This window comes from Jaculus jaculus, chromosome 13 (assembly GCF_020740685.1).
Source record: "Jaculus jaculus isolate mJacJac1 chromosome 13, mJacJac1.mat.Y.cur, whole genome shotgun sequence".
Lineage (NCBI taxonomy): Eukaryota > Metazoa > Chordata > Mammalia > Rodentia > Dipodidae > Jaculus > Jaculus jaculus.
In genome coordinates, this window is record NC_059114.1 from 17988465 (window position 1) to 18543742 (window position 555278).

The following is a 555278-nucleotide window of genomic DNA, read 5'->3' on the forward strand; positions in this document are numbered from 1 at the left end:
CTGCAAACAAACTCCAGATGCATGGGCCACTTTGTGCATCTAGCTGTATGTGAGCACTGGGGAAGTGAATCCAGGCCAGCAGCATTTGCAAGCAAACATCCTTAACCATTAAGCCATTTCCCCAGCCCAACCTTTGATGTTTTTGAACTTCTACTTATTTTGAGAATGACTAGAAAAGCCTTATCCAAAAAATAGCTCTACTACTACCTGCTAAATTCTTTCACAGAAACCACAAGAATTACCAAGATTAGACAGGCTGTGGTTCTGGAGATAGGGGAATTATGATGAGGTGAGCAAACACTTCCCCTCTGGTGTGTGTGCGGGGGAGATGGTACTTACAGATTTGAGGGGCAGGAAAGATAATGATCACTTCAAGGGGCCAGAGACCTCAGGGAACTTTGTGGGGCTAATCTGAAGAACATACAAAGTTGGCCCTCTTTGAAGATGACAGTTTTCTGCTCAAAATAAGTGGTGAACTTTGGATACACAATACATAGCAAAATGCTAAGAGGCCAAGCACGATGTCCCAGAAAAACAACACAAGGGTTTCCCAGTCTTGTGCATGCCGTAGAGACAAGGGTTGGCGCTCGGCACGAGGGAGAGGGGACTTGGCGAACACGGAAGATTCTCAGTTGGAAAAAGAGTTGGTGTTATTGAAACTGGAACCCATCTTCCTTCTAGCTCAGGTCCTAGCTGGATGGATGTTTATCTCATGGATGAAGGCTGAGCACTCTTCAAAACCACACAGCTTCATTTAGAGACTCTAGTTTATATACACAATGCCCGGCATTCAACAACATTACAAGGCCTACTGAGAGACAGGACCAAATAACAAAACAAAAGAGAAAGCTAGTCAATAGAAAGAAAGTTGCTTAGCAGTTAAGGCGCTTGCTTGCAAAGCCAAAGGACCTAGGTTCATTCCTCCAGGACCCACGCAAAACCAGATGCACAAGGTGGAGCATGCTTCTGGAGTTTGCAGTGGCTAGAGGCCCTGGCGCTCCCATTTTCTCTCATTCTTTCTCCCTCTCTCTCAAATAAATAAAAAAAAAATATTTTAAAAGACAGCTCCAAGGGTGAACAAGGTCTAGGAGTTAGACAAGGTCTTTACATAAAGTAACTAAGGTTGACATGTTCAAGACAAAAATGGAGAACAAATATGAGAGAGAGAATTTTTACCAAGAATTGGACTCCATAAGCTTTATGGTTCAAGAAAGTGGTTTCCTAGAGATTTCACTTGAACTCATCATTTACAGAAGAGACTGTTGTGTTTTTTGTTTATGGGGTACTAGGAATGGAACCCATGGTCTTGTGGGTGCTGGGTTAGTACTCTACCACTGATCTACACACACAGCCCAACAGAATTTAAAAGCACTGACTCAACTCTGTATGAGTTATACAGTCTCATAGCATAATTTCTTAGAAAACTAAATTTGTTAAGCAACTTGGCCATCATTGGCATTTCTTTTGACATGGGTTTCCTTTTTAAGAAAATAATTTTTAAAATGTGTGTGTGTGTGTGTGTGTGTGTGTGTGTGTGTGTGTGTGTCTGCCTGCCTGCCTGCCTGCCTATGGGCACAGCAGGGTCTCTTACTCCTGTAAGCACACTCCAGATGCATGCACTACTGTTCGTATCCAGGCTTAAGTGGGTACTGGGAGGTGGGGAACTGAAGCCAAGCAGACAGACTTTGCAGGCAAGGGCCTTGGATCACCGAGCCGTCCATCTCCCCAGCCCCTGAAGTGTCTTTCTTTGTGGATGACATATTGTAGGAAATGTTCTGAGTCTCGCTCTGGTACATAAGCACAGTCCCTGAGTGCCCTGGAGCTTCTCGTGGGAGGAAAAAGTGCTTTTTCCTAATTGTTCTTTCTTTCCCTCCTTCCCTTCTTCTGTTCTTTCTCTCCCTCCCCTGCCCCCTCACACATGGGAATCTCACAGTTGGCCAGGCTGGCTACAAACTCCTAGGTTCAAGGACAGTCCTGCCTAGGCTTCCCAAGGAGCTGGGACTATGGGTGTGTGCCTCATCAGGCTACTGTAAACACAGCCCCGAGGGGACTCATCGGGTGGCCAGTGAGGGGAGGCTTCCAGGCAATGACACTTGATTTCCCACTGAGTGAGGAGAGCCTTAGGGTGAAGTGTGTTCTAGTCAGAGTGGGCATGGAGAACAAGAAGTCAAATCAGCAGCTGGCAATGTTCTGGAATGAGTCCAATGGCAAACACTTTAGGTGTCTGGAGCCATCCCGTCTCTGTTTGCAATGACTCCACTGTTTTGTAAATGGGCAAAAAGCAACCACAGGGGATGAAGAGATGGCTGAGCAGTTGGGGCACTTGCTTGCAAAGTCTAGCATGCTAGGTTCGATTCCCCAGTACCCACGTAAAGCCAGATGCACCAAGTGGCCCATGTGTCTAGAGTTCCTTTGCAGTGGCAACAGGCCCTGGCACAACCATTCTCTCTCTCTCTCCATCTCTGTCTTCCTCTGCTTGTGAATAAATACACGAAAATATTCTAATAAAAGACACTTGCCTGAAAAGCTTAACAACCCAGGTTCAAATCCTCAGCTCCTACATAAAGCACAAAGTGGTCCATGCATCTGGTGTTCATTTGCAGCTACAGACCTTGGCATGCCCTCCGTCCTTCCCTCACTAACTCACTCACTCTCTCTCTCTGCTTGTAAATAAATACAAAAAAGCAGGGCTGGAGAGATGGCTCAGTGGTCAAGGCGCTTGCCTGCAAAATTTATCAACCTGTGTTTGATTCCCCACCCACCTAAGCCAGATGTACAAAGTGGCACGTTTATCTAGAGTTCATTTGCAGTGCCTGGAGGCCCTGGTGCACCCAAACTCATTTTCTCAAGTTCTCTCTCTCTTCATGTGTCTGTATGTCTCTGCTCGAAAAAAAAAAAAATTAAAAAACAGCCACATACCATAAACAAATAAGAGGCAGTGAATAAAATTTGATTAATCATATATCGACATGTCAAGTCTTTACATTTTGCTCATGTCACCAAATATTCTCCCCACCTTCCAACTATGTAAAAATGTAAAAAGCATTCTTCACTCTGGTACCATGGGTTGCTGACACGGGTCGGTGAGGTGGGCTGGAAACAGACCCTGTAGACACTTGTGGGTCAAAGCAACAGAGAAAGGCAAAGCCCCCCTGCAAATGGACCTCTGCCAGATCAGGCCAAGGTAGCTTCCCACAGCTCAGACAAGGCCACCAGGCTCGTTTCATTTCCCCCCCCCCCCGCCCCAGTAACAAGACAGAAATATAATTAAAAAAATAAAAAATAAAAAAATGAAGAAGACAGACACATCCCTTCCGCAGGACGAGCCCAGGTCCACGCTACGTCTCTCCAGCTCGTACTGGCGCTTTTCAAGTTGGGTGCACACCTGCTCAGGGGCAACCCCCCCCCACCTCAACTCCCCAGCGCACCTGCTGAGCAGTTCTCGTCTCGCGAGATCCGGGCTGCAATGATGTCCCTTCACCCCCCCCCCACTCGGCCACCGATACTCTCTCCCCGCCCCCCGCCCCCCTCACCCAGCCTCCCCGTCACCTCCACCGCCAACCGCCCGGGGGTGGATGGTGGATGGGTTTGGCGGTGGTGGTTGATGGGGGGGGGGGTGAAGGGAGCAGCCCGTGCCTCGGCGCGTGTCCCCACCGCCGCCGGCCCGCACGCACGCACGCATGCACGCACGCCCGGTAGTAATTTCACTTTGCCACGCGAGCTCCGCAGCCCCGAGAGATCCCGCCCTTCCCCCCCCCCCGCCCACCACCACACAACCCACGGCTCCCCCGGGCCCCCCGCTCCCCCGGCGGGCAGGTGCGCGCGCGCCTCCTCCGGCGGGTCCCGGGCGCACGGCGGCGGAGGGACCCGGGCGGGCCGCGCGCTCCGCGGCCCCTGCGCGCGAGCCGGCTCCCCCGCGGCTCCCTCGCCCCGGCGCCCGCCCCCTCCCCCGGCCCTGTGATTGACAGGCAAGATGTCGGTGCGGAGCGAGGCAGGAGCGTCTGCAGCAGCCCTCAGCCCCGGAGCCCCGCGGCCCCAGCAGCAGCCGCAGCCGCAGCAGCAGCAGCAGCAGGAGCAGCAGCAGCCGCCGCAGCATCCTCGCGGGGAGGAGACCGCAGCCAGCCGCAGGAGCCGTGCAGGAAGCATCCCCGGATCACGCTGAAGCGCTCGGACCGGCGGACCATGCCGGCTCCCTGCAACCCGGAGGGGGGCAAACTCGCTTTTTGCTGACACGAAAGCCAACCCCCCCCCCCCCACCAACACACCCAATATAGATACATTTATATGTATAATCTTGTCCTTCACGGAGCCGGTGTGTAAAGAGTGAGAGCTGTTTTCCTTTCTCTCCTCCTCCTCTTCTTCACCCTCCTCCTCCTCCTCCTCCTCCTCTTCTCTCTTAAGTGTACAGACCCGCATCACACCACCTGGTTCGCTACTGAGATACGGCACCGCTCCTTTTTAGGGACCACAGAGACTGAAAAAGAGAGAGAGAGAGAGAGACAGACAGACAGAAAGAGAGAGAGAGGAAGAAGAAAAAGAAAAGAAGAAGACATTCTAATGGAGATTGATACCCCGAAATAAAATAATAAATTTGGACTCTTGTCCCCTCCTCCCATCCCACCCCCTCATCCCTGTGTGAGATGCAGGGCATCTTCACGAGACATTGTCGAGAAGTCGCAGTGGTTGGACAGGCGTAAGGGGGAGGGGGGCAGGCTCTCTCTTACCTCCACTCCCTCCCCCCCCTCTTTTTTCTCTCTGGGAGGAGGAGGAGGTGAAGGGGGGTTGCAGAGCGAGCGATGGATGAGGAAAACATGACGAAAAGCGAGGAACAGCAGCCTCTGAGTTTGCAGAAAGCCTTGCAGCAGTGCGAATTGGTCCAGAACATGATAGAGTTGAGCATCTCCAACCTGGAAGGGCTTAGGACCAAATGTGCTACCTCCAACGACCTCACACAGAAAGAGATCCGGACCCTGGAGGTACGTGCTGCCTATGGTGGGGCGGAGGGGGGGGGGAGCAAGCCGTCCGTCCTTTCCCTTCTCTCCGGTTCTCTTTGCTGGGGGTGCTGGGGAAGGGAATGGGGGAACCAGGTGGACGCGGTTGATGCTCTGTGATTTATCATCTTGCAAAGCCTGCGTTGGCTGCCCCTTTCCAGTGCGGCCGTTGTGTTTTCTCTGGGCTCGGCCGGGAGGTGGTAGTAACAGTTATTCCTTATTTATTATTATGGGGCCGGGGCTGTTGTCATTATTATTCGTTTCCTCTCTGAGGAAGGAGGTTGTTTTTTTTTTTTTTTTAATTTTTCTTCTCTTTTTCTTTCTGAGCTTGTGGATTTGTTTATGTGCCACGGGGGTTGTGTGCTGTAATACGTTAAGGAGCTGCAGGAAAGCCACGTGACCTTGCGCATTCTGCAGGTGGTCAAAAGGTGGTTTGATGGGGCTGCGTGTTTAGAGAGCGACTGTCCTTTTTTTTTTTTTTTCTCTGTGGATTTCTTTTAGCTGGGTGATAGCACCTTAGGAAACAAGATGCGTTAAAAGAAGAACCCTATAGAGATACCCATTTCTAATATAATCTTTTGGACGCAGAGGGCTGTTGCAGGCCTAAAATGTGTAAAACGATTAAAAACAAAACCAACCAATGATGCTGATGTCTCAGGCAGTATGCATAGGTGATTGGGAAGAGCCTCTTGGGTCTGGCAAGGAGTTCAGGGAAAGGGGTCGGGGAAGAGGAGCCCTTATCTTTCACATGTTGGTACCTTCTCTCCAGCGAACTTAAGGGGGAGTTTGGAGCACTTTGTTGATGGAGAGGGGTGTCTGTAGGGGGTGGATACAAAGTTACTCACAAAGAAAATGGCAAGAACAGCTTTCTTCCTCAGGCTGTCTGCTCAGAGGAAGGTTCCAAGATCTTAGAGACTGTCTGGTGTTCCTGAAATCATTGACCGTCCACACTGCTGAAAAGCTGTGAAGGATTCAGACGTCTTCTCCACTTTTTCCTCCTTCACAAGTGGTTCAGTTGTCCACATGGCTTGATCCATTCTGGGTACTCCCAGTCAAATCAGCTGGCATTTGCCAAGGGTGGTGGCAGTGGAACCTGGAGTGGCGTGGGCATGTACCATGATGCTTGGAGGTTCGCCCAGTCTCGGGCTTGGCTTGTGAGTTTCAAGGCCTGAACTCTTTGGTTTTTACTGACCTGGTCACCTGGAGGAATCTTTTTCTCTGATTCACTTTTTAGGTCTTGCATTTTCTTCCATGGTTTTAAAATTTTTTGGTCAGCTGTCAACACGCAGGAGGCCATCCTTTTGCTAAAGAGGAGTTCATGTGTGTATTTTATTAGGATGTTTGCCATGCTCGCTTGAGGTATATGTCTGTGTGCACCTGTCATGTGGTAACATGATCCCTGGAATGAAATGAGATAAATGTCAAGGTGGGGAGTGGGATGTGTGTGTGGGGAGGTACAGGTATTGCCTTTCTCTGAGCTCAAGAGAGAAGGCTTGGCTGATGGGAGGAAAAGTGTGGGATGTGTCGGCCCAGCCTCTGTCTGTGCACCGTGCTGAGAAGAGATTCTGTTCAAAACTGCACCCAGTAAAGCATAAATAAATAATCCTTGAAGGCCACTTGAGGTCTCTTCTGTTCCCTGCAGTCAGGAGCTCCTAGGCTGGTTTGTATACCAGTGTGTAAGTTTCTCCAGAGTGTTCTTCTCTTTCTCCCCCCGCCCTTCAACGTGCTCTATCCTCTGCTAAGTCCCCAGGCAGTGGAAGGTATCACAGTGGATTCTGGGGCTGGGTAATGTAGCTCAGTGGTAGAGGACCTGCCCAGCATGAACAAGGGCCTGGGTTCTATCCCAGCATTGCAAAAAAAAAAAAAACAAAAAACAAAAAACAAAAAACAGCAAACACACACACAGTGAGTATGGAGTTTTGTGGCTTATTTTCTGCATGTGGTTTAAACTAGGGACTGGAGCATTAGTGTGGTGGCGGGGTCAGGGTTAGGATAGAGGGAGCTGGACTTACAGGGAATATATCTGTTTTTAATCTCATGGTCCCGGTGTGACCCAAAACATACCAGGTACTTTATCCATATTGCCCAGAGACAGATGTGGAACAATTATGCCAATTTAGACTTGTCAGATCTCTAGGGCCTGGGAGAGGCCAGCCAGAAGACAGTGGTGACTTGGAGTCAAGTGCTGCTAGACTTCATACTTTGATCCACAGGGGCTTCTACTCCCAACATTTGTCAAATCTGAGATGTCAAAGCCACACAAGTGTATTGACTCTATGCATTGAACTGTGGAGATCCTATTTCAGTTGGAAATTGGAGAGAGGACCCAGGAGTCTGCACTGGATAAGCCGATCTTGTGTTCCTGGTGCAGTTTTTCATATGGACATTTTCAGAACTAGTAATCCAAGCAGGGCATGGTGGCACACACATGTGCTTCTAACACTTGAGATGCAGTGGCAGGAGCATTGAGAGTCTTAAGCCAGGTACATGGGGAGCTCTTGTCTCAAAAATAATGGGGGGCGGGGCCTGGAAAGATGGTTTAGCAGATTAGGTGCTTACTTGCAAAGCCTAATGACCCAAATTCGAGTCTTCACTATCCATGTAAAGCCACCTGCACAGTAGTGCATACATAAGGAGTTCATTTGCAGCGGCTGGAGGCCTTAGCACACCCATTCTCTCTCTTGTCCTCTCTGTCTCTCTTCTCTGTCTCTTTGCTTGCAAATAGATTTTAAAAATTACAAAAGGGCTAGGAGTGTAGGTCAGTGGCTGAGGTTCAGTCCCAGTTCCAAAAACAAAACCAAAAAACCCGATTCATTAGGACATAGATGTTATGTTTCAGCTATTTATGGCAAGAAAGTTCTCTGCTCACAAACACAAACGTTAGTAAGAAATTACATACATTATCTGTGAAAACCTCAATGGTAATGAACATCTAGTGATATGCATATGCTCCCTTAGAAACAAAAATGTAGGGCTGGAGAGATGGCTTAGGGTTAAGGCGTTTGCCTGCAAAGCCAAAGAACACAGGTTCAACTCCCTACGACCCATGTAAGTCAGAAGCACAAGGCAGCACACACATCTGGAGTTTGTTTGCAGTGGCTGGAGGCTCTGGTGCACTCATTCTTCCTCTTGTCTTCCTCTTTTGAAATAAATAAATATTTTAAAAAAGTATGCCATAAACTTGTCTTTCACAAAGCATGCTTCAAGCTCAGAGCAGCAAGGCTATTAACGTCTCTGTGACATAATGATGGAATCACATCTCTCAGTGTTCTGGTAGATGGCATAGGAGTTCACCAGGAACACATTTTGCTGTATGAAATGAAAAAAAAAAAAAAAAAAAAAAAGAACCACCCAGCAACAGTGATGAAGCAAATAATGGTTTCTTTTTCTAATATAACAGAGGTCTAGAGGTCTAGAGCTGCTTGAGTTGGTTTAGTAGGTCAGGAAAAGCGGAGCTGATGCCGTGGGAATTCTCACAGCCCTTTCCTGCTGTTGGCAAGATGGCTGTCACTGCTCCAGCAGGAGAGAGGAGGACTTGGTGTGTGATGAGATACTTTTGGCTTTAGGAAACAAAGACTTCCTAAGGGGCACCTGCTCCCTGCCAAGGATGTTTGGTTCTTGGCCAGAGCATGGCTAGTCTTAGCTGCAAGGGAGGCTGGCAGGAGGAAAGGAAGAAAACCATTATTCTCATCACCTAGTAACCCATGGTTACTCCAGACAAAGTCAAGGTTCTGCTGGCATGAGAGGAGCCACCAACTGGGTACTGGGTGGACCCAGAAACATCAGCCATATTTTATTAGTAGATCTTGTGATGGGAAGGGATGCTCACAAGCTTTGACATAAGACTGATGATGTTTGGCATTTTAGCTTACATATATTTTGATTTTTCAAGATAGGAGCTCCCTCTAATGCAGGCTGATCTGGAATTCACTATGTAGTCTCAGGCTGGCCTCAAACTCGTGGTGATCCTCCTACCTCTGCCTCCCAAGTTGCTGGGATTAAAGTCATATGCCACCATGCCTGGCTTTATTTATTTATTTATTGACATAGGTCTTGCTCTAGCCCAGGCTGACCTGGAATTCACTATGTAGTTTCAGGCTGGCTTTGAATTCACAATGATTCTCCTACCTCTGTCTCTCAAGTTCTGGGACTAAAGGCATACACCACCACACCTGGCTCTATTTTTTTTAAAGCTTCAGTGATGATTTCCAAAATAATAAAATATAAAACAATAAAACATAATAATTTTCTCCCACCACTCTCACTGTCCCAAATCTACCCTCCATTGAATCCCTTCTTTCCATTTAGTGTCTGGCCAGCTGTAAGGCTTGCAGGGTCCACTGTTGGTTACTCCACTGGGGACTTCTGTCTTCCAAAGGCTGCATGCCACATGACACATGGCTCTTTCCAACATTCCGACAGCTAGTCAACAAGGAGGATGCTTCCATTGGTTTTTCTGTTTAATTTTAACTAAAAGTTTAAATTATTTTTTTTTTAAATTTATTTGCAAGCAGAGAGAAATAGAGAGAAGAGAGACAGAGAGAATGGGCATGCCAGGGCCTGTAGCCACTGTACATGAACTCTAGACGCTTGCACCTCTTTGTGCATCTGGCTTTACATGGTTCCTGGCAAATCAAACTCGGGTTGTTAGGCTTTGCAGGCAACTACCCTGAGTCATCTTTTCAGCTCCAAATTTAAGTTTTTTATTTTTTAGACAGTGAGAGTGAGATAGATAGATAGATAGATAGACAGACAGACAGACAGACAGACAGAGATAGAGGAGAGAGAGAGAATGAGAACTGGAGCGCCCAGGGCCTAAGCCACTGCAATCAAACTCCAGATGCTGGTACCACCTAGTGGTCCTGTGTGACTTTGTGCTTGCCTCACCTTTATGCATCTGGCTTATGTGGGACCTGGAGAGAGACTGAACCTGGGTCCTTAAACTTCACAGGCAAGCGCCTTAACCGCTAAACCATCTCTCCAGCCCCAAATTTAAATATTTTGACCCTAGTTTGTTTTGGGGTCAAGCATTATATCATAGGATCTAGGAGGTGATTACAAGTATTATAATGGATGACATTTTTTGGGGGGGAGGGGTTTGAGGTAGAGTCTCACTCTGGTCCAGGCTGACCTGGAATTAACTCTGTAGTCTCAGAGTGGCCTTGAACTCACGGCGATCCTCCTACCTATGCCTCCCGAGTGCTGGGATTAAAGGTGTGTGCCACCATGCCCGGCTGACATTTTTTTTAAGGTGTGTGCATATGCATTTTCATGTGTCTATGCAGGTGTGTGTGCACGTGTGCACATATGTATGGAGGGCAAAGGGCAATCTCGGTGTCATTCTCAGGAACACCATCTGTCTTCCCCGAGATGAAGTCTTGCTGGCCTGGAGCTCCCCAGTTAGGCCAGACCAGCTGGCCAGTGAGCCCCAGGGAGCCTCCCGTGTCCATTTTCCCAGCTTTGGGATTACAGGTATGCACCACCACACTTACCATTTTTATTTTTATTTTTGGTTTTGGTTTTTTTGAGGTAGAGTCTCACTCTAGCTCAGGCTGACCTGGAATTCACTATGGAGTCTCAGGGTGGCCTCGAACTAACGGCAATCCTTCTACCTCTGCCTCCCGAGTGCTGGGATTAAAGTCATGCACCACCACGCCCAGCTTATACTTAGCATTTAAAAAAATTATTTATTTATTAGATACAGAGAGAGAGAGAAAGAAAGAGAGAGAATGGGCGCACCAGGGCCTCTAGCCATTGCAAACAAACTCCAGATGCATGTGCCACAATGCGCATCTGGCTAATGTGGGACCTGGAGAATCGAACCTGGGTCCTTAGGCTTCGCAGGCAAGTGCCTTAACTGCTAAGCCATCTCTCCAGTCCACGCTTAGTATTTCTTTTTAAATGGATACTTGGAATTGAACTCAGGTCCTCATGTTTGTGAGGCAAACACTTTACCCACTGTGCTCCAAGCCCCAATGAGTGACATTTGTAAACACTGAATCCTGACTTGATCATGGGGGAGGTGGTTCTGAGCTAGATTCTAGTGTGGTCAAGTGTGAATGCTAAAGAGACAATGGCTGCGAGCCTGATTCCTTATTATTATTGTCATTATTATTTTTGACTTTTCAAGGTAGTATCTCACTCTGGCCCAGGCTGACCTGTAATTCACTATGTAGTCTCAGGCTGGCCTCGAACTCATGGCGATGCTCCTACCTGTGCCTCCCAAGTGCTGGGATTAAAGACGTGTGCCACCGCGTATGGATTCCTTAGTCTTTTTTTCTTTTATTTTCTCATTGCTGTGACCAAATGCCAAATGAGAAGTAACTTGGGGGTGAGGTGGGAGGGTTTATTTCAGCTCACAGTTTAAGGGATTACAGCTCATCATGGTGGGGAAGACAAGGCAGGAGCCTGAGGCTGCTGGTCACATTGAGTCTACTGCCAGGAAGCAGAGAGTGGACAGAAAGTGTGTGTGTGGGGGGGGGAGGAGGGGCTGGTGCAGATTATCAAACCTTGAGGCCTACCCCAGTCACCCCCTTCCCCCAGCAAGGCTTCACCTCCTAAAAGTCCCACGGCCTTCCACAAACAGTGCCACAAGCTGGGAACGAAGTGTTCATGCACATGAGCCTATGGGGGACATTTTTGCCTGGAAACTCTAGCAGTAGTGGTGGTGAGCATGGTGATGTAGAATAAGGACAGGTGACAGGCAAGTGACCCTGAGCAGAGGGAGAGGAGGGGGAGTTTGCATGGCATCTCCAAAGTTTATTCTGTAGGGCCCAATTCTGTGGGCTGTTAGCATTTAAAAATCTTTTCCTTATTTATGTGAGAGAGAAATAGAGAGAAAGAGGCAGATGGAGAGAGAACAGGCACGCCAGCGCCTCTAGTCACTGTAAATGAACGCCAGACACGTGTGCCACCTTGTGCATCTCGCTCCTGTGGGTATTGAGGAATTGAACTGGGGTCCTTAGGCTGCGCAGACAAATGCCTTAACAGCTGAGCCATCTCTCCAGCCCGCTGTTAACACTTTTTTTTTTGTATGTGTGGTGTGATGTGTGTGTACTATGTAGGCATGTGCATGCAGATGTGCACACCCTGTAAATGTGTGTGTGTGTGTACAAGGGGTGGGGGTGGACAGAGGAGAATTTCAGGTGTCCTCCGTGGCTCATCCTTGTTGTGTCTTTGAGATGAAGTCTCTCACACCCAGATCTTTACATGGAAGCGAGGAATCAAATTCAGGTGTGAATCAATCAGGCCCTCATACTTGTGTGACAAGTGCTCTTACTCGCTGAGCCATCTCCCCAGCCCCAAGTTTTGGTTGTTTTAACACACAGTCGCTTCCAAGCCCTCTCCTGGAAGCTCAACAAGTATTCTGGGGACAGAACACATTCTGTGGTTAATGAGTTGGGGAAATGTTGAATTAGGCAAAAGAGAAATAGACATCTTTCATGCAGGGGTCTTTCATGTGTCCTCTATGTGCATTGTGGCTCCAAGAGAAAGGGCAAAATCCACTATGTTTTTCCTTTCCCAAGGATTTCCCTCAAGGGCTTTTGTTCCATAGAAGTCCCCCTGGGGAAACATCGAGCCAGGTGGTCAGGGAAGCCTGCTTGGCTGGGGGGATGAGGAACTGGAGTGTGGAATGAAGGGTGTTGAGGGTGTAGATTGCAGTACAGGGGGCCAGCTCATGGGACAAGGACAATGTCCTTCAAGTAGGGTCTCACTCTAGCACAGGCTGACCTGGAACTCACTATGAAGTCTCAGGCTAGCCTCAAACTCACAGTGATCCTCCTACCTCTGCCTCCTGAGTGTTGTGATTAAAGGCATGTGCCACCATGCCCAGCTCCATTTTCTCTTTTTAGAAACTTTTTTTTGTAGACCATTTCCATGAATATGGACAATAAACCATGATATTTTTCTCCCACCATTCCCATTGTTCCAAATCTACCCTCCACTGGATCCCTTCTTTCCAACTAGTCTCTCTTCTGTTTTGATGTCATCGTTTCCCCTTCTGTTATGAAGGTCTTGTGGATGTAGTATCAGACTGGCTGACCAGCACGCCCCAGTGATCCCCCTGTCTCTGTCCCACGTAGGCGTGTGGCCACACCAGATGCTTCATGGTTCAGCGTAGAGACCAGTTTTCTTGGAATGGAGGGCCCTTGATCTTGTGACATGAACTGAGGTTACCGACTGCTGGGGTCTTAGGACAGGAGAATCACATCACCCACATTTCATCTCTTTGTGGGAGAAGATAGAAATCCTTCACGATTTTGAAGTGAAAACAAACAAACAACAACAAAAAAGACCACTGAAATCAAGTCTGATGAGGGTCTCTCTCTTTTATTTTTGCAAAGGGCCAAAATAACAAATACTTCAAACTATGTGTGGGTCCTATAGTTTCCATCACAGCCACTCCACTGGGCTGTGGTAGCAGGCAGCCAGTCGTGGATGACATAGGCAGGGTGGGCGTGCTGGCTTGTTTTTGTAATAAACTTCATTTATGGCTCCTGACTTAAAATTTTTTTTTTTGTTTATTTATTTGAGAGATAGGGAGAGAGGGAGATAGAGAGAGTGAGAGGGAGGGAGAGGGAGAGAATGGGTACACCAGGGTCTCTACCCACTGCAAACAAACTCCAGACATATGTGCCACTTTGTACACATTTGGCTTACATAGATCTTGGGGAATTGAACCTTGATCCTTTGGCTTTGCAGGCAAGCGCCCTAACCAATAGGCCATCTCTCCAGCCCCTAACTTTTGAATTTTATGCAATCTTCACATGCCATGTCATGCCATGTTGCTGTTGTTATTATTGTTGTTGTTGGTATTGCTATTTTATTTCATGTGTGGTTTGCGTGTTTGTGTTACACCCTATGAGTTTGTGTACATAGGCCAGAGGAGACTGTCACACATCTTCCTCTGTCACTCGTCCATGGTATTTCCTTGAGATGGAGTGTCTCACTGATCCTGGGTGAGATTTGACCTCTGGGATGTGGCTTGCTGATTCCCAGTCTGTAGAATGACTAGGATGTGGGCGACTCCAGCTGGAAGGCCAAGGAGAGGTAGGTGGTTCTGAGCGAGACCATAGCAGGGTCAAATGCAAAGGGAGAGAAATCATTTTCTCTGTCAGACGGGCTGACCAGCAACCTCTGGTGACTCCTGTCGCTGTCTCCCATAGACCTGTGTGGACACAGCTGGTCTTTTTTGTGGGTGCTGGCACTGGAACTCAGGCTTTCTCAAGTCCTCATGATTGTATGGCGAGCACTCTAACCCACTGAGGCATCGTCTCAGCCCTAGCATATTATTTTTAAAATTTTAACTAATTGACCTTTTTTTTCAAGGCAAGGTCTCACTTTAGCCCAGGCTGATTTAGAACTCCCTCTGTAGCCTTAAGCTGGCATTGAAATCACAGTCATGATCCTCCTATCTCAGCCTCCCAAGTGCCGGAATTAAAGTAATGCACCACCATTCCTAGCACCAAAATATTATTATTATTATTATTTTGGTTTTTTGAAGTGAAAACAAACAAACAAACAACAACAAAAAAGACCATTTTTACTGTAGCTTAGGCTGACCTGGAATTCACTATGGAGTCTCAGGTTGGCCTTGAACTCATGGTGATCATCCTACCTCTGCCTCCCCAGTGCTGGGATTAAAGGCGTGCACCACCATGCTTGGCTATTATTATTATTATTATTTCTTGAGGGAAGGTTTCACTCTAGTCCAGGGTGACCTGGAATTCACTATGGAGTCTCAGGGTGGCCTTGAACTCATGGTGATCCTCCTACCTCTGCCTCCCAAGTGCTGGTATTAGAGGCATGCACCATCCCGCCTGCCTCCCAATACATTATTATTTTTTAATTTTTATTTATTTATTTATTTATTTGACAGAGAAAGAGAGGGAGAGAGAAAGAGAGAGAGAGAGAGAGAGAGAAAGAGAGAGAGAGAGAGGGAGGGAGGGAGGGAGGGAGAGAACGGGTGCACCAGGGCCTCCAGCCTCTGCAAACAAACTCCAAATGCATGCTCCCCCTTGTACAATGGGTCCTGGGAAATCAAACCTGGGTCCTTTGGCTTTGCAGGCAAGCGCCTTAACCACTAAGCCATCTCTCCAGCCCCCAATATATTATTTTTATGCATGTGTATGTGCAAAAGTGAGTGTGTGTGTGTGTGTGTGTGTGTGTGTGTGTGTGTATGTGTGTGTGTGTCATTCCTCACAAATACGGTTTCTCTTTTTCTAAAACAGTGTCTGTCATTGGCCTGGGGCTCACCAGTTAGCCTATACCGACTGGCCAGTAAGCTTCACTGACCTTCCTGTCTGCATACACCTCCTCAATGCCAGAATGACAAACGCATGACACCATGTCTAGCATTTTTACATGGGTTCCTGGAATTGAACTCTGGTCTTCATGCTTGTGAGGCAAACACTTTACCAAGTGAGCCATCGCCCCTGCCCTGTATTGTGGTTACTGTTGAAATATTTAATAATGTAAAAGCTCTTCTTGGTTTCTGGCCTTACAAAAATACATAATGGGCTCATGGGATGTGGCTTGCTGATTCCCAATCCGTAGGATGGTTGGGATGTGAGAGACTCTGGCTGGAAGGCACCAGTCAAGAGGAAAGGGGAAGTGGTCCTGAGCTAGACTCTAGCAGGGTCAAATGCAAAGGGAGGGAAGTCATGGGGACTGGGGCTAGAGGCGTGTGTGTTGGAGTCTCCTTGTGTGACAGGGGCTCTGGAGCCTTCACCTATTCTGGTCTCGTTCTCTGCTGCTGGCTAATGAGCCATCCTTGAACATAGCACTACTTGGAAAACACTGGGCTTAGGTCAATATTTGTCATTTCCTGTGGCTTTGTGGGTTGTGCTCATCTGGATGGTTCTTCTACAAGTCTGGCCTGGGCCCGCTCACCCAGCCATGTTCCGCTGGCAGAAAGGGCCGGGAGGTGGGACAGCTCAGCCTGTTCCTCCCGTGGTCTCCCAGTGCAATAGCTTGGGTTGCTTCCATGGTGTGGTAAGAGAGCAAGAGGTGGCCAGGGGTCTCGAGACTGGGAAGTCAGTCACACATTGTCGCTTCTATTACATGTTGTGAGTTTATGTGAGTCATGTGGTCAGCCTGGCTGTAAAGGAGGGGCAAACAGGTCCCCCTTTTTGGTTGGAGTTGCTTCAAAGTTAATGTGTGAAGTAAGATGGACATTTTGTCTTGTTTATTTTTTTTTCAAGGTAGGGTCTCACTCGAGCTCAGGCTGACCTGGAATTCACTATGTAGTCTCATGGTGGCCTTGAACTCATGATATTCCTCCTACCTCTGCCTCTGCTGGGATTAAAGGCATGTGCCACCACACCTGGCTGTAATATGGACCCAAGAATTAGACCCCTGTTATAGTGAAGCATTTTTCTTTTTTATAATGTATTTTTTTAATTTAATTTTTTTTGCTTATTTTTATTTATTTATTTGAGAGTGACAGAGAGAGAGAGGGAGGGAGGGAGAGGGAGAGAATTGGCGTACCAGGGCCTCCTGCCATTGTAATTGAACTCCAGATGCACGTGCCACCTTGTGCGCATGCGACCTTGCATGCTTGCATCACCTCGTGCAGCTGGCTTATGTGGGATCTGAAGAGTTGAACATGGGTCCTTAGGCTTTGCAGGCAGGCGCCTTAACCACTAAGCCATCTCTCCAGCCCGTGAAGTGTGTTTTTCTTACTCACAAAGCAGTTCAGATGGGCGTGGCTGGTTGACAAGCCAGGCTTTTGGGCATCGGTGTTCAGCAGCGCCCCCACGCGTTGGAAAGGGCAGAGGGAGCAGAGAAGTCAGAGCTGCTTGCGAGCCTCATCTCCGGGCCGGAGAGATGGCTTAGCAGTGAAATGTTTGCAGAGGACCCAAAGGGGCCCCGAGACCATAGAGTTTAAACCTCCAGAACCCATGTGAGTTGGGTGTGGCCATGTCCACCTGAAACCCCAGATGTGGCGGGCCGTGGGGGCGGGGGGACCTCAAAACAGCCAGTTCCAGAATCAGTAAGAGACTTGCTTGCAGGGAAAAGAGGTGGATTATATAGATGAGTGACGGAGGAGGGGACGTCCAGCATTACCCTCTGACTACTCTAGTCACCTACTCACATCTGTAGGTTGCTGTGTCCGCACACACGTGGTACATACCACACCACACCACACCACGCGCACAAAACCTCCTTTCCCAAAGTTGACCTCGTAAGATCAACCAGCTTTGTTGAACTAGAACTTCGCCACAGCCTTGCTGGGCAGAAGGGGAGGATGTTTAGCTGTGGGCTCAGCAGAAAGAACGCACGGTTTGCTCGAGAGCTAGGAGGCTCTGACCCCGCCGGTGATGAGATACATTGTTCCACATGCTACACATGTCACCCCCAAGCTCAGTGGCTTGAAAGAACCTGTAATTCATGCTTCTAAGCCTGAACCGCGGCCCTGTCCTACTGACTTGGCTGCGGAGGTGGGGGGCTGTCATGGGGCTGTGTTCATCTGGTGGCTGGGTCCTGGATCCCAGGTGGCCTCACTCACATGGCTGGCGGCCTGGGTGTCCTCCACGTGGGCTTTACAGCAGGACAGCTCAGCTTTCTGATGGGTCGGTATTGCAAGAGGGCTGTCCTCAGTGTCCAGGCTCCTCTTCAGCTTCTGTGTCTGCAACCTTGGCTGCTGATCTACGGGCCAGAGCATAGTGCGTGAGTCGGTCAACGTGGTCAATGGGGCTGTGGGTCCCAGGAGGTGTGGATTCACTGGGAGCCATTCGAATCTGGCACCCAGCTAGGAAATGAACAAGAATTGCATGAGTCAGAGGGATAAGTGTAAGGTGGCCAACTACGTCTCCCTTGGGGGGGGGGGCGGTGGGTTACTGACCTGAGGAAGGGGAAGAATGTGCCAGACCGAGGGAGTGGCAGGTATAGGCATGTTGCTGGAACAATATTAGTCGACTCAAGTGGAACGGGCGGGGAAGGGCTGAGGGATGAAACGGGGGAAGGACAACACCCTGCCTGCACTCTTAGAGAGTTTTGCTAAGATTGTAGCTCAGATTTTTAAAAATAAATCTATTTATTTATTTGGGAGTGAGCGAGACAGAGAGAAAGCAGCAGACAGAGAGAGTGAGTTTGCATGCCAGGGCGTTACTGCAAACAAACTCCAGATGCATGCACCAAGCACATCTGGCTTTACGTGGGTACTGGGGAATCAGACCTAGGCCATCAGGCTTTGCAAGCAAGTGCCTTTAACTGCGGAGCCATCCCTCCAACCCTCGATTAAGATTTTTTTGTTTAAAAAGAATTCTCTACATGGAGTTGTGTGCATGACCCATATTTATTTCATGATTAACTGATTTTTTGTATATATGTGTACGGTGCGCATTTGTACATGTATGAGTGTTTGTGCGTGGGAGTACGTTTATGCGTATGTGCGTATGTCAGAGGTCAGTGTTGCATATCTTCCTCAATCACTTTCTACCATATATATATATATATATATATATATATATATACATACATATATATATATATAGTGTATGTATGTATGTGTGTATATATATATATATATATATATGTATATAAAATGCATGTATGTATATATGTATATTTTGTTTTGTTTTGTTTTGTTTTCTTCAAGGTAGGGTCTCACTCTAGCTCAGGCAGACCTGGAATTCACTATGTAGTCTCAGGGTGGCCTCAAACTCACGGCGGTCCTTCTACCTCTGCCTCCTCAGTGCTGGGATTAAAGGCGTGCGCCACCATGCCTGGTAATCTACCATGTTTTTCAAGATAGGGTCTCTCAGACTGCAGAGATGCCTTAGAGGTTAAGGTGCTTACCTGCAAAGCTGAAGGACTCCCCAGAACCAGAGCCCTCATAAGCCAGATAAACAATATGGCTGTTGAAGTCAGGTTCACATTGCTGGTAGAAATCACCCAACCAAAACCAGCTTTTTTGGGGAAAAAAGAGGTTTATTTTGGCTTACAGGCTCAAGGGGGAAGCTCCACGATGGCAGGGAAAATGATGGCATGAGCAGAAGGTGGACATCACCCCTGGCCAACATAAGGTAGACAATAGCAACAGGAGGATGTGACAAACACTGACAAGCGGAAACTGGCTGTAACACCCATAAGCCCGCCCCCAGCAATACACTGCCTCCAGGAGGCTTTAATTTCCAATTGCCATCAGCTGGGGAGATTAGCATTCAGAATACCTAAGTTTATGGAGGACACCTGAAGCAAACCACCACATTCCACCCCTGGTCCCCATAAACTGATAGCCATACATGATTTAAAATGCAGTGCATTCATCCAACTTTAAAAAGAGTCCCCATAGTTTTTGTCAATCCTGATGATGTTCAAACATCCCCATAACCCAAGGTCTTTTAACTGAGCCATAATACCAACCCCCTCCAAGAAAACCCATAATGGCACAAAATAAACATTCACACTGCAAAAGATGGCATTGGGCATAGCAAAGAAATATTCAGCCAATACAAGATTTAAGACAACCAGGGAAAACACCAAAGTCTGTAGCTCCAAGTCCAACAACTCTAGTCAGTGACAAATCTCTAAGTCCAATAATTCTAACCAGCAAATCTTTGGAATTTCAATTCTGCCCCTCCAGCTAGGCTACTCACAGTCCTGGAAAACTTCACCTGGGGCCAGCAGTTTTCCTTAGCAGCCATCTCATGGTCCTGGCATCTCCACTGGGTCTCTACTGCAATCCACGGTTCATCCTCATGGCTCTACTGGGTCTCCATATAGGCAACCAGTAAACCTGTTTCACACTGCCCATGGCCGTTTCCAAAACACAAGACCACATTGCAAACTCAGTGACCCTCTCTTTCCTGCATTCTTATACTCCACAATACCAGGTAGGGTGCCAATTTGTTAATCCAGGGGGGAATAAAGCAGACTTTGAAGAACAGGACACTTCTTGAGCACTCAGTCCCCTTCAAAAGAGTCTACATTTTTCCTGTTACTCCAGTGCAGGTTAATTGGCCCAGTCTCAAAGGTTGTAATCTCTCAAACAATTGCAGGTAAATGAGCAGCAGTTTAGGCCCAAATATGTCATTTTTCTGTGCCATATCCTTCTGCTCACACCAGTCCATTTCTTTTTTTTTTTTTTCTTGTCAAGGCATATTTTATTAGCCTGTATTTTAAAATACAAAATTGACTCAGAGTTTTACATTTTCATGGGCCATTTTAAAATAACTGTCTATTGTACTTAGCTTCTCATTGTTGGCACAGAACACCCAACAAAAAGCAGTTTATGGGAGGAAAGGGTTTATTTTGGTTTACAATCTTGAGGGGAAGCTTCATCACAGCAGAAAAAGGATGGTAGAGCAGAGGGTGAACATCACATCTTGCCACAGCAGCTGGCAGGAAGCAGCAAGAGTGAGCTGAGCTCTGACAAGGGGTAGGTGGGCTATAACATCCTTAAGCCCACCCAAACATCACTCCATCAACTCCATCCATCAGGGCTTTGCTTTCTAGACTGTCATTAGTTGGGGACCAAGCATTCAAAACACATGAGGCTACATGGGGACATTTCATTCAAACTACCATATTCTTGGTACCCCACTCCTGGTACCATGGTTCATAATAGTCAGGGTTATCTAGAGAAATAGAATGGATAGAATAAACATATATACTTAATTAAATCAGCTCACAAGAAATCAGGCTGGGCAATCAAACCACAGCTGTCCACAGATTGGAAAGTGGAAGAATCTGGCAGCTGCTTAGTCCACACTGCTGGATGCAGGCTGGAAAGTTTCAGGACCTGGTGGCCACTCATCCCATAAGGATGGATGCAAGCTGGGAAGTCAAAGAGTCAGGCAGCTGCTCAGTCCATGAGGACAAGCAAGCAGTGTGAAGCATGCACCAGTGAGCAGCACTGGTGGCCAGACAGAAGAAGAAAAGCCCTGGTGTTCTCCTGGAGCCTCCTGACGTGAGTCCCCAGCAGAAAGGCCATGCAGTTGGGAGGAAGGAGGTGCCTGCTCCATTAATCTTCTCCAGAAACACCTCACAGATCTGCCCTTTCGGTGCATCTCTTATTCCATTGTTGATCTGGTCAATAAACTTAACCATTACACTGTCTAATTGCTACAGTCTTTTTTTTTTTTTTGTTCATATATATATATTTTTTTTATTTTTTTTAATTTTTATTAACATATTCCATGATTATAAAATATATCCCATGGTAATTCCTTCCCTCCCCACCCCCACACTTTCCCATTTGAAATTCCATTCTTCATCATATTACCTCTCCATTACAATCATTGTAATTACATATATACAATATCAACCTATTAAGTATCTTCTTCCCTTCCTTTCTCTACCCTTTACATCTCCTTTTTACCTTACTGGCCTCTGCTACTAAGTATTTTCCTTCTCACGCAGAAGCCCAATCATCTGTAGCTAGGATCCACATATGAGAGAGAACATGTGGCACTTGGCTTTCTGGGCCTGGGTTACCTCACTTAATATAATACTTTCCAGGTCCATCCATTTTTCTGCAAATTTCATAACTTCATTTTTCTTTACCGCTCCATTGTATAAATGTGCCACATCTTCATTATCCACTCATCTGTTGAGGGACATCTAGGCTGGTTCCATTTCCCAGCTATTATAGATTGAGCATAATTGCTACAGTCTTTATAACTTTTAAAGATGCTATGGAAAGAGCCTCCTGCTTAATGCTTTCCCCCCTTTCACCACCTGTCCTCATACTCTTCTACCTGTGCACCCCAGTCCATTTCTATGCACTGCAACCCTGCACAACTTTTCAGGACATGGCCATAACAGCAAGCTTCTCATACAAACAGCTTCTAGCCCAGTCCAGGCAAAGCTCTTTCTCACCCTCATAAGCCAAACCTCACAGTCCATAGTTCTTACTGCATTCAGGTCTTTCAACTCTGACCAGAATAGTCCATCAAGCTGTACTTACAGCACTGCAAGGCGTCTCTTAGGCCAAGGTTTCAACTCCTTCCACATTCCTCTTGAAAATCAGCTCCAAAAGGTCAAAGCCACGCAGTCAGGTGTCTAGCAACAGCCTCACTCCTGGTACCACTTTACTGTTGCAGTCAGGTTCCCATTGCTGGTAGAAATCACCCAAACACGAGCAGCTTGTGGGAAAAAAGTGGTTTATTTTGGCTTACAGGCTCAAGGGGGAAGATCCACAATGGCAGGGGAAAACTATGGCATCAGCAGAGAGTGGTCATCAGCCCCTGGCCAACATAAACAAGAACAGGAGAGTGTGCTAACATTGGCGGGGGCGGGTGGCCTGGCTATAACACTCATAAGCCCGCCCCCAACAATATACTGCCTCCAGGAGGCTTTAGTTTCCAATTGCCATCAGCTGGGGAGAATAGCATTCAGAATACCTGAGTTTATGGGGGACACCTGAATCAAACCACCACAGTGGCACATGAGTCTAGAGTTCATTTGCAGTGGCTAAAGGCCCTGGCATGCCCTCTCTCTGTCTCTCTGTCTTTCTCCCTCTGTCTCTCTCTTTTTCATAAATAGATAAATAAATAAAATTTTTAAAAGGTAGGGCCTCTCATTGAACCTAAAGCTCACTAATTCTGCTAGACTGGCTAGCCAGTAAGTTCCAGGGAACCTCCTGTGTCCACCTCCCCAGCTCTGGGAGTACAGGCAGGTGCCAGTGTGTCCAGTTTATATGCAGGTGCTGGGGATTTGAACTCAGATCTTCATGCTTATGCAGTAAGCACTTTACCTGTCTCCTGTGGAGCTATCTCCACAGCCCCATCATTTGTTTATCTTTGAGACAACATCTCTCTGTGTAGCTCTAGGTGGCATGGGGCTTGCTATGTACCACAGGCTGGCCTCAAGCCCACAGTAGTCCTCCTGCCTTAGCCTGCTAAGTGCTGAGGCTACAGGTGTTTTTAAATTTTTTTTTGCCATGTATGATGTGTGACTATGTGTGTGTGTAAGCCCCAGTTTGTGCGTGCGGTGGTGCACACGCGGTGGCCCAAGCACAGCCTTGGGCGCCGGGTCTCGCCTCCCTCCTGTTTGAGGCAGGCGCTGCTGTGTTTCCCTGCCTAGCTGACTCGTGGTCTTCTGGGAACTTCTTGTGTCTTTTCCTCCCTTCTCGCTGGAGGTGTGCTGGAATTACAGACGCCCACCACAGTGTCTGGCTTTTACATGGGTTTTGGGGGCCAAGTACTCAAGTACTTATGCTTGCGTGGCAAATGCTTTGTCACTGAGCCAGCACCCTAGCCTCTGGCTTTCTTTTATTTTTCTAATTTTTGTTATTTATTTATTTATGAGGGAGTGGGAGAGAAAGAGAGAGAGACAGAGAGCGGGCGCACCAGGGCCTCCAGCCACTGAAAATGAACAAACTTCAGAAGCATGCACCACCATGTGCATTTGGATTTACATGGATACTGGGGAATCAAACCTGGGTCTTTAGGCTTCTCAGCCAAGAGCCTTAACACTAAGATATCTCTTCAGTCCCTGGTTGTCTATTTTTTTTTTAATATTTATTTATATGAGAGAGAGAAAGAAAGAGGGAGAGAAGGAAGTGGGGGGAGAGAGAGAGAGAGAGTGAGAGGGAGAGACAGGGCGTGCCAGGGCCTTTAGCCACTGCAAGCGAACTCCAGATGCATGTGCCCCTTGTGCATCTGGCTTACGTGAGTCCTAGGGAGTCAAACTGGGATCCTTTGGCTTTGCAGGCAAACACCTTAACCACTAAGCTATCTCTCTAGCACTCCCCTCCTCCTGGTTGTCCATTTTGATTAATGCCAACCTGTGGGGACCTTATCCCTATCTTCTGCCTGCTTCTCATGAAAATTTCTCCTTCTCTCTCTCCCCCATCTCTTTCTCTTGGTCTATCACAATTCTGAGTGACAAGCTTTATTTGTGAGGGGTCTACTCCCCCACTTTGATTTTTGGAATACATTCTACGAGGGATTTTGCTTATCTAGTGAGCAAATCTTTCTCCTCCCAGAGAATTGGCCATTTTTCTAGGCTCCTACCCAGCTTTTGGGACAAGGGGACAGAGTACTCTGCTCTTCTTGTCTTTTGTGGTGGGCTACTGTGGGTCTGAGATCTGAGGGAGGTGTTTAGAGGCAGCCAGAAATGAGGACAAGGAAGCTGAGAGATGGGAAGAGAAAAGGGACAAAATTGGAGAGGGAAGTGGAATGACAGGATGATTTTCTCCGGCAGGTGTTCCTTGAGCCCTGAATGTCCCTCTAATGGATTGTGGCCACCACCTAGGTGGTTCCTGTTTTGCCAGTTAGCTTACTGAGGGTAAAAGTCACAGGGCAAGGTAGCCACAGACAAGGAACGCCCTGCATTCTCCAGCGGTGATAGGCTGGGAGAGAAGAAGAAAGGACTAGAGCAGACACGGGGCAGAGGGGATGTAGTTGACGGGATTTGAGGTCATGGCTAGAGATGAACAGGAGTCATAATGACGGAATGCCACTTTATTGTCATGCTTATTAGGGGAAAGTCATTATACTGCAATATCGGATGGAGCCGGGCACGCCTTTAATCCCAGCACTCAGGAGACAGAGGTAGGGGGATCGCTGGGAGTTCGAGGCCATCGTGAGACTACATAGTGAATTCTAGGACAGTCTGCCCTAGAGTGAGACCTACTTTGAAAAGCCAAAAGAAAAAACAACAAAAAGAATGGATGGAAACATTCTAAAGCATTCATAGAGAGGAAGGAGGGAGGGTGAGACAAAGAGGGGAGACATCTTGGGCCCAAGCTGACTGGCATGCTGGGTATCCACCACATGTGTCTATAGCCAACAGAAATGCCGTGCATGCTAACCAAAAAGGGTCACTAGTGTCAATACACACGCGGCTCCAAACCCTTCGTAAGACAAAAAGAATGGCAAATACCTATTTCATTATTAGTTTTTTTATATTTGGAACATTGAAATGATAGTATTTTAGACATAGTGGTTTAAATATATTAAAGTTAATTTCACATGTATGTTGTTTATTTCTTCCTTGAGACAACTAGACAATTTTGCTTATGTATTTATTTGAGAGGCAGAGAGAGAGAGAGATAGCATGGGTGCACCAGGGCCTCTCTAGTCACTGCAGACAAGCTCCAAATGCATGCCCTGCCTTGTGTTTCTGGCTTTACATGGGTATTGCGGAATTAAATCTGGGTCTGTTGGCTTTGCTGGCAAGTGCCTTAACCTCCAGTCCCTAAAAATTTTAGCTCCCATCAGTGATATACCATACATTTGAATGGGAAAGCACCGAGTCTCTTATCCTTCCTTTCCCCTCCCCTTCCTTTCTCCTCCTTTCCCTTCTTCCCTGCATGTGTGTATGTGTTTGTGTGCATGCATGCGTGCGTGTGCATGTGTATGTGTGCATGTGTGTACGTGTGCATGTGTGAGCGGACATGTGTGTGCATGCATATGTGTGTGTATGTGTGTGCATGTGTGTGTGTGTGGAGGCCAAAGGTTAATGTTGGGTGTTTTCCTCAGTCACTCTTTGCCTTTTTAATTATTATTTAAATTTTTATTTTATTTTATTCATTTGAGAGAGAGAGAAAGAAGTAGATAGAAAGGGGGAGAATGGGCATGTCAGGGCCTTCAGCTGCTGTAAATGAACTCCAGACATGTGCCACCTTGTGCATGTGGCTTACGTGGGCCCTGGGTGCTTGAACCTGGATCCTTTGGCTTTGCATGCAAATGCCTTAGCAACTAGGCCATCTTCTCCAGCCCCACTCTTTTTTTTTTTTTTGAGACATGCGCTCTCACAGAACCTGGACTTCACTGACTCAGCTCGACTAGCTAACCAGCAAGCCCCAGGGATCCTGCTGTCTCTACTTCCTCAACACGGGGATTACAGGTGTGGGCTACTATGCCTGGCTTTTACATGGGTGCTGGGGATTTGAACTCAGCTCCTCATGCTTGTGTGGCAAGTAGCTCATCCACTGGGCCACCTCCCCAGTGCCTGCTATTTTCTTTTTTGCTTTCTTTGAGGTAGGTCTCACTCTAGCTCAGGTTGACCTGGAATTCACAATGTAGTCTCACGGTGGCCTTGAACTCATGGTGGTCCTCCTAACTCTGCCTACTGAGTGCTAGGATTAAAGGCATGCACCACCATGCCCAGCCCTGCTATTTTCTATATTTTTAAAAATGTAGCTATCATAGTGGGTGTAAGGCAGCATCACATTGTGGGGTAGATTCATTTTTGTCTTCTTTAAAAATATTTTATTTTTATTTATTTACTTTTGGTTGGGGGGAGACTGGGCACAACAGTGCCTCTAGCCACTGGAAATGAACTCCCGACACATACACCACCATGTGCATCTGGCTTACGTGGATACTGGGGAATTGAATTGGCGGGCAAATGCCGTAACTACTAAATCATCTCTCCAGCTCAAATTCGTGTTTTTCTAAGGACTAAGGATGATGATGGGAATTTCTTTCATGTCCTCATCAGCCTTTATATGTCTTCTTTCTGGAAATGTCTATGCAAGGCCTTTTATAGAATATCCTTCAACAAATCTTCAAATTTAATTTTTTTCTAGCTTTATTGAGGTATGATGGACAGATGAAATTCTATGCATTGGGCTGGAGGGATGGCTTAGCAGTTAAGGTGTTTGCCTGAAAAGCCTTAAGGACCCATGTTCAACTCTCCAGGTCCCACATAAGCCAGACGCACAAGGTGACACAAGGGCACAAGGTTGTACACGTGCACAAGGGGGCGCACGCATCTGGAGGCTGAGTACAGTGTCTGGAGGCCCTGGTGCACCAATTCTCTCTCTCTCTCTCTCTCTCTCTCTCTCGCATGAAAAAGGCCAGTCTGAAGCCCGGCGCACGCCTTTAATCCCTGCACTTGGGAGGCAGAGGTAGGAGGATCGCCATGAGTTCAAGGCCACTCTGAGACTGCATAGTGAGTTCCAGGTCAGTCTGAGCTAGAGTGAGACCCTACCTTGAAAAACAAAAAACCTAAACCCCAAAAACAACACACGCACACACACACGCTGTCTGTTGGACTTCCCTCAAAAAAAATTTCTATGAATTTAAGGCATATGGTGATTTCATCTTGTGCAACAATCAGTTCACACAGTTGTTAGTTAACTCATTCATTACCTCACACTTACCTGTGTGTGAACACGCGCGCACACACACACACACACACACATAGACATTTAAGATCAACTTTTTAAGCAACTTTAAAAAAATTATTTATGGTATATGTATAGAGAGAATGACATGGCAGGGCCTTTAGTCAGTGCAAATGAAGTCCAGATGCTGTGCGCCACCATGTGTACCTGGTTTACATGGGCACTGGGGACTTGAACCTGGGTCCTTTGGCTTTTTAGGCAAGCACGTTAAACTGCTAAGCCATCTCCAGTCTTTTGTGTATGACTCTTTCATTCAGCCTTATGTCTTCAAAGGCCATCCCTGTTATATCATTTATCAGTACTTTATTTTTCAGCTGGATAATAATCTATGACATGATAGATCCATTTTATTTATCCATTGGTTGACTAATGGACACCTGAATTGTTTTCATCTTATGGCTATGGTATGCTGTGAACATTTGTTCCCCTAGGAGATTGAGGGTACTTTGGAAGAAAAATTTTTTTTTCTCTTTGCTCTCCTATGTCAGGCTGCTGAGCAGTTAGGAAATCTAGAATGAGTCAGAACTTCCTTTTGCGTGGTGCGGCTGTGTATGGAGGTCCTATGTGATTATCCCTGAAGCTCTTGCAGGGGACAGGTTGGCTGTTTGGGTGACAGATGGTTCATACTGGCTGCTGACATGGAGAAAATGGTCACGAGAAGGCACTAAATGTCACGGAGGTAGAACACGCTCCACATGGAAAAAATAAAGTATTTGTTCCATTGAAAAGAAAAATGAAGGCTTGTCTAAGCCCACCCCCTCATATAAACTCTGTAAACATCCTGGTTGTAGAAGCTTATAAGATTTTCCTCGTATAAGAGTTATTTTATGTAACTTTTAGTGACAACTATCTTATCGTGTAGTCGCCTCCCTTTCTCTTAAAAGTTGACTAAAGACATGAATGTCTTTCATCATTTAAACTGTTTCTATAGCATTTTCCTTCCCTCTCTTCTTCCTTCCTTTATTCCCTCTGTTTCTTCCTTCCTTCTTTCCTTCTTCCTCTCTTCCTTTCCTTATTTTTCTCTTCACCCACCTTCCTTGCCTCCCTTCCTCTTTCCATTCTTCTCTTCTTCTGTTCTCCCTATTGCTTTTTTCTTTCTTTCCTTTTTTTCTAGGCTGGTTTTGAACACATGAAGATCCCCTTACCTCAGCCTCCTGAGTGCTGGGACTTAAAGTGTAATTAATGCCCAGCCCATGATCTATTTCTTTTAAAATGTTCTCTATTATATTCTTTGAAAAAAAACTGCTAGGCAAGGTGGATCATGCTGTACTGCCAGTGCTTAGAAGGCACAGGCATGGGGATTACATTGAGATAAAGGTCAGCCTGGGCAGTAAAGTGAGATTCTGACTTCAAACAAACATAGGAAATCTCCTTTGGTTTTGGCCTTGTGTTGTTATGTTCTGGACTGGTCTGGACTGTGGTGAAAGTGCACTTACCCTGGCTGTGAATACCGTGTATGTGGCAGAAGTCAGCCTTTTGGGGGTGGGGTGGGAAGAAGCCTTTTCTCTTGATTTCAATTCCCAGTGAACTGAGATCCATGGCTGCCAAGTACAGAGGATTTGGCAGGTCCAACCTACAGGGAGCATGGGGTTGATACGAATGTTAAGACATGAATGGGCTGACAGAGAACACTTATGTCAGGCACTGTTTATTTATGTGTGTGTGTGTGTGTGTGTGTGTGTGTGTGAGAGAGAGAGAGAGAGAGAGAGAGAGAGAGAGAGAGAGAGGCAGAGAGAAAGAGGCAGAGAGAAAGAGAGAATGAGTGCTCCAGGGTCTCCAGCCACTGCAAATGAACTCCAGATTCATGCACCCCCTTGTGCATCTGGCTTGTGGGTCCTGAGGAATCAAACCTGAATCCTTAGGCTTCAAAGCAAATGCCTTAACTGCTAAAGCCATTTCCCCTGCCCAAGGCACATTTTTTTATTTATATTTACCTATAAATTTTTGGAGAGCTGAGGATTAAACTCAAGGTCTTGTAGAAGTTAGGGAAATACTGTACCACTGCGATACATTCCCAATCCCCAAAGGAGTGGATGCATGTATTAGTTTTTTGCTTATTTCTCAATGGGAATGCTAGGCAGCAAACCCAAGTATGCTAGGTGGGCATTCTGTCACTGAGCTTTATGCCTACCAGAGCTCCCAAGTCATGATGCCTATGATCTATCTCCTAGGTGTGATCTCCTTTACATCAGTGAGTTTACCAAGGTCACTCCGTGTTAATGTTCATGAGATAATATATCTGAGCCTTGGTTTCTGGCATGAAGTGACAGTTATATTCATGGCATTTAAGAAAAAAAAAAACCCTAACATTGCCTGATTATTAGTCAGTGAAGAATTTACATTCCCCTGTTAGTCTGTGTGTGTGTGTGTGTGTGTGTGTGTGTGTGTGTATGTGTATGTGTGTGATGATGAGGAAGAAGAGACTATAATTGACAATAGTGTAATTGGCAAACACCCATAGGTTTGCTGATTTCCTCTTCAATCTAACCCATCTATGGGTTGAAAATGTAATTAAGCTTACATTGTTTAGCCTGGAGAAGATATGGAAACCAGGTGCGGACTGATTTTTACAGGGGTTACCTATTGGATAGCTAATTTCAGTCTCCAAAGAGGGTGTGGAAAGAGGTGTGATTGATTGGGGCCAGAGAACCACATGCATGTGCACATACACATGCACATTTCATACTTGTGTGAAAGCAGAGAGAACTCCAGCATGGGTCTCCTTGTGTATCCATCACACATACTCAACACAAAATCAAATTGTGGCCACTCACCCACCTGCTCTTCTGAGGTTGTTTTATTTTTAACTTTTTATTTGAGAGGGAGAGAAAGAGGGAGAGAATGGGCATGCTAGGGCCTCTAGCCATTGCAAACAAATTCCAGATACATGTGCTACCTTGTGCATCTGCCTTATGTGGGTGCTGGGGAATCGAACCTGGGTCCGTAGGCTTCACAGGCAAGTGCCTTAATCACTAAGTCATCTCTCTATCCCTGAGTTTTTTTTTTCAAGGTAGGGTCTCATTCTAGCCCAGGCTGACCTGGAATTCACTTGGAGTCTCAGGCTGTCCTTGAACTCAAGGCGATCCTCCTTCCTCTGCCTCCCAAGTGCTGGAATTAAAGGCGTGCACCACCATGCCCAAGGTAGGGTGTCACTCTAGTCCAGGCTGACTTGGAATTCGTGCTGTAGTCCCAGGCTGGCCTTGAACTCACAGCAGTCCTCCTATCTCTGCCTCCTGAGTGTTGCGATTAAATGTGTGGGCCACCAAGCCCCGCTCTGAGATATTTTGAAGCAATCTCTGAACCTTTGTAGCATTTCTTCCTCAATATATTTTAGAATGTCCTTTTTGCATATATATATATATATATATATATATATTTATTTATTTATTTATTTGTGTGGGGGGGTGCACATGTGTATGGAGGCCAGAAGACAATCTTCAGTGTTGTTTATCAAGAACATTGTCCACTGTTTTAGAGATAGGATTTCTTGTTGGTTGGTTTGGAGTACACCTATTAGGATAAACTTGCTAACCAGCAAGCCTCAGGAATCAACCTGTCTGTCTCCCCAGCTCTGGGGGGTTAAAGGTGAGCACCATAATGCCCAGCATTTATGTAGGTTCTGGGGGAAGGAACTCATGCTTACAAGGTAAGCATTTTATTGACTGAGCCATCTCTCCAGCTCTCAGTATGCCTGCCTAATAAATGACAAGTGCTCTCTTAAACCCCAATCAGATTATCTTACCAACCATTCTTTAACTGGATAGTTCATTAAATAACAAATCAAAATATTATACACAAAAAACAAGTGTATTTCATGAAGTATCCTCTTAAGTAGATGCTTGACTTGTCTTGGTTGTATAAAATATTGTGGAAAACAGTTTTCAGAGTCACTGTACTTCTCTTCCCTTCCTTCTTTCCCCTCCTTTTCCCTTTCCCCTCTCCCTCTCCCTTCACTCTGCCCCTATTCTTTCTCCTTTTCTTCTTTCCCTATTCTCTTCTTTGCCCTTTCCCTTCCCCATATTTCTTCCCCTTTCTCCCCTCCCTTCCTCTTCCCCTCTATTCCCTTCTCTCTCCTCCTCTCCCCTTTCCCTTCCCCTCCCCTTTCTCTACCTTACCTTACCTTTCCTCTGTTTTCTTTTTGAGACAGGATATCATGTAGCCTAGCCTGGCCTTAAACAATCTACGTAGCCAAGAATAGTCTTCCTGCTTCTGCCTCTCAGGGGCTGGAATCTGGATTTCAGATGTGTTACCACATCTGTTGGACCTCAGAATAGCCTTCAGTGAGGTGGTTTGCCCAATTCCTGATGCCTACTGCGCACTTAAAGCATATAAACAAGTCCATCCCCTTGAAGAACAAGGTTGTGGGAACTGGTGGTGATGGTGCAAACGTCTGGGTTTGAGTCTCAAAGACTCACTGATGAGTCTTAGCTGGGATGTTGAGCTGTCTTCAACCTATTTTGTCGGCCTTGAAAGGGGACTGGGCTGGCTCAGTTCAGCATTCCTTCATTCCTTCCTCCCAGCTGCCGTGCACTTGATGCCTTCCATGCATAAAGGTGACAGAAATGAAGCCTTGCGCACGCAGACCTTACAAGGTACAAGATACTTCATGGTAGGGACTATACTGGCTCTTGTACCCCAGGATGCCTTCTCTGCCCTTGTAGATTCATCATGTGATGTTAAGGCCAAAGCCAGAAGGATGATGTGGGTGGGCCTCGGGTGAGGAATGGATGTCCCAGGCCATGGGAACAGTATGCACAGAAGCCTAGAGGTAGGAAAGGCGCCGGGGAGTCAGGGAGCCAAGCGAAGTCCATCATAGACGGAGAAGCAGGTGTCCCAGGCCCACTGGGGAGCCAAGAGATGGAGTGAAACATTTTGCTTCCTCCACACTGCGTCTCTGGCATCTTCCTCATGCCTCGTCTCCTTTGTATAGGAAAAGTGAGGCCGTCTCATTTGCCAAATTGAATAAGGCTCTCTCTAATCTATGATCTCCACTTCTCAAATACAATTTGAAAGCATAACATGGATTTATTGGTCTCCTGAGGTTGAGGCAGGTTCTTTGAACAGCACAGTATCCTGTGAGAATAGCACAAATGGGCAGGATCTCAGAGAGGCCAGGGTAGAGCTAAGGGAGGGGCAGGGAAGAGGTGGAGGAGTGGGAATGTGTTTTCCATCCTTGCTCTGCAGTTGATTATTTACAGCAGTTGCAGAAAATGTCTCTACAGAGTTACGAAAAATTCATTAGTAGCAGGCTACAGGGCCGAGAGGCTGGCCGTTGTTTGATCAGATTAATGTGAGTGAGTTTGGTCTTAAATGAGCTCAGATTAAGAGGAGGACTCTCTTCCTTTAGTCCTATGGGTGTAATCACATTTCCTTCCATCCATTCCAGTCACCCTTAGTTGTCTTCTGAGCTGGGAGCCAAGGTTCTCACTAAGGTGGGTGGACTTGCCAAGTCCAGATGCCACTGGGCCGCTAGGGTGGGATAGAGGGTGTCACAAGCATTCACCTGGGGTTTGGCTCATGTTGGTCATGTCTCCCTGAAGCCACCTATCTGTTCTGTAGACCTTACTCTTGGGTTTGCTCCATCCCAGCTCATGATTTCCCCAAAGTGAAAACCTCCAATGTGCCATGCAGTGTCCCAGGGCTGGTGATGTGTTTATGAGGAAAATGGGCCAAGACCTCTGTTCTCCTTCCTTTCCTTTCCTTTCCTTTCCTTTCCTTTCCTTTCCTTTCCTTTCCTTTCCTTTCCTTTCCTTTCCTTTCCTTTCCTTTCCTTTCCTTTCCTTTCCTTTCCTTTCCTTTCCTTTCCTTTCCTCCCCCTCCCCCTCCCCCTCCCCCTCCCCTCCCCTCCCCTCCCCTCCCCTCTCCCCCTTCCCTCCCTCCTCCCCCTCCCCCTCCCCCTCCCTTCCCTTCCCTTCCCTTCCCTTTTCCTTCCCTTCCCTTTTCCTTCCTTCCTTCCTTCCTTCCTTCCTTCCTTCCTTCCTTCCTTCCTTCCTCCCTCCCTCCCTCCCTCCCTCCCTCCCTCCCTCCCTCCCTCCCTCCCTCTCTCTCTCTTTTTATCTTTCTTTCTTGCCCAGCCTAACCTGGAATTCATTAAGTAGTTTGGGATGGCCTCAGCCACGGTCCGAATGGACTTAGATACACAGGCCATGACCTTGCCTCACTCTCTGCGCTGCCTCTTTCTGCTTTGTGTTCATAAATCCAGGCTGCCCTTGGGGAGGCAGAATTGCTGCTGGAAGCTCCAGTCTCCACACTTGGACTCCATTACCCTGTGCCATAAGGAATAGCATCATTATTGCCCAGTGGCTTCTCTGAATGTGTGGGTCAGGCATGGTTATTTCTGTGCTTCTGGGGTTAGGAGGACACAGTGTCCTTATTGACCAGTTCAGAGAGTGATATCAGCTCTTCTCAAGCCCTGTGAACAGGCAGGGATGGTCCCCAAAGGAATGCTGGGATGCTGTTGTTAGAAGCAGTATGACGGGCTGGGTGAGGCCATAGATTCCCTTATCCCAACGTAGCTAGAATTCTTACTCCAGAGGGCCAGGACCTCGGACAGCTCTAAGCCCCTCCCTCTACCAGCACTCTACAGCTAAGTGTGGTCATAGGCTGGCCTTGTCTTTCAAAGGGACACTTATCTTTGTGGGGAATAGTGCCTGGATCCTGACTCTGCCACCCTATTGCCACTGTGTAACTTGGGCCATCTGCATATCTCTGGAACCACAGGGGATGCTGGAAGCATTAAAGTAAAGAGGGTTTCAAGTGTGTGTAACCACACAGCACTTTGTGATATGTGCTGGTTACGGGGCTGCCAGATAAGAAGGCAGCTCAACTTGAATTTCAGGTAAAGAACAAATACTTTTTTATTAAATAGTAGGTTTTTTTTTTTTTGAGAAAGAGAGAGAGAGAGAAGCATCTCTCTCTCTCTCTCTCTCTCTCTCTCTCTCTCTCTCTCTCTCACACACACACACACACACACGATGAGAATGGGCACAGCAGGGCCTCCAGCTATTGTAAACAAACTCTGGACACATGTGCCATCTTGTGCATCTGGCTTTGCATGGGTCCTAGGGAATCAAACCTGGGTCCTTAGGCTTTGCAGGCAAGTGCCTTAACCACTGGGAAATATCTCCAGCTCAAGAACAAGTTTTTTTTTTTAATAGATATATGCCTATATGTAATATGTTACATGTATTATATATGTGTGTGTGTATATATATATAGATATATTTCATGGGGTATACTTAATGTTAAAAAAAATTGTTAAGCTGGGTGTGGTGGCACATGCCTTTAATCCTGGCACTAGGGAGGCAGAGATAGGAGGATTGCCGTGAGTTTGAGGCCACCCTGAGACTACCTAGTGAATTCTAGGTCAGCCTGAGCTAAAGTGAAACCCTACCTCAAAAAAAAATTGTTGTTGAGTGAATATGATTGGAATACATTGCATATGTGTGTGAAAATGTCATAGTGTGAGTCATTGCTGTATACAATTAATATATACTAATAAAATTTTATTTAGGGGCTGAAGAGATGATTAACAATTAAGGTGCTTGTCTTCAAAGCTTAAGGACCCAGGTTTGACTTCCCAGATCCCATGTAAGAGAGATGCACATGGTGGCACATGCTTGTGGAGTTCATTTGCAGTGGCTGGAGGCCCTGGTGTGGCCATTCTCTCTCTCTCTGTATCTGTTTCCATCTCTCCAATAAATAAATAAATGTCTTAAAAAGAGAGAGGAAGGGAGGGAGGAGGAGAAGGAGATTTTCAGTTGAATTTGACTTTTGGCTACACAATAAAGTTTTTTTGGGGGGGGCTGGAGAGATGGCTTAGCAGTTAAGTGCTTGCCTGTGAAGCCTAAGGACACCGGTTCGAGGCTCGATTCCCCAGAACCCATGTTAGCCAGATGCACAGAGGGCGCATGTATCTGGAGCTCATTTGCAGTGGCTGGAGGCCCTAGCACATCTATTCTCTCTCTCTCTCTCTGTCTCTCACTCTCAAATAAGTAAATAAAAATAAACAAAAAAAATTTAAAATAAAGGTTTTTTTTTTTTTAATCTTATTTATTTATGAGAAGGGGACTGGGGGAGAATAGATGCACCAGGGCCTCTAGCCACTGCAAACGGACTCCAGATGCCTATGCTAACTTGTGCATTGGCTTTCGTGGGTACTGGGAAACTTTTGAGAATGACTGGATAGCCTCTCCAGGCAGGGACAAAGCCTTTAACACATGTGCCTTTGGGGGAAATATTTAATTCAAATCACAGCCTATAGACATGCCACAGTTTATCACCTTGGCTATTGGACAATTGGGCAGGCTGCCACTTTTTGTTGTTGTTGTTTTGAGGTAGGTAGGGTCTCCTTCTAGCCCAGGCCGACCTGAAATTCACTCTGAAGTCTCAGGCTGGCCTTGAACTCATAGCACTCCTCCTACTTCTGCCTTGTGAGTTGCTGGGATTAAAGATGTGTGCCACCATGCCAGGCTGACTGCCACTTTTGACAGTTGTCACTGATGTTGCAACATGGATGGACCCTGAAGACATTGTGTTAAATGAATAAGAAGGACACAAAAGAACAAACATGGTGTGACTTCATTCACGAGACATCTCTTTAGAGCCTCCAAATTGGTGGAGAGAAAAAGTAGATGGTGGGGGAGGGGCTCACCCTCCTTCTCCTACTCCCTCCCTTCCTGGGTGGTACGGACATCCTGGGGCCAAAGGGTGGTGATGGTTACAGCGGTCTCCTTGAGCCAGTGACATTGAACTGGATGCTTAAAAATGGTGCTTCGTGCCGGAGAAGATGGTTCAGTGGTTAAAGGTTCTTGCTTACAAAGCCTGACAGCCTGGGTTTGATTCCCAAGTACTCACGTAAAGCCAGATGCACAAAGCATCTGGAGGGAGGGAGGGAGGGAGGGAGAGAGAGAATGGGTGCACCAGGGCTTCCAGCCACTGCAAACGAACTCCGGACACATGTACCACCTTGTGCATCTAGCTTATGTGGGTCTTGGGAATTGAACCTAGATCCTTTGGCTTTGCAGGCAAGCGCCTTAACTGCTAAGCCATCCCTCCAGCCCTTCTTGTTGATACTATGACTATGAGTGTTATTGGATGCTGACAATAATTCAGGGAGCATGTATGATGCCATGCAACTACCTTGGGAGGGAGAAGACATTTGATACATGACAAAACACAGGCACAGAGAGATCAAGTAATTGTCCTGACGACACACAGTTAATCATAAATGGAGGCAGGAGTTGAGAACCTTAGCATTTACAGGTGGAGAGAATGTGCTGTTCTGCCTCCCAAAATGCCTGCCAACAGGTACTCTAGTCAGGACAACTGTAGATTTTGCTTTTGTTTTGTTTGAGGTAGGGTCTCACTCTAGCTCAGATTGACCTGAAATTCACTCTGTAGTCTCAGGGTGGCCTCGAACTCATGGTGATCCTTCTACCTCTGCCTCCTGAGTGCTGGGATTAAAGGCGTGCACCACCACACCTGGCAGATATTTTTTTTCTCCCCCCCCCCCTTTTTAGCTTCTCAAGGTAGGGTCTCACTCTTGCCCAGGCTGACCTGGAATTCACTATGGAGTCTCAGGGTGGCCTTGAACTCACAGCAATCCTCCTACCTCTGTCTCCTGAGTGCTGGGATTAAAGGCGTGTGCCACCTTGCCTGGCCCCTATTTTTTTTTACTTTTTTTTAGGTAGGGTTTTGCTGTGTAGTTCAGGCTAGCTTTCAGACTCCAAGCTCACAGTCTTCCTGGTTCTAGGCTTGAGCCACCACACCCAGCTTCACCTTTAGAATTTAACTTGTCCTTCTTTTTTTTTTATTATTTTTAGTTTTATTTACTTATTTGAGAGAGATAGAGGTAGAAAAGAAGGAAGGGAGGAAGGAAGGAAGGAAGAAACAAAGAGAGAGAAAGGCAGGCTGTGCCAGGGCTTTCAGCCCCTGCAAACAAACTCCAGACACATGTACCACCTTGTGCATCTGGCTTACATAGGTCCTGGGGAATCAAACCTGAGTTGTTTGGCTTTTATAGGCAAGTGCCTTAACTGCTAAGCCATCTCTCCAGCCCTGAGTTATACTTTTTACATGGTGTGTGTGTGTGTGTGTGTGTGTGTGTGTATGTGTGTGTGAAGGCCACTGGTCCGTTTCTGGTGAGGAGGAACGCCACCCGTGACTGCTTCTGTTGTGGCTGCTGGGCGACTCTTCTCTGCAGAGACCAGGAGGGTGGCTCTTCAGAGAAATTTCCCCAGGGCACTGGAAAGAACCTCCACAGATGTTAGCCATTGTCTTTGTCCCAGCAGCCCTGATGTGTGGAAATTAACCTCGTGGTCACCGCATCTGAAGGGGACCCATGGCAACAGATGCATGTGCACCCCTCTCTCTTTTTCATGTCTCCCCTCTCTCTTTCTTCTCTGTCTTCCATATTTCCTGCACATTGCCGGACAAGGATTGAGGAACATCTGTTTTTTTCTTTTTGCAGGAAGACCTCACAGGTGATGTGGCATGTGTTGTAATTCTGTCAGGAAGCGCTCAACATCTGGGCGCATTCCTTCGTGCCTGTTCTGTTTGCTTGTTTGTGGGCGCTGGGCTTTTTTTTTTGTTTGTTTGTTTTTTGGTAATGGTAGGCATAATGGAGCGGGGTGTGGAGTTACCACCATGGTCTGTCCATGGTCAGGTGTCCCAACGCTGTCACCCAGTGAGCAGCCCTGCCTTGTGGAGATCTCGACATGAAGTTTGCAGAGACAGTCGGGATACATGCCGGCCACCCCCTTTTACTTACAGGCTTTTCCAGTAACGAGTTGGTGCCCCCACAACCTCTGAAGATGACATGTGAATTACTTTTCTGCCCTTGTGATTAAAAATCCCTGAGTAAGTCAAATTAAAGGAGGAGAGTTTTATTTTGGCCCATGGTTTCAGAGGTTTCTGTCATAGTTACTATTTCTGGACTTGTGCTGAGCCAGGGGCATCATGTTGGGGAGCAATTATTAGAAACCAAGTCCCCTGGCGTCAGGCTCACCTGATTCTACCCCTTTCCATGACAGATGATGTTATTATGTGTCCACAGAAAGATTTGTAACTAATACAGCATTTGAGTCTTTCGGAATAAAAAGAAGTCATCAGCCAGGAGCTGGTACTCTTCCTCTATACACAAAAGCAGATCCCTTCAGGGCTTAGCAAAGGTCTGTCTGGATGTCAGCTATTTGGGGTGGCTGTACAGTTTTATTTCCCTAAAATTTGTTGTACTTAAATGTAAACAAAATGTGATGAAGATGCTAGTTTTAAAAAACATTTTTATATTTAGTTAAGAAAGACAGAGTCAGAGAGAGAAAGAGAGAGAGAGAGAGAGAGAGAGAGAGAGAGAGAGAGAGAGAGAGAGAGACAGAGCGCGCGCAAACAAGTGAGATAGAGAGAATGGATGTGCCAGGGCTTCCAGCCACTGCAAACATACTCCAGATGCATGTGCCACCTTTTGTATCTGGCTTTTGTGGATCCTGGGGGATCAAACCTGGTTCCTTTGGCTTTGCGGGCAAGTGCCTTAACCGCTAAGCCATCCCTCCAGCTCGAACACGCTATTAGACGGAGTCCCCAGACAGAAGCCAGGGTGCCTTCCCAGGCTGGCTCTGTGGCTCTCCACAGGCATATTGATAAGGTATATTTAGGCTGTTAATCATACCCAGAAATGTTCCCACCTATCTGCAGACAGGGCAAATCCAGGGAGGCTCAGATTAGCAACATCCTACAAAATCCCACCAGCCAAATCTGATGCAAATGCTTTTTAACTAGTTCTCTGAGAAGTTCTGGGGAAAACGCTTCCTAGTGAGCTAAAGTTCACGGCTCAAGGTCAGCTATGAGGACAACATAATAGATAGTCAGGTCATGAGTCCATCGGGCTCAAAACATGCATGCCAATCACCTTGGGAAGAAAGGAAAATGCGTTTATTAGTTTCCTAGTTAAAGAGAACTAGAGGGGAGGGAGATACATGCAGTGTGCTGTGATCACAAATCCAGCACTGGGCCAGTTCCATATCCCCTTGACCTTGAGGATCTGGACTTCATGGATTTGTAATATCTCCTATGGTGCCAGCTCCAAGCTCTACCGACAAAGAACCACATGTCAGAAGAATGGAAATACACCTAACTTATGTTAGATGCACATATTTAGAGCTGTAAGATTCAGTAATGAGTGGAGTTTGGCCGGATGGCACCCAGCTGTATTCTCAGCCCTTGGGAAGCTGAGACTGGAGAATGATGATTTTAAGGCCAGTTTGTGCTGCATAGTAAGACTCTCTCTCTCTCAAAAAAAAAAAAAAAAAATTTGACCTGAATGCTGAATGTACTGTTTACACCTGTAATCCCAACAATCAGGAGGTAGTGGCAGGATGGTCATTGTGTGTTTGAGCCCAGTGTGGTCTACAGGTTGAGTTCCAGGTCAGCCAGGGATATATATTGAGACCCTGTCTCAAAGAAGAAAACGTGCACTCTAATTGGAGGATTCAGCCATCTATCATCCTGAAACCTCTCCCATAGCAGCACACATATATGCAGTCTGTCCCCTCATGGAGCAAAGGCCATGGGGATGGGAGAGGGAGGAACAAAAGAGAGGCAAAGAGAATGTGGTTGAACATGCCTTTAATCCCAGTGCTCGGGCGGCAGAGGTAGGAGGTTTGCTGTGAATTTGAGGTCTCCATGAGACCACATAGTGAATTCCATGTTAGCCTGGGCTACAGTGAGACTCTACCTTGAAAAACCAAAATAATGATAAAAAAAAATAACAACAACAACAAAAAAAACAGAAGAAAGAGAGAATATGGTTGAGCCTTATTATTCACAAATCAGCGTGTTTGCGGTCTCATCTGCTCTAATAATTATTTGTAACCTCAAAATCAATATTCATGAGGTTTTGCAGTCACTTGAGGACATACGGACCTGTGATACAAATGTGAGGTATCCAATACACATGTTGCAAGTTGGGGTGGAAAGAGGCAACATCTGGGCTTCTGGTTTTGTTTTTTGCCCTTTACTGCGGCTGTTGCCGGCTTCACTGTTGTAAATGGCCAACAAGCTGAGGCTGAAGTTCTGTCCTGTGTTCCTGAGTGCAAAAACGGGGTCATGGGTCTAACAGAGAAAGCACACGCACTAGGTCTCACCCTCGGCCTCATGCTGCTGTGATGAACCTCTTAACCAGGCACAGTTGATGGGAGGAATGGGGTTTATTTCAGGCTTACAGATCCAGGGGAAGTTCCATAATGGCAATTAAAAAAACAAAAAGCTGACCCTCTTTTACAGATCCACAAACAGAGCAAACCTGCCAATAGCAATACCGAAAGTAAGCACAGGTACACACCTTAGGCTGGAATTCAGACCTGTCTCCAGTAGCACCCTATGGCTGGATCCCCAGGAGTTGTCCACAGTGAATCCAAGTTACAAGCTTTAATAAAACATCTGGGGAAAAAAAGTGGCTGAGAGAGGGCTGGAGAGATGGCATAGCAATTAAGGCGCTTGCCTGTGAAGCCTAAGGACTCAGGTTCAATTCCCCAGAGCCCATGTAAAGCCAAATGCACAAAGTGGCACATACATCTGGAGATAATTTGCAGTAGCTAGAAGCCCTGGCAAGGCCATTATTTTTGTTTTGTTTGTTTTTTTTCTCTCTCTCCCTCTCTTTCTCAAATAAATAAAACCCTTTAAAAAAGGGCTGAAAAAAAAAAAAAAGCCTGGTGTGGTAGCACATGGCTTTAATTGCAGCAATCAGGAGGCAGAGGTAGGAGGATTGCTGTGAGTTCGAGGCCACCCTGAGATGACATAGTGAATTCCAGGTCAGCCTGGACTAGAGCAAGACCCTACCTCACCCCCCCCCCAAAAAAAAAAAATCTGAGTCTGGCTGGGCATGGTGGCGCACGCCTTTAATCCCAGCACTCGGGAGGCAGAGGTAGGAGGATCGTCATAAGTTCGAGGCCACTCTGAGACTCCATAGTGAATTCCAGGTCAGCCTGTGCTAGAGTGAGACCCTACCTCAAAAAAAAAAAAAAATCTGAGTCTGTTGGGGACATTCATTCTAAAGTGTGTTTTGGCAGAAACACATACGAGACAAGGTTAGGTATGGATTGAATGGAGACCTGCAGAAGTCTAACACTGTATCTTCCCCATCGGTCCAGGGTGCCTTAATCCATGGCTTACAGCTCTGCAATACATTATAATGACTGTGACTAGTGAGCGTCAACTACATAAAATCAGTCTTGTGCTGGGTGCGGTGATGCATACTTGTAATCCTAGCATGTCAGAGGCAGAGGCAGGAAGATCACAAGATCAAGGGCTAACGAGTGAGATCCTGTTAAAGAAATGAAGTCTATGGGGCTGGAGAGATAGCTGAGCAGTTTAGATGCTCGTCTGCAAAGGCTAGTGATCAAGGTTTGATTCCCCAGCACCCACATAAATCCAGATGCACAGTGGCACATTCTTCCCCCCCCCCTCACCTCACTCTCTCTCTGCTTGCAAATAAGTAAATAAAAAAATATTTTAAAAGTCTAATGGGGGGGCTGGAGAGATTGTTTAGTGGTTAAGGCGCTTGCCTGTGAAGCCTAAGAACTCATGTTCGAGTCTCTAGGTTCCACGTAGCCAGACACACAGTGACACAAGTGTACAATGTTGCACATGTGCACAAGAGGGTGCACTCATCTGGAGTGTGTTCATAGTGTGAAAGCCCTGGCACACCTATACTCTTTCTCTCTCTCCTTCAAAATTAAAAAAAATATAATATCTATAGGGGACTGGAGCGATGGCTTCATAGACAATAGTGCTTGCTGTGCAAGCAGGAGGAGCTGAGTTTGATCCCCAGCACCCATGTAAGAAAAAAAAATCCAGACGTGGCTATTTATGTCTGTAACTCCCTCACTGAGTGGGAGGCAGAGACAGGAGAATAAGCTAGGACTCCCTGGTCAGCGAGTCTAATAAAAGAAAAAAAAATGGAGGGGGGAGCTTCAGGTTCAGTGAAAAGCAATAGAAGGGCTGGGGAGATGGCTTAGTGGTTAAGGCATTTGCCTGCAAAGCCAAAGGACCTCGGTTTGATTCCCCAGGACCCACGTAAGCCAGATGCACAAGGTGGCACATGTGTCTGGAGTTTGTTTGCAGCGGCTGGAGGCCCTGGTGTGCCCATTCTGCCTCTCTCCCTCTCTCTGCCTCTTCTTAAATAAATAAATAAAAATAAAGTTTTTTTTTTTTTTTTTACAAAAAAGAAAAACAATAGAAGACAACTTCCTCTGGCTTCCACACACGTGTACTGGGTATGCTCATCTGCACACCTACATGCACGTACGCATACCAAAGAAGTCTATAATCTCAGTGAAACAATTAACCAAGGGTTTGGGTGGTTAGGTGTACAATGTATGTACAAGTCTGCCTTTTGTGTATAAAAGGGTGATATTAATGTACTTACTTATATGAATTTTATGTATGTGTTTATATATGTGAACTTCCAATCCTCCAGCCTCCACCTTCTGAGTACTGGGGTTCCAGGCACCTTCCACCACACCCAGGTTTTAAAGGTATTTTATTTATTTGCAAGAAGAGAAAGAGGATAAATGGGAATGGGTACTACAAGGCCTCCAGCCACTGCAAAAGAACTCCAGACACATGCACCACTTTGTGCATCTGGCTTCCGTGGGTCCTGGGGCATCAAAGCCAGGCCAAGCGGCTTTGCACTCAATGCCCTTTAGCCACTGAGTAATCTCTCCAGCCTCCATTATGCCCATTTTATGTGGTGCTGAGACCCAGGGTCCTTAGGCTTCGCAGGCAAGCACTTTAACTGCTAAGCCCATCGCTCCAGCCCTGCTCTTTCTTTTCTGCATACATATGTGCGTGTGCGTGTGTGTGTGGTGTGCATGACATTGGGTATCTTCCTGGATGGCTCCCCTTTTTATTTGCCAAGGCAGGTTTTCTCACTTGAGCCCAGGGTTCACTGACTCAGCTAGTCTAGCTTGCCAGATATCAACAAGTCACCCTTAAAGCATAGGAGCCTCTCATAGCAGGGCCAAATCATGGCTGGCATGAAGGGCCCAGGACAGGTGGATAAAATTCAATTTTGTTGTTCAAGGTAGAGTCTCACTGTAGTCCAGGCTGACCTGGAATTCACTACATAGTCTCAGGCTGGCCTCAAACTCACGGTGATCACCTATCTCTGCCTCCTGAGTGCTGGGATTAAAGTCATGTGCCACCACTCCTGGCAAGACTCAATTTTTATTTCTTTATTTATTTGCAAGGAGAGAGAGAGAGAGAGAGAGAGAGAGGGGGGGGAGAGAGAGAGAGGAGAGAGGGAGAGAGAGGGAGAGAGAGGAGAAGAGACAGGTTTATATAGAGAGGGAAAGAGAGAATGTGCGCACCAGAGCCTCCAGGTACTGCAAACGAGCGCTAAATGCACGCGTCACTCTGCATCTGGCTTTACATGGGCACTTGGGAAATCAAACACGGGTGGTTAGGCTCTGCGAGCAAGCGCCTGATGACAGGGTCAAGGAAGTGCAGGGCTTGGGGCTGGAGTATAAAGAGTTTGACTGTGGAAAATGGAGCTATGTTTTCAAGAGCTTTGAGTACTTTGATGAGCAAGTGGGAGCCAGAGAAAGCGCATGCTCATGGGGAGTGGCGTGATCAGAGCTGGAGCTGAGGATGGTGGACAAGGCACAGGTCGGTTCAGGATTGTAAACCCATATGTGTAAAGGGACCAGGGAAGTCATCCTACCAGATAAGGCAGTGCTCCTTTAAGTAAATATGTACTTAAAAATGAGTAAATAAATGTCTACTGTAAACAACAGCATCTTTCCTGCTGTTCCGATGTGACTATCAGGGTAGCTTCTATCAGTCATGGGTCCCCTCTTTTTTTTTTTTTTTCAAGGTAGGGTCTTCCTCTAGCCCAGGCTGACCTGGAATTCACTATGGAGTTCCAGGGTAGCTTCGAATTCACAGTGATCCTCCTACCTTTGCCTCGAGAGCTGGGATTAAAGACATGAGTCACCATGCCCGGCTGGGCCCCCTCTTTTTTTTATCAGAAAGCTATCCCCAATGGAAGTCTCCCCAGTGGAGTGTGAGGAAGAGGGTCAGAGGACTGGGTGTGAGATCACAGGGTCCAGGGGCCAGGGAGGAAGTGATGGGACTTGAGGACGTGGTGGCCATGCCTTAGTTCTAGCTGAGGTTTCCATGGGGAAATGTGGGCTCAACCTTCCCCAATCTCCTGATCTCATTCAGATTGGATGTGATTCCTCCTAACTTTCAAAGTCAAGCAGATGAAGTAACACGGGAGTGGCTGGGACTGGGCTGCCCGTGTTGGTCCCCTGCTGCTGAGGTGAGAATGGAGTGCAGAGGACCACAGCCAGTGAAGGCTGAGCGCTGGGCTGCGTCGTGGCGTGTCCACCCATAGGCCCGTCTGTACTGGGAGGGGCCTCTTCTCAAACTTCCTTGCTTACTCTACTTATAAAGGAAAAATGCTCTTAGATATGTTCTATGAATGCAATTAGTTTTATTATGACGCTATACTTAAAATAGCTACCAACACAATGCCACTTCTTCACCAGGGACATTTTGCAATGTCCGGAGACATTTCTAGTGGTCATGACTTTGGGGAAAATGGTGTGCTGTCAGATCTGATGGGTAGAGGCAGGAAGACTGATTGATACCCCACATGCACGGAACACACCAGAACAAAGGAGTATCCAGCCTCAATCATCAAGAGTATCCAAGTCAAGGGCTGTAGAGATGGCTTAGCGGTTAAGCGCTTGCCTGTGAAGCCTAAGGACACCGGTTCAAGGCTCGATTCCCCAGGACCCACGTTAGCCAGATGGACAAGCGGGCACACGCATCTGTAGTTCGTCTGCAGTGGCTAGAAGCCCTGGTGCGCCCACTCTCCTCTCTCTGTCTGCCTCTTTCTCTCTCTGCCTGTCACTCTCAAATATATAAATAAAAATAAACAAAAAAAAATTTAAAAAAAAGAGTATCCAAGTCAAAAGACACTTGGCCGGGCGTGGTGACACACAAATTTAATCCCAGCACTCGGGAGGCTGAGGTAGGAGGATCGCTGTGAGTTCGAGGTCAGTCTGAGACTACATAGTGAATTCCAGGTCAGCCTGGGCTATAGTGAGACCCTACCTCAAAACAAAACAAAAAACCAAACCAAAACAAAACAAAACAACACCCACTCACAGCCAGGGTGTTAATACACTCTGATTTGAAAAAATTAAGTACAATAATTTCTTCAAAGCCAGTAACCTCAGTGATGAAAATATTTTGCTGAGAATAAATTTGTTCATTAATATTGAAAGGGTTGACTGAGCTGTGCTTGTTCTTAGGTGGATTTTTGTCCCTGGTGAGTCTTAGGCCTGTGGGTTCAGAGGCTTTGTTTTCCTGTAGTGTGAGGAAGAAGGTCGGAGCAGTGTTGTCAGTGTCTGGTCTTCATTGGGCTGGGGCATGACCTTGTGCATTAAATCTGCCACCATTCGATTCTCATTAGTCTGTGATAATTAAAGCAGTGCGACTAGGCACTGAATGGGTCATTAATTACAGCTACTGGAAGCAACTGGCTGGCTCCTAATGTGGGCGCCCAGGTGACCCAGCAGGAACATAGCCCATATTCCACTCTGAAAACTTAATACATTTGAAATAGAAATTAAAATTTTTATTCAAAAATTGGTTTTGAGACAGGCTTTCATTCCATAACCCAGGCTGGTTTTTTAAAAAATATTTTATTGGGCTGCAGAGATGGCTTAGTGGTTGAGGGGCTTTCTCGAGAAGCCTGAGAACACATATTCGAATCTCCAGGTTCCACGTAGCCAGACACAGTGATGCAAGCGTGCAATGTTGTACATGCCCCACGAGGGGGCGCGTGCATCTGGAGTTGGTTTGCAACAGGCTGAAGGTCCTGGTGCACCCATACTCTCTCTCTCTCTCAAAAATAAAAAAATAAAAATATTTTATTTATTAGAGAGAGAGAGAGAGGCAGATAGATATATAGAGAGAATGGGTGTGATGGGCTTTATTATTTAATTAATTAACTAATTAGGTTTCTGAACAGGATCTTATGCTGTAACCCAGGCTATCTTAAAAATCGCTAAATAGCCTAGACTAACCTGGAACAGCCCTCCAAGTGCTTTAATTACAGGTGTTAGCCATCCTGCTCAGCTTTCAAGTAGCTTTAATTTTTCTTTTTGCCTTTCTGGGGATTGAACCTAGGGTCTCATGTATGCCAGGCAAGTGCTGAACCATATCCCATCGCTGTGTGATTTCATTGTCCAATGCAGTGGATTTCATGGTCATGTCTTTGTTAAAGTATATTATGTACACACTCCTCCCATCCTTCTCTCACTCCTTCCCTTCCTTTTCCCGATAGTCCCCTTCCATGTTTCTGTCATCCACCTATCATCTGCCTGCTGTCCGTCCGTCCGTCCGTCCGTCCGTCCGTCCGTCCGTCCATCCATCCATCCATCCATCCATACATCCATCCATACATCTACTTATCTATCTATCTATCTATATCTATCTATCTATCTATCTATCTATCTATCTATCTATCTATCTGTCATCTACTGTCATCCATCCATCCATCTCTCTTATATCTTTTCTGGGTTCCACACATGAGAGAAAACATGCATATTTGTTTCCTTAGATCTGGTTTCTCTTGCATATTGGATGATCTCCTGTTCCATACATTTTCTTGCAAATGATATAATTTTGTTTTTCTTTGGGAGTGCATAAAGCTCCACTGTGTAAACTGACCCCATTTTCTTTTCTTATTATTTTTAAATAAAAATTTTCTTTATTTATTTGCAAGCAGAAATAGAAGAGAGACAGAGACAAGAGATCGAGGAGAGAGAGAGAGAATGGGTCTACCAGGGCCTCCAACCATTGTAAACGAACTCTAGATGCATGCACCACATTGTGCATCAGTCTGTGTGGATACTGGAGAATCGAACCAAGGTCTTTAGGTTTTGCAGGCAAGTGCCTTAATTGCTGAGCTATCTATCCAATTACCAGACTACATTTTCTCGTCTGTTCATCTGTTGATGTACCCCTAAGCTGATTCCACATATTGTGCATTTTGCCACACATTCCTTCAGGTGTGGTATTGCTGGATCATATGGTAGTTCTACACAAATTGAAAATTCTATTTTTTCAATCTTTTCTGGGGTGTGTGTGATGTGTGTGTGTGTCGTGTGTGCACATGCCAAGGTCCGTGTGTGGAGGTAAAGGGGTAACCTTGGATGCCTGTCCTTGCCTCCCACCTGGTTCCAGGCAGGGCCATTTCATCCTCCAGGCTAGTTGAGCTGGGAGCTTCCGCTTCTCCTGACTTTGCCTCCTGTCTTGTAGACATGCTAGGCATGCTGTGGTCACCGACACCCACTACACATGGCTTCTTACATGATTGCTCAACTCTGGTCCTCACATCTGTGTGGCAACACTTTATCCAACCGAGCCATCTCCCCAGACCCACAAATTGAAATTTTGTGCATGGAATTTATGTAGAAGACCCTAAAGAATCCACTTGAGTAACCTTACAGTTCAATGTATCATAGTTATTTTTTTTTATGACAGGGAGAGAAAAAGAGGGAGAAAATTGGCACCCCAGGGCCTCCAGCCACTGCAGTCCAACTCCAGAGGCATGCGCCACCTCGCGGGCATATGTGACCTTACGTGCTTGCATCAGCTTGTGCAACTAGCTCATGTGGGATCTGGAGAGTCGAATATGGGTCCGTAGGCTTTGCAGGCAAGTGCCTTAACTGCTAAGCCATCTCTCCAGCCCTGTTGTAGTTTTTAAAAATATATTTATTTCATTTTTTATTTATTTTTTAGTGTGAGAGAGAAAGAGACAGATAGAGAGAGGGAGAGGTTGGGCATGCCAGGGCCTCTAGCCACTGCAGACGAAGTCCATACACGTGTACCACCGTGTGTATCTGGCTTACATGGGTACCGAGGAAATGAATCTAAGTCTTTAGGCTTCACAGGCAAGCACCTCAACCACTAAGTCATCTGTCTAGCGCTGTGTCATAGTATTTATTTATTTTGAGGCAAGCCCAACAGACTGCCTTTATTAAATGCAAGAGTGAGAGGGAGAGAGGGAGAGAGAGAGAATCGCCATGCTTGGGCCTCCAGCCACTGCAGTTGAACTCTAGACACACATGCACCCCCTTGTGTGTGTGTGCAATCTTGCATGCTGCCATCACTGTGTCTGGTTACGTGGGACCTGGAGAGTTGAACATGGGTCCTTAGGCTTCACAGGCAAGCACCTTAACCACTAAGCCATCTCTCCAGCCCTGTATCACAGTTCTTAGATGTGGATGGTACTAGGACGCATTCGATGGAGAGCGAGAAGTGGAGCTGGAATGATCGGCTAACCTTTCTGTTGACAGAATGAGAAATTGTCCATTCCTCAGACTGCTGACTGGTAGAGAAAGCTTTGTTATTTTGTGCAGCAGGGTGGAGGGTTGTAAGAAAACATTCTAGGTGCACAACCGAGAGCTCTTGAGTCTTTCTAGAACCTTGAGGAAGGCTTCTGAGGGGAGGTGATCTCTGAAGCAGGTCTTGAAAAAGGTGGCATTTTTAGGGCACCTCTGAAGCCGATGCTTCTAAACTTATCTAGACCCACAATAAAGATAGAAGGTGACAGTTTTCCTGGCATTTCCCAGGACTTTGGTTTGTGATCAGCCTGAACACAATGGGGGTGTTCAGTACTGTCCCCTCATTGCCTGATCCCTACGAGTATTCAGTTAAGTATCATGGGAAAGAGCAAACCCACACTCATCTGTGATGAAAGCTCTCTGTCCCAGTGTCTTTTGTTTTTATTTTTTATTTTTTTTTCCAGGTAGGGTCTTGCTCTAGCCCAGGCTGACCTGGAATTCACTCTGTAGTCTCAGGGTGGCCTTGAACTCAAGGCGTGTGCCATCACACTCAGCCCCAGTGTCTTAATAACCTCAATGCACTGGATGTTTGTGACCCCCTAACTTCTGTGTTGAAATCCTAAACCCCAGAATGATATGAGGATGAGGGGACCTCTGTGGTGATGGAAACATGAGAATGGATCACTCGTGGATGGGTTTGGTACCCTTACAGAAGAGATCCAAAGAGCTCTCATGCCCTCTTTCTCACAGTGGTGTGGGGGACACAGTACAGTCTAGAAAAAAACCCTTACCACACCTAAACACACTGAAACCTTACTCTTGAGCTTCCTGCCTGTAGACCACAAGAAAGCTAATCCTGTCTACAAGCTTCCCAGTCCCTGCTTTATGACTGTTATTTACTCATTTGCAAGCAGAAGAGAGAGACAGAAGAGAAGCAGAGAGAAATGGGCACACTAGGGCCTCTGGCCATTGCAAATGAACTCCAGGTGCTGGCTCCACTTTGTGCATCTGGCTTTACATGGGTACTGGGGAATTGAACCTGGGTCAGGCTTTTCAGGCAAATGCCTTAACTACTGAGCGATCTCTCCAGCCCTTTAGTCTTTTTTAAAAAAAATTTATTTTATTTTTATTTATTTTGTTTGTTTTTCTAGGTAGGGTCTCATTCTGACCTGGAATTCACTCTGTAGTTTCAGGCTGGCCTTGAACTCATAGTGATCCTCCTACTCTGCCTTCCAAGTGCTGGGATTAAAGGCATGCACTACCATGCCTGGCTTAAGTTTATTTTATTTTTGTTTTTTGAGGTAGTATCTCACTCTAATCCAGGCTGACCTGGAATTCACTATGAACTCTCAGGATGGCCTTGAACTGATGGCAATCATCCTACCTCTGCCTCCCGAGTGCTAGGATTAAAGGCATACGCCACCACGCCTGGCTGCTGGCTTAATATTTTATTTTTATTTATTGAGACAGCAAGAGGCAGAGAGAAAAAGCAAGCGAGAGTGAGAATGGGTGAACCAGGGTCTCAAGCCGCTGTAAGCAAATTCCAGACACGTGCCACTTTGTGCATCTGGCTTTACATGGGTACTATGGAATCAAACCTGGGTCCTGAGGCTTCGCAGGCAAGTGCCTTAACTGCTAAGCTACCTCTCTAACCCTTTTGGTCTTTTTTGGTAAAGTCACATGGAGGAAGACTGATACCAGTTCAGAAATAACACCAGCTGCCATTACCCAATGCACACACGCACACACACACACACACTCACCCCCAAGAAAAAAGTACCAGTCAGGCTGGAGAAATGGCTTAGCAGTTAAGGCATTTGCCTGCAAAGCCAAAGGACCTCGTTTCAATTACCCAGGACCCACATAAGACATGCACAATTATGGCGCATACATCTGGAGTTCGTTTGCAGTGGCTGGAGGCCCTGGAGTGTGCTTTCTCTCTCTCTCTCTCTCTCTCTCTCTCTCTCTCTCTCTGCCTGTTCCCCCTTCAAATCAATTAAAAATAAAATATCTTTAAAAATGTGCCAGTCGGGCTGGAGAGATGGCTTAGCGGTTAAGCACTTGCCTGTGAAGCCTAACGACCCTGGTTCGAGGCTCGGTTCCCCAGGTCCCACATTAGCCAGATGCACAAGGGGGCGCACGCATCTGGAGTTCGTTTGCAGAGGCTGGAAGCCCTGGCACGCCCATCCTCTCTCTCACCCTCTATCTGTCTTTCTCCCTGTGTCTGTCACTCTCAAATAAATAAATAAATAAAATGAACAAAAATGTGCCAATCATTTTCCAAACGCTGTCCTGAAGCTTTTTGTGTGGGTGACTTCCTTGGTCCCCCAAACAACAGTATATTACCACAGTATTGTTCTCCTTAGAATTCAGCTGGGTCGCCTGATGCGCATGGGGTTGGTCCAGCTTTACACACCCAGGAAGTTTCAGGACCCTTGAGCCAACTGTCCCTTGAAGAGTGGGGAAGAGAGAGCTGGTGTGGGGTTGCTCCATTCCATGTGGACAGGCGATGCAAGAGTCCACAGCAGGTTGAGAGCAGCCAGCATGGGGAGCTTGGAGAAAGATGCATGTATTAGTTTGTTATGGCTGCTGTGACAAAACGTCCCAGGCTGGGTTGCTGATGTAGCGGAGATGTCGTCTCATGGATGGATCTGGAGGTTTGGAAGGCCCACATCAAAGTGTCATCAGGGCTACACCCCCTCCCAAAAGCTCCAGAGAAACTCCTTCCTCGTCTCCTCCAGCTTCTGGTGGCCCCGACACTTCTTGGCTCAGGGTGGCATCACTGCCTTCCCTGCATGTGTCCTCACATGGCCTTGTCTCCTTTTCTCACCGTGTGTCCTATTTCTGTCTCTCACAAGGATGTCCTCATTGGATTTAGGGGCCAGGGTGATGTAGCATGATCACCTCTCACTTCTTACCTTCATTACGTCTGCAAAGGACGCCGACTTAGGCCGGACAGGTTTAAGAGGGATGGAAGGCTGGTGTGTGGAGAGGGCACACAAGCCTGGGTGTCCTGACCATTGCTTGGCACTTGGCACTTGGCAGGGGACTCTGCTTCCTTGGAGGAAGAACTTCCTAGACTTCTCTGCACTCTGGCATCTGAGACACTTGTCGCCGGAGGAAACCAGGTCCTGGTGTCCTGGTCTAGAAACGCCTTGTTCAGGCACCAGAACATTTCTGCTCTGGGGCCTCCTGGGAATTGCGCACTCTGCTTTTGAAGCAGAACCTCAGGGAGGGGACCTCGATGTCACGGTTACCCTGTCTCCACCTCCCCTACCTCCTGCCCCAGGTGCTTCTCACCTTCAGGCCTGTTGGGGGTTTCCAGCAAAAGGTTAATTCAGAACAAACGGCTTTTAGAACTGTTGGAAATAGTGTCTGTCCCGAGGGACTGGCTGATGGTGACTTCTTTTTTTTTTTCTTTCTTTTTCTTTTTTTTAACTAGGTATGATTCCCTGGTCGGCATTTCCTTGTTTTTACAGGTTTCTGCTCGTGTCTTCCTAAAATACAGCATCCTAGGGTGGCGGCGATCAGAGATCACGCTCACCTCTGAAATGTTAAGATCAAATCGCTCTTCCTTTAAGAGCCGGTGTTCCCTCCGCCGTATATTTTTAAATCTGACTTTCTGTTGAACATCTAGGACACAGTGTAAAAGTGTTAGAAGAAGGTACAGTATCCCAGAATTCCGCCGTCCAAGAGCGTTTATGGAAATATTCTTGGTATTTTATACCTTTTGTTTCCAGTTTAGATCATTGACACAGATTTGGGCAGCTGCTTCTCCTCCTCCTCCCCCTTCTTCTTCTTCTTTTTTTTTTTTTTTTTTTTTTCGAGGTAGAGTCTCACTCTGGCCCACGATGACCTGGAATTCACTATGTAGTCTCAGGGTGGCCTCGAACTCATGGTGATCCTCCTGCCTCTGCCTCCTGAGTGCTGGGATTAAAGGCGTGCACCACCACACCAGGCTTTTTCTTCTTCTTCTTCTTCTTCTTTTTTTTTTTTTTTAGGTGGGGTCTCATTCTAGCCCAGGCTGACCTGGAATGCACTCTGTAGTCTCAGGTTGGCCTCGAACTCATGGTGATCCTCCTGCCTCTGCCTCCCGAGTGTTGGGGTTAAAGGCGTGCGCCACCATGCCCGGCTTTGAGCAGCTTCGTATTTGACCTCAGATTGAATATTTGCAGATGTTACTTCCCTGTCAGTTTCAAAACTCTCAGATGCCTTTAAAATCCGTATGCATGGGGACCAGGGAGATGCTCAGTGGGTAAAGCACTTGCGGCGCAAGGGTGAGGGCCTGAGTTAGATTCCTTGGCACCTACTTAAAAAAACTTTGGGTGTGGGCTGGAGAGATGGCTTAGCGGTTAAGCGCTTGCCTGTGAAGCCTAAGGACCCCGGTTCGAGGCTCGGTTCCCCAGGTCCCACGTTAGCCAGATGCACGCGTCTGGAGTTCGTTTGCAGAGGCTGGAAGCCCTGGCGCGCCCATTCTCTCTCTCTCCCTCTATCTGTCTTTCTCTCTGTGTCTGTAGCTCTCAAATAAATAAATAAAAAATTAAAAAAAAAAAAACTTTGGGTGTGATGGCTTGCCCCTGTAATCCCAACACTGGGGAAGTGGAGGCAGAAATATCTCTGGGGCTTGCTGTCTGGCTAGTCTATGAATTGGTGAGCTCCAGATTCAGTGAGGAAACCCTATCTCAAAAATGAGGTGGAGGGGCTGGAGAGATAGCTCAACAGTTAGGGCGCTTGCCTGCAAAGCCTAAGGACCTGAGTTTGATTCCCCATTACCCACATAAAGCTGGACACACAAGGTGGCGCATGCATCTGGAGTTTGTTTGCAGTGGCTACAGGCCCTGGTGTGCCCAATCTCTCTGTCTGCCCCCCTCTCTCTCTCAAATAAAAAAGGAAAGTATTTAAAAAGAAATAGTTTTTGTGTGTGTGTGTCTGTTGCAGTTGCTGGAGACCCTGGTGCACCCATTCTCTCTCTGCTTGCAAATAAATAAGTAAAATATATTTTTTTAAAAAATGAGGCCGGGCGTGGTGGTGCACGCCTTTAATTCCAGCACTCTGGAGGCAGAGGTAGGAGGATCACCGTGAGTTCAAGGCCACCCTGAGACTACATAGTTAATTCTAGGTCAGCCTGGACCAGAGTGAGGCCCTACCTCGAAAAACCAAAAAAATAAAAAAATAAATAAATAAAATAAAATAAATAAATACAAAATAAATAAAATAAATAAAAATAAATAAATAAACTTTAAAAATGAGGTGGAAAACAATTAAAGCAGATCCCCAATATCAACCTTTGGCCTCCATACCCATGCACACATGTGCACATGCATCCTACACAGATACCAAATATATACACAATTAAAAAAAAATCCATGTGGACAAGTAGAACTCCAGTTTCTCATAAGGACACATGTATCTCTTTTACTCATAAAGTGCTGCTGTAAATTTCTTTTTTTAAAAAAAATCATTTATTTATTTGTAAATGGAGAGAGAGAGACAATATGAGTAGTTGCACCAGGGCCTCTAGTCACTGCAAATGAACTCCAAATGTACGTACCACTTTGTGCATCTGTCTCTACATGGACACTGGGGAATGAACCTGGGTCATTAGGCATTGTAGGAAAGCGCCTTAACTGCTGAGCCATCTCTCTAACCCCTGTAACTTTCTTTAGTTCCAAATGATCTTTAGGACATATTATATATATGTATATACACATATATATATATGTACATACATACAAATATGTTTTGTGCTACCCCATAGGATATAAGATATCACCATCTATCTATCTGTCTGTCTGTCTGTCTGTATATCTATCTATCTATCTATCTATCTATCTATCTATCTATCTATCTATCTATTTTTTTGGTTTTCCAAGATAGGGTCTCATTCTAGCTCAGGCTGACCTGGAATTCACTATGTAGTCTCAGGGTGGCCTCGAACTCATGGTGATCCTCCTACCTCTGCCTCCTGAGTGCTGGGATTAAAGGCGTGCCCCACCACGCCCGGCTGACCATCTATATTATTATTGTTTTGCTAGTGTGGGCAGAGTGATGTGTCTGGTGGTGGTATATGTGGTGTATGCATGGGTGTGTACACTGTGCTAACCCGTGACAGAATACTGTAGTGGCCAGAGCAGAATGCAGGGTGTTCCATTCCTTTATTCTTGCATTCATTATTCTTTGATCTGGGATCTCTTACTGATTCTGGAGCTTGCTGAATTTTTTTTTCTTTTTTGAGGTAGAGTCTTGCCATAGCCAAGGCTAACCTGGAACTCACCCTGTAGTCCCAGGCTGGCCTTGAACTTACAGGGATCCTCCTGCCTCTGCCTCCCGGGTGCTGGGATGAAAGGTGTGCGCCACCACGCCCAGCCTGATTGCTGGATTTCTGAGAGCTCCAGTGATTCTCAGGTCTCTGCTTCCCTACAGACACATGTGGCCATACCAACTGCTCATATGGGTCCTGAGGATGGAACTTAAGCGGTCTCTCAGGCCCTCATGCTTTCCTAGGAGCTTCTCCTAATCATGGAGCCATCTCTCCAGCTACATTGTTACTACATTTTGAGATAGGGTTTCTGCGGCTCAAGCAGGTCTTGAGCTGACCTTGAATTTTCTTTATTCAAATATTTTGTTTATTTGAGAGAGAGACAGAGGAAGAGGCATAGAGAAGAGCGAATGGGCACACCAGGGCCTCCAGCCACTGCAAACAAACTCCAGATGCATGCGCCTCCTTGTGCATCTGGCTTACATGGCTCTGGGGAATTGAACCGGGATCCTTAATGGCTAAGCTATTTCCCCAGCCCCTGACCTTGGATTTTTGATCCTCCTTTCTCTACCTCCCAAGTGCTGAGATTATAGATGTGAGCCACCATGCCCAAATCATTTGAAAAATTTTAATTTGTAACTTTATTTATTTTTACTTATTTATGTTTAATTGACACATGGCATTGCGCAGATTTTTGGGTGCCATGCAACATTTGATAAGTGTGTCACCATGAAGTGCTCAAAACAGAGTGCGCATCAGTCCCCAAGGTGGTTTTCATTTCTTGTGATAAAAGCAATCTAAATCCTTTCTTCTGGCTTTTTTTTTTTTTTTTTTTTTTTTTTTTAAAGATAGGGTTTCCCTCTAGCTCAGGCTGACCTGGAATTCACTATGTAGTCTCAGGGTGGCTTCGAACTCACAGTGATCCTCCTACCTCTGCCTCCCATGTGTTGGCATTAAAGGCATGTGCCACCACGCCCGGCTCCTTCTGGCTGTTTTGGAATGTGCAGCATGCTTGATCTGTAGAGTCACCCTACTATGTGATAGGACAGCAGATCTTACTTCTCTGAGCTAACCTACTTTTGTTTTTGCAGTGGAGGCGCTAACCAGGGTCAGGGATCAAGACAGCCAACCACCGTTCGTGAGGCAGCTTTTCATTCTGACCTTATTTGTGACTGGTGGGGTTAAAGAAGGTTTAACAGGGGCTGGAGAGATAGCCCAGTGATTAAGGCACTTGCCTGCAAAGCCAAAAGACATGGGTTCCATTCCCCAGGCCCCACATAAAGCCAGATGCAGAAGGCGGCACATGCTTCTGGAGTACATTTGCAGAGGCTGAAGGCCCTGGCACACCCATTCTCTTTCCCTGTCTGCCTCTCTCTCTCTCAAGCAAATAAATAAAAATTAAATATTAAAAGCAAGTTTAACAGAGGAGATGGCCTTTGAAATGAATTTTTTTAATTTTTATTAACATGTTCCATGATTATAAAATATATCCCATGGTAATTTCCCCCCTCCCCACCCCTACACTTTCCCATTTGAAATTCCATTCTCCATCTGAAATGAATTTTGAGGGGTGCATAGAAGTTCATGAACTGGAACAGGTGCAAAGTAAGACTCCCCTTAGCCAGGGTTGGTTGTTTATTACCTCTGTCCCTCCCTCTCTCTACATGTGAAAGTGTATGCATGTTCTTGTGTGCATTGGTGCATGTGTGTGCATGTATAAACTACATGTATGATTAGAGGCCAGAAATCAGTGTCAGGTGTTGTGGTAGTTTGAATAAATGGCACTCAATATTCTCATTGACTTACTGGTTTTTTGTTTGGATCTGCAGCCACCTGGCTGGAGGAGGTGTCACTGGGCAGATCTTAGGGTCCAGCCTCAGGTGTGGATGGTGGGTTTGAAATTCCAGTCAAAAAGATATGCAAAGTGCCTGAGTTCTGCCTGGAGTTCCTGAAATGTGCTGTGCGGTATGGCTTTGTGCCTCTCTCTCTCTCTCTCTCTCCCCCTCTGTCTCTGCTTGGACCTGTGAAAGCAGACCAGCTTCTTCTGACGTTATGGAACTTCCCCTGGATCTGTAAGCTTTAAAACTATATATCCTTTCCTCCATAACTGTGCCTGGTCTGGAAGTTCATCTCAGCAAACCTGAAGCTGTCTATTATAGGTGTCTTCCTCAGGCACTCGCCATCTTATTCTTTGAGACAGTTTGTTGTTGTTGTTGTTGTTATTGTTTTTTCGTAGGCTCTCATTGTAGCCCAGGTTGACCTGGAACTCATTCTGCAGTCCCAGGCTGGCCTCAAACTCACAGTGATCCTTGTACTTCATGGCCCAAATGCCTTATTGCCTCAATGACTTTAGAGAGCTTGCTGCAACTTGCCATAGAAGTTCATGTATGATTTATTTGAAATGTGTGCATTTTCTTTACATGTGAGATTTTTCTTGTTTGTTGCCATCTTCCATAGGACTTTCATACATTATACTCCCCCAATTCAGTGATTTATGTTCAAAGCAAGGTCTCACTCTGTAGTTTAGGCTAGCCTCAAACTCATAATTTCCTACCGCAGCCTCCTGAGTCACTGGGATGGCCAGCTATGAGCCACCGAACCTGGCTACCCCATTTTTATAAGAGCCACATCACGTGGGTAGATCTGTGGCTGAGGAATTCTGTGGATCTCCTACCAGGGCAGTATTGTCCCTTTGTCCTGGCATGGTTGTGTCCCGGAGGTAGGTAAAGATTGCAGTGGTGGACATTCTTGAGGTGGTAGACAGGGCAGACTCCATGAAAGGGCAGCCGTCTCTGGAGAGAGGGCTTAGCGGTTAAGGCAGTTGCTGGCAAAGCCAAAGGACCCCCAGGTTTGATCCCCCAGTGTACCCGTACAAAGCCAGATGCACAAGGTGGCATGTGAGTCTGGAGTTTGTTTGCAGTGGCTAGAAGCCCGGGCACACCTATTTTCTCTCTCTCTTTCTTCTCTCAAATAACTAAATAAAATACTTTTTTTAAAAAAAAAGAAAGGAAAAAAGAAAGGGCAGACTCCACGAATCTTGCTGCGGGCTGATGGTTCTGCTCTGGAGGCCGGTTGCCTAGGAATATCTCGTCTTGGTGGAGTTCCTTAGGAGCGATGGTGGGTGTCGGCGTGTCCACATGTGTTCAGATATAAGCTTCTCTGAACCTCTCATAAAGCTGTTCTTCTCCATAAATACTGTGGAGGATTTCTCTAATGTAATCCAGAAGAGAGCCAGACCCAGTAAATAATTAGTCCTAGGGAAAAAAAAAAACAAGGGCATAAACATAGCCAAAGTTAATGACTTTTTAAATTATTTTTTTTTCTCCTGTTGTTTATTTGGAAAGAACTCTAAATGGATGTATGAGAAGGTCATTTCAGTATGTTCTCTGATTTGCTTTTTCATATGTGAATTGTTTTGATTTTGACATGAAATGCATATGGAGATCCAGCTGAAGTGGTTTATTCCTGTAACCCTGGGCCTGAGGCAGGAGGATTGCTGTGAGTTTTAAGCCAGCACATAAAATAGAAAATTTATGGTTTTCCTTCTTGGAAACTAATTATCACTTTAACTGTTACTCAAGCAGAACCTTCCAGTTATTTGTAGGGACTTCTAGCTGGTTCTTTTCCCTCTCAAAGTCACACATGATTATTTGAGCACCATTTCAGTATGTTGGAAATCCCTGGAGTAGGGCGGTGAAATACGATTGCTGTCATGTTGCACAGCATTATGGGGAGGACAAAGGACATTAACAACCTGACACAGCGACATCCCTCCCCCGCCCTGCTCAGACTTTTCTGGTCCCATTTATTTCTCTTCATTTGCATTTCATAACTAAACTGGAAGCTTAGCTTCCCGTTAGCCTTGTGTTCTTACAGGTGGCGGTTTCCAAGCTGAATTTTCCAGTCATGGTTGCTGATATTCTCTGAGCGCTCTGCTCTGTGTTCTTAACCTCCAAACAGGTCAGGGCAGGAGAGCAGTTTCCACTGAGGCTGACGTCAATCCAGCCCTGTAGATTAGTTAGCGCAGGGCGTCGGGAGAGGGGCGCAGCTGTTCCATCCTCACCTGGAGACCAGATCTCACCTGAGATACCTGCCCAGTGTCGTCGGGAGCTCCCAGACCTGCCATTCACAGGCCCGACTCACAGGATGCAGGACTCATTTCTTTGACCTTCCATCGACCCTGCCCCCCACCCCGTTCCCCCCAAAAGAAAGCGTGGTACCCTAGCTGAGAGCATACAGACTTGCTCTCCATTGTGAGTCAGAAGGAATCAGGGAGCAATCTGTGCCAGCCTCAGTGAGTCATGTGACTCCCCTGAGCCTCAGTTTCCCCATCTGTCCAGTTCTTTCTAAGACAATCATTGAAAGCATTGGTTCCCAAGTGGCGCCTCTGGGGCAGTGCCACCATGCGGCCCACTTGTTGGCATTGTAGATGGTGGGGCTGGCGGGATGGCTCAGCGGTTAAGGTGCTTGCCTGCAAAGCCTAAGGACCCGGGTTTGATTTCTCAGTACCCATGTAAAGCCACAAGCGCAAGGTGGTGCACGCTTCTGGAGTTTGCTTGCAATGGCTAAAGGCTCTGGTATGCCCATTCTTTCTCTGTGTCTCTTTCTGCCTTTGCCTCTTTCTCTTTCTCTCAAATAAATAAAGAAAATATTGTAAAAAAAGAAATACAGATTTTTGTGTGTGTGCATATGTGCAGTATGGTGTGTGTGTGTGTGTGTGTGTGTGTGTGGTGTATGCACAAATGCAGCACATTGGCTTGTGTAGAGAGGACAGAGGAGAGTGTGGAGTGTCCTCTCCAGTGTCTCTCCACTTCTTCCTGGAGAAGGAATCTCTGTCACTGATTCGAGAACTTGCCATTTGCCATAACCCCTGCGATTCTCTGGTCTCTGCTCCCTACAAAACTGGGGTGGCAAATGTCTGTGGCCATGCTCAGCTGTTTATGTGGGTGCTGGGGGAATGGACGTTGGGTGGTCTCAGGCCCTCATGTGTGCACGGGAAGCACTCTTACCCGTGGAGCCCTCTTTCCAGCCCTGAAATACCGATGTTTTCATCCCCCCACCCCAGTGTTACTGGGTGAGTAAGACTGAGGGAAGAAACCACGTTGTCACAGACCCCGGGAGGATTCGATGCACTCTGACTCAGATGTGACGGTTGTGAGGAACCCTGAGTACATCCGAAGTGGTCCCTTCCCAGAGGAGAAGCTGTGTGAAGACAAGGCTTATTATTATTGGCGTCATTGTTATTATTCTAAATTTGCACCCTAGCACTTGAAACAATGCCCACTGTTAGGTTCTCAACACGTGTTTGCGAAGTGAGTGAATGAGGGTTCACTGTGTTTTTAAAAATATTTTTATTTTTCTTTACTTATTTGAGAAAAAGAGAGAGATAAATAGGCAGGGAGAAAGAGAGAGATTGAGAATGGGTGCACCAGGGCCTCTAACTGCTGCAAATGAACTTCAGATGTGTGTGCCCCCTTATGCATCTGGCTTACGTGGGTCCTAGGGAACCGAACCTGGGTCCTTTGGCTTTGCAGGCAAGCATCTTAACCACTAAGCCATTTCTCCAGCCCCAGGATCACTGTCATGATTGTAAGTGAGAGTCCATGAGTTGTGGATTCAGAGACAAACTATTTCTTGGGCTTCAAGATTTTATACCACATCAGGTTGGAGAATGGCAGGAGCTGAAGTGAAATGAGAGGCTTTTGAGCCCTTGGTAAGGCGAGAGTGGGAGTTTCAAGGCTTCTCAGAGAGGGAAGTAGGAATCACACACTGTGAGGGGGAAGCTGTGCATGGCTCGGTGATTAAAGGCATTTGCTTACAAAGCCTGGCAGCCCAGGTTCAATTCCCCAGTGCTCACATAAAGCCAGATGCACAAAGTGTTGCATGCATCTGGAGATTGTTTGCATAGGCAAGAGGCTCTGGTGTGCTAGATTCTCTCTCTTTCTCTCTGTCTGGAGTGATGTGGGGTGGGGGTGGGGTTGAGTACCTGTCCCAGGACGGAGTGATCTGCCTGTCTGAAGAAGTGAGTGGAACGTCTCCAGGGCCACTGGCAGTGCCTGAGAGGAGGCATCATTCCCCATCCAGAGCTCTGGGGCAGTGAGGCTCAACAGTAAGGGCTCACAGGGCTGGGCACTTTGGTGGTGCCTGTTCCAGCTGTGGAAAGGTGGAAAGATAGGAGGCTTTCTTAAAATTTAACAGCGGGGGCTGGAGAGGTGGTTCAGTGGTTAAGGTGCTTTCCTGCAAAGCCTGATAACTTGGGTCCACTTCCCCAGTGCCCACATAAAGTCAGATCACAAAGTGGCGCATGTATCTGGAGTCTGTTTGCAGGGGCAGGGGCCCCTGGCACTCCCATTCTCTCTCTACCTCTGCTTGCAAATAAATAAAATTACAAAAATGAACAGAAATAAATCTTGTTGGTTTTATTAGTCATTGTGCCATTCTTTCTATTTTCCTACCTTTTTTTTCCTGGACAGGGTCTCTCACTGTACCCTAAGATGGTCTTAAATTCATGATCCTCCTTCCTCAGCCTCCTGAGTGCTGGCATTGGAGGTATATGCTACCATGGCTAGCTTCTTTTTCTGTTCTTTTTTTGCCTCTGTGCACGTGTTTGTTCCGTGTGCGCGCACGCGTGTGTGTGTGTATGGATGTGGGTGTGCATATGTGTGTTGTGCATACATGTGTGTGTGTATGTGTGTGGGTACATGTGTTTATGTGTGTGTGTTCTGCATGGATGTGGGTGCTTGTGTAAGCATGCGTTATGCGTACATGTGTATGCATGTGGGTGTTTGTATGTGTGTGTGTGTGTGGTCTGCGTGCACGTGTGTATGTGTGTATGTGTGGTCTGTGTGCATGTGTATATTTGGGGGTGCATGTGTGTGGGGTTGGTATCAGGTGTCTTCCCTAATTGCTGTCTACTTTATTGACTGAGGCAGGATTTCTCACTTGAACCCAAAGCTCTCTGAGTCCATTAGTCTAGCCAGCCAGCCTGTCCCAAGCAGTTCCTGTCTCTGCTTTCCAAGCTCAAAGATGCTACACCCACCTGGTGGTTTACGTGAGTGCTGGTCATCCAAACTCCAATCTGTGTGCTTGTGTGGTAAGCACTTTATCCACCGAGCTGTCCCGTCTCCTCAGCCCCCTCTTCCTGTTTTAAAAATTATATATACATGTGATAGAAAGACAGAGAGAGACACAGAGAGAGAATGGGTATGCCAGAGCCTCCAACCACTGCAAACGAATTCCAGATGCATATGCCACCTTGTGCATCTGGCTTTACATGGATACTGGGGAATCAAACTCAGATCCTTAGGCTTGGCAGGCAGATACCTTAACCATTGAGCCATTTCTCCAGCCCCCTACTTTGAAAGTCCTGGAATCATATTAGGAAAGAGAACTTGGTGCCACTTAGTCCGTATCTTCCCAGAAAGACAAGGACATGCCATCTGTAGTTTGCAGTCCTTCCTTCTGTCCTTTCCCTCATATCGTGTCTGATCCAGTGCATGGTCTCCAAGCAGTAGGCAGAGCTGTGATCAGAACCCTTTTCATCTGCCTCTGAGACAACATTTTCTGCTGTGTCATGCTGTCTTGTGAGGAAATGGATGTGACCATAGCACTTCTCAGTGTTGTATAACTTCCGGTTGCTTCTATGTCATACCCGTGACATGTCGCCTCACAGTTCATTGGCCTTTGCTCTCTGTCCTCTGGGCATATACTTTCCTTCATGTTTTTTTTTTCTTGCCAGTTCTGGAGTTCACAGCATCCCAGGGTGTGGTGCATAAGACCCCCAATGGTGCCTAAGGTGATTTGGGCTTGAGATGTGGCATGGAAGCCAAAAGTCTCACATTTCAATGGCCTTCTGTTTAGTTTTTTTAAAAACAGTATTTTAAAAAATATTTATATTTATTTGAGAGAGAGGGAAAGAATGAATAGGGCATTCCAGGGCCTCATGCCTTTGCAAATGAACTCCAGATACATGTGCCACTTTGTGCATCTGGTTTTATGTGGGTACTGGGAAATCAAATTCTGGCTGTCAGGTTTTACAAACCTCCATTAAATGAGAATGACACTGTTTCTTTTTTGGGGGACAGTGGGATGGGAGGAGTGAGGAAGAGAGTACAGAATTCTTAGCAGAGGGCTGGTACCCAGTGGGAGACCAATATAGGGAAGATGTGGATTTGTTTTTTGTTTTTTGAGTTAGGGTCTCACTCTAGTCCAGTCTGACCTAGAATTCACTCTGTAGTCTCAATCTGGTCTCGAATGCACAGTGATCTTCCTACCTCTGCCTCCCAAATTCTGGGATTAAAGGCATGTGCCACCATGCCCAGCATATGTGGATTTTTATTTTTATTTTTTTTATTTTTTATTTTTTGGTTTTTCAAGGTAGGGTCTCTATCCCAGGCTTACCTGGAATTCACTATGGAGTCTCAGAGTGGCCTCAAACTCATGGCAATCCTGCTGGGATTAAAGGCGTGTGCCACCACTCCCGGCTTAAAAAATATTTTTAATATTTACTTGTTTATTAGAGAAAGAGGTAGATAAAATGAGTGAGAATGGGCATGCCAGGGCCTCTAGCCACTGCAAAGGAACTCCAGATGCATGTGTCATCTTGTTCATCTGGCTTATATGGGTACTAGGGAATCAAACCTGGGTCCTTAGGTTTCACAGGTAAGTGCCTTAACCATTAAGCCATCTCTCCAGCCCAAATAGTTTTTTTTTTAATTTAATTTATTTATTTATTTTTTTAAAGAAGGCATTAGTCTTGCTGCCTTGCCAGGATGGCCTTGAACTCAAGCAGTCCTCCTCCCATGCCTTCCAAGTAGCTGGGACTATAGGCAGACCCATGGCATCCAGCTCTACTGAGATTTTTGCTTTATTCCTCGGGGGGGGGGGGTCAGGAATTGTGGTGCCATAGGCAGCTGTTTTAGTTCCCAAAACAGGCTACATTTGAAGTATCATTGTGGGCTTGGAAAGATTGCTTAGCAGTTAAAATGCTTGCCTACGAAGCCAAAGGACCCAGGGTTGATTCTTCAGGACCCATGTAAGCCAGATGCACAACATGGCACATGAGTCTGGCGTTTGTTTGCTGCCCAGGCTAAAGACCCTGGTGTACCCATTCTATCTGTCTCTCACTCTGTCTGTCTCTTTCTCTCTCAAATAAATAAAATTAATAGAATTTTAAAAAAAATGAAGTATCATTTTGGAACTCAGTAAACTGAATGGCATGAGCTGAACTTTTGAATTCTTTTGTGATCTTGGCTCCCATATGATTGTCTGAGAGTGGACGGAGCCATGCACAGTCACTTCTGGGAGAGCACTGTCCGTGGGGTTCCATCCATTCAATCCATGTGCCCCCTGTGAGGCCCCTGTATGCACGAAGGGCCTGAAGATCCCAGCTCTTGGCATGGCTCAGGAACACTCTTGACATGTGGCCTCTAGCAGGGGAACTATTTTGGAACACGCCTTTCCCCACTGAGACAAAATACCTGACGACTACAGTTTAAGGAAGGAAAGGATTGTTTTGGCTCCCATTTCAAGAGGATACAGGATACAGTCTAGCGTGGTGGGGCCGTCACGGTGGCAGGAGCGGGAAGCAGCTAGTCACATTGTGTCTGAAGTCAGGCAGCAGAGTGATGAATGTTGGCGCTTAGCTGGCTGTCTCCTTATTTTCAGCCAGGAACCCCAGCTGGCTATGGCAGGTTCTCCCCCTCATGGACTTGCCTGAGATTTGTTGTATCCATGATTCCAGAGCTTATCAAAGGTCTCCTTTTCTTTTATTTCTCTATTTATTTCCAAGGAGAGAAAGAGAGGGAGAGCATACTAGGGTCCCTGCAAATGAACTCCAGATGCACGCGTCACTTTGTGCATCTGGGTTTATGTGGGTATTGGGGAATTGAACCTGGGTCATTAGGCTTTACAGGCAAGTGCCTTAACTGCCAAGCCCTCTCCAGGCCCTTTTCTTTTCTTTCTTCCCTTTTCTTCCCTCCCTTCCTCTCTCTTTCTATCTTTCTACATTGTATTATTTTTTTGCCATCACATTGGTGAGGTTTTTTTTTTTTTTGGCTTTCCTTACATTTTGTACCCAAGGTGATCACTCAGCTCACCCTGGTCCCTCCACGTTGGTTCACTCCTCAGTGCTTGTCTTGCAGGCAGTCCCCTCAATGAGTTTCTGGAAGGATCCTTGATGCTTGTTGATTGGTGAATGCTGGCCGGCTCTCTGCTGTAAGGAGGAAGCATTCTTTGGCCTCCACGATCTCATGTGTTGCTTTTCTAAATAGTTGTTGCCTTTCTCAGCATCATAGCTTGGTTTGGAGCTGCGTGCACTTACTGTTCCAGATCTAGCATCCGCCCACCTGACGCTCGTCTCCTGGGTGTATCGACCCGTCCCTTCAACTCTCGACAGTTTGTAGTCTGTAGATGCACTTAATTTTGCACTTTGTTATTGGGTACATATTTTTTTTATTTGAGAGAGAGAGAGAGAGAATGGGCACCAGAGCCTTCAGCTGCTGCAAATGAACTCCAGATGCGTGCGCCCCCTTGTGCGCATGTGCGACATTGCACACTTGCGTCACTGTGCGTCTGGCTTACGTGGGACCTGGAGATTTGAACATGAGTTTGTAGGCATCTCAGGCAAGCGCCTTAACCACTAAGGCATCTCGCCAGCCCTGGGGATAGTTTTTTTTGGTTTTAACAGTGTCTCATGTGGGTGAATGTGTGTGCACATGGAGGCCAGGGGTTGGCATCCTGTGTCTTCCTTGATCACTCTCCATTTTATTTGCTGACACGGGGTCCCTCTCCTGAACGCGGTGCTCACTGATTTGGCTGGTGTAGTGAGCCAGCTCAGCCAAGTAATTCTCCTGTCTCTGCCTCCCAAGCTCTGGGAGTATGGCAGGCTGCCACACTCACCTGGCATTTACGTGGGTGCTGGGATCGGAATTCCAGTACTTACCTGGCACTTGCTTTATCCCCGGAGCCATCCTCCTGGCACTGTGCACTTCGGATCCCACAGTTTGCACGGGGCAGGCAGGCACCTCCGGGATGGTCCTGCACCCAGCGCCTCTCCAGCCCTAGCCCCGGGCCCCTTGCTGGGCCACTTGCTCCTCTGGAGGCTTGGCTGAGCAAATGTGCCGCCAAGAGAAGCTCATTGGAGCTGCTGGCGGAATCCGGTTCCCTGAAGCTTTCTGACGGGGTGGAGGAAGACCCCAGTGTCTGCCATCTCTTGACTGGGGATCGGCTTCATGTCCTGGAAGGTGTCACTGGTCCTCTGCTGCTCTGTGGCCCTTTCTGTGTTCACAACATGGTGTTTGCCTCTTCACAGCCAACAGGGAACTCTGTCCAGTCTGCAAGGTGGGACTTTAGATAGTGGTGGGAATGTTGTCATATCCTGTTGGGTGGAACAAGCCGCTCTGGGGTCAGTCAGGAGGACCTGCAAGGACCTAACCTCAGAGGGAGAGGTCCCGGGTCTGTGTATTGCAGCTCCCTTGAAGAAAGCGGCTGGATTTGGGTGGATTTTCTATGTGAGGACTGTCTAACACCTCATGGGACTTTGCAGCTTCTTTCCCGATTGCATTCCAAAGTGGAGGATGGGTAAGACTTGTAGGGATTTTTAAAAAAATATATTTTTTTAAATTTATGAGAGAGAGAAAGAGGGAATAAGAATGGGCCCACCAGAGCCTCTAGCCAGTGCAAACAAACTCCAGATGCATCTGGCTTATGTAGGTTCTGGGGAATCAAACCTGGGTCCTTAGGCTTCACTAAAGGCCATCTCTCAGGCCCTCAGTAGGGATTTTTACGTCTTTATCACGTGCTCAGTGTTCATGATCTTCCACTTATATTTGTAGCTATTGGGGTCATCTGCATAGAGGGTCTGTAAAAGAGAGAGACCCACCAGCAGTTGGAACAGAAGGCTGATATTCTGGAACTTTCTGGCCCTGCTTTCTGCCTCCAGGCAGGAACTCACTCTACCGTGGCCTTCCCCACCCAAACAGAAACAAGCCAGGAGAACAAACGGCTCTGTGAAACCCTTCTTCTATTTTCTTAAAGGAAGTGGAAAAAGAATTACTTCAGTGGCCTCTTCTCAGCCAGAGGCCTTTTGAAGTGTAAGTGTGTCTGGCTCTGCTAAACAGCTGTTCGGAGGGGAGAATTGAACTTGGCTGAGTGTGTGTGCTTGTGACTCTGTCGCTTTTGAAGGCCTTTCTCATCTTTTTCCTTTTTAAAAATATATTTATTTACTGGTCGTGGTGGCACACGCCTTTAATCCCAGCATTTGGGAGGCAGAGGTTGGAGGATTGCCATGAATTGGAGGCCACCCTGAGAACCCAGAGTGAGTTCCAGGTCAGTCTGGGCTAGAGTGAGACTCTACCTTGAAAAACAAAACAAAACAAAACAAAACAAAACAAAACAAAACAAAACAAGCTCTCTCTCTTTCTACACACACACACACACACACACACACACACACACACACACAGAAACACACATTTATATAATTTATTTATTTCTTTATTTGTGAGGGGAGAAAGAAAGAAAGAGAAAAAGTATGGGACTACACAGCCTCTTGTTGCTGCAGACAGACTCCAGATGCATGTGCCACTTTGTGTATCTGGCTTTGCATAGTTACTGGGGAATTGAACTAGGACACACATGTTTTGTAAGTAAGCATTTTAACTTGCTGGGCCATCTCTTCAGCCCTGACCCCAGCCCCAGTCCCTGGCATTTTTTTTTTTTTTTGTTGTTGTTGTTCAGAGAAATTTCACTAGATGAAGAGAAGGAGAGAGTATAAAAATCTCCTTCCAGCAGAGGCAGGAGGATTGCCATGAGTTTGAGGCTACCCTGAGACTACATAGTGAATATAGTGAATTCCAGGTCTCCTTGAACTAAAGTGAGACCCTACCTTGAAAAACCAAAAGAAAGAAACAAACAAACAATAAAAAATCTTCTTCCCGTGATGTGATAGGAGAGGTAAAATCCACTGGAGACCCAAATTGGGGTCATTTATAGGTTGGGTGGGGGCTGTGCTAACCAGCCCTGGCACCAAGTTTAGGACCAAGTTGAGGGGGCTGAGCTTAACCAACCTCAATGCCAGGATCAGGTTTAATCCTGGCATCCAGCTATCTTAATTCTAGGAAAGAGGAATTCTTTTATAGAGAGGGGCTCAGGATGTTTATGGAAAAACAGATCTAGGCAAGGGATAAGGAGAAGCCAGATCCTTCTGTTACCGTTAGCAAAGTGAACATTACCAGGGCAGGCTCAAGGGAATTCCCTGCTTTTAATTTGGGGGTCCAGTCACTCTAGGCCGCCCCAGTACTCTCCCTCTGGAGAAATAATCCTAACTGCTATTGGAGAATTGGGGCGATGACCAATTTGGCTTCCCTGAGCTGAGTGGGGTTGCCGGGGGTGGCAGTTGGGGAACTTCTTCAGTGGGTCCCTCTAAGGGACCCCAAAGGTGTATTGATAGGGTGGATGAAGGCAGTCCTGGAAGAAAATGTTGAGAAGAAAGAATAAAAGCAAGGCATTGGATAGAAGTGGGTATTGAGTAAACTGGGGCGCTTCAGAGTTCCTAGTCTTGTAGACTTTCAGGCCCTGGACCTTTGTTTATTTAAACAGAGTCTCACGTAGCCCGGGTTGGCCCCTAGAATATAGGTGAGGATGACCTTGAACTTCTGATCCTTGTGCCTACCAGGATTACAGGCCTGTACCTCCGCACACTCAGCTTGTCAGGCACCGGGGACTGAACCCAGGGCTTTGTGCATGCTGGGTAATCACTCTACCACCGGAGCCACATCCCCAGTCCTCCTGCAGCCCATTGGAACCTGACAGGGCTCACTTTTAGGAAGCTGTTGGGAGGTGTTCTTAGTGTGCAGGGTGGCCTACCAGTCACCTGGGAGTGGTGAGAGGCTGAGCATGGAGTATGGTCTGTGAGTTGTGGACACACGCACACACACACACACACACACACACACTGGGCTGTAGCACTTTCTTGTGGGAAGTTGTATTCCAAGGCCAGTTCAAACTTCTGCAGGGGTGTTTTTCAAAGGAGACCTCAAAATCAAACAATATCCCCAACAACCTGGGAAACAGAGCTCACTGTGTCATAGGCCGTTGACTTGATGAACTCTGCGGAGCTCCAACCCAGCACCCTCAGGTGTCTGAGCACTCCAGAGAGCCAGCACCCAAGTTATCTCCCTCACGTTGTTAAAGAGGAAAATTACCAGCCTGGTGCCTTTTTTTTTTTTTTTTTTGGTAGCAGAGGGGCTTTCCACAGGGGAGCATTTTCCTCCCTCCTGAAGGCTGTCGTGTGTGTCAAGCCCGCTTAGGAGGACAGTGAAGGCACAAGGCAGCTGGGACATGGGTTGGCCTGGGAAAGACAGGAGACGGCAGCTAAGTGCTGATGGTATTTTTGGATGGTGCAAAGCTGGTGTGGCTTCCCCGGGCCGCTTCTCATGCCTCCCAGTAATAGAGACTGCCCGAGAGGAGTGCTGACTTTTTCCCATCAAAGAAGCGCAGATGCGAGCCTGGCTGGGCTAGGGAAGGCAGCCCTCGCCCCTTGGCACCGTGTAAGGGCAGAACTCTTTTGAGTGTGCAGGTCTTTCTTGGGCTTCTGTGCCTTCATCTGTAGGTTTATTCCCCCCGCTTTCTGCTGTGCCTACTGTAGACTTTAACTGGCACCGGACACAGCCTGGGGCATGGGTGCTCATGTGGCAGCGACTCCTGGTTGTGGAAGCTTAGTCCCTCTCCCAAGCTCAGCATCCTTCCCCTGTTGATTTGGGCAAAGCGTGAAATGAATTCTGACCCATGCCTTTGTACTCGCCTTTCTTCATGGTATTGGTTTTGAAAATATGACAAATGCAGCAGGAAAGAGAAGGGTCACTAAATTTTCAACAGTTTTTTTTTTTTTTTAATTGGATAGTGGGTGATGTGGGGCAGGGTTGAAATTCCTGCATGGAGGCCCTGTGAGGCCATGGTAGGGAGCTGTGAAGATGAACTGTGGGATGCAGTGGAGACCCCAGGATTTAGAAGGTGCCAGGACTATACGAAGGCCACCAAGGGAAGCTCCTCACTCTGGCTTGGGTGGATCAGCATAGAGTAAGAAACACATGCTGGAGGGGTGGAATTTGGAGCCCAGAGATTTCGTTGTGGGTTCTAGATGCCAGGCATGGAGTTCAGGATTTGATGTTTGCTGGTCTTCTATCTTGCCATGGTCCTCAGTCTTTCCTTGCTATCATTTTTTTTCCTCAATGGTAATGTTTATTCTGGGCCACTATGTGTTGGAATTTTTTATAGTTATTTATTTTTGAGAAAAGAGAGAGAGAGAGAGAGAGAGAGCGAGAGCGAGAGCGAGAGAGCATGAATGGGCTCCAGATGCATGTCACACTTTGTGCATCTGGTTTTACATGGGTACACACATGAAAGGAAACACAAAAGAAAAACAAAATGATGACATGAGAAGGCAAATGGATGTAACTGGAGATCATGTTAAAGGAGTCAGACAAATATGAGTATTTCTGTCATGGAAACTCTACATTTGGATTTGGATGTATGTGTGTGTGCAGGTCATGAAAGCAGAGAGACAGTGGGTGGCGAGAGAAGTGGATGAGATCTTAAGGGAGGAGAGCAGAGAGGAAAACATACGACATGAAAGCAGAAACGGGGACTGTTTGGAGGGAGGAAGGCAGACAGCTGGAGGGGAGGCAGGGCTGGGGAGTAAGGACAGAATGTAGCCATGGGTATGTATGAAATGTCAGAACAAAACCCATGAATTTTTACGTGAACAAGGCATAGGATGGAGAGATGGCTTAGCACTCAAGGTGCTTGCCTGCAGAGCCTAAGGACTCTGGTTCAATTCCTCAGTACCCACCTAAGCCAGATGCACAAAATGGCGTATGTGTCTGGAGTTCATTTGCAGTGGCTGGAGGCCCTGGTGCACTCATTCTCTTTCTTTCCCTCTCTCTTTCTCTCAAATAAATAAATGAGTAAAACATTAAAAAATTACCCAAAGTAAGCACCCCTCCTTCTTATCACTCACCCTTCTACTGCCCCCCTTCCTCACTGACCTCCCAGACTATGCAGAGCAAGCACCTACTATGCTCCCAGCAAAGCACCTACTGTGCTCCCAGCACCCAGAATGCTCTGAGTGTTACTTTCTCCCACACTTCATCTCACAGCAATCCATTAAAGTGCGCAGAGGAGGACACTGAGTTCCTAAGGAATGCAGAGCTTTCCTTGGCTGCCAGATTATTATTATTTTATTAATATTAATATTATTATTATGTTTTTTGCCCTGTGTACTGTGCTGCCGGCGGTCTTTCTCTCTGCGTGGATCTGTGAAAGGGTTCCAGCTTCTTTGGCCATTCTGAAACTTCCCCTGGGTCCGTAAGCTTTTTTTTTTTTTATTTATTTGAGAACAACAGAGACAGAGAGAAAGAGGCAGAGAGAGAGAGAGAGAGAGAGAGAATGGGCACACCAGGGCTTCCAGCCACTGCAAACGAACTCCAGACGCGTGCGCCCCCTTGTGCATCTGGCTTACGTGGGACCTGGGGAACCGAGCCTCGAACCGGGGTCCTTAGGTTTCACAGGCAAGCGCTTAACCACTAAGCCATCTCTCCAGCCCGGTCTGTAAGCCTTAAATAAGCCCTTCCTCCTATAAACTGTGTCTGGTCTGGAGGTTCATCCCAGCAGCATGGAGCTGACTCTGACAGTCTCTCTTTGGAAGGGCTTTGGTAGTTTACATAGGATCTCATCCCCTTAAATTTTATTGCAGTACTTAAGCATTGTGCCTTCTCTTTTACTGATTATAGCAGCTACGGGCCGCCAGCTAGAGAAGACATGCAGCAGTGTTTATAAAAGTTCACATTGCAAGCAGATGGACACAAAATTGAGTTTTTAAATTTTTATTCATTTATTTGAGAGCGAAAGAAAAAGAGGCAGGGAGAGAGAGAGAAAAAAAAAATCAGCATGCCAGGGCCTTTAGCCATTGTAAACAAACTCCAGACACATTTGCCACCTTGTGCATCTGGTTTATATGGGTCCTGGGGAATTGAAACAGGGTACTTTGGCTTTTCAGACAAACGCCTTAACTGCTAAGCCTGAAATTAATTTTTTTTAAATCATTGAGCAGAGGTTAGCCAACATTTCTATAAAGAGCTGTATAGTAAATATTTGAAGTTTTCTAGGTCATTGAGTTTTCATGGCAATTACTCTTTACTACAACTGTAGCATAAAACTAGCCACAGAAAAAATGTATGAATATGTTCCAATAAAACTTTATTTGTAAAAGCAAGCTAAGGGCCAGATTTGGCCTTTGGGCAATACGTTTGCTTGCTGACTTGTAGTATAGTTAAACATGTAATTTTCCCCAGAAGCCAATCTGGGGAAAATGTTTGAAAAGTATGAAATTGGTCTGTTGAAGACAGAATTTGAAAGGCTTGAGACAAAAATGACATGAGTTTCAATGGAAGTGGGGGGAAAATAGAGATAGAGATGCTTTTCTCTTTTCCTTCCTTCCTTCCTTCCTTCCTTCCTTCCTTCCTTCCTTCCTTCCTTCCTTCCTTCCTTTCTTTTGTGTGTGAGAGCTGTTCATTTGGGAAATGAGGACATCAGGATTTTCCTGTTGTTTTCCCATCATGTTGGCTACAGTAAGACATTTATAGCAGAGGAATTGTATGTGAGTGGAATGGACGGACCAAGAGTTTAGGAACTTCACTCATATGTTTCTCTGCCCTCTGCCTTGATTCTGCCCTGAGCTTCTTCTACGCCTTGGAACAACTTAATTTTTCTGAAGCAAGAGATGACAGTGCTTAATTACGTTAGCAAGGTGACCCAGAGGTAATTTGCCATCCACAAGGGAGTTCACCAGCCCTTAGAGGTAAAAGCCGAGATGTTGCAATATTCCACTCTGAGAGTTTCTTTTCTCTCTGCTAGAGCTTGGTCTCCTGACTCCCCAGCAAGGTCATTTCCATTACACCCATCAACTATGACGCCAGAGCTGGTAGAAAGATGTCCCAGGGTGGGAAGGAAAAAAAGCTAGAGTTTATGGGTACATAAACAACTTCACATGCTATGGGATGGGTAGTCATAGAGGGCAGGAGGAGGGGTTCCCACGTTAGATTAGTTGGGGGTGGAAACCTGGATAAACTTGTTTCTTCTTCTTTTTAAAATTATTACTATTATTATTATCATTATTATTATCATTATTTTGAGGTCAACCCAGCACAGTGGACTTATTTTATGAGAGAGAGTAAGAGCAAGAGTGAGAGTGAGCGAGAGACAGAGGAAATTGGCAGGCCAGGGCCTGTAGCCACTGTAATTAACTCTAGGTACATGTGCAGCCTTGTGCATGCATTACCTTGTGTGTTTGGCTTATGTGGGATATGGGGAGTTGAACATGCGTCCTCAGGCTTCACAGGCAAGCGCCATAACCACCAAGCCATCTCTCCAGCCCTCTTTTTGTTTTTGTGAGGTAGGGTCTCATTCTAGCTCAGGCTGACCTGGAACTCACTCTGTAGTTCCAGGCTGGCCTCCAACTCATATGATCCTCCCGCCTCTGCCTCTCAAGTACTGGGATTCAAGGCATGTACCACCGTGCTTGGCTACTGTTGCTTCTATGAAAAAAATTCTAGAACCTGCAAAAGGCTTATTATGGGCAGACAGGACCTTTGAATAATTGAGAACCATGAAGTTTAAGGGCTGGGGTCTATCCAGTGGGAGAGTGTTGCCTAACGTGACTGAAGCCCCCCCCCCTTTTGAGATTTGCGTGTGTGCGTATGATATACGTGTGCACATGTATGTGGAGGCCAGAGGGTAACCCTGGATGCTGTTCCTCAGGTACTCCCACCTTATTTGTTTACTTGCAGAAACTCCAGATGCACTGCTTTTGTGAATCAGACCAGGGTTGTTAGGCTTTGCAGGCAAGTGACTTAGCCACTGGGCAATCTCTCATGGCTGTGCGCCATTTTAGAGACAGGGGTTCCTTTTTAAAATTACTTATTTATTTGCAAGGAGAGAGGGAGAGAATGGCATGCTATGGCCTCTAGCTGCTGCAAACAAACTCCAGATGCATGTGCCACTTTGTGCATCTGGCTTTATGTGGGTACTGGGGAATCAAACTCTGGTCACTAAGTTTTGCAGGCAATTAACTGCTAAGCCAAGAGACAGGGTTTCTAATTGGCATGAACTCACCAAGTCCTAGGCCTGTGGGCCCCAGCAGTCCTCCTGTCTCTGCCTCCCTAACACTGGCATCATGAGTGTATGCCACCATGCCAAGCTTTTTTTTTTTTTTTAAATGTGGAATGTGGGGATCGAACTCAGGTCCTCATGCTTGCAAGACAAGCACGTTACTGACTGAGCCATCTCCTCGGCCCAAAATGTAATGAGCTGTAAAAGCAGTGTTTTCAGGAGAACACGGTTGTGGAATTCTGAGCTGGTCTTCGTCAGAGTCACGCGGTGTGGTTGTGTGCTGTGTGAGAGGAACAACGGTTGCCACCATGAGAGACTTCACCTTGGGCCTGGCAACATTCTCCCACAGAAAAGAAGAGCAGAGGGAAAGAGACCTCTCACTGAGGTCTCAGGTGCCTTCCCCACACCCTGTGCCAGCTATAGGCAGGGGTGCACACAGGTCTCATGGTCTCAGGGGAGACAGTGTCTAGAGGGTGAAAGAGCCAGGGACAGTGAGCTGCGTGTGTGTGGTCGTCATCCATGCTGGGATGAGGCCTGTCAATGCTATGTCTACTCTGGGTCTCTGTGCTCCTGTAAATGAGCCCTCTCCTGTGCTTTGTAAGGAAGCCCAGGGCTGGAGAGATGGCTTAGCGGTTAAGGCGCTTGCCTGCAAAGCCTAAGGACCCAGGTTTGATTCTCCGGGATCCGCGTAAGCCAGATGCACGAGGTGATGCATGCGTCTGGAGTTCATTAGCAGTGGCTGGAAGCTTTGGCACATTGGTTCATTCTCTTTCTCTCTCTCATAAATTAATAAGCAAAGAAGCCCTGTAAGCTCATGGGTTTGCCAGGGTGAACTTTGGTGAAACCAGCCTTTAGTCTGTCAGATATGCCCGGCCAGGGAGAGTAAGTGTTCATGGCATCTCCCCAGAAAAGAGTTCTTGCAACACCATTGTTGGAGTCCTCATGAGCCAATCCCTTCTCAAAAGACCTTGCCTCAAACAGAGCCTTGGAGACAGGTTCAGGTTCCTTTTTTTTTTATTATTATTTTTATTTTTTGTTCAATTTTTATTTATTTATTTGAGAGTGACAGACAGAGAGAAAGACAGATAGAGAGAGAGAGAGAGAATGGGCGAGCCAGGGCTTCCAGCCACTGCAAACGAACTCCAGACGCGTGCGCCCCCTTGTGCATCTGGCTAATGTGGGACCTGGGGAACCGAGCCTCGAACCGGGGTCCTTAGGCTTCACAGGCAAGCGCTTAACCGCTAAGCCATCTCTCTAGCCCTCAGGTTCCTTTTTTGTTGCTGTGACCAAAACAAAACAAAACAAAACAACACTACCAAGTAGCCGCAGAAGGAAGGAAGGAAAGCAGGAAGGAAGGGAGGGTTTCTTTGGGCTCACGGTATGAGGGTGCAGTCCATCATGGTGAGGTAGGCTTGGTGGCGGGAGTGTGAGGCACATGGCATCTGCGGTCAGGAAGCAGAGTTGCATGCTGGTACTCAGCTCACTTTCTCCTTTCTTGTCGTCTGCCTAGGGACTTACCCTGTTGGTGGTGCTGCCCACATTCAAGGTGGGTCTTCCTTCTTCAGTCAGACCTTTCTGGAAAGGCCCTCTTAGGCTCACCCAGAGGTGTGTTCCCACTGCAAATCTGTAATCCCATCAAATTGACGATGAAGATGGACAGTCATGGGGGATAAGCCTTTATTAGCACACAAGCCTTTTTTTTTGGGGGGGGGGGAGATGTGATGCCCCTTAGCAAGCCATAACACCTAGGAACTTGGCAGTAGCTCCATGTTGGGGGTCCCTCCGCAGATGTATTTTGTTTTGTCTTGGTTTTTGAAGTAGGGTCTCACGCTAGCCCAAGATAATCTGGAACTGGCCTCCAGCTCACAGCGATCCTTCTACCTCTGCCTCCCGAGTGCTAGGCTTAAAGGCGTGTGCCACCACGCCCGGCTGTCCCCAAATCTGTTGAGTGAGTGACTCAGGTGAGACCTAGGTGTCGTCCTTCCCACGAGTCTGCGGAGGCACCAGGGCTTGCTGCACTTTGAGAACTGGTGGCCTGAGAGAGGCTTCTTGATATCTGGGCTCAGAGGACTGTGTGGGGGTGGGGGAGGTTGTCCTGTTCATTGAAGGGCATTGACCACCCCCCTGGTTTTTACCTGCTGGATGTCAGTAGTTCTCCTTGTCCCCAAGTTGTGGCAAGCCAGCATGTTTCCAGACATTGCCAAGTGTCCCCTGGAGGGACAGAATCGCCCCTAGTTGGGAGCCGCTGGTCTGGGGGCGAAGCAAGTTCTCAGTCATGGTTTATTTTCTTCTGCATTTAAGCCACTGGGATTGAGACAAGGAGGTGCGGAGGGACGAGGGACGGCACGGGCTCCGTGGACTACTTCTGGCGTGCTGATGCCGCGGCCCCAAGCCTCGTTGTTTAAAAATAGTCACACCATTTAAACTTTCTAACAAAACCTCCCTTTGGGTCAAAGCTAACCATGGAAGATCTCAGCCCTGGGGACTCGCGTTAATCTTCCCCTCCAAGCTACGTGGCCACACGTGGGGATTTCGATGGAAAGTTTTAGGCTGCGTCACTGCAGAGCTATATATGCCTGGCTGCTGGGCCGCGAGTGCTTGGTCTTCATCTCGGTTTCCTTTCCTGGGAGAGCCACACAGCAGTGCCCCAGTGCCCGGCTGCCTCCCATCGCTGGTACTAACCACAGCATACACAATTTATTCGCGAGGACAGAGAGTGAGAGAATTGATGCCCTAGGGCCTCTTGCTGCTGCTAGTGAACTCCAGACATATGCACCACTTTGCGCATCTGGCTATACACGGGTACTGGGGAATCAAACCCCAGACATTAGGCTTTGCAAGCACCTGAACTGCTGAGCCATCTCTCCAGCCCCTCTAGAGTCTTTTCAGCCCCTGCCCCCAAACTGAAAACTCTGCACCTACTAAACATCTCCATGACTTGGTCACTGTGGGCTACTGCACACAGTATCATAAACAACAAGCATTTCATTCTTGCAGCTCTGCAGACGGAAGTGTGAGTGAGGCTGACCTGCCGCGTGGCTGGGTTCTGCTGGGCTCTTTTTCCTGGCTTTCTGTGAAGAGTTGCGTACACAAAGGGGGCCTGGGGTGGTGCTGGCTGGCTAGCTATATTGGATCAATGACTTGTGGATGGCTGAATGTACTTATCACTTGATGGACAATGGTCAGATTGGATGTGTGGTTGAGTGGCTGTATGCTTGGTTGGACTGGGTAGATGATTGGGTGGATAGATGGGTGGTGAGATGGATGGATAGGTGAGCGAGTGGCTGGATTGTTGGGTAGACTGACACGTGGATAGGTGTTGGATGGATGGATGGTGTGGGCTGGTGGCCAGATAGGTAGATGGTTACATCCAATAGTTTATGTAGGGCTGATTGTGTATATCATAGGATGGACAGATGGTTGGATGAGTTGGATGGAGGAATTGTAAGGTGTTGGATACTTATAACCATAGGGTTCCAGGTTTGAGAGGACTCTCCAAGTACACGAAGCTCAGTATCTTCACGTGGGTCTGCGTGTCTTGGTGGTAATCGAATGGTGGTTTGAAGGTAGGAAAGCACAAGTGCCTGTCAAGGGCTGTCTTACGTGTCACCTCAGCCTCGGTTTGTCCCTCCCAGAAGTCATCTGTCTGTCCTCTGGGCACTTGACTTGTGTCCTGCTTCTTGGCTGTGTCATCTGCAGTGGGATCTGGGCTTGTCCCTGTCCACCTCAGCCGACTTGGAGTGCCCTGGATGCTCCACTGGAGGCTGGACGGTGCTGTCCGCATGAAGTGGTCTGGACTCTGAGAGTTGCCATAGTTTTAGCCTCTTGAGACCAGTAAGCATGCACAGGACACCCCAACATCTCCCGAGGAGAGCCCCAAGTAGTACTGTGGTGTATGGGGGGAAGTCTCTGAGCCGTTCAGTCTCCTGTTTCCTATCCTCATGCCATTGGCCAGGATGAACTGGGCCATGAAGTTCAGATTCACTAACATGTAACATGTTAACATGTGGAGCATGTTTAATTCATGCTGGATTTGAGTCCACAAACTTATCCCCCGACTGTGGCTCTGACCAACTAACTGTGGCTTGTGAAGAGATACTAGCTTCAAAGCCAGGTCATCCTGGGGTCAACTCCACTGCTGCCCACCTAGGGTTGTGTGTGACAAGTCAACAGACCTCTCATGTTCTCACCTGTCAAATGGGACAGTGAAGCCACCTCTGCGGGTTGCTAATAATCATATGAGACTGTATACAAAGAGCCTGTACGAAAAAATGAAGAGGGCTGGAGAAATGGCTCAGCGGTTAAGGCACTTATCTGTGAAGCCTAAGGGCCCAGGTTCGATTTCCCAGTACTCATGTAGGCTAGATGCGCAGGGTGGTACATGCATCTGGAGTTCATTTGCAGTGCCTGGAGGCCCTAGTACACCAGTTTTTTCTCTCTCTCTCTGCCACTTTCTCTCTGTCATAAGTAAATAGGTTAATAAATAAGTAAAAAAAATATTTTTAAATGAGGATTTTTCTGTTATTTGCTACTAAGAATATTGGGAGAAAGGACACAGCAGTGTGTATAGAGCCGAGGTGGTGGGACCGTGACCGATCCCATGTGGGTGACGTGGTTTCAGCAGTCCCCTCTAGCTGGGGGTGTGGCTCCACAGAAACCAGGAGTAGTGACATATTCTTGTAATCTCACCGCTGGGGAGGTGAAGGCAGAAGTATCAAGAGTTCAAGGTCATCCTTGGCCACATGGGAGTTTGAGGCCAGCTTGGGCTATATATAAATCCCTGTCTCAAACACAAAAGAATCTCCCTGGATCTCTTTGGAAAGATTTTTTTTTTTTTTCCCCAAAAGTTCGCACTTCTCTTGCTGCCAATAATGGCATCTTCAGGTTAGCAGCAGACATCCTAATCTGTTCTGCCTGTCTCCCCAGGCCCCACCCCCACTCTGCATCACAACACACCAAAACAAACAAAACAAGCAGTCATGCAGCGTCCAGGCTAGCCGTCCTTACCCAGGATGAGCGAGGCAGCTCGGAGTTTGCCCTTGGAGATGGCCTTTCATTTGTTAAGAGTGTGTGTGTGTGTGTGTGTGTGTGGCGGTCAGAGGACAAAACACCCAACCAAGGGCTGGAGAGAGGGCTTAGTGGTTAAGGTGCTTGCTTTCAAAGCAAAAGACCCCAGGTTCCATTCCCTGGGACCTACATAAGTCAGATGTACAAGGTGGCGCATGCCTCTGGAGTTCATTTTTTAGTGGCCAAAGGCCCTGGTGCACCCATTCTATCTCTCAAATAAATAATAATAAAATAATAACAATCCAACCCAAGTCAGCCAATGGGAGGAAAGGGTTTATTTTTGCTTCCTGCTGGCAGGAATTAAAAGGAAGGAGGGCAGAGGCTGGACATCCCCTCCCTGCTAGAGCCGCTGGGAGGTGGCCGCCAGGAAGAGTGAGCTGAACTCTGGCATTGCCGCCCCTAAGCCCGTCCCTGGAGACCCGCCTCCTCCAGCAAGGCTCTGCTTCTGAAGTTGCCACCAGCTGGGGCCTAGGCATTCAGAACACATGAGTTTATAGGGGTGTCTGATCCAGACAGCTCCGCCTTCTAGGTCATTTGCATCTCCCTGGTCGATTGGCTTCTGTGAGCAGCAGACTAGCTTCAAGGTTCTCCCGGCTCCGCCCCCCCACGGTTGGAGGAATGTTGGCATCGCAGAGGAGTCACGTCTGGCTTTCCATGGGTTCTGGGGGTCTGAACTCCAGCCGTCAGGCCTGTGCAGCAGACGCTTAGCCACCGAGCCATTTTCCGCAGCCCCATGTTCACTTTTGTGAGAGAAAGACAGAGAGGGGACGGAGAGGGAGAAAATGGGCGTATCGGGGCCTCCAGTTGCTGCAAACGAACTCCAAGTACATGTGTCACTGTACATCTGGCTTTACGTGGTTACTGGAGGACAAACCCAGTCATTAGGCTTTGTAGGCAAACGCCTTAACTGCTGAGCCATGTCTCTAGCCCTTGGTTATGTTTTTTTTTTTTTTTTGGTTTTTCAAGGTAGGGTCTCACGCTGGTCCAGGCTGACCTGGAATTCACTATGTAGTCTCAGGGTGGCCTCGAACTCTCAGTGATCCTCCTACCTCTGCCTCCCGAGTGCTGGGATTAAAGGCGTGCGCCACCACGCCCGGTTAGGTTTTTATTTATTTTATTTTATTGGTTTTTTGAGGTAGGGTCTCACTGTAGCTCAGGCTGACCTGGAATTCACTATGTAGTCTCAGGGTGGCCTCGAACTCATGACAATCCTCCTACCTCTGCCTCCTGAGTGCTGGTATTAAAGGTGTGTGCCACCACACCCAGCTGGGTTAGCTTCCCCAGGTTTTTTTTTTTTTTAAGCGAGACAGACAGAGACAGAGACAAAGAGAGAGAGAATTGGTGCATCAGGGCCTCAGCTGCTGCAGTCTAACCCCAGTCACTTGTGCCACATAGTGGGCATGTGTGACCTTGCGCTTGCTTCATCTTTCTGTCTGGCTTACATGGGATCTGGAGAGAGATGGAACATGGGTCCTTAGGCTTTGCAGGCAAGCACCTCAACCACAAAGCCATCTCTCCAGTCTGCCTCCCCAGCTTTTTGTTTGTTTGGAGGATTACAAAGACAAAAGTTCCTTAACTCAAGATACTTGGTAGAATTCAGATGTGAATAGGAATACTGCCAATGCATGGAATGAATTTCAGCTGTCCGGCATAAATTGTGTGTTTAAGTCTGGTGTGGTTGGCACACACCAGCAATCCCAGCACTCAGAAGGTGGAGACAGGCGGGTTAGGAGTTCAAGGCCAGCCACTGCTACCTAAAGAGTTCTAGCTACTTATGGAAGCAAACAAGTAAAAAAAAACATCTGTTTATGGAGTTGGGAGTGGCGGGTTATACTTCAGGGTGAGGAAGAAAGAAGGCTTCCAGGGATAGCGAGAGCTTGACCTGCACCCCAAGGGAGGCCCTGGATTGGAGAGGCCCTGGAGCAGAACTTTTAGAATCTGCACGTATCTCAGACACTCTTGGTGGAATCAGCTCATGGAGGCTAGATTGCCAGGCCAGACCCTGGGCTTCATTGTGTGTGTGTCTAATAAGTCTTCAACGCGTGGCGGTGCTTCTGGGCTGGAACATCACTTTAAGACCCACCCGTGTGGGAACCACCTGTGTAGGCAAAACAGCAGTGGAGAGAAGTATAAGAGATTCATTCATCTACTCCCTTCCTCCTCCAACATACATATTTAAAAATATATATATTTTATTTATTTATTTACTTGAGAGAGAAAAAGAGAGAGAGAGAGAGAGGGAGGGAGAGAGAGCATGGGCACATCAGGGCATCCAGCCACTGCAAATGAACTACAGATGCATGTGCCACCTTGTGCATCTGGCTTATGTGGGTCCTGGAGAATTGAACTGGGATCCTTTGGCTTTGCAGGCAAAAAGCCATCTCTCCAGCCCTATTTTTAAAATTTTTTTATTTTAGAGAGAGCAAAAGAGAGAGAGAGAACTGGCTCTCCAGGGCCTCAGCCACTGAAATAGAACTCCAGGTGCTTGCGCCACCTAGTGGGCACATGCGACCTTGCGCTTGCCTCACCTTTGTGCGTCTGGCTTACGTGGGATCTGGAGAGTCGAACATGGGTCCTTAGGCATCGCAGGCAAGCGCCTTCACCGCTGAGCCATCTCTCCCTTCCCCAACATACATCTTTTAAGCACCAACTATATGTCAGGCCCTGTGCAAAGGAAAAGAGAGACTGATACCCACACTCATGCTTATGGTCAAGGGGAAAGAAGGATGCAGAGCGAGCAGGCACCCAGGGCACGTGACTGGAAGATGTGATCAGTGGCTGGGAAGTGATGGGGGAGCCTGTCACCTGGGCGAGGGCTCATTTACCTAGTTGAGATAAATACGTGGTGTGCATGAAGCTTACATGCCGGACAAGAAGGACCTGTCCAGACGTGCGAAGAGGGCTCCAAGATGAAGCAGTGGGCATGTGCAGAGGCCCAGTGAGCCTGGCCTGTTTGAGGAGTAGGAGGCCATGGTGATGTGAAATAAAGGGCTGTGAGCTTTGGGATTGAAAGTCAAACTTCCACGTCAGGAGGAAGCTGTGGAGTTATACCAGCATGCGTTCTGTGTATGAACAGTGGAGTGTGGGGAGGCCTGGGGGCCACAGGGAAGGAAGGTCTTGGGTGATGGTCTGAGGAGCCTGGGTCTCCGTCTGAGAGGTCAGAACAAGGCAGGAGTGGGAGATAGTCTTTGGTTCGTTCGTTGGACTTATCACTTCACTTCTCTGAACTCTCCACTTTCCATAAGCTAGCCCCGGTCAGCCTCCACACCTTTCCTGGGAAGCGGGGAGAGGTGGGTACGGTCATGAGGTGATGGGCGAAGGACTGTCATGGAGTAAGGGTGATGTCTGTACTGTCCTGTGTGATAGCCACTGAGTGTGGGTGGTTCTCTCGTTCTCTATTTAGATAGAGCAAGAGTGAGAGAGAATTGACGCATCAGGGCCTCAGCCACTGATATCTAACTCCAAGCACTTGCGCCACCTAGTGGGCATGCGTGGCCTCACATTTGCCTCACCTTTGTGCGTCTGGTTTATGTGGGATCCGGAGAGCCGAACATGGGTCCTTAGGTTTTGCAGGCAAGCGTCTTAACCGCTAAGCCATCTCTCCAGCCTGGGGGTGATTCTTTAAAGCTAAATTAATTCCCAGTAAGTAAAACATATTGGACATTGAACTTGGATGTCCTGAAAAGTTCCATCAGACAGTGCTTCGGTGATTGGCCGAGTCAGTTTCCATCAGCTGATTCCAGAGGGAATGCGGTCTCTGCAGCAGCTCACAGGGGAACTCTTCTTGCCCGTGGCCTCTGTTGACCCGCCTTGTGGGCTACATGGTTTGTGTACTTTAGAGCAGCCAGCATACTTCTGTCTGGTCCATCCGTGCCTGACCAGTCTTCACTTCTAAGTGTGATCTGATGGCACGGAAGACCCCAGGCTGATTTTCCAGCTTGGCAAGCTGAGACCTGCGTGGAACTTCACTGGGGTGCAGTGTTTTCTGCCTCTCCTCCATCAGTATCCCTGGAAGCTTTTAAGTTGAATTCACTCTTGAGTGTATCTAATTTTTAACCTCTCACTTGACAGAAACACAAGTTTACAAGAGGTGACGTGGCCTGTTTGAAGTCTCGTAGCTCCTTCACCCCAGAGTTCAGCACAGCAGGCAGGACTCTTCCTTCCTTCCTTCCTTCCTTCCTTCATTCCTTCCTTCCTTCCTTCCTTCCTTCCTTCCTTCCTTCCTTCCTCCTTCCTTCCTTCCTCCCTCCCTTCCATCCTCCTTCCTCCTCTTCCCTCCCTCCCCCTCCCTCCCTCCCTCCCTTCCATCCTTCCTTCCTTCCTTCTTCCCTCCCTCCCCCCTCCCTCCCTCCCTCCCTCCCTCCCTCCCTCCCTCCCTCCCTTCCTTCCTTCCATCTTCCCTCCCTCCCTTCCTCCCTCCCTCCCTCCCTCCCTCCCTTCCCTCCCTCCCTCCCTCCCTCCTTCCTTCCTTCCTCCCTCCCTCCCTCCCTCCCTCCCTTCCTTTCTTCCTTCCTTCTTCCCTCCCTCCCTCCCCCCTCCCTCCCTTCCTCCCTCCCTCCCTCCCTCCTTCCTTCCTTCCTTCCTCCCTCCCTCCCTCCCTCCCTTCCTTTCTTCCTTCCTTCTTCCCTCCCTCCCTCCCCCCTCCCTCCCTTCCTCCCTCCCTCCCTTCCTTCCTCCCTTCCTTCCTTCCTTCCTTCTTCCCTCCCTCCCCCCTCCCTCCCTCCCTCCCTTCCTTCCTCCCTTCCTTCCTTCCTTCCTTCTTCCCTCCCTCCCCCCTCCCTCCCTCCCTCCCTTCCTTCCTTCCTCCCTTCCTTCCTTCCTTCCTTCTTCCCTCCCCCTCCCTCCCTCCCTCCCTCCCTCCCTCCCTTCTTCCTTCCTTCCTCCCCTCCCCTCCCCTCCCCTCCCCTCCCCTCCCTCCCTCCCTCCCTCCCTCCCTCCCTCCCTCCCTTCCTTCCTTCCTTCCTTCCTTCCTTCCTTCCTTTCTTCTTTCAAATATTTTATTATTTATTTATTTGAGGGAGAACAAGGGGGAGAGAGAGCGACAAAGAGAATAGGTGTATCAGGGTCTCCAGCTGCCGCAAATGAATTCCAGATGCATGTGCCACATTGTGCATCTGGCTTATGTGGGCCTGGGGAATTGAACCTGGTTCCTTTGGCTTTGCAGGCAAGTGTCTTAACTGCTAAGCCATCTCTCTAGCCCTCTTTTGTGTTTGTGTGTGTGTATGCAGATTCATGTGTGTCGGCATGCATGTGTATGCAAGTCTACATGCACATGTGTGTGGCTGAAGGTCCAGAGACAACCTCACGTGTCTCTTCTTGTTCTTTTTAAAATATTTTATTTTTATTTATTTATTTGAGAGAGAGAGTGAAATAGGCAGATGGACAGAGAGAATGAGTGCACCAGGGCTCCAGCCACTGCAAATGAACTCCAGATGCGTATGCCCCCTTGTGCATCTGGCTTTCGTGGGTCCCGGGGAATCAAACCTGGGTCCTTTGGCTTTTACAGGGAAGTGCCTTAACTGCTAAGCTATTCCTCCAGCCCTCAGGTGTCACCTTCAGTGGGTTCAGTGTCTCTGCATTCAAGGGGCATGGGAATGTGCTATGCTTTATCTTGCTGGACCATTTTCTACTTAACACAAACACTTCCAACTGTATTTCTGGGTCAGAAATATTTACCTTGTGTGTGCAATTTACTTAATGGAAAAATGATGATGGAATCACTACCCAATTTACAATGAAAGTTGCTCAGAATTGTATGTGGTTCAGGTGGCATGGTGGCCCATGCCTGTCATCACAGCACTTGGGAGGCGGGAAGAAGATCTTGAGTTTGAGGCCAGCCTGGGCTGTATAAGGAGATCTGTTCTGAAAAAAGTCCAAGGGCTAGGGCTGGAGAGAGGGCTCAGAGGTTAAGGTACTTGCCTGCAAAACCTGACATTCCCTGGCTCAGTTCCCCATACCCATATAAAGCCAGATGTACAAGGTGGCACATGCATCTGGAGTTTGTTTGCAGCGGCTAGAGGCCCTTGTGTGCCCATTCTCTCTCTCTCAAAAAAATAAAATGCTTAAAAAAACAAAAAGCAAAAAGCAAGGGCTGGGCACATGGCCCAGTGGTAGAGAGTTTTTCTAGCAAGTGCAGTGCCCCCTGGGTTTCATCCTCACTACTGAAGAAAAGCAACAACAACAAAAATCTCTCGCGTGGGGCTGGAGAGATGGCTTAGCAATTAAGCGCTTGCCTGTGAAGCCTAAGGACCCCGGTTCGAATCTCCATTCCCCAGGACCCATGTTAGCCAGATGCATAAGGTGGCGCATGCATCTGAAGTTCGTTTGCAGTGGTTGGAGGCCCTGGTGCACCCATTCTCTCTTTCTCTCTTTGCCTCTTCCTCTCTCTGTCTGTCACTCTCAAATAAACAAATAAAAATAAAACAAAAATAAACAAATAAATAAAATCTATCACGAAATAAAACAGATAGAGGGTGGATACAGACCTCTCGCTTCCTTCTGTAAATTCTTGGGGCTCCCATTTTTCTGGAGTGAATCTGTGGTTGGTATTTTTGCTTTTTCTCTCCCCCCGTCAGTCTGCCCCACGTCTGTGCCCCATGTTTTTCCCACTGGCTTTGGGAAAACCCTTAGCACCTTAAAAAGAGGGTTAGAGTGTCCATTTGGGGAAATGTGTTAAGTAAAAGATCTGCTAAAAAAGAAAAATCTGACCCAAGATTTCGAGGAAACCCTCCACACAATGAGGGCCGTGTCCTTTTTCCTCACCTCTGGCTGCATGTCGCTGATGGGCACTGGAAATGGGCTGAGTCGGACCAAGGAGCTGACGTTTGCTTTGACAGCACCGTTTCTTAGCCTTAGCAGTGAATGGCTCTTGAGCTGGGGCGGCAGGACACGCCTTCAATAGCCCCAGCACTCTGGGAGGCTGAAGTAGGGGGATCAGTGCCCATCTGAGGTCAGCCTGGGCTAGAGACAGATGCTTCCTTGAAAAACAAAAAGAAACCAAAACCCCCAGGAAAGTAATGGTTTTACTACAGCAAAGGAATTCATATCTTCACTCTTACTCATAGATTTTTTAAAAAAATTATTTTATTTGAGAAAGATACACATACACACACACACACACACACACACACACACACACACAGAGAGAGAGAGAGAGAGAGAGAGAGAGAGAGAAAGAGACAGAGAGACAGAGAGGGAGAATATGAGTGAGCCAGGGCCTCTACACTACAAACAGACTCTAGGCGCATTCACCACGTGCATCTGACTTACGTGGATCCTAGGGAATGGAACGTGGGTCCTTAGGCTTTGCAGGCAAGTGCCTCAACTGCTAAGCCATCTCTCCAGCAACCGTGGTAGTTTTAAGTTTGGCTTACACACCATGCTATTCACGTGGGTACATCTAGCACATGTAGCAGCCGTGTGTAAAGACAGCCTGCATGATGTTTGCTGCCCCGTACTTAAAACAAAATTTATAAATTTGCACATAAAAGAATTTTTAACTCTATTATTGATAGACATGCCTTCTCAACTTTCTTTTGTTGTTGTTTTGTTTTCATTTTTTTCCAGGTAGGGTCTTGCTCTATCCTGGGCTGACCTGGAATTCACAATGTAGTCTTAATGGTGGCCTCGAACTCATACCTTTGCCTCTCGAGTGCTGGGCTTAAAGGCATGCACCACCATGCCCAGCTCCTTCTCAGCTATTTACATCCTCCATAGAAGCTTTTAAAAATAAGCTTTTCAGGGCTTGGAAGGTGGCTTAGCAGTTAAAGGCACTTTCTTGTTAACCAGCTGGCCTGGGTTTGATTCCCTAGTACCCACATAAAGCCAAATGCATAAAGTGGCCTATGTGCCTGGAGTTCCCTTTTAGCAGCAAGAGGGCCTGGCATGCCCAACTCACTCATTCACTCACTCACTTTCTCTCTCTCTTTGAAAATAAATGAATAAAATTATTTTTAAAAAAATTAAGCCAGGCGTGGTGACGCACGTCTTTAATCCCAGCACCTGGGAGGCAGAGGTAGGAGGATCGCCATGAGTTCAAGGCCACCTTGAGACTACATAGTGAATTCCAGGTCAGCCTGGGCTAGAGCAAAATCCTACCTCAAAAAGTCAAAAAGAAGAAGAAAAAATTTAAAAAGTACTGGAGACATGGCTTAGGGGTTTGGGTGGTTGCCTGCAAAGCCTAACCACCTGGGTTTGATTCCCCAGTACCCATGTAAAGCCAGATGCACACAGTGGTGCATGCACTTCCTTTGCAGGGGCTGAAGGCCCTGGTGTGCCTATTCATTCTCTCTTTCTCTCTCTCTCCTGATGAATAAATAAATAAAGATTTTAAAGAATAAAAGTAAAGTTTGTGGATGGGGATGTGGCTCAGTGGTTGAACTCTCACCTGGCATGCTCAAATCCCCAGGTTCATTCCCCAGACCTGGAAAAACAGAACAACAATAACAACAACAAAATAAAACCCACCTTGGACTAGGGAGAGGGTTCTGTCGGTAAAAGTGCTTGTTCCTCAAACACGAGGACCTGAGTTTGACCCCCAGAACCCACATAAACTGCGGGCGTGGTGTGCGTGCTTATAAGCCCAGCACTGGGGAGAAGGGCACAGATGGATCCCCGGGGTGCACTGGCCAAACTAGCCTCATTGGTGAGCCCATGAAAGACCCGGCCTCCAAAACGGTGGGCAGCATTCCTGAGGATGCCATCCACGGGTGCCCTCTGGCCTGCACACACACGTGTATACATGTGCATGTGTACCCCCCGTCAAGCATGCACACACATTCAAAAATAACTTATGGGACTTGATAGAGATGGCTAAGTGGTTAAAGGTGCTTGCTTACACACACACGCGCACACACACACACACACACACACACACACACACACACAAACTTTCAAAAGTGCAATTCCTTAAAACAATAAAAGCAACTTCTAAACATTCTGAGCTTTCATTTTGTTTGTTTGTTTTTATTTATTTGAGAGCGACAGACAAAGAGGCAGAGAGAGAGAAAGAGAGAGATAGCCACTGCACACGAACTCCAGATGCATGTGCCGTCTTATGTGGGTCCTGGGGAATCAAGCCTCGAGCTGGGGTCCTTAAGCTTCATAGGCAAGCGCTTAACTGCTAAGCCATCTCTCCAGCCCTGAGCGTTCATTTTTAATATTCATTAGGCCAACAGAGAGAATGAGTATAGGTGCACCACGCCTCTCTGCCACTACAAACAAGCTCAGATGCGTGTACCACTTTGTGCATTTGGTTTTCCGTGGTTACTGGAGAATCAAATCCAGGTTGTTAGGCTTTGTAGGCAAGAATCTTAACCTTGGAGCCATCTCTCCAGCCCCTTTTCTGAGCTTTCTAATGAAATTGTACCTAAGTTGAATTCATTTTCATCTTACACCATGTGTCTAAGTCAGCTATTCAATTATATGTTTTAAATTAGAGTTGGAAATATAAAATCTGATCCTTACTACATTCTGTAACATCAAGAGAACATAAAAAGAAACACCTCAAATGTGCACTCAGATGTTAATATTCTGAGTTTTTTTTTAATTTTTTTTGTTTTATTTTTATTTATTTACTTGAGAGTGACAGACAGGGAAAGAGGCAGAAAGTGAGAGAGAATGGGCGCGCCAGGGCTTCTAGCCACTGCAGACGATTTCCAGGTGTGTGCGCCCCCTTGTGCATCTGGCTAACGTGGGTCCTGGGGAATCGAGCCTCGAACCGGGGTCCTTAGGCTTCACAGGCAAGCGCTTAACCGCTAAGCCATCTCTCCAGCCCTATTTTTTTATTTTTTGAGGTAGGGTCTCACTCTAGTCCAGGCTGACCTGGAATTTACTATGTACTCTCAAGCTCACCTTGAACTCACAGCGATCCTCCTACCTTAGTGTTCCAAGTGCTGGGATTAAAGGCATATATCACCATGCATGGCTCTGGTGTTTTTTTGTTTTGTTTTGTTTTTTTTTTTTTTTTTTAGTATTAAGCATTTGTAATTCATCCAGATCTTCTCTGAATTTAAACAAGAAGCTCAATTGAGAACATTAGGTCATCTCACCCAAGCCAAGGATTGGATTGAACTGGAAGTGGTTTGGAAGTTGATGTCTGTGTGCCTGAGGCCGAACGCTGACTAGAACTTACGGGAGAAGGCTGGCTGGATGTTTGTTCAATGGCCCGTAGATGCCTGCCTATGTACTATGATTTTTTTTTGTTTTTTTTTTCTTTTGGTTTTTCAAGGTAGGGTCTCACTCTGGCTCAGGCTGACCTGGAATTCACTATGTAGTCTCAGGGTGGCCTTGAAGTCACGGTGATCCTCCTACCTCTGCTTCCCGAGTGCTGGGATTAAAGGCGTGCGCCACCATGCCCGGCCTTACTGTTTTTTTTTTTTTTTTAAATTTTATTTATTTATTTATTTGAGAGCGACAGACACAGAGAGAAAGACAGATAGAGGGAGAGAGAGAATGGGCGCGCCAGGGCTTCCAGCCTCTGCAAACGAACTCCAGACGCGTGCGCCCCCTTGTGCATCTGGCTAACGTGGGACCTGGGGAACCGAGCCTCGAACCGGGGTCCTTAGGCTTCACAGGCAAGCGCTGAACCGCTAAGCCATCTCTCTAGCCCCTTACTATGTTTTTTAACAAGTATTTTATTTTATTTACTTATTTGATAGAGAGAGAGAAGCAGATAGACAGAGAAAGGGTGCCTCTAGCCTGCAAATGAATTCCAGACGCAGGCGCCCCCTTGTACCTCAGGCTTACGTGGGTCCTGGGGAATTGAACCTGAGTCCTCTGGCTTTGCAAGCAAGCACTTTAACTGCTAAGCCATCTCTCTAGCATACTACGTTGTTTTTGTAAGCATGTGTATGCATGTAAGCATGTGTGTGCATGCGTGCATGCTCACATGTGTTTGTGTACATGCATGCATGTGGAAGTCAGGGGTCGACACCAAGTGTCTTGTGCAATCACTGTCCACCTTCTCCTTCGAGGCAGGGTCTCTTATTGGACCTGGAGCTCCCCAATAGGGAGTCCCTGTCGCTGCTTTCCCCAGTGCTGGGATTAGAGGCACGTCCCACCATGCCTGGCGTTTGACATAGGTACTGGGGGTCCAATCTCAGGTTCTTATGCATACACCACAAGCACTTCACTCCCTGAGCCGTGTGCCCTGTCCCCACTTGTGTGACCTAAGCTTTCTAGATTAACCGCACTGGCCGCATGTACAGGTGAGTGGCACCTGTATTGGGAAGCGAGGCACTAAATGGAACAGGTGTTTCTGTCCAGGCGTGAACTTGCTTAGTCACTGCCCCGTGAGACTGGCGTTCTGTGTTATACGATTTGTTCTAGTCTGTCTTTATCTCAGTGTGTAGTCTAGGCTCTTCCTGCCTCAGCCTCTTGAGGGTTGGGATTACATCTGTGTGTGCCACATCCTGGTGATCGATGGCTATTCCCTGTTCTTCAGGCAATGGGCACCTCAGGGCAAATCTTCCACACATTTTGGCTCTGGTTCCCTGATTTCTGTCTGCCTCGGGACTCCTCCCAACCTCAGTTCTTCAGTAGAGCCCCTGCCCTTTGGCTTCCTCCTCCTGCTTCTACTTATTCATTTATTTGAGGGCATTGGGGAGAGAGGGAGAGAGAGAGATAGAATGGGTGTACCACAGCCTCCAGCCACTGCAAACAAACTCCAGACATGTGCACAACCTGTGCATCTGGCTTCCGTGGGTCCTGAGGAATCGAGCCTGGGTCCTTTGCCTTTGCAGATAAGCGCCTTAACCACTACTCTCGCTTCTTTCTTGACACTCCCGTCCGTCTTTCTCACTTGCTAGGAGGTGCCATGGTTCAAAATACACCCTGGCAGCATGTGCTTCCTTCTGCAGAGTGTCCCTTGGTGACTGAGTACGAGGGCGGCGGGTACAGCATGCACCTCACGGGCACAGCGGGGCCCTGGGAGGTCACCGAGTCTGGCCAAATTGAAGCTACATTCAATTTAGGTAGGATTTCGTATTCAGAAGTTTCATTTATTAGGTAAATTGCTCCCCTGAAGCCAGCGGCACTGTCGCTTTTCACGGAGGCTCCAGTTGCGGAGAGTTGGGAATGGTTACAGATGTGGCACAAATTGAGTTCCCATTGCCTGAAGGGATGCTGCGTTCTCATCCCCTGCCCTGCATCCATGCCTGCCTTTCGGGACGGTGGTCCGCATGCCGGCTCAAGGCCCTCTCTGGAAGTTGAGCCCCTCTGGATGCATTCACGACATCAGGCGGCCTCGTTGCTGTTGTAGGCTTACTGGGTGACACAGACCCAGACTCTCTCTCTGAGGCCAAGACGAATGCAGACGCTTTTAATGTTTTGCCCCTCTAAACTGTCTGGGGACCTTGTTGAGACGCTGCTGTCCCCAGGAGAGCTGGGGGCTTAGGTTGGGACTAGGGACTCGGTATGTGATTTTTTCGTGCGTGCATGCATGAGAGAGAGCGAGAGAGGGAGCATTGGTGTGCCAGGGCCTCCGGCCACTGCAGTCTAACTCCAGATGCGTGTGCCACCTTGTGCGCATGTGTCACCTTTGTGCATCTGGCTTACTTGGGATCTGGAGAGTTGAACATGGGTCTTTAGGTTTCATAGGCAAGCGCCTTAACTGCTAAGCCATCTCTCCAGCCCACAGCATGTGGATATATATTGTTTATTTATTTGAGACCAACAGGCATAGAGAGAAAGAGGCAGATAGAGAGAGGAGAGTGGATGCGACAGGGCCTCCAGCCACTGCAAACGAACTCCAGACGCGTGCGCCCCCTTGTGCATCTGGATAACGTGGGTCTTGGGGAATCGAGCCTCGAACCAAGGTCCTTAGGCTTCACGGGCAAGTGCTCAACCGCCAAGCCATCTCTCCAGCCCACAGCATGTGGATTTTTTTTTTTTTTTTTAACAAACTGCCCAGGTGATTCAGTAGCAAGTTGGATTTGACAACTGTATGGAGGCTTGGGGCAGGCAGCGCTGGCCCTGCTTGTTACTTGTGACCGTGCAGCCTGTGAAGTCTCCCAGCGTCTTTTCTCACCTCTAAGGGTGCTTAGCCCATAAGGCCCATGGGATGATCATCAGATGATATCAGTTTCAGTACTACAAATCCCTAATATATGGCTAAAAATATATATTTGTATAATATTCCAAATTACGTAATTTCGCATGTGTTATTTACTTATGATATCTGTATGGCACCAGTGGTGATGTTGTACAGAATCAATGGAACTATATTGGAACATAGTTGCTAACGTAAATGTTCAGATTATAGTCGTGTTGGGGTCTGGAGATGTAGCTCAGTTAGTAGAGAGCCTAGCATGCCCAAAGCCTCGGGTTCAATCCCCAGGATTGCATAAACCAGGTGTGGTGGCTCACACTGTACTCTCTGCCCTCAAGGGGTAGAGGCAGGAGGATCAGAAGGCTAATCCCTACTACATAGCGAGTCCAAGGCTAGCCTGGGCAACATGGGACCCTGTCTCCAACAAAGGTAATAATGTTTCTGGAACAACGTTACTCCAAGCCTGATGTTGAAGACAGTGCTTGTTCATGGTGATCTTTTTGAAAATATATTTAATTAATTAATTAATTTGAAAGAGAGAGAGAGGGAGAGGCAGATAGGGAGAGACAATAGGCATGCCAGGGCCTCTAGCCACTGCAAACAAACTCCAGATGTATGAGACACCTTGTGCATCTGGCTTATATGGGCATTGGGGAATAGAACCTGGGTCCTTAGGCTTTACAGACAAGCGCCTTAGTGGCTAAGCCATCTCTCCAGTCCCCCATGGTGATCTTTTAAGTGTTGGTTGTAATATTCATTAGCAGTGAGTGTAAATAAAACAAAAGAGCCACTGGTAACCCCCAGCTTAAACCCAAACCAGCAGGCTTTGTTCCAGCATCACTGGGCCACTGTCCAGGGCCAACAGGTCCCTTGTCCTCTCTGCCTTGGCTCGAAGTGACCAGTTCTCACAAGGGTCCAGAGTGGACAGAGAAAGCAGACATCTTTCAAGCCCCCAGCTTTTCCCTGGGCAAGAAGCTTGCTTGTGGATGCAGATAAGCTGGCTACTTGAAACCTTCTCAGTCAAATAATTCTCTCCCCTGTCAGCTGGCCCCACCGTATAGCAGGGATGTTATGACAATGGTCGCCTTGGCAACCACGGGAAGGCGTTGGGCCTCTGGTTATGGCTGTAGCGATTTCATTACCCTCCCAGGGTTTGCTAACCCAAGAGACTAGGCTGCATAGCCAGGGACTGGTTCCTGCCTGAGCTGTGGCAGGTGGAAAACAGGACTTGGAACTTTATTTGCGGATGTTTCATGCCTGCTTCTAGGGATGTTGGCTTATGGGAAGACTAGAAAAAGAAAAAAATAAAATAAAAAGGATGGGTCACTGCTTATATGCTAGGCAGGCTCTGAATGCTGAGGGAGAGACTGGCAGAGCCCCTGCCTAAGAGCTGACAGTCTGATGGGTGTGTGGTAGTTAGTGGTGGTGGGGGATGCGTAACCATGGAAACCAATAAACACAGCCATTTGTGAGATAGCAAAGTGCTCCCAAGGGGAAAAGAGCTGGGTGGCCTAGTCTGGAAGGAGAGGTCTGTGCGGGATGAGAAAGTGACGTCTGTGGTGACAGCTGGAGGGAGACTGCTCTGGGTGGTGGCAGAGACAGGTGCCAGGCCGGATCCCGTGAGTCCAGGACTGCTAAAGAAAAGGCAGCAGAGGGGCTGGAGAGATAGCTCAGAGGTTAAGTTGCTCGCCTGTGAAACCCAAGGGCCCCGGGTTCAATACCCCAGTACCCATGTAAGCCAGATGCACCAGGTGGTGCATGCATCTGGAGTCCATCTGCAGTGGCTGGAGGCCCTGGTGTGCCTATTCTTTCTCTCTGTCAAATAAATAAATAAAAATTTAAAAAGAAGGCTGCAAGGACAAGAGCTGAGGGCAGGCCTGAGGTAGAGAGGCTCTGCACCTCTCTCCCTACCTATGCAGCTAAAAGGCTGGCCATGTCATTACTGAGCCTCAGTTTCCCTGCATGTGTCACAGAGTGCAGGAAGAGCCCTGTGCCCTGTGCCCTGGCGTGGCTGGCTGTGAGGGTCTGAGGTATAGCCATTCTTCAGCAGGTGACACCCTCCCCCCAGCTCTCCCCAGGCTCCGCTCTGCATTTACAAAGAGCACCTCCAGGTGACCTTAGCAAACTAAACCCCGTGCACTTCCCGCAAGGACTCCGGGTTTGTTTGTCTTCCTTTAGATTCTGCCATTCGGGATTTCAGACACGATTATTTTTAGTTCTTTCACATGTGTTGACTTAAAAAATTTTATGTTTATGCTGCTAAATTTATCATCATGCTAATACAGAGTACAGTAATAAGGCACCGGGGATGCTCAGATAGCGCCCGGCCTGTAAAATTTTCCATCTGCCTTGGTAGGTATCAGGATGCCCTCTGGTGTACAGATGGAGAATTGCACCTCAGATTAGCCAACCTGTAGCCCCAGCCTGACTTAAAAAAATTTTTTTTTTTTAATTTATTTGAGAGCGACAGACACAGAGAGAAAGACAGATAGAGGGAGAGAGAGAGAATGGGCGCGCCAGGGCTTCCAGCCTCTGCAAACGAACTCCAGACGTGTGCGCCCCCTTGTGCATCTGGCTAACGTGGGACCTGGGGAACTGAGCCTCGAATCGGGGTCCTTAGGCTTCACAGGCAAGCGTTTAACCGCTAAGCCATCTCTCCAGCCCCCAGCCTGACTTTTGAACCTGGTATTGTATCCTACGGTGCATCTGACCATGGACATAGCTTGTGTGCTCACTTCCAGGAGCAATTGTGGTCATTTGAATACCGGACCTTTGGTATTTTTTCTTGCACTTAAGTTATACATGGACATTAATTGACATGAGCTGGAAACCAGCAAGGCTGCCAGGTAAAGCAAGGCCACCAGAGGTTTCTTTCCTAATATTTTTATTTATTTATTAGAGACAGAGGGAGGGAGGGAGGGAGGGGGAGAGAGAAAGAGAGAAAGAGAGAGAGAGAGAGAGAGAGAGAGAGAGAGAGAATGGGTGCGCCAGGGCCTCTAGCCACTGCAAACGAACTCCATATGCATGCGCCATCTTGTGCATCTGGCTTACATGGGACCTGGAGAATCGAACCTGGGACCTTAGGCTTTGCAGGCAAGTGCCTTAACCGCTAAGCCATCTCTCCAGCCCTTAATACTCTTCTTGATCTTTGGTGGCCTGTTTATGTGGAAAGCTCAGGAGAGGTCTTGGAGTGGGCACTAGAAATCCTGGAGTTTATATCCTGACCCTGGCACTTGTTTGGTTGTGTGATTTTTTGGATAGGATTCCACCACCTCTGAGCATATTTCTTTAGAAGAAAAATTTGTGTGTGTGTGTGTGTGAGAGAGAGAGCAAGCGAGAGAGAGCACTCCAGGGCCTCTAGTGGCTGCAAACAAACTCCAGATGTATGTGCTACCTTGTGCGTCTGGCTTATGTGGGTCCGGGGAATTGAACCTGGGACTTTTGGCTTTGCATGCAAGTGCCTTAACTGCTAAGCCATCTCTCCAGCCCGAGCCTGTTTCTTTATCTGTAGATGTACTCAAACATGCTTCAGTATTACCATTATATGCAAAGGAGTGATATTTGGGACTTTTTTTTAAAACAGAGAGAGAGAGAATTGACACACCAGGGCCTCAGCTGGCGCAATTGAATGCAGATGCTTGTGCCACCAAGTGGGCATGTGTGGTTTGCCTCACCTTTGTACGTCTGGCTAGTGTGGGATCTGGAGAGTCAAACATGGGTCCTTAGGTTTATCAGGAACATGCTTTAACTGTTAAGCTGTCTCTCCATCCCTTTTGGAATAATTTTTAAAACTAGTGATGTTAGGGGATTTTATTATTGTTTTAAATATTTTATTTATTTATTTGAGAGAGAGAGAGAGAAGCAGAAAGAGAGAATGGGCACACAAGGGCTTCCACCCACTGCAAAAGAACTCCAGATGCATATGTCACCTTGTGCTTGTGGCTTTACGTGGGTACTGGGGAATTGATCTTGGGTCCTGCAGCTTTGCCACCAAGTGCCTTAACTGCTAAGCCATCTCTCCAGCCTTATTATTATTATTGTTGTTGTTGTTTTGTTTCTTGAGATAGAGTCCTTCTGTAGCCCATACTGACCTAGAATTCACTATGTAGTCTCAGGCTGGCCTCTAACTCTTACCTATGCCTCCCGAGGGCTGGGGTTAAAGGTTAAAGGTGTGCTGTCATTTTTGATGAGTGCTTGTGGTCAAGTCCATGGCTTCACTCACACTTGGCAGGCGCCCTGTTGTGGAGCTGTACCCTAACATAAAGGGATGTCAAGTCAGTAGCCCACAGGAATGTCACTGCTTTGCACACCTTTTGTCATGAAGGGTCATCTTTTTTCTTTGCAGATATTTTTGTAGCCGATACTTTTGTAAAATACAGTAAAAATGATGTTCTAGAAGAACGAAACTAAAAAATACAAGTCTCTGGGCTGGAGAGATAGCTTAGCAGTTAAAGGCGCTTGCTTGCAAATCCTGCTGATCTAGATTTGATTCCCTCGTACCCATGTAAAGCCAGAGGTACAAACTGCCACATGTGTCTGGAGTTCATTACAGCAGCAAGATGCCCTGGTGTGCCCATTCTCACACGCTCAGTGCTCACAAATAAATACATATATATATTTTTTAAAGTTAAGACTGAAAATAGACTCATGAGACATTACATCAGTCTTATCAAATGCTCATGGAAGTTCTAAATGCTGTTTCTTGATTTCTGTGCCATCTGAATGGTACGGCACCTGTCCCCAGCCCCATCTGGAATGGCGCTGCTCTGTGGGCAGAGGTGTGTAATGCACTTTGCGCCTTCATGTGAAAGCCACAACCCAGAGGCCTGTTTCCCTCAGAGTCAGCTCAGCCTTCTGCCCGGTGCTGGCCTGTGATAACGGAGCATTGCCGCATCTGGGATGCGCACCCTGACCCTCGCTGCTCTGGCTCTGACCACTTCGCCTGGCCTGTGTTTGTGCCACTGTCTTCCCAGCACCCTTCGAGGCCAGAGGGTGCTGGGCCCTCTGGGAGCTACCTTGTCAGTGGCACAGAGGAGCTCAATGAACTAGATGCCACTGCTTGCTAGGGATGCTAGCTTCTGGAAAGGCCCCGGATAATCAACTCTGATTGGCGAGCTTGCTTAGGAAGTGCTTTTAACCACTAGGTCATCTCCCGATCCCTGTCATGCTTGAATGACAAACTGTTTTCACTACAGAATACCTCAGACTCAGGGTCACTACTTCTTAATGTTTGCCTGAGCCTCAGGATCTTTGGGGTGATTGTTGGCTTTGCAGATTTTGGGGGCCTCCCTAGATTCACTGAGTCAGGGGGACTAGCCTGGAAGCTGGAGCGTGTGTGTGTGTGTGTGTGTGGTAGGTGGATGGCAGATGACATTGGATGTCTTCCTCAGTCACTCTTCATCTCATTCTTTAAGGCAAGGTCTCTTATGTATTGAGCCCAGAGCTCCCTGATTTGGCTGGAGTAGCTATCCAGCAAGCCTCAGGGATCCCCCTACCTCCACTCCTTAATGCAGTGATTACAGATGTGTGCCATACGCCCGAGTGGAAGTTTAACTTAAATTGTTTTTATTATTGACAACTTCCATAATTATAGGCAATACATGATAATTCTCTTCCCTCCTCACTTTCCCCTTCACAACTCCATTAAAAAAAAATTGTGCGTGGCCGGGCATGGTGGCGCACGCCTTTAATCCCAGCACCAGGAGGCAGAGGTAGGAGGATCGCCATGAGTTCGAGGCCACCCTGAGACTACATAGTGAATTCCAGGTCAGCCCCGAGCTAGAGTAAGACCCTACCTCAACCCCCCCCCCCCAAAAAGATTGTCTGTATTGGTGTGTCACTGTGTGTATTATATGTGTGTGTGTGTACGTATGTATGGGGGCATGTGTGCCATCACATGCTTGTGGGAATCAGAGAATAACTTTATTATTCTCCTTGTATGTTGTTTTTTAAAATTTTTCTTTATTTGCTTGCAGAAAGACACATACACACGCACATACACACACACATATAGACATACAGAGAATGGGCACACCAGAGTCCCTAACCACTGTAAATGAACTCCAGATGCATGGGCCACTTTGTGCATCTGGCTTTATGTGGGTACTGGGAAATTGAACCTGGGTCGTTAGGCTTTGCAGGCAAGTACCTTAACCGCTGAGCCATCTCTCCAGCCCTTATCTTGTTTGGGACAAGTTGAGGTGAGTGCTATTTGCCCCTGGGAAGGCCCGACTAGCTGGCCAGTGAGCTTCGGGCTTCTTCCACCCCCCTGCCCCATTGCTGTAGGCAGACTGGACTGGCAGGCGGGCCCGGCTCTCTGCATTTGGTGCTGGGAATCAACTCTGGTTGACGAGCTTGCACAGGAAGTGCCTTTAGCCACTAGTCATCTCCCAGCCCTAGAAGTCTGATTTGTAGCAAACATCCCCACATGATTCTTTTTTAAAAAAATATTTTATTTTTATTTATTTATTTGACAGAAAGACAGAGAGAGAGAGAGAGAGAGAGAGAGAGAGAGAGAGAGAGAGAGAGGGAGGGAGGGAGGGAGGGAGGGAGGGAGAGAGCAATGAGAGAACGGGCATGCCAGGGCCTCCAACCACTGCAAACGAATTCCAGATGTATGCACCACCTTGTGCATCTGGCTTACGTGAGTCCTGGGGAATTGAATCTGGGTCCTTTGACTTTGCAGGCAAGTGCCTTAAACACTAAGCTATTTCTCCAGCCCCGATTCTTTTTTGTTTTTAATATTTTACTTATGAGAGAGAGAGAGAGAGATAGAAAGAGGTAGATGAGAGAGAGAGAAGATGGGCACACCAGGGCCTCCAGCCACTGCAAATGAACTCCAGATGAATGTGCCACCTTGTGTATCTGGCTTATGTGGGTCCTGGGGAATCAAACCTGGGTCCTTAGGCTTTGTAAACCAGGGCCTTAATCACCAACCCATCTCTCCAGCAACGCTCCCCTCCCCCCCGCATGATTCTTATAGCCAGGAAAATGAGGAAAGAGAAATAACATGAAATTATGTGGGGATTTCAGTTCCCTCACGTGTAAAAGGGGGCCATTCCCGGGGCCGCTATGAATTGATCCATATTAAGTGCTTGGTAGGATTGGTGGCATATCCTGTGCTTAAAACATGCTTGGTGCTGAGCATGGTGGCACATGCCTTTAATCCCAGCACTCAGGAGGAAGAGGTAGGAGGATTGCCTTGAGTTCGAGGCCACCCTGAGATTACATAGTGAATTCCAGGTTAGCCTGGGCTACAGTGAGACCCTACCTTGTAAAACCAAAAAATAAATAAACAAAATAAAATAAATGAAAAAAGGAAAAGAAAAAGTGCCTGGTGAGCTGGCTGGTATTCATACACACCCAATGCGTGTCCACATCATTTGCAAAAGTCTGCTTTTCAGGACATTTGTAATTATCCTGCAGGAAATCCAAGCGTATGGGGAAACGGTAACATGAAGAGACATAGACAGAAGCAAATAATTCTCATAGTTTTGAAGCAAATTTCATTTCATCTCTTCTGACTCTCTTTTGGAGGCAGAGACCGGGACTGCCGTCTACCTGTTGCTTTCAAGCACACGCTCTCATCTCGTAGTCAGAGAGCGGGCTGTACTGTGCCCGCTGTTTGAGCTGCTGTGTCGTTTTGCTTGGAAATAGATCACAACGTTCTTTTTGTGTCCATAAACAAGACTTTATTAGATTTGGGCCCAAGTCCCAAATCCATTCATTTAGAAGCTTGATGACCTTGGGCCAGTGGCATAAGATTTCTGGGCCTTGATTTTTTTTTTTTCCCCCTTCATAAAACAGAGATAGTCATCAAGTCCATATGGCAGAGTCATGAGGATTCAGTAATTCATAGAAACCGCTTATTGCAGCATTTGGCCCAGAATGACTCCCTGTGAACTGACCAGCCATGGTTTCGCTGGGGCTCCGGGCTTAGGTAGGGAGACCTGCTGCTGAGTGGAGTCCCCATCTGGAAAGTTCTTTGTGACCTGTCCAGTCTAGCTTTACCCTTGCAGGTTGTTTCCTGTTTGTTTGTCCGCATTTATTTTTCTGTTCACATTAGCCAAGCTCTTGTCCCCAAAGGTGAGTCTTTTCGCCACTGGACCCCCTGTCTTCCTCAGGGAGGTGAAGTCCCTTGCTCATCCTCAGGATGAATAGGAATAAGGGGTTGTCTCGCCCCACTCTTGAGGGTCGATGCCCTGCTGCTAGCTTCCTGGGCTGAGGGAAACAGCCTTGGCCAGCTCTTCCTGTAGCCCCGGGGTGAAGGGATGGAACTTGAGGTGCTGGCGCCCTGTGTCCATACTCAGGAGAGGGTGACTGGCCCTGGGCCTATGGTTCTCAAAATGCTGGATGTCAGCGGACAGAGATGCCCCTAGCAACATCCTAGAGCTGCTCACATCAGGAGTGTCTGACCCCAAGTCGAAGGAATCCCACTTGTGGGAAGAAGATTAAAAACATGGAGGCAGGTCTGCATGCTCCACCGTGGAAAGACCCTTGAGGTCCTCTATGAAAACCACACTCGAAGAGACATGTGTGAATGCACGATGCCCTGGGTGGGCAGGTCTCCAGACTCTAAACGTTGTGATTATTTTTAAATACTGCCAGCTAGCGGCTTCTCATGTACCTGGGGGGCCTTGGCAGTGGCCTCTGACCCTCACTGGGCCTTGCTGGCTTGTGTTCATCATTCTCTGTATTATTAGCTGGTCATCAATTTAGGGCTATTCCTGATTCAATATCTGTTTAATTTTTTTTTTTTTTTTTTTAGGTAGGGTCTCATTCTAGCCCAGGCTGACCTGGAATTCACTACGCAGTCTCAGGCTGACCTTGAACTCACAGTTATCCTCTTACCTCTGCCTCCATGGTGCTGGGATTAAAGGCGCGCACCACCATGCCCGGCCTGATTTCATAACTGAATATCCAGACCCTGGCGGGACCTGGGGAGATGGCTGAATTATTGAAGCACTTGCTGTTGAGTTCAGATCTCCACCACGTGCATCAACGCCAAGCGCAGCAGTGCACACCTGTCATCCCAACTCTGGGGGTGGGGTTGGAGACAGGAGGGTCCTTGGGGTTTGCTGGCCATCTCCTCTAGTGGAATCAGGAAACTTCATATTCAACAAGACACCTTGTCTAGCAAAACCAAACCAAAATAAAAATCCTCACTTTAGGTCTAGAGAGATGGCTTAGTGGTTAAGCGCTTGCCTGTGAAGCCTAAGGACCCCAGTTTGAGGCTCGATTCCCCAGGTCCCACATTAGCCAGATGCACAAGGGGGCGCATGCGTCTGGAGTTCGTTTGCAGAGGCTGGAAGCCCTGGCGCGCCCATTCTCTCTCTCTCCCTCTATCTGTCTTTCTCTCTGTGTCTGCTGCTCTCAAATAAATAAATAAATAAATAAAAATTAAAAAAAAAATGTTAAGAGCAGGGAATGTTGTGCAGTAAAACCAATGTGATTCCTAACATACGGTAGTCCTGAACGCGAGCCCAGGTATATCAGACGGTGTGACGTGATGGCACGTACGCAGTGTGAGGTGGGCACGTCGTGTGCTCAGGACCAAGGCTGTAGCGAAGTCACATGATGCAGCATGGCTGGGTGCTGCCAGAAACACCTTGGATTCATGAAGCATCTGATGTTGAATTGGAAGCCGGGCGCGGTGGCGCCCGCCTTTAATCCCAGCACTCAAGAGGCAGAGATAGGAGGATCACCATGAGTTCGAGGCTAGCCTGAGACTGCATAGTGAATTCCAGGTCAGCCTGGGCTAGAGAGAGAGACTGTACCTCAAAAAAAAAAAAAATGAAAGAAAGAAAGAAGAATAAATTAGCAGTTGGTACTTACTCATTCTGAAGCCTTTCACTGTTAGAAGTTTTTGTGACGTGCTTCCCCCATATGTTACATGATCACGTGTATGGGTCCTGAACCACTGTTTACGAAGTTGTGAACTGAGTCCCTTTGTGGGGCTGGAGTGTCATTTATGCAATCACTTTCTGCTCATTGGGCCCTCAGGGTGTTTACAGTCTTTTGCCGGGCACAAAGGAAACCGTAAGAAAAGCCAAACAAGTAAAAATAAAAATGCAGACTCGGCTATGGTTAGCGGGAGGAAGGTCGGGGCTGTCACTCTGTCCCTGTGGTAGTGACCTCTGAGACTTGTCCCCACCCTTCTCTTGGTCTCCACAGAGCAAGCTGGTGAAGTACTTTAGCCGGCAGCTGTCCTGCAAAAAGAAGGTGGCGCTCCAGGAACGAAACGCCCAGCTGAACGGCTTCCCCCAGCTCCGGCACTGGTTCCGGGTCGTGGATGTGCGCAAGGAAGTCCTGGAGGTGACTGGAGGCAGTCCCCCGTCCCCTGTGCCCTTGACCCTCCCCTTATCCCCTGGTCAGCAGCTGTCCTCTTGGCTGATCCCTGGGTGGCAGACCTTGGGCTGTGCCCAGGACAGACCCTGGCACATAGGTACCCGATCCAGGCTGGTAGGATCTCTGTTGTATCTGACCAGGGTCATTAGGGAGCGAATGGATCTACAGCCGGAATTCCTGGCAGCCCTGCCACTTCACAGAGCCACTGGAAGCTGCCTGTTAGACCAGCGCTGTCCAGTGGAGATATATTTTTTAAATATTTTTGTTCATTTTTATTTATTTATTTGAGAGCAACAGACAGAGAGAGAAAGAGGCAGAGAGAGAGAGAGAGAGAGAGAGAATGGGCGCACCAGGGCCTCCAGCCACTGCAAACGAAGTCCAGACGCATGCGCCCCCTTGTGCATCTGGCTAACATGGGTCCTGGGGAATCGAGCCTCAAACCGGGGTCCTTAGGCTTCACAGGCAAACGCTTAACTGCTAAGTCATCTCTCCAGCCCCCAATGGAGATATTTTATATCAGCACTGAGTCAGTCTCCATTGGCCGTGTATGGGGACCAAGCTTACCCAACACTTGTCTTGTGGTGTGTGTGTGTGTGTGTGTGTGTGTGCCTGAAGAGCTGGACTTTCCATTGTCATTAATGTCAATTACTGTGGTGGCGGCCACCATGTTGGATGTAGCAGCTGTAGGCCATTAGTCTTTTATGCATAACATGTGGGTAATGGTTGTCCCCTCTTTTAAAAATATCTAATTTTATTTATTGATTTATTTATGTATGCATTTGAGAGAGAGAGAGAGAGAATGGGCACGCCAGGGTCTCCGACCACTGCAAACGAGCTCCAGACACACGCACCACCTTGTGCATCTGGTGTACGTGGGTACCGGGGAATTGAACCTGGCTCGTTAGGCTTCACAGGCAAATGCCTTAACCCCTAAGCCATCTCTCCAGCCCTGTTCCCTCTTTTTTAAAGGCCCCCAGCAACAGGGAGGTTGCCTTGCCCCGGGGGGGGGGGGGCGGATCCCAGAGCCCGTTGTTTCTAGCGACAGAGCCCGGCCCGGCCTCCTCAGCCTCCACGCACGTCCTGAGTGTTCGCGGCCACGCGCTGGGACTCAGGGCTTTGCACAGAAGATGTCAGGGGTTGAAAGCTCCAAGACTCCTCCCACGACCTTTGAGTACATATGACTATAAACCCCATTGTACACAGAGAGAAACTGAGGCTCAGAGACGAATGACATGTCCAGTCAGCAAGTGGGTGGGGCCCCGTGGGAGAACCCAGCTCAGGTGGCTCCATAGTGCCCAGTGGGCATCACTGTGTTCATGTTCCTGTGGCTGGCAGAAGACAGGTGTCTCCCGCCTGTGGGACCAAGGAAGTCCCTTTTGTCTGCTCTGGAGTGTGTCTTTAAGGCAAGAGTCTCCCCAACCCTGCTGGTTCCAACATCTCGAGTTTTGTACAACAGCCCCCATTTTCCTGTCCTCCAGCACATCCCATCACACACAGCCACAGCAGCAGTGTGGACACGTATTTAGAATGTCCAGAGAGCCAAGGGGGGGGCGGGTAGGATTCTTACCCTATCCTTGGCCTGGAAGGTCCCCTGTTAGTACAATGTTGTACTTACATTGCATGGCCCGGTGTACTTCTCAAGTGGCTGGGCTCATGTCAGTATTTATGTACAAGCTCTACTCATAAGGCGAGGAAGGCAGAATAAGGGCTTCTAGACTGGGGTTCGAAGCGGGTGTCCCTGTGTGGTAGGAAGGCAATTTTGTTTGATATGATGTGAGCATCAAAGATTTATTTATTATTTTTTAAAATACAACTTTTAAAAATTTGATTTATGTATTTGAGAGAGAAAGAGAGGCAGATAGAAAGAACGGGTGTGTCAGGGCCTCCACCCACTGCAAACAAACTCCAGATACATGTGCCACCCTGTGCATCTGGCTTTACCTGGATACCGGGGAATTGAACCTGGGTCCTTTGGCTTTCAGGCAGGCAACCTGGTTAAGTTGATGGAGGCCCTGCCTTGCCCATTCTCTGTCTATCTGTCCCCCTCTCTCAAATAAAGAAATAAATATAAAATATAAAAAACTTAAAACATGCATAAATGAGCAGGATCTTTGTACAATTGTGCATGATCCTCTAAATGTGACTCACCCTACACTCTTGGACTGTGGCTTGTCCAGTCCCAAAGAGCGACTTACATCATGGTGCCCCTACAAACTGAAAGGGCACTGGCCGGGCTTAAGCATTTGCCCTGTAGCTATTTTTTGGGTGGTGTGTGTGTGTGTGTGTGTGTGTGTGTGTGTGTGTGTGTGTAATTCTTGTTCTGGCGCTAGCTTCAATGGAAACCTAGATTTTGTTGTAGCACACAGAGATGGCCACAAGAGGGCAGAAGGAGTCTATACTATTTTCCTAGACTCACCACCCACAGACATCTTAAGAGCCTTATTTAAGTGATCTGTGAGTAAAATTGTTGGCTACTGTAAAATGTTACAAATTAAAGCTCTTATATGCATATAAAGATACACTTTACATCATGCAACCTGAGGACCCTGCCTCTTCTGTCCCCAGCTCAGCTGCTTGGAGAGGTCCTTTCCCCTGCTCTGTTCTGTTCCTAGTACTACTATGTCACGAGGCCCCTTGGTGAGCTATCACCATAGAGCTGCTCCCCGCCCCCCACTACCCCTTCGCATTCCTAAAGGTCAGTACAGACTCTAGACACTGTGTGGGCGCAGCCGAGCGCTGAGAAGCTGAGAGTTGAGGGCCGACAGTAGAGATCTGAGTCCATTCTGGGATTTGGGTCCGGTCTCTGTGTGCCCAGCGCAGTAGGGCCATCTAGAGAAATGAAATGGGGCTTGTCCCCTGGTGAGTTCAGAAGCTTGGCTATATGCAAGGGGGCCTGCCGATGTCCTACGCTCAACACCACCAGTTTATATGTGAGAGAAGTGATACAGAGAGGATGAGCAACTCGTCCAACATTGTCTAGCAAGTGAGAGGCAAAACTGGGACTCGAACCCAGACCCCAGGTTCCCAGCCCTGAACGTGTTAGGAGAAGCATTTGGGCAGCTCCGTGTCCTCGGCTGGGTGCCTCCAGAGGGCAGTGTGGAGGCTCATGTTCCAGGTTCTGCTGACCCCCCCCCCCCCACTTGTCTCCTCCACTAGGAAATCTCCCCTGACCAGCTGAGCCTAGAGGACCTGCTGGAGATGGCCGATGAGCAGGTGTGTGAGACCGTGGAGAAGTATGGAGCCAACCAGGAGGAATGTGCCCGGCTCAACGCCTCCCTTTCCTGCCTAAGGAATGTGCATATGTCAGGTGAGCCAGCCCAGGGGAGTGGACCTGGCCCTAGCTTGTTTGCCACTGCCCCTCAAATTCTCTGTATGAACCACGATGGGGCAGAGTGGACTCTGGATGCTAAAGCCAGCTCACGTGGCCATGGGCTTTAGAGGCAGGAAGCAGTGGGAGGGATTTGAACTCCAACCTGCAGCGCTTGTCTTTCTCTCCATTGGATAATTAGGGTCCAGATAAGGATTATGGGGTGTGTGGGGGAGACCTGTGGCTTTCTACTTTGGCCATTATGAGGTGTCTGTGTTTACTGAGTCAGTGTCTAGCTTCTTAATTCCATCATAAACACTATGCATTCACTAACTGTAAGTCATTATATGACTACCAAAGCCATGGCCCCTAAGGACCTGATGTTGTCATTTTGCTGTAAGGTTTGGCATAGTTCTTCCAGACAGGTGGCGATGTGCATACCTTTTCTTCGACAGAAGAATAAGGAATATTTTAAAAACTATTTTTCGAGATAAATTGTATGACTTGTTTTATTACTTAAGGGTCTAAATATTTTGCCATCCTTCTTGAATCTTTCCAATGGTACATCTGTTATCAGCGCATTAACCGTTATACTCACGCTCCCCTTTCCCTCTGGCCTCACAAGCGAGTTCATAGGGGACTCCTGAAATGGACATTGGTCAGCAGCGCTGTCATCTCAGTTCCTACCACGAGGTGGCGCTGTTGACCGACAGAGTCTGGGGGAGGCGGGTTTCACACACACCATTGCAACCGAGGACTTACAAGCGGGTGTGTGGCAGCCGGGAGGAGGGTCCAGCAGTGAGCCAGCTGCCCCGTGCCACTATGTGCATCTGGCTTCATGTGGGCCCTGGGGAATCGAACCCAGGCCACTAGGCTTTGCAGGCAAGTGCCTTAACCGCCGAGCCATCTCTCCAGCCGTTCCACGCTGTTTTGATCACGTCGAGCTGTCAGAGGTCCAGCTCGCGCTGCATCACGTGCACACCCTCGCGCGCACGCACACGCCCAGGATCACACGCTTGCATGTAACCAAGTTGTGTTTCTTGACTTAGAACGCAGCACGATGGAGGCACATGCTTTCAGTTCTTCCCTTTTTTTTTTAGCATGGCCTTGTAACCAGCCATTGTATTCTACGTCCTCTGCTAAACGCTGGCCATGGCCTGCTATCGTATCACATGTCACTTAGGGGCGATGACTCATGGTTTGAAAATATACCAGTTTCATTGGTTCTCCTGGGCTACTTCTGACATTCCCATGGCAACTTTTTCAGGGGCTGAACGTCCTGCTTCCCCTGACAACCTGGGAGCCAGGACTTACTTGGCTTTTGGAAAGCTGTTTTTTTTTTTCCCCCCACCTAATTCCTATTGCACTTGCTGAGGTCAGACCTCTTGGGGGAAGCATTGTTCACCCAGCTCTGGGCTTCCTTACCATTAACCATTCCCTCCCTCGGTGGCAGCCAGAGGTAGCCGTCACCATGTTTTAATTTTTCTTTAGTGGCTACCTCTCCTCTGGGAGACGGTGGAGATTGCTCCTGCTTCTCCTCGCTGTCTGTGGCCAGGGTGAAGGTCGGCATGTGGCATGTAGTAGTGTTGGAGAAATAAGAAGTTTGTAATAAATCCCTCTTCCCCTCACCTGGGTCATGAAAACCCTCATAACTTCAGGCATATAGTCTCCCCTGAGCACCTTGAAGGTTAACCCTCCCTTGGAACCCCATTGTTACCATTTTCCCTTCAAGCTAATAATAGCATATTTTCTTTCTTTTTTTTTTTTTAAAAAAAAAAACTATTTATTTATTTAGGAGAGAGAGAGAGAGAGAGAGAGAGAGAGAGAGAGGGAGGGAGGGAGGGAGAGAGAATGGGCATGCTAGGGCCTGTAGCCATTGCAAATGAACTCCAGCCGCGTGCACCACTTTGTGCATCATCTGACTTTACATGGGTACTGGGGAATCGAACCCAGGTCCCTTGGCTTGCAGGCAAGCACCTTAACTGCTAAGCCATCTCTCTAGCCCTTATTATTTATTTATTTTTGTTTTTGAATGTATGTTCTTGCACTAGCCCAGACTGACCTGGAATTCACTATGGAGTCTCAGGCTGGCCTTGAACTCATAGTGAGCCTCCTGCCTCAGCTTCCTGAGTGCTGGGATTAAAAGCGTGCGCCACCACGCTTGGCCCCTTGTTATCTTTTTAAGTGTTTAATTTAATTTATTTATGAGAGAGAGAGAGAGAGAGAGAGAGAGAGAGAGAGAGAGAGAGAGAGGCGCAGATGGATAAGATGGGAGAGGATATAAATTACCTTTTCTTAAAGCTACTTAGTCTGTAGCATCCCAGATAAGCATTGGGCATCCTATCTCTGAACTCACCCCTCTGTCCCAGAGTTCCCGCCTTCCTGTCCTTCGGGTCCGTATTGTTCACAAACTCAGGCCCAGAGTCTGGTTCCCCCTGTGCTTCAGTGGCCTCCAAGGGCTTTACCCTGGAGCCCCTTGCCACCCATCCAGTCTCATCTCGGGGTGGTCTCTCCCTGATGCCCTTTATTCCAGCCACACAGGTTCTCCTGCCACCCCGCACTCCCTCCCCCAACGTGCCAGGCTACTTTGGCTTGCTGAATGAGTGAGGACAGATTATGAATTCTGCTGTCACCACATGACCCGGCCTCATGGCGATTTCCTGTTTCCTTGACTCATCTCTCTCAGACATCCCTGTCCCCAGCACCTCTCCCAGGTTGTGGTTGCTTTAAGGCATTTCAGGAAAGCCACATGGTGTGCTTGCCACTGTCCTCCACCAGGGGGAAGCAACGAGCCGCTCTCCTAAGTGCCTTCCTGTTTTAAATTCTTCCTTCAAAAACTGTAATTAGTTCTTGGAAGATTCTAACCATCTTGGGACAGAATGGTCCTATTACTTCCTGCCTTAATTAATAGCATTATCTCAAACCAGGGAATAAGCTCGGGTTTTTCCCCTCACCAGATTTTTCCCTCCCAGTGACCATGGAGCCCCAAAGGTGAGAAATCTTAACTCTGTTCTCACTGGTCCCTGTCTCAGCCTGTGCCTGAAACCCTGAAAGAATAATCATCCATTCATTCATTAAATCGTTCATTCATTCACTCACTCATTCATTCAGCACACTCAAGGGGTCCAGAAGTCCGGGCACCTTAACCTTGCCCAGCAGATCTGCTGCCAAAGTCATCCATGAACTCATTTGACAAGAGGTGCCGGTTCAATGCTGAATCCAATTGCAGGTGCTGGTGTGAGCTCTGGCGATGTGTGCTGAGGTGTGTCCCCATGGGGTTTCTGTTCTGGGTGGAGACAGAGCAGGGCACTTGCTGTGATGGGCGTGGACAGTCCATAGTGTAGGATGAGGGCTGTGGGTGAAAGAGGAGTGAAGCAGGCTGAAGGAGGTGGCAGCAGTGGCTCCATCATCATCTCCACTTCCATCATCACCACCACCACCATCACCACCACTGTCATCATCATCACTACCATTACCACAACTGTCACCATCATCACCATCATCACCACCACCATCACCATCATCATCACCACCACCATCACCACCACTATCATCATCATCACTACTATTACCACAACTGTCACCATCACCACCACCATCACCACCATCACCATCACCACCACTATCATCATCATCACTACCATTACCACAACTGTCACCATCATCACCACCATCACCATCACCATCACCACACCACCACCACACCACCACCACTGTCATCATCATCACTACCATTACCACAACTGTCACCATCACCACCACAATCACCACCACCACTGTCATCATCACTACCATTACCACAACTGTCACCATCATCACTGTCATCACCACCACCACCATCATCACCATAATCACCACCATCACCACTGTCATCACGAAGCTCTCCTCTCCTTTCTCTGCCCAGCTTACTTTCCTTCACTTCTTCCCACCTTCCTTTCATTCTCTTCCCCAGGCGCCCATCTTAGTCTGTCCCTCTTTGCTAGAGCAGAGAAGCTGGCGCCGTAAATGATGTGGTGCGGAAGTGTCGCGTGCACAGTGCAGAAGTGTCGCGTGCACAGTGCGGAAGTGTCGCGTGCACAGTTCTGGAGACCGGAAGTTCAAGATCAGCATGCTGATGTGGACAGGGTCCCACACAGGCCCCTGACAGAAGGGCAGAGCTGCTCTGTCACCTTTTTCACCAGGGAATGAAGAGATTGCTTACTGCCTTGCCCTTCCCTCCTCCCCACAGAGCCCAGCAAACACTGGGCACCATGCTGGGTTCCAGGCTTGAGCCAACACCTAGAGCTGGGGTGGCTTCTGTGCGTGTGCGTGTGAGGGGAACAAGTGGCACTCTTGTGGCAAGAGAGAGGACGGGGCACCCAAAGCACAGTGAAGATTGGGTGGGTGTGCTGAGGGTGAGCCGCGGTGTCCACCAAACAGGCAGGCCACTGTGAGGGGCTTAGCCCAAGGGTTTGCAAGCCATCGGACCCTTTATCAGATTTTCAGGCTGATGGTAAGGTGGATCAGAGCCAGGTGAGATGTCAGCACTCCGTCAGGAGGCCCGGGCGCCCCACAGGAAGAGCGCAGGAGCAGGACGCTGCCTCACCCCCAGCATCCTCCCCTCCCCTCCCCAGAGGCTGGGCATATTCTGCCTCAGCTTCTCCTGAGCACCAGGAGGAGAGCTGGCAGCTGGGGGGTGGGAAACAGGAAGCAAGGAGGCCCCAAAATAGAACAGCCTCGGATGCCCTGGGGCTTCTTCCCAGTTTGGGCTTTCAGTGAAGCCCCCCAGAACCCCGCCTTCAGCACCACTGTTGTCTTCCTGTGACCAGAACAAAGCACAAGAGTGGGTCTTGATTGCTCTATTGTGCAAGTTGCCTGGGGCTTGGAGAAGGCTGGCATGAAGGAGGAGTCCACTCCCCCGCAGCCAGGCCCATGAGGTAGTATGCACTGGCCCTTCCCCTCCTTGCCCTGGCCCCTCCCAGCCCCCTGGTGCTCCGGAGCCCCCCCACACCTCTAGCACACCGCTGGGACACACTGCAGCCACAGAGACGTGCCCCCCACCTGCGGCTCATTCACACACTAACCACCCATGCAGCATTCCTTTTCTGCTTCCGTCACTGTTGGGGATGGTGATGGGGAAGCTCTGCTCCGGGGGCTCGTGTTCCAGAACCATCCAACTATGCTCATGCAACAAATCCAAACCGAAATCCTTTAAAAAGCAAATTCCACGGCAAGCCCCTTTCTTTATGCATCACCGTTGCCACGAAGGGCTCGTGTTTACCCTCTTGGCTCAGCACAGTTCTAGAACATTCCCATCACCCGAGAGAGTTCTACTGGACAGAATATGCTGGAAGAAACCGTAAATAAGACACAGAATGGCGGGCTGAGTGGGTAAAGTACTTGCCCCACATGCCTGAGGACCCGAGTCAGGATCCCCAGCACCCGTGCATGACAGGTGCACTTGTAATTCCAGCGCTGCGTAAGCAGAGACTGGGGGATCCTGGGGCTCGCTGGCTAGCTAGTCTAGCTGAATTGCTGAGCGCTAGGTTCCGTGCGAGCCCCTGTCTCAAGAAATGCCATGGAGAGCTGGGCATGGTGGTGCACACACCTTTAATCCCAGCACTTGGGTGGCAGAGGTAGGAGGATTGTTGTGAGTTTGAGGTCACACTGAGACTCCATCATGAATTCCAGGCCAGCCTGGGCTCGTGTGAGACCCTAACTCGAAAAGGGGGCTGAAAGGTGGCCAGGCTTTGAGGGAATGCCAGTCAGGCTTCAGGCAGCGCAGAATACATACGTCAAGTTTGGTTTTATGAGACAGGTAGCCTAGGTTGCCCTCAAATTCACGATCCTCTTGTCTCAGATTCCCGAGTGTTGGGATCACGGTCGTGCACTGTCAGGCCTGGTTTACAAAGAGATTCATTGGAAGGAATTGTCTCGTCGCCTGGAACTCTTGCGTTGGAGTTGGAGTTGCTGTACGTGGTGGAATTTCTTTCTCTCCAGAGAAGCTCCGTTCTGTTCTTCGGGCATCTTGCTGGGTGGGTTCTACTCGCCAGTTCGTGGGGGGGTACTCACCCTCACGGAAATGAGCTGTTGCAGTTACCGTCTCGTTGCTGAGGCAGAGCACCTGACCAGAGCAGCTTCTGGAAGGAAAGGGTTTGCTTTGGTGTACACTTTGAAGGGAAGTTTCACCATGGCAGGGAAAGAAAGCATGGCAGAGCAGAGGCTGGGTGCCACATCTGGGTACATCTGCTAGGAGTTAGCAGGAACACCCAATGGGCTGGACTAATAAGCCTCAGGTTTTGCCCCTAGTGACACACCTCCTCCAGCAAGGTTTGCTCCTCCCAGAGACTCCACCAGCTGCTGATTAAGTAGGAGGCTTAACCACAAACGCATGGGAATTTGGGGGGACATTTCACATTCAAATCACCACCCAGACTTTATTTAATCTGCAAAATACCTCCACAGAACTGCCTCCCTGGGGGCTGGCGCATGGGCTGGCTTAGCTGAGCCAAATCGGCATGGCCAGCATTGAGCCTTTCCAGGGAGGTGACAGTTAAGCTAAGGCTTGCATGGCAAGAAAGGTACAGGACGGATGACTAGGAGGAAGACTTGTAGAGGGAACAGGCCCTGAATCTCAGATGAACTCTTTAAGAAGTAGAAAAAGGGCTGGAGAGATGGCTTAGTAGTTAAGCCACTTGCCTGAGAAGCCCAAGGACCCAGGTTCGATTCCCCAGGACCCACGTAAGACAGATGCACAAGGTAGCGCATGTGACTGGCGTTTGTTTGCAGTGGCTGGAGGCCCTGGCATGCCTATTCTCTCTATCGGCCTCTCGCTCTCTCAAATAAATAAAATATTTTTTTTTTTTAAAAAAAGGAGAAAGAAAGGCCATGTGACCCTCCCATGGTGAGGGGACCTGTAGCTGGGTAACAAACTACTCCAAAGTTAGTGGCTTAAAACAATGGCTTTGATATATCTCCACTGCCTCTCTGGGTTGGCTGGGCTCTGCTGTGCAGTTCTTCTGGCTCTTGTACTGGTGGTCTTGGCTGTAGGTACCTGGGGCCTGACGGACGGGAAGAGTCAAGATGACCCCTGTGCATAGCTGGCAGTGGGCACTTGTTGTTGGGCAGGAGAGATGCCAGTCCTTTGGTCCATCTCTAGCTCTGTAAAAGTGAATGAATGAATAACTGAATGAATGAAGTGCAGTGAATGTGAGCGGGAGGTGGCAAAGTGTCATTACTTGGTACAAAATTGTTTTTGCCTCCCCTGAATGTGTCCTAGTTGCATAACAGAATCATTGTCACCCGTGGGTCTATGCCTCCAGTTCCTCATAGGCCAGGACCGCCCCCCCTTTTCAGGGGGCTTTGTTTTCCTTTACACAGCACCCAGCTTTTGTTTGAGGAAGGAAGAGACAGAGCCTAATACCATGTGGGCCATCACTTGCATATTCCTTCATATTTTAAAAATGACCCCCAAGAAAACAAACATCTAGGAGGAAACACTTTCTTGTTAGTGCCTGTTCTTGGCTTAGGGGCCAATTATTATTTCTCCTCTTGCTCATTTTCTGTTTTCCTGGCCAACAAACAGGACATCATGGAGCTCGAAGTTTGAGAGAAGGGAACATGGTCTGCACCTCTCGTGACACCTTTTTGGCTACAGATTCAATCCTCTTTCTACCCCTTCCCAGTCTGCATCTTCCCAGCACTTAGATGCCTCCAGATGTGGCAAGTTAAATGCCATCACTGCCAGGCCGCCTTTCTGGATTTCACCCACTCCTGAAATTCACTATGTAGTCTTGTGTGGCCTTGAACTCATGGTGATCTTTCCACCTCTGCCTCCCGAGTGCTGGGATTAAAGGCATGCACCACCACACCTGGCTTGTACTTGTTTTGATATATAAATCTTCCACCTCCAATTGGAAATTCCTGGGTACTCAGAGCTATCTTGTAACAGGAACACAAAGAGTCATAAGACATAGGAAGTGTGCAGTGTTTGGGGTTTATTCCAAGGTGACTTGGAGAGTCATTTCACTGTCTTCAAATGCTCCCATGATTGGAGTCTGTTGTAGTTTCCAAATTTCAGACACTAGTCAGGGAGATGATGAGCAGATAATGGGACATATTCTCTCCACTGGCCTTACACTTTTTTTTTTTTTCCTGAGGTAGGGTCTTGCTCTGGCCTAGGCTGACCTGGAATTCACTATGTAGTCTCAAGGTGGCCTTGAACTCACGGCAATCCTCCTACCTCTGCCTCCCAAGTTCTAGGATTAAAGGCGTGTGCCACCACATCTGGCTACAATTGCTTTTTAAAATAAAGTTTTATTGGAACATGGCCACACCTATTTGTTTACATATACCATGGCTAGTTTTTTTTTTTTTTTTCTTTTGAGCCAGAGTCTCTGTGTAGCCTAGGCTAATCTCTTGCTTCAACCTCCTGAGTGCTGGGATTATAGGTGTGCATTCCTATGTCTGGTTTCTATGGCTGTAGACACTAATACTAGACTCATATGGCTTGACAAAGATTGTATATACCACAAAGCATAAACTATTTCCTGTCTGGCTCTTTAGAGAAAGCATTGGTTAATCCTGTAAACAAACAAACAAAAAGCAAGTAAGAAAGAGTAAGTGTTGAGAGTTGAAACAGTCACACACATACTGTAAGCCTGGATAGATTTCCAGGGGATGTTCATAAGAATTTTCCTGAGGAGGAGGAGAGGTGTGGGCAGCAAAGAACTAAGGCAAGGCGGGTCAGTGTTTGTACAGTGGTTCAGCCTTTGCACGGAGCTATCATTCTGTTAGAACATTTCCTACACTCAGCGCTAAGAGGAAGGCCGAAAGGAAAGGCATGTCCAAAGAGGGTGGGTAACTTTCCCTGGGTCGCCGAGCTTTTGAGGCTAGACCCCATAGAGATGCTTTCACTGAAATTATTTTTCTTTTTTATATTTATTTATTTGAGAAGGCAAAGAGAGAGAGAGAGAGCGAGAGAGAGAGATTGGTGAAGAGGCAGATAGAGAATGGGCACACCAGGGCCTCTAACCATTGTAAACAAACTCCAGAAGCATGTGCTACCTTATGCATTTGGCTTACATGGGTACTGGGGAATTGAACCTGGGTCCTTAGGCTTCGCAGGTGAGCACCTTAACCACTAAGCCACCTCTCTAACCCTGAAATTATTTTTCTTGTCTGTGCCCCACCAGACTGAGTTCTTGGGAGTTTGTTGAGTAAGAGTGCCAGGTTCATGGATGCTCTGTGAATAGAACTCTCTAGATGTTTCTTCTATCTGGTAGTCCCTGTTTTTCCTTGGGCACATGTGTAGGATAACCCAGTAGCATTCTGGGATGGGAGGTTGCTTCCACCCTCAAAGGAATGTAGAAACTGTTCCTCCTCCCAGCCATAGGGAGAGCCTGTCGCACTAAGTTGGGGAGCTGGGGCAGGAGAGGACACAGTCCCTCCCCACCCCGACACCAGCCCTGTCCTTGGGAATGGGGCTCAGATTAGCTTCATCAGCTGATCCCTTCCTCCCTTCCTCCCTTCTTTTTTTTTTTTTGAGGTAGAGTCTTGCTGTAACCCAGGCTGACCTGGAATTCACCATGTAATCTCAGGGTGGCCTTTAACTCTCAAACTCACGGCAGTCCTCCTACCTCTTCCTCCTGAGTGCTGGGATTAAGGGTGCCACCACGCCCAGCCTTGATCACTTGGTTTAGCTCTTTTGTTTCTCCTTGCTCTGTCTGCCACTCTGTGGTGGGGAAAGGAGGCGGCATCTTTGTAACGGGCAGCCAGGCTGCTCTGGTTAGGAACCTGACAGACTGTTCTTCAAGTGGTACTTTCCAAAGACCTTCTGTCTTCACTATCACGGTGTGCTGGAGAACTGAGTGGCAGGGTTGTTATTTTTGCTTCAAACCCTAACAGGATCAAATAGCCAGTTGGCTGTAGACACGGAGATGAAGTTTGGCCCCAGTTATTTATTTCTTTTCTTGGACCACATCACACTAAGGCTCCTTCTTGGTGCAGTTTCATCTTCGGCCACCAGGAGTCGCTGCCTGATAACCTTCCTTTGAAAATGGCCCTGATTCCGACTCCCTTGGAAGACGATCTTGAAATGATGTATGAGTGTCTGAAATCAAGGGAAACTGAGTCCCAGAGAGGACCAGGGTTGGACCCAGATACAGCAGCAGGGAACTAGCGTGGGCTTAGTTCACAGCACCCTGGGCAGGCTGACACCCTGGGGGGCGGGAGTGAAGCTGGGTCACCTCCTGTGGCTGGCCTTGACCCTGTGGCAGGTGTCTGAGCAGGCTCGGGGCTCCTGCCCACGGCCGTCTGCTCAGAGAGGACCTTGCTGCCGCTCACCTTCCTTCCCCCAGCCCGCTGCCTCCCATGCTGTGTGTCGCCCTGCCTGCCGCACTGCGAGGCCAGTGAAGGAGAAGAAAAGGAGCTGTTACAGAAAACGCGTCGTATGCCAGACTCCAGAGGAGAAGGAGACAGCTCCGAGAGGCAGGGGCTATCTGGAGTGACTTTGGCTTCCTTCCCTTGGGAATCTTCTGGAAAGAGTTTAGAGTGGGTTTTGGGGTGTGCTGCAGCTTTGGAGGGGCCCTCCTGGACGGTTTATTGACAGCAGGTCCAGGAAGAAAAGCAAGGCTTGTTTTTAATGCAAGTTCCGCCCAAAATATAGATTAGAACAACAACAACAAAAACAAAAAAAAAAACCCAGAATAAACAAACAAAACAAAAACAAATAAAGAAAAAGCCACGGGCTGCACTTGAGACCTGGCTCCTCCGTCAGCTGCCTCGGGCAGTCTGTGGCTCAATCAGGAGGGGGTGTGAGTCCTGGCTGTGGGGTTCAGGCTTTTTTTCATAGATTTAAAAAAAAATTCATACATATAGGCCCTCTAGCCACTGCAAGCAAACTCCAAGACGCACGTACCATCTTGTGTGTCTGAACTACGTGGGGCTGGGGAATCAAACCTGGGTCCTCTGTCTTTGTAGGCAGCTGCCTTAACCGCTAAGCCATCTCTCCAGCCCAGGGTTCAGTCTTTACCAGGGACAAAAGGAGGGGTAACCTTGTTGAATGCTTGTGTCAGGTGAGGTGATATGTGATATGCCTCTGTCTGGGGCTATCGCCACCTGAGCAAGATTTAGAAAAAAATATTTTTATTTATTTAACAGAGAAAGAGGGAGAGGAGAGGGATAGAATGGGTGCACCAGGGTCTCCAGCCACTGCAAACAAACTCCAGATGTGTACGCCCCCTTGCACATCTGGCTAATGTGGGTCCTGGGGAATCAAACCTGGGTCCTTTGGCTTTGCAGGCAAAGGCCTTAACTGCGAAGCCATCTCTCCAGCCCCTGAGCAAGATTTACTTGGTCCTTTGGGCTGGAGGGACTAGGAAGTCTCACAGAATGGGTGGGTCCAAGTTGCTCTCAGCTCCTCCCAAACTCAGCGCCGGCACTGACTGAGCTGACATTCGGCTTCTGGGAGGCAGATCCCTCGGGTCTGCATGACCCTGTAAACCCAGAGCTGGTAGAGGGCACAGCAGGGCAAGCTGCCAAGGTCATTGGCATTGCAACCACACTGGCCCATGGATGGAGGGGGCAGTGTTTTGATCTCTTAATATTTGGGAAAGGTGGGGAGGGGGCGGCCTGAGTTACTCTCTTCTCATAACACAGGAGAAGTTGGGCAAAGTTTCCTGTGGTCCCTCACAGAGACGTGGTCATTTATTCACCCAGTGCGGACAGCTTTCTAGGGGACTGACCACTCACGGTAGGTCCTTCCTCAGTGCACACTGTCCTTGGGCTGCAGCTGGGGACGTCTTACTCAGGAACAATGGGCATTGTGTGAAGATGCCACCTGAGGTCAGTGTTGTCCGCGTTGCCTGGAGGACCGTCCAAACCAGACGCAGTTTATGGGAAGAAGGGGTTTATTTCAGCTTCCAGACCCAGGGGGAGGTTCCGTCATGGTAAAAGCTGCTTCTCTACATCCAAGCAGAGAGAGTCAGCCAGCAACCCCCACCCCCCCAAAACAGCAGGCACAAGCCTGTAGCAAGCCGGTTCCCCAGCACTCAGATTGCTCTGCATGCCCCTGGGCTGGGGAGTCAGATCTGCACCCCCCCCACACACACACCTTAGAGCTGGACTCCAGGATCGGCCCTCCAGTGACAGACACCTCCTCCTCCCAGGGGACTGGAGGCCCAAGTTACAATAAAGCTCCTGAGTGTATGGGACGGGGGCGGGGGCCATACATTCAAACTGCTACTGTCAGAGCCCACAAGTCTTTGGTCCCAGTGAGAGATACTGGGGTGGTCTCTTATTAAGAAATGGAAATACTGGGCTTGGGGTTCCAGGCTGACTGGGGCCTTGGTAGGGCCGGATAATCAGCGCGCTGGGAGACTGAGCTGCGCACTGTGAGATGTGGAGCAGTGTCTGAAGTGGTCACCCTTCTCCCCTTAGTCCTGATGACCAGAAATGCTGCCCAGGGCTGGGAGTGTATCTCAGCATTATATCATATGCTGAGCCACATTCAAAGACCTGGGTTCCATCCCGGAGCCACAGAATGACTGACTGACGACTGCCTTCTTCCCAGCATCACCCATATGATCTGGGGGAAGATCACCCTGGTTGAGGACCGTGGACCTGACTTCTCTGAAGTGCTTCAGGGAGGAAATCGTCTGATGACGATGACGACGATGATGACGGCCGTGACAGGAAGATGACAACTTAAGTTTTCGGAAGTCAGACGAAAGCCAAGAGATTGTGCAGGGGCGAGATTTCTGCAGGAGGCACAGAAATCTGTAATTGAGTTGGCGCTTGGTTTATGATGTCCAGGGCCTGATTTTCCCAGGGGTCTTTAGTGGAATTAACGGGAAATAGATGAAAGCCTTCACGTACGCCCCCACATGCACACGCGTGCACATGCGCGCACACCCTCTCCCTCTCCCCAGCACTCTTGTTAAAGGTGCCGTCACATTTTCAGGTGAGCAGCTCCTGCTCAGCTTAGGGGGGAGGGTGGGGGTGGGCTCTATTACAACTTCTCCACTTGTCGGGGAGGGGAACCCGGCCCTGCCAGGTGGCCCTGCTGAGCCTGGCATCCTGGTCTGGAAGATGCCCGGGGATAGCGCAGATGCCTTTGAGCCATCCCCGTCACCTCCATGGTCCTGGACGGACTTCCACAGCTGGCCAGTTTGCTGACGGAAGTAGCCTTGTCCCACCCTTGAGCACAGCTCCCCACTTAGCACCTCAGCTTCCAACTGTGGTCATGATGACTGGAGGGGCCGTGCCACTTGGGGACACCTTTTTTGGGGGAGGGGGTTCTTTAATCACCAGAAATTAATCTCCGCCTTAGCACTTGGTTCTTTGGTCCGCAAATCTCTCCAAGTGGCTCCTCCTTCCTTGGGGAATGGCTCAAACGCTAAGGGAAGTGGTCCGTGCCCAGCGTAAGCACAAAGATCATCATCACTCTCCTTAGAGGGGGATATCCTGGGATGGAGAGGTGGCTCAGTGGTTAAGGCGCTTGCCTGTGGAGCCTAAGGGCCTGAGTTTGGTTCCCCAGGGACCCACGGAAGGCCAGATGTACGAGGCTACGCATGCGTCTGGAGTTCGTTTGCAGGAGGCCCTGGCACACCCATTCTCTCTCTCTCCCTCTTTCTCTCTCTCATTTACTCACTCACTCATAAATAAATAAGGGGAGCCCAAATCCCCTCAAGCTCACAGGTGTTCTTGAGGGGGAAAACATTTTACAGGGAGCCCTGAATGTGACACCTTGTTTGGACTTCCCCTCTGCCTTTGGGGTGGGGGGTGTTGGCTATGTTATCTCACTGCCCACCACATGGCAAATCCCACGTCTGTCTGCTTGGCATTCTTTTCCTGCCCAGGCATCACAGCCCTTCTTTTTATTCCCTTCTCCGGTCGTGTCTGGACTGGTATTGCCCCTCACAGATGCCTGCAGACTTTCGGGGCTGAAGCCGCTGAGGCCAGGGGGAAAACGCTGAGGTTCAGGGGAAAGTGGGCTTGAGGATGGGCGGCTGGGTCCTGGCTGGTTTTGATGGGTGGAGCGAGAGTGGCATGGGATGTGGGAAAATGACACCCTTGAGCCTATTTACGTGCGCTGTCCTTTAACCTTTGTGCCGAGGGTCGTGGGTGAAAGAGGAAGTTGAGCGGAATTCATTGCAACCCCGGGGCCTCTGCTTGTGCCACACCTAGGTGGCGCCAGTTCTGAGCCAAGATGCTGGGATTTTTAGCACAGGGATTAACAATTGGGATAGAGGAGTTTGCCTTTCTTCCTGAAGGAAGGCCTGGGATGCCAAGGTCTTTCTCAGTGTTTCTGGAGCCAATGAAAGTGGAAAGAAGGATTTATTTTATTTATTTATGATAGAGAACAAGAGGGAGAAAGAGGGGAGAAAGAGAGAGAGAGAGAGAGTTGGCATGCCAGGGCCTCCGGCCACTGAAAACAAACTCCAGGCACGAGTGCCACCTTGTGCGTATGCGTCATTTTGTGCATCTGGCTTACGTGGGTTCTGGGGAGTTGAACCTGGGTCCTTGGGCTTTGCAGGCAAGTGCCTTAACCCCTAAGCCATCTGTCCAGCCTGAAAGGAGGAGTTCAGGTACACCTCCGTCTGGTCTACCTCTCTTTGCATAGATGCTTCTCCTTCCCTGATAAGGAATGAGACATGGGTTCATATTTACATGAGGTTTAAAACATTGTGGGCAAGGCTTTTCCATGGACGACCTTAGGATACCTCTGTCAGCAGGGCTTGTGCTGTCTTCTGTCATGGGAGAAGAGACAGGTTCAGAGAGGAGGATGGCCTGACTGAAGCTTCACAGCGTAGACCAGTCACAGAGTCAGCATTGAGCCCTGGCACTTAGCATGTGATCATTGTTTTAAATGGATGGACCCAGAGAGATAGATAGATAGATAAAAAGAGAGAGAGACAGACAAAATGATGGACCACTACTGGGAGCTGTACAGAGGTTGCCTAGCCAAGGTTACCCAACTGGAGTTGGTCTGATCTGTCTAAACCCTCAAGGCTTCAAGAGCACAGAGTAGATTTTGAGGTGGACGTGAACCCATTGAGTGGCAAGAAAACATTATGTGAGGGACAGCACGCTGGCCTACGTCCTAGGGTGGGTGGTTGGATGTCCGAGGAGCAGAGTCAGAGAGGGTGAGGAGGAGGAAGTGAGGCGACCCCGGAGACCTGGAGTCTCCAGGGCAGCCCTGCCCTCCAGGGTTTTGCACAGGGTGGAGTGGATCCACTGACAGCCCTGCCTCTGGTTTGCTCTGTGACGCCAGGCAGCTGCGGGCTCGAACCTTGCTAGGGTGCCTGCGTCATGCTGCAGGGGAGAGAGGGGCCACTCAGCGCTGGTGTGGAGTACCTGACCATTGGAACTAACAGCAGGGGTCTTCCTGTTGATGGTAGCTGGCCTTGCTCTGTCTATGACTGTGAGCGCAGAGGTCTCTGTTGAAATGGATCTCGGTGGCTTTGGTTGCCACCTCTAACACACGTGCCTGCAAACGCGATGCGGATCTGGCATGCCGAAGCGCTCAGGTACTGTCAGTGGTGGGTCCTTGAGAGGAGAGGCAGGCCTGCTGGCCATGGAGGTGCTAGGGCTCAGAAGATGACTCCCCAGTTTCGTGCTTAGTTCATCTCTACACCCCTCTTTTAAAAAATTAATTTTTTATTTAAAAAAATTAAAAATGGGGCTGGAGAGATGGCTTAGCGATTAAGTGCTTGCCTGTGAAGCCTAAGGACCCCGGTTCGAGGCTCGGTTCCCCAGGTCCCACGTTAGCCAGATGCACAAGGGGGCGCACGCGTCTGGAGTTCGTTTGCAGAGGCTGGAAGCCCTGGCGCGCCCATTCTCTCTCTCTCCCTCTGTCTGTCTTTCTCTCTATGTCTGTTGCTCTCAAATAAATAAATAAATAATTTTAAAAAATTAAAAATGTTTTAATCTACTTATTTGCAAGTAGATAAATACAGAGAGAGAGAGAGAGAGAGAGAGAGAGAGAGAGAGAGAGAGAGAGAGAAAGAACATGAGCATGCTAGGACCTCCAGCCACTGGAAAGTAATTCCAGATACATGTGCGACTTTGTGCATCTGGTTTATGTGGCTACTGGGGCATTCAACCCAGGTCATTACGTTTTGCAGGCAAACACCTTAACTGCTGAACCATCTTTCCAGCCCCCTATGGCCCTCTTTAACCAGCGCTTGTTAATAACTGTTGTGTTTCTGCAACCGCGTGGGATACTTTTTCTGTGGCCTTTGGCAAATTGTTATCTGAACGGTCATCTCCTGGAACTTCAGAAGATGGCTGTCTCTACCTTTGGGGTTGAGGATGAAATGAGATCAAATATCCAAAGGCAGCCGGGCGTGGTGGCGCACGCCTTGAATCCTCGCACTCGGGAGGCAGAGGTAGGAGGATCACCGTGAGTTTGAGGTCACCCTGGTATTCCAGGTCAGCCTGAGCACGAGAGAGACCCTACCTCAAAAAACAAAAAACCAAAACCAAACCAAACCAAAATAAAATCCAAAGGCATCAAGTGACTGGGGATGGCTGGGGAGATGGCTAAGTGGTTAAGGTGGTTTCTTACAAAGCTTGCTGGCCCAGTCTGCATGGAGCCACATGAACAATGTGGCCCATGTGTCTGGAGTGTCTAGAGTGACTGTGGATACCTGATCACTGATACATTGGTATTGCTAATTTTAGGCAACGTCATTATTGTGAAGCATATGATCTTTGCACGTGTGTGCCCGTAACAAGAGGACAGCCTTGGGTGTTGTTCCTCAGACCCCATCTACCTTTCTCTGAGACAGGGTCTCTCAACAGCCTGGAATTCTCCAGTCAGGTTAGTCTGGCTGGCCAGTAAGCCCCAGGGTTCCTCCTGTTTCTGCCTCTCTAAGCCATGGGGTTACAAGTGCATACCACCACACCAGCTTCCTTTTTTTTAAAAAAAAGTATTCTACTTATTTATTTGCAAGCAGAGAGATAAATAGAGAATGGGCGTGCCAGGGCTTTTAGCCACTGCAAATCAATTCCAGATGCATGTGCCACCTTGTGCATCTGGCTTTACGTGGGTACTGGAGAATCGAACCTGGGTCCTTAGGCTTGGCTGGCAAGCACCTTAACTGCTGAGCCATCTCATCAGCTCCACACATGGTTTTCTATTCAGGGTCCTGGAGATCAAATTCAGGTCCTCACTCTTGCACAGCAACAACTTTAGCTCCTGAGCCACTCCCCGTATAATTTTAAAAAATGTTTTATTTATTTATTTGCAAGCAGAGAGGTACAGATGCACAGAGATAGAGAGCAGAGCAGAGGGAGAGAGAGAGAGTTAGTATGGGCACGTCAGGGCCTCCAGCCACTGCAAACAAACTCCAGATGCATGTGCCACTTTGTGCATCTGGCTTACGTAGCAACTGGAGAATTGAACCAAGGTCGTTAGACTTTTCAGGTAAGCATCTTAACCTGCCAAGCCGTCTTTCCAGCCCCCTACCATATGATTTCTATTCAATCCCTCTTGCAGTCACATGATGATTTTCTTCTACCCCCACTTCATTTTCCCTGACTCTTTCCTTCGAGGATTGAGGGTTTGATGCTCTTACCCCTCAATGTGGCGATGGAAAAGGAAGTTTAAGTACTAGGGCTGGAGAGATGGTTCAGTGGTTAAAGATGCTTGCTTCCAAAGCCTGCTGCCCCAGGTTCAATTCCCTGGCACCCAAGAAAAGCCAGCTGCACAAAGTGGTGCACGAATCAGCACAGGTGAGTTTGTTTGCATCAGCAAGAGGCCCTGGGGTGCCCGTGCAGTGTCTCCTTCTCATCACAAATAAGTAAATAAATATCAAGAAGTTTAAGTGCTGGTGACTTTTGTGGTGGATCTCACGAAGAGGCAGAGAGGAGAGGCCCTGGCTAGGGAAAGATAGGACAAATGGCAGGTTTTGTCAGCACGGAGCCTGTGAGAAACTTCTCGAAGAGAAGCCATTCCTCAAGGCTGTTTGAGAGAGAACCATCAGCTGGGAAGTAAGCTGGGAGAAAGAGAACTCAGAAATAAGCCGACCTTGTTTTCCAGCGCATTTGTCAGCGAGGGGTCCGGACAGAGCGAAACGGGGCCGCGTTCTGCATGAGAGGAGGCAATGCAAAGAGCGTATTGAGGGGTGTCTGGGAGCCGCTGACCCCAGGGAGGCATTCTCACTGCTCTGCTGTGCTGCTGCCCCAGGAGACGGGGCGCTCAGGAAGTTGGATCCGGGGACATGTCACATCTCTTTTCTGTTAGAGTCAAGAAATCTATTTATTTAATTAAATTTCCTTTGACTTTGGCTTTCCCCCCACCCTGCAGCTAATTTTCTCTTCTGTTTTCTTTCTTTCCCAAGACATCCGTTAGGCCACAGTGTGTGGGTAGGAGTGACAGCATTTGTAATAGCAGTGATAGAAGTGATAAGGCCCAAACCGTGCCCTGCCTTCTGGAATCTTGAATTGGTGGCCGAAGTCACCTCTGTCTCTTTAGAGGAATCTGTGGCTCAGAGCCTGTTCTTCCTGTGGCTGCCTTAAGGGCTTGAGGTCTGAGGGAGCTCTGGGGTAATCTTTTTAATCACTTGCAAGCTGTGCAGGCTCACACAGGAAAGGGTACTTTCTCTCCTTTTTTCTCTCTCCATTATTTCTATAGGCAAATAGAGGACACTTTTCTAAGCTGAACACATTTGTTCTACACCACTTCAACATGCATTAAGTAATCTAATTCAGGAGCCAGCAAGCCATGCCAACCTCTGGCCCACTCCTTTTGCTTTTTCACATAACATTTTATTGGGACATAGCCACGCCTACTCATTTACATATTACTTACTGTAGCTTCCTTAGCTGCAGTGGTAAGGCGCAGTAGTTGTAACGGAGACCTGTTGGACTACCCTGTCCTTTAAAAGAAAATGTTTGCCCACCTCTGTTCTCAACCTGGTCTATGGTCCTCTGTGATTTTTCTGTTTGTTCCTGATATGGATGTTTGGGAACAAAAGGGCTCAGTTGAATATGGGTTTCATCCAGTAAGGGTCTTGAGTGACAGTATCTCTTGTCTGTGGAAATGACCATGACTTAAGCAGAGGACCATACTAGCCATAGAGGTGACAAAAGATAGGCAGTATTTTGGGGGCCAAGTGTGGGAGGAAGGAAGGCAAGGCTTAATATAGAGAAGGGCTAGTTGAGATGGGTATAAAAACGGACAGGTACTGAGTGGCCCATCCCCAGGGAAGCATGAGGGGCATGGTTGTAGATAGAGCCTGCCCAGCTCAGGGAGCTGTGAGGCAACACAGAAGAAGGGCTTTTGGAGAGGAGAGGAGGGAACAAGGTAAGCTGGAGAGCTGAGAGGCAGCGGTGGAAACAGCTGAGGAAATACGAGGGTGACTTTTGCGTTTTCATCTTCTATTGTGACTTGCTCCAAGCAGAATTTCAGGGGCTGGTTGGTTTCATCAGAGTGAAGGGGACCCCAACGATGCTTACAGGCAGATTTGGAGCCATCTAGGCTGGACTCCCCAGGTCAACACCACTTTTTATTATTATTTTTTAAGACAAGCCCAACAGACTGGCCTTTTTTTTATGTGTGTGTATGTGTGAGAGAGAGAGAGAGAGAGATGGGGAGAGAATTGGCACACCAGGGCCTCCAGCCACTGTAGTTGAGCCCCAGATGTGTGCACTACCTTGTGCACATGTGTCACTTTGCACGCTTGCATCACCTTATGGGTGTGGCTTATGTGGGCTCTAAAGAGTTGAATGTGGGTCCTTAGACTTCACAGATAAGTGCCTTAACTGCTAAGCAATCTCTCCAGCCCAAATTTTTCCTTTCAATTTTTAAACAATATTTACTTATTTGAAAGGAGAAAGAGAGAGGGGAGGTGGAGAAAGAATAGGGGAGTGGTAGGGCCTCCAGCCATTGCAAATAAACTCCAGATGTGTGTACCGCTTTGTGCATCTGGCCTTACGTAGGTCCTGGGAGATCAACCTGGGTCATTAGGCTTTCCAGGCAAGGATCTTAACCGCTGAGCCATCCCTCCAGCCTCGAATTTTTCCTTTTGGAGTTGATGTCAGTACTAGAACTTTACAGGTCATAATTCTACTTTCACAAAAGGGTGATGAGGGCAATTGGAAGTGGGCCAGGGTAGGAGGAACTTCCATAGAACCCCGAGAGAGTTCTAGATGGGCAGCCGGGGAGTCTGGGTCCTGGATGTCCTTTGGACATGTGAGGCTAGACTTGAGAGGTCCTGAAGTTAGTGAGATTGGGAGCAATTGGTTTGGGACATCAGCCACCCTTGTAACCCAGGACAGCCTGGCCAAAGAGTACATGCACAGTGTACTACTTGACTTTAATGAAAGGGTTCAGAGCTCTGTGCCTTTTCATCCTTGGAGGGGAGACAGTGAGAGCCCTTGCTTCTTAGGAAGTCAGCCAGTTTTAGCATAGGAAGGCAGAGCTGGCTATGCAATAAGTACTCAGTTAAAAGGCTGGATAATTGCACTTTGCTAACCTGGCCCACATTTCCCAAGGGATGTTGAGGGGTTCTGCTTAGAAATCAAGCCAGTTTCTTCCCTGGAAGGCTTCTTGGTGCAGTCAGCAATCTGCCATGCTTTGGGTTTGTATAAGATCAGGCTGGAGTTGAACTTGGCGGTGGTGCTTGTTTTCTGAGCATATATTGGGCTAAACGGTTGGGAAACGGTATCCTATCTGAGGGGAGAGTTCGGGGCGATGTTTACCGGTATTTACTGCTCTGTGTTGGGCACCATGACAGGTCCTGGGGGACAGACACAGTGGTCCACAAGGAAATGGGTTCTGGACTCCTGCCATTAATACAAGAGGTTGTGGGAGTCTGGGGCTCTCGGCTCCTTAGTGTTCGTCTGTAAAATGGGCTAGTGGGAATTCCTGTCACACTTGATCTTAGCAGGATGACAGTGTGAGGAAATGGCTTGAGCAGGGTTGGAGCTAAACCGCCAAAGAAGGCCCTGGAAACGTTGAGGTTTCAGAATGACGTCTGTCACCAGCTGTGCCACCGTGGGCAAGTTACTTCACCTCTGTATGTCAAGCTCCTCGTCTACAAAACAGGGACAGTATACTTCTAATAACTTATAGGAGCTTTGTTTTCTGTTTTTTTTTTTTTTTTAAACAGGGTCTCACTGTATAGCTTGGGTGGCCTTGACCTTCCAGTCCTTTACCCTGGGTGCCGGGATTACAGGTTTGCACCACCGCACCTGGCTTGCTAACGCATTTTTATGATATGGCCCCGAGTCAGAAGGCACTGAAATTTACAGTCTCTTAGAAGTGTTGAAAGAACTACTCAACCACAAAAATGACCGCAGTAGCTTGTGTGGGTCAGCTGTCTGCTCCACTGCCTGGCACTTCGTGGGAATTGTCCAGCGTACCCCTCAGTCACCGTGACTTCAAGTGGCCACTGCTGCTGTCACCCGCAGTGGACGGGAAAGGGAGACTCAGCGCTTAGCCACTGCCGTGGCCATGTGGCTGGTCACTGTCAGAACCTGAAACCTGGAGCCCTGACCTGGCCTGGGGTAAGCAAGGTAACTTTGGAGACATGTCTACCAGGCAGAAGCCTAGCTTCCACATACACATGCAGAGTAGAGTCTCTGCTTCAAAGGGAACTGCCTTCTTGCCTTTCAAAGGGCTAGCTTTGGGGCTGGAGAGATGGCTTAGTGGTTAAGCGCTTGCCTGTGAAGCCTAAGGACCCTGGTTCGAGGCTCAATTCCCCAGGACCCACGTTAGCCAGATGCACAAGGGGTACATGCGTCTGGAGTTCACTTGCAGTGGCTGGAAGCCCTGGCACACCCATTCTCTCTTTCACTCTCTGTCTGTTGCTCTCAAATAAAAATTAAAAAAACATTTTAAAAAGGCTAGCTTTGTTCTCCTCTTCCTCCTTCTCTATCCTTTGTAATGGCCTTTTAAAAATATTTTTATTTATTTATTTGAGAGAGAGAAAGAGAGAGAGAGAATAGGCATGCTTGCCTACAAATGAACTTCAGACACATGCACCACTTCGTGCATCTGGCTTTACATAGGCACTGTAGAATTGAACCCGGGCCACCAGGCTTTGCAAGCACCTTTAACCTCTGAACCATCTCCCCAGCTCTGGCTTTTTTTTAAATAGGAGAATCTAGGGTCCCTAGGAACACATTTATAAAAGAGAGAACAACTCTAAGGGAAGCTGGAGCCCTTGGGTTTTAGTCAGCACTGTGTGTGTGTGTGTGTGTGTGTGTGTGTGTGTGTGTGTGTGTGTTTAAAAGAGCTTGCTAAATGCTGATACCTGCCTCTGTTAATGTCAGTCAGCACTTCCCAGAAGTGACCCTGTAGACTTCATGTGTCATTTGCTTGTCATTTTTCTGAATATTTTTGAGAACAGGGGGCTTGATCCCTTCCTTAAGGAGCAGCATATGTTGAAATTGGGCTTTTGTTTTATGTTTGCCTACTAGAATGTTTCCAGCCACCCCCCCCACCTCCGCCTTTGAAAATCTCTCTTTCCCCTCCTTCCCAGTGCCTGGCAGCCTGGCCTTGCCCTGCTTATCTAAGCCAGTCTCAGAGGAGCGGCTGACATCAGCCTCTAGGGACCTGCTGCTGTGTGGCGCTGGCTGAGCTGCAGGCAGAATGGCGCAGCCTCTGTAGAGAGCTTCAGAGGATGTTTCTGGCCTCTGAGATGGTTTGTGTCTTCCCTGGAGGTGCTATGGGCGGTGGCAGCTGGGGATGAGCAGAGGCGGAACAAGACTGTGCTAAGGAGCACTTGCCCTGAGTGTGGATGAGACGGAGGTGCACTCATTCACTCACTCATTCTTCCTGTGTAGCTCCTAGTGTCTTCACTTTCCATCCTTCCCCTTTCATCTGCCCATCCATCCATCCATCCATCCATCCACCCACCAACCCATCTGCCTGTTCATCTTTCCATCCATCCATCCATCAACCCACCAACCCATCTGTCTGTTCATCTTTCCATCCATCCATCCATCCATCCATCCATCCATCCACCCACCAACCCATCTGCCTGTTCATCTTTCCATCCATCCATCCATCAACCCACCAACCCATCTGTCTGTTCATCTTCCCATCCATCCATCCATCCATCCATCCATCCATCCATCCATCCATCCATCCATCCTTCCAACTTCATCCATCATTCATCTAGCCACTCACCTATCTATCCATTCATTTATCTATCCATTCATTTGTTTACTGTCCATCAACACATCCTTCTGTCTATCCATTTATCCACCTATCCACTTATCTTTCCACCCACCCATATATCCCCATATCCATCCATCTACCTGTCCATCCACCATCTCCCCACCCACTCACCTCTGTCCCATCCATCTAACCTGTAGGCCCGGGGTCCTTCCTATGCACCAAATACTCTGCCAAGTGATGGAGATTTAGACAAATGCATGTAGAGGTCAGGTCTCTTGTCCAAGGTCTGCTGAGGTTTGCACAGGAGGATCTGAACCTAGACTAGCTGGTTCTCATGTTCTTGCCCCTCAGTCTTGACTCTTGTGGCTTCGATACAACAAAACCTCTTCATGAGGTGACTCTTCAGAGATGTGGCCCAAGAACTAGCCAGGTCTCTCTCTTTGAAACAGGAGGTTCTAGACCTGGTATCTTTTGAAAGGACACACTTCCATAGTATGTCTGTTTGCTGCAAAGTTTTGTTGCAGATCTGAGGTTCTGAGCTGGAGAGATAGCTCAGTGTACAAAGTGTTTGCCTTGCAAGCATGAAGACCCAAATTTGATACCCAGAACCTATGTCAAATGTCAAGCATGGGGACACATGCCTGTCATCCCAACAGTGGAGAAGCAGAGGCAAAAATATCTCTGGGGCTCTCTGGCCAGCCAGTCCAGCCTAATTGGTGAGCTCCAGGCCAGTGAGAGAACCTGTCTCAAAGAAATGTAGATGGTGTTCCTGAAGTTCTGTGGCCTACACGAACATGCCAACGCATGCACCCATGCACGCGCATGCACATACACATACGTGCCAAAACCAAATAGTCTAAAGCTGAGCCTCTGGGTGAGGGAGGCAGAACACTTCGTTGCCTTTGGCGGATGGAAATGGGACCTTGACCTTGGCCTCAAGCCATCCTATTTTGTCTTACGCCTCCTTCCCCAGCATCTGTAGCCAGGGCCTGGTTTTCAAATTAGCTTCAAAGATAACGATCTGATTTAGTGATTTATCTGATTAGGCTTAAATGTATTTATTACATGCTTGAACATCTTCCAGTGTGCTTGGATAACAAGCCACAGGACTGTCCTGGGATGAATTTCCGGGACCCACTGGAGCAAGTTCAAGAGAAGCGTAATCTATTTAGAGAAAACCAGAACCAGGGCTAATCCAATCAGTGTGTTGTCGAGGCAGAACACCCCGCCTCCTGCCCGTAACCTTGGTTCCCCCACGCCTCTGCCTGGAGTTTAGAAGGGGTCATGGGCTGGGCTCAGGACAGTCAGGCCATATGAACCTGAATATTGCAGAGGCTCCCTGTCTGCAGAACTGACAAGCACATACTAAGTGCCCTTTATTGTTTTTAAAGTAATAGTTTATTTCTTTTTGGGAAAGTAAAATCACTTTTGTTTATGAGAATTTTGGAAAACAAAATAAAAGTATGAAAAAGAGGACCAAATCATTCATAATCTTCCCTGTGTTCACAACTTAAGGCAAAGCATTTTAATATTTTATTTATTTGTGCTACTTTGTGCATCTGGCTTTACACGGGTACTGAAGAATCGAACCCAGGCACTCAGGCTTTGCAAGTAAATGCCTTTAATGGCTAAGCCATTTCCCCTGCCCACGAAACCTTTCCATATTTACAAATGCTTTCAAAACTATTTCAAGTAGGATATAATTAACTTTTTTTTGTGTGTGGTTTTTCAAGGTAGGGTCTCATTCTAGCCCAGGCTGACCTAGAATTTACTATGTAGTCTCAGGGTGGCCTTGAACTAACAGTGATCCTCCTACCTCTGCCTCCCAAATACTGGAATTAAAGACATGTGCCACCACACCCGGCATATAATTGACTTTTGATTATAATAATTTCTGTACTTTTTTGGTTATTTATTTATTTTTCTTATTTATTTTGAGGCAAGATCTCACTATCCCAGTCTGGCCTTGAACTCATGATGATTCTCCTACCTCAGCTTCCTGGGATGACAGGCGTGTACTACCATGCCTAAGATTCCTGTTATTTTTTTAAAGTTTAAAAAAATATTTATATTTATATTTATTTTATTTATTTGAGAGAGAGAGAGAGAGAGAGAATGGGTTTACCAGGACCTTTACCCACTGCAAATGAACTCTAGAAGCATACACCACCTTGTGCATCTTGGTTACGTGGGTCCTGGGGAGTCAAACCTGGGTCCTTTGGCTTTGCAGGCAAGTGCCTTAACCACTAAGCCATCCCTCCAGCCCAACATCCCTGTTCTTAAAGACATTCACTTCATCCTGCAGCCTGCGGTGGCATCCATTTTTCCTCCTGCAGCTATAGAACACTGCCAGCAGGGTCAGGGGCTGGCATAGAAGCCACCGTCACCCCAGTGAAAGAACCCTGGCCGGAACATTTATCATTCGCCCTATCTCAGGTGGCAGCTCTGGACTCGGTGTTTGCCACGTGCTTGCTGTTTTCATGCTTCCGGTAGCAATGTGAACTTGGAGGTCAGAGGAGAACCTTGGCAAAGGGTGTCATGGGCAGACTGTGCTGTGAGTTTTCTACCTGAAGGTTGGATGGAATAGGAAATCTTCCCAACACCTTATGGTGCACATTGGGTTTTGACTCCATCTGTGTGACTTCAGTTTACCCTGTAATTTCTACTCAGCGGGTCACAGTGAAGAAAACCTTAAGTATGGGGTGAGTTGGGGTACATTCTCCTAGCCCTGGGGTTTAATAGGTAGCCCGTTCTTAATCATGTAGGCATGCACATATAGAGGCATGGCGTGGGGCCCACTAAGGATGGGAGATGCTAATGATGACGCCCATAGATCAGATTTAGAGTAAGAGGTCTCTTTGCTTTATTATTTATTATTTATTTTTGTTTCTTTCTTTAAAAATATTTTATTTATTTGAGAGAGAGTGGGGGGGGGGGGGAGAATGGGCATACCAGGCCCTTCAGGTGCTACAAATGAACTCCAGGTGCATGTGCTACCTTGTGCATCTGGCTTACATGGGTACTGGGGAATCGAACCTGGGTCCATAGGCTTCATGGGCAAGCACCTTAACCACTAAGCAATCTCTCCAGCCCTTCTCCCTTTTATTTCTTAAGTCAGGGTCTTGCTAAGTAGCCCAAGCTGGTTTTGAACTTCTGATCCTCCTGCTTCAACCTTCTAAGGGTTGGGGTTATAGGGGTGAGCCGCTTGCTCAGCTTTGCTCAGCTGAAGGTCTTTTCTTTAGGAACTAACAAGCCTTCCACAGCAGGTAACTCACTGTGTGCCATAATGTGTTGCCAATGGCCCACACTGAGTGTCCTACCCCATTTGCCTCTTCTCTGTTATTTATTGAGTCATTAATTAGAGGCATCTAATTTCCCTTGCCATTTCAATTTGGGAATGTGGGAAGGGTGATTGAGAGAGAGAAAATGAGAGAGAGAAATCAGATCATTATCTCATGTCACACTCAGAGCCTTAATGAAGTTTTGCTAGAATGGTTTCGAAATTCAAATGTGAAGAGACAGAAAGTCTTCAGGGAGGTCTCATCAGCAAACTTCCTTTCCAAGGGGAGGAGAGCTTTTCATAAAAGGGCTATGGAAGTCCTTACATGGCTTGTCAAAACTTTTTTCATCAATGAGAATTGGACTTGGTTCACAGCGACTTTTGGGATTCCTGGCAAACTCGGCAAAAAGGCATTCTCTCCTCTGCCCAGTCCTTGCATCCAACTGGATGCTGAGCTCCCGTCAGCTTCTTTGGGCTGCGTTGCATGTGAGGTTTGTGAGTGTGGGCTACAGAATTCTTCCCAACAGCTCTAGGCTGGCATGTCTGCTCCTTCTGTGTGTTAGGAAGTGATGACATCCTGAGTAGACCCATACCACCTCGTAAGCCTCATTGTCTTACCTGTGACATGAGCATGAAAGTAGTGCTATGTCGTGGGAGGCATGGGAATAACTAACATGACGCCTCTGAGTCCCAACTCAGGGTCTGACCACCAGTTGACCCCCATTGGAGGCAAGCTGCTGGGAACTGAAGATGCACTGTGCCTCCGAGGAAGACACAGTTACTTTAAGAGACACACGTCAGTTAATGTGTAAAGTGAAGAGTGATATGCCATATGATCAAGTGGTTCCACGATGACCAAGAGTGAGTGTTGTTACAGTGTCCTCGGGATGAGTGCTGTTCACACTGAGAGAGTGCTGTTCACACTGAGAGAGTGTTGTTACAGTGTCCTTGGGATGAGTGCTGTTCACACTGAGAGAGTGTACTCGGCATGAGTGATGTTCACACTGAGTGTTAGTTACTATGTCCTCGGCTTCAGTAACGTTCACACTGAGTGAGTGTTGTTACTGTGTCCTCAGCATGAGTGATGTTCACACTGAGTGAGTGTTGTTACAGTGTCCTCAGCAAGAGTGATGTTCACACTGAGTGAGTGTTAGTTACAGTGTCCTCAGCATGAGTGATGTTCACACTGAGTGGGTATTTGTTACAGTGTCCTCGGCATGAGTGATGTCAACAGTGAGTGAATATCATAAATAAACATAAATAGCCTTCCCTCTGCACACATGTGCAAACTTGCTACCTGCCCTCCTCTGCGTTCTTGTTGTTTTCTGAGCCGCAGGTCTTGGTGTGTGCCCCGCAGTCACACCTAATGGCATCTTGATCTCTTTCCTGGCCTCCTAATATTTAACTGCATGACACCCATGTTTTGTTTTATCGCTCTGGTGTTCTTGGATGGGCAGTGAAGGTGATGGCAGTTAGTGCAGCTTCAGTGAGTATATCTGCACACGGCCCTCTTCATGGACTTGTTACTTCTGGCTCAGAGCCCTTGTGCGTTTCACATTTTGATGGTGTCACCAGCCTGACCTGCATGCCTGTGTCTAATAGTGCTCCTCCCACACTGCCAGCAGCCTTTCTCTTATTTTGAGGTTGATTGATAGTGTTTCCATGAAGAGCCACGGGATGGAGAGATGGCTTAGTGGTTAAGGTGCTTGCCTGCACAGCCAAAGGACCCAGGTTCAGTTCCCCAGGACCTACATATGCTAGATGCACAAGATGGTGTGTATGTCAAGTTTGTTTGTAGCAGCCAAAGGCCTTGTCACACCCTTTCTCTTTCTACCTCCCCCCTCCTATCAAATAAATAAATGCAAATTAAAAAGAAGAGCCCTTGTGTTTCTCCTATTAGACACTCTTGTCAAAATACCCTTTCAGCATCTAATGACTTAGTGGTCTTTTAATTGGTTTGTAAGAACTCTTTACTTATTAAGAATTTGGCCTGTGGCTTTGGTATGAGTAAAAAATATTTTTCCGGGCTGGAGAGATGGCTTAGCGGTTAAGCGCTCGCCTATGAAGCCTATGGACCCCGGTTCGAGGCTCGGTTCCCCAGGTCCCACGTTAGCCAGATGCACAAGGGGGCGCACGCACGCATCTGGAGTTCGTTTGCAGTGGCTGGAAGCCCTGGCGCGCCCATTCTCTCTCTCTCCCTCTATCTGTCTTTCTCTCTGTGTCTGTCGCTCTCAAATAAATAAATAAAAAGTGAACAAAAAAAAATTAAAAAAAAAATATTTTTCCTTATAGATTTTTTTGCATCTGTATGTATGTATATATGGTATGCATGTGGGTGTGTCTGTGTTCATGTGTGCACACACATCTGTGTGGGTACACATGCATTTGCACGTACGGGAGTGTGGAGGTCAGAGGTCGGCATTAGGTATCTTCCCCAATCATATTCCACTTTATTTACAGAGGCAGGCTCTCTCACTTGAGCCCAGAACTTGCCAGTTCAGCTAATCTAGTCAGCCAGCTTGCACCAGTGATTCCCAAGCACTCAGATTATAGATGTGTGCCGCCATGCCTGATTTTGATGCCAGCACTTTAAAATTTTTATTTATTTATTTTTTAACGTTTTTATTTTTATTTACTTATTTGAGACAGAGAGAAAGAGAGCGAGAGAGAGGGAGAGAGCAAGAGTGAGAGGGAAAGAGAGAAGGTAAAAGAGATAATGGGTGTGCCGGGGCCTCTAGCCACTGCAAACAAACTCCAGATGCATGCACCACTTTGTGCATCTGGCTTATGTGGGTCCTGAGGAATGGAACTTGGGTCCTTAGGCTTTGCAGGCAAGTGTCTTAATCATTAAGCCATCTCTCCAGCCCTAATTTTAAAAATTTTAAATTTTGTTTGTGTGCATGCATGTGTGCATGTGTGTGTGCATGTGTGTGTGTACATGTATGTCAGGAGGTGGGATAGGCCAGGGTCTCTTGTTGCTACAAACAAATGAATGCCTATCTAGCTTTAGGGTGACTGGAGAATTGAACCCAGGCCAACAGGCTTGCAAACAAATGCCTTTAACTGCCGAGTCATCTCCCTACCCCTGATGTGAGTTCTCTTAATAGTCCTATTTAATAGGGGGGAAACTGAGGCAGAGGCCACATTATCCTCCTTTTTGTTACTCTAATGCTGTAATAAGATACCCGAGGCTGGGTAACTAATGAAGAAAAGAGTTCTATTCAGCTGATAGTTTTGGAGGCTGGAAATCCAAACACAGGACAAAAGTCCTGGCTCCATCTCATCCTGGCATTGTGTGGGAGGAGTCACAGGCAGGGGAGAGATGAGGAGAGGGAGAAGGGAAGAGGGAGGGATAGAGAGGGAGAGGGAGAGGAAGAGAGAGCAAGAGGGCAGGAATGAATGTCAAAAGAAGACAGGGCAAGATCCAGTAGTAATCTTTCTCAGGTTTCTCCTCTTTCAGGTGCCACCACCTCTTTATGTTACCTCAGTAAGGACCAAGCTCCCAACACGTGGATCCTAGGGGGACACACACTGAGTACATCCAAACCATAGCAGAGGTTCAAGCCCCTTGCTACAATCGTGTCACTGGGAAGCTGTGCTTCTCAGAGCCGTCAGCATCGGGACCAGGGCGGACTGCTGAGAACACAGAACGTGTGGCCCCTCTTTCAGAAGGGCTGACTCTGCAAGTTAGGGTTAGGGATTTTTAATTACTTATTTATTTTTATGTATTTATTTGAGAGCAACAGACAGAGAGAGAAAGAGGCAGAGAGAGAGAGAGAGAGGGAGCGCGAGAGAGAAAGAGAGAGAGAAAGAGAGAGAGAGAAAGAGAGAGAGAGCGAAAGAGAGAGAGAGAGAGAGAGAGAGAGAGAGAGAGAGAGAGAATGGGCGCGCCAGGGCTTTCAGCCGCTGCAAACGAACTCCAGATGCGTGTGCCCCCTTGTGCATCTGTCTAACATGGGTCCTGAGGAATCCAGCCTGGAACCGGGGTCCTTAGGCTTCACAGGCAAGCGCTTAACCGCTAAGCCATCTCTCCAGCCTAATTTTTTTATTTTTGTGTTCAGTGAATACAGCCAAGTTGGTACCATTGTTAGTCTCCTCCCTGTCCTCCCCGCTCCACAGGGACCTTCCTTGTTGGGGCATATGGGTCATGCATTGTGGAGTTAACCTTCAGTTTGGGGTAGGAGGAAATGTCTCTGCGTGTCATGACCCAATGTGTGGCTCTGATATTCTTTCCACACCCTCTTCCGCAAAATTTCCCTGAGCCATGTTGGGCTCATTTTAGGTCTGCTTCAGTGTTGAGATCTTGGGAGCCTCTCTGTCTCTGGATATCTGGTTTGGTAGGAGTTGAGTATTCTCTGTGTCTATCTCCTTCACATTGTAATAGTTCCCAGTTCACCAAGAAAACAGCATTCTTGCATGTTTCACCAATTATTGTTAGTTTCATCTGGGGCCCTTTTGAGGTATGATGGGGTGGTTCTCTCCTTAGGATCTGCATCTATCTGAAAAAGAGAAGCAGATTCTCTGATGGAGAGTAAAGTTAACACCAGATAAATGTGATAACCCTTATTTTTTATAGAGAATTTAATAGGTGTAGGCCCACTTGTAGCCCACGATTGGTGTGAGCTTGATAATGGAGAGCAGGCTCATTTTTGGATATGGTTCTGACTTGTTTCCCAGCTCCAGCTATGGGTTCCATTCCACTGAGCGGATCAGTTAGCCAGATCAAGAGCAGTTGGTTTCCCACCGTGGCTGTGTGCCGCTATTGCACTTGTGTGAGCATCACAACAGGTTGTTTGCTGCTAAGTAGAATAGATGATGCGTTGCTTGGACAGATATTGGTCATTTTCCCCCAGTTGCTCATATAGCACCTTCTGGCACTAGACAAGCTAACTGTCTGGGACAGGGTGAGGGAGCCTGCTTTCTGGCCAGTTCCTAAGTGCTGGCCCTTCCAAGGCTGCTGGACTTGGGTCGTGGGGGGGGGGGGCACACTTTGGGAAGTTGTGTGACCAGTTTATTCCTTTTTCCAATTTGCTTCCCCTCCAGGGTTGTTGCCAGAACTGGTGCTACTTATCCTGAAGCAAAAATGGTCAGGGACAGTAATGTACCCTGTTGTCACCTGAGAGGAGGGCTGTCCTGGGGAAGGGCAGGGGCCTAGAGGGCAGGGCAGGGCAGGGCAGGGCAGGGGGGCTGAAGTCACTCTGAAGAACTTTCTATCAGTTGTAATGTGACTGACACCAAGAAGGACTGGATCTGAGGCAGGAGGAACATCCCTTCTTCCTTGAGGCCTTTCGTGAACCCCTCTCCAGCTTTTCAAGTGTGATGCTTTGAGAAACATCCCAGCACGCTCACTTTTGATTTTACTTAATTTTGTTTCTCAACTGTCATTCTCATGCATTCATTTATTTTTAGCTTTGTTTCATAAGCTCATTAACTTTACTAATTTCTCTCATTCTGATTTTTCCTCTTCTCAAAGCAACCAAAAATAATCTCTCCCAAACAAGACACACACACACACACACACACATACACACACACACACAAAGTACCTACTGACAGTCCAAGATATGTAAACAAGGAAGTCATCTCCTCACTGCAGTAGCTATCTCCTTTCTGTGGCTTAGCTGTGGATGGCAGGAAGAGGGACAAGAAGTGACTGGTCCCTGCCAGCCAGCTAGTACCACTTTTAAAATGGAGAATTTAGGCTGGGCATGGTGGCGCAGGCCTTTAATCCTAGCACTTAGGAGGCCGAGGTAGGAGGATTGCCGTGAGTTTAAGGCCACCCTGAGACTACATAGTGAATTCCAGGTCAGCCTGAGCCAGTGTGAGACCCTACCTTGAAAAACCAAGTAATAATAATAATAATAATTCATAAATAAAATTGAGAATTTATTTCCTATTCAGCTGGCCCTTGATGGAGATACTGCAGTGTGAGAATTAGCAGAGGGATAACTGCTAAGTTATGCGGAGTCTGCAGTGAGGCCCAAACAAAACACAAACAAATTAACAAATAAAAAACAAAACCTGGATCAGTTGGTCAGCAGCTTATTAGTGGCCGGTCCTGGGGGCCTGGTGACCTCAGCCTGGACTCCACATACTCCCAGCCGGGGGCTGTTACTGACAGGGTGACCATCAATGAGCCTCACGAACGCCCACAGTCTGCCAAATTGATCCCCTCCCTCCCCAGACACTGACTCACTGCCTTCTCGAATCACTTGGTTAATTGGAGGCGAGTTAAGGAGAGCCTCCCCTGAGTTCTAATCCTCCCCGTCACTGCATTTCCTGTCGCCGGTGTCCAGTTCCCATCTCCTTCATACAGAAAAATATCTGCAGCCCCGACTGGGAGCCCAGCGCTGGCCGTGCGCGGGCAGAAGGTGGGACGAATGAGGACCCGATGGGTGAACTCTCGAGCAGGGTGTGTGTGGGGGGGGGGAGGTGGGGGAAGCCAGCAAGACAACCAGCTCATCAGGCCACTTCAGTGAAGGCTGAGTCCTGTGAACAGTGACAAGGGAACAGAGCATGAGAGGAGAGAGCGACGTGAATGGGGTCAGGGAGGGCATTTCGCCAGGGAGGTCCATCCCATGAAGGTGACATTTGTGCAAATCAGTGAGTGTCAAGTGGGAGTTAGTCTGCCTTCCACCAAAGACATTTGGCATCCGGCGAGGTGGTTTCATGGCTGTCACATAGCCACCGCATGCCGTACGTAGGGGCTGGAGTGCCACCCAGGGTCCTCCTGTCTCTCTACCAACAGTTTATCCAGGCCCGAGCTCAGCTGGTCTGGGCTTGGGGAAACCCTGGGATAGAGTTTTGAACAGTGGGAAGAAGCCAAGATCTTGGGGCAGAAACCTCCAGGGGAGGGAGCAGCGGATACGAACCCCTTCTTGCTGGGATCTTGCTGTTGCTGTAGGTAAACCTCAGGTCTTTCAGGCAGCTTGATGTGGCCAGAAGTTTATTCCTTAGTCACCCAGTGTGGGGGGGTCTTGATGAAGGTGGGCTGAAGACTCCACTCCACAGAATCATTCTGGAAGGCAGGACCCAAGCTCCACCATCTTCACCATGAAGCGACCAGGGTTGTTGCTGTAGATACTGCCAGCCAGAGCGGAGATTCAGCGGGAGAGGAGGGGAAGATGGCTGTGGTAGTTTGAATGTATGCCCTCCTCCCTTTCCAGCCTCAGGCATTTTTTGTTTAATGTTTTATTTATTTGTAAGGATAGAGAGTGAGAGTGAGTATGGGTGCACCAGGGCCTCTATCCACTGTAAACAAACTCGGGATGCATGTACCATCTTTGTGCAGCTGACTCTGTGGGTGCTGGGGAATTGAACCTGGGCCATCAGGCTTTTCAAGCAAGTGTCTTTAAGTGCCAAACCATTTCTCCAGTCCTCAGTTTTTTAAAAATATGTTTTTGTTTGTTTATTTTTATTTATTTATTTGAGAGTGACAGAGAGAGAGAGAGAGAGAGAGAGAGAGAGAGAGAGAGAGAGAGAAAGAAAATGGGCACACTAGGGCTTCCAGCCACTGCAAATGATCTCCAGATGCGTGCACCCCTTGTGCATCTGGCTAACGTGGGTCCTGGGGAATCAAGCCTCAAACTAGGGTCCTTAGGCTTCACAGGCAAGCACTTAACCGCTAAGCCATCTCTCCAGCCCTCAGTTTTTTTGTTTTTTGTTTTTTTTTAAATTAAGGTTAAACTTCCTTGCCTAAGTCTCCAACAGCCTGCTTGGAGAGGTCATGTCTCTGGGAGTGGATCTGTATTCCAGCCCAGATGGATAGAGAGAACATTCTGAGCTCTGAGGTCCTGCTTGCTACCGGTTCCTGCTTGCTACCTTTTGGTGTTTGCTGGCTGCTGGTGGTTTTTCTCTCTGCTTGGATTTGTGAAAGGGAGCCATTTTTTTCCCACTGTTTATGGAACTTTCCCTGAACCTGTAAGCTTGAAATACATCCCTTCCTCCCACGGTCCTTCCTCTCACTTGTCTGGTTGGATGTTCATCCCAGCATGGCGGAGCTGTTTACTATAATGGCCTAGAACAGATTTTTTTTGTTGTTGTTTCTTCAGGTAGGGTTTCACTTTAGTTCAGGCTGACCTGGAATTTACTATGTTCTTTCAGGCTGGGCTTGAACTCACAGATATCCTCCAATTTCTGCCTCCTGAGTGCTGGGATTAAAGGCATGTGCCACTATGCCCAGCATGTTTTAACCAGATTCTAATATTTTATTTATTTATTTACAAGCAGAGAGAGAAACAGAGAAATAGAGAATGGGCATGCCAAGGCCCTTAGCCATTGCAAATGAACTTCAGATATGTGCATCACTTTGTGCATTGATCTTTATGTGGGTACTTGGGATTGAACCCTGATCATAAGGCTTTGCATGCAAATAACTTAACCACTGCATTATCTCTCCAGACCCTTGTTTGCTTTTTGGTTTTTTAGTTTTAACTTTATTTATTTGAGAGACAGAAAACGGGTGAGACAGAGAGAAAGAGAGAGAGAGAAAGAGAGAGAGAGAGAGAGAATGGGATGCCAGGGCCTTTAGCCTGTAAACAGACTTGTAAACAAAGTCCAGATGGATGCACCACCTTGTGCATCTGGCTTACATGGGTCCTGGGGAATTGAACCTGGGTCCTTTGGGTTCTCAGGCAAATGCCTTAACTCCTAATCCACCTCTCCAGCCCTTGTTTGTTTTTTGAAATAGGGTCTCACTGTAGCCCAAGCTAGCCTGGAACTCATTCCATAGCCCAGGCTAGACTTGAACTCATGGTGATCCTCCTAGCTCAGCTTCCCAAGTGCTAGATTACAGGAGTGAGCCACCATACCCTGCTTCAGGAGGTTTTATGGACCAGGCTTAGAAGCGTCAACCTCCTTCCGTCAGTTTTACATTGAGCACAGCTGCACTGCAGAGTAAGGGATAACATCCAGACATGACCCAAGAGGAAGGAGAAATACTTGTGTGTTTGTTAGAAAACAGACCTGCTCACTTTAAGAGGGACCCTGTTAGCACCTTGTCAAACAGGGTTATTTGGTAGAACCAAGTTTGGGGACTGTTCTAAAAGTGGCAATAGGTTTTGTGGGCCTCTTCCCCACTTCTTCTTTTGTGTGTGTGTGTGTGCACGCGCGCGTGCTCACATGCATGAGGAGGCCAGAAGTCGACATCAGGCATCTTCTTCACGCTCCACTTTATTCCTTGTGACAGGGTTGTCTCACTGGGACCTAGAGCTCGTGGAATTGGCTGGTCTGTGTGGGCAGTGAGCCCCAGGGGTACTCCTGTCTCCACTTCCCAGGGCCTGGGTGACAGCCACATCCCACCGTGCCTGACTCTGACTTGGGTTCTGGGGCTCTGAGCTCAGATGCTCATGCTTAGGCAGCAGGAGCCTTACCCATGGAGCCAGCCCCCAACCCGCCTTTGTTTTTTTTTTTTTTTTTTTTGGTTTTTCGAGGTAAGGTCTCACTCTAGCTCACGATGACCCAGAAATCACTCTGTAGTCTCAGGGTGGCCTTGAACTCACGGCAGTCCTACCTCTGCCTGCCGAGTGCTGGGATTAAAGGCGTGCACCACCACGCCTGTCTTCCCCTTTTCTTGTATGCCACAGTCTGGTTCTTGTTCTGTGAGTGTCCGGTGCAGAGGAGACGCCCCGGGGGAGTGGGTAGGTAGAATTTCAGCAGTTTTCTAAATGCCTTGTTTTCCCAAGAAGCCTGAGAACCTCCAGCTCCATTCTTTTTTTTTTTAAAGATATTATTTATGTATTTATTTGACACACACAGAGAGTCATATATTTATGGAGAGAAAGAGAGAGAATGGGCACATCATGGCCTCCAGATACTGCAAATGAACTCCAGACACATGTGCCTCCTTGTGCATCTGGCTTACGTGGGTCCTGGGGAATAGAACCTAGGTCCTTAGGCTTTGCAGGCAAGCGCTTGAACCATTAAGCCATCTCTCTAGCCTTCCAGCTCTATTCTTTGCCTTGCTTTGCTTTGGATTTGTGGGGTGACAGCAACATTGTCTCCCTGGTCAGCTTCCTTCCTGTCAGGTCTCACCAGTGCCCAACAGCTGCCCTGTGGCATAGCAGTTCCACCCATCATGAAAATAAAGTGTCAGTGTGGTTGTGGCGGTGGCTGTGTGGGTCTGAGTGGGACAGCCGCGTGTGACTCCATCCTGATTCTTTCATGATGAATCTTGATAGGGAGCGAGGGGACGAGGGGAGGCTCGTGACAGGTGTCAGGAGAGCTATGCTGTTTCCAAGGTCCAGGGACATCATGAGGGCCCAACAGGGATGCCTGTGAGCTCCCATTCACTAAACGTGAGTATCAGAGTACGACCTGAAAGAGATGAGGTGCTGATGCCTGACAGTATGTTGAGGAACTGCAGAACTTGGCTGAGTGAGCCAACGAAAGTCACAGAGGGCCACATGCCTAAGGGGCCTCTTAAGGGGGCTGGAGAGATGGCTTCGTCGTTAAGATGTTGGCCTGTGAAGCCTAAGGACCCATGTTCAATTCTCCAGTACCCACACAAGCCAGATGCACAAGGTGGCACATGTGCCCTATGAGTCTGGAGCTCATTTGCAGTGGCCTCGAAGCCCTGGCATGCCCATTCTCTCTCTCTCTCTCTCCCTCTTTCTGTCTGTCTGTTTCTTTCTCTCTCAATTAAATAAAGTATTTAAAAAGAATCCAGGGCTGGAGGGATGGCTTAGTGGATAAGGCATTGGCCTGCAAATCCAAAGGACCCAGGTTTGATTCCCCAGGACCCACGTTAGCCAGATGCACAAGGGGCTGCATGCGTCTGGAGTTCGTCTGCAGTGGCTGGATGCCCTGGTGCACCCATTCTCTTTCTCTCTCTTTCTCTGTCAAATGAATGAATGAATGAATGAATGAGAGTCCACTTTAGGGGTATGTCCAGAGTGAGCAAGTTCACAGAGACAGAAAGCAGACGGGTGGTAGCTAGGGCCTTGGGGAGCAGTTGGGGGCAGGAAGATGTCTGCATAACGGTTTGGCATCTCCTTTGGAGGAGATCTAAAAGTTTGGGGCCAGCTGGAGAAGGTGGTGTACCATGACACTGGTGTACTAGCTTAGACATGGGGGAAATCTATGCTGAATGACTTTGTCTAGAAAATGGTCAAAAGTCCTAAGCCTGCCAACTCAGAGAGAGGGAAACTGAACTGTGGAAGGTTCTGGCACCTGGTCTTCACTAGACTGCGGTGGCAGTTGGAATCACGGGGCCGGGATGTTCTGAATTCTGTGAGCCTGGGCCCCTTCCCTGGGGTAGTGTGGGTCTAGCCAGTCTCAGTAGACTTTGGGCCTTGAGAGTTTAAATTGTATTTTATTCTTAAAATGTTGAGCTAGGAAGAATGGCTCAGTGGGTAAAGTGAAGACCTGGGATTTTGAGCCCCAGCACCCATGGAAATGCTGGATGTGGTGGAATGGGCCTGTCATCCCAGTGCTGGGGAGGCTGAGACAGGAGAATCCCTGGGGCTCGCTGGCCAGCAAGTCTGGCCTAGTTAATGAACTCCCTTTGCAGTGAGAGACCCTGTCTCAAAAATAAGGTGGAAAGGCCGGGCATGGTGGTGCACACCTTTAATCTCAGCACTCGGGAGGCAGAGGCAGGAGGGACGCCATGAGTTTGAGGTCACCCTGAGACTACATAGACTACATAGTGAGTTCAAAAGAGCTAATAATAATAATAATAAATAATAATAATAATAATAATAAGGTGGAAAGCTTTGAGGAAGACACCTGATGTTGATCTCTGGCCCCTGCACTTGTCCACACATACATGTATGAACATGCATGCACACACACAAACAGAAGTATTCTCAAAATTCTGTTTAATTTTAAATTTAAAAAAATTTATAATTGTCCCTATGTGTGGGGTGCAGTGTGATGTTTCCACAGTGTGCTCCGTGTGTGATGCCCAGGCCAGGGTGGCCAATAGTCCCGTCTTCTCAGAAGGAAGTGTAGCTTTGTGTTAGGGCCTTTCAAGTTCTCTCAGGAAGCTTTTTTGTTTTATTTTGTTTTTTTTCAGGAAGGGTCTCACTCTAGCCCAGGCTAACCTGGAATTCTCTTTGTAGTTTCAGGGTTGTGGCCTTGAACTCATAGCAATCCTACTTCTGCCTCCTGAGTGCTGGGATCAAAGGTGTGCACCACCATACCTGGTTTCTGGTAGCTTCTGAAATATGCAATTAGCTGTCAACCACAGTTACCCTGCCCTGCAGTAGAACATTCTAGGTTGTTCTTTCTTTCTAGCTGCATCCCTGGACCCCTTGGAAAGCCTCTCTGTCCTCTTTCTGTCCCAGCCTCTTGTAACCATTGTGCTAGCCTCTGTTTCTCTGAGACCAGCTTTTCGTCGGTGTTTGGTTTTCTGTGTGTGCCGGGAGTTCTGGGTAATTCTGCTCTGCATCTCGGGCTGGAAGCAGGGATGGAAGTCACTGCTCAGAAGTATCAAAGCAGGGGTTAGGGAGATGGCTCAGTGGTTAAGGCACTTGTCTACGAAGCCTAATGACCCAGGTTCAATTCCTCAGTACCCACATAAGGCCAGAGGCACAAAGTGGTACATGCATCTGGAGTTGGTTTGCAGTGGCTAGAGGTCCTGGTGTGTCCATTCTGTCTCTGTCCTTGAAAATAAGTGAATTATTTATTGAATAAAATTAATTAATAAACATAAATAATTTATTTAATAAATCAGAGAGCAGTTGTTTTTCCCCATAACAGACATGCCACTGTGGCACCCGTTGGCTCATTTAGCCTGGCTGGCCAAACTTAAGGCTTGCAGTGTCCACTGTAGTTTATCTCCACTGGTGAATTCACTCTCTCCCATGGAGCTGTATGCAGCGTAGTTTTTTGTTTTTTTTTTTCCACAGCTGGTCTTCACAGAGGAGGTTTTCAGCTCAGCTCCAGCAGGATTTCCCAGTGACCTGCAGCCCAGGCATGCGCAATTTTCAGCAGTACCCTCTGCATTTCTAAGCAGATGCACTACTGATGATGCTGGTCCAGGATCTAACATATGTGCAGGCCAGCATGGTTTTAGCCTTGAGACTCCCCAGCGGTTGCTGGGCACTGCCTTCTCTTGTCTTGACTCAGATGAAGCAAGTGATGGGATTGTTTCCATTTACAGATCGAGACACAGAGGCTCAGAAGGCAGGGAGCGGCGTGGGCTGTGCTCACGTGGACTAGGCAGCATGCAGCTCCGAGTTGGTCCTTCTAGAGCACCGCAGAGGTGACCACAGCCCAAGACGGTTCAGAGATGACTGATGTCATACTGAGCGCATATTCTGAACAGTTAAGGTAGCCCACTGAGAGATGTATATAGGTGTGTTTGGATTCAACAGGATGCTTCTTTAAATAAAAACCCCTAGGGTTGACTGCGGCTGGCTCTCCCCTCTGCTGGAGAAGAGGTGGTCCCCTTTGTCCTGGGTGAAGCTGACCCTGCTCATTCTGGTTCCCCACGCCTGCTTTGTGACTCGTGCCTATAACCCCAGCACTAGGAGGCTGAGGTAGGATGATTGTGAGTTCAAGGCCAGCTTAGGCTGCAGAAAGAGACCCTGCCTCAAAAGAAAAAAAGAAAAAAGGAAAGTAAATCTCACATCCCTGGAACTCCCCCTAATTCTGATCTTTGAAAAAATATATTTTTAATATTTATTTATTTGAGAGCAAAAAGGAAGAGAGAGGGGGGGAGAAGAGAAGGCATGCCAGGGCCTTCAGCCACTGTGGATGAACTCCAGATGCATGCATCATCTTGTGCATCTGGCTTACGCGGGTACTGGGGAATCTAACCTGAGTCCTTAAGTTTCGCAGACAAACACCGTAACCGCTAAACCATCTCTCCAGCCCCTGATCTTTGTTTTCAACCCTACTCCTCGAAGTTCTATGCAGCTTTTGGGGCTCTGCTACTGGAAGACTGAGGATACTCCTCACCCCAGATACCTGAAGATTCTCACCCATGGCCTTGCTCAGAAAACAATACTGGCCTGTTGCAGCTGGCTGTTTTTAACATCCCTGGACTTGCTGTGTGATGAGAATGCCGTGCATATTATTAGAAGAGCTTGTTGAAGGATAGGGCTGCAATTTAAACTCTAATTAAGAACTAGAAACACTGAAAGGGTTTCAGTATTATAAAACATGTTTCAGGGTCTTTGCATTTATGGCAAGAAGCACAGGGCTTATTATCTTGAAGGCTGGTTCCTTAGTGGGCTGACAGGAAAGATTTCTTTGTTTTTCTCAGAGGGGTGAAGGCGGTTAAAAATTAGTATCATATGGGCTGGTCAAGGCACTTGCCTACAAAACCTAACAACTAGGATTCAATTCCCCAATATCCGTGTAAAGCCAGACGCAGAAATGGTGCATGCATCTGGAGTTTGTTTATAGCAGCTGGAGGCCCTGGTGTGCCCATTCTCTCTTTCCTCTCTGATTGTAAATAAATAAAATATTTTTTTTATTTTATTTGTTTGACAGAGAAAGAGGGGAGGGGGGGGATGGGCGCACCAGGGCTGTAGCCACTGCAAATGAACTCCAGATGTGTGTGCCCCTTTGTGCATCTGACTAACATGGGTCCTGGGGAATCAAACCTGGGTTCTTTGGCGTTGCAGGCAAATGTCTTAACCACTAAGCCATCCCTCCAGCCCAAATATTTTTTTAACTTACTATAATAGGGGGTGGAGGGATGGCTTAGTGGTTAAGGAGCTTGCCTGCAATGCCAAAGGACTCAGGCTTAATTCCCCAGGATCCGTGTAAGCCGGATGCACAAGGTGGCACATGTATCTGGAGTTTGTTCGCAGTGGCTGAAGGCCCCGGTGCACCCATTTTCTCTCTTTCTGTCTGCCTCTTTCTCTCTGTCAAATAAAAAAATAAATAAATTGGTATAATAGTAGCAGTCATGTCGACACAGCAGTTTTTACTTGGCTCTTCCTAAGCACAGTGGGGTCTTCCACTGGGCTGGGAAATTTGCTGGAAAGTTGTTTATCACTGAGTGTTCAGCAAACTTCTGCTGACAGGCGAGGCAGTAAACAGTTTAGGCTTCGAAAACCATATGGTCTGCCTTGTCATAATGTTCCAAGTCTGCCACGACAGCAAAAAGCTGGCCATAAATAATATGGGATCCAGCCAGCGGGACTGCATTCGATAAACCTCAATTTTCAGAGCCAAGGAGCTCGGCCTCCAATTGCAGTTAGCCGGCCCCTGGCATGGTGGGCAGAGAGCTGTGCTGGGGCATGTTCGATGGGGCTCCAGATGGCGCTCCGCCACTTCCCAGCCACTGTGACCTCGGACCAGTGGGAGCTTCTCTTCCCTGAGCGTGCGCATCGGTGACAGGAGACAGAGACCCGCCCCGCCTCGCAAACCAGTGCTGAGGACTAAATGCCAGCCTAAGGGCTCTGCACTGTAGCTGGCACTCGGTGCCTGTCAGCTCCTTTATTTTTATTTTTAAAGTGCTTTTTATTTCTTTACTAAACTGAGACGTGATCTCAATGTTTTACCCAGGCTGGTCTCAAACTTACGATCCTCCTGCCTCCACTTCTGGAGGGCTGCATAGCAGCTCCCCTCCCCCTCTTATATGTGTACGTGTGCTAGAGTGTGTGGGTGTGTGGGGATGCGCATGCCACCGTGTGGTCATGTGGAGGTCAGCGGGTCACTTTCAGGTGGCGGCCCTCGCCTTCCACCTCACTTGAGATAGGATCTGTCTTTGTTCACCGCTCCGTTTACTTAGGCTGGCTCGTGAACTTCCAGGGGCTTCTCCTGTCTCTGTCTCTGCCTCTCTCCTTGCCCTGGGTGTGCTGGGACATCTGCTACAGGGTCTGCCTTTCTTCTGGTGATCTGAATTCAGCTGATTATCCACTGGGCCATGTCCCCAGACCTACGACACTTTTATTTCATTTAAAAATCTTTTTTTTTTTTAATATTGTATTTATTTGAGAGAGAGGAAGGGGGATGGGGAAGAGGCAGATATTGTAAATGGGCCTCCAGCTGCTGCAAATGAACTCCAGACACATGCGCCACCTTATGCATCTGGCTTACATGGGCCCTGGGGAATCAAACTGAGGTCCTTAGGCTTTGCAGGCAAACGCCTTAACCACTAAGCCGTGTATCTCTCCACCCCCCCCCACCCCAGCTCTTTTTAAATGAACTCAGGGTCAGCATAGGCTGTCTGGTTTCTCTTCGGGCTGGCCTTGAACTCCACTTCTCCTTTGTTAGTTCCCCAGCTCACAAGGGAAGCGGCTTCCTGCCAGGTGCTGTTGCCCAATGAAGGGAAGCAGACAGCCCTCTCCTCCTTGGCTTTCATGTCCAATAAATCACACTGGCAAGGGCTCGTTTGTACTTAGCTCTGCATATTGTTTTGGCAGCCCCCTCAGCAGGAGAGGGCGGGAGAGAGGCATCATTTTCCCTGGAATTACTTCAGGAATGGAAATATTTTTCGTGAATTAATATTCATCACATAGACCAGGTACACATGCAGTAATAACAAGGCCCAGGCAGTTTATCAATGCCTGCATCAGAAGGCCATCATCAGTCAGATGGCACTGAGGACAGTCACGAAGCAGAGGGGTGTGTGTGTGGGGGGCGGGGGTGGAGCGTGCTGGCTTACAAGGCCATTTTCCCCTTTTCTATGAAGTTGGGATCCCCTTGTGAGAGCCAGGCTGGGAGTCAGTCCGGCCCTCCTGAGCACCTCAGACCTGCTCAAGGACTTTGGCCAAGTTCTGATTCTGAGGGTGTCAGGGGACACTTTTCAGCAAAGCCGGGGGTGGGCGGGGGGCACAGACAGTGGGTACCTGTGACCTGCACCCCCGCCCGCCTCGCTGCTGTGTGACTCCAGGGGAAGCCCGCTTTTTGTTCACCCCAAATAAGAGAGGGCAACAAGGGACCAAAGAAAAAACGCTTTGGTGAACTCACGAGTTTACTGGAGTGACTCACAGGAGCACGGCTGAGGTTTACTTACAGGAATAAGGGAGATGCTAGGGCCTCCCAGAGGCCCCTGATGGTCACCCGTGTCTGTGTGTGGGTGATTTTTTTTTCCGACCTGTCTCTGTCACCTCTCTTGCCCACGGTTGGGCCTCCTGGGTTCCCTCCCTCTGCAGTGGTTTGTGGGACTGACCAGCATTGACCCAGGTGAGGGGTGGGAGAGCGCCCTGGCCGGTGAAGCCCAAGCATGGGCTCCTGGTTATCTGGGGTCAGAGCTCTGCTCTGTTCTTCCTGCGCTGTGACCTTAACTCCCCCCCACGCCCCTCTCCCCCCCCCCCCCCCCCCCGTTCTTTACCTCGCTGAGCCTGCATTTTGCCAACAGGAAAAGAGGATCCTGGTCGCCCCCCGGGCAAGGTTGCTGTGTGGGTAAATGGGAATGTGAACATATGTGTGAGTATGTCTGTGTATGTGTGGAGGAGATATCACATCATGGAGCCCCAGGGTACCTGGGGAACAGGACGCTTGTGAGCGTGGACAGGCTGGCCGCAAGCTGCTACCATCACACCACCCCCAGCCTTCTTTGGTCATGGCTCCTGGTAGGGGAGAGCTTTCATTGAGGCTCACACCCCCTTATTTTTTTATTTTTAGATTTAACTTAATTTAATTTATTTATTTGAGAGAGAGAGATGCAGAGACAGAGAGAGGGGTGTGCCCTCCAGCCACTGTAAATGAACTCCGGATGCATGTACCACCTTGTACACTGGCTTACATGGGCCCTGGGGAATCGATCCTGGGTCCTTTGGCTTTGCAGGCAAGCACATTAACCACTGAGCCATCTCTCCAGCCCCCCTTCTTGCCTTCCCTTTCCACCTGCCATTTTGTGGAGCGAGAAGGAAAGATCAGAGTCCTAGGGACTTGACGACCAAATTCCAGGGAGAGGTATGCAGCTTTCCAATGTCAAGTTGGTAAAGACACTAAAAGGTCTTAATCTCAAAGTCTAGTCTCATGACTTCTAGGGTGGATTCCCTGGGACTGAAACAGCAGGTGCAGCTGGGAACTTGGATCCCACCCCAGCTTCCTGGAATCAGAGACTGAGGCGGGGTGGGGGTGGGCAAGATGAATAGATTGTTTTGTTTGTGTGTTTTGAGACAGGGTCTCGCCATATAGCCCAGGCTGGCCTTGAGCTTGTGAGTTTCCTGTCTCTGTCTCCCAAGTGCCAGGATGACTGACTGGTGTGTACCACCATGCCTGACACAGTGGTTATTTTAACAAGCCCCTGAAGTATGTTCTGATTTGAGACACACTGGCTTAGAGTTTTAAACACTATCAATGGTAAGAGAATTTTAGACTGCTCAAATCACAAAGGGTGAGCTGGGCTGGAGAGATGGCTCAGCAGTTAAGGTGCTTGCTTGCAAAGCCTAACCACCTGTAGTTCAATTCCCCAGTACCCAAGTAAAGCCAGATGCACATGGTGGCACATGTACCTGGAGTTTTTTTTCAGTGGTTAGAGACCATGATGTGCCCATACTCACTGTCTGTCTGTCTGTCTATCTATCATCTAATTATTTATCAATCACTAATCCATCTATCAATTTCTATCTTTGTGCTCGCAAATAAAATATTTCAAAATGGAAGCGTGACCTGTTTTCTAGTTGGATTACCTTGAAATGTATATGCCATACCACAAGCATGTCATATATATGTGGCAGGGTTCATGGTTAGCATGAACGTAGGCCCTGGGTTCCAACTTCAGCAAGAACAAAAAACAAAAAGCATTTTGTCATTCAAGCTTAATTTCTGTTTCTTTTTCTTTTTTTGAGGTAGGGTCTCACGCTAGCCCAGGCTGAACTGGAATTCACTATGTAGTCTCAGGGTGGACTCGAACTCATGGCAATCCTCCTACTTCTGCCTCCTGAGTGCTGGGATTAAAGGCGTGTGCCACCAAGCCCGGCTTTTAATTTCTGTTGCTTATTTGCTTCCTGAAGCCCTAATGTCTCATCACTGAATTCACCACTTGTCCCAAGCTACTTATGCCTTTTCATGCTTGCCATTTTTTTTTTAATTTGAGAGTGTGGAAGGAAAAGACAGATATATGTAGAGAAAATGGGCACACCAGGGCCTCCAGACACCACACATGAACTCCAAATGCATGTGCCACCTTGTGCATCTGGCTTTACATGGGTCCTAGGGACTCAAACCTAGGTTGTTAGGCTTTGCAGGCAAGTGCTTTAACTGCTGAGCCATCTCTCCAGCCCCAAGTTTCTTTCTTCTTTCTTTCTGTCTTTAGTTTTTTCATTTTGGTTTTTTTGAGGTAAGGTCTAGCTCTAACCCAGGCTGACCTGGAATTCACTATGTAGTCTCAGGATGGCCTCAAACTCACAGCGATCCTCCTACCTCTGCCTCCCTTGTGCTGGGATTAAAGGCATGCACCACCAAGCCTGGCTACTTTTTTTTTTTTTTTTTTTGAGGTAGGGTATCATTCTAACTAACTCTGACCTGGAATTCTCTATGTAGTCTCAGGATGGCCTCGAATTCACAGCGATCCTGCAATCTCTGCCTCCTGATTGCTGAGTGCTGGGATTAAAGGCGTGTGCCACCACGCCCGGCTTTCTCCACCAATTCTTAACCAACTGTTTAATAATGGATCTCTGGGGAATAGTTAAGGTACCAGCTGTAGTATGCCTCAAAGAATCCACATCTAAAACTGGGATCCTTGTAACTGAACTTGGGAGCACACATTTAGATCGTCAACTGAACAATCTGGGTTTGGTAACTTATCTGCCAGCATTAGACTGCCTTGAGGATTCCTTGCTCAAGACGGAACAATGTCAGCCGTGACATCAGTGTTGCTAATATCTAGACAACCCGTGGTTTCACTTCGGTCCGTGATTTTTATCAGTTAAAAAGGTTTAATTGTTGTTGAGACCTGGAGGGATATTTTTAACGTCGCGTTTCTTCTTTATCTCTGGGCTCAGCGGCATGGTGTTTCGGATCGAGGCACTGTCAATGGGAATCAGGGCCGTCGGGGCAGGTTGGGAGCCAGAAGAGGGTGTCTGCTGGGGGACACGCTTGTATCGGGCTCTTTCATGTCAGGCTAGCGCCAACTTCGTCCCAGGATCTGAGAGGCTCTGAGGAAGTCAGGAAGTAATGGGACGATCTAAATGTGTGCTCTCAAGTTCAGGTACAAGGATCCCAGTTTTAGATGTGGATTCTTTGAGACATACGACAGTTGCTACCTGTGACCTTCGCGATTTCTGTTCTAAATTGCAGACGCGGTAGGTCTCCGGCTCAGACTCTGGCCTCAGGTCGTTGGTACCGTAAGACAGCAGGCGGCGCTGTCCTCGGGATAGAGCCTCACCTTGTCAGGGTGGCCTGCAGGTCTGTGTCGCCTCTGCTGCGCCGTGTTTGCCTTACCCCCACTGTCGGATTTCATACCCAAAGGGGATCCTGGGCTGTCTTCCAGCGAGTCACCTTCACGGACATGTTGGCTCCTGCTGGGATACTGTTCTCTCTTTGCTTAATTATCCAGCACTCATCTTCCGGCTCCTACCTCTGATGATCCTCCCTTCCAGAGGACTCTGGTCTCCACCCCTTGGCTCCGAGGCCTCAGCAACAAGAGTCTGCTACGTTGTAACCAACCAATTAAGGTGTGACCCTTGCTCCCTACCTGTCTCTTCTGGACCTGTGCTGGACATTTTGTATCCAAGGACACTGAATATGTCATATTAAATGTTCTAGCAGTTACACTGAGAAACAAAAAAGAAAACAGCACACCAAAAATTCAACTGCTGTGAATATTCTTTTTTTAAGAGAGATTGGGGGTGGGGGGTGGCGGGGAGAGAGAGAGAGAGAGAGAGAGAGAGAGAGAGAGAGAGAGAGAGGGAGAGAGAGAGGGGGAGGGAATTGGCATGCCAGGGCCTCAGCCAGTGTAGTCGAAGTCCAGACACTTGCACCACCTAGTGGACATGTGTGACCTTGTGCTTGCCTCATCTTTGTGCATCTGGCTTACGTGATATCTGGGGAGAGATCGAACATGGGTCCTTGGGTTTCATAGACAAGTGCCATAACTGCTAAACCCTCTTTTTAAAAAATATTTATTTATTTATTTGAGAGAGGGAGAGATATAGATAGATAGATAGATAGAGAATGGGCATGCCAGGGTTTCCAGCCATTGCAAACAGACTCCAGATGCATGTGCCACCTTGTGTATCTAGCTTACATGGGCACTGGGGAATTGAACACCTGGCTCCTTAGGTTTCACAGGCAAGTGCCTTTATCACTAAACCATCTCTCCAGTCCTATGTTGCGAATATTCTTACATATGAAATATATATAAAAACACATCATTTCACTACTTTAACTTTAAATTTAGTGGTTTAAAGTACAGCTTCGCTTTGTGAAGTGATCACCACCATGCATGTCTAGGAAATTTTCATCAAAGAAAAACTTTTTTTTTTTTTTATTATCTAGCTTTACATTTACTCCTATGTTGTATGGCGGGTAAAATTTAAAAAAATATTGTGAAATTTTGTATATGAACAACTGTAATTTGGTTGTGTTTCCATCACGCTATCCTCCTCAGTCCTCTCTCTCCCACCCCCATGCCACTGAGGTCCCTTCTCTTTCAAGGTTATCTTCCTCTGCTCTGTTGTCTCATTCCCTTTGTCTTCCCCCATCCTCCATGTAAGAACATCGATGGGCTCTGAACAGTGGGGGTCTTGTGGGGGTACCCATTACCACTGTGGGGGTCATGACTGCCCTTGGTTCATGTCTGGAGGATCATGCCTCAGAATACACCTTCCCACCCTGTGGCTCTTATGCATTCTTTCCACTTCCTCTTCCACAGTGTTCTCTGAGCTTTGGAGTTCTCAGCAGCCTCTGATTTTCTGCTGTGATGAGTTATTTTTTTTTTTTTAACTTTAAAAAGGGGATCTATTAAATGAATTTAGAAGATATGGGCTGGGCAGTTCAACAATAGTTGTCTACAACTGGAGAGTCAGAGGACATGGTCGCTGCTCAGCCTTTGAGGCTGAGTGCCCTCAGAGGATGGCAGAAAGGTAGAAATATGCACAAGCAAGTAGCAAGGGGGGCCAGGGAAAAAGTAACATACCGTCAAGTTGCATGGGCAGGCCCACGAAAGAAAAAAAAAGCCTTTGATGAGTTTTGAGTTTCTTCAGTGTCTACCGTTATCTGCCTGGAGAAAGTTCTCAGGACAGCTGTGAGAGCAGCAATCAGATTTAATCTGTCTCTCTCTTTTTTTTTTTTTTTTTTTTGGTTTTTCGACGTAGGGTCTCACTCTAGCTCAGGCTGACATGGAATTCACTATGGAGTCTCAGGGGGCCTCAAACTCACGGCGATCCACCTACCTCTGCCTCCCGAGTGCTGGGACTAAAGGCGTGCGCCACTGTGCCCAGCTTAATCTGTCTCTTCCTCTGATGCTTTTTGGGCCCTAGTGTGGCGGAGGGGACTCATCAAGGCTTTCTCTTCTTGTCGTTTCTGATGAGTCTGGATTCTGTGGTATTCTCTGCCATCTGTAAACATCAGGTTCTGGGGGCTGGGAGGGGCTTGGCTGAGCAGCTTGGTCCTCTGGGCCGGGGCCATGAAACTTTTTTGTTGTTTTTTTGAGAAGGGTCTCATATTACAGGGGCTGGTCTCGTGTTCACTATATAACTGAGGATGGTCTTATACTATTGACCCTTTTGCCCTCTTCCTCCCCAGCGCTGGGATCACAGGCATGTGCCAGCACACCTGGCAGAAACAGAAACTCTTAACCATAAAGCAATTACTAACCTTTCTACAGGTAACTTTGACTCAGCTCCCCTCTTCAGTTAGAAGTTTGCCTCTTCCAGATTCCTTATGCAAGTGGAGCCATGGGGTATCTGTCCTTTTGTGCCTGTGTCTGGCTTTTTTTAAAGAGAGAAAGAGAGAGAGAGAGAGAGACAGACAGACACACACACACACACACACACACACACAGAGAGAGAGAGAGAGAGAGAGAGAGAGTGTTAGAGTTGGAGTTCCAGGGCCTGAGCCACTACAATTGAATTCCAGACACTTGAGCCACCTAGTGGCCATTTGCAACCTTGCACTTGCCTCATCTTTGTGCATCTGGCTTACATGGCATCTGGAGAGAGATAGAACATGGGTCCTTAGGCTTGACAGGCAAGCACCTTAACTGATAAAGCATCTCTGCAGCCCATGTGCCTGGCTTCTTTGGCTTAGCATGCTGGTTTTAGGGAATGTTTTGTGGTGGGTACCGGACCTCCCTTCCTTTCTTAAAATGATCATTTGTATTGGTTACTCACTTTGTGACCAAATACTTGACAAGGGCAACCTAAGTGGTGTGGCAGTTTGATTCAGGTGTCCCCCATAAGCGTAGGTGTTCTGAATGCTAGGTTCCTAGCTGAGGGAGATTTGGGAATTCATGCCTCCTGGAGGCAGTGTATTGTTGGGGGCAGGCGAATAGGTATTATAGCCAGTCTCCCCTTGCCAGTGTTTGGCACACTCTCCTGCTGTTGCTGCCCATCTGATGTTGCTCAGAAGGTGATGTTCACCCTCTGCTCATGCCATCATTTTCCCTTGCCATCATGGAGCTTCCCCTCAAGTCTATAAGCCAAAAGAAACCCATCCCCCCCCCCCCCAACAAGCTGCTCTTGGTTGGGTGATTTCTGCCAGCAATGTGAACCTGACTGTAACAAGGGGGAAAAACATTCATTGTTTTACATTCCTTCATGGCAAAGGAGGCGTGGCAGCAGGAGGCAGCCAGTTACCTTGAATCCATAATCAGAAAGCAGAGAACGATGACTATGCATGCTCAGTTTGCTCTCTCCTTTTTTTTTTCTTTTGGCACTCTCTGCTGTCTTTTTTTTTTTTTTCTTAAGAAAGAGAAAGAGAGAGGAAGAGGCAGAGAGAAAGAAAGAGAGAATGGCCACACCAGGGCTTCTAGCCACTGCAAATGAATTCCAGTTGCATGTGTCCCCTGGTGCATCTGGCTTATGTGGGTCCTGGGGAATTGGACCAGGGTGTTTAGGCTTTGCAGGCAAACGCCTTAGCTGTTAAGCCATTTCCACAGCCCACTGTTGTCATTTTTAATGGCCAGTGCAGTAGAGAACATACACAGGATGACAAAGCGTAGCAGATTAAATATTTTATATATTTATTATATTTGTTTATGTGTGTGAGAGAGAATGAGCACACCAGGGTCTCTAGCCATTACAGACGAACTCCAGATTCATGCACTACTTTGTGCATCTGGCTTTATTTATGTGGGTACTGGGGCATCAAACCCTGATCCTTAGGCTTTGCTTGAGCCATCGCTCCACCCTTTTCTCCTTTTTATCCAGTCCAGGACCCCAGCCCATGAAATGGTTGGTGTCACCCACAGTGGGGGCTGGGCTCCCACCTCAATTAACTTAATCTAGAAATTTCCTCAGAGACATGGCCAGGGGTTTGTCTCTATGGTGATTCTAGGTCCAATTAAGTTGACACACTGAATCAACCATTGCAATCATTGATTGTACAGAAGGGCCGTGCTCAGCTGCTCAGCTGCTGGTGGACTTACGGTGTTTTCTGACAGGGACCATCTGTGTGCAAGTGTCTGGGTGAGCCCTGCGCCCCTTTCTCTGGAGTTTGCTTCTCCGAGTAGAATGGCTAGGTCACATGGAGAGCCTGGGCTTTTTAAAAAATTATTTATTTTATTTTATTTTTTGTTTTTTAAGGTAGGGTTTCACTCTAGCTCAGGCTGACCTGGAATTCACTATGTAGTCTCCGGGTGGCCTCACACTCATGGCAATCCTCCTACCTCTGCCTCCCAAGTGCTGGGATTAAAGGCGTGCGCCACCACACCCAGCCATAGTTTGCTTTTTTATTGTCTAAAAGATTTTTTTTGTAAATGTTTTAAAATATTTTATCTTTATTTATTTGAGAGAGATAAAGAGGCAAAGAGAGAGGGGGGATGGAGGGAGAGAATGGGCGCACCAGAGCCTCCAGCAACTGCAAATGAACTCCAGACATATGCCACCTTGTGCATCTGTTTTACATGGCTCCACGGGAATTGAACCTATGTCTTTTGGCTTCGCAGGCAAGCACCTTAACTGTTAAGCCATCTCTTCAGTGCCAGGGATTGAGTCTAGGACCTTGCACCTGTGAGGCAAGTGCTCTATTGGGTGGTGAACCCAAGCCTTTGTCCTTTTTTTTTTTTTTAAAAAAAAACTATTATTTATTTATCTATTTCAGAGAGTGAGAGTGAGAGAGGGAGAGGGAGAGGCGGGGGGGGGGAGGGAGAAAATGGGTGTTCCAGGGCCTTCAGCCACTACAAACGAACTCTAGACGCATGCTACCCCTTGTGTATCTGGCTTATGTGGGTCCAGGAGAATCAAACCAGGATCCTTTGGCTTTGTAGGCAAATTCCTTAGCTGCTAAGCCATCCCTCCAGCCCTGTCTTTTGTGTTTTTTTTTTTTCCCCATAAATAGCAATGGATGGATGGATGGATGGATAGATAGATAGATATATAGATACAATTCTAGCCCCTATCTAAAAGATTTTTATTGTGGAAAGCCTGGGCTTAACTTATTTTTTTCCAAAATTTTATTCATAGTTTTTTATACATATATAAAGTATTTGATCATAATCTTCTCCTCTACTATCTTCTTTTTTCAAAATAAATTTTTATTATTTATTTGGGAGAGTAAGAGAGAAAAAAAGACACAGAAACTGAGGAGAGTATGGGCCTGCCACGGTCTATTGTCACTGCAAATGAACTCCAGACACATGTTCCACTTTGTGCATGGTCTTATGGGAGTACTGGGGAATTGAATTGCAAGCACCTTTAACCACTGAGACATCTCTCTAGCCCGTTACCTTCTCTTACCTTCTTTCTCCACCCATCTTCCACTGAATCCCTTCTTCCCAACTCATCCTTCTTCTACTTTGATATGTGTGTGTGTGTGTGTATATATATATATATATATATATATATATATATATATATACACAAATACATATATATGTGTGTGTGTGTGTGTGTGTGTGTATGTATGTATGTGTATGTATGTATGTATGTATATATATATATATATATGTTGCTTGTGTGACCACTGGGTTTAATTTGAGTTGCCTGCATGAACACAAGTGGGGAATTTTTTCTTTTTTTATCAGACCTTGTGCAACTTACCAGTGGCTACACCGCTGAAGAAAATGACTTTCACTTTTCTAACTGCCATTGACTGTGCATAACTCTTCAGGGAGGGATGGGGATCCCATGCCCTCCATCATCCACGATGGTATGTTAACGGGCCCAGTAATTGTGTGGCTCTTGTTCAGGTAACAACAGCTGCTGTGAGATCATGGACGCAACATCATGTCCAGAAGACATGATTCCACAGCACTCCTCCCCATCTCTTAAATTCTTCCTGCTCACTTCTTGTGAATTGTCTTCTGAGCTGTTGGGCAGGCGATGGAGATGTCTCCCTTAGGGCCGAGCACTCCGTATGCACGTAGTCTTAGCACTTTCATGAGTTCCGAGTCTGCAGAGAAGCTTCTCTGACCAAAGCTGAGAGCAGCACCGGTCATGGACATATATATTTTAAACATTGATGGAACAGTATCAGTTTGCACATATTGAAGCCAATGTTTTCAACTGTCCTCATCTGATCACAGAGTTCCTATACATGGATGGGCGTCACAACTTCTGTAGTCCTCCATGCCTACTGGATGTGAGCTCTCTCCCCAGAGGAGGCAAAATTAACACATAAACTATCTATCGTCTCCTCTGGTCCCCAGGTCTTCATTCTTAAGTCAAGCCATCCAGGGCAGCCCCTGGCATGAGTAGAAATTTGACCCTGGTGAAGCCTTACCCATCTACTTTCTTCTCAAACTCAAAATGGGTGACACAGTTGTCCCCTTTCATCCACAGTTTTACTTTTTGGGGTTTCAGTGAGCCACAGTTAAAAATATTCATTGCAGGGACTGTAGAGATGGCTTAGTAGTTAAGGTGCTTGCCTGTGAAGCCTAAGGACCTATGTTCAACTCTCCAGATCCCATGTAAGCCAGATGCACAAAGGTGAGTCAAGCACAAGATGACACATGCCCACTAGGTGGCGCAAGCATCTGGAGTTGGATTTCAATGGTTGAGGTCCTGGCGTGACAATTTTTTTTTTCTCTCTCTCTTTTTCAAACACACACACTATCTGTAAAAAAATAAAAAAAATAAATTATTCACTGGAGGGCTGGAGAGATGGCTTAGCAGTTAAGGTTTGTGAAGCCTAAGGACCCATATTTGACTCTCCAGGTCCCATGTAAGCCAGACACACAAGGAGAGGTAAGTACTCAAGGTTGCACATGCTCATAAGGGGGCACACATGTCTCGATTGCAGTGGCTCAAGGCCCTGGTGTGCCAGTTTTCTCTGTCTTGCATAATAAAAAGCCCAGTCTGTTGGTTTTGCCTTAAAAAAATACTATTGGGCTGAAGAAATTGCTTAGTGCTTAAGGCACTTGCCTACAAAGCCTAACGGCCCTAGTTCTATTTCCCAGTACCCATGTAAAGCTCGATGCACAAAATGGCACATGCATCTGGAGTTCCTTTGCCGTGGCTAGAGACCCTGGTGCACCCATATTCTTTCTCTGTGTGTGTGTCTGTAAATAAATAAATAGAAATATTTTTAAAGTATGTACTGGGGGATTGGGGAAATGGCTTGGTGAAAAAAAGTGCTTGCTGATCAAACCTGAGTAGTCTAGTTTGCTTCTTAGACCCCACGTAAAAAGCCACTAGCCTTGGCAGGCATCTGTAACCCCGGTGGAGGCAGGAGAATTTCCCAGAAGTTTGTGGGGAGAGCAGAAAAGAATAACAGCAAAGTGAGATCCAGAGAGAAATGCTGCCTCAGATGAGGTCGAAGGGCAAAAGAGGAAGCTGAGCCGGGTGTGGTGGCTCACGCCTTCAACCCCAGCACTCAGGAGGCAGAGGTAGGAGGATCGCTATGAGTTTGAGGCCACCCTGAGACTCCATAGTGAATTCCAGGTCAGCATGGGCTAGAGTGAGACCCTTGGGGCGGGGGTAGAGGAAGCTGTCCGTTGATCTTCACATGTGTGCTATGGTATGCACACATGCTTAAAAATATATAAAAACAGGCCTGGAGAAATGGCTTAGCAGTTAAGGCACTTGCCTGGGAAACCTAGGGACCCAGGTTCGATTCCCCAGGGCCCACGTAAGCCAGATGCACAAGGTGGCGGATGCATCTGGAGCTCATCTGTAGTGGCTGGAGCCCCTGGTGTGCCCATTCTCTCTCTCTCTCTCTCTCTCTCTCTCTAATAAATAAGTAAAAAAAAATTTGAAATATGTAAAAATAGTTTTCAAATTCAGTGGAAAATTCCAAACTTAACTAGTCATATGTTTTTAAATCATGTACTCTGCCAACTAGCATGGTGAGGCCATGCCCCATTCTGCTCCGGCCTTCCTGCTGTGTGGTGCACTTATGTAGCACTCGCTACGCTCCTGTGGTCATTTAGAAGTCCTCTTGGCTATCCGGTCAGCAGTTGGGAGTCCATGCTGCATACACTACCCTTCCGTTTGTCATTTAGAATTCCTTTTCTGTGATCCCTGGTAGGGTATTATAGTGCTTGTATGCAAATAAGTCTTATTTAACAATCGCCCTATGGCCTGGGAATGGCCATGCTGGCACTGTGGACATGCCAAAGAGGCCATAAAGTCCATCCTACCAGTGAAAATGTGAAGGTCTTTGACAACAAGGAAAAGCTTGCATGCAGAAGTTGTTAGTGTCTGTGCTGAAATGAGTCTTTTCTGTGTGAAATGGAAGGAAAAGGAATTCATGTCTTTTTTTTGTTTTTTTCCGTTGCACTACGACATTGCAAAGTTATAGACAGGCACAGGACACAAATCATCCTTGCTTGTCATGCAGTGTGGACGTGTGAGCGTGTAGGTGTCATTGGGTGCTTTCTGACACCCGTGGGGGGTGTCTTTGACTGCATCTTCATGGGTAAGGCACAGGGGGTGACCATTAATATTACCCATCGTGGGAGCTTTAATTCACAAGTACTCCCAATTGGTCATTTGAATCTTCCCTCAAATATCCACGGATATCCGTTTGCAAGATCTGTATGCATCTGGACAAAATTATAGGGGCAGGGAGATGCTCAATGGGTCAGGTCCTGGCAGTACCAGCACGAAGACCTGTGTGTGGATCCTGTTGTAGTGACCTTCTCAGTGCTGGGGTGACACACTCGCCCAGCAGCAGCCGTCACGGGAAAGGGTTTATTCTGGTTTACAGTCTCGAGGGCAGATTTCATCATGGCGGGAAAAGCATGGCAGAGCAGAGACTGGGCATCACATCTTGTCACATCAGCTTGGAGGAAGCAGCAAGAGGGAGTGAGCTTTGATCACCCAGTGGGCTGGACTTACAAACCCCCAAGGTCCACTCTCAGTCAAGGCTCCACCCCGATCAAGGCTGCACCTCCCAAAGGCTCCTGTTTGATGCCCAAAGCGTTGAACACAGATGTGAAAGTCACCCAGATGTGAAAGTCACCCAGAATACCCAAATACTCATTGTCCATGGGTGGAGAAACAAGGAAGTGCACACATTGGATTTGGTCACAGGAAGTACAGGGTCATGCCACAATGAAGATGACTCACTGAGGACATGACACACACCTCACAAGTGGCCGTGGAGTACATGACTCCACTCAGGCGAGACACCCAGAACAGACAAGTCCCCAGGGGCAGAAAGTGGATGCGTGGGTGGTACGGGTAGAGGAAGAGGGGAAAACAGAAGGAGGGCTGAAGGAGCTGAAGTTTTTCTTCTGGGCTCTGGAAGACATTTGGAGCTTGGTGGAGGAGGTTGCTATGCAACACTGTGGATGCTCCTAAGTGCCACTGAATTCCACACTTTAAGATGGTTCCTGTGAGCTGAACCTCCACAAAGACAAGGTTGGAGAAAGAAATGACCCTTAAGTTAGTGACTGATGGTGAATCCAGCTGCGTCTCCTGGTGGATCACAGAACGGCAGATGTCATGGCAAGCAGGACTTGGGAAGTATCACTAATCACAGGCCCCATCCTCTGTCCTGGCCCAGCCCGTAGCTGACACGTACAGACTGCTGTTTACTTGAGGGTATCCTTGGTGAGACACTGACAAACAGGGTGCAGTCTGACCAGAGGAAGATACTTGGTGCTGTAGAGTTGCTACGGCAACAGTTTGTTGTCGTTCATCACCTGTTCTTATTCAATTCTTTTTGCGCAACTTCAACAATTCAGGGCTGAGGAGATAGCTCAGGGGATAGAGTGCTTCCTTGTAAACATAAAGGCCTAGCTTTGATTCCCAGAACCTGTGTAAGAAATGCCAGGCACGGTGACCCCCATGCTGAGGAGACAGAGTTACGAAGATCGCTGGGGTTCTCTGGTCAGCTAGTGTGGCCTAATGAGGGACGCCTGGCCAGGGAGAGACCTTGTCTTCAAGGAAGTGAACAGCATTCCAGAGGTCAGAAGGTCCCCTGGCCTTGATATGCATGTGCACACATGTGTACCTATACCCATGTGAACATGCATGGAGACATGCACAACACACACACACACTCACACACACACACGTGGCCCGGCATTCATTTAGCTTTCAGTTCAGATTTCACACTGAGAACGTGACTCAGGGAGGGTCAGAAGGAGTTTCCTGAGTTCTGTGGAAAGTGGGTCTTTCTAGAACTTTGTGGTCAGGTTTCTCATTTCCTAAGATGTGTGTGTCTGGGAGTGGGAAGGGGTGGTGGAACCTCAGTGATATAAAAGGTTCAGACTTGGATTATGAACCCCAATCTGCTACTGATGGGACAATGTCCCAGAAGCTCTTGGACCAGTCAGCCTGGCAAACACAGCGGTGGAGACCCTGTCTCAGACTGGGGGCATGGTGAGAAGTGGCACTGGGAATCACTATGGCATGGGCATGCCCCCTTCCACCCCAACACAAACATGCATATACGCACACAAACCAGCAAAGGTCACTTTCTCCAGTATACGTTCAGTACATGCTAAGTGCTGTTATTAACATCAACAGCAAATACTCAACCCAAAGAAAGTTTTCTTTCTTTCTTTCTTTTTTTTTTTTTTTGATTTTTCAAGGAAGGGTCTCACACCAGCCCAGGCCGACCTGAAATTCACGATGTAGGGTTAGGATGGCCTCGAACTCATGGTGATCCTCTTACCTCTCCCTCCCAAGTGCTGGGATTAAAGGTGTGCACCACCACGCCTGGCTTTTCTTTTTTTAAGTATTTTCATTTATTTATTTTCAAGCAGAGAGAAAGAGATACAAGAGAGACAGAGAAGAGATAGGAGACAGATAGACAGACAGATAGAATGGGCACACCATGGCCTCCAGTCGTTAGAAATGAACACCAGATGCATGAGCCACTTTGTGCTTCTGGCTTTTACGCGGGTATTGGGGAATCAAACTTGTCTCATTAGGCTTTGCAGACAAGTGCCTTAATGGCTGAGCCATCTCTCCTGCCCCCAAAGAAATTGTATGTAACCATTTTTCGCGTGCCTGTGTTTGGACTGTGAATGTCACAGGAGGCCAGGTGTGGAATTTTCCCCTGTGGTATCTTGGTGGCAACTGGAAATGCCTCTTGACTTCAGATCACTCCAGATTTTGGGTCTGCAGATGAGGGTGGTTTGACATGTGACAATGATACGCATTGTTTCTATGATCCACCTCACCCATGGCTCCACACAGATATTTTCAAGCGGTATCTAAAGTTTCCTGAACGTTCTGAGGATTCAACTAACGAGTGCTTTGAAATATTCAGGAACACCCCAATCCCTGGTAATCTTGGAATGGGGGGAGGGCTGCCTGTTGCAGCCTCCTCTGAAGGGCCGAGAGGTCTCAGAAACTCAGACAACTTCCAAGCCTCACACTAGCCTGCTTATTCGGTTTTAATGGTGAGGGACAAAGAAGTCAGACACTTGCCTAGACTTTCTGAACTCATTTCCTCTCTTACAAATGGTTTTTTATTTCTCCCAGTCCCTTATCAGAGAATGTCAAAGGCAAAACCCCTGCACCTTGAAACGCCTTTAATCAATCTTCAGACCTTTTATTTCTTAAAATCTATTCCCTTCTCCCCGCCCATCTCAAGACATGAAATAAAATGATTTTCCAGAAATGCATGACAAGGTATCGAGGGTGACGATTAATAACCCCGGAGCCCCTTGCTGCGACACCTTCCCTATTTAAAATGAAAAATCATCTCTTTTTTTTTTCTCCCCCAGACTTTATTAAAAAGAGGATCAAAAGCGGGAGGGGAAGGAGTCGCTGTAACGCAGCCCATCAGCTAGACACTTCTAAAAGCTTTGGCAGTGTGGAGTCCGCTCCCCGTCAAAGTGAGTGGCTGGCAATTTGGATAACGAAATGAGGCTTTTGCTTCTTCTTCCCCAAACTTCTGACTTTAAAATGCAAGATGTGGTTAGGAAAGAAAATTTCATGGGGAAGGGAATTTGCTAGGGATAAGAGGTTTTCTTCCTTCCTTCCTTCTTATCTCTTAAACTTTAAGGAAAAAAACTCCCAATACAGCTGGGAGCCTCCCTGTGTGTCTGTCTGTGGTTGGGGAAACTGTGGGGTCAGAGGTGGCAGTGAGCCCCCTCCTCCGCCAGGCTGCGGCATACAGCGTGATAAAGGGCAGAGTGAGTGGTGTGGGTTCCTATCAGCTGCTGGGGGGGGGGGGCGGCTTTAATCAAGTTCTATCACTTACCTCATACTCACTGATGATAGATCGGTGAGGCAAGAGAGATGTGCTTTCTTTGCAAGAATGTGAACCTGAGTTTAATCTCTAGAACCCATGCCAATGCCAGGCATGGTGGCATGCACTTGTGATCACAGCGCTGGGGAGATGGAGATAGGCAGGTCCCCGAGGCTCACTGGCTAATCTGTCTTGTGTAATTGGTGAGCTGCAGATTAATGGGGGACCCTGTCACAAAGGAGGTGAGTGATATCCTGAGGATGGATGACACCCTGGGTTGTCACTGTGGCCTCCATATAATATGCACACGCATGCGTGCCTACGTGTGTCCTGTCCTGTCGTTGGATTAAGAGGGCTTCCTGATCCACTATGGACTCAGCTTGATTACATCTCAGAGACCCTACTTGCAGATAAGGTGTTGGGGTTAGGATGTCAACATTCTTCTTTTGGTTCTTTTTGTTTGTTTGTTTGTTTTGTTCTGGTTTTGTTTTTGGGGGGTAGTAGGGCCTCGCTCTAGCCCAGGCTGACCTGGAATTCACTATTTAGTCTCAGTATAGCCTCGAACTCATGGCAATCCTCCTACTTTTCCCTCCTGAGTGCTGGGATTAAAGGCGTGTGCCACCACACCTATTTTTACTGGTGTGTGTGTGTGTGTGTGTGTGTGTGTGTGTGTGTGTGTGTGTTTCCAAGGTAAGGTCTCACTCTAGCTCAGGCTGACCTGGAATTCACTATGTAGTCTCAGGCTCACAGCGATCCTCCTACCTCTGCCTCCCAAGTGCTGGGATTAAAGCCACGATGCCCAACTGTACCATCTTCTTGGGGGTTGCAGTTCAACCCCCCAAGTAAGGACCACGTGGCTTTTGATAGCATGGACCCGCTCACGCTGAGGACATCAGGCAGTGGCTGAGGGTGCGGGTCCTCTCTTCCTGACCTGTATGTGATTTAGGGTGTTGGCTGTGTAGGCAGGCTAGGATCAGACAGGGCAGGGGGCGGGGGCGGTAGAAGGGGTCTGGGTAGCACCTAGGAATCCCAGGTACTACAGACTGATTTCCAGGTGTAGTTCTGGCTCAGGCACCAGGAAGGCATTTTATAGGATGGTTTCGTTTAATCCTCAATGACTTTGTCCTGTGAGATTGGTGGTTTGATCTTGCTTGTCTTTCTTGGTTTCTTTCTTTAATATTTATTTATTTACTTGCTGCTGCACATGAACTCCAGGCTCATGGGTCACTTTGCACATCTGGCTTTATGTGGGGACTGAGAAATTGAACTCCAGTCATTAGGCTTTATGGGAAAGTGCCTTAACCATTGGGCTATCTCTCCAGCCTTTACTTTTAGTGTGTGTGTGTGTGCGTGCGTGTGCACGTGGAGTCAGAGGACAACCTTGGGTGTCATTCCTCAGGTACCAGCCGCCTTTGTGGAGGTAGGATCTCTCACTAGCCTGGAACTCATCAGTTAGGATAAACAGTCTATCTAGAAAGCCTCAGAGATCCTCCTGTCTCCACCTGCCCTGTGCTGGGATCCCAAGCGTGTACCACCATACCTGGTTTTTGTTAAAAAAAAAAAAAAAAGGGAGCTGGAGAGATGGCTTAGCAGTTAGGGCTCTTGCCTGCGAAGCCTAAGGACCCAGATTCGATTCCCCAGTACCCACATAAGCCAGATGAACAAGGTGGCATATGTGTCTGGAGTTTGTTTGCAGTGGCTAGAGGCCCCGGCAAGCCAGTCCCCCGCCCCCTCTCTTTGTCAAACAAATAAATAAATAAATAATAACATGGGCCTAGCATGGTGGCACATGCCTTTAATTCTAGCACTCAGGAGGCAGAGGCAGGAGGATCACTGTGAGTTTGAGGCCAGCCTGAGACTACATAGTGAACTCCATGTTCGCCTGGGCTAGAGGGAGACCCTACCTTAAAAAAACAAAAAAGCAGAAACAAAACAAGAAAAGAAAAAAAAAGAAAACATGGGTTCTGGGAATCAAACTCAGATCCTCATGCTTGTCAGGCAAGTACTTAGCTGACGGAGCCATTTCCTTGGGTCCTTATCCACATTTTGGAGAAAGGTCTTGCTAAGAAGCACAGGCTAGCCTCTAGCTCACCATCCTGCCTTGGCCCCTTGAGTGCTGGGATCACAGACATGCCTATTTGGCCTGGTTCCCTGGTCAGTGGCTCTGGGTGACGCTCCTGTTATCCCCACTTTACACAGGTCTTGTACCCATCTTACACATATAGGAACTGAGTCACAAATGGGAAACATCAAGATAAGTTCATCTGTAAGTGTCATGTTGCAAAGGTTCACGTTGTCCAGCACATCTCCTCCTTTACTTGTTCCTGCTTGGGGGGCAGTTAATGCTTGTGTTTTATATTCAGGAAGTGAGTGAGTATTTCACGCCACGGAGGACATCAGGCAGCGGCTGAAGATTCCAGACCTCCCTCCTGATCGGTGTGAGAATCAGGGTGGAGAGGGCTGTCGGCCCTGCAGGCGAGGATCAGACAGGGCTGGAGACAGAGGGCCGACACGATTAGATCATGTGTCTTTGTGAGAAGAAACTCAAGCTGAACCCAGGAGCAGTTACGGATAGACTTGAGAGGTCTTACAAATTCACGATCCCTCCTTCGGGCCAGGAAAATGCTTTTCTCCTGGGGGCACTGCCCTGGCTTCTGGGGAAAAGAGGGAGGTGAGGGTCAGCCACATCCCAGCATCTCCCCCGTGGGTCCCTAAGGAACCGAACCTCACACTTAGCCTTCCAGACTCTGCTGCCTCCTGTGGGCTCACTCAGCATCCACGTTCTCTCCTCTCCTGGCCCTTGATCCTGCCATTTCTGCTGTCTCATCCTCCTTCCGCCGCTCCCTACCTCTGCTCCTTTCCTATGACTGTCCTGTCCATGCTTAGGGTCCGGGCTTAACCACCGCCTCCTGTGCGGTGGCAGTCAGCCAGGAAGGAGCTCAGAGCTGCTCTTTCTTTGACTGGATTCTGTGTTCAGTATTGTGAGAATGTACTGACTAGTGTTATCAAGACAAAATTTTCATGATATCCAACTAAACATTTTATTTTAAATCTTTTAAAAACTTTTCTTGGGCTGGAGAGATAGCTTAGCGGTTAAGCGCTTGCCTGTGAAGCCTAAGGACCCTGGTTCGAGGCTCGGTTCCCCAGGTCCCACGTTAGCCAGATGCACAAGGGGGCGCATGCGTCTGGAGTTCGTTTGCAGTGGCTGGAGGCCCTGGCTCGCCCATTCTCTCTCTCTCTCCCTCTATCTGTCTTTCTCTCTGTCTGTCATTCTCAAATAAATAAATAAATAAATAATGAACAAAAAATATTTATAAAAAAAACTTTTCTTTTTATTTATTTATTTGAGAGAGACAGACAGAGAGAAAGCAGGAAAGAAAGAGAAAATGGGCACACCAGGGCCTCTAGCTATTGCAAACAAACTTCAGATGTATGTGGCCCCTTGTGCATGTGCCTTACATGGGTACTGGGGAATCAAACTCCGGTCTTCAGGCTTGGTGGGCCAATGCCTTTACCACTAAGCCATCTCTGCAGCCCTTATTTTATTATTTTTAAATTTTATTTTATAGGGAGAGAAAGAGGCAGAGAGGGAGAGATTGGACGCACCAGGACCTGTAGACACTGCAAAGGAACTCCAGACACACACACCACTTTGTGCATCTGGCTTACATGGGTACTGGGGAATTGAACCCAGGGTCCTTAGCCTTTGCAGGCAAGCACCTTAACCGCTAAGCCACCTCCCCAGCCCCTATAACTAACCATTTTAAATCATTCTGTGGCATTTAGCATAGTCACTATGTTGGACGGCCACTTTTCTCTGGTTCTGAAACATATCCATCACCTCCAAAGACTCCCAGCATATTGACAGTTCCTCCGCCTGCCCACTGGCTCCAGCTCCTCTGTCTCTTTGGATTTGTGTCCTTTAAAATAGATTTTGTTTATTTATTTGAGAGATAGAAAGAGAGAGAGAGAGAGAGAGAGAGAGAGACAGAGAGAATAGGGGCACCCCACCACCTCCAGCCACTGCAAACGAACTCCAGACACATGCGCCCCCTTGTGCATCTGGCTTAGTGGGTCCTGGAGAGTCGAACTGGGATCCTTTGGCTTTGTAGGCAAATGACTTAACCAACTAAGCCACTCTTTCACATTGCATAGTGTCTGCAGGGTTCATCCACGCTGCAGCACGCGTTGACACTTGGTTCCTTTGCATGTGTGCATCATATCCCGTGTGTGGCCATTGAGTTACTGTTCTTCAGCTGATGGACTCTTGCGGTCTTAGTCAGCATTATATTACTGGGATGAACCTTCCAGTCAGACAGTTTGTGGGAGGAACAGGATTTATTTCAAGCTTACAGATCCAGGGGAATTTCCAAATGGTACATAATGGAGAGGACTGGCCCCCTTTCACAGATCCAGGCGGAGAGAGGAAACCCCCACCAGTGCGCAGACCCTCTGCATACCTTTAGGCTGGACCCCAGGATCTGCCCCCCTAGTGACACACCTCCCTCACAGCAGGAGTCTGCCTGCTGGGGCATAAGCTGCAAAATATATATTTTATTTACTTATTTGAGAGGGGGTGGGGAGATGGACAGGCACAAGGCCTCCAGCCACTGCAAACAAACTCCAGACACATGCGCCACCATGTGCATCTGGCTTTATGTGGGTGTTGGGGAATCGAACCTGGGTCCTTTGGCTTTGCAGACAGCACCTTAAGTGCTAAGCCATCTCTACAGCCTGCAGACTCAATAACGCCTGAGTCTGTCGGGGGCGGGGGGAGGGGCGTACATTTAAAGCACCACACTTGGCTTGTTCCCTCTTTTTGGTTCTTACAAATAGCACATCCGTGGCCATCAACGTACATGTGTTTGAGTTTCTGCTGTCACTTCTCTGGGTTGGACGTAGGGTCACAGTGGGAGGACACTGGACTGTAGCTCTTTTCTGTCAGAAGGAATGCCCGGAGGGCTGGACGAAGATACATACTGAGCTATCAGGTCTCCGGCACAGGGCATGACTGGAGACACATGGGTCATTCAGAACAGATATTTCCATCTGTCCTCAGTCACCTGCCCAGGGTCTGTGTCACCGTTATGTCAGGCCTCTGCTGGTCTGACTCATTTGGTCTCATGACGTCAGGCTCCTCACTTCACTCTGTTGCTTATGCAAATGGCCTCTGCTACCCCCTCATCCTTTCCTGATTCAGGTGGCGTCAAGCACCTTAAAAACTGTCTCCACATTTGTGGTGGCTTGAACTAGGTGCCCTCCTCAAACTGGCGTCGTCTGAATGCTAGGTCCCTAGCTGGAGGCAGTTTGGGAGGTGGAGCCTTGCTGGAGGAGGTGTGCTGCTGGGGGCGGGCTTATGGGCGTTACAGCCGGCTCCTCCTTGCCAGCGCTCTGCCCACTCTCCTGCTGCCCTGTCCTACCTGCTGTGGCACAGATCCAGGCAGAGAGAGGAAACCCCCACCAGTGCGCAGACCCTCTGCATACCTTTAGGATGGACCCCTGTGGCGGAAGTGTCGTCCACTCCCTCCTTGTGCCATGCTTTCTCCTGTCATTATGAAGCTTCCCCTGGCGACCGTAAGCCATAAGAAACGACTTTCCTTCCATTGTGCCAGCCATGAGCAGGTCGTGGCAACAACATTCTGATCCCCCCAACCCCCAATAACACTTAGGATCGCTGACATGCGTACTGTTCGTCAGATTAAACACACCAACTGTTCACCTCTGCTATCTCCACCCTAAGAAATGTGAGCTCTGGGAGAACCAGGATGTCTGCCGGTGGCTTCCTTGCTGTCTCCTTGTGCTCAGGGCACTGACTGCCTTGTGCAAGGAAGGTGTGTAGAGATTTGTGAGGTGTCAATGTGGATTGAGTACATTTGCTCCTTGCTGTAGCCTCCAAGGAAGCCCCCAACTGAGGCTCAGAGAAGTTACGCAGTTTGCCCAGCGTCATAATACTGGTCAGGGGTGGACTCAGCGCTCTAAGGTCGTTCCCACTAACTCCCTCCATTCCCCCCGCCCTCCGTGTTCGTGTTCTTTCTATTTCTGTCAGGGAAGGTAGCAGCAGCTAGCGAGGATACCAGAGTTGTCTCCTATGGCTTTCCAAGACAGATTTTTCTCTCCCGTTTTATGGAGGCTAATTTGACAATCCGTTTGTATTCCCTGAGCAAATAAATATGTCGAAGTGCCGAGTGATGAAGAAAGAGTGAGGCTTGATCAGTGCTCTGCCTCTGCAGAAAATAAATCACCAAGAGTCGCTCGGCTTCTCCGTCATCAGTACCCGTTACCAGTAGAAGACAATGACATTGGACCGCAGCGCTGAGAATTATGATCAGGGTAGCTAATGTCAGAAACTCTGCTATGCATGGCACTATGTGACCATAGCCCCTGAGGTAGCTTCTGCCTTTAGCCCGTTTCACAGGCAGTGAAGCTAAGATTCAGAGAGGTTGGAGGATTACTCAGAGCCACACAGCCACGTCTGGAACCTGTGTCGGGTCCTCTTGCCTCCCTGTGACCATGCTTCTTGAGAGAAGCGACATAGAGAGGACAGGTTTATTTTATTTTATTTTATTTTTTTTTTTGAGATAGGGTCTTACTCTAGCACAAGCTAATCTGGAATTCACTATGGAGTCTCAGGATGGCCTCAAACTCATGGCAATCCTACGTCTGCCTCCCGTGTGCTGGGATTAAAGGCGTGCGCCACCACGCCTGGCTTGTTTGTTAGTTTTTAATTAAAAAAAAATTTTTTTTGAGGCAAGCCCAGCAAACTGGCCTTTTTAAATTTTATTTTTGAAAGAATGGGCACGCCAGGACCTTCAACCTGCTGGGTGTGCCACCTTGTGTGCATATGTGACATTGTGCGTTTGTGTCACTGTGTCTAGCTCTGTGGGGTCTGGAGATCTGAACATGAGTTGTTATGCTTCACAGGCAATGTCTTAACTGCTAAGCCATCTCTCCAGCCCTGGCCTTTTATTTTATTTAACTAATTTGTTTATTTTTGGGTTTTTCAAGGTAGGGTCTTGCTCTGGCCCAGGCCAACCTGGAATTCACTATGTAGTCTCAGGCTTGCCTCAAACTCAAGGCAGTCCTCCTACCTCTGCCTCCTGAGTGCTGGGATCAAAGGTGTGCACCACTATGCCTGGCTTTATTTTACTTATTTATTTATTTATTTTATTATTTTTATCTGAGAGAGTAAGAGTGAGAGCAAGTGGAGAGAATGAGACAGAGAATTGGCAGGCCAGGGCCTCCAGCCACTGTAGTCGAACCCTAGACGTGTGCGTCCCGTTGTGCGCATATGAGACCTTGCATGCTTGCTTCAGTTTGTGTGTCTGGCTTATGTGGGACCTGGAGAGTCGAACATGGGTCCTTAGGCTTCACGGCAAGTGCCTTGACTGCTAAACCATCTCTCCATCCCAGAAAGGTTTGTTTTTGAGAGGGAGTCAGGAAGTCAGGTAGTTTAGGGTGATTGGGCCTTAGATAATAAAAAACAGAAATGTCCTTATGTCTGTCCTTGCAATCTCCACTTCACTAGAGATCAGAGAAGGATCTCTCTCCTTATCTCTTGACTGAAGGAGTTCCCTAGACCTGATTTTTCACAAGCAACCTGAGCCCCTCCTGGGAGGGAGTTCCCTTTTCCCAGAAGTTAAGCCTGATCCTGGCACTGTGGTTGGATAAGCTCAGCCCCCAAACTTGGCTTCATGGCTGGCCTCTTCTTGAGCCAGCCCCTAGCCCGGACCAATCAGCCCTCACTCTGGCTCACCTGAGACCGAAGGTAAGGCCCACCGCAGTGAGGTTATGGGTAGCCGCTTCCCAGGTGGGCAGACCCTTTCCATGCCCGCTGTTCATCTCGCCTGAGCCGGTCCTGGTAAGCCTCCCCTCCCCCACTCCCACGTGGCAAGAGATCTCTGCACGTCCTCCTGTTCCCTCCTCTTAATCTAATGAAGTCTCTCTAACCCTTACCCTCTGGTCTGTGGATTTTAATTCTTTAAATTCATAAGCCAAGAATCTGGGATACCCTAAATTTATTGGTGCATTGGCATATTGGTGTGTTGACAAAGAATTCCCCAAAATTCCTGTTTCATTTTGTCTCGTTTTCACCAGGGATAGTCCATCGTGGTGGAGTTTCATGGCTGTAGGAGCGTGTAGAAGAGGGTCGCCACATCTTGGCAGGCCAGGAAGCCGAGAGCACACAGGGGTCAGGGCCGAGCAGTCACCTTCAAACACCTGCCTCTGCACGCCCACCCCCACCTGGCGACCTGCTTCCTCCAGTGAGGCCCCTCTTCCTACAGGCTCACAGCCGGCTCACACAACACCGCCAGATGAAGCATTCAAAGCGTGAGGCTCTGGGAGGCGGCTCAGGTTCACACCGAAGCCGAGTGTGGCTTGACTCCTGCACCGGCTCTTAGACACTGAGGGTGTGTACATCCCTGAGAGGAGATGTCATGAAGACCGTGGCTATGGTAGAATGCTTTGGCAAGTGTGAGAGCAAGGGAAGAGCGACTGTGTAACAACTTGAGTCTTACCCCAACATCTTTTCCCACTGTGTTGACTCAGGATGGCCCATGGTCTTCGGTAAAGACCGACTCTGGCTCTCTGTCACTGACACTGGTATTATTGAGGTGGTGAGGATTCTGGGTGGCACATGTCTCTTGGCTTTGTTCGCAGTGGCTGGAGGCCCATTCTCTCTCTCTCTTTCAAATAAATAAATAAAATATTTTAAAACATCTCTTTCTGGAGGATCCCATTGCCTGATGGGACACGGAGGACCACAGAGCAAACACTCACGATGCATTTCACAAAGCACAGAGGGGGTGAAGTGGAGGGAGGGAACGGTTTTCCTGCTTCATCCAATAATGTCGCTTACAGGAAATTATAAAGAAGGAGCAGTAATAAAGAGTGTGGGGGGGGATGGGAGCTGGAGAGATGGCTTAGTGGTTAAGGCGCTTGCCTGCAAACCCTAAGGACCAAGGTTCGATTCCCCAGGACTCACATAAGCCAGATGCACATGGTGGCGCATGCATCTGGAGTTCATTTGCAGTGGCTGGAGGCCCTGGTGTGCCCATTCTCTCTCTCTCTTTCTCTCTCTCTCCGCCTCTCTCATTTTGGTTCCTGGTTTCCTAGGGATTTTGGTTTGTCAGGGCCAGGAATGACTTCAAGGTCTCACCCTCGGGCCCTACTTCCTCTAGCCAGGCTGCATCTCCTAAAGGCACCTGAGCTTTCAAAACAGTGTGTTCAGCTGCACTAAAAGAAGTACGCCTTTAATCCCAGCACTCGGGAGGCAGAGGTAGAAGAATTGCTGTGAGTTCAAGGTCACCCTGAGACTGCATAGTGAATTCCAGGTCAGCCTGGGCTAGAGTGAGACCCTACCTCGAAAAACCAAATATATATATTTTACCTCTGGTTGTACTCAAAACAGTCTGTGGGCTGGAGAGACGGCTCAGCAGTTAAAGATGCTTGTTTATAAAGCCAGACAGCCTGGTTTGATTCCCCAGTACCCATGTATAGACAGAGGCACAAAGTGGAACATATATCTGGAGTTAGTTTGCAGTGGCAAGGGGCTCTGGTACACGCATTTTCTCTCTCTCTCTCTCTCTTTCTCTTTGCAAATAAAATAAATATATGTTTTAACTTTTAAATCCATTTTTAATTAATTTATTTGAGAGAGAGAGGACAAGGCAGATAGAGAGAAACAGAATGGTCACGCCAGGGCCTCCAGCCATTGCAAATGAATTCCATATGCATATGCTGCCTTGTGCCCCTGGCTTACGGGGGTCCTGGAGAATCAAACCTGGGTCTTTGGGCTTGCAGGCAAGTGGTGTAACTGGCTAAACCATGTCTCCAGACCTAAACTCAATATTTTAAAATAAAATTATAACAGCCTGTGTGCGGCATTCCAGGTTCAAACCATAGCATCTTGGAGGCACGATTTTACTCCCTTCGTCCATGAGATCCGCATTTTAGTTTCCAGACACGAGTGTGAACGTGTCGTGGTCGTCTTTCACATGTGCTGGCTTTTCTTTATTTTTGCTGTCCCAGTTTCGGAGCCAGAGCTGTCTGCCAGGTCGTCCTTCCATTGAGCCCTCCTTGCCCGGCTTAGAGAATGACACTGGATTTCTCCCCTTTTCAGAACTCTCCGTGACTGCCCTCTGAACTTGGGGTAGAAGACAGACTTCACCTGGGTCTGTCACCAGCAGCCTGCCCCTCCCCGATCTCTTCAGTTGCTTTTCTTATTTCTATGATGAGATAGCAGCCACTCAAGGGAGGGTGGCTTTATATTAGCTCACAGTTCCAGGAGAGCTTTGGTCAGTCGTGGTGGAGGTTCATGGCGGTGGGAGCGTGTATACTGGTTCCTGACATGGCAGCAGAGCCCGGGTCAGGTGTCGCCTTCAGATGTCCGTCCTGCCGGCCCACTTCCTCCAGCCAGGACCCCTCCTAAAGTAAATGCTCCTCAGCCTTCAGAATATCTCCGCCAGCTGGAGTCCAAGAACTCAAAACATGAGCTCTTAGGAAACACATGGGGCCAGTTGTTCCATTGTCAGTGGGTCTCGGGACACCCTCTTCATGAAAACGCCCTAGACAGAGACATAGCAGAGCCACCGTCCACCCTCAAGTGTTTGGAGATTGTGCCTTGGTGTTAGCAGGCTGTCTGCATTTACATCCTCTTGTTTCTTTCTTTCCTTCCTTCCTTCCTTTCTTCCTTCCTTCCTTCCTTCCTTCTTTCTTTTTTTTTTTTAAGGTAGGGTTTCACCCTAACCCAGGCTGACCTGGAATTCACTATGTAGTCTCAGGGTGGCCTTGAACTTACAGCAATCCTCCTACCTCTGCCTCCAGAGTGCTGGGATTAAAGGTGTGTGCCACTATGCCTGGCTTCTTTTCTTTTCTTTCTTTTTGTGTGTGTGTGTGAGAGAGAGAGAGAAACAGAGAGGGAGAGTGGGCACACCAGGGCCTCCAGCCCCTGCAAACGAATTCCAGACGCATGTGGCACTTTGTGCATCTGGCTTACATAGGTCCTAGGGAATCAAACCGAGGTCCTTTGGCTTTGCAGGCAAACGCCTTAACCAGTCTCCATCCCAGCAATCATTTCTAAAATGTCAGTGTGCAACATTTTGAGATTAGCCTTTTTCTCCTGGCTTACCCTCCGGAACCCTCTATCCCGGTTTGTGTGGACTGGCCGGTTCCGCCCTTCACCATCGCTGTGCAGAGAATGAATCTCTGCTTCCCTGCCAGAGCTGTCGTCACTGAAGTGCTCCCTGGGCCCACACCTGCTGCTCAACCGAGCGTCCACTTCTGCAGAATATTAGCCTGGGGTGCGCACTTTGTCTGTGGACTGCTACTCATCCTGGCACAGCGCTTGGCACGTGGCTGGCACCCAGAACCCACCGGGTGACTGCGCAAGTGGGCTCTCAGCAGCACACCCAGTTCCAGGGTTCAGGGGCCGCTACGTGCTCAGGGAAGGACTGAGGGTGAACTTGACCTCTGTAGCCTTTGTGCGTCTCACATAGCTGGGTAGTAGGCATAAAACAGGGAAGCATTACCCTTGAGGGGCCTTTAAACGACCTGGACATGACTGAAAGTCGCACGTCTGGAAGCTTGCTTTAAGAGGCAAGAACTAGCTTCTTTGCTTTGCTGAACATGTGGGTTGTGGGCTTCCCAGCTGTGGAGAAGTGGGAGACAAGGGCTAATGTAGGGGTTTCATTGGCTTTTTGGAGGGGACAAGTGGGTGTGATTGGATTCTGTAAATATGCCTGTGATGAAACGTGCATGTGGTGTGGCATGCATGTGTTATTATGTACGTATAGCATGGCCTGCATATGGTGCACTGTAAAATGCACATGGTGAAATATACTTAGGCCAACTTCATGTGCTTGAATGCACGTATGATGTAGCGTGCACATGATACAGTGTGCATATTTGGTGTGATAGGCATGTGGTGTAACGTGCCTGTGGTTCAATGCATATGTAGCGTAACATGCATATGGTATAGAGAGCATGCACGTGGTGTAACGTGCCTACGATGAGACATGCATATGGTGTAGACTGCACAGGATGCAGTATGCGTGTTGTGCAAGGTGCGTGTGGCATGAAGTGTGTGCAGTGTGCATGTAGCTTGATCTACGTATGCACATGCCATGAAGTGCATTTGATGCAAAGGGCAGATGTGTGATGGAGTGTGCATGTTGTATCAAGTGCCTGCGTAGCCACACGTGGTGGCACACGCTTTGCATCCCAGCCCTTGAGAGGCAGAGGCAGGAGGATCTCTGTGAGTTCAAGGCCAGCCTGAGACAATTCCAGGTCAGCTTGAGCTAGAGCAAGACCCTACCTCAAAAAACCAAAAACAGGGCTAGAGAGATGGCTTAGCGGTTAAGCGCTTGCCTGTGAAGACTAAGGACCTCAGTTCGATTCCCCAGGACCCACGTTAGCCAGATGCAGAAGGGGGCGCACGTGTCTGGAGTTTGTTTGCAGTGGCTGGAAGCCCTGGTGCGCCCATTCTCTCTCTCTCTGCCTCTTTCTCTCTGTCTGTTGCTCTCAAATAAATAAAAATAAATAAAAGAAATTTGAAAAACCAAAAACAACAACAAAATAAAACATAATAAACTGCATATGTCGCAGTGACCTGCATATGGTGTAAGGTGTATACTGAGTAAGTTGTACATGATATGATGGACATGTTATTTACTAAATGTGCATAGAATGCACTGTGTATATGACATAACATGCATGTGGCATAAGGTGCACATGGAGTGACATGTGTATAACATGGCATGCATATGATGCAGCGTGCATATCATATGACATGCATGTGACATAAGATGCAGATGATACAAGGTGCTTATGGTGTGGCATGCATAAGATGTAACCTGCATGACGGAAGGTGAACACATGTGTCATGCGTGTGCTGTCAGGTGCAGATGACATGCTGCTGCTCACAGTAACTCACCTTTCTTCCACCTTCTTCCTGTTTCTCTGTTCCTCTCTTCTGCCTCAGGAGGGAACCTCTCCAAGCAAGACTGGATCATCCAGTGGCCCACCACCGAGACGGGCAAGGAGAACAACCCCGTGTGCACCCAGGAGTCCACGCCATGGCTCCGCACCCACCTCTCCCAGAGCCCCAGGGTGCCGTCTAAGTGTGCCCAGCATTACTGTCACAGCAGCCCCATGCCCGGGGCCCCTGTGTACACCCACGTGGACAGGCTCACTGTGGACGCTTACTCGGGCTTGTGCCCTCCACCGCCCTTGGAGTCGGGCCACCGGTCCCTGCCTCCATCCCCCAGGCAGCGGCATGCGGTCCGCACCCCGCCCCGCACGCCAAATATAGTTACCACCGTGACCCCTCCTGGCACGCCACCCATGAGGAGGAAGAACAAACTGAAGCCCCCGGGGACCCCCCCGCCCTCCTCCCGCAAGCTGATCCACCTGATCCCCGGATTCACAGCACTGCACCGGAGCAAGTCGCACGAGTTCCAGCTTGGGACCCGCGTGGACGAGGCCCACACGCCCAAGTGAGTGTGCAGGGTGGCGGCGTGGGCATGGGTGGCGCCGGGGACAAGAGCCTGTGCTTCTAGCTCTAGCTGGGGGCCAGGTGGCTTTGCATGGAGTGCCGTGAGAAAGTGAACGGACTCTCCCACGATTGGCCGTTTTTGGAACGATGAGTTAATATTCTCAAGAATGGGTTGGGTAACCGAGGCATGGGTCTATATCTGACCCGTGGCCCGTTGTTGTCAGTGAGACACTGGAACACACCCTTGCCCATTCCTTGTGCGGTGTCCATGGCTGCTGGACCAATGGCAGGATACAGTGTGGCCGGTAAAGCCAAAAATACTTCCTGTCTGGCCCTTTGCAGGAAACGTATGCTGACCTTTGCAGAGTTCAACCCAGTGCTGTTCCTAGAAATAGGTGCGAGCTAACTACAGGCCTCGAAGTGTGTGGAAATGGTATTAAAGTGAATTTTACCAAAGAAGTGACATTCATCCTTATGGCATTTAAACTGCTAAGTAAAAGTATCATTTTTTAATATGAAGCCAATGTAAATATTATCATTAAGATGTTCTCCGTTTTCTAGGAGCCATGTGAAACACGGTGTGTATTCCACCCCCAAGGCTCAGGCCAGCCGAGGGTGGAAGGAAGCGCGGTCAGGGAGTTCACAGCAGGCATTGTGCCAGGCGATGGAGATGACACCTGAAGAGATTAGGCAGGCTGCAGTGGTAGTCAAAAACTTTCAAAAGGTAGAGACAACTTGAGTGTCCAAGTGTCTGTCAGCAGGTGACTGAAGGAAACAGGGCATGGTCCAGCCATATGGGACAGGGCCACTCAGCCTTGGAAAGGGACAGGGTTCTGACGCGCACTGCAGCAAAGGCGAACTTGACAACGGGGTGCCGAGGGAAAGAAGCCACACACAGAAACACAGATATTATATGACCCACTGGGAGAAGGACCTGCAGGATCCAGTCTGTAGAGACAGAAAGAAGGGTGCTTTGGGGCCAGGTTAGCGCAAGGAGAAATGGGGAGCTACTATTTAATGGGTATAGAGTTTGAGGCGATGAACAGGCTGTGTGTGGGGGGTGGGTGATGATCATTATACAATTATGCAAATGTACTTAGTGCCCCTGAATTTACACTCAGAAAGGATTAAAACAGTAAACGGCACCATTCTATTTTGCCCCAGTGCAAACAAAACACACAGGATCGTGTAAGCCAGGAGTTGCCACAGTTTTCCTGTAGATGATAAAGCTTTTTGGCTCTGAGGTCCAAAAGCAACCTTAGACAGGTAAACAGTGGGAGTAACTGCATTCCAGTGAGACTTTATTCACAGGAACAGGCGCCGGGCCGGATGGGGCTGTGGTGTGCTGTGAGCCCCAGTGATCCCCCCTTCTGAGGTGCCGTGAAGGTGAAGGTGGGATCTTAAGAAGATTGTTCCCCCACCCGGGGAAGCCAGTAGCTTGGAGACACGGTACTTGTTTGGTCGCTGTGAAGCTGAAGGGGCAAGAAGCTCTTCTGGTTGGAGTTGGGGTTGATGGCCTTGGTTCTGTGACAGCTACAGAGCTTGAGGTGAGCATGTGGGCGAGCCTCAGGAAGATGTGGGCTAAAGAGTGCTAAGATGGGGAAGTGGAGGGCCTGGAGAGATGGCTTAGTGGCTAAGATAGTTGACTGTGAATCCTAAGGACCGAGGTTCAGTTCTCTAGTACTCACGCAGGCCAGAGAGTGAGAGGAGGCTGGGGCTGTTCTATTCCTTCCCTAGTGTACTGTGAAGCGATTTCCCCCATCAGTAGATGGAGTCTCTGGTTGCATCATCTTTGTCTGCATGGTAGAGGTCTAGTGAAAGAAAGAGGCCACCTTTTGGTTTTCCAGTGCTGGCCTGCCCTGGAGACCTGAGAGATTTGCTCTCTCTACACACGTGGAATTGTCTGCTTCCTCGAGGTCTTCCGCTCACTCACCCACCTCACTGGTTTTGGGAATTCCACAGGACTCTGGAGGATTAAGCTGTTGCCCATGGTCAATTCACTGTCCAGATTAGGGAGCTTCCTCAAGGAAGGTGGGTCCATGGTCCACCTCCAGGGATGGTAGGATTCTCTGCCAAGCAGGTGGCAAGGGAGAGCAGCCTTGTGGGTAATTTGGAGACATAGGCAATGCCACGGGACCCACTGGCTGAGGACAGTGCCTCAAGATTCACCAGGATGTCAGGGTATTTAGCCTTTGGATATAAACGAACTGTCCAAGACAAGTTGTAGTTTGATCAGTGGTAAAACACTTGGCTAGCATGCATGAGAGTCTGGCTTCTGTTCCCAGCACAAGAAAACAAAGAAATTCTGAGACAGTGTGAGCAGATATTAGTTGTGAGCAGGGAGCTGCCAGAAGGTTCTAATAGGGGAATCATTCAGGGTTGACTTCTCATTATTGAGCTGGTGACAGCGGGCCCTGTTCCTGCCAGGAAGTGGCCTTGGGGGCCTTGGCTTTGACCTTTTACATCTGTGGACCAAAGGGTTCGGAATGCATTCATGTGTTCAAATGTGAGGTTATGACCCATTAGTGAATGGTGATATCCTTTGAATGGGCTGTGATCAACATTTGAGAGATGGAATAAGGTATATTGAGAGGTATTACATGGTGGATGTACCAGTGTTCCTTTGTGAAGCATTCATATAAACACACATGCATATATACCAGCTATATACTTTTTCTGTTTTTTTTTTTTTTTGTTTTTGTTTTTGTTTTTGAGGTAGGATCTCACTGTAGCCCAGACTGACTTGGAATTCACTCTGTAGCCTCAGGGTGCCTTTGAACTCATGGTGATCGTCTTACCTCTGCCTCCTGAGCGTTGGTACTTGGGGAAAAAAAATCTTGGATTTTTGCAATATTTAGTAGTACCCCATAAAATTTAGAGATATACATAATATAGAATATAATACATAAAATATGACATTAAATTTTTAATGATAATTTGATGCCTGTGCGCAGTATTCAATGGTCGGGTTGGAGTAGTAGACATTTGCAACTTAAACATTTTTTTGGGGGGGGTGAGGTAGGGTTTCACTCTAGTCCAAATTAACCTGGAATTTACTATGAAGTCTCATGGTGGCCTTGAACTCAAGGTGATCCTTCCACCTCTACCTCCAGAGTGCTGGGATTAAAGGCATGCACCAACACTCCTGGCCATATCTTAAATGTTTTTAAACTTTTTTTTGTTTGTTTTTGTTTTTCAAGGTAGGGTCTCACTCTAGCCCAGGCTGACCTGGAATTCACTATATAGTCTCAGGGCAACCTTGAACTCATGGTGATCTTCCTACCTCTACTTCCTGAGTGCTGGGATTAAAGGTGTGTGCCACCACACCCAACTAACATTTTAAAACATTTTATAATGATATATGTTTCAAGTTATGGACTCAACCTAGATGCCATCCATGGATGAAGAAAATGAGGTGTGTAGGTATGTTGTCACTGCATGTTACATATCGATATATGTTGCATGAAATATTATTCTGCCATAAAAGAATTTTTTTAATCTGCAGTAGAATACAGTATTAATATCTCACTGGGGGAGGAGTAAGGATATAGTTCAGTTGGTAGAGTACCTGCCTAGCTTTCAGGAATCCCAAGGTTTGATCCCCCACCCTAGCATAAAACTGGGCCTAATGGTACACACCTATCATCTCAGCACTTGAGTGGTAGATGCAGGATAATCAGAAGTTCAAGGTAATCCTCGGTTATGTAGCCAGTTTGAAGCCATGCTGGCACATGCAAGACCTTCTTTAAAGCAAAAGAAATCACTTAGGGTTGGGGGAAAAAAATTGAGCAAGTGTCCTCATGAAGAAAGAATGAAGACCTTGGCTAGACAGATTATATAATAAATAAGACTTCAGGAGGATTCTTTTTGTCTGTTTTAGAAAACTGATTATGTGCAGGCATTTAAACCAGTGTCACACACCTACAGATCATCGTGTTCATTACAACAAGGGATGGAAGTGTGTTTAAAGACAGGAGATGTGTTGGTGTGTGGACAACAGACTATTCGCTCTGGCAGGAGGAAGGCTCCTCTCTGCCCACCCAACAGACCCTTGCAGGTCCAAGTTCATGCTCATCAGAGTGAACCGAGAGGAGGGGGCTGCTGCCAAGGCCTCTTCCATACTTAGGGGACGGGGACCCTTGGAATGACTCAGGGCTCCCTTAGGGGACATGTCCGATTAGTGTCCCAAAGCTGGCATCCCAGCTCCCAGGCTCCTCCTGAGAACATCCAGTCCACATGCACTCCACCAACCAGAGCCAGTTTCCTTGAGAGCTGGGTGGTCTGATAACCAGGAGCCATGGAGGAAGGCAGCTCAAGGTCAAATTCATCTCCAGGCAGGCAGGTTCACATTGCTGGCAGAATTCACCTGACCAACAGAAGCTTGTGGGGACAACAGGGTTATTTTGGCTGACAGACTCAAGGGGAAGCTCCATGATGGCGGGGGAAAATGACGGCATGAGCAGAGGGGTGGACATCACCTCCTGGCCAACATCAGGTGGACAACAGTGGCAGGAGAGTGTGCCAAACACTGGCAAGGGGACACTGGCTATAACACCCATAAGCCTGCCCCCAACAATACACCGCCTCCAGGAGGCGTTAATTACCAAATCTCTGTCAGCTGGGAACCTAGCATTCAGAACATCGAAGTTTATGGGGGACACCTGAATCACACCCCCACAGTTACCGTCTGCCAACTGCTCTGTACTTGTTGCTACTTCATAATCCTCTTCCTTCCTTCCTTCCTTCTTTCCTTTTCCCTTTCTTCCTTCTTTCTCTCCCTGTCTTCCTCCCCTTCTTTTCTTTCTTCTTTCTCTTTCTTCCCTTCTTCCTCCTCCTCCTCCCTTATCCCCCTCTCCTTCTCTCCATTCTTTTTTCCTTTCTTCTTTCTTCCCCCCTGTGGCATTAAAGAATCAAACCAAAGGCCCAGAACATGCTAAGTAATTACTGTGTCACTGAATTTCTTTACTTTCAATCAGCAATGTCTTTAATTTGGAGAACAATACAATAATAAGTCCATCATATAATTACTTCTCATAAGATGTATGCTTCTGAGACTTTGCGTTAAGTATTGTTATTACTCCACATAAGGAGGTTCCAGGTCCCAGCTTCCTGCTTAACCGCCGATAATAGTCTCATCCTAGGTGCCAGGCCCTGAATTCTTCTTTGAGTAAAACAAGACATATTGTTCAGGCATAAAATTAATACTGTCAGGTGGATCAATGTGAAAATTAGATTTGGAAGTAGAGAAAAGAAACTTACAAGTTTGCCACCGCTACCCCAGGCTCTCTGAGTCCTTGCCGGCAAGGTGACTATGAGGCCAGTGCAACTGCACATTCGTTCTCTGGTGCCGCAACTGGAAACCAGAGTCGCACCCGTGCTGGGCAAACACCATCCTGAAGCGTCACCCTCAGCCCCACCATGCAGCTAGGGATGGTGCCTCTGTCCCCGCTCTTTGGTGAGCAAAGCTCTCTGCCAGGTCCTGGGCCCACTGGAAACAGAGGTCTAGGTGGAAAGCACGGAGCAGCTTGTGTCTGGTTCCCGCGGTGAGCCCCACTTTTCTTCCCCTCCAGGCGTGGGAAACGTGGCGTGGCCGAGAAAGTCTTGTAGGTCTGCCAGCCATGAGCATGGGGCCCAGCTCAGTGCTGATACACGGAACATTTTTCCCTCTGAGTTCAAGGAGGGAGGAACCTCACAGTTGCCAAATGCACACCGTGACCCTGCCACTCCGCATAATGTAAAGGTCATGGATTCTCTACAGCAACCAGGAGAGCTAGAGGTTATTGCATCCAAAATGCTCAGAACCAAGCCGGGCGTGGTGGCGCACGCCTTTAATCCCAGCACTAGGGAGGCAGAGGTAGGAGGATTGCTATGAGTTCAAGGCCACCCTGAGACTACATAGTGAATTCCAGGTCAGCCTGGGTTAGAGTGAGACCCTACCTTGAAAAACCAAAAGACAAAACAAAATGCTCAGGACCAGAAGTGTTTCAGATTTCTAAGTTTTCAAGATTATTTTATATACATGTGCATACATGTGTGTGTATGTGCACGTGTGTGTGGGTGGGGGGGGGTAAATGTGTGTGTGTAGCTCAGAAACAACCCCGTGTTATTCTCCGGAATGCCACCCACATCCTTCTGAGACAGGGTCTCTCGCTGGCCTGGAGCTCACCAATCAGGCTAGATTGGCCGGCCAGCGAGCTCCAGGGATCCTCCTGTCTCTGCCATCCCAGTGCTGGGATGACAATGTGTGTTACCACAACTGGCATCTTTCATAGATACTGGGTATTGAACACAAGTATTTATGCTTGTGAGGCAAGCATGTGACCCGCTGAGCCACATTTCCTCAGACCCATTTACTTTCATGTAAGCAGAGAGATACAGAGAGGATGGGCACACCAGGGCCTCTAGGCACTGCAAACGAACTCCAGATGCCTGTGCCACTTTGTGCATCTGCCTGTACGTGGACACTGGGGAATTGAACCAGGTTTGTTAGAAACCTGTCATCCACATATCCAACCAGCAGTCCCTATGTCCATTAGTCCACCTAGCCACTCATCCATCCATTTATCCATCCGTCCACCCACCATCTTTCCATCTGTATTTCGTCAGAGCCAACACAAGTAAGCTTCCGATGCAGTACCCCTCACATCTTCGGTGTGCACCCCCTGCAGTCAAGAGCATTTCCATCAACGAGGACAGTATAATTTTATTTTTTTTTTGAGGTAGGGTCTCACTCTAGTCTAGGCTGACCTGGTTTTCACTCTGTATTCTCAGGGTGGCCTCAAACTCATGGCGATCCTTCTACCTCTGCCTCCTGAGTGCTGGGATTAAAGGTGTGCTTCACCACACCCAGCTACAGTATAATTCTTGAGGTCAGAAATTCACGTAGGCAGCACACATCATCTGTTCTCCAACCCTATTCAAGTTTCCGTTGTTCCAGTGATGTTCCTCACAGCCAGTGAAAAACCCAGGTCATCCATGCACAGCCCACAGTTACCTCAACCTCTTCTGTCTTACCTGAAACGTCCCATGATTTGTAGACCATTTCTTGACTTTGGTCAGTCCGAGTTTTCCTTATGCCTAGATCCAAGCTGTACAATTTTTAGTAAGGACACAACAGAAATGCTCAAAAGTATTTAGTGAGTTGGAGGCTAGTCTGAGTTATATACTGATATACTCTTTAAAAAAAAAAACCATAAAACAAAGGCTGGAGAGATGGCTTAGCGGTTAAGCACTTCTGTGAAGCCTAAGGACCCCGGTTCGAGGCTCGATTCCCCAGGACCCACGTTAGCCAGATGCACAAGGGGGCACACATGTCTGGAGTTTGTTTGCAATGGCTGGAGGTCCTGGACAACCATTCTCTCTCTCTGCCTTTCTCTCTATCTGTCACTCTCAAATAAATAAATAAAAATAAAAACAAAAAAATTAAAGTAAAATAAGACAAGTGTGCTATAGAGATGGCTAGTGGTTAAGGCACTTGCTTGCAAAGCCTGATGGCCTGGGTTCAGTACCCTGGTACACATATAAAGCCAGATGCCCAAAGTGCCACATGCATCTGGAGTTCATTTGCAGTGGTAGGAGGCCCTGGTGCACCCATTCTCTTGCTCTCTCTCTCTCTGTCTTTCTCTCTGTACTTGCAAATAAATCAAAACTATTTAAAACAAAACAAAAACACTACCCTCTCCGCACTTCTTAGCTGGTGTTATAAACCCTGTGGGTTTATAATGCTGTGATTGTCTTAGGGAAGCAGTTTCCCCAGATCACCCTGTTACTTAAGCAAACCAAGAGTGGGATGAGAGGTTTGATTGGCACCCATATCCGGAATACACAATTATCGTTATTGTTGTGAACATGATCAAAGGCAGAGCCTTGGCCTGAGTCTCGGGATGGAGGCTCTGAGGAATAAGAGTTCCACTGCGTGCAGAGTACCCCAGGGACTGCAATTGTCAGCAGAATTCACGGGTCCTTTTTATCTTTCTCTGTAGTAATCAGGTTGAGGTTTCGCTTGTCCCTCCTTTCTCCCTGCTTTGCCACTGGCAGGCGCCAGCCTTCTGGGAGGGGATTCCACTTGCTTACCAGATTAAAAGCCCCAAATGTGTTCATTCCCAAGTGTAGTCCCATTGCAGAGAGAGAGGGGGGCGAGGGAGAGGAAGAGGGAAAGGGAGAGAGGGAGAGGCTCTGCTCCCTCTCTGTTGGGTATTTGACCTCTTGAGTAGGCTTTGAAATGAAACTTTTACTGTGGTAGATGGGGAGACATCAGAATTCCTTCCAAGGGCAACACCTCTCCCATGTACGTCTCCCAGATGGCGGGTTGAGTTACGGAGGGCAGCTGCTTAGAACTTGGGTTTGAGATCATGGGTGGGGGACACTAGGGTGAAACAGAACAGTCACATTGGGGTAGGTAGGATCAAATCTGGGAACAGCTGAGGTCCCAAAAATGTTCCCCAAGAAACTGGAGGGTGTGATGGTGAAATGATTAAAAAGCCAAGGGTGAAGCCGGGCGTGGTGGCGCACGCCTTTAATCCCAGCACTCGGGAAGCAGAGGTAGGATTGCCGTGAGTTCGAGGCCAGCCTGAGACTACAGAGTTAATTCCAGGTCAGCCTGGGCTAGAGTGAGACCCTACCTAGAAAAACCAAAGAATAGAAATAAAAATAAAGCCAAGGGTGCAGTTTCAGCATGCCAGGTACAATGTAGCCACAAAACAACTCTGAGACCTTCCTTATGGAGGGCACGCTGAGGCAACCTACTGGCCTGGGGGCAATCCTAGGGTGATATCAGGCCTAGAAGACATATATGTATGTGTATGTATCTATCTCTATCTCTCTCTCTCTCTCTCTCTCTCTCTCTCTCTCTCTGTCTCTGTCTCTGTCTCTGTCTCTGTCTCTATCTCTATCTCTATCTCTATCTCTATCTCTATCTCTATCTCTATCTCTATGGTTGTTGTTGCTGCTGTGATATAATTCCCCGTGAAAAACAGCTGAAAGAAGGAAGGGGGTGCTGGTTGATGGTTTGAGGGTACAGTACATCGTGGCGGGGGGGGCGTGGTGATAGGAGCGTGAGGTATCTGGTCACGTTGTATCCACTGTCCGGAAGTAGAAAGAGGTGACGGCTGTGCTCAGATTGCTCTATCCTCTTTGTTCAGTCGGGACCCCCGCCTGTGAGATGAGGGTATTATTCTTATTTGGGGGTAACTGGCTCTAGAAACTTCCTCACAGACCTGCCCAGAGGCTTGTCTCCTAAGTGATTCTAGATATTGTCAAGTTGATGGTGGAAATTAATCATATAGTCTTTGGTGCTTGGGGCTCATTCATAAACAAATGGATATGTCACACTTTTTTTTTTTAAAGCCCCACCTGTCAGTGAAACTTCCCTCTCTGTCCCCTTGGGTTGGGTTTGGGAGCAGCTCTTCAGGAGGTATTTTGGGGCGCCTTTGTTCACTGAACAGACCATGCCTGTTTATTCCAGAGAAATTATGACCCTGTGAAGCCTCCTGACAAAGTAGTTGCCAAGATGCGCTAGTTGAACTCTGTATGGTGGCATTTCTGGGCTCTCAGGCCCTGCATAAAGATACTTACTTACTCAGGGCTGGAGAGATGGGCTGGACGGCCAAGGTGCTTGTCTGCAAAGCCTAATGACCTGGGATTCGCTTCCCCAGGGCCCGTGTATACTCCAAAGTGGGGCACGCATATTGGAGTTCATTTGCAGTGGGCCTGGCATGCCCATTCTCTCTCTCCCTCTCTCTCTTTCTCTCACCCCTTGCAAATAAATAAATAGAATATTTTTAAAAAATCATAAAGAAAAAGCCAGGCATGGTGGCGCACGTCTTTAATCCCAGCACTCGGGAAGCAGAGGTAAGAGGTTCACACAAGTTCGAGGCCACCCTGAGACAACATAGTGAATCGCAGGTCAGCCTGGGATAGAGCAAGACCCTACTTCAAGAAAGAAAAAAACATGGGGTAGAGAGATGGCTTACTGGTTAAGGCACCTGCCTGCCTTAACCTTGCATCAGTTTGATTCCCCAGGACCCATGTAAGCCAGATGCACAAGGTGGTGATTGCACCTGGAGTTTGTTGGCAGTGGCTGGAAGTCCTGGCACACACATTCTCTCTCCTCCCCTCTTTCTCTCTCTCAAATAAATAAAATAAATAAACTTTTTTTTAAAGTTATAAAGATAAGAAATAACAAACTTAAGGAGTTCAGTATCTAGACAGTAGTTATAACTCTCGACAGACTGTAAATAGTAGCTACTACTCAGTAGAGAATGGCTTGGGTGGGGAAGGGGAAAGACTAGGGATGAGCAAACCCATATGAATATCATCTAGGGCATTTTTGGGAGCCTCAACTAGCTTCTCATAGGAATATCATCCAACATGGACGCCAGGGAGCAAATGCGTGAGGCTTTAGGCAGTGCCATGGACTCCGTTGCATTTATTCCACTCTACTATTGAAAGCAAAAGCAGTCAGGGGCGGTAAGCAAATGATGGATGTGGCAGTGTTCCAATAAAGCTTTATTTGTAAACACGAGTGGTGGGCTGGATTTGGTCTTGTGGCTTGAAGATTGCCGGCTCCTGGTCTAAGAGGAGAGTTCATCAGTAAGGAGATGAGAATGTATCCAAGTAGGAGAGTGGCTGAGACAAAAGCCTGGAGCTAAGGCTGGCTTGGGAATTGGCCATAATGTGTGCATGTGCTATGAGGTGACAAGGGAAGATTCAGCAGGAGCTCTGGGACTCTTCCAGATGTATCAGGAGGGAGCCCCGTGTAGGGACTGTAGGTGGTGCGGATGGCGTGACGTGTCATGCGTCCTTTGTTTTGGCCTTTAAGCCTCTGTCCAGCTGCTCTGAATGATTTCCTTCCTCGGTGCTGTTAATTAATTCTTGCAGGTGTGCCCTGAACCTTTCCGGACACTGCTGAGTGTGGCTTTGGTGACACACAGCTGAGCAGAAGTCAGTGGGAGGCACTGCCGTCTGCTTCTGGTGGCCGATGGCAGAGAAGGGAGGCCCAAGACCTTCTCCCAACACCGGTCACCTCCCGCATGCCCTACCTCCCACGGCCAGGCCGCAGCTCCCAGTAGGCCTGGTTAGGTCTCTGCCATTTAAACTGAACATGGCCAGGCTCTGGTTGGTGGTAATGAGCTCTGCACCCTGCTTCTGTTCCCTGCAGGCTGGAAGTTATTTATTAACTGAAATTAATAGAGGAAAAATAAAAAACCTTAACAACCCTCTAGGCCTCCAGCAAGCTGCCCCCTTGCACCATCTCCAGGCTTCCGGAAGCTTGGGAAAAGCAGGTGAAGTTAATTTTCCACAGTGCCCCAAAATGGTTTTCAGGAAGCAGATGTCAAATTGTCCCTTCCAGTCCCCATAGTGTTTGGGGGACCATCTTTATTTTTTATTAAATATTTTAATTTATTTATTTCAGAGAGACAGAGAAAGAGGTGGTTGGGTGGGGGCGGAGAGAGAGAGAATGGGCACACCAGGGCCTCTAGCCACGGCACATAACTTCCATACACATGCCACCTTGTGCATGGCTTACGTGGGTCCTGGGGAATTGAACCTGAGTCCTTGAGCTTGGCAGGCAAGCACCTTAACCATGAAGCCATCTCTCCAGCCAAGGGGCCATATTTTTAACATGAGAAAGGGGGCTTTTCTGTACCCACCCTCTGACTCCCCCAGTCCAAGGTGCAGCTGTTACCTCATGGACCCAGGCTTTAATCCTCTAGCTAGGGGTGGGATGTGATTGGGGTGGAGAAGGAACTGTGGTATCTTGGTGTGGGGGCCGGGATTTCATTTCAACGTGTGGAAGTGATAGAAAGGTTCGTGATGTGTGAGGTGCACGTTCTTATTCTTTCATCCTCTGTCTCACAGGGAGGCTGTGAGGACCCAGAGAGCTCTGTGGACAGTGACTCGTGGGGAAGTCAGGAGGAACATTGTGGTTGTGGTTTCCCTCATGTCAGACTGGGCCCCTCCCCTTTCTACCTGCAAATTCTAATTAGGCAAACTACAGCGCAAATGACAATCACAAAGATGGGCGGCGTTGACCGAGCCCTCCCCACGTGCCGTAGTAACAATCTGCATCGCCCCGAGCACGAGGTGGGCTTATCGCCATCCCTGTTGTTGCAAGGGTTCACGTCTCCTCACACAGAGACGAACCCGAGGGCCAAATTTGGCCCTCCCCTCTGCTCTTTGAAATAAAGTTTTATTGGCACACAGTCCCGCCTGCTCATTTGCATGTCGTGTCTGGCTGTGTTTGTGCTACCATGGCAAAGTGGGGCGCTGCGGGTCTGGGAGCCCGAACTGCTTACCCGTGGGAAGGTGCTTGCAGGGGGACATACTCGCTGACAAGGGGCAAGTGGGCTGCACGCTGGGTTAGGCTATCGCTCCGGTTCTGGTTCTGCCCTTAGGCACTGGTTCTTGCTGGGAGCCGTAGGTTCCTTCTGGCCCCAAGTTCTCTGCGAGCAGGCCTTTGTTTTAGCACCTCTCTCTCTTTGCTTAGCCCCGCGTTAGATACCTAGTTGAAGACTCTCCCGGGAGCTGTGAGTGAGGGAAACGACTCAGTGAGGGATCCTGTTCCCAAATCCCTGTAAGGCACGTACACCTCCATTGATGGCACCTGTCACTTCCTGTCCCATCTTTTTTTTTTTTTTTAAATGGGTGAGAGAGAGGGAAAGAGAGAGAGAGAGTGAGCGAGCATTGGTGTGCCAGGGCCTCTAGTCACTGCAGTCGAATTCCAGACACGTGCGCCCCCTTGTGCTCATATGCGACCTTGCATGCTTGCGTCACTGTGCGTCTAGCTTATGTGCTAGAGACCTGGAGAGTCAAACATGATCTCTTAGGCTTCATAGGCAAACACTTTAGCTGCTAAACCATCTCTCCAGCCTTTCCTTTCCTTTCCCATCTTTAAAATATATATTTATTTTAGAAGGAGAGAGAGAGAGACAGATAGAATGGGCACTCCAGGGTCTCCAGCCACTGCAAACTAACTCCAGATGCATGCGCCCCCTAGTGCATCTGGCTTACATGGGTCCTGGAGAGTCGAACCGGGATCCTTTGGCTTTGCAGGCGAACACCGTAATCGCTAAGCCCTCTCTCCAGCACTCCTTTCCCATCTTGATCCTTCTGGCTGGGGGCCTATGGAAGGGAGCAGCTGGAAGCATTCTTTTTTTGAAGTATTCTAATATTTTATTTATTTATTTGAGAGAGAGAAAGAAGCAGGGAGGGATGGAGAGAACTGGTGCGCCACGGCCTCCAGCCATTGCGTATGAACTCCAGATACATGTGTCACTTTGTGCATCTGGCTAACATGGGTGCTGGGAAGTCAAACCTGGGTCCTTTGTCTTCACCAGCAGGTTCCCTAACCATTGAGATATCTCTTCAGCCCCCTTATCGTTCTTTCAGCAGATCTGGAGTTGTCCTGGCTTGGGCTTGGGAGTCAGATGTTGCTAACACATGGCTGTAGTAGACATCCATTTTATGATGATACTGTTTATAATGATATGTCTTTATAATGATACTGGGATTAGAGTTCCTCTGCCAACACACCAGTGTGATAGGAGAAGTTTGGAACGTCCCTGGATTCTTGTCTTAAGAATTCAAGGAACTGACTCCCACAGACTAGAGGTTCAAGCGTATAGGTTTTATTAGATCATAGCTAGAACTTAAGAGAAGGAAGGAAAAGTTCATACCCACTCTTGGGCATGAGCTGGGTTCCCAGAAATGAGGAAGCCCAGGACGTAAGGAAGAAATGCTGGGCTCTTGCCCAAGGAGGCAGGAGGGTGTTTGAGAAGTCTACCTAGAGAGCAGGAAGGTGAAAGTATAGAGCGTTCCTGCCCACGAGAAGGCGGGAGCTGGGTAAAACCCCTCTAAAGTCCCACGTCTTCTGTAGGCTTTGAATGGCGCCTGGAAAGACCATCCACAACGCCAGGCTCGGCTTTACTCCTTCCAGGAATCTTAATTCTAGGAAAGGAGGACTCTTCCCCAGGGAGGGACTCAGGCTGAGTTCAAGGAAAAGTAAATCTGGGGACAAGATATGAGCAGAAGCCAGATGCTTCTCTGACCTTTAGCAAAGTGGAGACCGCAAGGACAGGCTTCAGGACATTCCTAGCTTTTAGTTAGGGGTGTAGGCTGTCACCCTAAACTGCCTCAGTAAGGCCTGTCACCAACACTTGATGTGAATTCACAAGGCCCTTCCATAAAACCACCAGGATAGTTATATGGACCGGATGAGCTTGCCATAAATCACTGTTGGGTTCTGGGGAAAGGTGCATGTGTCACCCTACAAATAAGGCTGTAGATGCTATACAAAGGCTGGTAAAAACTAACATCCCTGCTTAGCAGCTTCCTTTTCAGTACCTGACCAGACCTTTCCACTCTCATTGTGAATGCTGTCCCCCTAAGCAATGCTTTGAAGTGGGTGGGTGAGGGAGTGGCACATCACAAAAGGAAATTAGCATGTCTCATTCCTAACATGCATGTCCTTTCTCCATTTTCCCATGATCCTGTGCTGTGTCTAGAGCCCAGGTAAGGAGCAACTACCGACTCAGACAGCTCTGCACACTCATAAGCAGTCGCTGGGCATGGCTGGGCCCTGGGTCAGGGCAGCATAGAGACCTAAGTCTGCCACTTTCCTGCCCAGACCGTCTGCGCCTGTGGCTTTGTTAACGGGGTGCCCGGGGGTCCAGGAAAGTCCTTCAACCCCAAACCCTAGGTTCATTTCTAATTTTAATCAAAGAACTGAATTAAAAAAAAAGAAGACTGAGAAGGATAATTATTAAATTATTATATTTACCGAGGGAAGTGCAGTCAAGGAAAGGCCCTCATGTGGTTAGAGATCCCACATGGAGGGCCTGGAAAAAAAAAAAAAAAACCGTAGAAAGAAAAGAGAAAAGAAAGTTTAAGGAGCTCATATGGGGAGCTGAATGGGATGAAAGAGCCCATGTGGAGAGTAAGGGCTAGGGGGAATCTCCCTGCTGGCCCTGGGCCTGGGCCAAGCCAGCCCAGGCCCAGAGAGGCGAAAACTCACCCACAGCTGGAAGTTCCCAGGTGGTCAGAGAGCCTGCCCTTGCAAAGGTATTTATAACCTTATAGTGGAGGGCCGTCTTCCGGCCCAGGTGAACCAGAGGAACAGCTGGTTGGTCAGGGCTAGGGGCAGTCTCAGGAAGAGGCTAGCCCTGACACCAAGTTCCAGGGATAAACTTGACCAACTCCAAATATTTAAATCCTATGAACGACCTCCCACCCAGAAGGGGTCCTGGCTGTTTGTGGAAAAACAGGTCTAGGGAACTAGACAAGAGATAAGAAGTCAGATCATCTTTGATTTCTAGTGAGTGCAGACTTTCTTACAGGGATCCAGTCACCCTAACTGTCACCCCCCCCTCCCCCTCAGCTTGCTGGGCCCCAGGCCTGAGCGTCACAGAAGATGAGAGCTCAGGACAGACGGGGCAGCAAAGCCATTATTATCCATGCTTGGCCGTGCAGGCGGATCTCCCAGGATGCTCAAGCAGCCGCTGTACTGTTCTGAACCGTTCTCAGTTGTCCACTTAAGTTTTCGAGAATCTTCCTGATGCGCGAGGAGGCTGGGGACTCTTGGAGCCGCAGGGGCCTCTCAGAAGTTAATGTTCCGTTCCGGGTCGTGATGGACAGCAGCTGGGATGTCTGCTGGGGCCAATTTGCTGTGAGCCGCCCTGCAAGCTTGGCCTCCGGTGAGGAATTTGGGTTTACTTAGCCATGGCAAGTGCAAGCGAATCAAAATGACGAAACTCCCTGGCGTGTCTATCTCTGGGTCTCCCCCCCCCCACATAACTCTTGTGTTCTTCCTCTTTTCCCTTGGGTGTATGAAATAGGAATCCACCTGCTATTTCTCTTGTTTCGTGGCTTCTTATTTACAGTTTAAGAAAATAAGGCCCTTTCTTGTAATTAAAAAATAAAACCACAGGTTTTAAGTTCAGTGGTGTTTTCTGTTGAGATAGGCTTTCACTCCAGTCCAGGCTGACCTGGAATTCACTATGTAGTCCCCAGGGTGAACTCATAGCGACCCCCTCACCGCTGCCGGGAGTCAAGGCGTGCCCCACCACACACATCCCAATGGGTTTGGATAAGCATGTGGCCACCTGGTATTCACCACTTCCTTCAAGGTCTAGAACTCATCTCATCCGCCCTCAGAAGTTCTTCTGAGGCTGAGGAGAGGGCTCAGTGGATAAGATGTGAGTGTGAGACGTGGATTTTGGATCCTCAGCCCCCACGTGAAGGTCCTCGGGTGGAAGTCTACCTGTCTTCTCAGCCCTTGGGTGGCCGAGGCAGGGGCTTCCTGGAACTTGCTGGCTGGCTAATTTAGGGGAATCGGTGAGCCCTGGGGTCGGTGAGAACCCCTGTTTCAGTCAGTAAGGTGGAGAGTAACTGAAGGAAGATACTGATGTTCTTTGGGCCACGTGCAGCCATGTTCTTCACCCCTGCATAGACATATGCAGAAAGAAGGAAAGGAAGGAAGGAAGGGAGGAAGAAAAGGGCTGGAGGGATGGCTTAGCGGTTAAGGCACTTGCCTGCAAAGCCAAAGGACCCAGGTTTGATTCCCCAGGGCCCATGTCAGCCAGATGCACAAGGTGGCACATACATCTGGAGTTCGTTTGCAGCAGCTGGAAGCCCTGGCACACCCACTCTTCTCTCTGCCTCTTTCTGTCAAATAAATAAAATAAATAAAAATAAAATATCAAAAAAGAAAGAAAGGAAGGAAGGAAAGAAAAGAGAGTTCCGTATTCTTCTCTCCAGTCCTCTCCCCCACCCTGAAGACAATTGGTTTTATTGATGTCGCATGGCTTTGATCTCTTCTTACTTTGTCATAAATGGAGGCATGGAGTCCTTGCCCTTTGATGTCTGACTTCTTTCAGGAAAGCTTTACTCAGCATGTTTTCATTGGGATTCACCCCGGGCTGTACCAGGTTTCCTTGTGTTGCTACCTTGCTGTGTGTAACTTACAGTGAAGTTTTCTCGGGTGGGGCTTACTGCCCTGGCTGTATCCATTCTCATGGGGTTAGTTTCCCAAGACCAGTAAACAAAGTATCACAAACTTCAACAAACACTAAAACTTTCTCCTCTTACAAGCTCTCTAGGCTAAAAGTGTTGGCTGAGCTGTTAGCCCTCTGAAAGGTATAGAAAAAAAATCCTTTCTTATCTCCCTTTAAAAAAAATTTCATTTATTTGCAAGAAGAGAGAGGGAGAGAGAGAGAGAGAGAGAGAGAGAGAGAGAGAGAGAGAGAGAGACGGAGACAGAGAGAGACAGAGACAGAGAGACAGAGAGAGAGAAAGAATGGGTGCCCCTAAGGCCTCTAGCCATTGCAAACAAACTCCAGATGCATGTGCCACTCTGTACATCTGGCTTTACGTGGGCACTGGAGAATCAACCCCAGGTCACTCATTAAGCTTTGCAGGCAAGTGCCTTAACCACTGAACAATCTCTCCAGCCCTCAATGTGACTTTTCCATCCAAGTCTTTTGCGTACATGTGTATTTTTTGCATGTGTATGTGTGGATGCCATGTGTATCAGTTACTAATTGCTCAGACCAAATACCTAGCAGAGAGCTGTTTAAGGCAGGAAAGGGTGTATTCCAGCTTGTAGTTGTGAGTGAAACATCTCCTCACAACGGGGAAGAAATGGGGGCAGAGGTAGGAGGCCAGCTGTTCACAGTGTAGTCAGAGATAGGGAACGGAGAATGAACAGGAAATTGGCTAGCCGATGAAACCTCAAGGCCTTCCCCCTAGTGAGCCATTTCCTCCAGCAAGGCTCTACCTCCTCAGGCAATACAACTTTCCCAGACAGCCCCACTAGCTGGAGACCACGTGTTCAAACACGAGTCTGTTTGATATGTTACATTCAGATCACAAGTGTGCACGTGTCTGGTGTATGTGTGTGGGTGCATATGGGGGTCCATAGGTGTGTGGACACACATGCACATGTGTGTATGTATGTGAATGCATATATGAGTGTGTGTGTATGTGGGGGCCGGAGGTCAACATCAGATGTCTTTCTCATCACATTCTACCTAGGGTCTTTCACTGAACCGAGAACTCACTGAGTTGGCGAGACTCGCTGGACAGTGAGCCCCAGGGTTTCCAAGACTCTGCCTCCCCAGTGCTGGGATTCCGGGGCACACAAGCGTACCTATCCTTTTATGTGGGTGCTGGGGATTGAACTCAGGTCCCAAATGCTTTACTTCTGTGCTATCTCCCTAGCCCTAAGTTGTTTGCTTTTTAATTACGTGCTGTTGGTTCTTTTTTATTTCTTCTTTTTTTTTTTTAGGCAGGGTCTCACTCTAGCCCAAGCTGACCTGGAAATCACTATGGAGTCTCAGCGTGGCCTCGAACTCATGGCGATCCTCCTACCTCTGCCTCCGAGTGCTGGGATTAGAGGGGTGCGCCACCACGCCCGGCTCATGCGTTGGTCTTTGGTCAGCATACATATGTGCTGTCGCTTTTTCCCCCAGTCAGTAGCTTTCCTTCCATGAGCACGTTCCTGTAACGAATTGTCTTTTAAAGAGCTGCGGTCTCCAATCTAGTGGAGTCTATAATTTATGCTTCCTTCTGTCAGACATCATGCCTTTTGTGTCCCAAGAAGTCTCCCAAGCCTGATGTGGTCAAGATATTTTTCTAAAAGCTTAGCTTGTTTTAGTTTCTGTGATGGCTCTGTGCCAAAGCTCACGCCCACATTAGCCAATGATGGAGAGGCAGAGGAGAGGTTCAGCTGAGAGGACCCAGTTGTTCCAGAACTACTTGTTGGAAAGCCCTTACACATCTCACTAAGGTATCTGGTATCTTTGTCAAATAGCGATTGGCCAGACATCTGTGGGTGTCTTTCCAGAGTCTTCTGTCCACGCAGCTATCTGCATACTGACGTGCAAGACTATGCTGTCTTGCTTCCTCATGTCTTTCTGATCCCTAGACTCTTGATCTATCATTTCTCGTTCCTTTTCTCATTCTCTCTTTCTCTGAGCTTGGGGTAAGTGCAGATCCGGCTTCTCCTGATAGCTCTTACATAACCTCAGCACACTGTCTAAGTCAGGACGTCAACACTGGGAAAATACTGTTGGTGCAGATATAGAGCTTACTTGAATTTCACTAGTTTCTATGCATTATTACCTGAGCTTTCAAAAATAAGCACTTTATCATGTAAAAGATAACATGCAGTATGAAAGAAAACTTTTGAGTGGCAAGGGTCTGGGTTTGAAGCCCAGCTTTTCTTTTTATTTGTTTGTTTGTTTATTTGAGAGAGAGAAAGAGGCAGAGAGGGAGAAAGGGGGAGAGAAAGAGAGGGAGAGAATGGGTACACCAGGGCCTCTTAGCCACTGCGAACAAACTCCAGACACATGCGCCACCTTGTACATTTGGCTGATGTGGGTAACTGGGGAATCAAACCTGGGTCCTTAGGCTTTGCAGGCAAGCACCTTAAGTGCTAAGCCATCTCTTTTCACTTATCTGTGAGGCTGAGGACAAACTCACTCACTCAACCTTTCTGAGCTTTAGTTTCTTTCAGTTTCTCTTTCTGTGAAGTAGGCATAATGGCATCTGCCTCATGGGGTTATTTTGCCCTCTCCTTACTTTTGTCATGTGTGTGTGTGAGTGTGTGTGTGTGTGTGTGTGTGTGAGAGAGAGAGAGAGAGAGAGAGAGAAAGAATTGACTTAAACCAGATACAAAGCATCCCTCTATTTTTCCTAACCAGCCTTCACTTAACACCACAGTCAGTAGTCATTTGCCCCAACAAGGTTCTAGCTGAGCAGATTGGTTAAGATTCATTCCCTACACCCCGCCCTTGCCAGGGACTCTAGCGCCCTCTTGTGATGGCTCCCTCTCTCCCACCCCTCACCTTCCCAGAATCCACAGGAAAAGGTCATGCTCCTTCTCTGATGAATGACTCAAAAAGCCAGGGCTGAGCTCGTGCGCTGCCATCCCCACCGGGGATCAAAAAACACCCCTCCTCTCTGTTGATGTCTCCTGGTTATTCCTGGCATGCTTTCACATCAGGGTGGTGATGCGGGCCACGTCCTGGCACCGCAGACAGATCACCTAATCTGCCCGGAATGGGTCACGGAACACCCAGGAGCCTGGATTTGCGTGGGTGGGGTGGGACAGGTGGAGGGTTCCGAGGCTATTTTTTTGCTGACAATCTGGCTATCAGCAACAAAGCACCTCACGGTATCTCAGACCCAACGGGGAGGATGGCACAGCTGTGGCATCACTCTTTAGGGAAAGCCCCATTTTGTGTTTGTGTATGGCATCCCAGAGAGCCTGGTATCAAAGGGCCATTGCTACCTATTTCCAGGTAGAGTGTGAAAGATACACAAGAAATCCTAGCCCCCTTCCCCTCCCCCCGCCAAAGCATGCTATATGTTAAAAAGTGTGTAGAAATAAATGGTATGACCAGGTTTCAAGGCACGACTGTAAAACCTGTACACAACCGAACTTGGGGTTTTCTTGGTATTTCTGCAAGTCCCTCAATGTGAGAAAGATACACTGAACACCATTTCACACAATTTCAAAGAAAAAAAAAAAAACCCAATTAGTTTCCCCTTGAAACAATAATCCTAGCGTTCTGCTACATACCTTCTGTGCTTGTCAGCACATATGGAAGCATTCTATATCCATCTCTCATCCACATTCATAGCTGTTCGTTATATCCTGTTGCCCCAGATCCCTGCTCCAACTAGGGCATTTTCAAATGGGCACCTCGCAGGGAGTGGGCAACCATGGCTCTCCGTTTCACTGTTGGTTGAGACCTTCACGACTGCCGGAGTGTTAATGTCACAGGTGGGCAAGAAGCACCTGGGTTCGTGGAATGGCACACGCTTTCTTTTTTATATATTTTATTTATTTATTTGCAGTGTGTGTGGGGGGGGGGTGTGGTGGAGAGCAAGGGGGCTCCAGGGCCTCCAGCCGCTGCAAATGAACTCCAGACACATGCGCCACTTTGCGCATCTGGCTTTACATGGGTACTGGGGAATCGAACCAGGGTTGTTGGGCTTTGCAGGAAAGTGCCTTCACCACTGAGCCATCTCTCCAGCCCCACATTTTCAATAGTTTCTTTTCTTTGGAGAAGGTTCCTTAGAGCTGGGAAGGGAGCCGGTGAACCTCCTGTGTTTCTAGTCAAGCTTAACTGCCCCTCCCCCGCCAGTCGTGGACACAGTGGCTGAACGGAACCCGAGAGGGTCTCTGGTGGGACACCCTGTCTCTCTCACAAATCTCTTGTTTCCATCTTTGTCTCGTGACACGGTCCTTGTCCGGCTGTCCTGGGGACTTGGCCCTTGGTCTTCCCTCTGCCTGGAAGCCAGTTCTCTGCATTCTTTTCCTCTTGATCAGTAGCTGTTTCCTCCTTCAGTCTCAGGTGTAGACTCAGATGCCACCCCCCTGAGGGACTCTTCCTCACCCCAGCACCTCCAAATACACCATACTCTCCTGGCGTTATGGTTTGAATATGGCGTGTCCCTCACAAGCTCATGTTTAAAAGCCCAGGTCTCTAGAAGGTGGTGGTATTTGCAGAGTTTCTGGAAACTTTGAGGTGGGACTTTCCTGTGAGAGGTAGGTCACTGAGGCAGGAGCTTGGTGAATCTTGTCCCTGCCTTTTCCCTGATGCCTGTCCACCACACACTTGCACCACCATGGCAAATGCCCAAGAGCGCGGGGCCAAGCGACCATGGACGGAGCTCTCTGAAACACCGGACCCAAATAGATCCTTTCTTTCTTAGGTTCTTTCTGTCGGGTATTTGGTCACAGGCACAATAAAGCTAATGCGCTTGGCAAGGTTAGGGCCCTGTTCCTTTCCACCACAGAGCCTATCTGATGTGTGATTGGACGTCTATGTAACAAGGAGACGAACTTTGGAGCCCATGGTTAAATCAAGTGGTGGAGCTCCTTATCGCCTCCCAGTGGTGGGTGCACACACTGCACCTAAAATCTGTGGAAAGAATTCTACATCTGACATCAAATTGACTGGGAGGACAATCAGGATGACGGCCCTTTTGTTAGTCTTGTCTGTCTGCCACATGTCACTGTAAGTAGCTGTTCTTTGTGTTAAAGACCAAATCAGATGCCTGAAAAAAAAAAAACTGAAGTGGGGCTGGAGACATGGCTTAGCAGTTAAAGTGCTTGCCTGTGAACCCTTAGGACCCAGGTTCAGTCTCCCCATACCCACTTAAGCCAGCTGTGCCTGGAGGTCATTTGCAGTGGCTGGAGGTTCTGTTATGCCCATTTTTCTGTCTCCCCCACCCCCGTCTCAAATAAATAAAATGTTTTTAAAATCTGGAGTGCATGAATGGGCTGTGTAAGTCTGTGAATGCCTTGACGTCATGCATAGAAAAGCACTGGGAACAGGTGTGCCTAGGAGGGAAGATGGTAGAGGATCCATAACTCACGCTGCACTTCTATATTATTTAGCAAATATTATTTATTTATTTGTGTGGTGGGAGGGAGGGAAAGAGAGCGAGAGAAAGAGAGAGGGAGGGAGAGAGAGAGAGAGAGAGAAAGACAAAATGAATGAATAAATACGGGTGTGCCAGGGCCTCTTGCACTGCAAATGAACTCCATACTTACGTGCCACCTTGTACGCCTGGCTTTGTATGGGTACTGAAAATTTTAACCTAGGTCATCAAGCTTCAAAAGCAGGAACCTTTAACTGTCGATCCATTTCTCCAGCCCCCGTCTCCTTACATTTTATTTATTTATTTTGGTTTTCCGAGGTAGGGTCTTGCTCTTGCCCAGGCTAACCTGGAATTCACTATTTTGTCTCAGGATGGCCTCCAACAGCAATCTTCCAACCCCTGCATCCCAAGTGCTGGGATTGAAGGCGTGTACCACCACTCCAGGCTCTTCTTACATTTTTTTTTTTTAATTTTATTTATTTATTTATTTGAGAGCGACAGACACAGAGAAAGACAGATAGAGGGAGAGAGAGAGAATGGGCGCGCCAGGGCCTCCAGCCTCTGCAAACGAACTCCAGACGCGTGCGCCCCCTTGTGCATCTGGCTAACGTGGGACCTGGGGAACCGAGCCTCGAACCGGGGTCCTTAGGCTTCACAGGCAAGCACTTAACCACTAAGCCATCTCTCCAGCCCTCTTCTTACATTTTTAAAAAATATATTTTATTTATTTATTTGAGAGAGAAAGGGGGGGAGAGAGAGAGAGAGAGAAGGAATGCACGTGCCAGGGCCTGCAGTCACTGCAAATGAATTCTAGGCACATGCGCCCCCTTGTGCATCTGGCTTACATGAGTCCTGGAAAGTCAAACCAGTATCATTTGGCTTTGCAGGCAAATGCCTTAACTGCTAAGCCATCTCTCCAGCCCCTCTTCTTACATTTTTAAGGAGGCTGCTGAGCCCCCCGAGATGATAACAGCTACTTTCCCGGAGGTCTCTGTGGTCTGGAACACTGAAGGAACAACGCTCTGCCCTTCACAAGTGGCCGAGCTTCCACGCTGTGCCTCACAGGCTCTGCCAAGCAGGCCTTGCTGAGCAGGGCTGGACCATCCGCTGTGCGATTCCGGGTCTACACTTCTGCAGGCAGCTTGCTTGTCAGTGCTCCCCCCCCTCCCAGCGCCCCTAATCTGAAGGAGACATTAGGATGGAGAGGGGTTACGCCTGACCAGTTCTTTCCAAAGGCTCCCAAACTAAGCTGCTGATGTTGATGTCTTTTGAAGGAGAGACTAAGAGGTGGAGAGAGGCCATTGGAGTTCCTTCCACATGTAAAGGGACATTAGGTGTGGGGAAAGACACTAAGTCCCAGTACACTGGCTGCGGGGGGGAGCAGCGGGTGTGGCAGACTTGTACTATGCTCATTAATATCACTGGACAAGGGCAAGCCAAAGGAATCTTTGGAAGATGTTGCTGGACAAACACCTGACCAGAAGCAGCTTATTGGGGTGGAGGGTATAGATTTATTTCAGGGTTACAGAATCCAGGGGAGACACCATTAATGGTGGAAGAGGCTGGCTCGTTTCCATAGATTCCTAGCAGAGAGACACCACCAAACGGCCAGCAAACTTAAATGGCCAGAGCTCAAACGGCTCTGAACATACTTTAGGGCTGGACTAAGATCTGCCCCCCAGTAACACAACCTTCAGCAGGTTGCTGGGGACTTAAGTTGCAAGCTTAAACAAAAATACCTCAGGCAGGCTGGAGAGATGGCTTAGCGGTTAAGCGCTTGCCTGTGAAGCCTAAAGACCATGGTTCCAGGCTCTATTCCCCCAGGACCCACATTAGCCAGACACACAAGGGGCCGCACGCGTCTGGAGTTCATTTGCAGTGGCTGGAGGCCCTGGAGCACCCATTCTCTCTCTCTCTCTCTCTCTCTCTCTCTCTGCCTCTTTCTCTCTCTCTGTTGCTCTCAAATAAATAAAAGTAAAAAATATTTTTAAAAAGTACCTCAGGCTATGGGGGACATACATTCAAACCACCACACAGAAGTACCTTATTCTACCACCTGCTTGGTGGAATTTGGTCCAAATAATAAGCTCATCTGCGTTTGTCAGTCCTTGCAAAGCCCAACACCCCCTGGTGGGAAGTGGGTGAAGTGGAGTGCCTAGGCCCACCACAAGAGGGAGGCACTCCACATCTGTGGCTATCTTGACATGTCAGGGTGGACCTTGAACTTTAGCAAAGGAGGGTACAAGAGTGGCTTTTTTTTCCCATGTAAATTTTTAATTAATTAATTAATTTATTTATTAATTTATTTTTGGTTTTTCAAGGTAGGGTTTCACTCTAGTCCAGACTGACCTGCAATTCACTATGTAGTCTCAGGTTGGCCTTGAGCCCACGGTGATCCTCCTACCTTTGCCTCCTGAGTGCTGGGATTAAAGGCGTGCGCCACCACACCTGGCTTTAATTTTTTAATTATTAAAGGTTGCCTATGCATACATACCGAAACTTTGTATGATCTAGATGTAATTTATCTGTTGTCTGGATGCCTCTGTAAGGTACAACTTTGCATAGTAAAGCAGTTACCTGCGCATTGCTGAGTAACAAATAACATCTGACCAGGAGCAGCTTGTGGGAAGACAACCTTATTTCACTTACAGTTTTTTAAATTATTTATTTATTTTATTATTTATTTATTTGGTATTTTCAAGTAGGGTTTCACTGTAGCTCAGGCTGACCTGGAATTCACTATGCAGTCTCAGGGTGGCCTTGAATTCACAGAGATCCTCCTTCCCCTACTTCCCGAGTGCTGGGATTAAAGGCGTGCGCCACCACAATTGGTTTAAAATTTTTTTATTGAATTATTTGAGAGAGAGAGAAAGAGGGAGAGAGGCAGATAGAGAGAATGGGTGTGCCGGGGCCTCTGGCTGCTGCAAACGAACTCCAGATGCATGCGCCATCTTGTGCATCTAGCTTACATGGGTCCTGGGGAATTGAATCTGGGTCCTTAGGCTTTGCAGGCCAGCGCCTCAACCACTAAGCCATCTCCCCAGCCCTTGTTTGCAGTTTTTTTAATTAATTAATTTGAGAGAGAGAAAGGGGCAGATAGAGAATAGGCACAGCAGGGCCTCTTGCCACTGCAAACAAAGTCCACATGTGTGCGCCACCTTGTGCATCTGGCTTTGTGTGGGTCCTGGGGAATTGAACCTGGGTCCTTAGGCTTTGCAAGTCAGCACCTTAATGGTTAAGACGTCTCTCCAGCTCCCTGGCTTACAGTTTTTTTTTTTTTTTTCCATTTTCAACAATGCTTTTAATTGAGTAAAGACCTTTAAATTCTCACACATACACATTGACACTGTTTGGAAAGGCCTAAAATAAGTCAGCAATAATAGGCAGGGCTGTACAAAGATTTCAAAGCTTCCAAGTTTGGTACTGACCACCTCATTTACTGTGATCCTACTCAAAAGGGGGGAAAAAAGCACAGAATTAGTAACTTTGAACTTTAAGACATTTAAAAGCAAATAAATAAACAACAACAAAACCATTCATTGTACAGTTTATGAATGAAGTAAGCTTTAGTTTGAGTTCGCTTACTACAGTTTTGAGGGAACATTTCATCCTGGCCCGGAAAGTATGGCAGAGCAGGCAGCTGGGATGTCCTGTCTTGTTACCTGGCAGGAAGGAAATAGTGTGAGCGAGCCAGCCCTGGACACAGTCTGGGGCTGGCCTATAAAACCCCAAGGCCTGCCCCCAGTGAGTTTTCTCCTCCAGCAAGGTTCCACTAACTGGGGATTATGAAGGGAGGCTTGGGCTGAAAAAAATAAATAGTCTCACCTCTTTGGGTGACTTCTGTTTCAAGCCACTCCAAGCCCTTGCCTTACCGTCACACTGTTAATCCTCAAGGCAGGGCACACAGAATGGAGGGCATGACCAGGCTTCCAAGGCTGTCAGCTTCCACTCCGGACGGCTACCTTGGTTTCTCCACCCGCCTGTGAGCCATGCTCTCATCAACCTTGCTGACTGGCTGTGGAGCCGTGGATGGCTGGGATGTCAGGGAAGATGTTTCTGGGTGACATTCCACCCGCAGGTTTCTCTCAAGTAATGGAATGAAGCCTGGGTGTTTGGGAACATGATCTGAGCACTCAGGAGGTTGAGGGAGGAGGATTCAAAGCTCAAAACTGGCCTAGGCTATGTAGCAAGATCCCCTCGAAAGAAAGAAAGAAACAAAGAAAGAAAGAAAGAGAGAGAGGGAGGGAGGGAGGGAGGGAGGGAGGGAAGAGGGAGGGAGGGAAAGAAGGAAAGGATAAAACACGGCTGGGTGTGGTGGTGCATGCCTTTAATCCCAGCACTGGGGAGGCAGAGGTAGGAGAATCGCCATGAGCTCAAGGCCACCCTGAGACTCCATAGTGAATTCCAGGACAGCCTGGGCTAGAGTGAGACTCTACCTGGAAAAAACAAAAACCTAAACCAAACCAAAACAAAACAAAACAAAACAAAACAAAAACTCTGTAAAACACTGAAGGCCACATTAATAGAAAAAAAAAAAAACACAACATAATCTGGGCTGGAGAGATTGCTTAGTGGTTAAGGCATTTTGCCTACAAAGCCTAAGGACCCAGGTTCGATTCCCCAGTACCCATGTAAAGCCATATGTACAAGGTGGCATTTGCAGTGGCTAAAGGCCCTGACTCACCCATTCTCTCTCTCTCAAATAAGTAACTTTTTTTTTTTTTGGATAAGAAAAAGCCATAGTCCAATTCTGAATCATTTTAACTGGCAGGCCACCCTTGAATTTGAGTTTTGTTGAGTAATCTTGTTTCCTTTCTCGACAGTGAACAGTAGGGTTTCAGTACAAAGGCTCCAGAGAAAGTATCTTGCTTATGGTCTGGAGCTTTGGAGAAGATGACTTACATTCAGTTCATAACCTAGTTGGCGGGCTCTTGAGCTGTTCTTCTCAGCACTTCTAGGCACTGCCACTAAAAATCAATTTATTTATTTGAGAGAGAAAGAGAGAGAAGGAGAGAGAGAGAGAGAGAGAGAGAGAGAGAGAGAGAGAGGGAGAGAGGGAGAGAATGGGTGCTCCAGGACCTCCAGCCACTGCAAACGAACTCCAGACATGTGTGCCACCTTGTCCATCTGGCTTTACGTGGGTCCTGGGGAGTTGAACCTGGGTACTTTGGCTTTGCCAGCAAGCGCCTTAACTACTAAACTGCCTCTCCAGTCCTGGAGTTATCATCTTAACTAAAAGCCACAAAAAGCAAATTCCTTTAAGAATGTGCTTGTCTTTGACTGTTTCCTCGATTGAGCTGCAGTTTACTATGGCTTCTCCCACAAGATGCATTTGCTGTCTTTTATGATGTCAGGTTCATTGCGATGGTGGATTTCGGTACAGTTGGAGGTAGGGGCTGAAACAAAGTCTAGGGAGCTGTGTCTTGACCTCTCGCTCTATGAGATCTGTGCTTTCTTGTTGTGTCTCTTTTGGCCCCTGCCCTGTTCCTCTAATAGTTTTAGGCTTATCATCTCAGTAGTAGATAAAGAAATGACTTTCTGGAAGGTTCCCAGGCCCTGAGTAAGTCCAGAGCCTGAGTAAGCCACCTTGGGTTATGCACCCAACTTGGAAACCATCACTATGCCCAGGGTTGGAATTAGCTGCTTGGGACAGGTACGGACACCTGCCTGCACCCCACAACACATCGTGCGTGGATAGCAGGCAGGCAGGCAAAACTGGCAGATTGTCACCTACATTACCTCACCTCTTGGTCAGGCTGGGTCTTGTTAGGTTCTCTCAAGGAGCAGGTGTCAGCATGCAGCTTGAATTCACAGGGAGATTGCCAATGACCCGGTCTCTCTTGGTACCGTCCTCGGAATAACTTGAACTCGAAAAGGGATCCTGACGCCGACTGGACCACACCCCAACCCGGTGGCCTTTAGGAGCCTGACAGTGAACTTTTCTTGCCCGGTGGTTCGGTCTCTGAAATTCAGACATTCACTCTGGAGAAAGAAACCAATGGTGACATCACAGTTAGAGTAGGAGGGTCAAAATCGATCATGATGTCAGGAGTCAGTGTGGGAGGAGAAGCTATGTGGGACGGAGATGGAGAAACTGAGTCAGAACCTCTCATGACACAGGAGTACCATGGGCATAGGCTCCCAGACACTGTCATAGCTATTGTTGGTGTCGTCTTTGTCTTCTCCCTCCTTCCCTTCCTCCTCCTCCTCCTCTTCTTCTTCTTCTTCTTTTTTTTTTGCATTACATTCACCACCCTATGTAATTGGCAGGTCAGAAATGCTAAAGTTCACTTACGTAAAGAAACAGGCCACTTCAGTGACCTTGGGATGACTCAGAAGGCACCATGGTGCTGAGGAGAAGTGACAGAGGAGCGCTCAGCACGGAAACATCTCTATCACACCTTCCAAGGCTCAGGGTCCATTGCGGAAGAGGTGGCGGAAAGAGCGTCAGAGTCAAAGATGGATGGATGTGTAGGAGGTGGGTGCGTGGCGGGATGGAGGGATGGAGGGATGGCTAGATGGAGGGATAGATGGGCGATGTTGCAGCCAGCTTCACATCGCTGGCAGCAAACACCAGACCAAGAGCAGCTTGTGGGAGGAAAGTATTTTGGCTTACAGACTCAAGGGGAAGCTCCATGATGGCAGGGAAAATGATGGCATGAGCAGAAGGTGGACATCACCTCTTGGCCAACATCATATGGACAACAGCAGCAGGAGGAGAGTGTGCCAAACACTGGCAAGGGGGAAGTTGGTTATCATACCCATAAGCCCGCCCCACCTCCAGGAGTCTTTAATTCCCAAACTGCCACCAACTGGCGACCTAGCACTCAGAACACAGAAGTTTATGGGGGACGCCTGATTCAAATCACCAGAGATGGGTACGTGGGCGGGTGGCTAGACGGATGGAGGGGTGTATGGTAAGTTGGGGTCGGGAAGGTGAGTGGATGGGCAGGTGGCATTCATGTTCGTTGGGCATTACCTGTGGTTGTTTTGTGCTCCAGCAGCCGGGCTGGGACACTGACTGTGCGGCAGAGATCCTTAGCCTGTGAAGTGGAAGGCGTTCACACTCTGCCCCTTTACGGAACAGTGGACAGTGTAGCGCCTTGTGATCTGTATTGTGGGGACGCCAACAGCTTCCTCGGACAACGGTGGGGATGAAGTGAGAGGCGCCCATCCCATCTGCTCCGTGGCTTCCCGGTGGCGTCATGCGCTGCAGACGGAACTCAGGCCCCGTGTGCGTGGCCCGCATCTTTCCCTGGGCTCTGTACCCTGCACTTGCTCCCGTGGGGGCCTCCCTCGTTCTGGGACAGCTGGAAACGGGGATGGGCGTCTCTTTCCTGGGGGCTGTATCTCATTCTCAGGGGCACCGAGGGGGGGGGCTGCAGGGGAGATGGAGGGAGTGTGGGGCAGTGAGTAACCCCTGGTGCTGGCAAGGGTGCAGCTTAGGGGTTTCATTCCTGTTAATTACAGCTGTGTTTCACTGCGGGGGAGCACGGATGCTTATTGCTGTCAGTGGGGAGGAACTTCCACTGTGCCCTTAATGAGAACGTTGTCTCACTGGCATGAAATTGCGGACATGAGCACGCATTTAGATGAGAATTTGTATGTAGGGGCTACCTAGAGAAACGGATCAGCAGCTACCTGCTCCACTGCCAGGGTGCTATTAGGGCATCTGAGCCATGGGTATAGCTGCCAGATCCGCAGGGCGACAGCAACCGCGGGGTCTTTGCAGGGTGCAGCCTCGCAACCTGCACACTGTGGACATCTGAGGCCGGGTATTACACGGCAGAGCTAGGGGCTGCCCTGTGATTGGGAGGTGTGCACCAGCCCCTCGCCCGCCTCTGCCCACTGTGTGCCAAGGAGGAGACCAGTGCTAGGTTGGGACACCCAACGGCGTCTCGATGCCCAGCCAGTGACACAGTGTATGTGGCGACATCGGTGTCTGTGTGAGTCCCTGAAATTTGCTTCTGTTCTGCTTGCTGTGTGACCTTGGGCAAGTGGTTCAACCGCTCCGTGGAGAATTCCTGTTTCAGTGACTGTGCCCAGGACGTCAGGAAAGAATGAAGCACATTGCGGTCCTTGAAGATCCGTGCTGCATCCCTTCCTCTTCCCCCTCCTCCTCCTCCTCCCTTCTTCTAATATCCCAAGAATCTTTCTTGCTTTGCAGATCCCCTGATCTTCTGAGGTTTCTCTCTCCCACTTCCCTTTCCTTTCTTGGGGGGGAAGGGAAACCAACCCAGGAGGCACATCTGACAGAAGAAAAAGTCGCATTTGGTGACTTTAAGTTCCCTTCAAAGAATAGCACAGGTTTATAATTTTCAGTCTCATGAAAGACTTTCACTTGCGGCTCCAAAAAGAATAATAGATCAGTAAGATTCGAACCTTAAATCCGCTGTCCCCCCCCCATCTCAAAGGGGGGAGGGCATGCATTTGAGTGAATATTTCATGAGCCAGCCTCTGATAGACAGGCAGAGCTGCTGACCCCCACCTTCCCTCGCTTGACCCCCTCCCCCATCTGGAGGGACATTCTCACCTGTGACCCCCTCAGTTGAACAAGGGGAGGGTACATGAAATGAGGGGCGGGCATCGTTGGCCCTCCCACATCCCAGGGGCTGCTGAGCCTGGATCACTTACCTCTGGTTTAGAAGCAGTGCGCAGCGGGGTTCCAGGTTGCTGGCAGGGAGCCTGAGCCCCTGAGGTCTAGCCAGCCCCAGCCCGGGAGTGGTTTGCGTCTTTCTGCGCCAGAGCAGGGGAGCTGCTCACCACCCCAGCAGCCCTGGGGAGCTGCCACCTGTGGGGCAGGCTAGCTGAACTGGGAGGGAGGGGCCCTGAGGGTAGGATTCGGTGGTTCCATCCATTTTTATTCTTCATTTCTTTCCTGTCCTGACCCACCCTCCCTTGCCATGGCTGCTCTTTCCTATGCCCTGTCCCTGTATTCAGTCAGAGAAGTCACCTAAAGCGGCGTGACTGATGCCAGTATATACAACGCATACAGTGGCACAGGGAGAGAGCCCTCTGCCTCTCGTGCCAATTTGGTTCTAAAGTGGTCAGTCTTTGCGATGTATTATTCTCTAGTGAGCCGCAGGGCACAGGATCCTGGGGCTGGGTCCCTCAGAGTGAAGACCAGGGGCCCAGAGGATATTCTTCTTTTCCTCTCTCTTTTCCTCCCTTCCTCCCTCATTTCTCTCTCCCTCCATATCTGCCATCCAACCATCATCTACTGTCTGTCTGTCTATCTATCTATCTATCTATCTATCTATCTATCATTTATCAATCATCCATCTATCATCTCTCTGTCTCTACCTATCCATCTCTCATGACCTCCTCCTCAGCATCCCATGTGACCTGATCCTAACAAACCCATCCTCAGTTGACAACGCCCTGTCACCAGTGCATGGGATACCAGTGACCAACTGCATTCCTTACTCCCCTGTCTACCTCAGGCTTGCTCAGAGCCTGGCGTGGGGTGACATTAACATGTGTGAGTTACTCAGTTCTGCTCAGAAAGTGGAGAAGAAAACGGTTTTCTTCTTTTTTTTTTTTTTTGAGCACCATCTTGCACTGACTGTTGTAAAGTTACCAAATAGCTAGTGAACCCTTGTAAGTTGGGTCCGCCTGTCTGTTGAGACACAGAGGAGGTAAGGACCAGCCGTGTGATGTCTGCATTCTGTGGCCGGTGGGACAGAGTTTGGTAGGTTCTGATGCTGCAGGCTTGAGTCTAAGGTGGCTGGGAACCTGATTTCTTGTCCCAGTTTGTGGCTTTTCTCCACTTGTCCTCTGTCCCTTTCTTTTCTCTCTCTTTTTTTTAAAAATTATGTATTTATTTAAGAGAGAGAGAGATGGCTTAGTGGCTAAGGAGCTTGCCTGCAAAGCCTAAGGACCTATATTTGATCTCTCTTCAGATCCTACGTAAGCCAGCACAAGTGCAAGGTCGCACATGCCCACTAGGAGGTGGTGTGCCCATGCTCTCTCTCTCTCCATCTTTTTTAGAGAGAGAGAGAGAGAGAGCATGGGCACATGACGGCCTCTAGCCACTGCAAACAAACTCTAGACGCATATGCCACCTTGTGCACCTGGCTTACATGGGTACTGAGGAATCAAACCTGGGTCGTTAGGCTTCACACACAAGTGCCTTAACTGCTAAGCCATCTCTCCAGCACTCCTCTGTCTTTTTCCGAGACTCTTTCTTGGGATGGGCCTCTATCGTTGTCTTTCCTCCTCAACCCAAGGCATTAGCCGAGGGAAGAATGGAGTCACAGCCGTTCCACACAGAGATGACTGTCTGTGCAAAGGCTCTGAGGCGTAAAACAGTTTTCAAGTGCTAATGGAAAGATTAGCATGGATGATGCCTTGACGAGAGATGTGACCTGGTTCTGGGTGGGCATGTGGGGGGCAGGGCGTGTAGTTGCTAAAGATGCCCAGCTCCAGGACTGGGGAGATGGCTCCATGGGCAAAATGGTCGCTGCACCAACATGAGGCCTTGAATCTGGATTCCCAGCACCCACATCAAAGCTGAGTGTGGCAGCATGTGTCTGTAATCCCGGCGCTGGGGGCGGGAGAGGCAGGAGAACCCGCGGGGCTTGCTGGCTAGCTAGTGTAGCTTAATCTGAAAGCCCCGAATTCAGTGAGAGACCCCTGCCTCATAAAAATAAGGTGGAGAGTACCTAAGGCAGACACTTGATGTGGGCCTCTGGCCTCCACCCACACGCTTCTCCACACAAGGGCGCGCACGCACACACACGCACACTCAAAACAACAATCCCCTGCAGAGACAATGGCCCTTCCACATGTCCAGCCCTGTACTCCCCGGAGCTCAGGGCATCACCGAGCTTCTCCAGTTCGCACCCTCAGGCCTGTGACCCTCCTCAGAGCCCCGATGAGGACAGCGTTTCTCACAGGTCTGTCACACGACCATAGCCCCTGCCCCTGCGGCCCTCTGAAGTTAGATCCCAACCCAAGTCTCCAGGCTTTCAGCACCAAAGGCCCCTCCCTGTAGTGGACCACAGAGTGGAGTCCTCCGCTCAGCATCCGAGAGCACTTTGGGGCGCAGGGTGGCAAGGGCTCCTGGTTCCCCCAATCACCTCCCCTCCCAGCCTGCCTGCTGCACAAGCCACTTGGATGTTCCGTCCCTTCCAAGCCTGAAGTGCTGAGAAACTCTCCCATTTCCTTGTTAAATAAAAGATGAGAGGCAGATAATGAAATCCAGATGTCCTCGAGGCCTACGATGTCACCTGCCAATTTTCCTGTTGGTCATTTTTTTTCCCCTCTTTTAAACAAAACAGGAGCGGTGATTTGATGGTTCGGAGCATGAGGCCATCATATTCAAATGGCCTCATTACTTGTGGGGACAAGCTATGTTTTATTCACTCATTTTTTTTTCCTCCTTAGACTCAGGTCTCCGATTCAATATACCAACAGGCTTTTCAGATGATTTTTCAAATATCTGCCTATAGCAATGATCCTGGCCCCATCCAGCCCTTTAGGCTATTGGCTACAAGCTCACTCTCTGCTGAGGATGAGGACGGGCTATGTGTAGACACTCTCTGATCAAATGCATTTAACACCCGTGTCTCCCAGAGACCACTAGTCCTGGTGACATTGTATCCTCGGGGTGTGTGTGTTGCGGGGGGGTTGTGTGTGGGGGGAACGATATGCACTTGGCAACATCTGAAGTTGCTTTTTAATTGCCACATTTTGGGGAGTGTTAACTGTCACTGTGTGGGAGGAGACCGGAGTTGCACAGCATGACTCCTCCCAACAAAATATCTCCCAGTGTCCACAGTGAGAAGGAGGGAAAACCCGAAGTCAGCAATGACTTGCCAGAAACCATCAGACCTTGATGTGCAGGTTGGGCAGTGAGTTCCGGTGCTTTATTCTCATGCCTGTTCGCTGTGGTCGGTTCACCGTGTGGGGCCCACTGTTTACTTTCCCTGCTCCTCCTCTGTCTGGTTCTCGCCTTCATCGAGAGAGCTGGCAGCGTATATAACACACATTTGAGATGGAGGAGGGGGCACGGGAGAGGCTGTGGGGGCTCTGGGGGCGACACCTTTGGGAGAAAGTGACGCATGCAAGATAGGACGGGGAGGCAGAGAGCAGCCTGCCCCGAGGATGTCCGAACACCAGTCTTAGGACTATACTAAATCCCACTTGGCAGATGGGATTAATGATCACGTAATGGGCTGGAGAGATGGTTTAGCAGTTAAGGCACTTGCCTGCAAAGCCAAAGGATCCAGGTTCAATTCCCCAGGACCCACGCAAGCCAGATGCTCAAGGTGGCTCATGTACCTGGAGTCCATTTGCAGCGGCTGAAGGCTCTGGTGCACCCATTCCCTGTGTGTGTGTGTGTGTGTGTGTGTGTGTGTGTGTGTGTGCCTCTCTTTCTCAAATAAATAACTAAAAAATAAAATAGAGATCACATAATGACAAAATATAATCGGGGTCTGTCTGGGAGGGAGGCTAGACAATCAGAATAGGGGATAGCAGACGTGGGGTGTTAGGCAAGTGTAGGATGGTACCCATTCACCCGCAGAGGCTTTATGAGGCCCGAGGATGGATCCCCAAGGCCCTGACTCCCAGAAAGAGCACAGCTCTGTGGACACCTTGGTGGGACTCCTTAGGATCTGGTTTAGATATCTGGCTCCACAACGGTCAGGCCTTTAGTTTGTGTCAGGTAAAGCCATCCATGTTTGGAAACTTGCTGTGGCAACAGAAGACCCCAAATACAGTGAAAACGAGGAGAAAAATCATGAGGAGAGAACCTCATCAGAGGGCTAAGTCAGCCCGGCAGGGAGGTGTGATGCTGGAGCAGTCACGATCCCTATTGAAACCATCATGTAGTTATGAAGCGGGGACTCCCTTGTGGTGAAGGTGACAGTTTTCTTCAGGCTGGTAGCAGAGACATGGCCCCTGGCTTCCCTTTCACCTGTGGGGGGGGGGTGTGGGTGGGTGTGACCCTTCAGTCCTTAAAGGGACCTGGCCAGACCCTAGGTAATCACACCACTAGGGTTAGTAAGTGGTGAGGTGCTTGGTAAGAGAACCACCAGCCCCTTGGCCACCCCGGCCTGGGTTTGAGTTCTGACATCACACCTCCATATCAAGGGCAGGTAACTTTGCTGCGGAGAAGCAGGGTGCCTGTTCTGAGCCTGTTGGACATCAAGAGGACAGGGTACAGAGAGTCTGACCCAGAAGTCAGGGAAGTCAAGTTCACTTCTCTGAGTGTCAGTCACGATTGTCCGAGTGCCCCATGGTAGACTCTCGAAGGATTAAGTGAAGCCCTAGATCCCAGGATCCTAAAACGGAAAGGTTGTAGGTACTGTATATGGAAGATGTCCATTTCCCTGTATTTGAACTTGGAAGCATTCCTGCTATCTGCCTGCCAGGTGAGGCTCCTTTCCATACAGCACCCATTTTCACCTCTGGAGAGATCAGTGATGCCAGGGGCTGAGGGAGCAGTATTCTAGTATTGGCAGCCGGCAACCCCTTCTCACGTGGCCCCTCCTAGATGCTGGGTGGAGCGGGACTCGGGAGACTGGGCGAGGAGCTGGAGAGATGGCTCTGTGGGAAACGCACTTGCTGTGCAAATCTGAGAACCTGAGTTCATCTGCTCAGGCAAAGCCAGGTGTGTAGCTATAGTATAGCCATCTATAATCCCAGCACACCTGCAGAGCAGACGTGGAGACAGGCCAGTCGCGTGGAGATTCGTGGGCCAGGTAGCCCAGACATGAACAAACAAGGTGGACAGTGAGGGCATGCCTAAGGCTGTCCTCTGACCTCCGCATCTGCACGGAAGCACATTATAAATGTAGTTGGGGTGGAGGGTGTCTCGGAGGCTGCTCCTGGTGACTGCCCTGGCCATCTCACTTGATGTTCATTCTCAAGAATCTGGTTCCCGGGGCAGGAGTATGCACTCAGCTCCAATGCTTAGTCCCCTTTGGGTGTGATCCCACCACTTCCCCCCACACCCCCGGTATGGCAGGCAGCACTCCGAATGTTCACGCCTTCATTTCTGTATATAGAGAAACCATGGTGCAGAGAGGCCAGGCCTGCAGTCCAGGGCCACACAGCTAGGTGGTGAGGTAGCCCAGCTTTGAACTCTGGTGCCCAAGACTACAAGTCATCCTCCTCACTCACTCTTTCTTTCTTTCTTTCTTTCTTTCTTTCTTTCTTTCTTTCTTTCTTTCTTTCTTCTTTTCTTTTCTTTTCTTTTCTTTTCTTTTCTTTTTCCTTCCTTCCTTCCTTCCTTCCTTCCTTCCTTCCTTCCTTCCTTCCTTCCTTCCTTCCTTCCTTCCTTCCTTCCTTCCTTCTTTCTTTCTTTCTTTCTTTCTTTCTTTCTTTCTTTCTTTCTTTCTTTCTTTCTTTCTTTTTTCTTCAAGATACAGTCTTGCTCTAGCCCAGGCTAACCTGGAATTCACTATGTAGTCTCAGGTTGACCTTGAACTCATGGTGATCCTCCTGCCTCTGCCTCCCGAGTGCTGGGATTAAAGGCATGCACCACCATGCCCGGCTTCAATTTTTTCTTCTTTTTTCTTGAGGTAAGGTCTCACTCTAGCCAAGGCTGATCTGAAATTCACTATGTAGTCTCAGGGTGGCCTTGAACTACAGCGATCCTCCTACCTCTGCCTCCCAAGTGCTGGGATTAAAGGCGTACACAACCATGCCTGGTTTCTTTGTTTTATTTTTAACAGGATTATTGAGATAAATTTGTATGCCAGACAATTCACTCACTTTGTATAGCACAACAGGTTTTCGTGAATCCACAGAGTTGTACAACCACCCCACTATACATTTTTAAATATTTTTATTTATTTATGTGCAAGCAAAGAGAAATAAAGTGAAGAGAGACAGAGTGAGAGAGAATAGGTGCACCAGGGCCTCCAGCTTCTGCAAACGAACTCCAGACATACGCACCATTGTGCATCTGCCTTTATGTGGGTACCGGGGGATTGAACCCAGGCCATCAGGCTTTGATGGCAAGTGCCTTAATTGCTGAGCCATCTCTCCATGCCTCATGGTACATTTTAGAACATTCCATCACCTCTTAAAGGAAGTTAAAAGAGCAGATATGCCCAGTTCTCCCCCAGCCCCATCTCCTGCCACGCCTCAGTCCCTCCGTATGGTTTCCCTGTCCTGGGAATGTCCTGAGAATGGAATTGTGTGGTGTTTGGTGATTGACTCTTTTCACTTGGCGATCATTATTCCCATGTTGCGGTAGGTGCTGGTGCTTCATTACTTTATATGACTGCAAATATTCTTTTACATGTGAGTGCATCACGTTCTGTTGACGTATTACTGAAGGATGGATAAACATTTTGGTTGTCTACTTCTTGGTGATTATTAATAATACTGCTATGAACCTCAGGGGGGCACAATAAGACAGAGGTTCACGAAGGGATGAGGACCTTGTGATGACCGAGGCAGGTCATGACCTAGCTAGGTGATGGAGCCAGCAGCCATAATATACCAGGAGTTGCCATAGAAGTCAGAAGAGGTGTGGATGGCTGCAGGCATGACCCTGCCAGTGTTTCGAGCTTGGACATCCTGCCTCCAGAACCGTGAGCTAAGAGATCCCTGTGGCTTTGGGCTCTCTCCAGTGGTACAATGAGGCAGGGGATCAGACACCAGCTTTGCTCAGGAAGCTGGAGGGCTGACCTTGGTGGTGCCCTTGGAGACCCGGGGTGGACTTTCCACACGACATCTTATGAGTTCTTCACAAAGGCCCTGTGAGTTGGGGGGCCTCTTTGTTCTCATTCAACAGAGGAGCCAGCCAAGGCTTGGGTGGCTGTTTTTTTTGCTCCTTGTTGTGCATGTGTCTTTGTGTGTACACGTGTGTGTGCATGTTCAGGCCACAGGTTGACACAAGGTGTATTTACCAATCATTCTCCACCTTATTCTTTGAGACAGTGTCTCTCATTGAACCTGGAGCTCACGATTTCAGCTACGCTATTTAGTCAGCAAGCCCCAGGAATCCCCCTGTCTCCTCTCTCCAGTGCTAGGATTACAGGTGCATGTTACCATGCCCAGGTTTTGCCTGGGTGCTGGGGATCCACACTCAGGTCCCCATGCTTGTGTGGTAAGAACTTTTACCTACCAAGCTATGCCCCTGGTTCCTTGGGAAGCTGTGTACATGGCTAAAGTTGGTAGAGACCAGACCTGGGTTTTAGACCAAGCAGTTTCCTCCTCAGTACTCTTTGTCACTCGTGGCCTTCCAGAGCCTTCCATGGTCTTCATTCCCCAGTTGGGCTGCAAGCCATAGCTTTGTGGCTTATCATATGTGGAGATTACAGAAGTCAGTTCTGAGATCAGTGCCCTTGGGGTCTCTTGGCCATGCCCCTTCCCCACTGAAAACGTCCCTTTGCCTGTTTGGCCATGGGTGGGGTCTGAAATCCAGTCTGAATGGCAGCAGCCACTGGGAAAACCAAGTTCCCATCCTTGAAGCGAGTTGATGTGGAAGGCCTTTCACAGGCACCTGTGTCCCAGGAGCCATTCACATCACTGCATGAATATGAAAGTCCCCATCCACGGAGATGAATGTCGCCAAATTCCTGAGCTCATAAGATGACAGGCTTCTAGAGGAGGAGGAGCACAGATCCAATGGCCCAGGTGAGGCTCAGTGTTCACACAGAAGCCGTCCCAGTGTCTTCTGCTTCTGTGAGCGCATCCCAGGTGGAGGGATGGGCTCTTTTTACTTGCTTTTGTTGTTGTTGTTATTCCAGTTTCTTTGCAAAGGAAAGAGGCAAGCTGTTTCTATTCCACTGTGTTTACACGTTTACACTAGACCCAGTAGGACCTTGGGTAGCTCTGTATGTACCCGCATGTGATTGAGGTTCTCAGCCTTCAGGTTGGGAGACTTGTCACGTCAGCAGAGCAGGGTTGGAAGAGGCTGGCATTGATGGATCTGTGGACATCCAGATCCTCCTTCCCCTTTTTAAAAAGTATTTCTTTAAAGATTTTTTTTTGTTCATTTTTATTTATTTATTTGAGAGTGACAGAGAAAGACGCAGATAGAGAGAGAGAGAGAGAGAGAGAGAGAGAGAGAGAGAGAGAGAGAATGGGCACGCCAGGACCTCCAGCTACTGCAAACGAACTCCAGATGCATGCGCCCCCTTGTGCATCTGGCTAACGTGGGTCCTGGGGAATTGAGCCTCGAACCGGGGTCCTTAGGCTTCACAGGCAAGTGCTTAACCACTAAGCCATCTCTCCAGCCCAATTAATATTTTATTTATTTGAGAGAGCGTGTGTGTGTGTGTGTGTGTGTCCTGGGGAATCAACTATGGGGTCTTTGGCTTTGCAGATAAGCGTCTTAACCACTAAACCGTCCCTCCAGCCCAAGATCCTCTCTCTTCTGATCCTGCTCTCTGAGAAGATGGCAGGGCAGCTGTGTGGGTGGGAGGCATTTGGCCTCACTTAGGACAGCTGAGTGGTGTGCCAGTGGACGGTGGAATTGGTCTTTTAAGAAAATCAAGGTGATTTTTTTTTTCCTATCATGGCTGGGAAACTGTCAGTCCTTCCCTGCAGCTTCCGGGAGTCATGGCAGCAGAAAGGACCTGGTGCTGTTTCTTGGTGGCCAAGGGCCAGAGGAAGGGAACTGAGGGGTACAGGGCTGGACCCCTTCTCAAGTCCAGAAAGTTCATCAAAGCTGAAGAGTGTTGGTCGCTTCCTGCCTAGCTGGGGGTGCTGTGTTGGGGCAGTGTACAAACTTCAGGAAGTGGGGCTGCTGCGCTGGTGGAAGTAGGTCCTTGGGGGTGGGTCCTCGTGGATTTAATGTCCCCAGCCACGTCCTGCCTTGCTTCCGGCTCCCTGGCTGCCATGATGTGAAGCAAGGTTGCCTGCTCTTTCCTGCCATGATGGACGGAACCCTCTCAGACCGCGAGCCCACATAGGACTCTCCTTGAGTTTTCTGTCAGGCATCCTGTCACAGCCATGGAAGACTGGCTACACAAAGTGCCAGCAAGTGAGCCTTTGGTGTCCTAAACATTGCACCCAAGGTGCCTCTAACTTAGCCCTGGCCCTGTCTAGCACATTGCTGAGTCCCTAAGGGAACTTGTCACTTGGACCAAGGAGCGACGAAGGAAGGTATCTGATGTAGACCTCTTGCTTCCACAGGTTTGCGCGCACACACACACACACACACACACACACACACACACACACACACACAAAGTATTTTTTTTAAAAAGATGGGGACTTTCCTACTAAATAACCTTCCACCCATGATCAAGAAAGGAACCCTCATTTAACTCAATGGGTTAAAAACAAGGACATGAAATTAAGATGGAAATTAATGTGTGTGTCGGGGTGGGGGAGGAAGCAGAGGTATTAAAGGGAGGGGAGAGGTATAAGAGAGGGTGATTGAGGGGAGTGAGATCAGAATGCAGTTTATGCATGGATGAAAATGTCAAAAATGAAAAATATAGTTTATTTTGAAAGATGGGGACATGGACCCTAAGTAGGAACGTTCACTCTGCTGGTACCTCATAGTCTAGAAGTCAAGACGCCCTGACTTGACACAACTCAGCAGCAGTGAAAGCTGTTTCTGGAGTTTCAGCGTGGCTAATGGGACTGGGTGTCCAGCTGCACCACGGCCACCCAGGGGCCCTTGCATGTTTCCTCCTTCCCTCGTTTGGTTGGCTGGGCCTATGGGATGCCTGGCTACAGACCCTATTTCGGGGTTTCACTAAAGGACACTTCCTTTTAGCCCAGTAGTCATGAGAGTATCTGAGTTCTAAGTGCATGGTAGACACCAGTGACTGGTTCTGGGGACAGGAGTGAGTGCGGCAGATGGAGCATTTCTGAAGGGGATTTGGGGGGAGACGGCAGGCTCCCCCCTCCACCAGACCTGCTAAGGCTGCTGGGTGCCTGGAGGGCTGGTGATAAGAAATCACATTTCACCAATAACATCAGTGAAGGAGAAGAGTGGAAGTCTGGAGGTGTAGAAGGAGCCAACTGAGGCTGACGGCTGCAAAGGTTCTGGAGTTGGGGGGGGGGTTCATATGGGTGGCCTCTGAGGGAAGACCACCGACTGTAGGGTGGGATAGGAAGGAGGGAGAACAAGTTCCAACCACTGTGTCTCTTGGAGTATTTGGAGACTATGTTGGCTTGGAAGGGAGATGTCCCCGCAGACGCATGTGCTGGACCATTTGAACCCCAGCTGGTGGTGCTGTTTGGGAAGATTGTGGAAACTTTAGGAGGTGAGCCCTTGCTGGAGGATGTGAATGAGGTGCTAGGGGTTCAGGGAAGTCCTTGAACCCCAAACCCTAGGTTTGTGTCTACTTTTGAGCAAGGAATTGAATAAAATAAGACCGAGAAGGCTAATTATTAAATTATAATATTTATTTAGGGAGGTGCACCCATGTGGCCAGAGATCCCATGTGCAGGGCCAGAAACAAACCATAGAGAGATCAGAAAAGAAAGTAAAAAGAGCTCTTGCTGTGTCAAGGAAGCTGGAAGGGGTTACGGAGCCCACGTGGAAAGTAAGGGCTGGGGGGAAATCACCCCGGCTCAGCCAAGCTGGGTGGAGCTGAGGAGAAACTGCCCCAAAAACTTGAGGTTCAAGAGAAGTTAGGAAGCACAGAGACCTTGTTCTTGCCTCACAAACATATTTATAACCTCATGGTGGTGGGTCCTATCTTCCGGCTCAGATGAACTGATGGGCAGCTGATGGGTTTGGGCTGGGGGCTGTCTCAGGAAGAAGTTAGCCATGATTCACACACATTCTGGGGGCTGAACTTCACCAACCACAATATTAGGGCTAGATTTAAACCATAGGAGAGACCTCCCACCCCAAGAGAGGCCCAGGTTGTTTGTGGAAAAACAGATCTCGGTGAGAGATAAGAAGTCAGATCATGCTTTGATCTCTAGCAAAGTGGAGACTGCTTGGATTGGCCCACAGACCTTCCTGTCCCCTTAACGGCCTCACTTCTTCTCAGAAGTGGTCACTGGAGGCAGGGCTTGAGGTCTTAGAGCCTGGTCCTACGTCCTGCTCATGCCGTGACCCTGGTTCATGCCTGACCTGGCTGCAGTGGGAGCAGCTTGGCCTCCTGCAACTGTCACCACGCCTTGGCTGCCATGAAGGCATATGTCTCCCTGGACCCTGAAACCCAAATAAATCCTTTCCTTCCTGGAGTGGCTTGTGGTCAGGTATTTTGTCACGTCAATAAGAGACTGTATGGGGTTTTTGTGGCTGTTATAATAAATGACCTCACACTTCGTGAGTTACAGCTATAGAATATATACATATATTTTTAATAGAAACAGCGAGTGAGAGAGAGAGAATTGGTCTGCCAGGGCCTCAGCCACTGCAATCAAGCTCCAGACACTTGCGCCACCTAGTGGGCACGTGCAACCTTGTGCTTGCCTCACCTTTGTGTGTCTGGCTTAAGAGGGATCTGGAGAGTCAAACATGGGTCCTTAGGCTTCACAGGCAAGCGCTTTAATGGCTAAGCCATCTCTCCAGCCTGAACTATAGAATCTTGTTTTCTTCATGTTCTGGAGGCTGGAAGTCCATGCAAGCCTGTGATGTCTGTGAAGGCTCTGGGAAGTACTACTGTCCCTTGCCTGGAACAATCCTGGGACAGCCTGTGGTGGTGCTCTCCGTATTCTTTGGCTCCTGGTAGCATCACCTCAATTCAGTCTACCTGCCTTTTTAAAATTTATTTTATTTGTTTGTTTGAGAGAGAGCAGGGAGAGAGCAGAGAGAGAGAGAGAGAAAGAAGCAGACAGAGAGAATGACTGTGGGCAGCCTAGGGCCTCCAGCCACTGCAAATAAACTCCAGACATATGCACCACTTTTTACATCTGGCTTTTTGTGGGTACTTGGGGATTGAACCCTGGTCATGAAGCTTTGCAAGCAAGCACTCTTAACTGCTGAGCAATCGTTCCAGCTCCAGTTACACCTGTCTTTAGCTTCCCATACAGCCTCTCCTCTGCTGTCTGCCTCAACTCAGCTCTTTATGCCTGTGTAGCGGCCATTCGTGTCACTGACTCATCTCCCCAGCTCTAAAAAGATTTCCCTTCCCCCAAATAAAGCAATGCCACTGGTCCAGGTGGCTGTACCTTTGGCAAGAAACGTGACACCATCTGACCCTCCGCTGCGGTAAACGCCTTACTTTATGAGCCTTGGGAAACCACCGATAAGTTATCAGCAAAACTGTGGAGAGAACTCATGAAGGCCTTCACATCTCTTCGCTGGAGCTGGTGGGGAACCAGTGAGCACTTGGGTCAGCTGAGAGGTGAGATGTGCCTGTGTTGGGGCCATGGGAGGACAATGGAATTCAGGACTGTAGAGCCAGTGGAAGTTCCTTTATTGGCTGGAATCATTTATTCAGCGTCTCTTCGTGAGATGGCCCTGACGTTGAAGAGTTGTACCCAAAGCTGTCTGGAGAATGTCTCAGAAGTCGGAACAAGCCGCTCTCCCTCACCGCCGAGACGCTGACATTTGCTTCCCACGGACGCTTCTCTCATTATGTGACTTTCTTGTGGATAAATGTTTTCTTTAGTGCAGTTAATAGCATCCTCGCCTAGTTAAGTGAGCGTGGTGGCAGGCAGGCAATTACAGCCCAGGCCGGCTTTATCTGGCTCCAGCTCATTGGCATGGCATCATTATTTTTTCAGTGACATTATTATTATTTTTTTAATATATATAACCACCAGGCTTGTTCTGAGCAGGAAAAATAAATAAGAAAGGCAATTTGGTACTCGGTGAGGGCTGCATTTCATTTGCATGTCATTAAGGACCTCCTTTGGCCATGATGCTGAGGCTGGATCAGGCTTGGGAAGCTGTGTGCCACTGTCCTGGGGAGTGCTGCCGAGGCAACGCGGAGCCAGAAGTGAGGGGCAGTGGTTAGGTCTGTAGACCTGAGACCTGGTGTCCTGTGATTCTCTGCTGACTCCACTGGCCATGTCCTAAGGCTCCATGGGGGTGGTCCCCAATCATTCCATGCCCCATATGCAGGCTGAAGATAGTAGTATACTTGAGCTGTTGGGAGAGTTAGGTGAGACTCGGCATTGATAGGATGCAGTAGGAAAGTAGCAATCATGGACACTTCCCATACATGCCAGAATGTCGCATGTCCCCCAGGTATCTGTGGGTGTCTCACATGGGTCAGGTTCTGGCGATGCAGAATGGGACACCCACAGGTCCTGTCCTCCTGGGGCTGGGGTAGAGTTTATGGACAGCAGGGCCATGAGACAATGCGCACTTGTCCTTTGGTGGTACCCCGAGGGGTGGTTCCACATCTTCTGGTGAAGTGGAAAGTCCCAAGAAGCTCAAGTCCCTTCCTTATCTAAGATGTTAGCGCTTACACAGGATCTGCACACAGCCATCCGTATCCTTTCACTCATCCCTCAAGGGCATGTAACACCTACTAAAATGTAAATACTGTGCAACTAGCTGTACTATCCTGCTTAGGGAATAATAAGAGAAAGAAATTCTATACTTGTTTGATAGAGATAAAAAATTTTCCCCTTTAAATTGGTTCAACATGTAGATGCAGAACTTGCAGTTGTTCAGGTTATACATGTGCTTGAGGTGGTTCAGGTTGTACATGTGGTTCAGGTTGTTCAGGTGGTTCAGGTTGTACAGGTGGTTCCGGTGGTACAGGTGGCTCAGGTGGTTCAGGTTGTACATGTGGTTCAGGTTGTACATGTGGTTCAGGTGGTTCAGGTTGTTCAGGTGGTTCAGGTTGTACAGGTGGTTCAGGTGGTTCAGGTTGTACATGTGGTTCAGGTGGTTCAGGTTGTACAGGTATTTCAGGTTGTACATGTGGTTCAGGTTGTATAGGTAGTTCCAGTGGTACATGTGGTTCAGGTGGTTCAGGTTGCACAGGTGGCTCAGGTGGTTCAGGTTGCACAGGTGGTTCAGGTTGTACATGTGGTTCAGGTGGTTCAGGTTGTACAGGTGGTTCAGGTTGTACAGGTGGTTCAGGTTGTACATGTGGTTCAGGTTGTTCAGGTGGTTCAGGTTGCACAGGTTGTTCAGGTGGTTCAGGTTGTACAGGTAGTTCCAGTGGTACAGGTGGTTCAGGTGGTTCAGGTTGTACATGTGGTTCAGGTTGTACATGTGGTTCAGGTTGTACAGGTGGTTCAGCTGGTTCAGGTTGCACAGGTGGTTCAGGTGGTTCAGGTTGCACAGGTGGTTCAGGTTCTGCTGTACATGTGATGCCTGGCCATATAGACCTGGTGTCGGATGATGACAACAGCCACAAAGAAACCCAGAGAAAGAGAAGGAGTGGAGAATGTGGATGGGGAGCTGCTGCTTTTGATGGGGTGGTGGTAATGGCTTCTGATGAGAGCTTATCTAAGCTGGGGAAGGAGTAAAACAATGGAACTGGCCACATGGGAAGACCGTTTCAAGCCATAGGAACCTTGTATGCATACAAAGGTCCTGGGCCAGCCCAGGGGACTCATAGCTCCAGTCAAGAACTGAGTAGAAGACAAATCAATCAGTAGTAATAAAATGTCAAGGGGGGAGGGGGACAGGAGAAAGAAATACAATGTGAGGGAGAGTGACAGGAAAGGCTTCTGGAAGTTTCTGAGGAGCATTAGCACAGTAAAATGCCTCTTGGGATCGGGATGATGGAACGGTGTCTGCCCTGGGCATCTATTATTTGGGAGCTGTTCTGTGGCATCCTCCTGTCTCGCATGGGTTGACTGTGACCTCTGTGGCATGGTTGGCTGTCATGGGCCAAAACCCCACAGGCCCACTGAGGTCCTCAGCTTTGAAACCAGGCGTGTGACGCCCTAGCAGAGCTGTGGCTAAAGCTCCAGGAAGTCTGGGAGACATCAAAGCACTAACATGGAGATCTCCTCCAGCCCTCTCCCAGCCCCGTAACCCAGCCAGAATGATGGGGCTGGGACACCTGTGTGCCGGGGCTGCTGGGCAGGGCCACCAACATGGAGGCTGGAGCAGCAAGCGTTTATGGTCTCATGGTTCTGGAGGCTGGGCTGTGGACACGGCTGGCCCTTTGGCAGAGTCTGTGCCTCCTGCCTGGCCTCTGTGTGGTGCTGGAAGTCTTAGGTGAGCTTCTGGTGGGTTGCTCCAGTTTCTGCCTTCATCTTCTCATGGCATTTCTCTGTCTCTCTCTCATCCCTGTGGCTTTGTGCGGGCTTTCTGCTTCCGCGTGGACAACAGGGCAATGGACTAGGGGCCCACCCCTCTGCAGTGTGATCTCATCTGCATTTAACTGATTACCTGTAGACTTAGTCAGCGCCACGCTGCTGGGAGGAACCTCTAAGCCAGACACAGTGTGGAGGGGGAATGGCGTTTATTGGAAACTTACAGATTCAGGGAAAGTTCCGTAATGGTGGACGAAGCTGGGCCCCCTTTCACAGATCCACACAGAGGGGAAATCCACCCCCAGCACCACAAGCAAGCACACCCCAGGAACCCCAGGCAGAGCTCATGCCCTCTGCACACCTGAGGCTAGAATTCAGATCCACCCCCAGTAGCACCTTAGGGCTGCCCACAGTGACACTTCATCCAGCCAGGTGGCTGGAGATTCTTTTGCGGGGACATCCATTCAAACTACGACACCTGTGTAACCACTGTAGCAGTGACCTTCTTGTTCCTGGGGATAAATATCCAATCAGAAGCAGCTTATGGGAAGACAGGGTTTATTTCCGCTCAAGGTGCGAGGGGAGGTTTCATCCCGGTGGTGACAGCTGGCTCACAGTGTCATGTGTCAGCTTGGAGGAAGCGGAGAGGGTGAGCCAGTGAACACCCATTGGGGCTGGAGGGACCCATAAACCTCACCACCAGCGACACTGCACCTCCCAAGGGCTCCACCAGCTGGAGATTAAGTATGAGGCCTAATATCAAACACATGAGGTGGTGGAGGACATTTTTATATTCAAAATAACACAGCTGCCCACACTGTTTCTGAAGCAGGCCGCATTATTTAGTGTTCTTCATATTTTAATGTATTTGGAGAGGGTGCCATTTTAATCCATTCCAAGAGAACTTCCTTGAGAAGCTTTGTGCTGAAGGCTGACCCACACTTGGAGACATGTGTGGCCATGACTGGACCACTTCTTGAGCACATCTGTTGTGACCAGCTCCAAGCTCAAGAGCTGGAGTGGTGACTCCCAGGGTCCATTTTTTTAGGGCTTTCCTTTTTCACATCATCTGGGCCTAGCAAGGAGCCATCATGCTCAGGAGTCATGGGGTAGTTTGACATGGTAGCTACTCATCTGGTGGAGTGGAGCAAAGATGGCTCTTTGGACGACTGGGAGCCCTCTAACCTGATCCAGTCCCTGTGTCTGGGAGCTAAACCACCTCACTGAAATGTCACAAGGAGTCAGCTGTATCCCAAGCACTTTCCCAGCGCCCCAGCCCCTCACCCTGACGCAACATACTACCATAAACAGTAAAGAATTTTTGGGGCCATCTCCCATAGTTCCAGTATTCAGGTCATCTTTGTTTACAGAAGACACATCCAGGGAGTGGAGAGCCGTGCTCAGCTGCTCTTGTCTCCACGTCCATGATTTATTTTCTTTCTTCCTTCCTTCCTTCCTTCCTTCCTTCCTTCCTTCCTTCCTTTCTCTCTCTCTCTCTCTCTCTCTCTCTCTCTTTCTTTTTTGGTTTTTCAAGGGAGGGTCTCACTCTAGCCCAGGCTGATCTGGAATTCACTCTGTATTCTCAGGGTGGCCTTGAACTCACGGCGATCCTCCTACCTCTGCCTCCCAAGTGCTGGGATTAAAGACGTGCGCCACCACGCCCTGCTCTCCATGATTTTCTTGATGTCCACTATTGGCCTCAGATATCAGAGCACCACAGGTCGCCCAAGGTCAATGACTGCCAGGATGGCTTAGGAAAATATGTGCAATGTATGCTTCTGAGCAATGAGCCCTGCTCCCACTGGAGGTTCACCATCCACTGGCTTTCTTATGACCCAAGTCATGCGTTCATCATGGTTGAGGTGGGGCCTACCCGAAAGCCAGCCTGGGACCCAGTAGCCTCCCTGGGGTGGTAGGCAGCAGGTGGCTCTGGGTTTTACTTCAGTGGGCCTGAATTTGATGGCTCCTGTGATGGTGATAAGCTTGGCATTTACTTTTGGTACTTGGGGAACCCAGAATGCCTAATTAAATTGGCTCCAAGCAGGTGGAAAAACGGGCAGCTAGGGAAGACTCAGCTGCCGACAGGGTGGATGGGGGGTGAGCTCCACGGAGCAGCAGATGGACTTCTGCTGTGCCATGGTCAGCAGTGCCAACCTGCACAAGTTTGACTGCCTTGTCCCAACAACAGCACCCCTAAAAGGACCTGCTGAGGGAAGCCTCCCCACCTCCTTGGCCTTCCTGAAGAGAAGCAGTCACTTTCCCGGAATCTCTTTCTCATGGGTCCTCTGCTCTTCCATTTCAGCCCTGCCTCCTGCAAGCTGGCGCCCACTTGCCAACGTGGCGCTCTTTGTAAAAAGTTATGCTCGCAGTCAGGGCGGCATGATGTAGAACTTACCGTACTGACCTTGATCAAGCGCACAGCCCGCTGGCATCAAGTGACACTCCCATTCTTGTGCGGCTGTCACCACCATCCACCTCCAGAATGTTCTCTTTCCAGATGGAAATTGTAACCTTGAATGACAACTCCCCGTCAACCCCCGGCGTCTCCTGTCTCCATGAATCCGACTCCTTGGGGTTCCTCCTGGAAGAATGATCATATTTCCCTCTCCGCCTCTCTCTCTCTGTATGTGTGTGTGTGTGTGCGCACTCACAGGTGTGCCAGGGTTTGTGTGTCGAATTTAGAGGACAAATTTTGGTTGTCCGTCCTTGCCTCCAGTCTCCTTTGATGCAGGGTGTCTCGATTCTCTTGCCTTTACCTCCCTTCTGGCCTTAGGAACACTGGGATTACAGATGCTAGAGCATCTGTATTTATGAGAGTTCTGGGGTTAAGCACTTGAGCTCCCTCTCTAGCCTCCCCCATGTTTGTCTCTTTGGGACCGGTTCCTTTCACCCCACCAGAGGTTCATTCACGGTGTACTGTGTGGTGCAGAGCCCTGTATCGTATTCCAGGGTCTGTGCAGCGCAGGGCTTGCTCACCCGTCCCTGTCTGTGCACACTTGGATAGCTTCTGTCCTTTGGTGGCTGTGAATAATGACGATGTGAACACAAGTGTGAAATTCACACTCAGGTCTCTTGCTGTCAGTTCTTTTGGACCTCTGCCCAGAAGTGGGGCTCCTGGGCCACCTGGGTCCTGTTGTCCAGATTTCGAGGAACTTCTGTGCTGTTTCCATGGTGACATCTTTTTACCCCATCCCCAGCAAATGAACATTTTTGGTTAAACTCCTCATTCTTCCTCTGAGACAAAGTTCCAGGGCCCAGTGATGACCTTTCATCCATAGGGAATCCAAAGATCAAGGGCTGGCGAGATGGTTTAGAGGCTAAGGCATTTGCCTGCGAAGCCTAAGGACCAGGGTTTGATTCCCCAGTACACGTGTAAGCCAGATGCACATGGTGGTATATGCGTCTGGAGTTTGTTTGCAGTGTCCAGAAGCCCTGGCATGCTCATTCTTTCTCTCTATCTGCCTCTTTCTTTCTCTCTGTATCTCTCAAATAAATACGTAAAAATAAAATATTTTAAAAATCGAAATGAGGAGGGAAACACTTTCTTCCAAAGACAGGCGTGGGATGGTTGGGCGCAAGGCTGTCATACACAGAGAGTGTCTTCTAACAGGCGATTTCACTGCCCAGTGGGCACATGACTAGAGCAAATGACTGACCCCACTGAGCCTCAGGTGTCTTCCTTGTCACTGGGGATCACAGGGTTGACAGAACACTGACTGTGTGCACACAGAGCTCTGGCCCAGGGTCTTCTGGGAGCAGAGCACTCAGAGAACCTCAGTGTTGTGGAAGGAGATACTTACCCATGCCAGGGCGTCAAGCACCTCCGTCCTATATACGGATGGCTGTGAGGCATTGAAACCACCACCATGTGCATTATCTGTCACGACTCCTGTGTCTCAGGACCCAGACCTGGGGGTTAGGGGAATACTTGGAAGCAGTCACCTATCTTCAGGGACTGGGACAGTAGGATGGGAGGGAGGGATTCTGGGAAATGAGCTTCTGCTTCTGGGTCAGGAATGTTCTAGGAACTCAGCCTTGGTGCTCTGGGCCTCCGTGGAGAGTGGGTGGGAGTCGCAGGTCACCCATCTGTGCTTCCTTCCAGGGTTTTCTTCCTCCGAAATGCTGCCTCTCTTGTTGCCATGACCAAGTGTCAGACAAACGCAGCCTAAGGAAGAAAGTTCATTTTGGCTCATGGCTCGAGAACCCAGCCCACTAGGGTAGGAAAGGAGGCATGGTGGCAGGAGCTTGGGCAGCTCGTCCCTGTGTCTGCAGTGAGGCAGCAGAGAGTGACAAATGTCAAATGTGTCGTCCTTTATTCAGGGGAAGACTTTAAGGTAAGGTCTCACTCTAGCCCAGGACCCCAGTCCATGGACTGATACTGTCCATATTTAAGGTGGGTCTCCCGTGCTCAGGTAAACCTCTCTGGAACCAGCTTCACATACACGCCCAGATGTGTGTCTCCTACGTGACTCTAAACGCAGTCACGTTGACAGTGGATTTTAACCACTATAATCTCTTCCTTTTTTTATTCTTCAATTAACCAAGACCAACAGGCATGTGGCACTTTTTTTTTTTTCTTTTTTGAGGTAGGGTCTCACTCTAGCCCAGGCTGACCTGGAATTCACTATGGAGTCTCAGGGTGGCTTCAAACTCACGGTGATCCTCCTACCTCTGCCTCCCGAGTGTTGGGATTAAAGGTGTGCGCCACCACACCCGGCATGTGGCATTTTTTTTTAAAAATGCTATGTTGTCTCTTACTATTGTGACTTATTCTGTTTGATTTCTTGTAGGGATCGGTTTTGGCTCCTCAGCTAGCCTGTCAATTGCTGGGGGCACTGAGGGACCCTGGTGGTAATGACCTCCATGTTTCCCGACTTGTACACCTCAGCTTTTTACAGCTCTGCCTTTTGTTTCTTTAGATTCCTTTTGTTGTTGTTGTTGTTTGTTTGTTTTAAGGTAGGGTCTTGCTCTGGTCTAGGCTTGATGTGGAATTTACTATGTAGTCCCACACTGGCCTTGAACTCACAGAAATCCTCCTACCTCTGCCTCCCCAGTGCTGGGATTAAAAGCATGCACCACCACCATGCTTGGCCAGATTCCACTTTTTTTGTGTGTGTGCATGTGTATGTATGTGTGGTCTGTGTACATGGGTGTGTGTTTGTATATGTATGGTGCACGTGTGTGTACACATGCAAGTGCGTGGGGAACAGAAGTTGATGTCAGGGTTTTTATAATTGCTCTCCATCTTCTTCTTTGAGACAGGCTTTCACACGGTGCCTAGAGTTCATCAATTCAGCTACACTAGCTAGCCATTCTCTCATCTGTGCCCCTTCAGCACTGGGTTTACAGCACCATACCTAGTTCTTACATAGGTGCTGGGGATTTGAACTTGGGTTCTCATGCTTGTGCAACAAGCACTTTACTCAGGGAACCATCTCATAGAATAAGAGAGAGAGAGAGACAGAGACAGAGAGATACAAAGACAGAGAAAATGGGTGCACCAGAACCTCTTGCCACTGCAAATGAACTCCAGGCACATGTACCACTTTGTGTATCTGGCTTTACGTGGGTACTGGGGAATTGAACCCAGGCAGGTGGACGTTGCAAGCAAATGCCTGTAACCACTGGACCATATCTCCAGCCTCCATTTTTTAAGTTATTAAGAAGAATTTCACCATGGGGAAGTGAAGAGTTCAGTGGGGTTTGGTACATTCATGGTGCTGTGCAAACACCAGCTCTGACTCTAAATAGTTCAGAATATTTTCATCACCTCAAATGGAAACCGTGAACTCATTAAACAGTTACTCCCCGCTCCTGCCCCTTCTTTCTCAGCTCCTGGAAACCATCTGTCTATATTCTCTCTCTGTGGACTGGCCTGTTCATTATATTTCATATAAATGTAATCCTATAATAAGCCTTTTCCACTTCCATACTGCAAAACTCTATTTCTTTTCAGAGATGGCTAATATTCCTTTATATCTGTCCAGCCACTGGTGAATATTTGTATTGTCTCCTCCTTTTAGCTATTGTAAATAATCCTGCCGTGAATACCTGTGTACACTGAAGTTTCTATTTTCAGCCCTTTCAGGTATCTTCCAGGTATGTATCTAGGAATGGCGTTACTAGGTCGTATGGTAATTCTATAGTTACTTGAGATGCCACCAAACTTTTTTTTTTTTGCTGTGGCTGAACCATTTTATTCATTGCTTTCTCTCTCTCCATATCCTTCCCCTCCTCCCCTCTCTCCCCTTCCTTTCTCCCTTTCTTCTTTCTTCCCTCCCTCCCTCCTTTTCTTCCTTCACTTTTCCTTTCTCCTTTTACCTTCTTTTTCATTTCCCCTTCTCCTTCTCTTCTCCTCTTTCCTTCCACTCCTTTCCCTTCCCAGGTGCTGTACCACTGACCTCCACTCCAGTCTTCCTGCTCCTCTCTCGACCCACAGTTGCAATCTCTCCTTTCCTTGAGCCCTCCAGAAACCTGCTACTAGCAGATGACTCAGAGCCAAAGAACCTCACATCCCCTGGGCTTCGGTGTTCTTGTAAAATGGGGTGTGATCCTCAAACTTCCTACCTGGGCTCAAAGCTTGGAGCTGCTACAGCGGGTGTGTTTATCCAGTAGCCAGCACAGGGCGGCTCTCGGGAGACTTACAGGCTTTTTTTTTTTTTTCCTGCTCCCAGACTTCATCTGCGGGCTACAGCATGACCACGCATTCCCTTGCTGGATGCTTTAGTGTCCCCAAGAGATCTGAGGCAGATTCTGTTGACAGTGATGATGACAGCCACATGATATGGGGGGACGTGGCATCAGAACATCGTGATGTGATGGCTGAGGGCTCTCTGGCTTGCACCTCACATGCCCTTTGGTGGGCAGCCGTCCGTCTCTGTCAGCCTGCCGAACCTCTCTGATACATAATTCATAGTGGTGTGGAATGAACATGGCTTGGAAGTGACCCTGAAGGCCACAGAACCCGAGGCCAAGGGGGTTTGCACATAGCTGAGGGATGGGGAGACTTCTGCAGTCTCTAGGCAGCCTGGGGTCAGCGTCCTCAACATCCGTCTCTCCTTGCAGCAGTAAGACTTCGGTTTGTGCTATCTGCAAGGACTCAATTGTTGTATTTGACGCTGCCCTCCCCCGGCCCCTGCATCCCCCGGTGCGCCGTAAGTTCCAAGATATCATGGAATAAAGGATCCTGAAATACAGTGTTTTCTTTTTCTTTTAAATTTAATTTATTTGTTTGGGAGAGAGAGGGGCAGATAGAGAATAGGCACACCAGGGCCTCCAGCCCCTGCAAACGAACTCCAGATGCATGCGCCATCTTGTGCATCTGGCTTACGTGGGTTCTGGGGAATCAAACCTGGGTGCTTAGGCTTCACAGGCAAGTACCGTAACTGCTAAGCCATCTCTTCAGCCCCAGCATTTTCTTTAAAATTTAAACTCCGTCTGTGTACCCTGCTTTCCATTTCTTCCTGTGCCCCCAAACACCTGATGCTTCCTCTGAAGGCCACGTGGCCAGCACTGCCAGTGGACAAGGGCCACCAGGAACCCTGTGCCTCAAGTAGCAGACGCTTCTCTTACCACTCTGAGCCTGTTGGCTGTGGTGGCAAGCGTTCCAAGGCATGGCCTTGAGAGATGTGGCTTTTTTTGGTGCTGCAGGGTCTGCCCACAGGACCTGCCTTCCTGAGGACCACATGGTGACCCTGGTAAGAACTGGGTGACAGGTCTGCAGACAGAACGGAAGCAGACAGCCGGGGTTCAGTTCCCTTTTGAAGTCGGGTGCCACAGAGCAAGACCCCTCTGATGTGATAATGTGAAAACGAGAGTGGAATAGATTCTTTTTAAAGACTGCTGCCTTTTAATTAACCTGTGTACTGGCAGCAATCAGTTCAAGACATTTAAATGAGTAACACACAGCCGGAGCTCTTCACCCTGCTTGTGTCAAGTGCTGAAGATAATAGTTGAGTTGTTAGCGCTCCACTTAATGGGAAAGCTTTGGTTTTATTCGTGATTTCAATAGCAATTTCTTGAGCCCCTTCTGTGCACTGGGGTCCTCTCTCTGGATATAATGGAGAATAAGATCTTCACCATAATCCTGTCATCATGGTGTTCACATTCTCCAGCAGGAGTCAAAACATCACAAGCCTAGGTGCAAAATCTGGCCCACTGTTTGCTTTTATAAATAAAGTTTTATTGAAACATCACCTTGTATCTTCTTTCTCTTTCTCTCTCTCGCTCTCTTTTTTCTTTCTTCTTTTTTTTTTTTCCCTTTTGGTTTTTCAAAGCAGGGTCTCACTTTAGCCCAGGCTGACCTGTAATTCACTATGTAGTCTCAGGCTGGCCTTACAGGGATCCTCCTACCTTGGCCTCCTGAGTATTGGGATTAAAGGCATGCCTCACCAGGCCCAGCTACCATCTTCTCTTCCTATCCCCTCCCCTCCTTGCTCTCTTCCTTTCCTTTCCTTCTCCTTTCATCTTCTTTTCTATTTATCATTCCCTCTTTTCCTGCATTCTCATATTCTTCCTTCTTATTTCTTTCTTCTCTCTCATCTTCATTTGCAAATTACACGCGGATCACACACAGCAGGCATTTTCATTGCAAAAGATGCACACCCATAGTCAAGTTTGGAAGTTCCTCCCAACCTGCTTACCATGCACCCATCTCCCACCCTTTGAGTTCTTCCTTTGTGATCTCAAGAACATTATATGCTTGTGCAGTGGGTGCTAATGTGAAAACGAGAGTCTTGGGGTTTTAAACAATAGGCTGACGATTAAACCTTAGCCTCTGGACTAATTCTGACCCCCTGCCTATTTTGTTAATAAAATTTTATTGGGACAGAGCCATACCCATTTGTTTATCTATTCCCTGTGACTGCTTCTGAGGCAAAGCTGAGTACGTGCCAGGGGGGGCCACATGGCTCAGGAAGGCTGTGGGATTTGCTGTCTGCTGTCTTTACAGAAAAAGTTTGTTAATCTAAGCTATCGGACCACTTCTGCCTTTTTACTGACTGCACACTATTCTGTAACATGCAGACATCTTATCTTATTAAGACACCTCCTGCTTTGCTCTCTCTGCATCCTCAAATGGGAACCAAATAAATAGGGTTGTCCCTGGAGGCACCTTATCTGTCCTCATAAACACTGTGGACATTGTTGTCAGGGTGGGGACTGAGGCCTGGGCTCTTATCACTGTTTATGGTGGGGATGGTGTCACAGCTGTTACTGTACCCCTGTCCCTGGGAGGGTGAGCATTGGCGGTCCCTTTCTTCTTTGCTCCTGGAACGTTCCAGTGTATGCCCAGCCCTGATGGCTAAAGTGTCAGGCTCTGAAGTCTGCTTCCAGATGCTTCCCGGGGTATGGCACTTTGTTCGAGGCCATCAGCCTGTGGGTAATGACACAGTGAGTGTTGGCCATGCAGAATGGTCTAGAAGGAGTCACTAGAGAACTTGGCCTGCTGACTTCTGGGTCTCACTCTAGAGGATCTGAGAAGCTGGGGCTCCTCTAAGTCTGACTCAGTGAAGAACTGGGCTCCAGGGGAAGGGGCGTGGCTTAGTGGTGCAGGGCTTGCCTAGCGTGTGCGAGGCCCTGGGCTCCATCCTTAACACTGGAAGAAAAAAAAAAAGTGGGACGTGGGGAGATAGCTACATACTGAGCTGGCCCCTTGCCAACGCGAGGATCTGAGTTCATCCCCAGAACTCATGCAAGAAAACGTCCACGGGCAATAGTGTGTGCTTGCCACCCCGGCACTGGAGAGGCGGAGACAGGAGGATCCCTGGGCTTCACTGTCCAGCTAGTCTAGCCTAACTGGTGAGTTCCAGGCCAATGAAAGATACTGTCTCAAAAAGAGATGGACAGGTTTGCCGGGTGCAGTGGCAAACCCACATCGCCATGAGTTCGAGGCCAGCCTGAGACTGCGTAGTGAATTCCAGGTCATCCTGGGCTAGAGTGAGACCCTGTCTCAAAAAAGAAAAGGTTAAAATATTTTAAAAATAGAAGTGAACAGCATTCCAGAGATTGTCTTCTAACCTTCCCATGAACCACACACACATATGGTCTCCACATGAACATGCACCCATATGCATCTGCACTTGAACATGTATACTCACACATATGTGAATGCACACATATACCCACATATACCCATGCATGCACCACACACATACACACACACACACACACACACACACAAAAGAAAGGAAATTAATGGTTAGAGGGCTGAGAGGGGAACTAGAGAGAGAGGACTCTGGCTGTAGACAGTGGGAGCCAACTCCAGCTAGTGTAAGCAGCAAGTGAACCTGTTTGGAAGATGGTGGGCAAGACCTCATGTGGGGACCCTGGCTCACAGAGGGGGATGAACCCACTCTCTTGGGGGGGGGGTTGTAAGTAGCAAGAACAACCCAGCAGTCTTTGTGCGTGAACTTGACTTCAAAACATGTTTTTCTTGTCATTGAGTCTCCCTGGTCAGGATTCTTATTCCCCTAGGGAGCTTCAGCTGGGTCTGACTGGCACTTGGTGGCTTGGGGAGATGTAGTCAGTCCCCTGGTTGGCAGTTCCAACAGGATTGTGCACAGCGTAGGAGAGAAAAATTCCCCAGGGAAGGGGGAGGTGAATTCCAGATACTTCTAAGGCTAGTGTCCTCTGCAAGGCACCGGTGCAGGCTATTAGCTGGTGTGTGGAAAGGACGTAGGTCCAGCCTGGCACGAAAAATTCTGCAGCTGAGGAAGTTTGGCTGCCCTTGGCCGTGGGTGTGACCTCTTCCCTCTTTCATCCCAAAGGAGCAAATTTTCTGGCATGGCAGGTTTGCTAACGCACATGTTGAAAGCATACTAGAGGCTTGGCTATGGGGCAGGGAGGAGACCCACTGTTAAAAAAAAAAACAAAAACCCAAAAAACAGTTCTTTGGATTCTTTTTTTAATATAAAAATTTAAAAATACTTATTCATTTTATTTGCAAGGAGAGAGAAAGAATGGGCTCATCAGGGCCTCCGGCCACTGCAAACGAACTCCAGATGCACGTGCCACTTTGTGCATCTGGCTTTGTGTGGGTCCTGGGTAATCGACCCTGGGTTGTTAGGCTCTGCAGGCAAGCACCTTAAGATCTAACCCATTTCATGGCCAGGTGTGGTGGCACACGACTTTAATCCCAGCACTTGGGAGGCAGAGGTAGGAGGATCGCCGTGGGTACGAGGCCAGCCTGAGACTCCATAGTGAATTCCAGGTCAGCCTGGGCTAGAGTGAGACCCTACCTCGAAAAACCAATAAAGGAAAAAAAAGATCTAACCCATTTCTCCAGACAAATGCCAGTGATTTTCTCTTCTCTCTTTTTGAGATAGGGTTTCACTGTAATCCAGGCTGACTTGGCCTCAAACTCACAGCAATCCTCCTACCTCAGCCTCCCGAGTGCTGGGATTAAAGGCGTGCGCCACCACGCCTGGCCCCGACGTGGGGGCAGTTCTCAGCCATCTCCCTGTTGTCTCTGGCACTGATTGACTTCCCCCACAGAAGCAAGGGGCAGCTCAGCCCACCTCATAAACAAGAAGCCTTGAGGCTGTGAGGAGGCTGAGCTGCCCCAGCTAGTGGCACAACCCAGGCAGAACCCCTGCAATTTACTCGTGGGAGAAGTTGGGCCTCACTGAAGTTAAGCGCTGACCCCAGGGGTGTCCAGCCTCATTGGTTCCCCATCCCTCAGTAGCTGTCTGCCTGTCAGGCCCTGGTGGACAGATTTCAAAGTGGAGTCCTCAGAGCCACCGCGTTTAAACACACAGTCATGTCTGGAAGCATCTGCTCTTAGCTTGTTTTGTTTTGTTTTGTATTTTCTCTGACAGCAAAGAATGGGCCCAAGAAATAGTGCACAGGCTGTAAAAATACTCATTTAGGGGGCTGGAGAGATGGCTTAGTGGCTAATACGCTTGCCTGCAAAGCCTAAGGACCCCTTTGGTTCCCCAAGACCCACTTAAGCCGGATATACAAGGGAGCGCATGCGTCTGGAGTTTGTCTGCAGCGGCCGAAGGCCCTGACATCCCCGGGAGGGGGGTCTTTGCTGGCTCACACCTGAGCAAGTCGCTTGCCAATGCTGCATGTGCTGCAGAGGCTGACCCTGGCTGTGGTTACAGGAAGATGTCCCACGACTGAGAGCTTTTCCTTGCCAGAGGCTTCAAGCAAATCCCAATCTTAACAAGGCCATGATGTATTTTAGGATGTCAAACAGAACCTGGTTTAAATCCTGACCCCACCTCTTCTGTGTTGTGTGACTTTGGACACATTGTCTAGTCTGTCTGACTCCCCTGGTATTCATCTAGATGATGAATCACATCTTTGTTTAAAAAAATATTTTATTTATCTGAGAGACAGAAAGAAGGGGGGGGGGGAATGGGCATGCCAGGATCTTCAGCTGCTGCATGTACCACATTTTCAACTGTCTTATGTGGGTCCTGGTGAATCAAACCTGGGTCCTTTGGCTTTGCAGGTAAATGTCTTAACCACTAAGCCATCTCTCCAGCCTCATTTATAAACTATTTTACTTATTTATTTGAGAGAGAGAGGGAGAGAGGCAGATAGAAAGAGAGTCATCTTAAAAAAGTTATTTTTATTTGAGAGAGAAAGAAAGATTGGGAGAGGGAGAGAGAGAGTGGACATATCAGGGCCTCCAGCCACTGTGAACGAATTCCAGACATATGTGCCACCTTGTGCATCTGGCTTATGTGGGTCCTGGGGAATTGAACATGGGTCCTCAGGCTTCGTAGGCAAACGCCTTAACCATGAAGCAGTTTCTCTAGCCTAGTGAATCCCATGTTGAAGATTAAAATGAGTGAAGATCTAGGAAATCCTTAGCACAAAGTTGGGAGGCCAGTAGAAATATTGGTTTTCCTTCTCTGTCCTTCCCCTCTCCTGTCTTCTTTTTTCTTTAATATATTTTATTTATTTATTTATTTGAAAGTGAGAAAGAGAGAGAGGGAATGGGCATGCCAGAGCATCCAGCCACTGCAAATGAACTCCAGATGCATGTGCCCCCTTGTGCATCGGGCTTACGTGGGTCCTGGAGAATTGAACCAGAATCCTTTGACTTTGCAGGCAAATGCCTTAACTGATAAGCCATCTCTCCAGCCCATCTTCTGTCTTCTTTATGAGTCAAGTGACTCCCTGCTCCACTCCTTGACCCCAAGGCAAAGCCAGGAGGAGCGGGAAGAAGCCAGCATGGCCATTTCTCTAGGGGGACCATCATTTATTGGGCTGATGGAAGCTGCCCACATCCCATGCCGCCCCCCCGGCCCCCCCAAAGCCCTGGGGAGACAGGGCGAGCAGAGCTCTGCACCAATTTATCTTGGCAATTGTCTTTTCTTCAGGCGAAGGGAGGAGGAAGGAGACTTAAAAGAAAACATCCAGCCACATGCCCATGAAATCTGCCCAAAATCACTCATGCTTTTTAATAATGAAGTCTGTCACAAGCCCTGGTTCAATCGGAAATGATCGCTGGGTAAATATTTGGTCTGTAACCGATTTATGAGCTGGGGACCAAAAAAAAAAAAAAAAAAAACCCAAAAACAAGATTAGCCACTAATCACAGGTCTGCAGGAGGATCAGCTGCTTGGAAGGCTGAGGCCCTGTGTTTGCATGAGCTCAGAACAAGAAAGATGGATGGGCTCTGTTAGGGTCTTCACCGGGGGGTGGCATGGACTTCTGGATTATTCCATGGGGCAGAGGCAGCATTATCTGTGTCTAAGACTAGCCTCTAGAAAGATGCCCCGATGCAAGCCCAAGATGGGCTTTCCCCTTACAGTTGACTGATAACTCAGTGGACTTCCTGCCAGGGCAAAAAGAGACTGTATGCTGTCAGCTAAAAAGGTGGAATTTAAGTAGAGTGAGATAGACCAGTGTGTGGCCAACATACCTGGCTTTGGTTAGGTCGTGTTCTGAGTATATTAACTGCTAAGAGCTCTGACAATGGGTGTCATAACCATTACTGCCAATGCAATCTCTAGCTCAGTGCCCGGGCCTGGCACCTCAGGCTGGCAGATCTCAGAGCTACTGCAGGCAGTCTTGGGAGAGAGTTAATTCTCTCCCCTCGGTAACCTCATTTCAGCACATGCATTTTTCTGCAGGTTAAACTCCACCGAACCATCCTTGATGGCAAAAGCCTCCTGGGGTGCCAGTTCTGCTTCTCTGTAAGATCAAATCAAGGTGGAGCCCTTGGGGTGCTGAGCCCCCCCTGGGTGGCCCATGAACGTTTAACGGGCCACTGTGTGGTGAGAACAGCTGAACCATTATGTATTTATGGACGAAAGGGTCCTAACTGCTCTTAGCCTATCCCGGCATTGTGCTGGCTCTGAGAATCCAGAAAGAACTGGTCAGACATGACCCCTACCCTCCCTGAGCTTCCAGACGGGTATGAGAGACCGTGCTCATCAGAGAGTTCCTGTGTGTGTGTGTACATGCACGTGCAGATGCATGTGTGTACTTTGCAGAGGCCAGAGGGGAATAGAACCTTCAGGGGTCTGGTCTGCCTTCACCTCCACCTCCATGCCTCACCTCCTGCCTTTCTCCTCCAGGGTCACTCTCTCTGAGTTCCCCTTCCTGGTCTTGCCTCAGATTTCCAGCATGACTCCTATCCCCAGAGTTTTACACGCCTGTCTCCTCCAGTGTGGAAATGCCAAGTCTGTTTACTACTCAGTGACCACACACTAAATTTTAACACTCCTTATAGCTTTGGCTAGTACCCACTGTTTCCTTATTATTACCTACTTACGCCCCATCAGGACCCGCATCCAAGGAGGGTGGCTGGCTTCTGCCTCCTCCTTAGTCTGGTTACCTTATCGTGCTAGTAATGTTTACTGAATTGCTTTGGAATGACAGGATATCTTTTAAAGACACGATGACGCCGCCCCACACATGTTGTGCTTGCTTCTTCCTACTTCTGGGCGTGACAATACATGTTGGCAGCCCCTCTGTCCGTCCTGATTTCGTTTTAACACCTGCCGGGTTTCCCTTTAAAGGAATTGCTCTAATTCAATTGGCCCATCCACTGTGATGCATGGCGTGGAGGCTTCCAGACTTCAGGTAAGCGAAGCTCATTTTATTGCTGCAGGAAGATGAAGATCAGCTCTGGATAGGAGACAGAAAGGGCGGATGACTTAGAGCCAACCGTCCTTGTCACACTTCCCTCCTTGGTGACAGGGTCGGTGGGAGCAGAGATGACTCAGGAGATTTTGGCCACTGTGGGAATGTTTTGTTCCGTACTCTGCCCGTGGCAGTAGCCACTCGCCACTAACCACGTGTGACCGCTGCCTGCGTGTACTCATGTCACGTGCCCCGTGCCCTCGCCGGCAATGGCTGGGACAGAAGGTTGGGAGTCCCACTCCCTTGCTCTTCCGCCTCTCCTTATCTGAGCCAGGGTCTCTTCGTGTAAAGGCACACAGCAATGAGGCTGCTCCCACTGTTTCCTCCCATTCTGGAGCCCGGAAGTTCAAGATCAAGCTGTCAGCAGGATTCTTTTTTTTTCTTTTTTTCTTGAGGTATCTCTTCTTGATTTGCAGATGGTCACCTGTTTGCAGTACCCTCATATGACCTTTTGTCTGTGTGTGTGTGTCGGGTGTCCCTATTCTTTAATATTTTTTTTGTTCATTTATTTATTTATTTATTTGAGAGCGACAGACACAGAGAGAAAGACAGATAGAGGGAGAGAGAGAGAATGGGCGCACCAGAGCTTCCAGCCTCTGCAAACGAACTCCAGACGCGTGCGCCCCCTTGTGCATCTGGCTAACGTGGGACCTGGGGAACTGAGCCTTGAACCGGGGTCCTTAGGCTTCACAGGCAAGCGCTTAACCGCTAAGCCATCTCTCCAGCCCTGGTGTCCCTATTCTTAAAAGGACCCTAGTCTTATTGAATTAAGGCCCAGTCCTTACGAACTTGTTGAACTTTATTGACTTGTTTTCTTTTTTCTTCCCTTCCTTTCCTGCTCTTTCTATTCACTTTTAGACACGTTCTCACATAGCCCCAGCTGCCTTAAACTCACTCTGTAGCTGAGCTGAGCGTGGCCTCGAACTTCTGATCCTCCTGCCTGCACCTCCAGAATGCTGGGGTCACCGGTGTGCACCACCGCTCCAGGTTCATGTAGTGCCTGGGGTCGAACCCAGGACCCAGAGCATGCTAAGCTCGCCCAGAACAGTCTTCCCCCCACCCTGCCACCGTGGCTTTTCAGACCTCCGTGTGTACCGTGAGTCAAGCAGTCGAGGGCAAAGAGGAATCGTTGGTCTTTGCTTAGCTTTAAGCGCTGCCCTCCTTATTGGAAAGGGGTTTTCCCGGCACGAGCATCAGAATGTATCTTGAGGCAAAAGCATTTCTTGGGGCTGGAGAGATGACTCAGCGGTTCAGGAGCTTACCTACAAAGCCTACAGACTCGGGTTCGATTCCCCAGGACTCACGTAAAAGCCGGGTGCGCAAAGTGACGCATGCCTCTGGAGTTAGTTTGCAGTGGCTGGAGGCCCTGGTGGACCTATTCTCTCTGTCTGTCTATCTTCTATCTCTCTCTGTTTACAAATAAATAAGTAAATAAACTATATTTTTTTTAAAAAAAACCTTTTTGACAAAGGATAAACGTCAGAAGAGCATTTACTAGCCAAGAGTTATCAACGGAAGTACAGCACTTTCATTGGCTACTTAGGGTCACCTGGTACCATAGAGGCATTGTTATTAATTTTTATGGGTGAGAATTCTGGGACCCAGAGAAATTAGACTGCTTAGTAGAAGTCACACTAGGCTGGAGAGATGGGTTGTCAGTTAAGGCACTTGCCTGTGAAACCAAAGGACAGAGGTTCGATTCCCCAGAACCCATGTGAGCCAGATGCACAAGGTGGCACATGCCCCTGGAGTTCATTTGCAGCGGCTGGTTTAAAAGGCCCTGGTGCACCCATTCTCTCTCTATCTGCCTCTCTCTCTCTCTCTCTAAAATAAAATAAATCAATGTTTTTTTTTTTTTTAGTCACGCTGCTAGTTAGGAGGCATCACACTGCTGTCACATTAAAATATTTTTTCTAATTATGCTAAAATGCATATAACATTACACGGGCCATTTTAACATTTCAAAGGCTACATTTCAGGTTCATTACATGCATGATGTTGATGTACTATTCATTACCTCCCTGCAATCCATAACTTTGTCACCCCCCCTCCCCAAAGCAAACAGTGGATTTATTATTAGGCGCTTACCCCCCACCCCCGCTACGCCACCCCCCACCCCCACCCCACCCCCAGTCGTGGCGGCCTCTGCTCTGCTCCATTCCTGTCCGTGTGGATGAGTCCTCGGGATGCAGTCATGGGCTGTGAGGCCTCTGGCGTGTAACCGTCTTCACGAAGCAGCGTGTCTTGGGGGTTCATTTTGTTCACTATGTGTCAGGAACGTCTGACACTGAGGAGAGCACTATTGTGCAGACAGATCGCGTCTTGTGCGGACACATCGCAGTTGGCGTTTTGGTCACCGCTGCTGCACTCTTGGCTGGGGTCTCCCCTTCCGCCTCTGCCAACACGCAGGGACAGTTTCTGTCCGAAGCTGTGTTCCCACTTCTTGGGTGCTTGTCTCGGTGGGATCGTATAATATTCTGGTTTCACACTGTTGAAGGACTGCCAGAAATATTTCCATGATGGCTGTGGCGTTTTGCATCCCCACTCCTGATGCCTGGGGACTCTGTTCCTCCACATCCTCGCCTAGCACCTGTTATTTTCCATAGTTGGGGAGGTGTGGCGTTTCCGAGGCGACTGAGGTTGTATCTTGTGGTCTTAATTTGTATTTGTCCAAAGTCTAATGCCCCCGCCAACACACACCTGTACATGTGTGCTTGTTAGCTATCCTTATATCTTCTTGGGGAGATGTCTTTAAAGTCCTGTGGACACTGGTTTTCACGAGTCTTTTTTTTTTAATTACGGTTTCATGATCACAGAGATCATGACATACATGCTGGGTGTGGTTGGCGCACGCCTTTAATCCCAGAACTCGGGAGGCAGAGGTCGGAGGATTGCCATGAGTTCGATGCCAGCCTGAGACTACATAGTGGATTCCAGGTCAGCCTGAGCTAGGTGAGACTCTACCTTGAAAGAGAGAGAGAGAGAGAGAGAGAGAGGGAGGGAGAGGTCATGACATTTGTGCAGAATGAAAGAGCTCCATTTGATGTGGATCTTGATAGATGTGCATGTGTTAGTCCAGTTAAGCCCCAGCCAGTCCCCCAGGAGGCTTCTTGTGTCTCCATATAGCTAGTACCTTCCCCAAAGAAAGATCCCTGTTGGGGCCCTTCTCACTGCCAATTCTTCTTAAATTTTTTTGTTCAAGGTAGGTTCTCACTGTAGTCCAGACCGAACTGAATTCACTATGTAGTCTCAGGCTGGCATTAAACTCAGCGATCCTCCTACCTCTGCCCACTGAGTGCCAGGATTAAAGATGCATGCCACCGTGCCTGGCATTTGCCCATTCTTAATGAAGGGCTTGTGTTGGTTCTGGTTTCCAGCTCCCAAGCACCTGGGCATGAGGGCCGGGCAGCTTGGGAATAACTGGCATATCCTTCTCATGGCTCTGGCAGCTGGTTCAGGATCCAGTGCTGTCAGGTCTCCCGGGTTGCGAACTGCCCTCTCCCATAGTGTCCTCAAATGGAACAAAGACAGGAAGATGACTCTCTGCTGTCCCTTTACTTAGGGAACCAATCCTACTCATGAGAGCTCCACCCTTGCAGCTAAGTCACTGCTGTGGTTCCCATATCCTAATGCCTTTCCCTTTAGAGCACTTGCCTAGTATAGCAGCATGGCCGGCCCTGGGTTTGACTCTCAGCATCAAACAAGAAACAAACAAGAGGATCAACCCACGTGCCACAGTCTCAGCACACTGTGACTTGTCCACTCGTTCTCCCATTGATGGAGGTGGGGTGCTCCTGTGTTTGGCTCAGGATTTATTTAACCTCGCCAGGAACATTGCCATGTAAGGTCTCTGCCTATGTGGGCACTCGTTTTGGTTGTGCCCATGCCTGAAGGTGGGCATGTTGTGAACATTGACACGGGAGATGAGGGGGAGGGGCTACGGAAATTTTGTAGACCAATGGGAAACCCCTAGAGGGGTTTAAATAAGGAAGTGACAGAATACAGTGCGTGTGTCTGTGTGTGGGTTGCGTGTGTGTATAATGGGGCACGTACGCGTGTTGTGTGCATGTGTCCACGCAGAGCCCGAGCGCTCACCTGCAGCGGGGCACGCTCACCTGCAGAGGTCAGAGGGGAATGCACGTGTCTCACTTCATCAGCCTTCTGCCCATTCTTTCTTGAGCTGGAGTTTCTTGCTGATCCCGAAGCTTGCTGCAATTCCCCCCCACATCCCCGCCAGCCCTGGAGATAACTCAGATCTCTGCTCCCCACAGGACTGGGGTTATAGACGGGCACGGCCACGCCCAGCTGTTTATGTGGGTCCTGGGCACCAAACTCAAGCAGTCTCCCGTCAGATCCTTATGCTTGCACAGGCAGTACTCTTAACTGCTGAGCTATCTCTCCAGCCCACCGCGTTTGATTTTTACCCTCCCTCTGACAGTCATGCACCCACCACCCACCCTCTATCCATTCTTCTCTCCCTTCTTCCCTCCCTCCCTTCCTTACTCCTTTGCTCTCTGCCTGGCTGAGGTTTATCTGCGCACGCTCTTCTTCGCTCCACCGGTGGCCATGGGCTTCCCCTCTGCTGTCTCTGAGCTGCTAGCCTTGAGCAGGCTGTGCTTGGTTCTTGCCACCGTCTATGGCATCTCTGTGTGGGCCTCTGTGCCTCGGGCTCCCCCCTCAGGGTCTTGGGAGATAAAAGCTTTACGTCTAGAGGATCTAGCCTTGTTCTCTTCCCTTGCCAAGGCTGCTGGTTGGTTGAGGGATTTCTGGATGCTTCAGGTGAAATCCAGCCTGGCTTTGATGTTGAGTCTCTTCAAGGCCGTCTGCATGGTTGTATGGGCATGTGATTTAACCACACTCAGCCATGGCTCCAGGACTGGCAATTTGCAAGCAGGCTCTGGAGTGGCCAGCAGAGGGCGTTCGGTTTCAGGCTGGACTGAAGGAGTTTGGGGAGGAGGGACAGCTATGGTACCACTTTTGTTGTTGTTGTTTATTTTTATTTATTTGAGAGCGACAGATAGAGGGAGAAAGAGGCAGGTAGAGAGAGAGAGAGAATGGGCACGCCAGGGCCTCCAGCCACTGCAGACAAACTCCAGATGCATGTGCCACCTTGTACATCTGGCTGACGAGGGGCCTGGGGAATCAAGCCTCGAACCAGGGTCCTTAGGCTTCACAGGCAAGCGCTTAACCACTAAGCCATCTCTCCAGCCCCTCTGGGACCACTTTTAAGCCAGCTCCTTGGAAAAGGGACACATGCTTCTAACCCCACTCACAAGGTACATTTTGCTCTAGCGGTACCTAGTCACCCTCCTTGTGCCTGTCCTCAGGGAGTTTGCTGTCAGGTTGTATGGAAGGCAGAGAACTAGAATGTACTGTGACACGTGTGTCAGAGCCTGTAACTGCACTGGTCACCTTAACAAGCACCTACTGTGTGCCAGGCACTGTGCAGGTTGCTAAGAGCAGTGGACAGCACAGAGTATTCACCCTCAATGATCTATAGCCAACTTGAGAGATGGCAGATTTGAGGGGAAAAAACTGGAAAATGGGGAGGTATGACCATGTAGACATGAAATGGCCAGGAGGGGAGAAGGGGCATCAGAGAGTGTTTCCTGAAGGAAGAACACTCCATCCTTACTGGCAGGAACTGAGGTATCCAGGAAGGTTCCTACAGGAGAGCCACCAGACCTGGATAGGGATCCACAAGGCCGTGCAGGGGAGGGGACAGGACCAGGCAGAGGTGACAGGGCCACAGGCCCGGCCAGGGACTGTGGGTGCCATGGTCAGGTCAGGAGCTTGGGTCTTACTCTGCACATGATGGAGGTGAGGGACCAAGACGGTGAGCTGAGGGAAGGGGTATGTTGCCTCGGAGAGACAGACGACACCACAGATCTGAACAGGACCATGGTGTGTATGTCGGAGTTTGTCAGGCAGGGAAGAAAGACAGGTGAGACCACGGAGGGACTGCCACGATGAGCAAGAATGCCGCTCCCGTGGCGAGCCTGACACCCCGCACCAGGGTGATGTCGGGGACAACACTGAGGACACTCAAAATGCACCAAGCAGAAATGCAGGAGCTGCTGAGAGCTCAACACCAAAGCAAACTTAAAACACACCCTCCACGGCTCAGGGAATTTTGCGGAAGAGGGGCCAGAGAGAATATGAGGGCCACAGGGTAAGAGGGAATGTCCAGAGGCACTGCCCGCCTCCCACCAGCACCAGAACGACTGCCCGCTGCCCTCACAGCTCATAACCCACAACTCCACGGTGAACACCGGCAATCCCACGGAGGAGGGCCCTCAGTGGAGTGGGGGCGGGGAGGAGGGAAATGATGGTGCCACACGTGATGTGTCAATACCAAGTTTCTACTTAATAGTAATAATAATAAAAGAAACATGGGCTGGAGAGATGGCCTAGCGGTTAAACACTTGCCCGTGAAGCCTAAGGACCCCATTTTGCAGCTCGATTCCCCAGGACCCACGTTAGCCAGATGCACAAGGTGATGCACGTGTCTGGAGTTCGTTTGCAGTGGCTGGAGGCCCTGGCATGTCCATTCTCTCTCTCTCAAATAAATAAATAAATAAATAAATAAATAAATAAAATAATAATAATAAAAGAAACAAAGATAGTCCAAAGTCAAGCTCCTTATGATGACTGGTATTGGGGTGTCGGCATTGTGAGTTTGGGAGTGACCACAGGAGACTGAGGTGTGAGACGTGGACTCTGGAGCCACCTTTGCTACGTGACTTCTTGTCTCCTGGCTTCAGCAAGTATAAGAGTGCCTCCCTCCTTAAGGCCACAGCGATGCCACTTAAATGAATAATACCTACAAAGTTCTTGATTTCATCCCTGGGACAGGATCTGGGCTCAGATCAAAGGAGTCGTAATAGCAGCCAGTGTCAGCGTTGCGGTTAATGTACTGCCAAAGCCTCCTGTTTGGTACAGAGGAAAGTTTGTCAATGCCTGTGTCTCATCCTCACGACTTGAGAGATGCCCTCCTTCGCCTTACATCAAAGCTTCATCAGCACTCGGCTGGAGCCTTCATTTTTAGCACGTCTCCTCATCTCCGTCTCAGTGTGAGGAATCCTACTGGAAACTGAACAACTTCTCCTAGTGATGTGTTTGCAAGGAAGATGGCCAGCAAGAAGCAAATGAATCAAAATGAAGCTTGAAGACTGCTTTTTAGTTTAGTGGGGTTTCTTTCTTTCTTTCTTTTTTTCTTTTTTTTTTTTTTTTGAGATAGAGCGATGCTTTGTACTTTGCCTGTAACTTACACTATGTAGCCTCAGCTGGTTTTAAAGTCAAGATTCTCCTGTCTCGGCTTCCCAAGGGCTGAGATTACAGCATGCACTGCCTGCTGGACAAACACATGCAATTTTTTTTTGTTTGTTTGTTTTTCAAGGTAGGGTCTCGCTCTAGCCCAGCATGACGTGGAATTCACTATGTAGTCCCAGGCTGGCCTCAAACTCACCGTGATCCTCCTACCTCTGCCTCTCGAGTGCTGGGGTTGAAAGTGTGTGCCACCACGCCCGGCTATTCTTGCATTAAAAAAAAATATTTTATTTTTATTTATTTATTTGACAGAGAGAAAGATGGAGAGAGAGAGAGGGGGGGGGGGAGGGAATGCTCCAGTGCCTCTGGCCACTGCAAATGAACTCCAGACGCATGCGCCACCTTGTGCAGCTGGCTAATGTGGGTCCTGGGGAATTGAACCTGGGTCCTTTGGCTTTGCAGGCAAGCACCTTAGCTGCTAAGTCATCCCTTCAGCCCAACTCTTGCATTTTTATATCAGCTTTAGACTGCAGATGGTTGCAGAGCTACTTGTCGTTTTTATGTTAGAGAAAGACACAGAGAGAGAGACAGAGGAAGGGAGAATTGGCAAACCAGGGCCTCAGCCACTGAAATAGAACTCCAGACACTTGCGCCACCTAGTGGGCATGTGGGACCTTGCTTCACCTTTGTGCGTCTGGCTAATGTGAGATCAGGAGAGTAAAACATGGGCCCTTAGGCTTTACAGGCAAGTGCATTAACCACTAAGCCATCTCTCCAGCCCTGCCTGGTCTCTTTTTTTGCAATTAAAAAAAGTTGGGCTAGGGAGATTGTACAGTGGTTGCTTGGAATTAAAAAAAATTAATACTATATGTTATAATGCATATAAGTATTATTGGTAAGGCATTTGATGCTGTTCTTTTTCCTGCCTAAGTCCACTTTTCAGTGCTCCCATGGTGAATGTCTCCCTTGTTAGATAGCATCGTTGAAGATTAAGACACGGCAGGGGGCTGGGGAGATGGCTTCATGGTTGAGGATTCTTGCTAGCAGAGCCTAATAGCCTGGGTTCAAGTCCCCAATATCCACATAAAGCCAGATGCACAAAGTGGAGCATGCATCTGGAGCTTGTTTGCAAAGGCAGGAGGCCTGGGAGCGCCCATACTTTCTCTTTCTCTCTCTCCCTCTCTCTCTCTCTCTCTCTCTCTCTCTCTCTCTCACACACACACACACACACACTCTGTCTCTCCCTCTCTCAAATAAATAAAAACACATTTAGAGATTAAGACATGTCACCGCTGTGACTGTTAGCATTCCTGCATGCAGGATTCTTCTCGGCCTGCAATACACACTGTCCATCCTTCTTTCTGATGATAAGTGCCCCCCCACCACCACCCACGCTGGAGACCATTTGTATTAACCCTTTAAATGCCACAGCCAGTTACCTGTCAGTTTCCATACGTCGGCTGTTCTGGCCTTCCCGGTCAGTTTTTGCTCTGAGCACCCTATGTGTAAACCGAAGGTAAGCCAACAGCTTGTTGGTGGAAGGTCAGTGTCTGGTCCCCAGTTAAAATGCCATCTTTCCTCAAAAGGAGCCAGAGCCAGCCATGCATCAGTGGCTGTGAGCTTTGAGAACCCAGGACAGACTTTCTTTCTCCACCCCCTCTGGCATTTAGAAGTCATTCAAAAGATGCTTAAGTTATTGGCACGGGCTCTCTGGAGCCTCGCCAGGAAACCGGCAGAAAATAGAGTCACTGGCTAGGTGCCAGTTGTGCCAAGGATTCCACCTCATCTCACAGGTTGTAGTCTATAGGGATGGAACCAAACTTTCTAGAAGCTTCCGCTATGCTTTAGTCGCAGGTTCTTTTCTCCAAAGGAAATAAGAACCATATCCCATTATAGCAGTAACGATGAATGACAATACTTTGTATAATTATTACATTTTATTTATTTATTTGTGGAGGGGGCACATTTGCCATAGCATGTGGGTGGAGGTCAGAGGACAACTTCAACTTTTCTGTGTTCCATCTTCTTTTGAGACAGGGTCTCTATTTTTAGTTTATTTGAGAGAAAGTGAAAGAGGGAGGGAGGGAGGGAGGGAGAGAGGGGGAGAGAGAGAGAGAGAGAGAGAGAGAGAATGAGAATGAATCAACATGCCAGGGCTTCCGGGTACTGCAAATGAATTCCAGGTGCATGTGTCACCTTGTGCATCTGGTTTACATGGGTCCTGGGGAATCGAACCTAGGTCCTTTGACTTTGAAGGCAAGCTCCTTGACCTCTAAGCCATATCTCCAGCCCTCTTTTTTTATTTTAAATATTTTATCCATTTGAGAGAAAGAGAAAGAGGGGGAGAGAGAGAGAGAGAGAGAGAGAGAGAGAGACAGATAGAGAGAGGGAGAGAGAATGGGCACACCAGAGCCTCTAGCACTGCAAATGGACTCCAAACACATGTACCACCTTGGGCGTCTGGCTTACATGGGTACTAGGGAATTGAACCTGGGTTGTTAGGCTTTACAGGCAAGTCCCTTAACCGCTAAGCCATCTCTCCATCCCAAAGACAGGGTCTCTTGATGAGCATCAGATTAGCTGGCCCACAAGCTTCAGATTCTTCTGGCTTCACTTCCCACTGTATGCACTCTGGGATCACAGATGCACGTACTCCTTTGCATATGGCTTGATGAGGATGCTGGGGAATTGAACCCAGGCTGACAGACTTTGCAAGCAAGCACCTTTACCAACTGAGCCATCTCGCAAGCCTCCTATACTTTACATCATTTTATTGTATAAGTTTTTGGCATGTGTGGTAGGTGCAAGTTTGTATGTTTTGAGGTTGGCATGTGAAGGACAGAGGTCATATTGGGTGTCTTCCTCGGTTGCTTTCCATCTTATTTCATGAGGCAGGGTCTTTGGTTGAATCTGATGTTCACCAGTTGGTCTAGACTAGCTAACTAGCAAGTCCCAGGATCTTCCTGTCTCTACCTCTCCAGGGCTGGGATTGCAGATGCACACCATCACTCCTGGCTTTTACATAGCTTCTAGGGATCCAAACTCACTTCTTTATTCTCATGTAGCAAGCACCTTACCCACAGAGCCATCTTTCTGTCTTTAATACTTCATGGCATTTACAAGGGTTATGTTATATCACTCTGCTCACATCCCCACAAGGAGACTCTGATGAAGGAGAGATCTGGGTCAGTACAAGTGTACGTGGTTAAAACAGTATTGGGGAATCTCAGATTTGTAACGTTACCAACCCATAACCCCGACCCCCGACAGGTCCATACCAGTGGGTGGGAGCAAGGAGCAAGAGTGGGGACATCCAGGCCCCATCTTGATGCAGGTTCCCCTATCTAGAGCAGCTGCCTTTACAGGACCGAGTAGATCCAGGCTCTGGAGTCAGGCGCAGCCTCCCTTCTGTGCCCCTAAAGTGGGTACTACGTAGGGCTCTTGGTAGAGACTCAAATGAGAGACAGACCCACAAGCAGGCTCTGAAACAGGGGTTCAGGACCAGAAGACCTGGCAATGAAGAGATATTTCCAGAAAGGGTGCTGAGATCCTGCTAAAGGCTTAGTCTCCTGGGAGCCTCTTGTGGGTGATCAGGTGTAACCTGGACAAAAATTAGCTGTTGGGATGTGGGGCCTGAAGCCTCACAGTGGGTGTGTGTCCCCCTGACCCGGATCCCTGGAGCTCAGCTTAGAACTTGCCACGAGAGGACAGTTTGGCTGTAGGTTGGGGGCTTGTGGCCTTGGGAACTCAGGCTATAGAGGTAGAAGCCGGCCTCCAGTGGTGGTGGATTTGGGAGCTGAACCTGACGTTGGCTTTCGGGAACTTTTCCAGGGAGCTCAGAGTTAAAGAAATGGCAAAGCTCTGGTGACCCTGGCAGAAAGAGGTTTATGGAAGGAGGAAGAGGGAGGAGGGTGAAACCTTCCAGCTGAGTGTCTCTCCTTTTAGTAACCTCGTGTTTCTTGTCTAATCTTCCCCCCCCCCACACCCCATGGGTTTTGGACCCCTCCGTGGGAGACCCACCCTGTGCTGGGTTTAACTCTATACTGCTATGAATACGTCTCATTTTTCCCGTTTTCCCTTCCAGAGCCAAGAAGAAGAGCAAGCCCCTGAACCTGAAGATCCACAGTGCAGTGGGCAGCTGCGAGAACATTCCTTCCCAGCAGCGCTCCCCTCTCCTGTCCGAGCGCTCGCTGCGCTCCTTCTTCGTGGGGCATGCGCCCTTCCTGCCCTCCACCCCGCCGGTGCACACCGAGGCCAATTTCTCTGCAAGTAAGTCACTGCTAGCCCCACTAGGGCTGGGGATCCCCACACCTCTGGGTGCCACCTCCCTCACATCCTTGCGGCCTTCCATGCCAGCTGCGTATGGTTTCAGGGTCCCCCGAGTCCCCCCTCCCTTTGAACTGCTCATGGATCAAGGCCCATCCATCGCCTTTTCTGTAACCTTCACCTGTGCCACACGCTGGGTTCTTTTGGATGGTTTGGAATGGGGGCGTAATTGGCACTTGGAGGTGACTGGCTGCTGTCACGGGGTCCCCCCAGCCCCTGCTTTTTGACTCGCAGGTGTGGAGGAATGACAGCGGTAAGTAAGACACAGGGCCTTAAAGGGAACACCCACCTTTTCCCTCTCTTCTCCCCCGCCCCTCCACCCCCCACTGCTTCTGACTTTTTTAGCTGCTCAGTCTTGGTTGGTTGGTTGGTTTTGTATTTTTCCCCCTCCCTGGGCCACTGCGCGTGAAGGGTCCGTGATCAAATGGTGTACCTCTTCCGCTCCGGGTCAACTCTCCCAAGCTTTGCATCTCAAAGATGTATTGGGGTTCCAAATGCGCTGAGGGTGGCCCTGGGGTTGGCACTCTTTTCCTGACCGCGGTGGCAGGCAGTGTGGTCATGACTCGGAGCTGAAGTTTCTGGTGATGAAGGATTGAGGCTTAGGGGCTTTTAACCTTCTCTACCCAGAGGCCCTTTTGCTAAACCAGTGCAGATGGGGTCAGAGGGGCGCTTGAGGATGTCAACCCATCCTCTGGCGAGAGAGCAGCTTTGACTGACGGGGTGTTTAGGGGAAGGGGGCCGCTGGGCTGTGGAAGCGGTGACTCCTGCCCCCGGGGTGGCCACAGGCTGCTTGTGTGTGTGTGTGGGGGGGGGGCAGGTGCCGAGGCTCGGTAAGGAGCGGACGTGCCCACCACCGCCTTCGAGACCTCATTTAATTCCTGCAACTCTGCCTTGCAGAGAGAGCTTCCTTTGTACAGATGGGGATGCTGAAACTCAGACATCAAGGAACTTGTCCAAAGCCATATAGCTATCGAGACTCTTTCCTTCCTTCCTTCCTCCCTTCTCCCATCCCTCCTTCCCCTTCTCTTCCCTCTGTTTCTGTCTTTCTCAACTTCTTTCCTTCCTTATTCCCTCCCTCCCTTATCCCTCCCTTCCTTCCTTCTGTTTCTCTGTCTTTCTCCTTCCTTCCTGTCTCTTCTTTCCTCCTTCTCTCCCTTCTTTTCTTCTTTCCCAGTACTGGATGAAACCCAGGACCTTACACACAGTAGGCAAGCAGTCCACCATGAAGCTATGTCTACATCCTTTGTGGTTTCTATTTTTTCAGTCTTTTATTTTGATACAGACTCTTGCTACATTGCCTACGCTGTCCTTGAACTCACTCCGCAACCCTGGCTAGCCTTGCACTTAACCATCCTCCTGTGTCAGCCTCCAAGTAGCTGACATTACAGGCTTGTGTCTCCAGTCCTGACTTGAATCTGGTTCTTTCTCACAAAGTGTAGATAACACTTGCCCAGCAGGCATGATCTGCTAGCCAGAATCCCTGCAATCTTTAGCAACAGTAAGGTTGCCTTTCTTTAAATGCAGGATTGTAAGGATTCTCTTTTTTTCTTTTCAATGCAGGAACTCGCAGAAACAACTCGCTTTATTACTCTGAGCAGTTGTCTATCTCATGTTGGGGACAAAGGCAGGGATTTTAGGATGGGGGAAGTGGTAAGGGCCAATAGTAAACTGTAACTATTGAAATGGTAATTACAATTGCCACTTGACGTGATGGTAGCAGGCCAGAAGCCATTAGGCATCTTGCTGAGTCCTAGCTGGCCAGAGACAGGTTGCCAAACTTTAGCTAGGCTCAGGAAGTTCTACTAGGCCTCACGCCTGGGCCTTTCAGGGCCCAACATCTCCCCCTTTTGTTTTTGTAAGAGCATTAGTCACCGTGGCCCCTGTCTTAGGTTGTCCCCCTCTGGGGATCTTACCCGTCATTGAGTACCAGGTGTTTAGCTCGCTGAGAACCCACTCCAAGGCCTGTCTTAGGTTGTCCCCTCTGGGGATCTTACCCTTACCCGTCATTGGTCACATGGAGGGCAGAGGAGGTGACAGTGGGTCATCTGAGGAACTTAATTCCTGAGTGGCCAGCCTGTGATATCTCGGCCTGATGAAGTATGTAAGGATTCTTAAACTGTCTTCTGGGGACGCCTTGACCCTTTAAGGTGAATCCCATTAGTTCTCTCCCTGGGAAAGGTATATGCAGCATCTGCATAGAAAGGTCAGGGATGGGGCTGGTGATGAACTGGTCATAAACGGGCACGAGAAATGTGTCATTACCAGAAAGACCCTTGCACATGAGCGGTCACTTAGAACATTTTGGCTTGTCTCAGGACCCTGGGCTGTTCAGACCTTGCCCCAAGCAAACTAAAATCGCACCCAAGATAACTGAGTGGGCTACAGAAGGCTAGTTTATTAATTTGTCAAGAGAAATCACTGTCAAGAGAATTCAGGGGTGCTCCAAGCCCAGGCCTGTATGGCAGTTGGAGAGTGGCTTGTTAAGTGGGGACAGTGGCAGATGAAATATGGGATGGGGGCGCAGGATGAAGTCAGCGTCACGTCTGGGAGCATGAGCCCAAGAGGGAGCCAGCTGGGCTTGAATCCTAGCTTGTCACCTTTGAGCCATGGGTTGAGTGCCTTACTCCTAGCCTCGCTTTCCTCCTCTGTAAAATGGGTTCATTTTAGAGTCACCGCACACATGGTCATGAGGATCAGCTCAGCTCATGCCCTCTGCGTGGTGTCTGCATACAGTCAGCGCATAATAAACAGTAGCTCCATTATTTAGTGCCATTTCTCTAGTGATGTCCACAAGTGTCTGGGCCCATGATTCATCCTGGCTGTTGTTTTGCCACCTTCCATTCACCCCCCCCCCCCCAATCCCCTGTCTCCTGCCACTGACCTGTGGCTCTCAGAGGGCATGGAATTTACCTTGACATTAAGCTGGTGGCCTTCTTTTGTCATCACTATCCTGAGAGAGAATGTCAGCATGGCCCCCTTCGGGTGGTTAATCGCTGCTTTGTACTATAGATAGCATTGGCCTTGGTGAAGGCTGCTTAAAAGAGAGCCACAGCTGGCAAGTTTGGGCCCCCGTTTTTTTACCTCACCAGGACTCCCCCTTTCTCCTCTTCTTTCGTCTTCACTTGGGAGCAAAGACCCATGTGCTTGTCTATAGGAGCCAGCAAAGACCTTCATCAACAGGCAACTCCCAGGGCCTGTAAATCCTAGTGACTCGGGCTCGATTCTCAACTACCCACCTATGCATGAAGTGGTACATGCGTCTGGAGTTCGTTTGCAGTGGTCAGAGGCCCTGGCGCGCCCTTATTCTCTCCCTCTCTCTCTCCTTGCAAAAAAAGAGTGGAGTTTCAAAGTGGAAAGTGGGGGGAGAGAAGGACTTACCATGGGAGGTTGTTTACAATTCTGTAAGTTGTCAATAAAGAACAAAACAAGCAACGAGACAGCGAGAGCAAGTGCTCATGCCTGTGTGCACAAGAGAGAATCGGCACACCAGGGCCTCAACCACTGCAATCGAACTCCAGAAGCTTGGGCAGTAGAGGAGGCTGAACCTACATTCCTCAGGAAAAAGAAAAAAGTTCCCTCAGTACGCAAAGGAAGGAAGGACCTTTCACCGCCACTCCCCGCCAGCTGCGATTTGAACGATTTGGGGGGTATAGGGCAGAATAAACCACATCACCTCCTGGGTCTATCTGCCACCCTGCCAGGATGCCATGGGGGTAGAACGAGGAGTCTCCCAGAGTGGGGGGCTGGTGCCTATGGCCCTGAACCTCGGGAAAGGGGAGTTTGGGGCGCTGCTGGTGTGTGCTGTGTGGCACAGTAGGGTCTGTGCTGAGGGCCATGGGAAAAATAGCCACTGGCTGTGTGTTGACGGTGTTTCGTGTCTTGTACATACGGAGCAGTTTTCCCTCTGTGATTTCGCAACCCTCTACACCATTGGTACCGTGATCAGCCCCCATTTTACAGGTGAAGTAATGGCCCAAGGTCAGGAGGTGAAGAAAGGAAGGAGAGGTGCCACATAGGGAGATGGCAGCGCCACCCCACCCCCCTTTTTGCATGTGTATGTGTGTCTGTGGTATGTATGCCTGGTCGTATGTGTGGGTGCACATGTGTGTGTGCGGGGGCAGATGTGGATGCCTTCCTCAGTTGCTCTCCACTTTACTATTTTTTCTGGTTTATTTTTTATTTGTTTGAGAGAGAGAGGGAGAGAGAGAGAGAGATTGGGCACACCAGGGTCTGTAGCCACTGCAAACAAACTCCAGGTGCATGCGCCACCGTGTGCATCTGGCCTATGTGGGACCTGGAGAATCGAACCTGATCCTTAGGTTTCACAGGCAAGTGCCTTAACCACTAAGCTATCTCTTTAGCTCTCCACCTTACTGTTGTTATTATTATTAATTTTCGTTTTTTGAGGTAGGGTCTCGCTTTAACCCAGGCTGACCTGGAATTCACTATGTAGTCTCAGGCTGGCCTCGAACTCACAGAACTCACAACGATCCTCCTACCTCTGCCTCCCGAGTGCTAGGATGCAAGGCAGGAGCCTCCACCTTATTTTCTGAAACAGGCTCGCTCACCGAATCCAGAACTGACTGATTTGGCTAGACAAGGTAACCAGCAAGTCCCAGGGATCCTCCTGTCTCCGCCTCCCCAGCACTGGACCGAAGGGTACATGCCACCATACGCAGGATTTTACGTGGATGCGAGGTTTCCCACCTCAGGTCCTAGCAGGGAGCCAGGGTCACAGCTGACCATAGAAGATCCCAAACCCAGGTCCTCCTGCTTGCACAGCAGGCATTTTACCCCCTGAGCCGTCTCCTTGCAGCCCCGTGCAATGCTGTCTTCAGTGAACTTACGCACACTGTCTTGACTGACTTGCTCATCAAGTTGGGAATTTGACTTCAGCCTCTTTCCTTGCTTGGTGGATGCGTTGGGATAAGGCAGGGGATGCCTCTTTCTTAGCCTGCCACTCTGGCTTGGAGAGCTTTCTCCACGCTGCCCGGCATGTGTTGCCCTGCCCAGGCCTGTTGTTAACATTCAAGGCATTGATGGTCCCGTTGGCAGCCGTTGCTGTTAGGATCAGGCAGCTGCACAGAAGTGGCTGCAAAGCAAGCTGCCGGCAGCTTCAGTAACTCATTCATCCTGAATGCCTCTGGCTGAAGGTGAGCAATGACCTAGTACTGCTACTGCCTGCCTGCAGAGTTCTGGAAGTTTCCTGAACCCTCGGGATAGCAGGTACTATGTAAACATGTGAGTGATGATGGCTCTTTAACTGCCCTGCTGTGGTCTTCAGTGGCTGCAGTGGAGGCTGCGTCCCCGGCTGGCCTCGGAGAAACTTGTCTTTCACCAGGCATCTATACCCTCCCTTTGGGTGTAGACATCAAGACCCTTTCTTCATCGCTTCTCAAAGTAACTCCAACTCTTTGTCTTGGGGATAAGATGAGGGAGAGGGTGGCCTTCTGCTGAGAACCTGACCTAGAGGCTGAGTCAGATCCCAAGAGGTTGGGGAGACAGTAGGGGGGGGCAGTTACGGGTGCTGATGCTAAACAGCGTGCTCCCAAGAAGGCAGACGCTGGGGGGGGGGGTGAGGAGGGAGGATGAGGTGGGGGATACTGGTTATGAAGTCGCTCGGGATGGGGCTGATTATATAACGGGGCGTAATGAGGCTTGAGACCAAGGTTCATTACCTCCAAACGGGGTGGAGAAGCACGCATCTGCAGAGCTGGGCAGCCTGAACCGCCACACTTGCATCCTCGCCATGAGCAGCTTGGCTTGGTCCTGGATCAGCAGTGGCAGCTCCAGTGGGAAGCATGTGTCCCTGTAGGGGTGACCCAAAGGACTTTGCTCCTCAAGAATGAGTAAGTGGAACTGCCAGCACCGGCTTGGGTGCTGAGGTCCCATCCCTGCCCAGACCCATCTGATCTAGGGGGCTCCCATCGTGCCCGGCGCCCTTAATTGTTCTAGAAACTGAGGCAGGAAGGGCTGTAACATACTTCCTGCTGTGTCCCAGGAGGTCCTGCAGTGCTGGCTTTGTGGACATGAAAACAAGAGATGGCTCAGCAGTTAAAGGCGCTTACTTGTAAGCTTGCTAACTCAAGTTCAGTCCTCCCCAGTACCCACATAAAGCCGGATAAAAACTTGAGCCCAAGTCTGGAATCCCAACATGCCTATGGCAACGGGAGGCAGAGCCAGGAGAATCCTGAAGTATACAGGCCAGTTAATCTGGCACAACACAGTACAAACCCTGTCTCCAAGAAGATAGGAGAGGACAGACACGTTGCGGTTGTCCTCTGACCTGTACACATGCATGGTGGCATGCACACGGCCGTACACACACACACACACACACACACACACACGTGCGCGCACATTTAAAAAGTAAATGAAATTCTGGGTTGGAGAGATGGTTTAGTGGTTAAGCACTTGCCTTTGAAGCCTAAGGACCCTGGTTCAAGGCTCGATTCCCCAGGACCCACGTAAGCCAGATGCCCATGCATCTGAAGTTTGTTTGCAGTGACTGGAGGCCCTGGCATGCCCATTCTCTCTCTCTCTGCCTCTTTCTCTCTCCGTCTGTCTGTCTGTTGCTCTCAAATAAATAAAACTAAACAAGAAAAAAATAAATGAAATACTAATTTTAAAAACTACACATATACCTGGAAACAAAATGCTAGAGAGAGAGCCTCATGAAAAGCCTTGGGTCCTGACACCACCTGTCACTCAATCCTGTCACTTTTAACACTCTGTCTTTCTGTCTCATTCTTTTGTGGTTATTGCCACAATTTAAAATAGGTGATACCAGGGGTTCTCAAAGTATACTTCAGGCCACCAGCAACTGACCTGAAAGCTTGCTAGAAATGCACCTCACAGCTAGGTGGGGCGGCACACACCTGTAATCTCGGCATTCAGAAGCTGAGGCAGGAGGAGGGTCCAGAATTTGAGGCCAGCCTGGGCCACATAGTGTCTCCAAAACAAACCAGGAGCAAACAACACATGACATGCGCAGTCCCACATCAACGCCCACTGAGTCCGAAGGCCAGGAGGGAATCCAGCAATCCAAGTTCCCACAAGCCCGCCCCTCAGCCGCACCTCCAGCAGGTTCTACAGATCAGCATTTTAGAATCACTGGTCTATGTGAAGAGGCTTGTTTTAAATTTTATTTACTTGAGGGAGAGGAAGTGAGAGAATGGGCATGCAAGGGCCTCCAGCCACTGAAGACAAATTCCAGACACATGTGCCACCTTGTGCATCTGGCCTCTGTAGGTCCTGGGGAATTGAACCTGGGTCCTTTGGCTTTGCAGGCAAGTGCCTTAACCACTAAGCCGTCTCTCCAGGACTGAGAAAACTTTTTAAGCTTTTCATCTTGAAACATAGTTAGCCTTATGTATCTGTGAGCTCTACATGTGCAGATTCAACTGAGGATACAAAAGTATGAAAAAGAATAATTTGGGGTGGAGAGATGGCTTAGCGGTTAAGACACTTGCCTGCGAAGCCTAAGGATTCATGTTTGACTCTCTAGGTCCCATGTAAGCCAGATGCACAAGGTGATACAAGCGCACGAGGTGGCACACATGTCTGGAGTTTGACTGCAGTGGCTGGAGGCCATGATGCTCCAATTCTCTCCCTCCCTCCCACCCCCGCCCCCCGCATAAAATAAAGGCCAGTCTATTGGGCTTGCCTCAAAAAAAGGATTAATAATAAAAAAGAATAATTCTGGGCCAGGTGTGGTGGCACATGCCCTTCATCCCAGCACTTGGGAGGCAGAGGTAGGAGGATCGCTTTGAGTTGGGTTGGAGGCTAGCCTGAGACTACATAGTGAACTCCAGGTCAGTCTGAGCCAGAATAAGACCCCACCTGAAAAAAAAGTCACCTGCACAGAACATGGACAGTTTTCTTTGTTGCTACTTCCTAAGCTATGATACAAGTGCTCTTTACATAGCTTGTATGGTGGGTTAGAAATTATAAGTGACCAGGGCTGGAGCGACAGCTCAGTGGTTAAGGCTCTTACCTACAAAGCCTACTCACCTGGGTTTTATTCCCCAGTACCCATGTAAAGCCAGAGGCACAAGATGGTACATGCATCTGGGGTTTGTTTGCAATGGCAATTCTCTGTCTTCCTCTTTCTCCATGCTTGCAAATAAAATAAAATCTTGGCCAGGCATGGTGGTGCACACCTTTAATCCCAGCACTCGGGAGGCAGAGGTGGGAGGATTGCCTTGAGTTCTAGGCCACCCTGAGAATACAGAGTGGATTCCAGTTGAGCTTGGGCTAGAGTGAGACCCTATCTAATAAATAAATAAATAAATAAATAAATAAATAAATAAATAAATACAATCTTTTAAAGAAGAAATTGTAAGTGACCAGAGATGATTTGAAGTAGAGAGGAAATTATGCATAGGTTATATTCAAGTATTCTGCCAGGTCATGTAAGCAATCTCTCTCTCTTCCTGTTTTCTCGTTTTGGTAAAACATTAGAGTCTAGGCTGCATATTCTCTTTCCTACTTGCCATTCCACATACAATTGCTGGATTCCATAAACTTGACATTGGATTTGTGTTTTCACCTAGACAGACTCCCTGCTTTGACAACCATCCCAACCGTATTCTTCGGTGCAGTTTTTTCTTCTCGTATGGATCTGATCCAGGAACACATACAGCCTTTAGCTGTTGAGTTAAGCGGGGAGTTTCATGGCCTTCTTTGTTTTATTTTTTTTTATGAGGTAAGGTCCTGCTCTTGTCTAGACTGACTTGGAATTCCATTTGTAGTCTCAGGCTGGCCTTGAACTCACTGCATCCTCCTACCTCTGCTTCCCAAGTGCTGGGATGAAAGGTGTGCGCCAACACAGCCAGGCAGCCAGGCCATCTTGGCTTTCTTTGTTATGTGTGTGACTTTGTTATAACTCAAGGGGGACAGCTGCTCTACAATGTCTCTCAGTGGGGTGTGTGATGGTCCCTCGCTCCTGGCCTCAGCCTTCAGCGGATATGACTCTGTACAAACCTCTATTATGCAAGGTGGTTATGCCAAGTTTGAAAGAGTTAGCCTGTCAGAAATTCAACATGCTGTTGGCAAATGCCAAGAAGTCTTCCAGGATCCGGCCCCTGCAACCTTGAAAACCCCAGGGGAGTCAGAGACCTGGCTGGCAGTCTTGGGAGAAAGGAGTTCAAAGAAGTTCTGCCCTCACACTGGCTAATCCTTCTTCCATCCCCTCTCCTTCGACATAAAAACAAAAAAATTGTGGCTGTATGCTGGGCAGACACCTTACATTTCCAGAATCTCCACTGCTGAGATGAGAAGTGTCCTCTATGACTAGACTCTCTTCCAATAAAATGTAATTCCTCTGTTGTAGATATTCCCACCTGTCTCTTTTCTTTGTCTTTTTTAATTTTCTTTTTGAGAGAGAGAGAAAGAATGGGCGTGCTAGGGCCTTTCAGTCAGAATGACTTCCAGATGCGTGCGCCCCCTTGTGCACATGTGTGACATTGCATGCTTGCGTCATTTTGCATCTGGCTATGCAGAACCTGGAGATTTAAAATGCGTTCTTAGGCTTCGCAGGCAAGCGCCTTGACCACTAAGCCATCTCTCTATCCCCTCTTTTCTTTCTCTAGCAAGGTTTGACCTTTGCCCACAACGCTAGGGGCTAATCTTGACAGAAAATTCTTTGGCTTTACCACACACACATTCCACTAGCCAATTGGTTTGGAGGCTGTGTCTATCTTTATGTTTCATTACAAGATTTTAGTCTTTGTGCTACAAACAAACCTGTTTGTTTCCCATATGTGCATGAGTGTGTGTGTGTGTGTGTATGTGTGTGTGCGTGTTCATATGTGTGGGTACACTGGTGTGCATATGTGTGTGGAGGCCAGAGAACAACTGTGGGTGTCATTCCTCAGGAATACTAGCCATCTTATTGTGACAGTATCTCTGATTTACCTGGAACTCACCTAATAAGCCACATTGGCCGGCCCGTCAGCTCAAGGGATCCTCTGTCTTCATCGCTCCAGAGCCGGGCTTACAAGCATGCGCTGCTGTTGCCGTTCCCTTGTTGCACCCCGCCCAAAGCAGCTGATGGGAGGAAAGTTATTTTCCTGTGGCTTACAGTCTCAAGGGGGAACCTCATGATGGCAGAAGACAGCATAGCATGAGCAGAGGCTGGACGTCACTTCTCCCACAACAGGTGGACACCAGAAGCAGGAGAGAGAGAGCTAGGCTCTGGAGAGGTGGGACTGGCTCTAACACCTCTAAGCTTGCCTTCAACAAGCGTCTCAGCCCGCAAACCTGCCTCTGAAACTAAAGACCAGAACAGAATGGATACAAGCGTCTTGTTCTAAGCATCCAGTTTGTGGTGAATTGTTCCTGCAGCCTTTGGAAACCTGGGCAGGAATCGGTTCATGTTCCAAGTGAGAATGAAGACAGGGGTACTGGAGCCCACCAGCACGATCACGGCAACTCAGGACAGATGCAGAGTCCCAGGGCCACCATAAATACAGGAACACGGTTCACTCTCCCCGACAGTCCCTGGTATTAGAAACCAAGGATGGGTGCTGCTAGTTGGAAGTAGAGATGAGCAGAAGCAGCAGCCTCCGAGGTGGGCCCCAGGGAGCAGTGGGCTCAGGTCTGTCAGGGGCTCTGGCTTCTCAGGAGTTGGTGACCCTGACTTTCGACAGCTCTCCCAAATCCCAGGCCCATGTCATTAGCACCTCAACAACACGTGAGCGGACGCTGCATAATTCTGTGGGTTGGTAGGAGGCCGTGGGTCTTGGGCTCTCAATTTTCACATCCGTTCAAGCGTCGTAGAGGTTAGAAGTCCAGAAATGACCAAGTTCAGGGCTGGGGAGACCATCAGTGGCTAAAATTACCTGCTGCACAAGGCTGACGGCCAGAGTGCAGATCACCGGACCCACGTGAAGACAGAGGCAAGTCACACGTGGATTGGTAGTCCCAGTGCACATGTGGCAGTGGGAGACAGGGTCGGGGGACTCTCGAAGCAGGAAGGCCACTAGCCTGGTGCTCACAGCAGAGAGGATCAACACCCAAGGGTGTCCTCTGACCTCCACAAGAATGGTGTGGCATGCACACACACACACACACACATGCACACATCACACAGAAACCTATACACATACACAGAAAAGAAATCTGCAAGTCCAGTTCCTCATTTTACAGGCATAGAAACTGAGGCCAGAGAGTAGAAGGAACCTTCCTGGTGTAATAGGGTTGAGGCTTGATCATGGATCACCTGATGGTCCTACATGGGCTCCCTATTTCTCTAAGGAAATTGCCCAAAAGTAGCTTCCGTTAACACTCAAAATGTTTATCAGCAAGACAGTGGAACTTAGAAGAGGGAAACAGTACCTCTTTTTAGCAGGTGACACTTCTTTTTTTTTTTTTTTTAACTGGAGGTAAGGTCTCATTCTAGCCCAGGCTGACCTGGAATTCACTATGTAGCCTCAGGTTGGCCTCGAACTCCCAGTGATCCTCCTACCTCTGCCTCCCGAGTACTGAGATTAAAAGTGTGCCCCACCACACCTGGCCATAGGTAACACATTTAAAAAATATTTGTATTTATATTTATTTGTTAGAGAAAGAGAGAGAGAGAATGGGCGCACCAGAGCCTCTAGCCACTGCAAATGAACTCCAGATGCATGCCCCAGCTTGTGCATCTGACTTACATGGGTTCTGGGGCATTGAACCTGGGTCCTTAGGCTTCGAAGGCCAAAAGCCTTAAATGCTAAGCCATCTCTCCTGCCCCGGTGACACATTTTGATGGGCACGGGACTGATGAATATGATGATGATGATGATGATGATGATGATGATGACGATGTGTGTGTGTGCTCCCTTTGAGATCACTTCCTGTTTCCTATCAACTCTTCCTCTTTGCTTGTCAGCCTGCACAGTGTGCAGTTCTTGCCTTGGCACCAACAGTCTGGGGCTCAGCATGCCGCCACCGACCTCAGACCTTTAGTTATGATTGCTCCTGCCAGGAGCTATGGCAACCCAAATTGGTTGGTAAGTGGTTTGCACTGGGAGCCAAGGGGGTCATTTGCGTCTGTGTCAGTTCTGATTCTGAATTGGGACATGCTGTCAGTGTGTGGGCAGTGCCCCGCTCCCCACCACCTCCCTCATCAGGATCTGTGCCTGACTGGGACCGCCTTGAGCCCAGTGACTCCCCAGATGAGGAGTTCTCAGCCACCAGCTGAAGTTCAGAACAAGAAGTTGTGTGGCTGTAGGACTCTGAGGTGGACACCAGCCGCCCGCTGCCCTTGCGCCTGCGCCCCCATTCTGTGGATGAGGAAACTGATACCCCATGAGAGGAGTTGTGTGGCATATCCGAATCATGGCCGGAACCCTTGCAGCCTTCAGGCTCTGAGTGGCACAGGCTTTCTGCATATTACCTGACCCCTTTTTCATGAGGTAGTCAGTTGGGGTGTGGGGTGCATTGTTTTAATAAAAATCACTCCCCTTCCCTAACAAACCTGCTCCTCCCTCCTCTCCCATTTTGCCCCTTTACCAAGTTGAACCATCCAGGTGTAACTTTTGACCCTTCTTCCCATGTCTTAGTCTTGTTAAGTTCAGACATTGGCAGCATTTTCCTGTGAAAGCCCTGAGAGCGAGCATTTTCAGTTTTTTTCAGGCTGCGCAAGTCGGACCTCCACTACTGTGACAAAATACCTGAGATACTTGGCATAGATGGAGGAGAAGGTTTGGCTCCCAGTTTTAGAGGCCTCCGTCCGGGTCAGCTGGCCTGTGGCTTCTGTTCATTAGGATGAGATAGGTGACTCTGAGCCCCATGCCTGCTGCAAAGTGCTGTCCACATGGTTGGGTCCTCTTTAGGTTCAGGTCAGGTATGGTCCTCATTAAGTTTTAATTTTGAGGACATCACTCTGTCCTCTGACATCTGAATACACCAATCAAGACTGATTTCGTGGTTTTTTTTTTTTTAATATTTATTTACTTTTATTTGAGGGAGAGAATTGGTGCACCAGGGCCTCAGCCATTGCAGTTGAACTCCAGACTCTTGCGCCACCTAGTGGGCCTGTGTGGCCTTGCGCTTGCTTCACCTTTGTGCATCTGGCTGACGTGGGATCTGGAGAGCAGAACATGGGTCCTTAGGCTTCACAGGCAAGCGCCTTAACCGCGAAGCCATCTGTCCAGCCCTGGGATACCTTTTGAAACACATCATGACACTGTTTGTGTGGGAGCCCAGGTTTGTGGCTGTGAGACCCGCCATCCCTGGCTGGCACTTTAAACAAGAATGTTCCAGAGATGGGGTGAGCCTTTCCTGCCATCCGTAGGAGTATCCTTGTTGCCCCTCTCTGACGTCTGCTGTTGCTCACTGGCCTCGGCGGCCCTTTAGCTGTGTGGATGCTCCAGGGGTGCAGCTTTGAGAATACCTGTTTCAACTGGAGGTGTTTTACTCTGTGACTCATTTGGCATGGGAAGAGCCTTCCTTTCTCTATCGTGGCTCCCAGGCTTCAGGTGAACTTCCCCAGTCTGTCAACCATGGTGCTGGGCATTGGCACCTCTCTGCACTCTAAGGTGTGCCCTTAGCTACTGGAAGACATCTAGGAACCCTATTTCTATCTTAGGTCCACGAGCTGTTTGAATGTGCCCACATGGCTCTACTCATGGTGTTAAAGCGATTTTCTGTGCCCAGTCAGGGCCTGCCAGGGCAGGCTTGGGGGAATGGGGTCCCAGCTCCTGTGTACGTGTCCCTCCTTCATTGACTCTCTCTGCCCTTTCTGTGCCTGGATCGCCATGTCCCTTTTCTGTAGGACTCCCCCTCTCACCCTGCCTCCCTCCTCTTTTCCCTCTGCGTCGCCCTCTCGGTGTCTCTTCATTGGTTCCCAGCATCTCTCATGCCCTCTCTCTCCTCCCTTCCTGTCTCCAGTTCCCCAACCCTTCTTCTTGGCTTCAGGAGCCCCGACATCCCTGACGGGCACCGCTTCTCATCAGCCTTCACCACAGATGGATGATCTGGGGGGGAACTCCCGGGGACTGCAGGGAGAGAAAGAGGTTGAGCGCCCCTCAGAAGCAAGGGCATATGAGTTTTCAGGGGGAAGGTTGAGGATTTGGGGTCAAGTGCTGAAGAGCTGGTAACGGATGATAGTTGAAGAGGGGCTGCCTGTGCGTGAGCTCGTGTGCGCCTCTGTCTGTCCGTAAGTCTCTGAAATCCCTGGGAGCTCCCGAATGGCTTTCAAACTCATATCAGAGCTACTGCCTTTAAAAAAAAAATACAAGCTATCTACTTACTTGAGAGAAAGAGAGAGAGAGAGAGGTGTAGATAGGGAGAATGGGCACACCAGGGCACTGCAAAAGAATTGCAGACGCATGCGCCATCTTGTGCATCTGGCTTACGTGGGTCCTGGGGAATTGAACCTGGGTCCTTAGGTTTTTCAGGCAAGTGCCTTAACTGCTAAGCCATCCCTCCAGCCCCTGCTACTTTTTTTTTTAAAAAAGTTTTTGAATTTTTAAGTATTTCCTTATCTCTAAAATGAAGCCCGATGTGACGCAATGAGCTTTTCTCTCCCGGCAGAGCTGGGATGCAGAGCAGAGAGCTGTGGGGACATGCTACAAGTGGTAAAATGTGACATGCGACCAGCTACTGCTTCTGTAAAGAGCCTGAAAGTGAGTATTTTCAGCTTTGCAGGTCAGCAGCTCTGCCATAGCTCCTCAGGAGCTGTGTAGAAACTTTCCCACATGGGACTCGGTGGGCAGGGCCATGCGCCAATAAAGTTTTATTCATAAAACAGCTGGATGCAGCTCAGACTTCAGAGCAGGACAAGACCCAGACTCAGGTCCGTCTTCGAAGGCGCTGTGAGACGATGTCTCCGTGTCTCAGTGGGAGTGTCCTCTGTGGAAGGAGAGCTGGGGTGGCTTCCAGGATGAGATGAGGGGCTTTGTGTAAGCTGTTGGTCCAGAGCCAAGTACAAGGCCCACACATAATAACTGCCAGCAGTGACCACCCACATAATGCCCCTTGGTAATTCCACTATGCGTACAGTAAGCATATGTTTTAAATTTTTAATTTAATATTTAAATGTATAAATTATGAATAGGCATTATATAATTAAGGTGCATAATTTATTAAAATATGCATAATTTATGATATGTGTATGTCTGTCTTATGCATACGTAATTTATAAATATGCATAATTTACATGGAAACTGTAAATGATATATGTAAAATTACATATAGTACATACAAGATAGCCTCAGGGATAATATACCCACATAATATATTCATATAATAATTATATGGTATGTATTATATATTTACATATTATGATAATGGATACAAAATTCTCTCTATATATATACATATAGATAGATTACACACATGTGTATGTGTGTGTGTGTTGTACACACACTTCTGCTCCAGGAGACAGGAGGATTTCTAGTGCGGGTTCTGAGATTAGAGGAAGCAGCTGCGTGGTCTTTAGTGGGGTTTCATCTCCCAGCTTATGGGTGGAGCCATGTCGGGCTGGTCACCACGACTGACCCAAGGCCCTGCTTCCTCTGTCAGGGCTGCCATGCCTGTCACTCCACTCAGCCGCAGCCAGGTGACTGTCCCATCCCCGCCCCTTCCCCGCACTCGGAGATCCTGCCTCCAGGAACGCGGGGTGGGAGGCACATTGCGAGACAGAGGCCCGTCGGAGGGCTGTGGGGGGCTCACACTTGCGTGTGTAGTTATCTGGGAGCAGGTGGGTGGGGGGAGACTTGTGAAATGATGCAAAGGAGACGTTGCTTATTTAGCCAGCTTCTCGCCCATGTAGAAATCCCACAGGGATGTGAAGGGGTATCTGGAGAGATGGCTCAGTGGTTTAAGCACTTGCTGGCAAACCCCAAAGAAGCCAGGTTCGACTCCCCAGAATTCATATAAGCTAGTTGCACAAGGTGGCACATGTGTCTGGAATTCGTTTGCAGGGGCTGGGTGCCCTGGCACATCCATTCTCTCCCTTTCTCTCTCTCTCTCTCTGCCTATTTTTTTTCCCTCTCTCTCTCCAATAAATAATAATGAAAAAAAGAAATCCCACAGGCCTTAGACAGGGAGTGTGGGGTTGTTGTCAACGGAGAGGAACCTGGCTTAGAGGACTTCCAAATTGCATTTGTATAACTTTTCCTGAAGGTAGACTCTACCTACCATATGGTAGCTTCAGAATCTACAAGAAAATATGCTGGTTTGTGTATGGGGAGAAAAAAAAAAAAAAGTCCGGAACTAGAACAAAAGCTTTGGGCATGGCTGGATCCAGGAACGTTACCAGGACGTGTTCTTTCTCTTCACCTCAAATCCCTGTTTTCTCCCTGGGGGATTTTTATTCCCATAGAGCCCCCCTCTTCTTTGTGGTTGGGAAGCCCAGCTTCCAGCTTCACACTCTTTTTTTAAAAAATTATATTTTATTTATTTATTTATTTTATTTGAGAGCGAGATAGAGGCAAACAGAGAGAGGATGAGCACAGCAAGGCCTCTAGCCACTGCCGAAAAATCTCTAGACACATGCACCACCTTGTGCATCTGACTTGTTTGCATTCTGGCGAATCAAACCTGGGTCCTTTGGCTTTGCAGGCAAGTACCTTAACTGCTAAACCATCTCTCCAGCCCCCCATCTTCATACTCCTTAGTACATGTCAATCCTGAACCCATCTACTGGCCGGTGAGATGAATGAACTGAGTTGTCTTCATCATGAACTTCTGAAGTTACGAGGCAAATCAACCTCACCAGGCCCCTGAGTCAACATTGAGAGGGGTGGGAATAGCCAGCGCTCTCCATGGTGATTTGATATTACCTTCCAGCTTTGGAGTACAGAGCATGCAAGAGTTCTGGAAGTCCTCTGGCCTGTAGGTTGGGCCTTTCCTTAGCTTCTGTCCCCATCGCATAGCCGTGGGGAGGGCGAGTGGTTATTCAGTCACAGGAAGATCCTGAGTCATTCTGGCCAGCTTCCCTTTTGTCTCCAGTTGAGAGTTGACTTTCAGCGGGTGCCCCTCTTTCACTAGGGACTTTCCAATGACCAAGAAGCTGCTTTGAGCTTGGTGGGCTCCAACCCTGGCTGAGTATTCACATTGCCTGGGCAACTTTGACATCTCTGATAGCTCAGTGGTAGAACCCTTGCTTAGCATGGGCAAACCCTGGAGTTACCTTGTCAGTGAAGCAAAAGACACAAGGAAATGAAATATACTAGCTGGGTATCATGACACAGACCTATAATCTCAGCACTTAGGAAGTTGAGGCAAGAAGATTGCTAGTTAGAGGCCAGCCTGGGCTACATAGCAAGGTCTCATCCCCAAAGTGTCTGCACACCTCAGTGCTGACATCAGAGTCTCTGGGGGGCAAAGCTTAGGTGTCAATACTTTCTGAAGCTCCCTGGGTGATGACTGTGGGTAACTGAGGTCAAGAGCCCAACAGGGCTGTCTGTCATGTTTTGAAACTGTCCTGGGCAAGAAAGGCAAGCTCTGGCAGGATTTTCTGAACACCTCTAACTTCCGTGTTGGAACTGAGAACTTTCCCTTCCATTTATTTATGTCTTTGCAAGTATAGAGACAGAAAGAGAATGGTTGCATCAGGGCACCTAGCCACTGCATATGAACTCCATTTGCATGCCCCCTTTTGTGCATCTGGTTTTACATGGGTAGTGGGGAATCGAACCTTGGTTGTTTGGCTTTGCGGGCAAGTGCCTTAACTGCTGAGCCATCTCTCTACCCCAACTTTCCCTTCTTATCTCAAACTATATCCAAGCTGTAGAAACTAAACTGGAAGGCGGGTTCTGGACCGCAACGTGATCCCATGGTGTTTCACAAGATCAGAGGCTCTTCTGGCTCCCAGGATCGCTGGGTGATGTTGCTTGAAGCACACTGACAGGTGTCAGGGTACCACGTTCCTCCAGCTGCATCTTCACCAAGCTGGTACCCAGGCACCTGCTCAGCCCCGTGGAAGCACACGTGTAGGTATGGAGGCAGTGGGCAGCAGGCAGAAGTCAAGGACAGACACAGGTGTGTTTCCCAAAGCTACTAGGGGACAGACGGGTCAGGCTTTGGGGACAGGGTTAAAGAGGAGACTTGGGGCTGAAGAGATGACTTAGCAGTTAAGGCACTTATGGGCAAAGCAAAGGACCCAGGTTTGATTCCCCAGTGCCCACAAAGGACCAGATGCACAGGGTGGCAGATGCATCTGAGTTTGTTTGCAGTGGCTGGAGGCCCTGGTGCGCCCGTTCCCCCTCCCCCCCCCACTGCCTCTTCCTGCCTCTTTCTCTCATAAATAAATTTTTTTTTTTTTTAAAAAAGAGGGTGACTTTGACACATGCTGAGAGGGCTCCAAACACCTGCCACCCTCTCCAACATCCTTTCCTTCCTTCACCCATCCATTCTCCATGTGTGATGTGCATGCATACACGAATGCATGTTTAGAAGCCCGTGGACATGTATGTGCACACATGCATGTGGAGGACAGGGTCTGATAATGGATGACTTCCTCAGTTGTTCTCCACCTAATTCTTTATTCTGAGAGACAGGGTCTCCTTGAACCCGGAGCTCACTGATTTGGCTAGACTAGTCTCCAGCCACTGCAGAACTCTAGACGCAAGTGCCACCTTTTGCATCTGGCTTTACAAGGGTTCTGGGGAATTGAACCTGGGTTATTAAGGTTTGCAGGCAAGCACCTTAACTGCTGGGCCATCTCTCCAGCCCAGGAGCCACTTTTCTACATGGGAGTTTTGAAATTTTCCTACCTTATTTAGAAAAAGAAAACACTTCTCTTCCAAAAGAATCTTATTAAAAACCTGAAGATCTGAATAAAAACAGAGCAATTCTGTGCTCCATGCAGAGAGCTTGACGTCCCACCCTCTGGGCATCCCCTCCCTTCTGTCCCGTGACGGTGACTGTAAGACATTTACTTGAATCTCAGTTTGGAAGTTAGTGTTTTAGGGCTGGAGAGATGGCTTAGCGGTTAAGGCATTTGCTTGCAAAGCCTAAGAACCCACATTCTATGCCTCTCCAGATCCCACATAAACCAGATGCACAAACGTGAGGCAAGCACAAGGCCCCACATGTCCGCTGGGTGGCGCAAGCATCTGGAGTTCTAGTGCAGTGGCCGACACCCTGGCCATTCTGTCATTCTCTCTCTCTTTCTCTCTCTGTTTCTCTTTAAAATAAAGAAAAGAAATTAGTATTTTATTTAGTGTCCTTATTAGACATTTCTTTGAATGCTATGATTGGGAAGTCCCAGGCTGTAGGAGGAAAAGTACTTTTCCCAAACTGCAGACTCCTATTTGGGTCCCGTGCGCACCAGGCCAATATGCCATTAGAAAGATCCACCCAAGGGCTTGTAGATGGCTCAGTCAGTAATGTGCCTACCTCACAAGCATGAGAACCTGAGTTCAATCCCCAGAACCCATGTTAAAAAAGAAAATAGCAGGCTGGAGTGATAGCTCAGTGGTTAAGGCACTTGCCTATGAAACCTAAGGACCCAGGTTCAACTTCCCAGAACCCATGTAAGCCAGATGCACACATGCATCTGGAGTTCATTTGCAGTGGCTAAGGCCCTGGTGCACAATTCAGACTTTCTCTCTCACACACAAAAAGCTAGATATACTTGTAATTCCAGCCCTAGGGGGGCGGAGACAGGAGGATCCCTGGAGCTCACTGGCCAGCTCATCTAGTCTAATTGGTGAGCTCCAGGCCAGTAAGAGACTCGGTCTTAGAGCATTAGTGAGTGGTGCTCCTAAGAATTCCACTGGAAGTTTTCCTCTGGTCTCTTAACTGTCCACACACACGTGTGTGTGCACACCTGTACAGCCTTACACATACAAGTACACATGTACACTATCCACACAAAAGATTCTCCCAAGCCCCAGTGAGACTTAGAACCTGGTGATGTGAGACAGAGGGGTGGTCACCTTTGTCAACACCAGAGGAGGCAGAGTCTGAGGTTCTCGTTTTGTAAATGAGAGCAACATGGTCCAGAGAAGTTGGGTGGCTTTCTCTGGGCCACCAAGAGGAAAGAAAGGTTTAAGGTCAAATAGGTTTGCCTCGCAGTCCAAGCTCTCCTCCACATTCTCCTGTGTGGTCATTATCTGGAAACGTGGAATTGGGGCTTTTCCTCCAGGATAAGTTCCAAGTTCAAGAGTCATTCCTCCATCTGTTCATCCCAACAAAACTATTTTTTTTTGTTTTTTGAGTGCCTGGTTCCTGGCATGGGTACCAGGGATACCGAGTGAGCAGACATTCAGTATCTCCATTCATCACCATTCGCCATCCAGGTGGCTAGGACAGCAGACATCAAAGAGTTAGTGATGGCAGGGGCCAGAGCTGGACCCCCAGGATGCGAGAGAAATAAAAAAGCAGAGAGGTAATAATGGCGGTGGGTGAAGGGCAGACAGCTGGTGTGGGACTTTGAATCGACGGCCCCCAATATGTTCAGTGTTTTATTAGTTTGTAGTTTGGATCTGCAGCCACCTGGCTGGAGGAGGCGGTGTCACTGGGTGGAACTTAGGGTCCGGCCCTAAGGTGTGTGTGGGGGGGTGGGTTTGAAATTCCAGTCTAGAGATATGCAAAGGGCTTAGTTCCACTTGGAGTTCCTGAAGTGTGCTGTGTGGTGTGGCTTTGGGCTTGTGGCACTCTCTCTCTCGCTCCCTCTCGCGCTCTCTCTCTCTCTCTCTCTCTCTCTCTCTCTCTCTCTCTCTGTGTGTGTGTGTGTGTGGTCCTGTGAAATGCCAGCCTCTTCTGCCACTATGGAACTTTCTCTGGATCTGTAAGCATGAATAAATCCCTTCCTCCATAACTGTCCCTGGTCTGGAAGTTCACCTCCGTGAACCCGAAGCTGTCTGCAACAGCTAGCCAGAGGACAGGGGCGACTTCTGTGAACCAGTGTCTTTCACACAGAGCCCTAAGGGCCGGGCAGAACTACCTAGGGGATGAGCTGTGTTGCTGGAGCTGCATCAGAGGCAGAAGGAACAGCCCTGTTGGAAAAGCTTGCTAAGTTTTAGGAACAAAAGGTGACTGTGGACAGAGCAGGAAGAAAGAGAGAGAGAAGGAGAGAGAACGAACACATGCTGGGAGGTGAAAATGAAGCCTAACCGCGAGCCAAGTCCTCGTTTTCAAGTATCTGGGCACTCACTCAGGTCTGGGGGAGGCTTTGAGTCCTAGGCTCTGGTGTTGCTTACCGGTGCTATGTCTGTTCTTCTCATCCTTGGAGGGTGAGTGTAGAGCAAGGATTTGAAGTCCAGCTGGCAGGTGAGGGCTAGCTCGGCCGTCTGCTCACCCCAGTATTCCTGGTACCCACCACAGGGAGCAGAACCGAGGCAACTTCTGTATGTGACAGGGCATACGTTATGCCTCGTGTCTTCTCCCAAAGGCACATAGGAGTCCGAAATGACCCCGAGCACCTCAGGGTGGGGACCTCATTTGGAAATGAGACCATCACAGCAGATATCATTTGCAGAGTAAAATGAGGTCATTCTGCAAGTGGGTAGTTAATCCAACGAGAAGAGGGAATTTGGGCACAGGGAAACCCAGGGAGGGGGCCAAGTGACAAGGGAGGCAGAGATTAGAGTGAGGCACTGTCACCGGCGTCCTCCGAGGTTTGACGACCACTGTCAGAAGCCCGTGCCACTGTTCCCACGGTCTTACGTGAACATGCCTAGAACAGAAGGTCTGGCCTCCAAGCCCACCAGACAGTGTGTCGCCATGGCTTTAAGCCACCCAGTTGGTGGCACTGAGCTCCCACGGGCCCGGAAGGCCAGCATGGTGTCTGTGAAGGTGGCATCTCCAGCCTGAGTGACGCTAATGAGCCACCCTCCCGGTGGTGGCTGTAGTCAGCCGGGGAGAAAACTGGGCTCCGGGGGGGGGGGGCAGGGAGGAGGAGTGACAGAGTTCTCCTCAGCTGTGAAATTGCTCATCAGTCACCAGTTCCAGTGATCGCCTCACAGATGGCCATCTAGTGACCAGAAGGAGTTAAACGCTGCTTCGCAGAATGCCACCTGGCTCCCCCGGTGACTAGAGTCTTCACTCACCGTCGTGGGGGCCCTGGGCCAGAGCCTGTCGTTTACAGGGGCTGCTGCCCAGTCTTGGGTGCACCAGCGTACACCGGCTGCTGTGCCAAGGGAACGGGCTCTTTGCACTAAGCCATGTTTGGTTCACAAAAAAATAAAATAAAACTTTGCTTTGCTTTGCCACCCTACTTTCTGATTTAGTTATGAGCTCACTAAGCGACCTCTTGAATCAAAAAGGCCATTCGTCAGTTGGCCCAAGATGGAGTGGGTGCTGAATGTCTTCTATCTCACCCTACTATGCTCCAGGTTCCACCATCACTCATTTGGGTGACATCAGGAGGGTTAGTCAACCTCCATGAGACTCGGTTTACCCCATTTGGAAGTGATACCCCATTTGGAAGTGATGATTCTTCTACTCCCGTCCCCCAGAATGACAAGGACTGAACTCCAGAATGAGTGATGAGCTGGGTGTGGTGGCGCACGCCTTCAATCCCAGTACCCAGGAGGCAGAGGTAGGAGGATCGCCGTGAGTTCCAGGCCACCCTGAGACTCCATAGTGAATTCCAGGTCAGCCTGAGCTAGAGCGATACTCTACCTTGGAAAAACCAAAAAAGAAAAAAAAAAAAAAAAAAAAAAAAAGAATGAGTGACAAAGAAAGTGGCCACGGGGAAGTTGCTGGAGAAAGGCTCCCAATCCTGATGGCGGCTCCGGGAGTCTTTCACGCACCGACTGCTTCTGGTCTGCAGTGGGCAACATCTTTGACCGTCCTGGTATTGAGCAGTGGGTCTCACTGGATTTGGTTGTCCCCTTAATTTTTATGCCTGAAGTTCCTGCTTCACTCCAGTCCTATCCCTGATAAAAACAAACACCTGTTTAATCAGCATACACTTGAACTTGAGAAGTTTAAGAGGTTCATCACAGACTCCTGGGAAGTGCTTTGTGTTTTCCAATCACTTTTCCCTGCTTTCCCTTTCCCACACGACCGTACCCCTAACTACAACAGCCCCGGGGGCGCCTGTTTCTGATCTTCACAAAGACAGCTTCAGATATTTCACTTAGCGTGCAGTTGTTTTTGAGATTCCTTCAAATACATGAATAGCTGTAGCGCCTTTATTTTTATGTCAAAATACACTGTGTTTCACCAACTCTTGTCTTTTAAGTTTTTATTTATTTATTTGACAGAGAGAAAGGCGGGGGTAGAGAGAGAAAGAGGGAGAGGGAGAATGGGCGTGCCAGGGCCTCCAGCCACAGCAGACGAACTCCAGACGTGTGCACCCCGTTGTGTATCTGGCTAATGTGGGTACTGGGGAATCGAACCTGGGTCCTTCGGCTTTGCAGGCAAATGCCTTAAACTGTTAAGCCATCCCTCCAGTCTATCACCGCCTCTTAACATGCCCATTTATCTCCGCAGCATAGCGTCTCTGAAATCAGGCTGTGAGTCACAGCGAGCAGCACCTCCCTGTCACCGTGTGCCTGGCAGGGTCCAGCAGTAGCTGTCACCGCCTGCCCAAGCAGGGCACATGGACAGGGCTAGTCATCATGTCCATAAGGTCACTGAGGTGGTGACGCGCACTGTTGATCTCACATAAGTCAAGTTTAATTGAAGTCGAGGGTTTCAAAATGACAACACAGTAGTTACTTGGCATTAGGAGAAAAGAAGCCTTACACATGCTCTTTGCAGAAAGGCTGGGAGCAGAACACCATAAAAATGTGTCTAAATCAACCCAAAAGAGGCTTTTAAACAACACTAAAAGGGGGGGGGGGAATTTAAGTCTGAGTGCTCACTGTGCCTAGGAGAATTGGCTCTCATTCTAGGTGCATAGATTAACGATGTGCCTTTGTTGATGGCGTCTAAAAGTCAGTGATAGATGGTCACAGTCCAGTGTGTGATAAGGAAGACGTGTTTATAACTTACTCATACAGGGGATTAAATACTCATGCGGTGGTCCCTTGAGGCCTCCCTCCCTCTCTCTCCCTCCCCCTTCCTTTCTTCTTTTAATTAAAAAAATTTTTTAATTATTTATTTGCAAGAAGTGAAACAGAAAGAGAGAGTGAGAGAGAGAGAGAGAGAAATGGCACACCAGATCCTCTAGCCTCTTCAAATGAACTCCAGATACATGCACCACTTTGTACATCTGGCTTTATGTGGGTACTGGGGAATTGAACCCCAGGTTAGGCTTTGCAGGCAAGCACCTTAACCACTGAGCCATCTCTCCAACCCTTCTTTTTAAATTTTTAGACAGGACTGGGGAGACAACACAGCTGGTCAAGTACTCGGCAGACAAGCGTGAGGACCCGAGTTTGGATCTGCAGTATCCACATCACAAAAGGGGGGAGGGCTGGAGAGATGGCTTAGCAGCTAAATGCTTGCCTGCGAAGCCTAAGGACCCCGGTTCAAGGCTCAGTTCCCCAGGACCCACGTTAGCCAGATGCACAAGGGGGCGCACGTGTCTGGAGTTCATTTGCAGTGGCTGGAGGCCCTGGCGCGCCCATTCTCTCTCTCTATCTGCCTCTTTCTCTCTCTGTCTGTTGCTCTCAAATAAATAAATAAATAAATATAACAAAAAAAAATAAAAAAAAAAGGTCGGATGCCATCCCAGTGCTGGGGAGGCAGAGGAGGATCCCTTGCTGGCTAGCTTGTCTAGCTGGGTGAGTGAGCTCCAGGTTTAGTGAAAGACCCCGTGTCTCAAAAAGCAAGGTAGGGGCTGGAGAGATGGCTCAGTGGTTAAAGGCACTTGCTGGCAAAGCTTCATAGTATGGGTTAGGTTCCCCAGTACTCATGTAAATCCATGCACAAATTGCTGCTGGAGGTGATCTGCGGTGGCCTTGGTGTACCCATTCTCTCTCTCTCTTTGCTCGAAAATAAACAAATGCAATTTTTTTTTTCAATATAAGGTAAAAGCCGGGCATGGTAGCGCACACCTTTAATCCCAGCACTCAGGAGGCAGAGATAGGAGGATCACTGTGAGTTCAAGGCCACGCTAAGACTACATAGTGAATTCCAGGTCAGCCTGAGCTAGAGTGAGACTCTACCTTGAAAAGCCAAAAAGAAAGGGGAAAAAATGTAAGGTAGAAAGCAACTTGAGGAAGGGATCTGACATCAACCTCTGACCTCTGTATGCACATCCACACATAAAATTAATAAACAACATTTTTAGATATTTCTCCAGACATACTTGAACCTTTTGGATAGTTTTCCGGAAATTTTTCTGTTGACATTAGTCACCAAGAATTTGAAAATACTGATGCTGGGTACCACCTAAGCTCCCAAATCAGATTTCTAGGGAGAGGCAGGAGACTTAGCACTTGATACAAGTGCCCTCCTGATTTTTAAAAAATATTTTATATTTTATTTATTGGACAGAGAAGGAAGGAGAGAGAGAAAGAGAGAGAGAGAGAGAATAGGCGTGCCAGGGCCTGTAGCCACAGCAGACGAACTCCAGACGCATGCACCCCCTTGTGCATCTGGCTAAGGTGGGTCCTAGGGAATCAAACCTGGGTCCTTTGGCTTTGCAGGCAACTGCCTTAACTGCTGAGCCATCTCTCCAGCCCGTTTTATATTTTCTTAACCCACGTCTTAATCCATAAGCCCATGACTTCTACAGTTTTGATTTACCATCCCTTGTGTTTAAAACATTCATTTTAACCTTTTGTGTTTTCTGCCCCTAGGCCTTGAAATGTTGGCTTCACTGACTGGCAATCTTTTCTATTTTAAAATCTGTTCTTTTTGAAAAGACACGGAGTTCATGTGTTCTATTTACCGGAATTCTAACTCATTTTTTAAGTTGCTTGCCTTTGAGTTTCCTTTTAGTTTTAATTGCTCTGTAATCCATCGCCCTTCCTTATTAAAAATACATTGTGTTGGCCAGGTGTGGTGGTGCACATCTTTAATCCCAGCACTCTGGAGGCAGAGGAGGTAGGAGGATTGCTGTGAGTTCAAGGCCAGCTTGAGACTATAGAGTGAATTTCAGGTCAGCCTGGGCTAAAGTGAGACCCTACCTCAAAAGCAAAATGAAATAACACAAAATACATTGTGTTCTCATCTCGTCATGCTTTGCATAAATGTCCCCAAAAGACTCATGCCTTAAGTGTTTGGTCCCCAGAGTGGTGGCATTGGAACCCATGGGAGTCGGAACCTCGTGGGCGGTCTCAGGGCCCTTGGAGGGCTATGATGGAAGAACCCCAGCCTCCACTTTTTAAGGAGATGAGCAGCTTGGTCCTCCAGGCGCCCCATCCACGACTCACCACCCTCACCAGAGCCCTTCATTGTTACCACTCGACCTTGAACTTGAACCTCCAAACCCGTGCTCCAAAATCAATCTTTTCTCTCTCCAAACTAGTTACCTCTGGTATTTCATTGTAGTCCTGGGAAGCTGGCTACCACTCACTCTGCCTCCTTTTGAATGCATCCCTTATTTTTGGTCACATTTCCTTTTTCTTTTTACTTATTTATTGAAAGAGAGAGAGAATGGGCGTGTCAGGGCCTCTAGCCACTGCAAATGCCGCCTTGTACATCTGGCTTACGTGGGTCCTGGGGGAATCGAACCTGGGTCCTTAGGCTTCGCAGGAAAGTGCCTTAACCAATAAGCCATCTCTCCATCCCTTTGGTCACATTTCTAACAGACAACTATGGCCTAGGGGGAGGCAGTAAGAAGCCTCATCACAAGCAGGAGAGGTCGAGGCTTGCTTCTCCAAGGGTCCGAGCTTTAGAAGGCAGCTCTGTAGGAGCACAGCCTGGAGGCTGACTGCGTGTTGTCCCTCTGCAGGCTGTCACCAGGCTGTCACTCTGTGTGGGAGTGACATGAGTGACTTGTCAGAGAGCACCCACGACCCCTGTGAGAGTGCGTCCTGGGGACGCCTGACTCCAGCCTCATTCTTCTTGGAGTGAATTTTTCTCTTTATTTTATTCTGGATCCTGTTGCTGTCTTCATTCATGAGTGCCTAAGAAATTTTGGTGGCTAGAGAGTTCCTGGGGGCTTTCAGAGACTGCAGAGAGCCAAAGGCGTGTGAGGGCTTAAAGTCCCATCTTGTGCGTTTTGATGGCTGATACCTCCAAGCCAGTTCAGTGCTGTTGGGAAGGTTGGGCTCTCTGGGACTCCAGCTTAGCTGGCAGAAATAGACCAATGGGAGTGGGTTTTAAAACTGACAGTGGTCCCTGTTGCTGACCCGAGCTCTTTGTTTTCTGGTCCTCTACGATGTGAGCAGCCCCAGCCACAGGCTGCTGCTGCCGTGAACTCTGTCATATCTGCCCAGTCATGGTGGACTGAAGCTCAAGCCATGAGCCCAAAGAAACTCTCTTTCCTTTACATTGCTTTTGCAGTGAACACACAGGCGCCCACACACATATGGACATGCATACACATATGCATGTACACCATCCCCCACCCCCACATACATGCATGTTAAAATAAAGAGACGAAACAGGTTATGTCTTTGGGTGAACATAATTCATGTACCACAATGCAAGCTAGAGTTGATGGAAATGGTGTTTAGGTCATTCCAGTCATTTTCCAGTCCCCATGAAACAAGGGCATAGTTTGATGATTGAACTGTTCTATGTGGATAATTTTATGCTCTTGGACCATCAATAAGAGGTGTCCTACAGTCAGACTAGAGGGAGAGCTGGAGACATGGCTTAGTAGTTAAGGCACTTGCCTGCAGAGCCAAAGGTACCAGGTTTGATTCCTCAGGACCCACATAAGCCAGATGCACAAGGTGGCACATGAGTCTGGAGTCTGTTTGCAGTGGTTAGAGGCCCTGGTGCACCTATTCTCTCTCTCTCCCCCTCTCCCCCCTCCTCTCTCTCAGTGCCTCTTTCTCTCAATAAAATAAATAAACAAAATATTAAAAAAAAAGAATAGAGGGGAAAATATCCAACAGATTTCCACCCTAGCAGGTTACCTGTGGTTAAAAGCTACTGGAGAAGAGCATTGTTCCATGAATTGTCAGAATCGACAACTGGACTCTTTCACATGCACCAAAGTCATGGTTACTGAGCAGCTAAAACCAAGATTAATCATAATTTTGGCAGATGGCTCCTTGTGTACCTACTAGTTCATTCATCATCTTCCAGACGCTGTGTGCTTGTGAACCTTGCCGTCACCGTGACAAGATAAAACACATACGGGAGGAAAGAATAATTTTGGCTCCTGGTTTCGGAGGTTTGAGGCCCTGCTCAGCTGCCTCTGTTGTTTCTGAGTTTTGGAGAAGCAGAGCCTCATGGGAGGTGGGAGTGGCAGAGCTGACCTGCTCGCCTCATGTGAATTTGTTGCTTTTCTCATTGCTGTGACAAAATACCTGATAGGAGGCACTGAAAGAAAGAAGGGGGACTGGAGAGATGGCTCAGTAGTTAAGACACTTGCCTTCAAAGCCTAACGACTCAGGTTCGACTCCCCAGTGCCCATGTAAATCCAGATGCACAAAGTGGCGCATGCAGCTGGAGTTCACATGGGCTGGAGGCCCTGGCATGCCCAATTCTTTCTGTCTCCTTTCTATCTCTCTGCTTGCAAATAAAGAAAGAATATTTTTTTTTTATAAAAAAGAAAGGGGGGAGCTAGAAAGATGGCTCAGAGTCCAGATGCATGTGCCACCTTGTATATCTGGCTTACGTGGGTCCTGGGGAATTGAACCTGGGTCCTTCAGCTTTGCAGGCAAGCACCTTAACCACTGAGCCATCTCTCTAGCCCCCACTAGTTTGTTTTTGTAGGCAGACCACGAAGTCATTTCTGCCCCCAAATCAATATTTTTTTTTTTGAAATTTTATTCAATGACGGTTAATTGTAACTGCTCAGATAATAAGAGATAATAACAGTTCTGACTTTGAACATTACCTCGGATGACCCTTTTGCATATTATCTAATTTGAAAAATGACTGTTATCTATCTCCTCCATCCTTCCCGAGAGCAACTCCATCCTCGTAGCTGAGTGTGCAGCAAGTGCCGAAGCCTGTCAGGCTCTGTTTATTAATGGACACTGTGTGTGCTAGAAAAGATGCCAGCTTAGAGATCATCTCCATACATTATGGTCGTGTTTAGCATTCTGGACTATAGAGGGAGAAAAGTTAATTAGGCATGGCAAATGTAGATGAAAGTCAAGATTTTTGCTTTTCCTGATGGAGAATAAAAGACCTACGTTAATGATCATCAGAAAAAGGAGTCACGAAGTTGATTTCTGACCATAATGTAAGAGTCTTCAGTGTTTTTCCAATACAGAGGCCTAGGAGGTCAGGCCGTCAGTTGAGGCTGTGACTACACAGAATCGCGCGCTCATCTGTTCATTCCCCAACCTTCTCCAGTCGGTCTCCCATCACCCTGGGAGCACCTTTCCTTCTCAGGGAGCCCAGTGGCCTAGATTGCAAGTCTTTGGACAATCAGCAGCCAATGGAATCTGCACCTTTCTCATCATGGCTCCTATGTTTTGAACACTAGCCCCATACTTCTCTCTCTCTCTCTCTCTCTCTCTCTCTCTCTCTCTCTCTCTCTGGCCGTGACTAGCCCCCACTGGAGCCACTCCCTCTCATCCTTCCTGTGACCACAGCTCCCCGAGAGCCTGAGGTCCGCTCTTCCTGGTTAGCTCTTGGGTCGCTCCTCTCGGGTTCTTTTCCGTTGCTGAGTAGAAGCCATGGCCACAGCGCCAAGCCCTGCAAACTCCTCCTACCCCAGCTCACCTTCTTCCCGTGCAGCCCCACTCTGCAGCCACCCAAATCTTTGCAAAGGGCAAGTCTGGTCATTCAGTGCCTACGCAGAACCCTTCCACGGCCCTTCGGTCCCTTTAGCCCAAAGACTCAGCAGTATGGCCCTCTAGGCACTGGGAAACCCTGACCTGTGCCATTTCAGCTTAATTTCAAGCCATATCTCCCCCCATCAACTACACACACACACACACACACACACACACACACACACTCTCACTACTGCAAACGAACTCCAAACACATGCGCCACCATGTGCACCTGGCTTACGTGGGACCTGGAGAATGGAACCAGGGTCCTTAGGCTTCGCAGACAGGTGCCTTCACCACTAAGCCATCTCTCCAGCCCTGTTTTTTGGTTTTTTTTTTAAATTTATTTATTTAATTTTATTAACATTTTCCATGGTTATAAAAAAAATATCCCATGGAAATTCCCTGCCTCCCCCCAACGCTTTCCCCTTTGAAATTCCATTCTCCATCATATTACCTCCCCATCTCAATCATTGTACTTACATATATACAATACCAACCTATTAGGTACCCTCCTCCCTTCCTTTTTCTTACCTTTATATCTCCTTTTTAACTTACTGGCCTCTGCTACTAAGTATTTTCCTTCTCACGCAGAAGCCCAATCATCCGTAGCTAGGATCCACATATGAGGGAGAACATGTGGCGCTTGGCTTTCTGGCCTGGGTTACCTCACTTAGTCTAATCCTTTCCAGATCCATCCATTTTTCTGCAACTTTCATAACTTCATTTTTCTTTACCACTGAGTAGAACAAATGCAGGTTGTTTGACAATCATTACAGTTTCAGAATCATGAGAAACAATTGGACAGACTACAATTTTTTTTTTTTTTTGAGGTAGGGTCTTGTTCTAGCCCATACTGGTCTGGAATTCACTATATAGTTTCAGGCTGTCTTCAAACTCATGGCAATCCTCCTACCTCTGCCTTCCAATGCCAGGATTAAAGGTGTGCGCCACCACGCCCCCCCACCCCCCGTACATGTCATTTTTGAAATCTAGAACAGACAATGATTACCTGCAATGTGTCCATCGGCCTAGAGTCTGGGAGGTGAGGGCTTCCTAAGGGAGAGTGTCTGGGAACTGGAAAGCTGTAGCTAATGGACAGCATCAGGCCTGGCTCGCACGTCTTCTCCAGAGCGTGGGGATTCCTGGCTCCTTCCTGTAGGCGCTGGAAGAAGTCGAGACCTGCTCAGGAAGGACTCTCTTGCCTGCCCCCACTTCTGTGCAAGCCCGCTGTGCTGGACAGAGGCCAGTGCTGTGACACCCCATGAAGCTGCGGGCGGTGATCCCGCGAGGGCTTGCTGGGGATCCGGGTTTCGTAAGAGACTGACAGAATGGGGTCCTGGGCAGCCTCTGTTGTGCCAAAATGTGTCTCTGGGCTTTTACGTTTATTTGGGGGTGGAGAGTGTGCCTGCGGGAGCACGTCTGTCACGGTGTGAGTGACTGTGAGCGTAGGTCAGGGGGTACCGTGCAGGGGGCAGCGTTGGCTTTTCACCTCACCTGAGGCAGGATCTCCTGTTGTTCACCACGGCTTTCCCCAGGCTAGCTGAACCCCAAGATTCTAGCCAGCTGTGTCTCTGCTTCCCTTCTCACCCATGAGCATGGGTGGGGATTACAAATGCATGCCACAGTGTACCACTTTTATGTAGTGTGGGAGTTGGGAACCCAGGTACTCATGTAGCAAGTGCTTAACCACTGAGCAGTCCTCCCAAACCCTTATTTTATTTTATTTTTTTGGTTTTTCGAGGTAGGGTTTCACTCTAGCTCAGGCTGACCTGGAATTCACTATGTTATCTCAGGCTGGCCTCATACTCATGGAGATCCTCCAACCTCTGTCTCCTGAGTGCTGGGATTAAAGATGTGTGCCACCATGCCCGGCTTTCATTTTATTTTTAAAAATAATTTAGGTTTTTTTTAAATTTATTCGAGAGAGATAGAAAGAGGGAGAGAGAGAGAGAGAGAGACAGAGACAGAGACAGAGACAATGGACATGACATGCAGGTCTTCTACTCACTACAAACAAACTCCAGGTGCATGTATCACCTTGTGCATCTGGTTATGTGGGTCCTGGGGAATCGAACCTGGGTCCTTTGGCTTCGCAGGCAAGTACCTTAGCTGCTAAGCTATCTCTCCAACCCTTTTTTTGTTGTTGAACCCACAGTGTAGTTGAGGATGATCTTGAACTCCTGCCTCCATCTCCTGAGAGCTGGAATTACAGGCATGAGCTACTCGCCTGCTTACTACACTCAGTAATCCTGGGTGGTCTTCCATCTGCATACTAACCAGGCTCAACCCTGCTTAGCTTCTGAGATCAGACAAGATCAGGCATGTTCAAGTTGGGACCGGCCTTCGACCGAAATGTGTCCTTCAAGAACAAAAGTATAAGACTGTTGAACTAATTCTATAGGGATTCAAGATGATGTAGGAAGCTGGGTGTGTTAGTGGCTCACGTCAATAATCCCACCACTTGGGAGGCTGAGGTAGGAGGATCTCTATGAATTTGAAGCCGGCCTGGGCTACAGAGTGAGTTCCAGGTCAGCCAGAGCTGGAGAGAGATGCTGCATCAGAAGGAAAGAGAGAGAGAGAGAGAGAAGGAGGGAGGGAAGGAAGGAGAGAGGGAAGAAGGAAAGAAGGAAGGAAGGAAGGCTGGGAGATGGCTCAGCAGTTAAGGCCCTTGCCTGCAAAGCTAAAGGACCCAGGTTCCATGCCCCAGTACCCACATAAATCCAGATACACAAGGTGGTGCACACATTTGGAGTTCATTTGCACTGGCTGGAGGCCCTGGTATGCCCATTCTCTCTCTTTCTCTCTCATAAATAAATAAAGCATAAAATATTTTTAAAAATAAAAGAAAGAAGAAAATAAAAGAAGATGCAGGTGAAAGGGTCTGAGCTATCATTACTGACATTTGTTTCTGAAGGCTTTTATTCTTTTTAACTCATTTTATTTTTCAATTTTATTTATTTTATATTAATTTTTGAACTTTGATGGACAACCTCCATAAATATACACAATATGCTGTGACCATAACCCTTCCCACCACACTCCTTTGACCCTCTCCCCCCTTACCTATTGCCCCTTCACTGAATCCTTTCCTCGCTGGGGCTTATGACTACCTCAGCCATAGGTTTTTGATTAGGATTTTCAGTACCAGGTATGAATTCTCTCCTATAGAATGAGCCTCAAATCCAATCAATGAGCAGTTTTGAAATCACATGAAGTTATTAAAAAAAATAGCACAGCTTTTGATGTACCCTGATCCAGGCTCTCTCAATGATATCTTTTTAAAAAATATATTATTTATTTATTTATTTAAGAGACAGAAGATAGAGACAGATAGAGAGAGAATGAGCTTGCCAACCTCTAGCCACTGCAAACAAACTCCAGATTCATGTGCCACCTTGTGCATCTGGCTTACATGGGTCCTGGGCAATCAATCAGACCTGGGCCCTTAGGCTTTGCAGGCAAGTACCTTAACTGCTAAGCCATCTGTCTAGCCCTTGAACTCTCTCTTAAGTCCACATCATAAGAAATGAGCTCAGCCTTCTGGCCTTTGCTACTGATGGCAGAGCCGGGGGCAAACTCCTTTCTGCTGTGCGCAAACATTTGCTTCCTGTGATCTCAAGCGTGCACAAGCTGGGTATAGTTCTGTACTTTCTTCACTTCCCCCTCCTTTTCTTTTCTTTTTTTTTAATTATTTTTAAACAATTTTTTGTTCATTTTTATTTATTTGAGAGTGACAGAGAGAGAGAGAAAGAGGCAGAGAGAGAGAGAGAATGGACGCACCAGGGCCTCCAGTCACTGCAAATGAACTCCAGATGCATGCGCCCCCTTGTGCATCTGGCTAATGTGGGTCCTGGGGAATTGAGCCTTGAACCAGGGTCCTTAGGCTTCACAGGCAAGCGCCTAACCACTAAACCATCTCTCCAGCCCTTCCTTTGCTTTTGCTTGGGTTACTGATAACCCAGAGGTACAGTCCCCGAGCACATATCAGTTGCTGTCAGGCGGTAGAAGGGAGGCTGTTCAAAGTGGTCCTTGTGGTCCGGGAACAATCAGACAGGAAGGACAAGCTTACCTGAGATCAGTAGACAATTTCTGTGCATCCACAATGAACCAGATCCTGTGTTTGCCTCCCAGAGCGCAAGGGTCTCTCAGGAGGCTCATGTAGGATGGAGATGGGGGCTGGTTAAGGAAAGCTTTCTGCATGGTCTCAAGTCTCGGTAGTTTTTTCACTGGCTACCTGATTTGTATGAGAGGAGTCGGTTGACCTCTCTAATCCTCAATATTCTCATGTGTGAAGTGAGAGGAATCAGCCCCACGTTAAAGATCAGCTGTCATAAATGAAAGACGACAGACATAAAAAAGACCACAGACTGGAAGATTCCATTCGTATGAGATGCCTAGCACAGACCAATAGAGAGAGACAGAGTGGGTGAGCGGCCGCTTACGGCTGAGAGCAGTCAGTGACTTGCATGAGATATCTCTTTGAGTTGATGGAAGTGTTCTAGAATTGCATTGGAATGAGGATCTCAATTCTGTCTGTATGCTAAAAGTCAAAGAACTGGACTCTTCACGTAAGTGGATTTCACGACACGTAAATTTTTCCTCCATAAGGCATTTCTAAAATTGAGTGATCAGGAGTTGGCTGAGGAGTTGGGGAGTTGGCTTAGCATTTGAGGCACTTGCCTGCAAAGCCAAAGGACCTCGGTTCGATTCCCCGGGACCCATGTAAGCCAGATGCACAAGGGGACTCATGCATCTGGAGTTCGTTTGCAGTGGCTGGAGGCACTGGCACCCCATTCTATCTCTGTCTCTCTTTCTCTATCCCTCTGTCTCACAAATAAATAAATAAAAATAAAACTATTAAAAAAAATTAAGTGATCAACTCTGAGGCTCAAGCAAGATGGTGAATTGGCGTTGCTTGAGGCAGTCCTGCCTGCCGGACACATGTATGTTATGATTACCATTTCAGACCTAGAATTTGGCTGCTCCTGGAGGAAGACCACATAGAGGAAGTGTTGATGGGGAGGGTGTCACCCACAACAACAGTCCAGCAGCTCAACAAACAGTGTTACAGTCATTCGCAAAAACTCCTCACTCTTTTTTTTTTTTTTTAATTTTTTAATTTATTTGTTTGAGAGCGACAGACACAGAGAGAAAGACAGATAGAGGGAGAGAGAGAGAATGGGCGCGCCAGGGCTTCCAGCCTCTGCAAACGAACTCCAGACGCGTGCGCCCCCTTGTGCATCTGGCTAACGTGGGACCTGGGGAACCGAGCCTCGAACCGGGGTCCTTAGGCTTCACAGGCAAGCGCTTAACTGCTAAGCCATCTCTCCAGCCCAAAACTCCTCACTCTTAAAGATAGGGCTTGGTCTTGGATCTGGGCATCCCTAGGGTCTTGAAGACATTCCTGTCTGTAGAGGCTGGGAATACAGCTGAGTCAGTAGAAGTGTTTGCCTTATAAGCATTGGGACCTAAGTTTGAGCCCCAGAACCCTCCTAAGACGCTGGATGTGGCAGTGTGCACCTGCAACCCCAGCACTGGGGAGGCAAGGACAGGAGGCCCCCTGGAATTTGCTGACTAGCTGGTTTAGCTTAATAGGTGTGGTGTTTTGAATGAGCCATCCCACATCAGCCCATGTGCTCTTAGTGCTTGCCCCTTGCCCCTGATGGCGGTTTGGGAGGCGGAGCCTTGCTGGAAGAGGCGCGTTGTTGTGGGGTGTGGCCTTAGGAGCAGCCGTATAGCCAATGCCGTCTTGTTCACTCTCCTGCTGCTGTTGTCCACCTATCAGGGCAGAGGTGATGTCCAACCTCGTCCCAATGCACGCTTTCCTCTGCTGTCATGGAGCTTCCCCTCAGGAGCGTAAGCCAAAAGAAATCCTTTCCTCCTGTCAGCTGCTTTGGGTCGGCTGCTTTATCCCAGCAACGAGAAGGGAACTGCAGCAATTGGTGGACTCCAGGCCAATGTGAGGCCCTGTCTTAAAAAACTAAATAAAAGAGGTGGGCAGTGTTCCTGAAGACAGTGTTTGAGGCTGTCTTCTGTCTTCCACACACATGAGCGTATAATGTGTCCACACATGCACATACATATGCACACACAGCAATACACATATACACAAAGAAATTTCTGCTTCCATCAATGGTATTTTGCCAAGAAGAAGTAGAAAATCATAATGAAAGTGTGTATTTTATTTTTAAAATATTTTACTTACTTATTTATTAGAGAGAGAATGGATGTGCCAGGGCCTCTGGCTACTGGAAATGGACTCCAGATGTTTGCACCACCTTGTGCATCTGGCTTTACATGAGTACTGGGGAATCGAACCTGGGTCCTATGGCTTTGCAGGCAAGTGCCTTAACTGCTAAGCCATCTCTCTGGCTCTTATTTTTTTAAATACCTTCATTTATTTCATTTGCAAGCAGAGCAAGATAGAAAAGAGACAGGCAGATAGAATGGGCCTTCAACCGCTGCAAACCAACTCCAGGTGCATGCGCCACTTGGTACATCTGGCTTTTATGTGGGCGCTGGGGAATTGAACATAGGTCATTAGGCTTTGCAGGCAAGTGCCTTTACTGCTAAGCCATCTCTCCAGCCCAAACGTATGTGTTTTAAAAGCCAAGTTTTTAATTATCATGTGTATATGTATCTATGTGTATGAATGAGTGTGTGAGTGTGTGTTGTGTGTGTCTGAGTGTGCGGTGTGTGTGTGTGTGTGTGTGTGTGTGTGTGTGTGTATGGCTATGCACATGCCATGACATTTGTGGGGAAGTCTGAGGACAACCTCGGGGTATTTGTCTTTTCTTCCCACTCTACGAGAGACAGAGTCTTCCTTGTTGTTATTGTCACTATTATTTTGGCTTCTTGGCTTCCCGTGTGCCAGTCCAGCAGGCCCGTGAGCATCTGTATTCTCCTGACTCGACTTCCCATTGCCACAGCGGTGTCAGGGTTACAGATGTGTTACTTGGCGTTAGCTTAACATGGGTACTGGGGAGTTGAGCTCAGAATGGCAGACATACACACAAGCACCTAAAACCACGCAGCCATTTCCCGAGTCCCTTAAGGCAGTTTAAATGCATCATTAAGCGACCAAGATGGGACTTGAGAAGCCGTGGCCCTGCAAGGAAAGGAGACATGGAGAGAGATGAACCCAACGTTCCAGTTTGCTTTCCCCTCATCCCCCCCCCCCCGAGATATTTACTAATTCTGAAGGGGAAGCTGAGGGATTAAGAAGCTGAACAAGGCTGGAGAAATGGCTTAGCGGTTAAGGCATTTGCCTGTGAAGCCAAATGACCCAGGTTCGACTCTGCAGGACCCACATAAGCCAGATGCACAAGGGACACATGCAGCTGAAGTTCATTTGCAGTGGCTGGGGGCCCATTCTTTCTGTCTCTGTCTCTCTTCTCTCTCTTATTGCAAAAAGAAAAAAAGCTGAGCAGAACTCCCTGACTCTCGTTGCCTAAGGGGGAAAAGTGGACCTCAGGGTGATTGCACACGTATACCAGCGTGTGCGGTGGGGATGACATGGGAACGCTCTGAAAGTCAGGGTGAGCTACAAATAGACCAGTGCTTGTGCAAATAAAGCTCACTATCAAATCTGCTTAACACTTGATTGGATGAATGCAATTTGCCTCTCCCTTCTGCCTGCAAAACTTAAACCGTCTTTGAGAAAAAAAAAAAAAAATGACATCATCCAGAAGTTCAAATCATTCCCTCCAATTTTGCACAATTTTAGAAATTCAATAAAAATTTACCAGACATATTAGGAGGCAAAACCACATGACTGGGTGGGGGGAGGGTCAAAAAACAGACTCTGAGGAGAACCAGATATCTGATTTATACAACATAGATTTTATTCTCTTTTATTTCTCCGTGATTTAATTTCAATTCATCTTTAATGCTTATGTTCTGGAACTTGCCAGAATTAGAAGCTGTCTCCCCAAATGGGTTAACATTAGGTTTTAAAATAAACAAACAGATGTTTTAAGGTAAAAGAGGTTGTACCTGCTCCAAGTATACTACTGGGCAGGACTTGACAAGTGTAACCACACAGATGTTACAGCAACGAGTGTACAGAGCTGATTTATCACCCAGAAAGTTCTCGTGTCTGTCACTAGCTCCACTCTCTGCGCCCATGAGCCACCCATCTTCCTTCTGTCACAACAGATTCTATGCTGGAGAATTCCACGTAAGTTGCTTCATGTAGTCATAGCTGGCTTTGCATCTGGCTCCATTCACTCAACAGAATGGGGAAATGTGTCTGTGTTACCACATTTTCCAGTGGGTTCTCATTGTAACTGCTTGCGTTTCGTTGTGAGAAAGGGGCTTTAAATAACTCTGCATAGAGTAGCTATGGAATCTGATGAAAAGATGGAAACTTTCAGCCAAGTTCTGGAAATTGTGAAAAAAAAAAATAAAAGAAGAATGAAATGGATTTTCTAGGACTGAAAATTCCAATAAATGAAATTAGTAATTTAATGGGCTTAATTACAGATTTTATACTGATTAGACAAATTGCGAACCACAGGATAAATATATCCAGATAGAAACAAAGTGCAAAAAGAGATTTTTAAAAAATACTGGAAGAGAATATGGGTGAGACATATGGGACCAGTTGAAAAAGTCTAATATGGTTGTATTTGAGAATCCAGAGAAAGGGAAGAGAGAGGAGGAAGGGAAACAAAATTTGAAGAGATGATAGCAGACACATTCCAAGAAAGGGCATCAAGCTCCAGCTTCAAGAGTGCTTTGAGCCTTGCACCAGGTGAATACAAAGAAAACCGCGTAGAGGCAGGCCATTCCTCATAACACAAGAGCATCACTTCTTCAGTCATGGAGGCCCAGCCATGGTTTATCACATGCAGTCACATGTGCGTGTACAGGAAAGAACGAATGAACAGAAGACAAGAACAATTGAACAAAAGGTGACTCATAGTGGGCTGGGGAGATGGCTCAGTGGTTAAAGTGCTTGCCTGCAAAGCCTGAAGACCTGGGTTCAATTCCCCAGCACCCAGGTAAAGTCAGATGCAAAAGGTGGTGCATGCATCTGGAGTTCATTTGTAGTGAGTGGCTGGATGCCCCTGGTATGCCCATTATCTGTCTCTCTTCTCTCTGTCTCTGCTTGCAAATAAATAAATGAAAACATTTTAAATATATTTTTTTAGTTTTTTAAAGTTTTATTTACTTACTTATGAAAGAGAGAGAATATGGGCATGCCGGGTCCTGTAGCTACTGCAAACGGAACTCCAAATGCATGTGCCACCATGTGCTTATATGGCTTGCAAAGGTTTTGGAGAATTGAACCCTGGCCCTTAGGCTTTGCAGGCAAATGCCTTAACTGCTAAGCCATCTCTTCAGCTCCAAAATAGTTTCTTAAAAGATATCTCACAGCTCCTGGATTTATTTCCTAGACTTGAACAATGTAACCGATTGTTTCCTTGAAGCCAACATGGAGAAGATCAGCCCAGTGGATTGGCGTCAAGGCGCACTTGTTAGGATCACCAGCAGGGGCTGAGGATGGAGTTATTCTGAGATGGGACAAGGGACTTGGCGCTTTATAGTACCTCCCTGGCCAGGCTTCAGGAGTGGGCTGCTGGTGGCTGTAAATTATAGGAAAATTGCCTTCTTTAGTAAGGGGCTACAGCCAAGAGGGGACATTCAGGTGGCACTTTGTACTCCCTTCTAGTCCCCACAGAAAAGAATAGGCTTGGGAACCCAGTGGCCCAAGCTTAAAGCCTTTTGAAGTTAAGTTCTCACTAACTACCTATGATAACTTAAGCCCTCTTACCATGTGAATGAGGAGGCTGTGATTTCTTTATGGGACATGGGAGCTTGAGAGCCCAACATTTAGTCTCATTTTTTTTTTTTTAATTACTTATTTGAGAGAGACAGAGAGAAAGGCAGAGGGAGAGACAGAGAGACAGAGAAAATGGGCGTGCCAGGGCCTCTGGCCACTGCAAACAAACTCCAGATGCATGTTTCACCTTGTGCATCTGGCTTTATGTGCATACTGGGGAGCTGAATCTGGGTCCTTTGTCTTTGCAGGCAAGTACCTTTAATCACTAAACCATCTCTTCAGCCCCACTAATACCTTTCTTATCTTTTGTTTCCAAATATGAGCATATTTAAAAGCATATTTTATGACAAACTGTGCTACCTGCATCTAAAAATGTTAAAATATACACATCATCTGCTGCGCAACAAATGACGACGTGACAGGGACGCGTCCTGAGAAGTGTGTCACCAGACAGTTTTGTCACTGTGCCTGGGACAGGTAGTTGATTTTATGAGACCTCTGTTGTATATTTATTGTTGACTGAAATGTCATTAAATGACATGTGACTGTACGTCAAAATCTAGTGGTTTAAAGTAGTGGTAAATATTTCCCTTAAAAATATTTTTAAAATATTTTATTTATCTATTAGCAAGCACACGCAGAAACAGACAGAGAATGAGTGTGCCAGGGCTTCCAGCCAGTGCATACAACCTCCAAACTCACGTGCCACCTTCTGCATCTGGCTTTACATGGGCACTGGGGAATCGAACCTTGGATTGTTAGGCTCTGCAGGCAAGCACTTTAACTGCTGAGCCATCTCCCCAGCCCTGTGATAAAAATTTCTTATTCCACAGGGTCTCGGGGTAGGAACTTTGGAGCAGGTTACCTGGGCAGTCCTGGACAAGGTTCTCTCATGGAGGTGCAATCCAGTTGTTGGTTGGGGCTGTGCTGTCATTTGAAGGTTTAGCAGAAGCTGGCACATCCGCTTCTAGGGCAGTGCCCTCATTTGGCTGGCAAGTTGGTACTGACTTTTGGCCTTAGTTCCTCTCCATGTGAGTGTTTCTGGGGGGTCACTCTGTGACGTCGGGGACATGACAGTTCTATTTTCATAGGGGATCCTCATCACCTCTCTGTCAGCAAGGTTCTCTCCTTTGTTCCAAGGTGAATATAGTAAACGAGCCTAATTAGCTCCCTGGAGACAATGGGTTGGGGAAGGATAGGTCATGAGGGCAGGTAGTGAAGCCCAAGAAGCCATTTCACACTGGCTAGCAGATGTCATTCTTCCTCAGGCCCTTGGGTCACTGGGTGGGACAGAACCCCTGATGCTGACAGACCTCATTTTGAAGGGTTCTAAAGGATGGGAAGATGAATCTTTGCCTGTGACTGAACCAACAGCATACACTGTCTCAGTACCCTGGTGCATCTCACCAGAAGTGATTGCAGTTGTGGTCCTTTTATTTCCAAAAGATTCTTTAATTATTTATTTATTCATTTATTTGTGTGTGTGTGTATGTGTGTGTGTGAGGGGGGGCGGGAGGGAGGAGAATGGGCATGCCAGAGCCTCCAGCCACTGCAAACAAACTCCATATGCATGTGCAACCTTGGGCATCTGGCTTTATATGGATCCTGGGGAATCAAACCTGGGTCCTTTGGCTTTGCAGGCAAGTGCCTTAATTGCTGTCTCTCCAGCCCCATTCCCAGAAGAGTCTTGTTCATATAGGTATAGCAGGTGAACAGAGTGAAGGACCCCATCCAGGCTGGGGAGACCTGAGTATCCCCATCATATTTACTAGAATGGGACAAGAAAGGATAGAATACTAGATGCCCATAAAATAGAGAACAGGATAGATTTTTCTTATTTTATTTTATTTATTTGAGAGAGGGAAAGAATGTGTGCACCAAGGCCTCCAGCCACTGCAAACAAACTCCAGACACATGTGCCACCTTGGACATCTGGCTTACATGGGGACTGGGGAATCAAGCCTGGGTCCTTAGGCTTCATGGGCAAGTGCCTTAACTGCTGAACCATCTCTCCAGCCTCCAGACTGGATTGTTTTCTTTAAGTGAAAATTCTCCGTGACTGTGCTCATGGGCCTCAAAGTCAAACCAAGTCTCAGCACATCAAAAACAATGTCAACGGGAAACAGAGCAACTCCTTCCACACTCACATATTAATGGAGAGATCCACGCTCCAAGACTATCAAAGTAAATTTCAGAGGCGCTGCTGACATTTCCAGAATACACATTAGTTAAACACTTCGGAATGACCGTCAAAATTATTTCACGGGTGCAAATTAAAAGGCAGCCCCTGTAATGTTGATTCATCTTGTTCTCCCCACACTTGCCACAGTTGAGCACGCAAAAGGATGACAGATAGATATTAAGAGGCCTTTCTCCACATGGTGATGTCAATAGCCTTCCCTTCTTCTTCTGTTAGGATTGTTTTTTTTCAACCAGATCGATCATTTACTCCTAATAGCAATATTAAATTCACATTTCATAGGGTAATGAACTAGAATTCTGTGCAGCCCACCCAGAGAGATGGGATCAGGAAAAATCAGAGCATTTCCATCAGCCTGGTCCAGACAGCTCTTAATTATCCACTGATAGGCTTCTGTGTCTAGTCTTTACCCCAAGTTCACTCTAGATTTAAAAATATATTTTTAAATTTTTATTTATTTATGTATTTGAGAGAGAGAAAGAGAGAGAGAACGAATATGGGTACACCAGGGCCTCTATCCACTACAGACAAATTCCAGACACAATGTGCCACCTTGTGGAATCTGGCTTACATGGGTACTTGGGAATTGAACCTGGGTCTTTAGGCTTCGCAAACAAGAGCCGTAACCACTAAGCCTCTCTCCAGCCCTAACATTTTTTTTTTAAATTATAAAATGTAATATATGGCTTTGCCTGATGACCCCAGCCTATCATCCCAGCTACTCTAGAGACGGAGGCACAACAAGTTCAAGGCCTGCCTAGACTATAGAGTGAGTTCAAGGTCAGCCTAGGCAACTTAATGAGAACCTTCTCAAGATGAAAAGAAAAAAGAAAGTGCTGTAATACAAGGAGTTCGGTGGTAAAACACTTGCCTGGCATATGTGAAGTCCTAGATTTTATCCCTAGCATTGAATTAAAAAAAATAGAAAATACTTAGTGTAGTGAATCAAAACGGCACACAAGTTTATGACCTAGATGATGCCATCTAATCTTGTTGTATCCCTTCTGAGTTCTGCTGTACATTCTAGCCTTCGGCGATAGTTTATGCTGTCAATGTGACAGGAACTTGATTTACCTCGGAAAGAGGACTCCAGGCACGTCTGTGAAAGATTTTATCTTGATTATGTTAACTGAAGTGTGACCACCCACTTTAACTGGGGAAGGCGTCATTCCATGGGTCAGGGTCCTGGACAGACTAAGAAGGATAGAACTGGGCTGAACATGGTGGCATATGCCTTTAATCCCAGCACTCGGGAGGCAGAGGCAGGAGGATCGCCGTGAGTTCCAAGCCAGCCTGAGACTACATAGTGAATGAATTCCAGGTCAGCCTGGGCTACAGCAAGGCTCTATCTTGAGAAAACTAAAACAAACAACCCCCCCCCCAAAAAAAAAAAATGGAGGGGCTGGAGAGATGGCTTAGATGTTAAGGCACTTGCCTGTGAAGCCTAAGGACCCAGGTTCGATTCCCCAGACCCATGTAAGCCAGATGCACAGAGTGGTGCGTGCGTCTGGAGTTCGTTTGCAGTGGCTGAAGGCCCTGGTATGCCCATTCTCTCTATATCTGCCTCTCTTCCTCTCTCTGTCTCAAAATAAATAAAAAAAAAAACACATTTTTTTTTTTTTAAAAGATGAGAGTTGGTGGAGTAGCAGCAACCATGACCTCTCCTTCCTGACTGGGTGCAGTGTGACCAGCCTCCTCATGCTGCTGCTGTGCTTTTCCTGCCACCAGGGACTGTGACCTTGAACTATGAGCCTGAAAAAAATCCTACCTTCCTTAACTTGATTTTTCCAGGTTATTTTGTCACAGCAATGAGAAAGGTAACTAATGCATGATGTATTGCTTTCATTTTACTTAAGAATGGATTTCTCCGTTCCTTGCTTACTTTCACTTAATGTTAGATTGAAGACTTGCTTTACATATCCGTAGATTTTCACGAGCTGTGTAGCATCATTTCAGCCAAGGATGGACCCTGGAAATGACAGTGGTCCCCTGAGAATATGTCACCCAGGGATGTGGTAGCCAGGTAAGATGACGTGTGTCACTCTGGTGGAATCAGCAAGCGATGCAGTTCTCAGAATATGTGCCCCTTGTTGAGTGACCCGTGCGTACATGTATGCTGATGACATTAGTGACAAGTGTCACAGAGTGGGTGTGCTATCATTTTATTCATTCACTGTCCCATTTTATTAACAGTTTTGCAGTGTCCTGCATATGTAGACTACTGCTTACTTAGAATGGCTTAGCTTGTCTTTTTGCTCTAAGAGTGATACAAATTCACCAGACACCGTATTTTGGATTTGGAATCCTGCTGTGTTCAGGACCCAGCCGCTGCGCATGCGTATACAGAACGTTGATATTTCATTTCCCTGGGGCAGTGATTTGCCTCGTGGTATCTCACAGGATGCGGGTGTCTGCAGCGGGCTGAAGATTCCAGCCTACCACACACCACACCGACCAACACCATCATTCTGTAGTGGCTAAGCTGTGATGCCCAGGAGGTTAAGTATATTAAATGCATTTTGGACTTAGCAGTATTTTCAACTTACGATAAGTTTAGGGCTGGAGAGATGGCTCAGTTGTTAAAGGTGCTTGCTTACAAAGCCTGATGGCCCAGGTTCAATTCCCCAGCACCCATGTAAAGCCAGACACAGAAAATGGTGCATGTGTCTGGAGTTCATTTGCAGCAGCAGGAGACCCTGGTGCACCCACACTCCCCCCCCCGCCGTCAAATAAATAATAATTTTTAAAACAATTTTATTGGGCTAGAACCCCCACGTGATGTCAGTCAGGGGCATGCAGCTTGGTGAGCATGATTCTAGTTGGTGGAGGTTAGAACATAGCCCGAGGCAAGATTTAAGTGCTAGCGCATTATTTGGGAGAGCAATCCAGAGATGGCTTAGCAATTTAGGTGCTTGCCTGCAAACCCCAAGGACCCAGGTTGCGTTCCCCAGGACAGAACCAGCATAAAGCCAGATGTACGAGATGGCACATGCACCTGGGGTTTGTTTGCAATGGCATGCCCATTCTCTTGTTTCTCTCAAATAAAAAATAAATAAAATACTTTAAGAAAAAGAGCGAAAGGTAAAGAAGGGAGAGCGGTCTAAGGCAGGGGCTCACCACTCTGCCCATTGCATCATTGAGAGACACACAGACAGACCCAGCAGGTCCATTTTGCTTGATCACATGGAGCATGTTAGGACAGGCCGTGCAGGAAAGCAAGCCGCAAGGCCAGTGCCATGGAGAGGGTGTGGGAGAAGGAAGATCCCACCTCCTGCCTCTGGTGGTCAAGTTCACCCAAGCACCACCTCACTGTCAGGTTGGGTCGTCTAGCCCATGGCACAGCTGCTCACAAATGCCACAGCCCACGGCTTAGGTTTTCATGTAGTCCCATGTGGAAGGCCACCAGACGTGGGAGGTATCACTGATCGACCCCTTCCGAGGGCCACCAGTACAGCCGAGCAGGCAGCAGAGGGTCCAGTGGTGGTCAGTCTGGGTGACCAGTGATGGACGTGTGCTAGCTGGTGCTTCTCCACAGCGCATTACCAGGCAGGAACCGTTCAGTGTGAGAGCGCCTGCGTATAGAATTTTGACAGATTTCAGCAAACCACGTTCCATTTCCAATAAGGTGTGTCTGAGCCTCAGCCCCATGCTCAGAGCCCCACAAGCGTTTCCTGCACCGTGATGGAGATTTTCAGTTCAACGGGTAAAAAAAGGATTTTTTGTTGTTGTTCTAACCTGCCATAATTTAAGTATGAGTGAGGTGGTGCCCTAGGTGTTTTTGCTATTGGATTTTCTACTGGGACCTGTCCATTCATGTATCTGAGAACCAGTTACATTTTTTTTTTTTTTTTTACTGTGTAGTGAGCTTTTAGGCTGGCTAGAGGACATACAGAGTGCTTAAGCATGGGCCTGAGTAACCCCAGAAAAAGACAGCATTTGCCAGAAAGAATTGCATCATTCCATCTAAATGCAGCATGATATTTCATTGTGACTCGATAAACACAGCATACGCTATATCCTTGTAGCCTTCCTCCCCTTATTTTGCAGCGGTGGAAATTGAACCCAGGGCTTCATGCTTGTGAGGGATGCTCTCTACCACTAGGCTATATCCCAGACCCTGTTTCTATCTACCATTGCTAAGCAGACAGCTCAGTGGCATTAAGTCTGTTGTCATTGTTGTAACCTGTCATTGCCATCCCTCTGCAAAACTGTTTTCATCTTTCTGAATTGAAACTGTTCCCATTAAGTATGGACTCCCTGTTGTTTCCTCACCGCTGCCCCCAGATGACCTCTATTCCGTTGTCTGTCTCTATGAATCTGATAGCATTCAGGAACCTTGTACCCGCACCGTCACAAGGCGTCTGTTCTTTCTGTCCTTTCGTGACTGGCTCCTCCTCACTTGGTATAATGTCCTCGAAGCTCATCTGTGTTGCAGCAGAGACAAATCTCCTTCCTTTGAAAGGACTGAGTACAAATGTGTCTTGGAGTTGTCACTGGTGAAAGCCATCCATGTCCTGTCTCCTGCAGTCCATGGGCTCTAGGAGCGATTGTAGATGAGACTCTGGGTCACCTTGACAACTGGACCTGTCCGTTGTTTCTGCTTAAGATTAGGGGCTGTAGAGAGCTTGGGAGACACACAGACAGACCCAGCAGGTCTATTTGGTTTGATCACATGGCGCATGTGAGGACAGGCCGTGCAGGAAGCCAGTGGTTGAAGGCGCTTGCTTGCTTGCAAAACCTGACAACCTGGGTTCGACTCCCCAGTGCCCACATGGAGCCAGATGCACAACGTGCCACGAATGTCTAGAGTATTTGTTTGCAGTGGCAGGAGGCTCTGGGGTGCCCATTCTTTCTCTGTCTTCTGTGTCTGCCTCTTTTTCTCTGCCTTTCTCTCTCTCTCTACCAAATAATAAATAAAATATTTTAAAAATAGATTACACCTTACAAAATCATGAAGCTTGGCTCTTAGGTACCCCAAGCCCATCACCTTCTCCACCACTGTGGTGGTTTGAGTGTAAAGTATCCCCCATAGACTCAGGTACTTGAATACTCAGTTGGTGGCACTGTTTTGGAAGGCTGTGGAACCTTCAGGAGGTGGAGCTTTGTGGGAAGAAGTGTGTCATTGGGGTGAGCCACTTACAGCCGTCCTTCTCTCTAGATGTGACCATGTGAGCCAGCTGTCTGCTCCTGCCATGGTTTCCTTACCAGGGTGAATGTCCCCTAGAAACCATAAGCCTGATAAACCCTTTCCTCCCTTAAGCTGCTTCTGGCCGGGATACCCTGCCCCAGCAATGAACAAGTAACAGATACAACCATGGTCCCCACAAACAGCTTTCTTGGTGTCTGACTATGCCTCACATTGTCTACTTAATGGCAGGTCACCTGCAGTGAATACACGTATGCATGTGCGCACATGAATGCTGGGGAAGGGGGTCTTTTCAGGTACTGATGAGTTTCTTGGACTCCAGCAGACCCTGTATGCCAACCCTGGTGACTGCCAAAGCCTTCATGGGTGTGTCAGAGGCAGCCCAGATTTTACCAGGATTCATGGCACTCCCCAAGACCTTTGGCTTTTCTGACTTAGTCTCCCAGCTCCTAAGACTATGAAAAAATTAGGGGATGGGAAGAGAGATCATTACCAGGTGTTGCAGTCCGGTTCGCATTGCTGGTAGAAATCACCCAACCAAGAGCAGCTTCTGGGAAAAAAGAGATTTATTTTGGCTTACAGGCTCGAGGGGAAGCTCCACGATGGCAGGGAAAAACGATGGCATGAGCAGAGGGTGGACATCACCCCCTGGCCAACATAAGGTGGGACACAGCAACAGGAGGGTGTGCCAAACACTGGCATGGGGAACCTGGCTATAAAGCCCTTAAGCCCGCCCCAACAATACATTCCCTCCAGGAGGCATTAATTCCCAAATATCCATCAGCTAGGAACCTAGCATTCAGAACACCTAAGTTTATGGGGGACACCTAAATCAAACCACCACACCAGGTTTTCTTAAAAATTGAAACTGAGGCTGGAGAGATGGCTCAATGGTTAAATGTGCTCCCTGCATAAGCATGGTGACCTGACAGGGTTTGAGGTTGTCCGTGTTCAAATACCCAGATCCCACATAAGACACATGGGTGTGGGCATTTGCCTATAACCCTGCCCTTTGAGGAGGCAGAAAATACTCACAGCCTCAAAGCTCTGGGATAAGTATAAAGGAGACACTGGCTTAAAAACAAGAGGCATGCTCAGCACTGAAACATCTCTGTCACACCCTTCAAGGCTCAGGGACCATTGCGGAAGAGGTGACAGAAAGAATGTAAGAGCCAAAGGAAGGGGAGGAGTGCTTACAATGCGCTCTTCCAGACACACAGTGGCCTTGATATTCAGGACCTCACAGTGGCTGACACTACCTACACAAGACCTGTGTAATAATAAAGACATCAACATAGAAAAGAGACTAGTTGGAAATAAGAGGTTCAGGGGAGAGGGGTTTGGGAGGGGATAACTACCAAAGCATATTGTCTATACTTATAGAAGTTTTCACTAAAAGTTTTTTTTTTTTTTTTAAGTAAGCATAAAAAATTTAAAAAGATCAGGTAGAGGAGCGGCGGAGCAGACACCTGATGGTCCACTCTGGTCTCTGTAGGCAAGCGGCCCACACCACAGGGCAGCACATGGGGCACTCCAAACACACACACACACACACACACACACACACACACACACACACACACACACGAAACACACTCACTTGTTTTCTACACAATACCAATAATGGTTAACTACAAAAGTCACTGAACTGATTGGAGTTCTTTTTAGTATTTGGAAATGTGTATGCCTTCAATTCCCCCTTCTCTCTTTCCTCTCTTCCTGTTATCTCTCTCTTTACATTGTCCTTTTTCTTCTCCCCCTGCCTCTGTGTATGTATGTGAATATGTATGCATATATACACATACATATACATATATATGCATATATATTCCAGTTATCTTTTTTATGTGATAGTGGGGGGGGGGTTGGAACACCAGGGCCTTCCGTTAGTGCAGTCGAACTCCAGACGTGTGTGTGTGCACCTTTGTATGCATGTGCAACCTTGCACGCGTACGTCACTGTGCGTCTGGCTTACATGAGACCGGGAGAGTCAAACCTGGGTCCTTAGGCTTCGCAGGCAAGAGCCTTAACCACTAAGCCATCTCTCCAGCCCTCCCATTATCTTTCTTATACATATGTGTGCATGGAGAGGAAAATGCATCTGAGCATCCGTGTGTGTGTGTGTCCTCTCAGAGGAATCATTTTTAATGGCTGCATAGTGCCTCATCATAATCCATCCGACGTGTTATTTACTCATCCCCTCATTGTCTGCCACCCTGGGCTGTTTTCCATCTGGGGGACATTCTAGACAGTCCTGCGATTATGGAAGCCATCTGCACAGCCCCACAGCTTCGGGAGCATCTGGGGCTATTCCCTTTAGGTGGCATTTTTAGAAGAATAATTTTTGTGTCACGGAATGCACATCCACTTATAAAGCGATTGAATTATATTGCCAAATATCGTGTGAAAATTGCCCTGATTTATACTCCCTAAAAGCTAAAAATCTTCTTACCCAGGAGTCTGAATAATATAGTAGGAAGAATGCTCAGGGAAAAAAAAATGCATAAGAATAAGAAAATCATTGAAGTAGCAGCTCTCTTGCTGCCACGGCCCAGTTGGGGGGATCTGGGCGAGTCACAGCTCCAGTGCCCCAGGGTCTCATCTGGGCAAAATGGAAGGCGCATTAGCTGCAAATTTGGCAAGTGTTCTCCATAATGGGCCGTACAGTGAATCTTTTAGGGTTGTGGGCCATGCGGCAGTAGTGTGCAACTGGGAGCAATTTTCTACTCTTAGTACGTAGGAATATATATATATATTTTTTTTGGTTGTCACCATTAGGTGACATTAGGTGCTATGGCAAGAGACAGGGCTCGTGTTCAACACTCGCCGGTGCAGGGCCCGGCTCTTGCGGTGAAGAGCGCTGTGTGGGCAGGGACATGGCTCAGTGGGTAGCGCACTCTCTGTGCTGCAAGTGTGGGGACAGGGGTTCGGATCCCCAGCACCCACGGAAAAAGCCCGGCTCCGTGACAAGTGTCCATAATCCCCGCGCGCCTGTGGCAGGATGGGGGTCAGAGACAGGAGGATGCTGGAGCTCTCGGGCCAGTCAGTCTAAAGTACGCAGAGGTGACTGGTAGGAGACCCTTCCTCAGCCAAGGTGGCAAGAGAGGTTGCGGCTGGCCTCAGTCCTGCACGCACGTGCTGTGGCATGTGTGCACCCACACTCACACACACTCACAACACACTCACACACTTACACACTCACAATACATACAACACACACACTCACAACGCACATTCACACACTTATACACTCACAACACACTCACCATACACACTCACAACACACAACACACACACACAACACACACTCACAATGCACACAATATACAACACACACACACTCACAACACACACACACTTATACACTCACCATACACACAACACACACACTTGTACACTCACCACACACACCATACATACAACACACACTCACTCACTTATACACTCACAACACACAAAACACACACACACTCACAGCACACACACACTTATACACTCACACACATTCACCATACACACTCACAACACACACTTGTACACTCAAAACACACACTCACCATACACACTCACAACTCACACTCACACACTTATACACTCACAACAAACATACACACACTCATAATACACACAACACATACACACTCACAACGCACACACACACACACTCATAACACACAGTCACACACACACACACTAAAAAGAATGCTTGGGCTGGAGAGATGGCTTAGCGGTTAAGCGCTTGCCTGTGAAGCCCAAGGACTCTGGTTCGAGGCTCGATTCCCCAGGACCCATGTAAGCCAGATGCACAAGGGGGTGCATGCGTCTGGACTTTGTTTGCAGTGGTTGGAGGCCCTGGTGTGCCCTTTGTTGCTCTCTCTCTCTCTCTCTCTCTCTCTCAGTCTGCCTCTTTGTCTGTCACTCTCAAGTAAATAAATAAAAGTAACAACAACAGCAAAAACTATAGTCAGCCGTGGCTCCATTTATGAGTCTGCTCCTTCCTTCATTCAGTTTTCTTTTTGCACACACATGTGTGTCTCTGTATATGGACGTGTGTGCACACATGTGTGGGTGTGTTATGGATGTGTATGCACACACAGAGAAGTGTGTGTTTGTCTGTGTGTGAACATGTATTTGTGTGCATGCACACGCATGTTTGTATGCATGTGTATGCACAAGTGTATGCTTCTGTGTGTGTGTGTGTGTGCACATGTGTGTGGGTATACAGATGGAGGTCAAGAGGTCAACCTCAGGTGTCATTTGTCTTGGGTGCTGACCACTCATTTCTTGATGTCTTTTTGTTTTGTTTCGGTTTGAGACGGTCTCTCACTGGCTTGAAGTTCACCAATCAGGCTAGACTAGCTGTCCATCGAACCCAAGGGATCCTTCCATCTCCGCCTCCCCACTGCTGGGATTACAAACATGCACCACCATTCCCAGCATTCATGAGCTGCTACAATACACCCAACACTTCTCTAGGTCTGCAAAAGACAGTCGCATCTCCCAGAGGCTTGCATTCAAGGCAAGTCTGTAGTAAGATGCTAGAAAGGGTTAATACCTTCAAACTCATGCCATGACGTTCTCATTCTATAGTCCCAGAAAGCAGATTTTGGTTTCAGCTCCAATTTAAACCGAGGCTCCAGGTGGCAAATTACCAGCTCCTGATTATAAGCAGGAGAGCAGGGTTCCAAAGCTGAATGGTTCACTCGGACATCCTATCACCCAGCAGGTTGGTAGCCACAGTCTCCTAGGCTGAGGTATGGTCCCAGCCCAAGGCTGAGCTGACCCCCATGGGGGGAGGGAGTCTGTTCCCATGGGCTAGGCTGTAGGGCTGCAGACTAGCAGGTGACTGATTACCAAGGGCAGTCACTCTCCCAAGTGTCAGTGACCCCAGGGACACCTTTCCATGGCTGTATGCACCAGCTCTGAACTGCTGTCTCAGAAAGGCAAAAGTGACTTCAGAACCCCGGTAGCCTCTTGTCCCACCTGCCTGTCAGCCCGGGATCCACAGAGTCCTGGGTTAATCTCTTGCCACCTACTGCCAGTCGATCAAGCCACGGCTGCTCCCTGGGCCATCCCCTTCCTGCGGAGGCTATGGCAAGGTGTGACTGGGCTCCTGGAAGACCGCTCACAGCCTGGCCTGACTCCCTTTTTGGAGGCTTTGCCACTGAGGAGGAAGCTGAGGCTTCCAGAGGCAAACCTGAGCCTGGGGTTCCAGCCCGGGGCCACACGGGTGTGCTGGGCCTGCAGAAGGAGGGTGGCCGGACTTGGCCTTTGGGAGGCTGCTCAGCCTGGGTCGCCCCCTGCCGGTGGTGCACCCCTCTGGACTCAGGCACCCTGATCTTCAAAAGAGGGTATGCCTGTCTCTCCCAGAGCCATTGGGAAGGCGAGATGATACTACGTGCGAAGAGTGAAAATGTCGAGCTTTTCTGCTCGTGAGCATGGTGGAGGCTGGCTGTGTGCCTTACTCTCTTGGTGTGACCAAATCTTCCTCAATGGTGGTTCCCAGCCACACTGAGCAGGGAAGGACGGGATGACATGGACACACCCCTTGCCCTTCAGGGTGTCTTTATCATATCGCTCCTGGCTCAGTGCCGTGGGCCTGCCTGCCTGCCACACAGCGGGCATGGGGCGGAGTCCTCCTGGCTACCTGGAGCCTGTCCCCTCTAGAGCTGTCTGTGGGCTGCAGAGTGGGCAGATGCCGGGGATTCTGAGTGGGCATATGGAAACCTTTGGTATCACCGCTCTCCCCTGCGCAAGGATTTTCTCCCCACCTCGCCCATTCCTGTATTTATTTGTCTTCTTATGCCTCTCTCATTTTCTTTCTTTCTTTTTATTTTTTTTCGACGTAGGGTCTCACTCTGGCCTAAGCTGACGTGGAATTCACTATGTCGTCTTAGGGTGGCCTAGAACTCACGGCCATCCTCCTACCTCTGCCTCCCGAGTGCTGGGGTTAAAGGCGTGCGCCACCACGCCCGGCTTTCACTTTCTTCTCTTTGTTCCTGCTATGTAGAAACACTGCCCCTCCCCAAAGGCACTTTATTCTTTAAGAAATTGACCTTGAGGGCTGGAGAGATGGCTTAGCGGTTAAGCGCTTGCCTGTGAAGCCTAAGGACCCCGATTCGAGGCTCGGTTCCCCAGGTCCCACGTTAGCCAGATGCACAAAGAGGGCGCACGCATCTGGAGTTCATTTGCAGTGGCTGGAAGCCCTGGCTCGCCCATTCTCTCTCTCTCTCTCTATCTGTCTTTCTCTCTGTCTGTCGCTCTCAAATAAATAAATAAATAATGAACAAAAAATATTTAAAAAAAAGAAATTGACCTTGAACTAGCATCTCAGAACTCACTAATTGAGGTAGGAGGATTGCTGTGAGTTCAAGGCCAGCCTGGACTACAGAGAGTTCCTGCCCAAGACCGTGTCTCAAAAGAGAGAGGGGCCTTGTCATTCATTGAACTGTGGTGGTATTGAGATTTGAACTCAGGGCTTTGCATGTGCTAAGCAAGTGCGGTACCGACGAGCTATACCTCCAGTTCTGTTTGAATTTTTTTATTTTGACAGAGGGTCTCATTTGCCATGACTGGTATTGAACTCACTGTCTAGCCCAGGCTGGATTTGAACTTATGATCCTACTACCTCAGCCTCAGCTGGGGATTACAAGCTTGTACCACCAGGTCCAGTAAAAGAGAGCTTGTCTTAGTCCTTACATTTAAAGTGCTAAAGCCAAACAGTATGTGAGTCCCAAGAGGAGGGAGGAAGGGAAGGAAGGAAAGATGGGAGGAAGGACATGAAGGAGAAAAGGAGAGGGAGGGCTAAGGAAAGATACGGAGAAAGAAAGGAAGGAGGGAAGAGGAAGAGAGGGAGATGGAAGAAGGAGAAAAGAAAGGTGGAGGGAATAAGAGAGAGAGAGAGAAGAGTGAAGAAGGGAGAGAAAGAAGGAACGAGAAAGGGAGGGAGGGAGAGAAGCAAAATAATGTGTAAGCCCCTGGGGGTCAGTCACTGAAGCACAGTCTCCATCACTAATTGAGGCTTCATTTAAACTTCCTGTCACCCGTCGCCTGTGCACAGGCTCCGCCTCCATGTTTTGAAGGCATCAGGACCAAAAGCTGGTGGAGCAGAGAGAGAGAGAGGCTATAAGCTCAGGACCCTGGCTAGGAACTGTCTGAGCTTAGAGCTCATGATGTCGCCCTGTGACTACATGGGGCCCAGGGGAAGAAGCTACTGCTGGAGAAGGGAGCCAGTGGCTGGCATGCATGCTGGGCTTTCGGCCCCACGTTCCCTCATCCAGAGAGCAGAAGGATGACCCAGAGTCTGTGTAGTTAGCCGTGGGATGCTAACAGGTGCTATGCTGTGTAGGAAAAAGGGTTCCCCCGTCAAATGTAGACAATCTGGGCCGTGCCGAGGTAAACGAGGCTACTCTTACCACAGGACTTTTCATTGCCTTCAATATCCTTCATTATCCTAGAGTCTCCCAGGCACCACAATTCCTGGGTCCTCGGTTTTATTCATGGGTGAATGTGGCGTGTGATGGATAGAGGCGGTGCTCACCTAACAAAAACCGTGAGTGTTCCAGAACCCTCTGAAGCCTTTTCTTTAATTTCATGTTGTGTGAATCTCACCTCCATTAATAAAAGGAGACTCAGCCCGCTGCCTGTTTTTTCCATGGCCCACAAGCTAAGAGCGTGCTTCCACATTTTCAAATAAGAGAGACAAACAGAGGAAGAAAAATGCTCGCTAATGCCGGAACATTATAGGAAATTAAATCTCAGTGTCTGTCAACACGGTTTTATTGGAGCACAGCCCGGTCTGTTCATCTGCCTCTTGCCAGAGGTGTAGCCTTCCTGTTGCAGGTGAGCAGTGGGATCGGAGACCACTTGGAGACTCCCAAAGTCTAAAGTTTATACTGTCCGTCATCTGTCTGGAAAAGTTGGCTGAGCCCTGCTCTCCATCTTCCGCATGATGGAAGGCAGGTGGGGAATTCCCTGAGCACCAGCCGGCTCCTGTGTGGAGCAGAGGGAAGGACAGGTTAGCTACGTTTGGTCGCATGGGTGTTTGTCCCCAAGGCCTGCAGGGATGGAGTCCGACAGGTGGGTGGATCAGAACCACAGACATTTGTTCCTTTGTCACTTTGCAGGCTATACGTCCAAAGTCAAGGTGTAAGTAAGGCCTTTTTGTTTCTGGAGACTCTGGGGCAGAAGACTTCCTCCCCTCTCTCAGCCTCTGGGGAATAGCAGCCACCCTGGACATACCTCTGCTTTGTTCCCCACTCTGCATCCTCCTCCTGTGTGTGCCTTCGTAACCCACTTCCCTCCCTGTGTCTCTCGCTCCTTTTCCTGTCCTTTGAAGCCCCTGGTTTAAGGCCCGTCACGTCTTGATGCATGATTATTCCAAAATATACTCATATCCAGGGGTTCTGGATACGAGTGGACTTTAAGGGAACACTCTTTAGCTCATTGCATTAGACCCCCACATGCACTTGGATTCTAAAGACCAGGCAAGGAAGGGCATAGTGAGTGGTACATGCCTGCAATCCCAGTTACTCAGTATGTTGGGGTTCAAGGACAGCCTGGACAACTTAGTAAGCATGAGGACAAAGATTTGGGCTATATTATAGATTTGAGGCCAGCCTGGGCTAGATATTGTGAGCTTCAGGGCTAGCCTGGGTAAATTAAAAAAGATCTGGTCTGGGAATGTAGCTCCCTGGTAAAGTGCTTGCCTAGCCCATTCCCATTAATGAAAATATACAAATTAATTAATGATGGATTAATTAAAAGGCCATACACAGACTACTCTCGCCTTACCCACTTAGCTCTCAGTTTGATAGCAGCATGTAGCAGCTAAAGCAACTACAAGTGTCAAGCTGTGTTTGAAGCATTCAGTTGCTCCCATGAGGAACCAGGGAGGAAGATGAGGCACAGAGTATGTGAACCAAGGACTTGCCCATCATTTTTATAGCTGGCCAATAACAGCCCCGATAACCTGACTCCAGAGCCTTCTTTTGGCCCACAGGCACCTTACAGGATTGCTTTGTCAATTCTCATCTTGCAGGAGGGTGGAGGTGTCAGCCGTGGTCCTGAGCTGAGATGTGCTTTCAGGATGGTTACCTTACAGTCTACAAGCACGAGGGTACCCACTCACAGTCCCTGCACCCCACCCTGGATGTTTCTTCCTGGACGTCTTTGCCTGCTTCCTCTCTGAGGTGATGTCTGGGGCTGAAAGAAACTAGCAGGTGCAAAACAAAGTCACCTAGAAGCTTAGAGATGTTGGGCTTGGAAAGCCCTGAGCTGGCTTTCTGCATTCACTCACACAAACCTTCTTTCAGCCTTTAGACAATCAAGGTCCTATTGACAGGGCGCTAAGATGTTGACGTGGGCTTGGAGGCTGAGCTGTCTATTGCAAGGTGAGGCATAGATCAGGCCGGCAGAAACGTTTCCTGCAACTTCATCAGTCCTGCCTTTGTCTTAGACATAAGCGGGAGTGATCACGGGGAAAGATCAGTCATTAGGCCCGCGTTCCTTGCCACACAATAGGAGCAGACAGGTAGAGGCGGTGTGTCGGTGGCGCAGCCCAGAGGCACATTCAGAGCCAGGCTCCACAGAGAATGAGGGCAGGTGTCAGAGCATGGAGCTCTGAAAACATCTCCTGATTGCATCCGCCCATCCACCAGACCTCATAGGATGCCTCTTTCTCCCTCCCAGTGACTATCAATCACATGGCTTTTGAAAGTCCCAGAGGTTGGGGTGGGGGGAATCTGCACCTTTGGGTTTGGTTTGCTGAGCATGGGTATTGGGAACCTGGCTGCTTCATGTTTGACTCCGCCCTCCTTGCAATCAGACAGTCTTTGAGCGGTGGCCCCGAGTTACTTTGCTGGCTCACACCCGTTTTTCCGTGACGAGATGTGGTTGGCGGTTTTTGTCCCCTGACTTCCAGGGCTGAGTCACTGTAGTTGGGGGCGGTGGCTTCTCTGGAAACTTGGGAGAACTTTCAGAAATCCATGAGCCATTTGTTTGGTTGCTGGGCCTGTGGCCGGTCACTTTGGGAAGCCCTTTGGAGTGACAGGTGTTGCCCTATGGTACCCAGGGTTCCTCCAGGCAACAAGCAAAACAGCGAGAGCCCTTGTGACGCAGCCTCGCTCCCCACTGCTTTCTAGGATGTGCGGAGCCCTGTGCAGCTTCTCCCTGTCCCATCTTGGTGTCTTGGAGCTAGCGTAATAGTAGTTCTCGGACAGGAGAAATGTGGGCTGCTCAAAAGGACGAGTTGGCAGTGTTCGGGTGCCACGCATCAAGGAGTGGGGTGTTGCTGGCATGTCATAGGTGGAGATCACAACACCGCTCAACATCTTCAGAGAGTGGCTCAGCCCCAATCACCCCCAATGCCAAGTCTGGGAAACTGACTTAGAGTAAGTAGAACATCTCCACGCATGGTACCAAGGACAGATACACGGAAGTCACTGCGAGCTTGTTAGAAAAACACCCCTGGGGCTGGAGGGATGGCTTAGGGGTTAAGGCATTTGCCTGCAAAGCCAAAGGACCCAGGTGTGAGTCCCCAGGACCCACGTAAGCCAGATGCACAAGGGAGCACACGCGTGTGGAGTTTGTTTGCAGTGTCTAGAGGCCCTGGCGTGCCCATTCTCTCTCTCTCTTTCTTTCTCTCTCTCTCTCTCTCCCTCCCTCCCTCCTCTGTCAAATAAATAAATAATTCTTTTTAAAAGAAAACCACCCCCCTGTATCCGTACAACAGCTCACTGAGTCAGCCAATCTGGGGGAGGTTGTAGCCATTGTTTTCACAAGCCCTGCTGGGGTCTCAGGTGCATGAAGTGCGACAACTATTGACCCAGGGCTAAGAACGTCGTGAAGGTTCCAAAAAGAGCCAGAGCCTGTGGTGCAGGACTGTCATTGAAGCTCTATGGGAGGTTGAGGAAGGGGGATGTCAAGTTCAGGGGCTGCCTAAGTGAGCTACAGAGAGAGTTCAAGGCCAACCTGGGCTATGTAGCGAGACCTTGTCTCAGAAATTATAATAAGAGCGCTGGACAGGTTGCTCAATGGTTAAGGAGCTTGTCTGTAAAGACTGATGACTCAGTGCCCACATAGAGCCAGACGCACAGGGTGGCACAAGCATCTGGAGTTTGCAGTAGCTGGAGGCCTTGGCGTGCTCATTCTGTCTGTCTGTCTCCTATCTCTCTCTGCTTGCAAGTGAATAAGTAAAAAATATTTTAAAAACTTAAAATAGCGCTGGAGGGATGGCTTAGCAGTTAAGGTGCTAGCCTGCAAAGCCAAAAGACCTAGGTTTGATTCCCCAGGACCCACGTAAGCCAAATGCACAAGGTGGTGCATGTGTCTGGAGTTCATTTGCAGCGGCTGAAGACCCTGACACGCTCATTCTCTCTCTCTGCCCCCCTCAAATAAATTTTTAAAAGAATTTACAAAAGAGAGGCTGGGGATGTGGCTCGGGGGAGGGGTGCTCACCTGGGCATGAAAGGCTCCAGGTTCTGTCCCCAGCACTACTCCGAGAACGACTCATCAGGACTGATTCTCACACAGGTTTCGTTAAATGGCAGCGACGCTGCTCTGACCTCACCACCCGTGTGATGTCAGATGTGATGCCTTCCTGTCCAGATTGACCTTTTGAGTCATTAAAACGTAATGCCAGAACCCACCTATAAGTCTGCGAAGCCAAAAATAAAAAAAAACCAAGTAGGTTATAACACTGCTAAATGTCTGTTGGAGGTGAGGGTGCACCTTCATTTCTTTTTTTGAAAATAAATTATATTTATTTATTTGCACACATAGAGACAGAAGAGATGTGTCTGTGTGTGTGTGAGGGAGAGAGAGAGAGAGAGAGAGAGAGAGAGAGAGAGGGAGGGAGAGAATGGGTGCACAAGGGCCTCCAGCCACTGCAAATGAACTCCAGATACATGGACCATTTCTTGCCTCTGGAATTATATGGGTACTGGGGAATCGAACCAGAGTCATTAGACTTTGCAGGCAAGAGGCTTAACATCTCTCTAGCCTACCCTCGCTTTTTCTGAGCGGCACATAAGATAGTGAGATATGTTGGAGATGGGCCCAAGTCTGGACATGAAATTCATTTATATTTTACCTACTTCTCATATACATGGCCCAATGGACATTTGATGTGATAGTTTGGATGCAAAGCATCTGTGGTTTGACTGCAACCCATCCTATGAGGTCAAGTGTGGGGTTTTTCATGAGTGCTGTCTTGTAGGAAATTTCTGATTTTGGAGCATTTTATGGGAGCTTAGGTTTTAGGGCTAGGGACACTCAGCCTGCATTGGTTTCCTGTGGCTGCTGAACTAAATGAGGGTAAATTAGGTTGCTGAAAACAACACAAACTTATTTGCTTATGGCTTTGGTGGTCAAAAGTCCTAAGTGAGGAATAGAGAGATGTCTCAGAGGTTAAAGGAGCTTTCTTGTAAATCCTGACAGCCTGGGTTCAACTCCTCAGTACCCATGTAAGGACAGATGTACAAAGTGGCACATGTGTCTGGAGTTCTGTTTATAGTGTCTGGATGCTCTGGAATGCCCGTTCTTCACCGCTCCCGTGTGTGTGTATGTGTGTGTGTGTGCGCGCATGCACTTGCAAATAAATAAATAAAAATAATTTTTAACAGTCCAAAGTGGGACTAAAGAGATTGCTTAGTGGTTAAGGTACATGCCTACAGAGCCTAAGGACCCAGGTTCAATTCTCCAATTCCCATGTAAGCCAAATGTACATGGTGACGCATGCGTCTGGAGTTTGTTTGCAGGGGCTAGAGGCCCTGGCACACCCATTCTCTCCCTCTCTCTGTCCCTAATAAATAAATAAATAAATATAAGTAAAAAATTTTGAAAGTCCAAAGTGAGTGCTGGAGAGATGGCTAAGTGGTTAAAGGTTCTTGCTTGTAAATCCTGACAGCTTGGGTTTAATTTTTCAGTAAAGCCAGATGCACGAAGTAGAGTTGATTTTCAGTAGCAGGAGGCCCAAATGCACCCATACACACCCCCACCTTCCTCTCTCAAATAAATTTAAAATATTTATTTTGAAAAATGCAAAGTGAGTCTTGTGGGCTAAAAAAATCGAGATGTCTATGGTGCCTGTACCCTTCTTAAGCCTTTTGGGAGATTTTCCCTTCATCTTTCTCTTGCTTGTAGAGTTCGCCCAAGTTCTCTGGCTCATGGATCCCTTCTCACGTCCTCTCCTTACCTCTCCTTGTGGTCCCATCATGGCCTCATCATGTGGTTCTCTCTCCTCACATTGATTTATTCATGTGTGTGTGCACATGAGTGTTTTTCAGGAATGCCATGCACTTCTCTTTTTTTAATTTACTTGAGAGAGATTGAGAGAAAGAGTGGGCGTCTCAGAGCCTCTAGCCACTGCAAATGAGCTCCAGCTGCAGACATATGCGCCACCTTGTGCATCTGGCTTACGTGGGTAGTAAGGAATAGAAACCGGGTCCTTAGGCTTCACAGGCAGGCGCCTTAACTGCTAAGCCATCTCTCCAGCCCTCGCTGCACCTTTATAAGAGGCCAGGTCTGTCACTGCTCTGGAGCTCACCAGTTAGGCTAGATTGGCTGACCAGGTTGCTCCAGGATCTTCACCTCCCCAGCACTAGGATTATAGACATGTGTCACCACTTCCTGCTGCCCCCGTTTTAGAGGGACTGTTTCACTGACGATTTGACATTTAAGTTGCTTTGGGATAATTCTCTCCATCATAATTTACTCACATATGCCAAGTTCTTCTAACCATATAATATTCACAGAGGTTTAGGTTGAAGAGTTCTTTTAATTTTTTTTAAAAATTTATTTACAAGTAGAGAGAGATAGAGGGAGAGAGAGAATGGGAACTCCAGGACCTCTGGCCACTGCAAACAAACTCCAGACACATGTACCGCTTTGTGCGTCTGGCTTTATGTGGGTCCTAGGGACTGGAACCTGGGTCATCAGACTTGGCGAGCAAGCTCCCTAAACCACTGAGCCGTTTCTCTAGAGTCCTAGGCTGGAGGTTTCTGAGGAGCTTCTATCCAGTCAGTGAGGAGTCACCTCATTAGCAAACTGTTGTCTGAGGCCTAGCGCGGAAATGGCTGTGCCCATGCATTTGGCCACAGGTGGATGGCTCAGTAGCTCTTTCTCAGTGGTTCTTTGGTGGTATTTCCAAACCTGAGAACAAGTGCAGAATGGCCCTCACTCCCAGAGAGCACGGGACAGCAGCTGCACATGAGAACGTACTAGAAAGGCCCATGGCATGGTACCCACCCACAATAAAGGTGCCTCTTCCCACCTCAGTTAACCTAACGAATTTAATTCCTCACTGACATGCCCAGAAGCTAACCAAATCCAGTTAATCACACAGGTGATTCTAGGTCCTGTCAAATTGACAACATAAACCGTCACCGTGGGGTAGGCACAAGGATGGTTTTTTATACAGGATTATGTGATGACCTTAAGCTGGGAAAACCTGCTCTTCTGGGTTTGAGAGTTTTGGTCTTGTGGGGTAAACTTCTCAGATTAGATCCTGGCTTTGTCAGTTGTTAGCCTTGTGGGCTAAAGGGAGTTACTTAGCTTCTCTGAGCTAGTGTCCTATGTAACTTTGAGATGATAAGTAAATACAATGAAGCAGCCATGGGAGTAGGCAAGAGAAAACCCACAGGCAATTAATGTTTGCATCTGCTGCCTTGACCACAATTTCTGTGAAAGACAACTATTTGTTCATTTATGATTTGGGGTTTTTTTTGTTTTTTTTTTTGAGGTAGGGTCTCACTCTTGTCCAGGCTGGCCTCAAAGTCACAGTGATCCTTCTACCTTTGCCTCCCTAGTGCTGGGATTTAAGGTGTGCACCACCATACCCAGGCTGTTGTTTCTGAGGCAAGGACTCACTACATAAGCCTTCAAATGCCTCAACCTCCTGAGTGTCAGGATTAAAGCTATGCATGATCACACCTGGTCAAACGACTGCTTTAAATGTATAAAAATGAGGGCTGGAGAGATGGCTTAGCAGTTAAGCGCTTGCCTGTGAAGCCTAAGAACCCCGGTTCGAGGCTCGATTCCCCAGGACCCACGTTAGCCGGATGCACAAGGGGGCGCACACGTCTGGAGTTCATTTGCAGTGGCTGGAGGCCCTGGCGCACCCGTTCTCTCTGTCCCTATCTGCCTCTTTATCTCTCTGCCACTTTCGAATAAATAAATAAAAAATAAAAATAATTTTCAAAAAATGAGGGTCTGCTAGTCACTAGAGCAGCTGAGGGGCTCGCGTGGCCCATCAGTCCTCAGTTTCTCACTGTGCTTTCCCAGCATGCTCCCTGTCCCTTCTGCCAGGCTCTCCTCACGGGTGCTCCAGTGCTTGGGTGCTAAACTTCCAGGCAGTGATAGAGGGAAATATCTTTTTATTTATTTTTTTTTAAAAAGGGTCACTGGGAGTGGTGGTGCATGCCTTTAATTCCAGCACTAGGGAGACAGCGGTAGGCGAGTCATTATGAGTTTGAGGCCAGCCTGAGATGACACAGTGAATTCCAGGCCAGCCTGTGCTAGATCGAGACCCCTACCTTGAAAAACAAACGAACAACAACAAAAAAAAGTCCCAAAGCCTGCACTGGGGAGATGACTCAAGTGCCTTCCTGCAAAGCCCAACAACCCAAGTTCAATTCCCCAGTATCCACGTAAAGCCAGAAGCACAATGTGGCACGTGCATCTGGAGTGTGTTTGTAGCGGCCAGAGGCCCCAGTGCACACACTCTTTCTCTCACTCTCTCTGCTTGCAAATAAAAGCTTTTTGCTGGCTCTAATTAGCCCACCTTGAGTCTCACACCTCTGTCTGAACCAACCTCAGTAGTCTTGGAGTCAGAACAGTAGCCATTTACCAAGCCTGGGGAGAAGGCCCTGCCCAGGCTGTCAGGGGCTTGGCCAGATCTCCGGTGGGAAAACAAGACATTCTTACTAGAAAGAGGTAGGGCAGGGCTTGGAGCGCAAGTCTTGTCCAAACCTAGAGAGCTCTGTCACCTGGATGGATGTCCCCAAGAAATGTCAAACAGCGCCCCTCTTTCCATGGTTGACTGAGCCCCTCTTTAGATCTGAGAATTGGGTAATTGTATCACTGCTGTGTTGAGAATGACTGGCAGAAGCAACTCCAGGGAGGAAAGACTTATTTTGACTCGCCAGTTTCAGACAATTCAGTCCACGGTCCCTTGGCCCCATGCACTTGGGCAGAACGCTCTGGTGAGGGTGTGAGGCACAGGATGGATGTTCACTTCATGGCTGATTAGGAATCAGAGAGCTACAAGAAATGGGCCAGAGCTAACATACCTCCAAGGACCTGCCCTCAGACCTTTAACTAAAGTCTCCACAAACTTCCAGTACAGAACCTCCAGTTAGCGACTGAGCATTCAGACCCCGAGAGCCTAGAGGACATGTTAGGTCCGACTTCCAACAGTCTGTTCACGTACCTATCCTATCAGGAGCTGTCGATCAAGGTCCCTTTCTGCCCTTTGGGGCAGATGTTTCCAAGCACAGAGCCATGACCGTGTGGGACTGAGCAACTCCTTTGTCGTGGGGCCCGACATGTTCATTCGTAGGATGTTTAACGGCACTGCTGGTCTTTACCCACTAGAAACCACTTGAACGCCTCACCTTGGAGCTGTGGCCACCATCTTTTTGTCTCTTCCCGTTGGCAGATGCCCCGGGAGGGTCACACTGATGACTGCGCAGCATAGTGCTGATATCCGTTTGTTTTACTTGTCCTCTTACTTGTTAGGGGTTAGGTTAGTTTAGTCTTCGAAAGCCACCTCCCTTCTTCATCCCTCAGTTTGTGAGGGCTGGGGCTCTCTGAGCCTCTCAGCGCTGCTCACACCTTCCTGTCCACTGCGCACCCCACATCGCAGCCGACCTCCACCCCGCCCCTACCCCCCGGGGGTGATCTCACTCGCAGGGACCCGCCTCAACCCCATCATCTCAACAGACATGCTGGCCCCACTTAGAAATGCTCAAGACAGACACGCTTTGGAACACGGACGCTCTGCCTTGACCTTGGGAGGCGATCCATCACCAAGCTGTCCCCAGTGTGTCTGCGAGACAGAGACAGGGTGACACCTCTTTGGGTGGCGCTGTGCATCTGAGTGAGAGTGGCGACCCAGGGAGGCGTCCGATGGCCTGAAGTCCAGGCCCACCAGTGCCTGGTAGATTGAGTTCCGCCGTGCTGGCCGGAGCCTCCCGCAGCTCGTCTGCTCTGTCCCCAGCGGAGGAGCCCACTGAGGCAGTAAATTCCATGGAATGAGCCTGCGTGGGGGGGGAAAACGTCTCAGGAGCTCTTTGTTCTGTGGACGATTAACTTCCACCGAACATTAACTAGAAGGTGGCAGTAATCATTTAAAAAACGCCACATTTCCACCGGGGGAGAATTTTCAGCCCAGGCGACTCCACACGGCTCTGATTTAAGATCCATAAACTCCGTTCAAGGCGATAAATATGTAAGTAATTGATGATGTAGTACTTGGGGAACTTAAGACCCATCCATCACAGCAGGCAAAACCAGGGCTGTGGACACACTCCGAGAACAAGCTGTTAGGAAGTGGATAAATGACCAGAGGCCCGAGACAGCTCTGTCCTCCCCATAACTCACGAGTGCATCTCCACAGTCATGGCCTCCCCACCCAAAGAGCCTCTTTCCCTCAAAGCTCGCCTTGTCACCTCTGGTCAGGTCAAGGCGGGCCGCTCAGGGAAGTGGCCGGGTACTTTCAGTTGCTGTAGTTGTTGCTACTTGTTATTTCATACCTACCATGTGCTGGACACTTGCTTCATAGTCTGGTGCCTGGTCTTTAGGGAGATTCTACAAAAGGCTTTCTGGCAGGGCCAGGCCATATGGAACCAGCCTTTCTGCACAGCTCTATAGCTACAAGTTCATTAGGTTCTGCCTCTTAGCAAAAAGAGAGAGGGGCAGGGCTGGAGAATGGCTTAGTGGTTAAGGCGCTTGCCTGCAAAGCCAAAGGACCCAGGTTCGATTCCCCAGCACCCACATAAATCTACATCCTCAAGGTGGCACAGGCATCTGGAGATTGTTTGCAGTGGCTAGAAGCCCTGGTATGCCCATTCTCATTCTCTGTCCCTCATTTTCTCTCTCTCAAATAAGTATAATATTAAAAAGAGAGTAGCTGGGCGTTGTGGTGGTGCACGCCTTTACTCCCAACACTCTGGAGGCAGAGGTAGGAGGATCACCATGAGTTCGAGGCTACTCTGAGACTACATAGTTAATTCCAGGTCAGCCTGGACCAGACTGAGACCCTACCTCGTAAAACCAAAAAAAAAAAAAAAAAGAGGGGCCTGGATTATAGAATACACAATCTGCAATTGAGCCCCTTCATTCATTTCTTGGTCCAAATATCCAGCTCGACCCACAGGTCCCGGTCCATTTCGCGGCTCTCCACTCTCTGCTGCTTCTCTCACCTGTCACCACCGCTGCCTGCTGTTCCTGCCGGCTGAGCTCAACGTGAGACCATTTACAATTGAAATTGATGGGGCACAGGCCTGGCTGCTTTTCTCCCTTCACAGGGACATTGGCGGCGATGGCCGTGTGGGCCTCTGTCTGTCACCTCTTGTTTTGTCCTCATTTAAGCCGGAGCCAGAGCCAGGCAGGGTAAGGCAGCTTCTCTCCCAATTATCATTTCCCTCCGGGTGGAGGGCACAGGTTGGAGGTAGCTGTGTGCTGCCAGGCTGGCTTGTTGCTTCTTGGGGGGTCTCGGGCCATGTCTTCTCCTCTGGCTCAGGGAGGAGGGGCGGGGGGCATGGGTTCTCTCACTGGACATACAGGCAGTGACCGTTCAGCTCTGCTGTGTCCAGTCGTCCCTTCCAGAAGATCTAAGCAAGATCACACAATGCAATGTGCAGACACGAAGCTCTGCCACCAGGGGACCCAGGTTCAGATCACCATCAGTATCCGGATGACATTTTCCTCATGTGACCTGTGAGCTAAGCTTAGTTTCCCCATTTGAAAACTAGAATCAGAGCTAGAGAGATGGCTTAGGGGTTAAGGCACTTGCTTGTGAAGCCAAAGGACCCAGGTTTGATTCCCCAGTACCCACAGAAGCCTGATACAAAAGGTGGCACATGCAACTGGAGTTCGTTTGCAGTGGTTAGAGGCCCTGGCACGCCCATCCTCTGTCTCAAATAAAAAGAATTAAAAAAAAAAAATCATCATCTTAAAAAAAATAATAAAACTAGAATGATCACCAGGTGGACCATCTCTGTATTCATGAAATAAATAGACACAAAGATGCCACCCTGTGCCCATCACTGCGCCACTTGCTGAGGAGCAGGAAAACAAAATGAACTTGGCCGCTGTGAGAAACCAACGGGCAATGGATGTAGAACACTTAGACTATCTTCAAACACTGTCTGCGTGTTAGCATTACCAGGTGTTGTGGCTTGAATGTGAAATTCTCACGCCCTGCCCCGACCCCCAAACTCACATTCTGAGCACTTGTTCCCCTACTGGTGAAGCTGTGTGGGTTAGCTGTGAAACTTGTAGGACTCCCGGGATGTACCTGGTAGAAGTAGGTCACTCAGGGAAGCCCTTTGAAAGTTACAACTTGACCCCTGGTGCCAGCCACTCCCGCTGCGCTCTGTTTCTTGGTCCATAGCCGTGCGAACAGCCTCTGCCACACGTGTTCCCACCACCACAACCAGAGCCGCTCTACCCCACCTTCCCCTCTATGATGGACTGAAACTTCTAAAACTGTCAGCCGGAGCACACCTTTCCTCCCTTGAGTTTTGTCTGTCTGATATTTTGTTCATTTTTTATTTATTTATTTGAGAGCAACAGAAACAGAAAGGCAGAGAGAGAGGGAGAGAATGGGCACACCAGGGCCTCCAGCCACTCTAAAGGAACTCCAGACGCGTGCGCCCCCTTGTGCATCTGGATAACGTAGGTCCTGGGGAATCCAGCCTCGAACCGGGGTCCTTAGGCTTCACAGGCAAGCGCTTAACCGCTAAGCCATCCCTCCAGCCCCTGTCTGGTATTTTGGTCACAGCGACACAAAGGTAACTAACATACCTGGAGACAAGCACCGTTAAGTTAAGGTCGGCACCATTATTTTTCTTTTGTTTTCCTTGCATGCATATGCTCACGCTCATCTGTATGTGAGTGTGTGGAGACCAGAGGACCTCCTTGGGTGTTTTGCTTAGGAACTCTGTCCACCTTTTTTTGGAGACAGGGTCTCTCATTGGCCTGGAGCTTACCAGTTAGGCTAGACTGGCTGGCCAGTGAGCTCCAGGAATCCTCCTATTCCTACCTTCCTGGTGCTGGCATTACAGGCACTCACCACCATGCCCAGCTTATGTATGTGGGCTCCAGGGAGTGAACTCAGGTCCTCCTGCTTGGGAGGCGAGCACTTTACCCACTGAGCTATCTCCCTAGTTCAAACAGAATTTTTTTAATAATTTTTTTAAGTTTATTTATTTGAGAGAGTCACAGAGAGAGAGACAGACAGAGGGAATGGGCACGCAAGGCCTCCAGCCACTGCGAATGAACTCTAGATGCATGCACCCCCTTGTGCATCTGGCTTACGTGGGTCCTGGGGAATATAGCCTGGGTCCTTTGGCTTTTCAGGCAAACTCTTTTAACTTCAAAGCCATCCCCCAGCCCATAGATTTTAAAATATTATTTATTTGTAAGGAGAGAGCGGGGGGGAGGGAGGAGAGACAGAGCAAATAGGCAGCCAGGGCCTCCAGCCACTGCTAATGGACTCCAAATGCATTTACCACTTTGTGCAACTGGCTCTGTGTGAGCTGAACTTGACCAACCACAATGTCACGATTAGATTTAAATTCGAGGAAAGGGGACCTCCCTCCCAGGAGAAGCTCAGTTTCTTTGTGGGGGAAAAAAAAAACAAACCACAAAAACAGATCTAGGAAACTCCTTTAGGAAGAGATAAAGAGAAGCCAGCTTTCTCTCTGACCTCTAGCAAAATCCAAGGACATTCCTGCTTTTCATTTTCAGGGACCCACCATTAGTTTCACCCTAACTGCCTAAGCAGCTACCTGACTTCCTCTCACCCTGACTGGCCCTGGCCTAGCCCTTTAGGTATAACGGAGGGAAGCCACCATGCAGAGGGCTGGGCCACCCATCTGTATCTAAGACTTCATTTCTCAGCATTAGGCCAATGGCTACTCAGACACTAGACCCATGAAGATGAGGGACTGGCTGCTCCAGCCTCTAGGAGCTCACGGTCAAGGTTAGAGGGGGAGAGAACAGATGCATAGGCCTGGCTCTCCAAGTACCAGATAAGCCCAGAACCCTTGTAAAGCGTTTGGGGGTCCTCAGGGGTGGTAGTTTCCTGTGCCTTCGAGTACACTTTCCTAAGGAGCTGTGCCTGAGGCTGATCTTGGAGCACGCATGGGTAGAAGGGGTGGGGGAAGGGTAGATGAATGTTCTGGAGAGGGAGAGCATCTTCAAAACCAAGCCCTGTGAAATAGCAGCTCTGTGTCATGATGTGACTGTAGCTCAGGGAGGGCCAGGCAGGACCCAGGCAGCAGTTTAAAGCCCGGTGACAATTCTTAGCACTGTCAAGTACATGGGGGAGTGCCTCGCTCTTTGACCTGGCATGAGAACATATTTCCTCGCACTCTCTTTTTAAAAATTTATTTGAGAAAGAATGAGAAAGAGAAAGAAAGGAGAGAGAGAGAGAGAATGAGTGTATCACGGCCTCCTGCCACTGAAAATGAACTCCAGATATCATGTACCACTTTGTGCATCTGGGTTTACAAGGGTATTGGGGAATCAAACCTTCAGGCTTTATAAGCATGTGCCTTTAACCACTGAACAATCTCTCTAACCCCTCTCCTCTCTTTTTGACGGTGGGTCACTGAAGTTGCTATATACTGTGATGGAAGTCTTTGGGGCAATGACTTTGGAAGCTCCAAGTTTAGACAAACAAAAAGGCTCAGGGCACCATGTCACTTGTCACTTAACAGGACCTGCCTCCAGGTGCCTTGTGCCTTCATTCCCTGTAACAGTTTTTTCTACATAGTGCTTCTCTCCATAAACCAAAATGGCCATTAATCTCAGGATTCTTCTATAGTTCTAGGCACTAACATTTGATCCCCTTTCTTTTGTGTTTTATTCTATTATCTCATTACTCCACATGCATTTAACATCTCTGGGGGCTCCCCCCCCCCCTCTTATCAGAAGAGCACAGCAGTAAAATGATAGCGGGGAAGATTAGAGTTATGGTTTGGAGCAGGGACAAGAGGAGAGGGAAGGAAAGCGGGTTTCTGATTAGGTCTGTCTTTAGATCCCAGGGGAAGATTGATCGCTCCCAGCACACCCTGCCAGCCCTTGAGGTAGCTTCTGGTATTCCTCACTTTACTTGTCACTCCTCCCACACCTCCCGGCCACTGATGTCCACAGTCCCCATGCCTTGGCATTCTACTGTGTGCATCCTGAATTCCTCATCCATCATCTCCACAGAGGGCCATAATTGCTCCTGTGACATCCAGGTCTCCCGTTGTTTGGTGACCAGGCTAAATACCCCTGATACACTTGAGTAAATTCAGAATGAGCACATGATGGAATGTCATTAAATGTCGCAGCATACTTTCGCTTTCTTTACCAGTGGTGGGATTTAATTGAGGCCGTCTGAAGGGGCTGAAATAAATCAAAGGTGGCATTGCCTGAATCTACTTTTCTCTCCAGGTGATGGAGCCACGCTCCACCTGACCGCATTTGATTTATGATAAATTAAGGGGCCAGTAATCTGCCACGATTTTGAGGGCCAGGTGACAATGGTCTTTTTAAAAGATATTATTTATTTATTTATGAGAGAGGTAGACCGAGAAAGAGAATGGGCATGCCAGGACCTCTAGCCACTGTAAATGAACTCTGGATGCATGGACCCCCTTGTGCATCTGGCTTATGTGGGTGCTGGAGAATAGAACCTGGGTGCTTAGGCTTCACAGGCAGGTGCCTTAACTGCTAAGCTATCTTTCCAGCCTCAACAATGGTCTTTTGTTAAAAGGGAAAAGTAAGGGTCTAGTGAGATGGCTCAGTGGGTAAGACGGCTGCACCACAAGCTTGGGTACCTGAGTTCAGATCCCTTAGTACCCACGTCAATAAATGCCAGGTGTAGCAGCATGGACCCATAATCTCAGTGCTGGGAAGGTAGGGACAGGAAGATCCCTGGGGCTCACTGGTCTGTCAATCTAGTTTATTTGATAAGCTCCAGACCTATAAAATAAGATAGATGGTGTCCCTGAGAAATGACATTCAGGGTTGTTATCTAACCTCCACATGCATGCACAGTCATGTGCACCTGTGCACACACACACATATATTAAAGAAATATTATTAAAGATTATTATTGAATATTAAATATTATTAAATGAAAGTAGGAAAACAGTGTGATTTGCAAAGGAGATATTAGATTCAATACAGTCACATTTTTCTGCTAGGTCCTGAAGGTGTCTCTGGTTTCCCTTAGTCATTGTTTATGGTCTAACTAGGTCTGGGGTCAGTGGGGACAAGTGATGCAGCAGTTAGGTTAGGACTCTCCTATGATGTCCTCCCTTTGTGTTTCTTTTTCCTTTCTTTTCTTTTATTTGAGAGAGAGATAGAAAGAGGGAGAGAAAGAGAGAATGGGTACGCCAGGGCCTTCAGCCATTGCAAACAAACTTCAGACACATGTGCCACCTTGCACATCTGGCTTATGCGGGTCCTGGAGAACTGAACGTGGGTCCTTTGGCTTCGCTGGCAAATGCCTTAACCACCAGGCAATCTCTCCAGCCCCCACTCTGTTTCTTTCTCACACATCCCAGCCCTCCATCTTTCCCGCTACCATGTGCTCGGTGCCCTCCCTGCTCACCTGTCTTCCAGAATAGGCTTCCACCTGGACATACTCCCAGAAGGCATTTCCGTCATCCCTTCTCCTCAGGACCACTGCCCTCCTCCAGTTCTAACTCGCACCTCCCCAAGGCCTTCTCCCGGCTTGGATGAAGTAACAACTAGAAAAGTGCATTGATGCACCCAGACAAAAGCAGCAGAAGTTCATTGTTCTCTGCCTCTGCTCCATGAGTTGACACGAATGTCAGTAGTGAACTGTCATCCGAGACAGGGGTTGTCTCCTGGGAGACACACTGGCAGGCCATGAGTGGGTGGAAAGGACACTGGGTGGTGTGTCCACGCCCACAATCCCATAGCTGGGCAGGTGAAGACCGGAGCGTCGGGAGTTGAAGGTCAGCCTTGGCTAGGGGAGACCTTGTCTCAGAAGAGGACCTCAGGAGCTGGTTAGGGCGATGGCTCAGTGGGGTTAGAGCACTTGCTGCACAGTCATGAGGAATTGAGCTCAATTCCAAGCACCCAGGGAAAAAGCCAGGTGTGGTCACGCATGCATGCAACCCCGGTGCTGGTGGGAAAGAGCGGAGACAGGAGAATGGAGGACGCTCAGGGGTCAGCCAGCTGCACTGGGTTCAGTGAGAGGCTCTGTCTCAAGGAAGACCGACGGAGGACGACACCTGACATTTCCCTCTACAGATATGTGTATGGGGCCTGTGCGCACACGCACGCACACACACCACAAGAAAGGAAATAGGCAGAGAAAGAAAGAGAAAGGGAGGGGGAGAAGGAATGTGAGAAGGATGGGAAATGGCAAGAGGAAGAAAAGAAGGGCGTGGTGGTACACCACACCTTTAATCCCAGTATTAGGAAGGCAGAGGGAGGAGGATCACCGTGAGTTCAAGGCCACCCTGAGACTACATAATGAATTCCAGGTCAGCCTGGACCACAGAGAGACCCTACCTTGAAAAAGAAAAGAGAGAGAGAGAGAGAGAGAGAGAGACAAAGGGATGGAGGGAAGGAAGGAAAGAAAAAAGAAGGAAGGAAGGAAAAACAGGCTAGATTAGCAACTTGGCTTGAATTTTCATAGATCCTCATGTGCCCAGCAGCTATCTTCTGCACACCCCAAAGGGTGCTAGCATTAAGTGAGAGGTGATATAATGAATTCATACATATTTAGGCATGGAGACCGGCAGACCATTTGTACAAGGATTCCTCCTGGCCAAGTGGCAGAAGTGAGTCTTAACCTAGATCTTCTGGCTCCCAGGTGAAGAAGGAAGAATCCTTTCTTTTAGTCAGCTTGAGCAAATGGAGTTTCCCAGCACTGAATCGGAGATTGATGGACTGTTCCCATAAAGGTCCAGATGACCACATTTTAGGCTTTATGGGTCACATTGTGTCTTGTCACCACCTCCCAGTTCTGTCACTACTGTGAGGAAGCCAGGGGTGGCACTCTGGAGAGTGAGCGCAGCCGTGCGTCAATCAAATTGTGTTTACAGAAGCTGATGATGGGCTTCGGTAGACCCAAGGGTCAGGTTCCCCAACCCCTGCTCTAAATCATGGTCTGCGGGAAGCTTTGTCACACTCGACCTCTGGCGTGTTAATCTGGAGGCAGAAATGATGACTATGACAAAGCCAACACTCACAGCACACCAGGTGCTCCAGTGAGCCATGCTCTGATGGTAACAGCCCTCAATCCCACTAACAGCCCTTGTAAGTATACATTACAAGCCCTTTTCTTCTAAGAGCCTGTGCATTTTAATTTTAATTGTTTTATTTTTTAGATTAATTAATTAATTTATTTGAGAGCGACAGACACACAGAGAAAGACAGATAGAGGGAGAGAGAGAGAACGGGCGCGCCAGGGCTTCCAGCCTCTGCAAACGAACTCCAGACGCGTGCGCCCCCTTGTGCATCTGGCTAACGTGGGACCTGGGGAACCGAGCCTCGAACCGGGGTCCTTAGGCTTCACAGGCAAGCGCTTAACTGCTAAGCCATCTCTCCAGCCCTTTAATATTTTTATTTATTTGCAAGCAGAGAGGGAAAGAAGAGACAGAGAGCATGGGTGTGCCAGGACCTCCAGCCACCTCCAACAAACCCCAGCCGCATGGGCCACTTTGTGCATCTGGCTTTATGTGGGTCCCGGAGAATCGAAAGCAGGTCATTAGACTTTGTAAGCGAGCACCTTAAGCACTAAGCCACCTCCCCAGCCTGTGATCCTTGTATTTTTTTGTTTGTTTGCTTTTGTAAGTGTTCAAATGAGACTCAGGGAAGTAAACGGGTCCTGGGTCCTAGAGTCCTTAGCTCACAAGTGGCAAAGCTGGTGATTGTCACAGACCTGCCTAATCCATTGTTCCACATTCTCTTCCCCACACTGTGCTGGGTGAGTCAGTGCCTTAGAGGCTCTCCTCAGTCAGAAATAAAGGAGTAAAGAAAGCTTTGCTATCTCCACAGGAGGTCCATGATCAAGGCTGTATTTCTGGGGCTGGAGAGCTGGCTGAGCGGCTAAGGCGTTTGCCTGCAAAGCCAAAGGACCCGGGTGCAATTCCCCAGTATGCACATAAAGCCAGATGCACAAGGTGGCGCATGCCTCTGGAGTTTGTTTGCAGTGGCTGGAGGCCCTGGAGCACCCATTCTCTTTCTTTCTCTCTCTCTCCTTGCTAATAAATAAATACAAAGTTGTTTTTTTTTAAAAAAAAAAAAAATAACAAATATACTGCCTAGGCAAGTAGCCTCGCTGTTGCCTCCGTCCATTTGGCTTTGGTGCTATGAGGAGCTGCTGAGAATCTCCCCAAGATCTCTGTCGCTATCTCTTGCATTCCGACTGAGACCCAAGTTCTTGCTCCCCTGGCCTCATTGCCAAATCCTTTTCTGCCTTCTCTTCTCCCCCACCCCGCAGGGTGGCTTGCCCATGGCAAAATACCAGACTGGAAGAGCTTCAGGAAGGAAGGACACGGTTTTGTTTCACAGTCTGAGAGCATAGAGTTCACGGTGGGAGAGGCGTGATGGCAGGGGCTGGAGGCACTGGGTGCCACTGTGCCCACAGTCGTGAGGCTGAGAGAAAGCGATGGTGTGCAGCTCACCGCTGCCTCTTTCTGTGCAATCTGAGACTCTAAGCCATGGGCCGGCGCTACCCACATTCAGGGTGGGTCTTCCTTCCTCAGTGAAAGCTCTCTGGAAAGACTCTCACAGACACCCCTTAAGGTGTGTCTCCGTGGTGATTCCAGATCCAATCAAGCTGACAATGAACACTAACCATTCCATCCACTCTTGCCCAGCATTTGCCAGTGCCATGTGGTCCCACGTAAAGCCTCTGTGGCCATCAAGAGCCTCTGGTAATGATGTTTGGACCTCGAGAAGGATGGGCTGCATGTGTCTCGGCGGGGAGTGGGGGAGGTAATATCTAAATCCACGACGAAACTCTATCCAGCGCTGAAGCATCACGGGATTGTAACCTTTAGAGACAGAACATAATTAAATGCATCAGATCTGATATATATTTGAGCTGGATATTAAAGCAAATAGAGTTCTTCCCTGCTATGAGAACAATATTACCAGCAGCTGTAGTCGGGACTTGCTCATCACCTTGGAAGAATCAGTAGACTTTAGTCAGTGCCTGGCCTGTGGCCCCAAAAGAAAAGTTTCATGGTCTATGTTTTATTAGTTTCAGGGATCAGCTAGGCCCAAAGAATGTTCTCGTTGATTTAAATGCAGCTAAGTTGTCATTCAATCCATCACATCCCTGCACTGGAAGCTTAAGTACAGCTCGGAACGTCTGTTTCATTTGCAGTATTTCCAAGGATAATCTCTAGGGTTTGACTGTCCTAACCCAGACCCCGGCTTTACCATCCAACATGGAGCTGTGGCGATTAAATGAGACCGTGAATCTAAATCACATAGTGTAGGTTCGGCTGTGCAGTATATGCTCAATAAATGCTGGCTGTGAATATTAATGATACCATGTGTTCACAGGCCTCTATTTCCATGGAAATGTTTAAGGATTAGGTAGACCCCTTCCCTCCCCCATCTATCCAAGGGGCTTTAGGCACTCAGAAACTGCTATAGATAATTTCTCATCCTTTCTGGCTCTAGGAATTTTGAAAAAGGTTTTGCATTTATTACAGAAGAAGACGTAGCATATGGGGAGATAGTAAAGCTCAGCTTTTATAAAAAACTTGGGTTCCACTCAGAAACACACTGAATACTAGCTACGTGACTTAGAGCAATTTGATTTGCTTCAGTTTCCTGTTTTGTAAATGATAGGCACAGGCTCCAGAGGTCATTGATATTAAATGGAGTAAAAGACTGTGTTATGGCTTGAATCAAAAAAAAAAAAAAAAAAGTCACTTGGTCCCCAGCTGGCAGTGAGGTTCGGGGAGGCTTTGAAAGGTGGGGCCTGGCTGAAGGAAGCAGATCACCAGGGGCAGGCAATTGAAGGTTTTTGCATCTTCCCACTCCATCTTCAAACAGCCTCTGTGACCATGAGACGCTGGAGCTCAGGGGCTGTCGCTCCACTCACCCAAGGACACACAGAAGGTCTCACCTCAGGTCTGCCTCTGTTTTATATCTGTGAAATGGGGATGACATTTATGTCGTTCCCCTCCAGGCCGACTACTGGAAGAGAAATCACACTCGCCCTAAGTCCCAGACACGGTATCTCATCCCAGACCGTGCAAATTTCTAGGTGACAGTCCATCAGCAGTTCGGGCCAGGGCTTGCTTCATTCTTCTCTTCTTTCATTCATCCACCCACCCATCCATTGAGCACACATTCATTCTCGTATCTGTCATCTGTGTGTATGGATGCATGTGCCATGGTGGGCACAAAGAGGTCCTAGGACAACTTTGAGGTGTCTATGCCCCACCTTCTCTGAGACAGGGTCTTTCACATTCATCCTCTGAGCAAATCCCGAGCCATACACCTGGTGATATGATGACAGATGAATCCCAGGCCCACCATACTCTTGGCCAGGTATTGCTTGTTAGCATAGTAGAAAAATCACAAAGAATGTTTAAGATCCTCTTAGCCTTTGTCTGGTCATGACATCCTCCACCCCCCCCCCTTTTTATTGATAATCTCCATATATATAGACAATATACCATGGTCATAACCCCTTCCACTACCCTTTTTTTGCTCTTCCCAAATTCCCCCCTCTACTGAACCCCTTCTTTCCAACTACTCTCTTTTATTTTGATGTCATCATTTCCCCCTTCCTGTTAAGTAGGCGCAGTGTACGTGGCGTCAACCTCTGTGGTGTCATGAATACCACAGCCACGTTGTGTCTGGAAGACAGAATTGCAGAGCACTCCGCCCCTTCCTCTGGCTCTTACATTCTTTCCACCATGTATCCTGCAGTGGTCACTGAGCCTTGCAGGGCGTGACAGAGATGTATCACTTAAGTGTTGAACACTCCACCGTCATTTCTTTTTAGTACTTTGGTGAGTTTTGAGTCACCCCAGTGGTCACCACCATCGTGATAACCTCTCAACCCTCTGTGCTTGGCTTTGGGAATACCTATCCCATGATGACTTCCGAGATCAGGTCGGGTCATAGCAGATAATCCAGTGCAATGAGTTGGCAGGTTCTGAACAGAACTCCTCACCACGTTCTCCTGAAGAAGGAGATAAGCCTATGCTGACTTCTCGGAAGAGGCACGGCTTGTGGCACCAGCTAACACTCTCAGTCCTTCCAGTAGCATCAAGAGATGAAAGGTTTGGGATTATTTAGGAAGGCGGGGCTTTGAGTGGGCTATGAGCCGGGAAAAGTCCAGGCTGGGTGGGGGGGAGCAGGTTGTACAATACCCTTGGAAAGGTCAAGACTGCTGGGTTGAATGGGCATGGGGGAAGGGAAGTGAAGAGAGGGGAGCTGGGAAGGCCTTGACTTTGTCTCGTAATCCGTCTGGTAGAGTTTTCTCTCCTGGGCCACCAGAGAGCTAGCTCTTAAAGACACAAATCCTGCACAGCACCTTGCCTCTATTTTAGTGCTCAGTCAGGCTTCCCATCACTTCAAAGCCACCCGCAAGTCTATCCTGTTCTGTTTTCCTAACCAGCTTTTATTTTTGTCTGATCGTTGAAGCTCAGAAAGCTCGATTGCACCTTCTCTGTATCTCCAGTTTCTGAAACCACTCCTTGCGCAAGACCAGCCCTGCGTCAGTGTCACGTGACCGGTATCAGGAGCCCCCACAGACTCAGTGGCTTCAGACCGCACACATGCATTACCATCTTACCATCCAGGGGGGTCAAAAGTCTGAAACGGGTCTCGTGGGATCAAACCTCAAGGCGTGGGCCAAGCCGGTTCCCTCTTGGGCTGCAGCAAAGTAGTCCATCCTTCCCTTGGCTCATACTGGGTGGAGGTTAGAAGGCTTTGGCATCTCAGGCGGGCTCTTGCAGGATGTAAGAGTAGAGCGATTTAGTTTGTTGCTTTCTGTGGATTAGATCGCAAACTCTGTGTGTGTGGAGGGGGGGCTTACATGTGTATACATATTCGAACAGACCCACATGTGTGTAAGTACATATGCTCCAGAAGATGATGTCAGATGTTTTCCTCTGCTCCCTTTCATTTTCTTTCCTTTTTTTTTTCTCTGAAGAACACATTCTTTGTTTTTTAAATTTTTTTATTTATTTATTTGAGAGTGACAGGCAGACAGAGAAAGAGGCAGAGAGAGAGAGAGAGAATTGGCACGCCAGGGCCTCCAGCCACTGTGAACAAACTCCAGACACGTGCGCCCCCTTGTGCATCTGGCTAACGTGGGTCCTGGGGAATGGAGCCTAGAACCGGGGTCCTTAGTTAGGATTCACAGGCAAGTGCTTAACAGCTAAGCCATCTCTCCAGCCCCCTTTAATTTTCTTGAAACAGGAACTCTTACTGAACTGGAGCTTACCAATTTGGTTAGACTGGTTAGCCAGCAAGTCCCAGGAACCTTCTGGTCTCTGCCTCCCCTACACTGAGTTTAAAGCCACACTCCTTCACTCCTGGCTTTTACACAGGTGCTGGGATCAAACTCAGGTCCTCATGCTTGTGAAGCAGTCACCTGATTTACCCACTGAGCCATTTCCTCGGGCTCCCATTGAGGCTTTCTGTCTCTGCCACGCTGACTTAAAAAAGGCTTCAAAGGCCAGGACTCCCACTCAGTCCCTCATATATTCAGAGTTATTTGTGAGAGAGTTTCCACACTCAGACCAATGGAGAAGGAGAGGGAGACTGCTTCCTTCCAATACATTCCCCTTGCACACACTGAATATGGAAATATCTAGGAAGAAGTGTCTATTATTCTAACCCCAGAGACGGAAGGCAGCAAGAACGCGCGGGATTCTGCCTCTATGTCCGCATGACTTGTTATCAGAAAATTAGAGAAGCTTCCGTGTGGCTCTGGAGACATCTTAATAGGTGCTTTGATTGCTAGAGAGAAGTTTCTGGATAGGTTTAATTGCTGTTAATGTGATTTGCCATCTCTGTTATGATAAGGCCTCTATTCTCATGGATTCCCCCTCCCTTGCTACAGTTTCCCTCTGCTCTGGCAAGTTTAATGAAATCCAAACAAAGAAAGGAAAGAGACGACCTCCAAGTTTAAGTGTCACTCCCACGCAGGGACTCATGGAGGGGGGGGGGGGACTAAATGAGGCTGCCACTGCTTAATGTAATTGACAGAACTCACCCATTCCGCCAGATATTGGGAGATGAAACCCAACCACTGAACTTAATTACATCTGCTTTCTGCAAAGGTGCTGTAATTGAGAGTGACTTGGGCGTGGATCTTATCGGGAGATTTGCTCTAACGCAATTTGTTCTCTGCTCTGGAGTTTCAGCTAAGGGTGTTTTTTTTTTTTTTTTTTTTCTTTTGCTTGTTTGTCAATTGTTTTGTTTCAGGTGAGAGAGCCAGGGAGGGGAGTTAGCAAGAGAAACTGCTAGATCAAGAATTGGTGCAGTTGTGCTGGAGGGATGGCTTAGCCGTTAAGGCATTTGCCTGCAAAGCCAAAGGACCTAGGTTCAACTCCCCAGGACCTATGTTAGCCAGATGCACAAGGGGGCGCACGCGTCTGGAGTTCATTTGCAGTGGCTGGAGGCCCTGGCGCACCCATTCTCTTTCCCTCTCCCACTTTCTCTGACAAATAAATAAATAAAAATACGTTAAAAAATAAAAGATGATAGAATTGTCCAGTTAAAAAAAAAAGAATTGGTGCAATCGACATTTTGGAATATTTAACACGTGTGTGTGTGTGTGTGTGTGTGTGTGTGTGTGTGTGTGTAGAGGTAGCTGACCTGTATATTATAGGATGTTCAACAGCACCCCTGCTGTCACCCAATTTACACCCACAGTGTGACACCCACAAATGTCCCCAGAAATCGGCAAATCCCCCGAAGGGAGCAGAGGCTCCTGCAGTTGAGGATGTTGCTGTAGAGAAGGACTCTCGACCTTTTGCAGTTATCTCTTCAGGTTCTGCTGGGAGCTGACTTACAAAAAGGCTTCAAAGGCCAGGACTCTCCCTCGGTCCCTCATATTCTATTCAGAGTTACTTGTGAGAGAGTTTCCACACTCAGACCAATGGAGAAGGAGAGGGAGACTGCTTCCTTCCAATACGTTCCCCTTGCACACACTGGATATGGAAATATCTAGGAAGAAGTGTCTATTATTCTAACCCCAGAGACGGAAGGCAGCAAGAACGTGCGGGATTCTGCCTCTGTGTCCGCATGACTTGTGATCACGTCATTGTGCACTTGACCTTCCTTTGTTCACTGGGAGTGATGCCAGCACAGACGTATGGCTTCCAAGCATCGAGTGTACCACAAAACTGCATGGCGCACAGTAAGTGATGAGTGAACGCCATGCTTCAGCGATCCTAACCTTGTAGCCGTTAGGTCTCAGCAAACATGTCGTACGTACACGCCCAGCCCCGGGCACTGTGCTGTGAAGCGGCGTGATGCTAAGACGGAGACTTGGCTCTTGCCTTGGGAGAGGTGGCGAACCTCCACGCACTTGTTACTACTATGTTCTGTACTCGTGGCAGACATTACTGATCAATCCCTGAGCTCCTCCTTGGAATCTTTCTCAACACAGATACAGTAAGGCACTACCCACCGCCCATGAGTCAAGTTCAACTGGATAGTCTCGGTTTTGTGGCTCACTTGTGGGGAGGCTAACCTTCCCTCTCCTGCACTGCCTTCAGAATTAGCACATGGTGGTGCTTCTTCTCCCCCTCTCACGTTAGCCTACAAAGGAAGTAGGAATGGGAAAAAAGGATTAAAGAAAATCATTGTTTTGCTTTCTTGCTGTTTTCTTCCCCTAAGAAACAGAAACGAGTAGCAAAATGGGCTTTGAGCTTAATGATGTGTAGTTTTTAGTTAAACTAGAGGAAATTCCACAAGCTGTGTTCTGATGGATCTATTTTATCTTTTCTTTGGCCTTTGGGGCTTGGGAAATCATTAGCTCTGGCAGAAAGGGTCTGGGCTTTGCAAGGGCAGAATTGGGGTTTCTAGAAACAGCCTTCAGACGGCTGAGACAGCGTCACTGGAGAGAGTGGGTCAGGGCTAAGGGCTTCCTCAAGGGTTCCCACGTGCCTGGCTCCCCAATGAGAGTGACACTCCACTCTGTCAAGAATGTCTGTGAGAAAGGAGATGCACATCTGTGGCCTTGAGACCCTGAGTAGGCTCCATCCATGTGGCCCAAGACGCGGGAGCTGGTGCGGGTCTCCCCCTCTGCCCGGGGCCTCCCAGGCTGCACTAGCCCATTTTACACCTCTGTTACCCAAGAGGTCTGCCAAGAGCCTGACGTGGTGGGAAGGCAACTGGGTGGAGTTGGCGGCTTGTGCTCAGGGTCTCAGGAGACCTGGAGCTGGGTGAGTGAGAAAGGGAGAGTGTATTTTGCTTGGATTTAGCCTAAGGCATGAAGAAATACCAGGTTGGGCCCAGGTACCTCATCTGAAGTCTGCATGAATTGCTGTTTCTTACTCATCCCTTTTCATCTACCCATCTGCCAGTCCACTTATCCACCTACCCATCCACTTATCCAACTACTAATATATCCACTCACTTATCCAATTATTTATACATCCACTCACTTACCCATCCATCTTCATCCATCCTCTCTATATCCATCCACTCACCCACCTGTTCATTAATACAATATTCATTCACACACTTTCATCCATTCCTTTATTATTTTTCCATCCACTCCCCCACCTACTGTCTAGTTATTAATGTGCATTTATCCATCTATTCATTCATCTTATTTGCCCAGTCATTATTTACCCATCCATCCATCCACCCATTCATTAATACACAAATCTACTCTCCTTTATCCATCCATCATATGTCCACGGTCTTCCACCCCTCAATCCACTTTCCACTGACTAACCCACTCAACTCTCCATCTATTCCTCTACCTACCTATTCCATCTGTCCATCTTTACTTCATTCCATCTGTCTATCCATTCTAACCTCATTCTATCCATCTACGTGTTCACCCACCAACTGGTTCATTCACTCACCCACTTATTCTAGTATGAACTTAGATCATACACAATTGGACATTTTCAAAGTTGTGATGCATAATACACAGAAAGAAATGTGACTTTCCATATAGAGTTTGCCATTTTGCCTTTGTTTTCCAGAAACCAAGCCAACATCTCACTATGTAGCTCAGTCTGGCCTCAATCTCATGATCCTTCTGTCTCAAGTGCTGGGATTACAAGTGGATGTCACTGCGCCGGACTTAAACCTTGCTTTTGAAATAAATGTTTGAATCAAAAGAAATGGATCAAACATCACATGGGGGTCGTACAGAGGCAGGTGGAGGTGAATGTGGTGCCAACGTGGCGGGCACCTGGAAACCACTGTGTTAAGACAGTGCATGCCAGAACGGGATACAGGCTCCTGGGCTTCTCGAATTGGGATCCACTGCAGATGTGAAAATACGGGGTATATGACCCTGAGTATGTGGCTTACCTTCCACATGCCTCAGCTCCCTCATATGGACAGCTAGGGGGCTGGCCTGCATTCCTGCATCTTTTTGCTTCTCTTTTATCTATCTTCTCTCCTCCCTTTGCTTCACCTCCACTTTCTCTTCCTTGCTTTCCTGTGTTCTGTTCCGTTCTCACCTATCCTCTCCCTCTTTTTTGTTCCTGAGACAAAGTAACCCAGACTGCTCTCAAACTCACAATCCTTATGACCCAGCCTCTCCCTTAGTGCTGTACCCCGACATCTGGTCATAGCTTGTACCTTTTTATTTTTTTTATTGACAACTTCCATAGTTATAGACAATAAACCATGGTAACCCCCCCTTCACTTTCCCCTTCACAACTCCACTCTCCATCATATTCCCTCCCACTCTCAATCAGTCTCTCTTGTATTTTACTGTCATGATATTTTCCACCTATCACAGCTCGTATCTTTTTAAAAATATTTTTTGTTTATTTTTATTTATTTATTTATTTGAGAGTGACAGACAGAGAGAGAAAGAGACAGAGAGAGGGAGAGAGAATGGGCGCGCCAGGGCCTCCAGCCACTGTCAACGAACTCCAGACGCGTGTGTCCCCTTGTGCATCTGGTTAACGTGGGTCCTGGGGAATCGGGCCTTGAACCAGGGTCCTTCGGCTTCACAGGCAAGTTCTTAACCACTAAGCCATCTCTCCAGCCCAGCTCGTACCTTTTAAGACATCTTCTGCTTGCCCTGCCCTGGGGACCTCCTATGAGTTGAGATGATAACTTGAATCAGTGCTCCACCTGGCATGGTTTAGCGGGAGGAACTGTGGGTGTCCTTCCCCGGGCCCGGCAGGCCTCCCTCTTCCTTCCAGGGCCCAGCCTGAGCCAGCTCTGGCCTCCTTCCTGCTGTGTGATGGCTTTTCCTGTCCACTCTTCTCTCAACAGACACACTGTCAGTGCCACGCTGGTCCCCGCAGATCCCACGCAGAGACCTCGGCAACTCCATCAAGCACAGGTAGGTGGTTTCCTGAGAGCATCCTTGACCAGGGAAGGCTGGACGCTGGCCAGTCCCAGCTCCTGCATCACCCCTGCGAGCTCTGCCAGGCTAAGCGGCAACCATAGGACAGGGATGTCCGCCTTTTCAAAATTCACTCTGGAATCAGAGTGACCTGTGTTCCAAGCCCACCTTAGTAAAGCTTCGCAGATTTGAGAAAGTGTCTCCGAAGCACGGTTTGTCGTCAGTGAAGCCTGCCTCACTACAGGGCAGTTAGAGAGTGCAAGGGAGATGATATGGACCAAGTTCTCCTCAGCGTAGAACGTTCCACACAGTAAACACTTGCCAAGTGTATCATGGCAAAAAACAAACGAGAAACAAGTGTCTCGGGCCCTACATTTGAGGCTGACCTCTCAGCAAACCCAAGATGGCTGGCGCAGCTCCTCGGTGCCAGTCAGCCCCGAACAGCAGCCCAGCTGTGTGAATGCAGTGCCTTCCCCGGGCTCGTCAGTGCCCCCATGAATGGTGCTTGGACCACTAGTTTTCCCAGAGCACACCTTTAATCCCAGCACTAGGGAAACTGGGGTAGGAGTTCAAGGGCAGCCTGGGGCTGCAGAGTGAGTTCCGGGTCAGCCTGGGCTAGAGTGAGACTCTACCTCAAAAATAACTAAATAAAAGAAGTTCCTTAACCTCTCAAGTTTACCTTCCTACGTTTGGTCTCAGCCTCTCCACAAACATAGGGGTGGGGAGAGAAAGAGACAAGAGAGGATGCACTGATTGAAAGAAAAAAATACAAAACACCTGAGGTTCTGGGAGGTACATGACTGGACTGAAAGCCAACTGGACTCAGCCGTGTGTGTGCATGCGTGTGTGTGTGTGTGTGTGTGTGTGTGTGTGTGTGTGTGTGCATGTGTGTATGTGTGCATGTGTGTGTGCATGTGTGTATGCATGTGCGTGTGTGTGTGTGTGTGTGTGTGTGTGTGGCTGTCACTCTGCTCACTTTGTGTCTGTAGGACACTAGCTGAGGGTCTCATGCACCCTCCATGGAGTCTTCCCTGGAGCACTTACAGCATCTGTGCCAGGGTTACAGCGCTGGTCTGGATGCTTGTGGAATTTGTCAGCTGGGACGTGGTCTGCTAACAGCCCTCGGGGGTCCTGGCCGAGCGCATTGCGCAGCCCTGGGGCCCGGTGGGACTTTAAAGAAGTCCGCTGGCGGGAGCGCTGTTAAGACTCACGTGAGAAGACACTGGGGGAAGCTGTGAGGAGCAGCGACAGACATGTGTCAGTGACCCGGCTGCGAGCTGCAAGAGAGAAGAGCAAAGATGGGGGCCTGTCCTGATGTTTGAGGGCTCCGCTGGCTCAACTGTGTTCATGGATAGGCCACACCTCTTTCTCAGTGCCATCCCTGGATTGGCCACACTCCTGGATAGTTCATACCCCTGGCTCGGCTCCCCCTCTTGAGTGGTCACATTGCTGACTCAGACATACCCTGGCTGCATTCCTGCCTCAGCTCGACCCCCAAGGAAGGGCCCCACCTCCAAGTCTTTTCACCCCGACATTGGACCCTGGTGGTACCTTTGTTTAGCAGCCATTTCGTGTTGGAGGGACACACGTGGCTGTCAGGGCTGGCTTTCTAGAGAGGTGTCACAATTTGGGATGACTTTTTACTCACCAGTCTGGCTTTCTCCTTGTCTCAGTGCCAGGCGGGAAAGACCTGGATTCACTCCTGTCTTGGCGAAGAAATAAAAACTAACATGCCGTTCTCCGCTGGTGCACATCTGTAATCCCCGAATTTGAGAGGCTGAGGCAGGAAGCTCATGAGTTCGAGGCCGGCTACATAGTGAGACACCCTCTTTCAATAAACTACTTCCGTGGTCACCAACAAATCCCAACCCACTGTCACCAGTCACCTTAGCAAGGGTCGACTGAGAGAGCTGACCCCACCTTCAGGACGGGGCTGGAAAGGAGAGGCAACTGCCTGAGCTCCTTGTGCCCGCCCGCCAGTCCTGCACCGTTGGCCCATTTGATCTTTGCCGTCTTCCCCGTGCCAGCTGCCTCATCCCGTGGCATAGATCTGCTAAACCCTGCTAAGACCCAGAGGGGCTTAAGCGGCCCCCGATCCAAAGCTGGAAGAGGGAAGGGAACGTCCCTGGCAGCGCGTGTGCCCCGGATACTGCTATTTGCTTAGCTGCGGAGGCTTCAGGCTGTGGCTCGTTCTGTTTGGAGAAGGCCTGACCCAGATTGGGAGGAGAGGGGACAGCGGAGGGAGGCAGCCCGCCCCTCCACCACCACCCCCCAAACACTCAGCACTCTCTGTCTCCGAGTTACATAAAGACTTCCAAGTTCCCTTTTGACATTTGGAGGAGGCAGTGGAGATTAGATACGACTCCTGCCGACAGTGGCACAAATTGAAAATTAAAATTAATGGTGACCTGGCAACCTTCAATGCTTTCCCTGGGCTCAGCCCCGCCGCAGCCTCCTACCCCAGGGAAGGTGCTGTGTGGGAGGCATGCTAGGGGGTTCATCAAGCGCACCTCTGCTCCTCATCGGCGATGGTGGTGCACGGGGACCCCCCCCCCACTCTGTATATATTTGCAGCAGGTGGCATGGGTGGGTGGGGAGGTGAGCTGGTGCCCTGAAAAAGCTTTCACCGGGGTCCGCTGCTCTTTTCTAGAACTGAACCTGGCACCTAGTAGACCACCAGGTACTATCTATCAACAAAACGGGTATTTTTGTAATGACGTCTGCATATGTGCGTGTACCGCTACACATGTGTGTGCCGGTGCCTATGCACACGTGTGTACTTGTGTGTGCGGGGTGGGGGGGGGGACACAGGACCTCCTTTTGGTCTTATCCTTAGGAGCACATTCTTGAGGCAGGGTCTCTCATTGGCCGGGAGCTCACACCATTATATTACTTTGGCTAAGCCAGTGAGCCCAGGATCTTCCCGTCTCCACTTTCTGAGTGCTGGGATTGGTAATGGACAGGCGCCACCACATCTGGCTCTTTATGTGGGTGTAGGAGATCAAGCCCAGGTCTTCGTGCTTACAAGATATGCATGAACTCTCTCTCCAGGTCAAGAATAACTTTTTGTATTTTTGGTTTTACAAGGCAGGGTCTCGCTCTACCCCAGGATGACCTAGAATTCACTATGTAGTCTCAAGGTAGCCTCAAACTCACAGCAGTCCTCCTATCTCTGCCTCCTGAGTGTTGGGATTAAAGGCGTACACCACCATGCCTGGCCTATTTGCAAGCAGAGAGAGAAAGAAAGAGAGAGTATGTGTGTGTGGGGGGGGGCATGCCAGGGCCTCCAGCTGCTGCAAATGATTTCCAAAGGCATGTGCCATTGTGCATCTGGCTTTATATGGGTGCTGGGGAATCGAACCCAGGTCCTCAGGCTTTGCAGGTGAGCACTTTAACCACTGGGCAAACTCTCCAGTCCTTTGTGTCCCTTTTAACTGGTACAGCTCCCTAGAGTTGGGTCGGTGGCCATGGCCTTCACCTTGAACATCCTCTGTCTCTTTCCCACAGGTTCTCCACTAAGTACTGGATGTCTCAGACATGCACAGTCTGCGGGAAAGGGATGCTTTTTGGCCTCAAGTGTAAAAATTGCAAGTAAGTGTCATGCTTCAAAGGGACCGTCCACAGAACCTGCGGTCAGCCAGTGATGTGCCGGGCTCTGGCACAGCGCGTGGGATTGATTTTCTGATTCTGAGGAGACGTGCTCATTTTGTATGTTAGAAAAGGGTCTCTGTATTTGGGCAAAGGGTCATGGAGAGTCGTTCCGAGTAAAGCCAGGGCTGAGGGAAAGGCTGGCACTGTCTGCTGGGGTACAGTGGGACTTCCCATCCTCAGAGCATCTACTGCAACTCACGGCATGTTTTTTTTTTTTTTAATTATTTACTTATTTGTGTGAGAGAGAGAAAGAGGCAGATAGAGTGAGAGAGAGGATAGGCACTCCAGGGCCTCCAGCCACTGCAAATGAATTCCAGACACATGGGCCACCTTGTGCATCTGGCTTTATGTGGATACTGGGGAATCGAACTCAGGTCCTTAGGCTTTGCAGGCAAATGCCTTAACTGCTAGGTCATGGCATGTTTTGGGAGTTTGAGGAACCTTCTGGACCGGGACCTAGCTGGCACGTGAAGGGCTCTGGGGGTGGAGCCTGAGGATTCTGGGCTGGCTTCCCTTTCATCCTGAACTGTCTACTCCTGGCTGACACACCATGGCAGCAGCTGCCTCATGCTTCTGCTGCCGTGGCCATGAGCCGCTCCCGGCACCATGCCTTCCCAACTGTGATGGACTACAGCCCTGACGCGAGCTAGACTCGATCCTTCCTCCCTCCAGTTGTTTCTGTCACATCAGAAGTAACTCACACCCCAAGATCAGGAGCCCACCCACGTTTCCTCTAGTTTACAAGAGGGTGAATCTTTTAATATTTGTGGGCCTTTGGGACTCTTTGACAACTATTCAGTAGTGCCTTTAACAGTTACTGTCCCATTGCTGGGACAGAGCCATCAGCCACAAGCAGCTGATGGAAGAGAAGGGGTTATTTATAGCTTACAGGTTTTAAAATATTTTGTTTGTTTCTTTTTAAATATTTTAAATTTTTGTTGATTTTTATTTATTCATTTGAGAGCGTCAGACAGAGAGAAAGAGAGAGAATGGGCACACCGGGGCCTTCAGCCACTGCAGTCGAACTCCAGATGTGTGCGCCCCTTTGTGCATCTGGCTAACGTGGATCCTTATGTTTCACAGGCAAGCGCTTAACCGCTAAGCCATCTCTACAGCCCTTATTTAAAATACATTTAATTTTTTTTGTTTTTTATTTATTTATTTGAGTGAGAGAAAGAGGTGGGGGGGGGCAGGGAGAGAATGGGTGCATCATGGCCTCTAGCCACTGCAAATGAACTCCAGAAGCATGTGCCACCTTGTGTGTCTGGCCTTTTACGTGAATCCTGGAGAATTGAACTCATGTCTTCAGGCTCTGCAGGCAGGTGCCTTAAACACAGAGTCATCTCTCCAGCCCTAGCTTTCAGTTTTGAGGGGAAGCTTCATCGTGGCAGGGAAAGCAGGACAAGAGCAGGAAGCCTGGGTCTCATCTCCATAGCAGCTTGAAGGAAGTACTGTGAGTGAGTGAGCCCCAAACACACAGTGGGCTGGACTAATAAGCCCCAATTTCCACCACCCCCCCCCACATGCACCACCCAATAGCACATCACCTTCAGCAAGGTTCCATCTCCCTTTCTCCAACTGCCCCCAACTGGAGAAGAATTATTTAAAACACATAAGGCTTTGCGAGGGAGGACATTTTACAGCCAAACCACCTCACGACCCTCTGTGGCTAAGAGCAGCCATAGGCCATACAGAAACAAATAGATGTGCCCAATGGATCCATTCCAATAAAACTTTATTTATAACAACAGACAGCAACCTGACCCTAGCCTCATAGTTGCTGACCCCCGAGTTGGAGTTTGCAATGCTTTTTTTCTTTTCTTGCTCTAGTCTTTCTCTTCATAGTGTCCGCTCTGAAGGGGTGTTATAACCCCCATTTTCCAGGTGTGAACGTTGAGTCTCAGTCAGAGGAAGTTAAGCCAAGTGTAGCAATAGGGACTTGAGCCCAGGACCCAGAATGCCTCTTCCATGTGCTTTCTGTGGCCACGCGTTTGTCTTAGACTCTGGTGGGAAGGCTGTGCTGCCCAAACCCTCCGCTTCCCGCCCCTTCCTTCTACACTTCTGACAGAAAGCAGAGAAGGCGGGAATGGAGGGCAGTGGAAGCACATGTGAGCTCTTTACAGACCAAGCTGCCTCATCCTGGACCTGTCCCTTGGTAACTGTGTGACCTTGAGCACGTCACCTGACATCCCCATCCCTCGTATTTTCACCTGCGGGAAGAGGGTTCGTGAGCAGACCTGTCTGGGGTGTCGTGAGTGTCAACATCCTGAGGACATACTGCAGCTCCTGGCTCACAGAACAGTGGGTGCCTTTCTCCCCTGCGCTGATTCTTTCTCCTTCTGTCCACGTGTGCTAACTCAGGTGTGAGAACCACAGAAGAGTCCACAGCATCCAACGGTACGGAGAAGATTCAGGGGGAGCATCTCCTTGCTTGATTGGAGCCAGCTGGGGTGGAAGATACTAGAACTTCTTTCTGAGCTCTGCCTTTTCTAGATAGGCAGGGAACTCCTCTTTCCCTCTCCCTCTCCCTCTCTCATTTTTCCTCTGTCAGGCTTCCTGCATCCCCATGCCTTGACAGCGATAGAATGACAGAGGGGAAAATTCTCACTCGCCCAGCCCAGCCCAGCCCAGCCCAGTCTCACCTGAGGAAGGTCAGCCAGGCTGAGCTCCATGCCACCCTGGGCTGTGGAGGGGATTAAGTCGTTGCAGCCCCTCGACTCCATGGTCTAAGGGAGGTTGAGGTGGTAATCGCCGTGCATCAGCACTTGGAAGCTGACATCCTACTGTGGTCCTCTGTGGATCTGGACTCGCCCCGTGGCCGCTGGCCTTTCTGACTCGGAGACACCAGGCCAGGGCTCAGAGGAGGCTGCCTGACCCTCCTGTACACCTGGTGCCTTGGAGACTTGGTCTCAACCGAATCTAGTCACACCATGCTCTGCAGGGGAAACACCTTTCACACCCTCACACCTGCTGCGTGAAGGCTTTCTTAAAGTCAAGTAATTAGGAGACAGGGGCACAGCCGAAGCCAGCCAAGGCTGAACACTTCCCAAGCCTTTTCAATTTTCAGCGCGAGAGGTGGAGCTCAGAGGTGGCCTTTCCTCCCTGTTTTCTGTTCTGTCCCCTGGTAATGAGCAAGCAAGGCCTCAGACCCTCTAGCAAGGGCTGGGTGTCGGGAGCCGGGGCTGGCTGCTAGCAGCTCAGGATTTGGAAGCAGCCAGCTCTGAGTTAGGGTCCCAGCTGTCCGTGAGTTCTCCATGTGAGCTGGCGTTCTCGAGAGATCTGTGATCTTGGGCTTGGTTTTCTCCTCTGCCAAGAGGACGGGATATCAGTGCTCACCCCAGGACTGTTGGAAGGAGTCAGTGAAATATCCTTGCCCCAGACTGTGATTTTTTTATACAGGGACATCCCCAATGCCCCAGACTCCATCTTGTGAAGAAATGGCTCCTGAAAAATTGGGAGGGAAAGGTCAGACTTCAAACCAACCTCTGGATGGTACCCATGACCTTATTGCCAATGTGCTAAGCCTTAAAAAAAAAAAAAAAAAGAAACTGGGAAAATGATGAAATTCACTGCTGTAGGTGTTATGGAGTTCTGGTGCACGTCAGAGCCTTAGCCGGGCACTTATCTAAGCTACAAGAGATTTAAGGGCTATCTTCAGTATATAATTATGAACATGCATTATTGGTTTCAACTGAAACTCAAACTTACTGGCCTGTGAATAATTTCCTGCAGGGCTCACATTAATTAAAGTGAGGACGAATGTCCATTTCCATGTATCTTAAAGGAGTGACAGAAATGTGGGTGCGCTTAGTGGACTGGGAAAAAGAGTGGGTGACACACAGCCACCCCCCGCCCCTGGTCACAGGAGATAAATGAGTTTGAGCGGGAGTGAAGGAAGAGCCTGGTTGAAGGACAGGGGCAGGTGGGCTTGCGGGGAGCTGGCTCTCAAGAAGAGATGGGCAGGACTGTTTATTCACAATTCAACTAGCGCTGATTGGTTGAGTAGGTAACACTACAGGCTGAGAGGTCCTTATCTGGGATGCTTAGAACGGAAAGTGTGTGCAGGTTTGGCAGTGATTTTGACCTAGCTGCGTACGGAAAATATTTTTATACATAATGAGATGTCTTTGGGATGAGGCCCAAGTCTGAACACTCAATTCATCTATATTTTTTTAACATTTTATTTATTTAGTTATTTGAAGTGGGGAGAAAGAAAGAGCTAGAGAAAGAGAGAGAGAGAGAGACAGAGACAGAGACAGAGACAGAGACAGAGACAGAGAGAGAATGGGCACACCAGGGCCTCCAGCCACTGCAAACAAGCTCGAGATGCTTGCGCCACCTAGTGGGCATGTGCAACCTTGTTAATGTCTCACTTTTGTGCATCTGGCTTATGTGGGATCTGGAGAGAGATTAAACACGGGTCTTTAGGCTTTGCAGGCAAGTGCCTTAACCATGAAGCATCTCTCCAGCCCCAGATTTGAATTTTGATATAATCCTCATCTATTAAGCTGTCTCTACCCACCCTTTCCAAGTTTATGGGTCTCAAACTTCCTCCTTTCCTTCCTTTCTTTCTTCCTCCCTCCCTCCCTTCCCTCCCTCCCTCCTTCCCTCTCTTCCTTCCTTCTTTTTGCATGCCCGTAGTATGTGTAGTGTGTGTATGTTTACAGACGCATACACCCCATGCATATGCAGAGGGCAGAAGAAAGCGTTGGGTGTCCCCTCGCCATTGCTCATCCTACATGTTTCCTTGAGATGCAGTCTCTCATTGATTCCCGAGCTGCTGTATTTCTGGAGCCCAAGCCATTCTCCTGTTTCTTGTCTCCATGGGACTGGGGAAATAGACGTGTATGGCCATGCCTAACTGTTTACACAGGTTTTAGGGAATCAAACTCTGGCCCCCTTGAGCCTTCATGCATGTGTAAAAAGTGCTTCTTCCTGCTGAACCATCTCTCCAGCCCAACTTGCAGGTTTTATTTTTTGAGGTAGGGTCTCCCTCTAGCTCAGGTTGATCTGGAATTCGCTGTGTAGTCTCAGGTTAGTATCCAAACTCAGTGATCCTTCTGTGTCTGCCTCCTGAGTGCTGGAATTAAAGGCATGAGCCACCATGCCTGGCTTTCAGGGTTTTTTTTTGACACAGGGTCTTGCCATGTATAGCAGACTACCCCTTGAACTCTTGCTCCTCCTGTTGCTGCCTTCTTAGTGCTGGGTTGCCGCGGACTGACTCTCGGGGAGATCAGGACCTAGGGAGAACAATGGCGAAGGCTTAAAGAGAACTCGGGATTCAGCGAGGAAATGACAGACAGACACACTCTAAGTTGAATATGCTGCTGCAATTTACTGAAGGTTTTATACAGATTGAACAAGGAAACTTAGTAAGCCAACAAGTGATCTCAGAAATCATTAATCTAAACATTTTTAAGTATTGTTTTATTCTAAGTATACATGTAATATTTATCAGGTAGGAATGTTTCCTTTTTTTAAGAAGGACGTCTTTCCCCATTGACCACAGCTTTACATGAATAGAAGCTTGGGGTAAGGGATGTAAGGTGAACAATAGGTTATTTATTTTTTATAAACCGAGCAGAGATCCATCTCTTTCCACTTATTAGATTATTTATATAATCCTCATATTCATTATAAAAGTGTTTCTATCCAAAAGACCACCAATATTTTAAGGCTGGTTTAATGTTTTCCAGGAATTCTTTTCTTACTTGTCTAGAGTATAAGCACCAAGGCTTACGTGTCCTTGCTAAGCATTTCATAAATGGAAGAGAATGCCATAGCCTCCTTTTTTCTTCATAATTCATTCATCTATTACCGAATTTATCATATCCTCCCTCATAGGGGAGTGGATCTAGGTAGTTCCCAGCTCTGGGAGTCTACTATCAGCCCTTGATCAAGTACTGAACATACCCCCCAGGAAGCATTCTGGTGGGAATACCCCAACTTTTGTAACTTTTTTTCTGTAGAGTTGTCATGCTTCTTATGAACATTACCAATTAACATTTCTACTTTCACTTTCTCAGGATCAGTATTGTTCTAAAACATCATAAGCTGTTTTTACTCTACACCATCTAAAAACTGTCCTAGAGTTAATTTTTTATTTCTAGTAGAGTTATACATTTCCTCCATTGCCCTAATCATAGGAGGGGCACATTCAATACTCAAATTGTTTCTTGTATTCTGATTGCGTGCATGATTAATAGTAAGCGTAGCGTAGAAACTAGCTGTTCTTTGACAAACAACTAGAAGGAAGCAGGAAAGAAACAGAACACAGAAAACAGCTCATTGGTGCCAGCAATCAGGTCTTTGTGACTTCTTATGGGCAGCAAGAACCATTACAGTAACTGACTGCCAAGGGGTCACCGGGGGCATCCCTCCGAGGAGTGCTGGCCCTCTGTCCTCAGCTCTCTTCCAGTGCAGAAGCATCTCTGCTTGCTACACAGGCGAGGTCGCCGTGGATGTAGCACTGGGTGACGGGTGCACAGTGACAGTGGGTCTCAAACTCGAGTGTCCTGTAAGGTTTGTTGAAGAACAGACACCTGCCCCCACCTCCATCCCCAGAACCTCAGCTCTCACAGTTCCCAGTAGATGCTCAGAAAGCACATTTCCAGAAAGTTCCAAGTAGTATTGATGTACAAATCCTGAAACTACACTTTAAGAGCCTGCTCCATCAAGAAGTAGTAGCTTGCCAGGAGTGGTGGAACACAACTTTAATCCCAGCACTCGGGAAGCAGAGGTAGGAGGACTGCCGTGAGTTCGAGGGCACCCTGAGACTGCATAGTGAATTCCAGGTCATCCTGGGCTAGAGCATTTGAGGTGTGTTTGTAGTGGGGAAGTACTTATTGATTTGGTGCAAGCTCCTCTTGGGTTCCTTGACCTTACTTTAGAGATCTGGGATCTGTCCACCCATCATTGTTTCCTCAGAAATTCACCCAGTAAATGTTTGCTTGCTGGCTAGCTTATGTAGCCAAGCCCATGAGCTATGAGGTCAGCCAGAGACCTGGCCCCGAGCTAGAGAGATGGTTCAGAGGTTAAGGCACTTGCCTGCAAAGCCTGACAAACCCCATTGGTTCAATTCACCGGAACCCAGGGTAAAGCCAGAAGCACAAGGTGGCGCACACATCTGGAGTTCGTTTGCAGCTGCTGGAGGCCCTGGAGCACCCATTCTCTCTGTTTGTCTCTCATCTATCTCTTTCTGCTTGCAAATAAAATAGTTAGAAGAAAAAAAAAAGAGGACACCCTGTCTCAAACACAAAGGTGGAGAGCAACTGAGGTGGAGAGCAACTGAGGTAGACAAACGAGATGCCTGGCCTCCACTCACAAACATGTGTCCACACCACACACACATAGACAAATGCCCCAAATAAAAAATAAATTCAAAATTAGAAAAGAGCATATGCTAAAGTGGTGCATGCATCTGGCGGTCCTCTGCAGCAGAAGGCCTGGGTGTGCTCTCGCTCTCTCTCTCTCTGTTGCTCTCTCATTCCTTGCAAATAAATAAATGACAATATTTTCTTAAGAAAAGAACATGTGCTTAGGACCATGACCATGAGTCCTAGACATTCCACCACCCAGTTATGTAATCACATCTATGCCCCAGTTTTTTTTTCCTGTAAAATGAGATTAATAGTATGTACTTAGCTAGATTTTTTTCCCTCTAGATAATTGCTCAGCAAAACGCTCCTCTTAGTACCTAACCATTGCAAGAGTGTAATTAATAAAGCTAACACTGTTTAGTACTAGCTGGATGAATTAACTCTGGAATTCCCCTCCACCCAGGAAGTCAGAAACTTCTCCTTCATGCTTAGCCCCTTCCCTTCCCCTCTCCCCTCCCCTCTAGTGCCCACTTCCTCCAGAATCATCATTAGCTGTGTTGTTTGGTGTTCTGAATAGCAAGATTAATGAGCTAATAGGAAATGAAGGCTCAGAAAGCACTGTGCAGTTATCTAAATCGTGGCGTTTTCATGAGTGGCGGGATGTCAGCGTGGTGCACGCATTCACGTTGTCTGGTAACTGTGGAGTCAGCTGTGCACGGGAGATTTTGCAGGAAGATGTTGCCGGTTTTCCCACGTTCTCTGCATCCCTCCCTCCTCATAGCTCCTTCCACCGGCTTCTGCAGCCCTGAGGTCGTGGTCCTTGGAGACCTCTCTGTTTCCTCGGTCCTCATCTGTTCTCTTTCCCCTCCTTATTATGCGACGTTGTAGCCCGGGCTGGCCTGGAGCTCACTATGTAGCCTAGGCTGACCCCACATTTATGATAACCCTCCTGAGTGCTGGGATTACAGACATATATGCCGCCACCTCACTGACTTCACGAATCATGAAGAGTGATTCACATGCACCATTTGACTGGAATTTAAGCCGAATTGGATTTTTTAAAACAATGTTTTATTTATTTATTTGCAAGTAGAATGAGAGAGTGAGAAAGATAGAGAAAGGGAATGGGTGCACCAGGACCTCCAGCCACTACAAATGGACTCCAGACGCGTACTCCACTTTGTGCATCTGGCTTTAACGTGGGTACTGAGGAACTGAACCCTGGTCGGTACGCTTTGCAGGCAAGCATTTTAACTGCTGAGCCATCTCTCAAGCCCTGGATTTTCTTCTTTCTTTTGGCCTGGGTTACAGTGTGAGAATGAAGGGAACATCTTCCAGAGGCACCCGTGAAGAAGTAGGGGGTGACTGTGGGTTGCTGGCTTTTGCTGCCCCAGCCTCTCTCCCAGTCCCTGCCCCTCAGTTGCTCAGGGACGCTATCAGTTCTCCATGTTTGCCCAGGCCACACTCACATCAGGATCAAGGCATCAGCTTGCTGAACCCCCTGCAGACGTCCTGGCCAGAGCCTGTGGATAGGGACTGGAAACCTTGTGTTAATAAGCGCCCCCCCCCCCGTAGCCCCTACTTCTCAGTGACTTGCAGGACACATGGATGGGCAGTGTTGACAGAAGATCGCAGAGGCTCTGCGGGGCCCCTGGGGTGACGCCTCATCACGTACACCAAGGGATGCTGAGGACGCTGAAGATAAATGGCAAAAGAAGTGGAGTAAGGGGCCTTCTTTACAAACGTTGGAACCAGGACTTAAGAGGCCTTGAGCGCATTGAAGCAGTCGATGACATCAGTCGCTGGCGTAGAGTGGAGACTGACTCCACGTTGCGTCTGTCAAAACCAGCCAGCTATTAACATGATTCACACAGCTGTCACCTGAGGCTCCGGGCAGGGGACGGGGCAGTGGGTCAGGGGCATTGCTTGTTCCTCTAACCTCACTGCTGAGAAGCAGGCCTGAGTGTTGGAGCCCCCCTCATCTGGAAAGCATGCTGTGTGCGAAGGCAGAGGGCAGTGGGAGGAGCAGGCCAGGGTCAAGGTTGCTGTTCTCTGGGTGGGAGAGCCTGGGCTGCAGCCTCGAGTCCCCTGCTTGCAGGGTATGAGGTGGAAACGTGTGACTGAGGAAGTTCAGGTGACCTTGGGTATGATGAGATTCACCCTCCTCCAAGCCCAAGAACCACTCAACCCTCTCTTCCCAAGACAACATCATCAAATCACAGGTTGAGCCTCCCCAACTTGGGGCGTGTGCGTGTGTGTGTGTGTGTGTGTGTGTGTGTGTGTGTGTGTGACCATATCTATAAATTATATTTATATAGAGATATATGTATGTATATGTGCATGTATGGTATATGCACATGTGTGCACATGCATGGGTCCTGTGCACACATGTGGAGACCAGAGGAGAATTGTCGGGTACTGCCAGGCTCAGGCTAGACCCTTCAGGAGACAGGCCTAAGCAGCCAGGCATGGCTATGGACCCCCGGGCTACAGGAGGCCATTCCCTCTCCAAGCCCACACCTGAACTTAGGCTTTGCCCATAGCCCTGTGATCTTTGGCCAGTTGCCTAGGAAACTCCTTAGCAGCCAGCAGCCTTCACATGGTCCTGCGATACTCTGTAGATCACCTGACTCTCTCCCTGTGTGCTGGAATGAAAGTCCCTAGGCGTAGGCTAGCAACCTTTGAAACTACCAATCCCCTTAGGATCCTCTTCCCGCCTTCAACTGCTGATAAACCCATTTCCCTGCCAGTGAACACTGAGACTGTCTCCTGGAAGTGGTTCTTCCATCGCGTGCACATGACGGGTCTCAGGACCCTGTTCTCCACGGTTCTGCACAGTAGCCTGGATGCCTTTGGGGGGCTACAGTAGCCGGTGGGCCCCAGGGACCCACAGAGAATACATGGTTTCTTCCTCCACCACCCTAAGTCTCTCCCTGAACTTGGAGCTTGAATTGTTAGATTGATGGACCACTGAGCCCCAGTGGTCCTCCTGTCCCTGCCCCCTTAGTACCAGGGTTCCAGACATGCATGGCCACACCCAGCCTTTTATGCCAGTGCCAGGGATTGAACTCGGATCCTCATACAGCAAACAGGTTTACTCACTGAACCATCTCCTCCCCACTTGTGTCTTGGTGGCTGAGTCAGAGACTCAGGGACCTTTGCTGAACACCTGTCACAAGCGCTACTGCTCATGGCTCATACCTTGGACTTCAACATGTGTCTCCATGAGCAGTTGCAGCTGACTCATCCAGAGAGACCAGGCTATACTTCAACCCTTTCCCATGTTGTTCAGAGCCAGGGACTATATAAGTAAGGCAGGTGAAAAATCCCAGCTCCTCACCTAGATGGGGCTGGCTGCATTCCAGAACTTCCTCACAGTGTGGGGCTCATTCTCTATTCTTTTTTTGTTTGTTTGTTTTTGTTTTTTGAGGTATGATTTCACTCTAGTCCAGGCTGATCTGGAATACACTATATAGTGTCAGGGTGGCCTTGAACTCATGGTGATCCTCCTACCTCTGCCACCACACCTGGCCTGGATACCCTTAATTTCTTTTTTTTTTTCTTTTCTTTTTTTTTGCTATGGTTTTTTGAGGTAGGTTCTCACTCTAGCCCAGGCTGACCTGGAATTCACTATGTAGTCTCAGGGTAGTCTTGAGCTCCTGGTGATTCTCCTACCTCTGCCTCCCAAGTGCTGGCATTAAAGGTGTGCACTACCATGCCCTGCTAATTCTAGATTTGCTTGGCACCATAGTCTTGGCTGTTCCTTCCCACTTCCTATCTTGCTCCCATGATAGGGGTAGGTTTCACCCGAGGGCACTCCCTCTGGAATAGCTACTTTTCTCATGGATGTGACCAAAACCTGACAAGATCAACTTAAGGGAGGAAGGATTTCATTTTGGCTCACAGTTTGAGGGATACAGTCCATGATGGCAGAGAAGGCGTGGCAATAGCAGTAGGCAGTCCCATGGTGACAGGGGTACATGGTGGCCACCCACTTGTCTTGATAGACCAGACAGAAGAGCAATATTGAGGCCAGAATCAGGGCTATATAACCCTCAGGCCCACGCCTGAGCAGTCCATTTCCTCCAGCTAGGCCCTGCTTTATAAAAGCAGTTTTCATCTAATCCTTAGCACCCTCTGTACATCATTTGTAAGATTCACCTTAGGGTCTACTTCTAAGGAACTCACCAGTAAATAATGGCAGGAATAAGCCCCTGGAGCAGAGAGCTGATTTCAGGTCCTGGCATTGCCACTTCCTGGATGTGTGATACTGAAGTTTCCTAAACCTCTCTGACACACAGTGAGGCATATATGTTCAATGTGATGATGACATGTGAGGATTCTGATCATATCAGTGTAATCTATATAAAAATACAATTTAAAAATCTTTCTTTTTAGATTTTTATTTATCTATTTATTTGAGAAAGAGAGAGGGAGAGAGAGAGAGAAAGAATGGGCACACTCGAGCCTGCAACCACTGCAAATGGACTCCAGATGTATGCACTACCTTGTGCATCTGGCCTATGTGAGTACTGGGGAAACAAACCTAGGTCTTTAGGCTTCTCAGGCAAATCCCTTAACCACTGAACTATCTCTCTAGTCCTCAAATAAGAATCTTCATGTAAGGTTGTTCAGTGTTGAGAAATTGACATCATATTTACATAAAATAAAATAAACCTACAAAAATAATCAAACAAGCCTACTAAGTCACTCCAGTGCATTGAAGCAAGGGTGACATTTTAGAAAATTTAGAACATTGTGCGCTTTTCTGTAGTTGTGTGTGCGTGCCCATGTATGTGCACATGCGTGTGGAGGCCGAAGTACAAAAGGGGGAGTCATCCCCCCCAACATGTCCACTTTTGCTGAGACAGGTTCTCTCACTGGCCTGGAGCTCACCAATTAGGCTAGACTGGCTGGCCAGTCAGCCCCAGTGATTCTCCTGTCTCCACACTGCCTGGCACCATGCCTGGCATGTTTACATTGGTTTTAGAAATAAAACTCAGGTCCTCATGTTTATAAGGCAAGCCCTCTATCAAATGAGCTGTCTCCTGCCCCTTTCCTATGCTTTTTATTGCTCCCTGTTCTTGGTGGGGAAGGGGGGATTTTCTAAACTAAATGGCTTCTTGGGAGAAAAAAACAGAAGGGTGTATCTCAGGGCTTCTCAGCTGGGCTCCACTGACATCAAGGTAATAATTCTGTTTGTAGATGTGGTAGGCTCTCCTAACTATTGTAAGACGCTTAGCAACATCTCCGGTCCCCAACACTAAGTGCTGACAGCAAGCTCCACCCCTAGTGGTGATGGCCAGAAAAGTCTACAGGTCCGGCCGGTAGGGCACCCGGTTTTATAGACAAAAGCAGTCGTTCCTACACAAAGTGGCTGCAACCTGTATCATCTAGTTCCAGCGAGCTGGCTGCCATTAGCTGCCCCATGCAGAAATAAACCCTCTGCTAAAATCTTCACCTTCTGGGGTGAATTATAAGATTCTACAGTGGGGCTGGAAAGATTGCTCATTGGTTAAGGAGCTTGCTACAAAGCCTAACAACCCGGGTTCAATTCCCCAGTACCCACGTAAAGCCAGATACACAAAGTGGCACATGCGTCTGGAGTTTGTTTGCAGGGGCTAGAGACCTTGGTGTGCCCATTCTCTCTCTCTTCTTCTCTCTCTCTCCCTTGCAGATAAATAAATACAAACTTTTAAAATATTCTAAGATGAATTATAACATTACCAACCCTATAATTGTAGGGTGACCATAGGGATCAGTAACCCTGTGATATTTGAGGAGCAACCCTCCTCCCCCCAACTGCCTGGGACGTTCCCTGGTTTAGCCCTGAAAGGCCCAAGCACTGGATCTGTCCTGGCATGGTCACCTGACCACAAAGGCAGGTCTGTACTAGCTAAAACACCGATGCTCCAGTTGAGCTCAGCACCCACTTCTGCAGGCACAAGACCCCCACAATGATCGCTTCCCTGGAGAGGTAAACAACAGCCTTGGGGACGAGGAGTTCATTAAAACACGCTTTCCAGCTCTCCCCACGGATCTGTGAGCTCTCTCTGTGCAGGCACCTTCTCCCCGTGCCCAAGGTAGCCGGCTGAACCTGCTGACGTTGCTTCTTTTCCACACAAGTGGTCACTTCACCCATTTGCACTTAAATAAGCTGCTTGTTTCTTTCCCAGTGCTGCTGCTCTGTGGGGTCTGTTCCACGCACTTTGCAATCTCTCACTTGCCCTGTGCAGCTACCTTGCCTACGTTCCTGAAACCAAAATTTTCCTGCCTTTGCGAAATGACTCCAGCCGCAGGTAATGAGGAAATTTAAAAAACAAAAAAATGAAGGTAGGCAGGGTGGGTTTGAGCCACGGGGGGTGCTCCTTTTGCTCTGCATGTTAGCGAACTGGAGAAAGGATGCGTGCCCAGGGTACAGCTGCAGCTGCGGAGTTCCTGGAAGCTTCTGGAAGTTGTACCCCAGGCAGAATGTAATTAGAAGCATGCAGCTCAGACATCACCTGCTTGATGCTTGAACTGACTTCTCCATGAATAGAAACACTTCAGTTCTTGCAGATATTATCACATGGGATAGTGAATTTTTTTTTTTAAGCCAGCATAAGTAAGATAGTTCAGCCTGATTAGAGTTGTATTTGAAGACAATAGTAAATTCTCCTGGGAGCTAAAATGGGTGTGGTAACAATGGTGACATGATGATGGTTATGATGGTGGTGATAATGATGATGATGGTGGTGATGGTTGTGTTAATGGTGATGATGATGATGGTACTGTTGTGTAATGAGGTTGAAGTTGAGGAATCTGCTAATGTCCAAGAAGTGTGTGCGCTCACAGCAGCTAGACTCCAAGCTGCCCCCCACCAGATAGTCCTTGTAACAACCCCACCTGGACAAGTGGCTTGACCACCCAAAGAATCCCTCTGCAGCAAGGATGAGTATTTTGGTTTCACCTTTGAACCCTTGGCAAACGAGAGCAGGGTGGACAAGGCCTCTATGACCTCCACCCTCTTCCTTCTTCAGCGTCCCTTGATGCTTGTCTCAGGGTGATGGAAAAGCCCTCCTTCACCTCTGCCCAGATGCAGAGTTGCCCTCCTTAAAGCCCGAGGCTTTAGAGGCGACGTTGAGATGGGGACACATGGTTGCTGTTGCAGAAAACTACCAGGAGAGCCCTGCAATGCCTGGGCACTTCACCCTTGCCCGGAGGCTCAGATGTGGAGGACTAGTCACCATGTGAAGACCCCTACTAATGGTGGTCAGCAGGATCAGCCAGGTGCTGAAATGACAGAGCCTGGAGAAGAAGGCACGAGGGACCCCAGCAGGGCTCTGCACCTCGTGACACGCCATGTCCCACTTACCCCCCATCCCATCAGGCTTTGCTTTGTCGCTGCCTGTGAAAGAAAGATGGCTGACCTCTTTGTAAGATCTGCCTGGGCCTCCTGTGAGGGTCTGTTGGGAGCAAGAACGTGTCACAGCACATGAAAAAAATATGATCACTGTCTGTGGTAGTTTGCATTTATGTCCCCCAGGAGTTTTACTAAAGCTTTTCACTTGGATTTCCAGCCACTTACCTGGAAGTGTTTTCACTAGGGGTGGATTCCTGGGGCCCAGCCCAAAGGTGCATCTGGGGGTGGATCTGAATTCCAGCCCGAAGGTATGCAGGGCGCTTCAGTTCTTCCAGGGTTCCCTGCTGATTTGCTGTTGCCTGTGGTGCTGGCTGTGTGGTCCTGTGTCTCTGCTTGGATTGGTAAAAGAGGGCCAAGTTCTTCCACCATTATGGAATGTCCCCTGGATCTGCGAGCTTCAAATAAATCCCTTCCTCCCATAAACATTGTCTGGTTGGGAAGTTCCTCCCAGCAGTGTGGAGCTGACCGCAACACTGCCTAAGAGAGATAGGTTGTTTTGCCCTGATGGGAAATGTCTGTCCAGGAGTCTCAGCCCTTCAGAATATAGCTCTCCCCTCCAACAGGAATTGGGGTTAGAAAATATTGAATGAGGGCTGGAGAAGATGGTTTAGCAGTTAAGGCCTTTGCCTGGAGAGCCAAAGGACCCGGGTTCAATTCCATGTAAGCCATATGCACAAGGTGGCCCATGCATCTGGAGTTTGTTTGCAGCCTCTAGAGGCCCTGGCATGTCCTCTCTCTCTCTTTCTCTCTCTCTTTCTAATAAGTAAGTAAAAAATATTTTTTTAAAAAAGAGACAATATTGAATGAACCTGGGTTCAAATTCTGACACCATCACTTCCTGATTGTGACAACTTGGGCAGGTCGCTGACCAGCTCCACACCCCCATATCCTCATCTGGAAAATGAGAGTGGTCCTATCACCTACCTCACGGGGCATCAGGGAGAACTAAGAGTGGGATATGAGAAAGTACCAAGGGAAGACACTGGACGGTCAGTGGGTCCTCAAGAAAGGGTGGCCACTCACCTAGTTACTATGAAATAATGTGGTGGGGAAGCTTTCTTCTGTAAGCCTGTTGCTGGAGGGCTTTTCTTGGCTGGAATGATGGACTGGCTGAAGGAATACCTGGAACCCACAAGTGACCATGGAGAGACCATATGTCTCCTTTGGGCGGCATGATCCAGGTATCTGTACATGCTGGGATTTGACCCACTCACCCACAGTCCCAACCTGTTCTTAATGTACCCAGCACTGGCTCTCTTCCTTCCCTGATGAACTCCCTAGCTTCCCTATTGACATGGCCTGGGATCTCCTTTCCAAATCTTGAACCAGGGATGTCGAAATGAAATCCAACAGGGTTCTGAACATCAATGTGACTTTGCCTTGTGTCTCTGCAGCCTTAATAAATTTGGTCCTCTGGGTAAGGGGAGCAGGGGAGGGATGGGAGGATGCAGCTGACCTTCCCAGAGGACTGTAGAAAGGAATCCCTTCTCCCTGTACTCAGGGTTGGGGCACCCTGGATTTTAGTATGATCAGTCTAAACAATTCCAGACCTTTCCAGGGGAAGGTCGTAGATGTTCAAGATACAGTTCAAAACTTAGGCTTCCCTTGCTGGGTATGGTGGCGCATGCCTTCAATCCCAGCACTCAGGAGGCAGAGGTAGGAGAATCATCGTGTGTTCGAGGCCACTCTGAGACTCCATAGTGAATTCCAGGTCAGCCTGAGCTAGAGTGAGACCCTACCTCAAAAAAATCAAATTAAATAAATAAATAAGGCTAATCATAAATAAAACAGCTTCGTGGTAGAGTCCTTGACTAGCATATGTGAGGCCCTAGGTTCAGTCCCCAAGACAGAAAAATGTATGTGAATTTATCTCAAGGGTACAGTTTGATATTTTTCCTCCTTGTATCTCCATTTCCTGCCCTTCTTGACTGAAGGGTACCTGGTGGCCTAATGTACCAGACAAAGATTTGAGAGATGGTGGGAGAGAGGAGGGAAGGAAGAGAAGGAAGGATACGTGGAGACAAGGGGCAAAAAGTGAGATCTTGCTGATCTGGGGGCATTGTACTTTCAAGCAAAATGTTTTATTTTTACTTATTTATTTGAGAAAGAGAGAAAGAAGGAGAGGATGGGTGCACCAGGGCCTCCAGCCACTGCAAATGAACTCCAGCCACCTTGTGCATATGGATTTACAAGGGTACTGGGGAGCTGAACTTGGGTAGCTAGGCTTTGCAGGCAAGCACCTTAACGGCTGAGCTATCTCCCCAGTCCAGCTTCTCCTTCTTCTGGTTGCTTTTGTCATGTGTTTGCTGTCGCAACAGGGAAAGCAACTAATATGTTGTGGTGGTTTGAATGTTAATGTATAGCCCGAGGTATTTTTTATTCTTTTTAATTAAGATTGAGCTTGCTACTTAAGTCTCCAACAGCCTGCTGGAAGAGGTGTGTCACTGAAGGCGGATCTTGAATCCAACCCTAAGGCTGAGCTTGAGCTGTGGCTGGTGTTGGTCTCTCTCTCTCTCTCTCTCTTTCTCTCTCTTTCTGTTGTAAATGCTGAAGTGAGCCAGCTTCTTCCACCATGGTGGAACGTCCCCTGGAATCTGTAAGCTCAAAACAAACCCTGTCCTCCCATAAGCCGCTTCTGGTCGGGTGTTTGTCCCAGCAACAGAAAGGTACACGCAGGCGGAGAGCAAGGGTGTCAGGGCTTTACACGGGGAGGAGAAAGCCTGGTGAGGTTTCAGACTGCCTTTCCCCCTAGCAGCAGACCTTTTCAGGGAAGGGGCTATGGTTCCCCTGTACCGCCTCTTCCCTGCGCTCATCTGTTTCTGCTCCAAGTTCTACAGTGCTGCTTGCAGAGTGATCAGACCAAACCGTGACCCCGTTTGTGATGGGACTGTCTGATCTGAACCCTCTGGCTTATTTTTTTTTTTGATTCCCTGTGGCCCCTCCTTTGAGCCAGATGCTTCTGGAAATGCAGCTATAGGCTCTCCGTTCAGAATACCACCACTCCTTCTGTGACAACCCACAATCCACTAGGGCTCAGCTCTTTAGCTCAGCTCCCAGAAACTAAAAGTCAGAGCATGCCAGGGAATATTGGCCCATGACTCAGACTCCAGGATCCAAGGACATCATGACAAAAAAAAACCCTCAGGACTGCGCTCTCCATGGGAGCGCACGGGAAGACCTGCTGGAAGTGCCCACATTCTTCCCTGCCCCGAAATCACTGAAAGAGGAGAGAGGGACCCGAGAGTCCCCTTTGCTCCCTTGTGCCCATCAGAACACAAAGACCCACTGGGCATCTTCCACTGGCAGAATGGACAGTGTGAGGGGAAAGTGTGGCAGGCTGGAGACGAGGGGAAGAAGCTCCGGTCCAGGATCAGGGCTGAACCCAGGCTCTCATAGTTTGGAAGAAACACTCAAGGGGAATCCGCGTGGGAGGTCACTGGAGTTGCTATCCTGGTGCTTGGTCTCCCCCTTGGCCCTCACAGGACAGGTAAGCGTAGGGGGTCTTGAACCAGAGGAACCTGTGTTTGAGTGACAGATCTCCCCACCAAGAGAGTCTGGGCTAGACATTTACTTCTTTTTTAAAAAAAAAACAATGTTTTGTTAACTTTATTTTTATTTATTTATTTGAGAGAGATAGAGAAAAAGAGGCAGAGAGAGAGAGAGAGGAGAATGGGTGCACCTGGGCCTCCAGCCACTGCAACTCCAGATGCGTGTGCCCCCTTGCGCAGCTGGCTTACACGGGTTCTGGGGAATCAAACCAAGGTCCTTTGGCTTTGCAGGCAGATGCCTTAACCGCTAAGCCTTCCCTCCAGCCCGCCGTTTACTTCTGAAGCCCTCAGTTTCTTACCTCTGCAAAATACTAAATAGATGTTGCTTACCTACTTTCCCAAGTTGTTGTGGGGGTTGAGGTCATGTCTGAAAAGTGTTTAACAAGATGCCTGCAACCTGGTGACCTTCATTACTCACCATCGTCACCACCACCACCACCACCTCTAGCGTCACCACGACCAGCATTACCGTCACCATCACCACATCCAATTCCCACTTCGGCTCCCAGGAGAATTGTGATCAGCCCTCATGTACAAACATCCCCCACATAATCAGACTCAACTCTTTTGCTTATAATAGTAAAAAAAAAAAAAAAATGAATACAAGCGACCATTAGTTCCCATGATAATTTTTTTTTTTCCAAGATCTGAAGTGGTTTCTATTCATGGAAAAGTCAGTTCAAGCTTCAAGCAGGTGATGTCTGAGCTGCATGCTTCTAATTACATCCTGCCAACATCCTGCTTGGGGTACAACTTCCCGAAGCTTCCAGGAGCTCTTGAAGCAGCTGTAACCTGGGCACCCCTCATCCTTTCCCCAGTCTGGAGTCAGAGCTCAAGTCTATTCACACTGTGGTGGTATCTATCAAGCCCTTCCTACTCACGTAGCTTTCTCACTGCCCCCCCCAACTTCCTGTATCACTTTGCAGTAATGTTGCGATGCTACAGTCATTTGATTTATTTGCTTCCACGTATGCTATCTCTCTCCAAAATGCAAGTCTTCCCTTACCTTGTCCACTGTTGGTCCCCCGTACGTAGGGCATACTAGGTCCAGTTCAATGTTTGTTGAACGAATGAGTAAGTGAATGAATGAATGGGTTCTAATTTAGCAGAGCTCTTTGTCAGGGTTTCAGATAACACTGATTATCCCCTGGAAACTGGGGCCTTCCTGAATCTGGGGGGGGGGGTCTTAGGAAAAGAAAGGTCAGGCCACAGTAATAAGATTTATTTACTTAAAAAATTATTTCATTTATCTATTTGAGAGAGAGAGAGAGAGAGAGAGAAACAGAGAGAAAGAGGCAGGAAGGGAGAGTGAGTATGGTACGCCAGGGCCCCTCCTGCCACTGCATATGAACTCCAGGTGCATGGGCCACTTTGTGCATCTGACTTTATGTGGGTCCTGGGAAATCAAATCCAGGCCATCGGGCTTTGCAAGTAAGTTCCTTTAATCTCTGGGCCATCTCTCCAGCCTCAGTAATGGGATGTTTTTATTCAGCTTGAGAAATTAGACGACTGTAGGCGCATCTAAATGACATATTAGACTCTTTTCAAAGAAATGCATTTGGGGGCTGGAGACATGGTTCAGTGGCCTACAAAACCTAATGACCCAAGTTTGATTCCCCAATACCCACGCAAAGTTAGATGAACAAAGTGGCATATGCATCTGGAGTCCGTTTGCAGTGGCTGGAGGCCCTGGCACACCCATTCTCTCTGTAGGCAGGCGTGGTGGCACATGTCTTTAATCCCAGCACTTGGGAGGCAGAAGTAGGAGGGTCTCTGCAAGCTTGAGGCCAGCCTGAGACAACGTAGTGAATTCCAGGTCAGCCTGGGCTAGAACGAGACCCTACCTTGAACCTCCCTATCCCCCTCCCAAAAAAGGAAAGAAAAGCATTGTGACCTTACTATTCCTGTGACCCAGGACCCTTTCCCTTTGCCCACACCTGCCACCAAGATGAAAGTCGAAAGAGTGGAAGTTTTGGCACAGTGCTTAAGAGCTCAGCTTAGGGCCCCTTCTGCTCCCTGACTCTGTGACTTTGGCTAACCCTCAGTTTCTCACTCTGTAACATGGGTACCCTGATCACTGCTGCTTCTCTCAGGACCACTGAAATGCAGTAGGTAAAGGCCCCAGAACATCACCTCATGCATTGTGACCCTCCCTATCTTACTTCTCCAGTGGCTGCGACCAACATAACTGACAGTGGGCTGGAGAGATGGCTCAGCGGTTAAGGCACTTGCCTCCAAAGCCTAACAGCACAGGGTTGATTCCCCGGTACCCATGTAAAACCAGGTGCACAAAGTGGCACATGCATCTGGAGTTCATCTGCAGTGGCTAGAAGCCTGGGCACACCCATTTTCTCTCTCTCTTCTTGAAAATAAATAAAGTAAAGCAAAGCAACGTCAGGGAGGCGGAAAGCTTTGTTCCGGTTTGTGGTTTGAGAGCATGCAGTCCATGGTGGTAGGAAAAGTGATGACAACGGAAGCGTGAGGCAGCTGGTGACCCTGCGTCTGCCACCGTGCCAGGCAGAAAGCAGAGATGAGCCTTCTCAGTTAAACCTTTCTGGGAACATCCTCCTAGATTCAACTAGAGCTGTGTTGTTTCCGTGGTGGGTCTACATCCAGTCGAGTTGGCAATGAGGAGAAACCATTATGATCTCCAAGGATTCCTCAGTTCTTGATGTTTTCAGAGTTACAGTTCATTATTATTATTACTTTTTGGTTTTTTGAAATAAGGTTTTACTCTAGCCCAGGCTGACCTGGAATTCACTGTGTAGTCTCAGGACGGCCTCAAATTTATGGAGGTCCTCCTGCCTCTGCCTCCCAAGTGCTGGGATTAAAGGTATGCGCCACCATGCCCGGCTCAAGCTAACCTTTAACTCACAGCATTCTTTCTGCCTCAGTCTCTGAAAGTGCTGGAATTATAAGCATGTGCCATTATGCCAGGCCTTATAGTTGCTTTTAAAACTTTATTAGTAGCTTCCTTTTACATTGCTATGACAAAATACTTGACAGAGTGACTTGAGGAAGGCGATGCTTATCCTGTCCCCATGGTTTCCGAAGGATTCCCTCCGTCCTGGCAGGGGAGTGTGGTGGTAGGAACACGTGGCTCCAGCCTGCTCACGTGGCACGGACCAGGAGGCAGAGAATGGAGGCCAGAACCAGGGAAGAGTCTAACCTTCAAGGGTCTATCTCTAGTGATTTTTTTTTTCTTAAAGAATATTGGCTCTTTTTAAAAATGTATTTACTTATTTGCGATAGAAGGAGAGAGAGAAGCAGATCACCAGGGCTTCCAGCCACTGCAAATGAACTGTAGATGCATGCGCCATCTTGTGCATCTGACTTAATTGGGTGCTGAAGAATCTAACCTGGCTCCTTAAGCTTCACCGGCAAGTGCCTTAATTGCTAAGCCATCTCTCCAGACCTCTAGTGCCTACTTCTGCCAGCCAGGTCTCATCTCCTCAAGGCTCCACAACCTTCACACTAGTACCACCCAGTTTGAGACCAAGTGTTAGAGACACGAGCCTGTGAGGGACGATGTAAGCAACATTGCTTTCCATTTTTTATAAGGTGACCCCCCCCCAAAAAAAGAAACTCACATGCAAAACCCACTTTTGTCCATTATTTATTTATTTATTTGAGAGCGACAGACACAGAAAGACAGATAGAGGGAGAGAGAGAGAGAATGGGCGTGCCAGGGCTTCCAGCCACTGCAAACGAACTCCAGGACATGTGCCCCCTTGTGCATCTGGCTAACGTGGGACCTGGGGAACCGAGCGTCGAACTGGGGTCCTTAGGCTTCACAGGCAAGTGCTTAACCACTAAGCCATCTCTCCAGCCCCCAAACCCATTTTTAACCATGATAATGTCTGCTGTCCATCTGCATTTAGAAGATCTTCTCTGTGGTGGGATCATATTGAAAGGGAAGAAAGAGCTGACCTCTTCACCACTGACTGGCGGTACTGTGTCCCCGCCCCCCACCTGCGCCTCTCCTCTGCATGCTCAGTGGTTCCAGGTCTAAATATCCCTTATCATAGGGGAATTTATAGCTCTCTGTATACCAGAAAGGACTGAGCCCCCCCCCCAAAAAAAAAAAAATCTAGGGAAATGCAGAGCCGTCTCAAAGCAGACCTTGGGTTCGCCCACCTTGTACGCATCAGAGTCGCTCTTGGACATGTTTTAATCCAGCATCAGATGCACTGACTCAGCAGATTTGTGTGTGGACAACCCCCTCCTCCCCTCCCCAGAGAAGTTTCCAGAAAATGCTAATACTGCTAGACAGGGGACACCTACTTTGAGAGCCAGTGAGATAGAATCACGGTCAAGACAAAGCATTCTATGGAAAAGAGTCATCAGGAAGAAAGTGTAACCTCTGGGTGGTGGACGTGACTACGTGTTGATACGCAGTGCCACTGAGGGCTTCAGGGGGGTCACCTGACAAAGGTGTCCATCTGGAAGTTAGTCTGGGGTGTACAACAATGGGGAGGGAGCCCAGAGGGGTTCTGGATGGAGCATCTTTTGCCACATGTGACTCCCCCCCCCCCAGCTGACAAGACAGCCAGCTGTACTGATTTTTTTTTTTTTTTTATCCTTGTAAAGCCAGACAACTGTAGGGGGAAAGCAAGGTGACACCTAAGACTTGTTCAAAGAAATTCATTTGGATTCTATATTCTTCAACCTAATACACTTAATACCTCACAACGCCTGTTACTAATCTTATCCTAATTGGAAGCTCTAGTTTCATATCCCCAACAGCTTGAGCCTTGAGGAGAAATGAGAGATTACCTTTGGGACAATGGACCTAGGGGTTCTGGCGGGACAAGTCAATTAGTCTGTTTTCCCACCTGGAAAGTGAGAATGATAAGAATACCCATTTCTTTTTGTAAAAAAAAAATTATTTATTTGTGAGAAAGAGGCAGATAGAGAGAGAATGGGCACACCAGGGCCTCCAGCCACTGCAAATGAACTCCAGACGCATGTGCGACCTTATGCATCTGGCTTACATGGGTCCTGGGGAGTCAAACTAGAGTCCTTCGGCTTTGCAAGCAAGTGCCTTAGCCACCAAGCCAGCTCTCCATCCCTTATACCCACTTCTTATGGACGTTGTAAGAAACCCCATAAGGTAGTGGATGGAAGGTGATTAGTACAGTGCTGGCCAGTGAGTCTTTGGAGAAAATAGTGATGGTGAACAGGGTTGTGATAACGCTGCTGCTACTGCTGTTACACACAGACGGACAGACGAAGTAGATTTCAGTGCTTGAAGCCCACGTGGCCACTGCTGGTGAAGCTCAAGGTGGCCCTGTTGGACTGGGAGTGAGCTTCCTCTCTGCAGAGTTAGCCATCCGGGCTGCCAGTGACAAACTTTTCAGGAGCTGCCCTGGCTAATCTCACATCTTGTTATCCACAGTGTCAGAACTTTCCAGACTACTGGAGCATCTAATATACACAGCTGCTTACTCCACCAATCCCTCCATCCATCCTCCCATCCATTCATCTACTTATGTACAAGCCCATCCATTCATCCATCTATCCATGCATCCATTGACCTATGAGTCCATCCATCCATCCATCCATCCACCTTTCTATCCATTCACCCACTGACCTACCAGTCCATCCATCCATCCACCTTTCTATCCATTCACCCACTGACCTATCAGTTCATCTGTCCATCCACCCATCCATCCATTCACCCACTGACCTACCAGTCCATCCGTCCATCCATCCATCCATCCATCCGTCCATTCGTCCGTCCGTCCGTCCATCCATCCATCCATCCCATCTGTCTCCCCTGTCATCCATCTATGCAGTCTTTCTCCATGGGTCTTTCTCTCTGTCTTCCAGGTTAAAGTGCCACAACAAATGTACCAAAGAAGCCCCACCCTGTCATCTCCTGATCATCCACCGAGGAGGTAACTATTTAACCCTTGCTACCCTAAGCTCATGGTGGGGTGCGGAGTCCTTCCAGATCTAAGACATCCCTCCCTCTCATCAAGGTTCTAGATACCTCCTGATCCTTATGACTTGCCTATCTGATTTCTTTCCTTCTTATACCTTCCTCCTCACTGCTGTGTTCCTTATCTATTATGCATGCCTGTCCTCCCTGCATAATATATACATACATACATACATATCCCTCCATATTCCACATTATTTGCATATATATCTCCATCTGATATTTTAGCCCATAGACCCCTCCATACTCAAGCCTTGTCCTCTCTCTCTTCTCTTCTAATTTTCACCTTCTTCTCTTTCCCCCAACCCTATTGCTTTTCCTTCTCATCTGAAAATTGTGCTGGCTCAGGGCTTTTCCATTATGTAACGTCAGGCTTACTCAACTGGCCTTGCAGAAGTGGGCCATGGGGAGGGGTCTGGCTCAGGGCAGTTGGTTTTGGCCATCTGTGTCCCATCCCCTGGGGCTCTGGGAGTGTCTGGGCCAACCTGACCAGGAAAGGAGGTTATTACCACCTTTTTCACTGGTGCAAAACCAGACCCATTTAGCTGAGAGGCGGAAAGGCTTTCTCCCCTGTCTGCCAAGGACTCAGTAAGAGGCGACTCTCTGGAAAGACTCGCAGTCCAGCTTGCAAGCTAATTCCCCCGTTTCCCATCCCATGGAGTTGTTACCCCCCAAACCCCATCACCCATATTGCGGTCGGTCCCTGGGGCACTCTCTAAGCCCACGCTGCCGGATAAGTAGCTATGAGCCACATCTGACTATTTAAATCTAGATTAATGAAAATGAAATAAAAACACAAGTTTAATTACCCGGTCTCACCAGCCACACTTCATGAGCTTGGGAGCCACATGTGGCTGCCACACTGAATAGAGCAGATGTACAACACTTTCATCACCGCAAAGAACACTTCTGATGTCCCTTGTTATTGAAAGTGTGGTTCATGGAGCACGTGTAAAATATATTTGCCGTGTCCCTCCCAATACACATACTATTAGATCTGAATCTGGACATTTTTTCAATAGGATCAAGATTTCCAGGCACTTGAAAGTTGGCACCTGCTGCTCATAAGCAGGGGTTGTTTTTAAACTCCAATACTTACCAGGGCCAAGCAAGCATGCTTAATAAGAGAAGCTGGTCAGATGGAGGCAGGGCATATGGAAAAGCCTTGGCACTGTCTAGAGATGGTGTGTTCCAGCCACAACACAGACCTATGTCACCAGCATCTGTGACATTTCAAACCAAGGCACAAGTAGAAAATGTTATGTTCCCTAGATTTAACCTTTAAATTTTAGCAATTTATTTAGTTATTTTAGATCTTCCTGGCCAACTTCTTGCCAGCACCCCATCTCTAGGTTGGATGGGGGCTTGGAGCCAACTGAGAACAATGTTAGGGCACAGCGACATGCTAACCCAAGGCTGGATCTTCCTTCTCCATCCTCCTATTTCCCATGCTGTGGACTGGTGCACAGTCAGGAGTATCCTTGAACTTTAAGAATGAACCCTGGGGAAACTTCAGGAAGGAGACAAGTTGCTATCAGAAGCAGTCCCGAAGCTAGCAGGCAGCGTTGTTGGTCTCCACAAGTAGAGAGAGGTGCAAGAAAATATTCATCCATCTTCCCACCTCACGTCCTTAATTAACTGGAGTAAGAAGGAAAGATGCACTCAGTGAGGCTGTTTTAAAAATGGAGTTGTCACAGCTCTGGAACCCCTGCTTGAGGTCACCTTCCTCTGGGAATTCGCCTCCCACTGAATCTGGCTCCCGAGAGGGAGCTCTGGGATATGACTCCCACATGGAGGCGGGACCCAGCCTGCCTGTCCAGTTTGGGCCACGGTCAGAGGCTGATTAGTTGGAGGAGAGCTCGCTCCTCTCACCCACTTTCGCTGTGTTCCTACATGACACGCACCTGAACGAGCAAAGCACATGGAACTTTCCAGAAGTCTACTGAGCTCCTTGCCTTTCCCTTCCCGCCCCCTTGGAGGAAAGTTGAAAATAGAGTCTGTTTCCATGGGGATGGCAGCTCTGGCTAAGCAACGAAATCAAATCTCCGGGTCAAAGCAAAGCTTAACTTCTCAACCACCCCTCCCTCCCCCACCCATGATAAAAACACAAGTCACAAGGAGCCATACCAAGCATCAAAGCTGAACTTGAATTTCTCACCATTACCCCTTGCTGTGTTCTCTGTGAGTAACAGAACAGAGGAGAGGAGGCTTGATGCTGGAATTTGGATCAGGAAGCATCTTAGAGTCACCTGTGAGCCCAGCTTCTGGGTGGCTGGATATGGGCATGATACCCAGGGAAAGGCTGGGGGGGGGGGGGGAACAGAGCCATTCTCATAGGGATCCTTGGTTATTTAGGACAAGCAAGTTTCAAGTGGCACAGTCTTCTTAGTCCCAATGAACCCCATGAGCAGCAAAAGATGATTCCAACACACACATTAGAAGGTCAGGGAAGGGGTCTAGTCGGCTCTCTGTAGTTCCTGTGTTTCAGGTGAAGTTCAAGGTTAATTGAAAGGCAATGCCAAATAGTAATAATGAAAAATAAATATGACAGCTTCTTATTTGTCATGTCCAAAGCCATTTGTAGACAATACAAAAAAATAACTGTATAGAAACCATAGAGAATACCCTGATCCCACCCAGAAGATTTGAACTGTCCATTTTGGTGTCACTGGTGGGTCTTCGAGGTGGGCTCTGCACTCGGCTCTCCCGACACCATTAGAGCTGCAATGATACTTAAACTCTCACATCTCTGCTTTTACCCCTACGGATCCAGCAAGGTTGGTGCGGACCGAGTCAGTCCCATGTGACATCAACAACCCTGTCCGGAAGCCAGCCCGCTACTCGGATCTGCACGTCAGTCAGACGCTCCCCAAGACCAACAAAATCAACAAGGTGCAGAGGGGGCTTTGGAAGGGTTTGGCCAGGTGGGGTTCGCACAGCCAGGTGGTGGATGAAAGGGAGGAGGGGGGTTGAGCTGGGATGTGACACTTGCCTGCCCAAGCCTGCTGTGGGCTCTTCTAGTCCTGGGCGGTTTGTTAGAGTGAAACTTACGGCAGTGATAGGCGTTGGGGGGAGGGGGCTAGGGGAAGGGCATCCCATGATCATGGAGAGATGTGTGTCCAGAACCCGTCTAGTTTAGGGAGACAGACCTGTGGAAAGGAGAATGGAGGAGCGTATGGAGAACTGCACAGTGGATGAGAGGAGGCGCCAAGAGGGAGTTTCCGTAACACTCCAGTTCCTGTCTGCTCTTCCCTGGGAGATGTCGCCCCATCTGTCCAGATTGGCTTGCAGATGGCTGTGAACATCTGTTGAGTGAAGGCACGGGGCTCTATTGCTCAGCTTCTGCTGGGGCCGGATGCGTAGATGGATGTGTTTCGGAGCTCTGAGCTCGAAGCCACAGCCGGTTTGCTTGCCTTCTTTTCGCCTGTACCTCTTTCATTCTGCGGTGGTTACTCCGCGGTGCCTTTGGCTTGTGGATGCGGAGCTGTGCCGAAGCGATCCCAAGGACGCTTCCAGCAGGTGCCCGTAGGCCGATAGGTGGCGACCCACAGCCCCGAAGGTCTTCCTACATTGTAATGATGGAGGAAGTGTGAAGTGAACCCAGAGGTGGGGGAGGTCACCAGTCCATGTGCAGGGGCCACAAGAGCCTCCTGAGAGACGCTGGCCTCCCCTTCCCCACCGGCAGAATGCAGTCTTGCTTTGCTGCATAGGCTTAGAGGGAGGACATCCATCCACTCTCCACACAGCAGCCTGCATAAGTCTTGATGAATGTCACTTGAATTTTATCACCCTGCTTAAAACCTATCTAATGGTTTTCTGGAAGAAAACCAGATTTTTTGTATATATGTGTATATATACATGCCAAAGATAAGAATCTCTTCAAAGGAGGTTCCTGCTCCTAGAAGACAGAGGGGATTAATGGGCGAGTTCCCTGGGAAGTAATGTGTATCGCTTATAATCCATCTTTTCCTCTGTGATGTCTGTCCTAAGGGACCTTAGAGCTTCAGAGCTGTCTTGAGACCTCTCCCTCTGGCTTCACAGGCCCTGGAACTTCTTGGTGTCCGATGAGAGGAAAAACATGGGTCAGATGAATCAGTGACAGTGACATTGTTCTGCCTGTCTGCCAGCAGGGGAATTTGATAAGGGACATAATTAACCTCTGTCTAGAAAGCAGCTTTGACACAAAAGTGGACAGGATCTATCATCCGGCTGGTCAGTTTCTTCCCTGGTTCCCTTTCCAGCTTTATGCAGATTCTTCTTGTCAGGCGCTGATGTGGCCAGCGCAGTGGGTTTCTCAGCCAATTCGGTCTGAAGATTTCTTGCTCACTGTTCTGTCTCTCCTCCTGCCTGCTCTGATCCAGGCTGGTCCACAGAGGCCTCGCTCCTCACCAGACAGGGTGGTTGGAAGGTGGGTTTTGTCATCAGCAAGCGCAGGCTTTATAGCTCCACACCGTGCCTTGCTGTGGGCAGGCCCGTTCATGGTCTGCCTGCCTTAGTTCCCCCCTCTGTAAAATGAGCTGTAGGACAGAAAGTATTGGGGGGGGGGCTATGGGGAAGGTTTTGATGTGTGAGGTGTATCAAGAGGTTAGCCCAACACTCGGTACTCAGGCATGGAGATGGATTGATGAAGGAGGAGGAGGAGGAGGAAGAAGAGATGCAAAGGAAGGAATGAACAAGGAAGGAGGGGGGGAGGAAAGGAAGAGATACATAAGCAGAGAATAGAAGAAAGAGGAGGAAAATGGGGGAAGGAATAAGAGAGAAGGACAAAGAAAACAAGGAATAACAGGGAAAAGAAGACAGAAGAGGGAGAGGAGGCAAGAGAGATGGCTCAGAGGTTAAGGTGCTTGCCTGCAAAGCCTAGTGACCTGGGTTTGATTCCCCAGTACCCAGGTAAAGCCAGCTGCACAAAGAGGCACATTGTTTGCAGTGGCTAGGGGCTGTGGTGTGTGTGGTCTCTCTCTCTCTATCTCTCCCCCCTGCAAATAAGTAAAAGTAAATAAAAGAAGCCAGATGCACAAAGTAGCACTTGTGTCTGCAGTTCATTTGTAGCAGCAAGAGGCCCTAGCACACCCATTCTCTCTCTCTCTATCTCTCTCAGTCTCCCCAAATAAATAAATAAATAAATATACTTTTTTTTTAAAAGAGCAAAAAGGACTGGAGAGATGGCTCAGCAATTAAAGGCACTTGCTAATAAAGCTTGGCATCCTGAATTCAATTCCCCAATACCCTATACAAATAAATAAATAAAAATATGTTTTTTAAAAAAAGAGCAAAGAGAAGACACAAAAAGTCCAACAAGTTTCAAGACTTACTATATAGCTAAGCAATCGAGACCATGAAGAATATAGAGAGGGGGCTGGAGAGATGGCTCAGTGGTTAAGGCCTTTGCCTGCAAAGCCTAACAACCTAGGTTCGATTTCCCAGTACCCACATAAAGCCAGATGTACAAAGTGGCACATGTGTCTGGAGTTGTAGACAGTGGCTACAGACCCTGGCGAGCCTATTCTCTCTCTCTACCAAGCATAGTGGCACAGCCCTTTATTCCTGGCACTCGGGGGAGGCAGAGGTAGGAGAATTGCTGTGAGTTCAAAGCCAGCCTGAGACTAGATAGTAAATTCCAGGGAAGCTTGGGCTAGAGCGAGACTCTACCTCAAAACAAGATAAACAAAGAATATAAGGAGTACAAAAGAACACACAAAAATATGTTCAGTGACACTGGCCATTATGCAAATTAAAACCCCAGTGAGACACCTTGATACACCTCCGAGACTGAAAGTCCATAGACAATAGCAAACATGACAGGATGCAGACTTAGACCCTTACTCCTGTACTGCTGTGTAAAATAAATGGTGCAGCTACTAAAGAGAAACCGTTTTTATATTTTCTCTTTAGAAAACTAAACATGCTACTACCGTGTTATCCAGGAATTATATTTCTAGGCATTTGTCCCAGAGAAACAAAAACATATGTTCACATAAAATCACTTCATTATAGCAAACTTTTTCCATGATAAAAAAATAATTATATCCCTGAAGAGGAAGCAACTTAGATGCCTTGAGTGGGGGAGATGAACAAGTGCTTGGTACGTCCCCGTTGGTGACCCAACATGGTCACTGTGTCAACCGTGGTATCTCTGTAGGCTCCGAAAGTGGAGGCCATTGCCTCTCCCAGCTTTGGGTGGTTCCTGCCCTTACGCGATCTTTCTTTTTTTGTATTTGCCCTTTCCTATCTCTTATAAGGTTGATTCACCATTGGATTTAAAACACACCCTAATCTGGAATGACGTTGTCACAAAATCTTTACCCTAATTCCGTCAGCAGAGACCCTTATTCTATTTTTTGTACATTTTTATTTATTTATTTGAGAGCAACAGACACAGAGAGAAAGGCAGAGAGAGAGAGAGAGAGAGAAAGAGAGAGAGAAGAGAGAGAGAATGGGTGCACCAGGGACTCCAGCCACTGCAAACGAACTCCAGACACGTGCGCCCCCTTGTGCATCTGGCGAACGTGGGTCCTGGGGAATCGAGCCTCGAATGGGGGTCCTTAGGCTTCACAGGCAAGCACTTAACCACGAAGCCATCTCTCCAGCCCAAGACCCTTACTCAATAGTGGGGTTGGATTCTGAATGTCTGGACAGCATGTCTTTGGGGGAAGGACACTCTCCACCCCACTGCTTTGCTGCGTTAAGTCCGCTCCGCAGGGCCGCTCTGCGGAGGCGCGGGTGGGTCCTTGCTCTGGAGCTGGTCTGGGAGCGAGGCAGGGCGGTGGTATTCCAGCTGGTATGCCGGCGGGGCATAGATGTGGGTTCACTCCCGCGCACCAGAGCCCGCAGGCTGCTGTCGATTCTTTAATAAACACTTGGGAGGAGACGTGTCAGGCTAGGAAGAGAACTGTGGACACCTCGGCATGGGGCTTTTTCAGAATCAAAGAGACGCTGGGCACGTGGCTGGCACCTCTGTACATTTCATTAAAGTGGTCACCTTTCGCTCTGGGGTCTGAGCAGAGAAGACACTTCAGAAACTTCCCTCTGCACCTGGCTGCAACTCGTTGGGCTGGACTTCGCAAGGACCTGGGTGACGGCAGAGAGGGCAGAAGTTGTTGAGGAAGCCGGACTGGGAGCCCCCTTCCTGTTCAGCTCCCTCTCTGTCATGTCTGCTTCCTTACCTGTCCCTCACTCCTGCCCTCTTTTCTTCCCACAGGACCACATCCCTGTCCCTTACCAGCCAGACTCCAGCAGCAACCCCTCCTCCACGACGTCCTCTACACCCTCCTCACCAGCACCCCCACTTCCTCCTAGTGCCACCCCGCCTTCTCCACTGCACCCTTCCCCACAGTGCACAAGACAACAGAAGACCTTCAACCTGCCAGGTACCGCTGCGCCGAGGAGACGGGCGTATAGCTTTGGAGGGACGTGGGAGGGGCCTGGGGCCATACCAGTGCCAGTCATGATGGGGCCAGTCCTTGATTAAAGGCCGTGGAGTAAATGGTCCAAGAAAGCCAAGGAGGTATGTGGATGGGCCCTTATCATATGCGGGGCACTTATCATATATATGACCTTACTGTATCTTTAGAAGCATGTTTTATGGATGAGGAAACAGGTTGAGGGAGGTATCGGGACTGTTAGGAACCCTTACGTTGTGGTTAACAAACAACTTGCATGTCTTCACCTGTCCAAGTCACGAGGGGAAGGACTCTCCCCTGGATCGGGCAATTGTTCTGTGAGCCAGATCAGTTGAAATTGGCAGCAGCGTGCTGTGCCGGACACACTGGGGAGTGGGGGCTACGCGGGCCGTCTTCGCCCCAAAGCCAGGCGTGGTCTGGGTGAGCCACCTGCAGTCCTGGTTTCAAGACCAGGTTCATTGTGTGCCAGCTGCGTGACCCCTGGTTTCAGCTTCTCACCTCTGAGAGGATGTAGCTGGATGAGATGCTCTGTTCTAGAAGGTTCCTCTGGCTGACAACCTGATGTTGGCCAGGAAGGAGCCATTGGGCTGTGAGAAAACAGTGGAAGAGCTCCTTGTTGGACATTGTTACTTTTCTTTTTCAAAATTTTATTTATCTACTTGAGAGAATGAGAATGGGCATGCCAGGGCCTCTAACCACTGCAGATGAACTCCACACACATGATGTGCATCTGGTTTATGTGGGTACTGGAGAATGGAACCTGGGTCCTTAGGCTTGGCAGGCAAACACCTTAACCACTAAGCCATCTCTTCAGCCCACATTGTTACTTCTTTAAAAAAAAATTTTATGAAAGAGAGATAATTGGTAAACTAGGGCCTCTAGCCACTGCTGTCAAACTCCAGATGTATGTTACCTTGCATATCTAGCTTACATGGGTTCTGGGGAGTTGAACTTGGGTCTTTAGGCTTTGTACACAAGTGCCTTAACCACTAATCCATCTCTCCAGCCCCAGTGTTACTCCTTGCCCTTAGACCTGAGAAAGGAATCTTTCTCTGCCTTTAAGTGGGCCAGACTCAGATCTCTTACAGGGCCAAAAGAATGCTTTGTCAGTCAGATGGCCATTGCTATACAAAATACCTAAGCAAATCAACATCAAGGGGAAATGGTGTGTTTTATTCATGGTTTTAATCTGTAGTTGGCTAGGTCTGGTACTGTTAAGCCTGTATAAAGGCAGAACAATCATTCTAGCAGGCTATGACAGCCAGGAAGCAAAAAGAGAGAGAGAGAGTCCAGGGACAAGGTAGACACATGCTGAGTGCCTTCTGTCCTTCAACTGGACCCTCCTTTCAAGAGCCCATTCATTATGAACTCACGCGTGGACCCACTGAGGAAGTTACTGCACTTCTGTTCAAATCATCTCTTAGCATCATCACCATCTGACACCAAGCCTTCCACACGTGAGCCTTTTGGGGAACGCTTCATCTCCAAACCATAACAAATGCGTCCAATGCAGTCATGTGTGTGACGTCATAGTTTTACTTCAAGAGGGATGGGGTAAGATCAGGTCTGGCTTGGCCAGTGGGAACCCGAGCTGTATTCAATAAGGTAACCACATATGACTGTTAAAGTTTAAAGCAATTAAAATTAAGCATGAGCCGGGCGTGGTGGCGCACGCCTTTAATCCCAGCACTCAGGAGGCAGAGGTAGGAGGATCACCATGAGTTTGAGGCCACCCTGAGACTCCATAGTGAATTCCATGTCAGCCTGGGCTAGAGTGAGAACCTACCTCAAAAAACAATAATAATAATAAAAATAATAAAATAAAATTAAGTATGATTAAAATTTTAGGGCTGGAGATATGGCATAGTTTTTAAGGTGTCCCATGTAGGCCAGATGCACATGGTGGCGCATGCATCTGGAGTTTGTTTGCAGTGGCTAGAGGCCTTGGCGTGCCCATTCTCATTCTCTCTGTCTCTACTAAATAAATAAAAATAAATCTAAAACCAAATTTGGGTTTGTTTTTTTTTTTTGGCTTTTCAAAGTAGGGTCTCACTCTAACCCAGGCTGACCTAGAAGACCTGGAATTCACTATGTACTCTCAGGGTGGCCTTGAACTCACAGCGATCCTCCTTCCTCTGCCTTCTGAGTACTGGGATTAAAGGCGTGCGCCACCACGCCCGGCCCTACAAAAACATTTAAAATTTTTAATTCTTTACTTGCACCAGTCAGTCACATTTCAAGTGCTCAGTGATTACACATAGCCAGGGGCCGCCATGTTGGACATTACCATCTAGAACATGCCCATCGTCCACTTCCTTTGGGCAGTGGCTAGTCTAGAAGCTGATTGTTTTTTCCTGAGTTAACAAACTTCACAAGGGGTGAAATGAGCCCCTGCTGCTGGGCTATAAGCCACTCCTCCGAGCTGAGCGACACATGAAAGGCTGGGAGGCGAATGGCGTCCCATCCCACGCCTTCTATACGCAGACTCTGTCCCCAGCTGAGGACAACCCAATTGTGTTCCCCTGCCCACGCTGACTTGATTTGGACTTTGTCCAGAGAGGGGGTGTATTTTGAAGTCTTGCAAGTTTACTTTTTTTGTTAAGTTTAAGTTGGTGGCAACCTGTATATAAGGGTTATGCACCTGGCAGCCAGCAAAGACCACGATATGAATCACGGCTGAGTCATCTTGTTGACACCGAGTAGGTAGGCATGCCCACAGCTCCCGCTGCCCTCTCCATCGTGGGCCATTTCCACCTCTGTGCTAGCAGGGTAATGGGGAAAAACAACGCAACAAACCTTTAGTACTTGTGACCACCCGAACTGGAGAAGTGGTCCTCAAGCTGCCCCAGCTCCTGAAGCTTCAGGCTTAGGGGGACCTTCTCTGAGCTTGTTCATGTTTGCTTGGGAGCCAACTAGCCAGAAGATACCACTGCATCTCGCCCTAAGCGTTCCCTCAGCTGGTGTCTCCAGGGAGCCAGTTTTCTGTGTTCGCCCGACAGTAACGCTGGGTCTGTTCTGTGACATGTCATGACAGCATCCTGGTCCTCCTAAGGGTCTGGGCTCACGTGTTCTTTGAAGAAGGTAGCTTAACACAGCAGGTAAACAGTGTGGTTCTGGGATGGAGAAATGGCTTAATAGTTAAGGTGTTTGCTGGCAAAGCCTAAGGAACACGTTCGATTCCAAAGTACCCACATACGTCACATGTGCTAGTTGGTGCATGTATCTGGAGTTTGTTTACAGTGGCTAGAGGTTATAGTATGTCTATTGTCTCTCTCTCTTTCTCAATAAATAGATGAATGGAAAAAAAGAATGTTCTCAGAGATAGGGTGCTGGCTTAGTCAATAAAGTGCTTACTGTGCAAGCATGAGGACCTGAATTTGGATCCCCGGAGCCTACATAAATGCTGGGCTTGGTGATACGTGCACCTGTAATCACAGCATTCGGAAGGCAGAGACAAGAGAATGGCAGTGGCAAGCTGGTCAGCTAGACTGGCTGAATTGGGGACTCTGGGCTCAGTGAGAGACCCTGTCTGAATAAAGAAGGTGGAGTGTACTTGAGGAAGACACCAGATATTGACCTCAGACCTACACACACATACACATACATACACGTTCACCTACACATGTGTGTCCATGCACATACACATATATACACACATGCACACATACCACATAAGCATGCACACAAAAGAAGCAGAAAGAAAGAAAGAAGGAGGGAAAGGAGAGAAGGAGGGAGGGAAGAAGTGAGGGAAGAGAAAGGAAAGAAGGAAAGGAGGGAGGGAAGAAAGAAGGAAGAAAAAAAGAGGGCTAGAGAAATGGCTTAGCAGTTAAGGCACTTGCCTGCAAACCTAAGGACCCAGGTTCGATTCTCCAGTACCCACGCAAGCCAGATGCACCAGGTGGCACATGCGTCTGGAGTTCATTTGTAGTGGATGGAGGCCCTGGTATGCCTATTCTCTCCCCCCTCCTCTGTCTCTCTGCCTCTCTCTCTCATAATAAATTAATAAATAAATTAATTAAATATAAGAATAAAAAGAAGACCCCAAGTGGGCTACTAGCCCACATTTAATATTTGTGTGGTGCTGTGTAGATGACTTACCTCTCTGGGCCTCCGTTGCCTCATCTTTGGAAGGACAGTCATGGTGCCTGTTCCCCTGGCTCACTGAAGAACTAAGCATGCGGAGCTTAGCAGTGTGACAGTCTCAACCCATGTGAGCTCCTTCGGAGCCAGGAAGATGGCTCAGCGGTTCAAGGCGCTTGCTTATATGTGAGCTCCCTGCATCATTGTGAGGTGAACACAATGACAACACCTTCCTGTGGACACTCTTGTGGCATTCCCTACCATTACTGCTAATTCATAGGGGCCCAGACAGGTTATGGGCATAAAGATAAAATTCCCCACATGCATGGGCACTCACAGTACACACAGGGCTTAACTTTGACCACTTCAGGTTTCAACAGGGATCCACAGTGTCACATTTAGAATTTCTATACAGAGACACCTACACTAGGCCACATGTTCTGCATGTAAGGACTTTGGTACAATGGTTAAAAAAAAAAATTAAAATCAATTCTTGTAAGTGCCCCTCAAGAGGATGGCTGAATGCATCATCCATAGGATGAAACATGCTAAGTCTGCCGCCATTCAGAGGAATACAAGGGCTTAGTGGTTGAGGTGCTTACCTGTGCAGCCTAAGGACCCAGGTTCGATTCCCCAGGACCCAAGTAAGCCAGATGTACGTGGTGGTGCATGTCTCTAGAGTTCATTTGCAGTGGCTAGAAGCCCTGGTACACATGTGCATTCTCTCTCCCTCTCTCTCAAACAAATAAATAAAAATTAAACAGATTTTTAAAAAGAAAAAAGGAGCACAGAACTCTCTAGATTTCCTGACATGTAAAGATACTCATGGTATAGTTAAGGGGAAAAATATGTAATCTGAAAAATCATGAAGTGTGTGGATTCCTGGGATTTGAACTCAGGCCCTCATGCTTGTGCAGCGAACATGTTATCCACCAGGTTCTCTCTCCCGCCCCTGTGCTGACTTCTAGGGTTGGTAGCCCAGTCCTCTCAGTTGACCACTGTTCGCTGCATTCCCCTGAGCCTTGCTGCACTGTGGACGGGACGGGCATAGAGTAGAACAGAACCCGTTCTGTGGACATGCAGGCCTCACCTCGGACCCCAACTTTGCTTTGATTGTTGGTGTGTCCACCATGGCAAGATCCTGTCTCAAAATAAAAAAGGACAAAGAGAGCTGGACATGGGGGTTGTAATTGTGTGAACCATGTGTGAAAACCATTGAGTCGCTGCCAGGGAGACAGACTTAAGACTCCTTTCCCCAACTTTTACAGATGACCAACTATAAATTTTTTAAAAAAAAGTCCTCTCTGGAACAAAATAAAAGGGGCCAGGTGTGTAACTCAGTGGTGAAGAATCTACTGAGCGCGGACAGGCCCTGGGTTTAGTTCCCAGTCACTCAATCAGTCTGTCAGTTTTGGTAGAAGTGGCTTGCACCTTCTTTCATCTAGAAACCCATGTTGTGGAGCCTGTGGACAGGACTGAGGGACACCTGGATAAGAACTCCTTCCATCTGGTCTGCTTATTTCTCCAAACCCACCTGCAGCTCCCTGGCCGCACCTCCTCTTTAATGCCAATCAGGAGCCACTCGGCAACCCTGAGATGGCATCTTGGGGGCTCATGGGCTGTTTTGTGGAGCTACGTGTAATCTCCTGGCAATGCCTCTCTTCTACTTCTGGCCAGTCATGCCCCTTCTAGTCACTGGGAATTCTGTTCTCTGGCAGGTGCTGTGGAGGCATCTTCTAGGTGCCCCATTACTTGTTCCCTGTCCCTTCTCAGAGTCTTCCAAATAGCTCTTCTCTCTACCTAGCCCAGCTGCTCCTTCCTTTTTTAAAATAAAATATTTTAGGGCTAGAGAGGTGGCTTAGCGGTTAAGGCACTTGCCTGCGACTCTCCAGATCCCATGTAAGCCAGACGCACAAAGTGATGCAAGTGCACAAGCTTACATTTGCACACAAGATGGCACACCTGTCTGGAGTTTGATTGTAGTGGCTGGAGGCCCTGGTGTACCCATTCTCTGTCTGTCTCTCTCTCATTAAAAAAATACAAAGAATTGGGCTGGAGAGATGGCTTAGCAGTTAAGGTGCCTGCCTGCAAAGCCAAAGGACCTAGATTTAGTTCCCCAGGACCCAGGTAAGCCAGATGCAAAATGTGGCGCATTGCATCTGGAGTTCGTTTGCAGTGGCTGGATGCCCTGGCATACCCACTGTTTCTTTCTCATTCTGCCTCTTTCTCTCAAATAAATAAATAAAAGTAAAATATTTTTTAAATACAAAAATTTATTTATTTATTTGAGAGAGAGGCAGATAGGGAGAGAGAGAATGGGTGTGCCAGGGCCTCTAGCCACTGTAAATAAACTCCAGACATATGTGCTACCTAGTACATCTGGCTTTATGGGGATACTGGGCAATTGAACCTGGGGCCTTTGACTTTGCAGGCAAGCCCCTTAACCACTAAGCCATTTCTCCAGTCCCAGCTGTTCCTTCTTACAAGAGCTTGATCACCAGCCCCCACATTTGCTGATGGTCCAGAATCCCTCCCTAGCTCAGTCAGAGCTGAGGAGGATGGTCAAGGTCAGCTAAGCCTTCTGATGCATGAGTAGTTTTTCCTTCATAATTTTAGCGCCTTGTTGACAAATGGTTGTATGCCATGGGACTCCTGGGTTGGTTATGTACCCTCCTCAAAAGCACACACAAAGTTGTTTTTCTCTGAGAGTTCTGCTTTGGGACCCCAAAGAAGTTGTTTCCTATTCAGGATGTCCCATGTTCCAGGGTCTAAATGAATCCACCTGTGTTCCAGAGGCGTGATCATCAGGAACTGGACTAACCAAAGTTTATCTGTGATGGGAGAGATGATTCATTCGGCCAGGGTATACTGCCCACCTACCCATGCAGGGACGTGGGGACCCTGAGTCTTAAGCTACACGTCCTGAAAGAGCTTATAAATCCAGTTCATCCTCAAGGAGGGCGTTTCATCCGCTTCTCCAAAACAGATGGCTTAGCCTCCGAAGCTAAGCCACTGTCTCTTCGTTGTAAATCCCTCTCATCTGTTAGTTAAGCTGGCAGAGAAGGAGTTTGCTGTTCATCCCCACCGGTGCACTCCTCCTCTGGAATCCTGGGTTCCAGGACCCTTATGAATACCAACAGTGAAGAACGCACAAGTCCCCCGCAGAAAATGGCTCAGTGTTCACGCTTATCCTCTTCTCACATCTTCCCATGTACTTTTAATCTCCTCCAGCTGCATGGAATGCCTCCTTGTGCAGAGCAAATACCACACAAATAGAGTTCTTCTTCTGTATTGTTTAGGGAACCATAATATAAGAAGGCATTCTTAAGCCTGGCGTGGTGGCACACGCCTTTAATCCCAGCACTCGGGAGGCAGAGGTAGGATTGCTTGTGAGTTCGAGGCCAACATGAGACTACATAGTGAATTCCAGGTCAGCCTGGGCTAGAGTGAGACCCTACCAAAGGAAAAAAAAACACTCTACACACACTCAGTACACTGCAAGTTTATGATAGTATTTTCTGTGGTGGTTGGATCTGTAGAAACAGAACCTGTGCCTACTAAGGGCCTCTGTGCAGTCTTAGGAAATGATAGCCCCAGGGACTCCTGTTGTCCCCATTCTCTACTGGGATGCTAAGATGTGGGGAGATGGGCTTAGATGTTTTCTTTTTTTTAATTTATTTATTTGAGAGCGACAGACACAGAGAGAAAGACAGATAGAGGGAGAGAGAGAGAATGGGTGCGCCAGGGCTTGCAGCCTCTGCAAACGAACTCCAGACACGTGCGCCCCCTTGTGCATCTGGCTAACGTGGGACCTGGGGAACTGAGCCTCGAACCGGGGTCCTTAGGCTTCACAGGCAAGCGCTTAACCGCTAAGCCATCTCTCCAGCCCAGATGTGTTTTTTTTTGTTTTTTTTTTTTAAGTAACAAAATGAGAGCAAGCATTGTGTCCTATACGAATAGCTCCTGGCCCCGTCACTCAGACCACTGCTGCCATGTTTCAGAAGACAGGTGGGAGCTAATGGTCATCACCTGCCTCTAAAGTACCGTGAGGCAGTTCTGATTCAGATGTGACCCCCCGTCTCTGCTATATGACTTCCCTTATTGCTTGAATAGGATACCTGACAAAAACAATTTAAGAGAGGGAGGGTTTGTTCAGGCTCAGAGTTCAAGGAGACACGGTCCATCGGCGGGGAAGGCTCGGCGGCAGGCGCGCGAGGCGACTGGTCACATCGCATCAGCAGTCGGGAAGCAGAGAGAGGTGAATGTTGGTGCTCAGCCAACTCTCTCCTTTTAATGCAGTCCAGGACCCCCGCCCCGTGGAATGGCACTGCCCCCAGTGAAAGTGGGTCTTCTCAGCTAACCTCATCTAGGATCTCCCTCACTGACATGCCCAGGGATTTGTTTCCACTGTGGTTCCAAATCCTGTCAGGTTGACGACCGAAATCAACCAGCGCATCTGCCGACTGTTCGTTAGTGCGTATAAAGCCATCGGACCTGTCCTCCTACTCCACACGCCGTACCCCAGGGGAGCAAGCGGCCAACTAGAAACCTTCCAAGCGTCTAAGCCCCTTAGTTACTGGCAAGTGGACCAGAAGCAAAATGAACTGTCAGAGAACCAGCAAGTTAAGGTCCAAGAAATGTCTCTTTGTGTAATTAATTTTCTAAATATAGAAATAATGCGTGCTTGTGATAAGCAGAAGAACTTGCTTGCTCGGTAAAAGACAGCAGAAAGCTGTCCACGGCCTAATCCCAGAATCTGCTGCTTGTCCCAACAAGAGGCTCTTTGCAGATGGGATTAGATTCGGGATCCTGAGGTGAACAGATTATCCTGGATCATCTTGGTGTTCCTGAGTGTAATGCCAAGGGCTCTTATAAGAGACGGGAAGAGACAGTAGAGGTGTTATGGAGCGAGGCGGAGATTAGTGAGACAAGGTGTAATCCAAGAAATGCAGGTGGCCTCAAGCAGCTGGGAAAGACATGGGACAGATGCTCCAGGGAGTTTGGAATCAGGCACTTTCCCGCTCGTCCTTGAAGACTTGCTTTACATATCTAACCTCCAGTCTGTCCCATTTTGTCCCATTTTGATGCAGTCAATTTCTTGTCAATTATCATAACAGCAAGAACATAATAATAATACAAAGATTAATGCTGAAACTTTGGGGAACACAAGAAAGCATGAATGGCATGTGTGTGTGTGTGTGTGTGTGTGTGTGTTTGTGTGTGTGTGTGTGTGTGCGCGCGCGCGCGCGCGCACGCAGAGGCCAGAGGCCAACCTTGGGTTTTGATCCTCAGGAATGACCTTGTTTTGAGACATGGAGTCTCATTGGCCTGGAGCTCACTAATTAATCTAGGCTGGCTGTGGTCCTCCTGTCTCTACTTGCTCTGTGCAGTGCTGGCATTACAGGCGTGTGCCACCACACCTGGCATTTTAACATGGGTTCTGGGGGTCAAACTCCAGTCTCCATGCTTGTGAGGCAAGCACTTTTCCCATTGAGCTGTCTCCCTCATCCCACCTAAAGGAAAGAATTAGCCAGGCGTGATGGCTCATGGCTTTAATCCCAGCACTCAGAAGGCAGAGAGGTAGGAGGATCACTGTGAGTTTGAGCCCAGCCTGAGACTACATAGTGAATTCCTGGGCTACCTTGAAAAACCAAAAAAATAAAAAAAATAAAAAAGGAATTAATATGTTGGATTATGGCCACACAGACTTTGTGTGTGTGTGTGTGTGTGTGTGAGAGAGAGAGAGAGAGAGAGAGAGTATTATTCATTTAACAAAAATGCTCAGATGGCTCTCTGAAGAGGGGTGCAGCGGTCTGACGTTAGGGGGCATGAAGTACCACCAGTGGCTGGGTTGAATTGGATGCTTAGCATTCTGGTTTCTTCCCACATGTTCTTAGTCCTTGTAATTCAGGGTGTCTGTTGAAGCATGGAAATGCTGGGGGTAGACAGAGAGTAACCACACGGTTGGTGGCCATGGGGTCTGAAGGGACAGTACTGGGTGGCACTGGCTTGCTCGCTCGCTCACACTCGTGTTTTCTCTCTCTCTCTCTTGCAAGCATCCTACTACAAGTACAAGCAGCAGTTCATCTTCCCAGGTGAGTGCTCCCAGGAATAGGCCGTAGCTCCTCCCAAGCTCTGCTGAGCAGCGGGACTTGCTGGGACAGGTGGAGGGTGTTCAAGGGCAGAGTGGGTTCTCACACCTCAGGATAACACCTGGGCATGGAAGAGAAGGCAAGGACGGGAGGTCCCAAGGGCACCCTGGGATCTGAGACGTTCACAAGCACGAGAGGGTCCTCACGGAGCTGACGGTCCAGTGGGGCCAGTGTTGGACAGAAATGTGAAACCAAGTGGCCTCGTCCTAAAGGAAGGTCAGAAGTGAGGATGATCCAGGGAGGGCTTGTGGATGCTCCAGGCTCGGTGCTCAGGCAGCCTGGCTGGCCCCACGTTAGCACTGGAAAAGTGTATTCAGACTATCTTCTAGAATACTGGCCCATCTCAGCAGGTAAATCCTGGGCAGGTGAAGAAGAGAAAAAGTAGGGAGCTAGGGAGATGCTTGCCTACAAAGCCTAAGGACCCAGGTTAGATTCCCAAGTATTCATGTAAGCCACATGCATATTGTGGCACATGCACGTGGAGCTCATTTGCAGCGGCTGGAGGCCCTGGCATGCCCATTATCTCTCTCTCAAATAAATAAACAATATTTAATAATATATATACATAGATACAGATATAGACAATATAGGTACAGATATACATGGCTGGAGAGATGGCTTAGCAGTTAAGGCACTTGCCTGTGAAGCCTAAGGACCCATGTTTGACTCTCCAGGTCCGACATAAGCTACACACACAAAGTGATGCAAGTGTGCAAGGCCACATATCCACAGAAGGTGGCGCACCCGTCTGGAGTTCGATTGCAGTGACTGGAGGCCCTGGCATGCCAATTCTCTCTCTTGTTCTCACTCTTGCTCTCTCACATGAAAAAAGGCCATCCTCTGGGCTGGAGAGATGGCTTAGCGGTTAAGCGCTTGCCTGTGAAGCTAAAGACCCCGGTTCCAGGCTCAATTCTCCAGGACCCACGTTAGTCAGATGCACAAGGGGGCGCACATGTCTGGAGTTCGTTTGCAGTGGCTGGAGGCCCTGACACGCCCATTCTCTCTCTCTCTCTATCTGTCTCTCTCTCTCCTTCTCTCTGTCACTCTCAAATAAATAAATAAATAAATAAAAATTTTAAAGGCCATTCTCTTGGGCTTGCCTCAAAACAAAACAGAAAAATTATATGTATAAAAAAGGAAGAAAAGGCACTGATCCACTTCGTGACCCAGGGAAAGGGTACTTACTTACTAGCTATGTGACTCCAGGCATCAGGCCTCCTGGGAGAGGGGGACCTATGGGTTCCAGGTTTGATCTCTGACTGTCATCTCTTCCTCTCAGATGTGGTGCCCGTGCCAGAGACGCCCACCCGGGCACCTCAGGTCATCCTGCATCCGGTAACCTCAAATCCAGTGTAAGTAGAGCTGAGAGCTTGTCCCTGCCTTGAGCTTTGGCACCCAGACCTTTGGTCTGCCTGGGCCCTCGCTTCTTTTTTCTCTACTTGGTGGGGTTGGGGCGGGGTGGGCGTGACTCAGCAGGGAGAAGGGGCCACCTTATTCGCTAGGAGCCAGCTCTGCCTTATGCTCTGGTCCCGTGTGCTAAGTGTCGCTTCCGGGAATCCCATCATCCTCACCACACCTCCTTCACTGTGACCACAAAGACACCTGTCACCAGGAAACAGCTAGAACCTAGTCTTTATCATACTCTCCCTTTAAGAAAATATAATTTAAGCTGGCTCTGGAGACATTGGCCTGCAATCCCAACTACTCAGGAAGTCAAGGCAGAAGGATCACAAAGTTCAGAGCCAGGCTGGTCAACTCAGACTGTTTCAAAAAATAAATAAATAAATAAATAAATCTAAAAAGAACTGGGGATATAGGTCAGTGGTGATGCTTGAAGTTCAGTCCCCAATCCAAGAAACAAAGGAAAGAAGGGATGGAGGGAAAGAGGAGGGGAGGGAGAGGAAGGAAGGAGATAGCAAAAAAAAAAAAAAAAAGGAGAAAGGAAAATAAAAAGAAAAGGCAAAATAAAAAAGACATAATATAGTATACCAAAAATTGGCAGACTATAGCCCACCTGTAACCCATTTTTATAAAGTTTTATTGGAACACTGCCATGCCCATATGTTAGCAGAGTACTGATCATGACAGCTTCCTCAGTTCTGCAGCAGAGCTGAGGAGTTATAGAGAAGCCATATGGCTCACAAAAGTGTGTGTGTATATATATACATACACATATATACTTATCTGGCCCTTAGCTAAAAGAGCTTGCTGGCCTCTTTTTTTTTATTGCTATTATCTTATTTTATTTGAGAGAGAGAGAGGAGAGAGAGAGAGAGAGAGAGAGAGAGAGAGAATGGGCGCACCAGGGCCTTCAGCCACTGCAAACAAAATCCAGACACATGCATCACCTTGTACATCTGGCTTAAGTGGATCCTGGGGAATTGAACCTGGGTCCTTAGGTTTCACAGGCAAATGCCTTAGCTGCTAAACCATCTCTCCAACCGGCCCCCTTAAAAAAAAAAAAAAAAAAAAAACTTTAAAATTAACATAAGCTAATTTTGGAAGTTTTAGACTATTCTGTAAAGGAGGAAAGGAAAGCTCACCACTTAACACTCTTACCCTGTTAGAACTTCCGTGCATGCTCTGTTTATTCCTACTTTACAGCGTTGTGCGTGACTCATGATAAACGCTATTATGACCGTCTTGTCAGCTTTACTGCCACGATGTCACAATTCTCTTCTTACTCTGAACTCTCCAAGGACATGGTTTCGATGACTCTAAAATGTCGTCAATGTAGAATAATGCCCATAACTATTCCTCCATTTCTGGAGTTTGTGTTAGTGTGCCAAAAACACAGCTATAACTACGACCATCCCTGTGGGTGGTATTCCCAGGATGTAGACCCTTGTGGCAGGCGGTCTATTTATTTATGCAACCAGAATGAAATCCCTCCCCATTTCTTTGCTAGTGACTGAAGTCTTATGCGTGAGTGTGTGGTGTGTGTGTGTGTGTGTGTGCGTGCGTGTGTGGTGCGGAGGGGGGAGGGAATGTGTCAGGATGTGACTAGCTTCCCAACTCACATTTCTAGCCTACTGTGTCTTTTTCTCTGCCTGGCCCCTGCCACCGCCCCCATCCTGTCTGACCTGCCAGGGGACTTTGTTACAGACCTCAGTGGTGTATCTCTGAAATCAAAGGAGCAGCGGCTTGCCAGGGACACTGTGCTGACACAGAGCCCTGGGTCATTTCTCTGCTGTTCGTGAAGTAACTCTGCAATTTGTGCAAGATGAACTCCAGCTTATTAACTGGTCGTCCGGGTTTTGCCGGCAGTCAGACCAAGTCAGATAGCTGCCTGTGATGTGCTTAAATGTGCACGGTCATTGACGAGCCCCGGCAGCTGGAGTCCCGCCTTGACGCAGAAAGGGGGTGGCCGCTCTTTGTGCGTGGGGAGGGGTCCCAGCTGCACTGTCCCACCGGGGCCATCAGCATGATGCCCCCAATGTACTGTCATCCCACCTCCGCAGGCCGTGCCATGTGCTATAAATAGTTGTTGAATACACGCTCCTTTTAGATTCTCTCTGAAAGGGGAGGTAAATAGATAAGGCCGTCTGCAGGATCAGGAATTTTCTGGGGTCTGATGGTCAGGAGAGGGGATCCCTCCCCAAAACTGAGGTGGATGGGGAAATCTGCTAAGATTCCCCTGGAGAACTACGAAGGGGACATGGTTTTCTTCATGAATCCTTTCTCCTGCCTCTTCAGTAACCCAGTGACTCTCTCCCCACTGTGTCCCTCAAGTTCACCCACACAGCTGCCTCCCAAACACACCTGGAATGCACACCGTGCCCAACACCACCATCACGTTAGCTGTGAACTCGACAGTCGCCTCACACTTCCAAACACATAGATGACGATTCGATCGGCACACAGCGTGGCCCTGACTCCCCAAGTGTGTCTACCCAGCTTCGTGCGCATACCCAGGACGCGCCCCACAGCAGAGCGCACCTCATAATCTCCATACCATGCAGTGCACACAAACATGCACGCTTTGTTTCCCAGCACCTGTACCCAGCATGTTCACATACTTAGAACACAGTTGTAGCGTGTGCATGTAACGAATGTGTCATCCAGTGCAGTAAAGCTGTCTTATTTTCATTCTATACATCCTATACGTAGAACTGGCCAAATCCAACAACATGCCCCTTAAAGCCAGGAGCCATGCCACCTTCAATTCCAGATCCTTCTAAAGACGTAGTACTATTCCTGGCACAGAATTCTGGCTGAATGGATGAATGAATGAATGAGCAGACAAAAAGTGAACATGAAGATCCTTCCAGAAGATTCTAAAGTCGAGTGAAGTTTAGAAATGTGACACATCCTTTCCTAGTGAACATCTAGATCTCAGAAGACTTGTTCACCCGTGGCATTCCCGCCAGTTTATAAGGAGGCTACCAGGCTAGTTGAAGCCAGAGTAATAAAGAAAAATGAGCCACGAACGGGCCAGAAAAATCTATTTAAAAGTAATGTCCTCATGTGCTGCTTTTTTGGGCTAGGTTATGGATTCTGTCAAGCCCAAGTGTTGTAAAGAAATATGAGAGAAAGACTTGGTTGTGGGCATTTCCCATTTTCCCAGAGATCTTCATTCAGCGTGGCTAAACTCAGTACAGGGACCTGCCTGCCTTTTCACCCAAAGGTCACATTTATTTTTCTTTCTTTCAAGCTTGGAAGGAAATCCATTACTTCAAATTGAAGTGGAGCCCACCTCCGAGGTGAGACCGGAGGGTAGGAAGTGGCTATTGCTGGGGGAATACGCTAGAACTTGGCAAAAGTCAATGATGGCTTTGATGACGCAGAGGGCTTGGGGCGGGGAGGAAGTATGGTGGCCCTCTGATGAATGTTCTAACTTCAGGACAGTTAACGAGCTGTGACCCCCCCCTCCAGGCACAGAGCCTAATGGGCCGTTTTATGGTGTGCAGCGGGGAAAGGCTAGTTGGGTGGAAGTTGGCAAGAGATTTGCATTTTTAGTTGAAAAATTAGCTGAGGGCTTGGTGACTAGCAAGGGGGATGTGCCCCACTGCCTTCAAAATAACACACGGAAGCAGGTGGGAGCCCCAGGAATATCAGGCTTGGCAGCCTAGCGAGAATGTTCTGGGCTTCTTTCCACCTGCTCAGGCTTCTGAAGGAATAAGTGATGTCCCGGGTAAAACACCATCAGGACCAAAGTCGAAAGGAATAGAGCAGGTTTTGAGGCAACTTCCGTCCTTTTCTGGGCCTTTAGTAGCAGATGGGGAATAATGTTGCTGGATTGTCTTTTCCCTTCCTTCCTTCCTTCCTTCCTTCCCCCACCCCGCCAGAGGAAACCCCGGCTTCTGGCTCATAACTCTGACATCTCCAAACTTCTGAATCATTTCCGAAGTTCCCAGAGGAACAAAAGATGATTGTCATGTGTTACATACAGACGCATGGCACGCCCATACGTTAGCTCGTTGTCCTTATCACGTGCATATCAATTAACAGTCAAGTAGGAAGCAACATGGAAGAACAGGGAAAGCATCACATAGTACAAAGCCAGAGGCCTGAATCCTAGCCTCCCTTTGCTTGGCTATGAGATCTATGGTGAGGTGCTACCCAGGGTGACCAACATCGCCCTTTGCCTGCAACCAACAGATTATAGCTCTTTGGGGTTCTAAAAACCTCAAACATCCGATCAAACTGGAATGTATGGTCCCCTTGGGACATTGCTCCTTGGAGCCTGTTTCTCCCTCCCCTTTAGCACAGGACAGAGCATCATGACTTCCCCGTCAGGTCCCTCATTGTAGTATGATTGTAACCCGAAGCCACCAAGGAAAACAGTGTGTGGTCAGGTGGACGTATGGAGTTGTGTGGAGATTGCCTCGGTGCCTGTGGTCCCCAGCAGGCCCTCAGGGGAAGGGGGCAGAGCTGGCTTGGCAGTGACTCTGACCTCTGTCCTCTCCGGGCTGCAGAATGAAGAAGCCGAGGAGTCGGAGGATGACTTTGAGGAGATGAACCTGTCTCTCCTGTCAGCCAGGAGCTTCCCGCGCAAGGCCAGCCAGACCAGCATCTTCCTTCAGGAATGGGACATCCCTTTTGAGCAGCTGGAGATCGGCGAGCTCATCGGGAAAGGTCGCTTTGGGCAGGTGTACCACGGCCGCTGGCACGGGGAGGTGGCCATCCGGTTGATTGACATCGAGCGGGACAATGAGGACCAGCTCAAGGCCTTCAAGCGGGAAGTGATGGCCTACAGGCAGACGCGGCATGAGAACGTGGTGCTCTTCATGGGCGCCTGCATGAGCCCGCCCCACCTGGCCATCATCACCAGGTCAGTCCACCTTGCACCGTCGGGAAATGCAATCCGGGTTAATCCATCGTTTCCTAGCCAATAGAATGTCTGTAGGCCATGGTTAATTTAGTCTTTTAAGACATCAGAAAGTGCCTTAAATGCTTTAGCAAACAATGTCTGGCAAGAGCGTTGAATGAGGAGTCAGAAAAGTCAGGTCTTTGTGTAAGGACATCTCTGACACTCAGTTTCTTCATATGCAAAATGAGCAGTTGGTATAAATTTACAGGGAGGAGGGCGGTCCGCCCAATTCTGTAAGAGAGCCACTGAATAGGATGTACATTCAGCGAGGCAGGCTGTGCAGTTTCCAAAGTGGCGAAACGGTTCTGTGGCTACGCTGAGAAAACAGCAGCTGGCTTTGTGTGGATGGATTTGCTTGACGGTGTTACAATAAAGCTTTATTAACAAACCCAGGTGGAGGGCTGGGTTGGGCCATAGCTTGCTGATGTCAAGCTGAGATTCTGCTTGTCACTAAAGTTTTCGGAGTGCATTTTACAGAGACGTTACTACCGTTGCTCTGCCTATCTGGTATCCATGGTCTGTGGGTGCTTGGGAGGGGCAATTAACAGAGATGGTAGTGATTTCCTTGGGCTTGCTCTGTAACCTCACTCAGTGATGTGAGGAAGACATCAAAGAAGGAAAGAAAGAAAGAAGGAAGGAAGGAAGGAAGGAAGGAAGGAAAGGAAGGGAAGGGAAGGAAGGGAAGGGAAGGGAAAGAAAGGAAGGGAAGGAAGGGAAGAGAAGGAGAAGGAAGAAAAGAAAAGAAAAGAAAAGAAAAGAAAAGAAAAGAAAAGAAAAGAAAAGAAAAGAAAAGAAAAGAAAAGAAAAGAAAAAAGTAGCTTGGGTTTCTGTTGAATACTTATGGACCAATTTTGGGTGTGTTTCTGAGTTCTCGCTTAGTACATTCTAGGTGTGACATGGGACGTCAACAGGAACCTTTTGTATTTTGGGACATGACTCAGCAATAAGAGCCAAAAGTTATTAGTCCCCCAGATTGGGCAGTGTCAAAACGAGAGCCAGAGCCATGAGCTGTGCAGATGTGGCGTGTCTTTGATCTGTCCCCTTCAAGACAAAACCTTGGGTGTGTTTACTAGACTTGGGTGATGAGACACTGTCAGTCTGACACCAGTAAGAAGACTGGAGCTCGTGTGTGAAGGGTTCGAGGAGGATGACATAGACCGTTGGCCCTCCGTTAAGCCAGTGTGAACATGGAGGCTCTCAAGCCTGCCCTGGACAGAGTGGCTCTTGAGTGATTGACCCAGAGGCCGGGCTATTCTAACGAGGTGATGGAATCTTGATATGTTTGTGCTCAGTGCCAGGCTGTTCCATAGTTCAATAGCTTCCCTGTATCCCATGGATAATTTGAGACTAAGCAAGGCTCTTTGGTGGGGCTTTCCTAATGGCTACCATCAGCCGGAAGGGGCACAGGGACCTGGTCAATCATGGATGCCCTTCCTCACCTGTCTGCTGGTTGGTTCACTATCAGTGGAAGTGTCTTGGTTCCGCTCCATTTGGCTCCCAGCCTAGCCCAGGCTCCTTCCCATGGCGGTCTCAGCTCCCAAGCCCAGTCGCAAGTCGAGCCCTAATACACAGATGTTTTCACGCCTCTGCTGGTGATGTGTTGGCTGGCACCCTCTGCAGTCTACAGGAGGACAGATCTACTTTTGAATGGAAGGTTCTGCAGTGTCCTGGGGCAGGGACATTGATACAAGGAGAGGGACCATCTGTGGCCATTTTCACGGGCCTCCTCCGAAGCGACGCACCCTCGCCTCTTCTCTCACGGGGGAGGCATGGTCTCCCTTTCAAGAGCAGGAGTCAGACAGAAGCCTTTTGTTTGGGATGTACAAATCTGGTGGCATGGTGGACGCCAAATCCCCTTCCTTCCTCTCCTTCCTTGCCCTCCCTGCTTCCCGAAGACTGGCTTGTTGGAAGTGGATGGACCCAGTAAATAAGCCACCCTTGAAAAACCAGTGGCCGTTATGAAACTATGTCGCCATTCCCTCCAGCCAGCTGCTCCTGCAGCCTTTTCCATCTTAGACAAAACTCCAAGGCCCCTGTCCATGTGCCCTAACAACCCACGGATTGCACAAAGCACCCAGCCTTTTCCTGGCACCACAACAAATACTCCGCAGTCTGGGGGCATGTAATTGGTCTCTGAAGTGTTTTGGTATTTTGTGTGAGAATGCCAAATGAGCCCCCACAGAAGCAGCATTTATTCCCGATTGCTGTGTTGTTATATATTTATCGCGGGCAGGGCGGGCACCGTGTGCACCTCCCCCCTCCCCCTCCCCCGCCGGCTCAGCACCATCCACTTGTTGGCCATTAAAATTTCCCATCTGAATGTTCTATTTGAAACCAAATATTTGAGTAATTTGATTAATCACTTGCATTCTCATGATTGACTGTTAGAGGTCGATTGCTGGGTGCTAGCCAACCAAACTAGAACAATTTGAGGGCCCTGGTTTTTGTTTTTACAGAGAGCATAAGACCAGATAATTACCTGGCATATTCCAGATAAACCCACAATGGTGTGTTCTAGCCAATTACTTAGTAATTATCATCGGAGTTAACAAGTATTTTTGAGATTAGTTTCCGTGTAATGCAATATGTATGGCTCCTGGGGAATGAGTAAGAAGCAGCTAGTTATGGGACTGTTATATTGGAAAATGCAATTGGAATCTGGGCGGTTAAATGATTTCACGATTGGGTCATTATGGAATTATTGCAAAGCAATCGGCAGCTTGTGGAATTGCTCACATTTAAAAAAAAGCTCCGAAGAGCAATCATGAACGCGTTGAATGAAAGCGTCTGTCATCCTTCCGCCCAGCTGCAGGGTTTCCTGAGCCTCAGTCTGCGCATCTGTGAAATGAACAGCAGAGGCAGGTGGTTTGTAACAATGCTGACAAAATTCTCAGAGTTTCCTGAGAACGGGCTGTCTGGGAACAGAGGATAGCCCCTGCGGACTGCCAGAGGCGAGGCCATTCCTTCACACACACATCATCAGACACTACCTGCGCCCCATTCCTAACTGCCCCAACTCTGTGACATCAAGGCAGGCTCTAGAAGAAGATCCGTTCTCTTGCCTTTTCCAACATTCCATAGCTTCAGGCCTCTTCTTCCATTCCCAGGCCAGCAGCGATGATACATCTTGTTTCCATGGTAACATCACCATCTGCAGCCAGACCTCTCTTGGCTTCACTGTAATATAGGACTGTTTTGGGGACTGGAGAGATGGCTTGGCGATTAAGGCACTTACTTGACTGCGAAGCCTAAGGACTGAGGTTCGATTCCCCAGTACCCATATAGTCTGAATGTACAACGTGATACATATGTTTGGAGTTCATTTGCAGTGGCTGGAGGCCCTGGCATGCACATTCTCTCTGTCTCTCTCTCTCTTTCTTTCAAATAAATACATAAATATTTAATGGGACTGTCCCAACTATGTTGAGAGCCCACGTTAATCATCCAGAATCATCTACGCATCTCAAGATGTTTAATCGCGAAGGCTCTTTGGGCTGTGTGAGGTAGCATTGGCACCTCTAGGAGCCATCCTGTGACCCACCCTGCCACCTTAGACCCATTGAATCAAGTCTACTTGTAGGCCAAGCCTCGTTCACCCAGCTCTACCCTTCTTGCCCCTGAGGGTGGCTCCAAAGAGAGAAGAGTACCCCGTTCTTCCCACAAAGGTCACGATACTCTTGTCGGCTTCTGCCCCAGGCTCCAGAAAAGATGGAAACGTTGGGCCTGTCTGAGGCCCAGATTCTTTTCAGCAGCCCCTTTTGTGGGCTCCAGAGGGGCCTGGCTGAGCCTCTGTGCTTGAATCTCTGCCCTGGGCGAGGTGAGGTGCACACAGAAAAATGTGTACGCAGAAAAGCAGCAGAAGCCGTCTCCTGTTGATCGCTGAGCCCATTTGATAAGGCGGCGTCATAGAACGGACAGCTGGTGGATTCCGGAAATTAACGGGTGTAGCTCTGAGTGCTGGTCTGACATGTTTCTTCTTTGCTATCTGAGTCAGGTCAAGGGGAGTGGGCTCCCCTGTGAGCAGTTTCATGTCACATGTTCTTGTTGTAGAATTCTCCATCTTTGTGCATATCAGAATCATTGGAAGGAGCTGGTCTCAGTTCATGCCCAGACCCCATCTGCTGCATCTTTTATTGTATTATGCCTTGGTTTTTCGAGGTAGGGTCTCTCTCTAGTCCAGGCTGACTTGCAATTCACTGTGGAGTCTCAGGGTGGCCTCGAACTCACGGCGATCCTCCCACCTCTGCCTCCCGAGTGCTGGGGTTAAAGGCGCGCTCCACCACGCCCGGCTTCTGACTTTCTTAGTAGGTCGGCTTGATTGTTTCAGCCACACACACCAGTTTGCATGTCTTGGGCATGGTAGATTGACCGTGGGTGTATGCATGTACATAGGCGTTCGTGTCCACGTATGAGTGTGAGGACGTGCGTACCAGGGCACATGTATGGAAGAGTATGCTCGTTGTCCACTGCGGCATTCACCAGGCCGGCTGGCCCGTGGGGCTTCGGGGGGATTCTCCTATCGCTGCCTGCGTCCTCACTGTGCCCTCTGGGAGAACAGATGCTGGTGTTTCAGCATCTGGCTTCTCGTGGGATCTGTGGATCCAAACTCGGGTCCTCCTGTTTTCAAACTTGATCCTCTGAGCCACCTCCCCAGCCATTAACTTTTGTTTCTGCAATTTGAATTTTCTCTTGCTTATGTTTTCCTGTGTACCCTGTAAAAACCCGTGGACATATTCAGACTCACTTCTCTTACAGAAGCCTTAAGTCACCTGGAAATTCTTTTTTCTGTAATTCTTTTTGTTTTTAACATATTTATTTGCAAACAGGGAGCGATAGAAGAGAGAGAGAGACAGAGAATAAGCTTGCTAGAGCCACTAGCTGCTGCAAATTGACTCCAGATGCATGCGCCACTTTGTGCATCTGGCTTTACATGGGTACTGGGGAATCAAACTCAGATCCTTAGTCTTTGCAGGCAAGCACCTTAACCACTGAGCAATCTCTCCAGCCCATCTTTCCTGTAATTCTCAATGTCTTTCCCATGCCTTTCTCCAAGAAGCACACACATTTGCTCTCCTTCTCCACCCAAAAGATTTGTCTCTGTGGGTATTAGGAACTCACAGAATTCCTGTATAGAACCCGGGGTTCGTCAGGGGAGGCCTTCCTCACTCCAGCAATCTTCAGAGCTGTAGAATTACTTAAATCTGCGCTTGCCATGTCGGCACTGATCCGGCCCCATCAGGGAGCTTCTTAGAATTCCAGTCCTCCCTCCAGCCTTCTCCCCTGAATCGCAGCGCTGGGACCTACCCCGTGTGTCTGGTACTCTGTGCTTCCAGCCCTCCAGACACTCTGACACTCGCCCAAGCGTGGGGCCCCTGTTTCTCCTCCTCCTCCGCCTCCTCCCTACACCCCAGGCAGGCCCGATTTGCTAATCAGAGTTTTCCCTAACACCTTGGGACTCTCCACCCCACACATGTCCCACTAGATGGCAGTGAGAAGGTGAGCTGCTGGGTCCAAAATAAGTGAAGGCCTAGAAGGTTCCAGGATTCCTCCAGCCAGGGCCGCAGGGCAACCTGTGTGCTCACTAGACTGTCTTGCATAGACACTTACCGGGCTCAAGCCTTGGGCTAGACACTCAGCACACAGTCCTGCGGTTTATACCAGAACTTCCTATTCCAGAGGAGGAGATGGGAGATAACAGGTTTAGCGTGTAAGATGATGACAACACAGTAGTGATACATATCTGTGAACACCAGAGTAATGGATTAGGGCAGGGTTTCTTGGAGAAGTGTTCCGAGAAGGCTCCTGTGAAGTAGCATTTGCACTACGATCCACTGAGGAGGAAGAGACAGTCTTAGCAACGGAAGGGCAGAGAAGTGGTAGCCTAGGCAGGGGTACAAGAGGTGTACCGGCCTCCAGACAGGAGAGACATGGGCATGTTTGAGGGACCACAAGGAAGCAAGATTGTAACGGGGCGCTAGGAGAATAAGAAGGTCTTTGAACCCTGAACCCGTGGATTGTTTCTAACTTTAATCAAAGGATTGAATGCAAAAGAAGACTGAGGGTTAGAGAGAAGGCTTAGCAGTTAAGGCACTTGCCTGCAAAGCCTAAAGAGCCATGTTCAACTCTCCAGATCCCATGTTGACCAGACGCACAAATGTGAGGAGAGAACAAGGTCACACAAGGTGGGGCAAGCATTTGGGGTTCGGTTGCAGTGGCTGAGGCCCTGGCGTGCCAATTCCCTCTTGCTCACTGAAATAAAATAGTGAATAAATAAATAAGTAAAGATTGAGAAGGATAATTATTATATCATTATATCTGTTGAGGGAAGTACAGAGCCAAGGAAAGGCACCTACGTGGCTAGAGATTCCACATGGAGGGCCTGGGAAAAAACTGTGGGAAGAATAGAGAGAAAAGAAAGCTCCAGCCATGTGGGGGGCAAGAGGAGCCCATTTAGAGAATAAGGGCTACGGGCCCTCCCGGCTAGACATGGGCCAGGCCCAGCAGAGGGAAGAACTCCCCGACAGCTAGAAGTTTCCAAGTGGTCAGAGAGCCTGCCCTCCCTGCACAAAAGTATCTATAACCTTACAGTGGTGGGCTGTCTTCCCAGTCAGGTGAACCAGAGGGGCAGCTGGTTGGTTAGGGCAAGGGGGCTGTCTCAGGAAGAGGTTAACCCTGGTGCCAAGCTCCCGGGGCTGAACTTGACCAACCACGGTGTTTAAATCCTATGAAAGACCTCCCTCCCAGGAGGGGTTCTCATTGATTGTGGAAAAATAGGCCTGGACACCAGGCAAGAAACAAGAAGTCAGCTCATGTTTGATGTCTAGCACGTGCAGAGTATCCTGCCTTTTTTACTTTCAGGGGTCCAGTCACCCCCACTGTACCCACCCCTTGAGATGACTGCGGAGTCTGTTGGCCGCCTCCACGTGTGCTCCCTTTGCTAGTTGGCTCAGTATAACCAAAACACTTTCGCTGCACAGCACAGATGGTGTCAATGAAACCCAGCCCCCAAGGGCACGGGCACAAGAAAGGAGTGCTGCGGCCATCTTGAATGCTGATTTGCCATTTTTACCTGTGTGGGGCTGCCAGCCTGAGTGGGTACACTGTAGGGGTCACCAGGGACACTTCCCTAGGGTTGGGGGTAGGAGGCAGGGAGGTACCGGAATATCAATCACATAAGCACCTCACTGTGATAGATGGGGGGCTCCATGTACCCTGGGGCTGGGACGGGATTTCCCATACTCCCAGGAAGAATTTTGTTATGCATTTATTTATTTATTTTTGGTTTTTCGAGGTAGGATCTTACTCTGTCCCAGGCTGACCTCGAATTAACTGTGTAGTCTCAGGGTGGCCTCAAACTCACCGGGATCCTCCTGCCTCTGCCTCCCAAGTGCTGGGATTAAAGGCGTGCGCCACCACGCCCCGCCCAGGAAGAATTTTTAACATGTTCCATTTGGGTCAAAATGCTGAGAATAAGTGAAGGCTGAGTACTCAGTGCTAAAGGAGATATCTACCAAGTCCTTCGCAGGCTTAGAGAACATTGTGGGAAGAGGGGGCAGGGAGAATATAAGAGCCTGAGGAAGGGAAGAAGGACTTTGGGGTTACCATCTCCCATACTGCTCTGTTATGACTCAGCGGCCGTCAGTTCTTTAACAAGACCGCCACAAAATCAAGCTCGTCAACAATTCAGCATGAATGACGGAGGAGGGCAAAAAGAGAAGTTATGGAAGCAGAAGAGGGGGTTGGAGAGATGGCTTGACTTGCCTGCAAAGCCTAAGGACCCAGGGTTGATTCCCTAGTACCCACATAAGCCATATGCATCTGGAGTTTGTAGCAGCTGGAGGCTCTGGCCTGCCTATTCTCACTTTCTCTCTCTCTCTCTCTCTCTCTGTCTGTCTGTCTCTGTCTCTCTCTCTGCTTGAAAATAAATAAATAAATAAATAGAAGAGGGTCTGTTTGGAAAAAAAATGAGGAGTTGAGTGAAATGGGATGGACAAGGGGGGACAAGTGAAGGGGATAATTATCAAATTATATTCCATTCAGGCATAAAAAGGGTCAGGGGCTGGAGAGATGGCTTAGCGGTTAAGGCACTTGCCTGCAAAGCCAAAGGACCCCGGTTCAATTCTCCAGGACCCACGTAAGCCAGATGCATGCATCTGGAGTCCAGTGGCTGGAGGCTCTGGCATGCCCATTCTGTCTCTCTCCCTCTCTCTCTCTCTCTCTTTCTCTCTCAAATAATAAATAAATAAATAAGTTTAAAAATAGTCAGTACAAAAGTTTTATTTTTTAAAGCCACATTCAACACATGTCATGAGTCCCCTTGCTGGTTTCCGGAGTTGGGAGGCAACTTCTTAGTCACATAAGGTTGACCTGCCTGCGTGCATGCCACTTCCAGCCCTTCCCTACCTTCCAGGGCCTAGGTGTAGCGGTGAAGTCCCAAGGGACCTCATTTGCACAGCATTTTAAATGCAGTGAATATCAGTGGCTATGAGATACTGACTTCCAGCTTCCAACTTTCGAACGCAGTTGCGCCACGAGTGTCTATATTTGACAGACAAACAAGCGGGAGGCCCTGGCCTTATGCAATGACAGTCAGTGAACAGTTAGTGCCGGAATGAGACTTCGACTTGGCTTTTTCTGTGACTTGGGACTTGTGTCTTTCTGATTTGTTTTCCCTCTTGGGACCAGTTTGATTATCCTAAATATAACCTGCAAGAGTTGGGGGGGGGTGGTTGGGGGGGAGCTGAGCGCATGAGGATCTCACCCCCCACCGCCAAGTGGCTTTGGCTTCCTTTTGATGTTCAAAAAGGCTGAATCGCTTTCCCTTTATAAACCGCAGCTGAAAAGATTTTTTGTCCGCGGCTGCCTTTAATTGTGCTGCTATGTAAAGTGCCCTGGGACTTTTTGTGAAGGAAGCGCTATAAATGTCCCCCGAACCATTAGCACCATTAGCATGTCATATACATGACATCGCACAGGCCTGGTGGTAAACACGTGAGCAGCCCAGGACTCCATCTTCCCCTGTCATAAAGAAAAATAGTTTGTGGGCTGGAGGGATGGCTCAGCAATTAAGGCGCTTAAAAGCCTAAGGACACAGGTTCGATTTCCCGGGACCAGCGTAAACCAGCCGAACAAGGCGGCACACGCGTCTGGAGTTTGTTTGCAGTGGCTGGAGGCCCTGGAGCACACACTGTCTCTCTCCCCCTGTGCTTCTTTCTCAAATAAATAAATAAAAATTAGAAAAGAAATAGTTTGTGTTCTTATTACCCAAATGACAACTGGGTTGTTATTAGACATGTGGACTGGCACATCACTTGAATAATTTTCTGTCTGTCCACTCAGCGATCTCTTTTCTCCAAATATATAGAAATGCTCACACTGTGTTGGTCACGGGTGATGGCAGGTGCTGTGACAAATAAGCCTTAAAACAGAAAATGGGGCCTGAAGAAGTGAAGACACTTGGCTGAAAAGACAAACGATCTGGGTTCAATTCCTCAGTACTTGCATAAAGCCAGATGCACAAGGTGGTGCATGCTTCTGGAGTTTGTAGTGGCTTGGTGCACCCATTCTCTCTCCTCTTCCTCCCTCCTCCCCTGTCTCCTCTCTGTCTTTCTTTCTTGCAGATATATAAAACTATTTTTTAAAAAGCAAGAAATGGGGGAGGGGCTGGAGAAATGGCTTAGCTGTGGAAGCACTTGCCTGTGAAGCCTAAGGACCCTGGCTCAAGGCTCTATTCCCCAAGACCCACGTACATCTGGAGTTCATTTGCAGTGGCTGGAGGCCCTGGCGCACCCATTCTCTCTCTATCTGCCTCTTTCTGTCTTTCGCTCTCAAATAAATAAAAATAAGCAAACAAACAAAAAAGCAGGAAATGGGAACTGGAGAGATGGCTTAGCAGTTAGGACATTTGCTTGCAAGGCCAAGGGGCCCAAGTTCGATTCCCTAGGACCCACGTTAGCCAGAGGCACAAGGAGACGCACCTGTCTGGAGTTCGTTTGCAGTGGTGGGAGGTCCTGGCGCACCCATTCTCTCTCTCTCTCTCCCTCTTTCTCTGTCAAATGAATAAATAAATACATTTTTTTAAAGAGTTTTTTTTTTTTGTTTTTTTTTTGGTTTTTTGAGGTAGGGTCTCACTCTGGCTCAGGCTGACCTGGAATTCACTATGTAGTCTCAGGGTGGCCTCGAACTCACAGCGATCCTCCTACCTCTGCCTCCCGAGTGCTGGGATGAAAGGCGTGCACCACCACGCCCGGCTTAAAGAATTTTTTAAAATTTTATTTATTTATTTATTTGACAGCGACAGACACAGAGAGAAAGACAGATAGAGGGAGAGAGAGAACAGGCGCGCCAGGGCTTCCAGCCTCTGCAAACGAACTCCAGACGCGTGCGCCCCCTTGTGCATCTGGCTAACGTGGGACCTGGGGAACCGAGCCTCGAACCGGGGTCCTTAGGCTTCACAGGCAAGCACTTAACCGCTAAGCCATCTCTCCAGCCCAAATAAATATATTTTTTTAAAGCAGGGAATGGCTCCACACAAGTTTATTTGTAACTTATATGTCTCTTTATGTTTGTATTATTGTGACAGAGAGGGGTGGTCAGTCCTTCATGGTGAAGAGAGTGAGCTGGGGAACCACTCACGTGGTGGTAGCCCAGGAAACAGCCCTAAATGGGAACTAGAGGCAGGGTTAGCTTTCAAAGGCCCATCACTATTTACCTCCTTCCTTCAGCTGGGCCCCACCTCTTAAAAGTTCTATCACCTTCAAAATAGGCTCACCAGCTGGGGACTGAGCTTTCAACCCATGGAGCCTGTGAGTGGCTTATCCGTTTCCAACTGGAGCAGATTTGTGCCTCTTCATTGCAATAATAAATAATAATAATAGCGATGGTAGAACAGTGATCCCAACGGTAGCAGCAGTTAGAATCAGAAGATTTCTCCAGGTAGCAGAAAATCCTCAGCACCATAAACAGCAGCTGTTTTGTGGTTTGTTTTTCATAATGTCAAGTGATAGGTGACGGTTGGCTGAAGCTGGCTGACTTGGCCTGGCGGCCCAGCACTGCTCCTGGCTCGTAGCTCGGCTGAGAGGTCCAGCTCCTCTGAGCTCTAGTCTGTCCAGGGGAAGATGCACAGCAAGAAACTGGATGCACTGGCCTCCAGCTGAGCTGCAAGCTTGGGGCTAGAAATATCCTCTCGTGAGTCATTGGCATGGCATGGACGCCGCGGTTGAGGCTGTGGACTTTGGTAAGAGCGGAAGTCACCCAGGGAGGTGAGGAGGGTCACCCAGGGACAGAGCCTATAGCACCTGCAGCCCTGTGTGGCCTGGCCGGGATGGCTCATCTTGCAAAGGGGCTCAGCAGAAGAAGCAGGGGTGATAGAAGCATCCAGAAAGAACACAGCATCAAAGTCACTGCCATCATGTACATTCTGTGTCTTGTCCTGCTGATGACATCCCTGGACTTCATTTCTTATTGGCTTGTGTGTCACCATCCTCGCTTCTGTAAAAAGAAACATATTTTATGAGATAAAGGGGCAGATAGAGAATGGGTGTGCCAGGGCCTCTAGCCACTGCAGATGAAGTCAAGATGCACACACGCCACCTTGTGCATCTGGCTTACGTGGGTCCTGGGGAATCGAACCCCGGGTCCTTAGGCCTTGTAGGCAAGCGCCTTAACTGCTGAGCCATTTCTCCAGCCCGCCCTTGCTGCTTTATTGATTCTCCATCTTTTTGACTTGTGCCCCTGCAGCCCCCTTCACCCACGTAAGAACACAGCACCAGGAGGGCAGGGACCTCAGCTATCTGGCTGGCCTCTGTGTCCCCAATTCCACATGTGTCCATCAGGTCTTCTCCTGCACTTGTTGAAGGAGTGAACAACAGTTCCTCAAAATATGTTCCCAGCCTGTGCATCCAGGCACACGCAGCAGCCACGACTCATGCTGTTCAATTAAGATTTCTGAGGAAATGAAGACGGGGCTGGGGGGATGTCTGCATGGGTAATCAGAGCTTACTGTGTGAGCTGGAGGACCTGAGTTTACTCAGCACTGAATGTCAGTATTGGGCATGATGATGCACCCCAGTAATTCCAGCCCCTGGGGCCGGGAGGGGGGGTCAATGACAGGAGGATCTCTAGGGCTTGCTGGCTAACTAGTATAGTTGAATTGGTAAGCTCTGTGTTCAAGGAAAAGGTCAAGCTCAGAACTTTACACTCCTTCACACACTTGTCTGCGTGCATACAAACATGCATTTACACATACACACCACACAAACACACCCCAAAAAGAAAGGAAGGGAGGAAGGAAAAAGAAAGGGAGCAAAGGAGAGAGGAGAGGAGGGGAAGGGAAGGGAGAAAGAATAAAAGATAAGAAACTGGAGGAGACCATCTTAACTTGGGGAGGCAGGCTAAAGAGTTTGTGCCTTTCTCCTCAAGACAGAAGAGATACCATTTGAGGATATAAAACCTGGGAAGTGATACAGTCTACTTGACATTTTAGAGCGCCCACTTAGGGACATCCCTTAGGAGACCTCACGGTAGGATCGTCCAGCATCTTCCCCTCCTCCCAGAATGGTGTGGAGGGTTCGTGTTGATCCTAATCAGACATTCATGGGTATGCACACGGGTTTAAATGCCCTGGCTCCCAACAACTAAGCTGGCATGGGCTCCCTTTGGGGAAAGCAACCGTGGGCTGGTGTCCTTTGCGTTTCCAACAGCTCTCACTATTTACCGAAGTTAAAAATAGCCTGCTGTGCTCCCGTGTTTTGAAGGCAAGTGTGGGCCATGTCAGGCTCTGCACAAGTGTCGCAGAAAGATCAGGCATGGCTTCCTTGGCATTGCTGGCAGGCAGTGGTTAAACAATGATCGGGGAGCTGTGGGTAGAGGGAGCTTCAGGGAGCGAGACAAAACTGTAATTAACACCCTCTGAGGTTCATCCCATCATCTCTCTGTTTCCTTATCTGCCAATGGGGGAGTTGAATGCTGTTGGCTTCAGAGGGCTGTTAAAATGACTCAGGAGACAGAAAAGCCAGTGTCTGCAATGAGGGTGGGTCAGGCTGCAAGGAGCCTGCTTTTGCTTACAATTTTGCCCAAAGTCACAGCTGGGAATGGTGGGATTGGAATCTAGACTAATTTGAACCAATGTTTATACCGAACTACTCTCTCCAACTTTTTTCTTTCTTAGGCACCCCTGAGGACTCTTCCCTCCCTCTTTCCCTCCCTTATTTCCTTTCTTTTTTGCATGTGTTTGTAGGTGTGTGCAGGTGTACACGTGTGGGCACATGGGTAGAGATCCGAGGTCAACAATGGGTGTCTTCCTCACTCTCTCCCCACTTTATTAATTGAGACAGGGTCTCTCGGTGAACCCAGAGCTCACTGACAGGGCAAAGCAGCTAGCCGGTTTACTCAAGGGATCCGCCTATCTCTACTCCCGAGCACTGGGATCACAAGTGTGTGCCACCGTGCCTGGAATTTATGTAGGTTCCAGGGATCCCAGCTCAGATCCCCACCCTGGCACAACAAGCTCGGGACCTACTGAGCCATCTTCCCCATCTTTCCTTACAATTCCCCATGGTACATTAGGACACCCTGGGTCTTGGCTGCCGAGAATGAAGACTCTGCCAAGCTCATCTCCAGAGCCACCAGATGTGCGCACCTTTTTGAATCAGCACCCAGCGCGAGTTGAAGCCCCAATGTTTCTCCCCCGTCTCCAACTCCTGGGGCTGACTCCAGAGTTATGAGTGAGGGCAGTGTAAGATCAGTGAGTTTTCTCTGCTTTTGGAACTTGCTTCTGGCCCCCTGGGTTTGGTTCAGTGTGTTCCCTGCCCAGTTCCAGTTGCCTGGTCTCTGCTCCATTTTTGCTTTGTCCCCTGGCTGATTGTGTTTAAGATAATTAAGCCCATAAATCACATAATAAATACACATTGACTGCTTGTCATGGCTTATGTGAGGATGGATTGACCACTGGGGACACTGTTTCCTTCGATCAATGGGAGCCATGAGGATAGATAAATCCTAATCATGACTGACAGGTGGAAAATCAATAGGAGTATTAATATATGCACCAGGATCATAGATCTTCTGATGTGAAGTGAGACTTTGTTTTGGCAGAAGGAGAAACAAGAGATGAAGGGAGACCAGACAGACTGACTGACGACTCTGGCTACCCTGAGACAGGAAGTAGATGCTTGGTGATTTGTGTGGGACTCAAAGGCATGGAGAGGTGTGCCCATTAAAGAAAAACTGCGTTTGGTATTTGTGTCTTCTGTCCTGCATCCATTGATGCCTTGTGGCTGTGGGCAGCATGGTTCTTGTTAAATTTTCTGAAATATTTTTATGCTATTTAGTTATTTGAGAGATAGCAGCGGGAAGAGAGGGGAGGTCAGGGAGAAACAGGCACACCAGGGCCTCTAGCCGCTATAAACAAACTCAAGACTTATGCATCTAACTTTGTGCATCTGGATTTACATGGGTGCTGGGGAACTGAACCCAGCTCCTTAGGCTCTGCAGGCAAATGCCTTATCTACTGAGCTGTCTCTCCGGCCTGGTTCTTGTTAAATTTTGATGGTCTAGTATCATGACAACAGCTAGATGGAGGTAGGGTGGGGGAAGTCTAGGACACCAGGTGACCCTCACAGAGAAGGAGATGTCTGGACCCATCAAGCTTAGGGATCAGGGTCAAGAGAGGGTATTTGGGGGTACTGAGTGTGAGATGCGGAGTCTGAGGCTGGTAAGGGACCATGCAAGCTGCGCTTCAGACTTACTAGGCTGGGCAGATATTCCAGGTGGTAAAGTGCTTGCCTTGCAAGTGTGAGGCCCTGATTCTGATCCCCAGAAATCACATAACACTATGAAGTATGGTGAAGCGGACCTGCAAGCCCAGTTCTGGGGAGGCGGAGACAGGCAGATCTGGGCCAACCAGCCTAGCCCAACTGGTGAACTCCAAGCTAATGAGAGACTGTATCTCAAAAAAAAGTGAGGGGTTGGGCTACAGGGATGGTTTAGTGGTTAAGGCACTTGCCTGTGAAGTCTAAGGACCCAGGTTCGATTCTCCAGGTCCCACGTAAGCCAGATGCACATGGTGATGCATGTATCTGGAGTTCGTTTGCAGTGGTTGGAGGCCCTGGCCCACCCATTCTCACTCTCTCTCTCTCAACCCCTCTTTCTGCATCAAATAAACAAATAAAAATAAAAATAAAATCTTTTTTTTTAAGTGAGTTGCATTTCTGAGAAACCACACATTAGGTTGTCCTCTGGCCTCTAACCACACATATACACACATATGTGCACCCCCACACATGTAAATACATACACATCATATAAATACATACACATAATTTATTTGTTTTTCCTTTTTTCAAGAATGTTAATTTTAGAGGCTGGTGAGATGGCTTAGCAGTTAAGCGCTTGCCTGTGAAGCTTAAGGACCCCGGTTCAAAGCTCAATTCCCCAGGACCCAGATGTACAAGGTGGCGCATGCATCTGGAGTTTGTTTTCAGTGGCTGGAGACCCTGGCGCGCCCATTCTCGCTCTCTCTCTCTCTTGTTTTCTCTCTCTCTCTCTCTCTCTGTCTACCGCTCTCAAATAAATAAATAAAAATAAACAAAAAATTAAGAATTTTATTTATTTACTTGGGAGAGTGAGAGAGACAGAGGGAATGGGCATGCCACTGCAAATGAACTCCAGATGCTTATGCCACCATGTGCATCTGGCTTACATGGGTTCTGGGGAGTCAAACCTGGGTCCTCAGGCTTATCAGGCAAGCACCTTAACCGCTAAGACATCTCTCCAGCCCCACATAATTGTTTTAAAGATACTTACTGTCATCCATAGATAAGCTCTGGACTAGGATGTGCCAGGCACTGCCATCTGACAGCCTAGCCTGTGACACCCCACCTCCCATGCAAGCCATGTTGTGTTCTTGGCTTTTCTCACTGCTGTGACCAGATGCCCATCAGGAAGCAACTCAAGGGAGGAAGGGGTTGTTTTGGCTCACAGTCCATCCTGGCAGGGAAGGCGTGGCGGCCGGAGCACGAGGCAGCCGGTCACGTTGTACCCACAGTTGGGAAGCAGACTGAGATGGGTCCTGGTGCTACTTTCCCCTCCTTTTCATTCATTGCAGGAGCCCAGTCCGTGAGGTGACACCATCCACATTCAGGATGGGGCTTCCCTCCTCAGTTAGACCTATTTTTTTTTAAATACCCTTCTAGATACACCCAGAGGTGTTTCCATAGTGATGCCAAATCTCACCAAGTGGATAATCAGGATTAACCACCACACCATTCTCAGGTAGAACCAGCGATCAGGTGTTGGGTAGAGATCTTCTCCTCCTAACCAGATGGGTAGAGGGACTCTGTCAACGCTCCTAGTGACCATCATTTGAGGGGTGAAGACTCAACTGGGGGGGGGGGTCCATTCCCAGCTCCCAGAAGGAAATAGGTGCCATTCATCAGAAAGGCCGTGTGGAGTCAGGGAGAGTGGAAATGAAACTGCTCCTGGGGGATCTTCTCTGGAGACTGAACAGTATTGTGTCAAGGCTTAGTGCTTCATGTTTTGCCACCACTGTATTTAAAAAATAAGGAAGGGGGAGTCAGGCATGGTGGCACATGTCTTTAATCCCAGCACTCGGGGAGGCAGAGGTAGGAGGATCACTGTGAGTTCGAGGCCACCCTGAGACTGCATAGTGAATTCCAAGTCGGTCGGGGGCTAGAATGAAACCCTACCTCAAAAAAACAAAAAAGAAAAAATAAGGAAGAGGGTGCCAGAGAGATGGCTCGGCAGTTAAAGTCACTTGCTTGCAAAGCCTGACAGCTGGGTTCAATTCCCCAGTACCTACATAAAGCCCGATGCCCAAAGTGGTGCACGTACCTGGAGTTCGTTTGCAGTGGGTACAGCAGTACTCTCTCACTCTCTGCCACTTTCTGTCTCTTTTTGTCTCAAATAAAGAAATAAAAATATTTCTAAGACTACTTAAAAAATAAATCTTAAATTAGGAAGGGACCTGATGGCCTGACCAGATCCTTTGCAAGAGAAAAAGGGGCTTGGTGGGGGAATAGCCACCAGAGTTGCCATTAAAAGGAACTTCAGAAACTACTTCATGCCGGGCATATGCCAATACTGCGTGGGTACTATGCCACTTGACTCCTACCCTCCATTTCCCAGAGGAGAAACCTCGGGCTTAGAGAGGTGAGGTCGCTCATCCAATGACACAGGGCTCAGGGAGCTCTCACTAGAGTGTCAGCTTGACCCTCCTGAGTTCAAAGTGTGAGCCCTCAATTCCTTGGACTGTCCTGTGTCATGTTAAAAATAGAATTCTTGGGCTGGAGAGATGGCTGAGAGGTGAAGTGCTTGCCTGTGAAGCCTGAAGATCCTGGTTCGAGGCTCAATTTCCCAGGACCCACGTTAGCCAGATGCACAAGGGGGCGCACGCGTCTATAGTTTGTTTGTAGTGGCTGGAGGCCCTGATGCGCCCATTCTCTCTCTCTCTTTCTCTCTCTGCCTCTTTCTCTCTCTGTCTGTAGCTCTCAAATAAATAAATAAATAAAATAAAAATAGAGTTCTTTTCTTGCTGACTGTGGTGGTGTACGCCTTTAATCCCAGCACTTGGGAGGCTGAGATAGGAGGATCACTGAGTTCGAGGCCACCTTGAGACTATCTAGTGAATTCCAAGTCAGCCTGAGCTAGAGTGAGACCCTACCTCAAAAAAAAAAAAAAAAAAAAAGAATTCTTTTCTTGAATGTTCTCTTTAGCTTTTCTCCATGCCCTGCCAAGACAGGCTTCACAGAGCCATTACATTCTCTGACTGCTTCCCTGCATGGTGAGTACAGAGTAAAATGCATGGAAATTGAACCTGCTATAGAAATTTTAAATGTAGGAGCTGAAGAGATGGCTTAGCAGTTAAGGCACTTGTCTGCAAGCCTAATGACCCGTGTTCGACCCTCAAGTCCCACGTAAGCCAGACGCACAAGGTGATGCAAGAGCGCAAAGTCGCACATGCACACAAGGGGGCGCACACATCTGGAGTTCGATTGCAGTGGCTGGAGGCCCCGCACGCCCATTCTTTCTCTCTCTTTCACTCTCTGTGTCTTTCACTCTCTCATTAAAAAAAAAAAAAAGAAGAAATTTTAAGCTTACAAAGCAAGCTTTTCCACATCATTGAGCTTCTGTGTGGCTTCCACTGGCTGGCTTTGTGGGTCGCCAAGAAACAGCTGATTATCCACCAAATTGGTCCATAGAGGAATGGCTAGATGTTGGCAAAAAAATAATAATCTTATTTATTTATTTACAAATGTAGATAGGGAGAAGAGAGACACACAGAGAGAATGGGCGTTCCAGGACCACCAGTCTCCACAGATAGAGTCCAGATGCATGCACTACTTTGTGCATCTGGCTTTACATTGGTATTGCGGAATCAAACCAAATCATTAGGTTTTGCAAGCAAGTGCCTTAACCACTGAGCAATATCTACAGCTCGGCAACAAGAATTTTTTTTTAATTAAAAAATATTTTATTTATTTGCAAACGCAAAGATAAGGGAGAGAGAGTATGGGCGGGCACTCAAGGACCTCTAGCCACTGCAAATGAACTCCAGATGCGTGTGCTGCTTTGTGTATCTGGTTTTACTTGGGTCCTAGGAAATTGAACCTGAGTCATTAGGCTTTGCAGGCAAGCCCCTTAACTGCTGAGCCAGCTCTCCAGCCCCATTTGTTTTTCTTTTTTTCAGGATAGGGTCTCACTGTAGCCCAGGCTGACCTGGCATTCACCCTAGACCCAGGCTAGCCTCAAACTCATGATGATCCTTCTACCTCTGCCTCCCAAGTGCTGAAATTAAAGGTGTGCATGATAACAGCAGCTTAAAATATTGTTTTGATGATATATTTGCAGAGAGAGAGAGAGAATATGAATGGGTACACCAGGACATTCAGCCACTACAAACAAGCTCCAGACACATCCGCCTCTTTGTGTATCTGGCTTTACATAGGGACTGGGGAATTGAATCCAGGCTGTCAGACTTTGGAAGCGAGTACCTTTAACTAATGAGCCATCTCTCTAGCCCAGGATCTCTCTCTCTCTCTCTCTTTTCATATTGTTAGTCTTATGGGCTTCCTGAACCTCAGTATCCCCATGATCAGTAGAGATAAAGGCAGACCCACCTTGCAGGGTTGAGGCGAGGATTCAATGCAGTGCAATACATGGAGGTCCTCAGAGCTGACATGGGAATAAGAGTGTGTATATTATCTTCCTAGGTGAACAGGAAGAAATAAGAGAAATAGCAAAACTGAATGCTCTGTTCCAAGTGGCCAGGATTAAAAAGATGGGGTCACCTTTAAATAATGGAGTGGTCATATTAATAGCTAATGAAGCAGTATCTACCTGGTCTTGGGACTCAAGCCCTTCCGTGGCCTCCAGGAAAGTGTCTGCCTTTGAGACCAAGTGATGAAAAGGAGCCCCCCCCCCCCCGAAGTTCCCTTGCAGCTTCTCTCTTTGACGACAACAGAAAGGCCCAGAGCCGAGAAGTTACTCCTGCTTTTAATCAAAAGGTTTGTCTCTGAGTCCTCTTCAAACGAGGATTCTGTTTCTTCTAGGTGTTCAAAAGACCCAGAGGAACGCCTCAAAGGAGTTAGATCAGACCCCTTCAAAAGCAGGGAAGGGCCCCCAACATGTTTCAGAATGTCCCCAACCACATGTGCGCCTCCGAGGCAGTTATTAGCGTGGCCCTCCGGGACTTGCAGCCCCAGATCAAGGCGCCTCTGTGGATTTGTTTGCAAGTGTTTGTAGACCACAGAGGACTGCCGTTGCCTCGTGATCACCAGGGTCTGATTTCTCGGTGAGGGTGAGCAACCTGGGCCACCTCTGACAGCGCTCAGGACTGTAGGCTTTACAGTCAAGACAGCTGGTATTCAGTCTTGTCAATGAGCCAGAAGATCCAGGCTGGGCTCGGGCGCTGCTACCTGCATACAGGGACTCAGCTCTGGGGTCCCTTCCTCTCCCACTCTCAGCCTCCTCGGTCTGACCTTGCCCCCCCCCCCACTACAGAGGGGAAGTAAAAGGAGAAGCTGTGTACATGGTAGAGGGGCTGCTCCCATCAGGGGCTGAAGCTGAGGGAAGGGCATGGAAAGAAAAGGGACCCCCAGGCCAAGTCCTTCCTCCTACACCTTCTCACCCTTGTCTGTGACCTCTTAGTCTGCGCTGTTTAATCCAAGCTGGACCATCAGGCTTGAACCTATTCACCTGACCGCCCATCAGATAATTTTTCGGCCTATATTCACAGTCTCATTTACCCACCTACCAGTCATTTATCTGCCAGTTCTCTCATCCATCCATTGGGCATCTTCCCACCCATCTATCCACTCATTCATTCCCTCCATCACCCGTGCTTCTGTTTATCCAGCCACCTTGCCCATTCTCCACCCATCTAGCCAAGTCTACCTGCCTGTCTTTCCATCCATACACCCATCCTTCCATCCATATACCCAAGATCTGCCCACCTACTTTCCTATCCACCCAACCACCATTGATCTCTCCACCCATTGTTCATCTATCCATCCATCTCCCCGCCCCCTCCACACTCATTAATATAACTCAGCCTTCCAGCAGTAGCTTTTGGAAGCTCTCGTCCCATCAGACATTGCCTGGTGCCAAAAAGAAGAATTGGGAAGGGGGAGGCTGGAGAGATGGCTTAGCAGTTAAGGCACTTGCCTGTGAAGCCTAAGGACCCACGTTTGACTCTCCAGATCCCACGTAAGTCAGACACACAAAGGTGAGGTAAGCACAAGATTACACCTGCCCACTAGGTAGTACAAGCATCCAGAACTCGATTTCAGTGGCTGGGGCCCTGGAACGCCAATTTTCTCTCTCTCCTCTCTTTCTCTCTCTCTCAAACTAAAAAAAGAAAGAGAAGAATTGGGGGCTTTTCTTCTGAGCCAGGATGCAAGCAGACAGAATGTCACACTTAAATCCATTGTCCTTGAAACCGGCCACGTGGCTGAGCAGAGTGTAAGGCTGTGATCCATCCACATCATTCTAGTATCACTGGCTTCTAGCCAATGGCCCCAGGAAGCATCCCGAGATGGGAATTCCAGTCCACTGCCTGGCCACGAAAATGGACCAGGGGCCAGGTTCACATGAGGCCAGAACAGATCCCGCAAAGGACGGTACAGGCAGCATGGTTTGAAGAGTCACCACCACCTTCCCGAGCACATTGGCTTTGCTTTGGTTCTCACTTGGGGCAAGTCTTCACAGAGGAGCAGAGAGGGCGAGACCTCCAGAGAATGGCAGGGGAGAAGGAGTAGCTTAGTCTCAGCGTGGAGGGCGAGGAAGGTGGCCAGAGGGTAGACATGGGCACTGGAGGTCGGGGAAGCCCTGAGATTATGCAGCAACGTCTCTGAGGGTGACGGGGAGTTGGGGAGGGCGCAGATTGGAAACAGAGATACTCAATGCTGACTTTATACCTCATTAACTCCCAACTCATAATAATTTCTCAGCAGCAAGCTGGAGTTTACTTATTCATTATTTATAGTGAAAGTGTTTGCTAAGCAAATCAGTAATTCAAACAAGATCACAGTAGGGTACACTCACTCAAGAGAAGCAGTTGGGATAGCAGCCTTAGTACACTGTGGGCAGATGGGACTATGGGGGAAAAGGGGGGTAGATGGACCTCCAGCCCTCAGGCTTCTGCTTTGCAACACAGGACACCTGCCCTTGGCTCCAAAGTCCCCCCTAAAGAAACACACCTAGGGCTCTCTCCCTAACCCATCTTGTCTGAACTCAGTCTGTGTTCATGTTTCCGCATGATAGGGAAAGCTTTGCATGAACCTATCAGGGGTATCTTTTGGACGAGTGGGGCCAAGTATCCATCGGTTCCCTCAAGTCTCTTCTCAAATGGAAGATGCACGGTCATGTCGTTAATGTTCTTTGCCTGTGTCTTAAAGAGTCCTTAGCTGGGTGTGGTGGTGCACACCTTTAATCCCAGCACTTGGGAGGCAGAGGTAGGAGGTTCGCTGTGAGCTCGAGGCCAGCCTGGGGCTACAGAGCATGTTCTAGATCAGCCTGAGCTAGAGTGAGACCCTACCAAGGACCCAGCTCCTCTCATTTAAAAAAAAAAAAAAAAAAAGATCTCTGGTCCTTTCATTTGCAGCACGCCTCTTAGTCCTGGAAACTTGGCTTCCCTTCCTGGTCTTGGGTGGCCTTGGGCAAGCCTGTGGCCTCTGTGAGGCTCAGCTTGCTCACCTGTAGAATGGGAGTAGGCATGGCCCATAGATTTGTTTCAGGTGGTCAATGAAACAGCAAAAGTATTTTGCAAATAGAAAAGTGGCAGTAAAACAAGAGAGGCTTGGTGATTTAGCTTGTTTTCTTTTCAAAGTCTAAACCCTTGGCTCTCACCCCTGGCTCTACAGTAGAATTTCCAGGGGGCTCTTGAATTCTAACCAAGTCCTCTCTCTATTCCACCTCGCACCTCTGAGAGTCAATCGATCTGGGATTGAATTCTGAGTGTCTGTCTCTTTTTCATTAATCTTTCTTAGTAATTCTGTGAGGGAACCCGGCCTGGAAACTACTGAGCAATACACTCATTAGCTCTGCCCGGCAACAGGAATCCTAACATCCTGTGACTTTAAATATACTTTTATTTGGTTATTTGACAAAGAGAGAATGGGCGTGCCAGGACCTCCAGCCACTGCAAACAAACTCCAGACGCATGTGCCACCTTGTGCATCTGGCTTTACGCGGGTTCTGGGGAATCGAACCTGGGTCCTTTTGCTTTGCGGGCAAGCAGGTGCCTTAACTGCCAAGCCATCCCTCCAGCCCTATCCTGTGACTTTAGATACAATCCCATCTCTGGCACTTTGGGCCACTCTTCACTTCCAAACGGGGTCAGTTATTATGTCTTAATTCTGACAGCCCTGGAGACGAGACCATGCGATCACAATGCCAGGAAGGCATGTTTCTGGGGTGCCTGACATTCTGAGCTCTACAATCCGTAGCTCACATCACTGTTAGGACAAATGGTTTTTGAGGTTCCTTGGGGCAAAACTCAGGGGCACGGTTTCTAAAAGTTGTGGTGGTGGGCTGAATGATTCTCTCTGGGAGAGTGTGGGGGCCCACAGAAAGGTTGGCTTCCTGAACCCCCGCTAAACACCTACTTGAATCATGCTATGGCATGCCTTCAGAGGGAATAGGACTGTCACTCTTGTTTGACCAACCCCAGGTGACATCCTGAGGCCAACAGGAAGGAAATAGGAAGGCCGGGGTTTGAGCCTCTTCATGAGGCCCCAGGGGAGGTTAGAAATGACCTTGGTGGTCCCACCCTATCTTGTCGGGTGGGGGACGTCAGAAGGTGTCTTTGGGGTGAGGCTTGCAAAACACCCTCAGCTGTTCTCAGGAATCATAAGCGCCTTTAAAATTTTGTTTTTATTTTTTCATTTACTTATTTGAGAGGGAGAAGGAGAAAGAGGCAGATGGAGAATGGACATGCAAACAAACTCCAGATGCATGTGCACCCCCTTGTGCATCTGGCTTACCTGGGTCCTGGGGAATTGAACCTGGGTCCTTTGGCTTTGCAGGCAAACACCTTAATGCTAAGCCATCTCTCCACCCCGGGGCCTATTTGAGAAAGAGGCAGAGAGAGAGAGAGAGATTGAGAGAGAGAGAGAATGATCAGGCAGGCCAGGGTCTCTAGCCACTGCAAATGAACTCCAGACACATGCTCCACCTTGCGCATCTGGCTTACCTGGGTCCTGGAGAATCGAATCTGGGTACTTAGACTTCACAGGCAAGTGCCTAAACAGCTAAGCCATCTCTCCAGCCCTGTAAGGGCATTTGTTGATGATGAAGTTACTCCTCTCTTCTCAGGGGATCTGGGGTCCAGTCTGGGCTCCCTTACCTAGAGTCTGAGCAGGCTCAGGAAGTCACATCCTTTCTCTAAGCCTCACTCTCCCACTGTCCAATGTGAGGACAATCCTCCTGGAAAGATCCTGCGCAGGGCTGAAAGTAATGGCACCTCTAGCCTACCTGGAACCACACTGCGAGGGTGTGCCCATTGCACAACTGTGGTTTTTGGAGCCGTGGTGTTTTTCTTAAAGGCTGTACAAACCCCATACTCCCCCTCCCCCCGCCATCCCTTAGCTGTGTGTCCTTGGGCAAGTAACTAAGTTACTTACCTTCTCTGTGCCCTGGCAGTCCTCATCTATCAAATGAGGATGGCACAGTACCCACTTCATTGGGTTGTCATTAAGGATTAATTAGATGCTTCCGGGAGTCCTGGGGCACATCTAACCATTAGTGGCTGTTGTTGTTATCATTCTCTGTAGATTCCTTCTTCATTTTTCTCTTGAGTTTTCTCCTTGTGCTGAAACATAAGCTCCACGAGGTTGGGACATTACTTCATCCAACTTTCTGTCTCACTTTCAGAAACATCTTGGCATTACAGTAGCTACTCATTATGTATTTGTTAAATGAATGGATGCATGCATGCATGCATGCATGCATGAATGAATTAATGAATAAGTGAGTGAATGGTGAATGAACAAACAAATAATAGTGGCTGGCAGACAGCTCACAGATCTCTTAAAACATGCTGGAGGAGGGCTGGAGAGAGGGCTTAGTGGTTAAGGCCACCTTGGGCAGCTGGCTCTGTTCACGACTGTGTGCCCATCCATGCAACTGCAGCTGAACTGCACATAGGCACTTGCCAACTCCCTCCTCCATTGCACTGGATCTCCTGGGCTGCCCAGCGTCAAGCCTGGGCCAGAAGACAGCCAGTCCCTCATCTGTTCAGACTCCTGCCTTGGGTTACTTAAAAGACTGAAAGGAAATGAGTGTGTTATTATGATTACAGTTTTCCTCTTTATCCTCATTGGACTTGTTCCAAGACCCCAGTGGAGGCTCGAAACTGCAGCTGGTCCTGAACCATGTTACCCAATGCCAATTCTGTCGTAGCCCAGTACTTACCATCCACACAGGCTCTAGCTCTTGTGGTCTGAGATGTGACATCCAACCGAACACATTCCCCTCTGTTTCTTCACTGGGCAGAAGTAGAATATCATCTATACTGTGGATCTTAGCCAACTCAGCACACGAGTTACTTTTCTTTACATATTATGTTCAGTACTCTCATCATTTAACTTAAAGTACTCCGGCCATTTTTTTTTTTTTGGGGGGGGATACATGAGTCACACTACTCTTGTACTTTGGGGCCGGTGTGAAGTAAAACAAAGTGCTACTTGAACACCAGCCCTGAGATCCTGTAGTCATTGCTCTGGGCAACAGGAGGCTACCAAGTAATGGGAGAGCAGTATGTACAATACAGAAAACATTGGACCAAGGGAATTATGTCCTGGTGTTATGGTGATGGGACAGAGTGAGATGACACGAGATTTCATCTGGTGCCCAGAATGGCCTGTAACCCAAAAGCATAGGTATTGTGGGATGGAGAGATGGCTTAGCGGTTAAGGCACTTGTCTAAATGCCTAATGACCCAGGTTCAATTCTCTAGGTCCCACATAATCCAGATGCACATGATGACACATGCGTCTTGTGTTTGTTTGCAGTGGCCAGAAGCCCTGGCTCACCCCTTCTCTCTCTTTCTCTCTCCCCCTCCCTCCCTCCCTCTCTCTAATAAATGAATAAAAACAAATCTTTTTTTAAAAAAAAAAAACTTTAAAAGCTTAGGTGTTGTTTATTTCTAGAATGTTCCATTTCATCTCTTCAGACACAGTTGAGCTGTAGTTGCTGAAACATTGCTAATAACAGCGACATCGTCTGCATTTCCAGCCAAGCACAGCGCGACTGTTTCTGAGACGTTATCTCATTTGATTTTCACAAGAGCGAAGGAAATGCTTTCAACCCAACTCGTGGATGAAACGCTGAGGCTCAGGAAGATAAGACAATGTGTAGTGAGAGAGTCAGCGTGCACACCCGGGCACTTCCAAGTGTTCATGAGGGACAGTATTGTCGTCATTACTGCAGATAAGGAAACCGAGCCTGAGTCAGCCCTGGATAAGCCCACATCACTGAAGCTCAGGAGCTCTGCCCCAGGCTTCCCTCTCGTTCCTTTCCTTGAAGGAGAAAGGCTGAGGTCTACGTCTCTGGCTTCCTTCTTGAATGAACACCCCAAATGGACGCCCTTCCGCCCTTGCAGGGGTGTGATCCTCACCTCTATGCTGGGAAGCTATAGACGGGCTCACGGATGGTACAAATCATGTTGTAAGTAGTTTTACTTACTTATTTACAAGCAGAGAGGGGAACAGAGAGACGGGGTGCACCAAGGCCTCCCGCCACTGCAAACCAACTCCAGATACCTGTGCCACTCTAGGCATCTGGCTTTACATGGGTGCTGGGGAATTGAGCCCTGGTCATTAGCTTTTTTTTTTTTTTTTTTTGTGGTCATTAGCTTTTGCAGACAGGCATCTTAACTGCTGAGCCATCTCTTCCAGCCCTCGAAGCATTTTCTGTGACCAAGATGAAGTTATTTTTTAATCTGTGAAGCAAACAGACCCTTCCATGCACATACCCGGCGGGGATGGAGCGCCGGCTTAAAACCAACAGACAATTCAGGAAAGAAAGTATATCAATGTTTACTAAGTGGGAAGAGAGGTGATATTGACTAAGCAGAGAAATGTCACTTTCAGGCTAGCAGAAAGAATGGTAACATGTAATATGTAGAACCAATAAGAATCCAGAGTCTAATTCTTCCAGGCTGTCTGGTTGAAATAATCTATGAAACTGCGTCTGAGAGACCTGACATTTAGCTCCTAATTTTGATAGAGAAGATGGTTTGTGGGGCTCCATATCAGTGGCAGGCATATTGACTTTGCAGATCCCTTCCCAGTTGTAGATCATCAAAACAGGTGTCCCCAATCAACAATCTTCAGAAATAGCTTTGGTAATAATATATGTCCATTCATTCACTCATCCACCCACTCATCTCACCCGAAGGTAGTAAGCCCTAGAGCTAAGACGGGCCTGTCCCTAGTGGCCTCAAAACCTTGGCAAAAGGCTGGAGAGGTGGCTTAGCGATTAAGGCATTTGCCTGCAAGGCCAAAGGATCCCGGTTCGATTCTCCAGGACACATGTAAGCCAGATGCACAAGCAGGCGCATGCATCTGGAGTTCGTTTGCAATGGCTAGAGCACCTGGTGCACCCATTCTCTCTCTCTCTCTCTCTCTGTCTCTTCTCCCCCTCTCTTAAATAAATAAATAAATAAAATATACTTAAAAAAAAAAACAAACCTTAGCAAAGACAGACACAAGCAAAATCCAGCGATCACTATACCAAGTAGAAGCTTTGAACAGACGTGTGCAGAGGGTGAAGGAAGGCCGTTACAGTTTGGACGTGAAATGTCTCCCACAGACTCATGTCTTTGAACACTTGGTCCCCAGCTAGTGGTGTTGTTTTGGGAAGTTGTGGGGCCTCTAATTGGCCGCTGTGGGTGAACTTTGAGGGGCAGAGCCTAGCCCTGCTTCCTGCCAGAGCTCTCTGCTTGCTGAGGTAGGAATGAGACCAGTGGCCTCATGTTCCTTCCACCACACCCAGGAGCCTAGTACAATACTTCCCCGCCATGACGGCCGGTCTCCCCTGAACTGTGAGCGCAGACGAACCTCTCCCTCCATATGTTGCTTCTGTCACACATTTGCTAATAGTATTGTGACAGTGACTGGTGCAGATGGAGTGTCCACTGAAGAATGAGACATTTTCGAATAAACGGGCTATAGAGGAAGAAGAGACGGAATTGTTAATGTTAACCAAAATTTCACATTTGCAGACTCAACCAAACATGAATCAAAAAAAAAAAAAAAAAATCTTGGGGAGGAAAACAATTCCAGAAAGTTCTAACGAGAGAAATTTGAATTAGCTGAATACCAAGTACTACACGGAGTGCATTCGAGGAGGGCGGTCACAGGCACACCTGCTTGCGGCCACATCTCCCGGATCTCACTCTCCCTCCAGCACACCACACATTTCCTGTCTCTTCTTTGTGCACTTTGCGCTTAGGTCTGCCACAGTTGTGTGCGAACTGACCATGCATGAGAGTTTGCTCTCTTACCGCTATCCCCTAAATAACATAGCGTGACAGCCCCTTGTAATGCACCTACGTTGGACTAGGTGTCCTAGGTCACCTAGAAATGACTTAAAGCACTCAGAGAGATGGGCATAAGCAGTGTGCGGTACCAAGCGGCTTTATGATCAGGGCCTTGGGCACCTGCCACATTGACTGTTCTGCAGATCCTGGAACAAACGTCCTTTGGATACCCAGAGGTCAACCGTAGCTCACTTGAGTTGCAATAAATGATGCTGACCGAGAGGTGTATTGCAGAGCACCAATGCAGAAGGTGTCACGATCTCCACGGGTGACTCCTAACATCTGGACACGTGGCACGTGTGCCTTGTGACAGAGTGCTCACAGTCATTCAGAGAGGTCTGCATGAACATTTGTCCCCCGTTGTACAGACCCAGGCTCCAAAAGATTTTTTTAAACCTTTTCAAAAATTTTTTATTTTGGGCTGGAGAGATGGCTTAGCGGTTAAGCGCTTGCCTGTGAAGCCTAAGGACCCCGGTTCGAGGCTCGGTTCCCCAGGTCCCATGTTAGCCAGATGCACAAGGGGACGCACGCGTCTGGAGTTCGTTTGCAGAGGCTGGAAGCCCTGGCGCGCCCATTCTCTCTCTCTCCCTCTATCTGTCTTTCTCTCTGTGTCTGTCGTTCTCAAATAAATATATAAATAAAAATTTTAAAAAAAAGAAAAAAATTATTTTATTTTATTTCTTTGAGAGAAAGAGAGAGAGAATAGGCATGCCAGGGCCTTCAGCCATTGCAAATGAACAAATGAACTCCAGACACATGCGCCACCTTGTGCATGTGGCTCACGTGGGTCCTGGGAATTTGAACCTGGGTCCTTTGGCTTTGTAGGCAAATGCCTTAACCACTAAGCCATCTCTCCAGCCCAGGAATTATTATTATTTTGGGGGGGGGGTACTTGCCTAGCAACCATCACAGTAGCAGAATTGGGTTGAGCAGGAGGCTGGGGTAACCTGAGGAAAAACCAGACAACATGGAAGCAGAGTGCTTTGGGGCCTGGACTTGATGTGAGAGGTGACATATATCATGTGCTGGTTTGATCCCCTCTTCCTGTTTCCTCAGTGTACCATAGGGACCACCACACCCACCTACCTTCAGGGTGATACAAATAATACAGTAGCTTCCTCACTGTAGAAGGGATGGCACAGGCTAAAACTATTGGTCCTGACTCTTTCCTCCTACACACGGACCCAGACCCACTACCTCCCACTGCCAAACTGCACCCAGCATCTGAAGGCCCATGTACCCCGGATATCGAAGGGCACTTGCTTTAAGACTCCGACATCTTCACCCTCAAAGCTTCATAGATAGAAGCTAGAGTGCTGTGGGACTTAAGAGAGTCTGGAAGGGCAAGATTACCGAGGCGAACCTTGGCAAGGAATTCTTTTCCATGCCCTGGAGTTAAGGGCTTAAAAGAGAATGAAAAAAAAAAAAAAAAAAAACCCACATGAACTTGACTGACGATTTTTACTGGTCTCTGAGAAATTGGCACAAACTTGCATTTTGTTCCTGGGGCCTTCTAAATTGGGTTTTGGGGAATGACAGGACTTTCGATGGAAACAGATTACCAAGGTGAGGCTTGGTGACTAATGGAAATATTCGTAATAGGCTTACATGCAGTTTTCATCTTTCCCATGAAGACGCAACACTGTCACATGACAGCCTTTCGGGGCACGGCACCCGTGTTTTTTTTTTTAATCTCTCTGGACATTTATCTTCTGTTTTTAAATGAGTGAGAGGGGAGGTCACATCCCCGGGGTGACTTGCTTTTTCTATCTGGGACAAGCAGGAGAAAGCTATTAACAAAAACATGAAATTGAATCTCACCAAGCAGAGATTCCCATTTGCCTGTGGTTCTTTAAAACTCCTGACTGGCCCAGTTTCCTGCAGACGGAGATGTCTGTGCGGATGTGGCAAAAGCAAAGCATGTTTCTTAAACCCAAGGAAAAAAATTCTTCCCCTGGAGAAATTTGTGCTCAAGTGATGGTTCTTGTAGAACTTTGACCCTCGCCACACCGTCTTTGTTTAGGGTTTTTCTTTTCTTTTCTTCTTTTGTTATTCAAGGTAGTATCTCTAGCTCAGACTGACCTGGAATTCACTATGGAGTCTGAGGGTGGCCTCAAACTCACGGCGATCCTCCTACCTCTGCCTCGCAAGTGCTGGGGTTAAAGGAGTGTGCCACCACGCCCAGCTTGGCACACAGTCTTTTTTTTTTATTTTTATTGCTGATTTTTGCTATCGTTCCTTTCTTTATTTTCTTCTGATGGTATTGTGAGGTCCAGCTGTCCACCACAACAGCTGATATTGACTGAGGGCTTTCTGAGCACCTGCCTCTCTGCACGACCCTGCAGTCAGGCTCGGCGGAGCTTCTGCTACGAGGAGAATTCCTCTGAAATCACTGGGGCTTCCTCAGAACCGGGGATCTCGCTCACATACAGTGAACTCTAGGTCAGGCAGTCTCCCAGGGCAGCTGTCTTTCATGAAGTTGCTCAGGGACCCAATCTATCTAATTATGTGATAGTCTGTGCCATCCCAGAGCCTCTTTGGTCACAGTGGCAGAGAGAGAGAGACTGGAAATGGGCTTTAAAGTTCCTTAAGGGGCTGGAGAGATGGCTTAGTGGTCAATCACTTGCCTGTGAAGCCTAAGGACCCCGGTTCAAGGCTCCATTCCCCAGGACCCACACTATCCAGATGCACAAGGGGGCGCACGCATCTGCAGTTCGTTTGCAGTGGCTGGAGTCCCTGGCGCGCCCATTCTCTCTCTTTTTCTCTATCTGCCTCTTTCTCTCTCTGTCTGTTGCTCTAAAATAAATAAATAAAAATGATTTAAAAAAATTAAAAAATAAAGTTCCTTAAGGACACTCACTTTTGATTGGCCAGAGCCAGTCACATGATGCTGCATAACTAGAGTCTAGGAAGTGTGTGGGGGGATTGAGTAATAGGCTGCAAGACCTGACTAAAGATGCTGCATCTTCCATGCAAGAGTTGTATTTACTTTATTTTTTAAGTATATTTATTTAATTGCAAGGAGAGAGAGAGAGAGAAGATGGGTGCACCAGGGCTTCTTGCCACTTCAGACACCTGTGCCGCTTTCTGCATCTGGCTTTTCCTAGATAGTGAGGAACTGAACCTGGTACATCAGGCTTTGCAACAGCTGAGACATCTTTCCAGCACTATTTATGTTCTCTGTGTGCGTGCGCACACCTGAGTGTGCATGTGTGTGTGCTTTCAGAAGACCACCTTAGAGTGTCAGTCTTCCCCTTGCACTTTGGTCAAGGCAGGGTCTCCCTGGCTCTTGTTCGCTGCTAGGAAGTCCAGACCACCAGGCCCAGGAGCCTCAGGATTCTCCTCACTGCACCTCCCACTGCCGTCGGGATGCTGGGATGATGAGATGATGGACTCCGCACCCCCTCTGCATCTGGCTTACTGTGGTTGTGAGGGATCCAGGTCGGGCCTGGCAGGCTTGCAAAACAAGCGCCATTAACCACTGAGCTCTCTCACCAGCCCCAAGTTTTCTAATTTAATCCTCCCAAACCTATAAGAAGACTGTTGCATCCACTTGCCTTTATTCTAAGCAATTTTCCCAAAGGTGCAACGCTGCGGAGTGCCATTACTGGGTCTGGAGCTCAGATCTGCCTGACTCCACATTCTAAGCTCCTAACCATTAGGTGCTATGGTCTCCCTGTAAGTTCTGCCTCCTTCCCACTCTCTATTTCTTCTGAAAGGAATAATCCCTCCCAGCACATTCCCCTGGCTCTCAATGTTTCTATATTCCTGTTGGGTTGCAAATTTATTTCCCTCTCAAAGTCCACACGGTAATCTTGCCAGCCAGGCCTCATTAGACTCTGAGACCCTCCAGTTTCTATTTCCAAAACTTCAAGACAAAGAACTCAACCGTTCTCTGCTGGACAGGAGACAGAGCATATGCTGTTGAAAATGTGTGTAGAGCCAGGCGTGGTGGCGCATGCCTTTAATCCCAGCACTCGGGAGGCAGAGGTAGGAAGATCGCGTGAGTTCGAGGCCACTCTGAGACTACATAGCTAATCCCAGGGCAGCCTGGGCTAGAGTGAGACCCTACCTTGAAAAAAAAAAAGAAAAAAGAAAAGAAAATGTATGTAGAGATTCCTTCTCTGGTGGGAAAAGTTATGAAATGTCTTATTTTTCCCTGTTTCTCAGTGCAGGGTTTCTGAGAAGTGATTTGTGAAACTTATTTATTTGTTTATTGCAAGCAGATAGAAAGAGAGAGGGATGGCTGGAGGGATGGCTTAGCGGTTAAGGCGTTTGTCTGCAAAGCCAAAGGACCAAGGTTTGATTCCCCAGGACCCACCTTAGCCAAATGCACAAGGGGACCCGTGCATGTGGAGTTCATGTGCAGTGGCTAGAGGTCCTGGTGTGCCCATTCTCTCTCTTCCTCTTCCTCTTCCTCTGTCAAATAAATAAATAAAATGTTTTTTTAAAAAAGAGAGAGAGAAGAAAGACAGATAGAATGGGCACACAAGAACCTCCACCCACTGTAAACGAACTCCTATGCCACTTTATGTGTCTGGCTGTACATGGGTACTGGGGAATTGAACCTGGGTTGTTAGGCTTTGCAGGCAAGCACCTTAACCACTGAGCAACCTCTCCAGCTCCCCCTTTTTAAATCAAACAACCATGTTAAGAAATTTCCATAAAGTGCCATTAAGTTCACTGATTTAAAGTATCCATACAATTTTATGGCTAGTCTTATGTGTTATTTTAATTAGTCAACTGTTGCCAAAATATACATTTAAAGTATTTTATCACCTTAAAGAAAAGCACTGTACCCATCAGCAGTCATTGTCCACTTCACACCCCCTCCCCTGCAGCCCCTGGGAATCTGAACTTGCAGGCAAGTCACTGGTTTTCTTCTTGGAGCTTTTCAAAGTCTGGGGAATAGAGACTCAGTGCCCTCTGTGATGGATCAGAGGTTTGTTCTGAGGCTGGTATGAAGGTACCCTGCATGGCTGCCCCTGACTCCAGTCACAGAGAGCAAACGCCTACGTAGACAAGCTGTGCAGACATGTCTGTATGCTTGCTCACACAACAGCACTCTTGTAAGTACGTAAGTCAGCGTTCCAGCACTGTAACACAGAGGAAAGGTTAGTTTGGTTAATTGTTGGGAAGGTTCAAGTTTAAGATCCCTTAGTCTTGGTCTCTGCTGAGGTTGACACATGAAGGTATCACAGCAAATGGGCACGTCTCAAACAAGGAAACGGTATGTGTGTGGGGGGGGATAGAGAGAGTGAAGGAGAGAGAGAAAGAGAGAGAGAGAGAAGGAAGAGAATCCCTTTTGAGGACATTTACCCCCAATGATTTAAGGATCTCACCTCTTAAAGGTACTCACCTCCCAATACCACCACCCTGGACCACAGCCTATACATGGATGAAGAACATTTACCCAAACCCTAAAAATAAACATGCATGCATGTGTGTACCGTGCTCATACACCTGGACATACATGTGCATACTCCATGGGCACAGATATCCGTGTGTGCATCTACACATGTGCACAGGAAGAGGCACGGGCACACACCTAGAGCACTCACATGTGCCCCTGTGTGCCCAGGGGTGTGTCGTGCCAATGGCTTTGTCATCCAACTGTGGACGTCTTTCCATGGGGCAGTGTCCCTGGCAGCCCAGTCCAAGCCAGTCTGCAAGGAAGGCCTTCTAGAGTGGCTGGGTATGTACCTCACTGGGATGGACACCTGTCCAGCTAATTTAATGCCCAGGGACTATTTGAGAAGGTTCCATTCCTATGTGATGTTGTGTTCTGAGTAGAAATGGGAAAGACAGTCTGGAGAGTGAGAGCTCAGTGGTTAAGGCACTTGCCTTCAAAGCCTCTGGGTTCATTTCCCCAGTCCCCATGTAAGGACAGATGCACAAAGTAGCACATGTGTCTGGAGTTCATTTGCAGTGGCTAGAGGCCCTGGTGCAGCAATTCTGTCTCTCTCTCTCCCTCTTTCTGTCATGCATACATAAATAATTATTTTTTTAAAGTAAAGTCTGGGCTGGAGAGATGGCTTAGTGGTTAAGCACTTGCCTGTGAAGCCTAAGGACCCCGGTTCAAGGCTCGATTCTCCAGGACCCATGTTAGCCAGATGCACAAGGGGGCGCACGCGTCTGGAGTTCATTTGCAATGCCTGGAAGCCCTGGCGTGCCCATTCTCTCTCTCTCTCTATCTGCCTCTTTCTCTGTCACTCTCAAATAAATAAATAAAAATGAAAAAAAAATTTAAAAAGTAAAGTCATTCTTACCATGTCTATACTTTACAAGGCTCTGGGTTAGGTTCCCATACCACCCACATGCATACTCACGTACACACTCTCCCCCTCTCTCTCTCTCTCTCTCTCTCTCTCTCTCTCTCTCTCTCTCTCTCATCGATAGTGGTGGTTATTTTCCTCACTGAGGATCAGACTGTTCCAGGGAGGGACCATTTCTGACTTGCTGAGATGCAGCAAGCTTTTTCCATGTGTGCAGAATATGCAAAACCATATGCAACCGACAGCTGGTGCAAACATGCCCCCCCCCCCGCGCCCCACATCTCTGAGAGCAGCAAACATGGCCGAGCCCTTGGAGCAGGATCTCAACTTTTATTTCACTTTTTTGCCAGGTCGACCTGACTTTTTTTTTAATTTTTTTTTTCATTTATTTTTATTTATTGATTTGAGAACGACAGACAGAGAGAGAGAGAGGCAGAGAGAGAGAGAGAGAGAGAGAGAATGGGCACGCCAGGGCTTCCAGCCACTGCAAACGAACTCCAGACGTGTGTGCCCCCTTGTACATCTGGCTAACGTGGGACCTGGGGAACCGAGCCTTGAACCGGGGTCCTTAGGCTTCACAGGCAAGCGCTTAACCGCTAAGCCATCTCTCCAGCCCTGATTTTTTTGTTGTTGTTGTTTTGCTTTGTTGTTGCTGCAGTCTGACTCAAGTTCCCTCTCCCTCCTTCTTTTCCTGTTTTCTTTTTCTTCCTAATTTACAAAAGTAACATGTGTTTATTGGAGAAAACTTAGAAAGGAGAGATAGGCGGGGAGGTGGGGGAAGGTTTTAAAGCTCCAAGCCCCAGTGCTTGGGGACTCGCTCTGCTAACACCCTGGGATCCATCGTCTGCGTGGATTTTTAATGCATATAAATTAGGTGAGAGACGTATACATTTTTTAAAACAGCAATTCGACTCACTGTTCATCTGGAAAATGAATGTGGCTCTGGTCAGCCAACAGCAAGAGCTGACGAAGTTTCAAAATCCAGCCCTGGAAGCCCATGGGGGTCAGCATCTGTTTAGACTTCTTGTGCTGCTTAAGGAAAGCATCACTGGGTTTGGCTCATGGTCTACTACCTGTGTGAAGACATTACGCCCAGAGCTCCCCAGCTCCGATGGGCGCAGGCCAGGAGGACAGGTCTAACATTCCTCCGTTCATCTGTTCTCCTGTTCCAGGATCATCTTTTCTTCCCTTGCCAGTGTAGGCAAGATTGTTCCAAGCAGCATTTGGAGACACCCTTGGTCCAGCCACCTTGGGCATGCAGGCTGGTCTGTGGGTGGCAGCTGTGAATCCCCCAACTGAAGCAGTGCATGGATGAAGAGAACTGACTTGACCTGACCTTGAATTTGGAGGGCGCAATGAAAGACCTGGTGTGGGAGAAGGGAAATGTTATGGTCTGAGAGGGAACTGTCGCCCCTCCACTCCGGGGTCAAGGACTTCAGCCCTGGTTCCCCAGCTGGTGGTGCTGTTTTTGGAGCTTTGGAGCCTGTGACCTAGCTAGAAGAAGTGGGTCTTTGGAGACAAGCCTTGAAAGTGACATCAGTGACACCTACTTCATGTTCCAGCCAGAGGCCTCTGTTTCCTCCTAGTCCGCCAAGATATGAACAAGCCATGCCACATACTCCCATTTTGCCACCAGAAGAGCCGCTCTGGCCACTGTGTCCCCTGGAGCCATGATCCAGAGGGGACCCTTCCTCCATTAAGTTGTTTCTGCCAGGGATTTTTATCACAAGAAAAACAACTAATATGGGGGGTTTGTCTCAGCTTAGGTCAGATTTGATGGTTCAGATATGGACTGAAATCCAGACCATGTTGCCTCCTCAGTGAGGGACCCTGGCTCAGTGATTTAACTTCCTGCAAGTGAATTATTTCCATGTTGTAACAAGGAAGGTCGGCTCCAGAAGCTCTCAGTTCTGTACTTTGTGAAAGAAGGCCCCCTAAAAAGACACCTCAATCTCATTTAATCTCCAAGGAGTGCTGAGGAGTGGGTGTCAGATATACCATCACTCACACACCTGAGCAAAAGACAGGAGGCTCAAAAATGCTTCTTGTCAGGCTGGAGAGATGGCCTAGCAGTTAAGGTGCTTGTCTGCGAACCCTAAGGACCCATGTTTGCCTCTGCAGATCCCACATAAGCCAGATACATGAAGGTGAGGCAAGTGCAAGGTTGCACATGTCCACTAGGTGGCACAAGCATCTGGAGTTCAACTTCAGTGGCTGAGGCCCTGGAGTGCCAATTCTCTCTCTGTCTCTAAAATTAAAATTAAAAAAAAAAATAAACAACTTCCTGTCCTCTGTAAACGGCTGGTGTCTGCCCCATGGCAGAGCCACTTGGAGTATGACCTCTATTCAGGTGGCCCACATCACATTTCACAAAGCTGTGACTTCCAAACATTTCTGGTAATCTGACCACGATCACACACCAGGGGAGTCGAAGGATCTTATCCAGGAGCTTCTGACTCTTCAGTGTGGGTCCCCACCTAGACAGACTTGTCGCCTCGGTGGGAAGAACCACATCATATTAGAGAGTGGGAGAAGCAGCAAATGAGATGATGCACTCTATGAGACTCTTCTGGAAAGCTCTGACACCCTGGATGGCCCTCAAAGATGATCGTCATCCTGGACGAGATGCCACCGATCTTCTTGGGGAGACTTGACAAGAAGCCCTCAGTTAGAAACTGTCACAAATAAGCCAAATAAGAAATAAATAACAAATAAAATAAATAACAAATAAGAAAGGATGACCTGGCTGTCCCTGCTCTCATAGCACCCTGACCACCCTATGCTGGAGACACCTCATGTTTCTCTGCAGCTCCAACGATGATTCGGCAAGCACACTGCTTGTCTCCCCACTAGAATAGCAGCTCGCCCGAACAAAGAGTTGGCCCTCCTGCCTTGTCACTGCACGTACCACTGTGACAATAAGGACAAAGTCATCACGCAGCACAAGTTCCAGCACTCACTGGCTTAACTTTTTTTGGTTGGTCTTACAAAAAGAAGGGCCCTCCGTCTTAGTGCCTTTGGCTGGTGCCTAGGATTGGACTTCGTTGATTAATGTGCTTTTTGTTGTTCACATTTTTTTTTAATTTTTATTTATTTATTTGAGAGCGACAGACACAGAGAGAAAGACAGATAGAGGGAGAGAGAGAGAATGGGCGCGCCAGGGCTTCCAGCCTCTGCAAACGAACTCCAGACGTGTGCGCCCCCTTGTGCATCTGGCTAACGTGGGACCTGGGGAACTGAGCCTCGAACCAGGGTCCTTAGGCTTCACAGGCAAGCGCTTAACCACTAAGCCATCTCTCCAGCCCTTGTTGTTCACATTTTTTAAAGTTTTTAAAAATATTTACTTATTTATTTGAGAGAGAGAGGTATAGAGAGAGAAAGAGAGAACGGGTGCTCCAGGACCTTTAGCCACTGTAAATGAACTCCAGATGCATGCTCCCCCTTGTGCATCTGACTTACGTGGGTCCTGGGAAATCAAATCGGGGTCCTGAGGCTTCTCAGGCAAATGGCTTAACTGCTAAGCCATTTCACTAGCCCCATTTTTATTTTTATATCTATTTGGAGCTGAGGATTCTAGCTTTCCATGGTAATAAGAAGTAATGGTAAAGTTTCACTTTTAATTTTTTATTTTATTTTTATTTATTTATTAGAGAGAGGTAAAGAGAGAGAGTGGGTATGCCAGGGCCATCAGCCACTGCAAATGAACTCCAGATGCATGTGTCACCTTGCACAGCTGGCTTACATGGCTGCTGGGGAATTGACCCTGGGACCTTTGACTTTGTAGTCAAACACCTTAACCACTAAGCCATCTCTCCAGACCAAAAGTTTCTTTTGTAAACACTGTCCTGTGGGCTGGGAAGATGTCTCCGTGGGTAAAGCGCTTACTGCACAAGTGTGGAGACCTGGGATCAACTCTTCAGCGCTCACTCAAATTGCTGGGTATGGTGGGCTATGCTTGTAATTCCAGCATGGGGAGGGCAAAGCTGGGAGGATTGCTAGTAGTTCACTGGCCTGCCTACCAGTCTAGCCTCGTCGGTGAGCTCCAGACCGATGAGAGACCTTATCTCAAAAAAAAAAAAAAAAAAAAAAGAAAGAAAGAAAGAAAGAAATGGAAGCTGGAGGCTGGGGTGATGGTTCAGTACGTAAAGTGCTTGCCATGCAAGCAATAAGAACCCACGTTTGGAGCCCTAGAACTCACCTAAGAAGCCGGCCAGGTTGGCTATGTGTGCCCATAACCCAACACAGGCAGAGACAGGAGAATCCCCATAGCCTCTTGGCCAGCTAGACCAGCTGAACTGGTGAGCTCCAGGTTCAGCGAGAGACCCTGTCTCATGAATTTAACAAAAAAAAAAAAAAAAAGAAGAAGAAGAAGAAGGCCGGAGAGATGGCTTAGTGGTGAGGCACTTGCCTGCAAGACCAAAGGACCCCAGTTCAATTCTCCAAGACCCACGTAAGCCAGATGCACAAGGGGGTGCATGTGCCTGGGGTTTGTCTGCAGTGGCTGGAGGCCCTGGCATGCCCACTCTCTCTCCCTCTTTCTTTTTCATAGATAAATGAATGTTTTGAAAAAAAAATTTTTTTAAGGTAGAGAGAGAGTTTAAGGATGACACCTACATCAACCTCATGGCCTCCACTTGTTCGCATGCACGCACACACACACACACACACACACACACACACCATGGGCACCTCGCCTCCACCTCTGCCCCTCCACCACCATCCTTCCTGTCTGCGAGCCTTCCAGGAGCAAGACCTTCCTTTATAGACTCTTCAACTTTTAGGCTAAGCAGGTGACAAACAGCTGGCATTTCTCACTTGCTCCCTGGCATTTCCCCTTTTTTATAAGAAGCTAACCTGGCATGTTTTATTATAAACTCTCTAGAGTTTGCAGATTTAATATCTCTGGTGTTAGATTCATGGATTGCCAGGAAGTCAGAGTTTGCCCGAGGCTAGAATTTGATGGGGGGAGGGCGTGCAACGTGTCACTCAGAACGTGAGTGATGTGCTCTCAGGACGGGGAAGTGCTTGGGACGATTAAGTAGGACTTGAGTTTTGAGAAGTGGGGCGTGCTTAGAGTCCAGTGAGCAATGGAAGGCTGTGAATCCTCTCTGACAGCTGTTTTTTTTTTTTTTTTTTAAAAAAAATAACTGATTTTGTAACCAAGTGCCTGCGGAACTCCAATCAGACAGAGCCTGGGACTGCTGCCACCCATGTCTTTCAGTCAGAGGGTAAACACTCGGGAGGGCAAACGCTGGCTGTGCCCTGTGGAATCTAAGCTTATGGCCTGGGTTACTCAAGCATGCGACACCCACCGATGTCAGGGCACTCTTCCCCTCAGATTGCCACGTGCCAGGCTTCCTTTGGCTCTCCCAGAGCGCTCTTCCGTGGCCACTCTCACTAAAGAAGCCCCCAGGGACTGGGAAGATGGCTTAGCAAGTAACAGTGCTTTCTGCACAGTATGAGCTCCTGAGTTCTGTCCCAGACACCTACATAAAAGGAGCCAGATGTGGGAGGGCTGGAGAGATGGTTTAGTGTTTAAGGGGGTTGCCTGAGAAGCCTAAGGACCCAGGTTCGATTCCCCCAGTACCACGCAAGCATCTGAAGTTTGTTTGCAGTGGCTGGGGGCCCTGGTGCACCCATTCTCTCCCTCCCTCTCTCTCTCTCTCTCTCTCTCTCTCTCTCTCTCTCTCTGTCTCTGTCTCTGTCTCTGTCTCTGTCTCTGTCTCTGTCTCCCCCTCTGGACAAGAGAACCATATGTGGCCATATATGCCCATAACCCCCAGCGCCGCGCTGCAGGACAAAAAGGCAGGAGGATTGCTGGGAGCCAGTCTAGTTGAAAAACAGGAAGCTCCAGGCTGAGTAACTCTGTCTTAGGCAAATGAGGCAGAAGAGCTACACAGGAGGACAGCTGACGTCTTCCTCTGACCTATGCAGGCTTCACACAGGGCACACTTATTTGCACACATATATGCATACACCACACACACACCACCTTATCTGCTGACTGTCTAATAACACAGGCACCTCCCTGAACCCTTCCCTACTTGCTGGCTTTCCTCCCCCACCCCCCCCCGAGCTTCTTTTTCTTTCTTGAAATATTTTATTTGTTTACTTATTTTGAGAAAGTGACAGAGAAAGAGGCAGCCACAAAGAGAGAGAATGGGTGCAAATGAACTCCAGACGCATGAACCACCTTGTGCATCTGGTTTACATGGGTACTAGGAAATCGAACCTGAGTCCTTAAAGCTTCACAGGCAAATGCCTTAACCACTAAGCCATCTCTCCAGCCCTCATTTAAAAAATTTTTTTTTAATTTTTTGGTTTTTCACGGTAGCTCTCACTTAGCTCAGGCTGATCTGGAATTCACTATGTAGTCTCAGGTGGCCTCAAAGTCATGGTGATCCTCCTACGCTGCCTCTTGAGCTTTAAATTAAAGGCATGTGGCACCTCACCCAACTCTGGCTTCTTACTTATCCTTCCTTCTCCGGTAAGACAGCTGTGTGGGATCAAGGTCCAGGTCAGTGCTGCACACTCTCATCTTCCATACCTGGGACCCCGCCAGGCCCACACTAGCACTGAATCAATGGATTTTGAACCTGACTCATTACCTGTGGCCTTGGGAAGATGAAAGGCTTTGAGCAGAGGCTCTCAGGTGGAGTTCCAAGTCCTCCGCATCAGGATGACATTATATTCTCAGATTCTACCCCAAACATCTTTAAGCAGAGGAGGCTCTGGGGGTGGGGCGAGGCAGCCCGACTTTGCTAAGCTCTGCCGGGGGCGTCCTGGGCTGCTGTACTCTGTAGAGCACCAGCCAGCAACTTAAACTCCTCCGGGCCCAGCAGACTTCTTGCAGACGGAGGAGCGCTGGGACGGCCCTGCTCCATGTAAGGAGGGGGGTGTCCATTTAAGACCAGTACCTCCAGACCAGATAAACCATTTGTTGTCCTTTACCAGAGCCCTTTGGAGCTCTAAAATCAAGTTCATGAGCTAATAAATAAATTGAAGATACAGACACCCCCTCCCACACACAATAAGTTGGTTTTTTGTTGTTGTTATATTGGTGGTGATGCTGTGATGGAACCCTCATTCCCTAGAGTATGGAAAGTGGGGGTGGATCTTAGTTCTTTTTCTATTACTACAACAAAATGCCAGAGGTCAGATAATTTATAAACAATAGAGGTTTGTGTGGTTCATGGGTCTGGAGGCTGGAAAGAGCATGGTATTGTATGTGGTGAGAGCATTTTGCTACAGCATACATGGCAAGGGTATCCCGCAGGACAAGCATCCTAACTCAAGCCCCCCTTCTTATAAAGTCTCTAATGCCCACCTGGGGACTCCACCCTCATGGCCTTAGCTAATCCAAATTATGATCCCAAAGCCACCTCCAAATACCAGTAACATATGAATTTGGGGATTAAGTTTCTAATGCTTTTTTTTTTTTTCCTACTACGGATGGGACCAGGGCCTTGTGTGTGTGAGGCAAGCCTTCTACCACTGAGATACACCCCCAGCCCTTTTCAACTTCATTATGAGACACAGTCTTGCTAAGTCACAAAGGCTGGGTTCAAATTTGTGACTCTCCTGTATCAGCCTGCCCAGGAGCTGTGATTTAAGGCGTGTGCCCCCACACCAAGCGTCTCCAATACATGAGTTCTGGGAGAACACATTCAAACATTTGTGGGGACAGTCTGATAAGGTGGAGATCTGTGACCCTGAGCACATCCATCCATTCATTTCGTGCTTGTGGGTATCAGAGCTAACATCTCTGCCTTCATGGAGTTGCCAGTTCTGGTGGCCTGAATATAAAATATCCCCCTTAGCCTCATGTGTTTTGGATTAATCCCCAGCTGGCGGAGCCTTTGGAAGGTGGAGCCTTGCTGGAAGAGCTGTGTTACTGGGGTGAGTCTTGGGGTGTTAGATCCCAGCCTCGCTGGCCACACAGAGTTCAGTCTCTCGACCTCCTCTCTGCTGCTGTGGAAATATGAATCCCAGCTTCCCACCCCTTCCATTTTCTCCACCTTGCTGAAACCTCCCTTCAAAATGTAAGCCGGACATAAACCCTTTCCTCCCATAAGCTGCTTCTGGTTGGGTGTTTTGTCCCAGCCATGAGAAGGTGACTGTGACAACAGCCATCAGTGAAGTACAGCATCTAGCTAACATGTGTGCAGCCAAAGAACTGCCGCTGGCATTGCAGAAGTTGAGTCCATGCTCTGAGGATCAGGAGTGGGAGGTGACCCTAATCAGAGAGACCAAGAGAAGCTTTTGAGGCAGGAAGGGAGAGCCCTTCAAGATGAGAAAACAACATGGGCCAAGGTCCTGGGGTAGGCGGATTGGGCAGGGACTCAGTGATGAAGGGGACAAGAAGAGAATGACACGCCAGGCATGGTGGCGCACGCCTTTAATCCCAGCACTCCGGAGGCAGAGGGAGGAGGATCGCCCTGTGTTCAAGGCCAGCCTGAGAATACAGAGTGAATTCCAGGTCTGCCTGGGCATGGGCAAGACCCTACCTTGAAAAACCAAAAGAAGAAGAAGGAGAGGAAGGAGGAGGGGAAAAGGAGGGAGAGGGGGAGAATGGCATAGTGTTCAAACCACACAGGGACGCTGGAAAATGGTCACAGAAGCCACCATTGTGGGAATGTGTTCCATGAGCAGACACCGTGCCTGCATGGCCTCACTTCTATCCCACACCCACCTACAGGATTAGTGACTTACATCTCCTGTCACAAGTGACCACAAATTTATGGCTGGAAGCAGTAATTTCTCTGGAAGCTCGATGTCCAAATGGGCTCACTGGGTTCAAAAATCAAGGTGTAGACAGGCTGTGTTACTCCCGGAGGCTCCAGGGATCACATGTTCTGTTTTCCCAGCTTCTGGAAGCCACCCTGCGTCCTCTTTCTACACTCCACTGGTGGCCTAGGTCTCACGTGCATTACTTCTAGCTCGTCTTCTGTACACAGACATCCCCCCGCCTCTCTGTTTCATCTTCCCCTTGGAGCCCACCCGGATGATCACAGTTTAATTTACGCACCTCACAATTCTCGACTCGGCCACATCTGCCAAGTCTGGTTACCATGTACGATAAACATTTGTCCACTCCCAAGGATCTCGAGTGAAGGACATCTCTGGAGGCCTTCTGGTAGCTGACCTCAGCCACAGCTTGTTAGAGATATGGTGGAGACCGTGCTGGGTGGGACGCAGTGAGGCCTGCATGCCTCAGAGGCTCATAGTGGCCGGGCTGGGCTGAGGACCAGTGTTCAATTTTCAGATGTGGCTGCCCCTAGCCAGTACCATCTTCCCAGTCCTTCTAGTTCTCCTGGTCCAGGTCTATTGATGTGGTGGTGAGGACTTAAGTGTGAGAGGGTGGGACATGGTCATGTGACATAAACTTTCAATCAGAAAAGGTTCAAGGCATCTATTGTCTAACGTGGTTAACTATAGTTAATAATAATAGTTAATACACGTTTATACCTCATAATCACTAAGAATACACTGTAAATAGTCTCACCAAAAATATTAGTATTTGAGAAAAATGTATGTTGATCAGCTTGGTGTTTTGATTTAGTCATTCCACGATATGTATATTCATCAAAATGCATTTCATACAGTAGACACATACAAATTTTAACTTGCCAATTTTGGTCCTGGTGGCATAGGCCTATAATTCTAGCTATGAAAGAGGCTGAGGCAGGAGGATGGCAATTTCAAGGCTGGCCTAGACTACACAGTGTCCATAAGGCCAGCTGAGTAAGACCCTGTCTCAAAATCAAGAGAGGGGCTGGAGACATGGCTTGGCAGTTAAGCACTTGCCTGTGAAGCTCAATTAGCCAGGACCCACATTAGCCAGATGCACAAGGGGGCACATGTGTCTGGAGTTCGTTTGCAGTGGCTAGAAGCCCTAGCGTGCCCATTCTCTCCCCCCCCCCCATCTATCTATCTATCTGCCTCTTTCTGTCTCTGTCTGTAGCTCTCAAATAAATAAATAAAATAAACAAAAAATATCTAAAGTCAAGAGAGGGCCAGAGAGGTGGATCAGTGGTTAAAGGCACTCACTTGCAAAGCCTGATGGTTTGGGTTTGATTCCCCAGGACTCACATAAAGCCAAATGCACAAAGTGGAACATGCATCTGGAGTTCATTTGCAGTGGCTAAGGCCCTGGCACACCCATATTTTCTCTCTTTCTGTTTTTTCTCAAATAAATTTTTAAAAGTTTAAAAAAGATATTTTAAAAAATAGGGCTGCAGAGATGGCTCAGCAGTTAAGGCACTTCTCTGCAAGCTTTAGGAACCAGTTTCAGTTCTCCAGAACCCACATAAGCCATATGCACATGGTGGCACATGCGTCTGGAGTTTGTTTCAGTGGCTAGAGGCCCTGGCATGCCCATTCTCTCCCTCCCTTCCTGTACTCTCATAAGTAAAAATTAAAAAATAAAAAGCAAGGGGGGAGTTGGAGAGATGGCTTTGCATTTGAGGCATTTGCCTGCGAAGCCTAAAGACCCAGGTTCGACTCCCAAGAACCTACATAAGCCAGATGCACAAGGAGACACATGCACACAGGTGGCGCACACGTCTGGAGTTCGTTTTCAGTGGCTAAGGCCCTGACACACCAAGTCTCTCTCATAAAAAAAAAAAAATTAAAAAGCAAAAGGGCTGGGAATATAGCTTAGTCATAGAGTGCTTATTTAGCATGGGTGAGACCCTGGGTTTCATCCCTAGTAACAACAGAAGAATCCTGTCCACTTACTCTCTGACCCAGCACCCTCATCTTCAACACAGAGCTGGGACCATACTTCATTGGCTGTAGGCACCCTCAGTTATGATGTGCACCAATGGCTTTATGTGCTGTGAAGAAAGAAAGTGGATGTGGTGGCGCACATCTCAGGCAGCAGAGGTAGGAGGATTGCTGTGAATTCGAGGCCAGTCTGAGACGACATAGTGAATTCCAGATCAGCCTGGGCTAGAGTGAGATCCCACATCAAAAATAATAATAATAATTATTATTATTATTATTATAAGGAAAGGCAGCATCAACAACCATCACACCCCAACAATTACTGTGGCTCACTCTGGCTTTAGAGATGTTCAAATGTGAACTATGCATCTTGGAGTCCTTGAATCACTGTGAGAACAGCCATCTCATGGGGATATGGGGACATAGACCAGTGCCTGGTACATAGAAAGCTCTCAGTCTATGTTATCCCCGTCTTACAAATGAGAACACCAAGGCTGACATCACTTCCTGAAGCCACTATAGGCAGTAAACAGTGGCTGCGATATGGGGCTCCGCCTGTGTCTTTTGCTCCTCCAGCTATACTGCACCCTTTGTGGCTGAGAATCATATTTAATAACTGAGCCCCTGCTCAGGGGAAGAGAACATGGGAGAAGTATTAACACCATGATTGTATGAGCTGGTCCCCGCCCCAAACCCTCAGGGCTCTATCACTTGTCCTGCAAAACAGGATGATGTCACAAACCCTGCAGGGTTGGGAGGACTTACGAAGGTAACATAGGGTGGTTTGATTCAGGTGTCCCCCATAAAGGTCTGTGTTCTGAATGCTGCATCCTCAGCTGGTGCCAGTTTGGAGACTGGATCCTCCTGAAGGTGGTGTATTGTTGGAGGTGGGCTTATGGGTGTTATAGCCAGCTTCCCCTTGCCAGTGTTTGGCATGCTCTCCTGCTGCTGTGGTCCACCTGATGTTGGTAAGGAGGTGATGTCCACCCTCTGCTCATGCCATTGCTTTCCCCTGCCATCATGGAGCGACCCCCCACCCCCGACGCCAAGTCTGTAAGGCAAAATAAACCCTTACCTCCCACAAGCTGCTCCTGGTCAGGTGTTTTCTGCCAGCAACACGAAGCTGACTGCAACATATCATGAGCCTCCAATTACATTTGCTTAGTAAGCCCTTCCTTTCCCCACTTTTACCCCACACACAGCTATTAGGACCCCTTCATGAGCTTCAAGGAACTCCAAGCTCAGAGAAGCTGTGTGGTCGTGTGCTCTGCCTTGTCTGAACATCCTAGCCTGTCATCCTGGACCCCTGCTTGTTTTTCCTTCAGTCTTAGCCTTTGGATGAGATGTCCCCATAAACTCATGTGTTTGGGATGCTTGGTCCCTTGCTGGTGGAAATTTGGGAGGTGGAGCCTTGCTGGAGGAGGTGTGTCGTTGGGGGGAAGACTTTGGGGTGTTATAGCACAGCTTCCCCCTTGCCAGAGCTCAGCTCACTCTCTTGCTGATCTCTGCCAGCTGCCATGGCAAGGAGTGATGTCCAGCCTCTGCTCTGCCCTCCTTTCCCTGCCCTGATGAAACTTCCCCTTGAGAATGTAAGCCAAAAGAAAAAAATGCTCCTATCAGCTGCTTTGGGTCGGGTGTTTTGTCCCAGAAAATGAGATAGTAACTATAGTTCTTTTTTTCTTCTTTTTTTAAAATTAATTTATTTTCCACAATTGTAAACAATATCCCATGGTAATTCCCTCCCTCCCTCCACTTTCCCCTTTGAAACTCCACTCGCCATCAAATACCCACCCCCTCTCAATCAGTCTCTCTTTTATTTTGATGTCATGGTCTTTTTCCTCCTATTATGATGGTCTTCTGTAGGTAGTGTCAGGCCCTGTGAAGTCATGGATATCCAGGCCATTTTGTGTCTGGAGAAGCACGTTGTAAGGAATCCTACCCTTCCTTTGGCTCTTACATTCTTTCCACCACCTCTTCCACAATGGACCCTGAGCCTTGGAAGGTGTGATAGAGATATTGCAATGCTGAGCACTCCTCTGTCACTTCTTTCCAGCACCATGGTGACTTCTAAGTCATCCCAAGGTTACTGCCATCTAAAAAGAGAAGGTTCTCTAGCCAAAAGTGAGAGTAGCATTAATATATAGGTATGAATATTAAGTGCTTACTGGGAAGTTTGATGAGCATAGTATATACATTTAGCCAGACAGCAGCAGATGTTATACCCCTAGGGCTCATGACTACCTCTGTTGTAGGTTTTCAGTATCAGGGATGTATTCCCTCCCATTGAGTGGGCCTCCAGTCCAATTAGAGGGCAGTTGGTTTCCTCCATAACAGATGTGCCACTATTGCACCCATTTGGCTCATTTGGCCTGGATGGTCAAATATAAGGCTTGCAGTGTCCACTGTTGAGTATCTCCACTGGTGATTTCTCTCTCTTCCATTGAACTGCATGCAGAATGGCTTCTTCCAGTTTTTCTGTCAGCTGGTCTACATGTAGGAAGTTTTCATCTCAGTTCCAGCAGGATTTCTCAGTGGCCTTGCAGCCCAAGTATTTGGAGTCTTCAGCATAGGGTCTTACCATCTACTCCTGGTGGGAAACCAAGGGCCTCAGCAATGGCCTGTAATGTTTGGGGGGCATCACGGACCTCCCTGGCCAGCAACTCACTGGAAGGTATCCCATCCCTGGCACTGAAAATTTTCTAGTAACAATCTATGGCTCTTGAGTGTTCCATTGTCCAAAAAAAGTATGTTTCCATATAACTTGTTTATATCCTCTTAGATTTTGATTAGCCCTCCCCCCACCTTTCATTTACTCAATATCTTCCCCTGACCTCACTTAGGCCTTTTCACCCCCACTAATCTGTTCTTCTACTTACACATATACATCCTATTAAGTCCCCCATCCCTTCCTTTCTATTCCCTCTATATCTCCTTTTTAGCTTACTGGCCTTTGCTACTGAGTTTTCTTCCTACTCACACAGAAGTCCAATCATCTATAGCTAGGATCCACATATGAGAGAGAATGTACGACGTTTGGCTTTCTGGGTCTGGGTTACCTGACTTAGTATAATCCTTTCCAGATCCATCCATTTTCCTGCAAATTTCATAACTTCATTTTTCTTTACCGCTGAGTAGAACTCCATTGTATAAATGTGCCACATCTTCACTATCCACTCATCAGTTGAGGGACATTGAGGCTGGTTCCATTTCCCAGCTATTGTGAATAGAGCAGCAATAAACATGGTTGAGCAAGTATCTCTAAGGTAGTGATATGAGCCCTTAGGATATATGCCTAGGAGTGCTATATCTGGGTCATAAGGTAGATCTATTTTTAGTCTCAGGAACCTCCACACTGATTTCCACAGTGGCTGGACCAGATTGCATTCCCTCCAACAGTAAGGAAGGGTTCCTCTTTTTCCTCATCCTCGCCAGCATTTATGGTCATTTGTTTTCATGATGGTAGCCAATCTGACAGGAGATGGAATCTCAGCGTAGTTTTAATCTGCATTTTGCTGATGACCAGGGATGTAGAACACTTTTTTAGATGTTTATATGCCATTTGTATTTCTTCTTTTGGGTAACTATAATTCTTACATCTGTCTCCACCCTAGCTCTCCTCCAAGAGATCTGGTTGCATCAGCTAGGTCTGGATCCATGAGGTTTCTGTAGACAAAGCCCACCAGGGTGATGTAGGGAGGGTCAAACCAGATCCAGGGGCTGGAAAAATGGCTTAGCAGTTAAGGCACTTGCCTGCAAAGCCTAAGGACCCAGGTTCGATTCCCCAGTGCAAGTCTGGGTTCAAGTGAGAGACTGCCTCAGCGAATAAAGAGGAGAGCATGGGGCTGGAGAGATGGCTAGGTGGTTAATGCACTTGCCTGCAAAGCCCAACAATGGGGTATCGATTCCCCAGTAGCACCCACATAAACCCAGATACACGGTGGCACATGCATCTGGAGTTCATTTGCAATGGCTGGAGGCCCCGGTGCCCCCATTTTCTCTCTCTCTGTCTTCTCTCTCTCTCTCTGCTCACAAATAAATAAAAATATTTAAATAAAAAAGAGAAGAGCAGTTGAGGAAGACACCTGACATTGGCCTCTGGCCCCCACATGTACACACACATGTGCACACATGCTCTGCTACATGTGTGCCCACATGCATACACATATACCACACACTTACATGCATACATCAAAAAGAAAAAAAAACACATTAAAGCAGCTGTTTTTTAAAATAGTGTTCTTTTTTATTAATATTTTATTTAAATAATATTTTATAATATTATATATTATAATATTTTATATAAAGAGGGAGAGAGAGAGAGAGAGAATGGGTGTGCCAGGGCCTCCAGCCACTGCAGACGAACTGCAGATGAATGCGCCCCCTTGTGCATCTGGCTAATAAGGGTCCTGGGGAATCGAAACTGGATCCTTTGGTTTTGCAGGCAAACACCTTAACTGCTAAGCCATCCCTCCAGCCCAAAGCAGCTGTTTTGATATAGGTGGGAAACTAATTTTCACAGTGACATCCATTCTTCTCTCAGCCAGCATTGGCTCATGTGAGCCAGTCCAATGCTAAGGGTTGGGGGTTCTTTGGTGAATCCAGAGTTCATTATTCATTCATTCATTCATTCACTCACTCACTCACTCATCCAGTGACTGCTTAAAGAGCACTTGCTCTGTACTGGGGTCAGAGTTCACTGGGGAGGACCGGAAGGGAGATCGTGCGTGCAGTGACCAAATGAGGTGTTAGTGGCACTCCAGTGTCCTCTTTCATCCTGTCACTCATCTTAATCACTGATCTTCCGGATGAACTCAGTAGGACTGAAGACGGCTTGAAAAGCCCTCATGTAGACGCCATCTGAAGAGCGGGCCTCTAGTGTTTATGTTCCCCCGCTGAGAGAGCGAGTGTGTCATGTGCTGATGGCCCTTAGCACGCAACTGCCACGGCTTGGGCTGGTCTCTCATCATTGTCCTCATACATGGAGACTCCCCGTGGGACAAACGTCAGACGGTGATTCTGAGCAGCGTCTGAAGAACTGGAAGTTGTTGGTTTTTGCACAACTTTCCGCCTTAGATGGGAGCTGATGATGCACACTTGTGACCCCAGACCCAGGAAGCTGAGGCAGGAGGTTCACGAGCTGAAGACTGGCCTTGACAAATAAAGATATCCTGTCTCAACAAGAGAGAGAGAAAAGAAAAAAGAGAGACAGAGAAAAAGAGAGAGAGAAGGAGGAGGAGGAAGAAAAGAAAGACACCCCAAGTAGATGAATTATTTCTGGACTGGGCTAGAGCCTACAGGCATCTCTATACTCCAGGAAGTGGTTGGCATTTTTTACTCATGTGTGTGTGTGTGTGGGGGGGGTGATGTGCATGTATATAAGTGAATATTCATATATATGTTACTGTCCATGCATATACAGGCACACATGTATGCATGTGCATGTGGAGGCCAGAGTGTGTGTTGTTCCTCAGGCACTGTCCACCTCTTTTTTTTAATATATATATATATATATATATATATATATATATATATATATATATATTTTTATCGACAACTTCTATACTTACAGACAACAAACCATGGTATTTCCCTCCCCTCCCCTGCTTTCCCCTTCATAACTCTGCTCTCCATCATATCCCCTCCCTCTCTCCATTAATCTTTCTTTTAGCTTGTTGTCATCATCTTTTTCTCCTATTATGAAGGTCTTGTGAAGGTATTGAGACAAGATCTCTCACTGGCCTGGAGCTCACCAATTAGGCTAGAATAGCCGGCCAGGGAGCCCCAGGAACCTGTGTGACTCTGTCTCCTAGGGCTGGGGTTACAGTTACAGATGTGCATCACCGTTCCTGCCGCCTGCTGATATTCTTTTATGTTGTTGTTGTTTTGTTTTGTTTTGTTTTGTTTGAGGTAGGGTCTCACTCTAGCTCAGACTAACCTGGAATTCACTATGTAGCCTCAGGGTGGCCTCGAACTCATGGTAATCCATCTACCTCTGCCTTCTAAGTGCTGGAATTAAAGGTGTATGCCGCCATACCCAGCCCTGGTATTCTTTGCTTGGGTTCGTGTATGTGTGTGTGTGTGTGTGTGTGTGTGTGTGTGTGTGTGTGTGTGTGTGTGGTTTTTCAAGGTAGGGTCTTGCTTTAGCCTAGGCTGACCTGGAATTCACTATGGAGTCTCAGGGTGGCCTCGATCTCACAGTGATCCTCCTACTTCTGCCTCCCAAGTGCTGGGATTACAGATGTGTGCCACCATGCCCGGCTTCTTTCCTTAGGTTCTAGACACTCAATCAGGTCCTTATGTTTGTGAGACAAGCACTTTACTGACTAGCTAGTTCCCCAGCCCTTGACATTCTTAAAGAATAATAAGGAGACTTCCTTATAGATCTTCACCCCAGAACTAGCTCTGGGGTTCACTTGGCCTCGCTCTTTTGTTTTGCAGCCTCTGTAAAGGACGGACACTCTACTCTGTGGTGAGGGACGCCAAGATCGTCTTGGATGTCAACAAAACCAGGCAGATTGCCCAAGAAATTGTAAAAGTAAGTTCTAGGGCCCTTACTTAAATTCTAGAAAGGTCCATCCATCTCTCTTCTGACAAGCCCTACAGTGATCTTGAGTCTTGGAGTCTGGATTTAAGCCATCAGTCTAGAATTCAAAACAATTAGACTTGAGGGCTGGAGAGATGGCTTAGCGGTTAAAGGCTTGCCTGTGAAGCCTAAGGACCCTGGCTCAAGGCTCGATTCCCCAGTACCCATGTAAGCCAGATGCACAAGGGGGCACATGCATTTGGAGTTTGTTTACAGTGGCTGGAGGCCCTAGAACACCCATTCTCTATCTGTCTGCCTCTTTCTCTCGATGTCTGTCTGTTGCTCTCAAAGAAATACATAAAAACAAACAAAAATTTTAAAAAATTAGACTTGACCTGAAAAATACCAGGTGATGTGTATGAATTCTACAGGAGTAAAACCCTTAGGAATGGTCTCCTAACTTCTAGTTTCTACCTGGTAACTCCTTATCATGATATTTGGGTATATGCAAGGGCCAGCAATAAAGGTAAATTGCTCAGTTCTCTTGGGTACTAAGTTACTAGTTAGTTCTATATCACTCTGATAGATATCAAACAATTTAGGAGAGGAAATATTATCTTTATTTTATTACTTTTTTTAAAAAATGAGAGCGAGCAAGAGAGAATTGGTACGCCAGGGCCTCAGGCTACTTTAATTGAACTCCAGACACATGTGCCACCTTGTGCACATGTGTGACCTTGTGTTTCTAGCTTACATGGGATCTGGAGAGTGGAACATGAGTCATCTCTCCAACCCAAGATTTTTCCCCACTCTTTTCTCTCCAAGACTCGTTTCTTCCTTCCTTCTGGAAGCAGAGCGCACTGGAATCGGATCTTCAGGGCTCAGAGGGTGGTGGTAGGTTAATGACTTGGGGGACCCTGTTTGTTCCCTCTTACCTGACGTTTTGGCTCCAAGCTCTATGGATTGATGCTGTAGGCTGCCACCCTTGAGAACCCAAGGGAGGGTGGCAGGAAGCTCTCGGTTTTTCTCTGATTGTCAGCTGGTGGCCAGCTGGCTGGAAGGGACTCACAAGATGGCACTCCCAGCCCCACTCTCAGCAACCAGAGTGTTCCTTTTCCAGAGACTTGTACCCAAGTGAAAACCCCTGGGCTCATGGTGGCTCTGGTGGTGCTGGAATGAGTTCTAGATAGAGCTGATTTGATGGAGCAAAGTTGAGAACTTTATCAAAAGGGAGAAAGAAAAAAGTGTTCTAGGCAAAGCACTCTTGGTAAATAGGCTTCAGTAGAGAAGAGTTGCTGAGGACCCTGAGGAGAGAGTGGACTTACATGCCTTTTGAAAAGGCTAGATAGATAGATAGATAGATAGATAGATAGATAGATAGATAAGTGAAATAGATAATTTTATATATTTGGATTTTATATATGTAATATATTTATATGTGTGTGGATTGGGTGGCTCACTTTACATCCCCCATAGTTGCTAGAAGACCACTCTTACCTTCACTTGACTATTGTTTAAAGAGTGTAAACAGGGCTGGAGAAATAGCTTAGTGATTAAGGCGCTTGCCTACAAAGCCAAAGTACCCAGGTTTGATTCCCCAGGACCCACGTGAAGCCAGATGCGTAAGGTGGTGCATGCATCTGGAGTTCATTTGCAGTGGATGGAGGCCCTGGCACACCCATTCTCTATTTCCCTCTCTCTCTCTCTTTCAAAATAATTAAATAAAATATTGAAAAAAAAAAGAGTTTAGGGTTGGAGAGATGACTTAGCGCTTAAGGCACTTACCCACAAAACCTAAGGACCCAGGTTTGATTCTCCAGTACCCACACAAGCCATATGCACATGGTGGTGCATGCATCTGGAGTTCATTTGCAGTGGCTACAGGCTCTGGAGCACCCTTTCTTTCTCTCTCTTTCTATCTATCCCTGTCTGCCTCTTACTCCCCTTCAAATCAATAAATAAAATTAAGAATGACTTCAAAAAATTTACACGAAGGGGGGTAGGAAATTTACAAAAGAAAAGGAGTTTAAATGAAATCCTAAGATGGATTTCTGAGGGATATTGCTCAGGACAGGAAAGTGCTAGGGACCTAACCTTTACAGATCCCTTGGTCCCTAAGTGAGAACAATATATTTATTGTCTTTGACAATATGCATTCAGGAAAACATTGATTGTATCCATGGGTTTTCCAGGTTTTTCTCACTGTTGTTGGCATCTTATGTTTTTCTGTCTTCATCTGCAGAAAAAGGGAAAACCAGTCCCCTGGGATGAGGGGCCATTTTCCTGTCCCCCTTGTCAGCATCAGTTCCCCTGTCTTTTCATCCCTCCCTGTGCTGACTCCTCTCCCCTTGCTTCCTGCAGGGCATGGGTTACCTCCACGCCAAGGGCATCCTTCACAAGGACCTCAAATCAAAGAACGTCTTCTACGACAACGGCAAAGTGGTCATCACAGACTTCGGGCTCTTCAGCATTTCCGGGGTGCTACAAGCTGGCAGGTGAGAGGTGACAGCTGGTCTCTGGTGGATTCTTGACAGGTGACCATCAACAAGTGAAAACTCATCCCAGATGGCTTTAGAGACTGGCCTTTTTTTTTTTTTTTTTAATATAAGAGAGAGAGAGTGGAGAATTGGTGTGCAAGGGCCTCCAGCCACTGTAATCAAATTTCAGAAGCATGTGCCACCTAGTGTGCATGTATAACCATGTACACTTGCAACACCCTGTGTCTGGCTTACGCGGGACCTGGGGAGTCAAACATGCATCCTTAGGCTTTAAGGCAAGCACCTTTACCGTTAAGCCGTCTCTCCAGCCTGCTTTAGAGACTCTTGTAGACAGCCCCACGTTGCTGGGATGAACATCCAAACCAGACACAGTTTATGGGAAGAATGGATTGATTTCAAGCTTACAGATGCGGCTGGGGGTGGGGTGGGGGGGCTCCATCAGTAGTAGAAGATGCTGCTTCCACGTGTCCAAGCAGAGGGAGACCATCACTAGCCAGAAAACACCAAAAGCCACCAACACAGCTTAGACTGCTCTCTCACACCTTGCGGCTGGAATTCAGACTCACTCCCCAAACCCACCTTAGGGCTGGACCCCAGGATCCACCCCCCAGTGACACCTTCTTTAGCCAGGCACCTGTAGATCCAAGTTACATGTTTAAATAAGACACCTGAGGGCTGAGGAGATGGCTCAGCAACTAAGGTGCTTGCCCATGCAGCCTAACAACCCAAGTTTTTAATTCCCTAGTACCCACATAAAGCCAGAGGCTCAAAGGAGCACATGCATCTGGAGTTCATTTGCAGTGGCTAGGGGCCCTGGTGCACCAAGTCTCTGTCTCTCTCTCTCTCTCTCTGCCAGGCATGGTGTGGCACACCTTTAATCCCAGCACTCGGGAAGCGGAGGTAAAAGGATCGCTGTGAGTTTGAGGCCAGCTTGTGACTATGTGGGTCAGCCTGGGCTAGAGTGAGACCCTACCTTGAAAAACAAAACAAAACAAAAAACCACCTGAGTCTGTAGGGGACATACATTTAAACTACCACAGAGATCTAGGCTCTGACCTGAGCCCAGTGTCACTGAGCTGTGTGGCTCGGCCTCCACGCCAGTGAGGATTGCCAAGGTTGTTCTGCTATTCCCACGGGGCCAGCACCTTACTCACGTGTCCTGTAAGCAACATCTCTGAGTCCCGGCATTAGACACGAAGCATTCCCCGATCCTGCAAAGCTCCTGCCCTTTAACATGACCGGAGGACTCTCCCTTTGTCCCGAGTGCTTAGCTAGGAGATGGGACGGCACAGGAGCCCTGGCTCCAAGTTGTCTTAAGAATTAATTAATTTCAGCACAGCAAGAGCACGGTTAAGAGCAAGGGATTTAAAAAGTCTGACTGCCTGGGCCCCTCGTGGCTCTGCTGCTTATTAAAGGTGACCGCGGTTAAGGTGAGCAACTTCTCTGAACTCTGGTTTCCCTATGTGCAAGAAAATGCCTCCCTCCTCGGGTCCTCAGGAGGCTAAACCGGGAGGAAAGAGGGCAGCATTCGGCACAGGGGCCCCAGTGCATGTCCGCCTGGCAGAGAGAGCAGCATTGCACAGTTGTTGTAATTAGCATTCATTTGCATACACCTCCCCAGGGTCACCCCAAGAATGATTAACCATCCTCAAGCAATTAACTCTCAGAGGCCACTCACCCTGAAGCAAACCATGTTGAGTTGACCAAAGTAGAAACAGCTTGATCCCAAATAAACAACCTATAACTCAGGAGTTCTGCCCTGGTGGTTCTTAATTTAAAATGTGTGCTGCACACCCACACACACGCACGCACACACACACACACACACACACACGCGCGCGCGCGCACGCGCATGCACAGTAAACCCTGTGTGTTCTGTCTCATCATGTGTATTACAACAAAAAGGCCATCTCTCTGTGTAGGAAAATAGCCGTGTGATTTCTCACATTTTGCCTAAGTTTCAAATGATTTCTGTTTTGTTTGTTTTTTTTATTATTTAGTTGAGAGAGAGAGAGAGGCAGAGGGACAGGAGAGAATGGGCACACCAGGGCCTCCAGCCGCTGCAAAAGAACTCCAGATACATGTGCCACCTTGTACAATCTGGTTTACACGGGTCCTGGGGAATTGAACCTGGGCCCTTTGGCTTTGCAGGGAAGTGCCTTAACCGCTAAGCCATCTCTCCAGCCCTCAAATGATTTCTTCAAGGGACATCCTTCGCTCCGCCAAAGGGAATTTCATCTCCTGCTGTTTTGATTGTAAGCCAGGACCCATGAAATTGACAAAACCAGATGTGGCTATTTCTGTGGAAGGTGGTGACAGCAGCAGCTTAAGTTTCTTTCTCAGACATCACCCCCACCCAAAAGGAGACACTTAGTTTCCAAAGCTATGTGCGGTGCTCAGATGAGAAACGAAATAGGGGCTGGGGAGATGACTCAGCTATTACACACACTCACTTACAAAACCTGCTAGCCCCGGGGTTTGATTCCCCAGGACCCATGTGGAGCTGGACAAGCATTTATTTGAAGCAGCAAAGATCCCCTGATGTACACACACACACACCACTTTTCCTTTTCCCCGTGTAACCACCCCACTGAAGCAAGCATTTGAAGCCTCAGGGGGAATATGCAAACCTTCCAATGATGTAGCTTCAGAAAGCCTAGGACTTTTCTCCCATCACACCCCAATGTCAGCATGTCACACGAGGCCAGCAGCGATCCGAGGGGAGCAGAACTAGACCCTACTTCTCAGCGAGCGAGTGGCCTAGGCGATGTGGTCATTTTTCATAGTCTACTATTGTGGCCTGGGGACCATGACAGAGAGTTAGAACCATTGGCTTACCTGAATCCTAAGCTCTTGTCTGTTTCATAGATATTTCCCTCCTGTGTATTTCTGAGATGGCTCCCTGTTAGGGGCTCAGGTCAATCTCCTGTGAAGAGACATCTCCAAAATGGAAATGCCCCAAGTTTAGGCTGGAGCGCTCCCCACCCCTGGTGACAAGGGCGTCGACATAGGGCATCCAGGGCCCCTGCTTGGCAGCCTGGGGTGGGGTAACAAGCGCTGAGATGGAGGAGCTGGAAGCAGGCTTGTGGGTACTGTAGGCAGCAGGGAATTGGTTCTGAGGGGTGGATGCCAAGAAGCCTGTGCCTCTATCTCTTCCTTCAGCCAGACAGTGGATGGACGGCTTGGGAGTGTGCTGGGATGGCTGCAACTAATAAGGGGCCTCAGGGGCTGAGACAGCAGACATGTTCACTCGTGGTTCTGGGGGCCGGAAGTTCCAAGTCAAGGCCTGGAAGACTCAGTTTCTGCAAAGGGCTGGCCCTGGCTTGTGGCTAGCCAATGTCCTACTGTGTCCTCGCGTGGCCTCACATGGACGGGGAATCAAGGGGAACATGAGAGAGAGAGAGAGAGAGAGAGAGAGAGAGAGAGAGAGAGAGAGAGTGTGAAAGGGGAGAACAAACATGCAGGCAACAGTTCTTCTCTTTGTAAGTCCTTTTGCATTAGGGTCCAGATTTATGGCATCATTTAATCCAAATTACCTCCCAAAAAGCCCCGTCTGGTTTTTTTTTTTAAATCATTCACACATTTATTGTACAAAACAATTGGTTTCATTTTGAAGATTCATTATGTTTTATCATGTACTTTGCACAAATTATTCCTCTGTTAACCCTCTCTTGTCTCTCCTTCTGGCTCCCTACTGGTCCCTCTTCTACTTCACTTTCCACATGCGTGTGTCTGTGTGTGTGTGTGTGTGTGTGTGTGTGTGTGTTAGATCTAGGGCCTATGACCTGATCTTTAATTCAGTCTCATTGAGATACAGGGTTTCAACATAGAAATTCTGCAACGGACAACCCAAGTCCCTCACATCGTAAGATAGATGTCAGAGATTTATTTTTAATGAACACATATCTGACACCTTGAACACCAGTTACCTTGCCTATAAAATGAGGTGAGGGAACAGGACTTAGTTCATACGGAAGTTTGACAGGAAAAATGGGCCAGCCATGTGATGACTGGCTGGTTAGGATGCAGCTCTCCAAGTGAGGGCTGGTTCCCAGCAAGCCCCATGGTGTTGCAGAGAAGACTCTAGTGTCATGGGTTTTGAAGGACCCTGATCATACAGATCTTTTTGTGCTCAGTCACTGATTCCCTCTGGAACCCTGGGCAGATGGCTTCGACCTGTTGGGTGTATTTCCTCGTCTATACAGTAGAGGTGGCGTCCATTCCAGCATGAGCTTGTAGTCACTAAGTTGGATTGAAAACCTGGTGTACAGTAGGCGCTGAGCAGAGGGAAGAGACATGTCTGATACGGCATGGGGGGAGTGATAAAGTACGAGTCTTCGCCTCCAGACAGATCCTAGTGAACAGCTGCTCTGCCATCCTCAAGAAAAGGTGTCATTGAAGATGCCAGCCCCACCATACCAGTTGCCCACAGCCTGTTATTAATCATAATAATAACCATAATGAAGATGATTTGGACTTGTCATTGGTGGGCCCATCACCATGGGAACAGGGCACCCTGGAGTGCTGGCACCAGGCCTGGCTCCTAACACTTTGCCTGGCATGTACCCCGTGCTTGTCCGAAGCTGATGGCAACTGTGTGCCCATCATGTCCCTCCTGTCCTGGTGGCTGCAGTGCCCATCTTCTCCTGACCTGCAAAGCCCAAGGACCCAGGTTTGATTCCCCAGGACCCATGCAAGCCAGATGCACAAGGTGGCGCATGAATTTGGAGTTTGTTTGCAGTGGCTAGAGGCCCTGGTGTATCCATTCTCTCCCTCTCTCTCTCGCTCTGTCTTCTTTCAACTCTTTCTACCTGCAAACACACCAATAAAAGTACTTTAAAAAAAAACGCTGGGTGTGGCAGCATGCAGATCCCAGTGCTGGGGAGACAGAGGCAGGAGAATCCTCAGGGCTTACTGGCTGGCTAGTCTTGCCAAATTGGTAAGCTTTAGGTTCAGTGAGACCCTGTCTTAAAAAAAAAAAGATAAGGGCTGGAGAGATGGCTTAGCGGTTAAGCGCTTGCCTGTGAAGCCTAAGGACCCCGGTTCGAGGCTCGGTTCCCCAGGTCCCACGTTAGCCAGATGCACAAGGGGGTCTGGAGTTCGTTTGCAGAGGCTGGAAGCCCTGGCGCGCCCATTCTCTCTCTCTCCCTCTATCTGTCTTTCTCTCTGTGTCTGTCGCTCTCAAATAAATAAATAAAAATTAAAAAAAAAGAAAAAAGAAAAGATAAGGTGGGAAGGGCAAGGGAGATGGGCTCACCTGCTAAAGGTGCTTGCTTGCAAAGCCTTTTGGTCCAGATTTGATTCCCTAGCATCCCACATAAAGCCAGACCCAGAAAGTGGCACAAGCACCTGGTGTTTGTTTGCAGTAGCAAGAGACCCTGGCACACACACACACAAACACACACACATGCAAATAAATAAATAAATTTTTAACATAAGGTGGAGAGTGATTGATTAAGACACTTGAAGTTGACCTCACAACATTGATATTAGCATTGCCCTCCACACACATGCACACACACACACACACACACACACACACACACACGAATACACATGTAAAATAAAAATATGAGTCTATCAAAATAGATACTGTGTCCTGTGTAAGACGCAGGACAAGTGAGACGTGTTGAAGACCCACAAGTCCGGAGAAGTCCCACCGTCCTTTCCTCAACCAGCACATGCATCAGCAACCGAGCCAACCCAAACACCAAACTCCTGGAGCCGCCTTCTGGCTGCTTTTCTCTGCAGGGGATTTCTGAAGGTGCAGTCTGCAGGTATGTCAGGAAAGACACGAGCAAGTATTTTCCACCTTAATTTTAAAGTGCATCAGAAAGAATTTCCTAGTTTCTGTTTATGGATATGCTGAAGAGCAACTTATTAACCTATATATTACATTAGAAACTTTGGTCTTAGTAAATTATTGTCTAGGTCCGGGTGACGTGAATTCAAAGCCCCTAGCCAGCTGCACGTGGCAGTGGGTGCTGAACTCTAACAAATCCAAAGCGCGGGCCTTCAGTCACACTAGCCACCTACAAGCATGTGACAACCCGCAGTGAGTGGCTTCCACGCTGAATGACGTACACAGAGAACAACTTCACCCTCGTGGAATATTCTGTTGGTTAACCCTGCACCTGGAGGCATTCAGGTGTGGTAGAAATAACGAGGAGCGGCCTTCAGTGAGTACAAAGCTCTTGTCACACAAGCTTAAAGACTTGAGTTCAGATCCCTCCACCTACTGTAACTCACCTTTCGTCACACAAACAAACATAAGGACTTGAGTTCGGATCCCAGTGTAACTCACAGTTCACCTATAGAAAGCTCCTGATGTCTTGGACATATTCCTCTCTTTCTTTCTTTTATAAAATTAATTAATTAATTATTATTTTAAATTTATTTTTATTTTTTTGGTTTTTTAAGGTAGAGTCTCACTCTAGCCCAGGCTGACCTGGAATTCACTATGCAGTCTCAGGCTGGCCTCGAACTCACTCACAGTGATCCTCCTTCCTCTGCCTTCCGAGTGCTGGGATTAGAGGTGTGCACCACCACACCCAGTTCATTCCTCTGTTTCTTTTTATGCGTGCATTATGCATACGTGTGTGGTGTGCATGTGCATGCGTGTTTGTATGTGCGCATGGATGACATGTGCATCTATGCCCATGTGCATGTGGACAGATGGTGGGTGTCTTCCAGTTACTTTCTACATTATTTCTTGAGGCAGGATCTCTCACTGAACCCAAAACCCACTGATTAGCTCGCCAACAGGCTCCAGGGATTCTCCTATCTCTGTGTCCTCATTACTGGGATTACAGACATGCGCTACTGTACTCAGCTTTTATGTGGGTGCTGGAGAACCGAACTGAGGGACTCATTGTGTGCCAAGCATCTTTTTTTACCCACCAAGCCATTTCCCCAGCCTCATATTCCTCTATTTTACTTCTTCATATCACACTTACTACCGTGTCACTTTTGTGTATTATATAATTTGTGTATCATCCTCTACCAAGTGCAAGGGCAAGTGCCTTGTTGGTCTCATTCACTGGCGTGTCCCTGGCGCTCAGAATCTACCAGGCCGAGTTTGTCAGGAGCTTTTGGGTCATGGTCTGTGTGAGGTTTTACATGTCTCCCCTAGAGGCAGGGAGTCGGTACTCTCTGAGTTGGTATCCCAGCAACGTAGCCTGCAGAATGCGACACCGTGGACATTGAGACCTGGCAGTGTTTCCTGGGTGAAACAGGGCGAGAGGGTCCAGCACCAAACAAATAAATTTAAAGAAAAATATTTATTTGAGAGAGATGAAAAGGGGCAGAGAGAGAGAGAGAGAATGGGTGTGCCAAGACCTCTAGCCACTGCAGAGGAACTCCAGATACAGGTGCCACCATGTGCATCTGGCTTATGTGGGTACTGGGGAATTGAACCTGGATCCTCAGGCTTTGCAGGTAAATGCCTTAAGCGCTAAGCCATCTCTCCAGCCCTGGGCCACCCTTATTAAAGCCCTCTTCCTTGCACCTCCCGCTAGGTCTCAGCTTCAAGTTGAAGGCCAGGCAGTGTCCTGCGAGGAAAAGCCAGCAAGCCAGCAGAGATGACTCTGGGACTTGGGTCATTGTGGGTGGGGGGGGGGGAGGGAGACTATGGACCAGGGCTCGATGGTATTCTTTGCTTCTCCAGGAGGGAGGACAAGCTTCGCATCCAGAACGGCTGGCTGTGCCACCTGGCTCCTGAGATCATCCGCCAACTGTCCCCTGACACCGAGGAAGACAAACTCCCCTTCTCCAAGCACTCGGACGTCTTTGCTCTTGGGTAGGTGCCCTGCAGCCTGGCCTGTGACGGTCACAACCAGAGCAGAGGTCCGGCATCTCTCAGCGAGGCTTCTGGAAGGATCAGGGAGCCTGTGGGGGCTGGGCAAGGTGGCTGGATTTCTGAGTGAGCTCAGGGATGGAGGGAGATCCGAGTAGGGTGTGTTAGACAGAATCACCCCAGCACACTTGTCTGGCTTCTAACTGGCCACGTGGCCATGGCAAGGTGTAACGCTGATTCATTCGGCATCTCTTTACTGATTCCTCGCTATGTGTTCGAGCTGGTCCAGATGTTGCTTCAGTCTTGCTTTAATCGCCTATTTGCTCCATAACAAATTAGCCCCAAATATACCAACCTAGAATAACGCACATCCTATCATGTCAAGTGTCTGTTTAGAAAGGTGGAAAGGCTCTTTTGAGTGGCTCCAAGTCTCTCAGGAGGTAACAGCTTCAGGGAGCCGTGGTCTCAGTTGAAGTCTCAATGGGCAAATGAACCACTTCCAAGCTGGCCGCTCACGTGGCTATGGAAGGACGGGGGGCTCTGTTTTTCAGCACACATATTGTGTGTAGGCCACAGGAGTGCTCTCACAACATGGTGGCAAGGAGCCTCTCTACAGTCATGACATAGTCTGAGGAATTGTACATGCATGTATATAAATTCCCAGTGGTACGTAAATGTGGGTAATTATTTTGTGCCATTCAAAAAGAAACTTTTTAGGAGAGAAAACATGAGTTGTGGGAGGGGATTATGATCATGGTATACTGTTCATATGTGTGGAGGTTGTCAGAAAAAAGTTTTTTTAAATAAACTTGAGGGCTGGAGAGATGGCTTAGCAGTTAAAGCTCTTGCCTAGAATGCCAAAGGACCCAATTAAGCCAGATTCACATGGGGGCTCACGCATCTGGAGTTCGTTTGCAATGGCTGGAGGCCCTGGTGTGCTCATTCTCTCTCTCTCTCTCTCTCCCTGCCTATTTCTGTATCTCTCTCAAATAATTACATTTTTAAAAAATAAAATAAAATAAACTCAAAAAAGGACATGCTGGGGTTGGAGAGATGACTTAGCGGCTAAGGCAAAGCCAAAGAACCCAGGTTCAATTCCCCAGGACCCACATAAGTCAGAGGCACAAAGTGGCGCATGCATCTGGAGTTCATTTGCGGTAGCTAGAGGCGCACCTAGGGGTGTGCCCATTCTTTCTACACACTCTTTCTCTCTCAAATAAATAAATGAAAATATACCAAAAAAAAAAGATTTTTTTTAAAGGACATGGCGCCAGGCGTGGTGGCACGCCTTTAATCTCAGCACTCAGGAGGCAGAGGTAGGAGGATCGCCGTGAGTTCAAGGCCACCCTGAGACCAGACAGTGAATTCCAGGTCAGCCTGGGGCATGGGCTAGAGTGAGACCCTACCTCAAAAAAAAAAAAGAGGACATGGCAGTAGAGACTTTAGTGGTGAGGCAGGGTTAGGAGGTCGAAAGAAGTTGGCTCTGGCCATGGGTGAGTCAAAGAAACTTTGGAAGCTGCCCAAGGGAAAAGCCAAATCTCCACGCCTGGAGTTCAGAGCCGGGGTTTAGGACTTGTCAGCAAGTACACGGGGAGGACGGATGCGATGAGAAGAATGCAAGGCGTAGCCCCAGGGTGCAGGGCAGAGCCCTCGGGCAGTCAAACCAGGAGCCCAGAAGGACATGGTGACGCGCGCCTGCAACGCCAGCGTTTGGGAGGCTGAGGCAGGTGGATTGCCCACGAGTTTGGAGCCAGCCTGAGCTACAGAATGAAACCCTGTCTCATTAAATAAATAATAAAAAAAAAAAAAGATGAGAGGGGGGAAATGGCCTAGTGGTTAAAGCTCTTGCTGCACAAGTGTGAGAGCCAGGGTTCGGAGCCCCAGGACTCACGTAAATGCCAATCAAGCATGGTGGCTACCTGTCATCCCTGCATTCAGTAACAGGCAGACTGGGGATCCCTGGAGCAAGCTGACTAGCTAAACTGGGCGAATGGGCAAACCCTGAGTGCCATCTGTGACCTCCACGGGTACATGCGTACCTCTCTCTCTCTCTCTCTCTCTCTCTCTCTCTCTCTCTCTCTCTCTCACACACACACACACACACACGTACACACCCATGAGAAAATGCAAGCAGGAACACGTTACTCTATCTTAAATAGCCTCGTTAATCCTGGCCTTGATCACAGGGTCTATTCAAGGGCTCAAGGGCTCGGGGACACAGCACTGGGGAACATGGTCTCCGAGATTACAGCCTATCTCCCATGGAAACGTACCACCACTTTCACCCGCAAGCTGTGCTTTGCAACAAGATCCCAAATCCCAGCGTCTGTTGATCGGGGCCCTCTGATTCATTAACGCTCACATCTTATCTAGTTAGCTATCGTTATCTGGAAGCAAACTGCAACAATTAAATCACTATATTTTAGTGTAAATTTAGCAAAAGGAAAAAAAATGCAATTAACGAAATGTACCAAAGTAAGTAATTGGTTTTCCACTTGGAGTTTTCATCTTTGAACAATTGTGTGTGTGTTTTTCCTTCTCAAAGTGAATTTCTCTTAAAAGTTAGGTTGGAAGGAAGTTTTAATAAGGCTTTTATTTGTGACACCGTGAATCACTCTTGGACTCCTGCCAATTAAGAGCATCCTGTTGCTTGGGAACCTGGCGCTCAGGAAAGACTTAGAACAAGAAGGGACTTTTAGAAGTGTGCGGAACACTGGGGAAAGCTTTTGATGAGCAGGCTTCTTAAGCAGGGACTGCCTTATTCTGGATAGAGAGGAGGAGAGACTCAAGTTCCAAATAGTTCCGTGAACTCACCATGTGGCCATCAGTGGTGGAGGGGGGCATCCCCTGGAGCCTCCCAACTCCATGGTTGGGACTTTAAGCCACACAACCCCGTGGACCTAGGAGTGAGCCCCATCCAACCCCCTGCTTATGTCCAGTACAAATCAAGGTTAAGGAAGCCCAGAAAGAAGCTGGGGAAGATGGCTCAGTGGGTAAAGTGCCTGCTGTATAAACATGGGGACCCAAGTTCAGTCCCCAGAATCCACATAAATTCTGGGTGCGCTGGCGTGGGCCTGTAGTCCCAGTGCTGAGGAAGCTGAGACAGGGGTATCTCTGCCCAGCCAGTTTAGCCTATTTGGTGAGTTCCAGGCCAATGAGAGACCCTGTCTTAAAAGAGGTTGTCCTCTTCCCTACACACACACACACACACACACAAACACACAAACAAAACAAAACAAAAAAAAACAGAAAGTGTCTAAGAATTGAGTGAGAAAACATTGGTCAGGCACCCAGCACAGGGAAGAACCTTCTGGAAGTCACCCTTCCCCTTCCACCTGAGTACCAGTCACCGCCCCTTTGTTCTTCCTCTGCAAGGATGAATGGTTAGGGTGTATTCTGGAAGAACTGTCACTTCCCTGGGGACGCAGGACTCTTGCAAAGTAAAGCAAACTGGCCAATAAGCAGAGTTCTTAAGTCACATGGAATAACACTTCCCCATTGCTGTGAACAAACACCTGACCAAAAGCAGTTTATGGAGGGAAAAGGGTTTAATTCGGTTTATGATTCTAAGGGGAGAAGGTATGGCAGGCGGGAGCAGAAAACACAGGGAAAACACAGAGAAAGAGAAAACAGCACATGTGACCTAGTTAGAACCTCAAGGCTGGCCCCCAGTGACCACACATCTTAACTTCCCCCAAACAGTGCCCACTAGCTGGGGATCCAATATCAAACACACAAGGCTATGAGACCGTTTTACATTCAAGGCTCCACACATGGACTGAGTTCCACTTATGCCTGCCCCCCCATCCCCCCGATTTGCTGTGTCATCCTGGATAAAACGCATAAACTAAGCAGGACATGGTGGTGCCCATCTGTGACACCAGCACTCAGGAAACTGAGGCAGGAGGATGGCGAGTTTGAAGTCATCCTGAGCTATGAAGCAAGTTCCAAATCCATGGCGAAACTTTGTCTCAAGAAACAACAAAAGAGAGCTGGAGAGATGGCTCAGCAGTTAACGTACACTTACCTGCAGAGCCTAACAACCGGGGTACAGTTTCTCAGTGCCCACATAAGGCCAGACACACAAAGTTGCAGATGCATGTGAATTTGTTTGCAGTGGTTGGAGGCCCTGGTGTACATATTTCTGTCTCTCTTCTCTCTATCTCTGCTTGCAAATAAATAAAAATATTTTTTTAGTTAGGTGTGGTGGCACACAACTTTAATCCCAGCACTTGGGATGCAGAGGTAGGAGGATCGCCATGAGTTCAAGGCCACCTTGAGACTACATAGTGAAATTCAGGTCAGCCTGAGCCAAAGTGAAACCCTACCTCAAAAAAAAATTTTTTTTAAGCCAATATATATATATATTTTTTTTTTCATGAGAAAGAGAGAAAATTGGCATACCAGGGTCTCCAGCGACTGCAATCGAACTCCAGACATGTGCGCCATCTTGCACACGTGTGTCACACTGTGAGCCTGGCTTATGTGGGACCTGGGGAGTCAAACATGAGTCCTTAGGCTTCCCAGGTTAGCGCCTTAACCATGAAGCCATCCCTCCAGCCCTAAAAATATTTTTAAGTAGTGATGTCACACAGCTTTAATCCTGCACTCGGGAGGCAGAGGTAGGAGGATTGCCATGAGTTGGAGGCCAGCATGACGCTATAGTGAGTACCAGATAAGCCTAGGCTACAGTGAGTAGGAAAAAAAAAAAAACAATAATAAATAAGCAAAAAGAGACAACAAAAGACAGGGGAAAGATAGGAGGGAGAGAAGACCCACACACAGTCTTCCTAAGTCTCCGTTTCCTTCGCTGTAAAACGAGATGAAAGGCTTGATTATGTGGTGTGATAACGCCCGTGATTAAGGAGACCACCGTGGAAGAGACAATGTGTCACACAGATTCCCTAAGCAGTGGCGTACCATCACCAGTGTGTGATGCTCCAAGGTGGGTCGGGAGGCAGAGGAAGCCGTTGCTGTGGTTACCTGGGGAGAGGGCAGACAAGAAGGGGGAACCGGCTCAGAACGTGTGGCCTGGAGTTACTTATGCTGCCTCAGGATGGAGGGGCTGGGGGCATGGACTCCGAATGTGAAAGTCTATTAGATGTGCTGGTATCGTTTTGTTTGCGCGTGGAAGACATACTGGCTGGTGAGTCCCTTCCTGTGCCCAGGAGCTTGCTATCCTGGACAGGGAGCATTCGTCCAGCGACAGCAAGGCCCCCAAGTAGACAGAGCATCTGTCCAAATAAGAAGGTATTCAAAAGAAAGAGTCTCCAGAAGGCATCATGGTGCTGGAAAGAAGCGACCGCAGTGCTCAGCACTGCAACATCTCTATCACACCTTCCAAGGCTCAGGGTCTAATGCGGAAGAGGTGGCGGAAAGAGTGTTAAGAGCCAAAGGAAAGGTAGGGTTCCTTACAATGTGCTCCTCCAGACACAAAATGGTCTGGATATCCATGACCTCACAGTGCCCGACACTACCTACACAAGACCATCATAAGAGGAGGAAATGACCATGACATCAAAATAAAAGAGAGACTGATTGTGATGGGGAGAATGGAGCTTCAAAGGGGAAAGGGTGGGGGGTGGTATTGCCATGGGAAATTTTTTTATAATCATGGAAGTTGTTAATAAAAAATGAACTTTTGAAAAGAAAAAGAAAAGAAAGAGTCTCAATGATGCAATGATTAGAAGCCACATAAACACAAAGAGTAAGGGGAGGAACGTACTTAGGATTTAAAGGCAGAAAATCCAGGTTAGAACCCCAAGTATAATAAGTTTTTACTAATTGTGGTGGTTTGGTGCAGGTGTCCCCCACAAACTTAGGTGTTCTGAATGCTAGGTTCCCAGCTGATGGAGATTTGGGAATTAATGCCTCCTGGAGGCAGTGTGTTGTTGAGGCCAGGCTTATGGGTGTTATAGCCAGTGTCCCCTTGCCAGTGTTTGGCACACTCTCCTGTTACTGTTGTCCATCTGATGTTGGCCAGGCAGTGATGTCCACCCTCTGCTCATGCCATCATTTTCCCCTGCCATCGTGGAGCTTCCCCTCAAGTCAGTCAGCCAAAATTAAACCTTTTTACCCACAAGCTGCTCTTGGTTGGGTGTTTTCTGCCAGCGGTGTGAACCTGACCACAATATTAATGTGTCTGAAGAATGAAATATTCTAATTGAGGCTAATACTGCTTTGAAAAATGTCATCTAAGAACAAAAATACTGAAAAATACACATTTATTATGATTAATGGTCATTTAAAAAAAAAAGGTATTCGTTGGGGCTGGGCTCAGTATAGAGCACTTGCCTGGGTGTGTGAGGCTGTGGGGTCCATCCCCACCACCCACCGCAAAACCTAAACAACCCTGGCTTCTAAGACACTGAGAGAGTTTTTTTTAATTTATTTTATTTATTTATTAAAGAGAGAGAGAAAGTGGGTGCACCAGGGCCTCCAGCCACTGCAACTGAACTCCAGACACATGTGCTACCATGTGCATACAGTTTATGTGGGTTCTAGGGAATCAAACCTGGGTCCTTAGGGTTCATAGGCAAGTGTCTTAACTGCTAAGCCACCTCTCCAGTCCAACATCGAGAGAGTTTTAAGTGAAATGCCAAGCTCTTGGGGGAAGAAACAGAGAGGAATGACCAACCATGGCTTGGTTGGGGTGGGTGGTGTTGGTGAGAAGGGAGGTTCAACAAGGTCACATGCAGGGATGTTCCACTGACAATGTCCACTGTCCAACAGCACCATTTGGTATGAGCTCCATGCCAGGGAGTGGCCTTTCAAGACCCAGCCGGCAGAGGCCATCATCTGGCAGATGGGCACCGGCATGAAACCCAACCTCAGCCAGATTGGCGTGGGAAAAGAAATCTCCGTAAGTCTGATCGCTGTGTCTTAGGGATGAGGGAAAAGGCAAGCACAGTCCTGGGATTGCTCCCCTCCCCACCCCCGTGTGTGAAGGTTACAAGTGATTTCCCAGCGGCTGACCAGGAAAAGCATGCCCAGAAGCCTTGGTGGGGGAGGGCAGAGGCGGAGGGAGCAACAGCTTGGAGTTTAGATGGCAAGCTAACCCACCCGCACTGTGCCTGCAATTCCAGGTGTCCGCCACCAGGGGCGTAGTGACACTTGGTCGACTTCTTGCAATGGGTTGCTGCTTCAGATAAGAGCCAATGAATATCCCAGTGATGTGATTTAAAAACAAAAAAAGATAGTCGTTAAAATATGACAAATATTATTGATGCTCAGAGCATGCTAGACAGCAACCAAGAAACCGGATAATAAATGCATAATCTTCAACACAGCAGGAAGGATCTTCTCTTGATCAGAAGTCATGGAGGCAGTAATTACCTGGCATGCTTGTCAGAATTTCCTGTCTCTGCGTTCTTTTTCCTGGGTGAAGAGATTGTAAAATGTTACTTTCAGCCGGGCATAGTGGCGCACGTCTTTAATCCCAGTTCCCGGGAGGCAGAGGTAGGAGGATCGCTGTGAGTTCAAGGCCACCTTGAGACTATGTAGTGAAATTCAGGTCAGCCTGAGCCAAAGTGAAACTCTACCTCAAAAAAAAATAAATAAATAAATAAACAAACAACAACAAAAATGTAACTTTCCTGTGACCTGAAAAGCACCTGGGCAATTGGGATGTGGCTTGAGACTTCACGAGCCCCTTTATCCTGAAAACGCCAAGAAACTCCTTAGATACTATTATTGCCCTTAATGTACCTCAGGCTTTATAGCATTTTCCTCCCCAGTTTGTTATATAGCCTCAGAAAATCAGTGAGAAGAAGGGAGGGAGGGAGGAAAGGAAGGAAGTGTAATAGGTTTGGGGAGTTCAGGAAAAGTCCTGGAACCCTGAGTTCATGCCTGTTTTAACCAAAGCACTGGACAAACCAGGCTGAGAAGGATGCATTACAAACCATTACAAGTTTATTCAGGAATATACAAGGGAGAGGGAGGGTTCATGAACCGAGGTAAGAAAAATGGATGCACCCACGTGGCCCAAGAGCCCATGTAGGAAGTGAGCCTGGGCCTGAACCATGGAAAACGGATCTGGAGAAGAAAGAGAAGAAACACCAGAGAGCTCCTGCCACGTGGAGGGGTGGCGAGCCCACGTGGGAGTGGGGGAGGGGAGGCTTACCAGGACCGGCATGGAAAGGGTCTGCCCACCTGGGAAGTGGCTACCCATAACCTCACTGCAGTGGGCCTTACCTTCGGTCTCAGGTGAGCCAGAGTGAGGGCTGATTGGTCCGGGCTAGGGGCTGGCTCAAGAAGAGGCCAGCCATGAAGCCAAGTTTGGGGGCCGAGCTTATCCAACCACAGTGCCAGGATCAGGCTTAACTCCTGGGAAAGGGGAACTCCCTCCCAGGAGGGGCTCAGGTTGCTTGTGGAAAAACAGGTCTAGGGAACTCCTTCAGTCAAGAGATAAGGAGAGGAGAGATCCTTCTCTGATCTCTAGTAAAGTTGAGATTGTCAGGACAGATTTAAGGACATTTCTGCTTTTTTACTTTTGGGGCCCAGTCATCCAAAACTACCTAATAAAGCTACCTGACTCCCTCTCAGAGGGAGGGAGGGAGGGAGGGAGGGAGGGAGGGAGGGAGGGAGGGAGGGAGGGAAGGAAGGAAGGAAGGAAGGAAGGAAGGAAGGAAGGAAGGAAGGAAGGAAGGAGGGAGGGAGGGAGGGAGGGAGGGAGGGAGGGAGGGAAGGAAGGAAGGAAGGAAGGAAGGAAGGAAGGAAGGAAGGAAGGAAGGGAGGAAGGAAGGAAGGAAGGAAGGGCCTGCCCCCATCCTGGTGACTCAGGACTCCCAACATTCTCCACTGCTTGAGCCCAAAGACAAGAAGGGCTTCCCATTTCTTATCCTCTGTGCCTATTTCTGCATTATGTCCTTCCTCACCCTTTTCCTGGCTATAGAAAGAAGGAATAAAGGAAGAAAGGAGGAAATAAAGGAAGAAAAGAAGGAAGGAAGAAGTGAAGGAAGGAATAAAGGAAAGAAGAAGTGAAAGAAGGAAGGAATAAAGGAAGGAAGGGAGGGAGGGAGGGAAGAAGAAAGGGAGGAAAATGAAAGAGAAAGAAGTGTCTTGGGAGGATGGGTGGATAGACACGTATTTGGCGAGTGGATGACTGGGAGGATGGATGGATGGATGGATGGACGGATGGATGGATGGATGGGTGGGTGGGTGGGTGGGTGGATAGACAGAAAATAGGTGAAGGATCAATGATTTGCTACGGATGGATGGGCAGATGGTGGGCAGATGTTGGTGTGGATGGACGAATGGGATGGTTATGAGTGGGTGGTGATATGTGAATGGGCGGAGAGATGGCTGAGTGGGTGGATGCAGGCATGGTAGAGGAGGGGCAGATGGTTGAATGGATGGCACGTTGTGGATAGATGGATGGAATGGTGGGTGACAAGAAGATGTAAAGTAGGGCCTGGTGGACAGATGGCAGAGCAGATGCATACAGAGATGGCAGAGGATGGACAGATGGTTGTATGGAGGGCATCTTGTGGATAGATGAGTGGAATGAAGGATGATGGACAGATACAAAGTGGGGCAGGTAGGTAGACAAATGGAGAGAACCAAAGAGATGCCAATGTACCAAGACGTCCATAAGGGTCCAGTGAGGTCACTTACATTCAACCCCCACTCGCTGCCTCCTTCTAGGACATTCTTCTCTTCTGCTGGGCCTTTGAGCAGGAAGAGCGGCCCACCTTCACCAAGCTCATGGACATGCTGGAGAAACTGCCCAAGAGAAACCGCCGCCTGTCGCACCCGGGACACTTCTGGAAGTCTGCAGAGTAGGTTTCTCCCCGCACCTCCCCCCGCTGCCTTGCCCTCTGACCTTTGTCTCCTCCCCCAGACGATCCATTCCGTGAACCCAGCCCCCAGCCAGCACCCTTCCCTACCAGTTTCTGTTCAGACTAGTCTGCTGTAGTGCTTGGACCTCAGGCTCTGCCTATGGTAACCACTTGACCTCTTGCTTAGCTCTCTGCCTCAGAATCTGGGCAGAGGATGGCACAGTGTGACCCAAACAGACCTGCCAGGCTCCACCCATCATATCAGGACCCTCCTTTGGAGACCTGGCGGGCTGGGACTCTCCCTCCTCAGCCAGCACCTGCCACATCATGGTGGCTCCAGGCTCCCAAGATTCTCCAGTACTTGAGCCTAAAGACAGGAAGAACTCCCCACTTCTTGTCACCCCCCCCCCGCCGTGTCTGCCTTTTCATTATGCCCCTCCTTGCCCTGGTCCTGGCTGTAGATCCACAGCCCTCCCTGTGGTCGGGAGTGCACATCCCACTGGGGTCCCCTCCACCATGAAGGACCTATCTAGAAGCAGGCAAGGGAGGCTGTTGAGGTTCTGCCAGATCCTCCTAGAAATAATCACACAAACATACTCAGGTACACACACACACACACACACACACACACACACACAGAGAGAGTAACAGAACGGTACCCAATAGCACACCTGCATACACACTCAAACACAGGTGCACTCAGATGTAAACATGTATGTACTTCCTTATGTGAGAACATTCCATGGACACACAGCCTACCCGAAAGCCTACTCACACAGCCAGGCTCAGGTCCAAACACAGGCAGGTACCCAGCACCCTAGGCGGCACACGACGACATGCATATGCCCATGCTTGCCCTGCCCTGTCTACTCACCAGTGCTTGCCTGCACACAGATGTAGAGACATCCGTGCTCCTTAGCAGCTCTCAGAGCCTCCCTGGGGCTCCACACAGACCCTTAAGGTTCCAGGAGCCGGATATGTGGAGACTTCCTTCTTCACCCTGACATGGGAGCTTGCTGATCCTGGGGGATGGCATTGCTTCTGTCCCCACAGGGCTCATCCGTTCCCTAGAAAGAATCTAGACTTCTTAAGGGACATAGCTTGGAAGTCCCACTCTGGTGCTTAAAGGCTATAGGCCCCGGGTTGTCCTTTGACCTCTGAGTTGCCGTGTCACGCTCTGAGAACGGAGGGCAGTGAAATGCCGCAGAGGATTTGCTGTGAGGATCCAGTGAGGTGCTGAGCAGGGAAATCCCAAGTAAGCAATGCTCACTGGCGGGGGGGAGCCAGTGGGGAGGGAGCCCCTGTGTGCCAGGAGGGCGTGAGAGCCCTCAGCTGGTGGCCTGGCAGCAGTTAAAGCCAACTGAGTGAGAAATGGGCAAGAGGGTTCTAACCAGCAGCTCTAACCGCTAGGGAGCACAGCTCGGGTAGAGAGTTGGCATGGGAGCTCCAGGTGCAACCCAGGAATGCCTGATGTTATAAGGGCTCTGGGGGGTCATGATCTGGCAGGTTCTGCGCTCCTAGGGCCCAAGAAGGAAAGGGTAAGAGGTCAACTGAGCAGAAGGGCTTAAAATGATGGACAAGGAGGCAAGGGGACAAAGCCTTCTGTGGAGCCATACTGAGAGCACAGAACACAAGGCGGTCTGTTGTCCCATGCTACTGGAAACTCAATGGAATTTTCCATCCACCGAGTCATCTGTTCATTCACATGTGTGCATGTATGTGTGTGTGTGTGTGTGTGTATACATCCACATGCATGATGCATGACAGCCTGGGGTGTTGTTCCTTAAGACCATGTCTACCTTTAAAAAAATATTTTATCAGGCTAGAGAGATGGCTTAGTGGTTAAGGCATTTGCCTATGAATCCTAAGGAACCAGGTTCAATTCCCCAGTTCCCATGTAAGCCAGAAGCACAGAGTGGTGCTGGAGTTTGATTGCAGTAGCTAGAGGTCCTTCTGCAGCCATTTTCTTTCTTTCTCTCTCTCCATATATATATTTATCACTCTCAAATTAAAAGTATCTATTTATTTATTTGCAAGCAGAGAGAGGGAAAGGGTAGTGAGAGAGAGAGAGAATGGGTACCAGGCACTGCAAACAAACTCCAGGTGCATGCACCGCTCTGTGTATCTGGCTTTATGTGGGTACTAGAGGATCAAACTGGGGTTGTTAGGCTTTGCAGGCAAGCACCTGAACTGCTGAGCCATCTCTGCAGCCCTATGTCTACGTTTTTTAAAGACACAGTCTCTCCTTGACCTGGAGCTCACCAGGTAAGGCTAGACTTGGCTGGCCAGAGAACTCCAGGGACCTGCCTGTCTCCACCTCCCTGGTGCTTGGTTTACAAGTGGGCACCCCCACACCTGGCATCTTACGTGTGGGGTTCAGGGACTGAAGTCAGGTCCTCATGTTGCATGACAAGCACTTTACCAACTGAGCCACGTTCCCAGCCCTCTTCCTTTTCATCATCATTCATTCCTGTGTGGTGAACATCTGCTAGGGGCCGGACGCCATCCTAGGAGAGATTATGCAACCAATGAAGGCCTTCCCTGCGGCGGACTGTAAACTCTTTGCTCACTGCTGAAGTCCGCAGTGAGGAGCTGGTCTTGAACCCTCCTCCTATGTCTTCATCAATCCCCACGCTTCCCCCAACCTGCTCCAGTGGGGAGTGCTGTGTTCAAAGATTGCCCCCACTACTTCCTGGCTGGGCAATGCTTAGGCAAACAACAAAAACCTTTGTGAGCCTCAATTTCACCTGAGAAAAGGGTACAAGATGGCCACGCCTCAGGCTGTTCTTAGATTTAAGTGAGATCAGGAATAGATTATGCTTAGTAGAGAGCCCAGTGCCAAATAGGGCCTTTGGCACTGGTCATCCTTCTTCTTGCTCTTGGAGGGGCCAGGAGCCCATCCTTCCCCCGGGAGCCCAGCCCTCCCATGGACTCACCCTCCCCATGCCTCCCGAGAGGGGATTGGCACACAAAGGGTGGTATGACTGTGAGCAATGTCCCTCACCCTGCTTTCTCTTCTCTACCCACTCCAGGCTGTGACCATGGACATGGGCCCGTGTTGGCTGCCTCAGCTCCCGAGCCACCTCTCCTTCCCTGCTCTGCCCTCTGCCAGCTCAGGAGGACCCAGGCTCACCATCAGATGGTCCCGACCCAGCCAGCCTAAGAGCACTGCACAGAGGCACTGGGGGGGGGGGGGCGGGAAGGGGCTGCCCACATCTGAGACTTGCGCCCGTTTTGTCGGGCAGGCTCAGGGAGCTCCGGAGCTAGGACCGAACTCCCACCAGGCAGGGGTCCAAGAAATGGTGTCAAGGCAAACGTCGCAGGCTGAGCGTGAAGAGCGGGACACGCAGCTCCCTTGGCAGCTTCTCAGGACCCACAGGAGCGCTGTGCGTGCGTGCATCTCCGTGTATGTTGGGCCGCTTGCCTTTCTTTCATCTGAACAAGCCTGCCCTAGATCCAAGCACCCCCAGTTGCTTGTGGGACGGGAGAACCGAGAGCCAAGGCTACAAGGTCGGCCAGGGTCAGGGCGGGGAGGGGGGGTCGGCTGAGTCCATTCCTCTGAAAGCGTTGGTCTCCGGTGGCCCCTGCACCAGCGCAGAATAGCCTGTGGCATCTTGGCCCACAAACCCAAAGGACAACTAAACCGTTCCATCCCATGTGTCTTTGAAGCACTGGGTTTCTCTGAGGACCAGTCCCCTTGGGTTTTTGCCTCTGTCCTATTCTGTAAGAATGTCATTTTGTCTCATCTCATGGCTCCACCCACCTCTGACCATTTGGAAGGCACGGAGGCTCCCCAGCTGTCACCATCCTTCATGACACCCCCTGGAGTCCAAACCTGAGAACTGGGGCTCTGGCAGGAGTTTCTAGTACATTCCTTTCCCACCCTGTTTAGTACTTACAGTTCCGGAGGTTGTTCTCCCCTGGTGACAGATACGGGCCTCTGGGAGGTGTGTTGGGTGACGTGGATGTGTGTGTAATGACTGTTTGCAAAGGGTCTTCATCTCACCTTTAATGTTGCACTGGGGAGGCGAGGAGGCAGTCTGTCTGTCTGTGCATATTTTACATTCCCTCTTCTGGCCTGGCTAAGTTTCCCCACCCCCATCTACCCTCTGCCAAGAGGCCTCCCCCTGAGGAGCCTGTGCCCCGGCCCCCACTGCTCATTCAGCATCCCCTCATCTCTGCTGGGCTATGTGGGCCTCCCCCAGTGTCCTGCCTAAAGGATGCTGGTAGCGGATGATTACAGAGCAAGGGGAGGAGGCTCAGCGTCACTGGTCCGTGTCCACAAAGCCCCGATTCCAGCGGTCAGACCTGGCACAAAAGGGAAAGCCAACCACGAGCACAGCAGTAGCCGAGGCAGCAGACAAGAGGCCGGATGCTCAAGGGTGGTCCATGGTCGCCTTGGGCGCTGGCTGTCCAGCCCTGGCGGTCCTATAACCGCTGCCTTAGCCATCATATCCCTCGCTGAGAAAGACACAGAGAGTTCTAAAGACCCCAGAGCTGAGACCCAAAAACCCAGTCAGTCCTAGGGGGAGGGGAGAGGGTCTCCCCCATCTTGGGTATCCTCAGTTAGTTCCGCACTCTGGGGCCACGCCCGCTTGCAGGAAGAACGAGCAGTTCCACTTCATGAGAGTCCTGCCCCAGAACAGCCTCAGGCTTCGCTTCCTCAGTGGGGACCCCCTCATTTCCCCTTTGCAAAGCTCCCACCGTCGGGTTGTTCCCAAGTGGACAGTATTCTTCTGGCGATGTCTGAGGTGACACCTGTGCAACCTCAGGGCTGTCGCTGGGGACATTCTCGTCCATAGTACCCCACGTAGCCCCCCCCCCCATGGACCAGCCCTGTGACCCTGGGCCAGGCTTGGACCTGCCCCCGCAGCCCAGAAAATGACAGCGATCTATGCTCTTGCTTCTCTCCAATGCCACCTAGGACCCCTCAGGTCAGTCTTGCAAGAGAGGAAATGGGGGTCTGGAGGGATGGATTGATGGTTAAGGTGCTTGCCTGCAAAGCAGAAGGACCCAGGTTCAATTCTCCAGACCCCATGTAAGTCAGATGCACATGATGGTACTCGCGTCTGGAGCTCATTTGCAGTGGCTTGAGGCCCCTGGTATGGCCATTCTATCTCTGTCTCTCCTTCTCTCTCCCTGTCCCTCTCTCTGTCTCTAATAAATAAATAAAAGAGAGGGAATAGGAAAGAGAAGGGGCAGGAAAGGCTCAGGTCTCTGGAAGCTAGAATGTTCCCTTGGCTCTCTGCTTTCCAAATCAGGCGAAAGGCCAACCACAACCATTAGGAAGGCCCGGCAAGGGCTCCTTTTTAAGGGGTGGTTTCTCCGAGTGGTCTTCAACATTCTTGGGTCTAAGATCATGAGGGAATCTAGAAAGAAACGCAGCCTTCCTTGCTCCTGGGTGCCTTTCGTCTTAGAAGGTCAGGGTCCCTGGGTCCCATGTCACTTCTCTTCACTTCTTGATCTGTCCTCCACTTCCCCACCCACTCCAAATCTCTGCTGCTCTGGGCCTAGGCGCCAGAGTCCACCTCCCCCTGGTCCCCCACCCCACCTCCAACTACCCCCCACTCTGGCTCGCAAGTGGCCCCTTCAATATGAATTCATCTAAATCCAGAGAGAACTAAGCCACTCCTTCCGCTGGTGGCCTCGGGCTGTGCCCGGAAGTAGCCGGGAGCAGGCGTGTTCCTTCTGCCTGTGCAGGGCTGAGAAGAAGAGAGAAGGCCGTGTATTTGTAAACACTCTCCTCCTCGGTGCCAGCCTACGTACATCTCCCCTGGCACTGATGTGCGTGCGTGTCCCGCTCCACCACACAAGTCACTGCTCCACGGACAGTGAGCGGTTTCTGTCTCTGCCTCGTTTTGCCAGCCCGTCATTACTAAGGAGACAGGGTCCCAGGGTCACAAGTCTCCAGGAGACGGTGAGCTTGAAGTAAGAAGGACCTTGAAGTCAGCAGCATGTCTCTGAAGGGCTTGCAGATGGCACATTGAATTCTCCCCCCGCTCCTCCAGACCAGGGGTCTTTAGTAAAACAAAAGAGACCCTCTGCCTCCTGTCAGGATGCCCCTGGTATCTGGATCCCAGAGCCAAACTGGAAACTCCCAGTCACTACTTAGATCCACTTTGTCCTGATTTTCCTCTCATTAGTCAAAGAGAAACATGACGCCTTGCTATGAGACTCCATCTCCTCGCTGTAATCTGTAATCGTGGACTCTCAGCCAATAGTATTGACTGATATTGCTATGTAGACTGTAGTATCCGGGATACCTGGCTCTTCCCTTTTACCAATTCTCACCCCATCATTTACTGTGTATCCCCCCCCCACACACACACACACAAATCCAGTTCTCCTCACCTCCCACAGCCCTTGTCCCTCCTGTGTGGTCGGTCACCTGAGTCACACAGAGGAAACATCAGCACTGAGCACTGAGAAATCTGAGGCCGACCATTAAATCCAGCCCGCAGAATGCTATTCACATATTCCTTAACTTGGGAAAGAAAAGCCCAAAGGATGTATATCCTGACTTGGGCAAATGTCTCACTGGGATGCAACATATTGCTCGCTTTCCCATTACAGCGAGAGTTATTGGCAGTGGAGACTAAGCACCCCCACAGAGTCCAAAGGATCTTTGCAGCCAGCTCTGTGACTAGCTTGGTCAGTCTCTGATATGATCATGGGTCCTCTTGTTGAAAAACAAGTCAACATGGATGTGGCTCTCAGAGCAGAAAGCAAGGCGGCAAGGGGGGGCTTGTCAAAGCAGAGGAAAGACTGTCTGATAGCCTGCCTAAGGGTGTGTGTGTGTGTGTGTGTGTGTGCGCGTGTGTGTGTGTGTTTGTGTGTGTTGAGATAAATGGTTGCAAGGAGACTAGACTTCTCATCCTGGGCCACGTGTGTGTCCGCAAGGCTGGTGATTCATACCCTGGGGACCTACATGCGCGTTAAGGCCGCACATAGGCTTGTCAGCTCCACCATCATGAAATATGGCTGTGGGTTAAAGAGCTCGCGCTTCTTTCCCACACTTCTTGAGGCTGGACGGCCAAGATCAAAGCGTCATCTGAGGTGGTTCCTGGTGTGGCTTGTCTCCTTGGCTGCTGACTTACTATGACCTCATATCGCTGGGGTCTTACTCTTTTTAGAGTGACCCTGCATTAGGGTCACACCCTTCTAGCCCTGTTTAACCCTACCCCTTCAGGGGCTCGCTCTCAAATACAGCCACACTGGAGGACTGCAACAGAACAGAGTGAAAAGTTTACGTGATGATTTGGGAAAGACACAGTGCCATCCCTTATCAAGACCTTAAAATAGCCAAGGCTCCTGATTTGAAAGGCCTTCAGGACTCCCATGTCTGGATTTTGTAACCCCGAATCCTAAAAAAGACCCTCTCCTGTCCTCAAAGCCTTCTGGCTTTTAATTTACCTATCCCCCCTCTTGGGAATGGTCTTGCTCCAAATGTGACACTGGTTAAGCCAAGTCCCACTCTCCTTCGCCATTAATGTTAGCGTCTCAGAAGTGCAGTGACAATTAGTACCATGCACCAAGTGGCTTTTCACAATAGAAACGTGTACCTTCACCATTCTGGGGCCAGAAGTCCCAAAGGAAAAGTGTTGGTGTGACCGCTCCCCTGCCCTAGCCCCTCGCCACCTCTTCTTGTCTCTACTTGTGGTTTGTGGGTGAACTCTGGCATTCTTGGCATCCCTTGGCTGGTAGCCTCATCTCACCAGTTTCTGCCATCGTCCGTGCATGGCACACAGGTCTCCTGCATCTTTGTCTTCAGGTGGCTGTCCTTTCAAGACCCCGTCACATCACATCAGAGCCCAACATGGTAGTTACTTTTCCTATGACTGTGACCACGTACCTGGCAGAAAAAAATGTGGGGGAGGAATTACTTATGTTGGCTCGTGGCTTCAGAGGGCTCTGTCTGTGATCATCCCAGGTCCCTGCGTTTCTAGACCTGCTGTGGAGGCAGGCATGGTGAGGGAGACAGTAAGTAGAGGGAGGGAATACAGGAAGGGGTCAGGGTGATGCAGAGCCCCCCCAGGCATTCCCCCAGCGCCCCATGTCTGAACTTCCACCTCCTCTCAGGAGCACCATCATATGACAAATCCAGGAAGGGATTCCTCCATTGATGAGTTCAGAACCCTCAGGATCCGGTGGTCTGTGGAAATGCCCACACAGACACACCCAAGTTGGATTTCACCAACCCCCTAGGCGGGCAGTCCACATTGTCTTACTTCCCCTCAAGCCCACCATCACGTCGGGTATCTCACCCCCCCCCCACCCACACACCTTACTCAGATGTGCTTTTACCAGAATTAACCACATCAGCAGTGACCCTGTTTCTAAGTCAGGACCCCTTCTGATGTCCTGGGAAACAGGACATAGATGTAGCTTTTCTTTGAAAGGGGTTGACTGGGCAGGGGACAACTACTCAAACCCTAGCATTGTCTCTTGGGCCTGGATAGGTCCCCTGGGAGGCCGCTTCCTCAGAACTCCTAAGCCACAGCATCGGGCCACTTCTGTCCACTTCTGCAACCTGACTGTGGTGGGCATGTCCCATCCTTGAGTGATCCCAGACTTCAGCAGTGGATGGAGGGGGGGAGCTTGTGTAGGGCGGGGGGTGGCTTGTCTGCAGTTTGATGGACAGCACTCTGTGCCGCAAAATGTAGAAACCCCAGTTGGATCACTGAGACAAGGATCTCAAGAGATCCAGAGCTCAAATATCTATACGAGGGAGACTAAATGTGTAACGTTCCTACCACGGCTCCTCGCTCCTGTGCTCTTGGCAGACATTGCTAATCAATGGTAGAACACCTTCCAACTGATCCCAAATGCAGCCATAGACCGTTAGCTGCTTAAGATGGACATGTGGGACCATTCTTGATCTCACGCTGAGGTCAGAGAAGGAAGGTAAGCCCCCTCAGGTTAAAAGGAAGTAGAAGGGTGGGTCCCAGGATGTTAAAAATGCTATATCCATGACAGCCAGAGATACCTTATGCCCAAGTGGACAAGGCACTGGCCTTTGCTCCTCTCTTGGACATTGACATGCCCAGGCAGTTTAGAATTATGTGCTCCTTCCATAGTCATTCACTGGAGGGGCGTTGACCCTGGATATCTCAGTGTCTGACCAGGGACCCAGGGAGGTGGCTCAGTGGTTTAAAGGCGCTTGCTTGAAGCTCAGGACCTAACAGAGGAGACAGAAACAGCCACAACAAGGACTATGAAGGAAAATTTCTCAGGAGGCCTGCAACATGGGTGACACTGGAGACGGCTGTGGACAGAGGTGATGGTTAAGTTGAGGCAGGCGGAAGAGGAGGCAGGGCAGCCATTCTTAGCTAGGTTGGAGGTTTCTCAGCATGGACGCTATTGACCTTAGACCCAAATCATTCCTGACTTTTTGTTGTTGTTTGTAAGACAGCCCAGGCTATCCTCAAACTCCCAAACCTTCTGCCTCAGCTTTCTAAATGCTGCCATTACAGATGTGCTGTCCCCAGCCCAGATCCTTCCCTGGGGAGGGCTTTGTCTTCACTGTGTACGATCTGAGCAGTGCCTGCCACTCTACCGGCCCCCCATCCCCGCTGTGACATTCCCCAGTTTTCATTTATTTATTTATTGCCCAGGGTCCCTTGAGTTGGCTCTTGGGCCACACTTTCAGGATTCTAACCGAATGTCTCCCCTGCAAACTTCATGATAGCGGAAGGAATCTAGGTCAAGGAAACTGAGGTGCTGCAGGAGAGGCCCCTAGAAGAAACAGGGAGTGACCTGGAGAGATGGTTCAGTGGTTAAGGTGTTTGCCTGCAAGGCCTAATGACCCGGGTTCAATTCCCCAGTACCCACATAAAGCCAGATGCACAAACTGGCACATGTGCCTACAGTTTGAAGCAGCTAGAGGCCCCAGTGTGCCCATTGTCTCTCTCTCTCTCTCTCTCTCTCTCTCTCTCTCTCTCTCTCTCTCTCTCATAAGTAAATAAATGAATTTTAAAATGTCCCCCCCATTTAAGCAGCTGGAGGGATTCATAGAACCTCTGTCCTCTTTCAAAAGCTTTTGTCTCTAGCTTCACTCTCTGGATATGCAGCAGAACCTTCCTTGGCCCTTTCTTCCCCTAGACGCCAATTTCATAGAGTCACTTAAATGTCCCTTTGTGCCTTTGGTTGGAGGGGGGGAACAAGGAAGAAAAGCAGCCCCTGGCTTCAGGAGGCCCGTACCATTTGGGAGAGCTGGGGAACTTCCTAAGGCGGTCCTGTGGTCTCCAAGAAGCACCCATCCTAGACAAGCATCCTCAGGAACGGCTTTCCAGAAAGGAAGATTTCTGAATGCTTCCCTCGAAGTCGGAATAGAAGTGCAGAGCAGGGAACAGTGTGCCAGGCAGAAGGAACAGCCTGTGTGCAGCCCCAGCAGATCCCTTCCCCAATTAGAGCGTGGACTGGCTTGAGTTCTCTCTGTGTGTGTCTCTCTCTCTCCCCGTCTCGTGTAATGAAAACAACTTCTGTGGCTTCGGTGCCCCCCGCCGTAGGTTCTGTGGTCCGTGGTCCCTTCTGCTAGATGAGGGCCATAATCGTTTCGTGCTCTTCGTCCACCTCTTATTAACAGTGTCACCAGTTTCTCAGAGACCTGCAGACTCATCTTGCCACACCAGAAAGCTACCCCCACCGCGTCTCCCCCATAGTCCCTATCCTGGACACAGTATGTCCCTGTATGCATGGGCCACTGATGTCAAGGACACGCAGGAACATGCAAGCATATTGATCATACACCTTACATGTTTCTCCAAAGAAGTATGACAGGTGGCGGATTAGGTGCTGGTTAGTTATAATACGAAGAAACCCCAGGGGCCACAGTGAGCCCCAGGCTGTCTTCACTGGGACTTGAAGTGCGGGAGAGAAGCTGTCAGTCCTATGTGTGAGACAGTGTCTTTTCTGTCCCTTCAAATACCCATCAGGGGGCTAAAAAGGACAGAAAACAGCACTTTTGCTAACTGCAGAACTCACAGAGTGGGGGAGGGGCTGCAAATCAGTGGGGGTTCGTGGGTCTGTTTCAACTTCACTCATAATTCTCCGGCTGCTTCCTGTGGCCAAGGGATAATTTCTTTGCACCAGCAGCTCCTCCCCGGGCATTCCTTGAACTCCGGGCTTTGCTGGGCCCTGATATTTTAGTATATATGGCTGGCCCCAGGCGGTTGGAGACAGTAAGTGAAATCATGAATGTCAGTCATTATTGGCATGCATTGACATTGACAAGAATGACTGGTATCACAGAGATGGCTTTGATCTTCCAACTGATCTTCCTCCAGAATCCCACCTCTGCGGGGGTTGGTGGGAGGGGAATCTTCCTGGGCACACAGGGGTCTAAGTTAGAGAGGCGGTGGAGCGGGGACCCATTCTCATAACTGCTGATGCCTTGGAAACCATGAGGAGGAATGGAAGGTTTCCTAAGAATGACCCCCCCCCCCCCAGCTATTTGAGAGACATTGGAATCTATACAACACAGGCTCAGCCTTCGGGAACTGAGAAGTCTGGAAAGACTGACCTCTAGTCACCAGGGTCCTCAGGTGCTCCTCCTCAGGCCCCAAGGCCAAAGCTAAAAGCATCTGATGGGCTTACAGCCTGGTCATTAGCTAAATGCCCTTGCCCGTGGATGGCCTATTGCAGCCCTGTCAAACTCGGGTGTGGTGGGGCAAGGGGGTGGGGGAGGCTATATTCCCACCCCTGGCTTCTTGTTCCTCCTTCCCTGACCCGGGACCTTCCATGGGGTCCACTCCACAAACTTGTCGCATGATCCATCGAATTGGTGACTCTAGAGGTCCTGACTTGAGGGAAATCCCTCGATTGTAAAAAGGCTTTCTATGTAAATTATGCTGCTGTTTTTTCTATACACAAAGTATATATACCTATAAATACTATATATATATAATATATATATATATATATATATATTCACAGACTAAATCTTGTACAGACCCACGCAGATCTCTGGCCCACAGTGTTGTCTCCCTGTCCACTGTGCTGTCTGTCACAGAGTGAGGCGACGTGTGAACTCAGTTTCCTGTGTTCCTTCGGGGACTGCCTCCTTCCTCCTTTTCCTAACTCTGTCTTGGTCTCTGTCTCTTTCTCTCTCACTTGTTGCCAACATTTTGTTGCTGGGAAAGAATATGTGATGCAAATGCCATCCAAGAAAGAAAGACGCATAGATGGATGGGTGGATGGATGAATGGGTGGATGGATGAATGGGTGGATGGATGGATGGCCCACTGTGTATATTTATTTGTACAGAATCATTTATAAAGTTTTCTACACTTCTCAAAAAAGGATTTCTAATTAGGGCTGTTGGACAGTTTGTGAGCCTCTGAGCCTGTTGTTTTCTGTGTTTAGTGCAATGTTTAGTGAGAATCCAGTGTCTGAATTATTTATGCCAATAAAGAATTTGAGAACCACTGCACCACCCTGCCGTCGACACAGGTCTGAATTCCACTGTTGTCCGTTGTCTGGAAGGGAGCCTGCGGTGTGATAATGGGGGAGGTGTACAGGTCAGCTAATGGCCACGATGATGATGCTGTGTGACAAAACGGCCCCCCCATACTCCACCTCTTACAACAACTAGCACTTATCTTCCTGTGCTTGGGTCCGTATGTCTAAGCTGGCCTTCACTAAGAGACTTCTCTGAGGACTCTGAGGTCAGGTTCAAGGACAGGCTGAAGGCTGTTCCACGTGCGGTCATCTGAATGCGGAAGACAACCCAACATTCGCAAACACATGCAGAGCATTGTCTCCGCGCTAGCCACCTTGCTCTGGAACAAAACCCCTGAAATAAATCAGTTTGAGGGCTGGAGAGATGGCTTCGCACTTGCCTGTAAAGCCTGAAGACCTGGATTTGATTCTCCGGTGCTTATATAAGGTCAGATACAAAAAGTGGTTCATGTATCTGGAGTTTGTCTACGGCAGCTGGAGGCCCTGGTGTACCCACTCACTCTCTCTCTCTCTCTCTCTGTCTCTCTCTGTCTCTCTGTCTCTCTCTCTCTCTCTCTCTCTCTCTCTCTCTCACACACACACACACACACACACTCTTTCTTTGTCTCTCTGCTTGCAAATAAGCAATAATAAATCAGTCTGAGGGAGGACAGGTTTATTTCAGCTTGCAGTTCCAGGTTACATTCCATGATGGCAGGGCAGGCCTGGTGGCAGGAGTTTGAGGCAGTTGCCCACGTTCAGTACCAGTGGGGGAGCAGACAGCTCTCTCCTTTTTATACAGTGCAGAACCCTAGTCCATGAGACGGTGCCACCCACGGTTAAGGCAGATCTTCCCACCTTCAACAAGCCAATTAAGGCAATCACACAGATGCACACAAAGGGTAAGCTAATCAGTATAACCCCTTGGAGGTGATACCAGGTCCTGTCAAGTTGACAGTCAGTTAACCCATCACAAGTACACACCCCGTCCACTTGACATCCAAACATTACGTTTAAGTCGTAACCTTCCACACCATCTCCATAGGCTTGTGGCACCTCATAAGGCAAAATGCTCTCAGCCCAGCTTCAAAGTCTTCATAGCCTTTAGTGGTTCCAACACTGTTCTAAAGTCTAAAATTCTCATCTGAAACCCGACACTTTTTTTTGAGGTAGGGTCTCACTGTAGCCCAGGCTGACCTGGAATTCACTATCTAGTCTGAGGGTGGCCTTGAACTCACAGTGGTCCTCCTACCTCTTCCTCCTGAGTGCTGGGATTAAAGGTGCATGCCACCACACCTGGCTTAGTATCTTTTTAAAAAACATTTTTATTTATTTGAGTGAAGGAGAGAATGGGTGCGCCAGGGCCTCCAGCCACTACAAACTCCAGATGCATGTGCCACCTTGTGCATCTAGCATACTTGGGTCCTGGAGAATTGAGCCTGGGTCCTTTGGCTTTGCAGGCAAGGGTTTTAACAGCTAAGCCGCCTCATCAGCTGCAAGGAAGTCTCTTAACCTTGAGCCCTGTAAAACTGGAACACAAGCACATACCTTCAATATATAATGGAACAGAATAAGCATTCCTCTACCAAAATGGAATAATAGAGTCATAACAAGTACCCTCCATCTTCCTCTCTCAGACAGCTCCATCCTCCCTCTTCCTCTCTTGGACAGCTCTACTCTCAATCTGCAGCTTTCCTCGGAAGATTTACTATGGTTCAGGCATCTCCAACAAACTGGGTTCTTTGCTGCAAGATAGGCTTAACCTTCATAGCTTCATGCATGACCTCTTAGTCCTCTTTGCAGGAATTTTGAGCCTGCCACACACTGAATCACTGGTGCATTAGTGAAATAGGCCATGAGCCCCTCAATGTTTCATCTTTATTGCTTCCGGAACCATTACCATGTGGACAACACTGCCAAATTCTGTTGCAGGTTGGGTGGAAGCCTGACCCCCTTGGACCACAGCTGTAGAGGTCACTGTGCCTTCTGAGCTGACCTTGGAGAAACATTTCCCTAGGTGTCTGTGTCTGAGTAGGGAAACCCCTCCATTTAGGATTTCCTTCCTTCAAGTAAATTAGGAGTTTCACAAGATGGGCACCTTTCCTTGAGTGGTGCTGCTCTCTCAGAACCAGCCTTCCTCTGGTACCCTTAAGTACAGTGTCATTCGAGCCCTCGGGACATGGGCAGAGTGAGATCAGTTTGACAACATGTAACATGAATGAGCTGTAGGATAGAGTCCTTATTCTCCTCTGAAACCTCATGAGCCTGGCCTCCACTGTCTGCATTTCTCTCAGCATTATTGGCTTCCACAATCCCACCAGAATGGCCTACTAACCTCTGCTTACAGCATGCAAACTTGGGGTTTTTATAACCCCAAGTTCCAAGCTCGCCCACATTCCTCTTGAAAACCAGTTTATAAGGCCTTATGATGCACATAGGTTTATCACAGCAATGACCCCACAGTCAATACCAACTCCCTACATATTATAAAATCAGTTTAAAGGGCTGGAGAGTTGTCTCAGTGGTTAAAGGTGCTTACATTCATATTCTCTCTCTCTCTCTCTCTCTCTCTCTCTCTCAAATAAATAAATAATAGGGCTGGAGAGGTGTCTGTGAAGCCTAAGAACTCATGTTTGAATCTTTGGGTCCCAGGTAGCCAGACTCACAGTGACGCAAGCATGCAATGTCACACACATGTGCCATAAGGGGGTGCATGCATCTGGTGTGCATTAGCAGCTGAAGGCCCTAGGACACCCATTTTCTCTCTCTCTCTAAATTAATTAATTAATTAATTAATTAATGTTTTTTTAATCAGCTTAAGGGAGGAGGGGTTTATTTCAGTTCCAGGTTACATCACGGAGGGGAAGGCATGGTGGCAAAAGTTTGAAGTGGAGCTGGTCACCTGCAGCGCACTGAGGACCCCAGCCCTGGGAATGGCGCCCCCCCCCCACAGTTAAGCTGGGTCTTTCTACCTTCATTAATTTAATCAAGATCAGCTTTCACACATGCACACAGGGCTAACCTCCCAGGTTCAGTCAAACTGACATTCAACATAAAACCATCAGTTTCCAACCATAGTCACTAACCATCACGTGACTCAGCCCTTCACAGGGGTGGCTGCAGACTCCATCGAGGTAGGAGGCAGAAGACATGAATATCAGCTGACCAGGGATGACAGTGATTCCAGCCTCACCAGGTGGGCTCTCTCTCTCTATCTCTCTCTATCTCTCTCTCTCTCTCTCTCTCTCTCTCTCTCTCTCTCTCTCACACACACACACACACACACACACACACACACAGTGGGGTTGAGAGTGTGTTTATGAAACAACCTCTCAGCCAAGGGAAGGACGGAAGGACAAAATGAAGATGAGAGAAAGTGTCGTAAGGCAGCTCCAACTCCAGGTTTCTCCCTGATTGGGAGAAATGGAAGAGCCAGCCTCGCCTGTCATCCCCACTGCCCCCAGAGTTCAAAAGCACACAGGCGGACCCTGAGTCAATCAAACTGCACTGTTCACCAGGACAGCCCCTGGAGAGATGACTCAGTGGTGAAAGGCACTTGCTTGCACAGCCTGCCAGCCCAGGTTCGATTCCCCGGTACTCATGTGAAAGCCAGGTGCACAACGTGGCCCATGCACCTGGGATTTGTTTGCCGCAGCAAGGGGCCCTGGCGTGTGTGGTCTTGGGTAAGTCACTTGGCTTCTCTGGGCCTCTGCTTCTCACGTGTGAGATGGGTGTGCCCATAGCAACACTGCTGCTGCAGTGAGTCCTCTGTGAATTACCTAAGTGTTTCGAGTGGTGACCAGCACCTTCAAGTTGCTCTGCGTGTGACAGTTGCTGGTGGAGGTTTCTATCAGCAGTATGGCAAAAGCATCCCGTCAGTCCTGTTCGCTGCTGATAATTGGCTCAGGCCCTGTCCTACTTCCTATGGTGTGACCCTGGAAGGTGTATCAGTCAGCTAAATGTCTCCATGATGCTCCTCTCAAACTTGACAGCCTGCCCCAAGCCCTTGTCTACTAGAAGGTCCTGTAGCCACCAGCCGTTTCCACAGGCTCATCCACTGCAGTCTGCTGCGTGGCCTGGGCAGGCTGTGAAGCCAGCTCTCATCTGCTCTCACTGTAAAGCAGGGACAATACTTCCTCCCACTGCAGAGAGCTGGGGTCAGCGTTCCTATAAACAGGACAGGTGCAGAGCGTTCCAGGCACAAGTGACTCATCAACACTAGCTGTTTTAAGCCCAGCCTTGACTTTTCTTGGGGAGAAGAGGACCTAGGAGCCAGCCACCAATTTATGATTCCCAGGTCCCAGGTTCAGGCTTGTGGTCCTCTGTGGCCCCCAGGGCTCCCATCCATCAGCCTCAGCAGCTGTTGACGACGGACGAAAGCTTGTGAGTGACAGGAACTGACTGGCTCATTGAGTTCTGTGCACAGGCTGCGGGACAGGAGCCCCGGAGCCAAACTACAGGCCCCGCCAAGGCCGCCCCTCTGCCTGGAAGCCTGGTGAGGCCTCTCAAGCTCCTGTGGTCATGGATTCCTCCTCGCTTTGGCTCAGATGAAACCTTCATCCCATGGGGCTAATACCCTACAAGCGAAGTACAAGTTCTTGTGGCTTATAAAGATTAAGTGGCTTGCCCAAAGCCCCCCGGCAGCAAGTATGGCACCAAGATCCAAACCCTGACCATCTAAATGTGCGCAGAGGCTCGGAATTGTGGTGGGAGATGACTTCTGCTGATGACCAAATGCAGTGAGCCACGGGTTCTCAGCCAGGGTGAAATCACTCCCAGAGGCAGATCTAATGGCTAGAGGTCGGGGATGTAACTCAACATCCCATAATGCACTGGGAACCCTCCCTCCTCAAGGGAGCTCTGGCCCCAAACACCAGCAGTGGGGAAGTTAAGTCACCTGTTAGAAGCGTTACTAGGTTTGGGGTGTGGGGGCTGCTCTGGCCTGGTGTGCGGAAGCTGAGGATGGGAGAAGCAGAGATGTGAGCTCAAAGTCATGGCCAGAGGGCTGGAAAGATGGCTTACCTGGTTAAGGCATTTGCCTGTACAATCTAGGGCCCCAGGTTCGATTCCCTAGAATCCACGTAAGCCAGACCACAGGAGACACGAGCTCACAAGGTTGCACATGCACACAGGTGATGCACACATGTGACACACCTGGAGATTGATTACAGTGGCTGGAGGCCCTGGCACGCCAATGCTCTCGTGCACACACACACATTTAAAAAAACAAAAGAGACCAGTCTGTTGGGCTTGCCCCCTCCCCACAAAAAAATCACAGCTAGAGAGGGCACCTCCAAGATTTTTTTTTTAATTTAAAAAAAAATTTTTTTATTTATTTATTTGAGAGCGACAGACACAGAGAGAAAGACAGATAGAGTGAGAGAGAGAATGTGCGCGCCAGGGCTTCCAGCCTCTGCAAACAAACTCCAGACGCGTGTACCCCCTTGTGCATCTGGCTAACATGGGACCTGGGGAACCGAGCCTCGAACCGGGGTCCTTAGGCTTCACAGGCAAGCGCTTAACCGCTAAGCCATCTCTCCAGCCCCACCTCCAAGATTTGAACTGGCTCTTCTTCCCGTTCCCCAGGACAGTGCTGGTGAGATGGCTTAGCAGTTAAAGGGGCTTGCTTGCCAAGTCCGACAGCCCAGGTTCAATTCCCCGGTACCCACGGAAAGCCAGATGCGCAAAGTGGTGCTTGCATCTGGAATTTGCTTGCAGCGGCAAGAGTCCCCGGTGGGCCCATTCTCTCTCTCCTCTCCCTCCTCCCTCTCTTTCCCTTTCTCTGTCTCTTCCTGTAAGTAAGTAAGTAAATAAATAAATAAAAGTATCGGTCTGGGGAGATGGCTCAGAGGTTAATGGCTCTTGCTTCCGTTCTCAAGGGCACACTCTCAAAATAGCAAACAAAAGGCACCTTGTCAGGCTTTCTGCCTCCTCCAGGTGACCCTGTCTCCCTAGGAGAGTTCAGTCGACACCTTGAGCATAAACTCTGCAGCATCTGTGTGACCTTGGGTGAGTCACCTCACCCTGCAGAGCCTCTCTTGGGTCATCGGTACAACGAAGCATGGCCACCTATTTCACAAAACGGTGGTGCAAAATCCAGGAAGCTGGTGGCACCAAGCAAGCCCTCCATGTGTATCACGGGAGGCAGGGTTGGCAGTGGCGTGGGCTGGGAGGTCATACAGAGAAACATAAAGGTTGGGGAGTGGTATTCCTGTGATCAGTGTAACACGGTCTGAAAGGAGACCAGAGCCAGCACCCTGGGAGTCTTCACTGCATCTTCTGAGTACCGTAAGAGGCTCCGGCAGGGTCACACCCAGGAGGCACCGGGTACGGGGCTTGGTTCCAGGTAAGGGTGGCACAGGCCAAAGAGGGATCTTCCACTCTCCCAGGCTCCACAGCTGAGTCTACTTCCAGCCCTGCCTACTTACTGGGAGCCGATGCCCACGTGCGCACACACACATGCACGGCGCACACACGCACGCAGGTACACGCTGTCAGCACTCCCACACCACAGTTCACCCAGCTCTCTCTGTGTTTGCTTACCCACAGGCCTCCCGGGGCGTTGGCATGTGCGTTTCCCAAACCTTCCCTGTGAGGACTACTGGTCTCAGCTGCCAGACCTGGTTCGGTGGCCGGCTTGTCCTAAGGCCCAGCACAGGCGGCCTGCCTCCAACTCTACCTGATGGCCATGCGCTGGCTGTGAGACCCCCGCCCGCCCCAGGCTCCGTGGTCCTGTGGGTCACACGACTGGGTCCTTGTTTTTCCCGTGCCATCCAATAAACTCCAGAGCGCTTCTGAATGTGCACACTTAAGGGTGGAAAGAATTTTCAGCCACTACCAAGCCAAACAAAGAAAACACACTCTTAGGCCCCAAGAAGAGGAACTTCAGCCAGCGCCTGGTGGTTTCCTGAAATGTGTTCACAGAAGGTTAACGAGTAAGTCTTCAACAGCAACAAGATGCTGGGGGAAGCTAAGTTATAATTTTTTTTGCTGCGGGACTTAAAAAAAATATTTACTGGGCTGGAGAGATGGCTTAGCAGTTAAGGCGCATGCCTGCGAAGCCTAAGGACCCAGGTTGGATTCTCCAGGACCCACCTAAGCCAGATGCACAAGGTGGTGCATGCCTCTGGAGTTCATTTGCAGTGGCTAAAGGCCCTGGTGTGCCCATTCTCTCTCTCTCTCTCTCTCTCTCTCTCCCTTCCACCTTTCTCTCTGTCTCTAATAAATAAAAAATAAATAAATCTTTAAAAAATTTACTTTATATATTTATTCGAGAAGGGGCAGATACAGAGAGAGAATTTTTTTGAGTCCAATTCCTACCCTGAAAAACCTAAAAAATCAACAACAGCAACAAAAAAAGCCAAACATGTTTTTTTGTTGTTGTTTTTGTTGAAGTAGGGTCTCACTCTAGCCCAGGCTGACCTGGAATTCACTATGGAGTCTCAGGGTGGCCTTGAACTCATGGCGATCCTCTTATCTCTGCCTCCCGAGTGCTGGGATTAAAGGCGTGCGCCACCACGCCAGGCCAAAAAACATGTTTTTAATATTATCTTACCAAAAGGTGTGTGGGGGAGGCTTCATCACTCCCAGAATCAAGTCAAAGATGAAAATTTTCAATGTCTTTAGACTTTTCTCAGCTTTCCAAATCCGGGTACACTCCGTAGCAGGAGTGGGTACTCATAGATGAGCGTGGGGCTGCCAGCTGAGCATGGAGTTTGAGGCTGGCGTTGAACTTGGCCTGACCCCTGCTGGTCCTGGGTCTGTCTCACTGGCTCCATGGGCACACAGCAAAGCCGGTCCCTGGTCAGGGCTGAATAAAATAAGCACTAAGGTGTCATTCACACATCAGAGCTCCTCCGAGCCATGCCGCGGTCGTGACCTCACCTGACACCGCTTGTTTGTCTCCTCCCTCCCAGAGTGCCTTGCACAGCCCCTTGCCAGCTGCCCACCGAGGGGACAGCTCTCAGGGTCCACCTCAGGGGGAACCCAAACTAGTGTCCCCATGCTGGTCTCTGAGCTACAAATGTCCCTGCATCCAGCGAGGACCACAGTGGTCCAGCCGCTTAGCTGGAAGGGAAGACTTCCGTGGGATGCTGGATGTAGTTTGCACATCAAAGAACGCCACCCCCACCCACCGCCACCCATAACTCCAGGCTGGCTGCGGTCGGTGACATGCCCGTGTGTTACTGCAGCAGCTCCCCAACTCCAGAGCCCAAGTTCATTTACTGTATCTTTTTCTTCACACTTGTGAATGTATTCATATGTGTGTGGGTGTGGTATGGGCAGGTGTGTCAGAGACCCATAGTAGAAGTTGGGTGTCATCATCCTAGAATACTCTCTCTCTCTCTTTTTAAAAAAATATTTCTTTGGTTTTGTTGTTGTTGTTTTGTTTTATGAGGTACAGTCTCACTCTAGCTCAAACTGACTTGAAACTCACTCTGTAGTTCCAAGAGGGTCTCAAATTCACAGCAATCCTCTTAACTCTGCCTCCTGAGTGCTGGGATTAAAGGTGTGTGCCACCATGCCTGGCTTAAAAAAATTATTTTTATTTATTTATAAGCAGAGAGAGAGAGAGAGAGATGAGCACACCAGGACCTCCTGCCCCTGTAAATGAACTCCAGACACATGTACCACTTTTGTTTATTGGGCTGCTTTGCAAGCAAGCACTTTAAACACTGAGCCATCCCCCACCCCCTCTCTGTCTCTTTAAGGTAGGGTCTCTTCACCAATTTGGCTTGCTAGTCGGGTGGCCCCAGGAATTCTTCTGTCTCTGCCTCCCCTGCGCTGGGATGACAGGTGTATGCTGTCATGCTGGGCATGTTGGACGAGTACCAAAGATCTAAACTTAAGTCTCATGCTTGTATAGTGAGCACTCGGCCCACTGATCCAATTCCCAGGTCCAAGAGATCAGTTTTGTTCAAGAAAGGATGGCTGCGGAGTCATGGCTGGCTGGCTAGCTGCCACTCTGAACTCATGGGTAGTTCCCCTCCGGAGTTGTCTCTGTCCCCTCCAACCGTTCACTCAGACCAAGCTGGGCCATCCAGCATGGAGGCCACCAGACCCGGGTGGCAATGACATTTTCATTTAATTAATTAATAGGAAGCAACATTGTAAGTCAGTTCCTCCACACACCATGACATTTCAAGTGCCCAACAGCCATGTGTGGCTCAGGCCTCCACCTCAAAGACCACCTGAAAGTCCTACCAAACAGCACTGGCTTGGACCAAAGTGGCACCATTCCCAAATCACAAATACGGCTCAGGGTCACGTGAGCTGTGTTCCCTAGGCCTGTGATTCTAACTGCGGTGTGGCAAACTTCCCTTACATTGAAAGCTGTAAACCATTGCCATCTTTACACAGTAACTTAATACAAGAACCCATGACCTCATTGGGAAGATAGAGTATAGAGAGAGTCAGCGATCTAGGAACAATGACCTCCTCCAAAGCAGTTTCTCCAGAGTCTCCATGCTCTATACAAAGCCCTCACCTTGAGGCTAAGGGAGGAGCATCTGCAGGGGTAGCCCCAATATAGTGAGCCCCACTGTAGTATTGTTTTGGGGGTCTCATGCTCTGTAGGTAAGCTCTCACCCTGAGGCTTAGGGAGGAGAATCCGTGGGGATAATCCCAGTATACTGAGCCCCTCTTTAGTGTTGTTTTGGCGTCTCATGCTCTGTAGGTAAGCCCTCACCCCGTGACCGAAGGAGGAGCAAACGCGGGGGTAATCCCAGTATAGTGAGGCCCACGGAAGGGCTGCTCTGTGGTCTCACACTCCTGGACAGGGACAAAGAGCATCTGGAAGCGGCCACAGGGAAGTTGTCACTCAGGGTGGGATGAGACTGCACTGTGGTGTGGCTGCTCTGGGCTCCCAATGCTCTGTGACTCAGGGAGGAGCATCCAGGGAGTAACCTTGACCCAGGATTCACCATCACAGCAGCTGCTTTGGGGGCCTCATGTTCCTGTAAATAACCCCTCTTTATGTTCTGTAAGTGCCCCTCCCCAGTAAACTCATTGGTTCACCAGACTGCGATTGGTGTAACTATACTTTGGTCTGCCATCTAAGCACTATTTGGGGTGAAGACGTGCATTCGCATCTCCCCAGGGGAAGAATTTCTTGCAACACCAACCAACTTTAGGCACCATTGCCCGGACCCACCAGAGTTCAGCAGCAAGCACTGCTCCTGGAACACAAAGTCGGATGAACACGGGGACCCCTCCGCAGGGGTCCGGCCCCTCTGATGCTGTGCCGTTCTGTCCCGTGAGTCCCACAGAAAACGTTCTCTTGGTGCTTGATGCTTGAAGCAGCTACAGAAAAGCCCAGAGAGGCAGAGGATCTTGCTCAAGGTCACACAGCAGGCTCTACGTGGGTCTTCCAACTCCACGTGAAACATTCTTTCTCCTAAAATCCAACCTGTGGTGGATTCTTAGAACCTAAGGTAATCAGGAACACATGTGGGTCGGGGGGGGGGGGAGGCCTAACCTAGCACACCTAGTGTCATGGCGGAGAGATGATGTAGCAGTTATTGTCTTGTTGCTGGGACGAAACACACAATCAGAAGCAGTTTTGGGGAGGGGAAGAGTTTGTTTCTGGCTTATACTTCTAAGCGCAAGCTTCATCATGGTGGAGAAAGTAATGGCGATGGGCTCACATCTTCAGACATCAGAAGAAGAGAGAGAGGGAGAGAAATCAGGGTGAGCTAGCTCTGAACACCCAGTGGGCTGGACTGATAACTTCAAGGACCGCCCGCAGTGTCACACCTCCTCCAGCAAGGCTTCACCTCACCTCCCAGAGGCTCCACCAGCTGGGCACTCTGTAGGAGTCTTAATGGCAAACTCTTGAGGCTACGGGGTGGGGGGAGTAAACGGGGGGAGGGACATTTCACATTCAAATCACCACAGGCAAGCCCTATGAAGTGACAATAACAGGGCTGGGTAGAACATTCACCCGGCAAGAGGGACTTGTTGCAAACATGAGGGCCTGATTTGATTCTCGATTCCCCTGAGCTCATATAAAGAGCTGGGTTTGACCACTCCTGTTTGCCACCCCAGTTCTGGGGTGGGGGGGCGGGGCTAGCAGGTCGCTGGGGCTCACTGGGCAGCTGGTCTGACTGGAAAACCGCAGGTCCGAGTTCAGAGAGAGACTCTGTCTCAAGGAAACACTCAGATGAGTGATAGAGGAAGGATGCTGAAGGATGTTGTCCTCTGCCCTGCCTACAGGGATGGGCACCGTTCACAGCCTCCTGCTGGTATTTTCAGGATTGAAGTCAGGTAAGAAATGCAACACGGCTGTCCCGTGCTTGGTGATGCTTCCCCTGGAGCACTGGGGGAATGTGATGAGTAGAGGGGGAGAGGTTGCTGCTGGCATCCAAAGGGTGGAGAACAAGGGTGTCTCTCTGCAACCGAGAGGAACAGTTGCCCCCTGGTGAAAGGGCTGAGTACCCCAGTCCATGGCCACAGTTGTTGTCATGGATATTATCAAACCCTGTCAGAATTGCCTACTCAAAAATACAGCCAGGGTTGGAGAGATGTCTCAGTGGTTAAAGCAATTGCCTGCCAAGCCTAAGGACCCAGGTTCCATTCCCCAGAACCCATGTAAACCAGATGTGTCTGGAGTTCATTTGCACTGGCTAGAGACCCTGGTGCACCCATTCTCTCTCTCTGTGTGTGTGTGTGTGTGTGTGTGTGTGTGTGTGTGTGTGCATTCCTTCTTTCTCTCACTCTCTCAAATAAGCAAAATATTCTTAAAAATACAATCATGGAAGCTGGGTGTGTTGGCACACACCTTTAATGCCAGCACTTGGGAGGCAGAGGTAGGAGGATCACCGTAAGTTCAAGGCCACCCTGAGACTACATAGTGAATTCCAGGTCAGCCTGGGCTAGAGACCCTACCTCGACAAAAGCAACAAAAAAACACCTCATGGAGCTAGAAGAATGGTTAGTGGTTAAAGTGCTTGCTTGCAAAGCCTGAAGGCCTGGGTTTGATTCCCCAGAACTCCTGTAAAGCCTGATATGTCTGAAGTTTGTTTGCAGTGGCAAGAGGCCCTGGTGTGCCCTTTCTCTTTCTCTCTTTCTCCCTCCCCCCCCCTCTCTCTCTCTCAAAAAATACAATCATGAAGGTGGATTTGGTGGCTCCTGCCTGTAATCCCAACACTTGGAGGGCAGAGGAAGAGTGTCTGGAGTTTAAGGTCATCCTCAGCTACACAGTGAGTTCAAGGCCAGCTGAGGCCACAATGAAAGCATCTCAAACAAACAAACAAACAATGGCAATCATGGAGTTCGAGATATGGCTGACTGGTTAAAGGCGTTTGTCTGCAATGTCTAATGGCCCAAGTTCCATTCCCCAGTACCCATGGAAAGCCTGATGCGCAAATATGGCATATGCAACTGGAGTTTGTTTGCAATGGCAGAAAGCCCTGGTGAACCTATTCTCCGACCCGCCACAACCCAAAGCCTCCTCTCTCCCTGCTTGCAAATAAATAAATAAAATATTTCTCAAATGAAAATCATGAGATCACAGGGTTACCGAAGCCAGATTCATTTCTTTATTTGCAAGTAGAGAGAAATAGATAGAAGAAAGACCAAGAGAATGGATGTGCCAGGCCCGCTAGCCACTGCAAACCAACTCCAGATGCATGTGCCACTTTGTGCATCTGGCTTTATGTGGGTACAGGGAAATCAAACTCAGGTCGTCTGGCTTTGCAGGCAAGCACGTCAACCGCTGAGCCATCTCTCCAGCCCAGAAGCCAGAGGTTGACTAGCATTGATCCCACTGCCTCTGCAGCATCAGCACATAGCATGTGCTTGAGACCATGACGCAGGGCTACTTGTTTCAATACTGTGGTTGCTCCAAGTTCACGGGAACCTTGGAAGTGGCAGCTTTCTGGCACTCACTGATGGACCGCTGCTGAGCACCTTGGGGTGCTGTTTTGGGTGCCCTGGGCAGTTGAAACCTAAAATACAGTGGGATTTGTGAATAGATAGGTCTGGCACCAGAGGGAGAACTGGGGAGAGGTAAGACCTGGAAAGGGACATGGGTGTTCAGGGGAGGCACCTGCCTCCTGTGGGAAACAGGCTCAGTAAAACTCCCTGAGAGAAGGTAATGTCTAAAATTAGACACAGAGGAGAGGCTGGGATCAACTAGCTTTTCTGAACTCGCTCCCAATTTCTGAGTATCTTCTGGAATCCTCAGACTCACAGGGAGCTCTGCCTGCTCTATGATTCTTTCTAGAATATTCTAGAAAGAATCACATTCTTTCTAGCTCATTCACCAGCGACCCCACCACCATCAGCTACCTAAGAACAGAGCCTTGTCATGTTGAGGTCTCTGGCTGTTACTCAGGGCACCTGCCTTGGAACCTGGCTCAAGAGTTCTCGTGGCCCACAGCCTGACCAGCTGCCCGTTCCCTTCTTGTCTCAGCTGACAAGTTAGGCCGGCTGAGTCACAGCGCAGCCTCCCCACCCCACCCCACGTGGGAGCTGGGTTTGAATCAGGAAGATGAGCTACCTGCCAGGGTGCCCTCAAACCAAACCAAAAAGAGCCCTCCTGAGGATTCAGCCAATGAACATTCTAGAATCCCAAATCCACGTGGGAGCTCCCCGGGGGGCAGACCACAGCAGACAGGTGTGTTATTCTACCACGTGATGGGGAAACCTGTGTGGCCTGAGGAAGGCAATATAGATTACTATTGTTATCAAAGCAGACACCTGGAAGGGGACAGAAACCTGTCTGTGCCGTCTACTGCTGTAACGCCAGCGTCCGCAACAGCACCCTACGTACACAGGGGCTCAGTGAGTTCTTTTGTTCAATAAATACACAAACAAGCCACGTGTGGCGCTCACACCTTTAATCCCAGCACTCAGGAGGCAGAGGTAGGAGGATCGCCATGAGTTCAAGACCACCCTGAGACTACATAGTGAATTCCAGGTCCACCTGGGCTAGAGTGAGACCCTACCCTGAAAAACAAACAAACAAAAAAAAAATCATGGTGTTTGCTTCTATTTGTTAAGCAAGAGAATTGTGTCTTGTACCATGAATGTGCACACATGTAATAGTATTTTTTTTAAAGAACCACATATTTATTCATGTTTTTCATTTCTATATTGCCACCAGATGAGCATTGTTAGATCCCTTCACACAGTAGATGCCCAATACGTGCCATTGCTCAGAGGCCAGTGCTTGGACCCACTCAGGGAAGTGGGCACACTCCTGAGTGCAGTCCCCCGGGGCGGGGGCGAATCTGTGTGTTGGCAGCCGGCGTGGGCCCCTACCTGCTGGGTCCCCCTGCCCCCTGGCAAACCAGCCCAGTGCTGTGTCAACCAGCCCAGAGGTGAACCCTAATTCTGGGCTTGGATGTGTGACTTGGAGAGCTGGTTTCCTCTCTCAGAGCCGTGACTCCCCAGTTTCAAGAATGGGGGTGGTGGTTATGGGTCTATTTTGCAGATGTTGAGGTGAGAATCTCTGGCTTGATGTCAGGCCAAGCCAGGTTGTATGCGTCACTCCCGCCGGGGAACATCAAGGAAGACACTTACCTTCTCTGAACCCTACTTGCTTCATCTGCCTAAGCATCAAAAAGCGCCCCCCAGGGCTGGAGAGATGGCTTAGTGGTTAAGCACTTGCCTGTGAAGCCTAAGGACCCCGGTTCGAGGCTCTGTTCCCCAGGTCCCACGTTAGCCAGATGCACAAGGGGGTGCACGCATCTGGAGTTCATTCGCAGAGGCTGGAAGCCCTGGCGCACCCATTCTCTCTCCCTCTATCTGTCTTTCTCTCTGTGTCTGTCGCTCTCAAATAAATAAATAAATAATTTTTAAAAATATTTAAAAAAAAGCGCCCCCCACCCTCGCTGGGCGCGGTGGCGCACGCCTTTAATCCCAGCATCTAGGAGGCAAAAGCAGGAGGATCGCTGTGAGTTCAAGGCCAGCCTGAGACTACATAGTAAATTCCAGGTCAGTCTGGGCTAGAGCGAGACCCTACCTCAAAAAAACAGACAAACACAAACAAACAACAACAACAAAAAAAAAAAAAAACCACCCCTGGATTGGCACATACTAAGTGTTTAATGAAAGATCATGGGATTTGTCGGTACCACAGTGAGGAGCCTTCTTCTGGGTCCAGCAGGGTCGATCTGTCCAGGACTGTGGTTCTGGCTCCAGGCTGTCCCAGCCGGGCGGGGGAAACCTGAGCCACCTCCTAGGCAGACACTGGCACCTCCAGTGCCGCAGCCTCTGGAATGAAAGAAAGGTCAGAGCCTAGGGAGGCAGGACCGGCAGCGATGTAGGGAGGTGCTGGCCGGGGCCTGGCTGACCGCCCTTGTGGCTTTCCTGAGGTGGGGGGGGGGGACCCTGAGCCAGCTGGGCCTGGGTGAGGGGGGTGGCTGCCCAGGGCTTGGCCTCCTGGCTCTGCAGAGCCGCCTCCCAGCCTGCCCCTGGGGAGGGGCCACCTGGTGTCAATTAATGCCCAGAGTCGCTCAGCTGCACCACGCAGGGCAGCTGATTAGAGCTGCTGCCTCTCCAGATGGGGAGCATGGACTGAGAGGGACCCTGGCTGCAGCCCGTGAGTACCAGGTGGGGGTTCTGCGGCTGGGCAGGAGAGAGGCCCTGGTGCCCGTGCAGGGCGTCAGAGGAGGGGACCTCTCCTGAGGTCCCTCCTCCTGACACGTTTCCAGGCCTCCCAGCATCCTGGACCCCTTTCATGTCAGCGTCATTCACAGAAGATCCCAGGAGACCACATGCCAGCTAATGTCCTTCCCTGGGGTCATGTAGTCCCAGAGGCCACCCACGCACAGTGCGTGAAGGAGATGTGATGGGTGAAGCAGACTTGGAGAGGAGGTCCTGGCTCTCCCCTTACCCTCTACTAGGGAAACCTCTCCCTTTGCCAGATTAGGTGGGCATCTAGGTTGCCCCATCTGTTGGCCCAAAATCCCATGCTGTGGGTGGCCTCCTGGTGGGGAGGGGGGCGGTGCTGGCCCTGCAGGAAGTCAGCCTGAAGAAGCAGCTACTCGGGGGGGGGGGGGCGGTGGAGGCCGTGGCATCGGGTGCCACGTGTCCTAGGGGCACAGAGCACCAAGCCAGGCCCTGGCCCAGGGCAGGCACCTGCTCCCAGGGCCACAGTTCAGCTGCCACGGGACAACCCTGGCAGGGTTTGAGCTGCCTCCCAGCTCCTGGTGGGAAGTGGATCCCAAGAGGGACAAAGGACAGGACAGGGTGGCTGCCTGCCTGTGGGGGAGATGTGGCGTGGATGGAAGGTGTCACAGGCCCAGCATATTCAGTGTCCCCCAAGATGGGAGGTGACATGATTGTTCCCTGGGCTCAGCTCGTGTCTGGAAGCCGTTCCCTTCGCCACAGAAGGGTGTTTCTTGGTGGTTCGGCCTAGTGGTTCATGGTCACTGCCTGCCTCCAATGGGCAGAGGTGAGGTGTGTTTGGGGGCACAGTAGAGTCCTGCTGGATACTTGTCCTGTACATTCCAGGCACCCGACTGGACAGTTGCTTAACGTGTAAACTACAGAGAAAGCATGGGTCACCACAAGGCAACATGGGGCACCACACGGCGTCTGTGCATGTATGTGTGTGTGTGTTTGCACTGATGCCAACACCAAGTGGACATGGGCTCTTTGGCTGTGGCTCCAGGTCAGTGCAGGGTAACTCTTTCCAGTGGAGTCTTGCCAGGGGTGAGGGGACAAATGTGTCCTCAGGGTGACAACCTGTGACATCCCTGAGCAGTCTCCTGAATGCTCCCCTGTTGTGCACCTCAGAGTTAACCTCCTATGTCCTCCAAGCTGGGACCAAACCTACTGGTAAGCTGGACTCAAGGGCAGAGTGCCTGGAACCCGTGTCTATGACTTAGAGACAAGTGGGAAGAGAGGGTTGGCCACAGTGGACGCCCCGGCTGCTCTTTGACAAATACTGGCCCTGGTTCACTTCCTATGTCAATATTCCTCCCAAATAGAACCTGGGCCTAACAAGGGGGTGTGATTGTGTGTCTAGACCTCATTCATGCACTCACAAATCATGATCAAGAAACACTTCCCACTTGGGCTGCAATGACATTGGTGGGAGCTCAGTGAACCTCACTCAGTGACTGTCCATTCCTATATCCAGGCACCCTCTGCCCTGGACTTCCTGAGCACCCCGCTGTGAGCTGAGCTCTGTGCTCACAGCAGATCTGGGCTTCAGCATTCACCGTCCCTTCTCATTTCATACCAACAGGCTGGGGAGATAGCCCAGTGGTTAAAAGATGCTTGCTTGTGCAAAGGCTGCCAGCCCAGGTTTGATTCCCCAATACCCATGGACAGCCAGATGCTCATTTCCCCATCATCTGTGTGGAATGAATCCTAGATCTGGGGAAGGAGCAGGGGCATACTGGAGTCCTTTTGAAGTTCCCTTGCAAGCAAGGGTGAGGGCTGCCTTTGCTAACACCATTCAGAATGTTCCCAAGGCCCACCTAGAATCAGTGGCTTGGGCCAGAGCCCAGTGTTCCTGACCATCATCTGTCCCCTTAGGTCTTTGAAAACCTACCCTCTCCCCCAGAAAAAGATGGAGTTTATAAGTGCTCGTGGGCTAACAGCCTTTTTCCAGAGGAACATATGATCATTTTGACAACTACTCACTAAGTCTGCCAGAGGCACTTGCCCAGGTCAGCCAGGAACACTGGAGAGTATCATTTAGCATTTGCCATGAGCCAGGCACTGGGCTTAAGGTGTGAGATTATTCATTTCCTTGAATTCCTGCCCAACCCTCAAATGGTAGCCCCAATCCCTTCCCACCTTCCACCTATAAGACCAGAAGTGCTAACTGGTCATTGCTTCCATGACTCAGGGGCCCACCTTTAAAAAAAAAAAACTTATTTATTTATTTATTTGAGAGGGAGAGGGAAAGAGAGAGAGAATGGACATGCTAGGGCCTCTAGCCACTTTCAAGGGTAATGTCCTTGAGGAGTTCTGGCCTCCAAAGGACAGAATCAATTTTATTTACTTGTTTATTTGTCAGTGTGCTAGGAATGGAACCCAGGGCTTTGCTCGTGCTTGGCAAGTTCTCCACCACTGAGTTGCAGCCCCAGCCCTTGGTTTTACAGGATAGAGCCTCACCTTGCTACACAATCTCCTGCCTCAGCTCCCACTATGCAGGCAGGGATCATAGGTGTGCACCATCATGCCTAGCTGATGGGTAATTTCTTGGATGGGGTGGTATGAGGAAGGGTGCGGGCAATGTCAAGGGAGTGCGTGGGGTCACCAGAAAACCCACAGCATCAAGGGCTTCTCAGACTTTTATTCAACAAGGTTCTGGAAAATTGGATGCAGCACTGTTCCACATGACGGTGGACTGAGGGTCTTCCCCCACCACCACCTCCACTAGCTCAGGATCCGTTGTCCTTGGGAGATCATAAGGTTCCCTGTTGACCTCCAGTGGCAGCCCAGGATCCAGGGGACTTATGGTAGGAAAAGGTACCTGGCAGATGGTGGTGGTGGTGGCCTTAAAGTGGAAGGAGAACTGGATAGGACCCGAGGAAGGCAGGCATCTGGACAAGGCATAAAAGGAGTGCATGTAGACATCCACTCCTGTGTTCATTCAACCAGCATCCATTAATGGCTGTATTGGTCCACTAAACTCCTAGTGTGTGCTGGGCATTGATCTGTTGAACACCTAATGTGTGTTGGGAATTGATCCATTAAACTCCTAGTGTGCACTGGGCATTGATCTCTTGAACACCTAATGTGTGCTGGGAATTGATCCATTCAACTCCTACTGTGTGCTGGGCATTGATCCCTTGAACACCTAACGTGTGCTGGGAATTGGTCCATTAAACTAGTGTGCACTGGGCATTGATCGGTTGAACACCTAATGTGTGCTGGGAATTGATCCATTAAACTCCTAGTGTGCGCTGGGCACTGGTTCATTAATTTCCTAGTCTGTGCTAGGCATTGGTCTATTCAGCTCTTAGTGTGTGCTGGGCATTGGTCTGTTAAATTCCTACTGTGTGCTTCGCGTTGATCCGTTAAACTCCTACTGTGTGCTGAGCATTGGTCTATTAAACTCCTAGAGTGCAGTAGGCACTAGTTTATTCAACTCCTAGTGTGTGCTAGGCATTGATCCATTCAACTCTTAGTGTGCACTGGGCATTGGTCCATTCAACCACTGTGCTCTGGGCATCGGTCTTCATGCCAGGTCAAGGGGTGAATACAGAAAACCCAGCTGCTCCCATGGCACAGAGAGGGCCCTCTGTTTCTTGGCTGAGGAGGCCTGGAGCAGAGGTCCTCAGAGTGGGCGGAGCCATTGCTTGTTCATCCAGTGGATGCATAGGTAGCCCCCGCAGGACACCTGTCCTGGGCACTTGGGTGGTAATGATGGCCAGATGTTCCCAGCTTGCAGAGTTCAGAGTTCACAGTGGGGCAGTCAGACGACAAGGTCAGGGGCAGGGAAAGGGCACAGCCAGGTCTGAGAGGCGTGAAGAGTGAGGTGCGCTGATTCAGTAAGGTCCATAGCTTATGGTGGAGGAGCAGAGACTTGGGTACATGGCCGTGTCACAGATGTGGGCAGAGTGAACAGCTGACTTCCTGCCAAAGAGAAGCTGGGAAAAGACAGGAAGTGGCAGAATCCCAGGGGTGATATGGAAGGATGCCATGTGTACAAGGCCACTCATGGTAAATGTAGTAAGTGTGTTTATGGGAGGGTGTCGGTGTATGTGAGGATGAAGATATGTGCACAAAAGCGATGTGTTAGGTAGGGTGTGTGTGTGTGTGTGCAAGTGCTGTATGTGTGAGAAGTGTGTAAGGGAAGTGTATGTATGAGAGAGAAGTGTGTGAGGGGACATTTGTGGGGATGTGCAAGAGAAGTGTGTGAGGGTCATATGTGAGGGCATTGAGAAATAAGCATGTGAGGGGCTGTGGTCATTTGAATGAATGGCCCCATAGACCCTGGATTGAATCTTGAATCTCCAGTGGATGGAGCCCTACTGGAAAAGAGGATGTCAGTGGGAGGATCTTGGAGTTAGGCTCAGACACAGGCAGGGCCAAGGCAAAGCAAGCCTGAGCTATCAGACACAGCCAGGGCCCCAGGCTATGGACAGGTGGCAGCAGCCTGAGCCACTGGACAAATCTCAGGTCCTGGACCCACAGAAAGGCTCCTTCCCCCCATTCTCGGGGGTCACAGTGAGCCTGGACCCCCAGACAAATCTCGGGCCCTGAGACTGGCAGGAAGGAAGGCCACTCCCTCCCAGGCCAGGGTGCCTGGATGCCCTGATAAGACTAAGCTTCACTCATAGCCCTGTGACCCTTGGCCAGTTGCCTAGGAAACCCTTTATATGGCATCAGCCAGTGGACAGCACACAGCCCATCCCCCTGTGAACCATACCCCATACCTCTTCCAACCACTTTGTAGATCACCCAACTATCTCCCTACATGCTGGAATGAGCATCCCTATATGCCAACTAGGCATTGACAAGCAGCCTTTGAACCCACCAATCCCCTTAGGACTCTCTTCCTGCTCTCTCTCTCTCTCTCTCTCGCTCCCTCTCTCACTCTCTCAATAAAAACTCAGTCCCCTGACCAAAAAAAAGAGCTGCTCTCTGAAGCTGTCTCCCGAAATATCTTCCTGTCACACTCACAGCCACTCAAGACCCTGCTCCACAGTAGCCTGGATGCCTCTGGGGGAGCTGGTGTGCAACAGTCCCCTGAGGAACCAGGGACCCACATCAGGTGTCTTGGAGGGTAGATCTTGAGTCCAGTCCTAAGGTGTGTGGAGAGCATTTGGGGCTCTGGCAGATTTGTGGTGCTGGCTGATTGGTAGCATCTCTCTGCTATTGGTCTACAGACATGAGCCATCTTCTTCTGCCATTGATGGCACTTCCCTGAAATCTGTAAGCCTGAAATAAACCTCTTCCTACCATAAGCTGCTTCTGATTGGATGGTTGCCCCAGCAATGCAGAGCTGACTGAAACAGGGGTCCTATGGGGGAGGATGAGAGAAGTGAGGGAGTGTGCATGAGGGTGTATGTGTGAGAGATAGAATATATGTGAATATATGTAAGAGGGTGGTAATATGTATGTGTAGGCATGGGAGGGTGTGTATGGAGGTGTGAAGTTACATGTGCATGAATAGAGGAGCTTAGAGAGACGTATGAGAGTATGAAGAGTGTGAATGAGGGACCGTGAATGTGTAAGGAAACCACATAAAGTGCATTATGAAGTATGTGTAAGAATGCTGGTGTGGGACTGAACAGGTGGCTTAGCAGTTAAGGTGATTGCCTTCAAAGCCTAAGGACCGAGGTTCAATTCCCCCTGGACCTACATATGCCAGATGCACAGGGTGGTGCATGCATCTGGAGTTTGTTTACAGTGGCTAGAGGCCCTAGCATGCCCATTATCTCTCTCTGTCTGCCTCTTTCACTGTCTCCCAAATAAATAAATAAAAATAAATATTCAAAAATCACAAAATAATGACATGCACATGAGGGTGTAGGAGATATGTTTGAGGGCTGCATACATGTAAAAGTGTGTGAGGAAAGGCATGTTGGTGCAGTATGTATGAAGGTGTATGTCTGGAGCTGAGAGTATATGTGTGAGGGAGTGCATATGTATGTATGTATGTATGTATGTATGTATGTATGTATGTATGTATAGACTCACTCATTCATTAATTTATTCAAAGGTAAGTTCTCACTACATACTTCAGACTTGCCTTGAGTTTTCATCACATGCTTCAGCCTTCTGAGAGATTTGAGATTCCAGGCCATGCCCAGATTGGGGTATATGTACTTAGTGGTGTATCTATGAGATGGGAGATATGTGTGAATGAGATTACTTGTGTGTGAAGATGAGGATGTGTGAGAGTCCAGGTGGAGGCCATGTCTATGTGCTACATGGTGTACCTGGGTCCTGAACCTGTGTGTGAGAAGGGTGTTCCTGGGTCCTGAGCCTGTGTGTGATAAGGGTGGTCCTGGTTCTGTGTCTGTGTGTGAGAAGGGTGTTCCTGGATCCTGAGACTGTGTGTGAGAAGGGTATTCCTGGGTCCTGAACCTGTATGTGAGAAGGGTGTTCCCTGACCTGAGTCTGTATGTGAGAAGGATGTTCCTGGGTCCCGTGTCTGTGTGTGAGAAGGGTGTTTTGGTCCTGAGTCTGTGTGTGAAAAGGGTGTTCCTGGTCCTGAGTCTGTGTGTGAAAAGTGTGTTCCTTGGTCCCGAGTCTGTGTGTGAGAAGGATGTTCCTGGGTCCTGTGTCTGTGTGTGAGAAGGGTATTCCCTGGTCCTGAGTCTGTGTGTGAGAAGGGTATTCCCTGGTCCTGAGTCTGTGTGTGAGAAGTGTGTTCCTGGGTCCTGAGCCTGTGTGTCAGGAGGGTATTCCTGGGTCCCGAGTCTATTTGTGAGATGGTGTCCCAGGTCCTGAGCCTGAGTGAGAAGGGTACTCCTGCACTCTTTATCCTGTGTGTGCATTTTGGCCTGTGTGTGACTGTGAGTTTCAGTGTTTTCACTTGATGCTGCATGCTTAGACTTGAGAGAAACTTGAACGTATCCATGTAGCCTATCCACATCTCCCAGCCCACGTATTTCTGAATTAAAGACCTTCCATGCGTTCCACAGTCCCTGGCTTGTTTATCATTCTCCTAGCATCCCATGAAGATGACCTCCACTCATCACCAGGGGTGGAAACTGAGGCTCAGAGCAGGACAGTGGCAGTGCCTTTCATCACAGCCATGGTCTCTGCTTAGACACCGCTCTGACTGCTTGTGTCTGTCCCTCTGATTCCTGTGCTGTTGCACACAGGCTTCAATTCCAGGCTTGCAGACCGCAGGGCACCCCTGCTCATGTCTGTCCCTCTAACTCAAGGGCCAGTGCACGCAAGACTTCGACTCCAAGCTTGTAGACAGCGGAGCGCCTCGTCTCCATTGCATTCTCTTTCCCTCTTCTGTGTCACCTCACCATCTCCGGGGTTCCACTTGTCTTCCACTCCATCAGGAATAAATGTGGCCTTAATTTAACACCTCCCCAATGCCCCCTTCTGTTAAATGCACTTAAAAAAATTTACTTCTTAATTAAGAAGAATTTCCTTACATAAACAACAGAGTCAAAGTGGGGTTCATTCTTGAAGAAAATATAGTGTGGAAGAGAAAAAAAAAGAGATGCTTAATGTTTACAAAATAGGATCGCAAATAAAGATCCAAGTATTTTCAAAGTCAAACTAAGAGTGGCAGAAAGGAGCTCAGTATTACAGAAGCAGGCAGCGTGGCTGGCTGGCTGGCAAGTTCCTGGATTCTGGTCTGCCACCCACTCTGCTCCTACCTCAGGATCTGCCCACTCAGTGCATAGTAATGGGTCTCCAGATGCCCACAGGCAAGTGCCAGTCTCCCAGCACTGATCACTGACAAAGAAATGAGCCTTGAGGAACTCCTGCTCCATTGAGAGAACCTGAAAGACGATTCTAGTCTTTGCACGTGTGTGTGTAAATGGTGTGTGTACATGTATGTGCACATGTGTGTGGAAGCCAGATGTCAAAGGCGTCTCCTTTCATCATTCCCCAACCTTAACTTTTTTATTTTTAAAGTATTTTTATTTATTTGGGGAGAGAGAGAGAGAGAGGATGTGCCAGGGCTTCCAGCCACAGCAAGCAAACTCCGAACGCACCTGCCACCTTGTGCCTCTGGCTTTACGTGGATACAGAGGAATAGAACCTGGGTCCTTAGGCTTTGTAAGCAAGCCCCTTACCAGCTTGTAGTGTCTCTCACCTAAACCTAGACCTCACCAAATTGGCTACATTAGCTGCCTAGTGAGCCCCAGGGATTTGATATCCCTGCCTTCCCAGTGCTGGGATTAAATCTGTGCACGCTGCTATGCCCAGAGTGTCACGTGGGTCCTAGGGATTCAACATCAGGTCCTCACACTTGAAAAGTAAGTGCTTTTATCCACAGATCCATCTCCCCAACCCTCCTGGGTCTTGGAACATGAAATACCTTTAAAGGGCCACAGATCCTCACATAGGTAGGTCCCTTCCCGTGTCATGATGAACTGTCTTCATATGATGTTGTTTAAATGTGCGCCGGAAGGAAAGCGGCTAAGTTCCTCTCACTTCTGTCGTCTGCACTGCCATGAAACCAAAGCAGATAGAAACATTAAATACAATCGCAATGACACAACCAATAAAATCCATATGCAAAACCAGATGTGTGATGGGCAGCGTGGCATTTTGCTGCGACAAAAATTACTGTTCACGGTAGAAGTGTGGGACAGGCTGCCTTGACGGTTCTTTCTGATACTTGAAGGGCTTAATTAGCACAGATCTTTTTTTCCTTCCAGAGGCTTCTACAATCTCTCCACCCCAAGGCCTTCTGGTGCTGACATGAGTCTGCCGGCCACGCAGCACGGCATCCAGTCTTCAGGCTTCAGACGCCAAGAGCAGCGTTTTCGTATTGCACACTTGTCCTTTCCTTTGCCGCAGGACCGCTCAGCACAGTGGCTGTCACAGCACCAGTCAGGAGAGGCACCCTAGAACATCCGCTAATCCAAGAACGGATGACTGCCTGTGAATTAAAACACGGTGCAGCGGGGTGTTTGCGGCCCCAGGGGATCCCGGCTAGAACCAGTGAAGGTCAAGGGTGTCTTGTGGGAGTGCGGAACAGAGATGAGCATTTAGGGGAAATTAGGAGGGTTGGGGGCACTTAGGATTGATGTCTGGAGGTGTCCCAAGGCTAAAGGGGAAGAAAGAATATAAGTGATATGTTAAAGAAATATACTAGAGGGCTGGAGAGGTGGCTTAGTGGTTAACGCGCTTGCCTGTGAAGCCTAAGGACCCAGGTTCAATTCCCCAGAACCCACATAAAACCAGATGCACATGGTGGCACATGCATCTGGAGTTCTTTTGCAGTGGCTAGAGGTCCTGGCATGCCCATTCCCCCACCCTCCTCTCTCTCATAAATAAAAATGAAATAGTTAAAATGAAAGACATACATGAGACAGGGTGATACACGCCTGTCATGCCAACACCTGGGAACAGATGCAAGAGGATCACAGGTTTGAGGCCAGGATAGACTATGTAGCTCCAAGCCTGGGTTGTCAGGTGAGACCCTGAGGAGGGGTGGGAAGTAGGAAACAAAGAAGGGAATGGGGAAGAAAGAATAAAGAAAAGGAAAGGAAGGAAGGAAGGAAGGATGAAAGGAAGAAAGAGAGAGAAAGAAAGGGAGGGAAGGAAGAAGAAGGGAAGGAAAGAAGGAAGGAAAGGGAAGGGAGAGAAGGAAGGAAGAAAGGGGAGGAAGGAAGAAAGGAGGGAAGGGAAGGAAGGAAGGGAAGAAAGGAAGGAAGGAGGGGAAGGGAAGGAAGGAAGGGAGGAAAGGAAGGAAGGAAGGAAGAAAGGAAGGAAGGAAGGAAAAGAAGGAAGGAAGGAAGGAAGGAAAAGAAGGAAGGAAGGAGGGGAAGGAAGGAGGGGAGGGAAGGAAGGAAGGAAGGAAGGAAGGAAGGAAGGAAGGAAGGAAGGAAGGAAGGAAGGAAGGAAGGAAGGAAGGGAAGGAAGAGAGAGAGAAAGAGAGAGAGAGAGAAAGGAAGAAACTTTGCCAGCTCTGAGCCTTGGTGGTGAGGTCTGAGGTTGGGCTGGCACCGAGGACTCCAAAGACCCACAGCAGCCTGCAAGGCGACGCTCCCCAGCCCACTGTGGTCCCGGCTGGGCTCCACCGGCTTGTCGGCCCCTTGCTGGTTTCATCCGTTGAATATCTTTCCCCAGGCCTGGCGGAGCGGATGAGTTACTCAGGACACAAGGTGGGGTGCTGGCAGCCCACAGTGTGAACTCCAGCTGTACACGTTGTCAGCCCTGGCCTGAGACTTGTCCCTAAGCACTTCTGGGGCTGTGTTTCCCAGTCAGCCGAAAGGAACTAGCACTTGACCTTGCTATGCCTCTTGCCAAACCAGAAGGACAGTATTTTCAGAGTTTAAGCTGTGCCTGCAAGTGTCACCAAGAGTCACAGCCCTTACTATACAGTCCACATCATTCATTCCTCAGCACATTTCTCTCTCTGCTGACATCCATCCAGGTCCTATGAGGATCTATTGATTCTACGATCCAATGGCTCTCACCTGATCCAGTGTCTCATCTTCCTCTGGGACACAGTTCTCTTGAGAATCTGACCAAGCCTTCAGACCCTTCCAGAACAAGGCTGTAGACACACTAAGTGTAATGCTCAGGGTCGTGCTTGAACCAGTTATCGTGAACCACAGTCATCGACGATTTATCTGAAGGAAATAAGCTTGACGAGGGGATGTGTGTCTGTGTGAGCACAGTAGTTAATAGGAGCTGGCTGGTAGCTGAACAAGCGCTGTGGCTTTATACCAGGCCTGCAATCCCAGTACTGGATAGGCTGGAGCAGATGGATATAAGTTCCCAGCCAGCCTGGGCATCAGAGTAAGAGTCTGTCTCAAACAAACAAACAAAAAACAGCTTTGATTTGGAAGCTGGGTGACCCTAAACATTTTAAGACATCCGCAACAACTCTAAGGAGGTGTGAAAATACTTGTGATTATTTTGAGGATAAAACCTCAGACATTAGCTGGGCATGGAGTGGTGGTGCACGCCTTTAACCCCAGCACTTGGGAGGCAGAGGTAGGAGGTTCGCCTTGAGTTCAAAGCCACCATGAGATTACATAGTGAATTCCAGGTCAGCCTGGACTAGAGTGAAACCCGACCTCGGAAAACCAAACAAAACACAGAAAAAGAAACACCTCAGACATTGATAATAGCCCCATGCCTTTTGTCTCTACAATCAAAGCAAGTGCTAAACATCGGAGATTGGTGAATGTAAAACCGAGACAAGTTGTTTTCTAGACCAAGTTCACAAGCCCTCGGAGTTGAGTCCACAGACCCCCTTCCTTACTCTAAGTCGGGTGTGAGCTGCCAGCCTTGAACACAGCATCGGCTCCATTTAAATGAATGTACTTGTCCCTAGAATATTCTAAATTTTTTTTTTTCATCTGTGACAGTGCAATTAATCCATTAAGAGAGAACTCTTTGCAATGGGAGCTCATTCCTTCCCATCTCTGCTTCTCCTGCCCTGCCTCCCAGGACACGTGTCCTCTGCGTAGCTGTTCCCTCTGCGTTTCCTCTATAGCCCATGCTGAGGTCTGACGCTGATCAGTTCGCAGACCTGAGACCTCATCTGTTGATATCTCTCGCTCTAGCCTCTCCATCTAGGTCCATCACTATTTTTAGTCCCCCACTGGTTACCGTGGCAACTTTGAGACGTGCCTTTATGCTTGCGTGTCTTACTCCATCCACTCCTCCTGGAGGTGTATTGTGGCTCCACGCTGTTTCAGAGGTGATGTCAGGGGGCTCCGCTTTCTCTCCCCGCCCCCTTGCCCTGCATGGTCGATGCTGACATCTGGAGCTTTTAATGGCTAGTTCCATAAAACTGGTAAGATAATAAGCTCTGGGAAAGCAGGAAGGCTTTGGGTTGCTTTTAGATTGCCATAGGAGGTGTGCAGGCAATCTGTGCTCTGGACAATTCTGTGTAAGATAGGTGGTAGTTTAGGTAGGTGAGTGGGTGAATGGGTAGAAGGAGGAGATAGACAGACAGACAGACAGACAGACAGGTAGATAGATAGGAGGGTGGGTGTTTATGGTGTTAGTACAGGTAGTAAGTGGATGAATGAGTGGAAGGAGGGAGGGAGATAGATAGATAGATAGATAGATAGATAGATAGATAGATAGATAGATAGATAGATAGATGAGTGAGTAGATGAACAGATGGTTGGTAGGTAGGTAAGTGGATGGATGGATGGATGAAGGTAGATGATATGAGGGTGGATGTGTGGGTGGGTGAATGGATGGATAGATAGATAGATAGATAGATAGATAGATAGATAGATAGATAGACCAATATGTGGGTGGATGGGTGGACAAATGGTTGGTAGGTGGATGGATAAGCAGAAGGATAAAAGGACAGATGGGTGGATGGATGGATGGATAAACAGACAAGTGGGTAGATGAATGGATAGACAGATGAGTGGATGGGTGGATGAGTGGATGTATGATTGAATATATAACTAGAAGGGGGGATAGATCCATAGGTGAGTGAAAATTCAGTGGATGGAGGGTATCTAACCTTATGGCCTTTGACAAAGTGGACATGTGACATCACAACATGTGCCATGGGGCGACTTGGTTGGCACTTTTATATGCAGCTCTGCAGTTACATCCATGCCCCTGCTTTCCCAGCTGCCCCAGTCACCAGGGAAGGGTCGGTCACTCAAGAGCATCTCTGGAACCAGGCTGCAGCTCGGTGGTAAAGTGCTTGCCTGGCAGTCACAGGCCCTGGCTTTGATCAACACCATGAAACAGGGGAATGAGGAGGAGGCAAAGGGGAGGGTGCCTTTGAATTTAGACTCGTGGGATAGTTGTTGGCCCTTGAATTTTATATGTCATCAGTGGTGTAAGCTGGCCTTTCTTTGAACTTCTAGCTGAACAACATACATTTCCTGAAGGTATATTGTGCCCCAGTAACCATGTGGCGGGTGAAAAAAAAAAAGATGAAAACTACTGCCTTCAGGTGTAAAATGCGAGTGTGTGCTCAGCCAATGGCACAATGACACATCATCATTGTCATTTACTGCGCTCTCACTAGTGAGAAAGTAGACTCAGCTGGAGCTGTGGAAGGAGAAAGCGCCTGAGAGAAGAGCCATCCCCTGTCATGCGCATTAGGTTTGATTAACTTCCCTTCATAGACTGGAGAGTGAAGCTCCGAGAGGTGACATGACTAATTCAAGGTCACAATGCTGATGACAGGCACAGCCTCCAAGACACTCACCCAGACAGACCAAGAGCTGTCTCAGTAGGACACACAGAAGGAAGGGATTCACGTCTCCTGGAGGAGAGGGGAAACGCTTCACCCAGGAAGGGACAGCGGCCTGGGTGGCATTGTCTGTACCTGAGGGCAGGTGTTCACAGCTTTAGAGAAGGCTGCCCTCGTGGTCGTTGATGGCTAGGCTGCTGAAGCCATTGGCTAAGAGCAAGATTAGCAGTTGCCCAGCTAGATCCCCTTGCTTCATTCTTGTCAGCTGTGGGGTGCCACAGATGGAACCCGGATGGAGAATCAGACAAACTCCAGCTGGGCTCCCAGCCCGGGCCCAGCCGAGTGACAGAACGTGGTGTCTGTCTCCTCATTTGATCTTTGACCCTCAGTGTTCTCTGGAAAATGGGAGCGATATCTACTTTGCCCAGTTGTTAGAACAGTGCAGAGAAGATGCATGGCAGCCTGGAAAATGGCAGGACTCAGCCAATGGTATAGGATCCCTACTTCTGGCTGCTAGGCCTGACCAGCCCTAGAAGATCACTGGCAGATGGACCCCCTTGTAAGATTCCTGGGAGACCCCTTAGAGAGTCTGATGACAGCAGGAAGCCCTGCCTGAAGGAAAATGCGTACACAGCCAGAGCAGGCTCAGACTTTCAGGGCTGAGGGCTAAGGTTCAAGCCGTGCATTTGTTCATATCAGCATTTTAGTGACCTTGGATTTGGAAAGCCCAAGGACACTGGGGATGACCATGTTTGAGAATCTCTCTATGACCAAGCAAGAAATGTTCTGATGCCATCTTTGGATGGATAGAAACACTCACCTCCTCCGCCACTATGCCCTCTGGGTGCATTTGAATTTCCCCTTCCCCTTTAATTTTAAAATATTGTATTGTAGGGCTGGAGAGATGGCTTAGCAGTTAAGGTGCTTGCCTGTGAAGCCTAAGGACCCAGGTTCAATTCCCCAGAACCCATGTAAGCCAGATGCACATGGTAGCACATGAATCTGGAGTTTGTTTGCAGTGGGTAGAGGCCCTGGCATGACCATTCTTTCTATCTGCCTCTCTCTCAAAAAAAAATTGTATACATCTCAGGTATGGTGTTCATATACACATGAAGAGGGTAAAGGGATTAGTATAGTCAAATAAATGAAGCTGTCCATGATCTCACAAAATTAGCTATTGTGTGGGGGTGTCAAGAGCACCTCAAATCTCTTTTAGTAAAGACATTAAGTACAGTGTGTTATTATTAGCCACGGACCTCGTGTCCTGCATTAGATCTGGAAGCCACCTCTCCCAGCAGATCGTCTACCTTGTGTCCATCTCCCTGGTGACCACTCCTGCGCCTCTGTCCCGGTGTTCAGCGGTCTCACCCTCTCTCACAGGACCTGCGCTAAGACCTGGGCATGTGGGAGCTGTGTGTGGGAGGGTACCAAACCCTGTGCAAACTATGGGCTTTTTCTGCATGTGTGGTTATGTACTATGCAGCTGTGTGTCTGTTTGTGTGTGTGTAGATACACATATGTGTGAGGGTGCACGTGCATATGTGTGTGCATACGGAGTGTTGAGGTCAGTGCTAGCTGTTTTCCATGATCTCTGCCCACCTTAGTTGCTGAAGCACAGACTCTCACTTGAACTCAGAGCTTGCCAGATCAGCTAAACCAGCTAGCCTGCTGTCTCCACCTCTCAAGCACGGGCAATCTAAGCAGGGCTCCATGCCCACCTAGCGCTTATGCCCTCATGCTTGAATGACCAGTGAGCCATCCATCTGCCTTCTTAGTAGAATTTGTAGAAACTTTTTATTTTTATTATTTATTTATGTATTTATTTTGGTTTTTTGAGGCAAGGTTTCACTCTAGTCCAGGCTGACCTGGAATTCACTATGGAGTCTCAGGGTGGCCTTAAACTCACAGCGATCCTCCTACCTCTGCCTCTTGAGTGCTGGGATTAAAGGCGTGCACCACCACGCCCAGCTTGTAGAAACTTATTTTTTTAATTTATTTTATATTTTTGGGCTGGAGAGGTGGCTTAGCGGTTAAGGCGTTTGCCTGTGAAGCCTACGGACCCATGTTCAGCTCTTCAGATTCCACATAAGCCCAATGCACAAAGGACAGGCAAGCACAAGGTTGTACATGCCCTCTAGGTGGCACAGCCTCTGGATAGTGGCTGAGGCCCTGGCATACCAATTCTCCCCCCCCCCTTGCACTTTCTCTGAAATAAAAAAGAAAAATGATAAAAAATATATTTTTATTTTGTTTTATTTGCAAGCAGAAAGAGAGGCAGACAGAGAGAGGGAGAATGGGCACACCAGGGCCTCCAGCCACTGCAAACAAACTAGACGTGTGCACCACTTTGTGTATCTGGCTATATGTGGGTACTAGGGAGTCGAACTTGGGTCATGAGGGTTTTCAGGCAAGTGCCTTAACCACTGAGCAATCTCTCCAGCCCTGTAGGAACATTTTTTAAAGTTTTAGTATTTGTGGTGAGTGTGTGTGCGTGTGTGTGTGTGGCATCAACACTAGGGTAGTCTTCCTGAGTCATTCTTCACCTTATTCTTTGACACAGGGTCTCTCAGTAATCTAGAGCTCACAGATTTGGTTAGACCCTGCTAGACATTTTAGGTGGGAACCCAGGCCATCAGGCTTACATGGTAAATGCTTCACCTACTAGGCCATCTCTCCAGACCCTCATTAGCACTTCCAACAAACAAGGCAATGTGACCTAGACTCCTTGTATAGATAAAGACACCGAGGCTCAGAGAAGTGGAGTTACCCTCAAAGTGACATTGTTGTGCTTCAAACCTGGCTTTAAAAAAAAAAAATTTTGTTCATTTTTATTTATTTAGTTGAGAGCGACAGAAAGAGAAAGAAGTAGACAGAGAAAGAGAATGGGCACGGGCGCTCCAGGGCCTCCAGCCACTGCAAATGAACTTCAGACACATGCACCCCCTTGTGCATCTAGCTAACGTGGGTCCTGGGAAATCGAGCCTCAAACCGGGGTCCTCAGGTTTCACAGGCAAACATTTAACCGCTCAGCCATGTCTCCAGCGCCAAACCTTTTTAATCCTCAAAGTCATGTTCTCGACGTGAAGAGATGATAATCATTTGTCACTCACACCCCAAGGACAATGTCATAAGACTGTCCTGAGGCAGAGAGCTAGATCAGAAACAGAGATGCAGAGACCTCCACTTAGGTTCATGAGGCTCCCAGCCTTGGGGCACAGTGTGGTTGGTAGTCACTGAACTGGACATCTTTGCACTTCAGCCCATGAATCCCAAAGTTCTCCCAGGTTTCCAGGGCAGGCTCCTTCTGGTCAGTAGCCTGTGAGCTATTTTTTCTTACAGTTTTGGAGAACAATGGGAGGGAGGGTGACAGTGTTAATGACAGCACATGGATGGTCGCTCTTGTTCCTAGAATCCTGAAGCTGTGTGCTCAGAGGAGGGACCAGTGAGCCGTGTAGTCATCTCTAATTGGTTGCCTGGTGCCTTTATCCCCTGGAAAGGGGTACAAATAGTGGGTTTTCCCTGCTCTGGCTTTGATGGGCAGAGAGCCAAGTACCGGGCTGACAGCCCAATTGGTGATGTTGTCCTCCACACAAAGCCACAAAGCAATGAAGTGGAGGACTTCAGCTCAGGTTCCCCGGGGTTGTTTGCGTGAACAATTAGCTCGTGTCAATCAGAGCTTCTGGTAGGAGACAGTATTAGCAGCGTCCTCCCCACTCACAGGGGTGTCAGAATCCATCAGGTGGAGAGGAGGCGGGCGTCACCATCATCATGCTGCCTATGCCTGGAAACATTCCAAACCCAGGCCCTTCTCAAGTCCAGAGGGACCATGGAATCCTAGCCACATGATGGGTACCTCTGGGCACCCCTAACCTCTTCTGAAATGAGGGCAGGGTGCTCTGCAGTTGGGATATAGGGTATCAACCCTCTTGAGTCAGAGGTATGTTAATTTCCTAAAGTTGCTGTGACAGTCAGCTTTCCATCGCTAACACAAAATGCCAAAAGTTTTCAACTTAAAGAGAGAAAAGGTTAGATTTGTTCAGCGGTTTGTATGCAGTGTCTCCTCTAGCCTCATGAGTTTGTGATTTGGCCTCATACTTAATCCCCATCTAGAGGAGCCTTTAGGAGGTGGAGACTTACTGGTGGACGTGTGTTGCTGGGGACAGGTCTTGGGGTGTTAATGTAACTTGCACCCAGTTCATTCTCTCTGCCCCTCCCTGCTATGATGAAGATGTGATACCCAACAGTCTACTCCTGCTATACTTTCCCTGACATGATACTTCCCCTCAAAACTGTCATCTAGGGGAGCTGGAGAGATTGCTTAGTGGTTAAGGCACTTGCCTATAAAACCTAAGGACCCAGGTTGCTCTCTGACAATGTCCACTCAGGAGGTGTGCCTCGCCAGTCAGGTAGATGTCTCTAACTCTAATCCAGCTGACAGTGGAAACTAAGCATCACAGGGATCAAATGGAAGAGGCACCGCCGTACTCCAGGAAGACAACATCTAAGCCACATCTGCAATGACTATTTTCGAACAAGGGGCACGAGGAGAACCACATATGTATGAGGGGTTGGGGGACACAATTCCTTCATGAAAGAATGCCAGAATGGTCCAGCTTGACTCTCAATGGACTCTTCCTCAGAAGAGTGGTGGACAACAGCTGATGTCCCTCAAAATTCAATTCCAGCAGGCTTCGGGAGTGGCTGTTGTCATTCACAAGCATCTACCACTTTCAGAAGGGTCCTCACCAGAGTGCTCCATGGAGGGGACATCTCCCTGGAATTTCAAAAGGCCCAGGACCGCAGTCAGAGCTGAGCACCAGCAGTCTGCTTCTTGAAGCCTACGGTGCGTTCAGACCTCCCCTGGTGCCTGGCACGTGGAGAAAACGGGGAACTACTGACCATGAGCAGAGAAGAATAAAGGCAAGTAGTTGGGCAGATAAGGAGCGCCTGCCTGGGTTCTTTACTTTCTGGTGCTGAAAGGAACAAGCCATCACCCTGCCCAGAGCTGAAAAGGACAGTGTGTCGTGGATCTGTAGGGCTTCTAGAAACAGTCCACCAAAGGCAGATCTCCCTACATCCCTGCTGTTGATGTTAAAAGTGCTCACAACCTCTGGCACTCCCCAGGTGGCCCTGCCCCCAGCAGATTCAGAGGCCCTGATCCTAGATCCACCTTCTCAGCATGTGGTTGAGCTTGTAGAAACTGGTCCAGTTCTCCTGACTTGATCCCGGGAACAGAGAACTTCTGCTGGGAGATCAAGTCTCTCCAACGCACAGCTCAGACCTTCCAGTAGCTATAGCCTGGATTGGGAGGTTTGACCCTGTAGGGAAGGGCTCTGGATGAAGAGGTTTGGCTCGGTAGGGAATGGCTAGAGAATGAACTGAGGGGCAGGGAGAAGTGTATCTGCTAGATACATTGATAGGGGCTCCTGGAGAAGGGGACCCACTTGGGGACCCTGCACGCCACTGCTGCAGCTATCAAAGCCAGTGACTTTGGAATCGAGGTAGATGGTCCTCATTCTCTTTCCGTCATCACCTTCTGCTGGGGGAGTTGGTAGTGGGTTGAACAGTACCCTTCCAAAAAGATGTGTCCGCCTCCTGATCCCCAGTACCTGTGAATGTAACTTTTGGGGGAAGTATTGTGTCTTCACCCATTTTTAGTCGCTATCATAAAATACTTGAGACCAAGGAATTGATATGGAATGAAAATTCATTTGGCATATGGGTCTGGAGGATGGGAGGTCCAAAGAGCACGGTGTTGGTAAGGGCCCTGGGCTGTGTGTGCCTGGCCATGCAAGGGCCTCTTACTACAGCAAATGAACACCAGACACTTGTGCCACTTTTTGCATCAAGCTTATGTAAGTGGCTGTGGAATTGAATCCGGGTCTGGAGGCTTTGCAAGCAAGAGCCTTTAACTGCTGAGCCACCTTCCCAGCCTTCTTTTTACAAATTTTATTTTATGCATATTATAACCAATTATATACTATTGTCTCCTCATGCCAACTCCCTTTACTCTGGGAGCCCTCCTCAGGGGGGTTATGGCAATTCACTCTGAGGTCATGAAGGCCTCAGTCAGTCCCTGAGGAGGTAGTGGGGAGACCAAACCTTAAGGTATTCCTGCCCACTCTGTGGCTTTTACAATGTTTCCACCCCTCTTCCACAATGTTCTCTGAGCTACGGCAGGCCTGTTGGCAGTCTAATGTAGTGTTGAGTTCTCTGTAGCCTCTGGATTTCTGCTTACATAGGTTGTGATTATTCTAAGTGTCTGTCACCATCACCCTGGGACTGGTTGTCAGACTAGCAATAAGAGCAGTATTCATAATGTTGCTTCCTCTACAACTTTTTTTTTTTTACATGTCTCATGTAATCCAGGCTGGCCTCAGGCTCACGGTGGATAGCCTTGAACTCCTGATCCCCTGTCTCTACTTCCCAAGTGCTGAAATTCCAAGCATGTGCCACCATGCCAAATGCGTGTGTTGCCTGGCATGGAATCCATGGCTTCTGGCATGTTAGGCAAGCTCTCTACCAACTGAGCTACAAACCCAGCCCCAGTTGGAGGCTCCACCACAGAACTGATGTATCTGGCTGTGGCCACAACAGGAAGTAGTTGGAATGTGGCCATAACATGTAGGCTACAAGTGCAAATAAGGAGAGCAGAGCAGTTCTGGGTCCAAAGAGCCTGTCAGCCATCGAAATAAGTCTGAGTCCCAGGGAGGCATGAGTGGGATAGGAATGAGAGGAAGAGAACAACTGTATTCAGACTTTGTCCTTCAGAAAGATTATGCTGGACGCTAGGTGGGACCTGGCTGGGGGTTGTTAAAGCAGAGCCCAGACCAGGTAGGAGGTGTTCACAATAGTCCTGGTGAGAGATGACAGCTGTCAGGGTCAGTCACTGCCCAGCCAGAATCCTGACCATGAAAGAACTTGTTGAGCAAAGCAATAAATTAGCTTCCCCTGCATAAAGGAAGGTCAGTTGTACGCTTATGCTTCCTGGAACAGCTCACGAGGCCGTCCACTCATGTGAGGACCCAGTGGGATGGACAGTATGAATATAAACAATGTACTACTCCACAGACTCCTGGGTGGCTGCTTGGATCTCGGCTAGTGCCACCGCTCTGGAAGGATCTCAGACGTTAAGAGGTGGAGCCTAGCTGGAGGAAATGGATCTTCGGGACTGGTCCTTGGGGCTATCTTGCCCCAGTCCCTGCTCTTCTTTATCTGTTTCTCTCTCTCTCTCTCACTTGCTCGCTCACTCTCTCACTTGCTCTCTTCTCTCCCGCCTGAGGCAGGACCTCCACTATATACGTCTCCTGCCATGATGTTCTCCCCAAAGGTACTGGACCAAGCCATGGTCTGGACCCTCCGAAACCATGAGACAGACAGACCCTTCCTCCTTCCAGGTGTTTCTGTGAGGCGTTTGGCTTTGGTGAAGCACATGGGGGAAGGTATGACGGTTCCTCTGATCAGCTTGATAGGATTGAGACGTACCATGCAAGCAAGCACCTCTGACCACTCTCCAGCCCTTAGGATGACCCTGCAGATGAACCTCTGGGCATGTGTACAAGGGAATTCCTAGATGAGGTTGAGTGCGGTGGAAAGATCCACCCTGGGCAAGCCACCATTCCTCGAGCGGAGGGGCCTGGACTGCCCAAACCAAACGTGAGCTGAGCTCCAGCACCCACCTCTGTTTCCTGACTGTGGACACAGTGGCCCAACCACACGCCCTTCCCACTCCAGCTGTCATCCCTTCCCTGACATGACAGACTGTCCCCTCTTCAAATTGTGGACCAAAAGAAACCCTTCCTGCCTCAAGCTGTCTCTTGTCAGATCACAGCCAGAATGGGGAATGCAGCTGATACACGTGGGGACATGCAGAGAGAGGACGGTGTCCCTCAGGTCTAACACAGGAGCTGTCACCACTACTCGCTGTCCCCTAGCAACCCAGCATCACCTTCAAGCCAGTTTTTCAGCACCCAGTGACACAACATTGCCTCCACCTTCAAGTATATCCCAAGTTACTTGGGGAAGCTATCCTGCACAAAAAGGAAGAGAAGAATTTGCCAGGCCTGGGCCATGGGCCCCCAGAGGAAAATCTTTGGATGGAAGCAGGCAGCGCAAACAACCCCTGGGATCCCCAGCCCCAGCTGCCTGCTGGGGACACGGAACAGAGTAATACGATAGGACCTGGAAATCTCTCTCTCCCAGGCGTGGAAGGGACAGGGTGTGTGTGTGTGTGTGTGTGTGTGTGTGTGTGTGTGTGTGTGTGCGTGTGTGTGTTAGGATAGTTACCTAAATAGCCCAGGTCACAAGGCTCGTGGTACAGGGACTGTGAGAGCCACAGGATCACGAGATCCGTGGAGGAGACACCGCAAGAGTTGAGGGAGGCATCTGGGCCTGGGCTGGCCCTGCGCCATCCGGAGAAAGGGCAGAGTGAAAATAACCCAGGACTGTCAGAAGCCACAGGGTGGGACGTGCTTCAGGAAGGCACCTGACAGATCTTTTAAACCACAAAGTATGTACTTGTTTGCCTTTGACCTTTCCATATGCAGACAAACTCCAGCCCAGAGCACGAGACTCACAATGGCGCAAAACTAGGAAGAACTAAGTGCCCATGGAGAGGGAGCCGGTATATAAAATGCAATCTCTATCATACACACAAGAATATGAGAGGCCCTGGGCATGGTGGCGCATGCCTTTAATACCAGCACTCGGGAGGCAGAGGTAGGAGGCTAGCCGTGAGTTCGAGGCCACCCTGAGACTACATAGTGAATTCCAGGTCAGTTTGGACTAGAATGAGACAATTACATTCAAAATAAAAAGGTGGGGGAGATAATATAAACCTATAAGCATTCATATGGACAAACCTCAGACACATCTCATGAGAGAGGAAAAGGAAGGTAAGGCTATGATGAAGTGGCGATTACACTGAAATACATTTGGACATTTGTATGTAAGGAAAATAATGCTCTTTGTACTTGATAGTCACATCTTCCTGTTGAAAAACAAGGTTGGAAAAGTGCACGGGAAATTCAGCAATTCACCCTGTTAGCTACCTCTAGGAGTGGTGATGTGGGTGGATATTTGACATTGGAACTGATTATTTTTTTTGGTACTCCCCTCTTCTATATGAAAAACTTATTTTCAGTAATGATGTGGTAATAATTAGTATTATGTTCACAGTTTGTTCTTCGGTTTGAAACTAATAATTTAAAAAAGAATAAAATTGCAATGTTAAAGATACATTCGAACTCAGAAAAACAGAACCAGAAATTGGTACCTAAGGAAAAAGTAGATTGCAGCTGGTGACTCACACTCCACTCTTAAATTTGAAACTAGCAGAGAATGGCAGCAATAACTCTACCTTGGTTTCTTTGTGTCGATAATCACTATTTATTTTGAATCTTCTGTGTAAACATAGGAAGATACATTATTGCAGAGATAGAAGACACAACTTGAGGCTTGTTAACCATACACAATTTTAAACTGTTACTAACTTGCAAACTTTCAAAACAATCATGTAGCTCTGTCTATGTAAAGATCTGGTAAAACACCAGGGGACTTCTTTGAACTGGACTCCATGTAGAATAAGATGATCAGGAAAGAATACATCACTTTCATTCTTTCTCTTTCCTTCTTTCTTTCTGTATTTGAGAGATTGAGAAAGAGACAGAGAGAGAGAGAGAGAATGGGCCATGCCATGGCCTTCTGCCACTACAAACCAACTCCAGATACATGTGCCACCTTGTGTATCTTGGCTTTACGTGGGTACTGGAGAACTGAACCTGGGTCCTTAGTCCTCACAGGCAAGCACCTTAACCACTAAGCCATCTCTCCAGATCCTACATCACTTTTTTTTTCCCAAAAAGGTGTTCATTTGAATCACATTAGTACAACTTAACAGTAATGCAGCAATAGTTCCGCATTTAAGAAAAAAAAAAAAAGATACTTTCTCAGGGAGGAATTTTTAAATCCTGACATGAATTAAGTGGCCAGTGCATACTTATAAGGAAAAGCAGACCAACTTCAGTGGGTTTTGTTGCTGCTGGAAACTCTATACACAGCTTCTTGCTGGCCATGTGCCAAATGAGTGGCCTCTCAGCCTGGCCCTCAATGTCCCACTGCTGGCCGAAGGAGACCAGGCTCTGAGGAGGGAATTATGAGTGACTCTGGCGCTCCCTGTCAGGGGTTCATTTCCCCAGCATAGCAGAGTGTGGGTTCTGCCAGTCCAAACGCCTAGGTTCTAATCCTGGCCTGAGGCATGCCACGTTACTCCTTGCCTCCCAGCCTCACTTTCTCCTCTCCAACAGGACGGTAATAATTAATACCTGCATCACCATGTGGGTGTGAGGGTGATGAGATATTTAGTAACAAATAGAGGTGGCCGAGGATGTGGCCCTGTGGGTAAAGTGCTTGCCTTGCAAGCATGAGGACCTGAATGGGGTCCGCAGAACCCTTGTAAAAAAGGCCAGGCGTGGTAGTTCACACCTGTAGTCCTAGCACTGGGGAGACAGGCAGATCTCCAGAGCCTGCCGCCCAGCCAGTCTAGCCTAAATGGTGATCTGTACACCAATAAAAGACCCTGTCTCTTGAGCTAGAGAGATGACTTAGTGGTTAAGGTGCTTGCCTGCAAAGCCTAAGGACCCGGGTTCAACTCCCCAAAACTCACATAAGCCAGACACACATGGCGCATGCATCTGGAGTTGGCTTGCAGTGGCTAGAGACCCTGGTGTACCCATTCTCTCTCTCTCTCTCTCTCTCTCTCTCTCTCTCTCTCTCATAAATAAATAAAATGAAATATTTTTTAAAAAAGAAACCCTGTCTCAAAAAGAGGTAGACATGAGGCTGAGGCTGTCCCTCTGGCTTCTGCACACATGTACACACATATATAAACGTCTATTCATGTATGCATGGACACAAAATTAATATATAAATAATGCGTAGAAACACCTCCTGGCATCCAATAAGTGCTCAGTGAAAGCTAGCCATGATTCCAATGGACAATCGATGCATGTCTTAATGATGGTGGCACATGACTCTAATCCCAACACTTCGGGAGGCAGAGGTAGGAGGATCATCATGACAACATGCCAAAATGCTAGCCACGGCAGAAAAGGAAAGATGAGGGGTAGTTATAGGCCTTAAAAATTCAGTTTGGGCTAGAGAGACGGCTTAGCTGTTAGGCTCTTGCCTATAAAGCCTAAGGGCCCAGGTTCAATTGCCAAGTACCCACATAACGCAGATGCACAAGGTGGCACATGCATCTGGAATTCGTTTACAGTGGCTGGAGGCCCAGGTGCACCCATTCTCTTTCTCTCTCTACTGCGTCTCTTTCTTTCTCTCTCTCTCAAATAATTTTTTTTTTAAATTCAGCATAGCCCCTTTGAGTCCTGGAAGCCAGGACAGATGATCTTGTAGCACAACACACCCTTTGGCTTTGGGTCTGAGGCCTCAGTTTCTGCCCAAGACTCCTCTGTTCCTGGCCCCTGGAACTACCCAGCATGACCCAGGAGGTAGCTGTTTCCATGAACAAAGTTAGCCCTGGAGCGGTGGAGGGAAACAGCAGGCTGCGGAGGAGAGTCAGAGGAAGCAGAGGCAGCTACAAGGCTCCAGGACCTCCAGAGACAGAGAAATATGGCCGATGATCAAGGGCCACCCTCATGCCTGCTTGTGTCTCCCTTGGCCCTCTGTCTATCCAACATCTGTACCTGCATCCTCCTGCCTTCTGGCCAGCTGCCCATTCCCCTGGACATCTCGCTGAGCCCCTCCTATGAGCAAGCACCATGCTAGGCCCGAGCCATGGAATGAACAAAGCAGACCCAGGCCCTGCCCCCCAGCACTGACATTTTAATGGGCCAATGCACCAATATGAAACAGGAATTTTGGGGTTCTTTGTCCAGACACCAATATGCCAATGCACCAGTAAATGAACGGTACACTGGATTCTTGTCCTGTGAATTTAAGGAATTAAAGTCCATATACAGGGGCTGGGGAGATGGCTTAGCAGTTAAGCGCTTGCCTGTGAAGCCTAAGGACCCTGGTTCAAGGCTCGATTCCCCAGGACCCACATTAGCCAGATGCACAAGAGGGCGCACGCATCTGCAATTCGTCTGCAGTGGCTGGAAGCCCTGGCACGTCCATTCCCTCTCTCTATCTGCCTCTTTCTCTCTGTCTGTCACTCTGAAATAAATAAGTAAAAATGAACAAAAAAATCCACAGACCGGAGGTTAAGGTTTGGAGAAACTTTATTAGATTAAGAGGAGGAAGTGCAGAGAGCTCCTGCCACATGGAGGGTTGGGGTGGGTAGAGAGCCCACGTGGGAATCGAGCTCGGGGGGAGGGGAGGCTTACCAGGACTGGAAGTTCAGGAGCGATGAATTGGCAGCAAAGAGAACTTGGCCACCTGCTAAGTATCTGTGCATGACCTTACTGTGGTGGGTTTCACCTTCAGGACCAGGTGAGCCTGAGAAAGAGCTGATTGATCTGGGCTAGGGGCTGGCTCAAGAAGAGGCCAGCCATGATGCCAAGTTTGGATGCTGAACTTATCCAACCATAATGTCAGGCTTAGATTTAAACTCGACAAAGGGGACCTCCCTCCCAGGAAGGGGCTCAGGTTGTCCATGGAAAAGCAGACGAAGGGAATTCCTTTAGGCAAGGGATGAGAAGTTTTATCATTCTTTATTCTAGCAAAGTGGAGACCACAAGGACAGGAGCAAAGACATTCCTGCCTTTACTTTTGGGGCCCAGTCACCCTAAACTGCCTCAATAATGCTAAACACATAGACAAATTTATGGCCTAAGAATCTGGGAAAAGAAGACAGGCTGTCTGCATTTATCTCTGTCCATCTGTCTGGCTGTCCATCCGCCAGGTCCTCCCCTCTCCCACCACCTCTACCTGATTTTTGTGTGTGGAACGAATGTTGCTCAGGTGCCGTCCACCTTTATTTTCTTTCTTGTTTTAGTTTATTTATTTGCACATGTGTGTATTCATGTGTGTGTGCACCAGTACCTCATGCCTCTGCAAGTCAACACCGCATGCTCATGCCACCTTATTTATTTATTTGTTTATTTATTGCATCTGGTTTATGTGAATGGCTTGAGAATTGGATAACATCCTCCAGGCTTTGAAAGAAAGTACCTTTAACTGCTTTTCTGAATCCACCAACCACTTTAAAAAAATATATTTATTTGTTTATTTGAGAAAGAAGAGAGAGAGAGAAAGGGAGAGAATGGGCTCGCCAGGGCCTCCAGCTACTGCAAACGGACTCCAGACGCATGCACCACCTTGGGCATCTGGCTTAAGTGGTTCCCGGGGAATCGAACTGAGGTCCTCTGGCTTCACAAGGCAAGTGCCTTAACTGCTGACCCATCTCTCCAGCCCAACCATGCACCTTTTTGACACAGAGTCTCTCATTATCCTGGAGCTTGCCAATTACACTAGACTGTGCAGTGAGCATCAGGGATCCACCAGTCCCTGCCTCTCCAGTGGCGGCATTACAGGCATGTTGCCACCACACCAGCGTCTACCTTTACGTTGAGTGTCGGGGATCTGAACTGAACTCATCATGCTTGCAAGGCAAGCACTTTGCCCTTTGGTGCCATCTCCTCAGCCCTACTTGAACTTCTTGGAGTGTCCTACTAACTGCTCGGATGAGCTCCTTGGACTCCACTCTAATATGAAGCTCCTTCCTAGACCTGTCTCCCCACTCCAATTTACCTGACTTGCCCCATGCTGAGACTCCCTGTTAAACAGATTTCTAGAACCTTCCCGGAGACCCCGGCTTAGGATGGGAGCCTCTGACAGATACGAGCCCAGGGAGGGGGAAGGGAATGGAGTACCACGTCTGCTTCCTTCCACTCCCCCTCTGAGCAGCAACCAGAGGCCTCCATACTTCCCAGGGTCGTGGAATCAGTTGGGACAGGGTGACAGGGCCCCAGCGAGTGCACCTGGGATTACTCTCATGGCCCAAAGGCCTGGTGTGGAGCCGGAGCTGGCTGGGAGTCACACCAGCTCAGCCCAGACCACCAGGAGTCCAGTGAGGCGAGGCTTCGAGAGAGCAGGGTCGGAGGCGTCCTGGGTTATCACACACTCTGGGAGAAGAGGAGAAGGATCAGGAGGAGGAGGAGGAGAAGCAGAGGGAGGAGTCTGCATGGAGCCGCACAGCTCTCAGCCAGGTACAGATGGGGGCAGCGGGGAGGAGTGCTGCTGAGAACTAAGGGACATTTTGGCCAGATCCTGGCTAGCTCTGAGTCCTCAGATAGGCTGCCTATCTGCCTTGGCCATCAGGGCAGGATGTGTATTTGGCTAAGAAAAATGCCCATTGTGAGCACTAAAGAGGCAGAGCATCACCGTCCCCCAGCTGGTGGGGAGGTCTGGGCACCAGCTTTGGACAGGCCAAGAGGAAGTGGAAAGGCATTGCTAGGGGTGACAGCAGCAGCAGCCGGGTGTGCTGTGGCATGTCTGTATCCCAAGCACATAGGAAGCTGATGCAGGAGGATGGCAAGCTTGAGTCCAGCTTGGACTGCACAGGGAGACCCGGTGTCTAGAAAGGAAAATAAAAACAGTAGAACAAGGCTTGTGAGGGAGAGACCCCGTTCTACCTGCTGCCCAAGGGTTAGGGAGGAGGACTCACAACCTTCATTTTAAGCACCAGGCCCCAGTCCCGGTCCCTGGCTTACTTGGGGGTTTTTGCCCAACCACATGATGAAGACATGTAACCCTCACCTTGGCCTTGCTACCATCACTAGTCACCGTGGCACCCTGCCAGAGGCACCTGCTGACTGCAAGAGAAACACCATCCTTCATTCTTGTGTTCCTTCCCTGATCAGTCAGTCAGTCCGTCTACACGCTGTTGGTGTCCCTGCTTCGGTGACAGGCACTGTGTGTGGCTCTCAGGCCTTCTGGAGCCGAGTCTGGGAAGACAGGGGTGGCAAGCAAAGTACGTGTTGTGATAATACGAGTCACTGTCTGGATCAGAGAAATTTCCCATTGGCTCCCTCCACAGGAATGGGCAGAAGCCGAGCTGGAGGGAGAGGGGCTGGAGAAAAGCGTTCTGGCTGGCGGAACAGCCTGTGCAAAGACATAGAGATATGAAACAGCAATGGCTTATTTGGGGCAAGGGACACAGTCTTGGTGTAAAGGAGATGGTGAGAAGTGAGAAAAGTAGAAGAGGGAAAAAGACATTGCTTCTTTCCTGTATTCTTGGTTTGGGGGACTAGGGCTTCACTATATAGCCCAGGCTGGTCTTAAACTCGTGACTCTCCTGCTTTGGCCTCTGTAGTAAGGGGTTACAAGCATATGTCACCACATCCAGTCACACTGGTTCTTTTAAAGTCCAAGTCCTTGGGGCTGGAGAGATTGTTCAGTGGTTAAGGCACTTGTCTGTGAAGCATAAGGACCCAGGTTCGATTCCCCAGTACCCAGATAAGCCAGATGCACAAGGGGGTGCATGCATCTGGAGTTCGTTTGCAGTGGCTGGAGGCCCTGGTGTGCCCATTCTCTCTCTCTGTCCCTCCCTCCCTTCCTCTCTCTCTCTCTCTCTCTCTCTCTCTCTCTCTCTCTCTCTCTCTCTCAATGCTTCTCTCTGTCAAATAAATAAAATTTAAAAATAAATAAATAAATAAAGTCCAGGTTCTGTGCAGCAAGGCTTGCCACAGTGACCTCAGCATTCCCACAGCCATCTGTCTGTCCCCCATTCCCTTGCAACGACGAGCCAGTTGTCACAGGTGGCTGGCTCAAGTGGACGTCCCGTGCAGGTGGTGGAGTTTCTGTCTTGCTGGGTTGGCTTTTCAAGGTGAGCTGCTCCCGTTCATAATTACAATTTCACATCTTTGAAAACGAATGCAAGCTTCTAAAGTCAGGTCACCCGGCAACACTGGAGCGCGCCCTCCTGTTTTCCCAGTGTCCGTGAGGGGAAGCGACAAGGCACGGGAGACTGTGCTATACGCAGGCTGGGGGGCTCTCCAGCCCAATCCTGCCCTCTTCCCTGCATAAGCACATTTACCGAGAAATCTCAGCCACATAGGTCATCTCCAGGGTGACCAGCCCGATGCTATCTCTTTCCACCTCAATCTCCCAGCCACCCACCCTCCCACGCTGGCTCCATTTCTCCTCCCGGCCCCTGTCCTCCCTCCAGCCCCGCTCCTCGGCACCTCCACCACAGGCTTGGAAGCAGATGGCACCCTCCTGGCCAGAGCACTCCCTCTGTGGTGATTTATGATCCTTGATTGGGCAATGTTATTTTTAGCCACCTCTCGCCACCTTCTGCCGTCCTCGGCTTGGGAGAAAAGTGCCTTGCATCTTGAATAGCGCGTTCTGATGGCCTGGGTGGCTTTCCACCACACTCTTGGCCCCCTCAAGGGACATTTGGCAAGGTCTTTGGTTGTCATCCCTGGGGTGTAGAGGGAGCTACTGACATCTCCTGGGTAGAGACCAGACACATTGCTTAATACCTCTTCAGTGTGCAAAAGGCATTCGTCTGGTCCCAACTTTGAAAGGAAGCTGGGTAGGTCTTCGAGAACACCAAGCAGGAGGGTAGCGTACTCAGTTACTAAGGGAGGAAGATTTCACTCGCCATGGATGCTCCAAGCCCAAAAGGTCAGGTTGATGGTTCTTTTCAATAGTCTCCTCATAGTGTATCCATCAGTGTCTGCTCTATGCAGACTGGCACTTTGGGTTGGGCTGGATGACCAGCTGGTACATCCCTTGATCTCACTCGTGTACCCGTGGTCAGCTGCCATGGCTAGAGCCTGGTTGATCTAGAAAGTTCCTAGTTGAGATGAATTGTCTTTGTTCCACCTGGCTTCTCCTGGCTGGCAGGCTAGACTGAATTCACGCTTGTACTGTCAAAGTCTTTTAAGAGTTGTAATGAACTTGAGGCACTCACAGAGACTGGGGCGTGTCACATATTCTACTGATTAAAGCCAGTGACATGACCAGCTCAGATTCAAGATCTGGGGTCACAAGCCCCACATCTCAGTGGTAGTAGTCACAAAAAGTATTAGCATCAGTTTTGATATCTACCGAGTGAATTTCCCTCACACTGAGGTCACATATGTAGCTGGAGCCCTCATAATTAACGACAAAAGGACCTAACCCGGCCCTATGAAGCTATCGGTTCCATAGCTGTGTGGCCTTGGGCAGTTGTGGGAGCTCCCTGGTTTTCAGTCCCCTCATTTATATTATCAGTGATTTATGCCCATCTTGCCTGGCTCACAAGCTGTCAGAAAGACCAAATAAGAGGAGTGGGGAGATGGCTCAGTAGAGAGAGTGATGGTAGTGCAGGCACAAGTGTGTTTGGCTCCTCAGAACCCATTAAAGATGGTCAGAGGTGCACGTGCATCTATAATTCCAGAGTGCCTGCAGCGAGATGGGGGTCTGAGACAAGAGATTGACCTGGAAGCTTGCAGGCCAGCCAGCCTCATGAACCAGTAACTGAGCATTCAGAAATCCTGACTCGAAACAAGTTGGAAGATAAGGCCCAACATCTGGTTTCTGGATTTGTCCAAAGAAGCCTTATAACTATCCAAACCTCTTTCTGTATGTCTGTCTAGTCGTTTCTCTACCCACTCAGCCAGCCAGTGCCATGATAAAGGCATAGCTTAGTTTTTCTGCTTTTTTTTTTTTTTTTTTTTGTATTTCAAGGTAGGGCCTCAGTCTCACTCTAGCCCAGGCTGACCTGGAATTGACTCAATAGCCTCTTCAAGGTGGCTCTGAACTCACAGCAATCCTCGTACCTCTGCCTCCCAAGTGCTGGGATTAAAGGCGTGTGCCACCATGCCCAGCTTTCCTGCTATTTTTGAGAACAAAATTATTTATTTGCATGTTGGAATGGCATGCCAGGGTCTCTTGCCACTACAAACGAACACCACACATTTGTGATATGGCATCCAGCTTATATGGGTACTGGACAATTGGACCCAGGCCAGCAGACTTTGCAATCAAGTGCCTTTAACCATCTCCTGGCCCCTCACTTTTCCTGTTCTTGAACTTCATGTAAAAGGAGTCAGACAGTGTGAGCCCTTATGTTTCCCTGATTGACTCAACATTATGCTCTTGAGAATCATGCATGTGGTTGTGCCGAGTTCATTTCATCAAGTCAGATTTTTTTTTTCCTTCCATCTGAATAGTATTCTGCTGAATGGATAAACCACAGTTTTTACCCACTTCCATGGTGATGGGCCATTTGGGTGACTTCTAGTCTAAGATTGCCGTTATCGTACAGGTGTTTGAAGACACTGATTCATCTCTCTGAGTAGAAATACAGGCTTGAGATTGCTGAATTGCCTAGGTGGCTGCTGTAAGAATGAGTCAAAGGCAAATGGAATGTTAACCTTCCCTCACTCAGTGTATGAAAGATCCACTTGTTCCACCTCCTTGACAACACTTGCAATTGCCAAAATTTTGTGTTATCCAATTTGGGGGGCTGGGGGCTGGTGAAGAGAGAGCTCAGCATGATTTCAATTGAATTTCTCTCATGACTTGTCCCATGCATCATGTTTCCGTGTGCTTACAGGGCAAGTGGACATCTTTTGTGAAGGGCTTGTTCAACTCTTCATGGACATCATTGGCTTTTGGTACTGAGTATTAGAACTATCTAGAAAGCTTTATTCTATTCCTTGATAAATGTTGATAGGTCGTCATTATCATCCTTCAGTTTTGTGGTTTGTTTTGCTTCATTTTATTTGTTTTTGTGGTGTGTGTATGTGATGTGTTGTGTGTGGTATATGCATGTGTATGCGCCTTTGCAGAACCCCAAAATGCTCACCTGAGGTGGGGGGAGGCACTTGTCTGCAGAGGCCAGAGTGGGACAACCAGTGAACCTCTCCATTGTCTTTCTGTCTGGTCTTGTTTTTCTGAGCCAGACTTGCCTTTGTAGTACTCTAGCTTGCAGGGCTCCTAGGGCTCTTGGTTCTCTGCTCCCCTGCACAATGGGGTTACAGGTCCATGGCCATCTCTCCAGCCCTATTTCATCTTTTTCTAAAATACTTACAGAATTTTTTTTTCTTATCTCTGAAATTGCTTACCATTGAACATCCTTAGGAAAAAAAAATTTGCAACTGGGCTGGAGAGATGGCTTAGTGGTTAAGCACTTGCCTGTGAAGCCTAAGGACCCCGGTTCGAGGCTGGATTCCCCAAGACCCACGTCAGCCAGATACACAAGGGGGTGCATGCATCTGGAGTTCATTTGCAGTGACTGGAAAAAAAAATTGCAACTAATTTAGGCTGGTCAATAATAGAATGAAACATCCCAGCAGTTTTCCAGTGTGATTTCTATTATTATTTTTCTTGCTCTTGTTTATTTCCTATAAGCCTTAGATTGGTCCTCTGTGCATCTAACAATGTTAACATCCTTGGGATTCTCTCAGGTTCTATGGAAGCACAAAGGGGATGTGGTAGTTTGAATTAGATTTCCCCTCCCCCCCCGCCCCATAAACTCATGTGTGCTAAATGTTTGGTCCCAGCTGATGATAATTTGGGAGTTGGAGCCTTGCTGGGAGAGGTGTGTTGTTAGGGTCAGTATTACAGGTGTTATAACTAGTTCCCCCTTACCAGAGTTTGTCTCACTCTCCTGGTGCTGTTGCCCACCTGCTATGGCAGAGGTGATGTCCACCCTCTGCTCATGCCATGTTTTCCCCTGCCATCATGGAGCTTCCCCTTGAGACTGTAAGCCAAAACAAAACTTCCCTCCCATCAGCTGCTTTTGGTCAGGTGCTGTATCCCAGCAACGAGAAGGTAACAACAACAGAAAATTAGTACCAGAGGAATGGGGTCATTGATACTAGAAACTTGACTATTGCTTTTGGCCTTTTGGAACTGATTTGTGGAAGGATTTGAAACCTTGACCTAAGAGACATTTTGTAGTGGTATAAGCAAGTTGTCTGGGCCATTCTGGTCAGAGTTTGAAAGACCTAGATGTAGAAAGAATGTGTAGGCTTGGTTTATGGGGGGAAAGGAAAAGTTTTGTCTGGACTGGGCTAGAGGCAGTTTGTGTGAGAGGCTAGCTACATTTTGCCCGTGTCTTGAGAACTTAAGCAGGGTTGAATTTAGAAGAAAAGGACTGTTGTGAGCAGATGGATATAGTGCAGAATGAGATGGAGGCTGTGGGCAGGAGATAGCAGCCTGTTTCAACTGCAGTTGTTTGAGAGATTACCACCATTGAAATTGGGCCAGCTGTTCTGCACTGGGACAACAGGAAGAATGTTGACTCTTTTGACATTAGGGAGCCCAAAGAAAGAAGACAGAAAGAGGTTTCCTCCTCTTAAGGTCAGCTTTCTCCCCTGCTGGATTAACAAATTAGGTAGCCTACCTATACTATGGGATTTTAACAAATGCAGGGTAGAAAGGGTCATTGAATTTGCACTGCAGTTGGTTTTTTTTTTTTATGTGAGGCAGGGTTGTTGGAGTCCCTGCATGGAGACCTGATGGCACCACGAAAATGAACTGTGGACTGCAGTGGAGATCCCAGCATTCCAGACATGCCAGAACTATGGAATGGCTGTCAAAGGAAAATGACTAGCTCGGGATGAATTGTTCCCCGGGTGGTAAGCAGCGCAGCTAGAGGGGTAGAATTGGAACCCCAGAGACATCATCACAGTTACAGATGCTGGGAAGGATCTGATGTTTTCCCTGTTTGTTTTGTATCTTGCACTGAGTCAATATTTCCTTGAAATTCCATCTCTTGCAATGTGAATGTTTATTCTGTGCCGTTATATGGTTCTGATTTTACAGCTCATAGTTAAGAGTCCTTGGACTGTGGGGATGTTTGAACAGTGTGGGGATTAATTTTTAAAGAAAAACAAAACTGAGCTGGTGAAATGGCTTAGTGGTTAAGGTGTTTGCCTGTGAAGCCTAAGGACCCTGGTTTGATTCCCCAGGACCCACATAATCCAGATGCACAAGAGAGAGCATGCATCTGGAGTTCATTTGCAGTGGCTAAAGGCCCTGGCACACCAATTCTCTCTCTCTCTCTCTCTCTATCTGCCTCTCTTTCTCTCTCTATCTCTCTCTCAAATAAAGAAATAAATAAAATATTTTTTAAAAACTGTAGGGACTTTTAAAGCTTGGCTGAATGCATTATATTTTATATCATGGATGGCTGTGGGTTTATGGGGGCCAGGAGAAGAACATGGTGGCTTGAATCACATGTCTCCCATAAACTCATGTGCTTGGAATGCTTGGTCCCCAGCTGATGGCAATTTGGGAGGTTGAGCCTTGCTGGAGGAGGTGGGTGAGGCAGGCACAAGTGTGTTATAGCCAGCTGCCCCTTCCCATAGCTCAGCTCACTGTCTCACTGCTGATTTCCACCTGCTGTGACAGAGATGACACCCAACCTCTGTTTATTCCCTGCCATCATGGAACTTCCCCCAGGCACTGTAAGCCAAAAGAAAACTTTCCTCCCATCAGCTGCTTTTGGTCGGGTGCTTTGTCCCAGCAACAAGAAGTTCACTGCAAATGGGGGGCACTGAGACTTCTGTAGTTGAATTTGGGGGCCTGGAATTCTGGCAAGTCTGGAAGAAATTGGTGGGGAGCAATGTTGTGGACAACCTCATCACAGGACTCAACCTTGGGCTAAATAGTGTGTCTTCCCTGGTGAATTCAGAATTAAACGCTCTCTGTCAGCCTGACGTCCTTCAAGGGCAGCTGGCCACATATGAGCTCCCAGCTGGGATTTCCGACAATGTGACACCTTGTTCGACAGCCTTCCCAGAGGTGCCCACTAGATGTAAGCAAACCAATTACCTCTCATTCCAGGCAGTATATTCTGGGGTCTCTGCCACTCACTTGAAGGTGACTTTTTTCCTCACAGTTGACCTTTCATGACCTTCTTTGAGTCTAATGCTAAGTACCCTTTATTTTACATTAACAGTTCTTTTTTAAAAATACTTTATTTATTTATGAGAGGGAGAGAATGGGCATGCCAGGGCCTCTAGCCACTGCAAACAAATTCCAGACACAGGTGCCACCTTGTTCGTCTGGCTTACGTGGGTTCTGGGGAATTGAACCTGGATCCTTAGACTTCACATGCAAGTGCCTTAACCATTAAGCCATTTATCTATCCCTACATGGTTTTTAGTGATGTGGGCGACAGTTGTCTCCACATTCACTGATAATGGCTTCCCCCCAGGGTTCCAGTCCTTTGGAAATCCCAAAGACATCCATCCTAGAGATAAACACAGAAAACTGTTTCCTGTAAACATCATTAACCCAGAAGTTCTCCTTCTGTTCCCTGTAGCCACATGGAGCCAACATTTAATGAACACAGAGCTCAGCCCTCACCAGGCAACACCACCCTTGTTATGCACCACACAGCCCTGGAGCCTCTCAGGAAACCTAGCTTGCAAATCTAACACCGTTTGTTGGAGATGCTTACTCGTGGCCTAGGGCAGTTTCTGCCAGAACCTAGGCAGGTTTTTAAGGACAGGGAAGAAGACCCAGGTGGAAGCCCCTGGGGTCTTGGAAGGGCTCTTGACTGGGGACTAGTTTCCTCCTTTCATGAGAACCAGGAGGCTCATGCTACCTGAGTCCACTGACTCCTGCCCCAGATCCTCAATGACACAGCGGGCCTGTCCTGCCGGCCCCTGAGCCCAGAAGTCTTCCACATTAGCTGCAGCGCTGGCCTGGCTGGCCATGTAGCTCTGGAAACAAGGGTGTTCTTCCCGCCTCCATGACCTCCCCTGGCCTCTACTCAGCTGTCACTTACCTTCATGCCCGTCTGCAGCATAACTCCTCGGGAACACAGATGCCCTTCCGTAGGACCCCTGGGGAAGCCCAGGGCTCTGTTTTCTCTTAGTCCTGGTGCACTGTGAAGAGAGATTGGCTCTGCGGCTGGTACTGTGAGTCGAAAGAGAACAAGGATCTTGAGTTCTTCATCCTTCTGAACCCCGAGATGGCTCAGTGTGGGGCGTATTGTCGGAGGCAGTTACTAGATTCTGAGTGACTATGAAGGATGAATGGATACATGAGTGAATGAACGAATAACGGATGGCTGCATGGGCCAATGGACAGACGGATGGGTGAATGGAGAGATGGAAGGATGGACTTGCACAAATGAGTGGACAAGAGGAAAAGTGGATAAATTGGTAGATAAGTAAAGGAGTGAATGGTGGGTGGATAGATGGCTAGATGGATGGATAGATAGGATTAAGGAAGGGAAGGAGAAAAGAAAGAAGGGGTTCATGCAGGAAGAGCTGGTCTTGGGCTTAGCTTCCTTCTCAGTCTTTCACTTCGCCTCTCCTGGCCTATGGGCCAGGCTTTGCCCATTTCCCTGCTCTGATGATGTTGCAATGGAATTTCACCAAACAGGTGTGCACGGAATGTCTGAGGAGGCACCTCAGGCAAGAAAGAAGCCATGTGGGGCAGCACTGTGACTCCCGAGGAAAGGGTCTTTGCGGTGTCTGCAGGAAACATGTCTAGGATTCATCCGGCTTTACTTATGAAGCCCAGGCTAGCTTGACTCCTGCTGGGGCCCATCGCCTTGGGACACGGAGTCCCAAGGAACTGGAGATTTGGCTCCATGATGAATGCCACCAGAGGCTGGAAACACGGGCTGCTCATGCCACAAAAGGACCCTTAAGGCACTTCACTGCCACTAGCATCTGGGCTAGCAGAAGAGATCAGAGAGATCGAGGGAAGGAGAGAGGAAGGGAGGGAGGGAGGAAGGACCAAGGGAGAAAAGACAGAGAGAGGAGAGGGAGGAGGAAAGAGGCAGAGGCGGAAATGGGCCTAATCATAGAGGGTGGCATGAACTTAGTGATGACTCAGGTTTTAAATTGGCATTTGACATGAACAAGAAGGAACTAAAATGAGAACAATTAAGGGGTAATGAAGGACTTGAAAACCAGAAAAAGCAGGTAAGGGAGACATCTATGAAGACTGGACCAGAAATGACTAAAGGGGTCTCGAGGCCAGGCTGGGGGTGTGTGCATCCCGTGGGGCACCTCTTGGTTGCTTCTAAAAAGGCTGGAGTGCAAGGGAGAGGGTCTAGAACCTCAGCCGGACCATAACTGCCCACTGTGGCCCTGTTTAGAGTCACCACTCTAATCCAAGCCACTGTCTCCTCTTGGCTAAATGTGCCCCCTCTTTCTCTCTCTCAGTCTACTCCCCTCACAACCACACACTCAGGGGGGCTGTCACTGCCTCGTTCCCTGCCCTTCCGTAGCTTGCCAGCGCATAGCAGACAAAACCTAAGTGCCTGGCACTGTCCTCCAAGTTCTAGTCCAAGTGGTGAATGGTTGTCCACCTGTACAGACCCGTCTCAAGCCACCTGGACACATTCGGATTCTGGTGTCCTCAAACATCCCATGCTTGCTCCAACCTCAGGACATCAGCACATGCTGTTCTCTCTCTCTCTCTCTCTCTCTTTCTTCCTGTATTTAGGGTGTTTTTTGTTGTTGTTGTTGTTGTTTTTTGTTTGTGTTGAGGTAATAGTCTCACTCTAGCCCAAGGTGACCTGGCACTCACTCTGTAGTCCCAGGCTGGCCTCGAACACATGGCAATCCTCCTACCTCTGGCTCCCAAGTATTGAGATTAAAGATGTGCTCCACCACACCCAGCTACATGCAGCTTTCTCTTTTTTTAATTTATTTATTCATTTATTTATTTATTTATTTATTCATTTATTTATTTGACAGAGAAAGAGGCAAAGTGAGAGAATGGGCACGCCAGGGCCTCCAGCCATTGCAAACAAACTCCAGATGCATGTTCCCCCTTGTGCATCTGGCTAACATGGGTCCTGGGGAATCGAACCTGGGTTCTTTGGCTTTGTAGGTAAATGCCTTAACCACTAAACCATCCATCCAGCCCCATGCTTTCTCTGCCTGGAACCTGCCCTCCTCACATCTCCCTCTTGGATTCCAAGTTGAAGTTTCAAGTCAGGAGAAGTGTTACAAAACGGCTAACTGCAGTGGGCCTCCCTGTCATTCTCTTCCATGGCACTCCGTGGCTTTTCTCCTAGCCCTTGTCATGTCCTAGAATTATGTCGTCCATTCATTTATTTGTTCATTTATTTTTCATGCATTCTCATTCCTCCTCTGGACTATGAAGGCAGAGACCATTTCACTGGCCAAGATGTCACCCAGCACTGAGGTACACAGAAGCAGTGCCTGTGACAATGGTCCCAGCTCTGGCTTCAGGCATGGCTGGATCCAGCAGTTCTGTGCTGCCAGGAATTTCTCTCTTCTCTCTCTCTCTCTCCCTCTGTGCATTCTCCATCTCAAACTGGTTTTATTTCTTCTCTCTTATCACCCCAGTGGACAGGGAGCTCTCCTTTCTAGTCATTGACTTGCCTGACAAGTCTTCACTGACCACTCACCATATGTCAGGCCCCGTTCAAGGAGTTGAGGAATCATCTGGAAAATGAGCAGGGTCTTCGGTGGCAGGGTTCCCATTCTGGGGAGGGAGACAGACAATGAATGAGTGTGGCCAGTCCTCTGAAGCCATAGGAGCCGGGGTGGAGTTCGAGAGGGTCAGAGAGAGCTGCAGGAGCAGCTGGCGTGTGCTGTGTCCCTTCTCCCTGACAGGAGGGGCTTTGCCTCCTCCACCAAGCTCACCACCGTGCACACAAGACACAAGGGAGGGACTGTTGCTCAGCATAAAAGGGATGCTGTCATGTTGTCACCAGACTGGAGTGATGGCTTAGCCGTTAAGGCTCTCACCTGCGAAGCCTAAGGACCCAGGTTTGAATCCCCAGGACTCACATAAACCAGATGCACATGGTGTGCATGTGTGTTGAATTTGTTTGCAGTGGCTAGAGGCCCTGGTGAGCCTATTCTCTCTCTCTCTCAAATAAATTAATTAAATTTATTTATTTAATTTTTTTTTCCCTTTCGGTTTTTTGAGGCAGGGTCTCACTGTGGTGCAGGCTGACCTGGAATTGACTATGTAGTCTCAGGGTAGCTTCAAACTCACAGCGATCCTTCTACCTCTGCCTCCGAGTTCTGGGATTAAAGATGTGCACTACCACTCCCGGCTTCTAATTAAATATTTTTAAAAGGGGGATGTGGGGCTGGGAAGATGGCTTAGCCGGTAAGAATGCATGCCATATAAGCATGGGGGCCTGAGGGCCTGATTGACCCTGCGTTGAATTCCCCAGCACACAGAGCCGCACACACCTTTAACCCTAGTCCTGCGCAGAACAGAGACCAGCGAATGCCTGGGGCTCACTGCTCAGCCAGCCCGCCTGCAAACAGCAGCTCCAGGTTCACTGAGACACTGTCTCAAGGAAACACGCACATGAGTGATAGAGGTCGACTCCTGAGGATCTCCTCTGGCCTTGCCATGCAGCAATTGCACACGTGTATGCATTTAACACACACACACACACACACACACACACACACACACACACACAGGGTTGCAATTAGGCAAACCTGAGAGGCATCTGCAGCTGACAAACAGCACTGACTCAGGACTCTGGACACATAATCTCCCTCCATGGTGTGCAGGACTCTGCTTGGCACCACGGAAGAGATGCCCGGGCAGCACTGGAGAGTGAGGGTGGCCAATTCTCGCCCCATGGATTTGGCTTGTGGTTCTCACCTCCAGAATGGGTCACTGGCGAGTCAGAATTAGCCAAGAGACCCCAGAACATCCGAGTCTCAAAGGCTCAACTGCAGACACAGCCAGGGAAGGGCTGCAAGAGGGCCTGGTGTGGAATGTCACTGTCCGTTGTGCGTGGCAGTAAAGGGCCTGGCGTCCCCCTGCAAAGCACGGGCCACACTCACCGTTGCCTGACGTGACACACAGCACCCCTGGCACACCTCATCGCTGACTGGGGGACTCGGCAGCCCTGGTGGAGGACACGTGACTACCTTGTCAGTTTTCTGTGAGTAACATTTCCTTGACTGTACGCATTAGTTACTTTCACCTTGCTTGTAACCAAGTAGCTTCAGGCAGGAGAGGGTGATTCGGGCTGGGGTTCCGCGAGGCAGCACATCATGGTGGGGAAGCCGTTGTGAAGCCCTGTTTGTAGCTTTTACCCCCATCGTGGCTGAGCAGGAAGCAGCAGAGACCAAACGGAACTAGAACCAGAGCCAGACCATGTGTAACCCTCAAGGCTCACCCCCTAGTCACCAAAATCCCCTTGGGCCCTACGTTCCAAAGGTTCCACAACCTCTCAAAACACCACCACCCTCTGGGCACCAAATGTTCAAACACGTGAGCTACAGGGGAAGACACACACACACACACACACACACACACGGAGCTCCAAATCCAAGAACACCTGTGATGTGCCCATGCCTCACCTACCTCACAGACCCTAAAAGAGAGGAAGTGGAGAATTGTGGGGAATTACCATTCAGGTGAAGTGTATTCCAGAAGAGGCGAGTCCCAGGGTTGTTTGTTTAGGGAGGAAGCCTGTCCCTAGGAGGGGCTTGGCCTCAATAACCCTGGAGAGCTCATCCTGGTCCTTCATTCAAGGCCCTGAATGAGGGGTATAGTCGTGGGAAGACACTGCCTTGTCCTCAAGGAGGCCATTGAGATAGGAGAATCAATACCATCAAAAGGGTTTTGTTGGGGCTGGAGAGATGGCTCAGCAGCTAAGGCGCCTGCCTGCAAAGCGTAACAACCCAAGTTTGATTCCCCAGTACCCACGTAAAGCCAGATGCACAAAGTGACTCATGCATCTAGAGCCCATTTGCAGTGGCTGGAGTTCCTAGTACTCTCATTCTTTCTATCTGTCTCTCTTCTCTCTCTCTGTCCTTGTTGCAAATAAACAAATAAAAATATTTTTAAGGGCTGGAGAGATGGCTTAGAGGCTAAGGCGTTTGCCTGCAAAGCCAAAGGATCCGGGTTCAACTCTCCAGGACCCACGTAAGCCAGATACACAAGGAGGCACAAGCATCTGGAGCTCGTTTGCAGTGGCTGGAGGTCCTGGCGTGCTCATTCTCTCTCTCTTTCTTTCTCTTTCCCTCCTTCTCTCTCTCAAATAAATAAATAAATAAAATATGTATTTTTTTAAAAAAAAGTGGCAGTGAGAGAGGTTGCTGATCACTGCCCAGGCCCTTGTATTGAGAGCAGATCTAGGTTCATCAGAAATGTGTGCTGGGATCCATTAATAATGTCTGACAGGGTATGAGAAGGGTGGGTCTTGCACAATGCCTTGTCCGATCAAATGGGACACATCATGCCTCCCAGCAAAAACTGCCTGACTAGAAGCAGATGCAACACCACACAATGATACTTCTGAGACCACGGGACACAAGGATGAAGAAACAAAGCACCGTGTTCAGTCTACTCCTGGCTCCACCAATGTATACCGTGTGACTGTGAGCAAGTCAAAACCCTCTGTTTCTCAGTGTCTTTCTGATTATTCCGGCAATATCACTCCCAACACAAAGGGTTTGCTTTTTTCAGGATTCAGTAAAGTCATGCATACAAAATGATTCTCTCATGGGGAAGTCACCAACCCTGGTTGCTCTATTTCTACCCAATCCCCCAGGACCCATCTAACCTGAGGAGGTGAGAGGTGAGGAAATGGAGAAGACCTGGCATAACTCAGGAGTGGTGGGGGCAGAAGGGCTGGCCTGAGAGTGAATCAAACCAGAAGTAGAAATCTATGGGGAAGGGCTGGAGGGATGGCTTAGCAGTGTAGGCATTTGCTTACAAAGCCAAAGGTCTCAGGTTCGATTCCCCAGGACCCACATAAGCCAGATGCACATGGTGGCACATGTGTCTGGAGTTTGTTTACAGCAGCTGGAGGCCCTGACGCACCCATTCTCTTTCTCTCTCTCTCTCTCTCTCTCTCATCTCTGTCAAATAAATATTTTTTAGAAAGAAAGAAATCTATGGGGAACTTTAACCCCCAAAGCTTCCCGAACCAGGAAGAGATGCTTGGGTAGCTGGCCCATGCCCTCCCTGGAGACGCTCATGACTTGATGGCTAAGAGTCTGAGTTCTTTTTTTTTTTTTTTTTTTGAATGTTTTATTTATTTGAGAGAGAGAGAGAAAGAGGCAGATGATAGAGAACGGGCATGCCCAGGGCGTCTAGCCACTGCAAACAAACTCCAGACGCATGCAAACAAATTCCAGACGCATGCACCACCTTGTGTATCTGGCTTACATGGGTTCTGGGGAATCAAAACTGGGTCCTTAGGCTTCACAAGCAAGTGCCTTAACCGCTAAGCCATCTCTCCAGCCTGAGCCTGAGTTTTGAAGACAGATGACCCTCCTGCATCCTGGCTCTGTGATGTCGCCTCTCCATGCTTTGCTGTCCTCTGTAAAACGGGAGCAGTCAGACACCTCCCTGCGGCACGGAGGCCGGAGTGAGACGAGATCTCCAGAGCGTGCTGGGACAAACATCAGCACGTGGTGAGGACATTACGGGGTAACAGTCATCAGTGTTCTGACAGGCTGTCAAGCCTCTGCTTCTGTGTGGCCTGGAAGTGTGCATGGACCTCACTATCTTGGTCACATCAGGATAGAGGGAGAAATCAAACCCCCCCCCCTCAAACAGGGAGTTCACAGCAAGGGGCCCCTCCCCACACTGGGGTTGGAGGGCTAACCCAGGCTACTGGGGTCCATGCTGTGTGGAGGTCTCTGAGTCTGTCCAGGCAGATGGCTTCTCTGGAGACCATCCTTAACGACTGTGGCAGCAGGACCTCCGCTTCCCATCCTAATGTTCCCGTAATCAGCCAAGGATCCTCACAGCCAACGTTTGGAAGCAATTAGCCCAGTTCATGGCCTCGGCACCATCAGCTAATGCGGGCATGCATGTGAATTACGGGGAAGCAGGCACACGCATGGGGATGACGTCACCACCACGGGATGAGACTCTGGGACAGGCCTGGCAGCTGTCACGTGGGTGGGAGCTACTCCCTCCTCTGGGGGCCACATCGGACCCACAGCTGGAAGCTTGTGGCCAGAGTTCCTGGGCGGGCACAGCTCAGACAGGCCAAGTCTGCCCGCTCCAGTTTCTGCATGGGCTTGCCCAACCAGCAACCCTCTACCTGCAGGAGAGTGCCTTAACCCTCAGACCACTGAGGTCCCCAAAAGATAGCCTCAGCTTTGGGTGGCCCTCTGGACAAGATTCAAACCCTGCCATAGGCCAACGTGTTCCCTGGAGTGGACAAAGGACCATTCAGTGGCCAGTGCTGAGGAGACTCACCTACAGCTGTGACCACATCTGTCCCTGGACTGTCTTCATTAGAAGCAAGTCTTTGGTCCCACCCACACAAGGGCTCCAGGTGTGAACAGCTGGCAGCAAAAACCAAGAGGGTGAGTTGGAAGCTGTCCATCTGTCCCCTGTGGGACACTCAGCATCCTTAGCCAGCACAAGACCCTAAGGAAATTCTTCCTGGGCCTTATCCTATTTAATCCTCCCAGACCCTGTGGGACACATGTATCCCCTCTTAGTTGGGAAAGACAGAACATGTGATTACCCAACAGAAAACAAAATGAGCTTCCCTTCTTTCTTCCTACCTTCCTTTCCTCCTTCCTTTCTTTCCTTCCTTCTTTCTTTCTTTTTTCCTTTCTTTCTCTCTTTCTTATTTATTTATTTACAAGGAGAGAGAGAATGAGAATGAATGCCATGACAGGACCTCTTGCCAATGCATACTAACTCCAGATGCATGCTCCACTTTGCTCATCTGGCTTTATGTGGGTGCTAGGGACTCGAACCTAGGTCAACAGACTTTGCAAGCAAGCACCTTTAACTACTGAGCCATCTTCCCAGACCAGCTTCTTTCTTTAAAATGGAGGGGGGGCCTGGGGAGATGGCTCACTAGGTAGTGTTTGCCACATGAACATGGGGACTCAAATTTGACACCACAGCAGCCTCATAAATGCCAGAGAAATGAGTGTGAGTGTGTCTATAATCCCAGGGCTAGCGAGGCAGAGACATGAGGATCCTCAGAACTTTCTGTCCAGTTAGTCTAGCTAGAATCAGTGAACTCTAGGTATCGTGAGACCCTGTCTCAAAGGAAAATGAGGAACATGGGAAGGTACTTGACTCAATGGATAAGCTGTGTAACCAGGGGGACCTGAATTCAATCCCAGTGTCCACTCAAAAAAGCCAGACAGGGCCACATCCGCCTATAACGTCAGCACTGAGGTCAGCAGAGATTGGAGAATGAGCAGGGATGTCTGGTCAACCAGTCGAGCCAAAAAAAAAAAAAAACCACAGTGAGCTCCAGGTTCCGTGAGAGACCCTGTGTCAGGGAAATAGGCCAAAGAACAATAGAGGAGGATCCCCAATGTCCTCCACTGGCCTCCACGGGCATGCCTCTGTACATACATGAGCACCTACCACATACACACCACACCGCACCAACAACATAAAAACAGAAGAAAAAAAAAGTTGGAAAGCAATTGAGGAAAGACACCCAATGTTGACCTCTGGCCTCCACATGAATGCATACCCACACACACATGAGCATACTTGCACACACACACACACACACACACACACACAGACCATGCATACACCTGCCAAGAAAATAAAATAAGCTAAATTAAATGGAGAATACGGCAGGTGTGATGATCTGTGCCTGTCATGCCAGCACTTTGGAGGCTGAGGCAGGAGGATTTGAAGCTGAGGCCACCCTAGACTACATAGTGAGACCTTGTCTCAAAAAACAAAATTAGGGGATGGAGAGATGGCTTAGCAGTTAAGGCACTTCATTACAAAGCCTAAGGACACGGGGTCAATTCCCCAGTACCCATGTAAGCCAGATACACAAGGTGGTGCTCGTGTCTTGAGTTTGTTTGCAGTGAGAGGCCCTGGTGCACCCATTCTCTCTCTCCTTCTCTGTCTCTCTCTCTCTCCCTGTCTTCCTCTTGCATCTGCCTCTTTCTCTCTCTCTCTCACCCAAATAAATAAGTAAAATACATTTTAAAAAATTAACACAACAAAAAATAGAGAATGGGACTGGAGAGATAGCTTAGCGGTTAAGGCTCTTGTCTGTGAAGCCTAAGGACCCATGTTCGACTCTCCATAAACCAGGGGCACAAAGGTGAGGCAAGCGCAAGGTTGCACATGCCCACTAGGTGGCGCATGTGTCCCGCGTTCAATTTCAGTGACTGGGGGCCTGGCCACCAACTCTCTGTCACTCTCACTCCGCCTCTTGCTCTTGCTCTCTCTGAACTAAAGATTAAAAAATATCTTTAAAAATAGAGAATGAGGGCTGGAGAGATGGCTTAGCGGTTAAGCGTTTGCCTGTGAAGCCTAAGGACCCCGGTTCGAGGCTCGGTTCCCCAGGTTCCACGTTAGCCAGGTGCACAAGGGGGCGCACGCGTCTGGAGTTCGTTTGCAGAGGCTGGAAGCCCTGGCACGCCCATTCTCTCTCTCTCCCTCTATCTGTCTTTCTCTCTGTGTCTGTCGCTCTCAAATAAATAAATAAATAAATAATTTTAAAAAAATTTTTAAAAAAATAAAGAATGATGGCTGGAAAAGAAAATGAATACTAAAAAGAAAACGGGATAATCTGCCAAACATTACAACCTATTTTATAGAAAGTTGAGGCTCAGTCGACCCGCAGCTTGCTAGAAATCGAAAGGCGAGGCCAGAAGCTGAGTCATGTTTACCACCAAGGTCAGACTGCTGCCTTTGGGATACAGACATGGGCCATCGGCTGCCCTGACCTTGGAAAGTGGCATTTCAGATGAATGGGGTCAGGAAGCCAGCTTCCTGGCTAGGCAGGGAACCTTACAAACACATGGTAACTGAGTAATGTCATTTCCTTGCCCCAGGGCAGATGGAGTGTTCTGGGTCACGGGAGCAACTTCCTTAGCCTGTTTGGCTGGGTCTCATTAGTCTCAAAGGTCCTTGGTAATTGTACCCAGCACAGCCCAAAGTGTGCTGAAATCATGGAAACAGAGCCCATGTCACTGGAAGGAAATGACCTTTAACCTTAAGGCTAGCAAAGGCCAGTAACACTCCCAAGGAGATAGGGGACAGGCTTGCGTCCATTGCGACCCTGGCAAGCTCAGAGGTGGACAGCCTTTTGCGTGTGCCACGAGCTGGCTGTGGGATCCCTTCCCCCCCCTCCAAGTCACAAAACCCTCCTAAATCCCCATCTTCTGAGAGAGGTGAGGCTAGCCCAGCTCACAGGACCGCGTGAGGATGCGCAAACAAAGCACCTGACACGTAGTAGGTGTTGTGCTTTGGATTGGAAAGAAAAGACCCTCCACAGGTGTACGTGCGGACGGCTGATCTTAGTTTGAAAGGTTCTGCAAGCTTTAAGAAGTGAGGCCTAGTGGAGGAAGCAGGTCACCGGAGGCATGTCTTTGAGGTGATAGCTGGTCCCCAAGCCCTTGCCCTTTCTCATCTTCCTGAGAAATATAACCTCTCCTCCTCTACACACACTGCCGTGATGTTCCGCCCAGGTGCATGAGGCCCAGCAACCCAGGACTGAAAGTCCTTCCTCCTTCCACTTGGTCTCTTGGGTATTTTAAAAATATATTTATTTATTTGCAAACAGAGACAGATAGAAAAAAAGAGAAAGAGGGCTGGAGAGATGGCTTAGCGGATAAGCACTTGCCTGTGAAGCCTAAGGACCCCGGTTCGAGGCTCGGTTCCCCAGGTCCCACGTTAGCCAGATGCACAAGGGGGCGCACGCGTCTGGAGTTCGTTTGCAGTGGCTGGAGGCCCTGGCGCACCCATTCTCTCTCTCTCTCTCTCTCTCTCTCTCTCTCTGCCTCTTCCTCTCTCTGTCTGTCACTCTCAAATAAATAAATAAATAAAAATTTAAAAGAAAAAAAGAGAGATACAGACAAAGAGAGAGAGAGAATGAGCGCACCGGAGATCCTCGGGGATCCACCCATCTCTGCCTCCCCAGCCCTGAGAACACAGTATGCGCCTGCCCCCGCGCCGGGCACAGTCTGGGAGGATGAAACAGGACGAGGCCCACGAAGGAGCTCCGGTGAGCGTGGCACTGGGGGTGTGGCCCTGAGAGCAGAGCCTCTGCTGGCGGATGGCTCAGGGTGGGCAGGGGACCAGGGAGGACAGTGACTCTGCTCGCCATCTCTGTATATCGTGTGTCCACTCTCCACATTCTTTTTTTTTTTTTTTTGAGGCAAGCCCAACAGACTGGCACTTTTTTTTTTTTTATGAGAGACAGTGAGTGAGATCAAGAGCAACAGAGAAAGAGAGAGAGAGAGAGAAGGAGAGAAGTGGCGCCCCAGGACCTCCAGCCACTGTAATCCAGACGTATGCACCACCTTGTATTCATGTGTGAGCCTGTGAGCTTGTGTCATCTTGTGCCTCTGGCTTATGTGGAACCTGGAGAGTCAAACATGGGTCCTCAGGCTTTACAAGCAAGCGCCCAACCACTAAGCCATCTCTCCAGTCCCACTCTGCATTCTTTATTTTTAAATTTTATTTGTTTATTTATTTGCAAGCAGAGAGAGAGATAGAAGAGAGAAAATGGGAACACCAGGGCCTCTAGCCACTGAAAACAAACTGCAGATGCGTGTGCCTCTTGTGTATCTGGCCTACGTGGGTCCTGGGGAATCAAACCTGGGTCCTTTGGCTTCTTAGGCAAATGCTTAACCGCTAAGCTGTTTCTTTAGCCCTCTCCACATTCTTAATACTTCCCCTTCTATTTGGCAGAGGGTTCAAAGAAACCCTTCGTCCTAGCTTGGGAACTGCAGTCCACAAAGGAGAGCAACCTTGTAATGGAGAAGGGTGGCGATCTGAAAGTCATGGCCTCTGACAGTCTCTGCTCATCAGCCAGGGAGAGACACCAATGTGTGTGTGTGCATGCATGTGTGGATGTCTTTATGTGTCTTGTGCAGATGTGTGGATTGTATGAGTGCATGTTAATGTGTTTATTTTGGATGTATGTGTGCATGTGTATTGTGTATGAGTACAAGTGTATATGTATGTATTGCACGTGCGTGGATAAGTGTGTGTGTGTGTATGTGTGTGTGTATGTGTGCACACGCTGCGATGCTCTCTGTTGGTGGTTGCTCTCTCCTCCACAGCTGGCTCCTCCTGGTCCGATGCTGACCCCAGCACACGGTGATGCTCTCAGAGCCTCCTCATTCCCCAGAATCCCGCCTGTCATGTTTCAGAGGCGCTGGCTGCAGATGGTCACATATTAAATTCTGCTCAGGCACCCGCCCCACACCCCCGACACACACACACACACACACACACACACACACACACACACTCCCCAGCTGGTGGCTGTCGGGCTGGCCAGGAGAATTCCCCATGGGCCAGCTCTGGGCTCTGGACAAGGTGCTCTGCTCCTTCCTGCCCCCTTGGTGACCCTCAATTGGGGCTGTGTTTCTCTAATGGTGACTGCAGACTCTCAAGCCAGTGCCTACACAAGGCAGTCCCCATCCCAACACCCTCCCGGTGCGGGGAGCCAAGTGCATGGAGCCCCTCATCTCTAGTGGCCACATCTACCTTTCCCTTCTCAACGTCATGACTCCCAGAAGTGTCCAGACCCCTCTCAGGGGACACTTGGCTATCTCCTAAACTGAGCGTGCTCCAGAGACAGAGAACTTTCATGGAAGGATGGGGTAATATCACGAGATCCAGCGAGGCTCCCATTAACCTCGGCCCCTGAGACTGGCATCCTTTGCCCACCCCCACAGGTCCTTGCCTGCACATAGGCCCATCTGCCAGGATGATTCCAGCTACTCTCCACCCACTCATCCCCTGGAAGGAGGTCACAGGGCCAGGCAGACCACAGCTGCCCACAGCTGCTCAGCACAACCTGCCCACCCAGGCTCTTGGGAAGGAAACACTGGAGACAGATGTGAAGGCCCAAGGAGAGAAAGCCATTGCCGGGGGCTACCCAGGAGAGCAGCAGCAGAGCTGGGGACTAGAGGAGTTAAAAGATGAACAACGATGAGGCTAGAGGGATGGCTCAGTGATTAAGGCACTTGCCTGCAAAGCCTAACGACCAGGGTTCAATTCCCCAATACCCATGTAAAGCCAAAGGCACAGTGGTGTACGCATTTGGAATTCGTTTATAGTGGCTAGACGCCTTGGCATGCCGATTCTCTCTCTGTCTATCTCTACTTGCAAATAAATAAATAAAATATACTTTTTAAAAAAATGATGATAATGTTTGGGGTTTAGCATACTTTTATTATACCCAGACCCGGGCACCATGCCACCAAATGCCCACTCTGACCCTGAAAGTTAGTGCTTTTGTTATCAGAATAATTCTACACAGGGGAAACTGAGGCACGTGCACATGCACATGCAATGACTTGCTCCCGGGACACCTGGCTGTGAAATAGCCACATCAGGGCTCAAACCACCAGCAACCTCTGATCCCTGACCCCAGCCCCTGTGGCATCATTTGGGGACTCTTGCAACATCTTACAGTGAGGAACACACACACACACACACACACACACACACACACACACACACACGTAGTGCACACATACATGCACATATCCTGTTTGTTCTCAGTGTGGTATCGGCCTGAGACTCCCCCGGAAGTGGACACTTTGCCTTGGCTAATGGCGTTTTTATGGAGACATTTCAGACACTGTAGGGAGTCTGAGCGTGGACCACCGCATGCTCCTCCCAGAGTTCTCACTGTGATGAGGAGCCACGAACTCAGTCACCCCCAGGTTCCAAAGGGGTGACTCGGGATGGGAGACACTGAAAGACGGGCAGGTATCCATTGTTCATTTTACGTATCCAAAGTCTGATTTCCTTTTTGGCTGTTTTCTTACAATTGACTGTGGTGGTTGGATTCAGGTGTCCCCTATAAACTTAGGTGTTCTGAATGCTAGGTTCCCAGCTGATAGAGATTGGGGAATTAACACCTCCTGGAGGCAGTGTATTGTTGGCGGTGGACTTATGGGTGTTATAGCCAGTTTCCCCAAGTCAGTACTTGGCACACTCTCCTGTTGCTATGGTCCATCTTATGTTGGCCAGGGGGTGATGTCCACCCTCTGCTCATGCCACTGTTTTCCCCTGCCATCGTGGAGCTTCCCCTTGAGCCTGTAAGCCAAAATAAACCTCTTTTTCCCAGAAGCTTCTCTTGGTTGGGTGATTTCTACCAGCCATGCGAACCTTACTGCAACACTGACACGAAATAATTACACATATTTATGGGATATAACACTCTGTTTCGATCCATGTACACTCTGTAATGATTACATCAGGATAATTAGCAAATCCATCACCACACACTTCGATCATTTCTTCATGACAAGAGTTTTTCAAAACTGCTCCTCCAAGGCCAGGCGTGGTAGCACTAGGGAAGCTGAGGCAGGAAGATCACGAGTTCAAGGCCAGCCTGGGGCTGCACAGTAAGACCCATTCTCTCCGTGCATTTCCAGCTTTTTTAGAAATTCACAGTAATGCATCTGTACCCCAGACCAACAGTCCCCAACCTCACTCCCATGCGCAATCTTTGGTACTCCATTTGGTTGTTGAAGAATCCATCACTAACAAAACAGAGAGACAGAGATGCATGTTCCCACCAGGGAGCCAAGAGCAGCTTGAGCTGTGCCAGGGTGGAGGTGACCCGGGGGGCTCTGCAAACAGGGCAGGATCGCCTCACCCAGTCTGAGAAAGGAAGAAAGCTTCCTGGAAGAGGGGTGGTCTCCTCTGGTGCCAAGTGAAGAGCGGGTTGGCAGGTGTCGGAGGCACAAGCAGAAGCTTGTGGGAGATGGGCCCACCCCAGTAACAGTCACTCTGTTTGGCCACAGAACAGCTCCTGGGGTAAGGGGTTTCTGAGGTGCATAGGAGTCATGCCAGTAGGGTCATCTAGCTCATTCTTCCTTGAGGGCAATAGATAACCACTTAGGTTTGAAGGATTTTCTTATGTTTTAAAAATATTTTTTATGGGCTGGAGAGATGGCTTAGCGGTTAAGCGCTTGCCTGTGAAGCCTAAGGACCCCGGTTCCAGGCTCAGTTCCCCAGGTCCCACGTTAGCCAGATGCACAAGGGGGCGCACGCGTCTGGAGTTTGTTTGCAGAGGCTGGAAGCCCTGGCGCGCCCATTCTCTCTCTCTCCTTCTATCTGTCTTTCTCTCTGTCTGTCACTCTCAAATAAATAAATAAATAAAAATATTTTTTATTTATTAATTTGCAAGGGGAGAGAGAGAACACCAGGGCCTCCCGCCATTGCAAATGAACTCCGGATGCATTGCCACCTTGTGCACCTGGCTTACATGGATACTGGGGAATCCAACCTGGATCCTTAGGCTTTGCAGGCAAGTGCCTTGACCATTAAGGCATCTCCCCAGCCTTCTTGTGTTTTTTTTTTAAATATTTTATTTTTATTTATTTGACAGAGAGAAAGAAAGAGAGAGAGAATGTGTGTGCCAGGGCCTCCCGCTAGGGCCAACAAACTCCAGACGCATGTGCCACCTTGTGCATCTGGCTTACATGGGTACTGGGGAATCGAACCTGGGTTCCTTGGCTTTGCAGGCAAATGCCTTAGCTGCTAAGCCATCCCTCCAGCACCTGTCTCTTGTGTTTCTGAGTAAACCATCTGATTGGTGGGTGGAAGATGGATTGGATAGGTATGGGAGACTCGCCAGTGTGGATGTGAGATTATGGGTTCTTACTTCCCCAGTTATCTGAAGTATTTCTCACAGGGGATCGATGAGCATGAGGAAGGGGGTTAAACGTAAGAATAAACAAACAAGAGTGGAAGGGAGAGACGAAAGGGGAGGGAGAGAGAAAGAAATGAAAGGAGGGGGAGAAGGAAAAAAGAAAGAAAACGGAACAAAAATAAAGAATCCACCCCTCATGAACACAAACCAAGGAAAGGGTATTACTTGGATGGTAAAAAGAAAGTTTGCTATAATCAAAGTGATCAAAGGTGAGAAGCACCATGAGCTATGAGCTGTGTACACTGGGGTATAAAGCCCTACCAAGATGGGATTTAAGTCACAAAGGGCCAGCCATAGCACAAGTGCCTCGTGTTTGCATAAGGCTCTGTGCTTCTTTTTATTTATTTATTTTTATTTATTTATGAGAGAGGCAGAGAAAGAGAGAGACACACAGAGAGAGAGAGAGAGAGAGAGAGAGAGAGAGAGAATGGGTGCACCAACACCTCTAGCCACTGCAAACAAACTCCATATACATGCGCCACCTTGTGCATCTAGCTTACATGGGTACTGGAGAATCGAACCTGAGCCCATAGGCTTTGCAGGCAAGCGCCTTAACCGCTAAGTCATCCCACCAGCATCCGGCTTTGTGCTTCTGAAACACTTCTAAGCGTCTCCTTTAGCTGTCAAAGGAGCTTGCCATTGACTGCTATCCTAAGCATTGTCCCCCTTAATACTGAAAAGGAATTTCAAAGCCTGACACGTGAAGTGACGCCACTGGTCAGAAACACAAGCTTTCCCCCAAGGTTTGGTTCTAAGTTCCCTGTCCACACCAGAGATCTCCAGGTGAGCTCAGGAGTCCTTTCCTCACCTGGAAGTGATGGGTTTCTTAGTTGAAATGTTCCTGCCCTCCAGGACCTTGCACTAATATACTGAGTGCATCTAGAAAACTGCCTCCCCCCAGAACAGGCAGAGCACCTGAGTGGAAACAAAGGCATCCAGTCCTCTGGCCACTCACTTCCTGTCTCTGAGCCTCGGTTTCTTCACCCAAGGCAAGCTTTGTAGGGTCCTTAAGTGACAATGTGTATAAAGGGCTGTTGGGAGTCTTTCAGTACTAAGGGACAGAAAGCACCCCAATTCCAGGTAGATAGAAAATGGAATACGTGACATGCCTGGTTTCTTCTGTGCTCTTGTCTTTTCATCTAGAATAGACAGCCTCAGTTTCCCCTCCCTGCAGATGAAGCCTTTTTCCAAACAGCAAGAGCGCAGCAGCCCCGGGAGAAAGACAGCGTCCCACGCACTGCAACAGCGGGTCAGTTCCAGGGAAGGACCCTAATGGGCCTGGCTGGAGTCACACGCTCACCTTCCACACCAGCCACTCTGGGGGGACATACGGTCTTGCTCAGATTGACGGGGGGCCTTGGTCCCAGGCCAGACCACTGTGGCCAGGGAAGTAGACAGTATGCCGAGAGGCCCCAGCTCTGAAACATCACTGAAAAGCGTTGTGAAGATAAAGCTGGGGGCGGGGCTTGTCATGCTGGCTGCGATGGAGACCTCTTCAAATCTCGCCTGGAAGGCTTGAGAGAATTCTGGAATGGGGAGAAGACAAGAAAAGAGAACACTGGGTCAGCCACACAGACATTGGTAACGTCCAGGTCGTGTCCCTCCATGGGACGTGGTACCTACACCATGTGGACCACCATCTCTGGGGAACAAAGCAGCTATACCTGAACTGAGGTGTGGTATTTGGGGACCACTGTGTCGTTTCCCACACCCTGGAGTGTGCAGTGTGGACTCCGTGGAGGTTTCTGTCTTTTTTGGTTTTGTTTTATTTTCCGAGGTAGGGTCTCACTGTAGCCCAGGCTGACCTGGAATTCACTATGTTGTCTCAGGGTGGCCTCGAACTCATGGCGATCCTCCTACCTCTGCCTCCCAAGTGCTGGGATTAAAGTGCGCCACCACACCCAGCTAGGTTTCTGTCTTGGTTTGCCCATTTATATTCATTTCTTACTTTATTCAGTTATGTGTGTGCATGTGTGTGTCTATTTATTTATTTATTTATTTGCAAGCAGAGAGAGAAGAGAAACAACAGAGAGAATGGGCACTCCAGGGCCTCCAGTCACTGCAAATGAACTCCAGATGCATACGCCACTTTGTGCATCTGGCTTTACATGGGTACTGGGGAACTGAACCCAGGTCATTAGGCTTTGCAGGCAAGCACCTTAACCACTGAGCCATTTCGCCAGCCCCACAGCCTTTATTTTTTATACACCCACATGTGTAACCACTCAGCCCCAGGTTTCAGCAGCAGAGAGAGACACATACTCCTGTCCTAAAATCCTAGCTCTTTCTTGGTCACAGTTAATCTTTTCTTTTTCTCTTGCTTGTTGACAAACTTTTAAATGTCTACCTGACCCAGGGGCAACTAGAAAGCTTGGACCTGTGGTTCTGTTTATCTTCCAACAAGCCCTTGGGTACTCACCCATTCACCCTGTAGTTCTCTGAGAGCTCCAAGCTTATTTCATGACAAGGTGTTACAGACATCATGCTCAAGTTGTTTGTTCAGGCCCCAGGACACTGTTTTTATACATTTTTTATAGATTGTATTTATTTATTTGACAGGGAGAGAGGAAGGGGAAGATAGACAGAGAGAATGCGCACACCAGGACCTCCACCACTGCAAACAAATTCCAGATGCATGTGCCCCTTTGTGCATCTGGTTTACGAGGGCACTAGGGAATCGAACCTGGGTCCTTAAGCTTCACAGGCAAGTGCCTTAACTGCTTAGCCATCTCTCCTGTCCATAGGACACTGTCCGTGTGTGTGTGTGTGTGTGTGTGTGTGTGTGTGTGTGTGTGTGTGTGTGTACGTAAGCCATGGCATCTCTCTTGGTCAGGGGATAATGTCTGGTTCTGGCCTTCTCTTTCCACCTTGTTTGAGACAGGGTCTGTCATTGCTCACTCCAGCAGTCCTGGGAGAGCTGGCCTGCAAGCTCTGGAGGATTCCTCCATCTCCTTCCATGTCGGCCCAGGCGCTCTGGCATTACAGACCCTCGGGCCAACAGTGGCTGCATCTTATGTGGGTTCTGGGGAGCCAAATTCAAGCACTCATGTATGTGCAGCAAGTACTTCATCGACTCAGCCATCTCCCTAGCGCTTTTTCTTAAAAATAACTTAGTTTTATTTATTCATTTGAGAGAGAAAGAGGCAGACAGAGAGAGAGAGAGAGAGCAAAAAGAATGAGTGCACCAGGGCCTCCAGCCACTGCAAATGAACTCCAGACACGTGCACCACCTTGTGCATCTGGCTTACATGGGTCCGGGGGAACCAAACCCGGGTCCTTTGGCTTTATAGGTAAGCAGCTTAACCACTAACCCATCTCTCCAGAACTTTTTTTTTAAAGAAACAAAGTCTCTCACTGGTCCAGAGCCTGCCAAATAGGCTACACTGGCTGACCAACAAGCCCCAGGATTCTCCTGGTCTCAGCCTCCCCAGCACTGAGAGTCCAGGCATGTGCCATCCTGCCGGGCATTTAGACAGGTTCTGGGGATGGAATTCAGGACTTTACTGAATTCCATCCAGTCTTCCAGAACACTTTTCAAACGTTAAGTATCTTCCAATGCTGAACATTCCGATTTCCTACCACATTTAGATCTGATAGGAAATCTGAATTTGGGGCTTCTCACAAGCACACGGAAGACTTGACACTCTCGGGCTTACATTCTACATGGCGGTGTAGTCAGCCAGCACCAGGTCACACCCACCCCTTTGCCCTGTCTGTGTGCCATCTGCTTCTCCATGGTCCTCATGGGATCTGTTTCTCTCGTGCATGGATGGGCTGGCCCCTGCAGTCACTTGTGCTGGCCACCATGGTGTAGGAGCCATTGGTTGTCAATATCTGCTTCACCAGAGGTCCCTCCCCAGCCTTTCCAGAACCTTCTGCCGCAGCCCCTCTGAAACCTCCATGGATTCAAAAACTCCGGCCAGGAAGGAAGAGCGAAAAGCTCAGCCAGGGACAGGTGAAGCCCACCTTGGCCTCTCTGCAGTTTGTTTTCAAACCCAGCCTATTAGCTGGAGGGAACCGCAGGCGGACGTTCGAGTGGGTTTCATCACAGGGAAGGAGGTTTGAAGCATCGACTGAATTACCTTCGTTCAGCCGGTGAATAGCGTGATTCTCAGACGGCCCCAAGCTCAGCAAGGCTCTTCAGTGCGCAGATGAGAACAAAACACAAAACGGAAGATCCTTCAGCTTGCTGTATGGGTGGGGAGGGCTCTTAACTCACTCGAGGTTGATTTGTGCCCGCCTACTTCTGAAGGCTGGGGGTGCAACTCCAATTGGAAGTGCTTGCTATCTACTTCAGACGCCATCTGTAAGATGATGTCCCCAAAACATTCCTTGTCTAACTGTCCTTGTCTAACTTTCCACTTGACATCTCACATTCCCATGTTTCAAGCTTGACTCCCTCCCACAGAAAAAAAAAAAAAAACTCTCTCCATCTTCCTGAGTTCAAGGGACATCAATTCCATCCCCACAGCTGCTCAGATTCAAGCCTGGAAGTTAGTCTTCCTTTTTTGTTTAAATTAGAGAGAAAAAAAAATCCACAGATGTTTAAGATTTCCAAGCACTTTGGGGTATATGCACAATCTAGGAATGAAGCATGTCCGCAGAGAGAGAGAGAGAGAGAAGTGGTCAGAGTCTGTGAAATAGAACGTAGAATGCAGATGGAGTGGACAGATAGGAATGTGGAACGCCAACAGCCCCTCACTAGGAGCCTGTGACCGGGAGTTCCCGGCAGGAGGAAGTTGCTGTCCCATCCTGGAATGCTTCCAGCCTCGTGTCTCCTCATCCCTAGCACTCTGCCGATGCTTGCTATGGGCTGAATCCAAGCGGTGGAAGGTCTGATGATTGGTTTGGCCTCCCAGGACTCCAAACAGGGTGTGGAAGCAGATGGATGGACTCAGAGTGGCCAACAGATCCCATGGCACCCAGGCCCCTTCCGGGCCGGGAGATGACGCAAGAGACTTCACCCGGCTGTCTTTGATCTCAGATGCCATGAATGAACTTGCAAGACTCCAAGCACTTCAGGACCATACAGGAGCAGTGTGGAGGAGCTCTAAGACGTCCAGATGAGCTGTCCATTTGAGAGTCACAGACAGGAAACAGAACCCCAAGGCTTGACATGTTGGAGGAGGGGGAGCACCCAAACTGTGGTGCAGTTGTGAGAAGTGGTGTGAAGACTTGGGCTACACACCACGTCACACCATCAAAGCTGTCCTCGGTGCACAATCAGCGAGTCTGTAAGCAAAGGGACAGCAGAGAACAGGGGACTCTGGTGGCTCCGAAGGGCTTGGAGCTCAGGAGGTGGCGTGGTCAGGAGAGCCCCGTTAGAAAGAGTCCTGACTTGGTGGGGAGGCAGGCTAAATTGTTGGGGCACAGAGGCTGTCTCAGGCAAGGAAGGGACGAGAGGCTGGGAGGACTTGGCTTGCAAGCCATCAGTTGTTACCTCTCCTCCTACCACACCTGTTGACTCTGCGACCCCAGGAGTTCAAGACCCATGTGGATGCCACGAATATGGAAGAGTCAACTACTGTCCCCAGATAGCCTTCATCCTGGGTGAGCAAAGCCATGCGCATGGGGGTGGCCGTGACGGAAGTCAGGGAGAGGGAATTACCAGGAGCCGTCCACAACCTCAACACAGCATCTCAGAGGATGGGAGGAAAGCCCGGGAAATGTGGCTTTCTTCCAGCCTCAGACATGAGGTCAAACCTACCTATGGTAAACTCTGACACCCTACCCACTCCCCGCTCACCCAAGTTCCTGAATGGACCACCACTGCCTAACCATCGCCTCTTTCTGGAATGAACTTCCTACCCTCCCCCTACCCAGCTTCTAGCGCCTCCCCCACCCCATTAAGAGCTCCCCCTGACCCCATGGAGATAGACACAGTTGTTTGCTCCAGGCTGGGCCTGCTGTCTTGTTTATGTTCCTATCACCACCTCAATGGGCATCCCCCTGGGCATACCTCCTGGTTAATGCACCACCATGGACAAATTACTTGATCTTCCCAGAGCCTCCATTTTCTTCCCTGAGAAAACAAGAGTTCTAACAGCAGGCACCTAATAGGGTCATTCTGAACCTTAATGGCACTTAGCGCGGTGCAAGGAACAGAGAAGAGTCAGGAGGTATCAGCCCGCGCTGGCCTTGGCCGCTTCTCTGTCTCGAGCCTTGTAGCAGAATCCAGGACCGGCCCCACTGGGTCCACGCCCATGTCCCAAAGTTCAGCCCTTTACCCCAATGTCACCCTAGCCCTCCAGACTTGTCCTCAATTGAACTCGTTTTCCCCTTAAGTTCAGTGGCCATTAGAGTTCCAGAGACCCAGTTAAATCCTACAGTTGCTGCTGCTTAGCCACATATCATTGAGCAAGTAATTCTGCCTCTCTGGGCCTCAGTTTCCCCTGAAAATCCACTCACAGCGTAGCTGTAAAGAAGAAAGTGAGTGTCTGGCCAGCGGTGGCACTAGTGCCCTCCCTGGACGATGCTCAGCTTATCGTTTGCTTCCTCGTCTTTCAGTACCCTAAAGTGGCCCCTCTGCCCTTTCCAGTCCCTCTCTATCAGCTGCCATCCCTCAGTGCCTAAGCACACAGACCCTAGTGCCAGTGGGCAAGAAGCAATAAGCGAATATGCCAAAATGGGCTGTGTGTGTTTCCCAGATCCCAAACGCACGGGAGCAGACGTGTCTTGGATTTCAGATTTTAGAATATCTGAATGTACATCTGATATCTTGGGGATGAAAACCAAATCTAAGCATAACATTTGTTCCATGCATGCCTTACACACCTAGGCTGACAGACAGCAAGATTACATGGTATTTTTAATGCACTTTTTTTTTTACCTCACCTGAGGTGGAGTATAGAATTTTCCATTCTTGGCCTCATATCAATGCTCCCCAAGTTTTGGATTTTGGAGATTTCTGGATTTTTCAGTTTTGGGGAAACACTCTACCTATATGACTGGTCTATGGGAAGTGCTAACATGCTACTATTTATCTAGGTGTTTGTTATGGTATATCTTTTTTTATTTATATATTTCATATTTATGACAGCGAGAGAGAATGGGCATGCAGGGCCTCTTGCCACTACAAACAAACTCCAGACGCATGCACCACCCTGTGCGTCTGGCTTTATGTAGGCGCTGGGGAATGGAACCCAGGCCAGCAGACGTTGCAAGCAAGTTCATTTAACCACTAAACCATCTCCTCAGCTGCTGTTACAGTATTTCTTATCCTTCATGTTACCTGAAAGTGTTCTCATGAGTCTGCAGGCCCTTATTAAATGTCTACTATGTGCTAAACACTGTGTGGGGTACTGGAGCCCTGGAGATGGAGAAGCAGAGTCCTTGCCCAAAGGTCCCCGTCTTGTGTGGAAGAGGTGGTAGGCAGCCCCGGCCAGTGGGAGGGGCGGAAGGATGTTGACACAGAGGCAGAGGGCCCTATGGAACCTGCACAGACATGGCCTCCTGGCCACCATCTGCTTTCTCCCCTGTCCACGCTCTGCTCCAAAGCCCCAGTTCCTGTCCTACAGTAGCTGGACTTCACAAGGGTCCCATTCCTCTACTTGACAAGTAGATGCACGGATGGATGTGTAGATGGGTCAGTGCATGGAGAGATGTACAGGTGGATGGGTGGGTGGATGGACAATGGATACACAGATGCATAGATGGGTGTGCAGGTGGATAGATAGATGGGCAGGTGGACGGATGGATGGTGTATGCATGGTTGAGGAGGCACGGGGGGGGCAGATAATGGGTGCGTGGATGGATATGTAAATGAACAGGTAGGTGGATGGGCACATGAATGAATGCATGGAAGGATAGATGGAAAGATGTGTGGGTGGGTAGGTAGACATGTGGGTGGGTGGATGGAAGGATGGATACATTGGCTGGCTGCTCACTGCATGGGTGAGTAGTGGGCAGGGTGAACAATCTCAAAGTGACACTTTTTTGGTGGTGGTCGTGGTGGTTTTTCCAGATAGGGTCTCGCTGTAGCTCAGGCTGACCTGGAACTCACTATGCAGTCTCAGGGTGGCCTCAAACTCACGGCGATCCTCTTACCTCTGCCTCCCGAGTGCTGGGATTAAAGGCAGCGCCACCACGCCCAGCTAAGATGACACTGTTTAAGCTAATTCCTGGAAGCCCTAGATATTCTGGGGATGCTGGAGGACGACAGGGTCTTCAGCTCCCTCATGATTTCTCTATGCGCCTCTCTCCACATGGAAGCATTGTCTTTTTATTGCAATTATTAGTGCACATTCGTTTTCCTAAACAATGGATCTCAAATAGCATTTTCATATAGTCCTTCAATCATTTTCATCCCCCACCTCCCTTCCTTTTCCCTCTACTTCTCCCACTGGCCTGCCCTCCTCGTAAATAGTATCCTTTCTCTTTTCATGGCTGTATTTATTTGCAAATCCATATTCCTTGTGTGAGAGAAAACATACAATATCTGCCTTCCTGAGTCTGGTTTATCTCACTAAGCGCGACAGTCTCCAGTTCCATCCATTTTCTTACAAACGACATGATTTCGTTCTTCTTGACAGCTGAATGTCAACCCACAGTGTGTACAGATCACAGTTTATTTGTCCATTCCTCAGTTGATGAACATCTAGGCCGATTCCATACCCTGGCAGTGGTAGGGGACAGTGCTAATATAAATGTGGATTGTGGGGCTGGGGGGATAAAATGCTTGGTGAGGACGTGAGTCTGACCCCCCAGAATGCACGGTGGCACACACCTGTAATCTAGCACTGGGAGGGGCCAGAGACAAGTGGATTTGGGGGGCTCACTGTCCATCCTGTCTAACCTAACTGGCCAGCTCCAGGCCAAAGTAAGACTGACTCAAAAAAAAAAAAAGTGAGTAACATTCCAGAGAATGACATGTGAGACTTCCTCTGGCCACATGCACATTCACCTGTTCACACACAAACACACATATGTACATAGCACCAACGAACATGGAATAGGTATATATAGGATGCCCTGTGGTAAGCTGACTTGGAGCCCTTCAGGTGTGGACCCAGGATGGAATAGCTGGGCCACATGGTGGCTCCATTTTTAGTTGTTTTTGCTTATTTGTCATTGTTGTTTGGAGGGAAGTGATTTGTCTTATGCTGGAATTTTTGTTTTATTTTCTATTTTTAGAGAGAGAGAGAGAGAATTGGTATGTTGGGGCCTCAGCCACTACAATCAAACCCCAGATGTTTGCGCCACCTAGTGGGCACGTGCAACCTTGCACTTGCCTCACCTTTGTGTGCCTAGCTTACATGGGATCTAGAGGGTCAAGCATGGGTCCTTAAGCTTTGCAGGCAAGCCCCTTAACCACTAAGCCATCTCTCCAGCCCATGTTAAATCTTTGAGTCAGGGTCTTGACATATAGCCCAGTCCACCCTGCAACTTGCTATATAGTCCAGGCTGGTCTCCCACTATCGATCCTCCTGCCTTTGCCTCCCACCTCCCACATGCTGGAATGACAAGCGTGTGCCACCACGTCTGGTTCTCCTTTTAACTTTTTGAGGAAACGACACTGATAGTATTGTGAATGAACTAGTTTACGTTCCCTCCAGCAATGACGTACCTCCAGCAATGACGTAGGGCACATCCCCCACCCTATATCCCTTCCCTATTAATTGTTAATTTCATATATCTATATCTACCTCTGTGGGGTGGGGGTACACTGCAAATGAACACCAGACATTTGTTCCACTTTTTTTTTTTTTTTGTCAATCTGGCTTTACATGGGTGGCTTTGGAATTGAACCCAAGCCATCGGGCTTTGCAGGCAAACACCTTGAACTTCTGAGTTGTCTTCCCAGCCCATTGTTCACTTTCTTGATGTGAGCCATCTGACTGAGGTGAGAAGGGAACTCAAGGTATTTACATTTCCTTGACGGCTAAGAATATTGAACACATTGTTTTTTGAGGCAGGGTCTCACTCTAACCCAGATTGCTCCAGAACTCACTCTGGGGCCCAGGTTGGCCTCAAACTTAGGACGATCCTCCCATCTCAGCATCCCCAGTGCTGGGGTTAAAGGTGTGAGCCACCACAACTGGATTTCACTGTCCACTTGTACTTGCTTTCGAGGACTGTCTGTCCACTTTCAAGTCACCTGTCCGCTAATTGATAGGCTGATTTGGTTTGGGGAGGGGCTTGGAATTTAATGTTGGAGTTCTTTGAGCATTCTGGATGCTAACCCCTCATCAGATGAATACCTGGCAAAGAGCTAGTTTCATTCTTCCTCTTGTGAATATCTAGTTTCTCCAGCACTGTGTGTTAATGAGAACAGGTTTTGGGCACCTTGGTTGAAAATCAGGTGACTGTAGCTACATAGGTTTATTTCTGGATCCCCCATTCTATTACATAGATTGACATATCTGATTTTGTGCCAGTAACATGCTTTTGTTTTTTTGAGGCAAGCCCAACAAACTGTCCTTTTTGTTATTGTTGTTGTTGTTTGTTTTTTATTTATTTGAGAGCAACAGAGAGAGAAAGAGGCAGAGAGAGAGAGAGAATGAGCGAACCAGGGCCTCTAGCCACTGAAAACAAACTCCAGACGTGTGTGCCCTCTTGTGCATCTGGCTTATGTGGGTCCTGAGGAATCGAGCCTCGAACTGGGATCCTTAGGCTTCACAGGCAAGCGCTTAAACACTAAGCCATCTCTCTAGCCCCTGGCCATTTTTTTAATGAGAGAGAGAGAGAGAAAATTGGTGCACCAAGGGCCCCAACCAGTGCAATCGAACCCCAGACACATGCATCCCTTTGTTTGCATGTGCAACCTTGCACGCTTGCATCAGCTTATGTTTCTGGCTTATGTGGGACCTGGAGAGTCAAACATGGGTCCTTAGGCTTCACAAGCAAGTGTCTTAACTGCTAAGCTATCTCTCCAGCCCTCCCCCTCCATGCTGGTTTTGTCACTACAGCTCTATAGTATAAGTTGAGGTCAGGTATGACTCTTCCAGCATTGTTCTTTCTTGTATATTTTTATTTATTTATTTGCAAGCAGAGAGAGAGAGGAGGGAGGGAAAAAATAGAGAGAGAAAAATGGGTGCACCATCTAGCCACTGCAAATGAACTTCAGATGCATGGTCCACTTTGTATATTGGCTTCACGTGAGTATGGGGAATCGAACCCTGGTCGTTAGCGTTTGCAGACAAGCTCCTTAACCACTGGGCCATCTCTCCAGCCCCTCCTCCAGCATCATTCCTTCTGCTTAGGATTTCTTGGCTATTTGGGGTCTCTTGTGATTCTGGATTTCCATAGCTCTTCTTTCCTGTCTTAAATATTGCTTAAATACCATATGCTTCTGCATGCAATTTCTTTGGAAAATTGAAATAATAATAATAACCCCTAACTGTCTCCAAGAGATGTAGAGAAGTAATCCCCAGATTTCAAAGCGTGTCAGAACTGCTGGTGGCTTTTTTAAACCAGATGGCCAAGCTCTATCCCTCCCCTAGCATAGCTGGCTCAGTAGCCTGGGACAGGGAGAGAGAGAAAAAAAAAAAAAAATATATATATATATATATACATATATATATATACACACACACATGCATGCATTTGTCACACAGCCTCCAAAACTACTGGGACTACTCCATTGGGAACCACGCTTTGAAAACCAACAGTAGAGAGAAACTGTCTGGATACCCCTGGAAAAAGGATTGAGGAACTGAATGTCTGGAACAGATGCAAACTGCTAGACATATTGGGGAAACATGAGTACAATGTGGCTTCCACACATTAAAGACAATAATAGTAATAATAATAATAGGAGAGGGAGACACAGGATTACCATTGTTTGGACATGTACTGTGTGCAGACCTATGCCAAGAACTTTGCATGCATTCGCATCCCATTTAATCTACACAATCCTATAAAGTACAGATGGTAAGCCGGGCGTGGTGGCGCATGCCTTTAATCCCAGCACTCGGGAGGCAGAGGTAGGAGGATCACCGTGAGTTCAAGGCCACCCTGAGACTCCATAGTGAATTCCAGGTCATCCTGGGCTAGAGTGAGACCCTACCTCGAAAAACCAAAAAAAAAAATAAATAAATAAAGTACAGATGGTCATTAGCCCCAGTGTGTGTGTGTGTGTGTGTGTGTGTGTGTACATGCGTGCACGCATGTGCATGCCACAGCAAACACGTAGAAGTCTGAGGACACCCTCATGTTTGTCCTCTCCTTCCACCTTTCTTGAGGTGGTATAAGGTCTCCCTCATTGCTTTTGCAAATGTGTGTGCACCAGTCTAGCTGGCCCACGTGCTTCCAGGTTCTCCTGGCCCCACCCGCCCCCCCCCCACCACCAGTGCCATAACATTGTTGGGATTATAGACACATGAGCCCCTTTGTGTCTGACTTTACATAGGTGCTGGGAGTGGAACTCAGACTGTCTGGCTTCCAAGTAAGCACGTTTAACTGCTGCACCATCTCTCCAGTTCCTACCCCCGGTTTTATTTAATATTTATATTTTATTTATTTACAAGCAGAGGGATACAGACAGAAAGAGAGAGTGGGTGAGTGAGTATGGGCATGTCAGGACCTCCAGCCACTGCAAGTGAACTCCAGATGCATGCACCACCCTGTGCATCTGGCTCATGTGGATCCTGGGGAATCGAACCCAGGTCATTATGCTTTATAGGCTTTACGCGCCTTAACAGCTGAGCCGTCTCTCCAGTCCCCTTCCCCCAGTTTTGATTTCAGGGTGGAGGCTCAGAAAGAGTGATTCACTTGCCAAAGTTCACACAGATAGGAATGCACCACATAGCCTTGAAATGGCACCAAGCTCTGACCCCTACCCCGCCACACACAACCACAGAAGAGTGTAAGACAAATTTCTCTAGCGTTCCTTTGAATCAGTCAGATGTCAGAGCTGACGTAGCTTACGTGGCTCAGGGACGTGAGACTGGGCTGAATGAAGTGGCTTTTCTCATTAATGCTTTGAAAGCCACGTGGAGACCAGCCGGGCTGCATGCAGCACACACAGCAGAGCATCAACGCGGAGCATGGGCCACAAGCTTGTACTCTTGTGCTCAGGGGCCAGAACCCTGCCTAGAAGTCTAGAAGTCTCCATTCCCTAGCTCTCGGCACAGAGCTGGGCACAGCCCACCAGAAAGACGGAGGTATGGGTGATTCAGTGAATAATAAAAAGTGCGTTGAGGGCTGGAGAGATGGCTTAGCAGTTAAGCGCTTGCCTGTGAAGCGTAAGGACCCCGGTTTGAGGCTTGATTCCCCAGGACCCACGTTAGCCAGATGCACAAGGGGGCGCACGCATCTGGAGTTCATTTGCAGTGGCTGGAGGTCCTGGCACGTCCATTCTCTCTCTCTGCCTCTTTCTCTCTCTGCCTGTCTCTCTCAAATAAATAAATAAAAATAAACAAAAAAAAAGCCAACTTAAAAAAAAAAAAAGGTGCATTGAGAAATGCCAGCCTCCCTATGAAAGCAGACTGAGGAAGTCAGGCACAGAAGAAAGCAAAACAGCTTTGAATGAAAGGAGGGACCCTGGAACCCTTTTCACCCTCCTTCCTTGACGCTGACATGCTACCCCATAGGGCCAAGAAAACCTGGGATGAAGCAGGAAGCTATTTGCCTCCTTCATTTCATACAGATCCACAGAGGGAAGCCGTCTGGCCCAAAGTCACACAGCAGCTGGGGAAGAAAATCGGGTGAAGATGTGGACTGTCTGACTTAGGGTTCTGGGCTTTCTGGCATGTCAAGCTCATGATCTCCCTGCCCTTCTCTCCCTCATCTCCCCAGTGTCCTGCCCCGGGAACTAGCATCAGAGATTTCTTAATCCCCTGCTTTGATGGGGAAGAGGGTGTCTGAGACTCCATCATTTAACTCCAGCTGTCTGCAGGCAAGGATGGGGACCCAAACCAGCTTACTGAGCTGATCTTATGATCACTTGGCACAGGAGACCACCTCAGTTTCCCTTAGTGCTAGTTGAAGACACAGCCACACCAGCTTTATGGATTCCACGTCTATGTTGGAAGAGCATCCAGAAACCTACATTCCCACGGGGGATGCTCAAGGCCCTGGTGGTTTGAGGGTCACTGTGACACTGAATGATGGCTCGTTTGTTTTCCTTTTATAAATTTATTTATTTTGAGAGAGAGGGAGGCAGATAGAGAGAGAGAGAATAGGTGCACCAGGGCCTCTAGCTGCTGCAAATGAACTCCAGACACATGCATAATCTGGCTTACGTGGGTTCCTGGGGAATCAAACTGAGGTCCTTTGGCTTTGCAAGCAAGTGCCTTAACAGCTAAGCTAACTCTCCAGCCTCCCTCCCTTTGTTTCTTTGTTTTGTTTTTTGTTTTTTGTTTTTGGTATTTTGAGGTAGGGTCTCACTCTAGCCCAGGATAACCTGGAATTTATTAAGTAGTCTCAGACTGGCCTCCAACTCACAGTGACCCTCCTAACCTCTTCCTTTGCTGTGATTTGCATCCCCTAACACTCATACAGCACAATTCAATGGGGCTGAAACCCATGCCTGTTGCCAGAGCTCTTTGGTTAGAATAGGAATCCAGTTCCCTGCACACACTCCTGGCTACATCATGCTGCACCCTGTCACTTGCTTTCAGACTAGAGTCCAGCTCAGCTGTCCACACAGATGAAAAGAATGGGAAGGGGGCTTCGAGATAGGCTGGAACCATATTAGGCAAACAGTTTGCATAGGCATAGCATTCATTCCTCACCCACCTCAGCCCCGCTTAGCCAGGCCCTAGGCTCAAGGTCTCAGAAGTTTAGTGTTAAGAAGCTTTATGTACCTACTTGGTGGGTCTCAGAAAACAGGACAGCTACAGTGAAGGGTTAGCGCCATCTTTCGGTCATTTTGGGAACTGCTGCTCTGCGGAGCGAGTTTGAGACAGGGAGAGGCACCTGCAACCTTACCAGAGGGATTCTCTGGCAAGAAGTTGTTTCCCTGGGTAACAATCTGCTTGAGTTTCCCTTATCTTCTACAGGGTCCCCACCCCCTTTATAAAGCCATGCTTCTTTGAAAAGACACATTTGCCCTGGAGTTCGCCTGTAATTCAGGGAGTTGGCCATCCTCAAGTGAAAGTCCTCTTTTGATAGCCAGAGATGCCAAGCTATTTACCTAAGCTCACACAGCCCATTATTTCCAAATCCAAAATAAATGTTATTTCTTATGCCTACACTGTCCCTTTCAGCCTTAAAGAACCTCTCTCTCTTTCTCTCTCTCTCTCTCTCTCTCTCTCTCTCTCTCTCTCTCTCTCTCTCTCCTCTTCTCTTCTCTTTCTCTCCTGTCTCTTGCAAATGAACACAGGGTGCTTGATATCTCAAAAGACTGTAATACCCTCTCTCCCTGGCACTGTAGGCTCTCAGACAACCATAGTCCTGATCCTGGGTCGTGTCTGGCCTGCCAGCCTCCTGACCCCAAGGCCACTTATATGGAAGCCCTTCTCCTCTGTGGGCTGAGGGCCAGCATCTGAGCTGGGACACAGGGAGGAAACTGGCCAGCCATACCCAGGCTAGATGCTCTGGCACTTTCTTGGACCTTGACCTCCCCATATATAATGCCACGGCTGGAGATGACAAGTCCAAGGCCTCTCGTTGCTCTTAATGGGAAAGTGGAAATGGGCATGACAGGGGCTTCAGTACAAAGCAGTTCTAAACCATGCCCAGCCAAGCACCCTGGGGTGGACTCAGATGCTAGCTTCCAGGATCCAAGGCTCTGGGTGGGCATGGCAGCTGAAGGGGCAGAGAAAGACCTACGTGCCATGGGGAACAGAGGAGCATTCCATAAAGAGTCTTTCAATCACTCCCAGTCTGTAACTTGAGACGAGGCAAAACAAAGGGGCCTTCCTTTGGCTGAGGTATTGGGGAGGGTGAGTGAGGGGAAAAAATAGGAACCTGATGAGAGAGTTCAAGGACATAATTGCACAGGGATGGGTATATAGTTGTCGCCTAATGAAGGTGTCATCATGGTGCTTAACACTCAGCTCTTGCTCAGTAACTCAAGCAAGCATTTGTTTGGCTTCTAGTTGGAGCTGAGGTTCCCAGACTGTGAAAGCATAGGAATTATTGGAGGGAGGGCATGTTTCAAACGCAGCCAGCCAGGCCCCACCCTGAGTGCCTGACTCAGTGGGTCTGGGGCGGACCCAGGAACTGACATTTCTAACAGGTTCTCAGAGGGTGGTGACCTAGTTGTCCAAGGAATGGGTTTTGAGAACACTGGTTTGGAGTGACAGATATGAGAGAGAGAGAGGTGCATTATGTGTTCAAATGCAGTGGGTGTTCAGACACAGACTTCCCCAAAGATGAGGTACTTACACTAAGATCCCGAGACCAAACCCAGGCAACGGGGGAGAAGTGACTGTTGCAGTCATCAGGTTTTACTGACCACCACTCATCTCTTCTCTTGAGTTGATGTGGGTGAGGCAGAATTTACCCCATTCCTCAGATGGGAAAACTGAGGCTGTGAGAGACAAAGAAGCCTGACCCTGTGTGTTCACAGACACCTGTGGCTTCTACACGTCCCTGCTTGCACTCCAGGCTCCTCGCAGCTGGACACAGCTGCAAGCTGGGCCAGCCTCACTTCACCTCTCTCCAGCCCCAGCCCTTCAAGTGTTTTCAATGATGGGTGAATTCAGTAGATGCCTTTCCATCGCAGCCTATTAAATTAGCCCCTCTCTGCAGCCAAAAGAAGATAATTATGTTTTCATTAGCCCTGGATAATGTATTACCCCCTCGGTGCCAGCCAGAACCGCCAAGCCAGCCAAGTCCCTTCCCCAAGAAGTCCCTTCTTCGCTCAGCTTCCCTCTGGTCACTTCTGAACTGAGGGTCCAGCCAGGGGGAAGGGTTACAACCTCTTGACCCATGCAAGGGACTCAGGAATGAGGCCATGAGAAGTTCTAGGAATCATTTCTCTCATGTGGCCATTTCTGAGCAAGTCCCTTTGATGGGGTTTGGCCTGTCACACTGTGTCACAATCCTGAAGAAAAGTGACATGGCTATCATGTGCCCCTAAACACCAAAGGGTCCAGAGCATCCTTAGAGTCACCAAGAAGCATTTTGGGGACTATCCATCAACCCAGGGCTACCTGGTTGATAATAGCAGTGTTATTATCTTTAACTTCCGGCATAAATGTGGAGGATCCCCAATGCCAGTACACACACACACACACACACACACACACAGACACTCCTAACACCCCCAGCATAGCGGTTGTGTCCTTCTATCTCGTTTTTCCACATCATGAGGGAGGACGCCACTAACAATTCTGATTTTTGTTTTTCTGTGCTGGGGACAGAAGCCCAGGCCTTGTACACGCTAGGCAAACACTCTATCACTGTGCCGCGCACACACACACCCAGCCAAGACCAGATTTCTAATATCTGCTTTACCACTAATTACTCGGGTGACTGAAGCAAGTGACTGCCTCCAGACCCCATCTCCCCATCTATAGGGCAGGAATAAGGAAGGAGTTGTGACAACGTGGTGAGTCGTCCCTGGAAAGGGCTTGGCACACACAAAAAAAAGTGCTCCAATAATCCCAGCACCCAGGAGGCAGAGGTAGGTGGATTGCCGTGAGTTCGAGGCCACCCTGAGACTACATAGTGAGTTCCAGGTCAGCCTGGACTAGAGTGAGACCCTACCTCGAAAACAAACAAACAAAAAAAAGTGCTCCAAGCAAGACAACCATTCCTTCTACTGCCACAACTGGTGTGTGTCCTAACTCTCCGAGAGCCCACAGAACCAGCCTGAGAAGGCAAATCTGTCTGTCTGTCCATTTCATCCCGTGTGTCCCTCTCTATGTGAACGTTTTCCTCTCCATCTCTGTGCATGTCTGTGCCTGTCGGCCTCTTTGTTTTTGTCTTTGTCCGCTTGCTCCCCCGCCCCCCCGCCCGTGGCAGCTCCTCCCCTGGGTTCCAAGGCTCTGTCCTCTCAGGTCCCAGTGTCTAGAGCTTCATGACCCATGATCTTGGACTTGGCTGCGCGGAGGGAAGCGGGCAGTGGGATTTCTGTCCCCTTCTCAAACCCAGACCGACTCTGCCTTCCGCAGGCACAGCGCAGCCGTGGTCCTGACCCGGCGTTTCATAGCTACTGACCATCCTTCCATTTCACAGCCAGGATGGGAGGCGCCCCACTCTGCCCATCTCCTTGGCCCTGGCTGACTCCCACACAGCGGGCGCTGGCTGAAGCTCTGGCTCTGCTTGGAGCAGGTGAACCGCCAGCCCAGTGGAGAAGCAGCTCTTCCCTTCCTGGCTTCCTGATTTTCCCCAGTTGCCATGGTAATTGAGGGAGCTGAGTTCTGAGACCC

At 48.6% G+C, this 555278-nt stretch overlaps 1 protein-coding gene across 3 annotated transcripts; it reads left to right on the forward strand.

Moving 5' to 3' along the window:
- Window positions 1-4093: 4093 nt before the first annotated feature.
- On the forward strand, window positions 4094-460482 carry Ksr2 (kinase suppressor of ras 2). 3 transcript variants are annotated; one of them, XM_045132847.1, is made up of 20 exons: window positions 4094-4976; window positions 102152-102292; window positions 105482-105632; window positions 177609-178122; window positions 251023-251207; window positions 333755-333824; window positions 337335-337418; window positions 361580-361647; window positions 364459-364583; window positions 368890-369058; window positions 379228-379266; window positions 380603-380675; window positions 383978-384026; window positions 385242-385597; window positions 437138-437234; window positions 439584-439717; window positions 447387-447518; window positions 454248-454377; window positions 457161-457294; window positions 460327-460482. In XM_045132847.1, exons 1-20 carry the CDS (start codon window positions 4797-4799, stop codon window positions 460331-460333), a joined length of 2838 nt encoding a protein of 945 aa, XP_044988782.1. In that variant the 5' UTR covers window positions 4094-4796; the 3' UTR covers window positions 460334-460482. The 3 variants fall into 3 exon arrangements, with proteins under 3 accessions (XP_044988782.1, XP_044988784.1, XP_044988783.1); XM_045132849.1 differs by having other exon boundaries at window positions 364465-364583; XM_045132848.1 differs by lacking the exon at window positions 460327-460482 and having other exon boundaries at window positions 457161-457298.
- Window positions 460483-555278: the final 94796 nt, after the last annotated feature.

Coding starts and splice junctions, on each gene's coding strand:
- Ksr2 (XM_045132847.1), top strand. CDS start 4,797: ATGGATGAGGAAAACATGACGAAAAGCGAGGAACAGCAGCCTCTGAGT. Junction 333,825..337,334: donor GGCAACTCCATCAAGCACAG/GTAGGTGGTTTC, acceptor TCTTTCCCACAG/GTTCTCCACTAAGTACTGGA. Junction 385,598..437,137: donor CACCTGGCCATCATCACCAG/GTCAGTCCACCT, acceptor TTTGTTTTGCAG/CCTCTGTAAAGGACGGACAC.